Genomic DNA, 532,932 nt, shown 5'->3' with positions numbered 1-532,932 from the left:
TTGAAGCATTGCATTCTGCTCATCTGGCACATACACCTGTACCCCGATATAACGCTGTCCTCGGGAGCCAAAAAATCTTACTGTGTTATAGGTGAAACCGCGTTATATCAAACTTGCTTTGATCCGCCAGAGTGCGCAGTCCTGCCCCCCCGGAGCGCGCAGCCCTGCCCACCCCAGAACGCTGCTTTACCGTGTTATATCCAAATTCATGTTACATCGGGTCGTGTTATATCGGGGTAGAGGTGTACATAGCAAAGTTGGAATCATTACAGGTCATCTTAGTTATTGTAAAATGTCATATAGACTGAAGTCATCATGCTTGTTCTAGATTATTGTAAGAGCTATAAATAAATCGCAATGTTAGACTAATATGAAAGATTTTTAGTATGTGAGTCTGTGAGGGCAGGGGGAGTGCTAACCTTCTAGAGTTTATTTTTTGAGAGTGACACTCCAATATACCAGTAATTCATTGGGCTTTTTCAGAATTTTCCTATTTTTACTTGTACTTAGCAGAGAGGCCAATAACTAAATGGAGCCTTGGCTGCCCCCTCTCACTCCTAGTGGTGAAGCCACCAGGTCAGGGCTGAGGCACTTTGGTGAGGACAGTGTAAGGAAGCTTGCTTTGCCACACGGCGTGATCCTAAACATGACTCCAGTCAGTAAGACTTACTCAGGTGGTCACTCCATTGACTCCAGTGGTACTCCCTGTGGGCCGGATTCTGTCATCCTTAGTCATGCTGAATGATAACTTATTACACAAGTAGTTCTGCTGATGTCAGTGCAACTGCTCACATGGTAAAGCACCACTCAGTGTCAGTGAAGGTGACAAAATTGACTCCTGCATGAATTAGGATTACTCAAAGGAGTAAGAATTGCAGTTTTGGGTCCACTCTCTATGCAACATCTGTTCTGCCAATAAACAGGACTTAATTCTCCAGAATTTCCAATCTTGCACCTTTGATGACCAGTTCACTACACATTCCTCAGTATGGTTTTATCTATCCTGAAACATTATATATGTATTTGAGGTCTTAATATTAAGCACATCTTTCATCCAGGAGCATTTAAGGTGTAGGGTATGGAAATCAGTGAATGCCAGCAGCCAGTTTATGTTTCTTCAGTTCAGAGGAAATTCCCAAGGGGGGGGAAACTGGTTAGAAATGTAACTCTGTATTGTATTAATAAAGAAAATATAACAAAGTCTTAAAATATACAAAGATATTCTATGCTATTAGCAGCATAGGTGGAGACCATTATAAAGGCCATTTGGGGAGATGAAATGAGAATGGTATATATTAAGACAGCAAGGATACACTTGCCCATTGGGACAATAAAATAATACATTTCCATTTTTAGGTGACCATGCCTGGAGGCCTTTAGGCATCTTAACATGAAGTAACTAAAATCATTATTTATTGTGCTATCGCTAACACAATTCTCAGGGGGAAAAATACCCAGCAGTGGCAGCTGAGCTAAAACCTCAGCAACCTACCTGCAAAAACCAGCCAATCCACAGGGAACCAAAAGGCCTTTCCCAGAAGGACACCTCAGCTGGACACTGGTGGATGCTGCCCAGAAGAGATTTCCAATGTTGTCGGTTCTTGGAGGCCACACCTTTCCAGATGATGCTTGGGATGGGTAGAGAAATAATGGAAGCTTCTTCTCAGTGTACGTGGCTCAGTGCTGCCAGTTCTCTCTCACTGGCAAAACACAAGCAACAAGTTACACGGGCATTTTAAAAGTAGCTGCAGTAAGAATATGTCAGGGACTGCTTCCTGCCTAGCAGAGTCTGAGGATTATTTATTGAGCACTATCAGTTTACTTGGTGCTAGACAAAGCATGGAGGAAAACATGATCCTTGCTGCAAAGAGGCTTTCTAAGGCTAGATTTCTAAGACTAGATAAGCGCTTTGCTCCAAACTTTGGATGTGGAGTGGCATGTAGCTTCCCTTCCTGCTGCCCCCTTCCTGCGAGAGGATGGGAGATCGAAATGTCCTGCAGTACATTATGACACTAGCTGTGCTGGGCAGGGCATTGCAATGGCAAAGCTAAAGCTGAATTTAAAAAAGTTTTCCAATAATGACAGTTTGAGAGCTCTTTTTTTTTCCAATTTGATAATGAGAGTTTACCATATAAACACCTCCACTTTATCCTGAATAAGTAGGCTGTGCTGGTAGGTGAGTATTGAAAGCACCAACTTTATATCAATTACAGTGGTGTTTTGTTCTGTAAACCCACATTTACAATGAGGCCCCATGTTTGGAGCTGGGGAATAGGAGCGTGGGTGGCGGGTGAAGACCCCGTTCAGGAAGGCTAGTCCCCTACCCCGCCCAAGGCCCCATCGCGCCCTCCCCTCACTTGCCAGAGTAGTCCCAAGACCCCTACTGCGGCCCATGCCGCTCCAGGCTGGCCTGAGCCGCCCTGGGCCACCAGCTGGCCCGAGGCAGCCTAGAGCTGAGCCCCTGCCAGCTTCAGGGGAGAGGCAGAGTAAGGGCTGGGCCACATCCTGGGTTTGGGGAGGTTTAGCCTCCCTTGGCCTATTATACCCGCCCATGAATAGGAGTCAAGACTCACAGGTTCAGTTCCTGACCTGCTGTGTGACTTTGGACAAGTCATTTAGGCCCTGATCCTACATAGTTAGAATCTTAGACCGGAATTTTCAAAGGAGCCTAAGGACACTTACGTCCTATCAAAATCCCAGTCTAAACTTCTCAGCGTCTCAGGCCAAAAATTTCAAACTTCAAATTTCAAAAGCACTTAAGTCAATGGAACTTGTGCTCCCAAGACACTTAGGTCCTTTGGGAAATCCCACCCTGAGAGTCTACAATTAGTTACCTAAATCTACACGCAGACAGCTGAATAAGCATCTTGATCTTCCTTAAGTGCTGAGTGCTCGGAACTCCAGGCAAAACTCAGTGGGAGAGGAGGGTGTTTGGCACTTCTGAAAATCAGGCCCAGAGTGTCTTATGGTAAGCATTCAACAGCGGAGGTGTTCAAAGCCAGGGGATACTATTGGAAGGTTTGACCTAAGTTTGGGCATTCTCTTCAATTATGTCTGTTCTCTGAGTCTGCTTTTTAAAATTATACAGGTAAAGCATTCTCTTTAACCTGTGATTTGGCTAATTCCCAACAGGTTTTTCCATTGATCTCCCTTGCAGGATAATCAGTACCATTTAATAAAACAAACAAACAATAGAAATAATAATAAGTGAATCATGCCCATAACCATTTTCTAATGGCAGATCTATAAGCACTTGCAATACTCTAGCTAAGATTCTGTATCATTAAAACTTTTGGCACTGACGCTCAGCCTGATTATAGATGCTCAATGAATCCATATGATGCAGGAGTACAACGCAACACAAACGCTTGTTTAACAGCAATTGTAGTCTTTCTGCTCCGTTTATTACATGGCACTTGGAATATCATTTAATTTGCAACTTTCATTTGGATCCATTTCAACTATTCAAATTATTTCACATAAAGTGTAATGAATATTCAGGGGCATAGGAAGAAGGGGCAATGAACCAAGGAGCACTGGTCTGTTTAAGGGATCATTGGATATGTTTCCAGGCAAAGGAAGGAAGAAACAGTTGTAATGAAAGCAAAGGAGAGTATTAGGCTGTTCTTTGAGCTTAGCACTGGCTCTCTCAATTGTGAGCATCCCTTGAGCCCTGTTTAGACTTAGCCCTGCAGTAAAATTGGGTAAACTGAGACCGTTACTGAAATCTAGAGGCTGCTTCTGATTTGAGCTTTTGTCAGTAAATAAATGGAAAAAAAAGGAAATCTGAAGTAAAGTTAATGGAAAATTCGCTTTACTAGGTCTCATGCCATTCTCATACGCTAAAATTAAAGTGTTTTCCTGGTTTTATGTAAAATATCCTGAGTGCATCTTATTTGTGACGGTGTGAACTAAGCATTGTGCAATGAAAACAGATTTCACAATGACCATTGATGTTACAAAGTTTACACTCAAAAGTAAGCAAACAACAAAATTAAGGTTGTCTGTGCAATCTTCGCTCTACCCCCTGGTGTTTGTGCAGCATGAGACAGTATTTAAAGACCTCATGCTGCAATCCCTACATACAAAAAGGCAGAGTTCCTGCTACACAAGCTGTATGGGTCAGGACTTGGAAGATCTGCTAGCTTACAAAAACTGAGACATAGAATCCATAAATGCCATCAATTAGATTGTTTGGCTAGACATTATCACAATGCACCTTAAGTGAGCCTAAGGGGTCTCAGAGCAGGACTCCCTTGTGCACACATTCATTACAAATGGTGAGACTAACCCCTGTGCGGAAGACCCAGGCACCACTTAAGATCCACTGCAGCTCCATTTTGTGGGCTTTAGTGGGACTTAAATGGTGCATAGGCCTTGAGTGGTCTCTCTGCAATGGAGGCAAATGTCACCCCAAGTGCACAGGAACCTCCCTAACATGTGCAGGAACTGAGCCAAGAAGAACTCTCCACAGTTACAATTTTTCATGCATTCCTAGATTCTGAATGTTTTTCCAGGTGGTTCCCAAATTTCCACAGGGGAGCCGCATTGTACAGATTCCCTTCTGTGTCTGAGCTTGGGCAGCAGGTGACTCCATTGCCAGGCTCTCAGCAGCCGAGCCTCCTGAGCACAAAGTGCATGGTTCTGTTCTATTGCCTCTCCTCCACTCCTTAGGGGGCACTGTTGTGCAGTGCTGCTTCTGCCCCTCAGCACTGGCAGCTGGCCTATGGGGAGGGGGAGGAGAAAGCGTACGCTGCACCATTTTGAAAATAAGGGTTTATAACTGCCCTGCTTTAGCACTCGTATCACCCAGTGCAGGATGGGCCAATGGGATTCAGGGTTGGGTTTTTTACCGAAGAAATCAATCACCATTCTGTAGAATGAAAGGGCAATGAATAATACCACCACATTTCATCCAGAGATTGCCAAGTGTTGTGCAAAGGTGGGCGGGCAGGCTAGCATTAGTACCCTTCTTATAACCTGGGGCAATCCAGGCACCAAGAGAGGAAAGGAACTGCCCAGGATCAAAAAGGAAGTCAGTGGCAGAGCCAGGGCGAGCAGTCTGATTTCTTGAGTCCAATCCATTGGTCTGCCCTCTCAATCAATCTGCCTCAGCTTGTGTCCCAGATAATTTCGCTGTTGGTGTCCTCTGGGTGTATAAAAACCTTTTACGTATGTTGTCAAAATCATGCTAAATAGAGGAGTGGTGGAATTTGCTGTGCACTGGGGTGGACAGCGAAATACCGGTCCCTGGGGTGCTCCAGTTCTGTAAAACAACAAGGAAAGCAAGCACATGTCTGTGTTGTGGCACAGTGTTTTCACTTTCCTGTACGATGGAATTGAGTGGCTATAAATCAATGTTATCTGTCACAATTCGTACTCCCCCATTGGCTCAGCATGCCACCTTTCCATCCAGTGTCAATGGCTGTCAACAGATGCACAAAGAAAAAAGAAAAGGTGAGGTGACGATAATGATATTGCTAGAGAGAGCACATACTGGGAGAGCATTCTGAAAATCTGCTTGGGATGTAAGAGAATCCTCCATGGAGGGCCTGCTACTGCAAACAGCCCACACTCTGGCCCTCCCACAGACGTCACGGAGAGCTCCATGGACAGAGCACAGGCAGGACTGGGCTCGGAGACACTACTACTTTATTTAGCATTCCCCTCCAATTCTATTCCATGTTTCAAGTACTTGGCCTGTCTGCACACAAAGCGGAAAATTCTGCCCTGAATTACAACATCTGCAACCCCCGTGTATTCATGTTGTCGTTTTAAAAAACAAGCTGTAAAACTTTTAGCTGTTTTCCTTAAAAGCTCACACCATCTCTGTGGTGGGAAATACACTTTGAACCTGCAGCATGAGTCCAGCTGTACAGTCTCCTGGAAGCGGGGAAAGCCTGTTGTGTTAAATACCTCCAAAAGCCTGGTGGAAAGCTCTGACTTCCATCCCGCTTCTAGAAGTCACCCACAGAGGTGACTGAATGGAGAAAAATCACAGCACAAGACTATTTGGCAAGCCACAGGAACTCTCTTCTTCTGACTAGCAATAAGCCCAAAGAAAAACTCCTCAATCCATACCCCAAATCCAGATCCAGGTTCATGTCCCAAACCAATCTCAATAATAGGTAAGTACAAACCGCCCAAACTTTGGGAAAGTTTGGATTGGGATCAGGATTTCAAACTTCCTAAATCTGAGAGTTTGATACTTGGGTGGGTCTGTTCATTATGGAGATGCATCGATTGGCTCAATATTCCAAGTTTGGAGCCATCTCAATATGTCATAGCTAAGGAGCGTCACTCCCTATTTACCTCCAGGGTTCAGGCTTCAGCTATGATATTATTTTCCTTGCTGAAGACATGTGGTAAAGAGGTCATTCAAGTCCAGATGCCTAGAGCTGAGAAACCCATTGCATCCAGGTAATGGAAAGTTTCTGCGGCTAAAAAGCCACGATCAAAGTGGTTGTGATAATAATTCTGGCTGTGCTATCGGTGTCCACTGCTGATTTTCCATCATTCACTAGTCAAGTGTTCTATATTTTTAGTTCTGTCACTCACATCCATGCCTGTTTATTTAATTTTTAAGACATGTCCCATCACTGCTCCTTTAAAACACAGTGCTTAAAAAAAAAAAAAAAAAAAACAACTCATCCTCTCGTCTGGGTGAAATCAGCATGCACATTTTATTTTACTCTATCCCTATGAAAGAGGGCAAAAGATTCTAAGCAGCTGTTCCCAAGGGAGGAGGCAGCACACGTTAGATTTAGTCACATAGAACTCCTGGTGGCCCACCTGCTAAAGCTAGTGGTGGACTCAGAGAAATTAAAGGCAATGAAAGCATGGCGTGCACTTTAGTGACCTACACAAAATAATACTTAGCAGCTTCCAAGTAGCGTGGAAATGTTAACTAATTAATCCTCTCTATACCCAGTGAGCCAGGTAAATTGTCCCCAGTTTACAGAAGGGCAAACTGAGACACATTAGGGGCCAGACTTTTAAAAGAGTTAAGCACCCAGCAGCTCCTATTGAGATCAGTGGAAACTGCTGGATGCTGGACGCTTCTGAAAATCTGGCCAGAAGTCCAAGAACACAATAGTCAGTGGGAGAATGGGAGTGGAACTCAAGGGCTTACAGCCCCTAATCAGACCACTGAACCACATTGCTCTTCTAGAACTGGAGTTGGCTTTTTCCTCCGGGCTAGGGCTGGCCTAAGCACCAGGCCAACCACAGGATTTGCTCCTTTCTCGGTCTCCACATCACTCCTTATTGCCTTGCTCCCACACTTTTTAGCAACTTTTTCAGTATCTTCATGATTTTCCTCTTCAGAATGATGTGTCTCTATTTCCATTCAGTTCTGTGCAGTGATAAGGGTACTTCCAGAGGGGTAGAAATTTTCCATGCAGCATCTCTTCCCACTTTCATTGGAGTGAATTAAGAATAAATCTATTGAAAACTATGGAGTTAAACCAGAGTAAAACTGCAGAAGCAGGCTTCTATTTTCTTTAGGTGACTTGTGGTTTGGTTGCATTATGCTGTATTTGCTACCTTTCCAATTCTGGTGGCATCAGAAAGTTTGATCATGCCTGGAATGTACACGAAAGAAACTCAACAAAGAAAGATATTTCCAGGTGCCACCAATTTGAGAATCATTGAAATAAAGTCAGTCAGTTTCTGAGCTCACTTGTGTCTTAGGGCCATGAGTTTTTCTTAGTAGCTGTCAAAAATGAAAAGAAAAACTGTGGTATTGATTTTCTTTTCTCTATCCACATGGCAGGTAAAAGACATGGTAACATTTGTTATACTGTTTCTGGTGACAGCTAAACCCAGGGGCCTTCACCCACTGCAGATTTTGTTCTGCTAATCTTTTTTTGTCACCTTTATAATGGATCTGCTCTCCACAGATGCAGGAGGGTGGAACCTCGCAGTTGCTTTCATGAAGAAATAAAGACACACATCTCAGCCTCCTGATGGGGGAAAGAGTGATAAATAAATCCCTCTGGTGACTTCTGTTTGTTGGCAAGTACATTTCTTCCTTTGAGAATTTCAGGTCGCTTCCAAGGCAACTAGAACACTAGCTACTCGAATGCTGGAATAGTAAAGGATACAGAGATTGGGTTTCTTTTAATAACATAAAAACGGCCATACTGGGTCAGACCAAAGGTCCATCTAGCCCAGTATCCTATCTTCCGACAGTGGCTAATTGAAGGTACCCCAGAGGGAATGAACAGAACAGGTAATCATCAAGTGATCCATTCCCTGTTGCCCATTCCCAGCTTCTGTCAAACAGAAACTAGGGACACCATCTCTGCCCATTCTGGCTAATAGCCATTGATGGACTGATCTTCCATGAATTTATCTAGTTCTTTTTTTGAACCCTGTTGTAGTCTTGGTCTTCACAACATCCTCTGGCAAAGAGTTCCACAGGTTGACTGTGCGTTGTGTGAAAAAATACTTCCTTTTGTTTGTTTTAAACCTCCTGCCTATTAATTTCATTGGTGACCCCTAGTTCTTGTGTTATGAGGAATAAATAACACTTCTTATTTACTTTCTCCACACCAGTCATGATTTTATAGACCTCTATCATATCCCCCCCGAGTTGTCTCTTTTCCAAGCTGAAAAGTCCCAGTCTTATTAATCTCTCCTCATACGGAAGTCGTTCCATGCCCTTAATCATTTTTGTTGCCCTTTTCTGAACCTTTTCCAATTCCAATATATCTATTTTGAGATGGGGCAACCACATCTGCATGCAGTAATCAAGATGTGGGCATACCATGGATTTATATAGAGGCAGTATGATTTTTTTGTCTTATTATCTATCCCTTTCTTAATGATTCCCAACATTCTGTTCACTTTTTTGACTGTGCTGCACATTGAGTGGCTGTTTTCAGAGAACTCTCCACAATAAGAAAGAAGCCAGGTATTGTTACAATGCAGACATACTGGGCCAAGTTCACTCATCGTGATCCACTTGCAGAACCCAGACTGTGTGCTGCCTCTGGTAGCAACTCCACCACAAGGGGACGAACCAGTGGTTCTGCCCACAAAATGAGTAAGACCAGCCAGGAGAGGTGGGGCAAAGCTAGACCAGTTGGGAGAGGCACTGATCTCATACCACCCCCAACCACATTGTATAGCTGCCCTTTCCTAATGGGACATCCAGGGAATGGCAGCAGCATCACCGACAGTCACTGACCCCAGAGTAAATCTCCTTTCTGGGGCAGCTGTTCCCAGGGGTACAGGAGTGAATCTGGCAAGAAAGCAAATACAAAAGAGGTCTGAACATGGCGAGTGGAAAATGGCTGAAACGTGTGTGCCTCTACTCCCTTCGCTATTCACAGGGCCGGCTCCAGGCACCAGCTTTTTTTTTTTGCTTGGGGCAGCAAAAATGGTAGAGCCGTCCCTGGCTACTCACCCAGCTTTAGGTGCCACATGTCTGAATTTTACCAATTGAAAGTGTATTGCTGGTGTTTAGAAGGAACGTTGCTGCTCTAAGAATGTCACTATTTTGTAAAAGCATTTCAGTACCTTCCTGGATGCCAGATACCCAGACTCGCTAATGCAAAATGCATTAGCCCAAACAGCAGGAACTCTAGGGCTGCTGGCGCCATTGAGTTCCACTCATTTCATCTTTATTATAAATACCACATTGTAGTCTCATTCTTTTCTCCCATCTTCACTTCAGACAAGAACTATAAGGCTCTAGTTGACTGGTTCCTTTGACTTAGTACAGTTGTTAAACCACAGGCAGTAAATACCTCTTTCAATTGTGTAAGGCGGATGTATTTATTTCATTGGAACAACTGAATGAAATCTGAAAAGGCTAAAGAATCCCCCTTTTGAAAAATACTTTTGGCTCCACTTTTTCATCTATGAATTGGATGCCAAAGAAACACTTCATAAAGATGCCATGTGAAATCAGTTCCTTTTCAGGCTGGGTCCTGTACTGATTGCATTTTTCATGTTTCTAGATCTATTTGGCACTAAAAAACTATAAGAAGAAGAAGAACAATATAACAGCTTATCGTTAAATAGAATCTTTCCTCCCAAGTATCGCAACACACTATACTTTTTAATTGGTATGCAAACTATACAGAAGTTCATGTCTCCCAACACTGAAATGCAGCCACCTATGGGGTAAAACATGGCACCTATGTAATTACCACACAGCAGCTCTGCACTTTATGCAATGGAAACCGCAAGGGCAATATAGGAAGGCTAATTATTATTAAATCGAGCTGGAAATTTGCCACCATAGCTAATACTCCTGCATGTGTGAAAAAAAATGAAGGCTCTTTAAGTGACCCCAAGAGGTCAAGGAAAAAGGTGTTTTATTTCATCCAAAAGCAAGTATAAGAATACATTTCTTCTACATCGTCAGACTACTGGAAATGAATCTGAATTATCAGTGATAAGTAGTCATGGTTTTACGCAATAGATTCTGAAATGTCTGGTGCAAGTATTATTCTCACTTAGACAGAGGGCCAGATTCACCCTGAATGGTACAGGGATGTGCAACAGGCAGCTCGCTATGCTAATGAGACCCACGGCATTCTGGGGGCAATTCACCCTGGGGAAGGGCAAGCAGCATCCTGCTGAACACTCTTTAGCAGCCCAACCATCAGAGACGGTCAAGGGGGAAGTGCTGGTTCAGCACAGCACTAGGTTACCACCTGCTTTTTCGTGTGCATTCCTCACTGGATGAGACACTGGAGCTGTCTTATTGCTGTTCCAGCTCTCCACCCAGTGGGGAGTTTTGGGTGCCTGGGGCCCAGGCCTCAGTATTAACCATGTGCATGTGTGAATCCATCCCAGAAAGGTTTAGTGATTGGCCAACGCCTGGGAGTGCATCTGCTGGTCCCTCTCATGCAAGTAAGTCAAGGGGACCACTTGTATGAGGAGCAATTCTTAGCTCTTTATTGTGCTTTTCATCCATAGCTCTCAAAGCACTTTGGGTAAGATAAGCACAGTCTGGCCTGGTGGCCTAGGGGCAGGAGCAGCACAGAGGAGTACCTGCCTTTCAGACTCATATCCAGTCCACCAGATCATGCTGCCTTCAAACTATGGCATAAATTTCAAACCATGCTATGCAACATCTTTATCTTTCATTTGTGGTTGTCACTAAGCTCTCTCTAGATCAATTACATCATTGTTTCCATAGTAATTAATGTGCTCCTGGGGTAAAACTGTCTACCTTTTGGTCTTTCAAAGCATGCTGCAGGGCATCTCTCCCTAGGAGGGCTCGTAGAGAAGCCAATGTTATTAGGGGCGATTTAAAAGGAAAGTGGGGAATTTGGTTTGTTGGAGTGCTACCTGCATATATTATATTATAGAATTATGGGGCTTCCATTTATGCTGATAGATGGATTCACTATATTTTGAAATACAGTGTTTAAACTGATGCTTCTTCCTACTTTATAATTCTACATAAAATCATGTTTTCTATTTGTCTATGACTGTGCATTGCTATACTGTGAATTTTCAATTTCTTTTAATAAAACAGACCAGATTCATCCCTGATGTGCCTGCAGCGACTTGAATTGTGTTACACTGGGAATGAATTTGGCCTAATACATTTTGAAAAGAAAAATAAGGAAATGAAGAATGGGGAGAAGGAAAAAAGGAAGCTGCAGCCACTAATTTGATGTGAGGGTTCAGATGGGGGAGGAAAAGCCTTTTTTGTATTTGATGGTTTTAAAGGCCCAATACTGCTCTTTTTGAAGTCAGGGGCAAAATTTCCATTGACTTCAGCAAAAGCAGGATCTGGAGCTATCAAACGGGGGGGGGGGGAACATTTAGCCCAATAAGACTATTCCATTTTATGAATGACCTCACATCCACTTCCCTGTATTTGCACCATGACCCCAGTCTCTGCCTTAGAAATAGACCATATTCTCTCTAAGTCAGTCATGCTCTATGTTCTCCTAGAAAAGTACTTTCTGGAAACTTATTTTTCACAATGGGTTAAAAATTCTCCTTCAAAGGGCAACACATATATGGAGTCAGTGGCCAATGAAGGCTCTTGGTTCCTCTCAGCAAGGGCATTTGGCAAAGGCTACTCCTGTGTTCGCAGTGTCCCATGGGTGTTTTCATCTGAGACAGAGCTGATAAGGGATTTTCTTTCAAGTGGAAAAGCATAAACTATATTTATATGCAGATAATTGCTGATTGGCTGTGTTTAGCTTAACAGGCTCAATTTCTGGCCTGCCTCTCTCTGACCACATGAAACATATTCACAATTGTCTGGATAGAAGATTATTTGCCAGAAGTTGGAGAAATGCCTTAGAAATGTTGGCAGAAGAGGGCAAGGGTGGCAGGATTACTGCTTCCTTTTGCATCTGTTCTGTAGGTTGATATAAATGGAGGTGGGGGAGCAGGGGTGTTATAGGCCTCAGAAGCGGTTTAACATTTGCAACTATTTTTATTTATTACAGACATTTATATTGGTGCTCATAACTGTAGTATCTGGGCACACTATGTATAGTTCCGATCAAGACAAAAAATATTCCCTATATGTATCAAGATAATACCTTGTGAGCCACCCTCAACACAATGATTTTATAGGGTACAGACAAGGAAGACATAGGTTAACTAGGTGGCTGGAGAAACTAAGCTACACTTACAGAAAAGGCTGGATACATATGTAACCCTTCTGCCCATCTAAGTTGGCAGCAACAAGGGCCGGGTTCTGTAACTAGGGGTTCCGTTTCAATAACGCAATGCAAAACCATCTCGAGCCCCCACCCAGTGACCTGGGACAATTACATACCACCCCCTGGGTGCCTCTAAGAGGCAATACTTCCCCTCTCGCAAGCACGGAGTCTGAGTGTAACAGAAAATGTTTAATAACATGAGGTAAACGACATCAGCATTAAATTGGAAAAACACCACAAACAGGATTCATAACACAAGCCACGAGCAAAAAAACCCACCCCAGCAAATTGGGCTGCGTCCTTTCCCTTTGGTTCTTGAATCCAGCAACCCAAAAATCACCCAGAGTCCCCAAAGTCTCTTGGGTCCAGCAACCACCCAAAGTCCCAAAAGTCCAACAGACCCCAAAGTCTCTGTCCCTGGTCAGTGCAGCCTCAGAGTAAAAAAGGGGGGGCACGCAGGGTGTTAAGGGGCACCTTACATGATCTGAGGCCGGCTGGCCGTCTCTCCGTGGGGTTCCGCCACAGCCTTCACCACGAGCCAGTCCACTTCCTGCTGTCCCACAAACTGCTCTGCTCTACAAGCTGCTCCGCTCCGCTCACCAACCTGTGAGCCGCTCCAGCCGTCCCCGCAAACAGCTCCACTCGCCGTTCCTTGGGCCGCTCCAACCGGTCCCGCAAGGCTCCGCGCCGCTCGCTGCTCCTCCAGTAGTCCCCACAAATTGCTCCGCCAGCTGCTTAGGAATATAGCTTCAGGCTCCCCCACTAGTTAACACAGCACTCAGTGATCTCAGCGCTTAATAACTTTAGGTCTTTTGTGATTTCAGCTCTTAGCAATTTCAGCTCATAGTAGGGGAGCCCCAGTGCTAGTGCACCATTGTCCCAAAGTGAATTCAGCTCAGCAGCCTGTAACTAGACTCCTAATAGAATCAAAGTTAGCTCTGACATTCAACAGTGGAGAGAGGCAGTAGTGCAATTGGTGTTTCAAACCCTCAGAGGGGGCCCATCCCATCAGCTACAAATACCTGCCCCCATCTTCTCTCAATTCACTGGGTTTTGTAACCCATGCCCCTTGTCAAGCAAGTGCTACTTAGGTAATGGTGAAGGAGTCCTTCTGTCATACAACAGTTCCACTGGCCTTGATTCACAGAATCAGGGTAACAAAACTTTATTCTTCCTGCCCCAATAACAGAGAAAACTGGGGATCCCACACCAGCCAAAGTAACCACTTTCAGTTGCTGTTGTTTCATGCCAGGCGAGTGGGTGTGCCTATGCAAACAAGATCAGCCCCTGGAGTTCTTTTCCACACTCGCCATAATTCACCACCAGATGTCAGGGTAGAGCTCATCCTGACTCTGCTTACACATAAATTCAGCTTGCAAAACTCTGAGTGGGGCTGTGCTCAGACTTAGGTGATGCAAGATAAAGTACATATAGTATAGGGGATGGATCACTTGATGATTACTTGTTCTGTTCATTCCCTCTGGGGCACCTGGCATTGACCACTGTCGGTAGACAGGATACTGGGCTGGATGGACCTTTGCTCTGACCCTGTATGGCCCTTCTTATGTTCTTATTCAAAAGATGGGTACAGTCATCTCATTAGACAGGGTAACAAACTAGCAGTCAAGAAGGATTTTCCCCATTTCACAAATTGGCCTACTATATTACAGGGTTTTTGTTTGTTTTTTTTGTTTTGTTTTTGCCTTCTCCTGAAGTACAAGATACTGGCAACTGCTAGAGGCCAGATACCAGATGAGGTAGAAAAACTATGGTTTGATCCTCTATATCAGCTGTGTTGCGTTCTTGTGTAAAAACAGATAACCATCAATACCTTTCTTGCTACCTAGGAGACTAATCCTTGCAACTCTCACATCAATTAGTGGCTTGGCAATATCCCAATGCCATTTCAATCACTGTTCCACTGCATTTTACATTTAAAATGGATTCAACCTTGTGGCCCAACTCATCAGGAATATGCATGCAGATACTTTGGCCACATATACAATTGCTACATTTGAATGTGAACTTTCATGAAAACAATTGCATCAGCTTTAAGTGACCTTACCCAGGATTGACCAGTTTTCAGTTTTGCCTCTTCCAGGACCTAAACACGCAGTGTTGAGATTACTTCCAATAGTCTCCTCCGCCAGACCCTCACTCTTTCTCCATCTTGTTCCTTACACTTCAACTCATTTTCATGTATCTTTCTAATCAACCTTTTCTTTATGTTTTTTGTACTGTTGGAAACTTTTCTGCTTATGGTGCTTCATTTTTTCTTGGGAAATCTGATTTTTAATTGAGTGGAAGCATGTCCTACATCCACAGTGAAGGCTTTGATGGCAAAGGGTATAAAAGGAAAATAGTGGTTTAGAAGGTGCAAGGAACATTGAGGTTCAGAAAATCCATTGGGGAAAATGTGTGCGCACGGTGGTTCTGTTTTCTACTAGAAACTAACCTTTTGTACTGTTGCAATAACTATGAAGTGCAATTGTAGGTGAAGCACATTTCAAAAGGCTAGAATGCAAAAAAAGACTTCAAAACGCCATAATTATGGGAAGGAAAATCTGTCTATAACCAATATTATCCAACTCCAAGTCATTTCCTTCACCATTCAAAGCATTTTGCAGCCAAACTGATCACCTGTATTTTTAATTCATTTTGCTTTATCCTCTCAGAATCCTGCCCAAGGAAATGAAATTTTCTTCAGAGATATACAGACAACTTTTAGGGAAGGGAGGGAGCAGAAGGGGAATATGTTTAATTGCTCCACCCTTTTGTTTTACAGCCCAGATATAAGGTGAGGACATAGAAGAGATAGTATACATTATAGATGTGAGAAGGAACTTTTATCTATAAAAACATCACAAACCTTTTCCAGTCCATGTAATAAAAAAGACTCTTAACGAGAGTCTCTTCGGCTGTCGCAATTCTGACTTTTAAATATTTGTTAAGCAAAAGCAGTTCTTATTTTAAGAAGGCAGTGATACACATTTGGGAATAGCAACAGAGGGTCCTGTGGCACCTTTAAGACTAACAGAAGTATTGGGAGCATAAGCTTTCGTGGGTAAGAACCTCACTTCTTCAGATGCAAGTCTTGCATCTGAAGAAGTGAGGTTCTTACCCACGAAAGCTTATGCTCCCAATACTTCTGTTAGTCTTAAAGGTGCCACAGGACTCTCTGTTGCTTTTTACAGATTCAGACTAACACGGCTACCCCTCTGATACTTGACATTTGTGAATGACTCCAGAAGCTTTATTCCTATCTCATCTGAAAAATGACCTGATTCCACCACAGCAGCTCTACCTCTACTCAGAAGTCATTCCTATGTGCGATCAGAGGTTTTGTCTCCCAGAAACAGTAGACGTTTTACATCGTGTACATTTTGGTTCTCAGCTCCCCGTTACTGTTTTCTTTCAGTTTGGGGATAATCTGAGATGTATGTTTCTTGCCACTTAAAACCAAGAGAAAAACCACAACAGTATTTTCCATGTAAGCAGAAATCTCTCACATGTGCCAAATGTCAGGGCGGACAAAAGGGCTTTGATCATATTCAGACACCATAACTAGCTATTTCTTTTAATTACAGAATGTTTTAGCTATTATTGCATGATGGCCTGGCACACTCGGCACATGACATGATTTTATGAAAGCTTTTCATTTCTTTCAGCAGAGTTCCAGCCCTGGGCCATTCCACATACAGTGGAATAAGAATCATTTTGAACCAATCAAAGAAGATTATCTCAAACTGAGACCCACAGCAATCGGATTACATTCCCACTCCTCTTCCCATTCAGGAATTCGGGCTGTCAGCCTGTCCACCAGAACTGAATTCAGCCCAAGGTCAGGATTGTGAATTACCCACAGACTTTGGTTTTTATTCATTTTTTGAAATCATGCAATTAATTGTTTCTTAAGAATATATTTCAGTCTATGGCTGGTTGTGAACTACTTGCTTTGACTTTTGGTCATGTGTTTTCTATTTGTAATATACTGTTGATCTTGAGTGGTTGTCAGCTAAATCACCTGACATTATTTCCACTTCCTGACTGGATTGCTCTCAGACTATTCACAAATGACCACCTGAGATTTCAGGCACAAATATATTTGCATGAGTTTTCCTGTGTGATTACATCGTTTCACATATATTTGCAGCACTTTCCCTTTTCGAAAAGCCTTCTTGGGAACAAGCTTTTGTTGACAAAAATATCGACAAAACAGCAATCATAATCTCTTATTTGTATCGACATGGATCTGTGGTTTCTATTTGAACAAATGCTCATGAATACTCATTTGCAGTATCTTTACATCTCTAATCATCATCATCTGAGCATGTTAAAGGAGAATATTTGGAATATAAATTGCATTCTGTTCTCTACACCTAATTGCAAATTAAATTAAATCATTAAGTGTATTAAATACAATAAAAATGAATTGTCAAATAGGAAGCTGCCATCTTGAGACTGATAACACAGAGTGGGACTGAAAGAATCTGCTTCCCTATTTGCAAACATGGAAAGCAGCTTCAAAGCTATTGAGTTCTTTGATTAACAGTAGTTAAACCAGCTTGTTAATTCAAGTGCTAATTGAGAGCTAGGCAGGAGTAACAGCCCAGTGTCCGTTCTTGCAGTGTGGCCTGTGTGTGTCATTTCGCCATGTCAGTTTACACACATTTAGACAATTGTGGTGCCAAAGTTTGCCTTAATCTAGTTCTGATCCTAAGGGTGGGCATATTCCACCGCTGTGTGATACTGAACATGGCAATAAGGCACTTAAATAATGACAACAACCTGTAATTTAACGACTACATAATGGCAATATTCTACTCTTGATCTGAATGGGAAGTTCTGACCCAGGCACCTCCTGATGCTAACTGGCAGAGAGCACAAGTGGTGCATAGGGATTCCTTGAGTCAAGTATATACATATTAGTTCACCAAATGATGGCATTTGAGGTCTCTAACAAAAGCTAGTAGCCCACTGATCATCAATCTTTGCAAAATGTATGTACAGATAGTATTTCAAGAGTTATGTCTCTATACCGGTGGTTTTCAACATTTTTCATTTGCAGACTCCTAAAAATGGTAGTGTGGACCTTTTGTAAATCTTTAGACATAGTCTGCAGACCCCTAGGGGTCCATGGACCATAGGTTGAAAACCACTGTTGTATGGTAACGACCACCTTTGGCAGACCCCTTAGAAAAACTACTGATCTATATGGAAAATTATGCACTTAAAGTCTGGGAGTTAAGACAGGTTACCAGATAGGTGGTAATAGATGCTTATCTCTCTTCGTCTGGTCCTGTGGATATTGTGTATTGTATGCCTATTGCAGACTGAGCCAAATGCTAATCTTGAGATTGTGAAATCACCAAGAAAGAAATATACAGGAAAAACCCACCAGCAGGGGGCACCTTATTTATGAGTAAGGATAATGGATTGTGGGTATATAACTGGGGGTGCAGGGATACACCCTCCTGCATCTTTTCACCTAAGCGGCAAACTGACAGCATGAGTTGTCTCATGAATGAAAGATCACAGCCAACTCTGGCTGTAAAGATGCTGGAAGGCTTTTGGGTGAGCTCTGCTCTATACAACAGAAAGGTATCTAGTTAAATAAGTCTAGGTTCTAGAATGTGTGTTATAATTTATTTTAATATGTAACCCTTTGTTTTTAACACTTAGTCTGGGCAATCCAGAAAACAATTGGAGGCCTCGGGGGTTGGAGTGTGCTTATCGCTAACCTGTAGCAAGAGAGGTAGGCCTAGAGGAGTTGGGAAGCTGGCCCTGGCAAGACTTCCTCTTGCTAAGGGCAGGTGGTAGCAAGGTGCCTCACAGCCCTGGGTATCCCTGGGAAGTGTCACAGATTTTTCTCATTGACATGAATGAGTGATTGGTGCTGGATTAAGGCTGGCAGGGAGTCCTACATTTATACCCCAACTCATGGGCCATGATTAAAAATGGAACTCCAGCCTGTCAAATGACTTAGATTCACCTCAGAGACACCAGTTTATCAAAGGGTTGCTCAAGAATTGGTTTGTGTATCTTAAGTTTTAGAATCATAGAATATCAGGGTTAGAAGGGACCTCAGGAGGTCATCTAGTCCAACCCCCTGCTCAAAGCAGACCAATCCCCAGAAAGATTTTTTGCCCCAGATCTCTAAATGGCTCCTCAAGGATTGAACTCACAACCCTAGGTTTAACAGGCCAATGCTCAAACTAGTGAGCTATCCCTCCACCAGATAGCTACCATTACCATAGTATCTGGATGCCTCCAATGCCCCTGGGAGTAGAGAAGTTCTTTTATCCCCATTTTACAGATGAGGAACTGAGGGCCATACGCCAGGTCACACAGGAGGTAGATGGTGGCATAGAGAATTGAAACCGGATCTCAAATTTCAGACTACTGTTTTACCCACCTCCTCCATGTATCATACATCACATGTATACATACATGATGTAGCGTGCATCATATATGTCCAGCAACACTGGGCATCTTTGAAAAAAAATCCACTGGTTTGAAGATGCTTCCTGCTCTAACAGAATTCCCCCATTGTAAAGATATGGAATCTCTCTGGACCGGATAAAATCCTTCATATCTGAGGGTGATCCTCTACATTCCTTACTCCTCCCATAATTAATAATGACATTATTTTAATACACTTAATTGAAAGCATGTGTTTATTATAAAGATAATACATTGACTGTAGCATGTGACTTGTTTTAGTTAATGAGGAGACAGAAATAAAAGGTAATTATTAAACTTGGGCTGTAAACCAAAAACTATTTTTTCAGCTGGGCTGGAATAAAGACATTCTTTAAACATGGATCTGTCACCTCACAGTGCCAGTGGGTTGTTGTCGGATATTCAGAACGCATGAGCACTCTGCCAGCTTCCTCATGTAACAGAAAAAATAACCCTTTCCTCATGTTACTTGATTTGGGATTATGTATTGTTACATCTCATCACGTGACCTGCTGTAACCAGAGACAGCTTCAGGTGCTAACAAAACCTGTGGTGTGTGAGACTACATTCATCTTTACAAAAATCTATGTTTGTGTTACAGATTCACAAAAACAGACGGCCTCATTGTTTGACTTTTTACTCAACATTAAATGAAATGTGGTCCCAGTGGGCTGCAAGAGAGAGAGAAATCGCCAAAATAATGAGACCTCAACATCGACTTCAGTGCCAGGATAATGACTCATGAGACTCAGCTATGTAAAAATGTTTTTATCCTGCCAGTCTCCTCTCCCGCATGTTGTCATTTATTATACTACCAGCCCATCAGTCCTTCTGAAAAGCATTCTACAGTCACTGCTTCAAAACACTCCAGTGCAAATTAACGTCACTCGCTGAAAAGAGCTTTTGTCTTCTCTTGCAGAAGAGACCAAGCTAAGCTGGGGAAGTGTCTCCACTCTTCTGGAAGTGTAACCCACACTTGGAAAATGGGGGGGCTTTTCCCTCTCTATTAGTTGGTTCACATAATTGATATGAGTGTACTACAATTAGCTAATGAAGCTACTCCATTCAAAAATTCCAAGCCCCCTACATATGAAATGGACCCTTTCCTCTCTTGGATAGTGAAAGCCTAAAGAGATGCCAGAGTGCACTAGTTTTGGAGGGCAGCACTTCCTAGAGATAAGGACACCTTCCAGAAACCTTTTAGCATGCAATAATCCAGCCTGCACCCAGGGCCGTCCCTAGCCATTTTGGTGCCCTACACAGCCCACCCACCCGCTGGGAGGCTGTGTGGGGGGAGCTGACCACTTCCTGTGGGAAGTGGAGTGACCCAGACCCAGCCTCCTCTGCTCCCCTGGCTCGAGGGGAGGGGGGAACCGCCCCCCCATCACTCACCTGTGGCGCGGCTGGGAGCCAGGGGAGTGGAGCAGGCTGGGGATGGTTCACTCTACTTACCGCCACCGGTGAGTGCAGGGAGCCCGACCCCTGCTGCAGTCCTCAGAGGAAGGCTGGCTGGAGTGGGGGTGGGGCTGGGGCGAAGCAGGGGCGAGAAGAGGAAGGGCTAAGGCTTTGGGGAAGTGGTGGAGTGGGGGCAGGGCTGAGCAGGGCCAGGGGCCATGTGGAAGAGGCAGAGCAGGGGCTGGAGCAGCACACAGCTGCATAGGGCACCAGGAAATTTGGTGCCCCAAATTTCCTGGTGCCCTACGCAGCTGCGTACTTTGCGTATGGGTAGGGACAGCCCTGCCTGCCCTTAAGGAACTAGCACTCGGTGCAAGCTGGCCTGAACCTCTGTATCTTGAGTAAGGCTGTGTCTACACTTATGATGGTACAGCAGCACAACTGCTGCACTGCAGCGGCAGCATTTTAAGTGTAAACACTTACTACAGTAACAGAAAGTGGTTCTCCTATCACTGTAGTTAATCCACCTTCCTGAGAGGTGGCAACTGGGTTGATGGAAGAATTCTTTCATTGACCTAGAGCTGTCCACGCCAAGGACTGGGTTAATTGGTCACACCCCTGAGGGATGTAGCTATGCTGATGTAACTTTTCAGTGGAGTGCTGCCCTAAGAGTGAGTATCTAGGAGTAATCCTACATTGCTGGTTGCTCCTGGAGATCAAGAGATGGTGGTGGTTAAGGTTGGATTTTTAAATCTGTGCTTGATGCAACAGTTGTGACCCTTTCCCTCGGGCATGCACCTTGTCTCCGACTCAGCTTCTATCACTGCGGAGCCAGGAGACTTCCTCTGCTGCAGGCTGGCCCCTGACATAGGCTGATCAGGAGCAGCCGTGATGTTTTTGAAAGGGGTTAAGCCCTACCTACACTAGTATACGAGATGCATTAATATATGTTAGCTCACACATTTTAAGATATGATCTATTTCCTAGTATGGACAGGCCAAAAAAAGTTTCTCTCCCAAGTGGGGGTAAGACATTTGAGTTAAGTAACCATTCATAAAAGTAAACAAAATAGAACACACAAATAATCCTCTCTCCTTTCAAATGCTGTAGTTTCAGTTTCTTGCAATGCCACAATCCCACTGCCTGTCTAGAAATCCACCAGCTAAGGCTCCCTCCAGTTAAAATCTGGCTCTTCTAATGAAGAATAAAGAACCCCAGTGCCATCTAAACTTTAAGAGTAGCAGGGTAAAATGGGGGAACAAAAAATCCCCACCGGTTCGTGGCACCATAACAAATCAAATAAAGATGGGATGCACAAACATTTTTTCCTCCAGAAGTTCATTTTAAATAAAGAAAAAGGAATTTCATAGGCACCCATTAATCCCCCAAGCCCACTGCAGTCCATCTGTTGTTATAACAAGGCCCAGGGTGTAGAGGGTGCAAAGCATGGATTCTGGCAAGCTCCTTTATCTGATCTAGTGATATTTACAAACAGAAGTTAATTATGTTTAAAATACCAAGAAAGGTTTTATTGGACCTTGACATCGTTGCCCTGCGTTGGAGTATGTTACCGAGCTGCGCTACCTCAGCAGAAGCTCCAGGAGGCATTGTGGCCATTGTGTCATTTTGAAGAGGGCACTGTCCTCTGAGCCCTGCAACACACTGTTAGGTGGTGTCAGTGTGTGTGGGGCGGGGAGTGGTCGGGTCACACCCATTCTGGAGAGGCTCGTGCCAGCAAAATCCTTGGGTTCATGGCATGCAAGGGCTTCATTGTCCCCAGTCCCTGCAATGGGTACTCAGGTAGCTCCTGGTGCCTTCTCCCCACCTTGTGCATCTTTGCAGGGCCAGGAAAGAGTCTTGCTCTAAGAGTCTGATTGCCACCATTAGCATGGGAACAGAACTAATTCTCAGACCTCGGTAGTCCCTCCAGGTCTATGCTAGAGCGTGGAAGCTTCCATTGTTTCTTCCTGTTAGATCTGTATTGTGGATATGAAGATTTCATTATCCAGAGCTGAGAGTCTGGCACTCTCTCTCTCTCTCTCTCTCTCTCTCTCACACACACACACACACGCAAAAGATCTATGTGCACCAACTCAGTTCACACAGACCTCTAAGTTCAGTAATAGTTAGCCAGGACTGGAGTCCTATTCCCAACAATTTAATTAAATAAGTAAAGTACTGACACGCAAGCTGACACTTTAGTATAAAATATTAAGAAACATGCACAGTATATGACCAATTAAACAATGGTATTTCAGCATGCAAATTGGTTTGATACTTCAATCCATAATAGACTTCGATCTCCCTTCCAAAGAGATTATGTTTCTAATTACACATACCCTTTATCTTATTTTGAAATCATTCAAAATAGTTTGAAACATTAATTAAAAATACCATGCAAATTTAGGTGAATTGAAGGGTCACCTACCCAGCGCCGACAAGAGGGGGGGGAAAGCTGGTACAAATTACCAGGGCCCAGCAGTCTGGAAGGGGGCCCGGGGCCCGGCTTCCCTGCCCCCCTCCTCCCGGCCCTTGCTGAGGGGCCTGACATTTTTTTTTCACCGGAGCCCGAACCTGCTCTCGGCGGCCCTGCACCTACCTACCCACTGTAAAAGAGATAACACAGAATGATTGTAACAAAACTTCTAAACACATTAGCTGCACACCCTGTAACTGTATTAGAGAGCCTGTGGGAGTGCATCATTCAAAGAAACAGACAAAAATACCCTTTTGAACAATTTACAGTATTCGGAAGCTATGAGGTCTCACAAATGACTACGTTTTCCAAGGATGGGGATATTTTCTCACCTCGCTGTGCATGGATTAAGTTGACATACACAAAATCCACTTGCCCAAATCTCAGTAAGTTCTTTCACCAGCACATTCAGGTGTTAGCACTTGGAGGGACTGCATAAGCATTTGTGCATGGACAAAAAGATCCCTTTAAAACAAACCAACCAAAGGAGGGCCTCATTCTTCTGGCATTTTTCTACATGCCAGTCCAGGTATTAAGTATCATTTCCATGAAAAGGAGCCAGATGTTTAAAAAAAAAAAAGAAAGACTTCAACAATCACAATTGGGGCCATTTTTTCAGTTGTACGCAGCACCCATTTAGGCACCAAATTAAGTGAGCAGCTTTTCAAAAGAGCTCAGCTCACTGGGTGCAGAAGTTAGAAAGTCTGGCCACACCTGTGAAGATTGAGGGACTGGGGAATGCCCTTCATTTGGAACCTGTGTTTGAAATGTTGAATGAGGGTTTTTTTCCTTTTGTCATTTCATTAGACATCTATTCATGGGCATATCAAGACTCCCTCTAGTGTTTAACTTAACAACTGAAAATTCAAATCCATCTGAAAAAGGGGACACATTCCTGCATTATTCCTTCCGGAACATAAATAAGAATTTTTGGTGAGCCAAGAATACAAGATTGAGTTGTTTATGTGACTGCAGTATCTGGTTTGGGCATGGAATGTTTTACTAACAGAAACTTCCCTTTGAGTTTTATTGACCCTGAAGAACTGGCTATCCGTTATTCTTATAATTGCTATTTTTAAAAAAATCATTTACCTATAAACATGCAACAGAGCTCAGGCCTAGTCTTCACTTAGAAGTTTTGTTGGTATTGCTATACTGGCAAAACCTTCCTTGTGTAGATGCAGCTCATAGCAGCAAAAAATGCTTTTGCAAGTATAGTTCATACCCGTTCAGCAATTGAAATAAGCTACACTGGAAAAAAAGCACTCTTATGCTGGTATAACTGTGTCTACACTAGGACTTTTGCAAGGACAGAAATGTCACCAATATAATCTCACCCCTAACAAACTTCACTATACCAGCTAAACTTTTTAGTTTAGAACTTGCCTCAGATTTTTTGAAAGAGGGAAGGTGACTCTTGCACTTTTTTCTTCCCAAAGCTTTGGTGAGAAATGGGTTGTTCACCTGCGCCTGTGTTCCCAGTTAAAATCCACAAGTGGTGGGTATCAATGTAATCAGAGACAATGCACCTCAGAGATACCAAAGGGCATGTTTTGATAAATGAAAACTTTCCACAGCTGTTTCTATAAAAAAGAAGTTGTGAAAATTAGAAAAAGTCAGTCTGTGAAATTTGTTGCGTTTGAGATAAACCCATTTTTGGCAACCTGACAACTTCTCCCCCACCACTTTTTGTTCAAAGACTTGATGAAAGGTAAAATTTTCAAAACAGCCTAAAGTCCCATTTTAAAAAGAGACAGGTGCTTATTATTTATTTGCATTTTTGTAGCACCTAAGAGCCCCCGTCATTATGGCTTAGGACCCTATTATGCTAGGTAGTCCCAGCTGCAAAGATCTTATCTAAGGATCAGACAAGAGACAACAGATGGATGCAGACAGATGGGGGGAATACAAGGAAACAATGAGATAACATTGTCTAAATAGATCAGACAGACACAGGATGGAGGAAAGGGTAGAACACACAAGCAGAGCAAACAATGTGATGGCGGCAAACGTCCTGTTGGTTCCACAATTTTTTTAATGGGTTCACATTTAGAAGGGAAAGAACTAAATGGAAAGAAAAGAGAAGAGGGCAAGGGGGACAGGTGTGGAGTGAAGCCAGTGGTGCAAGTAGAAACCATTTCTTGCAGGTACTGTACTCATGGGAGGGACACAAGGGGAGGCACGTGACCTCCCCATGTGATCCTCCATGTGACTCCTCAGCACCCTGCACCCAGCCTGGGTCCTTCACACTCTCCCCGTCTCCTCTAACACCCCCCTTTGTATATACAAAACTCAACATGCTAAACTATTCACTTTTCCCAAAAATATGTAGTATTCAGTCTGTTTATATGGAATATGGGAGTTGAGTGAGGAGCCATTTAAGCATATGTATGACTTATTAAAAGACAAATTTTAAGTAGAACTGTATCCTAAACTGCTTTATGGTACTGTACCCAAAAATTGCATTTCAATGGGGGATTCAACTTCCTTTATAGGAACAGATTCCTGAAACTCTTACAGTCCACAAAAATGGTCCAAAGTCATGCAAATAGTCCCATTGTCTTCAATGGGATTGATCAAATGATTAAGGGTTTACAGGATTAGGTTCCAAGTTTGTAAATTGTTCTGGATGAAACTGACAATGTCCGAGTTGTCAGATCAGAAGGAGCGTCATTCGAATAAAGGTGGGCAGATATGTGATACGTCTTAGCTCTGTTACTAAGATGAGGAACATATTTTCAGCAAAGTTCTTGGCATATTCCTGAGGCAGCTGGCTGGTTTAAGGCTGTCAGTGTCCAGCATTATAAGCTTCATTTATAGTTCTCTCACCCACAAAGCTGGAAAATGAGGCATTTGTTTTCTTTGTTTTGCTGCTCCAGTGCCAGTTAACAAAATGCATGTTAGACTAGTTTGTCTGCAAAGAAGAATTCTAGGTACACTGGGGACAACACCTGATTCCATCCAGGCTGCAGAACTGGGCTGACATCAGAATCCAAACATCCTCTGGTCAATGCAAAAGAGGCATTCCTCTAATAATTTGGACTTGATGTGATGCAGTATGGATGTCATGGATAATTCAGACCAATGGGGAGAAACAGAATAAAAAACACTGTTTAAACACCTTCCATCCCCCACACCCCTCCCCTCTTGAGGACTCCTGACCAATGTAACAGCACAATACACATGCTAACAAACTTAAACAAAGCCTTTGTTTAAGCTTCTTAGCATATGTATTGTGCTGTTAAAGCCATATAAAGAATAAATGTCCTCCCTAGCTGTGTTCTGCTCCTTTAAGGAGTACAGTGCGGCCCCTCCCCCTAGAGGGGGGGCTAGCCCCAAGTCTTTCTGGTACCCCATACCCGCTAAAAATCTCTTGCCGATACTGCGTACTGGAGGGTACCACCCTACTTGCACCCCTGAGTGAAGCTGAAGTGAATAGACTATGAAGGAGGAGAAAGGGAGTTCCCTTTTCCCTCAGTGCTAACAGACTGGGGTGGGCCAGCTTCTGGGAAAGGACGAGACCTGGAATTGGCTCTTGAGAAGCTCGGTCTTCTCACATGAAGGGTGGGCTCAGGCAGAGGCGCAAGCAGAATTTTTGTAAGGGGGGACCCAGAGCTCTTCCTCTGTTTCCCTGCACCCAACCCCAAATCTCTCCCCCACACTGTCCCCCACGACCCAGCCCCATATTCTCCCCCATGACCCATACGCAGTCCTGAGCTCTCACACTCCCTTTGCCTCCATCCCCATGATCTCCCACTCCCCCACACACATTACCCTCCTGCTGCCCCAACCCAGCCCCACTCTCTTTTTGCCACATTGCCCTGCACCCAGCTCTGAGCTCTGCCCCCTGCAGCCAGCCCCTTGATCTCCCCACACCTCACCCTGCTTCCAACCCTGAGCTCATACCTAGAGAGATGGTCAAACTGAAGAACATCATGGAGCTAGGCTGTTCTGGGAGCTCCAGATCCCATCCTCCTTCTGCATCTCCACTTCCCCAGAAAGCACAGGTCCAGTCCTCCCATCCTCCTTGAGGCTGGAAGTTCCTGTTGACCCCTGCTCCATCGCTCTCCAGGGGCTATGATACCTGGTGCCCAGGGGTGCGGGAAGGACCAGAAAGGTGGCAGGACTAAGCAGGTGCACGAGGTCACACCCCCACTCAAATTTGGCCCAGCCACCCCTCTTTCATGAGGGAGAGGCAGCTGGGCCAAATTTGAGTGAGTGGCATTGTAACCTGGTGAAGGGGGTCAGAGCACCACTCAAATTTGGCTCAACTGTCCCTCTGTCATTTCAGTAGGGAAGGGATTGCACTATTATGTCACCCAGCTCTAGTCAGGGCACAAGGGGGGTGGCCGGGTCACCTGTCTCCTTTCTCATTTCCCCCACAAGTTGCTCCCTTGGGCTCAGACATGGTACAGCACAAGCTTGTTCTACAGTAATAGGGTTGCCAACTTTCCATTTGTTCAAAACCGAACAGTACAGGTCGTCTCCCCCCCCCCCCCCCGTTGCTTACTCCCCCCTCCTTCTGGACTTACCTGCTGCCTGCAGAGCGGGATGGGAGGAGCTGATGCGGAGCCTGCCTGCCCAATTGGGGCATAGTGGGGCAGCAGGGGGGAGGGTGTTTGTCCCTGGAACCAGGGGCCAGAGAGAGCCCAGGAGGCGGAGAAGTTGGGATGGGCCATCACGGGTGACAAGCCTGGCTTGTGCTGACAGGACACTGCATGGGTCCCCTTTCAACTGGACTTTCTGGTCCAGCTGATAGTCTCCTTTTGGCAAAGCCTTCTGGGAAAGGAAGGGGTCAGGAAGAATCTGGGGCTTTATAATCCCAATTCCCTCAGGGCTTCTTCTCGCACCTTGCCTCTTTTCAGGGCCTACAACAGGGATTAATTCCATATCTCTGACCTCCTTCAGTCTGCCCTCCTCAGGGAGAGGGAATTCCCTACCTCCTTTCCCTGTGGTTTCTCTGTTGTAGGGCCCCCTTTTGCACCTCTCCTGTAGCTTTCACTTCCTTCTTCTCTGAAGAAGACCCAGCTTCTCTCCCAGCTGGGCCTAATAACAAATCAAAGCTGACACACCCTCCGGTGGAGAAAAACAAACAAACAAAAACTGCCGACGGAGCGAAATATCGGAACAAATTGCGTCCCGACCAGAGATCGGTCGGGACACGGGACAAACACCTAAAAATGGGGACGGTCCCGATTTTATCGGGACGTCTGGTTACCCTAGGAGAAGCATCACTCTGGATAAAGAGGAATGGCAGCGACCTCAGGATTAGGGGGTCTCTCCATCCTTCAGCCAGCCAGCCCCATCTCAGCCAGGCCTCTCGCCCCTCCACTTTGGTTTGTGTGATGGGCAGGATCATCCTGATGTTATTCTGTGGACTTACTACAGAGGGTAAATAGGGAGAAGGACAGCTGCAATAATAAGATTACATGATTAGTTAGGCTTGCTATATGCATTGCTAAAGGGTTTTGCTTTAATCTAATCAGTGACATCTCACCTCACTTGGTACCAGCGGATAGAGCCTGAAGTGAAGGATTTTTAAATTAGACCAGTAGGGGAGCCAGTGTCACCTAATTTGGAGCTCTCATGGGGGCCAAATCCTGATGCTCTTACTCAGTCAAACTCTCAGTGGGAGTTTTCACTACATATAAACTAAGAGCCTAGGACTTTAGCCCAGAGAGATGGCAGGGGAAGTATAAGCGAACGGCATACACTTTAACCATGTGTTTGAAGAGCTTGTACATATAGTGAACCCAGTACAAAAATACACTATTAGGCACCCTTTGTCTTAAGAAACCACGCTAAAGTATCCCCAGATATTATTTTTATTCCAGTAAAACCTAGAGTTTACCACGATCAGGGCCCCACTGTGTTGGGCAAACACACAGTAAGAAATACACCTCTACCCCAATATAACGCGACCCGATATAACACGAATTCAGATATAACGCGGTAAAGCAGAGCTCCGGGGGATGGGGCTGTGCACTCCGGCGGATCAAAGCAAGTTTGATATAATGCGGTTTCACCTATAACGTGGTAAGATTTTTTGGCTCCCGAGGACAGTGTTATATCGGGGTAGAGGTGTATTTTTGTGCCAAAAAGCTTACTGTCTAAACTGACCAGGAGTGAGAGGAAAAAACATGCACAGAAAAGTGAAGTGTCACAAGGTCACTGACAGAGCCCGGACTAGAATTCAGATTAGCCGACTCTCATGCCTTAGCCACTATGCCAGACTATCACTCAAAATTATTTCACCTAATAGCTATCATCTCTCTTTATTAGAAGACTACCTCCTTTGCAAACATATTTCTGTTGGTCATTAGAGACAGGTTTCACTATATATAAATTCATAACTCAAATGTTTCAGTGACAATACTGTACTCACGAACAGATGGGAAAGGCTGAAATTTGCGTAGGGAGTCAGACACAAAAGCAAAGCCTGCAGGATCAGAGAACTGAGCTATTGAAGTGATACTAAAGGTATTCTAAAAATAACACACTTATCAGGGATGGAAGGGCCAACAATTCTAACTCAAGGAGAAGAATAGCGAAGCGCTGGCATAGGAGGATTTCTTTATTGTTAGAAGCCATGGGCTGATTCACAGCTTGCTGATCTTGTGCAAATATATTCCATTTGTTTAAGACTCCCAATAAAATTGGTACAATTGTTCAGCTTCACATTCACCACCCACCTGCTTGGCCATTTGCTATTATGCAACATGGCATGAGTCAGAGATATTTCTCTTTATAAAAATAACAAGAAAGCCATAGAATTCGTGACTTGACCAACATCCACCAGAAGCATATAGGCTTCACCATCAGAGTCCAAATGAAATGGCTTGGCAGCCTTGACTGAAGAGCATAGCATGGAGTAGGCCTACACTCTTACCCTGTACAACAAGGCTGTGATGCAGTGATGGGGCAGTGCAGGGAGATTGCATTGCAGAAAAAAAATCCCATATCCCCAAACCACTAAGACAAACACATTAGTAACCTAAAATAACCACATGGCCTTATTCTTGTAACCCTAGTCCTTGCTTTCCCATTTCCCTCTCCGTTGTTTGTTGCTTTCACTCACTGTGCCACATCTAATATTGGGCTTGACAAGTCTTTGAAGCAAGGATGGGGTCTTTTTAAAAATCTGTTTGTAAATCACCTAGTGTGTTTTTGGACACTACACAAATAATTTCACAACAGCAATACCCAATCTGTGGCAACACAGAGGATGGTGTTTTCTGATCCCATCAATCTAGCACGTGTCACGAGTGCTAAGATCGTCATACAAAATAAATCACAAAAAGAGGTGAGATGGTGGGGGTCTTTCATGCATTCGAGCAGAACGTAAGAGAATGCAGACAGCTGTGAGAGAAGCAGAGGAATGGGGCAGAGGTTGGAAAGGGCAAAGCAGTTGGGCCAGTGATAATTCTGGTAGCACTGTGGATAAATGCTTTAAAAGGAAATTAGGAAGACAGCCATGCCTCTGCGGTTAAGTATCAAAGAAAAGAAACTGTTTCCTCCTGGCTTCATCACATTACTGGTTAACTAGTTGAAGAGGAAGGTTATTTATTCATTATTATTATTATTAATGTTTTTTACAGTCATGCCAAAGAACCCCATCCATGAATCAAGGCCCCATTGCATTAGGGGCCGTACACATAAACGACAAAGACAGTCCCTACTGCAGAGTGCTTACTGCCTTGGTGATTAATACATTCAGATTTATCGTTGTGCCTCACAAGGTAAGTCAAGACTATCCCATGCATGTTACATGTTCCTGCTGCCACAGGGTTGCTAAGAGAAAAGGCTCTATACATAGGGTGGCCAGATAGCAACTGTGAAAAAACGGGACAGGGGGTGGAGGGGTAATAGGCACCTATATAAGAAAAAGTTCCAAAAAATGGGACTGTCCCTTTAAAAACAGGACATCTGGTCATCCTATTCTATACACAACCCAAGATACCTACCATGTGAAAACCATTTCTAATTGATCCAGCCAGCTTTTCCAAGGCTGCCTGCTGGACTTTGTTGTCTCTTTTGCACCTGATCAACACTAATGAGAGAGCAACTGAAGAGCAGATGAGTCACTCACAGAAACCACATCCCATAAGCAGTTTTCCTCAACCGGAATAGAATCCAATTGGCCAAAGTGGCAAAGTCATGGCACTTAGAAGGTAACATATTCACACACAACAGCACGAGATCAGTTCCTGTTTGGATGAAGTGTGCTGCACTTTGCACCATAAACCCCGGACTTGTGAGAGTTTGTACGACTCCTCATTTTATTTTTTTAGCGACAGACAGTGTACGTGCACAAATGGACGGTTTCTGGGGGAAAAACAACACACCACCACTCCTCTCCACAGGAACATGTATCTGCTTTACAATTTACACAGGCCTGGGAAGCTCTGACAAATCCCAGTGGAGCAGCAAGCTCAGTGGGAGTTTGTTTATTTAAAACAGTGCATGCAATTGCATGGAAAGTCTTGAATGTATTGCAAGCTGTACATATTAATTCAAAAGCAGTTATGCCTCTTTTAAAATACCATATCGAGAAACCTCCTTTAAAACTTGACTTCCAGGGGTTTTTGGCTTGCTAGTATCCTCACGTACAGTACAATGTTATAGCATAATTAAAAAATTTACAAAACAAAGATAATCTATGGCTGGATCCAAGTTTCTGTGGAAAGTTGGAGGCTGTGGTGCATGCAGCTGTTCACATCCAGTGCAAAGGTTGGCTGTGACTCTACTTCTGAGCACATTCATAATTTAGGGGATAATTTATCTGTTCTGTTTACATAGTTGTTCTCCGCTTGCACAGCCCTGAATATAGCTAGTACACGGCATTTGTACTTTTCTATCTTAGTCCAAGCAATTAGCTACATTTTGATAAATTAGCTAAACTTCCCTATTTAAAGGTCCGAGTGCTGGGGCTGCAGATGCGGAACTGCATGACTTGTTGCACACTGTACAGAATGAACAGGAGAGAGAATACAAATACTGTCGTCCCAAACTAGTACTGGCCCATAACAGCTACGAATGTGCCCCCACAGAGGAACCACCCTTTTATTTAGCATCTGGGAGCCATCCAACTTCAGCTCTGCTCTACTTCAACTCTCGAGGGGTTTATACTGCCTTCATCACTGAACTCCCGAGTATCAGAATGCCATGTCCAGTAGCGTACAGGGATATAGTCATCTATTGGGCTACAGCCAATGGCAGTCGTAGACAGTAAGGGAATGAACTGGCTGTCATTTGGAAGCCAGCAAGCCAGACTGAAATGAAGGAAGCTGGTACCAGATGTTTTATAGAAAGGGTAGGGTGGGTATAAGGACAGCCCTGTCTATTCCTGCTGTTGGTCCAGCCTGAGAAGGTTCCAAAATACCATCCTGAAGTTGGTGCCACCTGCAAGAGCTGGTCACAGTGTTTGCTCCTTCTCCCTTGTCCCTACCCCCAGTCAGGGCATTCAAATTGTGTCTCCTGTTAAACAAGCCTGGATGCATGTACACAAGGGAGAGACGTATCAGAGGAAACTGGAGCGAGGGCAAACAAAGAAATTCACCTAAGATACTGCCATATCCCTTTAAGGATAATTAAGTATTTTTATAGAGAGCCGTAGGTGTGCATGACCCCTTATAGGCATAGGTTATGCAAGTTCCCTGCCTTGAGGATTGTACAGATAATTCAACCAGACACTATGGAACTGGGGAGGACTAGTCTAGTGTATGGGGGGGGGGGGATGGACAAAACAAAGGAAGAAACGGGGAGAAGTGCTTGGGCCAGCATCTTAGATGTTTTCCATGAAGGACCTTTGGGGTGAGGTCACTGGAGGGGATCAGTACGACTGTTGCTTTCTTCACACAAAGCTGATGAAAGCTGGCCAACCTACCGCTAGTTGCGAATGAACAGTGCTGCTATTAATATTGTCTCACAGACCCTTATAATGGTGGTGGGTAGGTAGGTGGAATCTCATGCTCACAAACCTACTTGCTCCCAATGAATTTGTGAACAATGTAAACAGCTTTACTTTTTTATATTAAAGGTGCTTAAGAAGAATGCTTTAGAGCCCTCTGCAGAAAGAAAATAAGCCAACAGACTAACTTAATTTGCAGTGGGTTAGTAATGGCCACAAATGTAGACCTGGCTTGACATGAACAATTGGACATGGGTGTGAGGCATCATTTCTTGGCAGACAGGCTTAGGGAGGTAAATGGAAACAGAATGTCTGTAAAAAGAAGAACAGGAGGACTTGTGGCACCTTAGAGACTAACAAATTTATTAGAGCATAAGCTTTCGTGGACTATAGCCCACTTCTTCGGATGCATATAGAATGGAACATATATTGAGGAGATATATATACACACATACAGAGAGCATAAACAGGTGGGAGTTGTCTTACCACCTCTGAGAGGCCAATTAATTAAGAGAAAAAAACTTTTGAAGTGATAATCAAGCTAGCCCAGCACAGACAGACAGTTAGATAACAAGTGTGAGAATACTTACAAGGGGAGATAGATTTCAATGTTTGTAATGGCCCAACCATTCCCAGTCCTTATTCAAACCGGAGTTGATTGTGTCTAGTTTGCATATCAATTCTAGCTCAGCAGTTTCTCGTTGGAGTCTGTTTTTGAAGTTTTTCTGTTGTAATATAGCCACCCGCAGGTCTGTCACTGAATGACCAGACAGGTTAAAGTGTTCTCCCACTGGTTTTTGAGTATTTTGATTCCTGATGTCAGATTTGTGTCCATTAATTCTTTTGCGTAGAGACTGTCCGGTTTGGCCAATGTACATGGCAGAGGGGCATTGCTGGCACATGATGGCATATATCACATTGGTAGATGTGCAGGTGAACGAGCCCCTGATGGTATGGCTGATGTGATTAGGTCCTATGATGATGTCACTGGAATAGATATGTGGACAGAGTTGACATCGGGGTTTGTTACAAGGATAGGTTCCTGGGTTAGTGGTTTTGTTCAGTGATGTGTGGTTGCTGGTGAGTATTTGCTTTAGGTTGGGGGGTTGTCTGTAAGCGAGGACAGGTCTGTCTCCCAAGATCTGTGAGAGTAAAGGATCATCTTTCAGGATAGGTTGTAGATCTCTGATGATGCGCTGGAGAGGTTTTAGTTGGGGGCTGAAGGTGACAGCTAGTGGTGTTCTGTTATTTTCTTTGTTGGGCCTGTCTTGTAGGAGGTGACTTCTGGGTACTCGTCTGGCTCTGTCAATCTGTTTTTTCACTTCAGCAGGTGGGTATTGTAGTTTTAAGAATGCTTGATAGAGATCTTGTAGGTGCTTGTCTCTATCCGAGGGATTGGAGCAAATGCGGTTATATCTTAGAGCTTGGCTGTAGACAATGGATCGTGTGGTGTGTCCTGGATGGAAGCTGGAGGCATGTAGGTAAGTGTAGCGGTCAGTAGGTTTCCGGTATAGGGTGGTATTTATGTGACCATCGCTTATTAGCACAGTAGTGTCCAGGAAATGGACCGCTTGTGTGGATTGATCTAGGCTGAGGTTGATGGTGGGATGGAAATTATTGAAATCATGGTGAAATTCCTCAAGGGCTTCTTTTCCATGGGTCCAGATGATGAAGATGTCATCAATGTAGCGCAAGTAGAGTAGGGGCGTTAGGGGACGAGAGCTAAGGAAGCGTTGTTCTAAGTCAGCCATAAAAATGTTGGCATATTGTGGGGCCATGCGGGTACCCATAGCAGTGCCGCTGACTTGAAGGTATATATTGTCCCCAAATGTGAAATAGTTGTGGGTGAGGACAAAATCACAAAGTTCAGCCACCAGGTTAGCTGTGATATTATCAGGGATACTGTTCCTGATAGCTTGTAGTCCATCTTTGTGTGGAATATTGGTGTAGAGGGCTTCTACGTCCATAGTGGCCAGGATGGTGTTTTCTGGAAGATCACCGATGGATTGTAGTTTCCTCAGGAAGTCAGTGGTGTCTCGAAGATAGCTGGGAGTGCTGGTAGCGTAGGGTCTGAGGAGAGAGTCTACATAACCAGACAAGCCTGATGTTAGGGTGCCAATGCCTGAGATGATGGGGCGTCCAGGATATCCAGGTTTATGGATATAACCTCAGCCATGCAGAACACAACGCCATCTACAGCCTCAGAAACAACCCTGACATCATAATCAAAAAGGCTGACAAAGGAGGTGCTGTCGTCATCATGAATAAATTGGAATATGACCAGGAGGCTGCTAGACAGCTCTCTAACACCACATTCTACAGGCCATTATCCTCTGATCCCACTGAGGATTACCTAAAGAAACTACACCATCTGCTAAAAAAACTCCCTGACAAAGCACAGGAACAAATCTGTACAGACACATGCCTAGAACCCCGACCAGGGGTATTCTATTTGCTAACCAAGATCCATAAACCTGGATATCCTGGACGCCCCATCATCTCAGGCATTGGCACCCTAACATCAGGCTTGTCTGGTTATGTAGACTCTCTCCTCAGACCCTACGCTACCAGCACTCCCAGCTATCTTCGAGACACCACTGACTTCCTGAGGAAACTACAATCCATCGGTGATCTTCCAGAAAACACCATCCTGGCCACTATGGACGTAGAAGCCCTCTACACCAATATTCCACACAAAGATGGACTACAAGCTATCAGGAACAGTATCCCTGATAATATCACAGCTAACCTGGTGGCTGAACTTTGTGATTTTGTCCTCACCCACAACTATTTCACATTTGGGGACAATATATACCTTCAAGTCAGCGGCACTGCTATGGGTACCCGCATGGCCCCACAATATGCCAACATTTTTATGGCTGACTTAGAACAACGCTTCCTTAGCTCTCGTCCCCTAACGCCCCTACTCTACTTGCGCTACATTGATGACATCTTCATCATCTGGACCCATGGAAAAGAAGCCCTTGAGGAATTTCACCATGATTTCAATAATTTCCATCCCACCATCAACCTCAGCCTAGATCAATCCACACAAGCGGTCCATTTCCTGGACACTACTGTGCTAATAAGCGATGGTCACATAAATACCACCCTATACCGGAAACCTACTGACCGCTACACTTACCTACATGCCTCCAGCTTCCATCCAGGACACACCACACGATCCATTGTCTACAGCCAAGCTCTAAGATATAACCGCATTTGCTCCAATCCCTCGGATAGAGACAAGCACCTACAAGATCTCTATCAAGCATTCTTAAAACTACAATACCCACCTGCTGAAGTGAAAAAACAGATTGACAGAGCCAGACGAGTACCCAGAAGTCACCTCCTACAAGACAGGCCCAACAAAGAAAATAACAGAACACCACTAGCTGTCACCTTCAGCCCCCAACTAAAACCTCTCCAGCGCATCATCAGAGATCTACAACCTATCCTGAAAGATGATCCTTTACTCTCACAGATCTTGGGAGACAGACCTGTCCTCGCTTACAGACAACCCCCCAACCTAAAGCAAATACTCACCAGCAACCACACATCACTGAACAAAACCACTAACCCAGGAACCTATCCTTGTAACAAACCCCGATGTCAACTCTGTCCACATATCTATTCCAGTGACATCATCATAGGACCTAATCACATCAGCCATACCATCAGGGGCTCGTTCACCTGCACATCTACCAATGTGATATATGCCATCATGTGCCAGCAATGCCCCTCTGCCATGTACATTGGCCAAACCGGACAGTCTCTACGCAAAAGAATTAATGGACACAAATCTGACATCAGGAATCAAAATACTCAAAAACCAGTGGGAGAACACTTTAACCTGTCTGGTCATTCAGTGACAGACCTGCGGGTGGCTATATTACAACAGAAAAACTTCAAAAACAGACTCCAACGAGAAACTGCTGAGCTAGAATTGATATGCAAACTAGACACAATCAACTCCGGTTTGAATAAGGACTGGGAATGGTTGGGCCATTACAAACATTGAAATCTATCTCCCCTTGTAAGTATTCTCACACTTGTTATCTAACTGTCTGTCTGTGCTGGGCTAGCTTGATTATCACTTCAAAAGTTTTTTTCTCTTAATTAATTGGCCTCTCAGAGGTGGTAAGACAACTCCCACCTGTTTATGCTCTCTGTATGTGTGTATATATATCTCCTCAATATATGTTCCATTCTATATGCATCCGAAGAAGTGGGCTATAGTCCACGAAAGCTTATGCTCTAATAAATTTGTTAGTCTCTAAGGTGCCACAAGTCCTCCTGTTCTTCTTTTTGCGGATACAGACTAACACGGCTGCTACTCTGAAACCTTTCAGAATGTCTGTACTAGCTAAGATAAGGGGGAACACTGATGGAACCATTTACAATGGACAAGATAACAATGGATAAGATAAGCCTCGAACATAAGATGAGGAAAAGAGTAAGTCGTGCATTGACAGTGTGTGCTGTACTGGTTCCTACAAAGTAACCAAGCCAGTCCCAAAATATGAAGCTCAATGTATAGTGAATGCCATGTAATGTATATAAAGGAAGAGGTTTGCTGTGTAACTTCGGATGCGTGATACACCTGATACACATCCCCTGATTAATTCAGCATAGCTTTGCTGTATGCCAAATAAAGGAACCCAAGTCCTAAGGGGATTGGTCCTGCTTTGAGCAGGGGGTTGGACTAGATGACCTCCTAAGGTCCCTTCCAACCCTGATATTCTATGATTCTAAGTGACAAGACTGGAGTTGAACTGAGTTCTTTGGGAACCAAGTGGAAGAGGTCTCAGGGAACCCCAACGTAATGGTGCTGTGACTTGGATCCTCTCCTCTGGAGCAGGTAATGTATACACCCCTTAGTGTGAGAGTTGTAACCTGGCATTAAGGGAAATGGCATTGGAAGGGATTAAGGGTCTAAATATGAAGAAGTTAGTAGCATCTTGGAAAAGTGAGTTAAACCTAAGGGCGGACTGTATGGACTCCCCAGAGAAGTATTAGAGGGAAACTGGGACAGCATGAAAAAGGAACTCCCGAGAGTGGGTATTAGATTTAAAAAAAAAAAAAAAAGACTACTTGGCAGAGCACTGCAGCGGTCCGTTAAATACCATAAATAAATAAATTATTGGCAGAGCACAGCAAAGGTCTGTTGAATACACTGAAATTTTCAAAAATTGGACCCGCCGGCAGCCCTGGAAACAATAGTATCTAGTTTCTTTTATCCTAATGCAAAAAAAGCCCAAATCAAAGTAGCAGATTATTTCTGGTGGCTAAAAGTTTACAGACAAAATGTGCCCCCTGGAGGAATGAATGCAAAAAGCATAAAAAACAAATCAGAGTTGTAGAGGAGGAAGCAGGCTAAATGAAAAAGATTCCTAAAAAGTCAGCAAGAACACGTCTGTTACCTATTTGCATAAATCCAAAGTGAAAAGCAGCCATCCTTCAAGGATTGTATTTAGTGAGTATAGCTTTTCAGTCAAAGTGTACTAAGTTAAAAAATAAGTGCAAAAAACGAAAGATAAGCTTAGCGCTGCTGAGAAAAAGTCCACTGAGAAATGTGTTACTCTGAAAAATAAAATAACAAAGTTACAGAATTTACTAGGTAGTGAAGTCTTGGGAAGTGTCGTCTTAAACAATAAAACTGAAGTCAAGCATTTTTTTTAAAAATATGTGCAGTTAAAATGAGCTTTTGCACAAATTAACACTGCAGAGCTCGAAAAAGCTAAAGAGTCAGAAGTAGTAAAAGTAATAGTGTTAAAAATGTTAAAAAATGCTTGGTTTAATAATACAACCCAATTATGGCAATATAACTTAGTGCGGTCATGCCTGGTAAAAGCCTTAGTAATCTAACAAATTATGCAAAGGGAAGGCCAGGTAGTGACAATGACCACCACTATGGTTTTCCCCCGAGAAGTCTTGACAACCGTTCTGAAGGAAATTAGCCCTTCCCAATAAATGTGTCTATAAGTAATCCATTCTGCTAGCTGCTACAAGTACAAACACAATCTCATTTAAATTAACTATAAAAATGTAATTAAAATCACTAAAAAAACCAACCTTTCTACATAGCAAATCAGAGTTGTAGAGGAGGAAACAGACTAAATGGAAAAGATTCCTAAAAAGTGAGAGACAACATAATGTCTGTTAATAAAAAATGTAACCTAAGCATAAATAAACAAACAAACAAAACTAAATTTAAAAATAAAACAGCAGGTAAAACTGCTTATCAAAAAGTTAAATGTAATAATAAACTTATTAAAATAATAAATAAATAAAAACAAAACTTTGCTAAAATATAGCCATATCAAAGCCCAAGCCAAAATATTATCTTGCCTATAATATAAAGTATTCAAAGCTTAAATATAAAAATAAAAGTTGCAGTTTAAAAATGTAACACACTTAACTATATCATCTACTCATAACTTACAATTTACAAAAAAGACCCTTCAAAAATGTAAAACCGTTAAAAATTTAGAAACTTGACTAACAAAGCTTAATCAAGGAAGTTTAAAACATTTATTTTGGCTCTTGTAATAAACTGTTTACAAGCCAGCAACCCCCCACAAAATTTTTAAAAATACCTATATATATAGGAATTTTTTAAAAAGCTAATTATATATATATATATATATATAAAGAGAGAGAGGGGGGGGGGCTTTTTAAAAAATTTCACTAAAAATTCATCTAAATTTTTCATTCAAAATTGCAAAGCTAACAGACACTCTTTGGGTGGCAGCCAACATCTCCTGGCATATTAACTTTATTAGTTAACCCTTCAGGTGTTTCAAAGCTTTTACAAAATTTAACTTTTTAAAAATTAAATTATAAAAGTTAAACATAAATTAGTAAATAAAAATAGGGACTAAAAGGGTGTCCAGAACCAGGATAGTGGGGAGAGATGTTGGATTTTTCCTTCATGAATAATTCAATTGCACCATTACAATGTTCACATCTTAATCCTTGAACTAAGGCAACAAGTCATTCAAAGTTCTTCATGCCAAATTAATATTTAGCAAAGTTTATTTAACAGTTTTCTTAGCCCAAGTTTGAACTTGAGGAAAGAGAGCTTTTAGTTCTTAGTGCTACTCAGCAAGAAGTAAAGACTTTGTATTTTAGTTCTTGGTGTTATTTAATCACTGAGAAACAGCGGAGTTCCAGTTGGGACGTAGGAGGTGATGGTTTATAAGATTAATTGACTTCAGAGTGCAGCTGTTTCCAGAGGCACTCTGTTATTTCACAGTGAAAATAATTTGCAGATGAAGATACAGATCATCTTAAAAGGTTTTTTAAAAAGAGTCAGCCAAAACACAACAGAGCTAGAGAGCTGAGATAAATGTCACTGCATATTACAGACCTCAGGCTAAAGGGGATTCATTTGGTATCATAGTTATTAGATGTTATGTTTCAGACTCTTCAGATTATAACTGCTGAATTCATGTTAATGTCAAATGATATTGTACAATGAAAGATCATGGTCATTGTATCTAACACAAAGGAAAAGGCCACAGTGAGTCTGAAGCGTGAAATATACAGAGGAAAGATTCAGCATCACCCACAAATAGCCTCTACTAACTTCAAGAATACAGGGCACAAAATATCTGTGATTAAATCTCAATAGCATCACGAGGGAAGAGATTGGGAAAACTCTTAAATGTTCTTAGAATTCCAAGAAAGCTGATTGTGATGCAAGCTGTAGCACTCGGTTTTGGGTTCCCAGTGAAATACTTGAAGGCACAATGTAAAATTTCAGGCACCTGGGATACTGAAAAGTGCAGTGCCAGTGAAAAGAAACTTTGGTGGCGATTTTGTTAGTGGGGCTTATTACATATCTATTTATATAGATAAATATTGTTACCTGCAGGTAATTACTGGAGTCTGTTGATTTTATGACCTGCATTTTTTAAAGTTTGTCAGGAACACTCAGACTATTAAGCTAAAGTTAAGGCTGAGAGTAAATATCTGTAATTTAGGGGAAATAGCATGCAAAAACCAGATGAAGATTAAGGCTTTTCAGTGTTTATGGACCCTGATTAGATTTATTGTTTTTTAAAAGCATGTTACATTTTACCTGCTCATGGTGTTGCTACAGGGCAGTATTAAGGTTTCTGGTGAAGAAGAAACTTTCACTTATGAAGTCTCTCATATATATATATATATATTCATTCAAATGTAGCCTACACACAAGATTTCAGTTTGTTTTAACTACATGGGAACCTTAAAGCATCTGTGACAAGTCAGAGTTAGTGGTTGTCCTAACTATGCACTTCTATACAATAACACATTTGGATTTCTTTTTAAATTTAATCTTACCTCTGAATTTCTTGGGTTTGACTATGATCCATAAGCCCCTCAGTCCCGGCAAAGAGGTTGTAAGAACATTCTGATTCTGGTATGTACATTCTGGTTCACCAAAGCATGTCATGTGAGGTCTTAAATGAAAGCCATGGTCACACTGGTTGTTAATATCATTGTGAAATGTGCGTACACATACTATGTAAGGAGTTATGTGTATATACTGAAAATGTGTTCTTAGGGCCCGTCTACACTCAAGCTGTAGCGCTTCAGTGAAGATGCTGCCTATCTTGATGTGAGGGGTTTGCCCGTCAGCATAGGTCACCCCCTCCCTTGAGAGGCAGTACCTAGGTCGATAGGAGAATTTTCCCAGTGCCTTGCACTGTCTACACTAGGCGTTAGGTCAGTTTAACTACATTACTTTGGGTGTGGATTTTTCACATGCCTGAGCGACATAGTTATACTGATCTAATTTACTAGTGTAGACTAGGCCTTAGAGTCTGTATCACGGCAGAGATGGAGAAACGGGTTTCCTGTCAAACAAGAGATGTTGATTTGTCTCTCTCTCTGTCGGCATGTAAATTAAGCATTGTAAGATGACACAACGTTGGCACATTTACAGATGAAGTCAACAGAGAGATATGAAGTCATCAAGAAAGAACATGCAGCGGGAAGAGGAGAACCTTATTTTGAGATATACTTCAAAAGTTTGCTGGACTATATTTGGGCAACAGAGAAGTCACCCCATCATCCTGCACCTAGGAAATAAACCGTCTTGTTTGAAACGCTGCACAGGACATTTGGGGTGAGATAAACTTCTTTAGATAGGTTAGCCTGTCACGTTGGGTAGTCTCTAGAAAGCATGCTGTGATTTTATTTTATATGTAGGGCTACCAGACATCTCGTTTTTAAAGGCACAGTCCCGTATTTAAGCCCTCCTGCAGGTGTACCGACTTTTTCTTAAAAATGGGGAAATTGTCCCATATTTTCAGTCTCCCCCAGCATCTGTACTGACAGTCCTGCTGCTGGACAGATCCCTGCTCATCAGATGCCTGCCCAGCAGCAGTGAGTGTGTGTGTGGGGGTCCGGTGGCCGACAATGGGGGTGGGTGTGCAAGGCTGGTGGGGGGCGAAGATGCAGCATGCAGGGCCAGCCACTCTCCCTGCTAGTCCATCAGCACAGCCCCTGCTGCATGCCAGCTCTCAGCCAGCAGGGCCCCACCCACCGTCCCATTTCTGGCCGGTGCTAACTGTGCGCTGCGAGTTGTGGTGGCTGGTGAGTGTGGGCAGGCCCCAGGCAGCGGCCAGTTATGTTTTGCTTCTGCTGCCCACCCATTAGCCCTTTATGTGCTCCCCTTCTTGCTGTCCTCTCCCTGCTTTGCCTCTTCACCCTCACCAACCCCGGTGCTCCTTCATATCCGCCCCGGCAGGACGCGTCCCACTCCCAGCGCTGTGCGAAGAAACAGCCTTGGTCAGAGCATTCAGCTCACCAATAGCCTGGGCGGCAGGCTCTTTCCTTCCCCCACTGCCTTTGGGCCGGCACCCTGGGAAAGCCCAAGACCCTCCGACCCAGGGCGCTGGCCAGGAGGAGCCGAGTCCTGCATGTGCCAAAGCCCTGGACAGCGTTGGCATGGGGAAGCTTCTCTGCCCCTCAGTTAAGCTCTGGAGTGGTGTAGGGGGGAGAATGATTTCCAGCCTGTTCATGCCTTGAACCTGCAGACTCCACTGCAGCCCCCAGGGCAGGGGCTTAGCACCCTCTTCACCCTCCCTCCTCCTTCCTGGGTCCTGCCCCCAAGGAGTGCAGGGTGGCTCACCCTCCCCTGCTGAACCATCTCTCTGGCCGGTTCGCTGAAGCCCCCGCAGTCAGGTTAGGGCTTAACCCCTTCTCCCTGCACTGGGGGCCCGGAGGTGCCTGGGTTATGTCAGTGGCCATCAGCAGCCTGGAGGTGTTAGCTGCCTTTTGAGACTGGGCGGGCAGGAAGGGGCAAGCTGCTTCCAGCCACATGGAAAGGGGAGCTCTGCAAAGACAAGGGCAGATCATCCCTTCCCCTGCCATCCTGCTCTGTGGCTGGAAGCAGCCCCCATCCCTTCCCTCCCGCACAGTGCCAAAAGACTGCTCCTTGCCACAGTGTGGTGTGAACCATGGCAGAAATCTGGGGGGAGGGCATGTGACCCTGCGTGTCCCCCCATGTATTGCCTTGAGAAGCTGCAGCACCAGGTAGCAGGAGAGGCAGGTCCGTCTCAGGGGCCCAGTCAGGCATGGAGGGCGGAGAGCGCTGGGCAGAGAGGTTTGGGTCAGTCAGTAACCAACCCAACCCCCCCCCCCCCCCCGGTGTGAGAGAAGTGTACAGGAATGCGTGTGTGTGTCAACTCTCCCCGTATGTGGGGGAGTAGGGGTGTGTGTGTCACCCCTCCCCATGTGAACCCTAAAGCCTTAAAGATAAGGTAAATAAAAATAATCTAACTACATAATATTTCTTTTTAACAGGGGCTCAATCAATTTGATGTTAATTTGAACATTTGTACTGAATAGTTCTGATTGATTGCCGTTGAACTTGCTTGAATACGAGTAATTTTACCAGATGTCCCATATTCAGCATAGGGAAATATGGTCGCCCTATTTATATGTAACCCTCTTGTTTCCTTTATCCTTACTCCCTGGCTTTTGAATTTTGTATTTTGATAATACACTTACCATTGTTTTCACTATAAATATATCTCAGGGTTGTGATATTAAGGTAGGGTGCTGATCCTGTGTTGAATCATACAAGCTGGTGTGTATGCCATTCCTTTGGGGACAGCAGACCTGGTATTTTTGTGACTGTTCAGTGGATAAGGGGCTGAACACTGCAGGGGAATGCTAAAAAGGGGCTCAAAGCCTATTGCTAACCTGCAAGGGAACATTAGGGCTGGAATAGCCCAGAGGCAAGTGTTTGGATGCCTGACAGCCTGGTGATGTTAGGGAGCTGACACCCAGTGAAACACAAGCAACTCTCCCTTTCACTGGAGGATGGGGGTAACAATGTGACTGTTCTCAGGGTTACCTAAACACACTTGAATTTTGGAGAGTCCAAACACCCCTGGGAGACAATTTGCCCTAAATTACTAGTATATACTCTCAACCTTAACTTTGTCTTAACATCGTTTTTACCTAGGAATATATAGATCATATATATGAAATATCCAAATCAATGTATTTCCTCTCCTAAATGTCATGCATTGCAAAGCAAATGGCATCCTGTCAACAAAGACAGATTAACCCAAGCACGAGGTATTTTGATGGTATTACTAGAACATTTCACCCAATAATAATAATACTTGCATATACGTAGCACTTTGCATGTTCAAAGGAATGTTCAAACATTAACTAACTCACCTTCACAACAGCCCTGTCACTTAATCATTCGTATCGCTCATTCTACCAATGGGGAAAGTGAAGCAGAGATGTGATGTGATGGATCTAGGACTTCTCAGCTCCCAGTCTTGTGCTCATTCCTCCAGGCAGTGATGACTCACAGGGTCTCTAGAACTATGAGGAAAAACATACAGACAGTATTTTCAACACGCATTAGTACTACATGGACTTCCATATGTTTCTATTGCGCAAAAGAACCTAGCATACAAGACTAAACGGGTCCAGTTTTTTTACCCTTTCCTCAGAGATCAAATTTTCTAAACCTCATATCATATTTCTTGCTCTCCTCTGGAATCTCTCCAGTTTATCCACATCCATCTTACAGTGTAGTGCCCAGACACAGTACTCCAGCTGAGGCCTCACCAATGCAGAGTACAGCGGGATAATTACCACCCTTGTCTTACGTATGACACGTTTGTTAATACACCTCAGAATGATATTAAACTTTTTCACAACTGCATTACATTAATTTGTAATCCACTGTAACCCCTGGATCATTTTCAGCAGTACTACCTAGTCACCTATTGTAGTTGTTTATCTGATTTTTTCCATCCTAAGTGTAGTTCTTTGCAACAGTCTTTATTGAATTTCATCTTGTTGATTTCAGACCAATTCTCTCAACTTGTCAATGTTGTTTTGAATTCTAATCCTGTCCTCCAAAGTGCTAATAACTCCTCCCAATTTGAAGTCATACATAAATTTTATAAGCATACTCTCCACTCCATTATTCAAGTTATTAATGAAAATATTGAATAGTACAGGACCCAGGACAGGCCCCTGGCCTTGAGTGACCTCATGAGATAAATCCCTCCCAGTTTGATAGCAAACCATTGATAACTATTCTTTGAGTAATCATCTTTCAGTCGGTTTTGCACCCAAGTGATACTAGTTTCATCTAGATCACATTTCCCTAGTTTGCTTATGAGAATAGCATGTGGAGTGTGAAAAGCTGTACTAAAATCAAGATATATCACATCTCCAGCTTTCCCCTCATCCACTAGGGCAGTAACTCTGTCAAAGAAGGAAACTAGGTTGGTTAGGCATGATTTGTTCTTGACAAATCCATTTTGGCTATTACTTATAACTCTATTAAACAATCTACTTATAAGTACATAGAGAATAATAATTTCTTCCAGTATCTTTCCAGGTATTGAAATTAGGTTGACTGGCCTATAATTGCCCAGTTCCTCTTTGTATCCCTTTTTACAGGTAGGTACTATGTTTACCCTTCTCCAGTCCTCTGGGACCTCATCATCCTCCATGATTTCTCAAAGATAATTGCTAATGGTTCCAAGATTTCTTCAGCTAGTTCTTGAATTTCATCAGGCCCTGCCAACTTGAATACATCGAACTTATCTAAATATTCTTTAACCTGTTCTTTCCCTATTTTGGCTTGCGTTCCTTCACCCTTGTTCTGAATATTGATTATGTTAAGCATCTGGTCACAATTTACCTTTTTAGTGAAGACTGAAGCAAAGTAGGCATTAAACATTTCATCAAGAAGGCTGAAGGTATTTTTCATCAAGAAGGTACTTGTAGAACCTCTCCTTATTGCCTTTTATATCCCTTGGTAGGTGTAACTCATTTTGTGCCTTAGCATTTCTGATCTTTTCCCTACATGCTTGTGCTATTCTTTTGTGCTTCTTCTTAGCAATTTGTCCATGTTTCCACTTTTTGTAGGGTTTCTTTCTGATTTTCAGCTCATTTAAGAGCTGATGGAGCCATGTTGGCTTCTTACTAGTCTTCATATCTTCCTATCTTTTCCTTGCATTTGGCTAATTTGTAATTGTGTCTTTAATATTGGAAGTATGTTCTCTCCCTTGAGAACAGAAGCCATTAGCTTCTGTCCCCTATCACTTTAGTATTACCATCTGTCTCTCTATGCCATCTACATGTAGTCACCATCACAGGACTTAGTTCCATTTCACCTGCACCGAGGGGTTGAGATTCCAGAAATACTGCTCTTGGAATAATTTGCTTAGATTGTTTTCCAGTAGTGTTGCGAGATTGCAGCAGCCCATGATACACTCAAATGCCACTAACAAATTTTCATAGATTCATAGATTCATAGATTCAAGGACTGGAAGGGACCTCAAGAGGTCATCGAGTCCAGTCCCCTGCCCGCATGGCAGGACCAAATACTGTCTAGACCATCCCTGATAGACATTTATCTAACCTACTCTTAAATATCTCCAGAGATGGAGATTCCACAACCTCCCTAGGCAATTTATTCCAGTGTTTAACTGTTTAAGCATAAGCTTCTGAAATAAATGTGTTAGTCTCTAAGGTGCCACAAGTACTCCTGTTCTTTTTGCGGATACAGACTAACACGGCTGCTACTTTGTAACCTGTCAAATGCCACTGTCCTAGATTTTTTTAAAAAACAGGAGTACTTGTGGCACCGTAGAGACTAACAAATTTATTAGAGCATAAGCTTTCGTGGACTGCAGCCCACTTCTTTGGGCATCCGAAGAAGTGGGCTGCAGTCCACGAAAGCTTATGCTCTAATAAATTTGTTAGTCTCTACGGTGCCACAAATACTCCTGTTCTTTTTGCGGATACAGACTAACATGGCTGCTATCTGAAACCTAGATTTTTTAGAATCCCTCCCATACTTCATCCCTGCATAGTCCTACCGGGTAGTAAAGGAATTCCTCCCAGATAGTTTGGTTTAAATGTACTTATAGTTTTTCCTCCACTTAATAATACACTGACCTAGATTCTGAGCTCAGGAAGAGTTATTCTGGGTTTACATCCGCAGAATGGAGGTGAGTCTGTCCAATTATCTTTCTAAACCTCAGTAACAGAGTACAGAATCTTCAGTTGTGTTTTGTTTTGATTTTTTGTTTCGTTTGTTTTTAATGAAACCTTTGCAGGGAAAGTTGGAGACCTTCTGCCCTACCAAACAGAAGAGCTGAAGATGCGAGAGAAGAGAATACTGAAGGACAAAATGAGAGAGGGAGAAAGAAGAGGTAAGAAGACAGGTGAGCAGCAGAGTTGGGCAGCACAGAAGAAAAAAGGGAAGATGTGCCCTTTCCCTTGCATCATTTCCTCCTTTTTCTTTTTGGAAAAAACAAACAAACAAGTGTTAAATCTTTTATCGGGACATTAGAAGATGCAGGGGAAAGGGTGAGATTGCACTTCAAAGCATCAAAGTCCTACAGCCTCTGCATGCCCATAGTATGTGATTGCCCCAAACCTACACCAGGTATTTGATTTCCCAGGACACTTCATTATATATCAGGCATAGTGAAAGATGACAAAGAGATTAAGGGTATGTAACATGAGATGACAAAGGGAACTTTTATTAGCTCGTCTAGGGAAACTGCTGAGGCATCACTAGACAGAGGTTCTGAAGAATAGATAAAAGGTAACTCCGTAAGGGAACAGTCCTGCACTTAATACTAGAGGTTGCACTAGATGGTCCAAGTAGGGTCTGTCCAACCCTACCGTGTACAATCTAATTAAGGTAAGTCCTCTGTCCTACTTGTCTGCCTTTCCATAGTCTGTGAGGTAGGACATCCAGTCCAGATGACCCCAGAGCAGTGGAGTACACAGAGGTTCCTAGACAGGCAAGTCTTGGTGTGAACCAATTCACTATGTGATAGCAGTGAGAGGAATAACTATAGCAGTATAGTTATGCAGGCATGGGTGTGCACCCACATTTTACAGATTTAACTCCTATCAAAAAAGAGGAAAGTCACTTCCAAAGCAGCTTAATTATCAGATAAACTGAAAAAAGGCAATGTATGTGTGGCTGTAAGGCAGCTTCTGCTCAAAAAAGTACATTTATACTGGTACAACTGTCTCATGTAGACAAGGCCCTAATTATCTCTTCCTGGAAGCTCTAGCATCCTCAAGGGCAGCATGAATACTTTACTTCAAGTGCTTTTTCCAGCACAGACAAAAAGCCCTCACCAAGCTGTAAATATCATAGCTGGCAAATTAAATACCATGTTTAGCAAGAGCTCCTTGTTATGCCAGTGCAAAGAAATCTCTGCAAAATAAGAGAGTAAATTGTGATGCTCTAATGAATATTGTTACTTTACCCAAAATCATTTGCATTAGGCTGGAATAATCCAGATGTGTTTGAAGATTTGCTTAAGCTGGTTCTTTTGTAAATTGAATTAGTTCATGTTGTTGGCACTTGCTGAGTTTAACAGAACATGCACTGATTAGTGCGAAGAAGTCAGCCCAATCATCTGTTTGAGAAGTCGTGCCATTTAGATGCTGGTGTATGACTTTTGTTGGATTAAATACCTGTACTCAGAAAGTACTGCCCTATGACCTCTTTTGGGTGCTCAACTTGAGACTGCTTTTCAGAAAGTGCTAAGCACCTACTCCCTGAACAGCAGGACCTTTTATATTTGGTAAAAAGGTCACAGTGTACCCTGTGGTAAATTAAGAGCAGTAACGGAAAATACCTAAGTGCTAGTGTTGTATCAGAGTTACCCCAGAGTTAATTCAGACAACGTGCCCTTCAGAGTTTAATTCCAGGTGTCTACACAAGCTTGCCAAGGAGACATCACTTCCAGATTATATGATGATCATTGGCTGAATCCAAATAAAAGAAAAAGACTGCTTTCCACTGACCCCAAACCTCAGCTTTGTAGGATGTAAACCTGAGACCTCTACATTTCTTTTCTTGCTCTTGACTGGGGCAGGATCAGGTCTTTTACAGTGTGTGACTGTCAGGTGTTAAATCCAAGCAGAAGAGAATGAGCCAAAATCTGCAATCTGTGCAACACAATTGAAGACAGACTTGCTCAGTGCTGCTGCTTTAACAGAGCACAGAGAAGGCTGGCCCGTGGTAAAGGTGCTAGCCTATGACTCAGGAGACATGTGTTCAGTTTCCTACTCTACCCTAGACTTCCTGTGTGACCTTGGATGAGTCATTTAGTCCTTCTGTGGCTCAGTTCTCCATCTGCAAAAGGGGGTTAAAAATACTTCTCTACCTCACCAGGGTGTTGTGAGAATAAACATGCTAAAAGACTGTGAGGTGCTCAGATACCAGGGCCGGCTCCAGGCACCAGCCCACCAAGCATGTGCTTGGGGCGGCGCTTGGAGGGGGGCGGCGCGGCGGGGCGCTCCGGCCCGAGAGCGGGGCTGTGACTGGGCTCGCCGCCCTCTCCGCGGCGCTCCAGCCGCCGGGGGCTCTCCGCCCTGCTCCCGGCGCTCTGGCCGCCGGGGAGAGCGGAGAGCCCCGGCTGGGCTCTTCGCCCTCCTCCCAGCGCTCTGGCTGGTTGGGGATTGCGGGCCCACGGCCGGGCTCGGCGCTCTCCCCTGCCACGCGGGGGGGGGGGGGGGGGGAGGAGGAGTGGGGGCGCGGCGGGTGGCTTTTTTGCCTAGGGCGGCAAAAAAGCCAGAGCCGGCCCTGTCAGATACTGTTGGAATGGGGGCCATAGAAGTACATATAGAGTTTGTCTCATCATCCTACTCAGGTGTGCAATGGATTCTGTCATCTTGGCTGGATTCAGAATGAATTTGTCACATAACTCCACCTATTATGCAATAATACTTCTGCAAAATTCTGATCTTTGTTGCCATTTCCTTGCTGTTATCCTGGAAGCATCTTTCACCACAATAAACTATTCTGCGGCGTTTAGCTATGGCTTTGGCAGCCATTTTTTGCCTTGACTTCTGTGGAGATATGCTGCTCTACACCAGCTGAGAATCTGGCCCTACATTTGTTCCTTTCACCCCCTCTTTGAATCTATAGTAATCCATGGGTAAGCAATTGTTTTGCTTTCAATAAGAGAGTCGTCCTGATTCTGATCTATTGGGTCATCCAGGGTACCTCCTTGGTCTCCCAAAATGCGCATGCAGCCAAAGCTGTTACAGCTTCCAAATTCCTGTCCAGTTTCTTGCCAATATCTCTTAATAATTCTCACATCAACTGCTGTGCAGTAGAGGCATCTCCTGTGCAGTATTCGAGCACGGGGGAGCGATCCTTGCATTATGACAGACAGCTGTTAAAAGAGAATATTGCCCTTTGAATTCATGCTCGGCCTTTGAAATCCCTAGGCCCTGTAACAGCAGTCTGACACCTCTCCATTTTGAGGAAGGTGGGTTTTTTTGCAAGCCAAAATTTTCTAAGCCATGCTAAATGAGTGTCATTTAATATGGAATCACAATCTCTCATAAACAGGTGGCATTTATTAAAGACTATTACAATCAATCAAATAGGCTTCCACATGACTTGAGTCCCAGCTTTGTCTTCCATTTTTACCTGGTTCCACACTTTGTCTGGTACTCCAAACAAACAAAGAGAGACATCTAGTGGCTGAATGATTTACTGCAAGTAAATCTAGGAAACAAATGTTTGTGGTTTTTTTTTTTTTAAAGAAGGATTTATTAAATATAATAGCAGAATTTGTTAACTTCCTAAAATTTTCATAGCATTTGATTTTGGAGCAATGTGTAGACATTAGGCTTAGCATCTCTTGAGTTTTAACTCTGTAATGTAAAAATATAATATTAAAAAGTATAACTGTTGGACTTACTATTGTAGGAGCTTAGCTTCAACGTGCTGTATATTTGATTCGCCTCTGCTGTGGGTGTTTTGGATAGAGAAGGAAGTAACCCAAGTATAGACAGATATTTGGTAAAAAGAACACCATGTACCCTGTGGTAAATTAAGAGTAGTAAAGGAAAATACCTAAGTGCTAGTTACTCGCTAGTGCCTTTCTTTACAATACATATTTCTTTAACCAAACTTAAACTAACTTTAAATTTCTAATTTTATATTTATTCTACAACAACAGAGAAATTAAATAGAACAAAACTAATTGTCTCCTTTCCCCGCCTCTCCCCCCCCCCGTTTTTACCAGTCATATTTTTAATAATGGATGGAAAACAGTTTGGATCAGTTGTTAAAAATATGATCACAGATCAGACTGTGCGTCTTTGAGCCAAAACACCATAAAATAATTCCCGTTAGAGTGACCTGATTTATTTTATTATTGATGATTTTACTGTACATAGGATAAAAATCCACTCACTACAGGATAAATTGAGATCACCTGAGTGCATTTCACTAGGTATCCCTGGCATGCAACAGCAGAACATATGGTAATATCAGGTGAATGATACGTGGTAAGATTATAGTAAATGTGGCATAGCTTCTCCAAAAAAGACTCCCCATCTGTAGCTGATCAGTAATGTACTGCACATACAAATAAAAGGCTTGTTGATCCTGACTTCCAAGTAAAATCCGAAAGCTAGGTCAATCCCTATTAGCTGAACTGAAATGGTTTTGAACCTGTAACTAACCCAATTTTAGAGCAGTCTTTAGTATTTATGTACAGAATGAACTAATCTGTCATGTGTATTACATGCTGACTTGTAAATCCTACATGTATAAATGATTTTAATAGAAGGAAAAATTTGATTTGTCACTAGCAACTGGGAAGTAATTAAATTACTTGTCACTTATTGTACACTAATAAGCTTGCGGTTAGATTTTTCTTTGTTAATTTACATCGTGCAAAGGGGGTTACAGTACAAACTTAAATCTAATCACAGCCGAGAGACCTTACTCTACATGTTAAAATACTATGGTATGTTCAAATAATCGTAAAGATTGGATTAAAAAACCACATGCAAATCAGGAAAGTGAGAGGAAAACTGTTATGCAATTATACATGGTACATTTGACATACAAAATAATTGTAATAGTTTGTTTAACATTTACTATTGTATTCCTGTTAGGTTCTACTGCTCCATTTGAAGTTTGTACTGTCAGTTATATATACCTGGTATTTGAAAAGTGGGGTTTTAGCTCAGTAGATTCTGCCTAAACCTTTCAGACAATACTCTAGAAACTGCAACAGCAAAATATGATGTTGGTCTATCTACTCAAAATATGATGTTGGTCTATCCAGCCTTTGGCGGTGAACTGCTCTCTGGCTTTATAACACGTTGCCTCAGTTAGCAGTATGGAACCATTAAAATGTTATTAGGGATAGATGGCCTTAGAGCAGTGGTCCCCAAACTTTTTACCTCACACCCCGCTTTACCCATGTCCACATCCGTCCCTCCCCCTCCCTCAGAGCTGGGGCCAGGAGTGGGGCCGCGGCTTTGGAGGGTATGGGAGGGACATGGACAGGGGTAAGAGGGCCAAAGCTGGGGCTACAGCTGGGGGTGGGCCCCGTGGGGGGTGGCCAGGGCCCCAGCCATGCCTCCCTGAACATTCCCTTTGGGGACCACTGCCTTAGATGTAGATATCCAAGCCATTCCCCAAGACATTTTAAAATACAGGGTGTCATTAGAGATAGATAAGTGTTTATTACAAATGCCGTAGGATTTTTTTTTTTTTTTGAGGGGAGGGACAGAGTGCAGAAAGCATAGTTGCTGAACTCTGGTTTACCCAGTGAGTTTGACCCAGAGCCAATCCTTTACTATGGATGTGTCACAGCTACTAACAGGTCAGGACATTTTGGATTTGCACTGATTCCTTGCTGAACAGGGATATTAAATGGGAAACGCAGCACCCGGCCTATATCTCAAAAAAATAGCATAGCAACTGTAGAACTCCAGCAAAACAGCTCTGTGTTCAGAGTCTCAACTGCAGTGTCTTCCCCTTTGCTTCTCTCAAAGTGCTCCAACTGCTCTTTTTTTAAAAACTTCTCAGATAGCACTTTCTGGCCTTTGTTATGGTAATGTGCCTGGGACTGTCATTCAGTCACTTCCCATCCCCAGCCACCTGGTCTAGGTGGCAGTCAAAACCAACCCTGGGTGGGAGCCACTATTTTCTCATCTATGGTTTAGAGCCCTTTCCAACTCCAAAGGGTCAAACACAAAGTTCTTGAACATCAAAGGAATCGTGCCTTTGAGCCATTGTTTACAGCATTCAATGTGGTAACATTGGCTACATTTCCCACTTCATATTTTCATGAACTCATCACTCTACTGAGCTGGATGAATCTGCCACAGTGGTTAACCCTTCCTACAGGAAGGCTCATAATCTCTGTTTTGATGTAGTAATAAATCGATGAGTTTCATCTCCACCACAATGCACAATTAATTACAGAGCTATGAACAAAAGGGATTACCATGTTAACACTAACCAGATTTCAGACTCTAATTCCTCAGTTGTTTGCATTTCCTCTTCAATGTCTTAAAGGGTGCTCTCCAGTTCTGGATACTCGGCCTGCATAATTTCATTTCTGGAAGAAAACCAAAACATTTTAATAGTTAATGGAATGCCATAAATCACTAAGAAGCAGTCAGCTAAGTGGATCCCTCAAACACTGAGAGATTCTGACTCTATTTGGAAAGGAAATGTTGCTGCATGCAATGGGAACGTCCAACATTTCAGAGTTACTCCTGGATTGCGGATGGTTTACAATTTTTAAAGGTCCGATCCTCTAAGGTGCTAAGAGCTAGATTCACAAGAGGGATTTAGGAGTGGCAACTCTGAATTGCAACCCCTAACTTTTAGGCACCCTGAAGCCTAGTCACAGCCTTGAGTTAGGTGCCCGGTCTCCCTGTACAATGCATGAGGACAGTTAGGTGCCTTAAAATGATGCACAGAAGCCAGCCCACCATGTGGGGAGCCACCTAAGCTAGCCAATAAGAAATGCCAAAGAGAGAGGTGTGGCCCTTTCTCAGGAAATGTGGTGGTGCCTCACCCCAGTAGCCCAATGGTTAGAGCACTCTTCCAGGATGTGGGAAACTCCCCCTGCCTGATTCAGAGCAGGGACTTGAACCCTGTTGGTGAGTGCCATGCTAACACCCTGCTGGATCAGGTCCCGCTGGGGAGACAGGCAGGAAAACACCTAGTTTGAGGACCCCCTGCTTTTAGATACCAAGCAGCTTGACGGTGTCAGGGTTTTGGTAGCTTTATGCATGCCAAACAGCAGAAATGTAGGTCCCTATGGGGCTTTGCTGCTGGTAACTTAGGTTCCTAGGACATTTAGATGCCTACAGGGTTAGGCAGCACCTGAGTCATAGGTTTGTGAATACCAGTGCCTCCTAAAGTAGCAATTAGGTGCCTAAGTCCTCCTTGTGAATCTACCTTAAGTGCACCCAGTTCCCATCAAAAGTCCTTGGCCACCTTGCAAGCACTTGATATAAACAAGCCTTGATCCGTTTTTTTGTCTGGTCTGGTCTGGCCTGTGGAAGAGCTGAGAAAGAAAACAAAGGAAATCAGCTGTTGCCACCAGCTAATTAAACAACATATGCACAAACCTCTTAGGACATAAAAATCCTAATCCTGTTCTTAAAAGAGGTAAATGTTATTAAAAACAAAAAGAAAGAAAATACATCCGGGACTTAAGCTAATGCTAGATTTAAAAAGAGCAAATATAATAATTAAGCAGCAAGAATGGTTTTCTTGAGGTCCAGCTTAATGGTTACAAGCAAAACAAAAGCATTTGGGGTTAGCACAGAGGAGTCCACAAGCCATAAAGAAATAAAAGAGATAAACCTAAGCCTGTCTTCCTAGACATTTCCTGATCTACTTACATAGCTGGGGTTTAAATGAGTAGTTTCTAGGTATGATTTAATGATTTTTCATACCTGCCGCAAGCTCTTACAACATAGTTCCAGCCCTGTCCCTGTTCTCCGGGAGAACAATCACAGACTGGCAAAAGGGGAGTCTTGTTTCAATTTTAAAAAGTTCTAGCCTTCCCATTGGCTCTTTTGTCCAGGTGCCCACTCACTTCCTTTTACCTTGCATGCAGTCAGACATTTAACCCTTTACAGGTAAAGCAAGTAGAGAACTGCTATCAATAGGGATTTTATAGCTAACTGGCTGGTTGGGTGTCCATAAAAGGGAGCTACTCGCCACCACCACCACCTTCATTTATCACAGGGTCTCTGTCAGTCCCAGAATGCTGACTCCTTTTCGGCCCTTCCCCTTTCTCCTGGTATTGGAAGAGGGCCAACCAAAAAACGCACTAACTTTCAGTAAGGGGCCAACAGCCTCCTTACACAAGGTTCGTATTTTGCTTCAGTCTGCATGATACAGTTTCATTTTTCTAATTAAGGTTATTAAGAGAGTTTGTCTTTAGGCACCACTGTGGTGAACCCAACTCCATTAAAATGTTTATAGGGAGCAGGACTGGCTATTCCGTTTTATGCTCTTTGAAGGAAGATTTTTCTTTCCAAAACCTAACAGAATCTAATGGAAGTGCATTTTAATTAACTGGTAGGAGTATTTTCCTGCTATAATTTCCAAATGCATCTTTCATGCACAGCACCATGTACCTTAGTTAATGAAATAGACCAAATTTTACTTTTGGTTTTTGCACTACATCATTGGTGTGAGTTCAAGCTTCAAAATTCAATACTGGCATCCTGAACACCTCAAAAATCATGGGACTTTGGAGCTAGCATTTCAGTTTGGCCCATTATAATGGGAGGGACCATTTCCAACATCTGGAACTGGATCCAAGTTTGGATTCTGAAATTACCCCTAAAGCTTGGGTTGTTTTGGTTCAGCTTCCGCTCTACAGATGATTATTCATGATAAACAAGAACAGATCCTAAACCGCAAACCTAGAAACCCCAAACTACCAGCTGATAGAAAGACTAAATGTTTTCATTCTCACTTTTTGTATTAGTGGCTTGTGGAACTTAAGCAAAGTCATACGGCTGTGCTTTGAACATATGGAGCGTGGTGATTTACTCTATTAACACCTTCAATTAAATCTATGTGGCTGCAATTATTATCTCAAAATCCAAGACCCCCTAAGCCAAAATTCTTCCCCAGACTTGCACCCTTTGCACACACACCCCTGAAGTCAATGAGGTGTCACATAAGCTGTAAGTCTGGGCAGAATTGGCCCCATGTATTAAACCAGTGAACTTTTACTAAAACTGTTGTCATTCATTTACAAGGTCAAACCAGATAATAGATTAGACTGACCTCAATCCTGAGCAAGGTGCCAGTGAGCAACCTTCCTCTATAACCCACTAACAACCTCCCCAGCTGCCTTATCTCCCCTCTCCAGTCCCCCCTATGACTGGAGAGGTGCTACAGGGCCACCTCATCTTGAATGGCCCCTTGAAAAAATATGTGTTAAATGCGTATGCTAAACAATCTGTTCCACCTTGTATTTAGCTGTGCCACTCTGAGGTCTGGTCTACACTACAGAGTTAGATTGACACAAGGCAGCTTACGTTGACCTAACTATGGAAGTGTCTACACTTAAATTTTGCTCCTGCCAATGTAACTGCCCTGCTATGCCGACTTAACTCCACCTCCACAAGCTGTGAGTAGTCAAGGTTGATGTAATTAGGTTGATGCCGGGTCAGTGTGGACACTGCATTGCTTACATTGACTGTCACCGGCTTTCAAGAGCCATCCCACAATGCCCCACACTGACAGTACAATCGATACAAGTGCTCCTGGTGAGGACACGCACCGCTGACACAAGGAGCAAAGCATAGACACACACAAGTGATGTAATTATTGTGGCAGCTATATGCCAATGTAAATTAGGTCAAAATTTTGTAGTATAGACATGGCCTAAATACGTTTCCCAGCCCTGAAGAAAAGCTCTGTGTAAGCTTAAAAGCTTATCTCTCTCACCAACAGAAGTTGGTCCAATAAACGACATTAGCTCGCCCACCTTGTCCCAGGCGTCTTCTGTTATCTTAACAGTGGAAAGTAGAATGGAAAGTAGAATAGAAATACAGCACAAAGCTATTCAGTAGATACTTGTTCACCAAAATACTCCATTTAACTGCTTCCTTTAACACACATCTATTTTTGATGGTCAGTTGTTCTGTGCAACACTCTAAAATGTGTCCCATTTATAGAATGGATTTATCCAGCATTTTACAAAGTGTTCCATCCATTTGTGCTAAGCATAGAGGTTTGTAGTTAAACAAATGCTTTCTCTCTCCATTCTGGCTGTTCCTTCTTAATCCTGCAGTGAAGTCATAGCCCTGTGTTCACGGCATCACAATCACTCACCTAGTGAGCTGCTGAGATGGTTTGCTGTGTTCTAGTTTGCAGAAAACCATTATTTGGAGAATTTTGCCTCTGTAATGGGCTGTCTGGGCTGTTGAGGCAAACTGAGCTCAGCCTCGCTCCTGAGTTAGCAGCTATCCCTCAGCCTCTCTCAGGAGCTGGCAAACTAAGAACTAATTAGTGACCCCGGCTAGGTGTAATGGAGCTTCATTAGAAACTGACCCCAGTTAGTCATGTGCCATACCTGGAAGTGATTGATTAATTGCCTCCTGGTCGGCAGAGGTGGTGGAGCTAGACCTTCAATAGAGCTGAGAATGCAACAGAGGTCAGGAGATCCCGGTGGGAGGGCAGACAGGAACACCCACCAGGAGCAGAGGAGGCACCTGCGGGGGAGGACTCCAGAGCTAGGGCCTAAGAGAGGAAGAGTATAACAGAGAAGCCTGGGAGGGACAGAAGACCTAGGAGTTGTAGGAGAAGCTTTGCAGTAGGGAGGTCACCTAAGGAAAGCAGATGGAATCCCTTGGGAAGGGAGACAGTAGGAGAATCCTTCTGGAGAAGAAAGACAATTATGGTAGAGCCCAACAGAGGCAGAAGGACTATTAGTTTAGAATATTTGATTTTTGGACTTGGAGTTGGCTCAGGAAGGGGACTGAACTGCATGCGACTTGGCCGGAGGGCTGAGTCACAGAACTCCCAGGAAGGGAGCCCAGAAAATGGACTGGCTGGGACTTATCCTTGAGGCCGAGCAAATGGTGACCAGAGGGTGAGTGGGAAGCAAAAGCCCCTGCAATGCTGTGTAAGGGCAGAGAGGGGTGCCTTAGAGGTAAGGATGTGTGTCTACAGCCTCTTTCTGTTCAGACTGTGGATAAACAAAAAAACAACCCATTTTTTCTCCAGTTTATTGGTTGTTTGAAAATATTCAGTGACATATTTTGTGAATTTTTTTTTACTTTGTGCCTTGCTAGGAACAATTCAACCCATGTCAATTATGAGCAATGGGTTTCTGTTCCTTGGCTGGATCTTTTGCCATCAGGTTTCTGGTACTCATGCTTCAGGATAGTGGATTTTAAATTCCCTTTCCATGGGTCCTGGAGAGTGAGAGATTAAAACTTTTCCCCCCCTTAACATCATTATTCATAAAACTTGGTCATACTAAGCATTATGGTAAAGAAACATAAAGAGGGGTGTGAATACGGGCCATATGAATTGTCTTATAACTCAGATGAGTAGTGAAGGAAACTTTCTTTTGGCAATGCATTCACTCAGCCCCACTGCACGTCTAGGATTGTGTCTTCACTGCAACATCAAAAGGCTGCAGGGATGTGGGGGAGCTTTTATTCAACACACTGATCTGTCCAGGAACCTCCAAGGGGACTTCAAAATGTTACTAACAAAATAAATTGTTTCTTATATTATTATTCTCTTTGTTCAAAACTGGGCCAAGACAGGAAACGTACTGCCTGAAAAGGGCTTCCTGGCATTCGACATGTTATCATTTAGTATAAAACTGGGTGAACGTACAGTACAGATCTTTTCACTCAGATGACTTTTGTTGTTGTTGTTTAACCCTTCAGTGCCCTGGAGGTTTATCTATCTCCCAGGAGCTGCAGTCATTTGAAAAGAGGGCATTAAAGTTTCAGGTTGATGCATGGAAAATGTATCCCTTTTGCAGGATATTTCCTCTCATGGGAATTTTGAAATGAGCTCCATTGCCACTAGGGTGACAGCTGAGTTCTGTCATTTCATATGGCTTTTGGTAAAATAAAAGGAAGGAACATGGCTAGGAAGGGAAGTTAAAATAAAAAGGATCCTGGGAAGGGCATTCATTGTGATTGTTTATTGGTCCCCAAAGGCAGAAATTGTTTGCTAATGGCATGATTAATGTGGCTAGTTTAACTTTGACTATGTCTCTAATTTCCTTTGGGAGCAGGATGCCAAGATATCTGAGGTTTGTCTGTTGCAATCTAAATGTTACTATAGGGGAGTCACTTCCCTCTAGATCCAATGAGACCTTCATTGCTTACGACTTATCCCAGATAATTTGCCAGAGTTATATAATGTTTGTAGGATATTTGGAGTAGATTGATCTGAATTTTTAATAAAAATGAGAGGATGTCATCTGCATATGGAAGGGTTTTTTGTCTCCTGAGTCCCTGACTTGATCCCTTGAATACCTTGGCGTTCCCTAATTAGTACTGCAAGTGGTTCTATTGCTAAACTGAACAGGAGGAGGGAGAGGCAGCATCACTGTGTAGTTCCTCAAAACAGATTAAAGGCCGGGGCGGGGGGGGAGGGGAGTAAATATTGTGCTATTTGTTAGAATGCAAGAGTTGAGATTGGCATATAACAGCCTTAGCCATGAAACAAAGGATTTATCAAGGGTCAGAAAGAGACATTGTGAGTTCACTCTATCAAAGGCTTTGTCTGCATCCAGTGAAATGATTGCATGGAAATTTCTAGAATGTTGTTGCACTGCCATAATATTAATCAACGGTGTGTTATCTGAACCATGCTTGTTTTTAAATAAATCCCACTTGTTTGGGGTGAACTACATCACTCATTACTTTTTCAAGTCTTAGACAATATTTTTGAAAGAATTTTTATATCAGTATTGATTAAAGAGATGGGTCTATAGCTGTTAAACTGGATAAGGATGTGCAAAAGTGTAAGTAGTGAAGTGATTAAGACTTCACTGATCCTGAGATGTGTACTTGATGAGCCAATGGTTGAGATACGAGTAGATCTGGACACTCTGATGCCTCAGGTAAGCGGCCACTGGCACTATATATTTTGTGAATACCCATGGGTCCGTCAAGAATCCAAAGGGCAGTGCCGGGAATTGGAAATGGCACTGGCCCACCATAAAGTAGAGAAACCGTCTGTGTCCTTGAAAGATGGAGATATGAAAATAAGCGTCCTTCAAGTCGAGGGCAGTGTACCAGTCTCCCGGATCCAGGGAGGGAATGATGGAGGCCAAAGAGACCATGCAAAACCATCAACTTCTTGAGAGATTTGTCGAGGTGCTGCAGGTCCAGAATGGGTCTTAGGCCACCTTTTGCTTTCAGGATTAGGAAATAATGGGAATAGAAACCTTTCCCCCTCGTTTCTCGAGGGACCTCCTCCACTGCCCCTCGCTGCAGGAGGTTCTCGATCTCTTGAACGAGGAGTTGCTAGTGAGAAGGGTCCCTGAAGAGGGACAGGGAAGAGGAGTGTGAGGGGGGTGGATCCATGAAACTGACTGGGGTGTCGCTCACGAGCGCACCCTCAAAATGGGTACTTCTGGACCCTGAGATGTTTGGCCAGGGAGTGGGAGGTGGAAAGGCAGAGACAACTAAAACTCGTGTATCTATCCCTTTTTGCAGAGCCCTGCTGAGGCAGCCAAGGCCATGGAGGTGGGGGCGGCCGGAACTGCTTCCTTGCTGACTGCGGCGTATGCAGACCCAGCAAGCAGAGGGTGGCTCAAGTGTCTTTCAGCCCATGCAGCCTTGCATCCATCTGCTCTGCAAAGAGTCCGTTCCCATCAGATGGGAGGTCTTGGATGGAGGACTGCATCTCCTGGAACAGGCCTGTGGTTCGAAGCCAGGAACTGTGCCTCATAACTGCACCTGGAGTATTGTGTCCAGTTTTGGTCCCCACACTACAGAAGGACCAATTGGAGAGAGTCCAGCAGAGGGCAATGAAAATTATTAAGGGGGGCACATGACTTACGAGGAAAGGCTGAGGGAACTGGGGTTATTTAGTTTGCAGAAGAAAAGGGGGGTTCCAAAGAGGATGGAGCTAGGCTGTTCTCAGTGGTGGCAGATGACAGAACAAGAAGCAATGGTCTCAAGTTGCAGTGGATGAGGTCTAGGTTGGATATTAGGAAACACTATTTCACTAGGAGGATGGTGAAGCACTGGAATGGGTTACCTAGGGAGGTGGTGGAATCTCCACCCTTAGAGGTTTTTAAAGCCCAGCTTGACAAAGCCCTGGCTGGGATGATTTAATTGGGGCTGGTCCTGCTTTGAGCAGGGGATTGGACTAGATGACCTCCTGAGGTCTCTTCCAACCCTGATATTCTATGATTCTATGATTTAAACCCATGTAAATGAGAACCTTCCCCCTCTTGCCCAGGCTGCAGGCAGGGCTTTTCCCTTGCTGCTTTCTCACAGTTTGAAGTGTTTAATGGGTGAAGTCTGGGTGATGCATTTCAGCAATAATTCATGTGCTATTCATAATTTAGGAACTTGCTTCACTTCCCCAGTAACACAAGTTGCGCAGAATGTACATGCCAGGCTAGATGGCTGCTTTAAGGTGGCTCCAAGCATAATTCATAGTGAGAATAAGTTTGATCCATCTCCAGTTTGCACCTGCTAGATCTTGAAGGGAGATAATTGGATTAAAATATTGTAATTATCATTTAATTTATATGTGGCAAAACCCTTAGGGAAAGACTTTAAATCAAAAAAAATTTGAGCATGCCAGCTGCAAAATCTGATCTTACTTCACCAGAAACTAGAATTTTATTCTTACTGGAACCATAAGGCAGGCTGACTAAACTTGACCAGGCATGTACTATGGGCAAAAGCTATGGATGTGTGACGCTGTATGGAATATGGGGGACACTTTATGATATTGTTGATACCAATATTATAAAATTGCAAGGAATCTGACCAGATATGACATATGAGGTATCTGTGAAAATGTTATAATTTCCCAAGTATGATCTTGTTTATATGTTTGTATCACCTTTGTATTATAAGTTATAGACCTGTATTTTATGTCTGTATTTCCAAACGTGTGCTGTGTTTCTGGGTGATACCCCCAGACAGACAGGCATCAACACTAGGCCTGCTTGATGGCCCATCAAGGGCCATCAACTGTACAATGAATCCATTGAAAGGAACCAATGAAGACATCTTATAACTCAGCAAGACATGTAGGGGCATGCCTATGGACAGGACTAAGGTTTTTCCATGTCATGTGCTGGGCAACTTGTGTTTGGAACAAAGGAAATACAAGCTGCAAGGAAAAAGAATATAAAAGGCAGCTGAATCATCTCCATTTTGTCTTCAATCCTGCTTCTTTCCTCTGGAGCAACTTTTCTACAAACTGAAGCTCTAAACAAAGGACTGATTGACCCATCCAAGCTGTGGATGTGTTCCAGAGGGACTTTCACGCCAGCGAACTCACCAATACTGCTAAGAACCTGATATATGGACTTTGAAGTCTCTATGTATCTGAGTGCTTTACCATTTAACAGCTCTCTTCTTGTTCTTTTTTTCTTTATAATAAACCTTTAGTTTTAGACACTAAAGAATTGGCTGGCAGTGTGGTATTTTGGGTAAGATCCAACCTAATATTGACCTGGCAATGTGGCTGGCCCTTTGGGGTTCAGAAGAACATTTTGTATAGTGAGCAGAGTTTTAAAATAACTTCTCACTGTACTGGTCCTAGGTGCTGATTGAGAGCCAGAGAACTGGAATGCAATAAGGGGGCTGTGTGATTTTTTTTCTTTTCTTCTTGATAACCAGTGTGGGGATCAGAAGCACAGTTTGTGACTGGTTGGGGAATTTAACTTCAGTGTTACCCACTAATCTTGGGAGTATCTGGTCTCCTTTTTGCAACCTACCCTAACCTTGACATTTCCAGTGAGGGCTACCCCAGGTCACGGTATGTACCATGAATGCTATGGCATAACACTTTGATTTGATCAGGGCAGCATGTTCATATTCATCATGGTGTTTGCTATCACGCGGTTATGCTGTCAAGTATCAAGGGGTAGCCGTGTTAGTCTGTATCTACAAAAACAACATGGAGTCTGGTGGCACCTTAAAGACTAACAGATTTATTTGGCCATAAGGTTTCGTGAGTAAAAACCTCACTTGCATCAGAAAAAGTGAGGTTTTTACTCACGAAAGCTTATGCCCAAATAAATCTGTTAGTCTTTAAGGTGCCACCAGACTCCTTGTTGCTGTTATGCTGGTATCATCACACTACTATGTTAGTGCCCATATCCAACTCTTTGCTGCAGTCCCTGCATAGGCAAATCTCCTGTTAAAACTTCCTTCAGTGGCATGGCATGTGAGCCCAAATGACCGTGAGGACATGCAGAATGTTGAATCTCTAGGATGGAGTAATGAGAGAGAGTGGGATTTCCCATATCAGGATCTAGTTGTAGGCTTCATTTCTTTCTCCATAAACAGAAAGTTGTGTGTTTGAGGACTATGAAGCTGTGGGTCCTCCAAGAGCAAATTCAAGACCTTTGTTGGGCTTCTAGTGTTAGGCCTGATCTACTTAGTCAGGGCCATTAGAGATACAAGGTGGGAGAGGCAACACGGATGAAAAATGTTTAATGGGGGAACTCTCCTGTGATACAGAATGTTCATAAGGCTGATGTCAGAGGCAAGTCTAAGTGGATGTAGAGAAGCTAGGTAGATATAATTTACATGTTCTCCCTGCCCTCTCATCATAGTGTGTTATTTTAAGTTATAAGTAACTTTAATTTAGTTATGTTTTACCTCTCAGTCTAAAGGGGTGCAAGCATGCTGTAAGCTGTACCAGAAAAAGCCCTTAAAAGGAGGGTGTCAGTTGAAGTAAGGGGCATTGTGATTACATTGAATTAAATAAAATAAATGTTAACTGCTTCATGTAGTCTAACATGGAGACCTAAGTTTTCTCAGCTTCCACCGCAGTTCAAGACATGGACACAGAGCAGAAGTTGAAAACATCTTCTACTTCAGGAGTTTAGCCTTTGCTTCTGTTTCAGAAGGTGTGGAATGAAATACTGCACTATCCATCCCCCAACTCTCTCATTAGCCGCTGAGAAAATTTGTTTCTGGGGACTGGCCAATGAGTAAGCAGTTATAGCCTTGTTTAGAAATCTGAAATTCTGTCCAGTTTCTTCTCCTCAGACAGTAGGAAATGCTCATACTTGCTTTGCAAGGTTCCAAAGGCTATGCTGTTGGGTAGAGCTCTGCTGTACTGCAGACTATCAAGGAATTTGTGCACCTGTTATTGGTTAAAGACACTAGAACACCCAAAACCTGAATCAGCCTATGAAACATCAATTAAAAACTTGTGCCCTCTTCAGGAGGGAAGAGTGAGAGGAAGAGAGATCTGTTTCAGAAGGCATTCTCTAGCTACTAAGACTTCCCATGAGTTTGATTTCCCCCTCTGATTTCAAAAGAAGATGGCTTCCCAAATGAAGGGAGTGAAGAAAAACTGGGCTTGAAGGAAGATCCAACTATATATCAAGCTCTGGTGAAGGATCCACCACAAGCTTCTCTGTGCAACTGGCTGCCCCGTCCTCTCCTCAGAATGATACTGCAAAGGAGGCTTGGAGCCAGGGAGGCACATGACTGAACAAAGATTGGGGAGTAAAGTATGTTGGAGGGAGCAGGAAATAAGGAAGGTGGTGCGGCAGAACCTCTCTTCGGTCACAGTGGAAAGGAGTTGCTCTACCAGGAATGGATGGTACATGTGTGTTGGGGTTGAATTGTAATATGTGAGGGGAGAGCTCATTCAGATTCCCAGCCAAGGCTTTGGATCAACTGCAGAAAATATCCTAAAAAATAAATAAATATCCCGTCCCAGATTTTATACTGGACTGGTCCAAATGGGGTAGGACTTTGAAAGCTTAGTCAGTAATCCAGACCATGATCACGCCAACACTTGTGCACATGCTTAACTTGAATCACGAGCAGTCCCAATGAAGTCAACAGAACTAGTCAAGTGCTTAAAGTTAAGCATATTCACGAGTGTTCACCAATTGGGGGCTTAATTCTGATTTGTATTATCAAACCTCAGGGTTGTTTTTTTGCCTCCCAACTTGAGACACCTCAAAGGCGTCTGATTTTTCAGAGGGTGAGTGCTCAGCACTCTCTGAAGAGTGGGGCCATTTTAAGGCATCTGAAGTTGGACATACAGAAACGGAGGCATTCAACAGCATTAGTCACTTTGAAAGGCTCAGCCCACGGGCATTAATTCAGGAAGCTCTGCATAACCTGGCAAATTGCTGGAGGGTCACTTTTTAATTTTAAATTCACACCAAAAGTTTCAGACTGCAGCTCCAGCACTAACAGCCATGTTGGGAAATCATCAAGCAGTGAACTTGAAATTAAATGAATTCTCTACTTCCCTATGTCACATCTAACATGTATAAAGAGCATTTTAAACCACATATTTCCTGCAAAAAAGAATCCTACCAAAACAAATTATGCAAGGAACTTGTGTAAATGCACAGGTCCAAGAAAAGGACAATGCCTCATGTAAGGTAGAGCTTTCCACACTCACCTCCCTCCCCACAGGATTATCCACAATATAGGGAGCATAAAGTGTAGCAGACAGACTGTATACACGGCCTATAGTGCATTGAACACAGACAATGTTTGTGCAATTTCTCTTGGTTCTTCAAGTTAAAATGGTTGGAAACAGCTGTGTCAGTCACATGCCCTCTCAGCCATCAAAGATGTAGATTGGATTCAGATGATCCATCTGGCCATCTTGACAAAAATCATAAAACCCAGCTATTTCCAACACGCAAAGCTTAAAATTCTGGAGTTGACAGCTGAACAGTCTCTTTATGTTAGCAGAATGACCAGGACTGCTCTTGATTAGTGCTACTCTGTGAACTGTTTTTAAGAAGTCATATGGCTGTTTGGTGCTGGTATAAGTGTGGTGCTGACAGTATTCATCTTAACTAGACACAATGCCCCAAGTACTCACAGATATTTAGGGACTTAACGTCTGTTAAAATCAATGGGAGTTAGGCACTTCAACTGTGACCCTAAATCCCAAACTACTATAGCCTTGCCATCCCATCTCTGATCCTCTCATATTTATGGTATAAGGAGATGCTTGTCCTCTTAATCCTAAACAGTTTGTATGACATTGGCATAGATCTCTCTTAGTAATACTTTAACTGGTAAAGAGAACTTACCTTTGATCAAAGCCACACTGTTATCCCGCTCCCTTGTAATGTATTTGCATCACTAAACTCCTGTGACCCAAACTAGAATTTGAACTAGACTCTTCAGAGGTGAAATTACATTGTACACCAAGTGAATCCTTTCTTTATATCCTTTTGTAGTATTGGATGTGATGCAGTGCTTCCCCTTATTCTGGGAGCATTGGGACCAAAGATTTGTTCCTCAACCTAGATACGTGCATGTACAAGTGGATGCATATGAAGTAGATTGGCCTGCATGTTTTCAGAGGAGCTGTTTAGGTGAGTGCAAAGTACGTACAGGTCTGATGATGACCCTTTATGCGTTAGAGGGTTATTCGTGTGTCTTAGATGCAAGGCACACAGAACTTATTTTCAGAGCAGTGCAGCACCAATTTAAGAGTGTTGTAGAATTTAAGGACAAAATGGACCATCAGATCATCCAGCCTGACACCCCATCCCTACCCCTTTGCATATCACAGGCCACCAAACACCAGTCAGAAACAGACCAAAGTATTACAGCCCTCAGGAGAATAACTTGTGTGTGCCACAGACAAAGAGTAGGAGGGAACAAGGTGCACCAATGCCACTGCAACAGCTGGGAATTAATATAGTGAGATACACAACCAAAAAGCATGCTTACAGTTGCGTGGGGGGTTCAGGAGGGGGCTGTTTACCATCAGTTCCCTGTTGGTTACTATAAGAGGAGCCAGTGTTCCAGAAGCACCAACTAGATGATCAAGCTGCTGGAAGGGGGACACTGATGGTCAAGATGATGGAAGCTCTCAGAGTCTTCTTAGATGCAGTTTCATTCCCCAGTTCCAGCAGTATCAGCTTCCTCCACATGAATAGACCACTTCATAGGATAACAAACTGTATTAGTTTTGCCAAGGAAAGACAACACAGTTTATGAGTTCTATGACACAGCTCAGCTTCCATCCTTCCTGAGTGGCATGGACATCCCACTGAGGCTATGCAGACAAAATAAAGCAACCTTCAGGAAATCATTTTATTCAATTAACATGATGTCCATCTGAAGATCAGAGTTTGAGGTACTTGCCCAACTAACTAACCAACCAACCAACTTTATGCAGAATAATCAGTCCATAGCTGATCTCTCAGTCCTTGTCCTCAAAGAAAATCTGCACAACACCTTCAGAAGATGAGCCTGGGAGCTTAAATTAGTAACTTTGCTAGACACTAAAAACCATATTCTTAAAGATATTGGATTTATGACTTATTACAGCACTCCGTAACCCACTACGCCCCCTTTGCCCTATGACTATAAAGTTATTTGCCCACTTCATCTTGAATGGTCTCTTTGCAACATGTGTTCCTTATGCTTAAAAATTTGTTCCACCTTGTATTTAGCTGTGACACACTGACTACCTTTCCCAGACCTGAAGAAGAGCTCTGTGTCATTCCAAACCTTGTCTCTTTCACCAACAGAAGTTGGTTCAATAAACGACATCAGCCACCCTGTCTCTTCCATATCCTGGGATTAACGTGACTACAACATGGCAAATAACTAACAAGTGACAGAGACTCCTGCCTGTAGCATTGGTTTAGGACTCTTTTCCCCAGGCCCCTGCAGGGGAAAACTTCAATCAGCCTTAGAGACCATTAGCCTTCAAGTCCTTTGGTATCTTCAGTACATTATATGGACATCTCCAGAAGTCCAGTGCCACGTTGTTACATAGATCTATGATTCCCCGACAGCCACAGCATTAACTTAGTGACAATATTCTCCCAGCACCTCTCCTTGGGGTGGCATCAAGGTTCTCAGAGGTCCCTTAGCAATCTGATTTCCTAAGAAAGAGCATTACATACTCACCATTGAAATTTGTCTGCCCATGTTGGATGGAAGGAGGACAGTGAGAGGCATCTGACTGGGCTGTGGGAGAGGATTTTTCTGCAGAGGCACATGTGACAGATGGAACAGGTCACCTGCATTATATTCGGTCCAGCTCCCTCTCAGGGATACCTAGCTCCCAGCTGTGTTTTAGATGGTGTCCCATACTACCTTCTGGTGAAGCAGAGAGTGGGAGGAGCAAGTGCTAGAAGCCATTTTTAGCACCAGCTTATTAGATGATTGGGACATTGAAGAAACATAGATGGCTAGCCCAGCTTTCCATATGATTAGAGAGGTCATCAACATCATGGCAGGGCTTCTTATTCTGGCCGATGACTGCCGCCACCTAGCGGATTCCATTTTTAATGTGAACTGTATGTCTGCACAGTGTGGAACGGATAACTCAGTGTTAAATTAAACTGTTACAGGCTTCACTTCCCATGTGTGGTATAAATTTAAATGCTGTAAATTTCATGGTGAGTTATTAAAACCTTCTTGGCAAGGAGAGTTCTCCTCTAAAAGAAAAGAGTGCTATAAGTTTGTGAAGCTACAGGGAAAACTTAATTCAAGTTAATGGTGTATCACTGATATGTGGGAGAAGAAAACTGGCCAAGCACCTTGCTTCCACCTTTCAATTTCAGCTACTCAGCCAGTACTCATGGTTGGCTCCTCAGTCCCACATGTTGTGCCTTGTGGAGTTTGTGATGTGCACATGGTGGAGAACATACAGTGGTTGTGTTTTTTTCCAATGGTGCATCTATGCCAACTGCAGTATAGCGATTGCCATTAGAAAGCCAACATGGATCAGCAGTAACCAGAATAAGGCCTCAATCCTGCACTGAGCACTGTGTCCACATGGACCCCCACTGACTTTGATGGGGTTTTGTTCAGAAGAAGCTCAGCATGGGATTGGGGCTGTGAACCCCAGTCCTGCAATGCGATCCACACAGGTGCCTAAGCTGAACTGCATTCCAGTGAGGGATTTGCCTGTACAGATCTGATTGGAGGATCTCTTGAATAAAATGCCAGTTCTCCCTTATAGTTAGAAGAGAGAACAACTGTGGATCGCACCTGAAGTTTCTTTGAAATGTCAATGGCTGAAAGTGGATCATTTCAATGGATGAATTTTCAATGGATGCGTCTGACGAAGTGGGTATTCACCCATGAAAGCTTATGCTCCAATACGTCTGTTAGTCTATAAGGTGCCACAGGACTTTTTGTCAATGGATGAAAAAAAATCTACCTTCCTGTAACAGGGTGCTTGGAAGGCCTTGCGGCCTGGCCTCTTGGTTGGCGTGCCTGACTTCCGGTCCTTGTTTCCCTGGTCAAGGTGCCTCAGTCTTTCAGCCAGTGGAGGAATCTTAATCCATTGCCCTGGGCTACTTCTTACCAGCGTCCCTTCAGTTTGGCATGTGGCCCCTATAGTCCAGTTCACTGGTGTGGCTTGTTTCCCCTGGCGCCCTCTCATGGATCTTAGACAGTGCCCTGCTGCAGGTCCAGGTTCCTTTGGGCGGGGCAGCCGTGAGTTTGGTGAAACCAAACCCCACAATGTCTCTGGGCTGCAGTCACCCAGTTACCTCAGTTGCTGGAGGCTCCTAGGTCTCCTTCACAGTCTCCTTTGGCTGGGAGACAGAATGTGCTCCCTGGTGGCTGCTTTGGCTGGCAGGTTAGTGATCCTTCCTAGGGTGGTAGGGTGGTAGCTAGCGCCTGCTTCTTCGCCAGTCAGCTCTGAACTGTCCCAGCTCTCTCCTTTTCTCCCCCCTCCAGGCTTGGTATTGGCTGTAGGCATAATAGGGTGGGGTTAGCTGGGCCCAAAGGCTCACCTTAACCCCTGTTGTGCTGGCAGGCAGTTTCTCTGCTTCATCACACTTCCCAGTTTCTCTGACCAGCTTGCCAAATTCACTCCAAACTTGAAATGTTGCGATTTATTTTTTTATCTTGTAGATTTCCATTCCTTCTGAGCGCCTGACTGGGTCTTTCCTTCCCCAGCTCTGCCTGAAGCCTCTACTTTGTACAGCTGGAGCTGGTTCCCTGCTTCTTGGTAACCAGGCAGGGCTTTCTACACTGTCACACTCACCTTGCTAGAGGTGAAGAATTTCTTTCTGTTGTTGCAATAGAAAATTAAGTATTATTTGTATTGTGGTAGTAGTTGGAGACCCCAAGGCTACACTGTGCTACACCCCAAACAAAGTCAGTCCCTGACCTGAAGCACTTACGATCTAAGCCTGAGATGAGAGACAACAGGTGGATATCACAAACAACTGAGGGAGCACAAGAAAATGTCCCGTAAAACCACGCATCCTTGTGAGTGGGCAAATTTCCATTTCAAACAGACTCCCCAGGAAGACCTTATTTCAGCCATAATCAGAATCCCCTATTTCAATTAAATTTACCACTAGTTACCATCAGTTGAATGGCTTCTATTTGTGTTTTATTGATTTATGGTCCAGTTTTGCAGCTGCTCCACATATGAAGCTCTCATTGGTTACTTCCAGGACTTAGTGGCTGCAGAATTGGGCCCTTATTGGGCATTGGGGAAGCTGCAGGTCAATGGGTTGTTTGCAACCTGCTCAGGACACAGAGAAGAGGGGGTCTGATGCTGAACAGTGAAGGGATTTCACTCAACCCCAGCAGTCCACCTCACTGTTTTTAACAGATGTCCAGGTGACCTATGTGGGGTTTTTACCTTCCTGTGATCCACCAGGCAACTACAGAGACTATCATTGTTAAGCCATCCTCCCAAAATGAATGTCTAAGCAGTGCAGAGGGGTCCTCTTCCTTATAGTTTGTCCTCAATGCTCTAAGGTCAAGAGAAGTCTGAAACTCTGAGGGAAAACCTTTTTCAACCCCAAATGGGGATGTTCTATGCAACATCCCCCTAGTTATATGTAACCTCCTTGGAGTGACATTTCTGGGAAGTCCACAGGCCTGCTCCCTCCCTCCACTTCCTCTAACGAGATTTGTATTTAATTTGCTCCTGTATGTATCTGATTCAGAATTTTATAGAAAGATACATGTAGAACCAGATCAGTAGTGACCGACAGCTACCCTCTGATGCTGCTCAATGGCATACATACTCATTGCAACTTTTGTCGTCAATTTTCAGGAAGCCAAAGATTCAAAGGTCATGAGGAATAAACTAACTGACAGTGGGTCTCTCCAGTTATGGATTGAGGCATATTGGCTGGGCAGCATCTAGGGTCTACTGGTCCTGTGGATAAATTGGCCCTCATGATCTGGGGGCACCAATCCACTACCTTGCATAAGACACAAAATTTCACATAATAAAAATAAGTGTGGGTAAAATTTACAAAAACACCTAGGTAACTTTGCTTCCAGTAGGATTCAGGATCTTAAGTCAGCTAGGCACTTTTGAAAATGTTACTGTCTGTTCAACTTCAAGCCAGTGGATTCTCAAATAGGAATAAATCTAAGGCTGTCAATTAATCGCAGTTAACTCACGTGATTAACTCAAAAAAAATTAATCATGATTAAAAAAATTAATCGTGATTAATCACAGTTTTCATTGTACTGTTAAACGATAGAATACCAATTGAAATGTATTAAATATTTTTGGATGTTTTCCTACATTTTCAAATATATTTATTTCAATTAAAACACAGTATACAAAGTGGACAGTGCTCACTTTATACTATTTTTATTACAAATATTTGCACTGTAAAAATGATAAAAGAAATAGTATTTTTCAATTCACCTTATGCAAGTAATGTAGTGCAATCTCTTTATTGTGAAAATGCAACTGACAAATGTAGATATTTTTGTTACATAACTGCATTCAAAACCAAAACAATGTAAAACTTTAGAACCTACAAGTCCACTCAGTCCTATGTCTTGTTCAGCCAATCGCTAAGATAAATAAGTTTGTTTACATTTACGAGAGATAATGCCGTCCGCTTCTTGTTTACAATGTCATCTGAATGTGAGACCAGGCATTCGCATGGCACTTCTGTAGCCGGCATTGAAAGGTATTTACATGCCAAATATGCTAAACATTCATATGCCCCTTCAGAGGACATGCTTCTATGCTGACAACGCTCGTTAAAAAAATAATGCATTAATTAAATTTGTGACTGAACTCCTTGGGGGAGAATCATATGTTTCCTGCTGTTTTACCCACATTCTGCCATATATTTCATGTTATAGCAGTCTCAGATGATGACTCAGCACATGTTCATTTTAAAAACACTTTCACTGCAGATTTGACAAAATGCAAAGAAGGTACCAATGTGAAATTTCTAAAGAAACCTACAGCACTCGACCCAAGGTTTAAGCATCTGAAGTGCCTTCCAAAATCTGAGAGGGACGAGGTGTGGAGCATGCTTTCAGAAGTCTTAAAAATACAACACGCTGATGCGGAAACTACAGAACCCGAACCACAAAAAGGAAAATCAACCTTCTGCTGGTGGCATCTGACTCAGATGATGAAAATGAACATGCATTGGTCCGCACTGCTTTGGATTGTTATCTAGCAGAACCCATCATCAGCATGAACGCATGTTCTCTGGAATGGTGGTTGAAGCATGAAGGAACATATGAATGTTTAGCACATCTGGCACATAAATATCTTGCAACGCTGGCTATAACAGGCCATACGGACGCCTGTTCTCACTTTCAGCTCACATTGTAAACAAGAAGTGGGCAGCATCATGTCCTGCAAATGTAAACAAACTTGTTTATCTGAGCTATTGGCTGTACACTAAGTAGGACGAGTGGACTTGTAGGCTCTAATATTTTACACTGTTTTATTTTTGAATGCAGTTATTTTTTGTACATAATTCTACATTTGTAAGTTCAACTTTCAGGATAAAGAGATTGCACTACAGTACTTATACTAGGTGAATTGAAAAATACTATTTCTATTGTTTTTTACAATGCAAATATTTGTAATAAAAATAAATATAAAGTGAGCACTGTCCACTTTGTATTCTGTGTTGTAATTGAAATAAAAATATTTGAAAATGTAGAAAACATCCAAAAATGTTTTAATACATGGTTTTCTATTATTGTTTAACAGCGCAATTAATCACATGATTAATCATGATTAATTTTTTTAATTGTGCAATTAATCACGATTAATTTTTTTAATTGCTTGATAGCCCTACATAAATCTAATGAAATGAAATTCTCTGTAGAAACTTTTCACCTAAATGTCTTTACTGATCAGGCAACTAAACTAGGTTTACGTCCGTTATATTTTGATTCACAACTGAGTGGGTCTCTTGTTAAGGGATTATTGGATTCTGCAATGTGCTAACATGCCTACATCGCATTCAAGGCATTCACCGTGCCAGTGCTAGCTTGGTTTCAATGGCCTTTGATGCTACTCGCTACGCGCTCTCAAGTAGCTCCTGAACAGTTTGTTTGTTGCCTGCTGTTTTTGACTCACCATATGTTCCATACCAAGCACATTAAAAGAGGAAACAAACATAACATTGTAAAAACGCAACGCTCTCAGAGTCTTTCAAATGTGAGTCCAACAGTCTGTCCCAGGAGTTCAGGCAGTCCCTTGATCTTGCCACAAGGTGTCAGACCAGACTTGTAGCTCTCTCAACTGGAACTGAAAGCACCTTTGGTGATAGGTTTTTACAACTCACAAATGCTATTTATAGGGAAGCACCAGCCATTTCAACATGCAGGCTTCACAAACCATAGAGAAAGGCGACATGCCCTGGAACAGGCAGGGCTTGAAGGTGGTTGGCAAGTGCTGATATAATAAGTGTTTCTGCTGTATTTTCTCCTAGTGAATTCAGAATATGAAATCATAGCTGCTACTCCAACCCTGACCGTGCGAGTAGTCTCTCTAATAGACAGCTCTGCAGCTCTGTGATGCTTCTCTGAGTCCCCATGCGATTCACTCAGCATTTAAAATGTTATCAAAACTCTCGTGTGAGCAGTAACACAAGACTGCATGGAAGCCAGAGTGGGGGATACAGTAGCGTCACTGTGGACTGGCAGCCTCAGAGATGGCAGAGTTCTCATGCCAAGTACTGCAATCCCAAGGCTTCTAGCACAAATTTAAGAGTAACCAGGCGGCCATATTAGGGCTCCACACTTATCTGCTGTCATGGGGGCCTTGCACCTAGCCCTGAAACATGGTCTGTGCCATTTTAGTGTAGAATAGCTAAATATCAAACAAAGAACTCGACAAGCTGGGAGAGCTGAGGCTGGGGAGGGCAGGAAGAGCCTCAGAGTGCCCCCAGGGGTAGCAGTGAGAGCATCTGAATCTCTTTGCCTTGTCCTGCAGTACACAGCAAGAGCAGGATTACACTGTATACAACCAACTGTAGCAGCTGAAGTAGGGGGCTGTGCAGAGTGATGTTTCCCAAACAAACTCCCTTCCAAAGTCCTCTCAGGATGGGAAAACATCTTCCCCTACCCACACTGCCTTTAGCATTACACATGGAACCATAGTTGTCTGTGCCCAGGGAAGGCAGGGTGCCAATTATCAAGGTCAGGAGGGTGTCAGGAATAGGATAAGGCACAAGGGACTGGTGCATAAGTTGAGAAGAGAGCTGCCCACAGGCCCCAAAGTGACGGCGTGAGGCTATCCTGTCTAGCACAGCAGGGATTTCACGATTCAGGGAAAAGAGAGCTGGGGAATACATTTAGCATAGTTTCAAAGGTGACATTTTTCTTCTTTTGGATTGTTGCACTGGGACAATGGTAGCACAGCTTTGAAATATCCAAAGGGTCTAATATTATGGTGCGAGGGAAACTGAGAACATAAGTGGGGCAAGTATATAAGGCAAGTCCAGCACAGAGCGGCTCGTATGTCAAATGGACTCTGTCCAATTAATAGTAGCACATCCTTATTTCTATTGTAGAATATCTGCAATCATTTCGCAACCTCGACCATTCTGAAAACCCAAAGGAATCCAAGTGCTTTACGAACCCGTTCTGCACTTGGGGACAGATAACCTGGTACAGATCCCATTAAAGGCAGTAGGATGAGGCAGCGGTCTGGCTACTCCTGCAAACCCCTACTACTGAAGAGACGCCCTGATCCTACAGGCTGATCCATGTGGGTGGCCACTTAGGGTATGTTTACGCTGCAGTTAAACACCCATGGCTGGCCCCAGGCAGCTGCCTCAGGCTCGTGGGGCTGGAGCTGCGGGGCTGTGAAACTGCTGCACACTTGTTTGGGTTCGAGCTCCAAGCCCCCCATAGGGTGACCAGATGTCCCAATTTTGTAGGGACAGTCCCAATTTTTGGGTCTTTTTCTTATATAGGCTCCTATTATCCCCCACCCCCGTCCCGATTTTTCAGATTTGCTGTCTGGTCACCCTAGCCCCCCATGAGAGGGGAGGGACCCTGACCCTGGGCTCCAGCTCAAGCCCAAACATCTACACGGCACTTTTTAGCCCCACAGTCCAAGCCCTGAGAACCAGATCAGCCGCAGGGCTGTCATTCCAGTGTAGACGTACCCTTAGTCCCAAGGGGAGCCCCGGTAGAGCCAACAGAGCTCTGTGCAGGAGCAGAGCCCCCAACCCGTGGCTCAGCTTGCAGGATTGGAGCCCTAGTACTTACTGCTGTAAATAGTCTCCCTGGGGTTACTTGCAGTGGTACGCACTATGCTGGCAGCAGGTGTTTGCTGATCAGGCCTGTATATATACAGTACACACAGCATCACTGATGTGCAGCCACCCCTGGGGTGGAGAGTGGTAGCTCACCTGTCAGCCAGAAATGGAAAGATCTGAGCTTTTCCTCTGCTGCCCTCTACTCAGCCTCCTCATAACATACAGCCAGTGGTGAGCTGGAGCCGGTTTGCACCGGTTCACGCGAACCGGTTGTTAAATTTTGAAGCAGTTTTAGAACCAGTTGTTAACCCACTTCCCTGCGAGGAGGGGGCCCTGCGGCTTTGATGGGCTCCGGCCGGGAAGTTATGTAATTCCTCCTCCAGCCGCTGGGGGTGCTGCGCTGCGGGAGTCACAGCTCCCACGGAAATCAACTGATTGCCCAGCACCTCTGAAAACTGGGCTCCTGCTGTCTGATGCTGGATAGCCTGAAATTGAGACGCTCAAATTAGTGGACACTTGCAAATTGAGGCCTATGTCTATGGTGTCCAGCTGGATTTGCAAGTTGTAACAAACCAATTGGAAGGGCATACCATTTTTATGACAAGGCCTGGCTGTAACAGGAAAACATATTTAGCATGGACAGTTTTCAAATCAAGCTAAATAACAGACATCGGGATCAATGGAATACACTTCCCATTTTTTTTAAACATTTGAGTAACTCAGTCTTTTCTTATAGGCTCACCTTTGGAGTCGGCCCGTCAAGCCCCAATTATTGCAACATGTCCCTCCTTCTAGACAGGTCTTTAGCGCACATAGGAGGCTGAGGGCAGCGTGGCCTAGAGCAATATTCTTCCTGACCTGGAAGGAAAACAGTCTGATGGGTGACAAAAACAGGGATAACAAGAAAAGACACCAGGCTAACCTTCAAAGGGTGGCCCAAAGCAGATAAAAATATTGCAGTCTGGGGACTATAGAATCACAGAATATCAGGGTTGGAAGGGATCTCAGGAGGTCATCTAGTCCAACCCCCTGGGTCAAAGCAGGACCAATCCCCAACTAAATCATCCCAGCCATGGCTTAGCTATGGCAGCTCCAAGACTCTCAGTCCACTAAGAATTTAATCTTTTCAGATGTCAGAAATACCTTGTGCCCTAAGGTACAGGGCTAGGTGCTGGGAGCTAGCAATTCCTGACTTTCAAGCCTGTGTGTGTCAACAATTGTGTAACCTTCAGCAAGTCATTTAACCTCTCTCTCCCCGTTTCCTCAGCTATAGCATGGAGATAACTTACCTATATTGGGGGCAATTAGTTCCTGTAAGACTGTGTGCATAGCACTTTCAAACTGTAATGCTTGATGAAGGAATCACTGGGTGAAATATATGGCCCGTATTATGCAGGAAGTCAGAGTGGATGATCATAATGGTCCCCCCTCTGGCCTTAAAAATCTATGAATGAGTCAGAGTTGGCTGCAAGACTTTGAGAAGAGGGACAAAGAGAGAGAACTGGAATCTGAGCAGAATATGGATCTTGGGCTTCCACCAATCTGAACACTAGACTATCAGTCGCATTCTAACTTAAACACTCCCAGATGCTGTATTGCAGGTGATATAAATGTTATCTTGCTCTGAAAAGGCTGCCCAGTGTCACTGCAAATACTTACTGAAATGCACTGCTCCCTAAGAAGGTAAAGTCTCTCTCAAGGGTATGACTTCAGTTGTACTTGCTACACAAAGCCATGGAGAGAAGCAGGGTTGCTGGAACCACAGGCCTGCCCTTGTATAACAGTGTGGATCCTTGGGGTCCAGCATACTAAAGGGGTTACTCCCAGGGGACTGTTTAGAGGCCAAGGCATAGCCCAGACTCTGAATTCATGACAACTTTCTTCCAGTCCTCTGTGACTTTGTCCGTGTTCTAAGACTTGGTGAAAATCAACTTTAAGCTCCTTGTACAGCTCTTTTAAAAGTCTTGTATGCACGTTCTCTGCACCTGCTGATTTAAAAAAATATCTAACATTTTAGTAGCTGCTGTATTACATCCTCCTTAGTTACTTTGGGAATAAAAAATGTTTCATCATCACATGATATGGTAACAGGGTGGCTTGCCCCTTGAGGGCTAGAGGCGTGGAGCGGGCCAGCCAAACCCAGTTACTAAGTTCAGACTTGAACAGGGACCATCTGATTCTCTTATAAAGGAAAGCAGGAAGCCTGGGAGTGGGGTGGAGAAGAGGGATGTTCAGGGAGACCAGAGTGGAATACAGAGACTGCTGGGAGTGAGTAGACTCCAGTGGAGAAACCTGGGACTTGGGGAGTGAGGCAGAGGCAGGAAAGGCATGGGAGTGACCAGAAAAAGAAGTACGCAGATAGGTTTAAGAACTTTATTTTGAATGTTTGTTAATTTAAATAAATCTGAACCTGAGAAGGGGTATGAATGGACAAAAAGGTCTGCAAGTTATTTAAGGAGCCCCTTGAAGGGGGATACTGAGGCAGTCTGCCTGTGGGGCCACCCTGAGGCCACAAGAGGTCACGTGCAAGTTAGCCTACACTATTACAGATAAACTTATTTGGCTTTTTCCGAAATATAGAACAGAAATATTTATTAAACACTTCTGCCTTTTCTGCATTATTATTGACAGTTCTACCATTTCTATCTAGCAATGAAACAATACCATTATTAGGATTCCTATTGTTCCTAATATATATTAAAATCCCCTTATTGTCCTTAACTCAGCTGGCCATACATGTTTCCTTGTGTCCTTTTGCTTTCCCTTATCAATGTTCTACATTTTCTAGCTTCTAATTTATATCTATTACTATCTACTTCCTGCTTTTTTCCATTTGTTATATATTGTTTTTTATTGATTATTATACTTCCCCTGTAAGCCAGGCTGTTTTTTAACCAGTATAGCCTTCTTTCTTGAGTGTGGCTTTTTTGGGCATCTAGTAAAATGTTCTTAAACACTTCCCACTTATCATTCACATTTTTCTGTTTAAATTTTTTCTCCCAGCTGATTTGGCTCCCGATTGTTTTCAGCTTTGTAAAACTGGCCCTTTTAAAGCAATATATATATATATATATAAAACTTGAGTCAGCCACGTTTTTCTCCTGAAGCCCTGGGTCCATGTGTATAGCCCACTGTGGCAGATGTGTGTATCATTTCTCACACTGTTAGGTGCACATAAGTGTGGGGAGGATGCTTTCCCACCCACACTATGTCTTGTGAGTGTTCTTCTAGCATCCCTTTGTTTCTCTATCCGTCTGCTTACTCCCCAGCAGAAGTTAGCTGTTTTTATGCTATCTGTTAAAACTACAAATGCAAAGGAAAATACAAAAAATCAATTCTAACAAACTTTTACAGTGCAAGTCTGATCAAAATGGGTGCTCACAAAAGACACTAAGCCAACATAAGGAGGAATGCAGCATAAAACTCTAGTGAAGCAGTTTTCTTTTCATCTTTATCCCTCAGTGCACTATTCTAGCGAATACAAAGCCCCCAAAAAGCAAGTAGAACCTGGCGATAAAACAAAACAATGCTTAACTCCTGGGAACACCATATGCTCTTTAAAAAATATCTTTAAAACATAATACAATATTCTTGGCAAGAAAGTCCTATTCTTGAGAACTTTTACTTTAGCGATACGCCAGTTCACCACTTTTTTCTCCATGAGGCTGTATCGTGAACTTTATGTCAGGAGTTTGAACAATTTTTTTAACATTCCACATGAAACTACAAGGAAAGTAAATGAGGTCACAGAGTAAGGAACCATCAGATGCTGAATCCCACAGTACACAGGGTAGCTATGAAGACGTGATTTGGCAAGTACTGGTTTCCAGTGGTAAATAGCACATTTTGGCATCAGCCATGCCTTGAGAGAGCACTTGAAAACTTCCAGGAATGACATGCCAGACAATCTTCCATTGATGCAGTGGTGTGGTAGCTGCTTTGGTCCCAGGATATTAAAGAGCCAAGGTGTGTAAGGGGATATCTTTTTTTGGACCAACTTCTGCTGACCTGAAGAAGAGCTCTGTGTAGCTCAAAAGCTTCTCTCTCTCTCACCAACAAAAGTTGATCCAATAAAAGACATTACCTCACCCACCTTGTGTCTCAAATGACAGACAATCACCCTTTTATTACTCTGTACTGTCACTCAGATACCCTGCTCTGAGATATTTACAGTAGGAGCAAGTGTATTCAGAATTGATTGAGGGTTAATGATTTTTCCAGTTATTTCAAACATTGTTTAATATTCTGTATTTGTTGTATATTAATATGAATCATCATATTGTGGATATTTGAGTTATTTTTGACAAGATCAATTAAAACTGACCCGAGGAAGAGCTCTATGTAAGCTTGAAAGCTTGTCTCTCTCAGCAATGGAAGTTGGTCCAATAAAAGATATTAACTCACTCACCCTGTCTTTCGAATATCAATTAAGCTTTTTTAAAATAGAAAGTTTTCAATTTTTCTATTTCTCGTTGCAACAAAACTGAGCAGAAAGGCAAAGGAAGAAAAAACTCCTTAGGACTTGTGTTTTTGTTAATATTGCTGAGACGAAGTACATGATCAACATACCGTGGTCTATCTGAGCAGGTGGCTTTCCTAATCTGCTCTAAAACACAGTCCACGTAGAATGAATGATCCAAACTCAACCCTTTCCTGGGATTTGACTTTATTAACAAGGACAATAATAAGATGGAAAAAGCTCAACTCAAGCCTTCTCCCCAGGCTTGACTGCTCAGTCCACACTCATACCCTAAGTGGCCACCCACGCTACTCAGTCCACACTCTATATCCTCCCTGTTTCCTTTTTTTCCTCAGACTTAGGATCTCACTCTGAAGCCTGTTTCCTTCCTTTGTATTTCCTCAAACTAGCATTCCAGTGTAAGACAAACACTTCATGTGGGAGCAGAGTCTCTGAATATAAACAGGGATCTAAGAGGTAAAACTTTTACAACCTAAAGTTTTCAGACAGGAGCTATTTGCAATGGCCTTCCCTTCAGCCCAAATAATAGATAGGTTGTTTCAGAGATGGTCAGAGGAAGAAATGAGGGGGCATATCCACATTTAGACATTCTGAGTCTATTGTGTCTCCTGTATTTTTTTTTTTAAAGAGCTGAAGCTCAATGCTGATCAAAGTTTGAGAAAATATGGTGGCTTTTAAGAATGCAGTGAACAATCATGAGCAAGAAAGCCATCTTTTAGTAACACTGATGCAGCTAGCTTGTCCAATGTTGCTGGAGTGGAGGACCTGACTTTAAGACTAGATGCCAGCTTTGTTTGAAGAACGTGACTTCAAATACCCCTGGAGTAAGGAGCTGTGAAATAGTTCAGAAGACTGGCTATGTAGTGGGGTTTTCCAAGTGGTATCAAATACTTGGAAAAAATTACTTAAATTCCCTTGTTTGAATGGTTTGTATGGTGAATGCAGCAGGCTTTCTCCAGAAACACTATGCACTAATATTTTAAATTATATAAGGCTTTTACTCTTAAAAATACATGGTTTATAAACCTCAACTGAAACTTTTCATTTCTGTTCCCTGATAAAAAGAGCATTTCCTGAGAAGATCAGAAATCACTGTTATTCTTTGCAGCAGCTACAAGAATCAAAAATCCCAAGATGAAATCAAACATTTCAGTGATTGACAGTGTGGACATTTGAACTGTTTAGTTTCTCTATTTTTCCTCTTTCATCTACCAAAGTTGTGAGACTAGAGAAATCCCAAAGCTGTTTTCTTTTAAATGTATTTATGAACTTGTACAAGTGAAGAAAACTTAGCATATCCTCATACTACCCGTTAGCTTTTCACAGATGAGCCAAAGAAAGTGATTTAAATTATTTATGTATTTCAAAAAGGCTCTTCCAGGATACCTAACAAGAAACTTGCTTACCAATAGAATTTTGTAACAATTTTGGGGAAAGGCGGATGATCGGAAAATGCCAATTCATCTACATGAAAACTTTTAGTGGGAACGTTATCAGTCTCAGGGCCAGGATGGAATTTCGGGGAGGCAGGGCAAGAGGAGAAGACAGACAGACAGACAGGCACACACAAACCAACCCCCACCCGAATAGTCTAGTGGTTAGGGCACTCACCTATTGGCAGTTCAGGAATGGGGTGCTCTCTCTGTTTTTTTCATGACAACATTTAGAAGGTCTTGGTTTTGCTCCGATGAAGAAGAAAAACAAATGTTAAAATCTTGAAAAAAAATGTAAAAAATGTAATTCATTTTCTCTGGCCAGCCCTCCTGAACAACCTTCATGCACTATATGCCCTCTACAGGCAAACTGATTATTTGAGTGCCCAATAGTTTGCTTCAGATGACAACACAAGAAAAGACATAATGGGGTAAATCCTCAGGTGGTGTGAATCAGAACAGCTCATTTGACTTTAAAGAACTTCATTGGAAGCGATTGACTTCAGTGGGGCTGCTTTAAGATAAACAGCTGAGTATGTGGCTGGCCCATGGTCCCTGCTCCAAATGTACAGTGTAAAAATTTCAAATGCACACAAGTGACTTACAAGACTCAAGTTCTTTTTCAAACGAGACTCAGGAATCTAAGTCTCATTGAAAGTCAAAAGGACTTAGGTTCCTAAAAGTGCTTAAATCCAACTGACTCCTAAGTCTCTTCTGAAAATGAGACTTAGGTGCTTTTGAAAACTTTACCCACAGTCTAATAATCATAGCCCTCAGGACAGTACTTCCTTTCCTCTGCCTGTTCATGTCTCCCATCCTTTTCTAGTCTTTCCCTAGGACACGTGTTATTTGTGTTGTGTTTCCTTGAACTTAAGTATAAGCCCTTTGGGGCAATGACCATGCCTTTTATTGTCATGTAAAGAACCATGTATTATTATGCGACTAGACAAATAACACTTTCTGGAATAACAGTTAGGTTTAACCTACACTCAAGTGTTAAAATCCTCTATGAATGCTTGTCAGCAGTGTTACTGTTCCGTGGACTTCACTTTCTGGGATTGGGGTGATTAACAGAAAGGTGAACAAGAAGCCTGGTCTTGTCTGCCTTTCCCATACACACTAGAACTTTTTTGGCCCAGCTATTCAAGGTTGCTATGTCTGGCCATGCAATAGTGAACATCACTCACACCCTCTTCCCTGACTTTAGGCCCTCAAAAAATTGTGTCAGCACATCCAGGCCTAATACTGAGTTGCCAAAATGTGCACGGACTCTTTCCATGCTATAGTGCAGCTCATCAGTCCATATTCCCCATTTTTGTCAGCCATTTCTCACTGTTCCTTCTCTAACTCCAATCCTGTAACATGCTGAGTACCTTCTCCAGCAGCATATTGAATGTCTTCCACTTCCATTAAATGGCAGCCACTCAACAGCTTTCAGGCATAGGCCTTGACAGCGTAAGCTGTAAAGGGCAGAGTCTGTCTACTAAAACTGTGTCTCTGGTATCCATGGGGATATATGAACAATAATTGCCATCTCTTGCAGAATTGTTTAAAGTGGCTGACAGATGAGTCCTGGTGACCTCCACTTGGAAACAGTGAGACCTTTCATACTGCGAGGACTTTTCCATGTATTTTGCAATCAACCTGATCAGATCCACAATGGGTTGGCTGCCATTGTGGAGACAGATCTGTGACTAGAGGTGTCCTCTGACAGAATGTCAGTTATTTTTACTCACTTAGGTTCTGAAGTCAGTGAGGAAGCTTGTGCTTTGGACCCAGATCCCTCATGGTTCATAAAAACAAGTGGTGAAATTAATGGCTGAAATTGTTCAGACCAACTTATCGGAGAATAGGCTGCTTCCTGTACAGAAGCAACTGCATGCAGATTCCGATAATACTGATTATTAAGGGTAATATTATCTTCACATTTTAGCCCTGATGAGAACAGACCTGTGGTTAAAAACAGCCAAACAACAAACCTCTTATCTTTTGTATCCTTTTTAAAAGCCAAGAGAAACTCCTATCACAGTGTTAATAATAGTTAATGTAAAATAGAGTGTTCTCAGTGAAAAAGTATTTAGTAACAGTTAACACATGGGATCTGAGATACTGGCCTTGCCTTCTCTCTTGTTCTAAGAATAAGGAAATAGTGCTGCATTTTACACACCTTGGTGTGGCAATTGTTGGTATATGTTTTTTTTTTAAGTGGTGACAATGCTAGCAGGCCAGCCGGATGGTCTAGAATTTGCATCATGCACTAACATGCATGGGAAGATTCAAAATCATCCAGCACCTCTGGGTTTGGCAGGTGCACTGTACAGAAGCAATAGGAAAGGAAGCTCCTTGAATCACTTTGTAACATTGCCTCTAGTTGTATGAACTGTAGTATTAATGAGCTCCAGTGGAGGTTGCATCATATTCTGCCCAGTTTCTATGCAGAAGAACCTGAGAGAAGTGTATGGTGGGAAGGGAAAATAAATGAGTGAAAATGGAAGAGACTGGAAGACTTAGTGCTCAAAGGATTCCCCAGGGAGGAGATTGCTCATCATACACAACATATTTCAGCAAAACATTACCAGCAAGGTACAGCATTCATTCCTATCTACAAATACATATCTGACCCTGGAGCATAACCCTTTGTAATTACAAATAAAGATGTTTAAGCAATAATTTTAATGAAGCAGAAAGCATAAAAGTCTCTCTGCCTGCCTGTAATGGAATGGAGAGCTGCAGCCCTGGCACGTGGTGAAGAGATGATATCAGAGGATTGCCAAGGTAACCGAGGATGCAGACGCAGCATCTTCCAGTTTGTTTAATCTGACAGCGAGTTCAGCTGGGGACAAGATACTGAGAGTGCTGCTGTTTTCCTCCAGCTCAAAGGAAAGATCGTGGTGGAATTGTATTTGACTCTTCCCCCAGCAAAATCTCCCACTCAGCCCATTGTTATATCCTCCCACAATATTCTTCTCTCTCTCTCTCTCTGCCCCCCTTCTGTTTAGACAACGTGCAAAGTCATCTTCTTTGCCCATCCATTTGATCTCCACCTCTTCATGGGGCTGTAGTGAGGCCTGCTTAATGTTTTTAAAGTGTTTTGAGGTTCTTGGCTAACAGGAGCTCTTGGAAGTCAAAGTATAGTTTTTATTCCTGTTTCTTTCTTGACAAGAGGGAGCCCTTGATACCCCATCCCACTTTACCAACTGTAGGAGAGCGATCAGGAAGCAATGACTCATTAATATAAACATGGAGAGACGATTATTTTATAATTTTTCTTTGGCTTCCTTAGAAACAGCCTTGTTACAGATGTATTATGCTTGTTAGGAGAGGTCCATGACCACGTGAAATACGGCCATCAAAGGTAATGCTGCTTTTGTTCACTTCCAGTCTCTCCCGTGACCCCTTCAAAAGGAGCTGGCAAACAAGAAGGAATAGAATCATGGTTGTGGGAAAAAATCAGGACTGCCTTGTTTCCTGCCCTAGACATACTGTGAACCATTGTGCATGCCACGGACATGCTCTTTTAGGACCGAATTCTGCCCTCAGTTATATATAACTTCCACTAAAGTCAGTAGGAACATTATTTGGCCCTAAATATTCTGTACACTAACCCCACTGAAACTGTGACCTTGCCCACAGATACAAAAATTAGTTGTTACTGTTAGCATCTCCGTTCAATTTTTACTACTATTATAGACCTGAGGAGCTGTGGTTTACATGGCCACAACATGCTTTTATCGAGTAAAAGGGCCATCCAAAGATAGTTTTTCAGATGATTTTTAAACCTGTTTCACAGGATGTATTGCACTCCCACAACTTTCATAACTGACATGTTGTGCTGTTCACTGTATCAGGCATATGTATAAAGAACACTTCAGGTAAATCCAAGGAAGATTATTCTTACTGAAGATTTTAGTCATTCACAGAATGGATTCTTCTTTAATCTGACACAGGCTGACCCAGTATATCCAATTTGCGAAGCAGTCATTGCATATAAGAAAATAACGTACAACACATTCTCAAAGGATGAAATTCACCCCTCTGTAGAACACCAGCTCAAGGGCCTATGCCTCATTTAAGCCCTGAATGTTAAATAGGCCTTTCGCTTTCCCTCTGCACAGAGGAAAATTTCTCCCTAAAAGTGTAAACCTTTTGTTTCTCCTGTGAAACCTATAAACTGGGTACAGTGTGAATGGATTGAGACTGATTTCTTTGACAGGATGTCAACTGTCATTGTGTGCAAACCGACCAATAAATGAAACAGCAACCCAGCACATGGAAGTAGAAAGTCTTGACATTTTAATTATCTGAAGAGATTACAAGACGAAAGTCTTCCTTGAGGCAAATGCATTTTAGTATTGATATAGTCATTGTGCTTTTCAGTAAGAGAAATAGGAGTTTGTATTTACATAAGAAACTATAGTGTCTGAGATCCTTAAATATCATATTTATGGAAATGATTCTGAATTACAGCATTTACAAAATAAAAACAAGCTTGAATAAATAATATTCAGTCCATTAAATGAGATTTTTTTCACAGAAGCAACTTTTGTGCATATTTATTTCACAATTGAAGTTTGTTGCATTTTATTTTTTTCATCCTATAAAAGAAGCATTAGATTTGTTGTTTCTCGAAAAATAAAACTGCAATAATCATTGCAATGTGAAGCCTGAGATTTAAGCCTGAATAAGTATCACTGCTTGTACCATATGACCCACCTCACATCTAAGCTACCCACCCTGAGCCAGCTAAACTCTGGTGAATGGTGACACTCCAATTTGAGGATTATGTGAAAGAGACTTTGCAAGAAACATATATATAAATAAAGTGAGGAGAACATACCACAGCTGAATTTACTCACAGCTAGCTTCATAAGGCTTGTGCATTTCACATAAACTAGTGAAGCTGTTTTATCGGATTTATATGGCAGCAATTTCAACAAGCTGTATATCCTTATATGGCTCATTTGCATTGGATAAAAAAAAATCACAAAGCAAAGGGAATGTACACACACACACAAACAAACACTGACCAGTTTTTGCTTTATCATTTTAAATGAGGACCCTTCTTGAGCAAAATAGCGCAAACAACTTTTTTATCTTCTCTCCGTCGTCTTGAAACACTGTGTAATACTGCAAGTCACCAAACAGGATACCGCAAAAAGCTCTTGCTATAATTTCCTCCCTAACCACAGCATGCTGCATTGTTCTTTTCATGTGGCTAACTCAAAGCATGTCCAAACACCTTTGAAAATCTAGTACTCACACAGCTCTTTGTGCAAGATCATTGCATGAATCTATGTGAATTTTTTTTTCCAATCCAAGGAGAACCAAAATCTAGCCATGGTGTTTAAAATAAATGTAAATGTCTTCTGAGGTGGTAGCAGGGTGATCTAAAAGTAAGAGTATGAAATATTTTATAAAATTACTCAGCCAAGTATGGACGATAAGAAACTTCAGATGCTAGGCCAATATTTCAGACCTTTTGAATAAAAATATACAGTATTGTTTAATGTTTGCCTTTAGAAAATCATTTTAAAAATTTAAAAAACACAGCTTGGGATAAGTTCTGTAACATGTGACACTTATAGTGCTTAACTTTTCCAAAAATATGTTGTTGTTTTTTTTAACAGCAATTCATTAATTTGTTGACTATTTCCTCTGGAGCTGTTTTTTAGTTAGTATTTTATTACTGATATTGCAAACCAAAGTCTCTCACATGTTATGTTTTTATTACCAGCAATTGGTTTGAACAAGGCTGCATGTAAACAACTTCAATCACCACAAATTATATAGAATTAAATTAAAATATGTAAGAATTAATTTTTAGAAGACACTGAGTTATTGCTGTGATGAATAAATGAAAGGCAACAGAAATGTACTGCTCTGGAAACTTCAGTTCTTCCTATTTGGTTCAAAGAGAATTTTGCCTACATGAATACTGAATGTAAGTTTGAAATGTTTTGCCTCAATTAATGTTAGCTTAGGTAGCTTATATCAAGTCATGGAAAAGCTGAATAGCAACCGGCAGACAAGAGCTGACCTTCACACTCAGAAGCATCCTAGAACACTAGTGAATGCAGAAGTGTCCTAGCTTTGGAAATGATTTGCTGTGAGAGTAAGTTAGAGTCAACCACCTACTCTGTTCTTAATCTGTAAAATAAGCAGCAGCGTTTGTTCATTTCTCTGAGCCCTATTTCTTTCCACGCAGTGCATTTTATTCTGCATATGGCATTGTAACATTAACGTTAGAAATTTATGGAAGACTGTACTGTAGCCTAACAGCTACAGACGCTTCATGCTTCCCTTTTGCAGCTTAATAAAATGCAATAAAAACTGCCTGTACAAAATTTATAGTAATGGATGTCAAAGCCTACGTGCCCACACAAGGTCCTTCTTTCAAGTTAATTCTTGGCTTAGATCAAATGTAATATCAGTCCATATAAGACTCCAATAGGTACATCACTAGTTTATTATGTCAGATACCAGCTTTGTCACTGTAGAAAGGAGTGACATGGAACATGTAACAGTGAGTGCAAACACGGACAGGCTTCATCTGACCATAGCGAGGTAATGGAGCAGAGTGGGAGGAACAGCGAGAGCAGAAGATCTGAAAAATACAAGAGAGATTGATTCCACTTTACATTTTTTTTGTATTTGACATGACTAAAGCAGTTTTCTTAAAGAAGAAGGGACAGAAAATTATGTGCATGACCCTCCTCTGTGAGGTGTTGGAACTGGGAAACAACACTGTCATGCGTCTGACGAAGTAGGTATTCACCCACGAAAGCTTATGCTCCAATACATCTGTTAGTCTTAATGGTGCCACAGGACTCTCTGTTGCTTTTTACAGATCCAGACTAACATGGCTACCCCTCTGATACTTAACACTGTCATAGGCCCTTTAAGAGGGAAGAGGCCAGTGCACCTGTGACTAGTCAGCTGACCCCCCAGTTGGGCTTAAGAGAAGGTACCTGGGTCCTCCTGGGTGAGGGAGTCTGGGTGAGTCAGGCCTGAACTGAGAGAAAGGGGACAGAGAGAGCAGACACAGACCTCTCATTTCCTGAGCGAAAAGCAGTGGAGAACAGAAAGCTCTGCAGGCGCTCTCCGGGAAGAGGGAGACAGGACAGAAGCCAAGAGGCCTGGGTAGTGTGAGGAGCAGACTTTGGAGCAAGAGGAAGGCCCAGGGGTGCACCCCTGAGGCCACTATCCCGTAATGGGGGAGGGAGCCAGAAAAGACCCAGGAGGGATGTGAGACTTTTATGAAGCCCAGGTGGGTGGACACGGTTTGTGTTATTCCTGCTTTTGAACCCTAGTGGAGGGTGCCGGGGGTACACCCAAGAGTCTTCCAGTCTGAAGGACGATTGAGACTGATCAAGAGCCAAGCATCACAGAAGGTGCTGGAGCCAGGATCTTTGAAGTCCATTTTGGGATTTCAGATGGATAGTTTATTAATATAGATAATGACATGGGTGTTATTAACCTACATGTATCCTTGAAGACTCCTGAGAAGGGGAAACTGAGGGTGGGGAGCTTGCAGGGCCACTCCATGCAATGAAGAAGCGGTCTGAGATGGCAACTCTATGGCAAACACCTTCAAGTGAATTTTAGCTAAAAGCCCTCATCAGGCCGTGACTACAATAAACTGCATCTTGACCCTGCATAGCATCTCTTATGTGTGTATTCCTTACTCACATGAACAGTGCTATCAAAGTTAATGAGACTCCTTGCATAAGTGAGACTCGGGTGGATTGGACACTTGAAGCATTATTAAAATTGCAACTGAAGTGTAACATTGTAAGAAAGGACTAATCGCATGTCTCCTTGGAAACACCCATTCTATATCGCATCTCTTTTTTATCCTGTGCACTTACAAGTAAGAGGGAAAGTGCAGAAAGGACTGGAGACTCATTACTGTTCAGTTCACAGGACCGCAGTGTGACTAGAGCTTAACCTTCCCCCACACACTCTCCACTCACACTTGCTGAGCAGCTCATACACTTTGTACACAATGTGTATGCCACGTAAACACAGCAAAAGCAAGGACACAGTGACACAGAGTGCTCAAAGCTGGAACATTTGCCATTCCCACACTGCAGGCTGCTGGAAATTGTTAAAGCTTCAAGGCAGGATTTTAAAAAGCTAGTATTGAGTCTGAGTGCCCAACCTGAGACACCTTAAAAGGGCCTGATTTGGAGAGGATGAGTGCTCCTGACTTTCGGAAAATCATGCCCTTTTAATGTGTCAAATTGGGCACCCACAAATGTAGGCAACCAAAATCACAAGTCCGTTAAAAAAATCTTGAGCTCAAGTTTTTTATGATGCAGAGTGCATGGTTGCCTCTGCAGTGTGAATTCCTGTGGTTTGCATGAATTTGCTCTTCTTTTCAGCAGACAGCATATCAGTTGTTTTTACTGAGTCATTACCTTCCCACAGCTCCTACAATGGTGTTTCCTGCGAATTACTGTGAAAGGAGCTTTGCACGCAGTGCAGTAGCTGCAGACTTCATCTGGTACCCAATCAGGAGGATCTATCGAAAACACAACAACACGGAGCATATATCATACTAGAACAAAAATAACCAAGTGCTACTTGGGGGCCTTCAGGGAACAGGAGGAATAAGATATATTAAATGTATATAACAATAGCAGCTTTCTGACTAGTATCTCAAAGTGCTTTGCAAACATCCATTTAGGCTGAGAAAAGGCTAATAGAGGGATCACTTCTCCCTCCACTAAAATACAGCCACCTCTGGGGTAGAGCAGGGTAGTCATTTAACAGAATATGGAACCACTGCACAGCCCTTTAACACAGGAAATAAAGAGTATCCTGTGAAACTGACAATGATAGGGAAAGCGTAAAAGGCAGGAATGTTAAATACAGGGATGGAACCATAAGTATTTTTTTGGCAATGTAACAGAAGAAGCCTAGAGTACAGCGTTGTATTCACTCGCCCGTCAGGCTTCATTACAGACAAGGCAACCCACTTTTTCCTCAATTTGGTTAACCCCCCCACACCCTCACACCCCATATCTCTCCAGATAATCAACTAAGGGCCTGATCCTTCTTTCCTTGCTTAAGCTCTCAGAAACACACTCATTGCTCTTAGTGGAAGCTTGCCTGCACAAAGACCACAGGATCAGAAGCTCCAGTCAATCAAAACATTGAGTTTAAATAGAGCCTTTACCTTTCTAAAGATCTTGGGAGGCAGGTGGACTCCCCTCTGTGGAAGCTAACCCCCCAGCCCCACCCTTCTGCCCACAGCCCCGCTTCCCTCCCCCCCACCATGAGTGGAGCTCTGAGCCCCTTCCCCCTCCCCAGAGGAACCCTGGGCCAGCAGGAACCCCAAGCCCCCTCTCTGCCCCCACACTGTGGGAGGAGTCCTGGGCGATCCCCCAGTCACACCACACCTCCCCTCCCGAGACCCCAAGCCACCCGGGGAAAGCAAAAGTAGCTCTTCCTGAATAACCTGAGATTTATATATGAGCCATGCAGGTTCCGGGGTGGTTGAGTGGGCAGTATTTGCTACTCAGCTTCCCTGGTTCATCAGTAATCTCTCTGGAGTCCAGGGAGATTACTGATGAACCTGGGAAGCTGAGTAGCAAACACCACCTCCTCAGCCACCCCGGAACCTGCATGGCTCATATTAATAAGCAAAAACTTCCCCACCGTGCAACCCACCAAAACCCACAATCCAGTATCTGGCAGCGGCGGCTGCGCCAGGGGAGGCTTAGCTTCCCCTAGTGGCCGGCCTATTATACTCACCACCTATGCTAAAGGTAACAGCTTTGATCCCTAACCCAAACACCTCAACTCAAACAGTGAGCACCATTAAGGGTACAACCAATGTTAACAGAGAAAGAATTTTAAAGTATTCCTTAACAAGATGGCCCTTGTTTTTCTTTCAGTGACTTCCGTAATCTTCCACAAAAGCAACGCAGTGACGTGAGCTGCCCCTTGAAAAGCAGAACATATTAGGCTCACTTCTGCTCAGCTGCTTCTGCTAGTGACAAGCTGACATAACCCTGGAGAGCCTGAAATTATGGGGGTCAAAGTGATGTAGCCCATTGCTTAATTAAGTTAATAAAAATCTAATCAAGGGCAAGTTAAGTGCTGCCCAGGATTGACTCTCTGGACATAATGAAAGGTAAACTCCTGGAAATATTTACACAAATTCCCAGAGTCTAGATTCTCTCGGTTATTAGAGTGTGCAGGGCATATGTCTGCTGCTTTATCAGCAGAAAAGAGACAAGGTCCCTTCCTCAAGGAACACAGTATCAAACAGAGATAAACATATGATACATTTAATACACAGGTCAAATGGCAAGTGAGTTGCAGGTAGGGTCAGCAAGGAAGAACAATGGCGGGAGACTTAATTAAATGAATGAAAAGGTCAAATCCCAACATAATCTTCTGTGAAATATTATTTTAATTTCATGTAAAATTTACAAAATTAAAGCAATGATTGTTAAAATAAACCGTATGCACAATTCAACAAATAAAATATTTTAAAAAGCAGGTTAACAAAATAAGAAAAAACTGAGCACAGCTTCAAAATTCAAAAGGCTTTCTACTTTTCTGAGTTCCCATACTTTGAAATGCACAACTAGGTATATTTTGGGAACTAAACTAGTAGAGAAAGGAATGTTTCATTTTTAATTATTCAAAATGTGGAGGATTGATTGGATGAAGGCCATGCTTTTAGGGGGAATATTTAAACACAAAATGCAAGTGTGAAGGTTCATTTAAGTAGTAGGCCTAAAAAACTTGGGAAAGAAAAAAAGTTACTAAATTGCCAAAAAGCAAGTTCCTAAAAGAGAATAAATGGAATAAATACCTCCAATAAAGAAGTACTGGAATAAATATGCCCTGATTTCATAAGCATACCAATATCCTATAACCCAGAGTTTATGGCTACACAAGAATTTTACTGCCAGATTAACTTCACTGCAAATTAGGTGGTATTTACTTTTGTGTCCTCCTTGACATGTATAATGACAATATTACTTGGAAAATTATATGCCTCACTGGTACTCAAGATATAGGAGTGTACATATATTATCACTCTATATATTACTTTTCAAAATTAAATATAGTAATTCTTCCCCCAAAGTGACTTTATGAATCTTATCGTTGGCTTACTCATCATTCTTCTTATCACAGTACAGTATATTGTGAGCTAGCCTAAAGGGTACCCCTTTTCCTAACCAGTAACCCAGCAAATGCTAAAACAGCTCAAGTGCAGCCGTGAGTTTAGCACTCTGCCCTATTGATTCTGACTTTTACTTCCCACCCCACATGCATCAATCCAATATCAGGTGCACTGCAGCATATCCCTGAAATAACGCTGAGCGCATATAGAACATTTCAAATGCTGTGCAAACATAACTAATTAATCCTCAGCCACATTTTCCCTGTAAGGTTTGTAAATCAGTCAGTTTGCAGATATTAAAAATGAACAAGAGATAAATTATTTGCTCAGAACCACAGTGGTGGGACCAGATTAAAATTTGAGACTCATGGTTTCCAATCCTGTGTTCATTCCTGTAGATGAATTTGTGGCTGAAAAATCTTCCTATGAGGGGCAAAAGCATAGGCGTAACTTTGAGACCAGTAGGCGCTTTCTTAAAGGGAAGCATGTGCTTAAGTGCTTTGCTGGATTGCAGACAAAGTGCTCAACACTTTGCATTGAGCCTTTAACGATTTAGCCATATTTTAAACCAGGCAGGCACCAAGGACAATACAATTTACAACAGGATCCTTCTCCAAGGATCTTCAGCCCCTGTCTCACACAGCCTTGGGAGCTGGCTTTTGGGAGTTATTGTATGTACTAAACATTGAGCTCTCTAGAAGAGATTTTTGAAAGATTGTTTAAGAGAGGTCTCATGAGAGGATAAAAATATAATATGATGGGAAGTACAGCAAGCTTTGTAAATTAAATTCCAAGCATTACTCTGAAGACACTGCTGGAAGCAGGGTGAACGATGCACCAGCACCAACAGGCTTTTATTTTATGCACCTTCTCATGAGCTGCACTGCTCCACTAGCTCTGCATGCAGCAGGAAATGGAAACGTACAATATCCTTAATCCCCAAGGCACTGTCTACCAGTGCTTTAGAGATCTGCAAACAGAATAGAGAGAGAACCTTGCTCTCAGGGCCAACTGGGCCCACTGCTCTATTGTGCACAGGAGCCAACAAAAATCTGCAGGATAATAGATAACAGGCAGAGAAGCCACAGCAGTGACATCAAGGGGGTAGGGGGAAGAAATAATAAGCATGGGGGGGGGAGGAGGAGGCTAAAATAAGAGGGAGAGAACATTAAATAAAGTGTTAAGAAAAAAGCAGAAGAAAAAAATATTGAAAATGAATAAGAAAAGTGATTTTAGAGATAGAGGAGAAAGAGTTAAAAAAAGAATCAAACTTGTTAACACAGCATGAGGGAAAATAGACTGTGAATGAGAGATAGGAACCTTACAGGAATCCAGGAGCCAGATGTTTAAGAAAAAACATCAAATACTACACGTTTTGTGATAAAGCCGCAGGAGCTGGAGGCACTGGAACAAAAAGGCATGTGGTGTCCAATTCATTTCTATATGCAGCAAATCTGCTGTGCAGCTTTTTATGGTGTTAAAACAAGGATAACATCTCCCTGGCACACAGCACTAGTAGAGAGGTTCCTGAGCTACTCCATTTGGACCTGGCTCCAGACTCCCCCTTCCTTTGGGGATTTGGATGTTGTGTTCTGCTTCGGGCCGAGCTGTTGGAGAAAGTGAACCGATTGGCCCCTGTATGCATAGAAAAGCTACATAACGAAGACTCAAAGTCTGAGGACAAATGCCAGTTTACTTAAGGGCAGCCTGCCTCTAGCTTGCCAAAGGGACTTATGCTCATGCTGTGTTCTGACAAACAGGAGGCTGGGTTCAGTTTCCCGTCCTGGTCTCTCACTTATGAGAATGTTGCGGAAACAAAACATCTAGTCCCTGGAGGGAAGAAATGCCTCGTAACACAGCAATGACTGCTTTGGCCAAGGAATAACGCCGACCTGTTCCAGAAAGGCTGAGTCCACTCAGCTGGGAAGAGTGGGCTGTGATGCAGGAAACAGGGAGAGAGGGGCTTTCAAGTGAGGAAAATTGGGAGATTGTTAGGGCTCCAACAAGGCTAGCTCTAGTGGATTTCACCCCAGTACAATGACCAGGGTATCTCTTTAGCACTAAGTACTAAGCACATGGCAAGACACACACTGTGGCTGATCTGTCCAGAGAAGGTGGTCCACATTGAACTTTGTGTACTGGTCTGGATATTCAGAGACAACCATTAATACAGAGCTCCTACTGAAACTCTCTGCTGGGCCTGTGTGTGTCAGATTTCACCAAGCACAACTGAGAAGAGAGAGAGAGAGCGAGAGAGCGAGCAACCCATATATAACCCTCGTTATCTTCTCCCAAACTAGGCAGGAGCGGCACCAGGGTTTTTGCCACCCTAGGCAGCAGCGTTCCTCTTCTGAGCATTCGGCGGCGGGGGGTCCTTCTGCTCTGCGTCTTTGGGGCACTTCGGCGGCGGGTGCCGGAACGAGTGAAGGACCCGCCGCCGAATTTCCGGCGAAGATCCGGAGTGGAAGGACCCCCCGCCGCCGAATTTCCGCTGAGGGCGGCAAAATGCCACCCCCCAAATCCTGCCGCCCTAGGCGACCGCCTAGGGTCGCCGAGTGGAAGCACCGGCCCTGAAACTAGGGTGACAGATGTCCTGATTTTATAGGGACAGTCCCGATTTTTGGGTCTTTTTCTTATATAGGTTCCTATACCTCCCACCCCCGTCCCGATTTTTCACATTTGCTGTCTGGTCACCCTATCCCAAACTAACTTTAAAAGTTCTGTTTCTACTGTGGCATATGAAACGTATGCCACTGCAAACGTCACAGTGCATTACCTTCACAAGTGCACAAAAGCCAGATCATCTTGCTCTCACTCTCCTTGTGGAAGCAGAATTACTGAACATGGTAAATACTTGTGCTGTAAGCATGACAACTAGAGAACTCAGGGGACATCAGTAATGCTTGCCAAGTTTGGAAAGTACCATCACCTTTTCCCCTCCCTTCAACTCCTACCTTAAAATCGGCCCTTTGGTCCATAACACAACTTCTCTAAGAGAAGTTCTCTTGCGCAGTTTTTATATAATCCCTCCAGTCTTTGGTGCCTGAAAAGTCATCCAAGGCAATTAGACCCAGATATTCCTTCCCTTTCTCAGTAAGGATATGTTTACACAGTAAGTGAGGGTGTGATTGTAGCATGAGTAGGCATACCCATGCTAGCCTTAATCTTGCTAGCGTAGATAACAACAGTAATGTAGACATGATGGCATGGGCTTCAGCATGGGCTAGCAATCCGCATATGTATCCGGGAGTCTCTGGAGATCTTGTAGTCTGGTTACTAGCCTGTTCTGAAGACTATGTCACCACGTCTACACTTCTATTGTTACCCGTGTTAACTAGATTAAAGCTAGCACAGGTTTGCCTACCCATACTACAATTACACCTCACTTGCATTGTAGACATACCCTCAAAGAGTTCAGTCAGTACAGACTATTATTTTGGTAGCACATGTTTGGATTGAAACCATCTTTCTCTTGCCCCGTGCTTCAAAATCTGGAATCACATTGATATTGAAATTCTGATTTCTATCTGTCTAAGGAACTTTCTCTCAATGCATTTCTGGGGCACAGTAAAGTTCTAATCTTTTTGCAGAGCAAAAAACTCAATCAATATGTTGGTATTTAGAAACCGTGGGAAAGTTGTGTTATTGTGGTGCCACACGGCAGCAGAGCTTCATAGCAACTGCAGGACTAAGTTTCTGTACAAACAGAAAAAGCCCCAAAGAACCTACAATCTAAATAACATGCAGACAATACAGATCAGACCTATAAAATAGGGATACAAAAGATGAAGACTCCAACTGGATAAGATGTGATTCTCCTTGCAGGTTCCCTGGACTTAAGTCAGACCAAGTTATTGTTGCATAACATGAAACCAGACCTATTAAAAGCTGTGAGTCTGGAAATTTGGCGGCTTTATACAAATAATGAAATACACCATTCTACTCTATGTAGGCTTTTATGCAGCACTCATCACTGTAGTATCTGAGCAACTTCCTGTAGTGGAGTGGTTTTCAAGCTGAGTTCACTACCTCTCTCCCTTTGTCTGGCTTCCCTCTTTCCCCCCCTCAAGTTTCCTCTGTCTTGTCCCCTCCTTTTCTCTGGCTCCCCAGAAGCAGTAGAAACTTTCCCCCTAAGTTCTGGCGTCCTCTCTTCCCCCCAACCCTCCAAGGAGTATCTTGGTGCTGGGATCTAGAATGTAGCTCCCTTCCCAGCCTGCTGCAGAGGGTTTCCTCTCTTCCTCCTGCTGTGGCTGGCAGTGTGCTGCTCCGCCTGCTGTTGGGCTCTCTGTACTGTTGAGCAGCAGCTTTGTGGAGGAAGTTCTTGATCTTGCCAGAGGGAAGATTTCAGGCCCTTTATGCTGGGTAGTTCAGCTTACTACCTGGAAAACCAGAGATTCAAGCAGCCACTCTGGAAGCCAGGAGGAGGTACCTGAAATCAGGATTCTCCCAGGGAAACTGGGAGTCTTAACAGGTAATGTGTGGAGCACTGTCTCATGACTCAGGAAGAGCTGCTGACTAAGGAAGAGTTTTGCAACAATTGAACTGATTTCATTTACACAATGTTGTTGTTCATCGTTGTAAAGACCAGAGCAGCTATAGTCATTTAGAGGACAACAGGAACATTGGTTGTTCACATCAGGCGGACAATGAATTCTGGTTTAACAATTATTAGATACTATATTCCGCAAATACTCTAGTGTGCAGTTTCCCATGGCTATGGGAATTAGGGTTTAAGGCCTGGGCTGAGGGATACTGGATATGGTTAACTCTGCATGTTAGAGAGCAGCATGGAGTTATGACTAGGGAAAATAGGGGGAGAGAGGAGAAATTATGTTATGTGTCACAAACAGATGCAAACACATGGCACAAACAGCTATTTATGCTGGCATTCATGACACCTACACTAAGCCTGGAGTTATGACTAGGCGATGGTGAGCAAGGTGGTGTTATAGGAACGGGAGTGGGATCAGAAGGGAAAAATTACTGTACGGTTACATGGTACAAACAGATGCTTTCACATGATTACCCTGGAAATTCACAGCAACCATGTTATGTCTGGAATAGAAGTTGTATCTGAAGGGCTATGACAAATCTATCTTTAAACAGCACAAATAGCTGCATGACACATCCATCTTTCCTCCAGAATGTCTTTTGGTTTGAAATCTCATGCTTATTTTTACGACAGAGATAAATCTAACTTTCTCTTTGTCTGCCCATATATCCAGGACCTTGTCTACATGAGAATTGTTCAGATCCATAATTCCCAATGGGTAAGGCTCCAGCGGTGGTAGCACCAGCAGAAACTGTAGTACAGACAAAACTTGGTAAGTTGCCTAAGGTTAGACATCACAGTACTAACAATACCCAAGCCAATACCCAAGCCAAGGTGATGTGCAATACCCAAGCCAATACCCAAGCCAAGGTTTGAGGACAAGAACTGAGAGGTCAAATATGGATTGAGTGCTTTATGAAAAGTGTTCACTCATGGATGATATGGTGTTTTTGTCTTCTATCATTTTCTGTGCAAGTTCATTCGTGAGCATAGTGATTGTCTATGCAGAGTTAAGGTTCCCTCTAAAACTGAAACTAAGATTTTTGCTACCTTTAATCTCATGTATAAGTTTTCTTAATGCTGTGTAACATTTTCCTAATGTGCTAGGATACTTTTTTCTAGAAGATAAATATATCTCAGTCTTAGCTGTGCGTTTGCAAAGATTTTTGTAGTGGGACATGAAATAATCCAGAGTTTATTGCATTTCACCTTCACAAAGTCACTAGGTTTCTAAGTCACCTACCCTTATCAATGTCAGGTGGATCATAATACAAATTCATATTTGTTTTATGATCCATACCAGCTGGTGGATTTTAAACAGAGTCAGAATGAGAAATCTGATAAAATTGAGAGCGGTTCATTATCATCATCTGGAACTAGAGCCACTGGTGGAATTTTAGATCTATTTATTCATCTTTACTGATTGAAAGTAATCTTGTATTTTTGGGCACCATTTGCCAGGGAGTACTGTCTGTGATTATATATGGGAATTAATTAGAAATATTTGGAGATTTCTTCCCTGTTAGAGAGTCTGGTGAACTTTTTCAGTGTGAAAGGTATTTGTGCTCTTTGGTGAGAGCCGGTGCCAGGGGTTACAGGTATGCTCATTTTCTGTAAGTTTGTTCACTTTATGTGGAAACATGAATAAAAAAAAAGAGAAGCGATTGGAAGTATAGAAATGCTACACACACAAGAGTATCATTGACTGGTGCAATCCCAACAATGGCCTTCAGGATGAATTCACGGGATGAGGCAGACATGTGAGAGTCTAGACTCTATACCAGGGGTTGGCAACCTTTCAGAAGTGGTGTGCCGAGTCTTCATTTATTCACTCTAATTTAAGGTTTCGCGTGCCAGTAATACATTTTAACATTTTTAGAAGGTCTCTTTCTATAAGTCTATAATATATAACTAAACTATTGTTGTATGTAAAGTAAATAAGGTTTTTAAAATGTTTAAGAAGCTTCATTTAAAATTAAATTAAAATGCAGAGCCCCCCGGACCGGAGGCCAGGACCCAGGCAGTGTGAGTGCCACTGAAAATCAGCTTGCGTGCCGCCTTTGGCACACGTGCCATAGGTTGCCTACCCCTGCTCTACACTATACTGCAGTTTGTGGTGCCATCTGTTGGATGTTTGTGGAAGAACAGAAACATTTAACCATTCGATATCATCTGGCATATATGAGAAGAAAATCTGCATAATTCATGTCAACAATGACAACTTTGAGCACCTCACTGACTTGTATAACCTCCTGTTTCTGTAGAGATGTGGGCCTGAATTTCTTGGGGCGGGGGGTTGTGTGTACAGTTCTTGTGTAGAAGCCAGGCAGTTTTAACTCCACATGCAGATTGAGCTAAGACTTTCTAAGCCTAGAGAGTATTTGAAAGTCTTGAAACTTTTTACCAGTAGTCCGTTACTTGCCCCTATGCCTCCACTCCCGAACAGTCAAAAAATCCTTCAATCTTTACACCCTGAACTAATGCTGGCACTGCTCTTCCCACAATCTGGGCAGTGGGGAACTTCTGTGGTGCTACTTAAATGTCCCAGTTTAAGGCTGGCAGGACCTATTTTTTCAGTCTGGTTGTTTTGTGTGCGTCATTCTGGAAGCCAGAGAATGCAAGGCTAGAATGACTGTCTTGGCATAAGCAGTCTCATTACCAAAGATAACACTGGGGAAAGTCCAGTATGTGAACAAATTAGGAGCAAGTCCCTCCCAAAATTACTGATTATCAGAATGTGTTGAGCTTTGACTTTGGGAACTACCTTTCTTTATCTAACTCTTGATGGGCTTCTGTACCACCGACAGACCCCGGTCGTCAGTGGGCAGGATCAAACCTGGGACCTCTGGAACTAAATGCATGAGCCTCTCCTGCATGAGCTAAAAGCCATATAGGTAAAGCTGTAGAGCAGACTCATTAATGTCTCTCTCTAAGTGGTCTCAGTGCTACTAGATGGGACAGAACACGACACCCAGGAGATGTGTGGGTTACACTTGCCTAGAGCTCTACTTTACCAATGGCCATCTACTTATATGGCCCCCATCACTGTAGAACCCGGGACACTGACAAGTCCATCTAAAATGGTGAGAAAAATGAAGTTTCTTTTCTTTGCTTAAACCATTTTTTCTTTGCTCTTGACTAGAAAGGATGAATTTTAGACCCCAACAAGCCCATATTTAGTTAAATGAGACTCTATGGCTTTCCCACTCATCTTGTCCATACAATTTAATTTCCTCTTTTTCCAGCAGTGGCAAAAGATACACTTCCCTTCACTTCCTATTTCGTGATATAGTCCCATTGCTTTAGATGAACTGGGAAAAACTGTAGCCACTCAGACAGAGTGACTGAGGCAGATGCAGTCAACGAAGTCAATGGAGCTGCACTGATTTACACTAGCAAAGGATCTGGCCCTATCACACATCAGTGTTATTTTTACATTAACTCCGCTGGAAGCTGAATCAGACTCCTAAAATGCTAGTTGTTCAAATCCTGATTAAAGCACAAATGAGGAGATTAGTGATATCATTCTAGTCTCTAGCATATTTCTATCATCCATATCACAGGATAGACTGGAGCAGCGAACTGCGGCCACTGGGAGCCGCGATCAGCCAAACCTGCGGACATGGCAGGTACACAAACCGGCCCGGCCCGCCAGGGGCTTTTCCCTGCACAAGTGGCGGAAGAAGTTTGGTAACCACTGGCATAGAATATTTAAAAATGTGTTCTTCTATATGTGGTGTTCCATGTAAAGCTAAGCATATACACCTCAGAACCAATCAAATTCAGATTCAGCCACCATTGAATTTTAAGGAAGTTCAGATGCAGACTCAAACTATGTGGTTGGTTTCATACCTGTATCTATATACCAAAACCAAAATTGGAGATAGGAACTTCTTGGATGCTTGAATCCTGATCTGAATTTTGTGATTAACTCCCACTTCTAACAGCATAGAAATAGGGGCCTACATTTTCAGAAGTGGAAGCTTCAGTTTTAGTTCAGCTTGAGAGATCTTAAAAGAGCTTGGTTTTCTAAGGGCGTTGACCTTTCAAGGCGTCTGAAGTTGGGGACCAAAAATCACTAGATGACACTTTTGAAAACTGAGAACTTCCTATCAGTTGAATATCACTGAGAATAAAAGGTTGCCAGACTCCCAGTGGGATGCAGCACTTGCATTTAGCCCTAAAAGATCAGACTGTCTGTAGTGTGTGTTTGTTTGTGTTTGGGGGTTACTCGCTGTGTGCTGAGCTTGTGTTTGTCCGCCTGTTTGTTTGGTTGGTTGAAGGACCATGTGCTGTGGCTGGCAGTTGGAAGCTGTGAGCTTCAAAGGAAGCCTCTGTTAATTGGCTGAGCCTTAGTCAGTGGGCGGGACTATCAAGCAGGCCAGGGCTTTATAAAGCAGTGCGCAAGCGACCAGGGAGCTTTGTGACCAGGGGCTGCTAACAGGGAGTTTCGCAGGGGAGTTTGGAAGGGGGCAAGGGCCCCGTGCTGTTTTCTTTAAAACTATAAACTAAACTACAGTCAAAACTTCCTGATTTAAACAACACCCTTTCATTAACTAGGAGACCATGCAGGCAGAAGCCCACCAGCAGAGTGGGGGCTATCCAGTTTATTGCGCTGAGTGCAGCATGTATGATTACCTGCCCTGTGGGCGGGTGGCGTATGTGTGCATTAGGTGCAAGGAGCTCCTGGCCCTCAGAGACCGCGTATGGGCTTTGGAGGCCAGGGTGGCGGAACTGGAGGAGCTAAGGGAGGCAGAGAAGTATGTTGATGAGGCTTTCCAGGACACTGTAGAATTGTCCCACCTCCGGTCAGACAGCCCCAGCGCTATTGAGGAGGATTAAAGGCCCAGGGAAGCAGAGCAGTCAATAGGAGCAGAGGGAAACCTTCCCATAGTTGGGACCATCCTTCCAGATGGTGTTAGGGTATCATCTCACACGGAGGTTACCTCTCCGGGGGAGGGAACTCCAGTCACTAGGAAAAGGCAGGTGTTAGTAATGGGAGATTCGATCATTAGAAACCTAGATAGCTGGGTTTGTGATGACCAGGAGAACCGTATGGTGACTTGCTTGCCTGGTGCGCAGGTTGCGGATCTCTTGAGGCATCTGGATAGACTTATATGTAGTGCTGGGGAGGAGCTGGTGGTCGTGGTACATGTAGGTACCAATGATATAGAGAAGGGAAGGAGAGATGTCCTGGAGGCCAAATTTAGGCTGCTAGAGAAGAGACTGAAATCCAGGACCTCTAGGGTGGCATTCTCAGAAATGCTCCCAGTTCCACACGCAGGGCCAGGTAGGCAGGCAGAGCTTCAGAGTCTCAATGTGTGGATGATACGATGGTGTAGAGAGGAGCGGTTTAAATTCATTAGGATTGGGGAAACTTTTTGGATGGGGGAGCCTATGCTGGAAGGATGGGCTCCACCTAAACTGAAGTGGAACCAGACTGCTGGCACTTAACATTAAAAAGGTAGAGCAGTTTTTAACCTAGGAGATGGGGGAAAGCCGACTGCTGCAGAAGAGCATGTGGATCGGACAGAGACTTCTCTTAGAAGAGAGTCTATTGACAGAGATTCTCTAGGTTCTAGTAGGGAACAGAGGATGGAAGAGGATAATGTAAAGGCCAGATCAGATGAGAAACATTCACATAAAGAATTGGACACATCAGAAAAGGGCAGATAAATAAACAGTGACAAGTTTTTAAAGTGCTTGTACACAAATGCTAGAAGTCTAAATAATAAGATGGGTGAACTAGAGTGCCTCGTGATAGAGGATATTGATACAATAGGTATCACAGAAACCTGGTGGATTGAGGACAATCAGTGGGACACAATCATTCCGGGGTACAAAATATATCGGAAGGACAGAACAGGTCGTGCGGGGGGGAGGGGGGGGAGTGGCACTATATGTGAAAGAAAATGTAGAATCAAATGAAGTAAAAATCTTAAGTGAATCCATATGTTCCATAGAATCTCTATGGATAGTAATTCCATGTTCTAATAAAAATATAACATTAGGGATCTATTATAGACCACCTGACCAGGACAGTGATAGTGATGATGAAATGCTAAGGGAAATTAGAGAGGATATCAAAATTAAAAACTAATAATAGTGGGGGATTTCAATTATCCCCATATTGACTGGGAACACGTCACCTCAGGATGAAATGCAGAGACAAAATTTCTCGATACTTTAAATGACTGCTTCTTGGAGCAGCTGGTACAGGAACCCACAAGGGGAGAGGCAACTCTAGATTTAGTCCTGAGTGGAGCGCAGGAGCTGGTCCAAGAGGTAACTATAACAGGACTGCTTGGAAATAGTGACCATAATATAACAACATTTAACATTCCTGTGGTGGGAAGAACATCTCAACAGCCCAACACTGTGGCATTTAATTTCAAAATGGGGAACTATGCAAAAATGAGGGGGTTAGTTAAACAGAAATTAAAAGGTACAGTGACTAAAGTGAAATCCCTGCAAGCTGCATGGGCACTTTTTAAAGACACCATAATAGAGGCCCAACTTAAATGTATACCCCAAATTAAGAAACACAATAAAAGAACTAAAAAAGAGCCACCGTGGCTTAACAACCATGTAAAAGAAGCAGTGAGAGATAAAAAGACTTCCTTTAAAAAGTGGAAGTCAAATCCTAGCGAGGTAAATAGAAAGGAGCATAAACATTGCCAAATCAAGTGTAAAAATGTAATAAGAAAAGCCAAAGAGAAGTTTGAAGAACAGCTAGCCAAAAACTCAAAAGGTAATAACAAAATGTTTTTTAAGTACATCAGAAGCAGGAAGCCTGCTAAACAACCAGTGGGGCCCCTCGATGATCGAGATAGAAAAGGAGCGCTTAAAGACGATAAAGTCATTGCGGAGAAACTAAATGAATTGTTTGCTTCAGTCTTCACGGCTGAGAATGTTAGGGAGATTCCCAAACCTGAGCCAGCTTTTGTAGGTGACAAATCTGAGGAACTGTCACAGATTGAAGTGTCACTAGAGGAGGTTTTGGAATTAATTGATAAACTTAACATTAACAAGTCACCGGGACCAGATGGCATTCATCCAAGAGTTCTGAAAGGACTCAAATGTGAAATTGCGGAACTATTAACTAGGGTTTGTAACCTGTCCTTTAAATCGGCTTCTGTACCCAACGACTGGAAGATAGCAAATGTAACACCAATATTTAAAAAGGGCTCTAGAGGTGATCCCGGCAATTACAGACCGGTAAGACTAACATCTGTAATGGGCAAATTAGTCAAAACAATAGTAAAGAATAAAATTGTCAGACACCTAGAAGAACATAAATTGTTGGGCAAAAGTCAACATGGTTTCTGTAAAGGGAAATCGTGTCTTACTAATCTATTAGAGTTCTTTGAAGGGGTCAACAAACATGTGGACAAGGGGGATCCAGTGTGTACGTAGATTTCCAGAAAGCCTTTGACAAGATCCCTCACCAAAAGCTCTTACATAAATTAGGTTATCCCATGGGATAAAAGGGAATGTCCTTTCATGGACTGAGAACTGGTTAAAAGACAGGGAACAAAGGGTAGGAATAAATGGTAAATTCTTAGAATGGAAAGGGGTAACTAGTGGTGTTCCCCAAGAGTCAGTCCCAGGACCAGTCCTATTCAACTTATTCATGAATGATCTGGAGAAAGGGGTAAAAAGTGAGGTGGCAAAGTTTGCAGATGATACTAAACTGCTCAAGATAGTTAAGACCAAAGCAGAATGTGAAGAACTTCAAAAAGTTCTCACAAAACTAAGCAATTGGGCAACAAAATGGCAAATGAAATTTAATGTGGATAAATGTAAAGTAATGCACATTGGAAAAAATAACCCCAACTATACATACAATATTATGGGGGCTAATTTAGCTACAACAAATCAGGAAAAGGATCTTGGAGTCATCGTGGATAGTTCTCTGAAGATTCCACGCAGTGTCCAGAGATAAGGAAAAGTTATTTACTTATTCCCATAATACAAGAACTAGGGGTCACCAAATGAAATTAATAGGCAGCAGATGTAAAACAAATAAAAGGAAGTTCTTCTTCACACAGCCCACAGTCAACTTGTGGAACTCCTTGCATGAAGAGGTTGTGAAGGCTAGGACTATAACAGCGTTTAAAAGAGAACTGGATAAATTCATGGAGGTTAAGTCCATTAATGGCTATTAGCCACGATCGGTAAGGAATGGTGTCCCTAGCCTCTGTTTGTCAGAGGGTGGAGATGGATGGCAGGAGAGAGATCACTTGATCATTACCTGTTAGGTTCACTCCCTCTGGGGCACCTGGCATTGGCCACTGTCGGTAGACAGGATACTGGGCTAGATGGACCTTTGGTCTGACCCAGTACGGCCATTCTTATGTTCTTATGACTTCAAAATACAAGTTATTTTAGAAACCTCTAAAAATGATCTAAGATATATTATTTATAATTTCTCTCCCTCCTAAGCAGTACAGCTTGATTTCTGATGCTAAGGCTTATACTGTCTTTATATAATGAGGGATACAAAAAGAGTATCAATAACATTTTTTAAAAAAATTCTCAGACATTTCTAGAACACTTCTGAAAAATTATGTGGATTTTATAAAAATACATAATGGTGAGGTATGGTGTTAATTTGGAATGACCTATATAAATAATTTGTGGGTTTTCTCTTATTAGTAATGCAGTAAACTGACACATGCCATATAAGTTTACATGCCATATAATTATGTATTCACTATATACAGCATATCTCTATACGGACACAGATATACATACTGTACATACATGATTTTCAGATCTCAGGTTGAGTTTTGCAGGGCTGTCAGTTATATAAAAAAAAAGGATATAGATGGTAAGCTGAGCATATTCTAACTGGAGTCATGACCCCCTGGAATCCCATGATGCCATTTTTAGTCACTTTTCAGAGAAGAGCCACACTTTTAATCCGTTTTCTTTTAGTCCTAATCAACAACTTTTGTACCTAAGTCAGTGTTGTTGGGGTACCATTAAAAGCAACTAAATATCAAGACCCTAAAGTTGAGACAGTCCTCAAAATGCATTCACAGGAAAAATTCTAATGAAGTGGGGTTTTTATAATGATGCACAAGCAAAACTGGACTTTGAGTGAAAAAGATCTTTGAAAATCCATATTTAAAGAAGATAAGAAATGTTGACAGAAAAGGGTCATTGTTTTTTCCATAATTACCCTTGAATAGATTAAGGGGTAGGATAGGATGACATACACATATTGAATTTGAAAGTTTTAAGGTAAAAACACACAAACCTGTAACAACAATAAGTCTTTTACTGGGAAAACCCAGAGGCAGGATGACACAAAACAAAATGATATAGAAACTGCATAAACAAAAAAATAAATAAATGCAGAAGTTGGGTAATCGAAGCTTGCACATATGTAATTTTAGGTAAGGTTTGAGTTACCTAAAACGCAAAGGGTTAATGTGATTGCAGTAGCCGATTGTGATTACCAAGATGACTGGAAAAAGGTTAAGTAATCTGCAATGATCCCAAGTCAACAAGACCCCATTCAGAGAAACACCGGATCAGAAACCGAAGGAACAGACTGAAGGATCAGACCAAGAGATCAAAGGAGGTGGCAACCATCATGGAAGGTGTAAGGCCTTCCTGGTGCTCCAGAATATGGTAACTTTGGCCCTTTACCAATTTCCTCTTTTCTGTTATCATTTGTCTGACATAAACGTATGTTCAGACACTATAAGTGACAATATTTCTGTCTGAAATAGTATAAATAAAGGTGAAAATTGATAAAGCCTAGATTGGGTGAACTTGTGACTCAGTTTCCCACTTTACCCCCCAACTGCCCTTATTTTAATTCTCAGAAATGTTAAAATACCTTCAAAGTCCCCATCTCTGGCCTTCGCTGCAAGTTCTGAAGACGATATGGTTTCCTGGCATAAAGCACAATCTTCCAGTGCTGCATTCCTTAAACCCTGATTAACTGAACAACAAGAAACAAAATGAACGTAACATCATATATGAGACTGTGATAGCGTATCTCTTTTGCCGTCTTCTACCAACACCGCAACAAAGATATTGGGAGGTCCCAGCCCCACACAGGGTACATCTATGTTGCAGAAGGCTGTGTGATTTGTAGCTCATGTAAACCTATCCATGCTAGCTCCCTAAATACAGAAGTGAGGATGTCATGGTGCACAAGCAAGTATGTACCCAGGGGTGGTCAGATGGGCTTACGCAGCCCACGCTGAAGCCTGCAGCTCTGCATCTTCACAGCTATTTTTGGTGAGCTATCTAGAGTACAGCTAGCATGAGAATGTCTACAGGAGCTACCATTCACACCCACAGATACAATACAGACATACCTAACTGAATAACTATGTTATCTGTGAGGTGCTGATCACTCCCAAAAAAATCAGTCTCATCTTGGTAAACTACACTTATCAGAAATATCTTTAATTCATGATGTGTGGATTTAGAGGTAAGCCCCTCAGTAAGAAGTCCTTAAAAACATTTTTTGAACAAAATAAGGAGAAGGGAAAATTGGAGACTCTCTGATAATGAGAGAGAAATCAAAGGAAAAACCCAAGAGCCCTGCCTCAATAGGTCTAGTTAACAATCTGTAACAAGGGACTTATTTAACCGTATCTTGTTGGGACAACTTGGCTATTTTAAAAGGGAAGAAAAAATTGCCTTAATTGGGTAATTATTATTTAAAAAAAAATTATTTAAAACATTCAGCAGACCTTGTTCATTCCCTAGATAAGGGTACGTCTACACTTACCGGAGGGTCCGGCGGCAGGCAATTGATGTTCTGGGATCGATCCCAGAAGTGCTCGCCGTCGATGCCGGTACTCCAGCTCGGCAAGAGGAGTACGCGGCATCGACGGGGGAGCCTCCCTGCCGCGTCTGGACCCGCGGTAAGTTCGGACTAAGGTACTTCGAATTCAGCTACGTTATTAATGTAGCTGAATTTGCGTACCTTAGTCCGAAGTGGGGGGTGAGTGGGGACCAGGCCTAAGAAAGAATCAAAGTGGTAACTGAGGAAAGCCTGATAACATCTGAATCTCTTGCTGGCTCCTGCTCCAGTTCTGGCCACTTTTGTCTGCTTAATTCAAGTGTTTCATAACTGGGTATTTTCCCACTTTGCAGATCTACTTGGCATTCTTTGATTTATATGCCATTTTTACAAGTGAGGCCAGAATTCTTTTTTTTTTTTACACATGGTTTCATCATTTGACAGCTTGACACAGTTTTACACATCATTATCTTAATTTTTAAGTTAAAATATCTGCACTGCTTTGCCAGCCTATATGACTAGAAGATGCATTATTTCACATAGGACATGGAGAAACAAAATGTCATAAACCAGGGGCAATCAAGTGCAAGCCCTGTACATATCTTATTACAACCACACAGAAAAGTAATACTATTCCTTTCCTTGTATTAGTAAGCAAATGGGCAGAAGCACCCTGGAGACTATGTCATTTGACTTTTGCTGCAAGACATACTAACATGTATGTATATTTCCACTGAATACATCCCATTTACGTACCATTTCTATGATCTCATTTTACCAACGGTTAAATGACTGTATAATAGCTCTGTAGAAGAGCTGAGAGTTATTTCACAGGAACAAAAGACAAATCTCCTGCCAAATATTTTAAAGACCTATGCACAACTGAAAGGTGCAATAGAGAAAATGTACTTTATTATGTTCACCTTTCTTTTGCTTTTCCTTGTCCTCTGTTTCGGGTTTGGTTGCCATCACTTCAAATAAGGTCTTTAAGATGCTTCGCAAATCACTGGCATAGTTTGTCTGCAGCTGGTCAGCCACACCTAGCAGGCGGTGGAAATAGGTAAAGCCATTATTTGAACACCTCAGAAAAAAATCATCCTCTAAATATGTACAATGCTGTTGTTAATAATGTCATGTTTAAAAAGAATAGGGAACACTTATAGTTCATATTGGTTATAAAATTAAGATCATAGTTGAAAATTTTATTTTTTAAAAGAAATTAGATTAAACTACAATAACAGTCAAGACTTTTTTGTCCCTATAGTACTTGTAATCTGATATGCAATATCTGTAGTGTGCTTTTGTCATAATAACGTTCTGAGATTCTTTAAATACGAATTACACTGTTATAGAGCTAAAAAAAGTTATGATAAGTTACAAGATAAAAGTTATGATACAAAGACTACTACTTCTAGATGCCTTCATTCCCTTCAGGAATTTCTTCCATTGGAGTCTTGGGACAGCACTGGGAAGAGGGAACTCTGTGAGGATGAAGCACCTGCATAACCAAACTCCCCCTTAATTGCAGGTTTCAGAAATCCCCAAACACCAGTCCTGCAAGCTGCTCTGTAGAGGCAGACACCTGCCCCTGCAAGAGCTGTTTGCATGGTAAGGCCCTAAATTACAATCCTGCAGCCACATCGTATCTAGTCAGTGCTACATCCTATATTTTCGTGCACACCCTCTTTCATAACGGAGACACAAAGATAGAAAGATGAATAAAATTCACCTGCGTAACAAAGGGAGCTCTCATACCTGAGATGCAGACAAAGAGTCGGTGAATAAGGTCATTGCTGCCGTGAAATCGGGATCTGATCTTTTCTCTGGTAGCAATTTTAGCTGCCTGCAAGGCGAGCTGGATTTCCTCCTGATCAATGTCATCAGATGAACAGGAGCTGGTCATTAAACTGCTGTAGGGGACAAAATGTAAGGAAGAAAGGTAACTTAAATCATCACTTTGTCTTTCAGAGAACTACTGGCCTCTTAAAGGATTTCCTGCTCAAACAATGCTCTTACCATAAAACAGAACAAATAGCTGTAAATTCTGGTTGACCCTTCTGGACCAAGCCTATTTAATTACTATGAGGGCCAATTTCCATTCTATGGCATATTTATGAAAGAACATTTAACCAGAAAGCCATTTGCCAGTATTTGATTGGACTCTATTACTAGGAAGTGGCAGTAACCAATCCACAATTCAGTTAGGTTTCCAGTGTAAGCCCAGTTCTAGACACTACCACCCCCCTAAAATCCATAGAAGAATATTAGCCTCAAAATGGGAAGGTTAGATCTGGGGCCAAGTTAGAATTTTTCTACCAATTTTCAAGTTATTTGGAATAGGGGCTCCTGAATTGAGACCCTAAAACAGAGAGGTTCACCAGAATCCAAAAATCATTCCAGGTTTAATTACCACTTTTCAGGGGGGCGAAAGGGAAAGCAATCAATTGTAGTTTCTTTAGTAAAAGTCTAGCACACAGGGTGTAGATTAGTCCATTACACCCTAATTTTAGAAGTTATTGAGATGTTAAATTGTTATCTCAGAATGGCTCATCAGTGCCAATGAGTTTATAATAGCCCACGAAATGACCTTATGAGACTTAAACCTTCATTAAAAAAAAAAAAGTTACTCCCTAGTCTTTTCTTGTTGTGGAGACAGAGCTCAAAATGTAAACCAATCCTCAGGGAGGCTTCCCAGTGGAAATAGGTTATTTTCTCCACCAAAACTGAAGTTAATCCAACAAGCTATTTAAAAAAACTATTTTAAAAGGTGGTGGTCTCCAGAGTTAGAATCTCCAACCCTTGTTTCCCCTTTGATCAAAGCTTTTGAAGAGTGAGCTGCAATTAAAATTGAAATCATCTAGTCAAGGCAAAGGAAATATGCATCCCTCTACTCTATTCCCCTGAGAATGTTAGAAACTCAGACTAATTTCCCCATCCATACCAAAGAGATTCTTCTCATCAGTGACTAGGAAAATCTAGAATGCTTTACTCATAATCACACAGTAGTTTTGCTAATTCCAGCCTTTTTTCCCCATTATACACATGGCATTGAAAAAAAAGTTCACTTTACAAGTTATTAAATAGCATGCTGAAGGCAATTATTTCCTACTTCATATTAGGGGCCAATCCAATCAGCTACTGACTGATATGTTCAGCATCTTGCAGGATCAGTCCCCACTACTGTATGGCCCCAAACCACTTATTTAAGTGTCAGATAAAGAGCTAATGTATTTATTGAGATGATTTCAAACCAATTATTTGTGGGGCACAGTTTTGATATTCCCCTTATGAGCTGTACAAGCACAGTGAGTGCTCAAAAATGTAATATCGTAGACATTAGGCTGTGAAATTCTGAAAGCCTTGCTAAAAGTCTTTGATCTGAAAATGACACACCTTACTGGTTAACTATAAAAGGAACACAGATGAAAAGATGGGTGGTTGGGATCACTGAGAATGCAGAATTAAGGTAGTTTAGGTACTTTACCTGTGATTTTCCATACTTTCAAATATTTGGGTTTCTTGCAAGTTTAATCTTAATCTTAACCTTCCTGTTTAATGTTTGTAATTACAATGGTTTTGTAAGAAGTTTTTATGTTCAAACTTAATTTCACCTTAACAAATCTTTTTTGCCTAGGATTAGTGAAGATAATCAAATTTCTCTCTCACAACCAACTTCTCCATGTTTCTCAGGGGTGAAATTATAATATTTGTGATATCTGTTGACATGGAAAGGTTTCAGATATCACCGATTAAAGGCAATGATTTAGCATAGGGCCAAGCAAGATGAGTAAGTGGTTTGAGAGGGAGTAAACTGTTTGCAAAAACAAACTGCAGAGGGCCAGATATTGAATCGCTTACTTGTGGTGGAGAGTAGACAATTAGTCCCATTGACTCCAAGGGGACAATTTGTATAATTTCTCCCCAGTGTGAGTTTCCTATCTGGTCCTAACCAACATGGCAAAAGGAAAGGTTTTTTTCCCATTATATATATATATATATATATATAAACTATTTGCAATATATTTGCAAAATAAACATTGTGATTTCATTGGCTCTCTCAAGCTAAGCTGTGTTAGGCCTGTAGGGGAACCTTTACGGAAAGCACAGGTGTAGCAGAATGTGGGTCTGGCAATTCAACAGAGGACTCTTTCCCTTCTGAATAACTACTGAGGGAGTGTTCCAGACTCCAGAGCATGCGGTTAAGTGGGCACAGAGCTCTGTGAGGGACCTTTCAGAACATAATATATTCAGTCACTTCAATTTTCCAAAAGAAAAAGTGTTCAACCCAATGGCCCGGTCAGATCCTTATCTGGGTAATCATGTTTTACCTACATAAATTCCTCCTACTACACCTCTACCCCGATATAACACGAATTCAGATATAACGCGGTAAAGCAGTGCTCTGGGAGGGGCGGGGCTGTGCACTCCGGTGGATCAAAGCAAGTTCGATATAACGCGGTGTTACTTATAACGCGGTAAGATTTTTTGGCTCCCGAGGACAGCGTTACATAGAGGTAGAGGTGCATTTCAAACGGATTCAATTTTATTCACTTCCTATTTCAAATTAGTAACAGCTCTGTAGTGTGTGTTAACATCTGTCACGCTCTACTATGTAGCTGGATGAACTTATGTGGTGGGTGGAGATTTCTTACTACAAAATGTGAAAAGTGCTTTGGAATTCTGGGATGAAAGGTTTTAGATAATTAGGATAGACAGTATAAACTATATATAATTATTTACAGGAAGATGAAGTATTTAGCGCTCAGGATTCCTTGTGTCACTGTTCAAAGAAGAATGGACTTTCCAGAATAATATCAAATATGGTGTTAACAATCATTTCTGGGTTAGATTGGCAGAGTTTGCCTTTATCAGGATGATCAAGTCATATTTATGCAGCAGCTCCCTAAATATAAAGAAAAGTTGATGCAAATAAAATAATTTATTGAAATAAAGGACTGACGGGTCATATTTTATTTTAAAACATTTTACTTTAATAATAGTATAGGGAACAGTATATAGAGATGCTTTGAAAATTAAAGATCTAGTAGGGGAAAAGAAAATGATCAATTGGCAATTAGAGATACAACTTTTCTTATAGCAGTGGTACAGCAAACAGGAGTGGCTATGTCAAAACAGGTATCTGAGACTTTGTAGGTTTTAAAATGATCTTATAGTAAATTCACTTGAATACTGCAGAGGGTTAAAATATTGGACAGCTATGTCTTCACCATAATTTCAATACACAATCAGGTAGGTTTTAGAAATCTAGTGGGAACACCTTCCTTATATGATTTCATAATAGCTTTGCATATAACAACACAATAGCACATAACTGATTAAAAATGATCTTTACCAATTGATAGCAGATGTGTAGAAGGCATTTTTTTTAAATGTTATCAGATTGGCCTTGATATGAGATGGTTCAGTGCAGGCACTTGTAAGAAGAGGCTGTTATTTGCACTGATAGCAAATAGATACTATGTTCTGAAGTAATTAGAGAGGTATTTCCTCATTTATTCAGAGTCTCAGTTGAGGGGAAACCTAGTACCTCTGTTAATAAATTTTCAAAAGAAAATAATTTAATAAATATCGAGAGAAAAACAGAAAGGACAATGAGTTTCTCTTGTTAAATGTGTATCACACAAACCCTGAATCTATTTTGATTAAAAAAATTAGAACAATATAAAATTCACATGGCACACAGTAAATGGATTACAAGCTGGTTAACTGATAGGTCTCCAAAAGTAATTATAAATGGAGAATCATTGAGCAAGTGTGTTTCCCATGGGGTCCCTACAGAAATAAGTTCTTTGCCCTATGCTATTTAATGTTTTATCAATGACCTAGAAGAAAACATAAAATCATTACTGACAAAGTTTGCAGACGATATAAAAATTGGTGCAGTGGTAAATGAAGAGGACAAATCACTGATACAGAGTGATCTGGATTGCTTGGTAAACTGGATGCAAGCAAACAATATGTATTTTAACACATACCCATCTAGGAACAAAGAATGTAGGCCATATTTACAGGCCGGGGTATTCTATCCTGGGAAAAAGATTTGGGGATGGTGGATAACCAGCTAAACACAAGCTTCCAGTGTGATGCTGGATTTCAGCAGAGAGTTATATAAGCTTTACATTTATATTACACAAGAACAATTAGTTCTCTTAAAAGGAGATTAAGAGCAGCAGTTGATTATTCATAGCAGGGGGCAATTGATATCCTACTATGTACAGTTCAATAATTCCTCAGTTCTGAAAAGTAAGAAAGTTCCCCTCTGATGTTCTGGTTTCAGGCAACGTCTTTAATTTATGACTCTACATTTCATGTAGAGATTTCAGCACATTGTCACTGTTAATTTAATAAATCTAAATCAAATGGGCTTCAATTCCAGCAAGACAGGTTGCTCTTAGACATAAAATCAATATGGCTAAGGCCTTGGAGGCTCCACAGCAATAATACAAATATCATATTGAACTGAGTGATTATTCTGGGAGGCACGGATTGGCGTTCACGTCGTACTCCCCGTTAGTAACCGGCAGGGGCCAGGCAAGCTAATGGTCCAACCAGCAGACAAAAGTCAGGGATGAATCCTGGTCATGTGCCACCTGAGGCATGTTGTGCATATGCTAAGAAGAAGTAGTGATTATTCTTACCATATGAATAGTCTTAAATTACTTGTAATCTGGACACTTCTATTGGTTGTTCTGGGAAACGCTATGAAGCTGTATGAGTATTGGTCCTAAGAAGCAATGTGACATTTCACAGCAAAATCTGAAATGTGAAAAGTTCCACTTTTGTTGTAAATTCAAAATTACTTTAGCTTTCAAAAATTTGTTCCTTAAAAAGATACTATTTTGATGTGAAGGTTAGCTTATTTTGAAGCAGAAATTTGTCTCACTGCAAAACCAAGAGATGATACATGTTGCAGTTAAGTTATTCTGTCTGAATTCACACACACACACACACACACACACACACACACACACACACACACACACACACACAAAGTAACATTTCAGAGACGCTGAAATGAGATAAAGCACACTGTAGAAAATTTTGAAAAAATGTTTTCCATAATTACATACATCTTCAGGTTCAAGGAATAATATTAACATTGCTGTATGTCATACTGGGAATTGGAAAGTGATATCAGTCTGTTCTTTAGTTCTAATCAATATTCCACAGAAAAAGACTTGGGGTCAGATTTTCAGCTGGTATAAATCAATGTAGCTCCTTTCACTTCCATGAAGTTACGCCAATTTACATTAGCTGAGGCACTGGCCCTATGTTAACAATCCCTGAAGTTCCATGGTTAAAAACTGAAATATCAGGAAATTCTGAATTTAAGGTTGTATATATTTGGCTCCCTCATGCATATGCATTATGACACAGTCCTAATTACACACCTACATACCATTTGTCAAATTATATATTCTATCATGCATTCTTTTCTCCCACCTTAGAGATCTAAGTTTGTCTCTTATAATAATTTTCTTTTTATACCTAAACTAATTTTTTTGTCATAAGGGCCCATTATATTTTTGACTTCGAATGGGATTTTCAAAAGTGCCTACGTAATATAGGATTACAAGTCCCATTGAAATTCATTTGGTGCTTTCTGGAAATCCCACCCATTGTCTTTTTATATAACGTCTCTTCTATAAGTTATTATTCTCATAGAACGTTTATATTGCATTAGCACCTAATGGCCTCAACCAGGTCAGGGCGCCAATGTGTGAGGCATTGTACAAATATTTAAATGACAATTCCTGACCTATAGAAAGACAATGGGTGAAGAAATAATTTTCTAAAAAATTACAAGATATCAGTGTTGGTTTCTACCAGAGTTTTTATGTCAATAGAGACTTGCTGGGTACCATATTTAGTATTTTGTTCAAAATTTTTCTGAAATTCAAATGAAAATATGAAAAAATTGGCAAAATAAAGATATTGGCTATTTGGAAAAAAATTAGCTGGGAATGTAAAACCAACCATCTGAATTTACTTTCAGAGTTTTCTGTTTCCATTGTGACAACACTATCTTCCAACAATTTCTCACTCGGTCAAATATGCACCCAAAGCTCTCAGAAATATACAGTCACTTTGGGAAAAGATACTGCAGAATGGAATAAATCTAAACTGCAATAAAACAATCCTTAACTTGAAGAATTTAAAAATCCAATTATTGAAAGCATCTGGAGGGGTGTGGGGGGAGGGGAGGGAGAGGAAGAGGTAATAGTGTATAGTACTGTGTTGAGAGCATCAGCCCAGGAGTCTGTTGGGGATGTGAATGTACGGGTTTTGATTTGGATTTTGAACCCTCACTCTCATACTGGAAGGATCTGAGAGCACTAAGGAGACAATGCACTCTTAAAGAGAAGATTGCATTTCATATTAACACATGGAGCTACATGGGCCAGCATAATAAATAGTAATATAATAGTTGACTCCAAAAGAAGCTATCCAGTCATAAGTGTGTGACACAGACAGAAATAGAGACTGAGATGCAAAAATGTAGAATACTTTTTCCCACTTGAAGGAATTATAGGGGCTAGAGAAATTCATTAGCATAAAGTTTTCACATCCTCTTACTCCCAAAAATCAGTTCTCCTAAAAAAAATTAAATAAATAGAAAACAACAACCTGCTGAAATCAGTTGCAAAATTTCCCAGAGCCCTAATGTATCTAGTCATAAGAGTCAGCAACGCAAAAAGCTGATTAATGTATTTAAAAGTGCCCTAAATTTTTAATTACAAAAAGAAGCCATCTCTCCATTTTTCATGCAGTTCTAAGAGTGGGAAGAAATTCTCTCTTTTTTAAACTTAATTAGTGATTTTACATGACGTCTTCCCATTGCCAAGAACTCTGCAAAGGTTGCAATTATTGTAGCAATTTAATTATGTATAATCTTAAAATCCCCAAACAACGTGCTATTTTAAGTTTTTTTGAAAAAAAAAAAAAAAGCAATTTGCACTATAAAAATCTTTTTCTTGAATCTAATAATTTATGTGCTATTAATAGCACAGGAAATGCCAATTGGCACTCAACAATGTTTTTATTTCTTAAAAATGATAAATAGAGTAAAATTCACTGCCAAAAACTGGGAGTGGTTGATGGGGGATGGATCACTCAATAATTGCCCTGTTCTTTTCATTCCCTCTGAAGCATCTGGCCCTGGCCACTGTTGGAAGAGAGGTATCCTGGGCTATACGGACCACCAGTCTGACCCAGTTTAGCCATTCTTATGTTCTAAATTACTAAATTATTAAAGGGTGAACTGAAAAAAATCAAAGGTGAGGCCCTCGTGACTGGAAAAAAATGACTAAGAATTACAATTTGTAATAAAATAAAAAATAAACAAAATTAAGATTTTTTTAGTGTCAAACGGTGAAAAAGAGTACCACTAGGTATAGATGAGTAGATACGTTTACTGTACACAGGAAATACAAATGCTCCAACCATGGGCAGTGAGAAGGAGCTGAATGTGGGGCAGTTCTGCCCTGTATACCCCCGCTTCAAAGCACAAGGAGTGGGGAAATGGGCTGGGACACCCCTACTGGTACTTCTAGGGAAAACTCTCTGGCACCAGGATGCACACACACACCTATGATGTAATGAACAGATGTATGCCCGCGAAGAAGTTAAAGGAGAAGTTCAATGAGAAGTTTTCCAGGGACTGATCTGACTGAGAGGGGATTTTTTTCTGCAGAGCTCACAGGCAATTCCTGGGGTACTGGTCCCCTTGAAGAGATCATGCTGGGAGGGGAACCCAGGGTTGGCACCCAAGTTCCTGTTTTCTATTGCTTTTGTTGTAGCCATGAATAAATGCTCATTGCCTTAGTGCTGGGTTTGTAAAAAAAAAAAACACAACAAAACCTTTGCCCTTGTTTAAGATTCTTGTATATTTGTTTTGACTATTTTATTTAGATTACATAGAAAAGAAAAAAATACAAGTAGGGGTGATTATTCTATTTCTACCATACTGTGCATTTTAAGCCCCGTATCTCTTCAATATGAAATCTAACATTAAAAAATAAAAGAACAAAAATCCTACAAGCTGAAGTTTTACCCTCATGTTATAACTTTGTTAAAATAGTTATAAGCTCATATAACACATCTCAGTATCTCCTTTGGCAACAATTCTATCTCACTCACTCAGGGCACTGAAGACACGGCAGACATGCGAAAAATGTAACCTGCCTGCAAACAAATTGTGGAATTTTCTAGGTGACATACAGTAGATTAGAAAATGCAGTGCCCTTTGGAGGTTTTATTTGTCTCTCCTGGGGCTCCACTACAAGTTTGTGAAAACTGGCATTAAAACCCAGGGGAGTCATGAAACACATCAAGAGATTCCTGCTGGTGAAAAACCAGAAACATCTGTTACAGTCACAAATGTCTTGTGGTCTAAGATCATAAGCAAAAGCTGGCAGAGCTGATGAACTATGATCTCTTTTGTCTGTACCACTCCACAGAGAGTGGTCAGAAGATATGGTAATAAAGTAGTAGAGGTAAACCATTATATAATACAGTGTATTATAGCAGTTCTTCCCAAACAGTGGGCTGAGAAAAGGTTCTAGATGGGTCACAGGGCCCTAAGCAAACATACCCTTCTCCTGGCCCTTGGGGAGGGATGAAGGGATTTAGAAAGCAAGCCCACCTTGCACTCATCCTGCTCGTGGGACTGGCTCCCTGCTCTGGGTGTTACAACCTGGTGCACAGGGTCACAGTGCCACGCAGGTTTTGCCTATCAGGGTTGACTGGAGCCACTGCTGTGGGGTGAGTGGGGGGTGGGCTCACTCTCCAAACCCAACCCTCACCCACACCCCGAGAACTACCCTCTGTACCGGGTCAGGATTACGGTTGCTGTGCTGCGGGGGAGGGTGCATATATACAATGGTGGTTGCCAAACAAGACCAAATGCAGTTGGTGGGTCACCTTAGTAAAAAGTTTGGGAACTACTGTATTTTACTATTATGTATTATATATAACTATTAAACCAACAGCTTATGAATAAGAGTTCCATATCAAATACCCAGCCTCACAGAGCTTAAAACATGCACAGACAATCTATAATCAAACACCTTCCGGCAGGAATGTTAACAATTTAGGATGAAAAACAGAACTGTTGCATATTCTGATTTTCTCTTCACACACAAATCCCTTCCTCCTCCCTCAGCTACACTAGTTGAGATCTTTACTTTCCTGACCCTAGAATCTAAAGCTTTACATGCAGAGTTGTTAACAGCTGCCTTTATAAATTCTGAACAGTCTTTTCAGAAATGAGAGCAGGGAAAGGGGAAAAAAATAATCTACAGTTATCCAGTGACCAAAATGTTCTTTATTCAAAGAATATTGGTAAGTGGGAATACTTCAAAAATGGAAAGCTACAAAGAGTGGTTTTACCAAGCAAAGATAAACACATTAATCAAAGAAATAGAAAGGACAGATACAATAAGACCATTTTACATTTAATTCCCCTCACCAAAAAACTAAAGTCTTGTCTGTATGTGGACACTCAGAAAAATTAATCTATATTAACTAAAGGTGTACATTTAAAGTGGATTAGTTAAACTGCATTAAACCCCCGTATAGATGCTCTCGTTCAGAATTAAAGTGGCCTCAATTCAGTTTAGTTTAATTCACTTTACTATAAACCCAAATTCCTTGGGTAACATTTGTATATATTCTGGAAAATGTACCGGACTGGTATGTCTGTGCCTTGTGCTATGCACTTTGAATTAAACTAACCTGAATTAAGGCCACTTTAATTCTGAATGAGAGAGTCCACTCAGGGGTTTAATGCAGTTTAATTAATTTACTTTTAATTCACGCCTTTTAGTTAATTTTCTTGAGCATCCCCATGTATACAAGCCCTAAAAAATGCAAACGAAGGCGAAGGAAGGATGGGATGCTTAGAATAATTTAGGAGTAATGCGTTTACCTAGAAAAAAATCAAAGATTAAAAAAGCTCAAGAAAGGTTTTGTGCAATTGACATTTCAGACAGACATGTGGGGGATGAACTTACAAGACCAAAAATTCAATAAGCTAAGAGGAAAACGACTTTTTTTATGATTGCTGATAAAAATTCGTGCAACATGCAAACAGAAAAGGTGGGAAGATAGAGAGCAGGAATAGCATAACCCATCAGGAAAACTAGATGTCTCCCTAGAATGCTATTATTTGGCATTTGGAAGTACAGAATTCACTCTAACTGCAATCTTATGATGGAGGCACTCAAACAAATTATTATTTTGATATGGTACTTTTCTTCTGACATTTTTAGAGAAAGACCATCTTTTCCCCCATTCCTGCTTCCCCAAACTTCTCATAAACTCTTGAATTCCTGATCCTACACTAAGATCAAGAAGCATTGAATACATATAAACAGTTGAAAGATAAAGAGGCAAAGAAGAAGAACAAAAGAAGAAAAGCAGAGAATTATCACAGATCTAGAAACACCAGAAACATCTTGACTAAAATTTCAGTATCTCTCCGAATGTACTGTTAAAAAAGGCAACGTCATTTCTATGAAAATACTGAAAAAGCAAAAGAACCTTTATTTCTGTTTTAATAACTTTTTGTTGCCCTAAAATGTATTCCCTCATAATTAAGGCTGCGAGTTTGTCATGGAGGTCATGGAAGTCATGGATTCTCTGACTTTCTGGGACCTCCATGACTTCTGCAGTGGCCGGTGCGGCTGGCCTGGGGGCCGCCTGAGCAGTTCGAGCAACTCCTTGGCCAGCCACACCACCCGCTGCTGGGGTAGTTGTGGGCCACTGCTCCCTCCCCTGCCTTCCAGCAGCAGCAGAAGTTTGGGTGTGAGAGGGGGATCAGGGCCGGGGATTGGGGCGTGGGAGGGTGTGAGGACTCTGGGCGGCACTTACCTTGGGGGAGGGGTCCCTGGAAGGGGCAACATGTCCCTCCCTCCTCAGCTCCTAGTTCCATGCGCTACCTCCGCCCACAGGCATCGCCCCCGCAGCTCCGGCCAAATGGCAGCTGCGGAGCCGGCGCTTGGAGGGGGTCCAGTGCCTGGAACTAGGGGCTGAGCAGGGCCGGCTCTGGCTTTCTGGCCGCCCCAAGCAAAAAAAAACAAAAACAAAAAAACTGTGGCGGCCAGAACAGCAAAGGAAAAACCTGTGGCACGGCCAGGGTGCAGGGGGACTCCCTGCAGATGTGCCCTGGGGGGAGGGGGAGGGAGCGGGGGGAGAGAGAAAAGGTGGGTGGCCAGGGCTTCAGCGGGGCGCTGCCACGAAGCCCCTCCCGCCGTGCCCCCTGCCAGGAGAGCTCTGCGCCACTCCGGTTGGCTGGGAGGGAAGGATGCGGGCTGCCCTGCTGGGCTTGCTGCAGGGCGCTCCGGTCCTCCGCGCCGCCGCCCCCTACAGGGCAGCCAGAGCGGAACAACAACAACAACAGAAAAAAGTGGCCGTGCCGCCCTAGGATTGGGCGGAATGCCGCCTCCTACAAGCTGCTGCCCCAAGCACCAGCTTGCTCGGCTGGTGCCTGGAGCCGGCCTTGGGGCTGAGGGAGGGACATGTTGCCGCTTCCAGGGAGCCAGGCAGGGAGCTTGCCAGCCAGCCCCCCCCCACCCCCCTGCAGCAGTGGTCCCGGGCCGCCCACCGCTGCCTGCACCCTCCAGCACCAGCAGGGGTTCCAGACCGCCCCCCCAAGGACCCATGGCAACCCTCCCAGCCCCCCCCAACCTCCGAGCACCCACGTCACCTCCCATATGAGCACCTGCGGCACTCCCTGGGCCATATCCCCACAAGATTTAGTCAGGGGTATATAATACAAGTCATGGAGAGGTCATGGGCCATGAATTTTTGTTTACTGCCTGTGACCTGTGCATGACATACTAGAAATACCTGTGACTAAAACATAGCCTTACTCATAATCCTTTCTAATTCTCTTAGCAAAATCAATTACAAAGATCCGTCTCCCTCACATACGCTTAGCTGATGAGAACACAGGCCAGCATTCTTAACAAATTTTTGGGCCACAAAATAATAGCAAAACTAAAGAAACTATTCTTAGTTGTGACATTCCTCTGATTTTACTATTAGATCCCAGAGAAGCAGAAAACAGATGGCAGAACCATGCCATCTGGAGAGACAAGACCTAGTAATGTATAGTCATTCACTGTTTTTCAATAATAATCTCTTTCTGCAATGAAGTCCTATTGTATCAGGTGTATAAAACTCTCTGTCTAAAATGTATTTTAAAAGCTAGTTATCTTAAGTACCTCTTTAGGAATGTACCTAAAAAGTACCTCTTTGAACATAATCAAAAATGAGATCAGATGATGATCCCAAATGATGTACAATTCATTGTTGTGTACCTCATGACAATGCTCCACAAACAGTAAGACTCTCACAATGACTTTATTAGCATACAAAATGAGCTTCACAAATAAACGTGCCTGTGTGCTGAAAGAAAGAATTATCTGAAGTGCTGCTGTCACTTTAGTGTTAATTCAATGAAAATTTTTCATCAACCATCACTCAATACAATTAGTCAAATGTGACTGTGAAGTGAGATTATTATTACCTCAGAGCGTATATGCTGGAGAGACTACATGTAGTGACAGAAACACTGTCATAGTCACTGCTGGAGATGGAGCTGAGGGGGGAGCCATCCTGAGAACTGAAAAAAGCATATGGAAACAAAATGAACTGCTGAAAAGAACAAAAATGAGAATAGAGCAATGGATCGCAAATGATCATACAAAAAAAAGAAAAGTACAGCGACAGTAACACTCATTTACTCTCTGGGAGCCCAGGTATATATTTGAACATATTTTAGATTAGTACAAAAAGCGCAGATCAACTGGCAGGACCAATGGGCATGCTCTCTGTGAAAATCATCAATTTAATTTATAATATGCAGTTAAGAAAACTGGGGAAAAAACAAAAGTTATTTTAAAGCATGAGTGCAAATGTGTCTACATGTTGTAAATATTAGCCTACATTTTAGAATGAAGATGCTCCATGACCAGGCATCCCGAAAACCATTGTATGTTTCATACCAATATAACCAAAGAAATAAGCCCAAGGAACTTTTACAATGCCAAGACAAGTTTCAGCTAACAGTTTCCAAGCTGTTGGAAAGAAGGAGGAGAATGGGAAGGGAAAGTCAATGTGATAAATGAAGAGTTGCTTCTCGCTTCCTGTCCTGTTGCTATATGATTTAACAAATCCATTATTCGCTCAGTCAGCACAGGACTGCATGGCCCTCAAAACTGCCATGTAGCTCAAAATTTTATCTAAAACCTGATTGATGTTCCTATGCAAAGGAATGGCCACATGACAAACCATGGCTACTTTATAAATCTACTGGCTAATGAGCAAAACACGAACTATTTAAAATAACGGAATACACCCGACAATGAAACAGCTTGCAAATATTATATGATCTTTAAAGGGACACTGTATTTGAATTGTAGCCAATTTCAAAATTAGAATTAAAAATAATTTCAGGTAGTACTCATTTGCAAATTAATAAGGTGCAGCAGAACAGTGTCTATATCTCAGTGACAAATTGTCCCTCTGCTATTGGTAGTTCCACGTACTGAAGGAAATTAATTTACAGTAGATAAAGAAAAATGTACTCCTGAGCAAATGTATCACAGTAGTATTGGTTCTAGGCATTACAAAAAAATTCTTTAAAGCTCTTTGAACTAAAGGGTTCTGACAATGAAAATCTTTCAACATCCAAAGTAGAGAGAGATATGTCTGTCTCAGAAATATATTTAGTTTGAAGAAATGTAATTGGTTAATTTGAATTAATTGTTTTTTTTCCCTCTACCTGACAATAAATGAAATTCTCATGCATTTTGACTGGCATGTATGTATGGGTAATGCATTCAAGCCAGTTGTAATCCAGATTCTCTACTCCTGTCATATTTAAACCACAGCTAGTTTTGCAGACAAATGTCCAGAAGAACACTTAAGGGGAATTTTTCAAAGCAGTATATAAAAGGTACATGATCTAATCCCATTAAGAAACAATAAGATTTGTTTGCATACCTCCCACACATCGCTTTCAAAATGTACCCCTTCATGTTCCTTATTTCTGATTACCAATTTAAAAATAAATCCCTGAGTATATTATATTTTAGTTGAAAGAAGGACGGGCACACTGGGAAAATAATTTATCGGACTTCAACAAAAATCCATTTAACTTTCATTTTTTTTAAGTAATTTCCCTTGCCAATTCCGCTCACTCTGAAGAGACATTTGCATTTAAACAAAGATTTGCTCTCACAGCTCATCTTCACCTTCCTAATCCTGAAATGTGGTTATACTGCTAATATATGGCATCATAACCAGTTCTATGACAGCAAAATGATGTAAAAAAAATACAAGAGTCCACAGTATGATCACGCAGGAGAAACTGACTTGTCAAGATGAACGCTACTGCTCAAACTCAAATATCTTCAGTAGCAGTAACACTATTATAGAATACAGAAAACTATTAGCAGTTGCTTCTTTTATAATTTTTCTGTTTCCATTTTGCCTCTCCAGCTGGTAATACTTTCTTTAAGAAGGGACCAAGTCCTGCTTTCCTTATTTACTTTTCTGTTAAATCCTGCATGAAGAAACCCAGTGATTATTTCTCAGTTCCCTGCAATACAGAAATATTTTATCTATCTTTGCTTAATTTAGTATTTCACACATTGTAAACATCAGGAGTCAGACCTCAAAAATCTTAAAACTGACTAAAGAGCCAGGAGATTTTTAAAAAAACAATGCATTCTAGATTATTTATTAGGGCTGTCAACTAATCGCAGTTAACACACGATTAACTCAAAAATTAATCGTGATTAATCGCACTGTTAAACAATAGAATACCAATTGGAATTTATTAAATATTTTTGGATGTTTTTCTATATTTTCAAATATATTAATTTCTATTACAACACAGAATACAAAGTGTACAGTGCTCACGTAATATTACTATTTTGATTACAAATATTTCCACTGTAAAAATGATTAAAGAAATAGAATTTTCCAGTTCACCTTATACAAGTACTGTAGTACTTTATCGTGAAAGTGTAACTTACAAATGTAGATTTTTTTTTGTCACATAACTGCACTCTAAAACAAAACAATGTAAAACTTTAGAGCCTACAAACCCCTCAATCCTACTTCTTGTTCAGCCAATTGCTAAGACAAACAAGTTTGTTTACATTTACGGGAGATAATGCTGCCTGCTTCTTATTCACAATGTCACCAGAAAGTGAGAACAGGCATTTGCATGGCACTTTTGTAGCCGGCATTGCAAAGTATTTACCTGCCAGATATGCTAAACCTTAGTATGCCCCTTCCTACTTTCACCACCATTCCAGAGGACATGCTTCCACGCTGATGATGCTCATTAAAAAAAAATGCGTTAATTAAATTTGTGACTGAACCCCTTGGGGGAGAATTGTATGTCTCCTGATCTGTTTTACCCTCATTCTGCCATATATTTCATGTTATAGCAGTCTCAAATGATGACCCAGCACGTTTGTTTTAAGAATACTTTCACAGCACATTTGACAAAACGCAAAGAAGGTACCAATGAGAGATTTCTAAAGATAGCTACAACACTTGACCCAAGGTTTTAAGAATCTGAAGTGCCTTCCTAAATCTTAGGGGGACGAGGTGTGGAGCATGCTTTCAGAAGTCTTAAAAGAGCAACACTCCAATGCGGAAACTTCAGAACCTGAACCACCAAAAAAGAAAATTAACCTTCTGCTCGTGGCTTCTGCTCAAATGATGAAAATGAACATGCGTCGATCCGCGCTGATTTGGATGGTTATCAAGCAGAACCTGTTATCAGCATGGATGCATGTCTTCTGGAATGATGGTTGAAACATGAAGGAACATATGAATATTTAGCGCATCTGGCATGGAAATATCTTGCGACGCTGGCTACAACAGTGCCGTGCAAACACCTGTTCTCACTTTCAAGTGACATTGTAAACAAGAAGCAAGCAGAATTATCTCCTGCAAATTGTAACCAAACTTGTTTGTCTGAGAGATTGGCTGAAGTAGGAGTGAGTGGACTTGAAGCCTCTAAAGTTTTACATTATTTTATTTTTGAATGCAGTTTTTTTTGTAAATGGTTCTACATTTGTAAGTTCAACTTTCACAATAAAGAGCTTGCACTACAGTACTTTTATTAGGTGAACTGAAAAATATTTTTTGTTTTTAACAGTGCAAATATTTGTAATAAAAAATAAATATAAAGTGAGCACTTTACACTTTGTATCCTGTGTTGTAATTGAAATTAATATATTTGAAAATGTAGAAAGCATCCAAAAATATTTAAGGAAATGGTATTATATTATTGTTTAACAGCGTGATTAATTGCACAATTAAGATTAATTTTTTAAATCATGCAAATAATCACAATTAATTTTTTTAATAATTTGACAGCCCTATTATTCATATTTGCCTTCTGGGTTTTGAGCCCTTAGGATTCATGTTTTCCAACTTTTCTCCACTACTAAAGGGGCTAGAAACTATCTTTTTAAAAAAAAGCAAGTTGAAAGTCTTGTGTAATCACAGGACTCAATGAGCTAAAACTTTATGAAAAAACAACAAATATCATGAGACTCATGATAAAAATTGCTAGAGTTGGCACACTGAATCAGTTATTAGTGTTATGTTCTTTTGTTTAGTGTGTGTTACGAGTTGGAAAACAAGACTATAAAGAGTGAACATAAATTGTTTGCAAGTTATGTATCTGGAAATGAGTGGTAAACAAGCCTGGTGATTAACCTCAAAGTATTACTGGGAAATCATTAAAAACACAAAACAACTAAAAAACGGTAGCTCACAATCAAGACACATTTTGCATGAAGCAATTGCTAGCTTTTAGTGATCTTCTGCTGGCCACTTAAATGTCCCTCACTTCTGGTATGTGGAGTCAAAGTAAACAAGCTGACCCATCACCTGAGATTATTCAGTAATATTAGCAGATATGAAAGTAGTAGCCCTTGTAGCATGAAAAGCACCAGAATGACCACACTATGCTATGATTATTTCTCAGATCCTCCTCCCACTCCCACCCTCACAGATTTCTATGTGCTGAAGACAATATTACTTCACCAGTTTTCTTTTATTGGGTGAAAAAATGGGACACCTTTTGGCCCATATTTGAAATCCAAGTTCAAATGTGTCGTGAGTTACATCTTGACCAAAGTCCAGTGCAGAGTGGTGTATTTTTACTTAAAAGTTGCACTTATCCTCTCTGTGGGGATGGGAGAAAGAAGAGACAAGTGTTTCAGAATAGAGAGGACAGTCTCTTAGATTGTCTGAACAATGTATATATTAGTATGGTGCAATAAATGTAGGTATTTTACAAGTATAATTTCCCCCTCCTATTTACAATGCTTTCCTTGCATAAAATCATGGCATTTTGTACCCATGTAACTTAGACTCTAAGGTGATTCTGTGTTCTGGCCAGTAGCAGACCTAGCACACAAAGTATCCAGAGATAGAAATGATTCTATCTTTTTAGCAAAGGCAGAAATAATCCATAAATGTGGCTGTAGTACGGACCATTACTGAGTCCAGGGGCATATGCAGGCATAAAGCCTATAGACTTAATAAAACATTCTAAGACTCCGGCTACTGGGGATTTGCAGGACTGACTGTCCATGGCTTTAAGACAGTGGTTGTCAACCTTTTTTCATTTGCAGTCCCCTAACAAATTTCAAATGAGGTGCAGACACCTTTGAAAATCTTATAGCTGGTCTACACTACCGCTGAAGTCAATATGACTTACGTCGCTTAGGGATATGACACTGCCCTGAGCGACATAAGTTACATTGACTTAAAACAGTGTCCACATCACACTATGCTGGTGGGAGATGCTCTCCACCGACATAGCTTCTGCCTCTCGTGGAGGTGGAGTAATTATGCTGACGGGAGAGCGCTCTCCCATTGGCATAGTGTGTCTTCACCTGGTGCGCCGATGTAGCTTGGTAGTGTACACTTACCCTCAGACATTAGTCTGCTGAGCCCCATGGGTCTGTGGACCACAGGTTGAAAATCACTGGTTTAAGAGGAATCAGAAAAAAAGGGTCTGAATTCCGCTCCACACTCCCGTTGCTTGTCAAAGGTTTTTCTGTCAGGTGCCAATGGCCAATGACTGCCAAAATTTGGCCCCTGGGGTCTCTTCCATCATTTAAATCTATGCCTGCTAGTAATTCTAATTAATGCATATGCTTCTGCAGTGTGCTTTAGAATTTAAGCTACTTAAATTCAACAATAGACTTCAGAGGTTAGACAGAGTTAGTCTTGCTTTTATTCTTCCGTATCTATACAAATAAAAAATTTCTGAGACTTTTGGGTACTGTAGCTGTCTCAGACTTAACAATTATCTGCTATATGGCTAAACAGGTGCAAACTCTTGGCTGACTAATCTGTCAATGTGTAATGTACATTTATGTCAGACCATCTTCATACCAGAGAAATTCCTCAGACTCCATTTTGTGTCCCTGAATAAACAAAAGTCACTCCACCATTAGAAGCTACAGGTCACATGATAAGGTCGGCAAGTCAGAGCTCTGGGGTAAACAACGGCAGTGAGTATTTGGAACGTGCGTCCCAGAATAAATTAAATTAAATTAAATTAAATTAATATCCTACCCCCTAGAACTGGAAGGGATCTTGAAAGGTCATCGAGTCCAGCTCCCTGCCTTCACTAGCAGGACCAAGTACTGATTTTGCCCCAGATCCCTAGGTGGCCCCCTCAAGGATTGAACTCTCAACCCTGGGTTTAGCAGGCCAATGCTCAAACCACTGAGCTATCCCTCCCCCCAATAAGGTAATGTTGGCATGCGTTCAAGCTGATAATGTTTGGCAGGGAGCATGAGCAGAAACGACTGATAAGACAGTGAGCGTGTGCAGTAAAGATCTGATAGCTGAGAGAACAGTATAAAAGGCAGATGGTTAAAATGGTTGAGAGAGGAGTGAACAAGGAGTTGGGAAAGCAAGGAAAGAAGTTAAGCAGGTGAGAGATGGAGAGTGGACGAACTGGCAAGAGAGCTGATCGAGAGAGGCAGCTACAGCAGCAGCAACAGAAAGCCGACAGGACAGAGAAAGCCTGCAAATTTTTAATCATAGTATAGTATTAGAGTGTGTGTGTGCATGTGTGTGCGAATTGTAATTTACCTCTGTAAAACGTAAAGTACAATTTAAGAACCCATGTCAGCGATCCACTGAAGACCAGATATCTGTAACAGAGCTCAACCATTTAGAATAATTTGAACTGTATGCAATTGCGTTTTGAATATTCTTTAACTTGCAATAAGAGACTTGTATTTTAGTTAGGTTTTTAGATTAGAGATTATTAGTTACATTAACAAAAGGATACTTTTTTTTGGAAAGAATACTGTCTGTGTCTATCATTTATTAGAAGGCTGTATCCATGTTCTCCAAGTGTTTCCTTAGTTATCCTGGAGACCCATAACTTAGGAAGAGAGATCAAGGGGGGTGATAGGTATGTGATTCTAGGGCTGGGCACCCAAAGTTTTGGGGTGATAGTCTAGATACAAAAACACATCATCCCACATGATTATTGGAATGCATTTATTTTTTTATCTGATTTACACATGAACACTTCAAACAACTTCATTTTCTATAATTATACAACAGATGAAGAATCAACATCTGAAAAGCTCTCTACACATGGTCCTCCAAAAAGAAGACTTGTGGTCTCAGTCCTACATACAATACAGTTCACATTTCACATAATAACCAATAGACTGGTAAGGTATTTCTTTGCATGCAGTCATATGAACATAAAATCACTCCAAAAGTACAAAAACCACACAGAGCACCGAGCAGTAAATAAATAAATAAATGTTGGGAAGTCATACAAGCCATAAAGCATTCAACAACAGATTAAACAAATTTTTTCACATTAACAAAAATACATAAAATACTTAAATTTTTAACAGTATCCTCTTACATATCCCCGCCCTGTCTCTTTAACCGTGTTTTCCCATCCCTCATCTTTTCTTTCTTTGTTGAAGGGACTGGTATTTCCTCCTTTATCTTTTCCATTCCCTCGGATGGTGAAAGAAATGGATTAACCCTGAGGAAAACAACAAATGAAAACAGCATTACACTTACCTGTTAAATGCATTTCTCCATCTGCACTTCCATATGGAATTGTTTCACGAATGGCCTGATCATAAAATTCTAAAGGCAGGCAAAACAGCTCTTCACCTCATTTACATACCTTTTGACACCTGTAATGACTTCTCTGCTGGACTTGAAGTTGTACGTTGACATGTTCATCTTAACTTTCCTTCCACCTCTGCTGAAATTCTCATCCATGCTGTCATCCTCTCACATCTTAATTATAGCAACTCCCTCTCCTAGGACTTCCCCAAATCCTAGCTTTTCAAGACTCCTGTATCTGAAGAGAAAGTTGCAGCCTCATGGTTTTCTCATAAATATCAAGAAGCACTGCCTGATCACTGCCAGCCACAAACATCTCCATTTGTTTCTCATTCAGAAGCTGAGAATTACCATCCAGCCAGACTAGCTGATCACAGTGGTTCTTTCTGGTTATACAACCTGTGAATCTTTGAATCATCTATGAATCTTTGGCACAGAGCCTCAGCTGGTACAAATTGGCATAGATCCATTGATATAAATGGAGTGATACCAATTTATACCAGCTGAGGATTTGATCCCTGCCCTTTTTAAAAAAATGATCTCCATGGATTTGTTTCAGCCTACTTTGTATCATCTTTTACTACTCTCCTCCCCATTTCCTCTCCTCATCTTACACCCTCCTCCTCAGAAACTAGTCAGTACAGGAATATCTTTCCCTTTCCAGCTCCTGCCATCTGGAACAGCCCTTCTGTGTCTTCCTGCCTTACTAGCGCTCCATCTCAGTTCAAACCTGATCCACTAATCTCTTGCTTATGCCTATCTCCCTTCTTTATATACTAATTTTTGTTACTCTTTTTATGACTATAAACATTAGACAATGCCTTCCCTCCACTGTTTTCCATACTTAAAATCAGATATTGTCTGTTATCTCATTTTTTATTTCTGTAAAGTGTTAAAGTGTTTGAGGATATGCATTGTATGAAAGATTCCATTAAAGTTAAAGAGAGTGTAATATATCAAAGGCAGGCTTAACTATTAGAAAAAAATAACGTATACACATTTTTAAAAGTGTCTCGCTTCTCTGTACCAATATAAAGTGAAAATGCCTACCAGAAATCGTAGTATTTCTTTTTGATTGATTATTTAGATTGTAAGCTCTTCACAACAAGAAACTCTGTGTTTGTACAGGGCCCAGTGCAATGGAACTGCAATAATTATGGGTGCCTTTACAAACAATTTCCTGATGTTACAATAACTAACTGATAGAGAAAACATCTTTATTCACTTTTTTGGACACTTCGTTTGCTCGCTGCAATTTCTGTTATATTAACTCTGTAACCTTATGTTTGATAAAACCTACTTAATGTGCATGAAATCAAGATTCCCCTTTATACAGTTCTCTTCTGTTCTCATTAGCGCACCCTTAGAGACCTACTCAGGAGTTCCAGGGATACCGTGGGATCCTGAGGTCAATTGACCTGCATTTCCTGCCTCATGTTTCCTGTAGTCAACCAGTGCTCGCTAGCTGCATGTGTTCATTAGCACAGTTCTATGCAGATGATGCATGCATGGACAGGCATATTTCACAATAGGTGTTCGTGTAATCAGTATTGGAAACACAAAACATTAATCCTTCCCATCACCCACCCATGCCTTATATGAATTGTGCTTTTTTTTAAACTGCATTTTTTTCTTGGTAATGAAAAGACATGCCACACCAATTTGGGCCTTGCTAGGTTTGTGGGACTCCTTGCTAAACCCAAAATAGTGGGTGAAAGGTGGATAAAACTTCATCTCAACCTATGAACACGTTAGATAAAATTGTTTATGAAATTATGGATCAGAGCCAAAATGGCCAGTGCATTTAAAATGAAAGAACCAATGAGGGTTTTCAAAGTTTCTAATAAGGTTACAGAATTGTTTTAGCAACCCAAAGTTAAGATGGAAGGAAATATGTCTATATGGGACCAGTAGATATTTGTTTTGATGGAACACAAATTTTTTCACATTAACAAAAATACATAAAATACTTAAATTTTTAACAGTATCCTCTTACATATCCCCGCCCTGTCTCTTTAACCGTGTTTTCCCATCCCTCATCTTTTCTTTCTTTGTTTAAGGGACTGGTATTTCCTCCTTTATCTTTTCCATTCCCTCGGATGGTGAAAGAAATGGATTAACCCTGAGGAAAACCTCTTCTTGGGCATTCCATTTCTGGGGAGCACTTGAGAACTAGCTTATGCATGGGGATAATAAAAATGCAAGGCAGTGAGCCTATACATACAGGGAACATTAGCTATTATAACTCTCATGTCGGTTGCCACCTTGGACCTGAGATTAAATCTCATCCAGTGGTTAGGACACTAACCTAGGACTTGTGAAACCAGAGTTCAGTTCCCTGCTCTAGCAGACTTCCTGTGTGACCACCCAGGACAATACTTTGTGCTTCAGTTCTCCATCTGCAAAATGGGGATAAAAGTACTTCCCTACATGACAGGGGAGGCACAAGGATGAACACATGAAAAGACTGTGAAGCACTCAGATACTATGGTGATGGGGCCCATATAGGTATCTTAGATTGATAGATTTACCATCACACCATCAGGATTCTGTTTTCCACATCCTGAAAATTGTTCTGACCAGACTAAACAAGGAGAAGGAGCCCAATGATACCACATCTTCCATAGCTGCGTCCTCAACAATTCCTGGGATGTACATCTAAAATTTATTTTATTACGCTGAAGTGTGTTAATTTTCTATCCTATCCTGTTCCTCCTACCTCTTTTATTAGAATGTTTTTCTTTAAAAAAAAAGAAAAAAGAATCCAATTTAGTCAGCCAGGACATATCTGTCTTTTGGCAACATGTCTGTGACCCAAAAGGCAATCTTAAAAAAACAAAAACCCGAATACTTGATTCTGGCTAATAAGGATTGCTTACTATGTGCTGTGTCTGTGATTTTCCAGCAAGTGAACAGTAATTATCAGTGAGACAAAGTAATAAATAAATAATAGATACATCCCAAAGTAATATTAAATAGATACAGCCCAAAGGTCGGACAATGGTGATGTCACCCTAATTAGTGCTTTCCTATGGTGTGATACAAGTAGACATGTCAACCAGTATTGGTTCAGATGCAGTTTTGAACCTGTGAACAATTTTTGAGGGTCTGGCTATTTTCTGCAACAAAACAAATGTGTGTTTGATGCTTGTTTTCATTAGTTTTAACAATTTTTGGCCAGTTTCCACTCCATTCCCTGGGATGTGCATCCAGTATCTTAGGTTTCATTTAATAATTTCTTATTTCATAAAACATTATTAATTTCATTCATAGATTATCTATGTAATGTCAGCTAATTTTACATTCTAAGTGTACATCACCAACAAGCTAACTCTTTTAAATCTCTTGTGTCAACTATATTAAACTTAATCAGATGAATGGCTTTTAAAGCTTAGGTTTTTTTTAACCAGATTTTTTTATTATAGTGAAAATTGAGATTTAGTAGAGGTTGCTTTTACTGATAAATGGCTTGCTGGTACAATACACTGACATTTTCATTTCATCCCAAGGCTGGATGATAACTGAAGTAACATTCTTAGTTACTGTGCACAATCATGATGTTCAACGTGTGAAGTCAAACATTGTAATATCTAATTTGAACCTAGTGCTGTGAAACATCTTGCAGAAAGATTCAGGGCCAAATTCAGTCTCGGTTGTACTTACTTATGCAAAGGGCAGGTCTACACTACGGGGCTACATCGACCTAAGTTACGCAACTCCTGCTCCGTGAATAATGTAGTTAGAGTCGACGTACCCTAGGTCGACTTATTGCGGTGTCTACACTGAGCTGGGTCTCCTGTCAACTTATCTTATGCCTCTCATTCTGGTGGAGTACCAGAGTCAACGGGAGAGCAATCGGTGGTCGATTTAGTGGGTCTTCATGAGGTCCACTAAATTGACCCCGATGGATCGATCACTGTGCGTCGATCCCCTGGTAAGTGGAGACAAGCCCAAAGTCTGAACTTGACCTACATATAGATGCAGGATTCTATAATACAAACAAATGATTGTAAGAGGAACAGAGAAATTTCAATGGGGTGTTCAACAGAAGGTTAGGGAATCACTAAAGAAAAGCTCATTCATGTGGACAGTTGCTGTTATTTTCCCAATCAACCACTCTTTCCCTAATAACTATATTGACAAGAGACAGTTTCCCTACTCTTAGATGGCAGGTTAAGGATTAGAATAATTACAAACTGATTACAGAGACAAGTTTTCATTTAAATACACAGTTTATCAACACCCAGCTGCATTTCACTCATGGGAAAGGCATCTTGCTATCATATGAACACAAGGCACAATTTCCTTAAATCCAACAGCCAGCAGAAGTTACATTTTAAAACCGAATTTATCAGAATCCTTGATTTCTATTCATGTATACAGGTACAAATGACTATAGCATATTCACATTTTTGTCAAGAGCCAACAATTAAATACAAGACTAAGGCTGTTTTACTGAAAACCTCCATTTACTTCACAATTTACATATGACTAAATGTTGTAACGTATTACATGTAAGAATAGAAATACCAAAATAGAAACCTAGTTTTGTAGGTGAAACAGCCGTTCATCTTTTTATGAAGAGTTCTGAACAATATATTGGGGAATGGAGCTTTAAAAATTCATAACTGCACAGTTGTAAGGCTAAGAAATTACAGCAACAAGAAGTGGAACAACTTGAGTGCCAGGCTGGGGAAGGTTAAATTAAGAATCTTAATGTAGGGTTGCAGTCAGTAATTAGGGACAGCACAGAAATATGCTTTGCACAGGCAATTTGCCCAGATGCATCATCCTTTCTACTTGGGAAAAATCACTCTGTTCATTAAACTTCTGCTAACCAAATTTGAACAGCATGAGCATCCAACTATAACAGCTAATGAAAGATACACTATTACAGCTCATAGAAAGTGAGAGGAAATAATAGCAATGTTTTTCTCACTACTAAGCACAGCTCAGTTCTTATATATACTATGAAAAACAGCTATACATGAGAAGTCTTATTAGTGCACACACTCTAAATACTTGCAATAAATTAATAAAATTAAGGGATTCTGGTGAAAATTCTGTATTTTAAGTTAGACAGAATCAACCTGGAAGAAAAAGTAGAGAGAAAATACTTAAGAATTCTAATTTAGATGTTACAAACTCAATAAAAAGATAACATTATGGCACAGTGAAACCAGGCATATGAAACCTAAAATGCAAAAAAGCTAGCAATGCATAACAAAATGGAACAAATTACCAAAGCCTTATTTGACATGTGGAAGAATAATCCAGTTTTTCAATGATTCTTCCAACTCCAAAACTAAAGAATGTCTTCCACCATGTATACCTCTTCATAAAGGGGAGAGTATTGTGATAGTCAGATTCAGCATTTTACTTATTCTAACTTATTCACAGTTTGAAAAACATGAAATACAGATCTAAACACTCCTTCTTCAGTAACTCTCATGCCTTTCTTTCCCTAAAACATTTCTTTGTTGCATAATTCTATTATAGTCTTTTCACTTATTGTTGATCTGCTATTCTGTATTCTGTAGCTATTCTGCTATTTCTTCCTTCAGGGGTTTCTACTTTGTGTGACACAAAAGCTTGTACTTCATATTTGCTGTCTTTGCATCAAATCACAGGTTCACCAGATCTTTACAAGCACTAAAGTTATATCTGCATAATACTAATGCTGCTGCCTGTCAATCATTTAATGTTGTGCATGTTTCATTTCTTCAACATACTTACAGGGAAATAGGGAAAAAGAGAGAAATATATGTCAGACTGGAAGTTGACTATCTGCTGTTACCTACAAAAAACAAAGTAAAGACATGTCAAAAAGACAAATCTGATTATGTACAACAGAAGAATTTTTAATGGTATATCAAATGTGATTGAATGATGACTTACCAATCAACTCTGCTGGATCAAGAAGTTCAGAGCAGCTGGCTTAGCTGGGTATTTGCAAAATAAATGTGTGGGGTAAGGTCCTATGTTACCTGGACACGCTAAATACAATAATCCTGGTTGGATCAGAGAAAGCATATATATAAATGATGTTATATTCTTTACTATTACCATAGACCTCACTAAATGAAGATGCTCATGCTACCATTCATTTATGTGCACATCTGATAGCTGTTTGTTTGAGCCAGAGCATAGAAACTTCTCTTTTCTTTTAGTCGATTTTCAATGACTGAAAAGTAAATATACTTATCAATCTGATGAATTAACATTTATTCTGGTTCTCCCAGGCTTATTACACTGCTTACTGTTCTAGCTAAAGAATTTATCATTCTGAAAATAATCCAGTGTCAAACATTTCGCTCACTGTTAAGGTAACATTCACAAGCACATCGGAGGAAGCAGTTATAGAGAGGTCCAACATGACATTCCTCTTTTAAAAGAGCCATTAAATATCAGTGATTAGTTACCCGGGGAACAAAGAGTAAGAGGAGACTGATGCTGCTCCTTCTTGTACCTCAACTGGCACGACAAATGACGCACATAGCCAAGAACCAAACCCAATGGTAGATATTTATATATCTGTGAGTATTTATGTATGCAGTGGTGTAGCTGTGTTGGTCCCAGGATATTAGAGATACAAGGTGGGTGAGGTAATATCTTATTGAACCAACTATTGGACTATTTATGTGGTAATCTAAATGAATGAGAATCTCATATGTTTGGGTATTCCTAAACTATGTCTACTCCTAACAAAAGTGGGTGCATATGTAAAGATGGAATAGTTGTTTGCTATCAACAATAATGGTATGCAATGAGTAAGTACACTCTCTTATGGTCTTATAATCAAAAGGTTGAGATAGCTAAATTTAATCAATTAATGTTAGTAAGCTAGTCCTGGATAGCATTTGCTTTGTGTACTCTCTGGTTTGTCATGGACCTTTGACAGTTGTTGCTCTTCTTCATATGCCTGCACAAAGTGTAGACCTGTGTAAAGTATCATACTTTTTCTCATTCCTTCTCTATTAGCATCTGACTTCAATCAATGCTCCTTGCAGATACAGTATTTTTTTTTTTTTTTTTTTTTTTTTGCAGAAATGTCCAGATGCCACTTAATATCTTTTATGCACATCTCACCCAAAAAGTAGTCAAATTCTTCATTTGTGGCTTTGTAACAGGTATTTCAGAAGTGTGCAGCAGTACTGTCTAGACACTAGAATTAAAGGTGATATCAAATATTTTTAAACAAGATTATATTCCCAAGGATTGTATTCCTTCATTTGACTATCCAAAAGGATAAAATTCGTCAGTTTGTAAAAAGGATTCAGGCCATGAGTCATTTCCTACCATGAAATTCACGGAATATTTCTGTTGCATGGTTCTAAAAGTGGTCATAAAATCCAAGAAAATATTTACAAGCCTAAAAATCATACATATTTCAAAATAATAAAATGGATAATGTTAAACTCTATCTGGAAAGGATATTACAAGCAAGGAATGTGATTTGTTTGTAAGAGGGATTATTAGCATGTATGTACAGCAGTACACACTGCTAGTTCGAAGTAGCTGAAATGCACAGGTAAATGTTTTAAAATGTAGAAAAGTCATTTACAAGTGTCAGAAAGCAACAAAATATGGACATATGTAGTGATTACATTTCCCAAGTCTGCCTCTGATAGTAGAGGCCATAGAAACAGTGCTAGTAATTAGAACAATAAGACTATTTACCAGTTAATTATGTTTATGTGTATCAGAGATACCTGACTGGAACTCTTGGGTTAGTTGCTCACATTGCATGAATAGCAGGTGGCAGCACCTATTATATTATATCAAAATATTTTGGCACAGAGGATCCTAAGTTCCATTTTTTCTGTTTTCACTATTAGTATTATTACATTTAATATTGGTATTTCTATTGGTATCATTCTTATTTAATACTTTCATTTCCATCACTTTTATACTGTGAGGTAGTGCCTAGAGGTCCCAGTCAGGGATCGGAACACCACTGTGTTACCCTAGGCCAGGGGTCGGCAACCTTTCAGAAGTGGCGTGCCGAGTCTTCATTTATTCTCTCTAATTTAAGGTTTCGCGTGCCAGTAATACATTTTAACGTTTTTAGATGTCTCTTTCTATACGTCTATAATATATAACTAAACTATTGTTGTATGTGAAGTAAATAAGGTTTTTAAAATGTTTAAGAAGCTTCATTTAAAATTAAATTAAAATGCAGAGCCCCTGGACCGGTGGCCAGGTCCCAGGCAGTGTGAGCGCCATTGAAAAATCAGCTTGCGTGCCGCCTTTGGCACACATGCCATAGGTTGCCTCACCCTGCCCTAGGCACTGTACACAACAAAAAGACAGTCCCTGTCCCAAGAGTTTACAGTCGGTGTAAATCTTCATTAGATGAAGCTTCCAGAGCACTCAGAAATAGAAAGGGACATTAAAACAGGAGAACCATTAGAAAATAGTAATATTATAGTTACGTTAGAATAAAGGGGCATCTGAAGCCCAGAACTCAGAATTTAAAAAAAGACAGGATGGGTGGAGGACATTTTACTCCCCTAAAATGATATGGGGTTAACTTCTAGTGTCTGTTGAACTTATGTTTGCACTTCTCCTCACTATGCATTCACCAATGTTCTGCATGACTGCAGTGCTTTAACATGGGACAGTACTACTGCCAACAGCTTCATGAAAACACAGGTGCTAATCCTATACAGTATAGGAGGGCACATTAGTAAAGTTGCATATAGCTAATACAGTTATTCATGTCCTTCAGGTTTGGAAGATTCAGATTCCTTTTTTTTAGAGCTTCTGAAAGCGTCTACTACAGTGCAAGTTAGAATAAAATGTCATGCTAGGAAAAATTCCCAATAAGTAGTAGCTCATTGTGCACTTTGAACCCCATTCTGCACCACTGAGCTGTGTTTTGATTTACTCTGGCAAATATCTCTTTCCAGACACAATAGCATAGAAATGTATTCCTGCAACCTGTTCTGAGTGAGTCACAGCAAGAATTTTAGAAATCAGCAGCAAGACGGACTCAGAATTCTTGGTACAATTGAAAGTAGCACTTCTGCCTTCCACTCACATTATGTGAACAACTAACCCAACAGTTCCAGACTGGTGTCTGCAAGCCTGCACAAGTGTTGAGAGTCTGCAAGGTCCCTCCCTATAATAAAAAATGTACAGGAAATTCTCATTTCCTTGTACAAGTTTTATACATAAAATTGTCATTGATGGAATAAGCTGTGTTCTTTATTGGTCTGAGAACTGGACTGGGATCTGGAAGATGCCGAGTTCCAATCTTAGTGATATGTATTCACTAAGTAGCCTTAACTAAATCATTTAACTGCTCCACTTTGGTTTCCCACTACCATTTGCAAAATGACTATAACAACATTTGCTTACCTTGGGGATTAATTAGCTAGTGTTCTTAAATGCTCTGAAGATGAAAAAAAGCTATAGATGTCAAATGCCGTAATGATTAAAAAGTAATTGGTTAGAACTTTTCAAAAGAAACTCTTTTTCTGTTGAAGAAAGGGTCTCCCCTCATCTCCCGCCCCCGCAGAAACAAAATATCTTTTCGGGGGGGGACTTAGGATCCTCTGTCAGCCTCCACACAAAACCCTGTTTCACCTCCAGCATTTATAATAGTGTTAAATATTTTTTTAAAAGTGTTTTTAATTTATGAGGGGGGTCGCCCTCCGAGGCTTGCTGTGTGAAAGGGGTCACCACTACAAAAGTTTGAGAACCACCATGTTAAATGTAATTTCAAACATATCACAAAACAGAATTATGTTAAACTTTAAATAAAATTAAAATAGATTGCATTCTTACAGGACAATTCTTTGTTAAGCTAAATAGCTCAGATGCTATTTAATGAATTTATTTCATAGCTCAGGGGACAATATAAAGACCTGAGATTAAAAAGAGTTTTTGAAACAGTTGCTGAAAATGCCTTCCATTGTTGGCACAAAAAATAAATCTGATAGTACAGTAAAAAGTATTTTTTAAAAGTAGTAAAAAAAAATTTCCTTTATAGTCAACAATTCCTTGGCCTTTAACATTTATTATTTTAAAAATCAGCTAACATTATGTGCGCTCTCATTGCTAAGGAAAGCATAGTATAAATCACTATGTTACAATTAGGTATTTTGTATGCAAGTCCTGAGACAATAAAATCATTGCAAGATGTTCTTACCTTGAACTAGATCTTGATTTAATGTCATCCTTTGCTATTCTTTCACTACTACTTTCTTCATTGTTCTCTGATTGCTTTTGACTTGGCTGCCTTCTTTTCTCCCATTTCTTTTGCTGATTTGAGATTTCCACCTCTACTTGTGATCCATTTTCTGCTCCCAGCTGTGAACCTGAGGAATGTGCCAGGCACTTAGAGGAGTTAGACAGTTTCTGTTCTTCTCTGCCAGAATCTCTTTCTGCTAGCAAAGCAGGAGACGTTTCAGTTTTTAATGCCTCCTGTGCAGAGACTGCACTATCCAGTTTATCTATATGGTCCTTTTCTTTAGATTTTACTAAACTATAAGAAGCATTTATAACTTTTCCTGGGGAATGTCTGGTCTTTAAACCGTCAATATTATCCTCCCTACTGTCTTCACAGCTGCCACAACACACACAGGAATTAATTAGACAATTTGTGGCAGCTATGCTGAGTTTATGGGATTCACTCTCCTCTTCATCAGCTAAAGAATCAGAAGACCCAGGAACACAACTGATAGCTACTTCTGGTGTTGTTACTGGGGATTCTGAAGTAGAGGGAGATTTGGGATTAAATATTACAGTAGCAGATATCTTCATTCCACCCGTCCTATGGGCTATCATTTCTGCTGTCTCTGCATCAGCATATGTATCCCAGCCATTGAGGTATAACTGTGAATCAGGACCTTCTAAACAACTGCACGAATTTTGAATTGAGATACAAGTAATCTGTTTGCCATCTTCAATATTGTTATTATTGCTTAAATCGCTTTCTGCCTCTCTTAAAAGTAAAGTCTCTTCTGTTTGATGACCATTGTCATACACTAGAGGGTCCCTGTGCTGCACACTCTGCTTTGAATTGTGGCAAGGGTTATTCACCCATGCAAATGTGTCATTGGCTGAATCCAACCCAGCAAGAGCTTCTCCTGCTCCATCCAGATCATCCATAAAAAACACTCTCTCATCTTCATCAATTAAGTTGTCAAGATGTTGCCTGTTAGGTGAGGTCTCTGTGCTGGAGCCATTTCTTATGCCAGGTCTATGTGCTGGAGACTGGCAGATACTTGGTGGGGAAAGCAGGGAAGACATCTCATCTCCAACTCTGTGAACCATCCTATTCAGCTGTTCCAATTCCTGTTCATCATACTGCATGGAGCAGGCTAGCTCAGCCTCTGTGTTTTCAGCATTTGCTGAAAGCTCCTCAGCAGGCAAAGTTGCAGCCAAGGCAGTTGTACTGACAGTGGGCACTTCAGGATCTGTTCTGACAGGAAAATCCACATCCTGGGATATACAGAGGTTACGTTCCAGTGTGTGCAGCTCATCATCAGTTAAGGTCTGAAGCAGATCCCTACAAAGCGAAAAATGGAGACATTATGTTGCAGTTTGTACTCATAAAGGGTGACTGCATTACAGCTCTTACTAGTAGCTTTCTCTGTCTGAAAAGAAATCCACACGCAGAATTTGGAAACAGACACAGAAAAGTATTAGCTAGCACTTGGAGCTGGAAAATTCTAAGTGCATTGTAAATTCTCATTCAGAGTATGTGTGTTCTCCTACACTTGAACCCAGGACTATGCTGGGAAACAGAGAATAAAATATTGTCTCTTTTCTTGCTGCAAAAAACCAAACATTTAGTCATCTGGGGTTCAAAAATAATGTTTCACATTTTAAATATATTACTAGCTTGAATTAAAACCACACATACTGTAATTTGGTTAGGACACTGACACCTTCCTGAGAACTAGTCAGTGAAGGTTATTGCACTCAAGAGTATAGTTAAAATTGCCAAAGCTATTACGTGGGCAGATATAAAGAACGTATTAAAAACATTAATCAATGTCCCCTTTGCAGTGCTGACTTATTGGAAATCTCAGACTGTAATTGAGAATATAGTTTAAATTACAAAACCTGTTTTGAAGAAGACCTAATCTGTTCTTAGACTTTATACAATAATATATTTCTAGGTAAGTTACTATGAGCATTTTCCTTCTGGTTCCCATTACTAATGCATACATAGTTAATAGTTGAGAAATTGACAGAGGACAAAAGATTGGAGTTTCCCATCTTTTCTTTCCACCTCCTCTTAGTGTTTCTTTGCATTGTGATACTTTCATTTATTCCTTGACATTGTTTAATCAGCTGAAATAATATTTAAGAGTTCATGAGGTGAAAAATATTTACTGACATTACTCTTTTTAGTTCTGCAAATAATATTGTTACTGAGCACATTATTAATCTCCATTCAAGGAAAAGCTTCCTTAGAAAAAATATACAACATTCTGATGAACTCGGCTGAAAAAAGACCAGTTGCAGATATGACTAAACTTAGGAAGACAAAGTGAATAAGTTAATATATTTTACTTAGAAATATCTTCTATTGAACCAGTTTCTGCTGGTGAAAGAGACAAGCTTTCAATCTTACACAGAGATCTTCTTCAGATCTGGCACCCAATATTGGGACACCATTGCAGAGTTACTTCCATATCCACTTATAAATCATGTTTTTACTTACATTTAACATTTTCCATATCCAAATGATAAATGAAGAAAAGTTAAGAGCCACATTTATTTTGTAAACACAAAGTTGTGTCATTTGAAGAATCCTGAGGCATAACTGGAATGGAATCATACACTACCCTTGTCTGATACTTGGCAGGACAGCAATGACAAACTGATAATCTGTCAATAGGGCAATTTCCTTTTCAATATATTACTCATCAGACCCTCTATTTTTTCCTTCTTTCTACTACTAAGGGATAATTACTTTCAGGGGTCAAATACCCCATTTGGGAGTACAGGATAGCAGACCTTTAAGGAAACAAGGCTAGTGCGATCTAACTGATCCACCATCAGACTTGATTCAAAGTCCACTGAAGTAAATGGGAATCTTTCCATTGACTTCACTTGACTTTGTATTAAGCCCTGAAAGCACTGTGGAGCTCATAGCCTTTTTGGATGCTCAAAGACTTAACATTACCTTGACAATTTTGTACCTTAATTACAAGATAACAGCTCTCAACTTCACATCTTAAAACCTGCTTTACATTCTTACTAATAATATCCTGATGCTGAAATGGAAACACCATGTTAAAAAAAGAAGTCATCTTTGGGATTGATACTTTAATACAAAAATGCCCATTGCATTAGCCTTGAAAAAAACAAAAGATTTCCTTGTGGTATAAATGTGTACATGTGATTTTTAGGGGCAGCACAATCTTGTGGCTAGAGCACAGGAAAGGGAGTGAGCCACTCCTAATATGCAAAAAGAACAGGAGTACTTGTGGCACCTTAGAGACTAACAAATTTATTAGAGCATGAGCTTTCGTGGGCTACAGCCCACTTCTTCGGATGCATATAGAGTGGAACATATATTGAGGAGATATATATACACACACATACAGAGAGCATGAACAGGTGGGAGTTGTCTTACCAACTCTGAGAGGCCAATTAAGTAAGAGAAAAAAACTTTTGAAGTGATAATCAAGATAGCCCAGTACAGACAGTTAGATAAGAAGTGTGAGAATACTTACAAGGGGAGATAGATTCAAAAGAAAATAACAGAACACCACTAGCTGTCACCTTCAGCCCCCAACTAAAACCTCTCCAGAGCATCATCAGAGATCTACAACCTATCCTGAAAGATGATCCTTTACTCTCACAGATCTTGGGAGACAGACCTGTCCTCGCTTACAGACAACCCCCCAACCTAAAGCAAATACTCATCAGCAACCACACATCATTGAACAAAAACACTGACCCAGGAACCTATCCTTGTAACAAAGTCCGATGCCAACTCTGTCCACATATCTATTCAAGTGACCTCATCATAGGACCTAATCACATCAGCCATACCATCTGGGGCTCGTTCACCTGCACATCTACCAATATGATATATGCCATTATGTGCCAGCAATGCCCCTCTGCCATGTACATTGGCCAAACCGGACAGTCTCTACGCAAAAGAATTAATGGACACAAATCTGACATCAGGAATCATAATACTCAAAAACCAGTGGGAGAACACTTTAACCTGTCTGGCCATTCAATGGCAGACCTGCGGGTGGCTATCTTACAACAGAAAAACTTCAAAAACAGACTCCAACGAGAGACTGCTGAGCTGGAATTGATATGCAAACTAGATACAATCAACTCAGGATTGAATAAGGACTGGGAATGGCTGAGCCATTACAAACATTGAATCTATCTCCCCTTGTAAGTATTCTCACACTTCTTATCTAACTGTCTGTACTGGGCTAGCTTGATTATCATTTCAAAAGTTTTTTTCTCTTACTTAATTGGCCTCTCAGAGTTGGTAAGACAACTCCCACCTGTTCATGCTCTCTGTATGTGTGTGTGTGTGTGTATATATATATATATATATATATATATATATATATATATATATATATCCTCAATATATGTTTCACTGTATATGCATCCAAAGAAGTGGGCTGTAGCCCACGAAAGCTTATGCTCTAATAAATATGTTAGTCTCTAAGGTGCCACAAGTACTCCTGTTCTTTTTGCGGATACAGACTAACACGGCTGCTACTCTGACTCCTAATATGCTTAGAGATCATTGGATGGCAGGTATTATGTAAGTGCAAAGCGCTATTACGATTATGTGCATTATATCCATATAGACAATGGTGTATGTTGCATTTATCTTATTTTAAGTATGAGATATGTGGGACGTAAAATATGTGGGTGGAAGTAAGATAGTGGCTTGAAACTTCAGGACTCTGTGAGGGCCTATTGGGTTGATTGGAGCAGCGGGAGGACAACCGTGGAAAGGCAACTTGCCAGGTGGAGGCGATTTTGTCTGGGCTGGGTAAAATTGCCAAGAAAGGTCTCTCCAGATTCCACAGACTGATCCATCAGGAATGATAAAGATCCAGGCTTATGAGAAGGTGGCAGTGATACCACATTGGAAGAACATCTGACTCTGTGGCTTATGAAAAAGAAACTGAAATGGGGTTTGAAAAGGACAGAGGGCGCTGCCAGGTGATCAGTACCAGAGTTAATTGTAAACAATATATTACAAGTTCTGTAATTCAGTCGGTATTGGAGCTATGGTGAATTGGAATTTCTACAATGGCCTTTGAAGGGAGGGACTGCTCCACAAACCTAGTCCTTTTAACAAGGGAGGGTAGGGTGCCCTGGGTCGTAGGAAACCTGGGGTTGTGACAATCCACATATCAAAACTCCATAAAGAGAGTGATTGTAGTCCAAAAAGTCGCTGAAGGCAAAAAATAAACATCTCCTGCATCCATATTTATTTTCAATCAATGACTTCCATATCAAATTTACTACATTAAAGGCTAAACAAGATTTTTAGGACTGCCACCAACATATTATCTGAAAATAAGTCATGTGATATCTGACTCATACATCACCAGATATCACACAACAAAAACGGTAGAACCAAAATGTAGCTGACAGCTTAGAGGATAATAATTGAGGCAGAATAAAAGACAGCATATGCTCTTCTGCAGCTCTGCTGACTGTACAGTGTTAACAGTAATAAAATACAGATTTTTTAAAATCAGTAAACCTAAGCAGCTATGACTCAGAATAAACACTTGGATACAGCCACGTGCAGTCACCAGGTGCCATTTTTGTATTAACTTTTATAGCCATAATCACACTATGTGTATTGTGTCCTCCACCTTACACCCACTTCCCCATTTTCTCTGGCAGATTTGTTTTTATTCCATAATGCTTATTCTTGTTCTGCATAAATCATTCCATGTGAATCTTGAAGTTTAATGTTTGTTTGGCAATTTGTTCAGCTGTAAATTTGTTAGACAAGGTACCAGGCAATCGCTCTAGGGCTAATTATCCTCCGTAGTTGAAAATCAGTCTTGTTATCATGATGTATTATAAAATTTCAAAAATCTGTAAGTTTACAAGTCCGTCTGATAGCTAAATATTATACAAAGATTGATGCATATGGCGTTAGTGTCAGTGATGAATTGGGGGTTCTGTCTGTACCACTTCTGAATTGTGAATGATTTTATGAAATTGTATGATGAAATTACTGCATCATGGAAAGCGTGTATGTGTGTGTGTGTGTGTGTGTTTCTATCCACCATGAATTAGCAGGGTTGTTGACATCTGACTATGAATGCCAGTGAAAATGACATAGGATCAGAGGCTAAAATAGGGAAAGGACAAGTTAAAAATTATAGTAGAACCTCAGAGTTATGAACACCAGACTTACGAACTGACCAGTGAACCACACACCTCATTTGAACTGGAAGTACACAATCAAGCAGAGGCAGAGGGCAAACATAGTTCCAATCTATAAAAAGGTGAATAAGGGCAACCTGGGGAATTACAGACCAGTCAGCTTAACTTCAGTACCCAGAAAGATAATAGAGCAAATAATTACACAATCGATTTGCAGACACCTAGAAAATAATAAAGTGATAAGTAATAGCATGGATTTGTCAAGAACAAATCATGTCAAACCAACCTAATTGCTTTCTTTGACGGTAACAAGCCTTGTCACTGGGGGGAAGTGGGAGATGTAGTATATCTTGACTTTAGTAAGGCTTTTGATATGGTCTCACATGACCTTCTTGCAGCGGGGCAGTTACTCCGCTCCGGTGGAAAAAGGCTAGGCTGATTGGGGAAGCAGCCACAAACCGGGGCCAACCCCCAATCAGGCCACACCTGGCCCTGTTACAAGGGCTCAGAGAGGAGCTGGGTCAGTCTCTCTCCAGCCTTGGAGGCAGAAGGGCCTAGTTGCCTGGGAATAGGGTACCTGAAGTACAGCAGTGTTGTGGAAGGGCAAGAGGAGCTGGGGAGCTCCAGCTTGGCAACTCCCCAGGTTGAGGCCTGATAAAGGCCTACACAGGTATTGGGGCTGGGAGGTGCAGCTCGGGAATAGGCAGAGGCAGTCGGTCTGACCCCCTTGCCAATAATGAGTGGCTATTACAGACTGCAGTTTGCCCCAGTGAGAGGGGGCTAGATGATGACTGGCAGTAGCCACTGAGGCAAGGTGGGTGTAGAGGGGTGGGTGTTCCCCTGGGAGGGGAGAGCCAGAGCGTGGGGACTGCCGGAGGGGCAGAACCCAAGGGTAAGGGACACTGGGGTCCAGGATGGACACGGGGCCTGAGGCAGGCAAGAAACTGGCCACCAAGAGGCGCTCCGAGTGCTAGACAAGCTAATTCCCAGGACGACCAGCAGGAGGCGCCGCATAGGTGAGTCGTCGACCCTGTTACACTTCTCAAACAAACTAGGGAAACATAGCCTAGATGGAGCTACTAATAAGGTGGGTACATAACTGGTTGGAAAACCGTTCCCAGAGAGTAGTTATCAGTGGTTCACAGTTAAGCTGCAAGGGCATATTGAGTGGGGCCATGCAGGGATAAATTCTGGGTCCGGATCTGTTCAATATCTTCATCAATAATTTAGATAATGGCATAGAAAGTACTCTTATTAAGTTTACAGACAATACCAAGCTGGGAGGGGTTGGAAGTGCTTTGGAGGACAGGATTAAAATTTAAAACAATCTGGACAAACTGGAGAAATGGTCTGAGTAAACAGGATGAAATTCAATAAGGACAAATGCAAAGTACTCCACTTAGGAAGGAACAATCAATTGCACACATACAGAACGGGAAATGACTGCCTAGGAAGGAGTACCGTGGAAAGGGATCTAGGGGTCATTGTGGATCACAAACTAAATACGAGTCAACAGTGTAACAACTGTTGGAAAAAAAAGCAAATATCATTCTGGGATGTATTAGCAGGAGTGTTGTAAGCAAGACACGAGAAGTAATTCTTCCGCTCTACTCTGTTCTGATTAGGCCTCAACTGGAGTATTGTGTCTAGTTCTAGGCGCCACATTTCAGGAAAGATGTGGACAAATTGGACAAAATCCAGAGAGGAGCTACAAAAATGATTAAAGGTCTAGAAAACATGACCTATGAGGGAAGATTGAAAAAATGGTTTTGTTTAGTCTGGAGAAGAAAAGACCGAGGGAGGACAAGATAAAAGTTTTCAAGTACATAAAAGGTCGCTACAGGGAGGAGGGAGAAAAATTGTTCTCAAACTCTGAGGATAGGAGAAGAAGCAATGGGCTTAAATTGCAGCAATGGCAGTTTAGGTTTTACATTGGGAAAAACTTTCTGTCAGGGTGGTTAAGGACTGGAATAAATTGCATAGGGAGGTTGTGGATCTCTGTCAGTGAAGATTTTTAAGAGCAGGTTAGACAAACACCTGTCAGGGATGGTCTAGATAATACTGTACTTAGTCCAGTCCTACCTTGAGTGCAGGGGACTGGATTAGAAGACCTCTTGAGGTCCCTTCCAGACCTACAGTTTTATGATCTTTCCACCAGGCCAGAGATAGTGGTGAGTAATCTGCACTACTCAAAGTAAGACAATTCAGGACAATGGGTATGCTCTACTTGGGAGACTTCCTCCTCTTGTCTGAAGGGAGAGAGGTTTGGGAGTAATGGAAAAATACCAAAAGGCAGAACAAAAGCAGATGACCCCAGCAGGAGTCCGTAAATGGACTTATAGGGAGAACTGGGGAGAGGGGTAGAGCCATCTTGCACCAGAGTAAGAGGAGGAAAACTGATGCAGGGGCAGTCTAGGCCAGGGAACAGAGGACCCAGCCTCCCTACCTGAACACATGGTCCCCCAAGGACTCCCAAGGGAAGGGGAGTTAGTGAGGATTATTGTGTTCAGGATGTTTTATTGTTTTGTATGATCTGTACTCCCCTATGCTTTAGATGATTAAATATAAGGAGCACCAAGACATTAGATGGTACAAAGTGTGTGTGTAGACTGCATCACAACTCCTGCAGGCCCTTGAGAGAGTTAAACTGTAAACCAAAGCTTCACAGCTTTGGGGCAGAGTTCTAGGATAGTGCAGTGTTTAAATACTGGCGAGTATGAAGGTTCAGCACTGTGCTCAGAGGGACTAGGCAGTTGGACAGGAGATTCCTACACTCAGGGCGGGAGAGTGCCAGATAGAAGGTCTGTGCACTGTGAGTGTGCCTGGGGACCCTGAGGTTGGTGCCATGACTGTACTCCAGGAGCTTCAAACACACCAGTGATCCAGAGAAGAGGCGTGGATTTCCCTCACAGCAATCCTAGTGGATGGCCAGGAAGGGGCTCTCACTAGGATCTGTGACAGTGTGCTCACAGGTTATTCCAAAGATATATTTATTTAGCGTGTGCATAGTTGTCTAGCCAAGCGATGGCAGCTTCAGTGGCGTGATGCAGTTCTTCTAGGCCACTGCTGAACCTACTCAGCAGGCATTCGACAGTGTGCGTCATCGCCTGTGCTGTGCCACAGCTGCACAAAGGGCTGTCACGAAGGCCCCAGCTATACCGGTTGGCTGCACAGAGACCTTGCCCAGTCTGGAACCTGTTCAACAGGGACCTTTGACGACGGGGCAGGTCAAAACCAGGTGGGCAAATTGTGGGGTCGGAGGAGACCATAATGGGGAAAGTGATGGCAAACATGCAGTTGGTGGTTTAAAAAGGTCATTGTACAGCAGCAGGCTTGAGTTGGGGCATACTTTCTCCAGTAACTTGCCAGTGGCAACCTCTCGTCTGATATGAGGAGGAGCAATATTGCTCAGAACTGGGAGCCATGGGAGTGCAGTCGGACGCGGGTGCCGGAGAGGATACGCATGGCAGCATGTAACTGCGTATCCACCAGTTTGGTGTGTGACGGGATCAACTCCAAACTGGTGCGCAGCACTCCGCCACCGAATACGAGGTGGCAAGAGCTGATGTCCGCAGAGTTGGAGCATGAGCACCCCAGAGGAAATAGGGGAAATATAATCTAGAATGGAATGGAACATGTAGTAGAACATATAGTAGAAACAAATAGAATCTATTTCCCCATGTTAGGTATCCTCACACCTTCTTGTCAAACTGTCTTAAATGGGCTATCTTGATTATGACTACAAACGTTTTTTTCTCCTGCTGACAATAGCTCATCTTAATTAATTAACCTCTTAGAGTTGATAGGGAAACTTCCACCTTTTCATGTTCTCTGTATGTATATATATCTCCTCACTATTTGTTCCATTCTATGCATCCGATGAAGTGGGCTGTAGCCCACGAAAGCTTATGCTCAAATAAATTTGCTAGTCTCTAGAATTTTAACTAATCTCTAATCTATATCTCCCTTTCTGCAGATTAAGCCCATTACTTCTCATCGTACCTTCAGTGGACATGGAGAACAACAGATCACTATCTTCTTGATAACAGTCTTAAAATATGGTAAGGACTGTCTTAAAGTCCCACCACAGGACTGACCCTTGCGGGACCCCAGTAGATATGCTCTCCCAGTCTGACAGCGAACTACTAACTACTCTTTGACTATGGTCTTTCAGCCAGTTTTTACCCATCTTATAATAATTTCATCTAGACCAAACTTCCCTACTTTGCTTACGTGAATGTCATGTGGGACTATATCAAAAGCCTTACTACAATCAAAATATATCATATCTACTGCTTCCCTCATATCTACTAGGGCAGTAACCCTGTTAAAGAAGGAAATTATGTTGGTTTGGCATGCTTTGGTCTTGACAAATCCATGCTGGCTATTCCTTATAACCCTATTATCTTCCAGGTGCTTACAAAATGACTTTTTAATAATATGTTCTAGTATCTTTCTAGGTATTGAAGTTAGGCTGATTGGTCTATAATTCCCCAAGTGCTGTTTGTTCCCCTTTTTAAAGATATGATCTTGCCACAAAGCTTACAATCTGAATCCCCAATCTTGCTGTGAGCTCCATAGGATTGCATTCATAAAGAATCTCACTGAAGTCAATGAAGCAGGATCAGGGTATAATTGTATTTATAGAGCAAACACATGCACACATACAAAATGAAGTGGTTAGATTCTGGTCTACATCATATAAATAAGAATCTGACCCAGAGGAAGTTAGAAACATTAATTGCAACTGAGCCTCAGGGCACAAATGTATTGTGAATCTTTACACAATACATTAATATATTAAAATAAAAGATCATTCTCTAAAAACTCTAGTAAAAAAAGTTAAATATGATTTAACTGTTGTCCCAGGCAAGTACTGTAGTAGCAGAGTTCAAAAAGGATCCACCCTCTAGCCAGCTTCCTTATTAAAGTTATTAATTAATTTAGTCCTCACGTACAACATTTTGATCTGGATTTGAACCTCAGCCCCCAGTTTGGCAGTGTCTGAGGTGAGTTTTTGTTCAGGGCTCTCTCTACTTAACAACTATCCAAATTTTTCCACGGACTAAGAATCTACTTTGTTCTCATGATCATATTTTGCTCTTATCAAATCAAATTCTCTACTGCTGTAAACTGATGCAGCTCTATTGACTTCAATGGGGTTATTTACATCAGCTGAGAACAGTAACTCCTCACTTAAAGTCATCCCGGTTAACGTTGTTTCATTGTTACGTTACTGATCAATTAGGGAACATGCTCGTTTAAAGTTGAGCAATGTTCCCTTCTAACGTTGTTTGGCAGCCGCCTGCTTTGTCCACTGCTTGCAGGAAGAGCAGCCCATTGCAGCTAGCTGGTGGGGGCTTGTAACCAGGGTGGACCAGCAGCTCCCCGCTCCCCTAAGTTCCCTGTGCTGCAGCCATCCAGCAGGCTATCAATCGGCAGTTCAGCTGTCCCTCCCCCACTGCCATGTGCTGCTCCTGCCCTCTGCGTTGGAGCTGCTCCCAGAGACTCCTGCTTGCTGTGCAGGGGGGAAAACAGGGGCTAATGTCAGGGTGTCCCTCTCCCCCCTGCTCCTGTACCTCGCTTATCTCTTCTCCATATAGAGCAGGGAGGGGACACGGACAGAGAGAGAGAGTTTGAGGCAGCAGCTGCTGTCTCAACTTCCTGATTCACTTAAAAAGACAATACACTTGAGAGTGCGTCAGTTTATTTAAAGGGGCAAATGTGCATCTCTCGCTCTCTCCCACACACAAGGTGTGTGTCTGTCTCTGTCTGCTATGCTGTCTCCGCTCCCTCCTGTTCGTGCTGCCTTGTTGAGAGGCTACCTTAACAACAATGTGTTAATCCTTGAGGGCTCAGCGGAGTACTAGTTCATCATTTAGCAGCAAGGCAATCCCTGGGAAATATCCCTCCCTCTTCCACCCTCTAACTTCACCACCTCAACCAAGCTTCACAATCATCAAAGCTGTGAACAGTATTAAATTGTTTGTTTAAAACATATACTGTGCGTATATCTATATAATATATAGTTTTTTGTCTGGTGAAAAAATTCCCTGGAACCTAACCCCCCCATTTACATTAATTCTTATGGGGAAATTGGATTCGCTTAACATTGTTTCGCTTAAAGTCGCATTTTTCAGGAATATATCTACAATGTTAAGCAAGGAGTTACTGTATCTCAACTATGTCCCGCTGGAAGCTTACCTGATGTTGTCAAAGCTACTTTAAAATCACATGCATATCTACATTGTTGCTATAAAGAACTCTGCATTTACCAACAGTGGTCACACTACAGAATCTGAGATATTCCAGTTATTTCTTATTCCAGGTATAAAGAAACAGGGCATGATCCAAAACAACTGAAGTCAACAGAAAGACACCCATTGAATTCAGTCAGTTTGAATTAGGCCCAGTCTGCACTATCTCAGATACCACAGTCCTGTAAATATTGACTTATAAAGTATGATCAGTTTAGTTCCAAAATTATATCAATTAAAGCACTTTAAATTATTAGACTCACTGTTTTCTATGTATAATTTCATTGATTCTCTGTGTTCCCCCATTTGTTTGTTTTATCCACCTGTTGATAGCCTTACATTTAAATTTTAAAGTTTTGGGGCGGGCATGGCCTCTTTATTAGATATCTGTACAATACCTAGCACAATGGGGCCCTGGCCTCTAAGTTCTACTATAATAAAAATAATTAATATCTATTTTTTAAATTCTACATACACACATATACATACATATGAACAAACACACCAACATATACCTATACACCTGAATAATACGGTGTCTAAATAAAACTTTTTGCATGCAAGTCAAGAGGTTCTTAATGGAGTTATAGCTAAAAGATGGTGTATTTTTTGCATTACATTTAAAATATGCAGTTAACTAACAATCATTGGATATTGTTTCTTAGGAAAATTCTTTACACTATAGAGCAGTAATTATCCTCACTAAGAAGCTAAAAGAGTTGTTATACAAAACCTGTCAGATAAAATTGGGTAATCTTCTGTTGCCATTACTTCAATAATTAGAATGGAAACAATTCATGTCTTAAACCAAAAGTAAACCTGTTAAACAAATTGTTCCATGTCACCAATTCTAAACATATCAACAAAAGTTTTATTATAAACTGAAATTGCTTTCACTGTGAAAGGGAACTATTCGGTTATTTCTGTTTTTCCTTTGCTCTGTCGATGAAAAATTACCAGGATTTCAGAGATACTTTTCAGAGACTAAATGAAGCTTCTTTTTCTTATAAGATACAGGCAATTGAGTAATGGAAATACTTTTTCCACACAATACTTATTTAGGCTTTGGGATCCATTGCCGTATGAAATCATTGAAGCCAATAACTTAACAAGATTCCAAAAGGAATTGCATATGTATCAAGAATGTCCAGAGTTGTTTATAATTATAAACAACTTCTGGAGGGGATGGGGTATTAAACCTCATGATTCAGGGCTTAAGCTAAATTACTAACAATTCGAGATCAGGACGAGACCTACTAAACGGGGCTGATTATCCTACATCCGCCTACTGCACGGTTCTTATGTCTTCCTCTGAAGCTTCTGGTACTGGCCAGCGTCTGGCAGCATACTGGACTAGATGGGCCTCGGGTCTGATCCAGTATGCCAAGTCTGATATTACTATGAAAAAAATAACGTTGGATCTCTCTCTCTCTCTCGCCTTGTTTTATCATTCACAAGAAATGAGTAAGTAGAGCACCTGAAGGCCAACTCTGACAATTTCACTATATTTCCTTTTTATGATGGACTTGAAAAAAGATTGGCTATAAAAGTCACTTTGGGGGTTCATCTGCCTTCATTCTAATAGACACATTACTACATGAGGGCAAATTATATTGGGAAAAATAAAGAATTTGTCTTCTACTGTATACTGCAGACGAGCAAAAAATAAGCAAGATTCTGTGTACTGTGGTGGTTATGAGCTGTAGTTACTCTACCTATTGCAAAAACAACAGAGCATTTTGCACAGCTGGCAGAACCCAGGCTGAAAAACTTGCTCCCTCAGTGGTCTGGGGGTGGCTGGCTGCCCAGCCCACAAGAAGGGCAGAGTCAGCTGAAGAGAGGATGAGGACAAGGCAGCTAGGAGATGAATTGATTTCATACATCTGTTGGCGTCTATGGAGACCTGTCCAGAGTTTAAAGTTACCATCCTTTCAAGAAGGGAAGCAATAGTAATTTTGATTGACTCTCTGAGGGTCAATCCTCCCTGTGTGTAGCTGTTCCTATAGGAGCAAGACGTGGGTGTGAGTGCAGATTGCTTAGTACTATATAGTACTAAGCTTCCAATTAACTGATCTCGCCCTAAACCCCACCCTCCAAAAACAGACCTGATATGCACCCTTACCCTCTCCACTCTGCACAACTAGGCTGCATATGGCAGAAATCCAAAATCACCCCAACATTCTGAGATGGGAATACAATGTATTACATTTTCATTCACAGTAAATGGTATGAAATGGATTCAGAGGTGTTATAGTATTTATGATGTACTGGTATGATTATTAGGGGCTTGATCCTGAACCACTGAAGTCAACGGGAGCCTTGACTTCAATGGGCTCAGGATCAAGCCCTAGGTGGACACAGAGCTTTGATAAAAGATTAAAGATAAAGGTATCTGCAGAATTTTAGATCTGGCTGAAATTATTCAGTAATGACAGTGTGTGTATTATATCTCTACTTTTCTGCAGAGTAACTGTATGTATCCACGTTAATATTAATATTAATATAATTATAATATAATATATGCATCTCGTATGTGTCTCAATTAAAAATTTAAAACATTTTGTTTCCTGGTCTAGCGCACCAGAACTTGAAAAAAGTACAATTCTTTTTGCAAATAGCACACAGAGTAGGATAATACTGCTAGCCTAATTTTCACTGCTCGATATCTACAATTCCCACTGATTCCAAAGATGCTTTGCACCTTTGAAAATCAGGCAACCCAGCAATAAGACACCCAGGAGGAGATTATAATGGATTTATCTAGCCAATAGACACTTTACTAATCCAATAGTTATACTGTAATTTCACAATAGCTAATGGGAGCAGTGTAAACCCAGTGTCTGTTATTTCCTTTAATGATCCTCAACATGACAGATGTGTTATAATCATACCGTAAGCATTTCAATAAGTCTTGTGTTTTATTTTATATTAAGAATGAATACCTAATTGGCTGATAGGTAAAGAATATTGAACTTTTCACTGAAATTTGATAGGATTCAATAATGTGCTGCAATAATATGTTGTTTTTTATAGTCTTACAGTAAGCATAGTTTTGCAATACAGCAGGGGTCGGTAACGTTCGGCACGCAGCTCGCCAGGGTAAGCACCCTGGCGGGCCGGGCCAGTTTTATTTACCTGCTGACGCGGCAGGTTCGCCGTCCCGGGCCAATGGGGGCGGTGAGAAGCCGCGGCCAGCACATCGCTCGCCCGTGCAACCTCTCGCTGCCCCCATTGGCCCGGGACGGTGAACTGTGGCCAGTGGGGGCCGCGATCGGCTGAACCTGCCATGTCAGCAGATAAATAAAATTGGCCCGGCCCGCCAGGGTGTTTACCCTGGCAAGCCGCGTGCCGAACGTTGCTGACCCCTGCAATACAGCATGTGAGCATTTTAATAGTAGAACACACCGAAGCTCATTCTATTGCCCTCATTCACTGGTGACAAAGCCAAAGTGTAGCTGGAGGGTGAGTTAACGTCTAACTGCTGGATGGAAATACAAATGTCCCATCCGACCTCCCCCCTTGCTCTCCTTTATATGTCCCCCCAAACCTCCCCCCGTCCAGTATTTGCAACCCACTGAGTTTAAATTCACCAGCCACAAGGCAAAGAAAACCCATGAAACAACCCCAAGGCAGTTACTCATAGGGAAGGGGGAGGAGATAGAGCACCTTCCCTTCCTACTACCAAAGCGCTGAGGACCCTGCAAATCCTGAACCCTGTGGAGATGGCTCTGTCATTGTTTTAAATGAACAGTGGTGATGGTAGAGTTCATCAGGGACATTGCTGATGGGGCAATAATTGCCTAGTTGGACTTATCTAGCTAGACTGTTAACCACATCAAAGTTTATACATAATTTCACATAGTTTATGTATGATTTGCTTTGATTTTCTTTTTGTTCTCTAATAAATATTGCTTCACTGAAAATATTTTGCAAACTGACTCCAGATCATATAAATCTGGACCCTTTCCTAAGAAGGAGTATATTGTAATCTCCAATTTGACACAAAGCTCAGATTTTGTTGGAACTGACTTTTTCAAAACTAAAGATTGAGCTAAAGGTTTTCCATTTTTAAAAAAAGATGGCATTAGAAATAGTTGTTATTGAACAAGTATACATTATCCTGATATGACTGCAACCCAACAATTAAGATTTGAAAAGTTGAAAATGAAATGGACTAAGCAAAAGCAAAAACTGATTTAACTGATTTTATTGTCTATATTGTAAAATGTGAATAGTAGACAAAATATACAAATAGTGATGAGTAAAATAAATTTTAAACATTATCTCCATATTAATCTAAGGGGATGTGAGCAACTTAGATTAGGAATTTTTGTTGTGGTTGTGTACTGGAAGTAAATACAACTTTTTGTTTTAATGCAACTTTAATTGGACTTCAAAATTTAGTGGGATTTCTCATCACAGTAAGCACTAAATTCAAAAGAATGTATTTTCAGGATTTTATTCTAGGTAAAGAATTTCATCTTATCAATTCTGCATCTCAATAATTTGTTTCTTTATGCCCAGCTTTCTTAAATCAATATAACTACAAAGTAGTAATAGTAATGTGTATCCATTTCAGCAGTGAGATACAGGATAACTACCCAAAAGATCAATATTGTGCATGTACTTGCATATCTATAGTATATGTCTTCTAGACAGAGATATCAGGGGACATTTTGCATAAGGCACATATGGGAGTTATGTGCTTAACTCCCATTGACTTTCCATGGGTGTTAGAAATCAATTTGTGTGTTTGAATATTTCCCCCATCTAAATCTCTCAAACTAATAAAGTATCATTAACTGTAAACAGAGAGAAAAGTGGACAAATACTTATGGCAATTAAGTCTCACAGATTAAGAAAAGATTAAAATTGTAATTTTATGTATACATATCAATGTCCGTACAGTTCAAGATAACCTATAATAACCTGATTGATTTTAGTGTCAGTATTGCAATTTACAATCACATACTGCTTCTGGCTACAGAAAAACCTAGTCCAACATATTTTTTCTTCCTTGTCATAATAATGCATGTTAAAGAAAAATCTAGACAAGCTAGAGGGTGTTCAGGGAAAAGCAGTAACAAAATTAAAGGTTTTCAAAGATGTAAACAAGCAGGAGGAGGTAAATTGGAGGAGGAGATATTACCTAGTCTCTCTCACCTTGAATAGATCCAGGCTATGGAACAGACTCAAGGGAAATGGTGCAAGCTCCATCGCTTAGGACATTTAAAACTAGATTAGACAAAACACTAAAAATACATGTCTAGATTCTTAGCTTGTGCAAATCAGGATAGCTCAGGTGAAGTCAATGAAGCTTAGCCACTTCACACTGGTTTACAATCTGGCCCATTCTGTATTGAACAATCCTGCATATGCAGGATAAAGGAATAGATGACCTATTAGAGAGATTCTCAAACTGCGGTCCATGAACTAGGTGGACCTGCTTCCATAACAGGGAACCATCTGTTCATTGTTAAGCAGGGCTATTTTCTGCTAGTTGTAGCCTAGTCCCGGATTCTTTTAGGATTTCTAGAAGCTTTTTTGATAAAAATAAACACAAAAACAAACATCTTTCAGCACTCTGCACAGTCCCTTTGTGTAGCTTTATTTCTCTGTGTTTGTGATGTATTGTAACCTCAGTTGTGATCAAATTTTGGCTAAACATAAAATTCAATGGATGGCAAACACATAGAGGAACAGAACCATATTGCAAAATGATCTAGAAAAAATTAGAGCAGTGGAACCCGTGTGCAGTGTGAGGACATTCAGTACTATTAAAACAGAGGCTTACATTTTAAGAAGTTTCTAGTGATTAAGAGCCTGAGCATTTCAGCCGAGACACTTTAAACGGTCCTGATTTTTTGAGGTGGGAGCACAGCAACTCTGAACATCAGGCCCCTTTAAAAAAGTCTCAAATTGGGCACCAAAACCGAGGCACCCAAAATAGAGTCACTTGAAAATTTAGCCCGTAAGGGCCAGATTTTTAAGGGTATTTAATGGGATTTTCAAAAGCATCTAATTGCCTAACACCTATTGAAAACAAGGAGTTTTAGGCACCAAGGTGCTTCTGAAAATCCCACCAGGTGCCAAAAATACCTTTAAAAATCTGACCCTAAGCTCTTACACCCAGAAAAACTGTTTAGACAAAAATGGAGGGAGGTAACCAACCATCTCATTAAAGTGAGGTTAGCTCTATTCCTTCTCCCTGATGTTATCCTGTCATTACTTTTAATTAAACCAAACACTATAGTTTCCAAGAGATCTTGGGATTTGGAGGTTGGGAAAAGAGGTGTGCAGGAAATGATCTATTATTTAAGAAGTGGTCAACAATATGGAAAAGTCTGATAACCACTAACCTAATAGAAATTACAGATGGAAATAATCTAATAAATCATTATCTGTGTACTGCATCTTATCATACTGAGTTAAACAAAAAATGTAATTAAAACCAGGGCCGGCTCCAGCATTTCTGCCACCCCAAGCAAAAAAAAAAAAAAAAAAAAAAGCCGCAATCGCAATCGCGACCAGCGGCGGCAATTGGGGGGCGGGGGGAGAAAAAAGCCGCGATCGGCGGCGGCAGTTTGGCGGCAGGTCCTTCGCTCCTAGAGGGAGTGAGGGACCTGCCGCCCTCGAATTGCCACAGGTGCCGCCCCTCTCCCTTGGCCGCCCCAAGCACCTGCTTGTTAAGCTGGTGCCGGCCCTGATTAAAACAGAAACATAACAGTTAACGAAAACTATAAATGTCTAGCTTCAATATTGCAGCCATCCACCACCCATCATAACTATCAAAAATAAAGAAAAACAAACATAATAAAATGATTAAAAAAGGGGTAAAATAGAACTGGAAGAAGTTAGAAAATATCAGAGTAAAGAAAATCAGCTCAACTGACTGCTGGGTATACAAAAGGTACACAGGAAAAAAAGAGGTAAATTATTGTAACAGAGTTAAGCACAGAAATAGTTTTTGAAACATTTTCCTTTTTATGTGTAATTTTTAGTCCTCTCATTTTTCACCCTAAGAAAGATGTAATTTCAAGAAACAGAAATCTTTTATTACTTGCCTTATTTTCCTTAGCAAAGTATGGAAGGGTCTGAAAAGCTCAGACATATCTTCTGGCTTGCGGTCCAAGTTCAATGGTCCTTCAGAATAAACTACAAGCCCACTGTATTTAAGACACACACACAAAATAAATCTTTTTTATGACACTTGGACAGAGTATAGAATCAGAAAACCATCAATAAACAAATATTTGAAATTATATTCAAGATGCTGGTTGCATAATTATGCACAATTTTATGTAATTATTAGTTCTCTCTCAGATACCTTATTTTTCTTTTATTTGTAAGAAGTTACAGATATTTAAAAACTACAAAGAATTTGGTTCCTTTATATGTGGGGGAAAAGCAATGAAACCATATTACAGAAAGAATCCATTGTTTACTTCATTTATTTAACTGACTTGGAAAAACTGAAAATGAGTGTATAGAAGAAATTAATATCTAAGTAAGTGAATTATCAGAATATTTTGGACTCTACTGTCCCAAGATACATTCCAGCTTTCTTCTTCTTTCTATTCTAAATAGGTTCTAGACAGGTGGTTTGGCCCTTTTGAATGCCAGTGCTTGAACATTCCCTCTCTCAGTCAAATTAAAATACAAAATGGTAGAAAAAACATCTGTGCTAGGAAAGAAACATGATGCTTTATAGGATGTAACATTTCCATACTACAAGGCTACAAATGAAATTAACTGCTTGTAGGAAAGCTTCCAAAGAAAGGAAACTTTAGTCCTGATCCTGCAAACACTTACGTGCATCACTTTAAGCACGAGTAGTCTCATTGATTTCAGTGAAACTACTCACATGCATAAGGGTTTGTAGTATTGGGGGCGGGTCTCAGAGCCCTGAACGGGAACATCTTCACTATATTTAGCCCCATAGTGTGAGCTCAACTCAGTCCACCTGAGCTCTGAGACTTGCTGCCACAAGGGTTTTGTTTTGTTTTGTTTTTGCAGTGTTGATATACTTAGTTTGCAAATATTCATTACTTTGAAGGCAGCCTTCTGAAAAGACACCTACGCTTCAGGATGGTGCTGATTAATTCCGAGGAGGTCTGAATCTCTCAGACAGACTAATAGAGACATTCAGCACAATAATAATAACAAACTCACTTTTTGCCCCATTTTTGGTTCATTACCATCCAGTTCTGCCATGAATGGCCAGCTCAAGATCTTCTGAAACACTCCAGCATGTATCATAGGCTGATATCATCACCAATACTATGAAATCCCACTGGAGCACAAAATCAATATATGGCGGAATCACTTGAGTGCTATTTCTTTGCTTTCTGAGAAAATGTTGCTATGTTTCTTGTGTTTACAACCAAAGATGGTACAAAATAATGAAATAATTTATTTAAAACATGCCCAAAAGTTTTCCTTAAAAAAAAAAGATCGGTCTGTCACTCTGCAACTTTAGTTTGGGCCTCCATGTATTAGTGAGAATCTTTTTTTTACTCTCATGTTGCCAGCAAGGTCCATTCTGTATCCTCTCCTCAGCACTGGAGCTAGCCATCTGAGTTCTTATGTCAATATGCCAAAAGTCAAGCTTGTTTATTGGGGGCAATCAACACATAACTCTTAATATAATGGATTTTTTTCATTCTATTTGAAAGTCACCTTTCACAAATCCTTTCTGGCTGAAGACCTCAATTCTCCAATTACCGCAGACCCAATTTTAATTCTTTAGTTTCTTTATTTCAGGAGACAGACTGCCATCAATGAATTAATTGCTGCTGACTCAGGTACTAAAGTCTTGTCTAGAAAAATAAGCATTACCTTTTCTCTGGATAGAAACTAGAGTCTGCTCAGGCTAAATTTTTAACTGCTGCAAACCCATGTTCCTTGGGCCAGTAATTATGTTACAAAATTAGCACCTTTCAGATATGGGTCTGTCTGAATTTCTTCAGGGAGTGAAGAACTATAGAAATTAGATGAAAGGGAAATCTTAGATTTCATGCAACCCATTGGTGATAGAATCAACAAGACAAAACTTCATGGGAATGTTTCATTCTGAAAGCAATCAAATATGAATTTTTGCCACTTGGGAAAGGGTGAACCATTTTATATTGTTTTGCTCGTATGCTTTTGTGAAACTCATTTCAGGTGAAATAATAATAATAATAATAATAAAAGTATTATAATTTTTTGGACAGAGCCACTCTCAGGCTACTTCTGCACTACACACCACTTTCGGTGAAAAAAAGCATACTGCGTTGTGTGGCTACACATGTCAGTGAAAGACTTTTCCCTGCTGCTCCACCCTCGCCAGAGCCTTTCCCCACCACTGGAGTCTCTCTTTCCCTGTGGCAGAGGAGAGCTCCAGCAGCAGGAAGCTGTCAGCCTTTCCCCACTGTCCTCTACTGCTGGAGCATTTCCCTGGTACCAGAGTCTTTTCCTGCAATGGAGAATGGCTTCCACAGTGGGGCCTTTTCAGTGGAGAATGGCTCCCTCATGCCATCCGTGTACACACATGCCACCGAAAGAATCCTACAGTGTAGAGACACCCTCAGAGCTCAGTCCTGCAAAGAGTTGAGTACTCTGATCCTGTTCAGGGGGACTGCTTCAGTGATTTGCTGGATCAGGGCCAGAGTGCTCTACACCTTATAGGATCAAGTTATCAGGCACATTTTTGCAATATCTCAGTAAACATACAAAGACACTTCTGCTTGAAAATACTTTCCAGAAGTTTTGTAAAAGTTTTCACAATTTAAGAGAGAAAATATTGTGAAACAAAGATGAGATATTTGGCCCAATTCTACTAACATGAGGCCTTTGGACTGTCTCACTTTATTATTACTCACATGCCTTAAATACTGGAATGAGATACACATTTCATTTTTCATAGCCTTTAATTCTAGTAGACTGAGGTGGAATAAGCTGAATTCATTTAGTCTTTTTGTTTGTTTGTTTGTTTTTTAGTCTGCTCCCCTTGAATGGGTTTGTTCCTCGACAAGTTCCTCAGTACGTTTTTTAATTGTCGATTATTAGGATTATTAACAGAATATTGCTATCTCTTATTAAATAATTTAAAAACATTCCTCTGAGTCATCCAGCATTAGCTGCAGTTTGTCTTGATTGGCATTGGTCAGTATGTTATTTTTCAGTTAGTTTATTACTACTGTACATGTTCCTAGAGGACTTAAAATGGACAGACATTTATAAGTAAAAAGATAAACATTAGAACTGCCATGCAAGTTCATGCCATTCAGCATAAGGATAGTCCCACAGGTATTTACAAACTGAATGGCAGCAATTATTGTTCATCTTCTAAAACAGTGGTTCTTAACCTTTACTGCAGCCTGCACCCCTTTGGGTCTCAAAAATATGTTCTCACACCCCTTATCAAAAATCGTTCAAGTAGGTCAATTCTTTAAACCTAGATATGTCATAACTATAGAATGAAAGAGATAGAATTATATATTTATTTTAATTTTGCAGTTAAAATGTAATGCAGTAATCGTTAAAAAATGTATAATGTTAATAAATACGTAGGTTTGATGAAACAAAGTAATTGTACTTGTGTGCCTGTGCTTAATTTGTGTTTTCGATGATTTACCTTATAAAAAAATCTGGCATGTCTTGCACCTCCAGAAAGGGCATCTCACACCCCACGGGAGTGCGTGCACCCCAGGTTAAGCCCACTGTTCTAAAACATGAACACAATGTAGTAGAATGTCTGGAAAAGTGGTTCATTATCGATGAGCCTGAAGAAGAGCAGTTATCCAAGTTATAGTCAATAGGCACTCCTCTGGCACCAGATGGTATGGGATTTCACATGCTACCCCACCTTCTGGCAGGGAAAAATAGAAACTTTTGAGGGGATTTAGAGGAACCACTTGTAATAAAATTTTAGGATAAAGTTTACAGCAGGCTAGAGAAGGTGCAATGGGTGCTTTAAGTGAGGAAGTTACACCTTTAAATCCTAGTGCACTGATGGGAGGACAAACTTTTGAGGATTTTACTGCACTGACAACCAACAACAAATATAAACAGATATAGACAGAAAGACAGACACACCCACCCCTACCTTCCTTGAAATGGCAGGGAAAAAAGCATTAAATGTAAACTTGTCCAGTAGTATGTAATCAGAATTGTGAGAGAAACTGGACTGCAGAGAACTGGAGAATCCTGAACATTTTTAAATGGACCGAGTGATAACGTAATATTCAGTATGGTGGAACCAATGTCTCCAGTTCTTTCTCTCTCTCTCTCATTGTTATGACTAGTAGAATTCTAAGGGACCTTTAATAAATGATTTAGTCCAGCAGATCTCAAACGGTGGGTCACAACCCCATTTTAATGGGTTCGCCAGGGCTGGCTTAGACTTGCTGGGGTCCAGGGCAAAGCCGAAGCCCGAGCCCCACCACCCAAGGCCGAAGCCTGAGGGTTTCAGCCCTGCACATTGGAACTCAAGTTATAGGTCCCCTGCCTGGGGCTGAAGCCCTTGGGCTTCAACTTCCCCCACCCACCCCCAGGTCAGTGGGGGGCGGGCTCAGGCTTTGGTCCCCTGTCCTGGGGTCATGTAGTAATTTTTATTGTCAGAAGGGGGTCGCAGTGCAATGAAGTTTGAGAATCCCTGATTTAGTCCATTGCTTTACTCCCCCACTCCTATATTATGGCCAAGTTGACCTAATTATTCCCAAACCAGCATTGACAGAGCACTAGCTAATCTATGCTTCAAATCTCAAATGATGGTAATTCTACAACCTTTATAGGTAACTTGTTCTATTGCTCAGCTGTTCTCGTAGCTAATTTTTCCCTATTTTAACCAAAATTTTCCCTGCTATAGGTTAATTCTGTTACTTGTTCTTATCTCACTGATTATTTTTGAAAGGAAGCTTAGTGGCTAATGAAAAAGAAAAGGAAATGAAAACAAAACTATTTAAAGAAACAAAAATCTATATCTTAACATTGTGAGCCAGCTCTTAGGTTAAAAGTTCACAGACATCTGGTATGACATTATGCAACATATACTGTATAATGTGTACAGCATCTCAATGCCAGGTAAGCAAGCTTAACAGAAAGTCATCCTGATAAGTATATCTTAAACTAATGCTTTGTTATCAAACAGAGGATTAAGGGTTCAAAATGGTTTATGACTAAAATAATCCAGTACAAGAGTATTTTCAAGTTAAATAATTTAATAGTAAAAACATACCAACATTTTAAAATTTGTGTAAGACTCTAACCAATAATGAAACCTCAGGATCCAGAGTGAAGATTAAACTAAAGTACTGAAAATGCAATTCGCTTAACTGACTGGTCTCCCCAATCCTCCATGTGTGCAAAAATTGTCATTCTACCCTAAGAACTTGTCTACATGACACTAGCAAAGCGCACTAGAGGGCTATGATTTTTAAAGCACTCTAACATGCGGGGCTTTAACTCCTCTGTATAGATCCTTGCTGGTGCACTCTAAAATATACCTCATTCAGGACTATGTTAAATGCCTTTTAGGTATCTTTTAGAGCATACCATCAGGGTCTACATAGGGCAGTTAGAGTGCAGCCCATTAGTGTGCTTTACAAATCTCACCTCTCTGGCATCCTTTGTCAGGCTGCATAGACAAGCCCTAAGTTTACAGGCATTCAGCGGAAGAATTTATTGTATAGTAGCTGCATTTCATGCTACATCAACTACCCTACACAATGCTGCATAGCTGGGTGAATTGATCCCCAGAGATTTTGATCTCTCTGCCAGTCCAGATATCCAAGGCTACACTTACCGGCAAGTTCGACGGCTGGAAATCGAACTTCTGGGTTCGACTTATCGCGTCTAGTCTGGACGCGATAAGTTGAACCCGGAAGTGCTCGCCGTCGACTGCGGTACTCCAGCTCGCCGAGAGGAGTACCGCGGAGTCGACGGGGGAGCCTGCCTGCCGAGTGTGGACCAAGGTAAGTTTGAACTAATTCGAACTAAGGTACTTCGAACTTCAGCTACGTTATTCACGTAGCTGAAGTTGCGTACCTTAGTTCGAATTAGGGGGGGTAGTGTAGACCAAGCCCAACTGCATCTCATCCTAACTAGCAACAGTTGCTAGAAAGAACAAGATTTTTATTCACTAAAGAAATACAGTATGCTAACAAGCATGGCACCTTGTAGATGTATCTTCCTTAGATTTTAAGACTTATCTCTCTACAGTCCAGACTTTAGGCCTACCCGTATTCAAGGAAACTTTGTATCTGGCTGATACAATTTTTCCAGGAATATCAACTGGTGGTGATGCCTGTTTTCATCTCACTGTCTGTTCTGGGAGCAGCCAGACTGATTTTTAATCTGGGATTGGCAAAGGCCATTTCTCAGAGAGTCTTTGGTTTTCCAGCCAGACTAGATTTATTTTTTTGTATGAGTTTTCCTCCTGCTACTGCAGACTCTGAATGGTGTTTAATATGATGAGCAGTCACTTTCTCATAGTCTTGCTGACTTTTGATGCTAAGATTAATTTATTTAGTTAGTTAGTTAGTCGTGACATTTATAGGCACATTACTCTGCTTAACAGGAGCAATGAGCCAGAGTGATTTCTGGAGGAGAAATTTACACATGCAGGGTGTGAGGTTCCTTATTTTCTAACTATTCTAGTTATAGTAATACCCCGATGCAAACTTTAAAAAACCATAACCTTTATTAAAATGCAGTAATTGTAGCCTTGCTTCCTTTACTCCAGAGAAATTGCTGTCTTATTAAATAAAGAATATCCATTAGGGAGCATTCATCTTGTTTATTTCATATGTGCTACTGTGGTAAACTGATTTAAGTGGAAAAGCTTGCTCCACCCAGCAGTCTGAGCAGAAAAATTAAGGGCCAAGAGGTAACATGCCATTTTTCTGATTCCATCCAGTTGCATACAGTAAACACATTCTAGAAATAGGTGTGTACCTCACTCACTTTTTGTTACACTGTACTATGCCAATAGATTCCATGGCAGGTCCCGTTGGTTCTAGTATGTATCACTAAGGAAACTAAATGATTACTACTGAAAATCAGTTTTTCATGGATCCATATGATAAAGCTGTTACTTATGCAGGGAGGTAAAATATTTGCATCTAAAGAATTTATTTATAAAAGATGAGTTTACAGTACCTAGTCTGGTTTGGAAGATGTGATGTTCTAAACCCCTTCACTTCTGCATTTCCTTCTGGGGGATGTCTGACCAGCTGCTCTCAGTTCCTAGTCTGCATAATTAGCTGCTCTGACTTTTCTCCTTTTGGCACTTGTTGCTTTATTAATGCCACTCCTTGTTAATTCCTTTGTGATCTTACTGCCTTTTTTGGTTCTTTCTTTGAAAGAATGTGCTCATAAAAATCAGCTGCAAGCAGGTGTGAACAAATAAACACTTTGCTATGTGACTTTACCAAAACTTTCAATAAAATATTATTCCTAGATCAAATCGATGTAAAAGTTATAAATACTTACCACACGATGGCTAATCTTGGGATGGTAAACATTAATGCTGGTTCATAGTCATCAATCATATCTTGAGTGAGGTATCCAAGCTTTAAAGCTCTAGGTAAATAAAATACTTGTAAATCATTCTTCAGAATGTTCTCAGCTTATTAGCTGTTCATAAATAAATTTGAATAATTAAATAGGAAAAACTATGAAAAAATTAATGTTGTGATATAAGCCAGGCAAACTGAGGAAGAAAATTCATATTTAAAGCTCACTCTACATTAACTCTGCCTCTTTTGACTATTGTCAATCCCACTCCACCTAACAGAAACCAAATGGCTCAGTGATCTGCACTCCCAACTCCAAGGTGAAAAATTTGCAAAGAGTAGGAAGAAGCCCTGTATATATTTAATGAACTTCCCCTGGTGACAGATGTGGTGCCATGATTTACTGTCAAAGGCAGTGTTGGAGAGAGTCCATCTCAGTCTCTCTGTTGAGCCTCAGCTGTAGAAGGATGGACAAGCCATTCTTGAGGAGTTGTTGGTGATGAGCCATACCTGAGGAGATGCTGTCCCCTTGTGGACTAGGGGACACAGGATACACCTGGTTCCTTGTGACCAGCCCCCACCACCACCAAAGAAAGAAGATGTGGAAAACCACCCCAGGGACGAAACATAGCCACATTCAAACAGACCTCTAAGTCCCTGCTCAGAATTCCCATGTCTCTCATCCTTTCCTTCTCCTAAGCCCATGTTTCCACCAGGCAGCCATTGTCTCCATTTTTCTTTGACCGAGACAATTTGACTACACAGCAAAAGAATGTCAGAAGTGCAAGTGTGTTTGCATGCATATTAAAATACCACATTGAGGGAGGTAAAATCATTGTTATCGAATGACACAGGATTCACAAAATTGTTTTGGTATAATCCATAACCCCATGTATATACATGCACAAAGCACACCTCTTGATTTTAGAATAGTGGGAGGCTGAATCCATTGTCATTAAAAAAAAAGTACAATTTAAGACTTCCCAATGCAGTCAAAAGCAAAACCAGTTTTCATGGACACTCTCCTCCCCCAGGACTATCTTTTGACAAATTTCAACTTTGTACTCCAAACCACTGAGTCTTTAGAGCTGTCCAAATAAGAGTCACAAGATTTTTTTCTAATAATGGGAGAAGTATGTGCCCTCATTCTCAAAACAAAATAAAAAAATACCCTAAACATTTTTTGCGCAAATCTCCTTTCCCTACCACATCACACCAAACCCCAGAATCAAACAAAAAAAACCCTATATGCCTCTGATTCAGAAAATTCAACTCAAAAGGTACACGATAAAATGGTCTCTAGAATGGAAATGCTTAGTCAGCCTTAACTGTATATATCATAACCATGCACTCCAAGTACAATACAGTGATTTTTTTTATGTTAGGCCAAAACATTTCTGCAAATAGCTAATGTGTTTTGATTTTTTACTTGAACAATCACCAGGAAAATGAAATGTTGCTTCCTAAAGATTACAGGTATGAAATTTGCATAATATGCCAGATCACAAGTAAATACAGCAAAGAAAAGTGTATTCATATTTCTGAAAAGTGCTTACCTCTCTACTGTTTCACAAAAAAGCACGATTACCTCTTGCTGTACATAATACTCTTTTGGAGACTTTACAGGTACCATGGCTGATACATAACTACAAAGATTTTAAAAAGAGGTATATTTTAATTACTTTTCAATCCCTTCAAAGATTTTTAAAAGGAGTATATTTTAATTACTTTTCTCAACCCCTTCACAATCAGATATAACATAATGGAAAAGAAATGCAGGTCAAATTATCTTAATAATGAACTCTGATGGTTTTCAATAAATTTTGACAATTTTCATTAAGAGAACTTTACAATTTTAGTGGAAATAAAAAGAATTTCAATTGCTTTATTTATTACTGAAGCATAGACTTCTGCAGTAATTTCATAAGTACTATTACAAATATTCAACAATAAAATCTTCATCCAATTTTTTTTTTGCTTTCTCTAGATTGAAGAATCGTTTACTCTGCATTTTCTGAAAGCACAGTAATTGAATAAAATTAAGAATTTTATCTAATGCTATACCAAATGAAATTACATTAACAAAACATAGCTGATCAACAGGCTGTGGAATTTAAGGGGCTCTAACGTTGGCATAATAAAGTCTAGTGTATGTGTGAAATTATGTACAATTACTGAAAAATACGTGCTTATGTGCCGATAAGCAGTACTTGCATGCAATATTTGTGCACAAGTCACTGGTCCTTTACTGGAACTGCACACTGAAACAGACTCATGGTCCATCTAGTCCAGTATCCTGTCTCTGATAAACCTAGAGATTGACTTTAACTCTGAAACCTGAGGTTTAATATCTCTTCCTAAATTTATGTCAGCATTCACTATTATACTGGATATTCTTGTTTTAGATGTAAATCTCCAATCCCTTTTTGATTCTTGCTTTGTTTTTGGCAATGGATTCCAGAGTTTAGTTGTGCCTTGTGTGAAAAGCATTTCCTTTTGTCTGTCTTGAATTTGCCACCTTTTAATGTAATCAAATATCTCCTTTCTCTTGAGTTATGAGACAGGGAGAAAGAAGCTACTGCTCTGCTCTCTCTATTCATTATTGTATACACGTTTATCATGTGCCCTCTTATTTGTCTTTCTCCTGACAACATTATTAATAGGGAAGATTTACAGCTTCCATTTGTGCCTTTGAAAATCTCTCCCAAATATCATACCAGTATGCTAATGTAGAGATTACACTGTACTTGAAGATTGCAAATTCTGATTGCTAAGTGGCTATTGATTTTTTTAAATCTGAATAGAAGGGGAAAGGATGTGACAGTGTTATAAATAGGTATAAACTGCTAAAGAAATTCAAAATCTGTGACAAGGGAGAAAAAGAAGGATTCTTCTGCAAGAAAGTGTAGTTGTTCAGGATACATATATTTTTGAATCTGTTACCTTAACTCAAATTCAGCAAAAAGGACATCAAAATGTTTAAGCGACTCTTTCATTTTTTCTGTGTAAAGATTCAAATCCCTTAAGGCCTGGTCGCGAATAATGTTCCTAACTTCCTCCAGGCTGCGGGTCAGATCCTTGGCCAATGGTCTCATAGCCATGCTCTCAATTTCACGATTCATAATAATAGAACCAGCAGCCAAGCACTGTAGAAATAACATTTTAAAAAATAGATTAAAAAGTTGTACTTTATCCAAGAAAATGTTATAGCGCAGGATAGTCCTACTAGGGAAGTGGTCTTAGCCTCACCTGTGACTCTCAAGTGATGGGTTTGAGGCCAGGTCCCTACAGGTCTTGTGGTCCTCAGATAAAAGGCCAGCTCAGTTTGGGAGAACTAAAGGTAGCTGGAAGGCTCCTGCAAAAGGCCCAGGATCATGGGGAAGGACCTACAAGGGGGGTTGTCCATGTGGGCAGGGGCAGAAGCCTTAAGAGGAAAAGGCTTCAGAAGAGGCCAGGCAACAAGAGCTAATGTTCTGGTTTTGATTTGTGTTGGATTGTTTGGTTTAAAAAATAAGCCCATCCCTGGAGTAAGGAACTGAATTTCTGCTACTGTTGGGACCTTTATTTCATACACTGGCCAGTGCATGCTCACCAGCTCACAGAGATCTTATAGGCATACTTTGTATCTTTTAAGAAGCCTTAAGAACATAAGAACAGCCATACTGGGTCAGACCTAAGGTCCATCTAGCCCAGTATCCTGTCTACCGACAGTGGCCAATGCCAGGTGCCCCAGAGGGAATGAACAGAACAGGTAATCATCAAGCGATCCATCCCGTCATCCATTCCCAGCTTCTGACAAACAGAGACTAGGGACACTATCCCTGTCCATCCTAGCTAATAGCCATTGATGGACCTATCCTCCATGAACTTAGCTAGTTCTTTTTTGAACCCTGTTATAGTCTTGGCCTTCACAACATCCTCCGGCAAGGAGTTCCACAGATTGACTGTGCATTGGGTGAAGAAATATTTCCTTTTGTTTGCTTTAAACCTGCTGCCTATTAATTTCATTTGGTGGCCCCTAGTTCTTGTGTTATGAGAAGGAGTAAATAACACTTCCTTATTTACTTTCAACACACCAGTCATGATTTTATAGACCTCTATCATATCCCCCCCCTTAGTCCTCTCTTTTACAAGCTGAAAAGTCCAAGTCTTATTAATCTCTCCTCATAAGGCAGCCATTCCATCCCCCTAGTTATTTTTGTTGCCCTTTTCTGAATCTTTTCCAATTCCAATATATCTTTTTTGACATGGGGCAACCACATCTGCACACAGTATTCAAGATGTGGGCGTACCCAAGGATTTATATAGAGGCAATATGACATTTTCTGTCTTATTATCTCTCTCTTTCTTAATGATTCCCAACATTCTGTTCGTTTTTTTGATTGCAAAAGCCTTACTATATAATATAACAGAAGATATAGAATATTTTCCATGGCTGGACAGGTCCCTTGATTTGGAAAACTATGTATGTTGAAGTCCGGGCTGGCTCCAGGCACCAGCCCAGCAAGCAGGTGCTTGGGGTGGCCAAGGGGAAGGGACGGCACGTCGGGCTGTTCGGCGGCAATTCGGAGGCGGGTCACTCTCAGAGGGAAGCACCTGCCGCCAAATTCACGCCGAAGAAGAAAGTGGCACGATGGAGCTGCCACTGGAGTGCCGCCAATCGCAAGTGCGATCGTGGCTTTTTTTTTCCCCCCGCCGCTTGGGGCAGCAAAAACCCTGGAGCCGGTCCTGGTTGAAGTAAATCATACTTGCTGCATTTAATAGAAATATATTTTGAAAATTAAAAAAACAAAGGGTATTTTATTCTTGAGGCTTTTATTTTTCTTTTTTTCAATCCCTGTTCTTGGGTCTCTTTCTTGACTGCCAAATAGCAGCAGATGGAAGGCATTTTTCCAGCTCTGTAGGAGGACCTGTAATCCTAGACCTTGCTCAGCAGTTTGATGTACTGATTTGTGATACAAGGGCACTCCCAAGATCTCTTGTTCTTGTTCTCTAGGTAGTCCAAAGCAATAATTACAGTAAAGCAGAGACAAGTCAAGTCTGAGATGTTGATGGCTACAATTCTCAGTTTGAATAAGATTCAAAATGAGGATGCTGACAAGAATACAATGTACATGCTAATCTCACTGTGGTTTATACAAATACATTCAGTCTCCTGTACTATGTACATTTACGGAAGATCATGGATCCTAGTTCTGTTTACAATTAAATGAGTCATCAGAACCTTATCATGGTATAGAACACTTTCTGAAACCAGCAACTCCGTTCAGCACAGAGCCAGTGAAAGCCTGATTCAGAAGGGCCAAAAATACCAATCAGTTATGTAACACGTGCAAAGAAAAACATTTAGAATGTGGTTCAACTCCTTTTCTCTCCCAATGTATTGTCTATTTCAATGCTTTCTCAAGCATTTTCTACCCCAGATGCAAAAAACCCAGCAATCGTTTCTGGCTGTAATTATAGTGGTAATTTACAGTGGGATTGTGGGATTCATTAGGATAATGTCAAGAAACTGTAGTTGGTTTTGCAAAAGGCCCAGAGAGGAGGCAGAAGTGTTGCAATGCTGGGTATTGCCATGAGGGAGCCTTCAGGGGTGGTTAGTTTGTCTACACATGCTCCACATCCCCCGACATCAGTAAGGGACATGTACATTGATATATATCTATTGACTCTGAGCACTGGACCCTGAGACTTTCCTACAGTCCAGAATAGCCCAAGCCTATTAAATGTCAGAGCATACTGCAAGACACCTATGTACGCAGGCTTCTGTAGAGGTGGGGAAAGCAGATGAGTCAGAGAAGGGAGTTTATTGTTCTGCAGGCAATCTAATTTTTGTTCAAAATTCATGGCAAGGGCGTTTAGAATCTTGGATAGGTGCTCTTTTATTTTGTATGCATCTCTAATAATTCAGTCATTAGTGCTGTTAATACAATGCAAATGAAGGATATAGAATAGAAAGCCCTAAAAGAATACTTTTAGTTCCAGGAATGAGATAAATTTGGCTCATGATAAAGGATACTACGCTGACATGAAAACCTGTGGATATCTATAGAATTTCCACACCCTACATGGGATAGTCCTTCATGGCAAATACAGCTCCCAATATAAATTGACCCAATATACAGGAAATATGTATCAAATGCTAATACATTAAGGGTATCTATGCATTATTTAAATTAAGACAAATTGATATTAACAGTTATTAAAATAAATATTTCACAAGCACAACAGATATCAAACCCACAACAAAACAATACTTTTAGACTATACATTAACAACTGATTAGACTAATTTTCAAAGTAAATGTTTGAATACTGATCTACAAGTTTATATGCTTTTTTGTGAGAAATTATGCCCACACATTTCAAATACAAGTCCTCAAATATACTTTACAAGCAGCATGCAATAAGCCAATCTTCCTTTAAAACAAAGTAACAGAAACAACAGTGACCTACCTCTGCGCCAAACCAAAGCTGCCCTGCAAGGTTGTCATGGCGTATTTCTTCTGGAAATTTAACACAGAAGTCCCGGTTGGCCCGTTCATGTGGAATGCATTCATCCATGATTTGATTTACGATGTTTAAAACATTATCCTGGAATGAAAACGGATGGATAGGATGCATGCAGTCATAAGATATATTTTTAAGAAAGTAACTGAAACCAAAGAAGTCCCATGATATTTTCTCCAACATTTATAGAACTAAGAGGACATCACCTAAAAATAACATTTGACATTTTACATGTTATCATGAATAAAATGGATTGGAGGGGGAGAGAGAACACATCCACTATTTTTTCAGGTTGCTTACTGCAGGCATTTAGCAGCACTTTGTATATAGTCAGTTGCACTGCGTCCCCATGTAACAAGTCAGTTTGTAAAGTGAGCTTCCTTTTGTTTATGTGGGGTCTTTTACAAATTAAAAAAAGAGAGAACAAATTAAAAGAAAAATCTGATTGTAAAGCCACGAAAATTGGCAGGGGGACTACAGGAAACGTATCGTTCTTAAAAAAAAATTCACTAGATCCTAGATGTATTCATTTATTTACACTTTAGATTTATAAAACCACAAGACACCCCTAAATAAATGCTCTAGGCACCTCTGACAAATTCTTATTGTATTTCTAAATCAAAAAAGAAACAGCAACCCCATTATATAGAATTCCACTAAATAACCAGGAAGCACAAATAAATCAGATTCCCCACTTTTAACTTTGACTATCACCCCTAACAATATATGATTCAATTCTCCTAAAATATGCCTCTCAGAGTACTGTAAAGGTAATCAGAATATAAGAGCTGGGCTTTCTTGAAAGGGAATGAGAGGGGATTGCTCTGGCAGTCTAAAGCAGGTGGTTTGCACTCCCAAGTGTCCAGAAGGCACAGAGCTGGAGTACCTGGCTGCTATTCCTCCCTCCCTTGCAGTCCCCTTGAGGACCGTAGGCAGCCAGTGCATGTTAGAGAAGGCTAGAGGCTGCTCTAACGTGGGCTGAGGCAAGAGAATCGGGGAGCCATAACCAGCTCCCTGATATGCAGTAAATAATCTGGCCCATATTCTGTATTCATTTATCTGAAAATAGTTTACAAAGCCTTCGGGAGTGTTGTATGGAACTGTTTCAATGTAAAAAAGGTAGATTTGGAATGAAAAAGGACAAGAGTGCCCTTATTAAAGATGTTTTGTTTGTGTCTCGTATCTTCTCTAGTTAATGTAGTCCTTTTCTTCATACCTAAAATGTTTTTCAAACAAATAAATAGAATCTGTCACTTAGAGAAATATGTTTAGAAGGCAGAATGCTTTTAAGTCTACAATTTGTTTCTCTTTTGCTTTTCTTTATGTTTTTTTTTTTACAAAAGAAAAAGCAAACAAGATGTTTAAAGAAAACTCTCCTCTGTACCCTCCCTTGGGGATGAACATCTCTCTGATTCAAACGCAGATTCACATTTCCTACAATTCTAATGCAGGCTGCTATAATTGTTGTTACCATGGAGCCAGGGCCGACTCTAGTTTTTTTGCCGCCCCAAGCAAAAACAAAACAAAAAACAAAACAACCCCCCCCCCTCTCCGAGAGCACAACTGCTGCCCCCGGAATGCCGTCCCTGCAATTGTGCCACCCCAAGCACGTGCTTGGTTTGCTGGTGCCTAGAGCCGGCACTGCATGGAGCATTGTCACCTCAGCACATAACCAATAGATACAGCAGTCTCCATTTAAAAAGTCAACATTTACCAACACTTACTACGCACTGGTATCTGAGACACTGCAGATATTTTTAATTTCAAATACCCCGCAATGATTAAAATCATATGAGGCCATTGTAAATGAAGCAAAGATGTCTTGCTGCATACTAACAAAGATGTACATCACTACATTTGAAACACATATGTGATAGAGTAATATTCAGTTGTATGTTCTAGAAGAGTGGGGCAGTAAATCAAATACTCCGAATAATCAAAAACTAACTCAAAAAACTTGCTTTTGAACTATGATTCATAAACCACTATTGACTCAGGGGATCTAATTAGTGCAGCAAAATATTTTGCAAGTAGCCATAATAAGAAGAGAAACTCCTGAACGTTGTCCTCACCCAAAATTACAGAGAGCAGAATGTCTGAGCACATTACATACCCAGGAATATTAAAAGGTACAAAGTCATGAAGCAAACTAGAGACTTAAAATCAATGCACTATTGTACTTTGGGATCAGGTGAATTGCCTGAAGCTCCCGTATTATCACCGGTGCAATTTGAGTTAGCACATCAGGTTAAAAACTCCTGACTTCTGGTATCAAAGAATTAATATAAGCCTCTGAAGATCTTTTAACACTGGAGAGAGAGGGTGGGAAAATGTAATCTTAATAACTGAATTCTGTAAAAGCTGCAGGCAATACAGAGAATTATTATAGCAGGGGGCTCAGATAGAAATGAATTACAAAATTTCAAATTTGGTAACATAAAAGTTTGTATAATACTATGCTAATTTAGGACAGGCAATGATATTCTACTTTAAATTTATTTCCTCACTAACTTGAATGTGTACTAACGTCATAATTTTCCATTCGCTTTCACTATACAATGATAGTATATACTGTGCTTTAAAGCATGTCCAAGTTTTCCAATAGAATTTTATTTCTATTTTACAGCAAGTTAAAGAAAGGTTCTCTTTAGGGCTATCAAGCAATTAATTAATTGCAATTAATCACACTGTTAATAATAGAATACCATTTATTTAAATTTTTTTAGATGTTTTCTACATTTTCAAATATATTGATTTCAATTATAACACAGAATACAAAGTGTACAGTGCTCACTTTATATTTATTTTATTACAAATATTTCCACTGTAAAAAAACAGAAGAAATTGCATTTTTCTATTGTCTAATACAATAGTTCTAAACCTGGGGTGCACACACCCCCTGGGGGTGCGAGATTCCCTTTCTGGGGGTGCGAGACATGCCAGATTTTTGTAGAAGGTAAATCATCAAAAACACAACTTAAACACAGGCACATAAGTACAATTACTTTGTTTCATCAAACCTATGTATTTATTAACAGTATATATTTTTAACTATTACTGTAATATACAAAAACATGTCTAGGTTTAAGAGGTGCGAGAACATATTTTTTAGGTTTAAGGGGTGCGAGAACATATTTTGATTTTTGATAAGGGGTGCGAGAACATATTTTGAGAATTAAAGGGCTGCAGGCTGCAGTAAAGGTTAAGAATCACTGGTGTAATACAATCTCTTTATTATGAAAGTTGAACTTACAAATGTAGAATTATGTACAAAAAAACCTGCATTCAAAAATAAAACAATGTAAAACTTTAGAGTCCACTCAGTCCTATTTCTTGTTCAGCCAATCGCTCAGACAAACAAGTTTGTTTACTTTTGCAGAAGATAATGCTGCCTGTTTCTTGTTCACAATGTCATCTGAAAGTGAGAACAGGTGTTCTCATGGCACTATTGTAGCTGGCATAGCAAGATATTTACATGCCAGATGCGCTAAAGATTCATATGTTCCTTCAAGCTTCAACCACTATTCCAGAGGACATGCGTCCATGCTAATGACGGGTTTTGCTTGATAACGATCCAAAGCAGAACGGACTGATAATGTTCATTTTCATCATCTGAGTCAGATGCCACCAGCAGAAGGTTGATTTTCTTTTTTGGTGGTTTGGCTTCTGTGGTTTCCACATCTGAGTGTTGGTCTTTTAACACTTCTGAAAGCATGCTCCACACCTCATCCCTCTCAGAGTTTGGAAGTCACTTAAACCTTGGGTTGAGTGCTGTAGCTATCTTTAGAAATGTTACATTGGTACATTCTGTGCATTTTGTCAAATCTGCAGCGAAAGTGTTCTTAAAATGAACATGTGCTGAGTCATCATCAGAGACTACTATAACATGAAATATATGAATTATAGAATCATAGAATTTCAGGGTTGGAAGGGACCTCAGGAGGTCATCTAGTCCAACCCCCTGCTCAAAGCAGGGCCAATCCCCCACTAAATCATCCCAGCCAGGGCTTTGTCAAGCCTGACCTTAAAAACCTCTAAGGAAGGAGATTCCACCACCTCCCTAGGTAACCCATTCCAGTGCTTCACCACCCTCCCAGTGAAAAAGTTTTTCCTAATATCCAAACTAAACCTCCCCCACTGCAACTTGAGACCATTATTCCTTGTTCTATCATCTGCTACCACTGAGAACAGTCTAGATCCATCCTCTTTGGAACCCCCTTTCAGGTAGTTGAAAGCAGCCATCAAATCCCCCCTCATTCTTCTCTTCTGCAGACTAAACAATCCAAGTTCCCTCAGCCTCTCCTCATAAGTCATGTGCTCCAGCCACCTAATCATTTTTGTTGCCCTCCACTGGACTCTTTCCAATTTTTCCCACATCCCTCTTGTAGTGTGGGCCCCAAAACGGGACACAGTACTCCAGATGAGGCTTCACCAATGTCGAATCGAGGGGAATGATCACGTCCCTCGATCTGCTGGCAAAGCCCCTACTTATACAGCCCCAAATGCCATTAGCCTTAATGGCAACAAGGGCACACTGTCGACTCATATCCAGCTTCTTGTCCACTGTAACCCCTAGGTCCTTTTCTGCAGAACTGCTGCCTAGCCACTTGGACCCTAGTCTGTAGCAGTGCATAGGATTCTTCTGTCCTAAGTGCAGGACTCTGCACTTGTCCTGGTTGAACCTCATCAGATTTCTTTTGGCCCAATCCTCTAATTTGTCTAGGTCCCTTTGTATGCTATCCCTACCCTCCAGCGTATCTACCACTCCTCCCAGTTTAGTGTCATCTGCAAACTTGCTGAGGGTGCAGTCCACGCCATCCTCCAGATCATTAATGAAGATATTAAACAAAACTGGCCCCAGGACCGACCCTTGGGGCACTCCGCTTGATACCGGCTGCCAACTAGACATGGAGCCATTGATCACTACCCATTGAGCCTGATGATCTAGCCAGCTTTCTATCCACCTTTCAGTCCATTCATCCAACCCATACTTCTTTAACTTGCTGGCAAGAATACTGTGGGAGACCATATCAAAAGCTTTGCTAAAGTCAAAGAATAACAAATCCACTGCTTTCCCCTCATCCACAGAGCCAGTTATCCCATCATAGAAGGCAATTAGGTTAGTCAAGCATGACTTGCCCTTGGTGAATCCATTTGACTGTTCCTGATCACTTTCCTCTCCAAGTGCTTCAGAATTGATTCCTTGAGGACCTGCTTCATGATTTTTCCAGGGACTGAGGTGAGGCTGATTGGCCTGTAGTTCCCTGGATCCTCCTCCTTCCCTTTTTTAAAGATGGGCACTACATTAGCCTTTTTCCAGTCATCCGGGACCTCCCCCGATCGCCATGAGTTTTCAAAGATAAAGGCCAATGGCTCTGCAATCACATCCGCCAACTCCTTTAGCACCCTCGGATGCAGAGCATCCGGCCGCATGGATTTGTGCTCATCCAGCTTTTCTAAATAGTCCTGAACTACATCTTTCTTCACAGAGGGCTGGTCACCTCCTCCCCATGCTGTGCTGCCCAGAGCAGCAGTCTGGGAGCTGACCTTGTTCGTGAAGACAGAGGCAAAAAAAGCATTGAGTACATTAGCTTTTTCCACATCCTCTGTCACTAGGTTGCCTCCCCCATTCAGTAAGGGGCCCACACTTTCTTTGACTTTCTTCTTGTTGCTAACATACCTGAAGAAACCCTTTTAGTTACTCTTAACATCCCTTCTTAGCTGCAACTCCAACTGTGATTTGGCCTTCCTGATTTCACTCCTGCATGCCTGAACAATATTTTTATACTCCTCCCTGGTCATTTGTCCAGTCTTCCACTGCTTGTAAGCTTCTTTTTTGTGTTTAAGATCAGCAAGGATTTCACTGTTAAGCCAAGCTGGTCGTCTGCCATATTTACTATTCTTTCTACACATCGGGATGGTTTGTTCCTGCAACCTCAATAAGGATTCTTTAAAATACAGATAGCTCTCCTGGACTCCTTTCCCCCTCATGTTATTCTCCCAGGGGATCCTGCCCATCAGTTCCCTGAGGGAGTCAAAGTCTGCTTTTCTGAAGTCCAAGGTCTGCATTCTGCTGCTCTCCTTTCTTCCTTGTGTCAGGATCCTGAATTCGACCATCTCCTGGTCACTGTCTCCCAGGTTCCCATCCACTTTTGCTTCCCCTACTAATTCTTCCCGGTTTGTAAGCAGCAGGTCAAGAAGAGCTCTGCCCCTAGTTGATTCCTCCAGCACTTGCACCAGGAAATTGTCCCCTACACTTTCCAAAAACTTCCTGGATTGTCTGTGCACCGCTGTATTGCTCTCCCAGCAGATATCAGGGTGATTGAAGTCTCCCATGAGAACCAGGGCCTGTGATCTAGTAACTTGTTTGTTGCCGGAAGAAAGCCTCATCCATCTCATCCCCCCTGGTCTGGTGGTCTATAGCAGACTCCCGCCACGACATCACCCTTATTGCTCACACTTCTAAACTTAATCCAGAGACTCTTAGGTTTTTCTGCAGTTTTATACCGGAGCTCTGAGCAGTCATACTGCTCTCTTACTTACAATGCAACTCCCCCACCTTTTCTGCCCTGCCTGTCCTTCTTGAACAGTTTATATCCATCCATGACAGTGCTTCCATCATGTGAGTTATCCCACCAAGTCTCTGTTATTCCAGTCACATCATAGTTCCTTGACTGTGCCAGGACTTCCAGTTCTCCCTGCTTGTTTCCCAGACTTCTTGCATTTGTGTATAGGCACTTAAGATAACTCACTAATTGTCCCGCTTTCTCAGTATGAGACAGGAGTCCGCCCCTCTTGCGCTCTCCTGCTCGTGCTTCCTCCCGGTATCCCATTTCCCCACTTACCTCAGGGCTTTGGTCTCCTTCCCCCGATGAATCTAGTTTAAAGCCCTCCTCACTAGGTTAGCCAGCCTGCTTGCGAAGATGCTCTTCCCTCTCTTTGTTAGGTGGAGCCCATCTCTGCCTAGCACTCCTCCTTCTTGGAACACCATCCCATGGTCAAAGAATCCAAAGCCTTCTCTCTGACACCACCTGTGTAGCCATTCATTGACTTCCACGATTCGACGGTCTCTACCCAGGCCTTTTCCTTACACAGGGAGGATAGACGACACCACCACTTGCACCTCAAACTCCTTTATCCTTCTTCCCAGAGCCACATAGTCTACAATGATCCGCTCAAGGTCTTCTTGGCAGTATCATTGGTGCCCACGTGGAGAATCAGGAAGAGGTAGCGATCCGAAGGCTTGATGAGTCTCGGCGGAGTCTCCATCACATCGTGAAACCTAGCTCCTGGCAAGCAGCAGACCTCTTGGTTTTCCCGGTCGGGGCGGCAGATAGATGACAGATTTTGGGATAGATATGGCAGAATCCGGGTAAAATAGAGACGGAGACATACAATTCTCCCCCAAGGAGTTCAGTCACAAATTTAATTAACGCATTTTTTTTTAAACGCGTGACATCAGCATGGAAGCACGTCCTCTGGAATGGTGGCCAAAGCATGAAGGGGCATAAAAATACCTTGCAATATCTTGCAATGTCGGCTACAAAACAGGCCATGCAAATGCCTGTTCTCACTTTCTGGTGACATAAATAAGAAGTGGGCAGCATTATCTGCCATAAACGTAAATAAACTTGTTTGTCTTAGCGATTGGCTAAACGAGAAGTAGGACCGAGTGGACTTGTAGGCACTAAAGTTTTGTATTGTTTTGTTTTCGAGTGTAGTTATATAACAAAACAAAAAAAATCTACATTTGTAAGTTATACTTTCACGATAAAAGAACAGGAGTGCTTGTGGCACCTTAGAGACTAATGAATTTATTTGAGCATAAGCTTTCATGGGCTACAGCCCACTTCATCGGATGCATAGAATGGAACATATAGTAAGGAGATATATATACACATACAGAGAACATGACCAACTCTAAGAGGCTAATTAATTAAGATGAGCAATTATCAGCAGGAGAAAAAAAACTTTTGTAGTTATAATCAAGTGATATACAGACTAAAACGGCTGCTACTCTGAAACCTTTCACGATAAAGAGATTGCACTACAGTACTTGTATGAGGTGAATTGAAAAATACTATTTCTTTTATCATTTTTACAATGCAAATATTTGTAATAAAAAATAATAATATAAAGTGAGGAGTGTACATCTTGCATTCTGTGTTGTAATTGAAATCAATATATTTGAAAATGTAGAAAAACATCCAAAAATATTTAATACATGTGATTAATCACAATTAATTTTTTTAATCATGATTTTTTTTTTTAGTTAATCCCATGAGTTAACTGTGAGTAATCAACAGCCCTAATTCTGTTCCTATTTGGCAGTCTTTTCTTAAGCAAGATTCCCATTGATGTCAAAGGAAGTTTTATGTGACATGAGAGTGACATACTGGGCCCACCACTGGGTTTTGTTGGTCTTCCCATTTTCATTGCATTTACAAAAGTGCTAGATTTTATCTTGATTGTATAGAAACCTAACTAATTTCAACAGTTAATTATTACAAGCATCTGTAGACTGAGTACATTCAATACATTTATCTTAACTCAAATGTCATTATGTTTAAAGGTATTAAATTATTCCAATAACTAATATAAACATTTTTAGAAAATGATCAGCAGCTTAGGCTGCAATCAACAAACATAGGTTGAATTTACATTTTTTCCACTGTCAGACATTTCTGTATATAGCATCTCTAGAAGCTGCTACCCTAAGAGCATGAGATAATTATTGAAACACTTCTCTCTCTTTGCACACCCCTAGCTTCTGTCATAGTACAAATCTACTGGCCTCACCACCTGAACATAAGATCCGGTGATTTGTTATTTGTGCTGCATCAGTAATTTAGACAATTAAAACTAACATAGTTTCTCATTGAAGATAAATCAACAAAATTAACACATAGTGAATTTCAACCTGCTCTCTGACACAGGAAACAAATTCATGCATTAATAGAACGTTTCAGATTCTGGACTGAGCCAGAACCAGGCAAGCTCTTTACACTTTCCTTTTACCAGGTGCTATCATATACTATAGCACTTGTATTCGGTATAAGTGTTAGTGAGCCTGTGATAGGGTGTATAAACCCCATACTAGACCTGAAGGGATTAAGAAGCAGTTCTGGCCTCGGTTAGAGGAGGAAGGGACTACCAGCTGAACCCAGCCAAGCTGAAGGTTCAGTTACCCCCGAAATTTTTTTTCTTTTTTTACACTTTACTATCTTAAGTTGGACTTTGAGACTGTGGAGAGGGGCGAATGGCAGGAAGCAGCCCAGGGAGACAGTCTTGAGGCACACCCTGATGCCTGACATTTCTTGCTTCTCATAGGGCCCTAGGTCAGAGCCCAAGGGAGTGGGAGAGGGCCTGGGCTCCCTACCATAGACCCTTGCCATATAGGGACAAAAACCTAATTTCTACCCCTCCCAGGAGTGAAAAGACTGTAAAGATGCTGAAAGCCTCATGGCAAGTATAAGCCCCTTACAGGGCCCAGGAGATAAACTCAGGGTCCTTCCCTGTCATAAGGACATGGGGCCCTCTACAGTTCACTGGACACTGCTCTCCTGAAAGGGGGGCTGAGCTAACTTGGTGACATGGCCGGAGACCCGAGTTGCAACCCACCAAAAAGCGGGCTGTCCCAGTACTGGGAAAGTTGCCAACGGGAGGCACCACAGACCGAGAGGGGGAAATTGAGAGAGGGGAAACTAACCACTAGGCAATACCACTGGCAAGCCTGGCCTCCCATCACAGAGTCATTCTGTAAAAAAGCCAACTGAAAAGGGAGAGCATCCTCTGAAACACTTGTGTATCACCCTTCCAGTCTCATTGGTACAGGGTATCGGATGCTGATTTTACCATTTCATGTGGCTTTCTCCTGAAGGAAGAATTTTATGTGGTAAATATATTATGACATATTATTTACCGTGGTATGCAGTTTCCTGACCTTTATGTAGCTTCCTCCATTAGAAATTATTCAAACAACATTTTGATTTAGTACTGTTTTTATAGTTATTTTAAATAAGCATGAGTCATTGGAAGCCTATTACAGAAACACTATGTATGAAGCATTTTTCTAGCTGATTTCTTTTCTTGTCTCTTCTGGGTTGTGTAACCTTATGATGCCGGAATCAGAATAACCAAATTAGGAAATTTGGAACACTTGCTTCACAATGATCTCAAATCTCAGCCACCCTGAAACTGGAAGAAGGCCAACTGATTTAGACAGACTATCCAATGCATTGTAAGCAAATTAGTCTTTTCTTTAATAGAGCTGCAAGAAACATTCAATTTAGTTAATTACAGTATTCTGCTTTGTAAGCAATAAGTGCATGGGTGCAGACACATGGTGGTGTTGTGGTTTCACTCTCATTTAAGCAACGAAAATCAATTAGTTGGAATTAAAGTAGTAAATCTTTCACTTGATCCATGTCTCTACAGTAGAGCTTCAGGGTTTTATTTGTTATCTTTTTATTCATTTGCATGCTAAGATGAAACTGGTTCCATTTAAGATCATCTAGTGTCTTTCTCCCAGTGCAATGGACAGCAGTTTCCAGACACTCTTGGAAACCACCTCAGGTTTCTCATTCCCTCCATGAGTTGGGGTCAAATGCATCATGAAGGTGACAAACTTGAACTTTTTGGATGGGAGAGAAAGGCAAGTAGTCTGAGGCCTATAATGGACAGCAAGTTAGCTTGCAATGTAAAATATTGGCAAAAAAAGGGTAATATAAGTCTTGGCAAACACTCAAAAGTGTAACAGCATGGAGCATGGAGATAACAGTCACTATTTACATGGCTTGGGTGAACCATAAATTTGGTGAGATGAGGTGTTGCATTTGCCTTCTGAAGGTTAGAAGATGGAGGGTAGTTAAGTTCAACTAACTTGTACTCTATCTAGAAGGTATGGTTACACCAACATTTCAGGCTCAATCTGTCCATTTGTCAATTTCCTGCATTAAACCGCGCTTTCTTCACATCACCCCTTAGATGCACTATGTCCTTATTAAGGCCATCCACAAGGCTCTCTAACTCTCTCCACATTTAAGTGCCACCTAAAGACCCACTTCTGCTGTGCTACCTAAAAGGAAGCCACCTGAGTAATACAGTCCTCCTAGCCCAATATTTATCACATACTAATTTCTGTCTTCTTATCTGTCTGAATGGCTTATGTTAGACTGAAAACTCCTGTAAGTTGGGATTGTGTCTTACTTCTCTCTGGAAAGTGCCTTGCATAATTTGGGCACTACCAAAACACACAGCAAATACATAAGACCTAAATTCATAGTAAATGTTAATTCCATTACCCCTTTTGGCCCAGGCAGTTAGCCAGTCTTGTGGAGGCTTTTTCCAGTAGTAGGAGAAATTGATGATAGAGCCAGGTATTTCTTTAATGAAATCCTGTTTATTTACATAGAACATATACAAAGTTGGGTTTCCTAGAACTCCATTGGAATCAAACAGAAGGCATTTTCTTTGTTCATAGTTCCAGGGTTTTTTTAGCCAGCACTATCCCTCCCCTCTTTTCACTTTCTATTGGGATCAGATTTCCGATCCTTCTCTTACTCTCGGCTTTGTGGTTATTTCTCTCTGCCTGTTCTCTGGCTGCTGCTTCTTCTCTCACACATACATATTTCCAACAAACAATTTCCAACAAAACCCCATTGCCCACATAGTTCAGTTTATGACTAGCCTTGCATGTGGCCTTTATTTTGGGTGGTGGCTTCTACTGTTTCAGCTATCATACCCCAAAATGTAGTGTAACTACAACTTACATTTATCCTGAATGAAGGATGGTTGCCACACCCACCAATTTAAATGAGATTTCATAACAACACTGACTGCTGCAGTTGATCTGTGTTTAGTTGAAATGTAGAGGATCACTGTTCCTAAACTGGTGTGTAGAACTGTGGGCTTGATATTATGGGTGCTATAGATGATGGAAATGACTGGTTTTTGATAACAGAAGTAATAATCTCTAACAGTGTGCATATTCAAAGCTCTTTGAGATTTGTATAATTAATGCATTTAATCAATTGCCAGAGTTGGGTGTGCCAAGTCAAAGATGTCACTTAAGAGTGGGGGTTGGGAAATGTCATTTTCAAATAAAAATTTTATTTATCTTAGAGCATCACTTCAATTGAACTGGTTGCCTGAGCAAGATGAGACACATCTTGCTGTAGTTGGAGGAACATGTACTACCATCTAGACTCTAATTCCTGTTTCATTATGTTAGATTTAATCATAGTTCCAACTTTCATATGCATTGCATTTGAGTCATATAATATAGATAATCATCCTGTTCTCATCTTTCTCTAAGAGATAGAGAAATTAAGACCTAATCATGGAATATCAATTTCACTTTCCCCCTACCTCCTATAGTAGGGGTGGACAAATTACAGCCTGCAAAAAAAGAAAAAAAAAATTAAAGGGAGATTGTAGCTCTCTCCTAGGATGCAACTCTTGCATTAACGTCTTTTGGGAGAATACTTTTTTTCTTTAAGAGACATTCTGTAGCAATGCTGTATGGGATTATCCTTTCTCTAAGGACAAGTACATTTCTGGACCTCAGCTGGTTGACAGTGTCTTGTTCTTGTACTATAGAAAAGATTTATAGTCACTCACCTAGACTGAGAAAGACATTAACCAACATTAACTTCTCCTGGAAAATAGGAGTGTCTTTACTGAAATGGGTCCCTTCATTCTCTCTCTAGGGTTATATATGGATTTCATAGAAAAACTGGGTTTTCATTAGAAACCGCCTGTCCCAAACCTTATTCTGTTACTAAGGTATAGCTCTATCACTTAGTATATATATAGATGGAACTCTTGAAACCTATTATTATCTGACAGATACATTAAGAAGACAAATATGTTTTGTTTCCTGGAAGCAGGGCATGCCTATCTGCGTCTTTTTTCTATAAACATCAGGTATAGTGCATTTGTCTTGCATAAACAAAGTTTACCAGTATTAGACTAAGTACTCTTGTTTCGTCACTATTCCATTCTACACACAGTGTCATGGCCATAGCTGGGATAAGCACAGTTCTTAATTTGTGCCAGGGCTGAGCCCTGGCACCTCTAGGCTTTGCAGTTCATAGCCTCAGCACCTCTGGGCTTGCTGCATCAGTTTTGAATGTAAAAAAATGTGAGCCCCAGCACCTAATTGCTTGGGTCCTGGCATCGCTTTCATTACAAATTAAGCACTGGATAAGTGACATTGTCTTTGAATTACACCATTGATATGTCTTATAAAATGCACATAATGGGCCTCATTCTTGGCCCATTTAAGGTCTCTGTGCTGTCGGAGTGGGGAAAAGGGATCTTAAAGCTGCTCTAAAAGAGCACTGAAGATTCTCCAGGAGTAAAGGAATTCTGGGATGGGGGTTAGCTAGAAAAGCCAGCTTCACACCACGTGCTCCCTTCACCCTTAGCATAGGGGCCATGTGGGGGAGTGCGGCACAGTGCACTTCACTTGATTCCAGCAGGTGAAAGGGTCTATTCTGGCAGGTATAAGAGCAGCCTTGTGTCTAATCTACTTTGTGCTGGAGACCCACCCAGGACCAGAGGGATTGCAACAGTGACTTAGAGAAAACGGTTACTCACCTTCTCGTAACTGTTGTTCTTCGAGATGTGTTGTTCATGTCCATTTCAATCAGGTGTGTGCGTGCCACATGCATGCCAGAAGATTTCTCCCCTTAGCAGTATCCATAGGGTCAGCCTGGGGGCCCCCTGGAGTCGCGCCTTCATGGCACCCAATATAGGGCTCTGCCGACCCAACTCCCACTCAGTTCCTTTTTGCCGGCTACTCCGACAGAGGGGTAGGGTATTGGAATGGACATGAACAACACATCTCGAAGAACAACAGTTACGAGAAGGTGAGTAACCGTTTTTTCTTCTTCGAGTGGTCGTTCATGTCCATTCCAATCAGGTGACTCCCAAGCCCAAGTTCAGGAGGTGGAGTCGGAGTTGTCCACTGATTAGAGCACCGCTCTACCAAAGGCTACATCGTCTCTGGCCTGCTGGGTAATTGCATAGTGCGTGGTGAAAGTGTGTATGGAGGATCACGTCGCCGCTCTGCAAATTTCCTGGGTAGGAATCTGTACCAGGAACACCGTTGAGGAGGCCTGGTGCAGTGCGCAGTAATCAGAGGGGCAGCCATCCCTGCCAGGTTATAACACTCACGTATGCAGTACGTGATCCATGTCGAAATCCGCTGAGAAGAGACAGGAAGACCTTTCTTTCTGTCCACCAATGCCACGAATAGTTGGATGGATTTTTGGAACAGCTTTGTTCTCTCTATGTAAAAGGCTAGCGCTCTGCAGACATCCAGTGAGGGAAGCCTCCGCTCCCTGCCGCTCGAGTGCAGTTTAGGATACAATACTAGGAGAAAAATGTCCTAGTTGATGTGAAATTGGGAGACAACCTTCGGGAGGAAAGCCGGGTGAGGCCTGAGCTGAACCTTGTCCTTATAGAACACAATGTAAGGAGGCTCCTTACATGTTACAAGTTAGGTCCTTGAGCTCAGACATCCTTCTGGCCAAGGTTATCACAACCAGAAATGCCACCTTTTATGAGAGAGAGCGAGCAGGGAGTACGTCGCCAGTGGTTCAAAGGGCGGACCCATCAGTTTGGAAAGGAACAAGTTAAAGTCCCAAGGTGGGATTGGCTGCCTGATGTGTGGATATAGCCTGTCAAGACCTTTGAGAAAGCACCTGACCAAAGGCAAAGGTTGGCAAAGACCTACCGTCCCTCTGCACCTGGATGGAACGCTCAAATGGCAGCCAGGTGAACCCTTATTGACGACATGGACTGGCCCTGCTGTTTGAGATGGAGGAGGTAGTCCAATATAAGCGGTATAGCGGCGAGCGTCAGGAAAGAATGACGCTGCACCATCCAGATTGAAAATCTTTTCCACTTGGCCAGGCAGGTAGCCCTAGTGGAGGATTTTTTACTGCCAACGACAACTTCTCTAACCTGGTCTGAGCAGGTAAGCTCCATCGGGTTCAGTCATGTTGCTTCCACGCCGTGAGGTGCAATGACTCGAGGTTTGGGTGCTGGAGATGACTGTGATCCTGAATTACTAAGTCTGGGAAGAGCAGCAAGGTGACCAGGGCTTCCATGGACAACTCGAGGAGGGATGTGTACCAGTGTTGGCAGGGCCAGGCTGGAGCTATCAGTATCACCGAAGCTTCTTCCCTCTGTACCATGAGGAGCACCTTGTGAATGAGAGGGATGGGCGGGAACACGTATAGGAGAGGATTTCCCCATGATAATAGGAGCGCATCCACTATGGAGCCCGGACTATGGTTCCGGAAGGAGCAGAACTCAGGGGTTGGCACCGCCATGTTGCGTGACGGACACTTGACAAAATTACCGTACTTAGTGATAGACATTGCGGCGGGGGTTATGTCATTCAGTCATTCAATTTTTGAAAAATTACTACGGACCTCAAACATTTTAGCACGGACATGTTGCTGACCCCAGCAGAACTGCTGACACTTCCTGTTGAATCGCCTGGCAAAGAGGTCTACCTAGGGGAAAGTCCCATGGTTGGAAGATGGCGATGTCCAGATGTAGGGACCACTCATGGCCTTAGAACAACCTCTGAGGAAGTCCGCCAACTCGTTCTGCACCCCGGGGAGGTACGAAGCCTGCAGGTCTATCGAATGCTCTACACATAAGTCCCACAGAATGAGGGCTACCTGGCAGAGCAGAGAGGAGCGTGCACCCCCGTTTGTTGATATAAAACATCGCCGTGGTGTTGTCTGTCATAACTGAAACACATCTGCCTGTTAAGTTGGCTCGGAAAGTCTGGCATGCCAGGTGCACTGCTCTGAGCTCTCCGACACTGATGGGGAGAGCCAGCTCTGCCTGTGACCAGCGAGCAGCCTTGTGTCCTGAGGTCTCTCAGGTGGGCTCCCCAGTCCAAGTCTGATGCGTCCGTTACCAACGAGAGAGTTGGCTGGGGGCTGGCGAAGGGAACCCCAGCACACACTACCTGTGTCGAGCCACTGCAGAAGGGAGTCGAGGACATGGGGAGGCAGAGTCACCTCCCTGTCCAAACTGTCCTGACCCGGCAGATACACTGAGGCTAGCCATGATTCGAGTGGCCGAAGTCTGAGCCTGGCATGTTGCACCACATAGGTACACGCAGCCTTGTGTCCCAGGAGTCTTAGGCAATTTCATACTGTGGTGGTGGGAAACTGCCTGAGAATGATGTCGCCCATGGCCCAGAACCTCAATTCTAGCAAGTATGCCCTGGCCTGGGTCGAGTCCAGAACCGCCCCTATAAACTCCATCTGCTGAACAGGGGACAGAGTGGACTTCCCCACATTCAGGAGAAGGCCCAGTGCGTCGAACGTTGCAATGATGAATTCGACTTGCGCCTCTACTAGAGCCCTGGAGAGCCCTTGATCAGCCAGTCATCTAGGTATGGGAACACCTTTACCTGGCGCCTGCTCAGGAACACGGCCATGACTGCCAAGCATTTGGTGAATACTCGGGGCGCCGCTGACAGACTGAATGGGAGGAGTATGAACTGGTAGTGGCTGCTGTTTACCACAAACCTGAGGTATTTTCTGTGGGACGGAGTTATTGCAATGTGAAAGTACGTGTCCTTCAAGTTGAGGATGGCATACCAGTCCCCTGGATCCAAGGAGGGGATGATAGAGGCCAACAAGACCATGCAGAACTTGAGTTTCTTCATGAACTTGTTGAGTTCGTGCAGGTCTAGAATAGGTCTTAGCCCGCCTTTGGCTTTAGGTATTAGGAAATACCGAGAATAAAAGCCCCTGCAGTCCTGAGGAACCTCTTCCACTGCTCCTAGCAAGAGGAGCAATTGCACCTCCTGGATAAGGAGTTGCTCGTGAGAGGGGTCCCTGAAGAGGGATGGGGAAGGGGGGTGGAAGGGCAGGAGGGAACAGAATTGGAGTGAATATCCCTTTTCTACCCTGCGGAGCACCCAACAGGCTGATGTAATGCGGGCCCACGCAGGGTAGAAAGGAGATAGACGTGATGAAAAGGTAAGGCAGGAAGGATCCAGTCTCTGAGCTGGTGTGTCGCCCCCAAGCGCACCTTCAAAAGGCCTGCCTCTGGCCTGAGGAAGATTTCGACTGGCCAGAGCCCTGGCTGGAGGAAGGATGAGGTCTCTTTCTCGAGTTCCTGTTCCTCCTACGCGACCCTTCCTGTCTGCCCTGAGGCTGATAATTCCTCAGGGGTGGGGGAGGCCTGAAGTGCTTCTTCTGGGTTGCAGGCATGTGAAGGCCCAAGGACCTCAGGGTGGCCCGAGAGTCCTTGAGGCTGTGCAAACGCGAGTCAGTCTTCTCTGAAAATAGCAACTGACCCTCAAAGGGGGGATCCTGAATCGTCTGCTGCACCTCCAATGGTAAATCCAAGACCTGCAGCCAGGAACTCCTCATGGCCACCCAAATAGCCATCATATGGGAGGCCACATCCGCTGCATCCAAGACTGCCTGCAGGGACACACAGGAGATCAATTTGCCTTCCTCTACTGGTGCAGAAAAGTCCACGAGAGTCAGAAGGCAGAAGTTCAATGAAATTTTGTATAGTCCCACAGGTGTTATACTTGTATCTGCTAACCTCTGCCTGATGGTTAGCGATATGGAGCTGCAACCCCCACCCCCCCCCTGTTGAGTATACTTTTCTCCTAAAAAGGTCCAATTTCTTGGCATCACGATTTTTGGGAGAGGGCCCCTGGTAGCCCTGTCGCTCATGCTGGCTAGGCACATCCACTACCATGGAGTCCGGCTGGGGGTGGGTGTACAAATGTTCATACCCCCTCGAGGAAACAAAGTACCTCCGTTCATATCTTTTGGCCATAGGTGGCAGCGAGGATGGGGTCTGCCACGGTGTCTTGGTGGCATTGCTAATCATTTTGATCAGTGGCACGTGATGCAGGATGGCCTGGGATGGGAGAGAATAGCTACCATTGGGGTTGGTCTACACTGGGGGGGGATCGATCTAAGATACACAACTTCAGTTACGTGAATAGCTTCGTGGCTGAAGTCGAAGTATCTTAGATCGATTTACCTTGGGTCCTCACTGCGCGGGATCGACGGCCGCGGCTCCCCCGTCGACTCCGCTACCGCCACTCGCTCCGGTGGAGTTCCGGAGTCGACGGGGAGCGTGTTCGGGGATCAATATATCGCGTTTTAATGAGACGTGATATATCGATCCCCGATAAATCGATTGCTACCCGCCAATACGGCGGGTAGTCTGGACGTACCCCTGGTTTGGCTTCCTCGACCACCTCCTCTGTTTTGATATTTAGGTTCTGGGCCACCTGTCTCAGCAGCTGCTGAAGGACCCTAGTGTCCTCTAAGGCCGGAGCAGTTGATGTACCTGCCACCGCCTCAACCGGCAACGAAGAGGATGAGAAGGCAGCCAGTACTGGGGTCTGATCACTGCCCTTGGCCCCCCCATGGGGTCCCGTGGGGCAAGCAGCAATGGTGCTGCAGTCGGTGCCACCGCCGGTGCCGGGATCGGTGTTGGGGTTGGTGCCAAGCTCGGTGCCGGTATCGGGGTTGCAGCTGATGCCAGGATTGACGCCACGGTCAGCACCAAGAACCTTGCTGTGGTCGACATCGTGATCAGTGCCAAGGACAGTGCGGCAGCTGGCACTGTTGTCGGAGTGCCTGACACTGAGGCCACCGATGCCCATCTGGAACCCTGGCTTTGATGATAGGCCCAGGATGTCCAGAAGGGCCACTGGGCCCCTGCCAGAGTGCCGGGTAGGGATGATGATCGTGGCGGGAGCGAGATCATCTGCTCCTGCTAGAGCGAGAGGACCCTGCCTCCGAGGTCTCTGATTGTGATGATCAGGGAGGAGCGGAGCCTCTTGGTGCTGGGGATCGGTGCCAGCTTGGGGACTGGAGCGGCTCCCCCGCAGAATGTACTGGGCTTGGGATTGGTGCCGGCGACCTGTCCCTCCTAGGAGATGAGGGCAGCACCATGAGTGCCAATAGTCCGCTGCCGCCTCGAACACCTCCAGCGTGGAGGGGAGTTGTATGTCCTCATGGTGGCGGCCCAGTGAGCGGCACGGGTCTGGACTCGACTGTACCCCTCCTGGGGCAGGAGTCGACAGGATCCCAGCTGATTGAGCACCCAATGGGGGTTTGCTCGTTATGTATATATATATTCTCGGCCTTCTTCTTCTTACGGGGCACCGGGGAGTGAGAGCAGTGCCTCGCCGATGCCTGCCCATGGGTGGAGCTGTGGTGGTGGCAAAGATCTCTAACTGAGTCCTTCCTCAGCGCCGGGGCGCTGCGCACTGAGGATGCGGTGTACGAGGCCGGGTCAGGCGTGGCTTGCTCGGATTGGGTTCGAAGAGCCACCTCCATAAGTAGGATTCAGACACGCTGCTCTCTGTCCTTAAGGGTCTTGGGGCGAAAACCCTTACAGATCTTACAGCGGTCTCTGAGATCCCCTCGCCCAGACACTTAAGGCACGACGAGTGCGGGTCACTCCTTGACATAAATCTGCCACAGTCCAAGCACGGTTTAAAGCCTGGGCACCGAGGCATAGCCCAGTGCTGGGGAAAAACGTCGATGTGAAGACCCCCTCCCCACACACACACAAAGGAAACTATAAGAAAAACTACACTACCTATAACTACTATGCCAACTATGTACACGAGGATAGAGATACTGCAAAGCACACACTTACTGAGGCAAGAGCAGTAGGGGGTTCCAGCTAGCCGTCACAGATGGTAAGAAGGAATTGAGTGGGGGTCGGGTCAGCAGGGCCCTATATGGGGCGTCATGAAGGTGCGACTCCAGGGGGCACCCAGGCCGACACTACGGATACTGCTAAGGCAAAAATCTTCTGCCTGTCGTGCACGCAGCACACGCACAACTGTTTGGAATTGACATGAACAAGCACTCGAAGAACCTCCTTTACTTTCCCTCTCACTCAGTTGCAGAGCATAAGCACCCGATGTACTCAACACAACTGGGATTTGAGCCAAAATTCCTCCCTAAGGCTTTTTTTTTTTTGCTAGATATTAATTCCTTGATTTGTACCGCACAACATTTTCAATCTAGTCCACCCACCGCCTTAGTCAATGAAGTTTCTCTAAATGACCTACTTGATTTGAAGCACCAAGGAGAAACAAATTGAAAACCTGGTGAACATGGGGAAGCTTCCATGTTTATATTACTTTTCCACACATCTCTCCCCCCAGTTTTCCTTTTGTTTCTCAGACTTTAAGGGATGGCACATCTACTTCCTTTGTAAAATCAAAAAGGACGTTCCAGTGAATAGAATGGCTAATTAATTCCTTTTGATTCAGAGGGACATAATGTCCAGATGTGCTAAAGGCTCTGCTCTTAGATAATAAGTAAAAGGAATATTTCCTATTAACTAGTTCTACATTGTTCACCGTGAACTAATAAGTGTCACATTAATCATATCTCAGAAAAATAGAGAAGAGCTCCATAGAAAATTGGTAAGTTATGTATGCATAAGCCAGTTTTGTTTAAAATGTCAATCCAATCCCCAGCCCCATGATTGTGATTTTTTTCATGGATTATATGAAACTGCTGAAACAGTTTTAACAATAGCAATTTAAAACTGGCTGACAAATGCTCTGACAATACTTGTTTCTAGCTCTTATTTTCATGGGAACAGATATGGTTGTGGGAAATGGGGTAAAAAATTAAAATTAAATTCTATAACCTAACCTAACTTTAGTCATTCAGTCCATGATAAAGGGACCCAGCTAATGGTAAGCCTGCAGTCAGACTATACAGTATGAGAATTTTCACATTTAGATTTCAGTTGCTGATTTTCATTTGGCTGCTGAAATCCATAGTGCTTCAATCTGCTACAAGATTTACATGAAAAAGTTTGTGTATTTTATTTTTAAAAGGAATTTTATACCCCTTTACTATTGGTTTTATATGTAATTAAAAAATATCAAAGCAACAACTCACAAGCACTGTTCGTTTACATTAGAGTCACACACTTTTGGGGTTTTCCTGTGTGATAGTTATATAAGCAATCATCACTAGGAGTAATTGCAATAGAACAGGATTTATAATCTACTTTAACACAAAATATTTTGAGAGAGCAAAATATATTACTCATTAAGGAAATGTCCTCCTGTCCACTGTCAAAGGTAGGTCCTCACAGCACAAAAGGATATTCCATCCTCCACTACACATATTCCATAATTCAAGGCTACTCCTTGCTCTAGTCTTGGCATCACATCTTAGCTTTTCAAAATAATGGTGCTTTTCTCTTCAGTCTGATTACCCTATTCTTTTCTGGATTAGAACAATCCTCCGTGCTTCCTCCTCTTTTTATGCATTCTCCGTATAAATATTTAGCAGATCATTTTATTTTTAAAAGGCTTACCGTGTTCCTCCCACGTCCATTTCAGTAATTTTTCCAACTCTCCCTGTCATAGTTTCATCAAGTCACTTCTTATATATAGGTTTTATGAGAGCATCTCTTCAGCCCATCAGTTCCAGCTATTGTTTGCCATTAGTTTTCAAGTCTACCTGCTAAAGGATAGCAGAATTCGGAATATTGGAATGGATCCTGCCACAGTTATAACCAACCTTCATATTTTCTAACGTGATTGAATGGGCTGAAGGAATCTTGCTTTTCATCACTATTTCCTCTCGTTCCCTGGAAAACGTGTATCTATATGTCTGCTACTCCCATCAGTTCCAAACATCTAGGATCACGAAGGCAAAAATTTATATTATTTTAAGCCAATTTCTATGTCATTTCTCAGTAATTACTCTTGATATCTATTATACGCCCTACTATCTCCTTCACTGACCTCTGCTGACATAACTAGTATAATTTCTAAAGGGTTACAAAGTAAGCAGCCTCGGATGATTAAGCCATTTACATTAGCTAAAAATACTCTTGGTTCAAAATTCACAATGTCTAACCTTTATACAGTCTAATGAAAATGAAATATAGAATATAATCTAGTCAACTTTTAACCAATAGTTATGTTTCAGATGCCAGCTGGGACCTTCTTATAGTGTTAGACTAATTTGTCTTGTGTTAAGAGATGTCTGTGTGCATAATTCTGTGTGCAAATGATCTTCAGTGGACAGATGCAATCAAACATGGAAATATCACAGCTCCTTTAAATTGCCTTGATGTTCACAATGACTACAATACTTGCTCCCAGAGCACCTTTATCAAAAATGTTAAGTAATGAGTACATTCAGCATTTCCCCCATAATTCACTGCCGATCCATTCTGACAATATCATTGTACTATTCGTGTTTTCACAGCTCTTCACATGCACATGTATCTCAAAAGGACGCTCAGTAATGACTTTTTTTTTTTTAACACTGTCCAATACGCATGAATGAAATACAGATTAAATTCAGTGTAAATGTTAATATTTTAATCAAAGTGCTCTTATTTTGTGCATGTTCCCATATAAACTTGAAAGACAGGAGGTGACACCTTTGGACAGAGTCTTTAATACATTAGGAAGAGCAGCTCAGAGATGACTGTTCTAGTGAATTTCTTTTTTAAATTGGTCTGCCTTTATCTCATTTGCTCATGCTCCACAAATCCAGGCAATAATCTGATGCACATTACCCAAAATATAAGAAAAAGTTATTTACCTTGTGCAATAACTTTATTTTTTAGAGATGTGCCCCCTACGGGTGCTCCACTTCCAGTACACGTGTGCCTCTTGAGCCCTTGACTGGAGATTTTCCACTAGCAATCACAGGCGCCAACTTTCATTGGTGTCAGTTGGTGCTCGCACCCCCCCTGCCTCTGCCCCTTCCCTGCCCCTATTAGACCCCTCCCCAAATCCCTGCCCCGGCCCCGCCTCTTCCCCAAGTGAGCCACATTCCTCCTCCTCCCCCCTCCCTCCCAGCGCTTGCCACGCGAAACAGCTGGGAGGGAGGAAGGGTGGGGGAGAAGCAGGATGCGGCAGTGCACTCAGGGGAGGAGGCCGAGGTGAGCTGGGGCAGGGCGGGGAGCTGGGGGATGGCAGGGAGCTGCCAGTGGGTGCAGAGCACCCACCAATTTTTCCCCTTGGTGCTCCAGCCCCGGAGCACCCACGGAGTCAGTGCCTATGCTAGCAGTGTCCATTGGCCCATACATATGCGTTATACAACCTCGTGCCACACACCGAGGGGATACAGAACAGTGCAGGCAAACTGCTCTCATTTACTTCTCTATCCAAACATCCAACAAACAGTCCAAAGCAGAGGGGAAGAAGGGTAGGTAGTGGAGCACCCATAGGAACACATATCTCGAAGAACCACAGTTACTGCACAAGGTGAGTAACCGCTTCTTCAAGAAGTGTCCCTATGGGCATTCCATTTCAGGTGATTCCCGAGCAATATCTCCACCGGCAGGAGGGAGCTTTGGAATTGAGTCCAAGACTGAAGACAGTACAGCAGAACCAAGTGCTGTATCCAATGTGACAAATGGACCAAGGCATAGTGTTTAGAAAAAGTATGCACTGAGGCCCATGAAGCAACTCTGCAGGTCTCAGACACTGGAATGTTCTTGAGTAAAGCTGTGGAAGTTCCCTGTGATCTGGCTGAGAGTGCTATTAATCTTCGGGAGGCAGAGCACCAGCTACAATGTATCAAGCAATGATACACCTCAAAAATATCTCTCTCTCTGTAGAGGTTACGGACCCTTGGACATTTCTTCAATGGGGACAAACAATCTAGGTGACTTCCAAAATTGCTTGGTCCTATCTAGATAGAAGTCCAATGCCTGTCTTACATCTAAGGTATGAATTGAGGTCTCGTGCTGAGATTTATAGGATTTGGGGAAAAATACTGGTAAATGAATGGTCTGCTTAAAATACAAATCTGACAGCACTTTAGATACAAATATAGGGTGTGGCCATAAAGTGAGCTTGCCTTGAAAAATACCGTAAATGGTGGGTCTACCATCAAGGCCCTCATCTCCCCAACCCTGTGATCTAACGTGATAGCTACTAGAAAAGCAGTCTTCGTAGATAAGTGAAGCAAGAAGCAGGTTGCCAAAGGTTCAAAGAGAGGTTCCATGGAGGTACTTAACTACCAGGCTGAGATCCCAAGTAGGAGTAGGATCCCTAACCTTGGGATAGATGTTTCCTAAATCCTAAATACATCTTGAGGACATAGGGTGAACAAATATGGAAAACCCTTTGAGTGGGATTCCCTAGCCTCTGTTTGCCAGAAGCTGGGAATGAGCGACAGGGGATGGATCACTTGATGATTACCTGTTCTGTTCATTCCCACTGGGGCATCTGGCATTGGCCACTGTTGGAAGACAGGATACTGGGATAGTTGGACCTTTGGTCTGACCCAGTATGACTGTTATGTTCTAGGAGAGTGTATTTGGCAGACAGACAGAAGTTGGGCAGGATGCAGGTGCATATTCTCCCTCTCACCCCCCCAATGGGCCCTGCAGAGAGTCACAGGGTACTCAACTCATGATATTTGGTATTTTTCTCAAAATCACAACTCTGGTAGCTAAAGCCCAGATTTTTAAAGGCATTTCAGTGTTGCTGCATTCAGTGTTGCAATGTCTAACTGATTCAGAAGCCTAAATCTCATTTTCAAAAGGATTTGGGCACTTAGGAGCCAAAATCCATTGACAGTAAATGTTTCTGTGTTTTACTCTGTAAGCTCTTCAAGGCATGAGTTGTCTCATTTTTTGTCTTGTATTGCACAGTGTTTATTGTTGGTAGATAATAAATAAATGATCGCTTACTAAAATCACATCACATCACTTCATAGTGTCCAGTGTCACGCTATACTTTATATGGGTCCCCAATATGCCATACAAGGACTGACTACAATTGTGTAATAAAGGACAGTGAAGTTACACCTTGATGAGAACAGATCCCTTCCTAATTTACTTTTGTTCAGGGGTGGGCAAACTTTTTGGTCCGAGGGCCACATGTGGGTATGGAAATTATACGGCAGGCCATGAAAGCTCACGAAATTGGGGTTGGGGTACGGGGGGGGTGAGGGCTCTGGCTGGGAGTGCAGGCTCCAGGGTGGGGCCAGAAATGAGGAGTTCAGGGGGGAGGGAGCTCCGGGCTGGGGCAGGACATTGGGAGGGTGGGGCTGAGGGCTCCAGCTAGGGGTGCAGGCACTGTGGTGGGGCTGGAGATGAGGGGTTTGGGGTGTAGGAGGGTGCTCCGGGCTGGGACCGAAGGGTTCGGAGGCCGGGAGGGGGATCAGGGCTGGGGCAAGGGGTTGGGGCAATCGAGGACCGGATTAAAATGGCTGGTGGGCCGGATGTGGCCCACGGGACATAGTTTGCCCACCCCTGCTTTAGTGGGTCAAACTACCACATTGCTGAGAAACTTGTGACCTGAAGTGCTGGGAATAATTTTCATTAAACCATGCTTGGAACTGACTCATACATTGTTCTGAGAACTCGCTATATCACACAGATAAATTATTCTCATCATATTAAAACAAGAAGCAAGTGCTACCATCCAGAAACCTCTTAACATATAGCATTTCTACACAGTATTAGAAGACTGAAACTGCATCTCCATTAACAAGAAAAAAGTTGCTTTTAAACTTGGCCTGGTCAAGTATCATCACTGAACTTCTTTGCTAAGACATCATCAATTCCAATAAAGTGGCTCAGGAATTATAATTTTTAAATCTTATTAACTCAAGTAAGAATATAGTGTACAGAACTTAAACTAATTGGGGCCAAAGTCAGTCCATGTAGGGGGAAATCATTAATGCAGATGATTAGTCAAAAATGTGTATTCTGTAGGCAAGGTCACACTGCTGTAAAATATGAAACTCCAGCCCAAAATAGGTTCCATCATGTCTAGAAGTTTCTGAGTGAGATAAAAATTAATAAAATTGTATATCTACTTGAGAAATACAAATTACTCACAAATTACTTGAGAAATACAATTACTGTCTTGCGTCTGAAGAAGTGGGCATTCACCCACGAAAGCTTATGCTCCAATACATCTGTTAGTCTTAAATGTGCCACAAGACCCTCTGTTGCTTTTTACAAATTACTCCATGAGGTATTGCAGAAAAAATGTCTAAAGTGGGCTAAATGTTATATATATTAAGATTTTGCATTCAAAATTTGCAAGTTTCAGTTAAATGTATCTTGTTTAGCTAACAGAATATACTTAACAGGCATTGCCACCGTTCTAGTTTTATAAATTAATGTATTACCACTAGACTGGAACTCAGATGACTTGAGTTCAAAGACTGGTTCTGCTACTGGCCTGCTGGTGACTTTTGACAAGTCACTTCGCCTCTCTGTGCCTCAGTTTCCCCATCTGTAAAATGGGGATAATGATCTCGACCTCCTTTGTAAAGTGTTCTGAACTCTACTGATGAAAAGTGCTACATAAGAGCTACTACTACTACCACCATCTTGGCCTGTGTACCTCATAATCTAAGGGAGTGTATATGACGACTCCCAATCACATCTATCGACATAAAACAGTTTAGGGCTTATCATTAAGTATAAAATAGAGTAGCACAAAGATGTGTTATGGCTTTGTTAGATATAGATTATAAACAGAAAATGCAAGATATGATATTAACAGGTGTATGCGCTATAATAATGTAATACCATTGATATGCAAATACCAAAGCAAAAACAAGAATGTCATTTTTACAGTAAGTCACTATAATTGAAGCAAATTGTTATACTGCATTAATAAGTAAATGAAAATTGAAGCTTTAAAAATTGTCACCTTACTCTATCTCAGCACCATGGTATCTAAGCAACTTTCAGTGTTTGGAATCCAAGATATAGCAGCTTTAGAAGTTTTAAAAACTTAATTTTACTTTTAAAACATTTGATCATTACTCAAAGAGCTTTTGAATAAAATAGAGCTTTTAAAAAAAAATTAAACATTTTGTTTATGATTTTATTTGGGTTTTTTTAAAACTATGTTGACAGCCCTGAAATTTTCTATTGAGCCACATGAAAATCTAACATCATGAGTGTGCCATTATAACTCCTTCGTTCCATCAGTATGCCTCATCCAAGACTAAAAATCCTCCTTTGGGTGGGGAAGATGGAAGATATTCGTTATATAAAACACATATGTCTAATCTAAAATGTTTAGTTCCTCAGGACAGGACCTGTATTGTTTGTCTATAAAGCATTATGCACACTAAAGTTGTTGTAGCCGTATAAATAAATATCACCACACTTCCAATAACTAGGAGCTCTTTTAAAAACCTTAGATCCAAAACTGAGAAGTCTAGACAAAGATCTTTATTAAGTTTAAACCTCTGAAGGATCTTCTAAAATAAAATACAGTCTTTTCCTCAAAAGAATAAAGGTTAGTAAAATCTGTTGGTCTATTATGAATCTGCTATCAGTCAGAAATGATATTTTCTTTCTATTTAAGAAAAGATGGTATTAAGTTTAAGAATGACACTTGCTAATTAAGCAGGCACTGTCAATCTAATGTGTTAAAGACAAACAGCCCAAGAACAAGGAGGAGAGATCAATCTCATTAATTAATTCTGAAACTAGCTAAAAAGACAAAGGATACCAGTGCTAGAAACAAAGTACAAAAAAAAAAAAGAAAGGGCAAATCAAGCTCATACTGAAATCATTTCTCAGTCAACTTTTCTAAATGAGATTGTGAGGATAACTCGGTAGTGGGCTACGGAAAGCAGAAATGATGGAAATTCAGGTACTAGACATTAACAGAAAAGCGCATCATACAAAGCCTGGGAATCTGGTAAACTAAGCTCTGCTGTTTCCAAGGTCCTGTTGAAAAGTATCTCCTGAGGAAATTAAAATAGTATGTTTTTAAAATGTTCAGTATCATTAATAAAAATCACACACTTCCATGCTATAAATGCTAAGTTTATGCTGAGATATTTTCATACATATATACTTGCAGTAAAATATTTTTGATACAAAAATTGGACCTTGGTTCCCCTTTCTTTCACAAGCACCTTCATGTCTTCTCAGATGCTGGAAAGTCCTCCCATCCTTATTCCCAAGTACCTGCTCAAAAAAAAAATAATCTTTCCACAGTTCCTCAAGCAACAGTCCTCTAATTTCTTATAAACCATTAAAAAGAAGCATAACTCTTTCTCTTGCAACTTTGTCTTTTTAGACAGAAGGCTCTTCAAGAAGAGACCTGTTTTTGTAAAACACCTAGAACACTTTGGAGGCTATCAAAATAAGTTTAAAATAGTTCTAATTAAGAAATATAACTATTTCATATGCCATTGAACTACGGTGTGATCTTTCCTGTAGCACATCATTAAAATGGCAATTTCTGCAAACATTCTGGCATCTTGCATCAAGCCATACATAGAAAGTGTAAGCATTTTCAAGTCTTTCTGCTCTTATGATCGACTGCTCTGGTAGCAGCAATTTTGTTTGACAACTGAACCTAAGCATAAAAGTCACCAGGAAAGTATTAGTGTCACAGCATGGGATGTCATTAGAGGATACAGTCAACGGAACTGACCAGGGTTCTACCCCAGTATGACATTTCCTGTATGACTAGGTGACTGTCACTTCTGTTAAATGTAACAACTGTAAAGATAAGTTAAGACAAAATGTGGCATCCTTGACTACATGCATCTAATTAGTAGGGATGGCAACTTTTTTGTGTGTGATCAGGTCCTAAGAATCGCTCTTTTGACTTACTGCTCTACTGTGGTAATGCACTGATTTGGTGACTACTTCCACTCTTCAGGAATTGGGCCTGCCTTAAAGTTAGTTGTCCTTTTTCAATGTTGTGCACATTTAAAGGTTTCTTTTAAAAATAAGAATAGTGAAGTCTACAGCCACCCTGCAATATTGCCTTATACTAGACTTGCTGTTTCCCTGCAGCCATACGCCACAATCCACCACTGTTCACTAGTGATAGCATAATAGCAAACTTTGAGAAACTGCAAAAGCAAACTAAGGTGATAAATATAAAACTTTGGTGAAATCTCTCCTGAGGTAATTATGGTAATTTGAACATGAGCTGCTTCTATGGAAACATTCTCTCAAAAACTTTTGCAGGCCTTCTTTTAAAGAGATGCCAGAAAGGAGAGCACACAGTACATTACTCTTTTTTCCCTATGTCCCTAGATTCAGCTCACTTAATATGGGTGCTTGGTATCCTGATGGTACATTGCTCTTCAATGTCATTTTAACCTGATTAATGGATGGTATTTTTCACCAAGTTAGCAACTCTTTTTTGCAAGTCTTAGTGGTCTTATTGATCGTAGGAAGAGTAAGCAATTCCAGCAAAAAAGCTAGTCAATACATTCTCTTTAGCATTCCTCTTCTTTTTAATTTGGCAGAGGTGTAAATGAAGTTTTATTCCTATCCAGTCTATTTGTTCTCACATTCCACTGAGGACTTTCATTCACCTCACTTGACCTTGCCAAAAAGTGTATGCTTAGAAAAGGAAGTTCTTGCCACTGAGCATGGAGAACTCTGGGACTGGGTCGGTCTGGGACTGATGATTTGGTTTCCTTTTAATTTTTTTTCTTTCTTCTTATCTGAGACCAGAGGTGGAGAGAGTAATGGCATGAAGCAACTCAGTGAGGGTGTAACAGAGGATTCATAACCACCCCAGGGTTCAATGCTGCTGACTCTGCTAGGGCCCTGGGTTGGAACTTATTGGAGTGGACAGGCCCGGGCTCCCCTACCACTATCCTCCCCCAGCTCAGCGGATGCTAACAATCAGGCCACCCACCCCACCCAGGCCACCCTAGATCTAATTCAGGGGTCTCAAACTCAATTTACCTTAGGGCCAGTGCCAGTCCTCAAATCCTCCCAGTGGGCCAATAATATCACTCATGCCGCCCAGAACCTGCCCCCCAAAACTTCACCCTCCCAAAAACTCCACCCCCCACCTGCCTAAGGCTCTGGAAGGGAGTTTGGGTGGGGGAGGTGATCTGGGATAGGGGATTGGGGTGCAGGCTCTGGGAGGGAGTTTGAGTGCTGGGTGCAGGCTCTGGGCTGGGGCAGGGGGTAGGAGTACAGGAGGAGGAGGAGGGGTACAGGCTCTGGGAGGGAGTTTGGGGGCAGGAGGGTGTGTGGGGGAAGGGGTTGCAGGCTCTGGGAGAGAGTTTGGGGGCACGAGGGGGTATGTGGGGAGGGGGTTGGGATGCAGGCTCTGGGAGGAGGTCGGGGGGGTCGGCGCTTACCTGGGGCTCCAAGGCGGGGCGGGCCGGGAGACCTCCATGCGCTGCTGCTCCCAGGAACTGCCCCCACAGCATCCCATTGGCTGCAGGGGTGTTTGGGGCGAGGGCAGCAAATGGAGGCACAGCCCCGCCCTGCCCCAGGGCCGCAGGGATGGGCCGGCAGTCATTGGAGTGAACAGGCAGACACCGCTCAGCTTCGCTGCACTGCCGGGGCCCCTGGAGGGGGAGCGCCCGGGAGCAGCAGGTGGGACCAAGGGAGAGACTCAGCCCCAAAACTGCTGGAGCCCCGCAGGCCACGTTGGGGTGGTTCACGGGCTGCAGATGGCCCGCAGGCCGGGAGTTTGAGACCCCTAATCTAATTGATCTTTGCCGTCTCTCACCTTTTTGCCACAGGATCTCACTTACAAAAAAAAGACCATAGTTTCAGTAGGTAATATCCGGATTCACTTTTTAAATAAAAACAAATGTTATATACAAAGCAGATATGTTAGTAAACCCATTGAAAGACTCTGGTTCTGAATACTGCTTACAGCTGAAATGCCTTGCTTTGTGCAGTAGAAGTAAGGAAACCTTAGTTGTCCCTTCTTACCTTCAAGGCTCTTTGCATTAAACAGATCATATTTTCTCCAAAACTTAGGATCTAATTGAAAAGCCAATCATTTCCCCCCCATCTACATAAGTGACTGATGGGAAGCTACTCCTGTCATGTAATTTGAAGTTTAGGTAATTTTAAACAGTGAATACCATTAAAAACTTCAACATTTAGAAAATAAGTTACTATATGGTAGTGTCTGAAATCCTGCAATATCTCAGATTCCAAATTTTGGTAACCACTGGTAAACTCTGACCATGGTATACAATATTTCATATGCGAAAAGTATCTAAACTTTATTGTATACATATTTACAAATCTTTAATTCATGAGCAGCTGTTTGTAGATTTTGTTTATGCACAATTCTTTGAGAGCAAATGTAAAACAACTTTAGTTTAAGTAGGAATTCCATTTATCAAAGGCATGTTTCTTAAGGATTTAGTTATAATTCTGAAAACTAGGCAATAAAACTAGGTAATAAATCCGTATAAACAAAACAAGATAAAACATATCTGAGAAGGTGCCATTCTGGTTACCTGACAAGAGCGGAATTGGTTGACTAGCAATGTGCATCTTTGTGGGTCTTTTCTTCCATCCAAACAGTCCAGTTCAGCTGCTACTTGATTTAGTTCTTCATCTGCATAGTAGAACTGGGCAAGGAGCTGCGGGTCAGTCCTCTGCAATAAAGAGATACATACAATATTACACTTATCGATCCCTTATTTGTCTTTACGGGAAAGACCCTTTGGTTAATTATTTACATTTAAAGGGAAACTAGTTTATGAACTGTTTAGACCAGAACCTGATCAAAAGCTGTCAGAGTCTGATAGGAGGGGGGTTCTTGTTAGATATATAATTATGGGTAGTTTTTAAATTTTGACCCTCCAGCACAAATAATTAAAAAAAAACTAACTATTATTGCAGGACAAAGAGACTTATTACAACAAGCATTAGGAGTAGTATTGGCATGCTCAGTGATACTGGCACATAGTTATTTTGGCATAGTAAACAGCTGAATCACAAATTTTGTTTGTTAAACCAAATCAAAATATGACACATTTCAGCTGTAGTCAAAACAAGCCAAAATTGTTTTCCAAGACAAAAAGGACAGAAGTTAGTGAGGAAATCCTAACCTTCTAATAAAGAATTATGCAACTGACTCTGACTTTCCCCTCTTCAATGTTTCCATGAGTCTACAGCCCACATTTCCTATGCTATAACTGTGCTGGGGTCACACATGCACACACCCCTATGAGCATTTTATTATTATCCTTTTAAAAAGACCTTATTAATTTCCCAATTTTAATATTAGCAAAATGCATATCCTGTAAAAAAAAATGCTGAAGTCCTCACAGCACAACATACAAAAATGTTTACAGCTATATAACCCACAAGAATTATTTAACATAAATATCCTTTAGCAAAGATCAACATGCATCCACTATATTTGATAAGACAAACAAGTAACACTACTGTAGTTGTTTATTGCACTCATCGATGGCCTACCAAGTTAAGATGTAGTGACTTTAACTCTGTAAACTATGCTAAAATCACTTTAGTCAATATTATTTGTCTTAATGCTTCTCAATCACTAATCTAAAGGGGCAATAACAAAAAGCTATCCTGGTAACTGGCCCACTGACCCATGTCCTTAAGCAACTCATTTGTGCATAAGCTTAATGAGTTTAAAGCTGTCTCTTGTATCATTATGAGCTGAAAAGCCTTTTAAAGTAAGAGTTCAAACAATGTGAAGCTTGTAACAAGTCAATGCAGCCTTTTGTAAGGGAGCTGAACAAGAACATACTGTGCCTTAAACATTTGGAGAAAATATTTTTTCCCCTTTTCAGCAGAAAGTCACACAGTTACTGTGAGATAAATAGAAAAATACCTAGAAACATTACCAATTTAGAGCATTTCTGGATTTATTCTCCTCCTTTTAGTCCCATTGTTGTCACCTACTACTGAAGATCTGAAGTACGGTAACCAAGTATAAGCTGTCAAACATTTACAGACTTTTACAGTAGTTTTCCCTATGCTTGTATTAGGGAGAGAATGAAGCTTAGGGAAATAATTAAGAGATACAGAATTTAAACTTAAAGCACAATGAGTTTGGTCAGAGGGGAAAATATGTCTAACTAAGCTGCTGCCTGCTACAACTTGTTTTGCTAAAAATCTCTATATTTGCTCAATAAGTTTCCAAACTGCAGCCCAGATCTCAACAACAGAACTCCAGCGCCTTGGGGTCCACATTCCACCACCACCCACAGACCTGTAACCCACACCAGGCTCCTCAAACCATCAGACCTTTGCCACTAAAACTCTGGATGCTCTACTGTTGCCAGCTGGCTGCCTGATCAAGTCTTTCTTCCACCTATCTCCAGCTACCAAACCACTCCTACTGCCAAACTCCACAACAAGCTCCTCTCCATTGTTTTCTCCTTCATGCTCTCACCCTTTCCATTCCTTCAATCTTCCATCTATCTCCCTGTTCCTCTCTTCCATTCCCACAATCTCTTTGTTACTGTTCCCTTCTCTCGTTCACCCCACAGTACTGCCTCCCTGCAAAAAAGGACAAGCAGAACCTCCAAAGCAAATTCATCCTTATTTTTGTTACACTTTCCTCTCGTCCTCTACCCACTACTTCTCTCTGCCATATCCCATCTACTCAGACTGTAAACTCCACAGGCCAGAGACCTGTCTTTCTGGTAAAATTCTGGGTGCATTCTGTAAGAATTATTGCTCACCCTCTTGCTGGCAGTTTTAGTAACAAATGCCAGTTACTGAAGGGCAGATTCCGTGGTCCCAAAACTCCATGGACGGGCAGCTGCTCCCAAACCCAGGGTAGAAAAGAAGCTGAAATGCCACACCATTCCCAGCACAAAGCCTGATTGCTTTGTAAGAATGAATTTGACCCTTAGTTTCTAAGGTCACCACAGTTTTCCTTTTTCAGTCCTATAAGGACTGGTAGTTAAGTCCCAGAGGCAAAGTTTTAGTGAGACACGCCTGTGTCCTATAGCTTACTGCTTTCTAAATTATTTCAGCCTATTGAATATTAGTTTTAAACAGATTTTGATATTTCTTTGAAAATAATTAGATGCAGGAATCAAAGTGTTAAATCCCGATACAGCAAGAAAGGCATGAATTTTAAATAAATTTAGCTAAACTACCCTGCAGAAGCAAATATAGAAGTTAAATAATTATGGTCTTAAGCAAAAATAGGAAGCTGAGTTTTGAGCTCTCACATGACTGATCTTTCAAATTGGAGGATAAGAAGCTTTAATTGAGTTCTCTCTGCTGTGTTGTGTTCTGTTGCCGATTAGTGGTATAATCTTTGATTAATTATGTCAATCATATGTGGTCTGTAGCAAGATGAAGCTGCACGAAACTCTAAATCTCCCAGCAGGGGTCATGTGAAGTGAATAACCACAACTTTCTGAATTCAATTTACACTTGATTAGCAGCAGTAAAGAGAAAGATAGTATCAAAGTCTCAGTGCTAATTTTCTTTTTCAAACTATGCAAAATATGGTTCAAATGATTCAGTCTGAATTTACTTATTACTTTTTCCTGGATTGGTATGAAATAGTATTGCAAATGTTTAAATCAACCCTTTTGATGCCAAATGAGAAATCTGGTTTAGAAGCATTTGCATGCCAAAGAGGTAATATTTAATGTGAGACCCATTGTTAAATGATTTTGGTAAAATCATTGATTTTGGACAGTATTAAAATGGAGTTTATTCTTTCAGACTACATTTTGAATCAAAGGAGACTTAGAACAACTTGATACATACCAAGAAGATTAACAAGACTTAAATGAGTGACACATTTCTTAAGCCCCAAACTTTAAGATGTTATTTCTTTCCATTTTAAAAAAGCTGTTTAGAATTCATAAGCTTATTATACTTATATCATCATCCTTGTTACTTATATAGCACTAACAAGGTGGATGGCCCTGTACAGAGGAGTGTGAAGAGTATCAGGTTGAAAGAGTAATAGCTTTTTAATCTTAAATATGTATTTATTTATAAAACTGCAATTCTGAAGCTGAGAAGAAAATTATATTTACATAGCTCAGTAAAGAAGAAAAGTGGTAAGTCAATTCCCCATACTATCCTGAAAGAAGTTACTAAGACTCTGATCTTGTAAGCTCATAAACATGGAGAAATCCCTGCACAAGGAGCACTGTTCAAGTCAAAACTGCACTCACTTAACATGAAGCTTAGGTATTCATCCTTCTCAAATACTGAACAGTTTGCAAACATCTGCACATGTGGGCAGTGTGGGGGTCCAAGCATATGCTTATATGTAGGGTATGTAATGGATACTTGTTTGCCGGAGGGGAAAAAGGACAAAAGGTATGAAAAGCAATCTTATTTCAAACTTTTAACAAAATATTATGCAGACCAAAGGAGGGCAAAAGCCAAAAATTAAAAATCTGACCATGTCTTTTTAAGAACCATTCCAAAGGAAGCAAAATGTGTAATTTTGAAATGTTTGGGATATTCAAATAAATGAGGCAAGATCAAATTTCTTTCAAATACAACAGTTACATTACCGTGATATGTCAACGTGCTATCCAAAATCAAACCAGATTATCCTTAAAAAAATTTGTGTTGAGTGGGTAAGGGCAAGTATTATACAACTGGAATAATCCATAGGACTTTTTAAAATTGTTTGCCAAATGTTCACCTTTCTAAAATTCTCCATCATGTCTAGTCCCTGCCCAATGTGTTTGATGTGTTTGTTTTCTAAAGTTTGAACACTTTCACAAAGGACAGGAATTTTTGACTCTACATATAGAATAATCTTGGAAGGTTGGTATGGATGACTCATTCAATCAGATCTTGGAAAGAACAGAGGCAGAAAGCATTCACATCAGGAAGCGCCAGTTTAAAGGTTCCATGTATAACCTTTGCTCTGCTCCCTTATGCATGCGCTGCGACACTCTGGGGTTCAGCCCAGACCAGGATGGGGTTTTAGCATCACTTGCCCAGTACCGTGGGTGCCTCTGTGTTGTGCCGCCTTGGTTCAGAGCACTGACAGCAACAGCATGCTCAGCACAATAGCCTTCCACACGCCTGGTTACGCCTTGCAGGGTGACACCAAAACCCTCCCAGTCCCAACTTCTCCCCAAAAATGCCTCTCTGCAATGCTCTGCCCTTCTTACTGTGTCACCCACAAAACCTTATCAAGTTTTCTGCTCCTTTACAGAGAGACTAAGTACATAGCAGTTTATTAACTTAACTGGGGCTGACAAATCCTCTGCTTCAATCAAAGTACTGCAGAGAAAGACTTTTGGGGGGAAGAACTCAGGGCTGGAACTGTTGTTGAGGTTCCCCAGCAAAGAGTAACTGGGCAGTGGAAGCCAGGGTGTGGCCAGCATGTTTGTATGCTGGTTGGTGTCAGGGCTCTGAGCAACAGCAGTACAGCATCCTAGCACCAAGAGTTAAAAAGCAGGTGGTGACTGAACCCCTTACTGGCCTAGGTGAACCCCAAAGCTTCCCATTGGCATAGCTGAACAGGATTGACACACAGCTTGCTATTTGACTGAGGTTTACAATTCAAGCACTAGTAAAATAGTTTTAAGTGATTCCCACCCAAGTGAAAAGTCTGGGAACAATCACAGAAAGGTTACAGTTTTATTATTTTCTGTTTGTTTATTTCAGGTGTGGAAACAGAACAGAGGACATTTAAAATGAGTGACAGTGAAACATCAGCAAAGTTAGAGCTGGCTAGTTTAGAAAAGGAGCAAAAAGCCTAAAATGAGAGGCTGAGCAAGGACGATGAGCACACCAGAAATGGGAAACCAAACAACGAGAGCATGTGAATACCAACAATGGGAAGTGAACCGAACGGGCAAAAGCAGCACACAAGCGGGCCCTGGAAGCAGAAGCAGCTGCTCACCAATAATCCATGGAGCTGAAAGAAAAGGAAACCTTAGCAGGGGTAGGGGAGCTATATAATCTAAGAATGGAGAAAAGGGATGGACAGGTTCCATAGCCCACGGTTACTCTCTCTCCCCAAGGAACACCAAGCTTGGATAAGCTGTGTTCTGCATACAGAAAAACAGACTAATTCCTTACCACTTTTGAAGGACTCTGCAAAGTACATAAAGTTCCAGAGGACAAGAAAGTCCCAATTTTGTTTACTAAGCTCTTGGGTAAAGCATTACATATATTTAATGAAATGCCAATTGAACAGGCTTTGAAATATGAGTTTTAAAAGGTTGTACTGCAAAATTTTCAAATTACTCCTCAAGTGTATAGAGTGAAATTTAGAGATGTCAGAATTAATGACAAGATGAGTCATAGGGAATGTGTGTATATATTGTGTGATTGGATGAGAAAATGGGTCAAGGGGAAGGGGCAGAGAATTATGACCAATTGTTTGACCTTTTCACATAGGAACAGTTCCTGCGCATATGTCCTGAAGAGATTGGACAAGGTATTTGGGATAAGCCTCTGAATTCTTTCCAAAAAGCAGCTGATGCCTGTGTGAAGCTAAAGCATTCGGTGAGCACAAACTGCAAAGGGAGGAGCAGAACCCTGGTTTACCTCTGGGGAAAAAGGAGCATAATTGGGAGTCTGTAGTTCAGGGGGACTGTAAATGGATATCTGGAGTAGCCAGTGGCTAAACCTACTGCATCAATGTTGGGGAGAGGTGGTTTGCTAGTCTATGTCAGCAACTCTTGTCAGGCCTGACATACAGATTATGACAATAGTGACTTGGGGCAATAAGTATCTAAAAGGTGATATGTTAGGTATATACAAACGGGGGTGGGTAAACAGCTGGTCCTGAAAATCACTGCATGGCATATGTATGGGGTGTTACAAATATACGCTAGAATTAGGTTCTTAAAATGTTTTGGGCAGACTGGTCTTATGCATTGCTTGTGATAGATAAAGGAATGTGTATTTGCTTGTCTGACCAGCCTGATCATCGGGCAGACAATGAAGGTACATGTACATATAAGGTAAACAAAGATATCAGCTAACAAGTGGGGGAGAAGACAGCCTAGCGTCTACACCCCAGCAAGAGAAAGAAACTGTGTCTGAGCTTACTTTTCAAATAATACATTTCAAAGGTTTACTTGACTATAAAAAGAGGGGGCAAGAACCTCAAAGTTATCCTTCACCTGAGGAGTCAAAGAAACCAAGCACTTTGATATCTCAAACCTTTTTCTCCCCCCCCCCATATAATTTTTGTAGTTCTTTGCTGCACTCACTTCAGTTTTTCAACATCGTTTTTAAAATGTTGACATCAGAACTAGGCATAATACTCCACTGCCAGTCTCACCAATGCACATACCTCCCTACTCCTACTTACTACTCTCCTGTTTATACATCCCAGGATAGCCCTTTTGCTATAGCATCACACAGGGAAGCTCATGTTCAGGTGTTTGTCCATTATGACCCCTAGATTCTTTCCTGGATACAGGCCCCCTTTCTGTAGGTATGGTCTGTATTCTTTGCTCCTAGGTGCATAACTTTGCATTTGGCTCATTAACATATATGTTGCTTTAATGGGCCCAGTTCACCAAGCAATCCAGATTGCTCTGATTGCCCTACCCTCATCATCATTTACCACTCTTCCAACCCTTGTGTCATCAGCAAATTTTATCAGGAGTGATTTTATATTTAGGATAGAGTATTTATTAACATGACCACATACCATTATTTTGCAGGATCCTTATTCACTGCACAGGTTGGATACATGAAAGGTCACTAATACAAACAAACTCACTCTAGTTGGCTACATACACTTAAACAAATACTTTGCCCTATGCCATACATATTTCACCCAAAATATGCAGTAAATTGGAAGCTATTACCTGGAGAATATATTACATTATTTTGCCTTTTAGCTGTTACAGTATTTAAATTAACTATATTACAGCTCTTCTCATGCATGTCTGCTTTGTAATAGATCAGACATTTAATTTGCACGCTCCTGACCGCTTTTACTTTTCACTCTGTAAAAGACCATCCATTGTATATTTTTATTAAACATCACCCTTATCTTTTATTCTCACTAAGCCAACGATAAAGACTGGTTGTCATTGACCAGTTCAGTGGAAGACAGACTCATCTTCTCATGGCTACAGTTAGTGTTTACCAAATAGGTTCAGTCAGTGTTCGTTGACTAGGATTTGATTAGTTTGATTTAACTTACAATACATTTTTGATCTGAGTTACAGTTTTGAGTTGGGTTATATTTTAAGATCTTTTTCTTTGTGGCTTTCTCTCAAGGGGAATTGTGAGATGAAGAATTGTTCATTTTAAAGTTGTATGGTTGAAACTCATTAGGAGTCACATTATAGACCAGTAAGACCAGATGTTACATGCTATAAGCTAAAAAGATCCTATTGTCACATCTTGTAAACAATTGACCTTTATTTGTAAAATATTGAGGTGTTTCTTCAAAAGGACAATGTTTAGTCACCTTCTTTGGCTTTCATGGCATGGCCCCTCTAAGCATAAGACAGAAGCGAATAGCTACAGCACTGAAGCTGGGAACTAAAAATCAGGGTGACAGTTAACCAGATATCAGAGTTACTGCTTATCCACTCAGAATTTCTGAAATTCAGTTTTAAGACTTCTTTGAAAATAGCACTTCCAGAAATAGGGACTCTCCCTGTTGGAGATTTTCCTCTTTGTAAAGCAAGAGGCTAAAAAGCAAAACTGCAGGAAGCCTTTAAATCTATTAAATAATGAGAGATTTGATCACTGAATTACAAAGGCAGGTTCTTCCTGGTGCTTAAGTTTTTGGGTATGTAATGATGAGTGAAAGCATATCGTATCAGGTAAATTATGAAATTATCCTTAATATAAAACTTAAGAAAACTACTCTAGGTAAACATTTATTTTTACTTTGCTTTGGAACAGAAAGTTCATATGCATTCTTCCTCCCCCACTACCACCACAGGAGAATGTAATCTTCTTTATAACTAAAGCTGTTTATTTATGAGAATCAAGCCACAAATAAAAAGCCTAATTAGCTAAGTAAGGCACTGAAGACATTTTATTGCAGCTATTTAGATGGACCTCATACAGTGTGCTTCACTGTGAAGAAACTCAAAATAGAAAGAAAAGCATCATCTAAGGGCATTGCAAATCAAATTCATAATCAAAAACATAATCTCTTAAATATTTCCAAATTTTTAAGTGGAGTCTGCACATAAATTAGCAGTTAAGTGTGTTATATCCAGGTTGTCACAGCCACCTCATTTCTAGAAGTCTCATTTCCACCATTCTCTGCAATGCATAAAGTCCTTAATTTATCTTACTTTGATGTCTACATCTTCATTTACCCAGTGTAGACATGAATGTGTTATCAATGTGACTGGCAGCAGCCTCCAGTGAAAGGTAAATAATTTCAGTACCAACCAGGATCTGCTTCCCTTGATAACCTTTCCCCAAAGTCTCTGTTCTGCCTTGGCAAGAGACAGTTAAATCAACAATGCTCAGATTTTTCTGCAGAAAATGTCATTTTTAAATTGTTTTCTTTCTTTGTCTTCTCACTGGAATAAAAGCAAAGGAAAATGGAAATATCATGAATGAGCCACAGAAAAGACCAGAACAAGGAATCCATAGTGGGGTCTGAATCCTGGGTGTTGATAGAATTATATGGAGCTGCTGTCTGTCAGTCATCCTGAGAAGGACAATATTAATCATTTCTGTTTTGCTGAAGGCTGCAGAACAACAGATAATCCTAAAATCTGACCAGAAATGATCTACTGAGCCAGTATTTAAAGGCTCAAGACATCAGTTGCTCATTTGTATTTTCCTGAGCATTTATCCCTTTGCTATACATTTAAGAAATCCAGCAGTCTACATAAGCCAATTAAATGTTTTTCTCTACAATGTGTTCCAAAGGTATTGTTTTATGAGTTCAGGTGATGGTAGATCTGAATTCCTGTTTTGACCACCAGAGGGAATGGTGCAAGCCTCCAGGCACTATAAAACATGCATTTAAAGTGGTACTTTGACAAACATCTACACTATGCATTTTTTACCTAGACCCGCCACCTGATGCTACCATTGGTTCTGCTCCACCAGTGTTCGTAATGGTGGGAACACTAGCATAGACAAAGTGTGGGTGGCTCTGGGTGTTTTAAGTGTCATATCACATAGATCTTTTCTGAGCAAGGTTGGATATGGTGTTTAAAATGCCAGCTGTCACCTGGAAATCTGTCTATACTAGCACACCTACTACTGCTTCCACTGGTGGAGACGTACCACTTGAAGCCAAGAAGAATTCTTTAAGAGAAAAGGTCTTGTAGACACAGCCCAATAGTGTCTTCCTTTGCTAGTTCCTGTGGAAGAAGTGGTAGAACCAGGGCTGGCTCTAGTGGTTTTGCCGCCCCAAGCAGCAAAAAGAAAAAAAAAAGAATAAAAACACCTCAAACTTCCAATTCCTTAAAACGAACATAGTGGCTGCTAGCAAAGTTGCATGAATACAAAAAATTACTATACAATACAGGAGTCAGAAGGGGGAATTCACAAAAGAAGGCACATTAATGCAGATCAAAATTTGGAAAGGCTATAGTTTAAGGACTTTATCCTGCCCTCCAGTATTCAGAACAAATGGCCTAATATTTTGGAAAATCAGCTTTTGTACACACTGTCAAAGGCAGAACTGAGCTCTAAGTGTTTTAAAAACATTAATCTATGCAGTTCAGATTTAAAAGGCAGCTACAATATAGCATTTTTATAAACTACATAGCTGTAATAGACATTATGCACTAGCTACTCCTCAAATGAATTTTAATAAGGTATTTAAATGAAAACTGGTATGAAATCTAACTTTAACACCTGGTAATGAAAATGAAGATATGTATGACATGCCTGGTCTGTGACAAAAGCAGCTCTATGTCTAAAGCCAAATATTTTTCAACAAAAACAATGTATCCAATTGCCCCTATGAAAAGGAAGGTCCTTATAGTGCTACAAGCTTATCTGTTAGAAGCTTGTTATGCCAGTTACAAATTCTTAGGGAAGCTTGTCTTGTATATTGAATAGTTCCAAGACTTCAAAGTTGTTCTTTTCCCCAGAAGAGAACAAGTTACTTGTTCAACTGGGCCCGTTCCTCATACTTTTCTGGTTTTTAAACTCATGTGAATATGTGCTACCTCTGCCTTATACATATACTTGGCAAGTTCCTTAAAACAGCATTGTAAAATTCACACAAAATCCAATACATCAATAGGCAACAATCCTGCACTGGTAGGTGGATAGGTCAAAATACCTAAAAGATCTTTTCTATTTATAATTCTATTATAAACCAAGCAACAATAAAGATTTCTTATAACACAAGTGGCATAGACAAGTAGTAATATATTTTTCTTTTAATTTATGTGACATTTTAAAATCTAAGAAGCAAAAGCAACTTTGTCAACGTTCTAATCTTCTTCTTTTCTGTATTTAAGAAAGAGGGAAAGTTTGAGAAGAGTTTCAATTTTGGACACAATAGTGCTTACAATAAAGAATGCTGTTTTGCTGGCTTTCTGGTGCTGTTGATCTCAGCAAATTTGAAAAGTGATGATTACATTCATACTCCAAACTAGGACTCTGCAGATGTCAGGTCCACTGTTTTTGTGAAGGTCAATAAAGTCATCCTAATGGCCCTTAGTAACATGATCTGGGTTCAAGCCTATTTTCATTAGAAGTACACAATAAAGTGCAAGCTGTGGTAGTATTGGTTGTGTTTCTTATCTTGGGTTTACCATTTGTAGTTGGAAATGGAGGTACATAAAATCAAGAGCTATGAGGGACAGAGAAGTTGGGTAGCCAACCACCGGCGACACTAGAAACATCACTTGATATACTGCAACATTTTACCCTGGGTTGGCCATTAATAATCTAAACAAGTCAATAAAATAAAGCCTGCAAACCTATTCTGCTGACCATGACCGATGCAAAACATGAGATAATGGGTGAAAGCCAGGCTCTGTTAGAGTTAACAGCATTGACTTCAGTGGCTCCAGGATTTTCCCCAATGACTTTATATCAGAGAGAAGTTTTCAAACAGACAAAATATTTTAAACAAAATAAAACAATCAACTATATGCAAATTGGAACTATGTGCACTGGGCCAGGATCACTGATTTAAATAAATGTATCTACAGATGCTGCAAGGGAAACTAAAAGAAACTAATGAACTATAGATTTATTCAATACCTACAAAAAAGTCAAAATAAAAGAGCGATAATATACAATCTGATGGAAGCATATCTTATTATCAAATGAAAGAGCTCCAAAACCAGACTTTAAAAGATTCCTCTGCCCATCCCCCTACCTGTCCCCAATGTCTAGGGTTACCATACGTCCGGATTTCCCCGGACATGTCCTCCTTTTGTGTGCTAAAAATAGCGTCCGGGGGGAATTTGTAAATCACTCACAATGTCCGGGATTAGCAGAGAGTGGCTGGGAGGGCTGCAGGGAAGTCCCGGGCTGGACTCAGGAGCAGCTGTAGAGGAGCCGGATCCGCCCTGCATTCTGAGCCAGCAGCTCCCTTGCAGTCCAGTCCAGCAACACTGTGCAGGGCCAGACCGGGTTTTGTTGTGCAGGGCCAGACCGGGTTTTGTTGTGCAGGGGAGCTCAGCCATGTGTCCGGCTCGGCTGCACAGAGCCCAACACTCTGTTCTGAGCAGCAGGGTAAGGAGGTCAGGGGGCAGGAAGGTTCTGGAGGTGGAGGTCAAGAAACGGGGGGGGCTTTTTGGGGGGAGTGGAGAAAGTTTTGGGCAGTCAGGGTACAGGTAGGGGGTAGGGTCCTGGGGGGCAGTTGGGGGGGGGGGTCTTAGGAGGGGGCAGTTAGGGGACAAGGAGTGGGGGGGGGGTAGGGGGCTGGGAGTTCTGGGGGGGAGCTGTCAGGGGGCAGGAGTGGAGAGAGGGATCGGAGCAGTCAGGGGACAGGGAGCAGAGGGGTTTAGATGGGTTGGGAGTTCTGGGGGGGGCTGTCAGGGGGCAGGAGTGCGGAGAGGGATCGGAGCAGTCAGGGGACAGGGAGCAGAGGGGTTTAGATGGGTTGGGAGTTCTGGGGGGGGGCTGTCAGTGGGTGGGGAGTGGTTGGATGGGGCGTGGGAGTCCCAGGGGTCTGTCTGGGGGTGGGGGTGTGGATAAAGGTTGGGGCAGTCAGGGGACAAGAGGCAGGGAGGCTTAGATAGTCCTGGGGGGCAGTTAGGGGCAGGGGTCCCAGGAGGGGGTAGTCAGGGGACAAGGAACGGGGGGAGGGTTGGGAGGTCAGGGGGGGGCGGGAAGTGGGAGGGGCAGGGGCGGGGCTAGGGCGGGGCTCCTCCCGTCCTCTTTTTTGCTCGCTGAAATATGGTAACCCTACCAATGTCTACTGAACAACCATGATGTCTTCCCTTACCCCATTCCTGTCCTGTAACAGGGTACTGATCCTTTGGGTATATGCGCAGCCCAACATACCTATTACAGGCTCTGGCCTTTAAAACCTGGAATTCTCAAAGAGATAATCTGGAAGAACAGAGAGAAACTCCAATCCCAGGGCCTAAGAATGAGAGCAAGATTGTGAACAGCAGGAAACAGGATAATAAGGCTTCCTGTCTCACAGAGACGGGACTAGCAGTCAGCTTTAGAGCATGCAAAAGCTGCTGGGGAAAGCACTCCAGCTGTGCAAGGAGAGGGCTCCCCCGCAACTGGTACCAGAGCTAGAAAAAGGAGGAAATTTTACCTATATGGAGCAGGAAATGGCTGGACCAATTTTGGAGTTGGGGGAGAGCACTGCCATTCTAGTTGACCAGAAGAGAGTGAGGTCTATGCAGTCCTGGAGAAACCTATTACCTAGATCTGTCAGATGCCACCATGGGAATATTAAAACCCAACTATTGTGTAACAATTAATAAAGAGAGGAATGAGGATTTGGGAGCATGTGACGGCTTCTAAATAATTTGAACAGAATGTCTTTTTTTGGAGGGAGGAATGGATAATCGAGGCAGATTTAAAGATTCAGTCAGATGCATGAGATGGAATAGGTTTTGGATTTTTTTACCAAGGCATGTGGTATTGCAGAAATGGCTCTCTGACTGGATAAAAAAGGGATAGTAAAGGATACAACAGTCCTGAAATTATTTCCCGTTGTAGTGGCAGTGACTGTTTGGAGAACAGATTTTACAAACGAAAGTGCATGTTTTGGAATGACAACATGGCAGTGGTGCATGTCCTCCAGATTGCCCAGAATTCTGAGGTGAGTAAGGGCATTTGCACTTCAGTGTTTAAACTTCAGCCATAAGTTTGTTTGCAAAACAGATGCCTGGGGTTGATAATGGCAGAGCCAATGCATTGTTTCACACTTCCAGGTGGACAGATTTCAGAACCTGGCACCAGGACCCAACGTGGAACCCAAACAGAGGCTGGTAGCACTCTGGGGGAGGATGGTTCTTAGAGTTGTACAAAGATCAGTAGCACTGCAAATATTTAGGGCTGATGACAGGATTTTTAAAGATTTTGTCTAATTTCAGAGGAGGGAGGGCCTGCCTATGATATGGCCATTTCCAGATGACCAGATACTTCAGTACATGGTATTGCTGACAACCTGTGGGCTTGCATCATTTACCACCTCCAGCCACCTATCAGTCTTTACATTTTCCAGGAGGATTGGGGGCTATCCCAGATCATTGTAGTGGATACTTTAGTTAGTTAGTTCAGAGGTTTTTATTGATGTGGTCTCAACACACAGGCCCTAGAGAGGATCCCCATCATTGTTCAGACAGTTAGGGATCTGGGGCAAGTTCTCAACCAAATATGCAGAAGCGGACAGGAAGTGGCCTTGTTCAAGGCTGCATTCCTGGAAGCATTTTTTAAGCTTTTAGAGTCAGTGAACTAGTGCCTGGGTTGGTGAGGGATATGTTGGGAAAGGCTTTGGAGTGGAGGGATTTACAATAGGAGGCGCAATTGGTCATCTTGACCCAATGAGAAGGGGCAGGGTGAGTCCATAATGCTATTGGTGATGGAATGAGGAATTATATAGTGGTGAGAGCTGGTGGAAGGCCCTTCACAATATGTCTGTTACAGTTTTAAGAAAGGGGCTTATAAAGTTAGGGCTACAGGCGCATGAATTTAGTTCCCACTTGCTCCAGACTGGAGCTGCAATAGTGCTGCCCAAATAAGGCTAGGGGCCAGTGTGATTCAGGCAATTGGATAATGGCATTCAAATTCATACAAGACATACATGAGACCTCAGATGCAAAAATTAGCTCTGATTCTCAGTTTCAAATTTCAAAATCATGCACATGGTCCAGGCAAGCAGTGGTGTGGCTCTGTGAGCAACAGTATTTTACACTGGACACGTAGGCACCAAGTCGTCTGGAAGTTCGCAGCTGGATCTTGAGCTGGCATGGGAACAGGGGTATGTTATGGGACCAGCTGATGCCCCTTATACGCTCTTTGGCAGCTCAGAAGCAGGCACCAGATGTGATTATTGTTCACCTCAGTGAAAACTATTTGGGAAGGTGTAAGGGGATCAACATGATAAACAGAGCTAAGGCAGATCTGAGGGAAGATCCAGGATTTTTCCCAGGGACAATGATTATTTAATCTGAAACACTGCAGTGCAGGGAGCAGTGAAACTTCCACAGGTGGATAAGATTAGGAGGTATGTAAATAGGTAGGTGGCTAAACACATACATAACCAAGGGGGTTTGGTCATTTCAGATCTGGACATATCTTATTGGGCACCCCAGGGAGGATGGGATACACCTATCCAAATAAGGGGTGGATATACTTTTTTTTGATATTAAGGAAAGAATCAGTGAATACATGGAAGCACAACAGGAATGTGGGGGAGGCAGCCAAGCATAATTGCTGATGCCTGCTTGTGGAAGATGTCTAGTGCAGGAACTTGTTATGTAAGAGATATGGTTATTGGATACAATGGCAAAAAAACCCAAAAAACCGTTACCTACCTTTAGTAACTGTTGTTCTTCAAGATGTTACTCATGTCCATTCCATTCTAGGTGTGCACGCGCCCACGTGCACGGTTGTTGGAAATTATTGCCTTAGTGGTATCCATATGGTCGGCAGTGGCACCCCCTTGAGTGCTTCACTCATGCACTGGTATATCAGGTGCCGTTGAGCCTATGCCCTCTCAGTTCCTTCTTGCCGGCAATTGTGACAGAGGGGCAGAAGGGCGGGTAATGGAATGGACATGAGCAGCACATATTGAAGAACAACAGTTAAGAAAGGCAGGTAACTGTTTTTTCTTCTTCGAGTGCTTGCTCATGTCGATTCCATTCTAGGTGACTCACAAGCAGTACCAATGGAAGTGGGCTCGGAGTTCATGGTCTTGCAGCTTGCAACACTGCCCTGCTGAACCAGCATCATCCTGGGCCTGCTGGGTAAGCACATAATGGGACGCAAACGTGTGGACAGACGACCAGGTAGCAGCTCTACAGATCTCTTGGATTGGCATGTGAACCAAGAAGGCCGCTGATGACGCTTGTGCTCTAGTTGAGTGCATCTTGACAAGTCCATCTGGGGAGTTCCCCACTTTCAAAAAATCAGACTGGCTACCTCCAGATGGAGTGACCACTCATGGTGAGATGAGAAGGTCCTTCTGAGGCGATCTGCCAGCATATTCCTGGTCCCAGACAGGTGCATGGCTACCAGATGAATGGCATGCTGCACACAAAACTCCCAAAGGCAGAGAGCTTCTTGGCAAAGGGCTGGCGACCTGGCTCCGCCCTGCCTGTTGATGTAATACATCACAGTGGGATTGTCTGTGAGGATCTACACCACCTTGCCGCTCAGCTGGGGCAAGAACACCTGGCAGGTCAGGCAAACTGCCTTTATCTCCCTGACATTGATGTGAAGGGCCAAATCGTCCCACAGCCAGTGGCCTTGAGTGCTGAGCTCACCCAGATAGGCTCCCAGCCCAGGTCCGAAGCATCTGAGACCAGGGTCAGCGATGGGGATGGGGGTGCAAAGGGAACACACTTCAACATCGACCCAGGGTTCAACCACCACTCCAGGGATGACAGGATGTGATCCGGCACCCTGACTATCCCATTTAGGTTGTGTCTGCTGGCAGTGTAAATCGACGCCGCCCATGCTTGCAGAGGCCGGAGGTGGAGCCGGGCATGACTGACCACATATGTATAGGCGGCCATGTGGCCCAACAACTGCAGGCAAGTGTGAGCCATGGTGAGCGGGTGGAAGATCTTCACATGGAAGATCAGGTCCGACATGGCCTGAAAGCAAGCCTCCGGAGGGAAGCTCTGGCTCGCATGGAGTTGAGAACCGCCTTGATGAATTCTATTAGTTGAACTGTTCTTAAAATGGATTTTTGCTTGTTTATTAACAGGGCCAAGCGGCAGGTGGAACGCAACAGATCGAGGCTCCTTTGTACTTGTTCCCGGGACCTGCCCTTGATAAGCTAGTCGTTGAGATATGGGAAGACCTGGACCCCTTAATGTCTCAAATAGGGGCCACGGACACCATACATTTCATGAAGATCCTTGGAGCCAATGACAGGCCAAAGGACAGCGCCATCAATTGGAAATGGTGTTCGCCCCCTATGAAACAGAGGAACCGTCTGTGTCCTTGGAATATGGAAATATGAGTCCTTCAAGTTGAGGACAGAGTACCAGTCTCCCAGATCCAGGGAGGGGATGATTGAGGCCAGGAAGACCATGCTAAACTTCAACTTCTTGAGAGACTTGTTGAGGCATCACAGGTCCAAAATGGGTCTGGGGCCCACTTTTGTTTTTGGGATTAGGAAATAATGGGAGTAGAATCCTTTCCCTGTCATGTCCAGAGGGACCTCTTCTACCGCTCCCATGCGCAGGGAGGTTCTTGACCTCTTAGATGAGGAGTTGCTTGCGAGAAGGGTCCCTGAAGAGGGACGGGAAAGAGGGGGCGGTGGGAGGGAGGGGCGGCCAAAAGTGTCTCAAGGTTACACCTTGCAGGTATCTCCAGCACCCAACGGTCCAAGGTGACTCATGACCAGGCCAAACAGAAGGGATGAAGACGGTTGAGGAAAGAATGGAGTGGATTCTGGGAGGTGATGGGGGCATCACTCTCAACTGCACCCTCAAAACGAGTGCTTCTGGCCCCCGGGGCATTTTGCTGGGCTGGGCTGCACAGATGAGCAGGAGGAGGCTGAATTAACGTCTCTGTCCCTTCTCCTTGCAGACCCCGAACAAGATTGCTAAGGCCTAGGCAGTGGGGGCGGCTGGAACTGCTTCCTCGCAGACTGCAGCATGGTTTGCTACCCAAAATTGCAGGCTGGCAGTCGAATAAATTTTTCTCCCAAACAGGTCCTATCTTTTGGCCTCTATTTTTTGGGGTTGAGCTGGTATGACCTTGCTTATCCTTTTCATTGGCCGCAGAGACCACCAGTGAGCCCGGGGGAAGGTGGATAAAAAGGTATTCAAACCCTTTGGCCAGTACAAAGTATTTTTTCAGTCCCTTTTGAGGAGGGAGGGGTGGATGAGGGGAGTTGCCAGAGGGTCTTGGAAATCTTGACGACACTGTCATGCACTGGTATTGCGACACGGGCCGGGATAGAGGCTGACAGGACATTAAACAATGTGTCTGCCTGCTCAGCCATTTCCTCCACCTCGAGGCCGAAGTTCTCGACCACCTGAGGCCTGGTGTTCTTTAAAATCATCCGGCGGGCTGGCCCTCAAGGGTCCCGCAACCACCTCATTTGGGGATGAAGATGATGATGATGATGACTGTACCACTGGGGAAGGCTCCGGGGCATCTTCCCTGGTGGGGGAGGGAGGCTTAGGGGTAGGTGCTCCTCCACCTCCGACTGTGCCTCGTGCACTGAGCCCGGTGCTGTCAGTGCCACCAGCTGTTGCTCCGAGGCGGTGGCCGATGAGCTCTGTGAAGTGGGCATCGTCATGACCGACACGCCGCACGCGTTCCAATAAGGCAACTGAGCTGGCCACTGGCTGTGCTGCCAAGGTGGCAGCATCGATGTCGACACGGCCTCGGGTGCCCATTGACATCGGTACAGTCTAGGCAAGGGGCTGAACTGTGCTTCTGAGCTGGAGGAATCCCCTTCCGGTGACCACGGTGGGGCCGTCAACGCCTGAGTCTGTTTGCTGACTGTCACCGTCTGAAACCGGTGCCGGGACGAGGAGATCAGTGCCAGTATCGGGGGGACTGGTGCTGGTGCTGGGAGGTCCGGAGATGCGACAGGGAGCACTCCCATGAGGCAGGTGACCCGGACTTGTGCCAAAAGGGTGATCAGCGGGAGGATGAACGGTGCAGTAGTATGGAGACCGGCATCTCCCTCTAGGCAATCTGCGTCAAGATGGCGGGGACTGCGATTGTGATGCTGGTGACCGAAGCGAGCCTCAGAGGATCTGGGCTGTGATTCTGGTAATCTGTGGTGTGGGGGTGGAGAGCGCTGCTTCATTTCGGGGGATCAGTGGTGATCCACTGCTCCCTGAGGGGTCTTAGCAGCTGGCTTGTCTCATGGGGAGCCTTGCCAGTTCCTGAGGCACGTGCTGCGTCGGTGGTGTGGGCAGAGACCTTTGCTCTCTTGACACCAGAGGAGCTTATGAAGGCGTTGGTGCCGTCAGGAGCTTAGGTCCTATGCTGCTCCCAGGAGTCAGTGGTGGACTTTTCAAGGGCTAAGGGCCCCGACCGGGGAGGCACGAATGCATGGTTCCGGAGTGGCTGGGCAGCCCGAATATGGTCTCTTCCCCGATGATCCATGGCCATTCTTGCCTGGTGCCAGGGAGATGTGCTTCCTAGCTTTTTATTTAGGCACTGACGACGGGGACTGGTGCTAGGCAGAGCCTGGTGTCGGGGGCGCACTGCGCACCTTGGCCAAGGTACTTGGCAAATCCTAGCGGGACTGCACGGAAGCTGGATGAAGAGTGGACTCCATGAGGAGAGCCTGTAACTGAATATCCCGCTCCTTCTGCATGCTGGGCCAAAAGTTTTTACAAATAGGGCACTTATCTCTCATGTGTAATTCCCCCAAGCACTTGAGGTAGCTGCTATGGGGGTCACTCACAGGCATAGGCCTGGTGAAGTCTGTGCAGGGCTTAAATCTGGGAGACTGGGGCATGCCCCTCCTGAGGCAAAGTCCTTGCTGGGACTCTAACTGCTAACTACACTTAACAACTACTTAACACTAACTACTATAAATAAACTATTTACAAGGCCCTAAGGCTCGAAGGAAGACTAATCCGCTAGCCCTTGCTATGCAAGGAAAGGTGCTCTGACTAACCACCGTGGTCGGTAAGAAGGAACTGGGAGGGCATAGGGTCGGTGGTGCCCGATATACCAGTGCATGAATGCAGTACTCAAAGGGGCACCACTGCCGACTCTGCAGATATTGCTAAGGCAAAAATCTCTGTCACAAATTCGCAGCCTTACTAATTAGTCATCAGCAAGAGGGAGATTTTGCATGCAGAGATTTCAAGAGTTAGACACCCACTGGCAAGCACCACTTGGAAAAGGATGTAAGGGAAAGCATCCTTAATGGAGCTGAGAAAGGGAGGGTACATCTTTCGCAGTGGGGAGCCAACCCCCTTCCTTTTCTAGTCCCCAGCACTCTTATGAGAGGAGGGTGGCAGATGCTGTAATAAGGTTGGGGATTACGTGGAAAGTCTTAAGGAAATGGTGACGATGCACTGTACTATTTGTTGCCAGGTACCTCCTGATATTTTAAGTGAATAAAGTTGCAGCCTAATTAAACTACATACATTGCCTCTCCTCTTACTTCCGGAGTGGCCAGACAACGTAGTGGTGCTTGCCAGTGATGTCTAACTCTTGTCATCTCTGCATGCCAAAATCTCCTTCTTGCAAAACTTTCTACACTTTGGCTCACCAAATTGATTGTTTTGCCATAACAAGTTCCCATCTCCTGATATTTATCATACCAGGAGAGGTTCTTTTTCTGAACATTGTTGTATAACATCATAAAACTGAATCTCGATATTTTGCTAATTAGTATTTCACTATACAACATTTTCTTTGGGAACCTGGTGTCCCCTATCATGAACACATCTCTGGTCTGGCACAGCTTTTATGAGGATTGTTTCAATACAATTTGCAGCCTCTCTGATAATCTTATTTGTGACTTTATCTTACTTCTTGATATGCTGTTGATGAGTTTTCTTCCAGATTGTTGATCTGTCTGTTATAATTTGTCCATGTTTAACAGCCATAGAGTAAAGATGGAAATCACTACAGCATGGTAAAATGTTATGGGTGGTCCTCTGTGATACCATGCTTGTTTCAAACTATATTGCAAAGGACAACATGCAGAATATTTTAGTTTTAACTCAGGAAATAATGTCTTGGTTAATGATGGCAGTGTCTGACAAAACTCCAAGACTAGGGAAATATGGTACAGCAAAGAGTTCAGTAACAATGATTATACAGGAGTTTTTATATAGTCTCTCAGGTATAGATTGGCACAGCACATTTCTTAGGTTTCTTCATACTCAAAGTACATTATTTTCTCCTCTGCTTCAGCGAACTTCACCTTCACACAGTGCACAGTCAACCTGTGGAACTCCTTGCCTGAGGAGGTTGTGAAGGCTAGGACTATAACAGGATTTTAAAAAGAACTAGATAAATTCATGGAGGTTAAGTCCATTAATGGCTATTAGCCAGGATGGGTAAGGAATGGTGTCCCTAGCCTCTGTTTGTCAGAGGGTGGAGATGGATGGCAGGAGAGAGATCACTTGATCATTACCTGTCAGGTTCACTCCCTCTGGGGCACCTGGCATTGGCCACTGTCGGTAGACAGGATACTGGGCTGGATGGACCTTTGGTCTGACCCAATATGACCGTTCTTATGATGATCTGAGGTCCTCTGGAGTGTATTTAGTAAGAGCATAATCATCAGTATAAAGTTGTTCATATATAACCATATTTACTTTGCTGGATGCTCTCAAACTTCTCAGGTTGAAGACTTGCCAAATGTCCAAAATTTAACAGCTTTTGGCATCACATCACTAGTGCAATCATTACTACAAAAAGATTTCATAGCAATTTTGTGTCTAAACACATTTTTGCTCAATTCCAATAATGTTGAAATGGTCCCTACATGGTTCTTCCACAGAGACACTGCCCAACCATGTAGCATATGCTTGACATTGTGATTTCAATGAATTTCTCCAAAAGTCAAAGTTTGATAAAGGTTTCCATAATTTTAGTTAGCTAGTATCAGAGTCTCTGGGACAATCAGTAAGAATTTTGTATAAGCCCTTGTTGGTTTCCCCTCATGTCTTTGCTTTAGCTGCAGAGCAACCAATGTACTGGATGACACAGTATCACAGGACTCTCATTTGTGTCCCTTCCTCCATGCCCCATCTAAACTGCCTATTTTTGCTCAGTAAGGCATTCCTTTGACTCTTCAGATGATACTCTCAAGTCCTGTCCTTGAACTCCCAGTCATATACTGGGATTCCCTTGGGAAACAAATGGGTTTGTACAACTATTTTTGGCCTCTCTGCACCAGCTCAGCTTCTGAGATAGACACATACAATTTAAGTTAAGTGAATTCTCCCCATTAATGTGCATTTTTAAAAACTATTATTTAAACCACATAACTCTTTCGCTGTTAAATCATTAGCTCTTTTTAAAAATAGGTTCCTACAATCAAAAGATACAAAAGGCGTAAAACAAATATTTAAACCTAAAGTTAAATAGATAAATGAATTACAAGGGGTATAATTTCTTAGGCAGTTCTGCAGTCCTAGCAAGAAAAAAGAAACAGCAACTACACAGTACAGCATTTCACCAGGTACTTAAGATCTTGTATTCCCCGTCTCTTAAAAAATATTACCTTCATTGATTCTTCTGAGTCATTCCCTTGACTAGCAAGTTAAATCCAGCATCTGGCATAAATAAGGAACTATTTAGTTGATGAAGCATTTTTCCTTCCCCTAAACTTGAGAAAACAACTTCCAAGAAGGCCATTACGTACATAGCTGGTAGCCAGTTATTCTCTATTGATCCACAACCTCACTTGCAATAATCGTCAAATATATCTTTTGCATAATATTTATATATTAAAACATACAGATTCCTTTGAACTGCACCCTTGAAACTTCTATTTACCAATATTTCCTGCAGAACTTCAAGTGCCAAGGATGCTCAAGTGAACTAAGGGCTAGATTGCTAATTCCCAGCTATGAGCAAGAAAATATATTGCTAATATAGATAATTGAATTAATGAAAGCCCTCCTATGGCAGGAATATGGTCCAAACTGATTAGACATTTTCTCTTAAAGAATGGGTAACAGCAAAAAAAATCAATACTATATTGGACACATGAAGGAAAGTGGAAGATTGTGAGGTAATGTTTGAATAGTATTCCTGCTGAAGCAAAGTCTGCATTTTTGTATTAACTGATTATACTTAGTAATTCATTTTGATTTCAACATAGACATCTATCACAGATTGGCTCTTCAGCAAGACAAAGACAACAATAACCTTGATCTGCACAATAGCTTCCTTTCCACACAAAAATGAAGTCCCCTCCAACTCTTCATCAGCTCATGTAAAAGCTACAATCTCCCCATTTAAAAAAATCCACATTCCTATCCAGACCCCTAAAACTGAGCCCTCCACTAATGTTTGCCTATAGCAGATGAGCTTTGGATCATCCCAAAGGTCAACAGACTCAAACTATTTCAGACAAGGGAATGGGGCAAAGAAGTCCAAAACTGAGGGCGTCCTAAAGTATAATGCCTGCCAGCGGCTCCATCTCTTACTCACCAACAGAGCTCCAGCCCTAGAACTGCCCCACTGATCTCAACTGGGGAAGTATCATGTGGAAAGAGAGGTGGTCACTCAGGTAGGCAGGTCTCCAACCATTTAGAGCTTTATAAATCAGAATCATCATCTTACACTTCAGCTATAAACCTATGCAGCCAACAGTTTCTTATGCACTTGCTTGCAGTAAGATACCACATTTAAACAAGCAGGTCCACTGCCTTCTGTGCCGCCTTCCCTCGGCAGGTTGATGGAAGGTGTTACCCAAGCAGAGTGCATTGTAATAGTCTAATCTTGAAGTGACAAGGCATGAATGATGGCACCAATGTCCTTCTCTTAGATAAGGTCTGCATCTGAGAGGAGGAGTTGTAACATACTGACTGTTTAACAGCAACTGGGTGTCTAACCAGGCCCCCAAATTACAAACTGCAGACCCAATCCTAATTGCTTTCCCCAACCTACTATAACAATTTTGTCTAATTTTTCTCTGGAAAGAGCCTCAGACAACTCTCTCTCTCATTTATGCTTCATTCACTACCATCTACTGAGAAAGATACTCAAATTGTACCATCTGGGTTAAATGAAAGGAGGTAGAGAGTTACGTTTCATCAACAAGTTGACAATATTTCAGTTTGTGTCTCCTCACTAACCCTTCCAATGGCCCCATATTGAACAGGAGAGGTGATAAGAGTACAACTCAGAAGAACCTATTCAACACCTTTTGGACAGAAAAGTAATTGCCAAAACTATCCGCTTGGTTCCACCTCTTAGCTTGTAACCCTGAGTGCATCACAATGCTTTGCTATGGTAGCTTTCTGCCTGGGATGCTCACAATCAGCCACAAGCATGCATTCTGACCTTAAAGTCTATGAGGTTGCTCCCTGACTGCAGGTGTGCTATGCATCCAGCCCTGGAAACAGCAACTCTGACCCCATCAGCCTGTCTACAGTCCCATAGCCCTACTCTGGCTTCCACCAGCCTTGGTTACAACCAACAAAGTGACCCCAACACTCTCCCCATCCTGAATTTCTCCAAACTATGGGCCCTTAAGTGTCCAGCCCTCTCCTGGACCACTCAAGAGAAATTATAAGGTCCGTTTGCTCCTGTAAAGACACAAAATGTACAGCTTACCGCTTTAACTTGAGTTAACTAACAAACACAACACTGCTAGTTTAAATTAAAAGTAAAGCAAGTTTATAACAAAAGAAAATAGGATTCTCTGTGAGATCAAGTATAAGAGATAGAGATTGAAATGGTGACAAACAAATAAAAGAGAAAAATGCTTCTAGTGACTAAAAACTTAATCCAGCAAGATACAGATTTTGTTCAAGATGGCTGTTTCTGCCCACAGTCTTCCAGCAGGATGTCTTACCCTTTGCCTGCATTCAAGGGCTCTTCCAGAAGCCCAAAATGCTGGTTCCTTTGTCTCTTTGGTGAAAGAGAGAACTTGGTTTTCTGCCCCTTTCTTTTATAGTCGAGTGAACCTTTGAAATGGATTCTTCTGAAGGTTGCCCCTCAAAATAAAGTTTATTCAAGCAACATGGAGGAAGGCAACATGGAGTCTGGAGGTGAAGAAGCACCATGCTGTTTCTCCCTCCGCCCCCACATGCTGATATTTGCTAAAATGCAAATAGTTCTGTTTCCTGCAATCTCCGCCCCTTAGTGTCTTGCTAGTCCTGTTTACTGCTTATCTATAAATTGAGGTAAACCTATATTTCTTTGTTTAAGACAGACCTGTTTAACATCTTTACTAGGCAAGGCTGTCTGGTGTTGAACATGGTCTAGTAATATATCATACAGGGGGAATTCATAACTTTACATATAATGTTGTTACATACATTTCACCATGATATTTTTGACCACTGAGGTATTAGGTTTTAAATGATACCTCATAAGGCACATTTTGAACAAAGATCATCACACTAGTGTATAGAGTGTCAATACCCGGTGCTTTGGGTCACAGCTACCATAAAGCATCCCTGTTTCCTCCTACTGGAGTCCACATTTACATGAACAATTCAAAGATATTGAAAGCAGCCTTAGCTTAGCCTCACTTTTAGTGCAAGTTTTACTATTCATAAATATCTCATTTCAGACAAATACCTTTTATATTTCATGTCTACTCTCATGTAACAGCAATTAAGATTAAAAATAGATTCTCAGTTCCCTATGCTATCTTTCCTAATCACCCTATGTCCCTTTACTGACCAATTTCCCTGGGCAACAAATCAGTATCTACAGAAATTTCAGATTTCATAAGGGTATTTCTGTAGTTTTTCTTGTATTCTCCAAAAATAAAAGTTTCTAGTGAGGTCTAAACTCAGATCAGGTGCCTCCGATTATAAGAGAGCAAAGAACTGCTGTCTTCTATATAGAATTTTGTAACCCTTCTGAAATGGTCATCTTGGATACTTTTATCATCTTTAATGACCTTTCCATAATACACAAAGTTTAGGATAATTTATACTTGCTTACCCAAAGTTTTCTTTTCCCCCCTCCAGTAGTCTCTTCTTCTTTCATTTGGCTGGTGCAGAGCAGCAACTACAATTTCACCTGAAGTTCACCTGAAATGGCTAAATCAGGAGTAGCAGAATTTATTGCAGTAATGCCTCCTTCATATTTATAAATTGGGCAGTAGGTAGTGATATGTTTGATAGTCTGTCATGGGAAACCACACTCGCCCACCGGGGAGTCCTTGATTTTCCATTTGTGCATTAGATATCCATATCTACCATGACTGGTTCGAATTCAGTTCAAGTTGACCAAGATGACCGTGGAAGGTCAAACCTGGGAACCTTATGCGTGGGATCTGGACAAGGTGCTTATTTTTTAAGTCTTGTTTAGTCCAATCTGCTTTCCAAGCCTCCTTCTGATCATAGCCTGATTGCATGAGGCTAAACGAATGTTCCCAGAAAGGCTTACGGGACTTAAGACACTGCAGGGGGCATTGTCAAGGTGTTGGTGAATAGGGAGGCATCTGTTTTTCTGCATTTGCTGAGCGAATGTTGTAGCAGTTCGGCATATTGACAAGGGAGCGATGTTAGATAGGATAGGTAGCCTAGTGTTGGAGTCAATTTAGGGGTTCTCATGATGCACCACATCACTGTATTCAGCTGGGTATCCATAAGTCGTGTGTGGCTGCATCTGCTCCATACCGGTGCACAATATTCAGCTACTGAACATACAGATGTTCGTAACACTGATGCTGATGCACCCCAGGTTGTACCTGCTAGTTTCTGGATTATGTTGGCTCTTGTTTTTATCTTTGCAGCTACCTTCTCAAGATGACCATGGAAGGAGAGGGTGCAGTTGAGTTTCACTCCAAGATATGTTGGAGTGTAATCATGTTGCACATTTTTACCACAGAAAGCTACTTTCATTGTGTTTTTGGCATTCTTATTATCAAGATGAAATGCGCTTACTATTGTTTTTCCAGGGTTTGGTTTGAGCCTCCATTTCTGGAAATATTGTTCCATATTTTTGGAGGTCCTCAGTTAATGCTCTCTCAATATCATGGAGGTTTGATGCTTGGATTGTCGTGGCAAGATCATCTGCATATCCAAATTTTCGTGATTTAGTTGGAGGCATGTCACTTACGCAAATATTAAAAAGGGTTGGCGCAAGTACAGAGCCTTGTGATAACCCATTGTTTATTATATGGGGTGAGCTTATTACCCAGGTACACCTGTAGGCGTCTGTTACTCAGGTCCATAGCAGGTGAAATGTATGGTAGCAAGGTATAATTTTAGCAAGTTTCAGCATCAGGCCCTTAATCCATACAGTATCATACGCAGATGACAGGTCAACAAATACTGCACCAGTCTTTGAGGCTGGCATCAAAAAACCTAATGTGAGTTGTGAGTGCCAGAACTTGGTCACAACAACTACGTTTTGGCCGAAAGCCTACCTGTTCGGCAGGGATAATTGGCTGAGTAAAAGGGTGTATTCTTTTGAGGACAATATGTTCAAGAAGTTTATAGGTCGTATATAATAGAGAAATTGGCCTATAGCTTCCCGCTTCATCAGGCAGCTTTCCAGGCTTTAGAACAGCAATTACCATTGCCATTTTGCAGGGATCCATACTGTCCTTAAGGTAGCAGAGTACAATGTTGCTACCCACTGGAGTCCTTTGGGGCCGAGATAGTGGAGGAATTCTGGCAGAATACTTCCCTTTTTTCATTGTGGCAAGTCCTTCTTTTACTTCCTCAATGCTGACAATGGAAGGTTCTCCTCGAGGGATTCATGCAAGCGTTCGGCAGAGTTGTTGATACACTTCTCTTATTGTGTGTTTATCAAGTGGTCCTTTTGTGTTCTCCACCAGTTTGGAGGCTATTGAGTTTGGCTGGATTTTTGGTGGCCGGTATCTGTAGGATTAGTGGCCCCAAGACATTGTAGTAGTGTCCAGGCATGACAACTTGAACGTGTAAAAATCAAGGTTTTGCATGCAATCAAGCCAGCGCTGGCGTCTTGCTGTGTCAAGGGAGTATAGCAAGTAGTAAAAGTTATAGATTCTACAATAGGTCTTCAGCCCATTTGCTGCTTTTGGAGATCAGATCTGTCAACCATTAGCTCCAACTAGGTGAGGTAACTTCAACAGCTATGATGAGAACAGTTCTTTTAACAAAATTCTACTATAAGCAAAATGACTAATTATGAATATGCCAACTGCAGAACATGAGAGCTGTTTTACCAAACAGTAAAACCTTTATATTATCCAGAGTCTGGTAGATCTGAAGAAATAAATATTGGGGAAAGCACATATAAGTTTATATTCTTCAGCATAGTACATTCCACCAGGGCCGGCTCTGGCTTTTTTGCCGCCCCAGGCAAAAAAGTCTCCCGCCGCCCCCCCCCCCCCCCCCCCCGAGCGCGGCAGGGGAGGGCTGCTCTCCCCGGCGGCCAGAGTGCCGGGGGGAGGGCGGCGAGCCCAGCCGGGGCTCCGCTCTCCCCGGCAGCCGGAGCACCGGGGGAGGGCGGCGAGCCCGCCACGGCTCCGCTCTCCCCGGCAGCCGGAGCGCCAGAGGAGGGCGGCGAGCCCGCCGCGGCTCTGCTCTCCCCGGCAGCCGGAGCTGGAGCACCACGCCGCCCCCCTCCAGGTGCCGTCCCAAGCACAAGCTTGGTGGGCTGGTGCCTGGAGCCGGCCCTGCATTCCACATATCTGATAGTGGAATACACAAACATACAGATGATTGCCTAACTGGCTGAAGCACTGCAGTGAGAAACACTGTCCTCCTGAAAATGTCAGGTGAGGCTTGCACATTAACTTTCTAGCAATGTATGAAGGACTATATATAGAATTATAGAACTGGAACGGACTATGAGAGGTCTTCTAGTCCTGTCCCCTGCACTCAAGGCAGGACTAAGTATTATCTAGACCATCTCTGAGAGGGGTTTGGAGATTTTTAAGAGCAGGTTAGACAATGACAGAGATTCCACAAGCTCCCTAGGCAACTTACGCCAGTGCTTAACTACCCTGACAGTTAGTTAGTTTTTCCTAATATCCAACCTAAACGTCTCTGGCTGCAATTTACGCCCATTGCTTCTTGTCGTATCCTCAGAGGTTGATGGATGTGAGTTGATGAGAACAATTTTTCTCCCCCCTCCTTGTAACAACATTTTATGTATTTGAAAATTGTATCATGTCCCCCCTCGGTCTTCTCTTCTGAAAAAAAACTGGGTTTGTTTAGTCTGGAGTCTTCCCTCAGAGGTCATGTTTTCTAGACCTTTGATCATTTTTGTTGCTCTCCTCTGGACTTTCTCCAATATGTCCACATCTGTCCTGAAAAGTGGCACCCAGAACTGGACATAATACTCCAGTTCAAGCCTAATCAGCATGGAGTAGAGCAGACTAATTCCTTCTTGTGTCTTGCTTACAAAACACTCCTGCTAATATATCCCAGAATGATGTTTGCTTTTTTTGCAACAGTGTTACACTGTTGACGCATATTTAGCTTGTGATCCACTCTGACCCCTAGATCCCTTTCCGCAGTACTCCTTCCTAGGCAGTCATTTTCCATTTTGTATGTGTGCAACTGATTGTTCCTTCCTATGTGGAGTACTTTGCATTTGTCCTTATTTAATTTCATCCTATTTACTTCAGGCCATTTCTCCAGAACATTTTGAATGTTAATCCTAATATCCAAAGCACTTGCCACCCCTCCCAGCTTGGTATCATCCGCAAACTTTATAAGTGTACTCTCTATGCCATTATCTAAATCATTGATGAAGATATTGAACAGAACTGGACCCAGAACTGATCCCTGCAGGACCCCACTTGATATGCCCTTCCAGCTTCACTATGAACAACTGATAAAATGGTATCCTTCCCAGAGAGTAGTTAACATGTAATGTACCAAGGCTAGATCCTACAGAAAGAATCGTATTGACAGATAAGACATCTTCATCAATCACAGGAATGATTTTCTTTTGTTGGCCAGTGTCAAGAACTTGTCCAGATTCTTTTGAGTTGTCCCACTTAATATATCAAGACTAGATACAGGGGCTCTGGAGTAACATACCAATAGAGAAAGAGACAAGCAGACCAAGGTGAAGGATCTCCCACAAGCCACATCTACTGGAAGAAAAGATTAGAAGAATTTTTATTCTCTTAAATCTGGCTCTTTGGTGGAACTCCTTGTGATCAAATGCACCCCTATATTCACAACCTGCGCACTACTGTAACAATCTTTGTACAGAATATGCTTTGTGAGGTATCCTTTGCAAACTAATAACTCATTGGTCAATAATATCATGGTGAAGTGTGTGCAGCAACACTGTGGGTAAAGCTATGAAATCCCGCATCTAATGTTAAGGGGAAATGTTCAAACTCATGTAGTACTAATTAGGCACAACTGGTCAAGCAGGTCTTAAAGGGATGTGTGGTTATCTCAATTTGCATATAAGCTGTAAACAGAGTCTTCAGCAAGAGAAAAAGGAAGGGAGACACAGAAAACCTGCATCTCGGCATAAACAGGTGAAAACAGCATGAAGAATCTTTCCTGACTAGCCTCCATGTCTCATTCTACTCAGCTGAATAGAATTTTTATCGTTCCGCCCCCTCATAAAGTTCTATTCAGCTGCACAGAAAGACATGGAGGTTAATCAGTTCACTAATGTCACAAAATCACCAGTATCAGACTGCTACTCTCTAAGAAGATTGTATACAAAACCACTTTTTGAGGACTGAGCACTATAGTTATTCCATTTTTAAGTGCCCAAGAAGTCCAGAGGGAAACATCCTATCATGGGCTTAAAGTGAGAACTGCTGCAATTATGAATCTAGGATCATGCTCCATCACCACAAAAGTTTCAGATGGCAGATTGCAAATGGATTTGTGGATTATGGCAGGATTGCACTTCTCAAGATCACATTTATGATGGGGGAGATTTTCAAAGGCACAAATGGCAGTCAGTAAAAGTCACAGGGACTTGGCCAGGCCATCTATCAAACATTTGTGCCTTTGAAAAAACTCCCAGTGCCCTAAAGTACTGAGAACCAGTACGCAGATAAGCACCAAATACTGTTCTTCAGAATTGTATTTTAAATGTAAGAAATTTTAAATTTAAATAAAGACAATTGAAGTCAATACCACTGAAAAGATAGGCTACTAGATGTTTCCATAGAAATAATGTGCCTGGCAACCAGCTTCTAGAAAACCCTACTACCTTTCTTATCCAAGAGTACAGAGAGAATAAATTCCCAGGGTTCTAACAGGTCACAAATGGCAATTGCAGCTAAGGCATTAATATAACCTTGTCATTCTAATTATAATGCTGCTGCCAACCTCTGCCACTGGAGTACATTGAAAACCAGAACTTTGTGTAAAGAGAATAATAGCACATTATTATCTAGAGTGACAATGTTTTACATTTTATTTAAGGCAAGTCTAATGGTTTTAAATGAGTTTTGTAAAACACTAAAAAACAAACAGCATCTAGGTTTTTACTTTTAACAGTACAACATGACATCATGAAGGGCTAAAGTAAATGTGTGCTATTTTGCATACGATCCGTTTAATGTAATCTGTTGCACAGAATGAGTGCTAATTACATGCCATATCCAGAATTCCAAAGCACAATAAAGATGCTTGTATTTGTAAGGAATAGAAGTCCCCCAGTGTTCACCATTCCACAACATATGGATGAACAGCCAGTTCTGATGACAGATTTTATTATATATTTTCAGATTTATTCTCACACACTAAGAAATTTTTAGTTGGTTACCATCAGAAAAGTTCACATTAAGCATCAGAGCACCTATTTGAATTGGCTAAAGATTCTGAATTGATAAATGGGGAGAGATTTGGGGGTTATAAAGTTGAAATGTAATTTTTATTTAACTCTTTGAATGTCGTATCTGCCTTGCATGCATAAGGCAATTATTTTGTAAGACCGCATTTCTGCCATAACTCATACAGGAAAGTAGCTGACCAATGGCAAGTTTGAATAGTCATTAGCAATTGCTGGTATAAAGACAATATATTTTAAAAAGCAGACACTGTGATAACAACCTTTTATTACCAATAAATGGTCAATCACCACCTTAAGCACTATATTTTATGGTGTACTGTTTTTCTCTCCACCCTCTGTCTTTAGATTCTGAGCTCCTTAAGGCAAAGAATATGCCTTCATTTCTGTTTGGAGAGCACCTAACACATTGCGAACATGTCAAAATTGAACATTACCTAAAATAAATGTAATAAGGAACTACTTTCTTCTCTTTTTCTATGGTGTATGCACTCCACAAGACCATAATAAAACCTTTACTGGATGTTATTAAATATTTATATCACAGTAGCATACAGTGGTCCTGGTCACAATAGAATCAATTGTGCTAGGCTTTGAAAATATATATAACCATATCCTGTACTGGGAGGGTGGCACCAAAAACCAGGTTGGAAGAAAGGGATACAACATACATGCAAACAGACTAAGGCTTGGTCTACACTAAACCCCCAAATCGAAGTAAGGTACGCAACTTCAGCTACGTGAATAACGTAGCTGAAGTCGACGTACCTTACTTCGAACTTACCGCGGTCCACACCCGGCAGGCAGGCTCCCCCGTCGACTCCGCGTACTCCTCGCGGCGAGCAGGATTACCGGAGTCGACGGGGAGCACTTCTGAGTTCGATTTATCGCGTCCAGACAAGACGCGATAAATCGAACCCAGAAGTTCGATTGCCTGCCGCCGAACCAGCGCGGTAAGTATAGACAAGCCCTTAGGTGATAGGCCCATGTCTTGATAGTTTCATGCTGTTTTTCTTCTTTCATCTCTTTTTGTAATATAACCTAAAATGACTTCCTGCCTGAATACTGAGTTTTTATTCCTTTTTTTTTTTTAAGTGGTTGTTCCATTGCTTGCCTATTTGCTCTATTGTTCATTTTCACTTTGTCTCACTTTCTCTTATTTATGCCTTTTCCCCCTTTTATGTAAATGTCTGTACATCCTATGGTACTAATAAGGTGTTTTGTTTTTAAAAGTAGGCTTCTGCCAGTGTAGTCTTCACAAGTAACACTGTGGACTAAGTAATTATGTTAGTTTGACTTTTTAACTATGTCTACAGACATGATATTGCTGTCAACTTTCAATCAAAGAACCACCAACCTAGACTCCTCTATTCTTATCCAGGCTGAACTCCAAGTTCAAGATACAAAAAACGGCAACATGCGTCTCCTGCTATCTCTGTGTACACTATACCATTTTGCCATATGTGCTAGACTTCAGACTAACATTAAAGTTGATTGGCCACAAGCCTATATTTGAAACCAAGGACACAGCATAATGTAACCAAGAAAAACATTGAAAAGGGCTATTAGTAAACACTTAATATTTGTTAAAAATATTCTCTCTCTCTCTCTGCCCCCCACTCCAAGTACTTTTTCAAAAATGACTCGTGATTTTGAATCCCTATATTGTACATCAAGATAAAACTTGAGACTCCTTTAAAGGGGACTGATTTGTACATTGGAAGGAAGGGGTCTTCAGCCCTTGTGAAAATCAGTTTCCTTTCAGGTATCTCGAATTGGGAACCCAAAAACATTCAGGCACCAAAAAACACTAGTCACTATTGAAATGTTAAACCACATGCACATTTCAAAATGTTATATGTATATACACGTGTACGATTTAAACCTGTAATTCGGGTGTGGGATTCGATGGCACTAATCTAGCTTGATTTCTACAGCAGCTTAATCTCCACATCACTGAGCCACCAATGTACACAAACATTTCTCATGTCATCTCCACCTGATACCAGAGAAATTCCCCAGTTCCCATTTTGCATTCCTGACTGAACAAGCCGAAGTCACGCCGTTATTGGAAGCTGCTGGTCACGTGGTCAAAAGTAGGCTAAAGACTGCATAGCCTGGTAAACAGATTTCTGGGCATGTGCAGTTCAAAAGTAGGTGAGAGGTCAGATGAGGCAACCATAGCTCTGAGGTAAACAACAGCAGTGCGCATGCATGGAATGTTGGCACATGTTCAGGAGATGAGGTGATGTTGGCATGCATTCAGTTATATTCTGGGGGTACCCTAATTCTGTTTTCAGGGATACACACCTACAACACACTCTTTCTTTCTTCACCGTTCAAGATCCTTCTCAACGTGTCAATTTGGAAATGTAACAAAAACCAACATCATACTATCAAATCATAATCCCCCTTTACTCAACTTGCAAATCAGGCAAGTTCTGGGTTGATGGCTCAGAATCCCAGAATTTGAGTTTCCAAGTGAATTTTTGCTTCCCTGGATTAGGACCGCCAGCAATCTAGAGTGATAGCTTCTAATTAGCACTCTAAATATATAATGTGTGGATGTAAGTCTTTAACCAAATAGTTTAGCTCATGTAGGAGGAATCTGAATTTTTGAACCAAAAAATATCCTGAATTATTTCCCCACTGATGACTGAAGTTCATGTGCCCATGGTGTGTATGTGGTATAAATTGCAACTGTGAAGAGTATGTGAGCAGAGAATCATTATATGATAGGATATTTATACGATTAAAGGATTGGAAAACATTCCTTATAGTAGTAGACTCAAGGAGCACAATCTAGTTAGCTTACACAAAAAGAAGATTAAGAGGTGACTCGATCACAGTCTCTAAGTACCTACTTGGGAAATATTTATAATGGGCTCTTCAATGCAGCAGACAAAGAAGTTGAAGCTAGACAGAGTCAGACTAGAAATAAGGTGTACTTTTTTAACAGTGAAGGTAATTAACCATTGAAACAATTTATCATGGTTTATGGTCAATTCTCCATCACTGACATTTTTAAATCAAGATTAGATGTTTTTCTAAAACATATGCTCTAGTGCAAACAGGAATTATTTTAGGGAAGTTCTGGCACTTCACCTCTTGTGCATCACAACTAGATGATCACAAATTCTGGCCTTGGAATCTATATTTATGATTGTGCAGCCAAATTCAGTATCTACTAATTTTGTCTCATGAATGAAACTCCTCTTAATAGCAGTCACCATTTTGCTGACTGATATCACACACTGGTATGCAAGATAACACGCTTACTTCTATTCGAAGTACATGGGAAAATCTTGGTCTCTCATACCGCTGTGTAGTAGTTATAGCCAAAGCTGACTTAATGGTAATCACTGTGGCAGCTTTTTAGAATGCTCAGGACAGTAGCATTATCTCATAATGGCGACCAACCCCTCTAGGGAAGTGAGCCCCATTATTGATAGGGCATGGTACCCTTTTTCCATCCTGTGATAATTTCTCATGGGACAAAAGTCTTAAAGCCCTTTCTTATAGATTCTTTATAAACAACCATTGAAATATTATCTCCTGGCTAAATAAGTTGCACAATTCTAATGTGTTCCCTAGCAAACATGGAAGAAAATGCAGAGGAAGAGATTGATTGTTACCAACAGCCTGATACTGCACTCCAGTGAAGACATTGGGTAGTGCAGGTGCTCATTACCTGGGATCCTAGTTTTCCATTAACAAAACTCTCAAAATTCTGCAATAAAAAAATCCACATTTTTCTACAATTAAAATGAAATGCTGCACTTCAATTTCCCTACTCATTGAGGCATCAGTTGAACACAATGTTTTATTGATATACAGTAGAACCCTGTTTATCCGAGCCGCCATTATCTGGCTCTCTGTATTAACTGAACCACCGGTCACTCAGGGCTAACAACAGCTGGGGCCTGGGCTGTCAGCTCCACCACCTGGGGCTAACAGCTGGAGCCCCTGCCCTCCCACATCTCAAACTAAGGGATAGAAAGCTCTTTGCCAATTCTCCTGATTATCCAAATATTTGATTATCTGATCTGGCCCCAGTCCCAATTATATCAGATAAATGGTCCTCCATTGTAGATTTAAGCACATTCAAAGCCCAACCACAAGAGGGGAAGGTTTCACACATTAAATACATAATGCTTATTTACTTTCAGTTAAATTTAGTTAATAGTTAATATATGTTTTTATTTTTTCACAAAATTTAAAAATTAAAGATTCTCTGTAAAAAAGAAAATTCTGCATTTTTCCATAACAAATGGATTTCTAGGATCCCTGCTCATTACCTCTGAAAAATCAGGTCCAAAGTATAGCTTTCACTAGTTGGGGAACAGCACAGAAACACAGATTGTGTTCTAAAGACAGAAAGGAACAAGAACAAATAATCTTGTACTGACCTGCATAGCATAATGGTTGCTACAGAAAAATCTCAAAAAAGATCTTTTCAATAGAAACTGAAATTCAAGGCTTAAAAGGAACTTTGCTCAAATCACGTTTGAGTTAAATTAAGCAAGCATGGTGGAGACACAAATCTACTATATCAAATAGCTGCCTTAATAAATTGACAGTAAGCAATAGTGTCTACTAAGGCTGCTTTCCCCCCAGCCCCTAGAGTGCTACGGGTATGTCTACACAGCAATTAAACACCTGTGGCTGGCCCAGATCAGCTGACTCAGGCTCGTGGGGACTAGGTTACAGGGCTGAAAAACTGCTGTGTAGAAGTTCAGGCTCAGGTTTGAGCACAAGCTCTGGGGCCCCACAGAGGGTCTAGAACCTGGGGCTCCAGCCTGAGTCAAAATGTTTACATAGCAATTTTTATCCCCACAGCCCGAGCCCTGTGAGCCAGAATCAGTTGACCGGGGCCAGCCGCAGCCGTGCCACAGGACTTTTATTCCAGTGTAGATGCACCCTAGGAGCTGAACTGTGATCCTATAGAAGGTGCTGTCAGACAGGGTCTAGTCAAGGCCTACCTGAAGTAACACCAGGCACTATGGAGCTAGTTCCCCATCTTTTGTACCAGGCACTTAATACCACTCATACATTATGTTGTTGGTATAACTGATGATTTCCTGATGGTATTCAGTACCTGCTTCAAGGTGTAGGAAGAAAGAACATGACTGCTTGGTCAGGCACCTAACGAAGAATATAAGGGATGGGGAGTGGAGTCTCACAGCTGCAATTTTCTAGATGATAATCAGCCTTCTTTTCTTTCTAATGTGCATCACAGATTGAGCTGGGCCTTGAAGAGGGTTCAGAGTTCAGTTCACTTCTGTGGTATGGTCTTTGTCAAAAACAGAGAATCTGGCACATCTAGACCAGGAACAATGGGAACTGAACAATGCTAACAAAGCCTGCTGGGTCTAAAGATGCCTAGTTTTTCCATTATGGGGGACTAGGAAGAGGGCTGAACTTGATTTGAGTCTCTCTGCAAAGGGAAGGGCAGAAGTAGGGAGACTAGAGAAGGGCAGAAGTATTGATCTTTCTAAGAAGTAAGGGTTCAAGCAAGAAGCTTACAAAAGAGGTCAGGGAGGAAACTTGAAAAGAGCTGGCCAAAGAGACCCACAAAAGCCCCTGAGAAAAGGGAAGAAGTTTCATCCAGATCCTGATGATGAAGCTGCAGACCAAAGAGTTTATCTTTCTTTTTGACTGTTTTTGGCTACCCCAAAGAGGGAAGTTTTTGGTTCATCCAGAGGACTAAACCATGTAGCTAAGGGGGGGGGGAGGGGAAGGACTGCAGCACCAGCCAAATCCAACAACAGGAAGGTAAACTGCACCCTTGCAACATGCTACAAGTCTCATTGAATGCCGACTTACAGAAGTCTACCAGTTTTGGACACCAATAGGAAAGGAGTCTTTTGCATGAATCCATGTGTGTCATATTTCTCCTATCAGGTGCTGGTTGAAGGCAAGCTGCTCCTTGGTACGTGAGCTTGGCCTTATTCAAGTCACTGTACCCCCAAATCCTTTTCTGACTAATTTGGACCTGAGGGAACTTTCAGGTCACATGGGGAAAAAGATTCATGATGAAAGTGAGCAACATAATGATGCTTCCCCTTTCTTGGATTTCCCCAATGTTACCTTCAGAAAAATCTTTGCAGAAGTGGAGCTGCTGAACAAGGAAAATGCGTGATGCTTAAAGACTGAGTGTAAACTGGAGAAAAGAGAAATAGTACAGTGGGTGAGACTTTGGCACCAAAAATCTTTGTAGTTTTCATTGGCTCTTCCCAACTGACAAGACACCAATCAGCATGAATTAGAAGAAACCGGAATCTGCATAATTAAGACACAGGATGTGAAATTTTCCTGTTCTTTGCCCCTTTACCTCAAATTTGGTCACGATTACTATATCAAACTGCTTTTAGCCTTACTGGATATGATCTCTCTTTAGATGGAACTCCCAGACCCAAAGCAGTCCTCCTAATTACTACTGCATTTATTTTTAATTTACAGTTTCCACCACAATGCTTGCCTGTGGATAATTAATTACATTTCTGTATCAAGCTGTTTCTGTGTCAAATTATCTATCTCCTATTATTTATTTTAAAATTCAAACTAAGGTACTCTGTTTGGGAGCATTAGGGGAACAGCCAGTAATGCCAGGTATATTTTTAGGCTACTGCTGTGATGCACATTGTAACCTTGAGCATTACTGGTTTGGTGACATTTCACTGAGGCACCATGATAAGAAAGAGCATTACATTAAAAACTAGGTTGATTAAATAAGACAGGAGAAAAGAAAGAAGAAAGAGAAACTAGAAGGCCCCCAAGCAAAAAACAGAAGTTGCAGCCTTCTCAACTCTTACAGTTCAGATCTGTGACTCAGGATGGTTTTCTCTGTAAAATTTTGTGTGATGTTTGTTTTCTCATAGGTAAGAATCTAACCAATTCTATTCAGTTGAGTAAGTATTTCAGTTCTTAAATTTTTTTTTAAAAAACCCATGTGACAGTGTACCCCATAAGGCTTTATGGGGGGGTGCGTGCTTATAAATGTATGGATGACATAACTGGAATATGTTTTGTGCTGCCTGTGCCATGTAATATATCTCCGTAAAGGTTATGGTCTACTATATCTATTCATCCTATTTGTACATATATATCATTTTCTACTTGAGGTTAAGAATATGGGCTGTATGCTTGCTTGGTTTCTAAGTAAGCTTTGGGAGGCATTTGGTCAGTTTCTTTAGGAAGGAATTCGCCAGGTTAAGTACCTGATCAGAAAACACTTGGGGAACAATGCATCTTGGAATGCTCCAATCCATATAAGAAGTCTTCCTGGAGACTTGCAAGATACTATGTGGACAATGGCTTCGGCCTGTAAAGACTGAGTCATGCAGGGACATGTGACTTGCCCAGGTGACTCCAGAACTCCATCTTGGAGCTGGACTTTGCATAGGAGAGAGGAGGGGGGGTCTCCACCCACAAGAGAGAGTCTATTTAAACCCGTGGGAGACCCCTCCATTTTGTCTTCAGCTGGCTAAGGAAGGAGCCTCTCCACCCCCTCAGGATACTTGAAGGGAACTGGAACAAAGGACAGTAACTACAGGAGGTGTGAGTGATTGCTGGACCCAGGCTAAAAGGAGATTAGCCTGTAAAAGGGAGCATTCTGGAACTGGTGAGGAACTTATCTGTATTTAGTTTGATTAGACATAGATTTGCGCATTTTATTTTATTTTACTTGGTGATTTACTTTGTTCTGTCTGTTACTGCTTGGAACCACTTAAATCCTATTTTCTGTATTTAATAAAATCACTTTTTATTTAGTAATTTACTCAGAGTATGTATTAATACCTGGGGGAGCAAACAATTGTGCATATCTCTCTATCAGTGTTATAGAGGGCGAACAATTTATGAGTTTGCCCTGCATAAGCTTTATGCAGGGTAAAACGGATTTATCTGGGTTTAGACCCCATTGGGAGTTGGGCATCTGAGTGCTAGAGATAAGCACACTTCTGTGAACTGTTTTCAGGTAAACTTGCAGCTTTGGGGCAAGTGATTCAGACCCTGGGTCTGTGTTGCAGCAGACGGGAGTGTCTGGCTCAGCAAGACAGGGTGCTGGAGTCCTGAGCTGGCAGGGAAAACAGAAGCAGGGGTAGTCTTGGTACGTCAGGTGGCAGCTCCCAAGGGGGTTTCTGTGATCTAACCCCTCACACCCCATTCTTTCAGTCAAAAGTTGAGACATACAAGACAGAAATGATACTTAAAATAAAAACCAAACAAATTTAAAAACATCAATAGAATGAGCCAATAACAAATATGGTCAAATATATAACTTACTTCTCCCACCCCATTTAATTCTACTAGAGACAAGAGGGAGGGTGAGTGGAAAGGAAACTCAATAGCTTTAGCTCCAAGCCTGGCAAAACTACTGAGCAGCATGTAGCTGATGGTTAGAACCCAAAACTGTAACTCACATTCTAGGTACTGTTCCCAACTATGCCACTGACTTCCCGTGTGACTCGTTTGGGGCTCTTTTTAGGCCCAGATCCTCAAAAGTATTTAGGATCCTAACTCTCATTGAAATCAATGGGAATTAGGCACCCAAATACCTTTGAGAATCTGAGCCATTAGATCCGGATTCTGCAACCACATGCTTCACTTTACACACAAGTTGTCCACTGTGACCCATGTGCAAAATGTTAAGCACATGAGCAGTGGTAGGGTCAGGGCCATAAGCTCTGCATTTCTCATGTGTAAAATAGAACTAATATTCAGTAATACAAAGGGGTGTTGTGAAAATTAATTTGTTAGTAAATGTTTGTAAAACAATCTGAGATTCTTGGGTGAAAGTTGTTACATAAGGTTCAAAATAGTATTACGTACTCTAAATTAGTAGGGAGTGCTCTGGATCAAGACTAGTTGCTACCATCCCATCACACTCCTCATCTCCTCCTATTTACTGAATCACCTCTACTATGATCTCCATCTTCCTATAGCCTGGGGAACAAGCATCTGAGTGCATAAAATTAGCAATCTTTTAAGTTTGATAGCACTTGAGAAAGTGCAGTTTTATTATTTAGCTAATGATGAGGTTAAACATTAAACAGTCATTTTGGAGCCAGACTTAATAAGAGGGATGGGGAAAAAAATCAACATTTTAATTCTTTGGATAACTTTGAAGGATTAACAGCCATAGCGTTCTGTGGATTTTAATAGGCCACTGTCTTTTAAGGAAAAAACAAAAATAAGTGACATGCAAAGGCTACTTCATATGATACAGAGAAATATTCAAATAAAAACTAATCTAAATATTTATATTCTGATCTCTGTGCCTAATCTAAAGTTTTCTGATATCTGTAAGTGCTTTTTGGTTTTATTCATGTTATGTTGCCCAAATGTGTTTCTAATTGTGCAGTAACCAAATTTTAATATGAACAAAACTAAAACAATACTCTGTATTTCTGTAGCCTCTTCTGTCTAAGGCTCTCCAAATATTTTACAAAAAAAAGTAATGGTAATAGTTGTATTGCATTCATCCAAAAGGCAATGATCATTATCAGGATTCCATTATGCTAGGCACTTTACAAACACTGACCCCCTTCACTGAAAATCTAAGTTGAATAGAGAATAACAAACAAAAGGAGTGAGAACAATAGTATGTATGTTAGCTTTGCATAATTTGATGGTTCCAAATGCTATCCCCAAGTGCAGTTCCACCTAGTCATCACTGGTTAACAGGTTCCCTGTAGGCATCACAGAATGGATAGATCTTTAGGAAGGATCTGAAGGATGGCACCATTAAGGATCAGTGTAGCAAGGATATTCTATGCAAAAAAGGACGAAGGTGTGGGAATGTTTGTGAGACACACAAAATAGGCATTCAAGCCTGACTGTGAAAACACCCCTACTCTGTGAGAGAGGGAAACATTTACCCAATTTTACAGAAGTGGAACAGAATAAAGTGACTGTCTTAAGGTCACACAAGAATTCTGTGGTTAAGATGGGAATACAACGTCAATATCTTTACTCTCAGGCCTGAGTCTTGACCAGATCATTACATTTGATCTCTCAAATGGGATGTGCGCATCACCTGTATCCTTTGTTTCCAAATTTTTACCTCTAATAAACCTTTGTTACAGTTAATGCTTGGTTAGCATCATAGTGTTTGAATTGAGTAAAAAGGACATCTCACAGCAGGTACATATTCTATATGGGGTTATATCCATTACTCACTTTTACTAAAAGTTCACACTGAAGTCAGCAAGTACTGCAAAAACATTTATAAGACAAGGTAAATTAGCCAGCTAGTCTAAAAAAAGAAGGCTTAAAGCAGGATTTAAAACCAACATGCCCACATTCAGTAAGACGCTTTCATAGGAAAATGCCATCAACTTCTGCAGAATCTAAGCTTTCAATGGATTTCATATGGATTTCAAATTATGGGAGCATGAAATGAAGAAAGTACATTCTCACTTGAATCACCCATTCAAGGATGTATATCCTGATTTTTGGTGAGACTCAGGAGTAACTGAGCAGAATTTGACCCAGTACCTTCAGTTTAAAGACCAATTACTACATGCCCCACACAGTGTTTAATGTGATGGATAAAAGATCCGTATTAATCTATTAACAGTGGCTCAACGATTCAGACAATGAGATGGTTTACAGACACTTCTGTTAATTTGTTAATGGCATGATAGATGTTGAAAACAATTACTGATACTTGACAACAAACAACAACAAAATCTACATAATACCATCCAGACATAACCTACTAACCTAAGGCCTGGTCTACACTACGAGTTTAGGTCGAATTTAGCAGCGTTAAATCGAATTAAGCCTGGACACGTCCACACGACAAAGCCCTTTTTTTTCGACTTAAAGGGCCCTTTAAACCGGTTTCTTTACTCCACGAGGGGATTAGCGCTAAAATCGGCCTTTGCGGGTCGGATTTGGGGTAGTGTGGACAGAATTCAACGTTATTGGCCTCCGGGAGCTATCCCACAGTGCTTCATTGTGACCACTCTGGACAGCACTCTCAACTCAGATGCACTGACCAGGTAGACAGGAAAAGCCCCGCGAACTTTTGAATTTCATTTCCTGTTTGCCTAGCGTGGAGAGCACAAGTTACCATGCAGAGCTCATCAGCACAGGTAACCACGATGGAGTCCCAGGATCGCAAAAGAGCTCCAGCATGGACAGAACGGGAGGTACGGGATCTGCTTGCCATATGGGGAGACGAATCAGTGCTAGCTGAACTCCGTAGCAGTAAATGAAATGGCAAAATATTAGAAAAAGTCTCAAAGGCCATGAAGGACAGAGGCCATAATAGGGACGCACAGCAGTGCCGCGTGAAAATTAAGGAGCTAAGGCAAGCCTACCACAAAGCCAGAGAGGCAAACGGAAGGTCCGGGACAGAGCCGCAAACATGCCGCTTCTACGCGGAGCTGCATGCCATGCTAGGGGGTGCAGCCACCACTACCCCAACCATGTGCTATGACTCCGTCACTGGAGAAACACACAGGGAAGAGAGTTCGGGATACGAGGAAGATGATGTGAGCTATCTTCATTGTCTTCATCAGCAAGGAAGCGGAGAAACCAGTTTCCCCAACAGCCAGAATATGTTTATCACCCTGGACCTGGAACCAGTACCCCCGAACTCACCCAAGGCATGCTCCCAGACCCTGAGGGCACACAAGGGACCTCTGGTGAGTGTACCTTTGTAAATATTACACATGGTTTAAAAGCAAGCGTGTTTAATGATTAATTTGCCCTGGCAATCCCGGCCAGTACAGCTACTGGAAAAGTCTGTTAACGTGTGTGGGGATGGAGCAGAAATCCTCCAGGGACATCTCCAGAAAGCTCTCCTTCATGTACTCCCAAAGTCTTTGCAAAAGGTTTCTGGGGAGGGCTGCCTTATCCCGTCCGCCATGGTAGGACACTTTACCACGCCAGGCCAGTAGCACATAGTCTGGAATCATTGCATAACAAAGCATGGCAGCGTATGGTCCCGGTGTTTGCTGGCATGCAGACAACATCCATTCCTTATCGCTCTTTGTTATCCTCAGGAGAGTGATATCATTCACGGTTACTGGTTGAAATGGGGTGATTTTATTTAAGGGGACATTCAGAGGTGCCCGTTCCTGCTCAGCTGAACAGAAATGTTCCCCGCTGTTAGCCATGCGGTGTGGGGGAGGGGTGAAGTGATCATCCCAGAGAATTGGGGGGGGGGGGGGGGTGTTAGGCGGGTAGTTGGGTTTGTGCTGCATGTTAACCCGGAAACCGCAGCCCCTCCTTTTACATTGCAAACCCATTTTAAATGGCCAACCTAACGGGTGCTTGGAATGGGAAATGAGGGCGCTACTGTTTGAAACCATTCCCACATGTTAAGAAGGTTAAAAAAGCCAAAAGACTGTGGCTTACCATGGCTGCCTGCAAGCCGAAATCTGTTGCCTGGCACTGCGTGAGTGATCTCTCACACCAAACTGGCAGGCCCTCAATATAAGAGGAAATTTCGACCTTGTAACGAAAGCACATGCTGTGTAATGTGAACAGCAAAATTTAACGTGAAAGAGTGTACCCATTGTTCTCTAAAATGTGTCTTTTTAAACCACCTCTCCCTTCTCCTCCACCAGCTGCAAATGTTTCTCCTTCACAGAGGCTAGTGAAGATTAGAAGGAGAAAACGGAGGACTCGGGATGATATGTTCTCGGAGCTCCAGATGTCCTCCCACACTGACAAGCACAGCAGAATGCGTGGATGCAGTCAATGTCAGAGTGCAAAAAAGCATAATATGATGAGAGGAGAGGTGGCGGGCTGAATCGCGGGCTGAAGAGAGCAAGTGGCGGGCTGAAGAGGATAGGTGGCGTCAGCTTGCTGACAGAAGGCAAGAGTCGATGCTCCGGCTGCTGAAGCATCAAACTGATATGCTCCAGCATATGGTTGAGCTGCAGGAAAGGCAGCAGGAGTAGAGACCGCCGCTACAGCCCCTGTGTAACCAACAGCCCTCCTCCCCAAGTTCCATAGCCTCCTCACCCAGACGCCCAAGAACGCGGTGGGGGGGCCTCCGGCCACCCAGTCACTCCACCCCAGATGATTGCCCAAGCATCGGAAGGCTGGCCTTCAATAAGTGTTAAAGTTTTAAACTGCAGTGTGTCCTTGTCCTTCCTTCCTCCCCCACCCCTCCCGGGCTACCTTGGCAGTTATCCCCCTAGTTGTGTGATGAATTAATAAAGAATGCATGAATGTGAAGTAACAATGACTTTATTGCCTCTGCAAGCGGTGCTCGAAGGGGGGAGGGGAGGGTGGTTAGTTTACAGGGAAGTAGAGTGAACCAGGGGGGAGGGGGGAGGGCGGAGGGTTCATCAAGGAGAAACAAACAGAAGTTTCACACCGTAGCCTGGCCAGTCACAAAACTGGTTTTCAAAGCTTCTCTGATGCGCACTGTGCCCTGCTGTACTCTTCTAACCGCCCTGGTGTCTGGCTGCGCATAATCAGCGGTCAGGCGATTTGCCTCAACCTCCCACCCCGCCATAAATGTCTCCCCCTTACTCTCACAGATATTGTGGAGTGCATAGCAGGCAGCAAAAACAATTGGAATATTGGCTTTGCTGAGGTCTATCCGAGTCAGTAAACTGCGCCAGCGCGCTTTTAAATGTCCAAATGCAGATTCCACCACCATTCGGCACTTGCTCAGCCTATAGTTGAACAGGTCCTGACTACTGTCCAGGCTGCCTGTGTACGGCTTCATGAGCCATGGCATTAAGGGGTAGGCTGGGTCCCCAAGGATAATGATAGGCATTTCAACATCCCCAACGGTTATTTTCTGGTCCGGGAAGAAAGTCCCTTCCTCCAGCTTATGAAACAGACCAGAGTTCCTGAAGACGCGAGCAACATGTACCTTTCCCGGCCATCCCACGTTGATGTTAGTGAAACGTCCCTTGTGATCCACCAGGGCTTGCAGCAGCATTGAAAAGTAGCCCTTGCGGTTTATGTACTCAGTGGCTTGGTGCTCCGGTGACAAGATAGGGATATGGGTTCCATCTATCGCCCCACCACAGTTTGGGAATCCCATTGCAGCAAAGCCATCCACTATGATCTGCACGTTTCCCAGAGTCACTACCCTTGATACCAGCAGGTCTTTGATTGCGTTGGCTACTTGGATCACAGCAGCCCCCACAGTAGATTTGCCCACTCCAAATTGATTCCCGACTGACTGGTAGCTGTCTGGCGTGGCAAGCTTCCACAGGGCTATCGCCACTCGCTTCTCAACTATGAGGGCTGCTCTCATCCTGGTATTCTGGCGCTTCAGGGCAGGGGAAAGCAAGTCACAAAGTTCCATGAAAGTGCCCTTACGCATGCAAAATTTTGCAGCCACTGGGAATCGTCCCACACCTGCAACACGATGCGGTCCCACCAGTTTGCGCTTGTTTCCCGGGCCCAGAATCAGCGTTCCACGGCATGAACCTGCCCCAGTAACACCAGGATTTGCACATTGCTGGGGCCCGTACTTTGTGAGAGGTCTATGTCCATGTCAATTTCCTCATCACTCTCGTCGCCGCGCTGCAATCGCTGCAATTGCCTCCTCGCCTGGTTTTGCTTTGGCATGTTCTGGCTCTGCATATACTCCAGGGCAATGCGCGTGGGGTTCATAGTGCTCATAATTGCCGCGGTGATCTGAGCGGGCTCCATGATCCCAGTGCTATGGCATCTGGACTGAAAAAAGGCACAAAACTATTGTCTGACGGAGGGAGGGAGGGGCGAATGACGACATGGCTTACAGGTACAGGGAATTAAAATCAACAAAGGTGGCTGTGCATCAGGGAGAAACACAAACAACTGTCACACAGAATGGCCCCCCCAAAGAATTTAAAACCCTGGGTTTAGAAGGCCATTGATTTCACAGAGGGAGGGGGAAGCAAATGAATACAGAACAAATCTGGTCCATCTATTTTTTACATCTTAAGCTGGCAGCAGACGGTGCAGCATGACTGATAGCCAGCGGCATCTTCTGGGTGCTTGGCAGAAGCTATGCCTGCTAGCCATCATCATCAAGACGGTTCAATAGGACTGCTGGCAGGACTGAGTCTCCAGGAGACAAAACACGTCTGCCCAGGTACCTCTGACCGAACTCACTGAGGAATACAACGACGATGGATACCAGTTGTAATACACCATCTACTGCCAAAAGGCCAGGAGCTGCTGCTGTATAGCAATGCAGCCCCACATCTGCCAGCACCCAGATAGCCGATGACGGCTACCAGTCATACTGCACCATCTACTGCCAAAAGGCAAGGAGCTGCTGCTGTGTAGCAATGCAGTACCACGTCTGCCGGCACCCAGATGACATATGGTGACGCTGAGCTAAGCTGAGTGGGCTCCATGCTTGCCATCGTATGTTGTCTGCACAGGTAATCCAGGTAAAAAGGCGCAAATCGATTGTCTGCCGTTGCTCTGATGGAGGGGGAGGAGCCTGACGACATGTACCCAGAACCCCCTGCGACACTGTTTTTGCATCATCAGGCATTGGGATCTTAACCCAGAATTCCAATAGGCGGCGGAGACTGCTAGAACTGTGGGATAGCTACCCACAGTGCAACGCTCCGGAGGTCGACGCTAGCCTCGGTACTGTGGACGCGGTCCACCGACTTAATGCACTTAGAGCATTTTATGTGGGGACACACACAATCAATTGTATAAAACAGATTTCTATAAAACCGGCTTCTATAAATTCGACCTAATTTCGTAGTGGAGACATACCCTAAGTATGTCAACAGTACCTTGTTGAGGTTCTATGGTACAGTAACGCCTCACTTTAAGTCATCCCGGTTAACGTTCTTTCATTGTTACGTTGCTGATCAATTAGGTAACATGCTCATTTAAAGTTGTGCAATGCTCCACTCTTACGTTGTTAGGCTGCCAGCTGTGGAGAAAGCAGGCATCCACCCTATGTCCTCCTGCTCCCCACAGCGCCTCCCGCCCGCCGGCAGACCCCCAGATCAGTGCCTTCCTCCTCCTTCCCCCCTCCCCTGCCCGCAGCAATCAGCTGTGGCATTTCGGGGGCAGGAGGCAGGGGGGAGGAGCAAGGACTTGGCGCGCAGGCTCCCCCTCCCTCCTGCCCCCTAAACACCACAAGCCAGCTGATTGCCCCAGGCGGGGGGGGGGAGGAGCGAGGACTCAGTGTGCAGACTCCTCCTCCCTCCCCTGCCTCCTGCTGGCAGCAATCAGCTGGCTTGCAGCGTTTAGAAGGGAGGGGAGAGAGGAGTGAGGATGCAGCGTGGGAAGTAAAGGGGGAGGAGGGAGAGGGGGAGAAGAGGCAGGTCAAGGATAGGATGGGAGCTTGGGGGAAGGGGTGAGTGGGCGGGCGGAGGTTGAGCCCTCCGCCCCGCCCCTGGTGCTTGCAGAGTAGGGGAAGCTGCCACTGCTGCGCAATGTGCTTCTTCTAGCCTACAGCACCCTCAGCCTCCTTGCCTGCCTCATGTCCAGTGCCAGTGGGCTGTGCCTGTGTGGGGTAAGGCAGGGGCACCTCCCAACTATAGTACTGTACTAGGGTTACCATTCGTCCGGATTTACCCGGACATGTCCTCCTTTTTGTGCTAAAAATAGCGTCCGGGGGGAATTTGTAAAGCACTCACAGGGTCCTGGTGGGCAGTTGGGGGGGGGGGTCTTAGGAGGGGGCAGTTAGGGGACAAGGAACAGGGAGTCTTAGGTAGGGGGTGGGGTTCTGGAGGGCAGTTAGGAGCAGGGGTCCCAGGAGGGGGCAGTCAGGGGACAAGGAGCGGGGGGGGGTAGGGGGCTGGGAGTTCTGGGGGGGAGCTGTCAGGGGGCAGGAGTGGGGAGAGGGATCGGAGCAGTCAGGGGACAGGGAGCAGAGGGGTTTAGATGGGTTGGGAGTTCTGGGGGGGGCTGTCAGGGGGCAGGAGTGCGGAGAGGGATCGGAGCAGTCAGGGGACAGGGAGCAGAGGGGTTTAGATGGGTTGGGAGTTCTGGGGGGGGGGGCTGTCAGGGGGTGGGGAGTGGTTGGATGGGGCGTGGGAGTCCCAGGGGTCTTTCTGGGGGTGGGGGTGTGGATAAAGGTTGGGGCAGTCAGGGGACAAGAGGCAGGGAGGCTTAGATAGTCCTGGGGGGCAGTTAGGGGCAGGGGTCCCAGGAGGGGGTAGTCAGGGGACAAGGAACGGGGGGAGGGTTGGGAGGTCAGGGGGGGCGGGAAGTGGGAGGGGCAGGGGCGGGGCTAGGGCGGGGCTCCTCCCGTCCTCTTTTTTGCTCGCTGAAATATGGTAACCCTAACAGTACTGTATGTACAGTATGTTTGTAAACACACAGCATGTGCACACTACTCCCCTGCAGTGTAGTATTAAATTGCTTGTTTAAAACTTATACCTGTATTAAACTGCTTGTTTAAAATTGTTTAAAATGTATATAATACCTTTTGTCTGGCAAAAAAAAATTTCCCTGGAACCTAACCCCCCCATTTACATTAATTCTTATAGGGAAATTGGATTCGCTTAACATCGTTTCACTTAAAGTCGCATTTTTCAGGAACATAACTACAACGTTAAGTGAGGAGATACTGTATAAAAGTGGGGCTGTGACATGCTTCCCTCATGCAATCAGCCTGGCTCCTACCACCAAACACCTCCCTGGTTCCGCTCCCCAGTTCCCGTAAAGCCACGTGCTGTGGTCACAGCCTCCACCCTCTATTGTCTTCCCAACATGCAAGAACTAAATATATCACCATCTATTGAAGACAGTAGATCCATCCATACCCTGCAAATGCTGTACCGCTCAGAAAGAACTCTCTGAATCTCTTTATCAGCAAAGACTATCTATGACAAGGAAGGAAAGTGGTGGACAAACAATTAGAGCTGGTTTGAAAATGCCAGTTCATTGAATTCAAAATCTCTCATGAAAGCAGGTTGGGTTCAATGACCTTTCATCAAATCACAGGCACAGTTGCAGAGGAACCCTGTCTCCCAGACTTCCATGGTCTGCGGCTCCTGGGCAGCCCTGTCATAGGGCTGGGGACCCAGACTTCTCGGGTCCACCACTCTATGGGAGCCCCATCATGCCAGGCTCCGAGGGTTTCCTGCATTGCTGCTGTGCAGCCAGGAAGAACTGAAACATCTGGCTTGAGATGAGGCTTTTGGGACTTCCAAACTTCTGGCTCCATAAGTCGAGAAGCCCTGGCTGTAACTGGGGCTTGACTCCTGGCTCTGCAGGAAGGGAGCCTGGAAGGCCTGAGAACCATGGCTCCAAGTTCCACAGAAGGGATCCTGAAAATTCTGGGTGTCCTTATGGCTTCTGGGCTCAAAGCTAGGAGCCTGGAGGTCCTGGGATGGACTTCCAGGCTCCAAGGTTTTGGGGCAGCCCTGCAATGTAGAATATACTCCTAGCCAGAAACCTCAGGAGTTCCAGATTCCCAGACCAGCTGGCTCCCCATGTTGCCCACTTAGGAGTTAGTCAGCCCAAATAGCCAGCTGGCTTGGGAGTCTGAAAGCCCTGAGGTCCCCAGCCAGGGGCCCAGGAGCCACAGACCCTGGAGACCTGGCAGCTGCTAGCTGAAATTGACACGCTTGTCAGTTTCATGTGTGCTATGTCAGTCCAGGAAGCATACTTCCTTTCAGAAAAATTATGTGTCAGTGTTTCCTAAACTAATTTTTTAGGGAGATTTCTGGTTTGCAATAAATTTCAAAATGCCAAAATTTCTCATAGAACAGAAATTCCACATTTTGGTCACCTCTACTAACAATATACTAAGTGCATCATTTAAAAGCCCTAAAGAAGAAAAGAAGGTATATGAACCCACATATGAATTCCATAATGTTCTATTTGGAGAAATACAAGAATGCATATGTAACACCTGCCAAATGACACTATAAAATCCTCTTCCTTTCTCTAGCAAGTAGCTAATGCTTTGCAAGTGCAGGAAAACAGAAAAATACCTCCCAAACATCTGTAGTCCTTTATGTGGCCTGGATTACAGTCCTTTTCCTGACTGGCCTACCTATACCTTCCTGAACATCTTCCTGTTTGCTACCGTTGGCCACTGGTTGAGTGTGGAGATTAGTGCTAGTTTCAGGTCTTCTTTAAAAACCACTGGTAAAAACATTAGGAACAAAATGGAAATAATGATCTGTGCCATGTTTCAGTTACATTTCTTCATGATTGATAATTGGACGTATGCTTAATTTTAAGAGGTCCTATCTAAAAAGCAACATCTAGTTTGTTTGTTTTCATTTGATTTATTTCATGTGTGTACAGTTTCTACTGAATTTCAATTAAATGCAGAAGTACTGCAATTCACTTTTCACTACTTTGGCTGGCTGATAAAATGCATGGTTAATGTAAGATGCATTTAGTCCCTACTGTCTTCTTTTGAATAAAAGAGCAGTTAAGCCCTGAATACAGACTCTGCTGTGAGTCTAATGCAGGCCCTCTAGCAGAGAGATTATGTGATTATTTATGGATGCCGCAGTCATGTGGTTGTACAGCAATGCTTTTGTTGGAAGCATGACACAATTAGATTTCAGTCAAACTGCTGGCAGCTACTTGCAGTGTTGCATTTTCATAAAACATGCCCTCATAATGATGGTAAGAGAAAAGTCAGCATTTTAGTATTTGTCTCAACTAATAGCCATACTCCAGATTCTTCAGTGCTTTAAGTGCTAATTTAATAAAACTAACAATTTATTTCCCACTGTTAAAACGTAACTCTTTTTTTGTGTTTTACCTTGCCTCATGTGTTTAATCACAGGTGAATAATATATTCCTTGCAAAAAAAATGGTTAACAGAAATTCACCTAAACTGGTTGTAGAAGTCAGGAAATACAAATATTCTGTTTGTTTACCTAAACTTATCCGATCTTTGCCCCCATGTGCAAACAGTATGCATAATAATATAGTCTAATTACATAATCACATACTGCTCCATTTCTCAGAAAATATAACATATACACATCCTTAAATGTAGAGTTGTCTTCTCTGTAAGGTATGTATTTGAATACCTTTATCTGTACCCATTTAAAAGGGTATTTTTTATTTAATTCAGAGACATATACCTTTGAACTATTTCCCATTTTGTATCTCTGAGAATCACTTACAGTTATAGTAACTGGATATTTTAAAACCATCCCTTGCTTTACTGTCTATTTTGTTGCTGCATAGCTGTTATGTATTTTTTATATTGGCCTGCTCTCAAACTGTTTCAATAAATGCAAACAATATTACTTCCTCTGACTACTGGATGTATTTTATTTAAAATATTGATGAAATTTAAGAAAAAAATCAGTTTAAAATTTTGGTTCAGAATATTATCCACCTAAACTTCTAATTAGAAAGTTGACTGCACTGCACCTTAAGCGGGGCAGGGGGGTGGTAGAAATGTCCAGCTTGCCAGGGGAAGGGAAATAGTGCTTTACAGGTGGGGGGTGGGAGAGAGGCTCAGAAGCGTCTGCAAAAGGGGGAATGGGTCAGTGTGGCAATGCTGACTCATCCTAGGGACCAGAAGGGCTGGGGAGTTCAAAGATGAGACGGATGCAGCACCCACCCTCCCTTCCCTTGAGGTGGCAAAATACCAGGTTTGGTCAGGCTCTGCTGTGGGCATCGCGCTAGCTGCTCCTTTCTAGGGGGGCTGGGAAGGAATTTTTCCCCTCATCACCAGATTGGCCTAGGTGGAGTAGGGGTTTTTTCCACCTTCCCCACAGTGGGCTCATGGGGGGGGCTTTGTTATGGTGAGTAGGGAAGGGAGTTAGGCTATGCTGTCACAACCCATTATGTAAGTGTGGGACAGATGTCCAGTGCAGGTGCTCCCATAGGGAGTAAACACAGTGACCAGAGAAATGGCATGGTAAAGGACTTAAAAAGGAGGTGTTAAAAGAGAGGAATGAGGGGGGAAACAAGGGGGAGTGGAGTTTGAGGCTCCTTTGACTGGTACAGCAGGGAGACAACCCCCCTTTCCTTATAGCCCACCTTAACCCTTGTTTGGGGGAGGGGTGGTAAAGTCCTAGCAATGGGTTGGCCGAGGGAACTGGATGGAAAAAGGGGGTGGCTGACAGAAGCCCTCAGGTAGATATTGAACGATCCTGGAGTTACCTGCACTATACACTTATCTGCCAGGTAGTCCTAGACATCTACTAATAAAGTTGCAGCCTGATTAAAACCATATTAAGTGTCTCATGTCTTTCTTTCAGTATAGCTGGACAATAACAGTATATATCTACTGTGCAACTTACTTTCTGTAAAAACAGACAGAGTATGAATGTATTTTAGGATGCTAAATATTTAACTGTATTAAACAGCAAAATGTTTTTATAGTAAGATGTCTTGAGGGATCACAACTGACATACTGAGAGTATATCATATCCTTCAAGGATGGCCCACATTTTACTTTACATAAAAATGGCTACTATGGAGTCTGTGTCTGACATACACAGATTAGTACATAGTACTGTAAGATTCTAGATGTGTATCTGGTGTTGAGATATATATATATATTAGTCACATCTGAGTGGCGATATGATCATATAATTCAACATTTTATTTTTAACACAAGTTCTTAATTTTGCAGGACTTAACATTCTCTTAACACAGTTCTTTGAAAGGCATTTTCTATTTATTTTCCTTTTTAAAAATAATGGAAAATAAATAAAATAAATTATATTAGTACTTCAACCAAACAAATTGGATCTGTTAGTGAAATATTACCAAACCAAAAAGTCACAGAAGTCATCAGAATCCACAAATACCAGAAAATTATCCCAACGTACATTAAAACATTCTATAAAGAGAAGAAAGCAATTACAAAATTCAAAATATAGTTTAAGACATATCACAAACAAATCTAACAGTAACAGACCTGTCCATTGATCTAAACAATCCCCTCACCTCCATTTATGGCAACAAGTAATATAGCAATAGATAGTCCATAGCTGAAACACCACTCAGAACCCCAACCATCCCTTAAGTCTATAGGAACAGCACTTGTTCCTAACACTTCAAAATTGCGCACCTAGCGGGGAGAAGAAAGTTAATGCACGCTTACTACAGATGAATCCCTGAGGAGCACATTTTTACTTCCTAACACATTTAATGAGTCTAGTCAAAAACTGTATTATGTATGGTCATTGTGATTTTTAAATTCTAAAAAATTTGGAAAACAAAACCCAATTTCCTCCAGAATAAATATACCTCTCCTCATTGAGGCCCATTTCCATACCAGATTGCAAATTTCAGACTTCACCAATTTCAGCACTAGGCCTGTTCAGATGTCTCTAACAAAAAGTTGTGAAGGGTTAAAAATTACAAAGGCCAATCAAAGAAAAAGGTTGGGCAAAGAGGCTGGGTGTGGGGAGGCTCAGAGCTGAGGTGGGGGGGGGTCGAGGAGTCAGATTTTGAGGCCAGAAAGGACCATAAGATCATCTAGTCTGATCTCCTACGACAGTGGTTCTCAAACTAGGGCCGCCACTTGTTCAGGGAAAGCCCCTGGCGGACCAGGCCGGTTTGTTTACCTGCTGCGCCCACAGGTTTGGCCGATCGCGGCTCCCACTGGCTGCAGTTCGCTGCTCCAGGCCAATGGGGGCTGCAGGAAGCGGTGCAGGCTGAGGGACGTGCTGGCCGCCCTTCCTGCAGCCCCCATTGGCCTGGAGCAGTGAACCGCAGCTGGGTAAGGTTTCCTGGGGGGGGGGGGGGGAGGAAGATGGGGTAGAGGTGGGGAAGAGACTGAGATCAGATTAGGAGCCAGTATGGGAGACTGAGGCTGGGAACCAATGGAGCAAGGGAAAGTGGGGAGGGGAAACAGATCTGATAAGGAGGTAGTGCAGGCGACTGGGAGGGCAGTCAATGGAGCAGAAGAAAGGAGGGGAGGGGAGACTGATCTGATGAGGAGCCAGGTTATGGGTGGAGAACCTGGACTAGCTGGGCAAAGAAACTGGGACAAAGAGGAGGGGGGTAGAGAGTAGATAAGGAGTTTAGGTAGGGAGACTACCACTGGGAATCATGGGGACACAAAAAGTCGGCAGGGGATGTGACTGGAAGCTGAAGAGGAGAGAAACAGATTGGATGAGGCCCTGGGGGACAGAATTAGAACTGGGTAAGGGACAGGACTATGACAAGAAGGGGGAATTGGGAATGGCTGGGGAAGGACCTGGGAGTGTTGGGGGGATGAAATGGAGATGGGGCTGAAGGGCTTCTACACTGGAAAAGTCACTTAAACCAAACTTTTTATCAGGTGGTCACTAATTGTGCATAGCTCATTTTCTAGGTACCTGACTTGAGATCCTGCGGTCGGATTTGCAGACATGCTGAGCATTCACCGCTGCAACTGAAGCCAATGGGAGCTATACTTCGAACATATCATGTGCTATATAATGCTACATACTTTGGAAAAATCAGGCCACAAGTGTCTCAAATTGAGTACCCATACTCAGTGGATACTTTTTAAAAAAACTGTTTATTAAGGCAAAGTCACAATAGAATGTTAACATTATACATTACTTACTACTTATTCAGGATCAGGTTAATATTCAAAGAACCTGTGCTTTCTGGGGAGCCCTCCTCCTCTGACTACGGTAAAAAGGATGACCAAATTCTAAATACCAATCTTCTTTTTGGCAATTCCCTTGTGTACATACTTGGCATGAAAGCTTTTTCATTTAAATGATAGTCCATATTTTACTACACCACAATGCCATAGGAGTCAAATTTTTCCAGTAATGTGCAATACAATGTCCAGCTACTAACAGTAAAAGAAATAATTTGTCATTCTGCTTAAAATGTCGATCCTTTAGTGGAGCATTAAGTAAGCAAGTCAGGGAATCTCTAGGAAGCCGGCATTTTGTCACAAGATGAATCTCTTCAATTATTTCCTCCCAAAACATTATAATTCCTGGAATCAACCACCTCATGTGCCTTTCCCTGCAATCCATGAAGCAGAGCACCTTCCTAGAAGCAAAAAAATATTATGAATCTTAACTGGAGTCACATGCCATCTATACAATAATTTATGAAAATTTTCTTTATGAGCTACAGAAATGGAAGGTGTATATACCCTTTCCTACATGATACCTACTCATCCTGATCAATTTATTTGTCCAGATACTTCTTCCATCTTTTAATCTGGGTTGTTTTCTTATCAAGATCTTTTTCAATCAAAATTGTATATATCTTAAAAATTAAACCAGCGTTCAAGTGGCTGAAACGTGCTTTTCAAATGCGGGGGGTGGGGTGGAGTGTGACAGGGAGTGTGTTGTGTGTATGTGGGGGGAGAGAGAGCGGGTTTTTGGGGTGCTGAGAGTGTGTCAGCATGTTGTCTTGCAAGTTCAGATCCCCCACCCCCCCGCCTCTCTCTCTCTCACACACTCACAGCAAGCAACACTCCACTCTAATGGCTTGCCTTGTCCCAGAGTAGATAAGCATGCCGGCTGTCAGAAACGGAGCTTTGAAAGGGTATATCCGCATTCCTACAGCCAATTCCAAAACAAATGACAAGAGTGGCCACTTGACTTAAGGAGAGGCCGATCAAACTGCAGTAATGCAACACCTCGTTCACACGGACACTGGGATGTTTCAGCCAAGACGCAACACGCGTTATGCTTCTCGTGGAGGTGGATTACCGGGAGCACTCCAGCTGCAGAGTCCAGGCGTGCTAAGTGCCTTGCCAGCGTGGACGGGTCAGGAATTAGGGTGCCCGGGGCTGCTTTAACGCGCTCTAACTCGCAAGTGTAGCCATTCCCTTAGAATACTTAAGGAACTAGCTGAAGAGATCTCTGAGCCACTAGCAATTATCTCTGAGAACTTATGGAGAACGGGAGAGATCACAGAGGACAAGAAAAAGGGCAAATATCGGACCCATCTATAAAAAGGGGAATAAGCAAAAGCCAAGGAATTATAGCCAAGTGAGCATAATTTAGGTAGCTGGAAAGCTAATGGAGCAATAAACAATCAATTTGTTAGCACCTCGAAGATAATGTGATAACTAACAATCAACATGGATTTGTCAAGAACAAGTCATGTTAAACAAACCTAATATCCTTCTTGGACAGGATAACAAGCCTTGTGAATGGGGGGAAGCAGTAGATGTGATATATCTCAACTTCAGAAAGATTGTTGATAGTGTCTTACATGACCTCACAAGCAAACTAGAGAAATATAGCCAAGACAAATTGGGATAAAGTCCAGAGGAGAGCAACAAAAATTACTAAAGGTCTAGAAAACAAGACCTACGAGGAAAAACTGGGTTTGTTTAGTAAAGAAAAGAAAAGACTGAAGGGGGGGCATAACAACAGCCTTCAAGTATGTAAAAGGTTGTTATAAAGCAGAGGGTAACAAACTGTTCTCCTTATCCACTGAATACAGAACAAGTAGTAATAGTCTGAAATTGCAGCCAGGAAGATTTAGGTTAGACATTAGGAAAAACTTCCTAACTATAAGGGTAGTTAAGCACTGGAACAAATTACCAAGGGGGGTTGTGGAATCTCCAGCATTGCAGGTTTTTAAGAACAGGTGAGACAAACACCTGTCAGGGAGGGTATAAATAATGCTTAGTCTTGCCTCAGTGCAGGGGACTGGATTAGATGACCTATCGAGGCCCCTTCCACTCACATTTAGTGAGCACCATTCACTCTGGATACTGAATAAGGCAGGGCTCTAAGGGGAGAGGGGGAAAATATCATGATTACATAATTAAAAGACTGTTTCGTCACTCATACACACAAGGGAGCCAAATGAAGGCTGCATAGGCAACCTTAATTCTGGCAGTTCCTAATTTCTGAGTGCTTAACTTTACAACCTTAGCAATGTTCTTTTATATATATTGCATATTCCTAACATAATATAATCTATGCTGTCTGGATAGAAGAGTCAGAGGCATAATATATTTTGTGTGTAACCAAAATTATAAAGTGGATTGTGTAAATACCACAATGATAGCTGTGGCATATTGAAATTAAATAGGCACAAAACACACCAACAAAGAAGTTTTGGAATTAGTTCCCAGATACCCTAACATTTCAGTACTGGACTGGACATTTCCTAAGTAGTAAGCCAACTGCATGAAAGTTTTATAATGTTGACACATTTCCACTAGGGACTAGCCAGATAAATGTAATTCACTCATAAGTAAAGCCAGACTTTATCCTCATACTTCAGCCGTGGAAAAAACAAAACAAAACTACTGCTCAAGTCACATTCATTAAACACTTTTCTAACTTCTAAGTTAAAGTTCATTTCTTTATTTCTCTCAGATGTATGAGAGAATCATGTCATTTAGTTACACCTTTATTATATATGTCACCAAAAATGCTCTGCAAAGCACCTACAGTACTTGACACCAAGAAGAAATCACTTTTAAGTTCTTTTTTTCCTTCCAAACCAAAATGAGTTAATTGTCTGAGCAGAACTTCTTTGTAGTTCATTTCAGAATAAGACATTTGTTTTCCTGGTTTAAGGAACCTAACACCAAGACATTCCTTTGAAGACAAGGTGTTACTTCCTAAGAGTTATACTATTGTGATCATTCTTCTGTGATAGAATTACACCCAAAGGCAAGTTAAAAATGTCAAAGGGTGAAAAAATAAGGTCACAAAATTCAGTTCTATAAATGTTTTATTCCAGATCGGAAAATCACTGGAATACTAGCCATACAGGACGCCACATGGAGAATAGCTGTTAAAATCTTTAAAACTATGACTATGCTTCAAAAAGCATTGTGTTAATTTGTTCTGTTTTCTGTAAACCACAGAAAGCAGTTCAAGTTAGTTTGTAAGAAGGTCATAATACACAAAATTTGAAGACATCCTACTTTTCTGTTTAAAAACAAGGATTATGAAGTGTAAGTTTCTAATGAGAAATGTGATCTTGTCTTGTTGGTTGTGTTCTTATCCATTCAACTTAGATGGTAGAAAAGGAATACTTTGGTACAGCAGGTTGTTTGTTTATTTGGGGGGAGGGGAAGGGGAGGCGAGTAAGAAGCTCTGGACACTCAGGACCAGATCGTGATCTCACTTACACCAGTTTTACACCATCACTGACTTTTGTCACGTTACTTCCCATTTACTAGTGCGAGAGGCCCAGCTTTGAATCTCCTTTACACTGACAGTAGCCAGAATACATGTACTGAATGACTTTGCCTTCCTAAGACAATGACTATGGTTTGGGGACCTAATGAGTATTTCAGAGGTCTTCCCCCTGATTAATACAACTAGAACTATATCACCAGGCTGCAACATTAGAGTCTAAAGATACCAAGGTCTCTAGGATGATAGTATGTGGTCTGACACTAAGGGTATACTTGTCTCAAATAGCACTTTTCCACATTACTGGGCTCCAGTAAGGTGAAAACATACAAACAGCTTTGAAATAGGAAAGGGAAAAAAAGAAGGGGACATTCTCTCCTATGCTGAAGTATTTATATTCTTTAGCTAAAGAGCAGACAGCGTCCAGCCATCAAAAACACATTGCTATTTGGGTCCTTTCTGTAGAATATTTACAGTAAGATTCATGGTTGCAGTGTCTAATACATATTTTTCTTGGTTTCATGAATATCGCTTAAAAAATTCTTTGACCATTCATGTTCATAAAATGAATACTGCATTTACATAATGAAGACTCTCATGCTGATGGAGGGCAGTCGTCGAATTAGGTGCTAGCTACTAGGGACAGAGATTGATATAATCAAAATAGTGTGACCAGGGCCACAAGGTGTCCATTGTATACACATTATTTTTTTTAAATATATTATTGAAGCCTATAGAGACCATGTTCTGCAGTGTAATCTTATAAAATGGCTTTTAAGTGAGAAAAAATGTGATCACAATAAACAGAAGTACAAAAAATTGTTTTAATATTGTTCAGCCATAAAGTATTTATTCTATCTGCAAGCCTTTTTCAATGTAAAAACTGGGGCCTCTCCCTGAGCCACCCAGAGCCTCTAAAAGTGGCCTGTTTGACAATCAATATTTCCATCTCAATTTGAATAAAACAAGAGGGGCATCAAGAAAAGTTAGAGAATGTATTTACAAATTCCAGTTTTGGCCTTCTGATATCATCACTTCATACTTCTGCCAGACCAACTTAGCTATTTAACAACTTCTGCGCTGGATGACTATGAAAGTGTGTTTATCCACTTGCCTAACTCTAGTAAGTACAATACTGTAAATTTACTTTTAAAAGGAGCATAGTCAAGTATAGGGTTTGAACTGGGCTGGTATGCAGCAGTCTAGTACTGTTCCTCTCACAAGCTATCTTGTTCTCCAGAATCTTAGCTTTAGTTTATTTTTAAGAAGTCTTTACCCATATGTTTCAGAAGAAAACCTTGAAATGTGAAGTGAACGCAAAGCGATACAGCAATGTCTGCCCGACTCTGTAGAGATCTTGAAATGAAGCTCTGAAGGCATGAACTGCTCCACTTATTTCAATGGCCAGTGATGATATTGCTACTGGCCATTGAAATTTTGGTGTTTCAAGTGGGCAAAGCTTATTTTGTGGACAAGTTTAAGAGTCTACCACTACTTTTTCCTGTCCCAATTTAACGTTTCTCAATCTTAAAATGTGTATTACCTGTTATTACATATTCTAGATGTCATAATATTACCCACTAGTTTTCCTGAAATAATGTTGTCCTCTAGAACTTACAAAAATAATATATGCTGGGTATAGAATTTATTGGGCTCTACCGTTGCTTAACCATTCAGCAGATAAAATACAAGTTGCTTAACAAGCCATCAGGCTCTATAGATGTATCACTGATGACATCATATAAGATCCTGAAATAAAGACTGGATCAGACCTACATGCCTTTTGTAGGGTAACAGTTACCAGGCTAACTGTACCTCTCATCCCTCCTGGTCTCTGAGTGCTCCCCCTCTCAGGTTGTCCCTTTTCCCAGGGTAGAATCATGTGATTTTCCCACTCTCAGACCAGGCCTTGGGCTGTAGTTATTTGTGAATCAACCATGATTGCCTCGGCAAGCAGTGACAATGGTAACTAGTGACCAGACAAGCCATGGACAGCCCTTGGCAACTGACACTCTCCCCCAACTCCTATTTCCTGTTCAGAGGGACTTTTAAAGTGTTTAGTATCCTTTTGATCTCTTGGCTCCCAGTCCTGGCAAAACAAGGCTTGCAACTTAGTTGGAGGCAGGATATATGGTCCTTGAAACTAATAGTTTTCCTCATTGTCTTTGTGTGCTGTGTTTTTTTCCTCAGAGTCATTGTATTGCGTTCCTACTTATTCTTCCAAGAGCTCTCTATTAAGCTAGATCAATACATTCATACAGGGAAGTCTAATAAATCAATGTAACTATACAATAATTTCCTCACTGACCATGTCTCATACTAAATATATAAAATTAATATAGAACAGTATTCTTAGATTCTTACATACACACTCCACATCTAGGTAATATACTTGGACTTCTGTACAGCATATGACTGGTACTGCATATGATTTTGATTTAAAAACTAGAATGATATAGAATTAACATGGCACACACTAAATGGATTAGAAACAGCCTAACTGACAGGTCTCAAAATGTAATCAGAAATGAAGAATCATCACTGAGCAGGTGTGTTGTTAGTGGGTATTTAACATTTTTAATCAATGCCCTGGAAGAAAACATAATATCACTGATAAAGTTTGCAAATGACACAAAAATTGGGGTGGTAGTAAATAACGCAGAGGACAGGTTACTGATACAGAACAATCTGAATCTCTTGGTAAGCTGAGCGTAAGCAAACAACATGCATTTTAATACAGCTAACAGTAAATGTATAAATCTAGGAACAAAGACTATAGGCCATTCTTACATAATAGGGGACTTGATCCTCGGAAGCAGGGAGTTTGAAATGTATTTGGGTGGAGGCAGTGGATAATCATTGAATATGAGGGCCCTGCGCAATGCTGTGGCCAAAAGGGATAATGCAATCCTTGGAGGCATAAACAGGAGAATCTCAAGTAGGAGTAGAGAGGTTATGTTATCTCTGTATTTGGCACTGATGCAACCATTGCTGCAATACTGTGTCCAGTTCTGGTGTTCACAGTTCAAGAAGGATGTTGATAAATTGGAGAGGGTTCAGAAAAAAGCCACAAGAATGATTAAAGGATTAGAAAACACGCCTGATAGCAATAGACTCAAGGAGCTCAATCTACTTAGTTTAACAAAGAGAAGGCTAAGGGGTGACTTTATAAACAGGCTATAAGTATCTGGGAATAAATATTTAGTAATGGGCTCTTTGATCTAGCAGAGACAGTTATAACATGATCCAATGACTGGAAGTTGAAGCTAGACAAATTCAGACTGGAAATAAGGTGTAAATTGTTAACAGAGGTAAATACCCACTGGAACAACTTACCAAGGGTTGTGGTAATTTCTCCAACATTGACAATATTTAAATAAAGATTGGATGTTTTTTCTAAAAGCTAGGCTCTAGGAATTATTTTGGGGGAAGTTCTATGGCCTGTGTTATATAGGAGGTCAGACTCAATTATCACAATCATCCCTTCTGTCCTTGGAATCTGCCACAGTGTATAGCACACACACACAAAAAGCTTTATAATTTACAAAGGAAAAAAAATCAATTCAAGCTTCTAAACAGCATACTTTACTTAGCCTTAAGCCATCATATTGTTTCTCAAACTTGGTCATTTCTTTTCTTTATGATTTATTTTTATATATAGACGGTTAAATTAATTTCCTCAGTCTCTTGGCAACAGTAACAAATTATGATAACGTCAAACCATCATTTTATATTTCAATGCAAGTCATATTACAAAAAAGAAAATGGGACTTTCTCCTTCCACAAATTCACCTGGAGTTTGCAAGTTGTTTTTCAATTATGACAACTCATCTATTCGTTTCTTCTGGGCAGCAGGGCCTTTGAGACTCAAAATCAGGAACAAGGAGTGGATTCAAATAGGTATATTGGGTAAAATTTTCAAAAACATCTAAGTGACTTAGGGCCCTAAATCCCACTGACTTGCAAAGAGACTTAAGTTCATAAGGGCTAAATCATTTTTGAAAATGGGCCTCAGGCTACTTAATCACCTAAGTGCTTTTGAAAATTTTGCCCATTCTGTTTGGGATTCTACACTAGAAAACAGTCTCTGGCACAGTGTTTTAGCAAGGTAAAAAGAGGGAGTCATTCCCCCATCTATTGCCTTGGATATTTTTCTTTGATTTCTGTGTTTGATGGAGACAGATAAATGGATTTCTGGAATTTGCCTAATGTTCTTTCAGGCAGCTTTGTAGATAACCCTTCTCGGTGGTGATTTGCCTTCTACTTTTTTCTGCAGGAGTCCTTAGGATCCTAAGCAGGGGACCTCGGTCTGAGGACAGGTTGGTGGCTGCTTCCCTGGCTGCTACAGCTGTAAAGAGCTATGTCTGGTTCAAAACAGTACATCTCAGTGAGCCACATAATAAAGCCCATGGGCCAAGGTATCAAGCACAAATTAATTTCCATACAAAGAAGTCCTGATTACAATTGGTGATGAGGCAGAAACCTCATCTGAGGGCCACCTAGACCCCTTCCTAGGTCTAATTGCTAGTTACAATAATTAGCCATTTATATTACATCAGTTTTATTTAAATGATAATACTAAAGCATCATATGCTTGATGCTAGATCTAGAACATGGTTTATCTCAATAATAATGAAAATATTGTTCTACATGCACAAAAAATTGTTAAAAAATAACTAATATTTTAAAATTATGTACAAGTTGATTTTTTTTAAATGTCAATTATCTAATGCACAGGCTGTGACTTCATCTTGCTCAGCATTCATGTTAAATGGCACATGCTTAGGAAGTGAAAAATGGAATTTAGCGTGACCGGTCTTTGCACACTCTTAATATTCATAGTTTTTGTTAGTCATTGTTAACTACTACTGGTGTGTGAGTTACAGCAATTAACTGAACATTTTCAGTATGCTTGTGCATACAGAGTATTTTGTTTTCTATAATTTTGTCTGGCAAAGAAGACTTTTTCACCTCAATACCCTTATTAAATATTCATAGCTTTCAAAGCCAGAGGAACCATTATCATCATCATCATCATCTACCCTGCTCTCCTCCACAACACAGAATTTCACCAAATAAGTCCTTTGTGAAGCCCATAATTTCTGGTTGAGCTACAGCATACCTTTTAGAAAGACACCCAATCTTGATTTAAAAATTTAAAATAATGGCAAATCCACCACATAAGTTGTGCTAATGGTTAACAAGACTAACTAATAAATCTGCACCTTCTATTTAGTGTGAATTTGTCTAGCCTCAGCTTCCAGGAACTGGATCTTGTTATGCCCAAGTCTACTAAATAAAAGAACCCTTAACTATTAGAAATCTTCTTCCCATATTGGTACTTATAGACCATGATTAAGTCACCTCTTAACCTTATTTTAGGTAAACTAAATAGCTAAATAAATGGAGCTTCTTTAATCTCTTACTGTAAGGTATGTTTTCCAAATCTCAAATCATTCTTGTAGCTTTTTTCTGATTAATTTGTCCACATCCTTTTAAGAAGTATTGACACCAGAACTAGACAAAGTAATGGTCTCACTACTGCCATATACAGTGGTAGTACTGCACGGTAAAACCTCCCTACTTTCTCTTTATACTCTCCTGCTTACTCATTCAATGATTGTGCGTGACCTCTTAACCGCAGCACAGTGTTGGGAGCACATATCCAGTCCGTTATCCACCCTGAGTCACTGCTTTCTGAAATCCTGAAAATGTAACCAACATTTAATGTTCTTACATGCATAACCTTGTATTTGGCTGTATTAAAAATGCACATTGTTAAAATAAACCCAGTTTACCATGCAATCCAGATTGCTCTGCAGAATTTTCTTCTGTGTTAGGGTTTTCATGTACATTAGGTTGGTTCATAAAGCATTTTACCCTTTACATAGCAATGGTATTAGGAAATTACATAAGAAACTTTTCATTTTATTAACATGCAAGTATGCATTTCACAAATATTTTTACCATTTCAACATGTACAAAATAAACAAAAGGTTTAAAGCATTTCCACCTACACACTATTTTCCTATAGGCTTTTCTTTGCAAAGAGGGAGAGGGAAGGGTTTAGACTGCACATCCCAACATTCCTCTGGAATATCCTGAATAAGGAACATCCTAGAGAGATAAAGTAGATGAGGTAATATCTTTTATTGGACCAAATGTTGGTGAAAGAGACAAGCTTTTGAGCTACACAGTGCTCTTCTTCAGCTACTTCAGAGCTCTGTGTAGCTCGAAAGCTTGTCTCTTTCACCAACAGAAGTTGGTCCAGTAAAAGATAATATCTCACCCTCCTTGTCTCTCCAACATCTTGGGACCAACGTGGCTACAACACACTACAAAGAAAATCCTCACATTCTTTTACATAACCAGGTCTTTCCTAAAAGATTTTTCTTTACAAAGTTTGTTTTCTTGAGGTAAGAACATAACGGCCATACTGGGCCCCCTCTAGCCCAGTATTCTGTCTTCCAACAGTGGAGAATGCCAGATGCCCCAGAGGGAATGAACAGAAGAGGTAATCATCAAGTGATCCATCCCGTCACCCGTTCCCAGCTTCTGGCAAACAGAGGCTAGGGACACCATTCCTGCCCATCCTGGCTAATAGACATTGATGGACTTATCTTCCATGAATTTATCTAGTTCTTTTTTGAACCCTGTTATAGTCTTGGCCTTCACAACATCCTCTAGCAAGGAGTTCTACAGGTTGACTGTGCACTGTGTGAAAAAATATTTACTTTTGTTTGTTTTAAAGCTGCTGCCTATTAATTTAATTTGGTGACCCCTAGTTCTTGTGTTATGAGAAGGAGTAAATAACACTTCCTTATTTACTTCCTCCACACCAGTCATGATTTTATAGACCTCTATTATATCCCCCCTTAGTCATCTCTCTTCCAAGCTGAAAAGTCCCAGTCTTACTAATCTCTCCTCATATGGCAGATGCTCCATACCCCTAATCATTTTTGTTGCTGTTTCTAAATCTTTTCCAATTCCAATATATCTTTTTTGAGATGGGACTACCACAACTGCATGCAGTATTCGAGATGTGGACATACCATGGATTTATATAGAGGAAATATGATATTTTCTGTCTTATTATCTATCCCTTTCTTAATGATTCCCAACATTCTGTTCGCTTTTTTGACTGCCACTGCGCATTGAGTGGCTGTTTTCAGAGCAACAGAGGGTCCTGTGGCACCTTTAAGACTAACAGAATAAAGGTGCCACAGGACCCTCTGTTGCTTTTTACAGATTCAGACTAACACGGCTACCCCCTGATACTGTTTTCAGAGAACTATCAACCATGATTCCAAGATCTCTTTCTTAAGTAGTAACAGCTAATTTAGACCTCATCATTTTATATGTATAGTTGGGATTATGTTTTCCAATGTGCATTACTTTGCATTTATCAACACTGAATCTAATCTGCCATTTTGTTGCCCAGTCACCCAGTTCTGAGAGATCCTTTGGTAGCTCTTTTCAGTCTGCCTGGGACTTAACTATCTTGAATAGTTTTGTATCTGCAAATTTTGTCACCTCACTATTTACCCCTTTTTCCAGATCATTTATGAATATGTTGAATAGGACTGGACCCAGTACAGACCCCTGGAGGACACCACTATTTACCTCTCTTCATTCTGAAAACTGATAATTTATTCCTACCCTTTGTTTCCTATCTTTTAACCAGTTACCAATGAGAGGACCTTCCCTCTTATCCCATGACTGCTTACTTTGCTTCAGAGCCTTTGGTGAAGGATCTCATCAAAGGCTTTCTGAAAATCTAAGTACACTATATCCACTGGATTCCCCTTGTCCACATGTTTGTTGATCCCCTCAAAAATTCTAGTAGATTGGTGAGGCATGATTTCCCTTTACAAAAACCAGGTTGACTATTCCCCTATGTGTCTGACAATTGTGTTCTTTACTATAGTTTCAACCAGTTGGCCTCTGGAGCCCTTTTTAAAAATTGGTGTCACATTAGCTATCCTCCAGTTATTTGGTACAGAAGCTGATTTAAATGATCGTTTAAATGTTCATGCAAAATCATTTTTGCATCAGCGTTGAGATTTCTCCATCACAGGTCCCACAGGGATCTGTTCTTTTCCTAATGATACTCAGCATATGTATCAATGATCTGGAAGAAAAATTCATTGCTGGTAAAGTTTGCAGATGACAAACATTGGTGGAAGGGTTAATGATAAAGATTTTAAAACTCTTGTAACAATTTTGTAAATTATTTTATTGGGATAGGCTGTTATAATTTAAGATGTTAAACAGCAAATGGCTAGCCCATGTATTCCTGGAGAGGAGAAGGGCTAAATATTGTTAAACAGAGAAATAATGGGATTTAAGATTCTTAATATTTACTAATTGGCCTATTTTAAGACAATTCCTTAAATGGCTTCTTCTAAGTAACTCCTTTAAATATTTTCTTTGCTTTCATAGGATTTAATTAAGATTGCTTACCTTGCCTATCTATAAACTATTATCCCCGATACCCAACTGAGCTCATCTACCCTTAAACAAATTCTTGAGCTATTTTAAAAGTCTTCATTTTCTAATGATATACTAAGACTGGACTCACCAAAATGTTGGGAAATAATACCTTGGTTTTAACTTACCAAGAAAAAAGCACCCCAGAGGCAGTTCATCCTCTAGGTTGTAATCTCTGTTAAAAACGCTCTACAGATAGAAATACAGAATCAATTGTAACAAAAGTAACTAGTTTATCATTTGTGTTCTGTTCTGTGTTGTATCATCATGTATTTTTTTATTTGCTTTAATAATAAAATAGCCCTAGTTAATAATTGTGATTATTTTGCTTAGTTTTAATCATGGTGTCCCCTAAAGTATGTAAAAGAACCTCTTTGATTAAATAGTAGAAGTCACATCCTTCAGTTGGCAGCAATAGAAACAATTAGCAAGAGATAGCCTACCATATCTTGTTTCTCTAGACTCAATAATTTTAGCAATTTTGGGGATCAAATTATTTGGTGTAACAGTACAAGTTAACCTTTTTCACACCACAGACCCTACGAGAAAGACACTCATTGGATTATTTATGTCATGTTACCCAGTTTTTAATCATTTAACATGTGTTAGTTGATTTTGTGTTGTAATAGCTTTTTAATCTGAATGTCATGGCATAGATTATAATCTATGCCAAGAATGCTGATGGACAATGGGGCAAAACTTGTTTATTGTCACATATTTCACCTGCAGAAGCCTAACTCAATTTTAAGGCTGCTTGTGACAGAAAATAACAGAATGAAGCCCCTGGATGTATCTACACAAAATATTAGCACTAGACACATCATCAATGGTGCAGCAGCAGCAAACATAGGTCTTACAACAGTGTAACAGAAACTTGCTCAGAGAGAGGTTTTATGACATAGTGATGCCTGTGCCCTGTTGACAGTAGCACTTACAGCATGGCTACCACCAGTGCAACTGCATCATTCGCAGTTACAGTTTATACAGGTACTAACTTTTTTTTAAAAAGGGGACAAGGCTTTATAGCGTACCTGTTTATATTATTAGTACTATTATTGTAGGTCCTAGGAGCCCTACTCATGGACCAGGACCCTATGGTGCTAGGCACTGTATAAATACAGAAAAAAAATGTTGACCCTGCTCCAAAGAGCTCACAATCTCAATATAAGACAAGACACAACAGATGGAGGAACGCAAGAAAACACAGAGACAATATGATAAGCAGTAGTCTCAGCATATCAGCAGCCTGACTGTTATAGGCATCATGGAAAAGGAGAGTTTTGAGGAGGGCTTTTAAATGGAGCATAATGAGTTAGGTTTGTGGATGCTTATAGGTTTAGGGGTTCTGGGTCACACAGCAAATCCTATTGGCTTTGCCCCTTTGTAAGGCAGGCCTTCCAGCTGGGCTCAGAGATTAGGTCAGACCCCAAAAGGGTAAGGATTTAGGTCATATCATCACTTCTGGTACATCCTCATTTCCTGTGATACTGAAGTAACGTGGGATTTCTGGTGACAACAGTCTTATCTCATCCATCAATTTTCTTGACATAAGTTAGGAGCAGTATACAATAGAGAAGATTATACAGTGCTACAAAATACTAAAGATATTTCTCAAAAAGAAGAACAGGAGTACTTGTGGCACCTATGCTCCTTGTAGTTACTTTGGCTAGCACTTTACATAGAAAATGTTCATAACTATAAATATTTCTACTGTAAAATTCATAGTACATTACTTGAGGATTATGCAGTTTTATAGTAATTTTGGTCACTATTTCCCCACAGTATTGATCTTATGTATTTACATAGCACCAATTACATATTACCTAAGCATTTTACCATCTTTAATGTAATTGTCCTCAAAACAATCCTGTGAGGTAAGGAAATACTATTATCCTCCTTTTACAGATGAGAAACTTAAGGCACAGAGATGCTAAGTAATTCGCACCAAGCCAACAGGAAGTCTCTGGAAGAGCAGGGAATTGAACCCATGTCTCCTTAAACCGTTAAACACAACTTTAAATTTTAATCTAACTCTGAGATTGAGTTTCTTTAATGAATTCTATTCAATTAAAAATACCTTTCTAATCTTTTAAAATGTAAACTCTCATTGAAAATTATTAATCTGATGTGAATGTTTAACTATTAAACTATAAATATGATTGAGACTCTTCATGCAAAGATCTCAATAGCTCATGACATCAAGTAATTTTATTTGAAAACTCCCTTTAAACAGAATTCCCCATTCTGTCATTCAAATGAATAGGAGTTAACACAGGGTATTTTCAAAACATCTTTTCATTTGGACTCAATTACATTTGGATTCAGCTACTGTCTTATCACAGGACTTCTTCAATAAGAGATTTAAGACTGAGTCTTATTTGATTATTAAGAATATGCACCACATGCTCTCTTTGATTAGAGCAGAAATTCAGAGAAACACAACCAGATTCTAAACTCAAATTCAGGATTCCATATACAACGTGAGAAATCTTCTTACTGCAGATATGTCCCCAAGTAAATGTTTTTTAAAGGAAGCACACAAAGCATTCTGCACTACTGAGATCAGAATGCTGTTAAAAATTTTATTACTACAAGATTTGCATAGATCAGGATTTAAAAGTTGACCAAATAATTACTTTACACAATGCAAGGCAAACCACAACAGCAGTTATACAATAATTATACAAGACCAGTTCAACCGTATTCAACTCTTGGGATTTCTGTTAAAATGGTTTAGCTAGTACAATTTTACTCCAAACCTATTAAACAAGCAATATGTATTATCCCTACGAATTAGCCAAACAAACTGATCTGAGTTTCTTTACATCTGAATGGGTTGAGGCTAATGTGCAACAGGGAAGTATTTTTTAACTTTATTTTTTTTAAACAGATTTCTACATCTTTTATTTCTTTTCAGAGAACTAAATTACTCAAAACTGACATACCTTTTAATCAGTTGTTATAAAGTCAGCGGAGACATTTTTAAAATCAAACTTCATCAGGGGACATTTTCCTCTCAAACTCTGCTTAGCTACCTATTCTGTACTGTTTCTTCTCTGAGCCATTACCATAATAAAATTTTGTGACATCTAGAGTCAAGGCAACCCATCTGCTAATTCATGGGTAGCTAGTATCTTTGACAGGCTAATTTTTATCAAGGACAGCAAGAAAAATGATTTTGCTAACATCATATATATCGTAAGATTGCTCAGCTTGTGCTTTTCATTATTCTTCCTGGATTGTACTTGAGGGAAATTGCATTGTTACATTAATACATCTCACTGTTTTGTCAACAATAGTTGTGACACTAAGTTTAAACCTGAAAGCATTATCATGTAAATGAGGATAATTTCATGGGGAACACATTAATCAGTGTACCTGGAAAATATGACAAATCTGAGAATGAGCTGAAAAACAAACAGCAATTTCAACTTTAATTTGTGTGCTTAAAAATATGTAGCAGAGATTGAAATACACATCCTTAGTTTCAGAGGGGTAGCCGTGTTAGTCTGAATCTGTAAAAAGCAACAGAGGGTCCTGTGGCACCTTTAAGACTAAAAAAACATCCTTAGTTGTTGTTATTAAAAAACAGGTACACCTTTCGGAATAATAAAAATTCCAATAATTTAATACACCATTTCAGTTTTATAATTCTTTTTAACCAGCATGCTAAAAAGAAACCAATACAATGCTTATAAAGGAAGAGAACTTTTACAAATGGTAAACCATCATGTGTTTAGTGTATGGGCTTTCATGTCTGTTACTATTCTAATACAGAAATAGCACAGTTTTGTTATATACCGTATCATGTGACAGAGAAATGACACTGAAAGGTTTTCATTCTTTTGTGGTACTGGGAGCAGAGTGAGTAAGGATGGGGTTTAGAGGAAAAAACGGTTACCCACCTTTTTCGTAACTGTTGTTCTTCAAGATGAGGTGCTCATGTCCATTTTATTCTAAGTTGTGCGCGCCACTCTGAGATTTTTGCGTTAGAGGTATCCATAGGGCCAGCTGTGGCACCCCCTTGATTGCCGCACTCATGCATCAGGTATATCAGGTGTCGCCGGCCCTACGCCCTCTCAGTTCCTTTTTGCCAACAACTCCGACAGAGGGGCAGGAGGTCAGGTAATGGAATGGACATGAGCAACACATCTCACCGAACAACAGTTACGAAAAAGGTGAGTAATCATTTTTCTTCTTCGAGTGCTTGCTCATGTCGATTCCATTCTAGATGACTCACAAGCGGTATCAATAGAGGCAGAATCAGGGTTCACGGTCTTGCAGCTTGCAGCACTGCTCTGCCAAAGCCAGAGTCATCTCAAGCCTGCTGGGTAAGCACATAATGAGACACAAACGTGACACAGATGACCAGGTGGCGGCCCTAAAGATTTCCTGGATTGATACCTGTGCCAGGAAGGGCACTAACAACGCTTGTGCCCTAGTCGAGTGTGCCGTCACGATTGCCAGCGGAGGCACTTTCGCCAGCTCATAGTAGCAGTGAATGCAGGCGGTGATCCAGGACGAAATCCTCTAAGCAGACACTAGGCAACCTTTCATTCTGTCTGCCACCACAACAAACAACTGCGTTGACTTATGGAATGGCTTTGTTCTATCTATGTAGAAGGCCAGCACCCTCCTGATGTACAGGATGTATAGCCTATGCTCCTTATCTGATGCATAAGGCTTTGGAAAGAAGATGGGCAACTATATGTCCTGGCCAGTATGAAACTTGGAAACAACTTTGGGCAAAAACACTGGGTGTGGTCACAGCTGGGACCTTATCCTTGTAGAAGACTGTATAGGGCGGCTCCGAAGTAAGTGCCCTGATCTCAGGCATCCTGCGGGCTGTCATTATAGTGACTAGGAATGAGACCTTCCAGGAGAGATCAGGAAGCTAGAGGCTGAAAGGGAGAGCCCATGAGCCTCGACTGTACGAGATTCAGGTCCCAGGGGGGACAAGATCCCAGCCATGCAGGTAGAGACACTCCAGACCTTTCAAAAATCGTGCCGTCATGTCGTGAGCGAAGACTGACCTGCCTTGGAACGGAGGATGGAAAACAGATAGCGGCCAGGTGGACCTTGATAAATGACGGGGACAAACCTTGGAGTTTGAGGTGCAGCAGATAATCCTGGCAGGTGCACGGCTATCAGATGAATGGCATGCCACACACACAGAAGACTCAAAGGCAGAGAGCTTCTTCACAAAGGGCCGAAGACCTGGCACCACCTTGCCTGTTGATGTAATACATCGCGGCAATGTTGTCCGTCAGGACCTGCACCACCTTGCCCTTCAGGTGGGGGCAAGAAAGCCTGGCTGGCCAGGCGAATTGCTCTGAGCTCCCTGACATTGATATGGGTCAGATTGTCCCGCAACCAGTAGCCCTGGGTGCTCAGCTCGCCCAGGTGGGCTCCCCAGCCCAGGTCCAAAGCATTGGAGACCAGGGCCAGCAACAGGGATGGGGTTGTGAAGGGGACTCCCTCCAGCACTGACCTGGGGTCCAACCACCAATCCAGGGAAGACCTGATGTGTTTTGGCACCCTGACTACCCGGTCCAGGTCATGCTTGTTGGGAATGTAAACCGATGCCAGCCATGCTTGCAGGGGCCGGAGATGAATCTAAGCATAGCTGACCAGGTATGTACACGCAGCAGGTGTGAGTCATGGTGAAAAGATGGTTCTTTACATGGGTGATCAGGTCTGGCATGGCTTAAAAATGCGCTTCCGGAAGAAAGACTCTGGCTTGCATGGAGTCGAGAACCACCCCAATGAACTCTATTTGCTGGACAGGCATTAAGGTGGATTTTTTCTCAGTTATTAACAGGCCCAGGTCATGGCAGGTAGAATGCACGATATCACGGCTCTTCTACACTTGACCTGCTCTTAATGAGCCAGTCATCGAGGTATGGGAAGACCTGGTCCCCTCGGCATCTCAGGAAAGCAGCCACTGGTGCCATATATTTTGTGAACTCCTTTGGGGCTGATGAAAGGCCAAAAGGCAGTGCCGTGAATTGAAAATGGCACCTGCCCACTATGAAACGGAGGAAGCCTCTGTGGTCTGGGAATATGGAAATAAGCGTCCTTTAAGTCATGGGTGGCGTACAAGTCCCCTGGATCCCAGGAGGGGATGATGGAGGCCAGTGAGACCATGCGAAACTTCAACTTATTGAGACACTTGTTGAGGCGACACAGGTCCAGAATGGGTCTGAGGCCCCTTTTGCCTTCGGAATTAGGAAGTAGCAGGAGAAGAACCCTTTTCCTTTCATGTCCCGAGAGACCTCCTCTACTGCCCCCAGGTGCAGGAGGTTCTCAACCTCTTGAACGAGGAGTTGCTTGTGAGATGGGTCCCTGAAGGGGGATAGGGAAGAGGAGGGGTGGAAAGTAGGAGCGGCCAAATATTACAGGATATAACCCTGAGATACTATGTCCAGCACCCAGCGGTTCGAGGTGACCCGCAACCAGTAGGTAGGGATAGAGATGGTCGAGGAAAGGACAAGGTGGGATCAGGGAAACTGACTGGGGCATCGCTCTTCAAAATGAGCACTTCTGGCCCCCGGGATGCTTCACCAGACTGGAATGTGTGGGCGAGTGGGAAGAAGGAAGGTGACTACTAAAACTCGTGTCTCTATCCCTCTCCTTGCAGACCCCGGATGAGAGTGCCAAGGCCTTGGAAGCGGGGGTGGCCAGAACGGCTTCCATGCAGACTGCGGCGGATGCATGCCCAGCGAGTGAAGGGTGGCCTGAAAGTCCTTCAACCCGCAATTGCGGTGCCGGTGATCGAGGGCGAGCCCCAGAGGATCTAGGCTGCGACTCTGGAGATTTGAGGCGCAGAGGAGGAGAGCGCTGCCTTGTCTCAGGGGATCGGCGGCACTCCATTGCCCCCTGAGGGGTCTTAGCAGCTGGCTTGCCCTCAGAGGGAGCCTTTGCCATTTCCTGCGGCACGCGTGGTGACGACTGCATGTGCAGAGGCCTCTGCTCTCAGCACCAGGGGACCTTGAGAAGGCATCGATGCCATCAGGCATTTGGGTCCCCTACCACTCCTGGGAGTTGGTGGTGGATCCTTTAAGGGGCTACGGTCCCCGATTGGGGAGGCACATACATGTGGCTCCAGAGTGGCCGGCGGCCTGAACTGGGTCCTTTGCCTGATGTCCCATGGCCTTACTTGCTCGAGGAGCCATGCTTCTTTGGGATTTTTTTTGGGGCACCAGCGATGGGGAGCAGTGCTAAGTGGAGCCTGGTGCCAGGGGTGCGCTGCGCACTGAGGCCAAGGTATTAGGTGAGTCTTGGCAGAACGGTTCGGCAGCCAAACAAAGGGCAGCCTCTATGAGGAGAGCCCACAAATGAATATCCCACTCTTTCCGAGTCCTGGGTCAAAATTTTTTACAAATACGGCACTTGTCCTTCACGTTTTTGTTTGTTTGTTTTTAACATGTGATTCCCCCAAGCACCTGAGGCAGCTGTTATGAGGGTCACTTACAGGCATAGGCTTGTTACAGTCCACACAGGGCTTAAACCCCTGAGACCGGGGTATGCCCTGCCTGGGGTGAAGTCCCCACTGGGACTAACTTCTAATTACACTCAACAACTACTTAACACTAACTACTATAAACAAACTATTTACAAGGCCCTATGGCTCAAAGTCAGAAGAGATGAAACTGCTAGCCCTTGCGATGCAAGGAAAAGCGCTCTGACTAACCACCAGAGTCAGTAAAAAGGAACTGAGAGGGCGTAGGGTCAGCGGCGCCTGAAATACCGCCGCTTAAGTGTGGCACTCAAGGGGGCACCACAGCTGGCCCTACGGATATCGTGAAGGCAAAAATCTCCAAAGACCATGCACATGGGTGCGCACACATCTAGAATGGAATCGACATGAGCAAGCACTTGAATAAGAACATCTCATACCACTCTTCTTCAGTCTTAGATGTAATATGCCTTTGCCTGATCCCAGTGTTACTCCAAGTAGACCTGCCAGTGAGTTATAATGATGTTTGTTCAGAGTTCTTAGTACATTTTTGACAGGGTTACTTTCCTTGAGCCAAATCCTGAGCGTTGCTGACGCCATTCAACCTGTGAAATATACATGCACTCAAGAAACCTATCAGGATTCAGGACTTGACCCCCTCAGTTTATAATGTTCCCAGTGAGTTACAGAATTTATGGTTTCATATGTCAGTATCTTTCCCAAATAATTTCCACAGAGTTTTAGTGCATTTTACATTATTTACCCATAGTACATTACACAAAAGGCAAGTGCTTAAACTGGCAGTCAAGGTGATTAACAGACAGAACACATACTTGTTGAGCAACTGGTAATGCTCTGTACTACTATGCAAGACTCCAAGAATCAAATTCGGGAGGCTGCTGCAGGGGCAGGGTAGGCAAGGGGGTAGAGGACTCTCCGTCCCTGCTTGCTACCTGAAAGAACACAGATGATCCCCCCCAAAGACTCCCAAGGGAATGGTGAACTAGTGAGGGACATTACGTTTAGGATGTTTTGTTTTTTTGTGCAATCTGTACTCTTCTGTGTTTTATCTGTTAAGTAAAGAGCATAAAAGACATTAGACTGGACAATGTGTGTGCGCATTGACTGCTTCACAACTGCTGCGTGCCCCTGAGAGAATGAAACTGTAAACCAGAACTTCACACCTGTGGGGTGGAGTTCTGGGAGATGGGGGTGTTTAAGTACCAGGGAGTCTGAAGGGTCAACGCTATGCCAAGAGGGCCTAGGCAGCTGGACAGTGGGTTCCTACACTTGGGGGGTTCCAGACAGAAGGTCTGTGCCCTGAAAGTGTGCCTAGGGACCCTGAGATTGGGGCAATGGCTGGACTCCATTCAGGATCCAGGGGCTTGAAACATCCCAGGGATTTAATTCCCCTCACAGTAGTCCTAGTGGGAGGTCAGTAAAGGGCGCTTGCTAGGATCTGTGATCATAAGTATCTTGGATAGATCTACATTATTCAGTTTATTCTTTAACTGATAAGTACAACAGGAGGTCAAGTTCAGGTGGGGGGAAAAAAATAGATGGAATTGATGCTAACCATACATTCTTTCCCAGAATCTTCACTAGGATACTGAATAGGAATAGGAAAATAGCACATCTTCAGTGATGAAACAGCTCATGTGTTAATGTTGTAACAAATTTTAAAAGGGATGACCAATAGCAAATAATGTGCTTGAGTGTTATTAGCTTTACTATAATAGGACAAAACCATAATTTCTATGTGGCTGTTTTCAACAAAAACTGTGTATTATGTTCTTATGAAGCCTCTGTCAGCTTTAGAGCAGCTTTAATAAACAATCCAACCCTTCAGTCTAATATATTACAACAGCATTAAGACATGACAGAGCCTGTTTTAGTTGTCTTTCTGTGGCCAAATACCTCAATCCATGAAAAGAGTATATTAATGGACTATTATAGAATCAGTTCCTGGAAAGTCTTAGTTTTGTTTAAAATGGTTCTTTAGATTTTATTTTTTATAAACATATTAAGTTAACCTTCTGTAACACCAACAGACTCTGGTCATCATTGTCCAGGATCAAACCTGGGACCTCTGGTGCTTAATGCACGAGCCAATACTGTATGAGCTAAAAGACATCTCCCTTCCAAGGCTGTAACAGGCTTATCAGTCTTTAGCTGGTCTAGCTGCCACTAGAGGGGGACAGCGTGCCACACCAAGCAGGCACGGGTTACACTTCCACTAAAACAAGTAAGCCGTAATAGAAGAAGAGCAAAGAAGGTATCTAAATACATGAACTTTACCATCTTTTTTCTTACTAAGTTATTTTGAAAACATGTCCGTTTTTAATCCTGTTTCGTATTTACCATAGAACCACCTATGTTTCTTATCCCTTCTCCACCACAGCAAAAAGGTACTTTTTAGAAATGCTTTCTCTCCATTCAAGCTCTCCAAATGCTACTGAAACTCCAATGCTTACTCCAATGTCTTATGAAATTGAACATTCAAAAATATTCCAATTCAACTTGTTAGAGTAAGTGAATCAACAATTTTAATCTTGTTTTGCATTTGTACTTTGTTGTTTTCCTAAAATAGGTTGATTCTAATTAATTGATAACCATTAAAACTTATTTGCAACTACCTATAGCGTTGACGCTAAATTTGGTACACCCCCCCTTTTTTTTTGCTAACTATACACTATATCTATACATACATTTATTTAAGCAATTATGTAGTTTAACTCCACCTTTATACAAATTATTAATTTTTACATTTTTATGTTAGAAAATGGTGAATGATGCTTTTCTTATTTACTAGATAAGTATTTTTTTCCACTTGTGATTTGTGTCCATCTCAAATTCAACTAAAACCTGCAATTTAATTTTTTATTAAATAATATTACCTTAAATATGCTGGTTATATAAGAAAAAAGTTTATCAAAACCTGTTTTGCATTTAAAATTAACTGATTTATTAAAGAAAGGGGGAAGAATTATCTTCATTTAGTGAAGTGAATGGATTGGTCCTGGGTCACCATATCCGTCAAGATTTTAGAACTAGTAGACTCATCTTCTCACACCTAGTTTTTATTCATAGATTGGAAGAGAAAAACAAGCTTTCCTGTTTTTTCAACTCTCAATTGGTTTCGTAATTTTGAATGAAATCATCATTGAACGGAACGAGGTGAATAAACTGAAATGAAGAAAATATTTTCTCTGCACCTCTGGAAGAGGCTATTACTATCAAAAGCTGGTTTAACTTCAACAAATTGTGGTTCCAGGTGCTTGCTGAGCCAGTGACTGCCACCAGTTCTTTGACGATCTTTAAAACTTGGCAGGAAATATGTATGGCTTAATATTTTTATTTAATTTAAATTATCTTAATAGGGTATAATCAAGTTTAGGCCTCAACAGAGGTTGTCAATTTCAAATAGGTTTATTTTTAAAGACTAAATGTATATTTAATTTAAATTTTTAAAAAATCCTTATTTATTAATTAAGGCATGTATTTGTATCTACCCTAGTTTAAATTATCCACATAACATGGACCAAGGACATAGCCAAACTCCCGCATCATGAATAAGTGTGCTTCTACAATCAGATGGACTGTTCTGAACTTCTGCTTGTGATGTACTAGGAACTCTTAAATAGCTTTCAATATAGTTTAAGTTAAAGCAACCCAGAAGTCTACAAAGTGCTGGAGCACAGTGACCAAGAAGAATGAGAAATGCAGCTTTCCCTTGAAGTACAGCCAGCCAAGCTTTTTGGATAGCTAATTTAAAAAAATGCTGAATTTCTTCTCCAGGATAATCATTGCACTCAGTTCCTTAAAATACAACAGAACTTTACGTGCGTATATTACAGTAGCATGGAGAGGACCCATACCAGAACGGGGGCCCCGTTAGGCTGCGTGCGCCACAAACAGATTATAGATACAGTTCCTGCCCTAGATAGTTTATATACGCTAGACTACGTCTACACTGTGAGCTATGGGCATGATTCCCAGCTTACATACACATACTCGTGCTAGCTTGATGAGAGCTAGTGCGCGTATAAATAGTAGCGTAGCCACAGTAGCACAGGGCGCAGAAGCACGGCTTAGTCATGCTGAGTACGTACCCACGGAGTTCAGGCAGGTTTGTACTCGGCATGGCTAAACTGTGCTGCCGCTGTCCATGCTATCACAGCTACACTATTTATAGTCACAGTAGCTCAATAAGAGCAACCACGAATGTGTATGTGAGCTGGAAACCACAGCCCTAGCTCGTAATGTAGCCTAAGAATGAGAAATGTACAGAGTGGAGGAAAGGGAGCCCACCAAATAGATACTATACAATTTTTTATATAAGTATATATGTTTTGAAATTACATTAACACTGACTTTCCTCAACTGCCCCAAGCCACCTAGCCCAACTATCCCTTATCTTAAGTATTAAAGAAATTAGCGAACGTTTAAGACAGTGTGCCAGAGGGAGTAGCCAATCTGATCAGTTTGGGGAGGCTGTTCCAAGCTGTGATGGTTCTCAGGGTACCCTGGACGGTGACCTTGTAAGCCCCTAGCCTCCAGCAAGAGGGAGACACGCTTGCACTTAACTGAGTGTCAGCTCCCTGACACCACCAGCCTGTCAGCCACTCTCACAACTTCCTCTAGGCTACGGCAGCCCTTACTTTGCCTTGCAGATTAACAACAGTGTATTCCAGTGCCTGAGCCCCTTTGAAACATTCCCCTGTAGCATCCAGCCCTTTATCCACTGAACACGCTCACCGAAATACTAAGTCTGCTGTTCCCCAGGGAAGAGTGTAAATATCAGCTTGAATGATTCAGCTCAGGATCAGCACCCTGCTTAATATCTCAGTACATAGATATATTTATAGTGAAAACAACAATATGTTTGTTTTCAAAGATTCAGGAGATAGTGAGTAAGGACAATGGAAACAAGAGGGTTACATATAAAAAACCCACACTTTCTACAAACTAAACTTTACTGGCTAACCTTCTGTCTAAAGAAGTTTCTCTTACCCCAAATGTCCTTTGCAGCATTTCCCATTTTGTGATCCTATTTTCATGAATGTGATCACACTGCCTAATTTCTTCCTAGGTGCAGGACAAAGAGGTTTTTTTCCCTTCTACTTATATCCCCAAAGTTCATTGTCTGTACTCCAAGTCAGCATAATCCCCTTGGCTTATTTTATTTTTATATTAGGAAACTAAACTATTATGTGCTACAGGCAAAGATTCAGAGGGACCACAGTGCACCAGTGCCTGAGGCCCCTGCAACTGGAAGCTAATTCTTTAAGTGAGATATACTCAGATAATCCCAGCAAGTGACCCGGACTCCATGCTGCAGAGGAAGGCAAAAAACCCAAAACCCAAAGCCCAAGGTTGCTGCAGATCTAACCCGGGAGTTATTCCTTCCCAACCCCACATATGGCCATCAGAAAGCGAGGAAAGAAAACATGTGGCCAAGGTTGGCATCAGTGGTGGAACAGAAATCGTAGTTAAGAAAATGACAACTTTTAACTCTTTGTGAAAAAAGAGAAGGTTTACTTTTAGAAATATTATGAAAAAGAGGCAAGATTGGGAAACCGTCTGGATTTGTGAGATCAGGGAATGGGATGAACTGAAGATACCTTCCTGTCAAACAGTGTTGTAAACTGGAATGATGGTGCTAGTTTCAAAAGTGACAGAGAAAAGGGATAATGGAGAAGGTTTCAGAAGAAAAACAAGGAGTTTAGTTTTGATCATTTTAAGTTTCTGTTAATGGTGGGACACCAAAGGGAGATGTCAGAGAGACAGGCTGAGATAAGGCACTGGACAGAGGTAGACTAGTCAAGAGTGGATAGATTTGCAAATCCTTAGCATAAAGATACTAGCTAAAGCTATCTGTGCATTGATGCAGCAATACAAATAAGGGGTACAAAGGGGAAGGAGCTTAGAGGCCAAAATTGGAGCCCTGTGAGAGTCTTGCAGAGAGTGTGAGAAGGGAGGAGGATTAGGGGTTCAAGATCAAAGAGGCAGGAGGAGATGCAGAAGAAACAGTCAGAAAAGCCAAAGGAGGACCAATTTTTAAAAGAATTTTTACAATTAATGTGTTTTTGTGTTTTAAGAACTGGTTTTTAGTTTATTTCTTATGAAGTGTAGGGAACATAAGAACGGCCATACTGGGTCAGACCAGAGGTCCATTCAGCCCAGTATCCTGTCTGCTGACAGTGGCCAATGCCAGGTGCCCCAGAGGGCGTGAACCTAACGATCAAGTGATTTCTCTCCTGCCACCCATCTCCACCCTCTGACAAACAGAGGCTAGGGACACCATTCCTTACCCATCCTGGCTAATAGCCATTAATGCACTTAACCTCCATGAATTTATCTAGTTCTCTTTTAAACCCTGTTATAGTCCTAGCCTTCACCACCTCCGCAGGCAAGGAGTTCCACAGGTTGACTGTGCAGTGTGTGAAGAAGAACTTCCTTTTATTTATTTTAAACCTGCTGCCCATTAATTTCATTTGGTGGCCCCTAGTTCTTATATTATGGGAACAAGTGAATAACTTTTCCTTATTCACTTTCTCCACACCACTCATGATTTTATATACCTCTGTCATATCCCACCTTAGTCTCCTCTTTTCCAAGCAAGGGAACCTCTAGAATGGGCAATACTTCTAATGTCAGAATGATTTTTTTTTAAGAGCACCCATTGGTAAGTTGGTTGCAAACAATATGCTTTCAATTCAGAATTTTTCTATGTTTGTGTGTGTTAAAAAAGTCAGTTCTTTAAATCACAATACTGACTGTAATACAAGTTCTTTGAACAATCTTTCATAAGGGTCCCTGATCACAAATGTGTTACAATCCTGATACACAATAAGGTGACTACAAGACACCATAGCCCCACGTATTCCACTCAAAGAGAATTTGCAGAACTTTGCTTCAGAAGCTAAGCTTTTCTTTTAAAAAGTTTGCTTCTAGCGCTTATGACTGAAAAAAAAAATTAAAAATGTCAACTGAGTGTAAACCAATGAAGTTTTGTCTTCCTGAGTCTGAAGACAGCCTGAAATAATAACTCAGAGGTGAAAACGGTCCCATCCTTTTCAATAGGAGTATTAAGTCTAAATGCTGCAGGTCATTTAAACAGTTACAAATCACCTATCAGGACTTCTGAGAGGCCAAAATTTCTGAAATCCTCCTGCCCAAACAACAACTTCTCTGATGCGGTTACACATTTTCAAATAAGAAAATCTTTAGGCCAACCAAAAACAACTTAATATGTAGTGACAGTATAAAATAAGTTGAAAATCAAAACAACACGGGGGCTACTTTTTGTATTTCTTCCATCTGGGCGGAGGTGGGGGGATCGATGAAGTCATTTTCATTTTAATCAGTTTTGTTTTCAGTGTTGGGATGTTTAGTTGCAAATACTGAAGGGGAATGTTTGTATAAAACAAGCTGTTCCCATGGAAATATTACAAAATCATAGGAACATGTATATTGGTTTGTGCTTCTTTAAACCTTCATTTTACAAAACCTAAATTTTAAGCCAAATTTGAGTTGACCATGTTCTTTTAAACTTATAAAATAAAATTCTTCAGATAACTCATCAACTATCTTTAAGCCAGACAATGCCCAACTATATTTCCCTATTAAATCTGCTTTGCAACTTTACGCAGGTACCTGAGGACTGACCTCAACACAGAGCTGGTGTAGTGGGTCCTATGCCACACACATTCCTGGCTCCAGCATAGAGGTATAGCTAGGAGCGTCTACATAATCTTCCTGATCCCTAGCAGCCATAGAAATCCCTTAGAGACAGAAGCACCTGGGAAAAGGGGGCAGCCTGCCAGCCCCATGACTGGGCAGCCACAAACAACACTGAATGCCACCTTTGTCCCACTTCCAGAGTTGTGATGAGCTTAGCTTCGGCAGTCCCATGAAATCATAACTAATGCATTTTTAGTAATCTAGGAACAGTAAGCACACCGGATAAAAAAATGTCACTTTTACACAGTCACAGGATCAGAAACCAAATTTCAGGTCAAGAAAAGAGTGAACAGAGGCATACTTGATCTTTAATTCACAATCTCCTATCAAAGCCTTAGGTATCAATCTTTACATCGCACTGTATCTATTTGGAATTTGCTTTAACCCTGTAGCAAGTAGAGTTTTAACTACTGTCCTAAATTTGCCCTTCTCCCGCTCTGTTGTGAAACAGTATAAATCAAATTAACTTCCTGAACCAATGTGTCCTTCAGCTTACATTCCCAAATTCTAATTACATTAAACACTCTCAACTTTTTACAATTGACAGGGCAATCAGTCTTCTCATTCATATTTTAAAATTACTCCAAGTAAATACTCACGACACCAAAAGAATTTCAGTTTTAAATGGACTGTGTTCTCTTCGCAACATATTTTTAGATCCATTATATAATCTAAACCTGGTCAATTGGTTGTGTATTTATCATTCCTACATGCTATTTGAACACTCAAAATTATGCATTATGAAAATATCACATCAAAGCAACATATGCCTCTGACGTTATACCTTAAATAAGCTCTAGTTTTATTCCCTTACATAAATACATGGTTCATTAGTATTTGTTTGTATCTACTTTATCCAGCAGCATTTTGTAACTGCCATTCAACAGAATTTTTTCTGCCTTGGACATTTTGTCAAATATATGCCATGTGTCATTTTAAATTTCTAACCGTGCACTTTAAATTATTAGCCTTCAAAAACCTGTATGGAGGTTTATAAACCCTGTGTGAAGAATTCACTTGAGCGATTTGAAAATACTCAGAGGGAGACGAAACAACAACATCTGTACAAGTAGGACAATCTGCTGAAAAACAGGCAGCAAGCCAAAGACCCTGTGAAGGTCTGGGCAAGCAAAGAGACAAAATCCTGAAAAGCTGTAAACAGTAAAGGTGGACATACTTTTTACATTAAATCAAAGAAATTTTAAAAGAATAAGATAAGATGGTACTAGACAGCTTGCACTCTTTGAAGCTTATTAAAAACCACACACAAATCAACACATCGAATGTTTTCTCTAGTCCACAGTCATGTATTCTCATTTATTATTGTACTGATTAATAATTTGATTACTTGTAACCAAAGAACCACTGAAATTAGAAATGTTAGTTTTTAGCACCCAAAAATGTGTGAGATGCTTCACTTACATGCAAAAATATACACAGCCTGTTCTGAGGAACATAACAAGAACCTAAGAAAATAAGAAAGACCATACTGGGTCAGACCAATGGTCCTTCTAGCCCAGTACGCTGTCTTCCAACGGTGGCCAATGCCAGATGCTTCAAAGGAAATAAACAGAACAGGGCCATCATCAAGTGATCCATCCTCTGTCATCCAGTCCCAGCATCTGGCAGTCAGAGGCTTAGGGACACCCAGAGCATGGGATTGCATCCCTGACCATCTTGGTTAATAGCCACTGATGGACCTATCCTCCATGAACTTGTCTAACTTTTTTTAATACAGTTATAGTTTTGGCCTTCACAACATTCCCTGCCAATGAATTCCACAGGTTGACTGTGCATTATGTGGAGAAGTACCAGTACTACTTTTTTTTTTTAAACCTGCTGCCTATTAATTTAATTGGGTGACTAATGAGAGGGATAGTAGGAAAAGGGGACTACCAAGTGACACAAGTGTATGGTCATACGGTTCCTTAGGTTTGTTATATTAGTGTCTTGATGGTTCCTAGAAGTTGTATTTATAAATCTTTTTAGACTAGGAAAGCTGAATGGAACTCATATGATATGAATGAAGATGGGAAAAGAGAGCAGGGGCAGGAGAGGATGGAAACAGGGAGTGTAGTAGCATGGGGAAAAGAGTGAGAGGGAAGGGTAACAGGATCAGGGAGAGGAATTTGTAACGCCTATTGAAAACAGAAACAAGAGCTGTATTAGCTAAAGAGATGGGCCTGGTTTTATTACTTGGGAAATCTAAGAAAAACCAGATGCTTCAGGAAGCGAATTGGAGGGAAGCATCATCACTAAGGCTACGTTTTAGTCATGGGTGTTTTTAATAAAAGTCCTGGATAGGTCACGGGCAGTAAACAAAAATTCACGGCCCGTGACCAGTCCATGACTTTTACTATATACCCCCCCGACTAAAACTTGGGGGGGGGGAGGGTAGCTCATGGGGGGCAACCCTGGGGGGCGCCGCAGGTGCTCGGAGGGGAGTACGGCCAAGGGAGCCCCCATGGGTACTTGAGGGGATGGATGGCCCAGGGGGCACCACAGGTGCTCGGGGGGGGGGGAGGGGTTGGTGGGGCTGGGGAGGTTCCCTACCCAGCTCCTGGGAAGCAGCAACCTCCAGCTCCTAGCTCCACATGCTGCCTTCGCTCCGCCCCAAACCCCGGTTCTGCAGCTCCCATTGGCTGAGAACTGCGGCAATGGGAACTGCGGGGGTGGTGCCTGCGGGCAGAGACAGCACATGGAGCTAGGAGTTGAGGAGGGGAGTTCCTGTCACCTTTCTGGGGAGTCCTCCTACTAAGCACCACCCCAATCCCCAGCCCTGAGCCCCCCTCCCCCCAAACTCCTGCTGCTGGGGATTGGGGGGGACCCGAGAATCCGTGACTTCCATGACAAACACAGAGCCTTAATTATCACTACCAGGCTAGACAGAACTCCAAGTTATTCCCTTCAACAAAAAGTACAATCTATACTAAAAGACGAGCTGGCTTTGAGCGAAGGTTTTTAATATTGTTGCATAAGAAAAGTCCCCTAAACCAAATCCCTTGAATTAACTATAACTTAAAATAATATTCTGCTTCTAAGAGTGAGAAGTCCCTTATCTTTCTCTACTTGAGCAGACGAAAACAGCAGTATTTAGCTGCCATGCTATTTTGGCCATGTTTTCCTTTTCCTGCTTTATGAGTCATAGTGCTGCCAACATATTCAAGGCTAAAAATCAAGAGAACACAGAAAGCAACATGTACAACCTTCACTCAGAATATTTCCATACCAGGCTTTTTTCACTGTCAGGTCTCATATAAAGATCAAAGAGGATTGAAGCAAGTTGATTATGCAATTGATGGAGACCACTCAGAAGTTTCAACTGTTCCAAAATGCATCAGCATGCACTGGTAGTGTTACCTAAAGGAATCACATTAAATAGTTCTCCAATGAATCCACTAGCTTCTTATTTGTGTCCTGGTGCAATTCGAGATATTGACATTGATTTATGAAGTCCAATATCATCTCGAACCCTCACTATTAGAGACTGCTTCTCTTCTCATATAGTGCTGCAGCAGTGAGGTCAGCTGAGGTGCTGAAGCTAAGTCCATAGATATAAATGCATGGTGGCAGGGCATACTCACTGGAGGAAACTACACTCTAATTTGCTTTCCCTGTGGGTCTAAAACAGCTCGAGTGTGACCTTTGGAAAACAGTAAAAGGCCCCTCAATTTTCTGGAGTTTTTGCCTGGGTAGTATTGGAGTGGGTTCTATATAGTTGTGATCATGTCCTTTCTCTTTGATTTTGACCATGAAAAGTAGTTCATTATTAAACACTACAGGCTCCCTGATCTTTGTACTTGGGTACATTCCATAAATAAAAAGTAAAAGCATTCATTGCAGCTAGCTTTCACTTCAAAGGTAAAACAAAACAAAAATCCCCAACCCTTACTAGATCTGATTGGTGGCCTGAGACAATACATAGCTTACTGAAGAATTCTCTCTCCCTCCTGTGTTCCATTTCTCTTTTCCCCACAGCTCTTTGCCATCTCGTCTTTCCACCACACTATATGTGTTCTCCCATTAACTTTAGCATTGCTTCCAGCATTATTTTTTCTTGCTGCTCCACTCCATGGAAACCAGCTGCAGAGTAAGAATTACCAAAATCCCTCTGAAGAGCCGCACACTGATACTTGAGATAGCAGGATTCCAATCAATTTCACAGACAGTGTTGGCAGTGAACACAATACAGAGGAGCAAGTGAGAAATGCAGAATGAATATGGAGGGCAGTAGTCGAGAAAGTGAGGGAGGGGAAGGAGGAGACTACACAGGAAATTGGAGGGTGATACAATAAACTGGAAGGAAGAGGGATGTGCATGAATTGGAATCTTGGTACATGTAAGAAAACTTGAGAGACAAGAAATACACACTTTAAAGGCTTTTTGGAAAGTTTTATCTGCAGTCTCAGAGAACAATTTGGGAACCAGCACTAAACACAATACCAATGTGCCTGAAAGGGAAACTGTCATTCCCCGGCTACTTCACATACAGATTCAGTGCTAGAGCTGGTTGAAAGTTTTCCAACAAAACAGTTTTCTGTCAGTAAATGCTGATTCAACAGAACTGACATTTCACAGGAACATGTCAATTCTGTCAAAATTGGCCTGCCTGGTTTCCTGACATCCTGCTTGGCGGCAGGGTTGCCAACCCTCCAGGTTTGGCCTGGAGTCTCCCAGAATCGGCACTGATTTCCCGGTGACAACTGAAAGCAATCTGGGAGATTTTAATAGGATATTTTAAGAAAATGACATTATGTCATGTTGGGGGGAAAAAATCTCCCGGAATAGCTTCAGTCAGAGTTGGCAAACCTACTTGGCGGGCTGTCTAGCTTCCAGTGGCCTACTACCCAGCTAGCTGGCTCCCTGGAATGCCCACCTTTCCTGGCCAGCTTTCTCTGACCTACCTGATTGTTCAGCTGGCTTACTGGCCAGGGAACCAGCCAACAAGCAGAAAAATTTGCCACTTTTATTTTTTGTTCCAATTCAGAATAAAAATATCTGGAAATGCAAAATTTTCCACAAATGGAAATTCTGGCTCCAGCACAGTTCTATGCAATGCCTAGTCCCAAACATATCACATAACCTTTACAAAATGATTATACTGCTTTGTTAGAAGAAGTTACTTCTTTTTCCCCATGACACAAAATAATGTATTCTTGAAATACTATAGTAAAAATATAGATAATGTTTGTATCCTTCCACATATTTATCACATATTGACACAATGAATTTCCCCAGTGATCTTCATGCACCTGCACTAAATTGTTTTGCAGGTCTACTGTCATTGAAACTACACATTGTATCACTGGCATTGACAACCATCTTGAATCACAATAGAAGTATTCAATCCTATTCAAACAGAAAATAGAAATTAATGTCCTTGTGAAGACTTTACAGGAAGACACAACAATACATACCCAGGGACTTGTTCTCATAGTGAAAATGAAGGCATCCTTTTCTTTGACAAAAATAGAGCACATTAGTACCATTTATAAACAATCACAAGCAAAATTATACTTTAAAAATAATATTTGCAGGTTATAATTATGATTGTTTTTCTTTAACTAAAATAAATAGTTAAATATTCAAAAACACCTTGGAAATATATTGCATGGCTAACAAGTTATTTTATATATTCAAGCTTCAGCCCAAAGCAATTTGAAATAGCTGAGATATTATTAAATTCCTCCACACAAGGATTTAGAACAGAAATACCACCTCATCCGTAACTACGGACATGCTGCTAGCAGTGCCATTTAAGAAACAAGTTATTATGTACCAATGCTCCAGTGGCACTGGCAGTTATTGGTATACAAGGTTCCAGTGATTGATGGCAAAGAAGTGCACAAGAAAAAAAATTGGAAAGTCCATTGAGAAGAGGTTTGAGGAGGCTTTTTGACGATCAACCCTGTACAAATGTAGCTTTTATATTTTGGGGCAACCAAGATACTCAAAACAGGCAATGCTAACGGTGCTTCTTGATTCAACAGTCTGTCTCCTTCTCCTTTCTCCCGCCTTCCCTGCTCCCCAACGTGCACACATGCACATGCACTACCTTCCTATGTCCAGCTAACCACTATTTCCCTGCCCAGCTAGTCACAAGCCAGAAACACCAGTAGTGGGGAAGATGGGACTTTGGGAGCCAAGCAGTGTTCACAGCCACAGGCCCACTCTTTGGTTATACTTGTTGAATTTCTATACTTTTTTTGTCATAATGATCACAGTTTAACTGATACCCAGCAACAATCTCTCTCCGGGACCAAGCCAGCTTTCTGCTTCAGTTTGTTGGACTTTCCCCGTTAACTCATTACCTTGTTAGTCTGCTGGTGGAGCATCTGTACAATTGTTTTATTGCCTTGTTTTACCAAATGACAAATTGATTCATTGATAATGTGCTAACTAGACATTTTGCCAGCTCACCATAGGGATAGCTCAGTGGTTCGAGCATTGGCCTGCTAAACCCAGGGTTGTGAGTTCAATCCTTAGGGGGCCATGTGGGGATTTAGTTGAGGATTGGCCCTGCTTTGAGCAGGGGGTTGGACTAAATGACCTCCTAAGGTCCAACCCTAATATTCTATGAACTCCGTACTTTTTGCCACATCTCTTTTCTGCCTCACTCTCTCCTCCATCTCCCATCCAACATTCATTATCTCCAGCTCCTTTGTGACAATCCTTCCTTTTCTGCTCCTACCAACTCTTTTCCCTCCTCTCTCCCTCACATTCCCATTTCCCCACAAATCTCTTACTTCCACATTCTCCTCTGGCAGTATCCTCCCCAACCTTAACTCTGACTCATTCTTTCATCCTGCTGTTTTCTGTACCACTCCCTTACAAATCTGCCCAGTGTCCCTATCCCCATCTGCCTCATGCCACACCTTGCTCCCTCACCTCTATGTAAGCTCTGGCTCTCATTCTGTCCCTTCAAGTTCATGCATGCTTCAATCCCCCTCATCCTAACCTCTTTCCCCTCTGCTTTACCCCAACTCCCTCCTCAAAACTCCATTTGACTGTAAATACTAATGTTCCACTAAACAGTTAACTCGGGCTCCTCGCCCACCACCCACTAATTGTGCAGCTTGACTTGCCTCAACTCCTGGATGTCTCCATGCCAATTTAAAATTTAGTCTGGCCAAAACTGAACTCCTTGACTTCCCTCCCATACCTACCCCACTACCTGCTTTCTCCATCATTGTCAATAATACTCGGAACAGTAATTTAGGTATTTGACTCCTCTCTCTTTTGCCCCAAACATCCAGGAAATTTCCAAATTTTGTTGTTTCTTCCTCCATAAAACTTCCCTAAAATCTTGTCTTGTCACCCTGTCTACATCACCATGCTCTCATCCAGTCCTTTACACCTTCTACCTTCACTACTGTCACTTCCTCCTCTCTAGCCATTGTATCAGGTCCATTTATAACACCACTCACTGAGATGGTCAGAACAATTGTCATGAAGACATCACACACACCCTCCAAGTTGCTCCACTGACTCTCACTTCTCTGCTGCATCAAATGGAAGCGTTAGGCCCTTCACATCATATTGGGTAACCACTTCCACCTCTGCTTCACCAGCAATGCCAACCTAAATCACCCATTTTTCCCACTTCCCCCAAGAGTACCTGAGTGGTTTTTTTACCATGCTTCCCATTATACAAGGAATGCCCACTACAAGCAAATCCATAAAGTCACTAACCCTGTGTGGTGGGGCATTCACCCCTCCCTAGCACTGGAGGGATTAATATAGGCAAGAGAGACCAATTAGCCATACACTGCACCTGAAGGGGAGCTAGGATGCAATGAGGCTTAATTGTTGATGAAGGCGGGGCTTCTACAAAGCCATTGAGCTGGCAACACAGAAGAGAAGAAGGCTGCAGTCGTACTTCCCGATACAAGGGGGAGAGCAGGAGCCTGTAATAGGATAGACAGCAGTCTAGGGAAGGCGCAGTAAAGGCTGAGAGAACAGACCTGAACTGCTGGTTCCAGGGCCCCTGGATTGGAACCTGGTGTAGAGGGAAGGCCCAGGCTCCCCTGCAAGCCTCTGCAGGGGTGACACAGTCTGCACGGTGGATATGAAGACTGCCTGAGACTGTGTGGAGAGAGATTCTGATGAGACCCCAGAAGGGGACGATGATTCTGATTTGGCCAGAGGGCTAAGCCATGAAGGAGAGGTGCTGCAGCTCCTGACTAGCAAGAGAGGGGCCGCAGACAAGTGACTGAGTCAACGGGCCAAGCAACCGCCGGATGGGGGATGGACAGTGGCAAACTAATTTTGTTGGTTTGTGGATTTAAGTTGACGTTTACCAATAAAACTGTAATCCTTCCAAGCCTAACTATAAACTCTTCAGGCAGGGATCATCCTTTACTCCTTTTATACAGCACTACATACCATGTGGCCTGGATACCATGTGGAGTCTCTAGGCAGTACCATAACATAACATAAAAAATAAATTCTTACTCATTGTAAATAAAATAGGTAGCATCATCAGGATACAAGCTATTAACAAAACTGGCTACTTAAACAGCAAAAAGAAAACTATAAATATTTATGGCTAGGACTAGGAACAAAATAAGGATTTTCTCTCAAAAAATGGACAAATATTACAGTGGGGGTGCATCCCTTTGGCTGTTTGTTCCAAACTACCTTTTCCTTGGAGAGGTAAGTCTTCTTACAGCCTCTGGAGAGACATGAATTCACCCAGAAATCACCCCAGCAATTTTATCAGCAAAAAGTTCAAATGCCCCTCCAATATCAGTTTTACTCAATATAGGGGGATTCATCCACCATTAAAAACTACATCAGCTGTCTCCACTCCTCTAGCTACACATGCAGCTTTCAGACTCTCCTTAAAGCATACTGCTCCTTTCCACAGCACCTGCCACCATGTCTCGGGCCCCTCTTCTTCCTCCTCTTGCCTAATTGAAAACTACACTAGTGTCAACATTTGGCACTGATCATCACACCGAGTTAGGTCTATGCCTTGCCACCAGTTGGAACAAAGGCTACAGACAGAGATCTGGAGTATACCAACCGGGAACTGGTTTCATTCACTGAATTGCCAGGTTTACAACACCCAGGATTTCGGCACACAACACCACGTGAAACCATTCATAGAGTGGATCAGTTTACTTTGGCACTATAAATCATGGGATGTACCCTCCAAAGTCTTAACTCCATACACAATTGAGTAGAGCACCAGTGTAGACCCAGGGCATTACAGCAACCCCCATGGAACTCAATTGCTATTTGACACTGTAGCTGCTCTTCCTTGTGGTAGGCAAATATGAAGGAAAGAAACACAGGTTGGATCACAACTTAAATCCATTTTAACCCTAATATTTGTCAATTCCTAATAACTTTCCAAAACTAATTTCAACCAGATATTTTCCAACCTTGGTCTACGCCCATATATGATTTTTTTTTTGACAAGTTTGAACAAAAATGCTTTAGCCATACTTTAGCATGGGGCAGAAACTAGCTATTCCTCATTATAAAGTAATTTTTGCAATTTAACATTAAAGAAACCATTCTAGCACCAATCATTCTGAGGGTAGAGTGTTTAAATCTGGCATGTTAACCAGCAGCAGGAAAGGAGCCAGACAAGCTGCGGGTTGAGAACCTCCAGTTGAGAACCGCTGCCATGGAGTAAGCCTTTTCCCATCAATTGTTTCACGGAAAGCAAAGTAGTGAGTGAACTTTGAACAGTGAAGAGAGCAAGGCTGAGTCAGGAGACCTGAGTTCTAGTCCCTGCTCAGCTGACCTGCTTTGGGGTCTTTGACAAGTCGCTTCACCTTTCAGCATCAGTTTTTTTCTATTCTTAAAATTGGGACAGTTGTATTTACCTCTTTGTAAAGTGCTTTGAGATCTACAGATGAAAAACACTATAGAAGAGATAAATAAAAGATAAAGATGCCTTTCGCAAACCTGATTCACACAATATAACTAATACAAGTTGACTAAGAAAGAGCAGGAAAGGAAATTAAGCTCCTTATACCCCACTCAAATGGCAGGTTTCACACTTCAACTTTACAACTCAGATCTCACATGTAGAAATTAAGAAATTCTAAAAAACATGTCTATTTTCAGATCCTAGCTAAGCAACCTAACAAATAGGTCCTATCACTCAAGACCCATCCTGATAAAGAGAGATATGGTTGGAACAGACAGCTTCAGCATTTGAGGCATGCACAGAGAAACAGAAGGTAAAGAGAACTATAGTGCTGATACTAATGCTGAAAAGAACAATCAAGCTCAACAGATTTACTTAGCTCAGTGGCATTGTAGATTCTGAAATAGACTGGGCACTGTGACTGGTTCAAGGTGCTCCTCAAAAAACTTTTTCCCTTGGTTCTTCCAACAGCATCAAGAACCATGCCAAGATTCACACAGATCTTTAAGATCAATATCAAAACCGATTGTGCTATGGCAGTCAAAACCAGAACCAAAACAAGATCTACAAAGTTATTGTAACAACATAATTACTGTGTTAACTACAAACTGTCCATCAAAAAAGGACAATAAAACCATACATGAGGATATAAAACTGCTGTATCAAGAAAAAGGCCTTCCTATGGATGTTGGCAAAGACTGGAACTCTGGCCTCATTCTTATCACACTTGGTTAAACCTGCACACAAAAAGTTTCCCTGTGCCTTTACTGCACACATCCTACAACAACTATTTATTTTCAGAACTGTTTGATTTACTCAGAGTATTTATTTTAACTCTTTCATCTTCTTTTCCTATTCTGAGCATACTTTTTGCCTAAAACACTTAATTTTAATGAGGTTTAATGCATTTGCACTTATATATAAGAATGCTTAATAAAATGCATTCTCAGTGCCTGTCATGGTAAGGTACAGACACTGAATACATTTCCATATAAAATTATGACAGTGAATCTTACTGAATATTGTACTTGTGAATCATCTCAAAACATATTTATAAATAAGTTGATGTTTCATGAAGTCAGAACTACGAGCACACTGAATAAATATATTAAATCCCAATCCTTTGTCCGGGAAAACTACTTATTAAAGTTAATCATAATATTTATCACTCAAAACTTCCAGAAGTATCTCAAAGGAGCCTGTCTGAAATTTTTAACTGAGATCTAGAGCCGATGTTATATAAATGGCTCTTTCCTGTACTAATGATGCATGACATGAGTCACTGTTTTAAAGCATCTAGCACTTCACATAATCCACATCCTTTTAAGTGGTGAACAAACCTGATCAAAGAGATTTATCCAGGTTTGAATCTAACTATACAGGTTCTCAGTTTCCAACAGCAAATTGGAACTTTGCCAGTTGGGGGTGGAGGGGAAGAGAAGCTCTCCAAGCACAAATGAAAATTCTAACAAATCTATAGATCTTCTGAAACTAAATAGCCCATATTTCGCATCCCCCAAGGCTTTGGTTGGTTTTTAAATCATTAAAAAAAGGTAAGAGACTAAGTTGACAATGATATATTAATGTTATAGAAATTTTATGAAAATTCTGGAAAAAAAAAACTTAATATTTTTGACCTCTGGTTATACTTCTACATCTTTTGATTAAACAGAATACAAACAAACACACACACACACACACACACACAGTAACAAATTTCTTAGTGTCTGAGGTTCAATAGAAAAAAGTCAAAGGCAAAGAAATCTGCTTTATTAGAAAGAAGGAAAATAATCCATTTCTAAACCAGCCACCCCTAAACAGCTAGAAAACAAATACTTCTGCTAGTCTACTAATAATGATCTTACAAATAGCTAGTTCTATCTAGCTGGGTCCAAAAGACTTTTCAATCTTTATGTCTGAATGAGCTTGTGTATGCATCACTGTCCAACTCGGTGTCTCCTTTAGCTCAGACACTATTTGCCTGTGTTTTGAAGCATGAAGAGCAGAGTTCTAACTAGGGTGACCAGATGTCCTGATTTTATAGGGACAGTCCCGATATTTGGGGCTCTCTCTTATATAGGCACCTATTACCCCCCACCCCCGTCCTGGTTTTTCACACTTGCTATCTGGTCACCCTAGTTTTAACACATTGCTGCTGTGGAAGTTCTGGATAGTTGTACTGGTTGCTCAGTTTGATACCAATGTGACTTTCCAAGCAGACAAGTGAAAATTATACATTTTACTGAAGAAAAAGGCATCTGGCTTCTGCCTCTTTAAAATTCAATATTTGCTAGAAAACAAGTTGCCAGTCGTTTTCAATTAACCTTTACAGAGGTACTATACCAAGTATTTTTTTTTTATCTCTTAAATAACTAAATCTGTTCAAGCATTCCCCAAAGGCATGCACTCTGAAAGCATACAGAGTGAAATTTAAAAGTACAGTAGTATGGAAAACTGAAGCTTGTGTATCATATGCTCCAATTCCACACTAGAAATCGGGGGGGCGGGCGAGGGGGGAGTCTGACAGCTTCAAATGGCTCAGTCTTCTACAGAAAGAGATCGGTACAACATAATCGATGTTGAAGTTTATGGGCTAAATGAAGGATTTTTCTAGAGTGCTTAAAGGGAATTAGGCGTCCAACCCTCATTGAAGCATCTTTCAAATAGGTATCAAAACACTTCATTGTTTGCTACAATACACACAATATATCTGTAGGTATGGGCAAACCTCTGTGATTTTTAAATTTTTTGTTTTATATTTTGGGAACTGCATATTATTTTGTCATATCCATTTTGCCTGTCTCCCTGCATTGGCCATTGTGACCTGGTAAACGGTGTTGCAGCACCACTCAGGTATGGCTTGGCTGTCCCTCCAGCGTAACGACAGAGGAGTGGCCAAGCTACATTTGAGTGAGTGACACTGAACCCCGTGCCTCACCTCACAACATCACTCACTCAAATTTGGCCCAATCACCCCACCATCATCCTGACAGAGGGGCAGCTGGGTCAAACCTGAGTGGCGCTGTGAACCATGATCCAGGTCGCAGTTCTTGGAGGAGGGACAGGACAGGAGCTGACACTACATGGCGAGTTTCATTTTATATGTTGTTTTTCATTTTATTTCATATTTGCGAAAAATGTGGTGGTAGGTATACGACAGCTAGATACAAGGACAGCTAGCTCAAATGAGCACTTTCAGGCAGGATTTAAGACAACTGATATTACCACCAGTGAGAAAGTGTGTAGCACAGTGGTTGGAAGTTCTGTAACAAACTGTTGGGCAGGACAGAGGAGCCAAGTGTAGCCCAGAGCCAGCTGAACTCTGGCTACGTCTGCACTGCAGGCCACTTGCGCCAGCGTGTAGGGTATGTGTAACTATACACCACAGTGAAAAGCATCCACACTGCAGTGCATAGCTACACGAGTCAGTGAAAGGCTCTGGCGGGGTGATGCAGCAGGAAAGGCATCAGCAGCTGCCCTCTACTGGATCCTTTCATGGCAGCAAAGAAAAGTTCTGGCAGGGGGGCGGGAGGGAAGGCAGTAGGGAAAGTCTCAGCCCCTACCAGAACCTTTCCCAGCTACCTGAGTCTTTTCCTGTGGTGTGGAAAGTGGTGTCTAGCAGTGGGTAGGCAGCAGGACACTGCACTACTAAAAATAGAAGTATAAATGGAGAGGCACAGCTTGGATGAGTAGATAGCTGTTTAGGGTATGTGCTTCGTATTCCAACCCCAGAACTGATAAAAGTAAGTAATTCCTATCCAATCCTTCCCTGTGAAATATATGCAATGTGGCTTGTTTATGGTTAGGCTGAAGTCTTTTCATGATTTGAGGACTTCAGTAACTCAGCCAGAAGTTAGAGGTCTATTACAGGAGTGGGTGGGCGAGGTTCTGTGGCCTGCAATGTGCAAGAGGTCACACTACATCTCAACCTATTTACCATTGTGGGCTGCATCCACACAATAGATATACTACCTGTCTGGCCCTGAGGAAGTCACAGGAGCTGCAGCTGTGTGCTGATTGGACCATGGGCTGCGGGTTGAGAATCACTGGGCTAGAGGATCACAATTATAGAACTGGAAGGGACCTCAAGAGATCATCTAGTCCAGTCCTCTGCACACAAGGCAGGACTAAGTATTATCTAGACTATCCCTGACAGGTGTTTGTCTAACCTGCTCTTAAAAATCCCAATGATGGAGATTCCACAACCTCCCTAGGCATTTTATTCCAGTGCTCAGCCACCCTGACAGTTAGGAAGTTTTTACTAATGTCCAACCTAAACCTCCCTTGCTGCAATTTAAGCCTATTGCTTCTTATCCTCTCCTCAGGAGGAGGAGGAGGAGAACAATTTTTCTCCCTCCTCCTTGTAACAACCTTTTATGTACTTGAAAACTTATCATGTATCCCCTGTCTTCTCTTTTCCAGATTAAACAAACCCCATTTTTTCAATCGTCCCTCACAGGTCACGTTTTCTAGACCTTTAATCATTTTTGTTGCTCTTCTCTGGACTTTCTCCAATTTGTCCACATCTTTCCTGAAATGTGGCGCCCAGAACTGGACACAATACTCCAGTTGAGGCCTAATCAGAACGGAGTAGAGCGGAAGAATTACTTCTCGTGTCTTGCTTACAATACTCCTGCTAATACATCCCAGAATGATGTTTGCTTTTTTTGCAACAGTGTTACACTGTTGACTCATATTTAGCTTGTGATCCACTCTGACCCCTAGACCCCTTTCCGCAGTACTCCTTTGACGGCAGTCATTTCCCATTTTGTATGTGTGCAACTGATTGTTCCTTAGTGGAGTACTTTGCATTTGTCCATATTGAATTTCATCCTATTTACCTCAGACCATTTCTCCAGTTTGTCCAGATCATTTTGAATTTTAATCCTATCCTCCAAAGCACTTGCAACCCCTCCCAGCTTGGTATTGTCCGCAAAGTTTGTAAGTGTACTCTCTATGCCATTATCTAAATCATTGATGAAGATATTGAACAGAACCGGACTCAGAACTGATCCCTGCAGGATCTCACTTGTTATGCCTTTCCAGCATGACTGTGAACCACAGATAACTACTCTCTGGGAACGATTTTCCAACCAGTTATGCACCCACCTTATAGTAGTTCCATCAAGATTGTATTTCCCTAGTTTGTTTATGAGCAGGTCATGTGAGACAGTATCAAAAAGCCTTACTAAAGTCAAGGTACAGTAACTCCTCACTTAAAGTCATCCCAGTTAACATTGTTTCATTGTTATGTTGCTGGAATTAGGAAACATGCTCGTTTAAAGTTGTGTAATGCTCCCTTTTAACATCGATTGGCAGCCGCCTGCTTTGTCTACTGCTTGCAGGAAGAGCAGCCCGTTGCAGCTGGCTGGTGGGGGCTTGGAAACTGGGTGGACAGGCAGCCCCCCTATCAGCTCCCCCTATCAGCTCCCCGCTCCCCTAAGTTCCCTGTGCAGCAGCTGCCTGCAGTTCAGCTGTCCCTCACCCCACTGCCATGTGCTGCTCCTGCCCTCTGCCTGGGAGCTGCTCCCCAAGACTCCTGCTTGCTGTGCGAGGGAGAGGGAAGGAAGAGGGGAGCTAATATCAGGTTGTCCCCCTCCCCCCTGCTCCTGCACCCTGCTTATCCCATCTTCCATAGAGCAGGGGTGACACACCAGGGCTCAGGATGGAGGGAGCTTGCAGCAGCTGCAGTCTCAGCAAGCTGATCTAATTAACAAGGCAGTGTACTTAAAGGAGAAATGTGCATATCTCCCTCCATTCCTGCTGCCTTGTAGAGTGAGAGAGTTAACCCTTGAGGGCTCAGCCAATTGCTAGTTCATCATTTAGCAGTAAGGGAAATATCCCACCCTCTGACTCCTCCACCTCAACCAAGCTTCACAATCATCATCACTGTGTATCAGTATTAAATTGTTTGGTTAAAACTTATAGTGTGTGTGTGTGTGTGTGTGTGTGTAAGTGTAAGTAATATAGTCTTTTGTCTGGTGAAAAAAATGTCCCTGGAACTTAACCCCCTCATTTACATTAATTCTCATGGGGAAATTGGATTCGCTTAACATCATTTTGCTTAAAGTCACATTTTTCAGGACCATAACTACAACGTTAAGTGAGGAGTTACTGTATACCACATCTATCTTTCCCCCCATCCACAAGGCTTGTTACCCTGTCAAAGAAAGCTCTCAGGCTGGTTTGACACGATTTATTCTTGACACATCCATGCGGTTACTTATCACCTCATTATCTTCTAGATGTTTGCAAATTGATTGCTTAATTATTTGCTCCATTATCTTGCCAAATACAGAAGTTAAGCTGACTAGTCTAATTCCTCAGGTTGTCCTTATTTCCCTTTTTATAGATGGTCACTATATTTGCCCTTTTCCAGTCTTCTGGAATCTCTCCCGTCTTCCATGACTTTTCAAAGATAATTGCTAATGGCTCAGATATCTCCTCAGTCAGCTCCTTGAGTATTCTAGGATGCATTTCATCAGGCCCTGATGATTTGAAGACATCTAAACTTGTCTAAGTAATTTTTGACTTGTTCTTTTTATTTTAGGTTCTGATCCTACCTCATTTTCACTGGCATTCACTATGTTAGATGTCCAATCGCCACCAACCTTCTTGGTGAAAATCAAAACAAATAAGTCATTAAGCACCTCTGCCACTTCCACATTTTCTGTTATTGTTTTTTCCCCTTCAATGAGTAACGGGCCTACTCTGTCCTTGGTCTTCCTCTTGCTGCTAATGTATTTGTAGAATGTTTTCTTGTAACCCTTTATGTCTCTAGCTAGTTTGACCTCGTTTTGTGCCTTGGCCTTTCTAATTTTGTCCCTACATATTTGTGTTATTTGTTTATATTCATCCTTTGTATTTTGACAGAGTTTCCACTTTTTGTAGGACTCCTTTTTGAGTTTTAGATCATTGAAAATCTCCTGGTTAAACCAGGGTGGTCTTGTGCCATACTTCCTATCTTTCCTATGCAGTGGGATAGTTTGCTCTTGTGGTCTTAATAATGTCTCTTTGAAAAACTTAACTGTCTTCAATTGTTTTTCGCCTCAGGCTACATCTACACTACAGGGGGGAATCGATTGAAGATACGCAAATTCAGCTACGTGAATAGCGTAGCTGAATTCGACGTATCGCAGCCGACTTACCCGGCTGTGAGGACGGCGGCAAAATCGACCTCTGCGGCTTCCTGTCGACGGCACTTACTCCCACCTCCGCTGGTGGAGTAAGAGCGTCGATTCGGGGATCGATTGTCGCGTCCCAATGGGATGCGATAAATCGATCCCCGAGAGGTCGATTTCTACCCGCCGATTCAGGCGGGTAGTGTAGACCTAGCCTTAGACTTACTTCTCATGGAATTTTACCTACCTACTCCCTGAGTTTGCTAAAGTCTGCCTTCTTGAAATCTATTGTCTTTATTGTGCTGTTCTCCCTCCTACCAGTCCTTAGAATCCTGAACTCTACCATTTCATGATCACTTTCATCCATTGGTCCCTTCTGGCCTTAGAGCCTATGAGTCAACTATAGAATACATTCAGCAATGTTCCATTTTACAGTACTTGCCATTATAGTACTTATGTTAAAGAACGTAAAAATAATTATTTTTAAAGTGTATTTCAAGTAAGCTACTCTAAAGCTCCACTACATTAAGAGTCTAACTAATTACCACATCAGACAAATCAAAATTCTTAGCAAAAAGGATAATATATAATAGTCTCATGGACTGGTGGGTTAGGTTAATTATTTTAATTACCCAGTACATGGATTCCTTTTTTGAACATGTTATTGGTATAAGCACTACTTTCAGCATATGAAACCTAAATTTTTAGTGCTGCTAACATCATAACAAACATAATAAAAAACTAACAAAGCTCAAAACAAGTCAATGCATCTTGCCAAAATAAGTAACAAATTCAGTATATGTTAAAACGAAAATGATACTGCATTCAAATCCACATAGGACATTATGACTAAAATTAACATTTACATATCATGCATAAGTAAGCTTCTTCAGTGCTTTTTATGTGAGGAAATAAAATAAGTCCCCTAAATTTATAATTTTTACCACTTCCTTGTTGTGCCCATAATTATTCATAGTGACATGGTGGCGGTGAAAAAAACCCATAAAATATGTATGATCATGGCTTACAGTTCACTAGTTACTTCAATGGTACTCTCACATAAGATTTATCTCCTAGTATTTAATAAAAAAAATCCTATTTTTTCCTTTTGATGCAGTAGCAAATTCAAGTGTATTAATGTATCCAGAATATAAATAAATAGTGATAAGTAATAACTAAAGCCTTTGAAAGGTATTATATATACACATTTTAACTATAGCATTTAATTCTGAGAGTTTGTTACAGAATTCACATTATAATATACTTAACACTAAACTGTGGTACCGATAGTACACCAGTATGGGGGCATAGAAGGGTGCACGGCTCTTCATGCTCTTGGGGTAGATACCCTCACCCAAATAACAATGCAGGAGGGAAAGCAGGCTCGGCAAAGCTATGTTCCTATATCATGCAGATGGATGGGTGGGGTCAGAGATCACATGGAACCTTGGCTCCATCCTCTTCCCTCCTCACATTGTCTCAGCCAACTTAGCTATACTAGCATGCCAGGGAATGTTTGCTGCACCAGGTATAGACCCAGCAGTGTGGGAAGCAGAAGACAGATTATGATTAAGTCACAATCTCCCTCCTGAGCTCTTGCTGGGACAATGCAATAATGTGCTGCCCCCTGCCTAAGGTTCCTGACAAAGCCTCAACTGAGCACTTATATGGGTTTGTGATGGCTTATTTAAATTCACACAAAGCTCTTCTACAATTTTGTCTTGCACTTTTTATCTAGGGGAAAAAGTGTAAAATAATTTAATTTCATATGAATTATATTGGTTCAAGAGCTTATCAATTTTTGAGAGGGCAAAAAGTTTACAGTTACATATCTCAGTACAATCACATTAATTTCTCATCCTTTGAGAAACTCTGCAATCTGTGGCTGCTAAGTATAATTATTAATCAATGTTGTTAACAAAACCCAAGCCCTAATGAATCACCAAGTTTACTAAATAAAGCATGGCACCAGCACCAGGGGAACCCAGCAAGCATAGATGCTTTGACACAGTGGCACCAAATTCCCGCATAAGCAAAAGGTACCCAGTTTCTGCACCCCCCTCTGCCACCTGGCTTTCTTCTCTGGCTCTTCAGGATCCAGGGTGATGGAACTGTATGTGCTGAACACAGCTGGTGAGTCAGAGGGGCAGGCTGGCAGCCTCAGAGAACAGAAGTAGTTGGCAGAACTTGATACAGAGATGCATAGACCATTGGGAGTTCTACTGAGCAAGAGGAATTTTTTGTGTTTAAGTATAACATTTAAAAAGAGGCTTAGTTAGAGATGTTATAGGACTGTCTGTGCAAGAAGTTTGGAGTTTGTAAACTGTAGCTAAAGGGCCCCAGAAGCCTGGGGAAAAAAGGAAAATTGCAAGAGTTTGTTTTATTAACCAAAATATTACTGAAAATTGTGTTGCCTCCTACAGACAGAATAATTTGAATTTAGTCTCCAAAATCAACATAATGTGTGAAATTGACAAAGCAGTTCAAAACCTCAGGGTCTTGATCAACTCATTCCTAAGCCAAGTTAATCAGTTGGCATCAAGGGTAAATCTCTTCCTTCCATCTACTTCATCCTCTCTTCCCAAAGTGACCATCTAGCCAAAGCGACCCATTCGTTCATCACATCCAGACTGAATTAGTGTATGCAAGGCTGAAGGCAGAAGTTACACATACAAAGTCCTGCTCATGCAGAATACGGCGGTTACTTCCTCAGTGGGTAATGGGCTGCAGCAATCACATCACCACAGTGCTCCAGTCCAACCACTGACTCCCAGTCCATTTACCCAACAAGACCTTGATACTGATCTTCAAGACCATCAGAGTGTTAGTCATTGCATTTCCATCCATGAGGCACCAAAACAATTTGACAGTATTTTTGTTCACTGTTTGTACAGCACCTAGCACAATGGGGTCCTGGTTCATCGTTACAGCTCTTAGGCACTACAGTAATACAAATTAATAATAAACTTCTCTGGAACACTCCACTTTACAAGCCAGCGAACAAGGCATTTGAGATTCAGAGGTAACTCATTCTTCGTTGAGAAGGATTCAGCTCTGGAACAGGATTCCTAACTAGTTCAGATTCTGGATTGATTTACTATCTTCTGGGTATATTATATTATAACTTTCACTAGGAGGGTGGTGAAGCAGTGGAATGCGTTACCTATGGAGGTGGTGGAATCTCTTTCCTTGGAGGTTTTTAAGCCCCGGCTTGACAAAGCCCTGGCTGGGATGATTTAGTTGGGAATTGGTCCTGCTTTGAGCAGGGGGTTGGACTAGATGACCTCCTGAGGTCCCTTCCAACCCTGATAGTCTATGATTCTATGATTTGGAGCTCTTGCTCTACGAAGTACTCTGATAAGCCCCAGTGGAAAGAAAGGTCAGATTTTTGTGCAAAACCAAGAGGGCAGTAGGGAAAGGTCAGTTTAATTTTTGAAAGCCAGTTACATGTACTATGTAAGAACACACAGATGAGGCAATCCCTGTTTCTTAATCTAAATATACTTCGGCGGATCATGTAAATTCAGTATTGGATGAACCAAAGAAATGCGGCCATTCTTTCTGAAAAGAGCACACAATATGCAAAAAAGGCCTTGCCTGCTATAGAAAGGATATACTAGTACAGCTATTGTAGTTGTGATGCAACTTATACCAGTTCCCTGAATGAAATTATCTATAAATGGCAAAAGGACCCTTTTTGCCAGTATAACTGCATCTGCAGTGGGGCTTTTGCTTGTACAGCTATGTTGGTTAGGAGTGTGGAGGGAAGAGAGGGAGGACACACCCACCCACTTACTCTCCTAAGCGACATAGCTAGGCCAGCAAAATTTTTAAGTTTTGACCGGGCCTAAGGCTTGTTGTCCCAGGTGACAGGGTAATTCTGTATTGTTTGGTGTATATTCCAGCATAAAGGGAAAGGAGCTTTCAGTGATCATTCAATCTACTTTTTCTTCTTCTTCTAATAAAGTAAAGCTCCATTTAGGTTTTTAAAGCAATATACACCTCTAACTTGATATAACACTGTCCTCCGGAGCCAAAAAAATCTTACCGCGTTATAGGTGAAACCTTGTTATATTGAACTTGCTTTGATCCACCGGAGTGCGCAGCCCTGCCCCCCCAGAGCACTACTTTACCGCGTTATATCCGAATTTGTGTTATATCGGGTTGCGTTATATCGAAGTAGAGGTGTATATTTGAGTCCACCCAACCAAAAGATCAAGTTCTACCAATGAAAATATTTCTAAGGTTTCTGCCAGTCCACAACATACTGGTCTGCATTTCCACACACACCATCTTAGATGACAGATGTTTATTACAAAAAACAGCTACAACTACAGACAAACACAAGCTTCCACACAACTCAAGTTCCAGCTTATTCTCTCTTATTTACAAGGGACTACATTACATCTGGAACACCATAGCACAAAGACACTTGTGTTGAACAACTAGTCTTTGTAAATAAACATAATTACATATAAGGTTAGGTAAAAAATAATGTGTGAATGGGAAAGATTAAAAAAAAATCTAAACTTTTCAAGTCATATGGTAAATGTATATAGTCCTAAATGAAGTAATCTCCATGGGCCATATCAGGTAAAACAGATGCAAGAAGGAGGCAAAGTTGTGTTAAACACTTGTTCTTGCTTAGTGAATGTCACAAATTTTCAGATTTGCTTTTGTCAGTAGGATAACAGCTACTGCTGCAGGGTACAGAGCTTCATGATTACCTGTCTGTGGGTGCAATCAAGTTTCCCTTATATGGAAGCCTTCTGTTTGAAGAAGGGCTGGAACAATATGAGTGGGCTTGACAGATTTCAATTTTTTTTAAATAATTTTGACAGATAGTATTTATTTTTATTTTTAAGCATTTTTTCTGTTCTTACCAAACTAAATTTTCAGGTCCACAAAATTAAGGATTTTAAGTATTGTTTTAGATTTTTATGTATTTAAATTTTCAGTTTGGGGAAATTGTGGGGAGAAGTCAGAAAATGGGGAGTGGTGGTGTCATTAAATTGTCAAAGTAGATGTTGAGATTCCAAAAGTTAAAGCTGTATAACCATTAAAACACAAATTATAAACATCACACTTCACAATATACAAAGTCAATATTGGTTATCAAACTAAGTTCTCAAACTGCATTTTTCTTACTTTGTCTATCTGTAAGTTTTGATTATCACCATTGGAAATATTTTTTCCTCACTTTGTGTGGGTATAGTAAAATTGACATTTACGGATTTAAAAATCGAAACCTTCCAAGACTAAATTTTAGAGTTTATTGGAACAACATTTCCTTTTGTGATAAATCATGTACTTTGTCACAGGAAGACTGAGTCCCTTTAAGGAAAAGGGTCTCAGTTCTCCTGTGGCTGAACCAGATGCACCCTGCTTAGGCCTGGTCGGGATGGTATAGTACCTGGAGTCAGGAGATAATGAAGCTTTGGAGCCAGGAAGGGGGAAAATGAGCTATTCAGCCCAAACTAAGATACCTGGAGCAGGAGCTCAGCTTCCAGGGAGAGGCTTAAAAGGAAGCACCCTGTTCTGTTGCAGGAAAAAGGTGCAGAGCACAGAAAGCTCTTCAGTCCCTCCCCAGGAATCAGGTGGCCTGCATAGCAAGAGATGGAACATCTGGAAGAAGGAGACAGATCAGGGGAGCACCCCTATAGCTACTGTCCTATGTAAGGGATGAAGAATCAGGGGATAAATGAGGTTGAAGAAAGCCAATGTAGTAGGGTGACCAGATAGAAAGTGAAAAATCGGGACAGAGGGTGTGTGTGGGGGGGTAATAGGAACCTATATAAGAAAAAATGCCCAAGTATCGGGACTGTCCCTATAAAATCAGGACACTGGTCACCCTAAGCAGTAGAGAGAATGTTTCCTTCAATCTCTGAGGGTGCTGGGGTGAAGGAAGGCCCAAGGAATCACTCCTGTGGCCATGGCCCCATACAGGGAAAGAAACAGGTGGGGCATGAGATTTATTAAGGCCAGGGCAGGTGGACACTGTTTGCATTATTGTTTCATTTCGGCTTTTGAACTCTATTAGCAACTCTGGAGGTAAATCTGAGAGCCCTCCAGTCTGAAGAGCAAGTGAGACTGATAGAGAACCTGGAGTCACAGAAGGCCCCAGAGCCAGAACCCTTTGAGTTATGGTAGTGAACTTTACTTTGTGGTTTGAGGTTTTCATACTAACAAGTTGTCCTATGACACAGGTATTATGATCCTAACAGAATGCTGAAGCTGTATTCCTGAGGAGTCCTGAGAAGGTGAAACCAAGAGTGAAGCCACGAGGGCCATGACATGAGAGGGCTTTCCAAGATGCTGACCCTATGAAACACTTGGTCAGCCTCTTACAGTTAAACCACTTATTGCAGGAATTCCAGGGACTGCATTCAGTCCAAAAGACATTCATGGCTTCCTCCTGGAAGTAGAGTGTACTTTTTAATGTAAATCCAGGGGCTCTTCTATGGAAGAAGGATGTATTTCTGTACAAAAGAAAGCCAAGTTTAGACAGATTCAGCCAGCTTCATCTTCAAAACTAATCTGAGTCTAAGAGTTAGGTTTGGTCTGCCCACAGGGCTGGGAATCAGACATTCTGGAGTTCTAGTGTTGACTCTGATACTAACTCCCTCTGTAACCTGGAGCAACTCACTTAACATTACCACCTCATTTTAGGGGACAATCATAGAAATGTTTCAGAGTAGCAGCCGTGTTAGTCTGTATCCGCAAAAAGAACAGGAGTACTTGTGGCACCTTAGAGACTAACAAATTTATTAGAGCATAAGCTTTCGTGGACTACAGCCTACTTCTTCGGATGCATACAGAGTGGAATAAATATTGAGGAGATATATATACACACACACACACACACAGAGAGAGCATAAACAGGTGGGAGTTATCTTACCAACTCTGAGAGGCCAATTAAGTAAGAGAAAAAAACTCTTGAAGTGATAATCAAGCTAGCCCAGTACAGACAGTTTGATAATAAGTGTGAGAATACTTACAAGGGGAGATAGATTCAATGTTTGTAATGGCTCAGCCATTCCCAGTCCTTATTCAATCCTGAGTTGATTGTGTCTAGTTTGCATATCAATTCCAGCTCAGCAGTCTCTCGTTGGAGTCTGTTTTTGAAGTTTTTCTGTTGTAATATAGCCACCCGCAGGTCTGTCATTGAATGGCCAGACAGGTTAAAGTGTTCTCCCACTGGTTTTTGAGTATTATGATTCCTGATGTCAGATTTATGTCCATTAATTCTTTTGCGGAGAGACTGTCCGGTTTGGCCAATGTACATGGCAGAGGGGCATTGCTGGCACATGATGGCATATATCACATTGGTAGATGTGCAGGTGAACGAGCCCCTGATGGTATGGCTGATGTGATTAGGTCCTATGATGATGTCACTTGAATAGATATGTGGACAGAGTTGGCATCGGGGTTTGTTACAAGGATAGGTTCCTGGGTCAGTGGTTTTGTTCAGTGATGTGTGGTTGCTGGTGAGTATTTGCTTTAGGTTGGGGGGTTGTCTGTAAGCGAGGACGGGTCTGTCTCCCAAGATCTGTGAGAGTAAAGGATCATCTTTCAGGCTAGGTTGTAGATCTCTGATGATGCGCTGGAGAGGTTTTAGTTGGGGGCTGAAGGTGACAGCTAGTGGTGTCATAGAAATGTAAGGCTGGAAGAGACCTCAAGAAGTCATCAAGTCCAGCCCCCTACACTGTGACAGTTCCAAATAAATTGAGACCATCCCTGACAGGTGTTTGTCTAATCTATTTTTAAAAACCTCCAATAATAGGGATTCCATAACCTCCCTTGGAAACCTATTCCAGAGCTTCACTACCCTTATAGTTAGGTTAGATATAAGGAAAAGCTTACTAAGTCTCCCTTGCTGTAGATTAAGCCCATTACTTCTTGTCCTGCCTTCAGTGGAGAACAGTTGATCACAGTCCTCTTTATAACAGCCCTCAACATATCTGAAGACTGTTACCAGGTCCCCCATATTCTTCTTTTTTCAAGTATAAATGTGTCCAGTTTTTAAAAAACTTTTCTTCATATTAAATAGCTTATAAGAGACTATTGGTGTTAACATCTCAAAATCACCTTATAACGGTCATAATTCTTGGCAGACTTAAGGAGAATACAGGTTTGAGGGGGCATGCAGATTTAAGCGCCTTCTTGCTTCAAGAAGCAGAGCATTCAGTACATATATATACACTGCAAAGACTTGTTACAAAGCCTAAGTGCTGTACAGTAGCAGTTGGGTGGCTACATACAAGGCTTCTTTCTCCAGTGGTTTAGTTTGAGCACTAAATTCACTTTTTCAAGAAAGGTATATTTCTGCACTATAGTACTAGCGGGTATGAGATATGTTCATATGGCGATACAAGCATAGGCGCTGGTAGTAGAGGTGTGGGGGGTGCTGCAGCATCCCTGGGTTTTATGAAGGGCCGCTGGCTCAGCGCATAAAACCTGAGGGTGCTTCCCAGGCCTATGCCCTGGCCCGGCCCTCCGCCCACACTCCGCTCCCCAACCCCTCACCTGGGGCTCAGGTCCCAGCCGCTGGCTCCGCTCCCTGGCCGCTGGCCCCGTGCCCAGACCCTGTTCCCAGGGCTCCACACTCAGCCCCACAGCTGGGGCTCTGCTCTTTGCCCCGCACATAGGGTCCTGGCTGCCAGCCCCTGCCTGGGACTCCACTCCTGGCCCCGTGCCCGCCCCCAGCTGTAGCTTTGGCCCCCTTGCCCCTATCCGGGTTCTCTCCCCCCTCCCAACCCCCGGAGACACAGCCCTGCTCCCAGCCTCAATAGGGGAGGGGGCAGACTGGGTAAGAGGGCTGGCGTTCAGCACTCCCACTACTAAAAATGTTCCAGTGCTACTGGATACAAGGCAAACTATCATTGTGCCATGTTGTGCATACTTCTAGTAAAAGGTAAAATATACAAAGTAGCAGCATTCACACAGAGGATCCAAGCTCTAGGCTTTCTAAATGCACTTTGACCAATTATACTTCCTTTGAGGAAGCAGAATTTGTATAGCAACATATACTATCGTAACTAGTATAGTGAACCCAGCATCCCCCAAACCATTAGAATCAGTATTATCACATCATAACTGTAGGTGTTTGCCTAAGGACAATATTGTTTTTCTAGCGCTCTATAAAACAAAAATAAATAAAAGCCACCATTACCAATTTGGACTACTCTTTCAGCAATAATAGAAAAATTTGAGTGAGATGTGGTACCTTTACTTATATACATCTAAAAGATGTAATTTACAACTTGGTAGTGCAATTCTAATACCACTATCTAGAAGACCGGCAAATTGAGGTTACAATTATGCACCAATTCTCTCTCTATTTGGAGTATTAAACTTAAGAGGGCCTCCAAGATCTTTACTAACAACAGATTTCACTTGGTGTTTAAGGTAACCTCTAAACAATGTATTTAGTTTTGTATAACTGCCTACTTTAAGACTCACGGTAGAGGTATTAAATTACATGTAACTAAGCTCATGAATACTTTTCAAATACATTTAATACCAAAAGATTACGAAACTGTATTCAGTGATGAACTGTCCAGTAAGGAGAAGAATCAAATACTGGCAAGGGAAAAGACCTGTTAGGTTAATCTATTTTTCTGCCAATGTGGTATTATTCCCCACTGTACACTTACTTCTGTTTTATCAAGTCTAGTTTTATTTACTCCAAATGATGGGGCTTCTATTATCATCCTTGGGAGACTATTCGGCAATTTGAGAGGTCATAGTTAGGAAGTTTTGCTTGTTATTTGCCTAAAATTTTCCTAATTTCATCCCAATCCTCCTATTTATACCTCTTTATCCTATTCAAAGGAATTCTCTCCCTCTGGTTTTTACACTTTTTAGAAGTTTATTGTCTATAAGGTGAAGGGTCAGTCTGCATTTAAGTAAACTATTCATAATCATCCGTCTTTGTAAGTAATTTTTTCCAGACTTATAAATTTTTTGTTGCTCTTCTCTGAACTCCCGCTGTTATCACACTATCTAGTAATAAGATTCCCAGAACCAAATACAACTCAGGTGTACTGACACCAGAGCTGCATAGAAAGGCGATTACCTGCACTTCCTTGTCCCATTACGTGAACTTTGTGTACAGAGCTCAAAATTGCAACAACTTTTGATGCTGCCTTGCAAAACTCATGTCTAGTTTGTTGTCTCCTATCAACTGTATTATAAGTCTTTCTGCTCTGCTGATTTCCAGGTTTCTCCCTTCCAATGACTCTCTCTCTGAGGAGGGCATTTAGCAAATTTGTTACACCAGGGGTAGGCAACATATGGCACACGTGCCAAAGGTGGCACACAAGCGGATTTTCACTGACACTCACACTGCCTGGGTCCTGGCCACCGGTCTGGGGGGCTCTGCATTTTAATTTAATTTTAAATGAAGCTTCTTAAACATTTTAAAAACCTTATTTACTTTACATACAACAATAGTTTAGTTATATATTATAGACTTATAGAAAGAGACCTTTAAAAATGTTAAAATGTATTACTGGCATGTGAAACCTTAAATTAGAGTGAATAAATGAAGACTCGGCACACCACTTCTGAAAGGTTGCCGACCCCTGTGTTACACAATCACCTCTAAGAATATGAACAAGCAAAAAAATGTGGAAGATTTAAAACACACGATAGAAAATTTCAATGTGATGTAAACACCTGTTTTCCAAATAAAGTATTTACATACCATACTTCAGTTAAAAGCTAAACAAAACATGAAAAATAAAATATTCCTTAATAACTCTGTAGTATTTCTTAACTACACAGACCTGAAGAAAAGTTTGGTGTAGCTCAAAAGCTTCTCTCTCTCTCTCACCAACAGAAGTTGGTCTAAGGAAAGATATTACCTCACCTACCTTGTGTCTTTAATATCCTGGGACTGACGTGGCTACAACAACCGTTTTCTCAATGTAGATGATCATTCAACTAAGATAACTTACAGTTAGGGCTGTCAAGCAATTAAAAAATTAATATTGCTGTTAATAACAGAATACCATTTATTTAACTATTTTGGATGTTTTCTACTTTTTCAAATATATTGATTTCAATTACAACACAGAACACAAAGTGTACAGTGCTCACTTTATATTTATTTTTGATTAAAAATATTTGTACTGTAAAACAAAAATAGTATTTTTCAATTCACCTAATACAAATACTGTAGTGCAATCTCTAACATGAAAGTTGAACTTACAAATGTAGAATTATGTACAAAAACAACTTCATTCAAAAATAAAATAATGTTAAATTTTACAGTCTACACGTCCACTCAGTCCTACTTCAGCCAATCACTCAAACAAACAAGTTTGGTTACAATTTGCAGGAGATAATGCCGTCTGCTTTTTGTTTACGTCACCTGAAAGTGAGAACAGGCGTTCGCATGGCACTGTTGTAGCCAGCGTCGCAAGATATTCACATGCCAGAGGTGCTAAAGATTCATATGTCCCTTCAGGTTTCAACCACCATTCCAGAGGACATGCGTCCATGCTGATGACGGGTTCTGCTCGATAACGATCCAAAGCAGTGCAGACTGACACATGTTCATTTTCATCATCTGAGTCAAATGCCACCAGCAGAAGGTTGATTTTCTTTTTTGGTGGTTTGGGTTCTGTAGTTTCTGCATCTGAGTGAAGCTCTTTTAAGGCTTCTGAAAGCATGCTTCAAACCTCATTCCTCTCAGATTTTGGATAGCATTTCAGATTCTTAAACCTTGGGTTGAGTGCTGTAGCTTTTTTATAGAAATCTCACATTGGTACCTTCTTTGCGTTTTGGCAAATCTGCCGTGAAAGTGTTCTTGAAACGAACACGTGCTGGGTCATCATCTGAGACTGCTATAATATGAAATATATGGCAGAATGCAGGTCAAACAGAACAGGAGACATACAATTCTTCCCCAAGGAGTTCAGTCAAAAATTTTATTAATGTATTTTTTTTTAATGAGCATCATCAGCATGGAAGCATGTCCTCTGAAATGGTGGCCAAAACATGAAGGAGCATATGAATGTGTAGCATATCTGGCATGTAAATACCTTACAATGCTGGCTACAAAAGTGCCATGCAAATGCCTGTTCTCATTTTCTGTTGACATTGTAAATAAGAAGCAGGCAGCAGTATCTCCCATAAATGTAAACAAACTTATTTGTCTTAGCAATTGGCTGAACAAGAAGTAGGACTGAACGGAATAATAGGCTCTAAAGTTTTACATTGTTTTGTTTTTCAGTGCAGTTATGTAACAAAAAACCCTACATTTGTAATTTATACTTTCATGATCAAGAGATTGCACTACAGTACTTGTATGAGGTGAATTGAAATATACTATTTCTTTTGTTTATCATTTTTACAGTGCAAATATTTCTGATAAAAAATATAAAGTGAGCACTGTACACTTTGTATTCTGTGTTGCAACAGAAATAAATATATTTGAAAATGTAGAAAAACATCCAAAATATTTAATAAACAATACAATACCAATTTAAATTTAACAGTGCAATTAATCGCGATTAATTTTTTTGAGTTAACTGCGGGTATTCGACAGCCCTACTTACAATCCTAACATTGAATCTCACCTATATTTACATTTTCCCCCAACTTCCTTACACAGCAAGCAGAGTTAAATTCACAAGAATTAGACACTGAATAGTGATTTTATGTACAATATATCACTATGGGGAGACCAGTAAAGGAGGAAGATTTTCAAAACATCTTTTTCAATAATTTTGGCATTTTCTTTGCTTCTTTAATGCAGAAAATATTCAGTGTTTAAGCAAAATGATTCAATGAAGGGGGGGAGAAGAATACAAGTATTATTAAAGCATATATAAACTAGGCAAACAGGCATCTTGATGGGAGGTTTAGTTAGTGGATTGTTGGCTGTCCAGATACAGTAACCTTATCAGATTTTGTAAAACAATTCCTTAAACAACTGCCATGGAAAGCTAAGTACCTTATTTGTAAAAAAGTGAGTAAATATCACAGAACATTCAGATCACTGGTTTAAAAACAAAACAAATAAACACTTGAGAAGTGCCTCAATCACTTGTTTCCATTTCCAAGACCACAATACACATTAGTCTGAACAGTGGCGATGCCTAAAATCATAGGCACCGACTTCTACTCACACTGGTGGGTGCTCAACCCCCCACTGACCCCAGTCCCACCCCAACTCCACCCCTGCCCCAACCCCATTCCAACCCCTTCCCCGAAGTCCCCACCCCAACTCCGCCCTTATTCCAACTCCTTCCCCAAATCCCCGCCCCAGCCCTTCCTCCTTCCCTGAGTGCGCCACGTTCCTGCTCCTCCCCACTCTCTCCCAGAGCTGTTTGGCGACAGCAAGCGCTGGGAGGTAGGCAGAGGAGGGGGGACGCGGCACGCTCAGGGGAGGAGGCGGAGGTGGTAAGCACAGGCACCAACTTTCTTTGGTGCCGATGGGTGCTCGCGCCCCCCGCCCTCGGCCCCGCCCCGACTCCACCCCCTCCCTGCTCTTATTGGACCCCTCCCCGGCCCCGTGTCTCCCCCGATTGCGCCACGATCCTCCTCCTCCCCCCCCGCTGTTTTGCGGCGCAAGCACTAGGAGGGAAGGGGGAGAAGCAGGACTCGGCGGCACGCTCAGGGGAGGAGGCAGAGGTGAGCTGGGGCAAGGGGGCAGCGGAGCACCCCGGAGTCAGCGCCTATGGTGGTGAGGTGAGGTGGGGTGGGGAGCTTGGCTGCCGGTTGGTGCAGAGCACCCACTAATTTTTCCCCATGGGTGCTCCAGCCCCGGATCACCCACGGAGTCGGTGTCTATGCCTAAAATGGAACTACACTCTACATCCACTCTGTTACTAATCGAATGGTGTAATTATTCCACATGTGGTTTTTTTGTCCTACTGGGATATTTCCTTCTAGTGAAACCTAACACAAGAATATTTGAGCCCTAGACTTTTCTCATCTAAATATTCTTCTGTATTTTTAATTATTACAGCAGTTCCTACAAATTTTCCTACATTAAATTTAGTACTGACTTTATTTCAGTTTGTCATAGAACTAATATACATTTTCTTTTGGGATACAAAGGTGAATAGATTTGTATTCTTTATTCTTATAAAGTAAGGCTTATAGCAGCCATAAGGCCTTCTTGTGGCCCTAAACTCCCATGTCTTAAAGATGCAATCTATTAATTTTTCCTATGTACAATAATTAAGGCTACATTTTAATCACAGGTATTTTTAGTAAAATGGACAGGTCATGGGCAAAAATTTATGACCCATGACCTGTCCATGACTTTTTCTATATACCCCTGACTAAATCCTGGGGGGAGGGGGGGGAAAAAGGGCAGCCCGGGGGCTGGAAGACTCCCTACCAGGCTCCACACCTCCCCAGAATTGCAACATTCACCTCACTCAGCTCCTAGGCGGAGGCATGGCCAGGCAGCTCTGCATGCTGCCTCTACCCACAGCACCAGCTTCACAATTGCTGGCCAATGGAAGCTGCGGGGGCGGTGCCTGCAGGCGGAGGCAGCACGCAGAACTGCCTGGCTATGCTTCTGCCTAGGAGGGGGATGTCGCCACTTCTGGGGATCCCCCAGAGAAGCAACGCCCAGAGCCCACCTCACCCCATCCCGTGTCCCAATGTCCTGCCCCATCCCACACTCAAACTCTGCTGCTGCTGCTGGAGGTGGGGAGAAGCACGGTGGCCTGAGACCGCATCAGCAGTGGCTGGTGCGACTGGCGCAGGGGCTGCCTGAGCTGCCCCCAAACCAGGTTCACCGGCCACTGCAGAAATCACAGAAAGTCATGGAATCCATGCCTTCCGTGACCTCCATGACAAACTCGCAGCCTTAACAATAATGTATTGTATGGTACTTTTGTACCTCTATTAGGTCTTCATTTTAGAGAGGCAGCTAGAGAGAAATATACCAGTAATAAGTTGTTGTATCCTGAAGCTTTTGGTCATTCTTACAAGCATTTCAAACTATTTTAAAACTTGGTATATTTCACATTAAGAGGAGGCTCTATTAAGCGTAAGATTCACATTAGAGTTGTATTTGGTGCCTTGAGATATACATGCACAATTCCCAAGACTGTTGTGGGAATCGTGCGCACAAATCCCTGTGCGCGGTGCTAAAAATTTATCTTATGATTCACTGTAAGCAATTATTGTCTTTTGAAATTATTGTACTCTTTAGCATAAAAGAATGCACAACTTTATCTTCAGGGGGAAAAAAGCAAAAAATGTTAACATTTTAATTTTTTTTACTAGTATGAACAAAAATACAAATTTACAGAGACAGCCTTTCATATGGTAATTTGTTTCAGGGGAGGCAAAGAAATCTTAAATTAATAAATTAATAAAATATTTAGTTTTAAACTTAACATGAAATTTAATTGATTCAAAGATTAATATCGCAGTTTTCATAAAGCTGAAAGAAAAATTCTCAGTGCCTCTAATAACATTCAGATTACTCCTGCAATCGCAGCCACTGAAATAGTGGAAGGCTTTGATAATTAGTTAACAAAGGACAGAGGGGTGGAGAGCAGAAGGATAAAGTATTAGAGTGGGAAAGGATGGGAACAGAAAGAAGATTGACAGTGGTGGAGATTCCTTCACAGCTTATGCCATGAAGCAGGAAAGCTGGATGTGAACAAATGCATGACAGAATTTTTCACAACCTGAGAATCCCCATCCTCCCACACATGTTGAATTGGGGCCAGGGGTGGTAAAAACAAACAACAACAAAAACGCTTCTTTTTCACAACCCTGACTTCAGCACAGGCAGACTCTTGCAGAAGGGACAGGACTGGCAGGTGGAAACCTCTTGTAAGTTGCTTTCACCCCTACCTCTTCAGGTGGGCCATTAATACAGTAACCAGCAGTCCTAAGCAGTAGAGCTGATTCAAAAATGGAATTTCTGTCCCATGGGGAATTTTGACATTAAAGATAAATCACCCTGAATTGGGACAGAAAGTTGAAATTTCCTGATGAATGCAAATTCTGCAAAATTTGGAACATCAAAACATCCTGTTTCAATAATATGAAAACATTTCATAGTAATAACATTTCATGATGAGATAAAAGCCTTTCATTTTGAAAATATTGAAATATTAATACAAAATTATATGTATTAGAAATATAAAAGTGTACATTTAAATAATAAAGTGTAAGTGAAATATTTTGAAATTTTCCTATTGAAAATTTGTTCAAAATATACATATTCCTGCAAAACATGTGATGAAACTACCTTTTTCAATGCAAAACATTTTGATGAAATGATATTTTTTCAACTACTTCTATTCAGAAACACAATTTCCTCCTCTTCACCATTATCTTTTAGAACAGTAGCTGTTACTTTTGTTCTTGGGTGTGGAGACATTTACACTTTTCTCTAGGTGGCTTTCTACACATCAGGTGCCTACAACATTTTTTTAAACTCAAAAATATTTATGATGTAGGATTATTATTATTATTATTGATTACTACAGCAGCAATAGAGGAGGCAGGAGAACTGGCTGCTCAGCAAGAAGGAGACTGGCTGCTGGCCACCCTGGGAAGTAGACAGTGCTCCACTCCTCACCTAGGTCCCCCGTCTATCAAAGATAAGAACCAGTATGCTATACTGGCAACCAGGGGTGAGGAGCAGGTCCTGTGGAGGAGGAGCCATTCACTCCCAAGGATGGGAGGCTCACGGCCATCACACCAAAGAGGAGGAGACAGAGTGCTGGTGGTCAGGGACTCCTTTCTGAGGGGAACGGAGTCCCTGACCACCTGCTGACCTGATATCCTCAAGGCATGCTGCCTGCCTGGAACCTACATTTAAGACATTAGGGAAAGGTTGTCCAGGCATATACATTCCTCTGATTACTACTCCATGCTGCTCATCCACCTGGGTACTAACGATACTGCCAGGTCTAACCCTGAGCAGATCAGCAGTGTCTACAGGGCTCTGGAAACTAGGGTGAAGGGGTAGGGATACAGGTTGTGTCCTCATCCATCCTCCCAGTTAAGGGTAAAAGTCGAAGAAGGGACATGTGCATCCTGGAGATGAATGCATGGCTGAACAAACAGCGTCAACAAGAGGCTTCCTTGACCCAGGGATGCTATTCTGGGAAGGTCTGCTGGGAAAAGTTGGGCTCCATCTAACCAAGAAAGGGAAAAAGTATCTTTGCGCACCAACTCACCACCTAGTGATGAAGGTTTTAAACTAGGTTCAAAAGAAGGGAGGTGACAAAGCCCACAGGTAAGTATAAAAAAAAAAAGTAACCTTAACAGAGAGTTAGATGTTGGCAGGGAGGGAAGGAGAAGACCTGTAAAATTACATCAGGGTCATAGGATCAACAAGAGGGGGAATCTGCTCAACATCTCAGATGTCTATACACAAAACCAAGAAGTACAGGGAATAAATAAAAAGAACTGGAAGTATTAGTATATAAGCTAAATTATGATTGAATTGAAAACAGACTTGATGGGATAAGTCTCATGACTGGAATATTGGTAAAGATGGGTATAGCTTGTTCAGAAAGGACAAAGGTAAGAACAGAGGAGGTGTTGCATTATACCTCAAGAATATATACCCTTGTCCTGAGGTCCAGAAAGAAGTGAGAGGCAAATTAGTAAAAAGCCTCTCGATGAAGATAAAAAGTAAAAAATAGGGATGATGTTATGGTAGGTGTCCTCTACAGAAAACCAAAACAGGAAGAGGTGGAGGATGAGGCATTTCTTCCTCAAATAGAAATATCCAAAACAAGACCTGATAGTAATGGGGATTTTAATTATCCAGAAATCTATTGAAAAAGTAATACAGCAAAACACAACATTTCCAATAAGTTATCTGAATGTATCAGGGACAACTTATTGTTCCAGAAAGTGGAGGAAGTAACCAGCAGGACAGTCATTTTAGACTTGATTCTGACCAATACAGACGAATTGGTAGCAAATCTGAAGGTGGAAAGCAATTTGGGTGAAAGTGATCATGAAGTCATAGATTTCATGATTCTAAGGCAAGGAAGGAATGAGAGTAGCAGAATGAGTACAACAGACTTGAACAAATTCAGAGAACTGGTAGGTAAGGTCCCATAGGAAGAAAATCTAAGGGGAAAAGGTGCTCAGGAGAGCTGGCAGTTTATCAGGGAGAAAATACTAACACACAACAGCAAACGACACTGATCTGAAGGAAAGATCAGAAGAATAGTAAGAGGCAAACATGGCTCCTTAGGATTTCTTTAAGGACCTGAAAATCAAAAAGGAATCCTACAAAAAGTGGAAAGATGCACAAATTGATAAGGGCATAAAAGAACAAGCACAAACATGTAGGAATAAAATCAGAAAGTCTAACACAAAATGAATTACAGCAAGGGACAAAGGCAATAAGAAGAGGGTCTTTAAATACATTAGAAGCAAAAGACAAATGAAGGAAAGTGTAGGTCCTCCACTTAGTGGGGAAGGAGAACTAATAAGTGATAACAAGAGAGCTGAGGTGTTAATGCCTATTTTGCTTCAGTCTTCACTATAAAGGTTAATGGTGACAGATACCCAACACAATTCATATTAAGAACAAAGAGAAAGGAATGCAAGTCAAAATAGGGAAAGAACAGGTTAAAGAATATTTGGATAAGTTAGATGTATTTAAGTCAGCAGGGCCTGATCAAATTCATTGTAGGCTACTTAAGGAATATCCGAAGCAATGTCGGAGCCACTAGCAATTTTCTTTGAGAACTCTCGAAGGATGGGTGAGGTCCCAAAAGTCTTTAGAAGGGCAAACGTTGTTCCCCATTTAAAGGTACATACTAAGTGGACCTGGGGAATTGTAGACCAGCCCACCTAATTTCGATACCTGAAAAGATACTGGAACAAATTATTAAACAATCATTTTGTACGGGCTTGGAGTATAATAGGGTTATAAGGAATACCCAGCATAGATTTGTCAAGAACAAATCATGCCGAACCAACCTAATTTCCTCCTCTGATAGTATTACTGGCCCAGCGGATGAGGAAAGCAATAGATATAACAAGTGATATAACTTGATTTTAGTACGACTTTTGACATAGTCTGTGAAATTCTCATAACCAAACTAGGAAAATATGGTCTATAAAGAATTACTATAAGGTGCATGCACAGACTGAAAGACTACTCAAAGAGTAGTTATAGACTTTACGGTCAGAAGAAACCTTCGTGATCATTTAGTCTGACTTCCTGCACATTGCAGGCCAGAGAACCACACCTACCCACTCCTGTAATAGACCCCTAATCTCTGGCTAAATTACTGAAATCCTTAAATCATGATTTAACGACTTCAAGTTACAACGAAGTCACCATTTACACTACCTGAAACTAGCAAGTGACCCATGCTGGAGAGGAAGGCAAAAACACCCCAGGGTCTCTGCCAATCTGATCCAGGGGAAAATACCTTCCTGACCCCAAATATGGTGATTGGTTAGACCCTGAGCATGTGGACAAGACACACCAGGCAGATACCTGGGGAAAAATTCTCTGTAGTAACTCAGAGCCCACATTAAACAGGCTGTTTTTAAAATACCGTGTACAGTAAATACATTGATGTTGTAACATTAGTCATCTATCATTCATTTAGTACAAAAAATGGGTTATTGTGGTGAAAATAGTGTATCAAGCCTTGGTTCAGGAACCAATCCCCCCTTCATACCATTGATTCCTATGGGAAAAGCAGTTTCGACTTACCAAGCAATTCTGAGGAACGAATTGTGTCGTAAGTCCGAGGACTCCCTGTAGTTGATGTTTCACGTGCAGACGGTGCAGACGTGCAGCTTTGAAGCCAATTGTTCCCAATGTTTTTAGTAAGGCAACCCACCAACTGCATTTTCTTTTTTTTTCTTTTTTTAAATTTGTGACTCCACCCTGGTCCAAATATATCAGATAAACTGCCACCTAGAATTTGGTTACCAATTTGTTCTTCCCTCTGTGCCCACACATAGGACAGCAGACTTTGGATTCCTATGCAGCGGACTTTAATATCACTTAGGCAAGCAATATCTGTTGTACAGGCACTGATCCAAATAGCTATTAACGTCCTGAATGCTCCTGTTCCTCCTTAACATGATTTGAAAAAACAGACTTAGGTTCTTTAAGAAACAGTCTGCATAAAATGCAGATCTTCTCACTCCCACCCCAAACTTATGCTACAAATTCAAATGAGAAAAAAAACTGGCCAAATAGAAACACAAATCTCTTGCAAGTGTAAGAATGAGCCAACATTTAGCCAGATGTGATGGAGACAACAAAACCTGCCAGTAGAAATGAAATTAGCTCCCCTATTCTCCTTGCAATTTGTTTGTCAACCAAGAGATTGTGGGGTAGCTTTTATTTTCTCCAAGTTACGTTTTGCCATTTAGTTCTAACCAGACACAGAACTAAATCATATGGCCACAGAAAGATGGTGATTTCTGTAACTGTTCAGGTTAGCTACACACTGTCATTACCAGGCTCCAGCTTAGCATAGGGATAACAGAGGTCTGGCATATTGTAGAATAAGAAGATACATCAAAATAATGACAGCATACTTAACAGACTTAATCCCTTGCACAAAGCAATTGTATCCATTAATAAGGAGATTGCTAGCTTAAGGGCTAAAATGAGTGAGACAGAGAAGATCATTGGCCTGTAAAGTGCTTCAGGAGAGTTTTTTGATTTGTTAATAAGACTAATTAAGGAGAATAAACTTCCTAAAAGATGTATTGCACTGAAGAATCAACTCCGTTTAAATATTAGACTAGTCAGACGGCCATTTTCCTGGAGATTTGGGACTCAAATGCTTCTTCACAAAATAGACATGCAAATCCATGGATGGGCAAATAACTTAGGCTCTCTGCCTCAGTTAACCCATCTATAAGAAAGGGAGATCACACCACTTACAAGAAACATCATCCTGATAAGGTAAGCAAGATTAGTTAACTTGGAGCAATGAAGTTTCCTGATCCAATTAAGTTAGGCTGAACTCTTAAATCCTCCAGAGAGGTCATCTATATTACCTTAGTCCAGACTCAGTTTTAGGAGTGAAAATTCTTCTTAAAAGATACAGGACACTCTTAAGAAAAGAGAGATCTGCATTTTAAGAACATAAGAACAGCCATACTGGGTCAGACCAATGGTCCAGCTATCTCAATATCCAGTCTTCTGACAGTAGCCAGAGCCAGATGCTTCAGAGAGAATAAGGACAACAGGGCAATTATCTTCCAGTCCCAGCTTCTGGCAGTCAGAAGTTTAGGGACACCCAGAGCATGGGGGTGTATCCCTGACCATCCTAGCTAATAGCCATTGATGGACCTATCCTCCATGAATGTACCTAATTCTTTTTTGAACCCAGTTATATTTTTGGCCTTCACATCATTCCCTGGCAATGAGTTTCACAAACGGTGTGTGCATTGTGTGAAGAAGTACTTCCTTGTTAGTTTTAAACCTGCTGCCTCTTAATTTCATCAGGTGACCCCTAGTTCTTGTGTTACATGAAAGGGTAAATAACACTTACCTATTCACTTTCTCCATACCATTCATGATTTTATAGACCTCTATCATAGTCCCCTTTAGTCATCTCTTTTCCAAGCAGAACAGTCCCCATCTTTTTAATTTCTTCTGATATGGAATTTGTTCCATACCTTTAATCATTTTTGTTAGCCTTCTCTGCACCTTTTCCTATTCAAATACATCTTCTTTTTGAGATGGGGCGACCAGAACTGCATGCAGTATTCCAGATGTGGGTATACCAGGGGATTTATATAGTGGCATTATGATATTTTCTGTTTTATTATATATCCCTTTCCTAGTGGTTCCTAACATTGTTAGCTTTTTTGACTGCTGCTGTACATAGAGGAGATGTTTTCAGAGAACTATTCGCGATGCCTCCCTGATCTCTTTCTTGAGTAGTAACAGCTAATTTAGACCCCATCATTTTGTATGAATAGCTGGGTTTGTTTTCCAATGTGCAAGATTTAGAATTTATCAACACTGAATTTCATCTGCCATTTTGTTGCCCAGTCACCCAGTTTTTAAGTGAGATCCCTTGAACTTTTCACAGTTTACCCAGGCTGCTTTGAAGAGGAGGAAATGATTGCACAAATGAAGCACCATCCATGTGGATTCAGCTGGGTAAAAGCAAAACTTATAAATGACAGCAATGAGATCGGTCTAAAGGGCTTTTTTAATTATTTATTTTTACATTTTTTTTTTCTTGTGAAAGGTTTCTTCAGGTTAACATATTTAATCAAAGACTTAAGTGGTTCATAGGTCTTAATCTGGCCCTCTGCAGAGAGATGAATTTCACTCTTCAAGGAAGACTACTGTGATGATGCTAAGATAAAAAAAAAAAAATATTTTTATAAAGGGAAACCTGTTGCCAAGACCATAAAAATAGTTATGGTAGTTTCATAGAATCCTATATTTACAGGTAGCGAGACCATAGAGACTCAGCATCTCACTATTTAACTATATTTTGTTCAGATTATTTTGTTCAGTTTAATTTTGATAAGTGTTTGCTAATTCTTAAATTCCACGTGAAAAAACAGAGTGACAGCAACATAAGAAAATGAGACCACTATTCACTTGAACAGAGGAGCTTCTTTTAACAAGGCAGAACAAAACCATGCTAAAATAACTTTAAAATGTCCAAATACATATTACAAGTGAGTTTAAAGAGAAAAATCTGATCTTTCAGCCCTATAAGGGCTCCCCCACCCCACTTTCCAGTAAACTGGTATTAAGTTACTTTAAAACTTCATGATCTATGCTTTACTAAACCTCATGCCCACACATCCACAGTGAATGTCCATTTATTGAGGCACGAAGTAGTGAGATTCCATCTTCAGAGATCTGCCATCACCAACAGAGTTTTGGTAAAAACTTGCAGGGCCATGGCAAACCGAAAGCACAATCTGGAATACTGACAGTCATATTCCCTTATCAAAAAACCTGAGATATATTTGATCATTTGATGCAATGTGAAGAAACATTTTAAAGCTCTATGGCTGTTAGACTTCCTAGCCTTATGGCTACAATTACTATATACAACTTTTTCCTTTTGTCTTTTGTACAATGTTTATTGCATTAGCCATCTGAGACAATATGAATCTAGCACCCACCATTTGGGATTAGGCAAAGGAGGATGGAATATGGAAGGTGGATCAGAGATTATAAAAATTAGTTAAAATTGTGTAAATTCTTCATATTCTAGTTCAATTGAGGCTTATTTGGATTTCTCCTATAGAGCAGCAAATATTCTTGGGAAGATCAGAAGCTGGAGGAATTCTATGCAATATACTTTAGATGCTACTGATCTGTTCATAGGACTCATTTATCTTCTTGAATGCTGAAATTCCCAGTTGAAATAAAAGACTTCTTGCAGGCAGAATAAAGTGTCTGCCTCTTGTGGAGGAAGTGACATGAATTCAAAGCCAATCTTTTTTTGGTCACCTAAAAAGATACTAAAGCTTCCATTTCCTGCCAAAGGCAAATTCCATGTTCCTCTGCAAATGTAAGATGTATGTAGATTTAGATCTACTTGGAAACAGTCTGAGAGGGGAAAGACAAAAGTAATACTGGTTCTCTTTTGGTTTACTGACAAGGATGACTTGATTTGCTATGTTTTCTCATGCAGTGCCTAACCATTCCCCACATAGCACCACAAGGGTTAGCCTATAACCCAAATTTGGAAGGCATGTGTAGGATGTATTCCTGGCAATTAGGTTAATAAAGTTTTGAAAAAGAAAGAAATTAAGTATACAGAAGCATCTCTAAGGAAATTAGTAGAAGTTACACAGATTAAGTTTTGGAATTCTTAATTTTTTCTTAATCCATTTAGTTATTTTCCTTTAAAAACCTCTAAGTCAAAACTACAATTGCCCTTGAAGTGTATGATGAGTAAATTTTTGTACGTAAGGCTTTAGTTGCTGTGTCATAACCTTTCCTTGCATCAGCATCCATTTTTTTGGTCAATAGTCTCTTCAAGAGCTATGTAATCTAATAAAATGGAAGTCTTTTTGTATAGTATGCCAGAAATGTCTGCTTTAGAAACTAGACTAGACTCTCAGACTAAACTCTGAGATACTGTGGTATCTGATGACAAACATTTAATATCTAAACCTCAATTTGCCTACACAATGTACTGAATACTTTCATGAATAGGTGATTTCCCTCCCCTCATTACAGACAGTCAAACTCTTCTGTATAAAATACCAAGAGCCTAAAGGGCCAAACTGTCCTCCCTCATCAGAAGATTTGGAGAAAATTCAGTTGGTCTTATTCTTTTCTAACATTTTTGCTTAGGATAAGTTTGAGAAGGAAATGAATTAATTTGACTGTCTCCTTCAATGGCTTTTAGTACCTCGTTTGTAATTGGTGCATCTCTTACATCTTTTTGCCTTCTACCTTTAGCCTGAGGTAAGTCTCATTCAATATGGAAGCATATGCTGGTTTTAATTATGCTTTAGAAATTCATGAGCCCTTAGGGTTAGAATTGCTTATTTCTCTAATGTTGAAGCATGAGGAGGCATCATCAATGTACCTAAGGATGCGCTAGAACAGGGGTGGGCAAACTACGGCCTACAGACCACATCTGGCCCTCCAACCAATTTAATCCGTCCCTTGAGCTCCCGCTGGGGAACACAGTCTGGGGCATGCCCCTCTCCTTCGCTCCAGCTGGGGGCGGGGGCCACTTGGGCTGTCAGAAGCAGGAGCATATTCCCGCCCCCCCCCACCCCCCCGCCTCCGGCTCCTATGTTTAGGGGCAGCCAGGGGGCTCCACGTGCTGACCCCGCCCCAAGCACCGTCTCCACAGCTCCCGCCGGCCTGGAACTGTGGCCAATGGGAGCTGCAGGGGTGGCACCTGCAGACGGGGCAGCACGCAGAGCCGCCGGGCCACACCTCCGCATAGGAGCCAGAGGGGGCACATGCTTATCTGAAGCAGCTCCCACAAGCAGCAGCGCCGCCTGGAGCCTGCAACCCTACTCCCCTCCTGTGCACCAACCCCCTGCCCCAACCCTGATCCCCCTCCTGCCCTCTGAACGCCTTGGTACCAGCCTGGAGCACCCTCCTGCACCCCAAGCCCCTCATCCCCAGCCCCACCCCAGAGCCTGCACCCCCAGCCAGAGCCCTCACCCCCTTCTGCACCACAACCCCAATTTTGTGAGCATTCATGGCCTGCCATACAATTTCCATACCCAGATGTGGCCCATGGGCCAAAAAGTTTGCCCACCCCTGCACTAGAAGAACTGATGGAGTTGATTAGCCCTTGAAACAAGCATAGGAGATTTATCAAATAAATTGTTGTGAGGGAGCAGTCATTTGCATTTCTTTGCTTTTTAAAAAAATCATCTTTTTATAAATAAACCTACAAATACCTAAAGATTATTTAGGTGGAGGAGAAACATGTTTGCATGAGACAGAGTGGGGAACTCAAGAAAATTACCACATTATTAAGAATTCTAAATTCCTGTCAGACTACCTCTGTGGACATAGCCAAGTCATGTAACCTCTCTGCCTCAGTTACCCCATCTGTAAATAGCAGAGATAGATCTCGTAAGTAGTAACATATTGGTGATGTAGCCAAGGTTAGTTTAAGCGAAAATATCGCCACATTTCCAAAAATCTACCTCTTCCTCTCTATCTCGGGTCACCCAAACACTTGTCAAATAGGTGCCATTTGTGTGAACTACTGTAACCGCTTCCTCTCTGGCCTCCCAATACCCATATTGCTCCTCTCCAACCCAAACAAAACACCATTTATTTTTAAGATGTTAAGCACTTTCTAAACACTACAACACAAACCTTCTGCCCCAAATAGCTTCCAACTAAAAACAAAAAATAAAGACAAACAAACGAGGATGAAAGGGAATGTAATAGGGATAAAAATACAAGCAGATGATGGGAATTCCAAAGAAATATGAACTTTCTTTTAAAACCCCTGCCTTTTCTATTATTACGTATTTACTTATTTATACAAAGCTCATTTCCACATCATCATAAATTCATCTATTATTCAGAACAAGCTATTAGATAATGTTACTTCTCACCGTTGACTTCCTCTGGCTCTTCATAACACATTTAAGCTTCTTGTCCTTACCTTCTAGTCCCTGCACAAATCAGTCCTGGCCTACTATTTAACATAACAGTAGCACCAAGATACCCCACTCGTGATCAGGTCCCTAAAGTACTAGGAAATACACATGAACAATCCCTGCCCGCAAAAGATTTGCCAGTCTGTCTAAACAAACATTTAATTTGTGGCAAGCTGGGGTATAAATCTGCCTCCACACTAGGAGTCCAAGTGGACCCTTGTCCTGCAACTTAAAGTTCCCTAGTGCACTACTCCCGTCCCAAAGCTAGATAGATCCAAGTGCACTAGAGAACCTTCAGTGTGTGGCAGAATGGTCCACATGGACATTTAGCGTGCACCAGGCCAGAGTGGGTAGATTTACATCCCAACTTGCAGCAAACTAAGTGTGTTTAGATTTGTTGTGTTCCACCTTGACTTCTTTACTTAGCCAACTTCTGCAACCTCAACTTCCCCTTTGCTTCCTTGTCCCACTGTTTTCTTCATGGCTTCTTCAATGTTGTTATCCCTATACACAGGCTGCCAGTATGATGTCTGTCAGGCCCAAACCCCGTTGAAAGATATAGATACACAGTAACACTGAAAAATTTTAGAAGTTATCCATAGTAATTATGTCTTGTGACTCTCCAAGTGCATCTTATGTTTCTGTGTCCATCTTCTAGACAGTAAACTCTATAGGGGAGTGAGTGTCTGCATATCTGAGCACATTGTTAGTACTCAAAAAATAAAAGACTAATAAAAAATTGTGGAGTACAGTATATCCTGCTGCTTACCTCCACCCCACCATCCCAGGAGTGGCTGCCTTTCAGTAGTTTTGTTTATAATTTGTGAAGCATTTCAGGGTAAAAGGAAATAAACATTTTGTTAAAAGTTTACCTCTCATCCACAATCAGTTTCTAAGCATGTCAGATAAACTCAAGTAGAAGTAAAAGGCTTTCAGTATTGTTTTTAAATATACTTTATGGAAGTTATAGAATTGTTACTTTTTCCTCAATTTCTGAACTTCTTCAGGAGTATTGAAAGGTTATTTTCCTACGTTTCATCAGTTGCCCTTACAACTGCAGAAGTGCAGTTGCATCAATATTGTCAACCTCAAGAGATCAAAAATAATGAGTCAGATCCCCAAAAAGTACAGACTTTGACTTCAATGTTGTTTTTTTTTAAAAGGACTACATTGTTTGTTTTATTTTTGAACTCCCCCTACCCATCCTGTAAGAGTGAGGCAGATACACATACCCCATTCCTAATGCTGCCAATGCTACCAAAGATATTGGGTAAGGTGATTTTGGCCCCCTACTGAACGAGCTCTGATCCCATCTCCTTGTGACCTACCCAGCAATTAATCCTGTCTCCACTCAATCTCTAAATACTGGCCATAGTGGATCAGACCAATGGTCCATCTAGCCCAGTATCCTGTCTTCTGACAGTGGCCAATTCCAGATGCTTCAGAGGGAATATAAAGAACAGGACAATCATCAAGTGATCCATTCCCTGTCGTCCAGTCCCAGGTTCTGGTAGTCAGAGGCTAAGGGACACCCAGAGCACGGGGTTGCATGCTACCCCCCATCAGTTCATCCCCCATCAATTCAACTCTCGCCCCTTCTCCCAGACCTGGGCTGCAGCACGATCCCCTCAGGGTCAGGGGGGCAGCTCCAGGGACTCTTCACTCCTCTGCCCCTGCCCAAGCCAGGTTCAGCACAGCGGGAGGAGGGAGGACATCCTCATTGCTCACAGGAGGACAAAGGGAGAGGCTGCTCACAGGAGGACAAAGGGAGAGGCTGCTCTAAGCTGCTGGGATCTTTAGCTCCCCTTATCCTACTGCCCTCCTGCCAGCATAGCTTTAGATTGCTAGGAGAGAGCTCTGCCCAAAGCAGCTCTGATTGGTCATTCTGCCCCAGAAGGTGAGCAAGAGGAGCAGACAGCAAAACAAAAGACTAAAATTCACTAGCAGGCTGGAGCTTCTCACCTCATTAAAAGACTGTCTTGAGTCAGAGTCCAAGTCACGTCACTAGCAAGTGTAACCCCTTTGGGGTTTAGAGAACATGGCCCCTTTACATCTTTTTCCTAATGGGGGGGTGCTGATTGTTCTAGAAGGAGGAAGTGCTGTTGGGGGAGGGACAGTGGGGAGAGTGACGGGGAGGGTGTGTCTGGAGCTCCAGAGAGAAGGGATGCAGCAAGCAGGCCCTCTCAGAGTGAAGGAGCCAAGAACCTGCCCAAAGCCTGGGAGAGAGATAGAGCAGCCAATCAGGGAGACCCCAGGACAGGAGCCAGGAGGAGCATTGTGCCAGGGAGGAATCACCCATGAAGGACAAACTGGAGCTGGACCCAGTATCACTGTTGCCAAGAGCTGTATGGGGCTGTGAGTACTGGGGCTTGTGACTTTGCATTGGGAATAAGGAGGGAGGCTATTAGCTAGTTAAGTGGTGAGGTGGTTTGCTCTGTGTGGCTTTGCAGAGAGCGGCAGAAGAGGGCACCAGAAGGGTTTGTTGGGAAAAGTTTACTGGCGCCAAAGACGACCAGGGGCATCCAAGACTCACCACTAGACTTGAACTTCGTCCAGGACTCCTGAACTCTGTGTGCAGACACATTGCTCAGTGTCTGCCCTTCCAGATTACGGTACCACTGGGCCTGTGGGGCCTTGTGCTGAATGCAACCCTGTTTTACCGCTCCCCCTATATTTCCTCATTTTTCTCTTTTCATCCCTCTGTAAATAAATATTTCCCTTTCCTATATCATTGTGTGTGTTCGCTCGGGGCGGGGGGGTTGGAACAGGTGCCTCTGGGGTGAAAGGGACTTTCCCTGCTGCATTTCTGCATGCGCCTTCTCTTGGCCAGAGCTGCCTGCAGAGTGGACTCCATCTTGGCCAAAAGGGCGCTAAAGTCACACACAAAAATTCCAAGAGTTAGCAATAGTTACATGTAACATATTAATGTGGTAGGAGCTGCTACATAAGGATATATAATCTCATTGAAAGAGACTGTATAACTCATATTGGGCTAGAGGAATATTTATTATACACATAATGCTTAAATTCAATGAGGGCTGTGGGAAGAACATACATGGAAGCAACACAATGAGAACATCTAGGAGCATACAGTGGGGCCCAGCTCTTAGCTTCAAAGATCTTGTAGCTTGTCTCCAACATGCCGTAAACCATGTTTTGCAATGCTGGTGCTGCCCCATCTGAGGGCTACAATTTATATTCCTGGGGGAATTCTGCACACAATATTTGAAAATTCTGCATATTTTATCAAAAACACCACAATACAATCACACCAGTTTCAATTATTCTGGTAATTTATTTCAAAATACCTGTCAGAAAGTATGTCTGTAACAACACAGACAACAAAAGAGGTTCAGGAAATGTTTTTGGAAAAATAGATTCCTTGCTAGCCATATTAATAAAAGAACTTTGAGTAATAATTCATTTAAACTACAATACAGAAATTTATTTCCCACAGCCCTTAGAAGCAGTGCAAAGGCTTGGGGGAGTCAGGGGTAGTGGAGGAGCTGAGGAAGAGGGAAGTAATTGCTGGGAAGGAGCCTCAGTGCAAACTTGGAGGGTTGTTAGGTATGGATGGGAGAAGTATGGAACTGTTTGTTTGGGTTTTGGGGAGCGGAATTGTTAGGGAGCCTCCCCCATGCAGATTGACTGAATGAGAGAGGCTGGGAGTCAGTCAGTCACATCTGCCCCTGTCCCCATGTGTTCCTGCATCTCCCCATCCCCATGTGGTCCAGCACCCCCACTCAGCCACCCCCTCCCCCGCCATCCCCATGTGTCCCTGAACTCCCACTCAACCCCTGCCCCAGTCTGTTGTCCCCACTGGCCCTTCTGAACCCCAGTCTGTGATCCCCCCACAGTAGCCCCATACTGTTCATCCCCTCCCCCACCCCCACATCCCATGCCCCCTGACCTGGCCCCAGGGCACTGTGAGGAATTCAGCTTCTTCTCTTCCCTATCCACAGCTGGGGCTGCTCCCACCCAGAAGCGGCTGCTCTCTGTTCTGATGGGCAAAAGGCATAACTGCACCACCTCTGGTAGAATGTATTTTCTGCAGAGAAAAAAAAAAAATCTACGCATGTGCAGTAGTGCAGAATTCCCCAGCAGTAAATAAAGGATTCAAAAAACACTTTTAAAAAGTTGGGGGGGGACTTGTCAGAAGCAGTCTAGGGGGACAGGCTGACACAGAGACAGGCTCTGTGAGGAAGTCTAAAGAGGGCATTCCCAGAGGTAGGGAATGGTAAGGAAAAGCCAGCATTATGTTTAGGCTCATTTATTGCTTTTAAGGTATGTTTTATCTGACATGCTTTTTTTCCAAAATAAATGATACTGTGCTTTGAGAAGGCTGTTCAGTTCCTAGATACTAATGTTACAGCCCTAGAGGAAATGGAAGTGCAGGTGCTGAACCTAAACCATAACTACTGAGGAGACCACAGTTGATACACAAGGGACTGCAATCCAGTACCCTGTCAGAGTAGGAAAACCACACAATTCCATCCTGAGAAACAGGTATGGCCCAAGGCTCAAGACCTGGGAAAAGCATTTAAAGAGATTAGGAAGTGGCAGAGGTACCATTCACCAATAACTGTGACAACATCCTTAACCAGGTGTTAAGGAAAACAAATATTGCTTTATCCTTAACTAAAGGAATTAATAATAGAAACAGCATGATCCTGGGCTAGCTGTCGCCCCACTGGCTTGCAACTAGAGTACAGTAAAGTTAAAACATTTTAGATTACAACAGCAATTTAGCTGCAGGATAGAGCAGCTGTGTCTTTTAAGATTTAGCAGGACCCGTTATACTTTCTTGAAATATCTTGTAGTACTCGGACTTGCAGCCATACCTGTTTGGCTTGTGTTCTCAAATAAAATGGGCCTGGCTGTTCTGCACTAGATGAGAAAGCATCTAGGAAAGCCCAAATGTTACCAAACAAAAAAACAAAAAACACCCTGTTGATTCAACTGGTGGCACTCTATTCTGAGTTTGTACCGAACAAATACCCAAACACAGGTTATGAAGAAGTGTGCAACAGAAGGCACAATTTTCAGATGTTATATAATTCAACACCTGACAGCTTGTGATTATTGTGGACAGTACCATGACGCTTCTCATGACAGTTTGAGCATTATACCTGCATCATGTAAACAAGTCAATTGGATAATATTCTGGTTCTAACAAATTCCCCCTGAACATTCCACGGGATATGGTATTCTTCACGTTTGAACTTGAACTGCCATGTACTTACTACAGCTGTCAACTTTCATCCCAGAAGGAATTGCTAGGAACATTGGATGAAAAAGAGTATAAAAATATTTTATTATTATTAGTGTTTTTTCCTGCAGATTTGCCATTATATTTTGTTGGGGTTTTGGTACTGCTTAAAGCATTGTAGGTACTTTATTTTGTTCTTTGAACACTAGCACCCTTAGAGTAAATCAAGTGAGCTGTATACATTTCTTCTGACTTACTGCAAAGATGCAGAAGGTGCACGAACAAACATTGTTTATGGCTGTTTTCTCCGCACCATTAAGCAACCATAGATTTTTATTAGACAATGCCCCACCAAATAATTGTTTTAAGAGGCAGGTTAAATTTGGAGCCTAAACTGGCACTGAGAAAGAAAAATAAATCTACGGTGCAGATTACCTCTCCCTGGGGAAAAACCAACAGGATTACCTGTGGAACAGAAACACTTTGAAAGGCCCTCCTTTGGTTTCCCTGTAGGTGATCCCTTCAAAGTAAAAAAATCTGAGGTTATGCAGATTTCTCATGGACAACAGTGCACGTCCTGGGAGTAGAGCTGATCTAGAATGCTCTAACAAAACACAGTTTTGTCAGAAAACGTTGATTCATTGAACCTGTAATGTTTTATGGCAACATATTGGGTTCTATTTTACATCATGCTTGTCGTAGTATGTGTGTGCCTTCCAATAGTGCATTAAGCAATGTGATGACACATTTGTCATTTTTTTCTCCTCTCATCCTATCTCCAGAGGGAGAAGTGGATGCAGCAAAGTGTTTTAGTAGAGTTTTTTTTTAAATCTATCTGTTGCTATATATTTATATTTGAGAGGACCAGGTAGAAAAAATGTGCATTCTACTTGAAACAGAAGGTGGTGAGATTTGTGATGATTCTTTCCAGGGGGGGACTTCATTCCACAGTGTGTCATCACCCCCCACTGATGAGCTTTACTCTTTTTTTGAGTACCAGAGTGTAGGAGCTGGATTTTATAATGTACTAATTAATGTATGATTTGATTTCATCCTGTCAGCCACCCCTTTTGAATAGCAGAAACGAATGACAGACCAGAACAATCCTTATGAGTGATTATGGTCACCCTTTTGTTTTAGAATAAGTTAAAGCTACTATGGTTTCCTATATGTATTACAAATTAGGAAGTAAAAGACAGGATTCTCTATTGTATCTATGTTAAGAAGATTAGAGGAATGTTGAGGGCCTGAAGCCCCAATGTGAATTGTTTTAGTTATAAGGTTTAGCAAAGCTTGATTGACAATGTATTCTGCTGAATATACAATACTGTTGTCTGTATACCTTTGAAGGTTTCTGTAAGAGATTGTTTGCGTGAATGAGGAATGCATGCATCAGGAAAAGATAAGGTGTGAAAGCCATCACAAATGTCCAGATGGTCAAGAAGAAGTGAGAGACTTGGAAAGACCAGGAGACAATCAGAAAACATCCATTGTATCAGATGTTAAACGTGTTAGCAGCATTGACGACCTCAGAGGTGAGGCAGGCACGCCCGAAGGTGAGACAACAAATAGGAGATAACGATGGGAAGCCCGACAATAACCATCAAATAACAACACCACTTAAGGACTAATGATTACAGGATGACATTGCAAAATGCATGGATTCAAATGAGAATTTACAACTATAAAGCTGGGGTGTTTTGCCATGGAACTCTGGGTTCAGTCCTGCAAAGACTTGGAGCATCGGATCGCGACTGACAGAACCCAGCTCCACACTCGTGCTCAATCTAACCAGCATTAGATTGACTTGAGCTACAACAGACTGGTAGTTATGAACATCACTGGCAGGAGTCTGTGTGTGTAAAATGCGTATGCTAACTGTGGTATTCTCAATAAATGCTGTGTATTTACCTTCCTCTATAAACATCCCGTGTGCTTTGTATGAGCATAACAAGAGGACAAGAGTTGCCAACCATGGTCTTCGTTCCAGAGCTTTAGATGACCTTTTAGATATCCTGAGCTGACAGGTTGGAACCCTGTCTAGTTTCTTGCCAGCTCACTTGGTGGGCTGCTGGGGAGCCAGGGCCTCCAGGATCTGAGACTCTGGAGCAGACTGTCCTGGGATCAGGGCTCTTGGGGCTTCCAGGCTCCCTGCCACAAAGCTGGGAACCTAGAAACCCTGAGATGGCTTCCATGGTTTGCAGGACTATGTTGCAGCAGTGGAGCCTGGAAGTCCATCCCATGTGGATTGCCTTGCTAGCTGGCTCCCCAAACCCCACAGCCTGGTAAGCCAGCTTCTGAGAAAAATCAAAATTTCCTATTAACTCATAACTCCTAGTTTCACAGTCAACTCTAGCTGGGACAATACTAATGTCACACACAGGTGTGCCACCCAGACCAGAAAGGGGTTGTGTCATTGCTTGCAATACAAGCTTGGGTGCCTCACAATGCTTTGCTGTTGTAGCTCCCAACTTGGGTTGCTCACAATCAGCTTGGCAGCATGTAGTGTTGCCTAATTTTAGGAGGTTAATATTATTAATTTGGATAGTATGGGTTATAGGCTCGCCAATCAATCAGAAGATAGTAATGTTCTTGTCCCAGAATCATGCTACACAGAGTTTGCAAAGGACCCTCAGGGGTATGACAGGGTGCTCACACTGAGTCAAATATAATCTTAAAGACTTTTTTAGATAAATGGAATTATAATCAAATAGTAATCAAATGGTAAAATAATCAGAGTTACAAATGCAATACTATTATTCTAAAGATACATATGGTATTATATACTATAAAGCTGTTGATTAACATACTCACACCCTTCCTTGAGAACCTGGAGGTTAGAGACAAAGGACCAGCCTCACCTCTGGCATGCCAAAAGAGTTTAGGTCCAGGTTCCTCAATTCTTGAGTGGGAGATGCAGAGCTTAGAACATGGGTGGGCAAACTACGGCCCATGGGCCGTATCCAGCCCGCCAGCCATTTTAATCCAGCCCACGAGCTCCCACTGTGGAGTGGTGTCTGGGACTTGCCCCACTCTGGTGCTTCAGCCGGGAAGCAGGGTTGGGGGCCGCTCCACATGGCTCCCGGAAGCAGTGGCACAGCCACACTCCGGCTCCTATGCACAGGGGCAGTCAGGGGGCTCTGCTCTGCACTGCAGCCAATGGGAGCTGCAGGGGCAGCGCCTGCAGTCAGGGCGGCGTGTAGAGCCGCCTGGCCGTGGGGGACATGGCTGCTGCTTCTGGGAGCTGCTTGAGGTAAGTGCCGCCTCGAGCCTGCACCCCTGAGCCTCTCCCCATGCCACAACCCCCTGCCCCAGCCCTGATCCCCCTCCTGCCCTCCGAACCCCTCAATCCCAGCCCGGAGTACCCTCCTTCACCCCAAACTCCTTGTCCCCAGCCCCATCCCAGAGCCCTTCCCCTCCCTCCATGCCCCACTCTCCTGCCCCAGCTGGAGCCCCCTCCCACACCCTGAACGGCTCATAGAGCCCGTACCCCCTCCCGCACGCCAACCCCAATTTTGTGAGCATTCATGGCCCGCCATACAATTTCTATTCCCAGATGTGGCCCACGGGCCAAAAAGTTTGCCCACCCCTGGCTTAGAAGAAGCTAGAGCTAAGAGCTATTGAAGCTAATTTAGAGTTTTACTTAACTAACTGACTTAAAACTTAAAAATTAAGAACAGACTAATACACTAGTAAAACTAAAAATGAAGAAGCTTGGAGCTTAGAATGGTAGAAAACAAGTATTGAAGCTCAGAAAAACTCTGAAGCGCAAAAACTTAGAAGCTTTCTTGGCATGGTGGGTCACCCCCGCTTATAGGACATGGGTGCTTGAACCCTCCTATGTCCAAACTTAGTTTCCTCACCCACCAAAATGTTGGGGAACACTTAATCCATAAACTGGTATGTTTGTATGTATTGATGACAAATACATACATATTAATGATATTAGATCATTCTCACATTTGTTATTTTTGTCCTCCTGGTTATTTCGGTTTCTTTCCTTGTGGTGTACCTGTTTACAGAGGATATGAACTTAGGAAAGCCCCCTATGCCACCCTGCTTCAACGTATCCTTTATGGATCCAAGTTAAAGGTCACAGCCATATATGGACCTTATGCCTTAAATCATCACTATCTATTTACGTGAACGTTCCCAGACATATGTATGCTAACTTTGCTATCTGGGTGACAGGTCCCAGACATACGTATGCTAACTTTGCCTTAGTTCAGCATACAGGATGTGGCCTGTAGGTCCCTTGCATTACAGCCAAACTACTTTTATATTAACCTATTATACTAAAACAATCAAACCCATTAGAAAATAAGAAACCTATAAGATATATTATAGGCAAGCAAGCAGGGGAGCCCCATAGGCTACAGTAGGTAACATCCTGAGTATCTGTGTATAGCCACAACCATGGTCCAGCAACTCTGACCCCAGCAGCCTGTCAGGGACACACCAGCCACACACTGGCTTCCAGCAGCCTTGGTTACTACGTGCAGTGTGACCCTAACACTTTCCCAGTCTTGAATTTTCCCCAAAACGTGTGTGTTCTGCACGGTTCAGCTCCCTCCTGGAAAGTTCAGATATTACAGTCCATTGTCCTGTGAGCCATCAATATCCAACAGTTTGCCACCTCAACTGTAGCTACCCAAACAAACACAGCACTGGATTAGTTTTGATAACAAAATAAAACAAGTTTAACTATAAAGAGAGAGATTTTAAGTGAGTACAAGGTATTAAAGTCAGAAATGGTTATAAGAGAAATAAATAAAATGCTTTCTAGTAACTAAAACTTCATTAACTAGACTTGGTTCAAGGTAAAATCCTTGCCACAAGTTCCCAGCAACAGGGCTGATCAAATTCTCAGCTCAAAACCCCTCTCAAAGTCCAAATGCGGTTTCCTTTATGTTGTCTTAGGTGAAAGAGAGAGATGGGGGGTGAGGGAAGAATCCCTGGGGTGTTTTGCCTCTCACTTTTTAGTCCAATCACACTTTGAAATGCATTTTCCTGAGGGCTGTCCCTAGATAAAATTCCTTCCCACTGTGAGGATGGAGACATGAAGTCCTGTAGTAGACGAGGTCCCATGTTGTTTATTAACATGCAGATCAACCTGTTTCTGCCCTGCTCCATTGCCAAACAATGGCCACTTGACAAACTGCCAATCAATTCTGATGACACCTGGCTAGAGACATCAGCTTGTCCTTTGTCTTTGAGGAACAGGTTTACTCCCCACCCCTAAACTTGCCTGGCAAGCTGAAATTATGACTGAAATGTGTTTATGTTCGTAACTCTTAATACACGTTTTGTACATACATTACACAAGTATATTGATGATCAGTGAGTTATTAGTTTTTAAATAATACCTCAAGGCGTATTTTGCACAAAGATTACGACAATCGTATGTAGGGTGTAAATATAGCAGTGCTTTTGGTCACAATCACACATCCAGATCTCTGGATACAGAGCAGCTTCTGTCTCCATTGCCCTTCTTCCCACAAACAGCATGGTACCAGAAGGATCCATGTTGCCATTGTCTGGATTGCCCCACAGTTGCTCATAAGCAGAAGTGGTCACTCTGTTAGAACTGGAAGAAAATTCCATAAGCTAAATTATGACTTAACTGTCATCAAAGATTCAGTGGGATAAATCTCATGACTGGAATATTAGAATAAAGGGGTATAGCTTGTTCAGAAAAGGCACTCAGGAAAAAAGGGACTAGGTGTTGCATTATACATCAAGAATATATTCACTTGTTCTGAGGTCCAGAAGGAGGTGAGAGGCAGACCAGCTGAAAGCCTCTGGGTGAAGATAAAAAGGAGAAAAAGAAAGGGGTAACAGTATTTAGCATACACCACCAAATCAGGAAGAGCAGGTGGATTAGGGTTACCATATTTTGTGCCTCCAAATGGAGGACACTCCCCGGGGCCCTGGCCCCGCCCCCAGCCCCGCCCACGCCCCCGCCCCAACTCCGCCCCCTCCCAAAGTCTCCGCCCCCTCCCCTGCTTCCCGCGAACATTTAATTCGCGGGAAGCCTGAAGCAGGTAGGGGGGGAGGGGGGGGGGAGGGGGGAAGGAGGCGCGGCCCAGGCTGGCCCCCCGGCGGCTCCAGCCTGGGTTGGCTCGGGCCCTGGGGTGCCGGCCCCGACCGACCACCCCCCGCGGGCCCGGCGCACCCCCCGGCTCCCAGCCCCGCGGGTCCGGCGCACCCCCCGGCTCCCGGCCCCGCGGGCCCGGCGCACCGACCCCGGCCCCCGGCCCCGGCGCACCGACCCCGGCCCCCGGCCCCGGCGCACCGACCCCGGCCCCCGGCGCACCGACCCCGGCCCGGCTCCCCGGGCCCGGCCCCGCGGGCCCGGCGCACCGACCCCGGCCCGGCTCCCCGGGCCCGGCCCCGCGGGCCCGGCGCACCGACCCCGGCCCGGCTCCCCGGGCCCGGCCCCGCGGGCCCGGCGCACCGACCCCGGCCCGGCTCCCCGGCCCCGCGGGCCCGGCGCACCGACCCCGGCCCGGCTCCCCGGCCCCGCGGGCCCGGCGCACCGACCCCGGCCCGGCTCCCCGGCCCCGCGGGCCCGGCGCACCGACCCCGGCCCGGCTCCCCGGCCCGGCCCCGGCGCACCGACCCCGGCCCGGCCCGGCCCCGGCGCACCGACCCCGGCCCGGCTCCCCGGCCCGGCCCCGCGGGCCCGGCGCACCGACCCCGGCCCGGCTCCCCGGCCCGGCCCCGCGGGCCCGGCGCACCGACCCCGGCCCGGCTCCCCGGGCCCGGCCCCGCGGGCCCGGCGCACCGACCCCGGCCCGGCTCCCCGGCCCGGCCCCGGCGCACCGACCCCGGCCCGGCTCCCCGGCCCGGCCCCGGCGCACCGACCCCGGCCCGGCTCCCCGGCCCGGCCCCGGCGCACCGACCCCGGCCCGGCTCCCCGGCCCGGCCCCGGCGCACCGACCCCGGCCCGGCCCCGCGGGCCCGGCGCACCGACCCCGGCCCGGCTCCCCGGCCCGGCCCCGCGGGCCCGGCGCACCGACCCCGGCCCGGCTCCCCGGCCCGGCCCCGCGGGCCCGGCGCACCGACCCCGGCCCGGCTCCCCGGCCCGGCCCCGCGGGCCCGGCGCACCGACCCCGGCCCGGCTCCCCGGCCCGGCCCCGCGGGCCCGGCGCACCGACCCCGGCCCGGCTCCGCGGGCCCGGCGCACCGACCCCGGCCCGGCTCCGCGGGCCGGCTCCCCGGACCGGCACCGCGCCCCCGGCCCCGCGCCCCCTGCCCGGCACCATGCCCCCGACCCCCGGCCCGGACCCCGGCCCCGCGCCCAGCCCGGCCCGGCACCATGCCCCCGACCCCGGACAAAGAGGCCCCGGCCGAGCCTCCCGATTTTCCCGGACATGCCCAGCTTTTGGGGATTTCCCCCCGGACGGGGATTTGAGCCCCCAAAAGCCGGACATGTCCGGGAAAATCCGGACGTATGGTAACCCTAAGATGGATGAGGCATTTCTAGAACAAATAAATATCCAAAAACACAAGACCTGGTAGCAATAGGGGGCTATAACTACGCAAATATCTATTGCAAAATAATACAGCAAAACACAGAGCTTCCAATAAGTTCTTGGAATGTACCAGGGACAACTTTCTGTAACAAAAAGTAAAGGAAGTAACCAGGAAGGGGACAGTCATTTTAGATTTGATTCTGACTAACAGGGAGGAATGGGTTGCTAATCTGAAGGTGGAGGGCAATTTGGGTGAAAGTGGTCATGAAATAATAGATTTCATGATTTTACAGAAAAGAAGGAGTGAGAGCAGCAGAATAAGTAAAATGGACTTCAAAAAAGGCAAAACTTTAAACAAACTCAGAAAACTAGCAGATAAGGAAAGAAAAAAAATCTAAGGGATAAAGAAGTTCAGGAGATCTGGCAGTTTCTCAAAAAGACTATATTAAACATACAACAGCAAACTAGTCCGATGAAAAGGAAAGATAGAAAGAATAATAAGAGTCCAATATAATTCCATCAGTAGCTTTTCAAGGACTTGAAAAATCAAAAAGGAATCCTAGAGAAAGTGAAAATATGGGCAAATTGATAAAGAGTAGTACAAAAGAATAGCACAAGCATGTAGGAACAAATCAGAAAGGCTGAGGCACAAAATGAGTTGCACATACCAAGGGACATAAAAGGCAATAGGACAACATTCTATAAATACTGTACATTAGGAGTGAGAGAAAAATAAAGAAAAGTATAGGTCCTCTACTTAGTGGGGAAGGAGAGCTAATAAGTGATGACATCAAGAAAGCTAATGTGTTAATGCTTATTTTGCCTTATAGCCATCACTATAAAGATTAATGGTAACCAGACACCCAACAACAAAAAAGAGGGAACGCAAGCCAAAATGGGGAAAGAACAGGTTAAAGAATATTTAGATAAGTTAAATGTATTCAAGTTACCAGGACTTGCTGAAATTCATCCTAATGTACTTAAGGAACTAGCTAAAGTAATCTTGGAACCATTAGCAATGATCTTTGAGAACTTCTGCAGGATGGGCGAGGTCCCAGAAGAACATAAGAACAGACATAGTGGGTCAGACTAATGGTCGATCCACCCCAGTATCCTGTCTTCTGACAGTGGCCAGTGCTAAGTGCTTCAGAGGGAATGAACAGAATGTGTAACCATCAAGTGACCCATCCCCTGTCACTCAGCTTCTGACAAACAGAGTCTAGGGATACTTCAGAGCATGGTTTTGCATCCCTGCCCATCCTCGCTAATAGCCATTGATGGATCTATCCTCCAAAGAAAACTTGAGAAGAGCAAATATAGTACCTATCTTTAAAAAGGGTAACAAAGGCGACCTGGGGAATTATAGACCAGTCAGCCCAACTTCGATATCGGGAACAAGTTATTAAACAATCAATCAATCTGTAAGCATCTAAAGGATAATAGGGTTAAGGAACACCCAGCATGGATTTGTCCAGACCAAATCATGTCAAACCAACCTAATTTCCTTCTTTGACTGGGATGGCAGGGGGAAGCCGTGGATATGACAGATCTTAATTTTAGTAGGGCTTTTGACACAATCCCACATGACATTCTCATAAGCAAACTAGGGAAACCTTGGCTAGATAGAAATACTAGAAAGTGGGCGTACAACTAGGATTAGGTAAATGGTTCGCTCTTGAACTGGGAGGACATATCTAGTGGTGTCCCACAGGAGTTAATCTTGGGTCCAGTTCTAGTCAATATTTTCATCAATGACTTAAGTAATGGAGTAAAAAAAAAAAGTGTGCTTATAAAGTTTGCACAGGACACCAAGCTGGGAGGGGTTGCAAGCACTTTGGAGGATAGGATTACATATTTAAAATGACACTGACAAATTGGAGAATTGGACTGAAATCAACTAGATGAAATTCAATACAGACAAGTGAAAAAAAGCTATAATTAGGAAGGATATAATAAATCAAATGCACAGCTACAAAATAGGGAATAACTGGCTAGGTGGTAATACCGCTGAAAAGGATCTGGGGATTATAGTGGATCACAAGTTGACTTTGAATCAACAATGTGATGCAGTTGTGAAAAAGGATAATATTCTGGGATGTATTAACAGAAGTGTCATATGTAAGACATGGGAGATAATTGTCCCATTCTACTTGGCACTGGTGAGACCTCAGCTAGAGTACTGTGACCAATTCAATTTGTCCACATCTTTTTTAGATGTAGAGCCCAGGAGAAAGTCTAAAGGAGAGCAACAAAAATTATAAAAGATTTAGAATACCTGGCATAAGAAGAAAGGGTTAAAAAACAGGGTATGTTTAATCTTGAGAAAAGAAGACTGAATGGGGACCTGATAACAGTCTTCAAATATAAGGGCTGATATAAAGAGGACAGTGATCTATTGTTGTCCATGTCCACTGAAGGTAGGACAAAAAGTAATGGGCTTGATCTGCAGCAAGGGTGACTTAGAAAGTTTTTCCTACTATCTAACCTAACTATAAGGGTACTGAAGTTCTGGAATAGGGATACCACAACCTCCCTTGGAAGCCTATCGCGCTTGACAAACACCTGTCAGGAATGATCTAAGTTTACGTGGTAATGCCTTAACACTGAGGGCTGGACTTGATGAGTTTGAGGTCCCTTCCAGCCCTATGATTCTGGAATTCCTGAAGCAGCATTAATTCTGCACCCATGTCTGCAGGGCTACCTCTTCCCCCTACAGCACAAAACCCCCATGGAGCTCCTTACACAAAGATCACTGAGGAGCATCTACATAGTGCTGGAGGGAAACAGACTGAGTAATGGAAGCATCACTCCCTTATTCCCCTAACCCTGCTTTTCATGTGGAAAAGGCAGATCCACCCGTGGAAGGTTCTCTCTGTTTGTGGATCCCAGGATGATTATCCAGCCTTAGTTCTTGTACATCATATACCGTGTTCCCTTATTTTGTGGCAGAGTTTTATTTGCTGGCTTTCAAGCAACCAAAAACAGATGAGACTACGTGCTTAGCTATTGCATGCCTGATTTAAAATTAAATTAGCAAGAATTTGCACTTCTCTCCTATTCCAGTAAGCATACAATGAAAAATATAGCATTGTCTGACAATAGTGCCATTTAATATATTAATTCAGAGCCAGCTAATGAAAATTAAATAAAGGAAAGGCTTTAAAAGTCACTAAGATTAATTGAAAAATGTTGAAATAGTATAATTAGCTGATCCTTCAATTTACTGGCGCCAAGCCCCAGATCAGTTAATTCTAGGTTTGACAACTCTTGGAATGAACTTGAAACAGAAAACAGACATGCCAAAGAAAAAGTATGATATTAACTGTACTTCAGCTAGTGTAGCCCCCAGAGGCCTGGTTGCAAAGAGCAATAAGTTCATAGGCAAAATAGCTTAAGGGTGGTCCTGCCCTTTTCCATGAAATCTGGCACTGTGCTTATGTATCAGAAAGGTAACCATTTATATCACTGTTGTTGCCACAGTTACACAATTTCCATAAATCTTATACAAGGTAGGTCATGTAAGGGGTCAATGGAAAGGTTATGATTTACTAAGTAGGATTATCTTGTTTATATTCATGTATCATGTTTGTATCTAAAATTATGAATATTGGCTATGTGCTTATATCTTAAACCTGTATTGTATTCCTGGGTGACTCTCTCCAGATAAGTTTATATCATGCTCATATGACCCTGGACTCCATCTTGGACCAATAACTTTTCACAAAACAGGAGCTGTGGGCTTTGTTTAGGACAGTAAATTTTCATGTACATGGTAGAGGATATAAAAAGGCACCTGAGACATCTCCATTTCGTCTTCATTCCCTGCTTCATTTCTCTGGACTGGATTACTAACAAGGAAGCTCTAAACAAGGACTGATGACTCCCATTGTGTTTGCAAAATAGAAGTTTATTCCATCACTGCTACAAACCTGATAACTACTTTGCAATCTTTTGTATGTACAGGATTCCTTAAATATTCAATAATTCTTTTCTTTCTTTGATATTAAACTTTTTTTTTAGTTACTGAATCTTAGGCTCTAGGAAGTGTTTTTTATATCTAACCTTTGTTTCCAATACCCTTACTCACTATCAGTTGAATTTTTTTTTATAGATATAGTTATAATGAAAACAAGAATAAGTTTAAGTGCTGTGATGTTAAGCAAAGTGCTGGCCCTGTGAGGAGTCTTGCAAGCTGGGGTGTATAATTTTCCTCCAGGGACAGCAGACCGGGTATTTCTGAGAGTAGCCACTGACAGGGGATGGATAGCACAGAGGAACACTTCAAAGGGACTCGGGGACTGCAAGGCAAAGTAAGGGCTGGCATAGCCCAGAGGAGAGTGCTTGAGTAGCTGGAAAGTTAGCAGTATCAGGAAGCAGATATCCAGCTAAGCACAGGTATGACTCCCTCGTGCTGGAGGTGGGGGGCTGTGACTCTCAGTCCTGGGTATACCAAGAACCATCCATCCATTCTCTGTACTGGCAATTCTGTAGCCTGCAATGCCTCTCTCTGCCTTGCTTTCAGGCTAATAACCATGGGGCAGAGAGAATGCGTGCACATCCTCCGTTTGACCAGCTCTAATTCAAGTACAGGCAAGTGGTAAAGAGAACAAATCAGACAGATTGAGCCTACTAGAATAGGATGAAGGAGCAAACAGCTCTTCAACCATTTTCTGCCCGTTCTTGCATCTTTTGTGGACTGAAGAGTCTGTTGTATCAATTTCTGACAAAGAAAGAAAAATGCCACAACTTTCTTATACAAAATGGGGAGCTGTAGTCATCTCATATGAAGCAGAGAATTAACTGGGGAAGGTTAGGGCTAACTGAATAGGCTGTGGAAGGCGACAAAACTGAGTGGCTGCTGCATGCCAATTATTGAGCCAAATGAACAACTATCAATTCCAGATTGATTGTGTCTAACGCAGGGGTCGGCAACCTTTCAGAAGTGTTGTGCCGAATCTTCATTTATTCACTCTGATTTAAAGGTTTCACGTGCCAGTAATCAGGGGCAGTTCCAGGCACCAGTGCCCCAAGCGCATGCCTGGGGAAGCAAGCCATGGAGGGCGCCCTGCCGGTTGCTGCGAGGGCGGCAGTCAGGCTGCCTTTGGCAGCATGCCTGCGGGAGGTTGGCCGTTCCCGTGGCGGGTATGCCGAATCCACGTTACCAGTGGACCTCCCGCAGGCATGCCGCCGAAGGCAGCCTGACTGCCGTGCTTGGGGTGGCGAAATACATAAAATGTATTACTGGCAGGGGCAGCTTTAACATTTTTAAAAACTGTCTTTCTATAAGTCTATAATATATAACTAAACTATTGTTGTATGTAAAGTAAATAAGGTTTTAAAAATGTTTAAGAAGCTTCATTTAAAATTAAATTAAAATGCAGAGCCCCTGGACCGGTGGCCAGGACCTGGGCAGTGTGAGTGCCACTGAAAATCAGCTTGCGTGCCGCCTTCAGCACACGTGCCATAGGTTGTCTACCCCTGGTCTAACGATACAGAATGACAGACCCTGTATGTTGTGTAGATCACTTGAAACACATTCAGTGTACTGAATAAATGTTTTTTAAAGACTGAAAAAGAAGATGGTAGTCTTCACAAAAAGGTGTGGGGGGAAATCAACTATCTGCTCAATAACTACTGTATCCCACTAACTACAACCCCTTTCCCTGAGGAGTCCCATTGCCCCTGCATCCAGAACCCCCCCCCCCCGCCCCCCAACAAGCCCCTGTGCATCCAGATCTCCCACTGAGCCACCCACACCGATTGCCCCACACAGAAACCTCTCACCCCACACCTGGATCCCCCCACACTTGGATCCTGCTGGGCTCAGCCTGCTCACCCACAGCTGGTGCACCTGGTGCAGAGGGGCAGGCCCAGCCCTGGCCTTGTGTCAGTGCAGCCTCACTCCCTAGTCCCTGTACCGGGGGAGGTGGGGGCTTCAGGGTGATCTCCCACCTCAATGCAGCCAGTGGCCTGTGGTCCACACTGCCATGCAGGAGCCAGATTTATTTATTGACAAGTTTTAAAATATTGTGTGCAGAATTTTTAATTTTTTGCCACAGAATTCCCTCAGGAGTAAAACTCCTCCAAATCGCCACAGGCCTATGATACACAGCTGCCAATTCTAATTTTGTTCAGCAGGGGGCTCTATTACATAAACACACTGGCCACTACAAAACACCTGTTTCCAAAACACTCTTATAACATATCTGTATCGTATCGTCCAGAAAAATAGTATTTACCACTCCCTCCTTTATTAGGAAAGTTAGATAATCAGCATAAGCAGATATCAAAGTTTGCTGAAAATGAGTTCAAGGGCTGAGTTTAGTCCTTTACTGATAACACTATCATTGGACAAACAGTTTACAGTGCATTTTTAAAAGACCATTTTAATTTGTGTTTTTCTTTATGGCATTTGCCTCATCACCACTTGAATTCTCTCCTGCTAATTCCTTCCATAACTCAGAGAGAAAGTCTTCACACTGTTTTAATAAACTGCAGTACCACAACCACCTTCTGTCACTTTAATATAAATTCAATTTTTTTAATATTCAGCTTAATATTATTAATTAAGATTAAACTTTTACTTATTTTTCCAGACAGAACATATTTAAATTGATAGCACATTAAACAAAAATCCTAAAAAATAAGCACTCTTTATCTTGCAGTCAGACGTCACTGACTGCCATCATCTTAGAAAAAATATTCTTTTAAAAAAACCTTGCTGTAGCCACTTCAAAACAATTTGGAAGAGAAGAGACCAGTCCTCCACCATCATCACATACCAGTGCAAACAAATGGATTTACTTTGTTGCACCATCTGAGGAAAACAGGAAAGAAGACTCCTGACAAGACTTATTTAATGCATGGGAAAGTGAAGCATGGATCTAAACATGACTAATAATAAGTAGTTAACAATATCACCATTTCCCCTCTCCTTTATTTTCTCATTTGTAAACAATAACTGGACATGAATCTCAACATTTGGCAAGAGTAAATTGCCCTCCAATTTTCTTTGGATTTGCAAATCCATGCAATCCAGTCCTCTGTGTTTCAGTTGTTTAGAAGATAAACAACATAATCTTCCTGTCAGCCTATGGTAGGGTAAGAGACTGGATTGAGAATTAAAACAAAAATCTAGGTTCTGTTCTTGCTTCTGCTAGACTTCCTTGTGATCTTGGGCACAAAGTCACCTATACTCTCAGTCCTCCATTTGTAAAATGGGCAGAATAATAATTCCCTTCTTCAGCGATATGAGAATAAATGCATTACATTTGTGAGATGCTCAGATACTACAATGACAGGGGCCACAAAGTCGATAAATAAGTGAGAAGCAACCCCACAGAGCTTCCTACTTCCTGACCTGATGAATATCAGATTAATTTGGGCCTGATCCTATTCAGTGATTCTCAAACTTTTGTACTGGTGACCCCTTTCAAATAGAAAGCCTCTGAGTGTGAGCCCCTTATAAACTAAAAACACTTTTTTATATATTTAGCACCATTATAAATGCTGAGGCAAAGCAGGGTTTGGGGTGGAGGATGACAGCTTGTGACCCCTCCCCCATGTTATAACCTCACCCCCAGTTTGAGAACCCCCTATTAAGTGCTGACTGTGCTTAACGCCCACAGAAAGTAAGGTATCCCGGAGGAGAGTGTTGGTAACACCACTACTCACTATCTTCAAGACTACTCAGGAAGTATTACTGATGGTAGTATTGAATGATTCATCTTTTTCAAAGAGCATAAATTATGCAGGTCAGGCCTACACTGATCAAACCATACTGGTTTTATACTGATCAAGCAAGCTAAATTTAAACAATAGATTTTCATTTTGTTTATATCAAAATGACACTATGTATACTTATTTTATCTCCACTTATTTGTCAATGTTGTAAAACAGTGGAGCTGCAAATACTATACCAAGTAGTTAAAAGGGCACTTGAGGTATGGAAAAAAAAAACCCACGATATAACTTTAGTCTGGAAAGTATCATTTTTTGGCATTTAAAGATGTGTTTATTTTCCAAATTGATGTAATACTTTCATCTGTAAATGTAACTAAAAAGATGCATGACTTGATTTAACAACTAAGTAATGAATGGAAGTTCTCATACTTTACAGCAGTGTGCCCTATTAATAGGACAGAAATCGATGTGTCTTGAAATTGCACACATGAACTATAGATCAACAAAAAATAAATACAACCTAGTACTAAGATTTTCTTCAAGGAACCAAATGACAATATTTTGGCCTGGTAAACTGTGACAGTGTCCCTTTAAAAGCCACAGTACATAAGAATGTTTAAGTACCAAGAGACCTTGTATTACTCCTCCTGAAATGAGTGTAGAACCAGAAGCTAGTGGTGGGGAGAAATGCAAAGAAAGTTGACCCCTTATCTTTATAGGCTAGTAGCTTTATGCTGAATCACACCACTCTTATCAGGTACACTATTTGTTTACCTAATGACTTAATCCAATTGGTAAGTGTCATGGGATATAGCCCTGCAGCATGCTTCTTTGTGGAGTGCAGAAGCACTGCACTCCATAGCCCCCTCCGATTCTTTCCCAATCAATTATTACCCAAACATGTAACCTCTTCTTAAGGTCTGATTTACTGAGTCTTTATAGAAAAGCTAATGGACACTATTAATAACCACAGGTCACCCCACTCTGGGTTCATACAAGTTTCTGGGTCAGCTCTTGCCTGTTCAGAAGATCCCCATCCCCCTTCCTAAAGCTGGGGTTGTATTTCAATTGGTCAGTCTCTCAAACAACAGCCTCCTCCTGGAACTGGGTGCATTTCAGCATGCTACTGGGCCTTAGTCAGCTTTTTGTTCAGCTGGCCCCACTTAGGCTAGGTCTACACTAGCGGGGGGGGGGGTCAACCTAAGATACACAACTTCAGCTACACGAATAGCATAGTTCAAGTCAGTGTATCTAAGGTCGACTTACCTGGCCATGAAGACGGCGGTGAGTCGACCGCTGCCGCTCCCCCGTCAACTCCGCTTCCGCCTCTCGCAGCGGTGGAGTTCCAGAGTCGACGGCAGAGTGATCGGGGATCAATTTTATTGTGCTTACATTAGATGCAATAAATCGATCCCTGATAGCTCGATCACTACCCGCCAATCCGGCAGATAGTGTACACGTACCTTAGTCCTCAGGGTGTGGCAGCCTTCTCCTGCTGGTGTCTGCCCAGTTACGGGGGAGAAGGCAGGATTTATACTGGTCCCCTTCTCATCACAAATTGGTTAGGTGAGAGGGGAGCTTTGCCCCACTCTCTCTGCAAGGCTCCTGGTCTCGGGGCCTTAAAGATACAGTGAGGCAAAGTTCTTCTCTAAACATCACTTACTCCCAGGACTGCTTCCTCTCCATCAATAATCCCTTAGGCATGTGGGTATATTATCTATATCCTTTCAAAATCTTAAAGGACTTTCCAAAGTGGCAGGTTGGGCTGACCACTAGGAATTATTGTCCTTAGAGGGGCAGGTCACGCCATCACAGGAAGAAATAGTGTTTGTAATAATAGAAAAAGAGAAAAAAGACCATGGCTATAAAAATAAAGAAAATACCACCTTGCTGCGGCTGTAAGGCAGGGGTGGGCAAACTACAGCCCGTGGGCCACATCTGGCCCACCAGCGGATTTAATCCAGCCCTCAAGCTCCAGCTGGGGAGCGGGGTCAGGGGCTGTTCCACATGCTTCTGCGACGGCTCCGCGCAGCTTCCAAAGCAGCCACATGTCCCCCCTCTGGCTCCTATGCATAGGGGCAGCCAGGGGGCTCCACACACTGCCCCAACCCCAAGCACCACCCCTGCAGCTCCCATTGGCCAGAAACTGCAGCCCAATGGGAGCTGTGGGTGTGGTGCCTGTGCATGGGGAAGCACGCAAAGCCAACTGGCCATGCCTCCGCGTAGGAGCCGGAGAGGAGGGCATACCGCTGCTCCCAGGAGCTGCTTGAGGTAAGTGCTGCCTAGAGCCTGCACTCCTGACCCCCTCCCAGGCCCCAACCCCCTGCCCCAGCCCTCATCCCCGTCCCACCCTCCGAACCAGGCCCAGAGCCCCCTCCTGCACTCCAAACCCCTCAGTCCCAGCCCAGAGCTCCCTCCTGCACATCAAACCCCTCATCCCCATCCACCCCAGAGCCTGCACCCCCAGCTGGAGCCCTCACCCCCTCCTGCACCCCAACACCAATTTTGTGAGCATTCATGGCCTGCCATACAATTTCCATACCCAGATGTGGCCCTTGGGGCAAAGTTTGCCCACCCCTGCTATAAGGTGTTTCCATAAGGAACAACGAAAGTTTTTTCTCCTTCAAAACCCACATACAATGTTGTATGGAACTCTCTCAGGTACCAAAACCATTTCTAATTTTTCCATCTCAGAAAAGCAGCTAGTTGCAGCACCTCAAATAGCCTTCTAAAATATAGCTGAGCAGGTTTTTAAGAGAATAACTTACCTCGGATTTAAAAAAAAGATTTGAAATGGAAAATAAAGAGAGTGATATTTATAGCTTACCTTAGGTTTGAAAGAGAGTGTTTCTGTTTTTTACTACTACTTGCCTCTGGACTGTGCAAGGGAAGCTGGTATGTGACTGAGTGATTCATCTGAATTTACTTTTTTTTTTTTTTTTTTTAACTCTACCTAGATTTCCTAAAGTTTTGGAAGGGCAGAAATTCCTATTCTGAATTCAAGGACCTGTATACAGTGCCTACACTTCTGAACACATTACAGAACAAATCTTGACAATGAGTTAAGAGAAAAAAGCCTTGTTAGTTAGAATCTGGAGGACTGATACGATGTGAGCTGATGTTCTCAATCCACTTCCTAGTGGTCAGGTGTGTATATCTCCAAACCGTCACTCCAAATGGCACATTTGTTGGGAACCTCAGTAAAAAGATCATGGATGAAAGACATGGAAACTGGAACACACACCGGTTGCAGCCGCTCTGAGTGCCAACATCAATCTTGAACTGTTTCTTTCTATGGCACACAGCAGGGCAGGCAGCACAGATTCCTGTTCAGATTCGCAGCTCATTAAGTACTGCAGGATCAGCCACGTTGCATACATAACGCTTATCACAAGACTGGTGAGCAGTGCAGGAGCCACGCTTTCAGGCAGAAATAGCGGGCACAGAGTTTATAGGGGCAGTTGAAAAACAGCACAAAACAGTTGGAAGCCCATGGAATTATGGGACAGAGAAAACTGCACCATGGGGGCAGTGATTCCACCCCATGATGCACTGCGATCCATTCCCAGAACTCCTAGTGGGAGAAGGTGGCAATTTTCAGTGGGATAGCTACCCACAGTGCACTGCTCACTCTGTCAGTGCTAGAGCACCAACTGTGTCAACACAAGGAGCGTGTTTTTGTAGCTGAACTATTTTTTCCTGTAACGTACACGTGAAATATTTTAGATCCGACTTTTGCTTTAATTTCAATTAATGATAAAAAGTTACCAGATATTAATATCAAATTATTTAATTTTAGTTGATATGCAGCTATGCCCAACATTTTCTGGAAAAAGAAGAACAGGAGTACTTGTGGCACCTTAGAGACTAACAAATTTATTAGAGCATAAGCTTTCGTGGACTACAGCCCACTTCTTCGGATGCTTCCGAAGAAGTGGGCTGTAGTCCACGAAAGCTTATGCTCTAATAAATTTGTTAGTCTCTAAGGTGCCACAAGTACTCCTGTTCTTTTTCCGGATACAGACTAACACGGCTGCTACTCTGAAACCAACATTTTCTGAATACCATACAGTACTGATTAAAAGAAATATCCAACTACAAATAGGATATCTCCCTTCTTTCCCTCATAACCCAGGTAGTTTTATTTCTTTACATTAAACTGCTTATCCCTAGACCAAACTTGCTCTAGTTCTTTCCCCTGAATTGCTATAGTTAGCGCTTCACTTGAATCACTTTCACATAATCACAATTACAAATAAGATACCTAAACCAGTATCAGCTTCTTTTCACACTACAACCACTCAGATTCATCCTTTCCCTTCTACTCTGCCTTAAAACTCTGCTCCAAATAACTTCATCTGTGGCCTGCTGTGGACTCCTTTTTCAACTCTTCCCATTTCAGTCCAATAAAAACATTACTACTAAATCATCTTCTTCCCTCATTGTTTAGTTTGTCTCATTCCACTACCCACAACTTCAGTGGGACTATTTGCAGTGTGTAAAGTTAATCACATGTTTAAGTCTTTGCAGAATCAAGGCTTTAATCTTCATATTGTCTTCCTGTCTTCCACAGATTTTATCGTTCTACTCCTCAATTGCAAAGTTCTCCACAATGTTCACATTTACAAATGACATGTCTTCCTACTCTCCACCCATCCTTTGCTCCTGACTGCTCCCTTTGTCTATTTCAGCCACTCATGAATTCACATCCCTTAGGCTTGGAAACAGAAGATTTTTTCAAAGCACAAACTCCCTTCTCCTTAGGAGTCTTTAGTAAAGGCCCACCTGTTCCAGTAGGCCTACCTATAATAATTAAAAAAAAAAAAAAGTTCTCCTTAAGCTGTAAACTCCAAAAGCCCAGGAATTTATCGGATATTTTACAAGCTACAAAGCACTGCTCACAATTACATCAACAGCGCTGTATAAATAACTTTTTGTTTATTGTTTTAATAGCTTGTTTTTTTCCATTGGAAAAGTAAAGGTCAGTGTTTTTACAAGAAGAAATGTAATATTTCAAGATAACATAAAAGATGTCAACTGCTCCATCTGCAAATGGGTATGTGCTGGCTATCATGTAGGAAGGGAGGCACAAAGGGCCCAATTCTTCATGCTCTGCACCTTGCACAGTCATTTACAGCAGTATAAAATGAGTGTACAAAGTAGACCTAGTTGGAAATAATTTAAAAGTCATTGCCAATTGGAAAAGATTCTCAGTGTAATTTTTAGTGGAAAGCAAGTGTAAAATGCCACTAAAGCAGAATTATCTTCTCACCCACACTCATGGTCTTTTTACATCTGTGTAACAATCACTTTACCCCTTATGTAGCCATTTACACCTGTGTAAGGCAGTAGAAAAGAAGGTCTAGGGTTATAAATTAGAGAGATATTAGGCAGTGGTTCTCAACCTTTTCCATTCTGGACTACCCTTGCCCCCAGAAACCCCTTCCCATCCTCCTATCTAACTACAATTCCTCACCCATTAATATGGGCAGAACCCACCCACCCCCCCCGACACCCATTCATGACCCCCACATAAAGAACCCCTGTTTTAGTCTATTGGATGCATTCACTATTGGAGTGTTCCAGAACGTTTTCTTCTAAAGCGGAGATATAAATAGTTAATAATTATCAGAAAATTTAGCTTAAAAAGAACCCACATGAAGTTCTAGACAGTATGTCAAGAACTTTTTTCCTCTCCCCCCCCCCCACACATCCCTGCATCGCCCCACAATTGTCTATTTTGATCAAAGTGGGGGACCACAAGAATAGGTACACAGGACTTAGAAAATTTAAGAGGTGGGAACAATTTTCCACTTTCTCTTCAAAGCAAGTCTGCAAACAGAAAGTAATTACTAGAACAGCATTTCTAAAACTGGAGTCTGCAGACCCCTGGGGACCCCCAAGGGTACTCCAGGAGGACTGCAGGTCCTGCTGATCAACTCCTCCCTCTCCCGGAGGCTACTAAAGCCAAAACGGGAGATTTTAGGCATTAAAAGTCTGGTGGCGCAGCAGGGCTAAGGCATGCTCCCTACCTGCCTGGTTCTGTGCTGCTCCCAGAAGCGGTTGTCATGTCCCTGAAGCCCCGGGAGGCGTGGGAGGGGATCTTCATGTGCTGCCACTGCCCCGAGCGACAACTCTGCAGCTCCCATTGGCTGGGAACTGTGGCCAATGGGAGTTGCAGGGACGGTGCCTGTGGGCAGGGGCAGCGCACGGAGACCCCTTTGCCCCCCTGCCTAGAAGCCGCTGCCAGAGAGATGTTCTGGTCGCTTTCGTGCGCCACCCAAGATAAGCGCCGCCTGGCCAGACCCCGCACCTATCACCCCCTCCCACACCTCAACCCCCTGCCCCAGCTCAGAGCCCACACCTCCTCCCACACCCCTTCCTGCATCCAAACTCCCTCCCAGAGCCCGGACCCCTTACTTTCGCCAGGCTGGGTCAGAGGTTCAGGGAGTGAGGGTGGGGGAGAGCGAGCGGGAGGGGTGGGGCAGGGCGGGGCCTTGGGAGAAGGGGTGGAATGGAGGCAGGGGCGGGGCCTGGGGCTGAGCAGGGGGTTTGAGGGTCCCTTAAAATTTTTAAATCAATATGGGGGTCCTCGGGTTGCTAAAGTTCAAGAACCACTGTACTAGTAGAAGATGGGAAGAGGAGAAAAACACTTCTCTTTTCTGAAGGAAAGGGAACCTAGTGTTTTCATTACCAAGGAACATTCCCATGCTAAAAGCTAGATCTATGGAAGCTTGGAGGTCCAGCTTATAAGTACTATTAACTGTAGATGCTCAGCAGATCTCTTAATGGGTCACATACATGCGCTGCTAAAGAAGGTACCAAAGATTTTCACAGAAGTTAAGTAGCCTTTGTTGTTAACATCTGTTGTAATCAATAGTTGTACTCTGGTGATTTTAGGGATTTAAAAAAAAAATACATACAAACCACTCTGGCATGGGGAAGCCATGTGGACCACCGATAATTTGTAAAAGCACCCCTAAAAATGTGCTAATAAGATTTAATGAGATTATTTAAAATTATTAATGTGGTGCAAACTTCAGACTAACTGGAATAATTTAATATTAACAAAGACAAGCAACTTTCCTCCTCCTTTTACCATGGAGGAAATTAAAAGCAAAATGCTAGACTAGTACAATGTTAAAGTTGCACAGTTAAAATTAAAACAAGTAAGGAAAAGCAAGAGTTCCAGCAAAAACTTTAACCTGGACTTGTTGCTTGTATGTCTATTATCTATTTGTTTTTCTTGACACATGTATAGCATAGGGTTTTTATTTTGTTAAATATAAAACCATGAAATATTAAACTAACATTTCACAGCAAAAACAGGAACAGAAAATATATGTGTTTAAACATTTTCAAATTAACTTTGCTAAAGGGGAAGGACAGTGTGGCAGTTATGGCACAGGACTGGGAATGAGAAACATGGGTTGATTATATTACCATTTCTGCTAAATCCTTCATTTATGACCTTGGCATGCCAGTTAAGCTCTCTATGCCTCTGTTGCTCAATTTTACCATCCTACTTAAGTTAACACTTTTTTTTTTTTTTTTTTTGAGAAACACTTACCTGCTGTGCGGCTAAATGCATTAAGTGTTTGTAAAATGATCTAGGATCTTGGATTAAAGGCACTACGGAGAATTATGATTAATTACATAGGACCTTTTGAATTTACCAGCATTTTATTTTAACTGCACATCCTTACTGGTGCATCATCTGTTCTTGTGTATCACACACAACATGCACACTAGAATCAACTCTGCCACTGTTAATCTGGGTTATACAGCATCTACACACAAAACAGAATACTAATTGTAAACATAACAAATCAGTTGATAAACTAAATACAACAATTAAAAATGTCCTGGAATACTGCTCAGCTAATCATTTCAATACTTCAACTGCAGTTGTATTCATTCTAGCCCCCTTCCACCAGGGGTTAAATGTGAGAAGATATCTTATCACCTTAGAAGACCTACAAAACCACTATCAATGATTCATGAAGAATCATTTTTATCTCAAAGATCCTGTGTGCATCAGGCTCTGCTGCTTTTATTTCTTACACAAGCAATAGATTCTCTGTGATTTACTAGAAACTGGGACTTGAAGTGTTCTCAGCACCTACTAACCCCAGAACTAAGCAGGTTAGTCTAGGGGCTTGTCTACATTACCCGCTGGATCGACAGGCAGCGATCAATCCAGCGGGGGTTGATTTATCGCATCTAGTATAAACACGATAAATCGACTGCCAAGCACTCTCCTGTCGACTCTGGAACTCCACCAGAGTGAGAGTTGCAGGCAGAGCCGATGCGGGAGCGTCAGCAGTCAACTCACCACAGTGAAGACACCACGGTGAGTAGATTTAAGTATGTCGACTTCAGCTACGTTACTTACGTATCTGAAATTTCCACAACTTATGTCAGTTAAATTTTTTTAAACTAATCTAATCTACTTATATTCCATAGGCTATTTCCCTCTATTATAAGCACAGGCAGATACCTGCTTCTAAAATTCCTGCTCTACAATTACAATTCAAAAGATTCCTCTGGGACCAAACAGAATGTGATTGTTGAAACTATACACTGATCCTTGGTCTTCAGAAAAAAGTGTACCCTTCCAGACCAGACATTTTTGCTGATGAGTCTCTTATGCTGTTCAAGGGGGAAATTAATTTTAACCTGTTAAGTCCCATGGAATCAGAATCTAAAAGCCATCTGAGAGTTCTACCAAATAAACATATACAGTACAACTTCAGAATATACCAGAAGAAAAGTGACAGGATAGTTCAAGGGATTAGCAGAGACCACAGATTTTGTTATCCTCTAATCCCATAGGTAGACCCTCCAGAATAGAGTTTAAGATAAAGCTGGTCAAAAATTTAATGGCACATTTTTCACATAGGAAAAAGCTGTTTCATCAAAATCTAGATTTTTGTGGTCATGTGTCAATTTCAACAAAAATTTGATGGAAACATTTTTTAGACTATTCAAAATTGAAATGAAGTATGCATTCTATTGTTACATTCTGACTTTGTTTCATCTGTTATACTTACATTTTAGTATTATAATGCTGACATTACCAAAAAGGGTTATTTTTTTATATGTGGTTTCAATGTTTCGGAATTGAAACAAAATATTTTGAGATTGGTCCCAAACTGGGGCTAAAAATCAAAATGTCAGTGTCAGAATTTCCTAAAGGACAAAGTTCCATTTTCTCACCAGATGTAGCTGAAGCATGTTGATAGACCCAGGCTGTACCAGATCTGCAGATAAGTAGACTTTATTGTCCAGGAATGTCAGTCTGGCACTGTTCGCAAACACTACATTCATTCAAAGATGTAACACAAAAATAAAAGATTGAGAGCCACATTCCATTAGCAGTATTTCCAGTTTGAGTCTAATAATTGTGGAACTTCATTCTCAGTCTTTGAATACCAAATTCAGAGGGGTAGCCATTTTATACCCCATGAAAGCATATGCCCAAATACATCTGTTAGTCTCTAAGGCAGGGGTAGGCAACCTGCGGCATGCGAGCTGATTTTCAGTGGCACTCACACTGCCCGGGTCCTGGCGGCTCTGCATTTTAATTTAATTTTAAATGAAGCATCTTAAACATTTTAAAAACTTATTTACTTTACATATAACAATAGTTTCGTTATATATTATAGATTTATAGAAAGAGACCTTTTAAAAACGTTAAAATGTATTACTAGCACACGAAACCTTAAATTAGAGTGAATAAATGAAGACTCGGCACACCACTTCTGAAAGGTTGCCGACTCCTGCTCTAAGGTGTTGTTTTTGCAAATACATAATAGTGAATTTTGTACTGGTACTGTACCTGTGACTGTGAACTTTTTGGGGGGCAAACAGAATCACCTTAGAAGTCAACAGAAAATTCTTCCCCAAAACACCCAATTGCAAAAACACAAGAAACAGATCAGTGAACACTCTGCACTACCAAAGAAGGGACAACAGGTTTGTTCCCCAGTCACGTTTGCATATTATCTTGGTTACAAACAAGAACGAACAAGAAATCAAAAACAAGCATTTATACTGAAACCATAGTTGAGTCATTCTGCAAAACAGACAGTCAAACTTTATTAGAATTTCTTTTCTGAGTTAAAATATTTGAGTTTATTTTTAGAACTTTTTTTATGAGAAGGAAAAGGTTAATTTTACTTTTAGTTTTGATGTGACGGGTATTCACTTATCCTGTTTTTAAAAAACAGACAGTGAAAGAGACAGACTAGAAAAGATGGGTGAAATATGGCTTTCACTGATGTTTTTGGAAGACCAGACCACTGGTTAGTTATGAGTGGATGCTTTGACTCTCAAGTCAACCACAATACCTGCTGCTTGAACTTTTGTTAGTTCGATATGGTTAGCCATGTTATTTGGTTGGATTCTTTTGTTTGTTTTTGAGGCAAGGTAGGTTTGGATGATTGCAGTACGGTTGACAAATCTATAGCTCTAGCACATCAGAGCTCTAGCATAGAATAGGTGGTTTTTGTCCAAACTGAAGATTAATTCAGTTACTCAGGATTTCTCAACCAAACAGCTATTCTGCTCTGAGCTTGGCTCCAGTCTCAATTCTTCCTTTAAAATGCACATTATAAATCAGATGGCTGAACTGGCTGAACATTCCTAAACCCATAATTTTACATACGATGCTTTCTTCTTCACAGGTAGTTATGTAAATTTATGTAAATTGGTTGTACTATTCTAAGTGAAAGATATTCTTTGAAAAGTTTAGTTTCTTTAGTCATTTTATTCGGCCAATTTCATGATTATCTAAAACAAATTTCTTCATGATCACAAAATTTCTTTTCATGACCACACTTAATTACAAAAGTTTTATTTACTCATCCTATGGCCTAGGGGAAACTGTTCAGGTGACACCCTTTAAAGGGAAAAGAGAGATTACCTAAGAGCCCAGATAAATTTGTATTATACGTTTTTACCTCATTTTCAATCAGATTGCGCCCTTAATGAACATTCCAAGCTTTCAACTCTGAACTTGCCATAATTTGTCATAAAAGCTATGCAACTGATTTTTCTGTTCACTAGCTGAACTGAAAGAGCACAAAAAAAAAAAAGCATTACGAGTAAAACTATGCTTGGTTTGACTCAAACTTAATGTTTTGTTTCACTTTCAGAGTCTCTCTGTTTGTTTAAATAAGATTCAGGGAAATTGAAAAATAAAACATTTTCCTGAAGAAGAAGGTGGTCAAAATATTTTGTTTTGGAAATACTGAAAAAAAATATTTTGTATTCCAGAAACTTTTTTTTTAATCAAAATTTGCCAAAATTGAACCAAATTATTAATTATTATTATTATTATTGTCAAAGACAGGTTTTACATGAAAATTTCCACCTGTGACAAGCTAGAAAATTCTATTGTCACATGAAGAAGAAACGTTTAGAAGTTCTGTTCTTATTCCCCCTCCTGGCATTAAGCTCATCAAATGGAGTTTGTTCTATGAGATTTCTCCCTCCAAAATGATCTGTTCAATCCAATGTCCTCAAACACGCTACATGCTAACATATCTTCCTTTATGATATTCCACCACTTTAGCTGCTGTCTTTTTCCCTTTAATCTTGTTCTGTTGGACTCTCTTATCCATAGAGTTGTCAGGACTGCCCTGTACATGACCAAACCATCTCAGTCTGTACTCCCTCATTTTTTTGTTTATGGATGTTACTTTGAGTATATCTCCACATTCCTCATATGGTCCTTCTTGCTTACACCCATTTCTAAATATTTATCTACTGAATAAATTAACTTAATGCCCTATTTTAAATCTAACAATATAAGATTATTAATATATTAACAATTATCTTATCTGCTCCTATTTGCAGGCTTAGCGTCAGTATTTCACTTTCACTTTTTTAAATTGTTCACAAGTCTTAAACAACAACTATAGCTATACAAAAGAATAAGTGATTAATTTCCAGTTCACCTTTAACTTAATTTTTTCTGAATGCTTTTGATATCATAACTGATTTAAAGCTAGTTTTGAAACTACAAAAAACTCTTTAAAGGCCCAACTTTCTACTAACCTCTTGATACCACTTATGAAATAGCCTCTGACCTAACACATGTGGAATGTTCTGTCAGTAAAAGGTACAAGATAAGAAGTGAACTGAAAAGAAATATTTTTTCATTATGTATGTGTACACACATTTCAGTCACAGGTAAGAAACCCTCTTATCTAAAAGAAGCCACCACTTTTTAAAAGAGGCAGCAGCAAATGCTGGAAGCCTTGAACACATAAGAGATCAAACAGAATAACTATTGTCCTATCAACATGCAGCAATTCAAGAATACAATTGCTTGAAACCCGTCTGCATTTGCTTCCAGAAGAAGGGAAAACACTCAAAACAAAATCTGCCTTGACATATCAAATCTGGAGTCCCAGAAAGGGAAAATAAGACCTACAGGAAACTAGCAACTAGGAAACAATTTATGGTATTTAAAACAATGGTTACTCTACCATAAGGAACTGAAAACTGCATCTCATCTCACTCCTCTCCAGTCCATTTACTACAGCAGCTAAAAATCATCTTCCTCACTAGCTACTCAAACCATTTCACTATGCTTTTTGACCCGTTCTCTGCCTTCTTCTGCCACTTGCATCAAATTCAGGTCTCTTAACCTTCCCCTTCCATAATCAGCATGATTGGAAGGGCAGTGGACAAGACTCTGCTTGAGGGTCCAGGTCTTATTCTGGGTTCTGTCACTGACTTGCTTGTGACCTTGGGCAAGTCACTTCATTTTTCTGTGCCTCTGTTTCTCCTCTCACTCTTTGTCTGTCTTGTCTATTTATACTTGTAATGTCTTGGGGGACGGGAGTATCTCTTACTATGTGTCTATACAGTGGGGGCCCAAATCTTGGTTGTGGCCTCTGGGGACTACAGTAATACAAATAACAGCAACCATTTTCTATCTCCCCTATATCTATGTCCGTTTCTTCCTACTGCCCCTCCCCACTACCCCAATGAATTCTGCCCAATGCTTCCCACGTTTGCAATTCTTATAATAGTGACTGATTTTCTTAAAGACCCAGCACCCATAATCAAGCGATTATGCAAGAATCTCAATTTTCTTTTTGTTTTTGTTTTTAAGTTTCTGGCCTTCATGGTTGTAAAAAAGGCTTTAAAACATGAACCCTAAAAGCTCAAAGACCAGAAGACAAATAAAAATGCAGTCATTTTTTCTTTTTTTAAATCTCATGATTTTTGGAGCCCATCTCACAATTTCAAATTCCTGAAGTCAGCAGTACTATCCCTCCTTTCATGTTTTTCTCCTACTTTTCTTCCCTCTCTCTTCCAGTGTCCTCTATGCTGGTGTAAGCAGAGTCAGGATGAGCTCTACCCTGACATCTGGTGGTGAATTGTGGTGAGCTGTGGAAAAGAACTTCAGGGGCTGATCTTGTTTGCATAGGCACACCCACCCTGCCTAGAATGAGCCCATAACAGCCCAAATGGTCACTTTGGCTGCTGTGGAATCCCCAGTTTCTCTGTTATTGGGGCAGGAAGAATAGTGTTATCCCGATTATGTGAATCAAGGAAAATGAAACTGTTTTATGACAGAGGGACTCGCCATCAACTAAGTAGGACTCGCTAGACAAGGGACATGGGTTCCAAAACCCAGTGAATTGAGAGATTGGGGACAAGTATTTGTACCTGATAGTATGGGCCCCCTTTTCATGGCCTGAAATACCAATTGCACCTCCTTCTCTCTACTGTGGAATATCAGAGGTGATTTTAATTCCATTAGAAGTCTAGTTACAGGCTGCTGAGCTGAATTCACTTTGGGCCAATAGTGCACCAGCACTGAGGCTCCCCTACTACAAGCTGAAATCACTGAGTGCTGTTGGGGGGGGCCTGAAGCTATGTTGCTGAGCAGCTGGCGGAGCACAGCAGTTTGTGGGACGACTGGAGCGGCTTGTGGGACAGCTGGTGGAGTAGAATGGCTGGCAGAGCAGAGCAGTTTGCGGGACAACTGGAGCAGCTCTCGGGATGGCTGGTGGAGCGGAGTGGCTGCAGCAGAACCCCATGGAGAGGCGGGGCAGTCGGCCTCAGACCACGTAAGGTGCCCCTTAACACTGCTGCCTCCCCCCACCTCCCCCAGAGCTGGGAGGTAGAACTCTGCAGATAAACTTTTGAACTCTGGGGCTGCACTGAACAGAGACAAAGACTTTTCGGGTGTTTGCCTTAAGATTGAATCCTGTTTGTGGTGTTTCCCCAACATAATGCCGCATTGTTTCCCTCCCTTATTAAAAGGATTTTGCTACACTCAGACTCTGTGCTTGCAAGAGGGGAACTATTGCCTCTTAGAGGTGCCCGGGGGGGTGGCATGTAATTGTCCCAGGTCACTGGGTGGGGGCTCGGGCAGGTTTTGCATTGTGTTATTGAAACAGGACCCCTAGATACTGAACCCGGCCCTTGTTGCTGCCAACTCAGACGGGCAGAAGAGTTACACTGAGATAGGGATTTTGAGGCATGTCAGATGCCTACCTTCTCTATCAGTTCCCTGCTGAAAATTGAGTTCTTCCTTCATATCCACAAGTACTAACCCATCACTAAAAATACAGTCTCAAACCTAGAAACTTAACTACCAACCAGAAAAAAAAAAAAAAAAAAAAACCTAAACTAGAATCTTTGTTTAGGTCTTCCTTCTCTTTACATCCAATTTATATTTTCTATTTAGATGGGGTCTCTGCTCTACATAGTTGACTATCTTGTACAAGTGTCAAGGAAACTTTAAACACTTCAACACTATTACTCTGCCAGGAACAGTCTGCTCTTTGAAACTGCCAAGGAGTTCACACCCTTCGAAGAGACAGTTCTCCAAAGAGGCTGCATATTTCTAATCCACTTAGCATTAGCTCAGTTGGGGGATCGCCACATAGATGAGTGGCAGAGAAAGATCCCACGAAGAGCAGCTAACCCATTGCTTTGTCCCCTCACAGAGCTATTTCTACAGGGTCCAGGTGAGGGAGATGCACAAGAAGGAAGCAGCACTCTACTTTTATGCCACCCAGATTCTCCAAATTTGGTCTCTCTTCGCGGGGGAGCGATGACTATCTCAATTAGTTTAATAGGTGAAAATCTACTAACACCACCACGTTTAGTTGCCTGGGTCTCTTAATATAAGAACTTTGATTTCAACCTTGTGAGAAATAGTTTCTGAAAGTTGGTAAATACTGTATGCAGTTCAAATATAATTTGTTTAAACCACTTAAATACTCCTTAAATCTACAGCACACAGTAGTTTGATGTTTCCAAAGAGATTTTCACCATCTAAGTAAAAAACTCTAATTTATTTTTAATTTAGTTTGTATGCACTTACTTTTTTCTGCATCTCTTTTATAAAAAAAAATTAAAATAATGTTCTTATAGTCAATTGAGTAAAGTTTGCATCCGGATGGGGGAAAAAAAAAAAAAAAAGATGATAGCACTAGCTAGAGGCAAGTATAGTAAAGGCTGGTTCTACACTTAATTTGTCCATATAGCTTAATATATTCACCTCATTCGTGATGTGCAATACTCATGCAACCCTATTCCCTGGCATCTCTTTTACAGAATGAGTGCTGAATTAAAACTACGTTGTGTATTAGTTTTATGAGATGGACAAATGTCTACTGGTATTTATCCTAAGCCATATCCATTAATGAACGTATATGAATAGTATTAGGAATCCAGGTTTGAAAGATGAGAGATTGTCTAAACTCAGTACCCTGCATTCTACCACTACCCCAAAAAAGGGGGGGGGGGATTGAACACTTAAGTTCATAGAATATCAGGGTTGGAAGGGACCTCTGGAGGCCATCAAGTCCAACCCCCTGCTCACAGCAGGACCAATCCCCAACTAAATCATCCCAGCCAGGGCTTTGTCAAGCCTGACCTTAAAAACTTCTAAGGAAGGAGATTCCACCACCTCCCTAGGTAACCCATTCCAGTGCTTCACCACCCTCCTAGTGAAAAAGTTTTTCCTAATATCCAACCTAAACCTCCCCCACTGCAACTTGAGACCATTACTCCTTGTTCTGTCATCTGGTACCACTGAGAACAGTCTAGATCCATCCTCTTTGGAACCCCCTTTCAGGTAGTTGAAAGCAGCTAACAAATCCCCCCCTTATTCTTCTCTTCTGCAGACTAAACAATCCCAGTTCCCTCAGCCTCTCCTCAGAAATCATGCTCCAGCCCCCTAATCATTTTTGTTGCCCTCCACTGGACTCTTTCCAATTTTTCCACATCCTTCTTGTAGTGTGGGGCCCAAAACTGGGCTCCAGATGAGGCCTCACCAATGTTGAATAGAGGGGAATGATCATGTCCCTCGATCAGCTGGCAATGTCCCTACTTATACAGCCCCAAATGCCGTTAGCCTTCTTGGCAACAAGGGCACACGGTCGACTCATATCCAGCTTCTCGTCCACTGTAACCCCTAAGTCCTTTTCTGCAGAACTGCTGCCTAGCCATTTGGTCCCTAGTCTGTAGCAGTGCATGGGATCCTTCCGTCCTAAGTGCAGGACTCTGCACTGGTCTTTGTTGAACCTCATCAGATTTCTTTTGGCCCAATCCTCTAATTTGTCTAGGTCCCTCTGTATCCTATCCCTACCCTCCAGCGTATCTACCACTCCTCCCAGTTTAGTGTCATCTTCAAACCTGCTGAGGGTGCAGTTCACGCCATCCTCCAGATGATTAAGTTAATTAATTCTAAAAGGCTACTAACAGAATTGCCAAAAAGAGTACTGTCAGCAAAATGTATTGCTATGCAAAGATCCAAGTTCTAAGATTTTAGGAGTTTTAGGACTGAAGAGGGAGCTGGTGGCAGCAGGCTGAAGTTGAGAAGAGTAAGAATGCCTCATATCTCTGGCACACATATGGAAAAGGAATAGACAGACAGTGCTGGATTTGCAATCCCACCCCCCAAAGATCACCATGATATGGGTGCTAAATTATATAAAAATGAATTGTGGGACAGACCAACCTACTATGGGGATCCTGGGACACTCCGAACCAGTTGATAGAAGGGGAAAGCAGCTAGCATAACCAGGGAAGGCATGGACAAAGTGCCAGGCATCCCTAATCTTAAATTCCCATCTTAAATAACAAGTTTGAGTTAGAAATCAAGTCTGTGTGTATTTGGTTCTATTGTGTTATGTCAAGAAATATTCTACAGTAACAAATGTTTTAACCAATATTTATTGCAGGAGTGGCTGTTTCTGGAAGAATACACAATTACCAATTACAGTGAACAATACCGATTCCGAACATAAGTTACACTAGTGTGAAAAGAATAACAAACAATTGTTTGAAACAAGAACTTACTTTCATCCTTGCAAACAAACCATATATGAACAAAAGTGATACTTTCATGGGGGGGGGGGGAGGGGGGGACTTTTTTTTTTAAGTGATGTAATTGCTCTTTTTAAAACATAATGAGAATTGTTCTATTTGAAATGTCAGTACTGATTTTATGAGGATCAATACTCTTCCACCACAGGTTTGAGAATTTCCTTTGCTATAAAATTAAGTGAAACAGTAGTAGTATTCAAGCATGTACTATTGATAACAGTAAATCAGTTTCACCATATCTAGAATTCTCTATTAGAAGGAACACTATCACTTTAAAAATCTAATCAGTTTCAAAAAGGAAGTTAAAAGTAGCATCAGTTACTGCATTTACCAGTGAGTTCTCCTACTAAATTTGTGGTTCTGCAAAGATGTTTTCCTGTTTATTTTAAATGGCTTCTCCCTCCCCTGCTGCTGGGTAAAAGGTGTGCACAAAGAACAAGCTGTCTATGGAGGGGAAACCATGAAGGTGACTAAATACAAAGCGCTATCAAGTTTATAAAGTAAACAACTGAAAGAACATTCCACCTCTGTCTCCGATTTCCCTAGGTTAAAAAAATATCCCTTTTAAAAAAAATTAACAAATAAATATTAATCAGGATTAAAATTATATATGAAATTTTACAAAACCAGCATCACCTAAACTAGTATTTGTAGCATCGTCCCAATATATAATAAAACGACAAAAGGACTGGTTCTTAGTATTTGGATGAAAGTAGCAACCATATTTGAAAGATTTAATATGAGACTTTATATTATATTAAAATTAAAACTTAACAAAAAATATAGTGACATTTACAAGAGTTAAATTAGGTACTTTATAACAAAACACAACTACAGTATCAGGGTGTTCCATTCATCACCTAGACATCAGTAAAATACAATAGCTGTTCAGAAATATTAACATCCTTTTGTTTAGGACAAGAACGTCATACAGAAGAGAATATTGCACTCCTAGCATTACTTTACCTGTCCCAGAAGCTTCTGATAATTCTGGTGTAAACTGTTTTACAAATCTTGCTTTATTATGTTTTAATAAATTAATTTTGGGGCAAAACAAGACCAGAAGACTTCCATCTACAAAAATCACAATGTAACAAAATCTTTACTTAAAAGTTCTCACTTTATATATATTTAGTATTCCATTAAAATATAGAATTAGCAACATTTGACAATGTGAAGGTTCTAATCTCTCTCCAAATTGGGAGTACATTGTATGCAACAACACAGTAAACAGCTGTTACATGAGTTTAATTGAAACTAAAAGTCCAAAGGGAATAAAGGACTGCCTAGTAACTGTGAAGATTACACTGGCAGAATAGCAGTGTCACACAGCTAAACCAGCTCTGCATCATCATAGGAAGCCAAACACAGTAAGGAACCTCCAATGAGACAACTATCCCCCAAGAACAGCATCAGAAAGCCTCCCCCTCGTCCTCTTTTGTTGTCAGGTCCAAACAACAATAAAGCACATGCTCTGCTTTGTCATCCCGCCTCCCTGAACAGATAAGCTGCCTGAAGGGCTCTCCCGACGCGCTGAGAAACCGCTCACTCGAATGCCGGTGCCTTGCAAATCCTAGCACCCTTTTGCTGTCTCTGATTAGCTGCCTCTGAAACCACAGTGGATCATTATCAGCAGCACAAACAAAACAAAATTCTATTTCTCTATAGATCTCGGCTGCCTCCCTTTTAAAACTGGGTCTACCTTATAATTAAAAAAAAAACCGCATATTCTTCAACTGCCAAGGATCTAATGGGTTGTAAGTTAAAGATACAGCAAATCACGGGATGCCGGTCAGAGATAAGCAAGGTTGGAGGGGGGGCGCGGGTTGCCGAAATCCCTACTGAGCTCCACACACCGTCCAGGTGAGCCCCTGGAAGCACCCCACTCCCCAAAGGGAGGCACTGCCAGACCCCCTCCTCGGACCCCTTCCCTGGCGCTGCACCACCCCCGCGAGGGGCTCTCAGCAGGCTGCCCGGCAACACCTAGACGATAACATGCCCCCTCCTCTGCCCACAGCAGCTCGTATGGCAATGGGATGGGCACAGCGGGGCAGGTGCCCCCCACCAGGCAGGCCATGCGGGGGGCTCCCTCCAAGGACTCCACTCACACGGGGGATCCTACAAGGCACCTCGGTCGGTGCTTCCCGCGCCTGTCCCCGGGACCGGCCCCGCGCACCCAGGCACCGCGGGCTCCCTCGCCCTCCGGCGTGCAGGAAGGGCTGACACGTAATGGGCATCCCCAAACCAGAGCCGCTGCTCCCGGCAGGGGCGGCGCGCCGGAGATGCAGCCTGCCCTCAACTTACCTTGGGCTTGTAGAGCCACTTTCTGAACCTGTTCATCATCACCCCAGCTGCAGCCTCCGCCTCTCGGGCCGCTTCCCGCCCCGGCTGCTCGTGGAGGGGGGGTTACGGATCCCTCTCCCCCGGCACCTCAGGCGGCTGCTAGGGGGACCCGCCGAAACCCCGTCCCCTCCTCCGGCTGCTCTGCGGGGCTGGCAAACCCGGCCACGCAAGCCCCAGTCAGGCTAGGAGCCGCGAGGGAGGCTCTGCCCTGCCACGGAGGAGTATCCCGCAGGGCCCCCTCAGGCTGACCTGCCCAGGCACCGGCCAGCAGCAGCAGCAGCGCCTCTCCTCATTGACAGCCCCCAAAACATTCCACCGCCGCCACCAGCTCCCAGCAGCAGCGCTCACCGAGCGCATGCGCACAGGCGGACCCGCTCAAGCCCCGTGCTCTGCCTCTGGCCAGCGCTCTCTACTCTTAGACCAATTGGAAGGCGGCCGCGAGGGGGCCCCTCCCCGCTCACTCCTCCCTCTCGGCTGCTCATTTGCGTAACATGGATCCCTTACCCTTAGCAAGCTCAGAAGGGGAGGACTACAACTCCCAGCATGCCACGCCCCAATAGCTCAAGGGACCACTGAAAATACGGGTGGCGAGTTGTATGCTGGTACTTGTAGTCTTGTCGCGGGGCAATAATTAACGCGTCCACTTAATAATATTAAGTAAATAATTATTATAGTCAACCCGGTTAATTGGGTTTCAGGCAGTTTCTGGGGCTAAAAAAATCCACCAGCTGGAGTCCCCCGACCACCAGTTGCTAGGCAACGGTAGGTAAACATTCGCCGCCATCTTGCTTTTCGTTTTGTAGTTTTTTACTCCTCCCTGGACCATTCGAATACACGAATGAGGACGGCTGAGTCGACTACAAATCCCAGAAGTCTCCGCGCCCCCACGCTGCGGGCATTAGCTATAGAGAACCAAGTAGTTTCCGCGGCAGGTGGACTCTGCTGATTCTGCTGCGGCTCCCATAGCGGTGAGTGGGAGTGGGAGTGGGAGTGGGGGCGGGGGCTGGGACTTGCTATGACCCTTACTACTGGCCCAGGGATTCAAAGCCTTCACCTTCAAATACAAATGTCCCGCCACGGTCCTTCGCCCGCCCGAGGGGGACCCCGATTTAGGGCTCGCCCCATCCATCCCCTCTGAGGCTCGCTGCCAAAAAGAAACACCTAGAGCCCCACCACCTCTTTCATTGCAAATTAAACAGTGATGAAACCTTAAAAGCCCAGTTGTGTCCACCCTCCCTATGCAGAAATTAAAGTAAAACATCCTTTAGTTTATTTATTTGTTAGAAGACCAGAGAATTGCCCCAGTATCCTTTGCTAAAATTTTCCCTCTCCCACTCTGCTGTGGAGCTTATTAGGCTTGCTGGTGGCCTCCCCTACCACTTCAGGGGTAGCTGCTTTTCATCCTTATTTCTGTCTGGTCACACTCACTGTGTACAGGGCACTTTCCAAACGTGGTCTCTATCATGGGAGCTGAGAGACAAACAAACAAACAGAGGTTAGAGAAGAGGTGTTACATACATGCAGTTATTTTAACTAATCTGTCAATATACAATTACTAAAATAGGACAAGTAAATTGTACTTCAATTACTCCACAAGCGTAACATTGACAGACAGGAAGATAGCCACAGGCATGTTTCTGAAGCACTTTAGGATCCTTCAGGATGAAAAGTACCAAAAATACATGAGATATTTTATGGACCAGCTTCTGTTGATGGGCAGTACGAGCTTTTGAGCTACACAGAGCTCTTCTTCCTTCCACCAACAGTAAAAGATATTACCTCACCTATCTTGTGTCTCAGATCCTGGGACTAATGTAGCTTCCACACTATAAAATACATGAAACACTATTATTCTCTGGGGTTGTTTAGCATGTAAGCATTCTATAGTGCAGTGGTTCTCTACCTCTTTTCATTTGCAGGCCCCTAAAACTTTTTGAATGGCGGTATAGACCCATTTGGAAATAGTATGTAGACTCCCAGGGATTAAAAGCCACTATTTTATGGTAACAATAACCTTTCACGGATCTCTTATATATAGTCTGCAGGCCCCCAGAGTCCGCAGACCCCAGGTTGAGAACCACTGCTATAATGAACATCACTGGGCAAAGCAGTTATAATTGCTTACACCCCAGGGTGCATTGTCAGCAGTAGGGATCAAACTTGGGACATCTGGAGCTTAATAAATGATCCTCTGCTGCCTGATCTAAAGGAGCCTATTCTCTTAGCTGTGGCTGTACAAAGCTCAGATGTCTAGTTGGCCTAGCCACCACCAGATAGGCACAAAGTGCCACACCAAGTAGGCATAATAGCTTACATACTCTCCGTGGCCAGGCAAGCATGTTATGTGCTTCAGAGACTTACTAGTTCAGTTCACTATAGAGGCCACCAGTTGTAATGCCAATGCCCCTGGGTGGGTCATTGGCAGCAGGGATCAAAGCTGGGAGGGACCTCTGGATCTTAATACTTGAATCTTTACCACCTAAGCTAAAAAATTCAACTCTCTTAGCCAAGGCTGTAGCAGGTTCATCAGTCTAGTTGGCCTAGCCACAGCGAGTAGACACGGCTTACACAGACAAACAGCATCTGTTACATACATGACCATAAATGTATACTTTTGACAGACACAACAGAGATAAGACAAAAATGGTGAATCATGTGTGATCATGTGCATCACTGAAGGGGGGAAAAAAAAAGTTCGCGGTATAGTTTAACCAAACATCTAGTCAGCCACTAGAATTCTATAAATATAATAGGAAAAAAAACCAGACTATAATATTTTGACAGGGTGTGTCTTTTTTTAGAGCAGAATATTGAGAGGTAGGACTGCTGACCTTTATTCCTAATTGTGCCACAGATTGTGGTGACCCTGGACAACCACTCTTAATCACTCTGTCCCTTCATTTACCTATCTGTAAAATGAGGATAATAAAATTGACTTGCCTGAGGGTTGTTGTGTAAGGATTAATACCTGTAAAAGGCACTGTGAGATCATCAGATACAAAAACGCTATATAAGGGCAAAGTATTTTTACTATGCATATTACAGAGCATGCAATTACACACATTAAAATATATTCATGGTAGGATATGTAGGAAAATATCAAATGTAGGATCTGGTCCTTTAACCAGTCAGCACGCATTAGAATAACTGCTATTGTACATCCATACCACTTGTGTGGTTAAAAAAAAACCACACACACACACAGACACCCCTTTTCCATCTAAAGTTATGCTGCCCTAAGACAAAAGCATGCTGCAAAGAGAAGTTGTACCCGGACTCCAGTTGATTATGGCCATAAGGTGGTGTGATTAAATGTTAGGGGTGCAGAAAGTTATATGCTAAGTGGGGATGCTCTGGTGTAGCCATATTTCCCTTCTGTGGAACTTTTTACCCCACATTCTTTGCAGTTTCCATGGTTTTGTTTCCTTCTGTGCCACATAGATGAGAAAAGCATCTGGGTCGTTTTGAGCAGCACCTACTCAATCTCATTGAATTTCACAAAAACCTTATTCGGTCCTGATTTACGAAGGTGCTGTAGTTCCACTGACGTAAATGGGGTTGCAACCTTTTAAGGCTATTAATTGAAATTCTGGATACGGTAGTGAAGGGTAAAATGTCTGTTGACACTGAAAACTTTTTAATAGCTCAGGATTAGAAAATATAATCTCCTATTATACTTTGCAAACAGAAGGATGCCGAGGCACCAGCTTGTGGTTTTTACTCCTGATTTTTAGTGCCCTTCCACCTTATGTGAATTTGGTTCTGTTTTATTTGACTGAAGCCAGCATCAAGAATAAACAATCTGATAATCATTTTTAAAAATAAAACCTGTTAAAGTCAATCTGTTTAAATATAGTCACTCACTGAACTGCTGCTGTTAAGAATTTTTTTCTTTTACATAGTACCTGTATCAGGGGTTCTGACTGTTAATTATAGAGCTTCAAACACCTTGGTTTTCATTTAACTATTTATTATTTATTTTTTTTACTGGGGATGTGTGAAGCTCAGGATGTTCAGAGGGTGAGGGCCCCAACCAATTCCCATTACAGCAGATGGAAAGACTCCCTTTGACTTCAGTGAGAGTTGGATTGGAAGCCTTAGAGCAGTCTGAATAACCACAGAGATACTTATCCCACCATGCACCCTTATCTAAATCTTTAGAGCCTGAAAGAATTTTGGCATTCTTGGATGGAGCAAACTATACCCCATAAAAGGATATAGAAGTGAATGTTCTCCTCTTGCACATTGGATGGTTCTGGGCGGTGTTTTCCCTGAAGCAGAATGCTTTTTCTGTGGCAGTATGATTCCGTGGCACCACTCATGCCTAGGCTGTCCCTTAAAGACACGATGTAGCTTTATAACATTTATATAATAATAAAACTGCTCAGAAATTTTACTAGTTAGCAGTTGTGTTTTGATCAGATCCATTAGTTATATGCCCATATTAAACATAATCACACAAACTCATTTTCCTTTCAACAGTTTGAGGTTAGTATTTAAACATGTTATGGCAATTTGAGTGAAACGCAGTAGTGCTGGAAGGCAAGGTACAGAAACTTTGTATTAGGAAGTATTCTAACAGCCTTTTAGAATCTTGATCAAGCATTCTTTTTTAACAGAAGTGTATGATAATATGTTAAATACAAGATTTTGGAGGGTTTAACATTTTATTTTCACTATGAAAAAATTAAATTGGTGATAATTTTGGTTCGCATGGCTGGACTAAGATAATGACTTTACTCACCGAACATTATTATTTATGTTTACCTGGCAATGTAAACAGGCATGGTGATGTACAGAAAAATGTTCTCAGGACAGAGACTTCTTTTAAATCTAGGGAGCCAGTTCCACAAATTGTTGCTTATATGAGTAATACATAGCACAATGAGGGATGTCAGCAGACAAAGCGACAGGAGGGAAAGGGAACAGAGTAAGGGGGTAATGTGCAATCTTGACTTGTTTCCCTCAGACTGTATTTAAGACTAAAGTTTTATCTTCAGTTACGTCTCAATAGGAAAGTTCTGTGGGTTAAATTAGGGCAGAAATTGGCCCATAAAGTATGCATGCTAGAGTTTCTGTTTCTCTCCAAAATAAGTTTTAGATATACTTCACCCAATAACCTGGTACTGAAATTAGTTGAAAATGTTATCCTAATGATCATAAAAGAGACATTGTCAGAATAAAAGAGGCCTCATCATTTGTCATTTACTTTATTGATGTTTATAGCGTCTGTTCATTCTTTCTCTTAGCCCTTCTGGTTGGGCAATTGGGATTTTGAAGGCTTGATCTGAATGTTCCCATTTACAGTACTGCAGTACATGTGTCTCTGCAAGCCTATCAACATACATTATGCTGCAATTGAAGGAGCCATGAAAATTTAATGATTTACTTTATTTATAGGACTCTGCACGGTGAAGATGGCCGGCCCTGAAAAACATATTGAAATAGTGGTCCAGCAGCTTAACAAATTTAATCCTGAAAATGAGAGCATAGAGCATCTCTTGGATGAGTCAGCTAAGGTTTTACAGGTACATTAAGTGCCAGTTTATCCTAGGTGGATTTCACAGTTTTAGTGTGAGCTTTTTAAATATAAAGATATCCTTTCTCTAATGTAATATTTTGAATTACACTGAATTTGCCTATGTGTTTTATCATGTTAACCTATATCTAGGGTGACCAGATTTTCAAACCCCAAACCAGGGCCACTTTCTTATAGTTGTCACCAGGAGTCAGGGAACTGGTATGAGAGGATTTGGATGAGACACCTTGACCTGGAGGTTCAGTGGTGGCAGGTACTGGAAATGGTTTTGGTAGTTGGGGGTGATGGGTTAGGCTTTTGTGGCTGAAAGGGTGGGTGAAAAGGGGGATTGTTTGTGTGAGCAAGGATGGGAGAGAGATTGATAACAGACAGTGTTTGTCACTGGGGACTAGAGGAAGAGAGGAATGATGGTCCAGTGTACTAGCACTCAGGAGATGTAGATTCAAGTCCATGATCCTCTACAGACTGTGTGTGACCTTGGGTAAGTTACTTAGCCGCTGTCCTCAGTTCCCAGTCTATAAAATGGGAATAAGTTGCACTTTCCTACCTTACAGGAGTGTTGTGAGGTGCTCAGATACTCCAGTAATGGGTACTTCACCTCCTTAGACAGATACTGTAGTTAGATGGGCAGGAGTAAGTGACATGGGATTGGTTGGAGTGAGGACATGCAATTGATGGGTGCATATTACCATCATCCTATTTACTTTCATTCAACCTCCTTTCGCTGGTCCCTGGCTCTCATTCCAGTACTGCTTCCCCTTTTCACTTCTACTGAAGTCTAGCCCAGAAGCTGTCTCTATGTTGGGCCCAGTGTGGCACTTGCCAGGCTGCCTCCTGCTATTTTTTTTTTTAATTCTGCCTCAGATTGTCTATATCCTGCAGACGGTGCACCCTCAAAGAAGGGCCACAGAATCAAAGAGGAAGTAAAAGGAGCTTAGAGATAGGGAGGGTGGTGTGTCTGACCTCAATGGAAAGGAAAGAAGAGAGGTTTGAGAGAAGCTAGACATGCTTCTGGCCAATATAGTTTAAGTAAACCAACCGGAACAATGCAAAAAGTCATATTTATGGTCCAGAAACAGAATGTACGGTCACCCTAGCAATGCCCCAACATTGCAGTCCTTAACTGGTCAGTACTCCAACTGGGGTCAGCACATGGGGCTGATTCTCCACAGCCTTGCACCTTATGTAGTCATTTCCGTCTGTACAAAGCAGGTATCAAATGCTACCATTTTAACTGAATAGTCTTTTAAACCCTCTTTGTACGGGTGTAAATAGCTACACTGAGTGCTAAGCAGTGGAAATCAAGCCCAAGGACTTCAGGCTAAGGTTCAAAGTTAACCCTGTTTGTGTTTTGTTTAAATGGTAATGTTTTGTTTACCATCAACACTTTTTTAAAAATGGTCTTGTTTCCTATTACTGTTTTCTTAATTCTTTCACAGCATCTGGAGCTGAAATCTCCATTACAATGCTCGAATGCGTTATTGCACCAAGGCAACCACATTTTAGTAGTCTTGGCAGTAGATATCATGGACCACACAATGCTTTTATTTACACGTGGGCAGTCCCTTTTAAGTCGCTGAAGTGGAATTGTACCAGTGTAACAGAGCAGATTTTGGCATGAAAATTATATAATGAACACTTTTTATTACATTTATTTCACACCTGAACTATATTGACTCAAAATAATTTTGATAGGAAACTTCATCTGCTCTTCATACAGCAAAGAATAAGGAAGTTTAAATTGTTCATTCACAATTTTGGCAGAAGGTTGGAGGAAAGGAGGGAAAGTGTTATGTCAACACCTCTGTATTTCTCTTCACATTTATTGAACAGTTAGATTGTACCTCCCACTCTAGAGTGGGAGTGGGAAAGACAAAAGAAGCACCTGCTTCCATTATGGACAATGAAATCAACCTTCCTGACACATCCTTTTTAAAAAGGAGGAACAGAGAGGACAGCTGAATCTAAGGATATGGCAAAAGTCCCTATGATACGTGCACTGTCTAAATTCTCCTATTTCTGTTTCTTTACTCTCCCTCCCCCGAGTATTTTTGCTGTCATTTTATCCCTGAAAATAAGATCCCTTTTTATATACAACATTTTTATAAAAGTCACTATAGAAACCATGCAGTTATTACTCATTCTTCAAGGAAAGCTTTCTTGATTGTGATTTATTCTTTCCTCTTATTTTGCATAATGGGCTGTTATCTGGGAGGGGGGGGGAATAGACTTTAGCACCTGCGTATATGATTTCTTTCCACTCTTTTGTCACCTGTCATTTGTATTTTATCAGTGCCACAGAAATTCTTGAAAGTCAGAATTAAAATATTTTGTGCTTTACTATCAGTTAAATTCCAAATTGGTATTATACAAAGTCTTTCATTATAAATAGATTCTTCTTGCAAGTCAATACTTTACACTTCTGATAGTAAATTCTTTTTCTGCTTGATCTCCAGCAGTCCTTATTTAAGCTGTGTTATTAATTTCCTAGTATCTGTGGATGTTTGTATTGCTACAACGTTCTTTAGTCATGGAAGGAGTGGAGTTATTCTGGATATATATTGGTGTGTTTAAGAGCAGAATTTGGCCCTGTATTTACAAACTAACTATAAAACACTATCAATCCAAATATCATCTGACTGGGTTAGTCATAATTGTGAGTTGCTATTTAAATTTCATTTTATTATCTTGCAAGGTGCCCTGAGATGCAAAGAATAAAAGGTAGCTCTAGCAGTGTACTTTTGATTAGATTTGATGCCATCTACAGTACATTCTGGGATAGGTCTCATTTACACAGTTTGCTTTGATAATGCATCAGCAGAGCCTTGCAGTCACATCTGGAAAAAAAATCTCTCTTCGGAGTTATTTATTATTTGCATTACTGTGTCACCTAGGACCCCTAGTCATGGGCCAGGACCGCATGGTGCTGGACGCTGTATAAATAAACAAAGATGGACTCTGCCCCACAGAGTTTGCAGTCTAAATAGAAGACAAGAAACAGCAGATGGATACAGACAAATTGGGGAGTTTGAAGAAACAGACAGTCATCCCCGTGATACATAGTGGTCACTGCACTCCAGCAACCTAGTGACCGAGGATGTGGAAAAAGCTAATGTACTCAATGATTTTTTTGCCTCTGTCTTCACGCACAAGGTCAGCTCCCAGATTGCTGCACTGGGCAGTACAGCATGGGGAGAAGGTGACCAGCCCTCTGTGGAGAAAGAAGTGGTTCGGGACTATTTAGAAAAACTGGACGTGCACAAGTCCATGGGGCCGGATGCGCTGCATCCGAGGGTGCTAAAGGAGTTGGCGGGTGAGATTGCAGAGCCATTAGCCATTATTTTTGAAAACTCATGGCGATCGGGGGAGGTCCCAGATGACTGGAAAAAGGCTAATGTAGTGCCCATCTTTAAAAAAGGAAAGAAGGAGGATCCGGGGAACTACAGGCCAGTCAGCCTCACCTCAGTCCCTGGAAAAATTATGGAGCAGGTCCTCAAGGAATCAATTATGAAACATTTAGAGGAAAGGAAAGTGATCAGGAACAGTCAGCATGGATTCACGAAGGGGAAGTCGTGCCTGACTAACCTAATTGCCTTCTATGATGAGATAACTGGCTCTGTGGATGAGGGGAAAGCAGTGGATGTGTTATTTCTTGACTTTAGCAAAGCTTTTGATACTGTCTCCCACAGTATTCTTGCCACCAAGTTAAAGAAGTATGGGCTGGATGAATGGACTGTAAGGTGGATAGAAAGCTGGCTAGATCGTCGGGCTCAACGGGTAGTGATCAATGGCTCCATGTCTAGTTGGCAGCCGGTTTCAAGTGGAGTGCCCCAAGGGTCGGTCCTGGGGCCGGTTTTGTTTAATATCTTTATTAATGATCTGGAGGATGGTGTGGACTGCACTCTCAGTAAGTTTGCAGATGACACTAAACTAGGAGGCGTGGTAGATACACTAGAGGGTAGGGATCGGATACAGAGGGACCTAGACAAATTAGAGGATTGGGCCGAAAAAAACCTGATGAGGTTCAACAAGGACAAGTGCAGAGTCCTGCACTTAGGACGGAAGAATCCCATGCACTGCTACAGACTAGGGACCGAATGGCTAGGTAGCAGTTCTGCTGAAAAGGACCTAGGGGTCACAGTGGACGAGAAGCTGGATATGAGTCAACAGTGTGCTCTTGTTACCAAGAAGGCTAACGGCATTTTGGGCTGTATAAGTAGGGGCATTGCCAGCAGATCGAGGAACGTGATCGTTCCCCTTTATTCGACATTGGTGAGGCCTCATCTGGAATACTGTGTCCAGTTTTGGGCCCCATACTACAAGAAGGATGTGGAAAAATTGGAAAGAGTCCAGCGGAGGGCAACAAAAATGATTAGGGGTCTGGAGCACATGACTTATGAGGAGAGGCTGAGAGAACTGGGATTGTTTAGTCTCCAGAAGAGAAGAATGAGGGGGGATTTGATAGCAGCCTTCAACTACCTGAAGGGGGGTTCCAAAGAGGATGGAGTTCGGCTGTTCTCAGTGGTGGCAGATGACAGAACAAGGAGCAATGGTCTCAAGTTGCGGTGGGGGAGGTCCAGGTTGGATATCAGGAAAAACTATTTCACTAGGAGGGTGGTGAAACACTGGAATGTGTTACCTAGGGAGGTGGTGGAGTCTCCTTCCTTGGAGGTTTTTAAGGCCCGGCTTGACAAAGCCCTGGCTGGGATGATTTAGCTGGGAATTGGTCCTGCTTTGAGCAGGGGGTTGGACTAGATGACCTCTTGAGGTCCCTTCCAACTCTGATATTCTATGATTCTATGATTCTATTGTCAAGTTTTTTGTACACATGACAGCAAATAAGAGTTTGAAGGAGAGATGTGAAGGAGAATAATGAAGTAGCATTGTGGATGTTTGCAGAAAGCTCCTCCTCCCAATCACAAGGGGCAGCATGGGAGAAAGCACAAAGATGATATGAGCAAATGTAACCAATGGAGAATGGAAGTTGGAATCATTGACCAGATGGACATGGGAGTCAACACATCAATAGTGAATAAGAGATAAGTAGGGTAGGGATAGGTCATGAAGGGTCTTGAAAGTAAGGATAAGTAGTTTGATGCAAGGCCCGCTGGCCACCTAGGAGCTGGAGGGACATGCCGGCCGCTTCCTGGGAGCTGCCTGAGGTCAGTGCCATCTGGAACCCACACCACGAACCCCCTTCTATGCCCCAACCCCAGGATAGAATCCCCTCCCGCACTCAAACTCTCTCCCGGAGCCCACATCCCCACCTAACTCCCTGCCCCAGCCCTGAGCCCCCTCCTGCACTCCAAACCCCTCATCCCTTGCCCCACCCCAGAGCCCACACCCCCAGCTGGAGCCCTCATCCCCTCTCACACCCCAACCTCCTGCCCCAGCCCGGTGAAAATGAGCAAGTGTGGGGGAAAGCGAGCAATGGGGGAGGAAGAGGGTGAAGTGAGCATGGGGTGGGGCCTCAGAGAAAGGGTGGGCAAGGGTGTTTGGTTTTCTACAATTAGAAAGCTGGCAACCCTACTTTTATCCAGACCAGAGAAGAGGATGTTTCAGTAATCAAGACACAATAGGATGAGAATCTGGATGAGAGTTTTAGCTATGTGAACTTAGAGATGTTTTTCAGAAACAAATCAACAAGGTTTAGACGTAGGTTGGATGTGAGGAACTGAGGGAAGTGAGAGCCAAAGATGACACCATACAGCCCTGAGTGACTGGCAGGGTGGTGGTGGTGACCACAGTGATCACGAGAGTAGGTAGCAGGGAGGGGTTGGTCAGGGAAGATTACGAGTATTATTTTAGCCATGTTGAACTTAAGCTGACCATTAGGCATCCACAAAATGTCAGAAAGACAGGCCAAGGTTTTAGATTTTAATTCAGGATTCTTACTCACAGAGATGATGATTGTGAATATGCTCTGAAGGGAAGGTTGAGTTTGGTCTTCAGGGAGAGAGTCAGGGAGCTCCTTTGAGCAAGCCAGGTTGTATCTCCACTCACCAATCCACCAGTAGCATAGGGTCAGCCCTGGGGAGACCTCTTGCCTACTATATTTTCAAGTTAGATGGTAAGAAGGGATTGTGTAGTGAATTGGAGGAAAAGAAGAGGCGGTCAGACAAATACATGTTAAAAATGAAGGAGAGTAAAGTGGCAAGAAAAGAATATGAGTAAAATTCAAAGGGACACAATTGCAGTGAAGATATGCCAGCCTTGTGGACACTTTTTTATAAATAAGAGAAAACTCCTACTCCTTGTGTTATGATATTTCTAAATGAAATGTGGTTAAGGATTTCTATTTGTGGATAGCAGCAGATAAACATTGTTTGACATGTTTAGAAATCAGTGATCAAAATTAGTCTATAATTGATTCCGCATCTTAACCACACTAGATCTCTTTTGCTGAATAGTTAACATCCCTATGCTGTGTATGTCATGTTCTAAAAGGGATTTTTTCCATGCATTGGTACTGTAGAAGGGTGAACTCACTGCTAGAGCACCTCCTCCTGGCAGGGTGTGGTGTAGCAGCTCTCTCCTTGCTGCAATCCCACAGTGGTTCACCTCGTCTCATGGTTTGACCCTCCAAACAGGTCACTTCAAAGTCTCTCCCCTTGTGGGGTACCAACATCTTAAACGAACAGTGTCCCACACAACACTGGTCATCAATACACCATCTTCCACGCTCCAGGGCTCCTCTTCCTTCCATGCCTCTGTCAGAGAAGGGCCCCAGGGATTCTACCTGGAATCTTTTAACCCAACTGAAAACCAAAACACAATGAAAGCAACTTCTGCCCCCTCCCTCAGGCTTAAACTTTAATCCATCCTGGGTCCTTCCTAGCTCTCCATTCCTCTAAAGAGGAGGAAGAGTTACCGCAAGAGTTACCTCCCTGGATTCTAGGCTTTATTCTGGATCCTCCACATCTGTCTTCCTCTCAAGGCCATCTGCCTGTCAATGGGCAAATCTCTTAGCCCCACTGCAGGAGTCTCCTTCACCTCTGCTGCCCTCTTCCATCAGGGCCTCTCTAAGGGTGTAAAATCACTCCTGAAGCCCCTCTTAAGTTAAACGTCCTTCTGAGTTTCTTCTCTGGAGATCCAGGTCCTACCATTTTGTCAGGGCTCATCACCAGAAGTTGCTCCACCCCAGTAGCTTTTCTGGGTCTCTCCAGGTTCTACTCTTTACTACTGAGAGGGAACTGGCAGAGTTTGTCCCTTACAGCCTCCCTTTTACTCTAGTCTTCCTCTCTTTATACAAACCACCCATCTCCTTTCCACCTGGGCTTCATTTTTTATTAAGCCTGGCCCACCCACCAGGTGCAACCAGATGGATTAACTAGCCTCTCCAGGCCACATTAACCCTTTCACCATCTGCGTGGGATAGATATCCCATCACACGTCCCTTTGAATTATCAGACTTAATCGACTCTTAAGAAGAAAGCTACATTTTGATTTGTTATAATTAAATTAGTTGCAACCTAAAGATTTATTATATTTTAAATTAACTTAATTAAATTGGCAGGAATATTTTCAGTGAGAACATAGGTTAAATAGTACAATATACAGTTTGTAGTCACAGCAGACAAGCTGTTAATTTTTTTAAACTTTGATCTTGGACACTCAGACTGTGGGCATCAAAGTTCATAAAACCAGATGCTAACTGCAAGCAAAGGCTTGTGTTTATGTGGTGTGACCTTTTTGACATCAAAGTGCATTCAGTCTGATTAGCCCAGTTAACACTTCAAACTGAATTTTCTGAAAATTCATCTTGATTCTTTTAGATAATAAGTATAAAGCAGTTTAATATCTGGTACTCACCTTCAAGGCCACATCCCTGCTGACATTTTGTACTATTCTCCTGTCAATACTAATACTCCTTCTAATACGCCTTCCTAAACAATCCTTTGATATCCTTCTTTATGGCTTCTTCATTCCACATTTTGCCCATGTGTCCTAACTAACCTCCCTCTCTTCATTCAAACACTTATTCCATGAAGTCTAGCAAAGACAATCTGTCAAAAATAGCTCTGTCTTATCCAGAGTGTTTTTAGGAAAAGTTATATTCTGGTCATTATGAATAGGGCTAACGTCATGAAAACATAATAACAATGTGAAGTGGCACAGGTACTGTTGTGGACCCAAAATAATCCTAATTTTCCTGTTGAAACTATTAGAACCATTAGCTTTTGCTGTAGTAACAGATGACATTTTAATATAGCACTCAATCTGGCAAACCCTCATGCAGATACCCATGTCAATAGCCCCTTTACAATAATAGAATTACTTGCCTAAATTAGGGTTGCAGGATCAGACCCATAGTTTTGACTTTTGTAAATCCAGCATAATTAAAAAGCTCACTGCTCTCATTGGAAGTTCACTGGTCTAGTCCTTTGTCCCCACAGTGTTGCTATTGAGTTCAGCCTGTCTATTGGCCTCTCCTGCAGTACATGCTTTAATTTGGCAAGAGGGTTCAAGGTTCTCCATTATTCTGGTTCAGTTATGTATGTCAGAGCCACCCACTCACTCTGAGCAAAATCCAAAAATGTCAAAAATCACAGATTTATTTTTAAACATGAAAATCACTTGATGTATGATTCCTGTGATAGGTGTTACAAAACCTTAATTATACATGTCTGTGTATCATTTGTGACCGATTTTTACATGTAGATTGTGAGCTCCCTGAATAAAACCCATCTTCAATGATGCTTGTATAGTGCAGAGCACATCATTAACATTGATTTAATAATAAATACAGTAGTGTAAATCTTTCCTATAACTTCAATGGACTTTTGATTAGGCCCTTAGAGAGGAGTAACATTAAAGCCTGAAGTAATATAAACTAATCAGATCACATGTAAAGTGAGTGTATTCTGACTAGAAGTAGCTGAGTTCAGTGTAAACTACTATTCAAATCTCAGGAGGTAAAAACAGCTTTATCTGTATGTAAAATATTATCTCCCCTCTTGAATGTTAGTTTAAACTTAGAATAAGGATTTCCAGCCAGGGGATAAAAGTTGGCCCTTCTCTTCCTCTCTCTCCACCCAAAGATAAACCCTCTTTTCCTCCTCTTTCCCATCCTTTTCCCCCTTATTAATCTCTTGAAGAAGACACGTTGCTAGCCCTTTCCATCTCCTTCCCCCCTCATTGGCAAAGCTCCACCCCATTACCTGTCTATCTTACGTAACACTACTTCTCCTACTCTCCTATGTTGAAAGTATTGTGCTCATTCCCCCCTGCCCCAGCCTGCTCGATCCCAGTTCTCCTCTGCTGGTTCCTAGTAGAGCAAAAAGTCAGGAATCAATAGTGGTAATGGGCGCATTAGGAAGGCAGGCTAGGAGAGGTGAGGGATTCCTACACAGAAGGAGGCAATGCCAGTGAGTACATATTTCAAGCAAGAGTCAACCTGCTTCATCTTCTTCCCAGCACAGAACTCTCCATGCCTTTAGGAACTGGTCACTTGCAAGGTATTAAACACTTGAGAATTAGCCAATACTGAACTTTCAAAATTCAAGGCCAAAATGGAGAGACTTTCAAATGTTTCTGATGATAATGACATCCTGAATGTATGTAACAATATTTCATTTATTCTCAATGTAGCCAATGCACAGTGTAGTAATCGCTAGATTACCAAACACAAATCTCAGAACATCCAATAGGCAATCTACCGTACATTGACTGCTCTGCCACAAGGGCTGCCACAGTCATTCCACACCTCACAAACTGAGGTATGAAAAAAAAGTAACTGAGTATGAACAATGACTAAATGAATGGGTGACCTGTCCTGGAGAAGGTCAACAGACACAGGCTCTGTCAGAACAAAGGGGTGAGGTGAGTTCCAGTGCCCTCCACTGAGAATACCTTCCCCCCAGGCTCAGCAATACAGACCTGGGGATAGACAGCTTCCATGTACTAACTAATCTCAACTGCCCAGTTGCAATCAGAAGAGAGAGGTGGCATCTAATATACAGAGGACCCAAACCATAATGAGCTTTATATCTCAAAACCAACAGCCTAAATTGTACCCATAAACAATTTAGAAGCCAGTGCAATCTGTGGAGCTCAGGGGTAAAAAGCTCCTTGAATGAAACACTTGTAATTAAATAGGAAACCATATTATGCACTTGCTGAAGGTTCCAAGTGGTCTTAAAGTGTAGTCTCAAGTAAAGCACATCGTTGTCAAACATGTAATCTGGAAGAGGCAAAGCTGTGGATGTATGTGGTCGATCCATATCCAAAAGGAATAGTTAGCCTCCTGCTAATCAAAGGGGAAGGGAAATCTTTTGGTTACTTCTGCTGTCTGGATATTCAAAGGCAATTGAGAATCCAGTAGGACCTAAGTTGCCAGCTTCAGTAACAAAATTGATTGCAATTGAGAAACTAGATATAATCAATTACAGTTTCTACGGAAATTTCCCCAGGCAAACAACTTCTAACCTTTGCCTTATCTAGAGGGACCCTCAGCCAACTAGCTCTAATCAGAGCTCCAATCTCAGATAGACACAGGAATCAAATCCTCCAGCAGAAGCAGTCTGGAAGTAAAAGCTGCAGCAGAGCCAGTCTCCGGGTGACCTAATGCCTGCAGCTGGCCTGTAGTAGGCTGCCTGATTGGCTGGAAGAGTACTCAGACCTGCTATTCAGCCCAGCAACAGTTTAGTGTCTGTTTCAAGCATTTGCCTATGGCTACAATAGCTCCTCTGCCTGGTTGTTCCCAGCCCTGCTTTTGTCTTGGACCCGGCCTTGCCTCATTTCAGGTAACCCAGTTCTGACTCTTGGCTTTATCCAGACGTCAAACACATAGTAAGTACCCTATTAAATTAAAAACCAACTTGGTAGATTTTCTGTCCAGGAGAGAGGACATTTTTGGTATGTGGTCCATATAGTCTTTAGACATTAAAGTTCTGAGGCACAGTTGACCCCAAACTGCTCCTCTTGTCAACACATTGCTTAGCCTCAAGCCATGTACTGATTTTTTGCTTTTTTGCCCATTGTTATGATGCAAATAGGTGCATCATTTCTCTTTCTGTAGAATCATAGAATATCAGGGTTGGAAGGGACCTCAGGAGGTCATCTAGTCCAACCCCCTGCTCAAAGCAGGACCAATCCCCAACTAAATCATCCCAGCCAGGGCTTTGTCAAGTCTGACCTTAAAAACCTCTAAGGAAGGAGACTCCACCACCTCCCTAGATAACCCATTCCAGTGCTTCACCACCCTCCTAGTGAAAAAGTTTTTCCTAATATCCAACCTAAACCTCTCCCACTGCAACTTGAGACCACTACTCCTTGTTCTGTCATCTGCTACCACTGAGAACAGTCTAGATCCATCCTCTTTGGAACCCCCTTTCAGGTAGTTGAAAGCAGCTATCAAATCCCCCCTTATTCTTCTCTTCTGCAGACTAAACAATCCCAGTTCCCTCAGCCTCTCCTCATAAGTCATGTGCTCCAGCCACCTAATCATTTTTGTTGCCCTCCACTGGACTCTTTCCAATTTTTCCACATCCTTGTAGTGTGGGGCCCAAAATTGGGCACAGTACTCCAGATGAGGCCTCACCAATGTTGAATAGAGGGGAATGATCATGTCCCTCGATCTGCTGGCAATGCCCCTACTTATACAGCCCCAAGTGCTGTTAGCCTTCTTGGCAACACGGGCATACTGTCGACTCATATCCAGCTTCTCGTCCACTGTAACCCTTAGGTCCTTTTCTGCAGAACTGCTGCCTAGCCATTCGGTCCCTAGTCTGTAGCAATGCATGAGATTCTTCCCTCCTAAGTGCAGGACTCTGCACTTGTCCTTGTTGAACCTCATCAAATTTCTTTTGCCCCAATCCTCTAATTTATCTAGGTCCCTCTGTATCCTATCCAGGCCCTCCAGCGTATCTACCACTCCTCCCAGTTTAGTGTCATCTTCAAACTTGCTGAGGGTGCAGTCCACACCATCCTCCAGATCATTAATGAAGATACTGAACAAAACCGGCTCCAGGACTGACCCTTGGGGCACTCTGCTCGATACCAGCTGCCAACTAGACATGAAGCCATTGATCACTACCCATTGAGCCCGACAATCTAGCCAGATTTCTATCCACCTTATAGTCCATTCATCCAGTCCATATTCTTTAACTTGCCGGCAAGAATACTGTGGGAGACCGTATCAAAAGCTTTGCTAAAGTCAAGGAATAACACGTCCACTGCTTTCCCCTCATCCACAGAGCCAGTTATCTCGTCATAGAAGGCAATTTCTGTACTGGGACTATCTTCTGTCTCTGCCCCTGTTAATTCAGGGCAACAGAAGAAGTACAGTAAATGGAGGCAGGTGATTGAACATGTACACTATAGAATAACTCCTGGTCAGAGCACAGCATTTGATCATTCCCTAGTGTTCTGTATGTGCCAGATTTTATATGGCCTCTAAGTAACACTGTAGGCACTTCTGTCTTATGCTGTTTGTGGATCTCTTCCTGTTTCATCATTCTTCCTACTGCTCTTCCTCCTTCAAAAGTAAATAGAGTAAAATTATACCTTTTGTACTCGGGGCATCTCAGAGCGTTTCATGCACTAATAAATTGAATGCCATGATTTTAGACAAATGGAGATTCCAGTATTTTTTGCTCATGAGGATTGGGGGAGACTGGAGAGTGCTTATTATTGGAGCCTTACTGATGTCCTCTTATTTTTTCTCCTGAGGGTGTTAATTTCATTTTTGCCTCTTAGGGAGAATTCCCTTCAAATACACTCTTTCAAATGATGGAGTATGATCTGGGGCTAAACGGCTTTACAGATCTTCAGTGAGGAGGTTAGATTTCTGAGTTTTTCCTATCAATCCTATTAAACGATTAAGTTAAAGACCAGTAGCTGAACGAAACTTGCAGTAGAAGTTGAGGGTGCTAAGTACTTTACAGGAGGTCTCAGCACCTTGCAGGATGGAACCCACAATACTAATATTAATTTCCTCATATTTTCATTTTTTTATTTTCCTTCCACTTCTCTAGTCTTTTCTCCCCTGACTTTTGTATGCCCCCTCATTGCCATCTTTCCCATGTTGGCTCCTTCTTTCCCAAGTGTGTCCTCTGCCCTTCTCTCCTCTTTTAGCTACTCTTTGTGCAGAGCCTTGATTAAGGGTGCAGCTGAGGTCCCACTTATGCTGACTCCAGCCCTTAGCTGCTGGCAGGACTTTTTAAAGTTACATGATCCCTATGGTCATGCAGCAAATTTCAAGTGTGGTTCTACTATGCACCTTCTTACCCAACAGATATTTTTCCAATGTGTATTTAGAATCATATTTGCTGACTTCATTGACAAAAATAAATTTTTACTATTTTTTTAACTCCTATTAGCCCTGCAAAGTCAATAAAGCTGAGAAGAACTGAGCAGGACTCTATTTCTACTTGTGTACCCCTGACAGACTATTTGCTAAATTCCAACCCCAGAGCTAATCAGTTGCACTTGTGCAACCTCAGTGAGGGTAATGAGACTGCAGGAGTATAACTGACTTTATAAATTGGCCTGCAGAATTTTTATTAGTGATGATCCACAAGAAGAAAAGTACCCAGCTTCACTCTCAGAACCTAGGCTGAGTTTGCAGGGATGGTAGGTAAAAAAACCCATTTTTTATGTGTTCACTGAATATATTTAATCTGAAAGACAGTAAAAGAAAATAAACCTGGAACTTCACAACTCCATTTTTATAAACTGACTTTTCAGATTAGAACTATACTTTAAAGCCCTACCATTTATTTGTCCTCACTTTCAAGGCCCTGTGTTGTGATGAGCATAATTATATTTCAGGAGGTGTTTGGTATGGCTCTTTTCCAAAGCCCAGTAATGCCACTCTTAAACTGAATGGTAGTCACTGCAGAAGAATAGGAGTCACACCTTCACTCTGCTGTCAGAGACAGAGTACTGGATGAGGTGGACCACTAGTCTAATGCAGCATAGCAATTCCCCTGTTCCCACCCCTCAGGGCAGGCATTGACAATGCTGCTTACAAGTGAAGAACTGACAGAAAAGCCATTTTGCAGAATAGCTCATAGAGCCTTAGACATTAGAACATGCTTATTGAGAGAGAGAGAGAGAGAGCACATTGGCCCTCTCTCAATAAGATTATCCCTTTCTCTTTTTAAAAGGTACCATGAGATCTTTAACTTCTACAAACACATCTTTGAAAAACAGGCAGCAGAAGCCTTGATTTAACATCTCATTGAAAGGCAGTCTGCCACCACAGTTCCAATAGCTCCTAATGATTTGCAGTCCCAGCTTTGGGTATGAGCCCATGTCCTAATAATAATTGGACTTGCACACATTATTTTGTACCAACAGAGTCATATTGACACTTAAAAATGACCAATTTTCTCCATAAACAAGGACCACTACCACTGAGAAGGAGAAATCAAAATCTGGACTATATCTTTTCAGAAGATGCATTTAGCTTTGTTTGCTTCTTGCTAGCATCTCTAAATCAAGGAAGCATTATTTCCCTGGCCCTCTTCCCCAAATCAGTTGCCCTCCTTGTAATTTGTTTAATAGAAAATTGTACTGGGCATCAGACTATTACAATATTCTAAAGGTGGTTTAGAATGGAAATATTTTCAATATAATAAAATGCATTTGAAAGGTTGTTCAGCATGAGATTCATCTATGCAATTCACCACCACAGATCCCTCCATGCCACTTAAACCTTGCAGTGGGGTTGTGAGTGGAGGACACAGGTAGAGTGTCCATGCAAGGGGGCCTCTGAACCTTCTGTATATTGCACAAAGGGTTTCCAGGCAGGTGACTGTGACGGGTTGGACCCCCCATCTGGGATGCCACCTGATGTACTGGGGTTTCACTGAGCCTGCCTGCTCCACTAGCCTGGGCTCCCTCTCCCTGTTTTGCTGAATCAGGCTCTCCGGCCTCTGGCAGCACACACACACAGGTAGGGACACACCAGCTGTGGAATCACCCAGAGTCTGCAAGCAGCTCTCTATGGGAAGATTCAGCTAGGAAATTTCCCAACACTCAAGTGCAGACCCCCTTTGGGGAGTAAACCTAAAATAATATTGTCTTGTGCTGTATAGAAAGATCTGTACAGCGCAAGCTCATAAAAATGTACCCTCTCCCGCAATGTGGAGTGAGATATGCACAGCTTTTTGCCCTCCCCCCCCCCATGAATTGCACAAACTGGGTTTTGAAATAAACTAAAACCAAGTTTATTAACTGTAAAAGATGTATTTTAAGTGATAAGGGATAGCAAACAGAACAAAGCAGATTACTGAACAAATAAAACAAAACACGCAAGCTAGGCTTAATACACTCAAGAAACAGATTACAAAATGTAATTTCTCACCCTAACTATTGTTTCAGGCAAGTTGCAGAGTTTCTGTAGCTTAGAGTTCCAGTTATTTCTCTTTATAAACTAGACTCAGCCATTGCCTTTCCCTCAGCTCAGTTCCTTTGTCTCTTCAGGTACTTTCAGCTGTCTTTCTTCTTGGGCAGGAAGGCAATAGAGTCCAGTTTGCCTTACTCCCCAGCCTTAAATAGAATTTACATAAGGCGGGAAACCTTTGTTTCCAGAGGAAAAGTACCAGCAGTGTCCAAGGTAGTACTTTTTACCAGGTGACATATCACATGACCTTGCAGTGTCAAAACAACCATGAAACCAGGTTTATTTGCAATGTCCACAGGAAGGAACTCCTGGAAGATGGGGGGGATCCACATCTTCGAAGGCTTGTTGTCTTTTTCCTAATCGTCCATTAAGGCTGATTGCTTACTATCTGGTGGGTTTCTCCAAGCATAACCACAGTTGTAATTGTAACATAGTCAATATTCCTAACTCCAGATACGGAAATGATACATGCATACAAATTGGATAATCACATTCAGTAAATCATAATCTTTCCAATGATATCTTACATGAGCCATCTTGCATAAAATATATCTTAGTTATGCCATATTCATATCATAAGCGTATTTCTATAAAGAATATGGAGCGTCACATCACAGTGACAATGGAGACCAATGAGGTAATATGCACAGAATCTGCATTAACAAGGATCCTGGGACTTGCACATGCAGAATGAATGGTATGGATGGCCTGTGGCCACTTTCTCCATCCTATAGGTTGAAGTAGCAACCTCAGAGGGGTACTTCCCAGGGCCCCTGCCCTGATTCTGGGCTTGATTTCACCTCCCCAAACTACACACACTTTACCTGCATACAGCCACATTACTTGGCATCATGTAGGTAGCATGAATTTCCCCCTGCAAGAGCAAAATCTCATTGGAGGTTCCCCATTCTATTGGGTGAGTTAATCATTGATCACAGCTCAAGGATGATACATTACATTACATTTACATTTTCTTTGCATTAATTGTTGACTTTCACACATCATTTGAGGTTTTTTGATAAATGCATGTCAGAAGATTAACTGAAAGTCAAAGATTTTTTTCTTTTAATTTTGCTTTACAAAGGCCATTAACTTCTTAGTTGTATGCATCTTTAAAATAATTATGCCTCCTCCACCTCAGTCAGTGCTGTTTGATGTAACAGTTTGTTCCCTGAATTCATTCATCACTACTGTTTTTGTTTGTTTGTTTGTTTTTGTTTGTTGGGTATCCTTCTAGACCCTTAATGTGACAGATGGAGCATTTGTGTTGGAGACTCTAGCTGGATGTATTGAATATAAACCTTTATTGGACATAGTAGTCAATGCATTTTTTGTTCGGGATGGGAAGCATTGCCTGTTTTCTGAGCGCAATCTCTATGTGGGTAGGTATTCTTTTAAGCTACATAATGTAGTATAACTATGGAACATTAAAAAGATGCATTATTTCAGTTCAAGTGTTATGATTAGATTATATGATAAGCATTATCATTTTGCTCAGTGCTGTACAAAATATAAAGACTTGGTCATTGACCAGTGATCTTACAACCTAAAGGCCAAATCCTGAAATCCTTTCTCAGTCCAAACTCCCACTGATGGGAGTTTTGCCTGAGTAAGGTCTGCAGAATTTGGCTGAAAGTTTGATTGATGGTACAGTTCACATACATGATCATGTCCATCACTAGAAGAAAATAAAGTATCCAGGTGGTGCAGATTTCACTTAAACATTTTTTTCAACAGCCTCTGTGCTGTCCCACTTTCGGGGTCTAGCACGTCTATCATCACACTGCAGAATTGTATAACAAAGACGTGTCTGCTGAGAGAGGGATCTTACAGGAGCACGCACATGCTAGGATGACCACCTGAGTTCCTTTACCACTGACACAGACCGCTAAACAGAATTCTCTCTTTTCTGTGAACTAGTTAGCCTATTTTATTATTAGGTAGGCCCAGATTTTTAAAGGTATTTACTAGGCATTTTTCCATTTAGCATTGTAATGCTTAACTGACTTAGACTACAATATGGTTTAAGTCACTTTTAAAAATGAGACTTAGGCTCCTAAGTCAATGAGAAGTTCTTGTAGTGTCCCAGTGCACAGTTTTCTTGACCTTTCAGGGGTTTAAGTCTTTACTCTATGCTACTGAAACCACTACGGCATCAAGTTCAGCACCATCAAGAACATCAACTCCGATCCTCTTCCAGCACTAGAGGAACCTTCTTTGGCACTGAGAGCTTTCCTGGTATGGACCTTATCTCAGGCCCCACCACCTTCAAGGATACCCATGGTTCAATCAGCGCAGATAAAACCAGCGCTGTTGGCGCTGGCAACATTGCCTCCCCAAAAAGAGTGGCATCTGTATGATGACTGTGAGGAGACTTCTTCAGAGGAAGTGGAGCAGTCAGCCATCAAGTATTATACCAATGGTATGTCCCCTGAGGATCAAACTGGGACTTTGTCTCTCCTCATGATGAACAAAAGCAATTTCAGGAGCTAACAGAGAGAATTACTAATACCCTTTAGTTACAGACTGAGGGGTCTGCACTATCTGATACCCTTTTTGACATCATGGAATTGCAGACAAAAGACAAAGTCACTTTTCCTAATCTCCCAGGACTATTCAAGCCAGCAGAAGACATTTGGCTCTTTTCTATGTCCTCACCACTAGTATCAAAAAGGGCTGATTGTATGTATCCTATACCTTCAGAGGTCCAATTATTGTTACAACATCAATTGGCTGATTCCATGCTGATCTCTACAGCCCAGGAATTATCTAAAAGTAACAGAGCATCCGTGACTGCTCCCTTTACAGAGAGAAGGATGTAGACTGGATGCCATTGGAAGAAAAGTTTACTTTTCCATGTCTGGGTTGCCAAGTGGCAAACTGCCAACTCTTGTGTTCAGATATAACTATGTGTTATGGGACTCCATTAACCCTATTCAGTACTCCTTATTGGATGAACCAAGGGAAGCAGCAAAGTTTGGTCACTGAAAATAAACATACCCAGGACTTGCTGAGGGCAATTTATGACACTTCTGACTCTATTACCAGAGCTATGGCCACTGGCATTGCTCTAAGGAGATATTAATGGGTTAGGTCATCAGGCCTTGCTGCAGAGTCCCCAAAACTGATAGAAGAACTCCACTTTGAGGCTTCAGCTCATTTTAGTGATAAAATGGATAAGATTCTGCAGAAATTAAAACCAAGCGCATTAAAGCCCAGTCTCTAGGGCTTTTCCAGGCCTCATCGCTTCAGAAAAGAAAATTCCTTATATGTTGTTTCAGTTCCACAGGTAATCTCCTTCTGTTCAGCAGTAGCAGAGCACTCAATCCCAGAGAAGATATCAATCTTCTACCTTTTCCAGGATTGCTCCTGCAAAAAGTCCATGATACAGACTGCATATTGTCCTGCTGCTGGTGGCTATGCAACATTGTGGGCAAGACAGTTGAGAGCCGCACACTTCTATCTCTGCAATTTGGACCACATCTCTTGACCTTCTGTGATGCCTGGTGCAAGTTCACTTTATATTGCTGAGTACTAGATTCCATCAGAGGCAGTTACTCAATCACATTTTATACCAAGCCTTCTCACTTCCATCTCCCTCTCATGAGACACTTCCATGGGAGGAAATAAGCTCCATTCCACAAACGGATCTATAGAAGGGGTTCCTCTAGTGCACCAAGGGTAGGCATTTTACTCCAAATATTTCCTAGTGCCCAAAAGAGAGACAGTCTGAGACCCATCCTGGGCCTCAGAAACGTAAGCAAATTTATGAAAACCTTCAAGTTCAGGAAATGAATAGCTAAATGTGAACCTCAGCTATCATGATTCAGATTCATTGTACATCCAAGAAAATTTTGAATGATACCTAATTATCCACACTTCTCCATCATAAACAAAAGGCTTATGTTTTTCAGTGTCTGAAGCACATAAATTTTACCATTAAGCTGAGTATTGCTGTTATTGGATTGGCAGGACTGGTCCTGTCAAAGACCTCCGTTAATCAGAGGGAAGTGTGTGGGGGGGGTGTCCCTGAATATTTTCCCTTATCAACAAGTTGAGAGACTAAAGGTCATTGGCTTAGATTTTTCTAAGCTGCTTGTGACGCTCCTGGCCAAGCTTCATTGACACTTAGATTATCAAAGCTGCTTATCATGGCTGTTGCTATATGTGAGCAGATTTGAATTTAATAATGCTCTTATAAGATACATCTATATTCCACTAAGACCACTTAAATGCGTTGCTATGCTGAAACAGAGGATTGAAATTCTGTTACCATACACTGAGTTGCCTCCAGCACATTGGTCAAGATGTACTAATAGTTACCATGCTGTGGTATCTGAGATACTACACTATAGGCAAATCAACTAAAGCCTGGTATGTTCCTCAGGGTTATCACTGTGCTACTAGGGTTCCTTAGCTTCACAGGATCAGAGAAACACCATAGAAGCTTCTGCCAGTTTTGGGGACAACTCTACACTTCTCTACCTTTTCCTTTATTGGCCCCTGTTTGCTCAGGACTAGAACTGTGTGGGGACTGCAATTTCACAGGAAGCAATATTTTTGGGGGGGGAAATGTTTTGGATCAATTGAAATGTTACATTTAAATTTAAACTTTTTAAAAAAATTTCTACATAAAAGAATAAATTTCAAAATGAAAAGTTGTATTGAAATGAAAAGTTGAAATGTCCCATTCTGAAAAGTCTAAATGGAATGTTTTGAGCTTACCAAAATGCTTTTCTTCCTTTTTTGGGAGCAAAACTTCATTGAAAGCAACACATTCCCACAAAAAGTTTCAGTTCCAAAGAAACAGCATTTCCAACAGAAAAACATTCTGTCAGAAAATTTTTGACCAGTGGTACTCAGGACCCATTTGGTCCCTTTCCTCCCCAGCACCTTGGCCTACCTTGAGTTCTGTTCCTGCGAGGCACAGAACATCTTTAGGAGTTTAGCTTTAGCCCTACAGAGCTTCTAAACTTTGCAGGAGTTGATCTTCCAAATATGCAAACTTTCAATTGTCTGAAGGCTATCCCACTGCCTTCAAATAACTGGGGTTTGTTTTGTATTTTTCTGTAGTTAAAAGACCAGATCTTCAGCTTGTGTAATTCCAATGGAGCTATATTGATTTACACCAGCTGAGAATCTGGCACAAAATAGGAAATAACTATAGTATCTGAGAGTCTACTGTGATAAGATAAACAGGGATGTCTTTTTAATTGCAATCATTATATAGCCCAGTGATACAGACAAAAGTGAAAAAATATTTCAAAGTTATTAATTATGAAAGTGCCAAAAGTGAGTCGTGTGATTTGGTTTCAGCCATAGCCATGGTCAAAATCCAAAAGTATAATAAATATAAATACTTTCTGTAGCACATTGCCCATTGTATTTTAAATATATGTGTCTTTTGATAGTTATTTGCTATTTGGCCACTTTTCAACTGGAGGAGCTTGGTCTTCAGCAATTCAGCAGAATTGTCAAATCTCTGGACATTGCTAAAATGCATAAGGTAATGAAAGTAATTTCACTTTAGCAAAAATTTTAAACTAACATCACACCGTGTTTTCATATTGTTTGATTAATTATTTTTGAGTCTATAGTTCTTTGCTGTGATTTTAAAAACTGTGGGTACTGTTCTTCCTTCACTTACACTCTGAACTTTTCAGCTTCTGAGTTAATTTAAATAAGACTATATGAATGTCTTTTGGTTAAATTATGGGAAATCAATGTTCTGCTAGCACTAAACTGCTGTACTTCCAAAGTCATGCTCAGTTTATACTACATGTTCATGATTTCTTTCCATGTAAAGCAATAAAAATTATACTACATGGATGTACCACAGGTAAGCTCTGATTGTCTAGATGTCTTAGGAGACATCCAAAACACTGAGGTTTTGGGCAATTGGTATTTCAGTTCATAAATAAATCTGGATTCAGGGGAAAGGCAAATTTCAGATAACTGGGATTTATCTGCATAGTCTTTATACTTATTACCCTGCACACTCATTGCCTTTCCAATGAGCATAGTTGTCATATAGTATAAGAGAAGGGAGCAGGCTAGGCTGGCTGCGTAGTGCTTGGAAAGGCCTTGGCATGGAGTGTTTCCATAAAGTCAGTTCAGACAGTAATGATGTCGTTCATTAATTGTTAGAGATAAGAATAGAGGAGAAGTGGCTAGGAAGATTATCAAAATCTGATGGGCAAATGACACTTCTGTTTGAAAAGTTCTCCCAACCCCCAGGCCTCTTTGTAAAGATTCCTGGGGGAAAACAAGTGGTTTGGACACTTCTGGAGTTCATGTGGCTATCAATAATATTTTACTTTGCACAACATCTGCTTTCTAATCCATACTAGTTACCGCTCAATGATTCCATTCTCTTAACCTTATATGGCTGGAGTGCCAATGTCACTGACACTATTTTGATCCACACACATTTATTTTCTCCTTCCTTGTGTACAATATATCTATTCCATAAAGGAAGGTGTAGTATAGGGTGACCTTCCACACTGTTTCTTTTGGTACACATTTTTTTTTTCTACCTAAGTATCTTATCAGGCTGTAATCACTATACTATCTCGCTTTTCTCCTCTTGCATCAGAGAAGCATTTTTGTCTCCAGAGTGATGCTAGATTATATGAATGCACCTGCAGCAGAGGATTTAGAAGCATCGGTTGGTCCCCCAGTAACAGGGACAAAAACAACAGAAGGCAGATTTGCAGCCGTAGCAACAGCATGAGGATGGCAGACAGAATTCTGGGATACACTTTGAGGATGCTGACCTATAGACAACATGCTAAGATCCTCCTGTCCTGAGTTCATCTTGCCTTTCAGTTGAGATGCAAACCAATAGTTCATGTATATTACTTAAACAGATTTACTTTATCTAATGAAGATAAAAGGAGATGTTTCTGCAGATCATGGGCCCAATTGTGTGACTCTTAATTATGCAAGTAGTCCTTACTCATATCAGTAATCTTTTTGAAGTCTAGGGGACTACTTGAATAAGCTCTACTTGTGTGAGTAAGAATTGCAAGATGGGATCCGTATTTGAAAATGCTGATAAAATAGAGGAAAAACCCTCCCTCCATACCAGCATATGGCTGGGCATTTTGATTTAAGCAAAATAATTAGGGATACTAGACACATTTCAGTCTGAATGGAAAATTAGGAATCTATGCATTAGGAATCTAAACATGGAATCTATGCATGTGATAAGAGAACATACAAGAGCTCTTTAAGGCCCTATACAGGGATAGGTTCCAATCCTGCAATCTCAGTGGGATTCCTCTTATGAGAAAAGATGATTTGCCTATTGGTTGCAGGATCGGGACTTATTATTTTTATTAATCTGTATTATTCTTATATGCGTGTGAGGAAATTGAAGGGTTTGTATGTTGGAAACAAGGACAAAAGAGAGTAAAAAATTAAGAAAATAACTTTGAAATATATTGTGCCATTAGCCTTACACCTCTTTATTTTTATGGCATTTTAGCACTCTGCTGACTATAGTGCTGTGCAGCAATAACTGATCAGCACAAAAATGCATACTGACTTAGTGTTTTGTTTATTTTTAGCCTTCAGGCATCTGTTTTGTTCTGTCTCACATTCCGAATCCCTTCAACCTTGACCACTGCTAATAATAGTGACTTTGTTTGTAATGCGCTTTGAGATCTACTGGTGAAAAGCGCTAGGTATTTTAAATTATTATTACTGTATTAGGCATTATTACATGCATAACCCATAAGTTAAGATTGCCTAACATGCCCCATTATAAAAAGCAGTCGTGGCAGGTCCACAGGGAGCATGACAACCTGCTACCATTATCAGTTACTCTGTTAGTTCACATGGCTGAGGTCTGTGCTGTGTATATAAAGGTTCCTACCCTACTGATGACCCAAGTGGGTGTCAGTATGATTCCATGTGATGGAATTTTGTTTTTTTCAGTTTGTTTTTTTAAAAACCTAGGAAATACTCTACACAAAAACTACATTAAAATTATTATGGTTGCAAAGTGAAGTACATAACCAACTTCAATTCACCCCTCCTCCCCCAGCCTGTATGCATTACAATACTCTCTTTAATTACATGATCACATACTATTTTATTACTTCGGTAATATATTAAAGCATAACAGTGGGCAGGAATAATCCCTGGTGTAATTCTATTGGTTTCAGTGGAATTACATGAGGGATGAATCTGGCTCGTATTCTATGAGTAGTGAAACTTGGAGCACTTGAGGACAGGCTATCAGTGAAGAAATTATCTTTGTACCAGGCAGTGTGTTTTTCAAGATGAGTAAGCAAAATAAGGTCATTACCAAAATGATAGCTCTGTGACTTCCCTTACAGATTTGATACTGATAACATCAGAAGATAGGTGTTGTAATAGCAAAGACACAAATAATCACTAATGAGGATGCTACCTACTTACAAGTGACCAAAAGGAGGGCTGAAATGCAATGGAATTTTTCTCATGACTCATTAAATAATTGGTCTACAAAACACAAAAGTTCCCATTGTTAAGGAATGAAAAATGCACTATAGTTTCATGGGGCTGGATTCTACCCACACTTACACTCTGTGCAACCCTATGAGGTGGATCGTTAAGGCCGATTTGTGGACTTTGGCACAAACAATCTCCTAATCAGAGCTGGAGCTTGGCATACTCTGGAATGTGTGTCCAAGAGTGGCCTTCAAAGCCTTCTCTGGCATGGCACATAAAGAGCCTCTACAGACTCACGCACAAACCCCTGATTCCTCCTGTTTTGTCTGTCCCTGAGGACTCAGGCAAGAACACACTGGTCACTAAAATATACATTACAGTAGAAATATCTAATTATACCTTTCACAACTCTCTGTATATTTTAGACAACTCATAGTGTTTGATTACTTAATTACCCATTTTTCCCTAATAGAGTGTGAAATCTTCATGGCCAATATGTAATTGGACTAACAGCAGGAAGCCTCCAGGGACAATAGCCATCTGTTAAAGATGTATGTAATGTTGAAGCCATGTCGGTCCCAGGATATTAGCAAGACCGGGGGAGGGGAGAGTGATGTAATATCTTTTACTGGACTAACTTCTGTTGGTGAGGGAGGCAAGCTTGTCTCTCTCTCACCAACAGGAGTTGGTCCAATAAAATATGTTACAGGTTTCAGAGGGGTAACTGTGTTAGTCTGTATCAGCAAAAACAACAAGGAGTCTTTGTGGCACCTTAGAGACTAACAAATTTATTTGGGCATAAGCTTTCATGGGCTATAACCCAATTCATTGGATGCATGGAGTGAAAAATACAGTAGGCAGGTATAAATATACAGCACATGAAAAGATGGGAGTTGCCTTACCAAGTGGGGGGGGATCAGTGCTAACGAGGCCAATTCAATCAGGGTGGAGGTGGCCCATTCCCAACGGTTGACAAGAAGGTGTGAGTATCAACAGAGGGAAAATTACTTTTTGTAGTGACCTAGTCACTCCCAGTCTTTATTCAGGCCTAATTTGATGGTGTCAAGGAGAAGATCAAGAATGAGCTCTCAAAACTGGAGACTCTCATAAAAAAAACAACCTTCCACACAAACTTCCTCGTGACTGGACTTTACAAAAACTAAACAAGTCATTTACAACACACACTTTGCTTCTTTACAGAGGAAAAAGGACACAACTATCTAAACGCCTACATGCCACAAGAGGCCACAACAGTGGTACCCTTAACTCACCCAATAATATTGTTAATCTATCCAATTATACTCTTAGCCCGGCAGAAGAGTCTGTCCTATCTTGGGCCTCTCCTTCTGCCCCACCACCCCCACGAACATGATACAGGTCTGCGGTGACCTGGAATCCTACTTTTGCCGTCTCTGACTCAAGGAATATTTCCACCACACCACTGAACAGCACACTAACCCACAGAAACCTTCCTACCAATGCTACAAGAAGAAAGATTCTGCATGGACTCCTCCTAATGGTCAAAACAACAGACTGGACTTCCACCTACAGTGCTTCCACCAATGTGCACGGGCTGAAATTGTGGAAAAGCAGCATCACTTGCCCACGAAAGCTTATGCCCAAATAAATTTGTTAGTCTCTAAGGTGCCACAAGGACTCCTCGTTAAAATATATTAGTTCACCCATCTTGTCCCACCTGCTAAAGATAGCAGTTAGAAAATCATGAACTGGTAGTTGCTGCCAACTCAAGAACAAGAGTTGTTAAAAGTCAATTGATCTGAACTTATTTTTTTTATAAACTTTGTCTGCTTTGGGTAAGAACTGATTCATTATCTTTTATCGGTATACATTATTGTTTCATCTGCCTTGAAATGGTAGCTGCAAGCACCATGCAGAGGATGATTAAGCAAGATCCAGGGGGTCTAGTCCCTGCAGTCAGAGGGAGCTGAGACAGAGCAGTGAATCAGAGGCACAGCGGCAGGTGGTAGCGCAATGCACAATTGATTGCTGCCTGTTGGGGTGGGCTGAGTGAGAGGAATATCAAGGATGCAGGAAGGGAAGGAGGAAAAGAATCCATATGGAAAGAAGGGTCTGCCAAAGAGCATCAGTCCTTGACACCAGTATTGGTTTAACTAAATCAGTTTAAAAACACACCTTTAGATTAACTGGTGCAATTTAGTGTGTAGATAAGGCCTTCAGTACATCACCACTATGGAAGAATACTGTGACATTGGACATGATTCTCTTCTGCCTTGTGCCCTATGTCAGGGGTGGGGAACCTTTTGTCTATCAGGGGCCACTGACCCACAGAAAAAAATCAATCACAAATAAAAAGCAAGGGTCTGATCCAAAACCAATGCCGTTGACTACCCTGGTCTTTGGATCAGACACTGTGATGCAGTTCTTACCGTAAATCATCCCTACCATCCCCTGGTGTTGTCGTGTGGCTCTTCTCTGAATTGCCCCCCGGTTTGTCAGTATATTTCTGGGGGGCCCAGAGCCAAGTGCAGGAAGCCCAGGAGGGTGGGGGAGACTCCTCCCCAGAACTGGACAGAGAGGAGCTGTCCTCTCCCTGCTCTGGGGTGGACAGCCCAGTGGAGTAGCCAGGACAGGACACTTGGATGGGCCCAATGACAGGGAGTGGCATGGGGGGTGGGCGGCAGGATGGATTGGGGCCACCTCTCCCCCGCCCCCTCCAGCTGGCCTTGCGGGGGTGATGGACCCAGGCGCACCAGCCAATTGGGGGGCCCCAGGCACGCACCCAGCTCTGAGAGGAAATGCCGCTCTCCAGCGGCAATGGCTCCCATCCCACTGCCCCACACCAAGCCTGGTTCCCCAAGCGGCAGGCCTACCTCTTTTGAGCATTACTCTGCCACCGCTGGGCCACTCGCTTGCTCACCCACCCTACTCCCAGTGGCGAATTAGCCACTGGGCCAAGGGGGTGTGCCCAGGAGCCCCAGCCAATTGTGGGGCCCGAAAAAAATGGGAGCCCCGTGCCGGGTCAGGGTGCGGGGGCTTGCCCCATTCCGCCCACCTGGCGCTCCCACCAGGGAGCAGGGTCAGGGCACAGGGGCTTGTGTGTGGGCACGCCCCTGCCCCCAACCACCATCACCCCCGTCAGCTGGAGTGCCGGATGGTCAGAGCAGGGCGAGCCCCCGACCCCGCTCCCCAGCTGGAGCGCCAGATGTCAGAGCGGGGCGAGCCCCCAACCCCGCTCCCCGGCTGGAGCGCTGGACGGTCAGAGAGGGGCAAGCCCCCAACTCCGCTCCCCAGCTGGAGTGCCAGGTGGGCGGAGTGGGGCGAGCTCCCAACCCCACTTCCCGGCTGGAGCGCAGGGCGGGCGGGGTGAGGTGGGGCCGGATGAAATTAAGCAACAGGCCGGATCTGGCCCACGGGCCGTAGGTTCCCCATGCCTGCCCTATGTAATGACATTTACACCTGTGCAAAGTGTGTGTAAAATGTTACTGTGCTAACATGGTACTGTTTTACATCCAGATTGCACAGATGTAATGACAATATAAGATGCAAAGTAGTAGGGAATCAGACCTATTGATTCCACAGGGGAAGATCCTACATTTCCCTATATGCCGGGAGAATGTTTTGCTAGACTGGCGAAGAGGAAACATATATCTCATTGCTGTAGAGCTAACAAAAAAGTGTTCCACAAAAATTAGACTCACAAATAAAACAACATTATCCATACCCTAAGGTTTATTTCATTTTCATGCCAGGCCTTTTGGGGCTGAATGGAGTGTCTGTGGTTTTCCAGAGATTGATGGACTAGGTTCTTCAGCCACCCAGCCAATATGCTGTAGCAGGGCTTGGCAGCCTTTCAGAAGTGGTGTGCTGAGTCTTCATTTATTCACTCTAATTGAAGGTTTTGCGTGCCAGTAATACCTTTTAACGTTTTTAGAAGGTCTCTTTCTATCAGTCTATAATATATAACTAAACTATTGTTGTATGTAAAGTAAATAAGGTTTTTAAAATGTTTAAGAAGCTTCATTTAAAATTAAATTAAAATGCAGAGCCCTCTGGACCGGTGGCCAGGACCCGGGCAGTGTGAGTGCTACTGAAAATCAGCTCGTGTGTCGCCTTTGGCACGTGTGCCATAGGTTGCCTACCCCTGTGCTATAGGATGTAGTAGTGTACAGCTAAGATGGGAGTCCCATCTGACTAAAGTGGAACGTCCTCTAGTCATTAAAGTAGGCTGCCTGGACAGTTGATCCTTCCAGATGTGTAATAGTTAAAAATGAGACAAAATCCCTAGATACTTCCTTGGAAATGGCCCCGTCAGGCCTATAGTTAGCAAAGTGCAGGCCTCGCAAGATTTTTCCCCACTCACTGTCAGTTCCATTGCTTTCATTTCTAAGGACTGTGATGGAAAGGTCAAAGTTCAGATTTGGAATTTTTGCTGAAATCAGTGGCCCATAATGAACGAGAATACCATATTTCAAGATTCTAGTTCAAAAGGCCAATTAAATAGTTAAAATTCTATAGAACGGCTGATGACCTTTTGGTGAACTCCAGTAGAAAAGTGGAAGTTCAAATGTTGAATCTTCTTTTTTCCAGTATTCAGAGGCCCACAATGTGTGAGTGTCCCAAATTTCAATCTTCTAGTTCAATGGAAACAGGAAATTAATTGTGTTAGAGTCATCTTTATTGTATAGCTAGGTTTACTAAACTAGAATCATAGCTTTACAGTACCCAGTTTTTTTCCAGACACAATTTGTGTCCCAGTATTATGATGTTTTAACAGGCTGTAATTTGGAAATAAGGTCACACTGCATCAAAACATCATATTACTGTGAACATGGGGTTGTTTTTCAGGTCCACAAAAAGATTTTAGAACTTATTAATTTCTCACAAGGTATGGCTTCAGGACATAAGATTGCTGCAACAAAACTGAAATGAAACTACAAATACTGGGGTGTGTATTAATTACAATTATAGTATAATACACAAGCAAAGTCTGCATCAGTGTTTCTAAGAAAAACTGTGTAATCTCCATGTAAATATTGCATGTAACTCAAGTCTTCAGTTCATTAAAGTAATCTCTTGTTAGTTTCTTAGATTCTTCTTCAATGTCTTGAATTTGAGTACATGGATAAAAGATGAATGGAGTCAGATATATGATTCTCTTTATGTAAAAGAAAACTGGATTGATCCATTGCTAGGGTAAGTACTAAGTATTCAATATATTTGAAAGTTTAAAGGTGACATCATGGAAAAAGGTCCTCCTGAAAATTCAGTTTGCTTTAAAATATATTTCTTTGCAATTTGCTATGTTTATAAAACCATATGGTCCAATCCTGCTCCTATTGTAGTCAATGTCCAAACTCTTATTGGCCTTAATGGGAACAGGGCAGACCCTTTAATTTATCCATAAGTGAGTTACTTAGCTCTAAGAAAAGTTCTCTCATAGATGTTACATGCTAGTTTCCCCAATCCAGTAAAGTACAGAAAATGAAACTGGAACACATAATATTAAAATCAGATTGAAATCAAAGGGTCAAACAACTATCTTATAAAGTTAGGCTTCGATCCAACAGAACTTTAAGCACATGACTAATCCCACTGACTTCAGTGAAACAACTCTCATGGTTGAGATTGTATACATGTTTAAGTGCTTTGCTGGGTCAGGACTCTAGGGCTGTCTGCAAGTTCAACAACAGTTCTAACATGTAGACACAGGGCCAAACTCTGTTAGTCTAAGCATATACCAGCTGTGTCCGCTGATATAGAGTATAAACCATCATCTAACTCAGTTGTTAAATTTAAAAAAACACTGTTTAGCTGGAGGCAAAGTAGTAAACAGTGGTATAAATTCTGTCTTGAAATACACACACAATTCCAGTAAAGTCAGCGTGAGTTGCAGATGTGTGTGTGCTGGCAGAATTTGGCCCATTCCATCCCCAGTAATTCAAAACACAATGGCTGCTTCCAGTGACTTATAAATATTTTTAAATCTGTGATTAGTAGTTCATTAGGTGTAAGCCCACTGAGCCTGATTATCATTTACACTCAGTGTAAAGGGCCCTTAAGATGGACATAAATTAAATTTACACCCTCTTTGAGGGCACGTCTTACACTGCTAGAGTGCTGTAAAACACTTTAGAGTTTCATGAGCATCAGGGGCATTGTTTTTGTTAGTCCCTGTATCATCTTTTCAACGTATTGGTCCCTCTTTTCGTACTGAGGAGCCTGAGCCTGTATCTTCTGCTGAGGCAAAATTCTTATCAGAATCAACAGGCACTTGGCCTGAATAAGGAGTGCAGGACTGGGCTCATAAAGTAGAAATCTCTAGTAGATATTATATAGCGATGAATACTCACGGCTCTACTCTCCAGGGGCGGCAGAAGCTTCTTAAAAATGGGGGGGGGGCCACTGGAATCCAAACAATGGCCCCGCCCCACACACGCTGCCCTTTCCCTCCCAAGGCACTGCTCTTGCTCCGCCCCTTCCCCCCAAGGCCCTGCCCTGTCTCTTCCCCCAAGGCCCCACTCCCCGCTCGCTCTTCTCTGCCTCTTCCCACCGCTTGCCCTTAGGGCCGGTAAAAAGTGGGGGGCCCATGTCCTCCTAGCCCCCCTGTTCCAGCGCCCTGCAGCTCTCAATAAGTGTACATATCTCACATAGAAGTCAATGGGAGTTGCTCAGGTGCATCCAACAGCCCTATTTGGCCATTAGGTTTGAAATTTGCATCAAAGGGTTGAAAGTGTAACCATGAGTAATAAACTTGACAGCCTCAAATGTGTTGAATGTACTTTTGTTCACTGGGCCTGCTCCAGTTTCACTAAAGTTAGTGGAAAGAATCCTACTGACTTCAATGGGAGTTGGATTGCACGGTGGGCTAGATTCACAAAGGGACTTAGGTGCCTTTCCACCCAGTGGACTCCACAGCCCTGAGTTTGCTGCCCAGACTCTGTATACAGTGAATGGGTAGAGATAAGCATCTAAGAAGGGGATCCACAAAAGCCAGAACACGAGGAGGGAGAAGCCTAAGCTAGGCAAGAGGAAAGGCTGAGGAGAGGGGTGGGTCATAAACCTCACCCCTCAAAGAGACTTAGAACCCTCTGCTGGAGTTAGTCACCTAACTCATATCTTGCAAAAATGCTGGAGCAGAAGTGGTGGTGCTACCCTCCGCCCTATAACTTTTAGCCCAGTAGTTAGAGCATTCACCCAGGATGTGGAGGAGCTGGGTTCAATTACTCTCTCTGCATGATGGTGCAAAGGGATTTGAACTTGTTTCCCCCTGCTCTGGAGAATTCCATAACCACTGGACTAAGGGATATTTTGGGGCAGGTTTTTCCTTATCTCTCCTGCTGCAGCTGTTTCCTGGTATATAAATAGTTAAATATGCATTAGGCCAGAGAAGGAGTGAGAATAATTCCATAGTCTAGTGGTTAGGGCACCATGTGGTGTGTGGTGGACTCAGGTACCAGTCCTCCTGTTTCAATGTAAATTAAATTATTTATACATAGTAGAACAGTTTCTACAGGAGAGACTGAGAAAGACCTACCCCAGAATACCTTCTAGACCAATGGCTAGTGCTTTCTCCTCCAAGATTTAGTAAGGGAGACTTAAGTTCATAAAAAAAGAAGAATGGTCATATTAGGTCAGACCAATGGTTCAACCTAGCCCAGTATCCTGTCTTCCAGCAGAGGCCAATGCCAGATGCTTCAGAGGGAATGAACAGAGAAGGGCAATTATCGAGTGCTCCTTCCCCTGTTGTCCAGTCCCAGATTCTGGCAGTCAGAGGTTTAGGGACACCCAGAATACGGGGTTATGTCCCTGACCATCTTGGCTAATAGCCATTGATGGACCTATCCTCCATGAACTTACCTAATTCTTTTTTTAATCCAGTTATACTTATTCATTTTCTCCACACCATTCATGATTTTAGAGACCTCTGTCATAGCCCTCTTTAGTTTTCTCTTTTTTAAACTGAACAGTCCCAGTCTTTTTAATCTCCCCTCATATGGAAGCTGTTCCATACCCCTAATCATTTTTGTTGCTTGTCGCTGTACTTTTTCCAATACATCCTGGGTTAGTGCTCTAACCCTGGGCTAAAAGTTGGAGGGGGGGAATTCTCTTGCAGCTCTTTTGTGTGGGTTTAGGCATTCTCAGAGCATGCCTACCAGATTGGACCCTGTGGGGGAATGTGTAGTTTGAGGATCCCACTGTGGCTTAGGCATGAGATAGATGTCTGAGTGCTTAGATTGAGATGGCTGTGCACCTGCTCACTGGCAGAAATTTAACAACTAGAGGACTTTAATGGTGGAAGTTTAGGCACCTACAGAATTGGGCATCAGATGAGTGGGGGTTTGAGGATCAAGGTGGTGCTTAAATGTTGCATTTAGGTGCCTAAGACCTTTTGCGGATCTAACCTGACTCCCAGAAGTTACTCATTGGCATTACATCAGAATTATTGTACAAACTAAGATTCATAGAATATCAGGGTTGGAAGGGACCTCAGGAGATTCTGAAGCTCCTTTTACATTCTCAGTGAGAGAGCTGAACTACATCATAAGGGAACCTCATTACACTACCCCTCTCTGATGTGAAAATCTCAATTATTCATTTACTCCCACCCTTTTTTTTTTGATGATGTGAGTGGTTGTAGACACATCAGAAGCCTATGTGCTCTTATGACAAAGGGGCTCTAAAACCAGAGAGAAAGAGGTGAAGATCACAGAAAAGTATATTGGCTTCTGAAGAATTTGTGATATCAAGAAGGCAAGGTCTCAGTTAAGAGATGTTTCTCTTTCATTGCATTGTGACTGATGAGACTCTCAAACCTGCAATATTCAAGACCTGAGTGATTATGTATGGGATAGTAATGTGTCTTATTTAAGTATTAAGGACCAAATTACATTCATGTATTCCCCATTGACTTTGGTGGGGCTTGCAGCAGTGTAATTGAGAACAGAGTTTGGCTTTAAGCTTTGAATGTTTTAATTCTGATATACACAAAAATAATGCAAAACAAAAAACCCAAACCATGTTGGATGTCCCACCAGCTTCACTTTTTGTTTGAGGAATTCATTTGCTCAAGCAAATTATTTATGTCCTTCCAATTTTTGATTAAATGAGATTTTGCTAGTGATACACTCGCTCTCTGTCAAATAATATGAACAATATTACTTAGACCATTTTCTGTCTTTGTTCCTTTCATCTGTACCTACTTTGTTTATAATAACTACCTCTCCGGCTTGCTGTCTGACACTGTTATAAAATGAACTTGCAATGTGCTTGTTTAGTCAGCATAAATTACCGTTGTTTCTCCTCAGATAAACAGTTTTATTAGAAATAGACTAACTTTTGTTCAAGAAGTGAAGTAACATTTTTGAGTGCCACAGTTTGTGCCACTAATCATTGGTACAAATCAATTGATCAATTGGTATAAACAGAAGAGCCAAAGTATTATCAAATTTGCATCATTGCCAATCTCAGATACTGCATTATTATGAATTTGTATAAGAAAAAATGAAAATAAGATTTAAATTTATTTTTTAAAAGATGGCAGCCAAAAATAGAACAACTGATCAAGCAACTTGCTGACAAATTAGCTAATCGTGTTACCACTGTAAAGACTTCGACAGTCACAAAGCCAAAGGAATTTGATTTGACCACCCCTAAGCCACGAGCCATACCAATACCTGAGCCAATACCGTTACAGGAGAAGCATCAACCTGTGAGTGGTTTTTATTCTTTGGACAATGTTAAGTTGTATGTGTTTTGTACTCAACCATACTATATGGTTAACAGTCTCTTCCTTGAAGTTATTTGAATCTAAAATAATTGAAGAAAAGCTACCAACACTGATGGAATAACAGGAAACACTTTGGTGATCTGAGTTGAAGGCTACATTTGTAGAAAATAATTCATAATGTCTTTAATCAATGTAATTGGTATTTTCTAAGCATATCATAGATACTCTTCTATAGCAAGGGAAGGAGAAGATAGCAAAAAGGTGGCTCCTACAATTGTTTGGAAGATAGAAAAATCCCAATGAAGCAACAGTTTATTCCTTGCCCCTTGAATGTGTAACCTAATAGGTTGCTGCCAGCCCATTTAATGTGTAGATTATTCTGCTTTGGAGATCTACAGGTGCATATGGAAATAAACCCTCAAACTGTAACTTTTATAAAAATATATTGGTGTGACCCTGCTCCCCATCAAAGTAAATGGCAAAGCTCCCAGCAATTTCAATGTAGGCATAACCAACCCTAGATTTGCAGATTTGAGGATGGAATTTCATTGCCTGTTATGTGGGTTTGTGGTGTAACTTAATGTTAATGGTTAGCATTTAATCTGTATTGCTCACATGTTAATGAGTGTAGAAGTTCTCTTGAAGGCCTAACTCTGTTTGTCTTTCTAACTTAAGCAGTCACATTGGGTAATCTAATTTCAGTCACACTGGTGTAATTCTGGAGTGACACAATGGACTTCAGTAGGAGTTTTTGGTTAAAGTAAACAGGATTTGGGCTAAGGTTGCTATGATTCACTGAATAAAGACTCCATGGTTGTTTATATTTAGTTTAATAGGCAACTGAGTTTAGGGCTATACCTCTGGGCATTATCTATAACTTTTTATTAGCACATTTGGTTCTTAATAATACAAATGTTGAATGCTTACAAAAATCATTTTGCATCTTTGGGTAATAGTGCAATTTCATGGTAGCACATTGTAGAATTAATGGGATTTCACATTGAAGCAACCAAATACCAGGTTCTGAAAAATTGCATTTTTTAATCATTTACTCAGTGTAGGAATGAATCATGTTATTGTCATATTTATACTCCCTGAGAGTAACTTTGCATTAACTCACACATATGTATTGAAGTTCATTTGTGGTACAAGGATTATATTGGATTTTATTTAAATTCAGATCAAGTCTGCCAAATTTGTTTAAGTGCTCATGAAAGGGAGAGTCTAACATCATTGTCATAGTATGAGCAGACACAGTGCTAACTTCTGGACATAACTTTGCAAATGAGCTTTGATTCTAACCTATAATCGCATTGTCACCACCACTAGTTCAGATCCTGGAGCCCTCCAAAACAGAGAGTGAAAATCATGTTGAATTGTCTATTAGTTTGCTGATATGGACTAGCATCCTCTTAAAACCTAGGTTGAGACCATGATATTTCTTTTGAAGTTGCAGCAAATTTGGTTGGTCCCTCACAGCCAGCCCAGATTGCAGGGTGTGGGCTAGGAAGATGGGAATTGGCTTGTATGTGGAATTGGCTAGTATGTGGTGGGTGGCTGTGCATTAAAGGGTGGCCCAGGCAGAAATAGGCCTCTTCTTGCTTCACTCTGTATACTGCTGCCAATATTAGTGACCTCATGGCCAAAGGTTTATAATTTCTTGTCTCCCTCCTCATTTACACACCCCAAGCCATTTGCAGACCCGGCTTTCTTCAAAGAAAGACTAGACTAGTGGTTTAGGTTGGGATTTTAAGAGGAACAGAAGGGAGCTAGGTGCTCAACTCCCATTAACATGCAATGGTATTTAGACACCTAAATCCCCTAGGCTTCTTTGAAAATCCCAGCCATGATTTATAGTGTAATCTAATCCATTCCTTTAATATTAATACTATTTGTGATGAAATTATTACACAGCATTATTTTAGGTTTGGCTAGAATTAAAATGTACACATTGAAATGCATTAGGCCCCGTTCAGCCCAGATAAAAGTTCTTGTAATTCCATTGGAGTTGTATATGTTAGGACCAGGGCCATATTTAGCCCACTCTTTATATGTTTCCTTGACCGTGTCCCTTTAACAGTGTCTCTGTTTTTTCTTAAAAATAACAACAAAATTAACAAACCCACTTGGCTAACATACAAGGTTTTATTTGGTAATATATTGATAATGTAATACTTAAACTCTATAATCTTGCTAGGTGTCAAAATAGAAACTCTTCATATAATACACATAAAATTACCCGTATCCTTGTCCATCTCACAACAATAATTTTTAAGGAAATACAAGAGTGGTCACTGCCAAAGCTGAGAAGTGTTTACTCGCTAGGTATAGTTTGTATTTCCTTCCCCTCTTGTTCCCCCGCTCCTAGTTTATCTTCTCCAGGCACTGTGAAATTGCCTCATTTCCATCCAATATAAAACATTACTTCTTGTGTGTATAGTTTTGAGTGGTTAAATAAAATTCAGTTGATACCTTACAAATCATTTGTCCAGTTGTCTCTTAATATTTAGGGCCACACTGTGCCTTTAAGGCACTGATCTGTGTTGCAGGTAGTACAGAGTTACACAACCACTAGGGGAGCTTTAGGAGAGATTGTGCCTCCAGGAGCACACCTATTGCATAACCCATTAGAAGGCTACATCATGCTGCTCCTCTCTGCCTTCATGCATTTTGTCAGCAATTCTGCCAGAGCAGAGAGGGGGCATGGCCCAGTCTCTTCCACTTCTCCCACAGCAGTCCTCAGAGGCCAACCCCTACCAGACATGCCCTTTCCTTATATACTTTGCTGGGTTATTGTGTCAGACAGGTAGACCTTAACCCTTTCCTGGATGTTTTACTGTCCCACATTCCAAGACCTGAGTGCCTCTCTAAACCTGTGAATGCTGCTGTGAGGACCCTCTCAATCCTCCACCCCCAAGCAATTCTATACCCACAACTGGCAAACCCTATCTAGAAGTATAGTGGAGCAAGACATATGTAGGAGAGGACAGCTGGCCTGATTCTCCCTCAGGCAACTTCAGGTTGATCTTCCCCTTTTCACTTTGTAAGCATAGAATTTCTTTCTCCTTTGGCTTTTGCCTGGCAAAGATGGACTTTCTTTAAAAAACTGAGGCCTGGTCTACACTACGGGTTTAGGTCGACTTTAGCAGCGTTAAATCGAATTAAGCCTGGACACGTTCACACGACGAAGCCCTTTCTTTCGACTTAAAGGGCCCTTTAAACTGGTTTCTTTTCACCACCTTCGACGAGGGGATTAGCGATAAAATCGGCCTTTGCGGGTCGGAATTGGGGTAGTGTGGACGGAATTTGACGTTATTGGCCTCCGGGAGCTATCCCACAGTGCTTCATTGTGACCGCTCTGGACAGCACTCTCAACTCAGATGCACTGACCAGGTAGACAGGAAAAGACCCGGGAACGTTTGAATTTCATTTCCTGTTTGCCCAGCGTGGAGAGCACAGGTAACCACGCAGAGCTCATCAACACAGGTAACCGTGATGGAGTCCCAGGATCGCAAAAGAGCTCCAGCATGGACCGAACAGGAGGTACAGGATCTGCTCGCCATATGGGGAGATGAATCAGTGCTAGCTGAACTCCGTAGCAGTAAAAGAAATGGCAAAGTATTAGAAAAGGTCTCCAAGGCCATGAAGGACTGGGGCCATAACAGGGACACACAGCAGTGCCGCGTGAAAATTAAGGAGCTACGGCAAGCCTACCACAAAGCCAGAGAAGCAAATGGAAGGTCCGGGGCAGAGCCGCAAACTTGCCGCTTCTACGCGGAGCTGCATGCCATTCTAGGGGGTGCAGCCACCACTACCCCAACCGTGTGCTTTGACTCCGTCAATGGAGAAACACACAGGGAAGAGGGTTCGGGGAACGAGGAAGATGAGGATGGAGGTACTGTAGGTAGCTCACAGCAGCAAGGAAGCGGAGAAACCGGTTTCCCCAACAGCCAGGATATGTTTGTCACCCTGGACCTGGAACCAGTAACCCCCGAACTCACCCAAGACCCTCAGGGCACACAGGAGACCTCTGGTGAGTGTACCTTTGTAAATATTACACATGGTTTAAAAGCAAGCGTGTTTAATGATTAATGATTAATTTGCCCTGGCAATCACGGCCAGTACAGCTACTGGAAAAGTCTGTTAACGTGTATGGGGATGGAGCGGAAATCTTCCAGGGACATCTCCAGAAAGCTCTCCTTCATGTACTCCCAAAGCCTTTGCAAAAGGTTTCTGGGGAGGGCTGCCTTATCCCGTCCGCCATGGTAGGACACTTTACCACGCCAGGCCAGTAGCACGTAGTCTGGAATCATTGCATAACAAAGCATGGCAGCATATGGTCCCGGTGTTTGCTGGCATGCAGACAACATCCATTCCTTATCTCTCTTTGTTATCCTCAGGAGAGTGATATCATTCACGGTCACCTGGTTGAAATGGGGTGATTTTATTAAGGGGACATTCAGAGGTGCCCGTTCCTGCTCTTCTGAACAGAAATGTTCCCCGCTGTTAACCACGCGGTGGGGGGAGGGGTGAAGTGATCATCCCAGAGAATCGTGTGTGTGTGTGGGGGGGGAGGGGGGGGTTGACTTGGGTTTGTGCTGCATGTTAACCCGGAAACCGCAGCCCCTCCTTTTACATTGAAAACCCATTTTAAATGGCCAACCCAATTCATCCTTGATATGGGAAATGCGCTGCTGTTTGAAACCATTCCCGCATGTTAAGAAGGTTAAAAAAGCCAAAAGATTGTGGCTTACCATGGCTGCCTGCAAGCTGAAATATGTTGCCTGGCACTGCGGGAGTGATCTCTCATACCAAACCGGCAGGCAGAGGAAAAATGCGACCTTGTAACGAAAGAGTGTACCCATTGTTCTCTAAAATGTGTCTTTTTTAACCACCTCTCCCTTCTCCTCCACCAGCTGCAAATGTTTCTCCTTCGCAGAGGCTAGTGAACATTAGAAAGAGAAAACGGAGGACGCGGGACGATATGTTCACGGAGCTCCAGATGTCCTCCCACGCTGATAGAGCACAGCAGAATGCGTGGAGGCAGTCAATGTCGGACACGAGAAAAGAACAATATGAACGAGAGGAGAGGTGGCGGGCTGAATGGCGGGATGAAAAGAGCAAGTGGCGGGCTGAAGATGATAGGTGGCGTCAGCTTGCAGACAGACGGCAAGAGTCAATGCTCCGTCTGCTGGAGCATCAAACTGATATGCTCCAGCGTATGGTTGAGCTGCAGGAAAGGCAGCAGGAGCAGAGACCGCCGCTACAGCCCCTGTGTAACCAACAGCCCTCCTCCCCAAGTTCCATAGCCTCCTCACCCAGACGCCCAAGAACACGGGGGGGGGGCCTCCGGCCACCCAGTCACTCCACCCCAGATGATCGCCCAAGCATCAGAAGGCTGGCCTTCAATAAGAGTTAAAGTTTTAAAATGCAGTGTGTCCTTTTCCATCCCTCCTCCCCCACCCATCCCAGGCTACCTTGGCAATTATCCCCCTACTTGTGTGAGGAATTAATAAAGAATGCATGAATGTGAAAAAACAATGACTTTATTGCCTCTGCAAGCGGTGCTCGAAGTGGGGAGGGGAGTGTGGGGTGGTTGGTTTACAGGGAAGTAGAGTGAACCGGGTCGGGGGGGGGGGAGGTTGGAGGGTTCATCAAGGAGAAACAAACAGAAGTTTCACACAGTAGCCTGGCCAGTCACAAAACTGGTTTTCAAAGCTTCTCTGATGCGCACCGCGCCCTGCTGTGCTCCTCTAACCGCCCTGGTGTCTGGCTGCGCGTAATCAGCGGCCAGGCGAGTTGCCTCAACCTCCCACCCCGCCATAAATGTCTCCCCCTTACTCTCACAGATATTGTGGAGCGCACAGCAAGCAGCAATAACAATGGGGATATTCTTTTCACTGAGGTCTGAGCGAGTCAGTAAGCTGCGCCAGCGCGCTTTTAAACGTCCAAATGCACATTCCACCACCATTCGGCACTTGCTCAGCCTATAGTTGAACAGGTCCTGACTCCTGTCCAGGCTGCCTGTGTACGGCTTCATGAGCCATGGCATTAAGGGGTAGGCTGGGTCCCCAAGGATCACGATAGGCATTTCAACATCCCCAACGGTTACTTTCTGGTCCGGGAAGAAAGTCTCTTCCTCCAGCTTTCGAAACAGACCAGAGTGCCTGAAGATGCGAGCATCATGTACCTTTCCCGGCCATCCCACGTTGATGTTGGTGAAACGTCCCTTGTGATCCACCAGGGCTTGCAGCAGCATTGAAAAGTACCCCTTGCGGTTTATGTACTCGGTGGCTTGGTGCTCCGGTGCCAAGATAGGGATATGGGTTCCGTCTATGGCCCCACCACAGTTTGGGAATCCCATTTCAGCAAAACCATCCACTATTGCCTGCACGTTGCCCAGAGTCACTACCCTTGATATCACCAGGTCTTTCATTGCCCTGGCAACTTGGATCACAGCAGCCCCCACCGTAGATTTGCCCACTCCAAATTGATTCCCGACTGACCGGTAGCTGTCTGGCATTGCAAGCTTCCACAGGGCTATCGCCACTCGCTTCTCAACTGTGAGGGCTGCTCTCATCTTGGTATTCTGGCATTTCAGGGCAGGGGAAAGCAAGTCACAAAGTTCCATGAAAGTGCCCTTACGCATGGGAAAGTTTCGCAGCCACTGGGAATCGTCCCACAACTGCAGCACGATGCGGTCCCACCAGTCTGTGCTTGTTTCCCGGGCCCAGAATCGGCGTTCCACGCCATGAACCTGCCCCAGTAACACCATGATTTCCACATTTCTGGTGCCTGTGCCTTGTGAGAGGTCTATGTCCATGTCAATTTCGTCATCACTCTCTTCGCCGCGCTGCAATCGCCTCCTCGGCTGGTCCGGGTTTCGCCTTGGCATGTCCTGGCTCTGCATATACTCCAGGACAATGCGCGTGGTGTTCATAGTGCTCATAATTGCCGCGGTGATCTGAGCGGGCTCCATGATCCCAGTGCTAGCTATGGCGCCTGGTCTGAAAAAAGGCGCGAAACTAGTATCTGACGGACCAGGAGAAGGAGGGAGGGCGGGAGGGAGGGAGGGCCGAGTGACGACATGGCGTACAGGTATAGGGAATTAAAATAAAAAAAGGTGGCTGTGCATCAGGGAGAAACACAAAGAACTGTCACACAGAATGGTCCCCCCAAAGATTAAACTGAAAACCCTGGGTTTAGCAGGCCGTTGATTTGACGGAGGGAGGGGGAAGCAAATGAATACAGAACAAATCTATTTTTTACATCTTAAGACGACGGTGCAGCATGACTGATAGCCCTCGGCATCTTCTGGGTGCTTGGCAGCAAATACTGGGCGCTTGGCAGTTAGTGTACTACGATGGCCTTCAGGCCTATTGCACGATCTGCTGCTCAGGGAAGACTCTGCTAATGTGCGATGATCCAACTTGTAATAGGACGGTTACCAGTCGTAATACACCATCTACTGCCAAAAGGCAAGGGGCTGGTGCAATGCAGCCCTACGGCTGCCAGCCCCACAGCTGCCAGCACCCAGATTGCCGATGAAGGCTACCAGTCTACTGCACCGTCTACCGCCAAAAGGCAGTTAGCTGCTGCTGCTGTGTAGCAATGCAGTGCCACGTCTGCCGGCACCCAGATGACATATGGTGACGGTGAGCTGAGCGGGCTCCATGCTTGCCGTGGTATGTTGTCTGCACAGGTAACCCAGGTAAAAAGGCGCGAATCTATTGTCTGCCGTTGCTGTGACGGAGGGGGAGGGGCCTGACGACATGTACCCAGAACCTCCCGCGACACTGTTTTGCATCATCCGGGCATTGGGATCTCAACCCAGAATTCCAATGGGCGGCGGAGACTGCGGGAACTGTGGGATAGCTGTGGGATAGCTACCCATAGTGCAATGCTCCGGAAGTCGACGCTAGCCTCGGTACTGTGGACGCGGTCCGCCAACTAGAGCACTTAGAGCATTTTATGTGGGGACACACACAATCGGCTGTATACAACCGATTTCTATAAAACCGGCTTCTATAAATTCGAACTAATTTCGTAGTGTAGACATACCCTGAGTTAACAGCTCCTTTGGCTGACAGCACCTGGGACAGGGTTGACAAGGCCTGGACAGCCCCAGCCAAATAGCGATGCTTGGTGGATATTTATCCCTTTTATGCATTCAACCCCTAAAACTTTACCATTCATTTTATGGCACTAATAGAAAAGAAATCACTACTTTTTAAATAACTGCTAACTGCTGTAGTTTTTCATTAGGGATAAATACACCCCCCCCCCCCCACACACACACACACACACTAAGATTTATTGTTTGAAACATTCGGTCTTTCATACCCTGTATTACAGAAATTTCTGCCTTTTAATATAGGTTCCTCAGAGCACCTACAAACCTCCAAAGGAAAAACAGCACCTGCAGGAAATCAAGTATAGAAATCGCCGAAGAGCAGAGGTAAGTGTAGCATGATTTTATTTTTAATCCTCCCTCTCCTGCATCTGTTTGTTATTTGAGGTAAGTTACAATTTTCACAGCTTTAGGGCTCTATCCAATGCAAAAATGCTTCTGCAGCTGCAGGCCCACAGATCCTATCTTTGAGCAATGAAGGCTGCTTCCTCTATCCCTTTCCCACACCCTTTGTCTGTCTTGTGTGTTTTATTGTAAGGTCTTCAGGGCAGAGACCATCTTCTACTCACTGTTTGTTGCAACACAAATAATAGCAGTACAGTTACAAGGGGTAGTGCTTGTGGAAGCAGCCATGTGATGTTGTCCTAATGTAGCCAGTCAGGATTGCTCCATTTACATTCTCATTCTTACATAAGTGCCCAGTGCCATGCTGTTTCCCCCTCCATCTGCACTGACGCTGTGAAGGAGTCTATGGACTGGAGATAGCCCAGTGAAGGCTCTTGCCTCCCCCATGCCTGGCTCCTGCTCCACAGAGGGACTGAGGGGACAGTTTCTCTCCTACTGTGTTGAGTAGTTTGAGGGGCATTCCCCACTACTTCTCCACTTCTCCCCAAGGAGAGGACATGAAGGAACTTGCACCCCACTGCTTCTGTTCTGCCCTACTATAATGAGGTATTAGTGGCCTTTCCTACACCCCATTGCATCTACTGCTTCACCTGACTCCAGGGATAAGAGGTCAGGGTGCATGGCTGGGGTATTCCTCCAAGTCCTGCTTGTTCTCTGTGGCCATGTGGAGGGGAGCACTGGGGAACTTCCCCAGCATTGTGGAACCCTACAGAGATCCAGGAGAGGTTGCTCCTTTGCTCACATAGGACACACGGATAGTCAATGTGTGCTATTAACCATTAAGGGGTTTAAATATTTAACATAATTTCTGTTTCCTAACTGAGAAATAATTTCATAGCATCATCCAGTTACAGAGAAATCTCAGTAGCTCCTGACTCATCTATAGTATTTGGTGCTGCGCATACCTGAGAGCTCCTCCCCAGAGCAGGCTCTGAAAGTGGGAGATCATCATGACTAGGAAAGCAGCAGAATTCAAGGTGCTGTGTGTTAAGAGGGGAGTGGGAGGGAAGGCCTGGAAAGGGCCCTAACACTTGATCTGCTGTGGTTATTTGAACTGATCCTGATTTTGAAATGAATCCTATTAAATAAGTCAGCTCCTATTAGGTTTAGGGCAGATTTCTGTCTTCTTCTCCTTGGAAGGAAATAATTACATGGCAGCTCCCTCTCCCATCATACCTCCCACAATGCAATCCCCATATAGAGGTGCTTTAGAAGCTTGATAAAAGGTCTGTTTTTTTACATCTTTTTATCTGTTCTCTCCCACCTGCATTCCACCAATGCCTTGTTCTAGTTTTCACTGACTGTACTGGCCTCTCTTCATGTCCGTGTGCATGCTGCATTTGGTTCAGTTCCTGTATGTAGTATATGCTGAACTGCCTACATATTACTATATATAACTATATATATATAACTAGCAGCCACAGTCTCCAGTGGAGCAGATGCATGAATGCAAGCAACACAAAGGAAAGCCACAGCAGAAAGTGAAGCTGCTGTAGCAGCAATTTTTGTCACTCTGAAATGGCATAAAAGGCATCCAAAGCATTCACAAAGGTCAGTTCCTTAGACTGTTCACTAAATGAAGCTGAAATTGTGGCTCCTGAAAAGAAAGATGCATATGGAAATGTCACTTATTCCGTCATAGAATTGCACACATGACCGATGTATCAGAGCAATTCTAGAAAAGAGTGAAAACACCAGGAGCCTATCCCTGTGCATTTTATGCCAGGGCTAATGCTACATGTACAACTACTGTCCAGCTTAGCATCAGCACTCGGAGAGCCAGCGGAAAAGCCAGCATGCACCTCTCGCTTCTGGGGCTGCAGTTTACAATCAAAGGAAGTGTTATTGCTCAAGGACTAGCAAACTGAAAAATCAAGCACTGGCTGGATCATTATATGTGCTGTCCCCTTTAAACGGGTTCAGCTGGAGCTCCTCATACCCTTGTGCCTCTTGGAGCAGCCCCTGGTGCCCAGGCTTCTCTTCAATTACCCCACTCCACCAATGCAGGAAAAGGAATAAGTTATCTTGCTTACTATGTGGAAACAAACACTGGTAAATGTGTGTTATATGCAGTGATGGGGCTTTCAACTAAGGTTCCAATCCTTCAATGAGCTTCGAAGGGCTCCATTCAGGGGTCCACCTAGAAGAGATTATTGCAGAATCAGGGCCCTAACACAAGTCTTTCCTCAAGGATGAAAATTCATGTTGGCTTCATTCATTGAAAGCCGATTAATGCACTTGCCCATGCACACTGAAACGGAGCTAAATTTTTTAATGTTTGGCTACATCTCCTTAGGGATTGTGAGGGAAACATATCCAGGGCTAGGTCATAGTGCAATAAAGTAGGTGTTATTTTTTTTTTTTTTACAGTAGGTGCATTCTTTCCAAATAGGTTTCTAAAAATGCCACCCATTTGTCTCAATGGGCAGGAGCCTTGACTGGACCAGAGTCAGGGGCGTGCACAGGGATTTAAATGTGACTACTTTTGGAGGGGCACTTTAAACATTGCCTCCACCCCCACACACCCAGTGCCCCTGGGCCCTGCTGCCTCCCCAACCTGCCAGGCCCTCGATGCATCCCTGGGCTCCCCACCCATCCCCCCAGTGTTCCCAGCCCCACGGCCTGGCCCACTCCCACTGCCTGGCCCACTCCCATTGTACTGATCTCCCTTCTATGCACCCCAGGCGGGCTCCAAACACTTACTGGATGCTGCAGCCAGGGCTGGCTCTGGCTTTTTTGCCGCCCCAGAGCGCCGGGGGAGGGCGGCCCCACTCTTCCCAGCCGGTCGGAGCACCGGGGGGAGGGCAGCGAGCCCGGCCGGGGCCCCGCTCTCCCCGACCGGCCGGAGCACCAGGGGGAGGGCGGAGAGCCCAGCCGGGGCTCCGCTCTCCCCGACCGGCCGGAGCACCGGGGGGAGGGCGGCAAGCCCGCCGCGGCTCCGCTCTCCCCGGGTGAGCGCTGCTCCTCTCCAGGTGCCGCCCCAAGCACATGCTTGGAGGGCTGATGCCTGGAGCCGGCCCTGGCTGCAGCCGGGAAGGGACGGGGCTCAGCAGGAGTGCTAGCTGCAGTGCCTTTCCCAGGCACAGCCCTTCAGCCACGCTCAGCCCGACTCCCACCCTGGCAGAAAGGAGGAGGATGGGCTTGAGAGAGGGAGTCCCAGGGTGGGGGGCCAGGGGACAGTGGTGGAGATGATTATTGGGCGGCCCGTGCCCCTGCTTGCCCCCCTCTGTGCACGCCCCTGACTACAGTAAAGTAGACCGCCACAAAAGGAGGGGGAGCACATGCCAGGAAATGCAGGGGTGGGGGGGTGCAGGGGTGGGCCCCCCTGGGCCGCCTCTCCTCCAGGAGCTCTCCATTTCCCATTGGCCAATCAAAGGGAGAGGGGAGCTGATTGGAGCCTAATTCCTTCCACCCCACACATTTTTTTTAAACCTTGGCCTGAGTGTTTTGGAGCCCTTTCTCCCTTTGACTGCCTCACCCTCCCTCCGTGAAGTTGTAGTACAGGAACTGTGTTTTTAGGTTGTGGTGGGTCTGACCAGTTCCCTGTTTTGGGGTCAAGAAGGAATTGTTCCATTCAGCCAGATTAGCAGGGGGTTGGTGGGTTTTTTGGTTTTTTTTTTTCCTTCCTAACAGCATCCTGGAGGCACAGATAAGCCAAATAGGAGTAGAGCATAGAAGTTCAGTAGGAATGTTTAGTTCTTTGCCACTTGCAGCTCAAAAGGGTCGGCTCCCAGAAGTAAAGGAGACCTGAGATTTTACTGTTGGGCCTTATTTCTATTGGAAATGAGGAGACTTGAAGTCTTCACAGACCAAGATCCCCCATTCTTGTACCCTCTGTGCCCCACATGGGTGGCATGTGTGTGAGAGGATTCAGAGGAGTGCGGTCACTGAATCCTACAGTTAAGCTAAAAGGAGTCTATCCCGAATTAGGGATTATATGGCTGGAGCTCTGTGGCCCCCACAGTAAACTCACTTAAATGCCTGGTATTGGAGTGACTGGGACAATGAGACAGACAGCTCCGCTCCCCCATGTTACATTTATAAAAGTTGCTGCTTAAATCCATCTTTGTGTCTGTCTTCACTCACCTGCATGTCCTGATTAAGCCTCTGCCTTCAGGGTTTTTTTCTTTTCTGTAGTCACTGTCTAACCCACAAAGTTTATTGGTCTATGATCCCTTTTGAGAATTTGTTGTGGCTTGTTGCAAATTATGTTTGACCATATAAGAATAGTTCTTGTACACCATTAGCTTTGTACTCTAATCATTTGTATTTTCACTTGGTATTTAAATATTTAGAGTTCTGTGTTTTAATAGTTGCCTCAGTTTGCTACATCAAAAAAAGGTTTTTTGTTTGTTTTTTTTCAATGGAGAATTTAAAATGTACCATATTTATAAAAATTGTTTTGATTTTAGGAACTGCTGCTGGAAGCAAATGTTAGCCAGTTCAGGTGTGCAACGATAAAGCCTGAGAACAAAGCCCCGAGAGGTGTAAGTTAAACAAAATTGGTAAATAAAAAAAAACTACTATCATGTGTTTTTATACACATTAATCACTTTTTTTATGCAAGTACTCAAAGGATCTCTCTGTATTTGGAGTTAGGAAGTATGATGCTATAAGTCCATCAAGGGGTTCTGGTGCCATTCTAAACTACAAGAACCGAAGCCTGTCTATCTTGACACCAGATTCCCCAGGTAGAATTAAAGCCCTGCAATTTGATATGTGGATGTTTTTATTTTATATAATGCACAGATCCTGGTCTATGCTTCATTCACTGTGCAGGTTCTCCACTAGCTCCCTTTTCCTCACCCCAATACTCCTGCTGCTGCTGACCCTCCCCTTTTACCTGCCTACTTTTAACACTGCTCCAGCAACTTCCCTTGCCACTCTAGCAGTTCTCCTCTCATCCAACAGAGCAGTTTTCCATTAAATTGAAAGGGTACACAGCAGTTGAGTGAAAGCAGCTCTCAGTTTGATTAGGTGACTCCTGATTCACAGCTGTAGGATCATGCCCATTCACGTAATATGATCACTGCAGTATCATATCTGTGTGCCCATCACCATGTTATCCATGCACCTTCATTTGAGCATCTGTAGCTAGCAGCATAGAATGAAATTCCCTGTCGTTGTCAGAATTCCACATACAGTTAATAATCTCATAAAGCAGGATATCAAAGGACATTTCATCTTCACAAAACTCACATCTTAAGAACTGATTATTTTAGTGGCCTTTGGTAGTATTCTATATTCAATATTTCTGTAGCAAACATTAATGTTACTGTATTATTTTGGTACGTTAGCCATTTAAATACATTTCATAGTAAGCAACAATAATTTTTCTTGGGACCTGTTCTGCTATTATTTGTTATGCAGAACTCTCAATGAGTTTGGAGTGCACAACAGGCTTTAAGGATGCTTTGATTGCAGTATCTAGTCCTCAGTGACATGTCTGCTCCTCCAAAGGGAATAATATTCAAGATACAATTTTGATAACTTTAATAAGATGATTTTTCCTGAGTATTTGAAAACTATTTCTGAAATGAAAATATTTTTTGGATGACTTGCAGTATATATCAGGCATTATGAAGAATAAAACGAAGTTCCAGGCTCAAAAGATTCAGGGCAAGGTGAGTAACATTTAGAATTTATAGATGTTACAAGGGTTTGAAAAGTGTAGACTGAAAGTCAAGACCAGATTTGGAACTGCTGCAAATTGATACAACTCCTCTGTAATCAAGGGTATTCCACCAAGGCCTATGGCCATGGGAATGGGATAGTTCAGGGGATTAGCAGAGGCCAGGAAATAGAGCCTCTCACCTCTAGGTCACTGGTTCAAATCCAGGACCTAAAGAATGAGCAACCACCATGGTAATGACTATTTGGTGTAAGATGTGAAAAGAGTTTGGTCTGTTATGTAGTTTCCATTAAACAGGTACCTGAATCATAAAACCCACAACACTGATTGCCTCTTTGCTGAGACTTCAGTAGTGCAAGTAGCAGGATGTGCTAGTTGCCTTGAGTATGTGTCTAGGGTCTCAGATGAGCTCAGGCTTGGAGTGGCTAACCCCTTGTGCTGCTGTGGCTACGCTCTATTTTAGCTTGCTAGCTCAATGAGAATCACAACCCAAACTTGAAGTGTAGACACACCCAAGACAGCATTGGGCAGCCTGCATTGCCTCTGCCTGAGCTGTGATTGTACTGTGGATAACAAAAGACTTCAGTCCCCAGGACTTTCAATCTGGCATTTTCATAATCATCAAGATCATAGCAAAACAGAGTCAAAATAACAGAGAATGTCTCAGGATCAGATTCACTGTTCGTGTAAATGGGAAATTTGTCCCATAGTCTAAAGAAATAGATGCTTGCTCACCTTTATTGAACAATTCTTGATACTGATGTTTTAGCAGCACATAGGGCCAAATTCTGATCCCAGTTGCACCAGTACAAATGTTAAATAACTCCACTGATTTCAGAAGCTGGCCAGTAGGGTGGTGTTACACATACAACATAGGTTCATGCACCTATGATTCCCTCAAACCACCTGCATGTGCAAATCTGCTAACTATTCACAAATGGATAGTCATTTTATTTGTGAGGTCATTTAGATTTCAATTTCCCCCTTTGAAAATCTGGCCTCTGGAAAATATCTGTAAACCAGATCAGACACTGATGACTTACAGTGTTCAGCAATAACAGTAATACCACCACTATACTTACTGGCATTACATTAATAAGTCTATTTAAAAGTGCTGTCCCATATGATATGTCCAATTTGTTTTTAAAGTACTGCATAGCATTAAGACCCCTACTCCTTCCTCTCTTTGAAGAGCAAAGATACTTAAGAAAACCTTTACAAGATTAACACACTCACAGGACCAACAGTAATTTGGACTCTGTTAAAGTCTGTGTCTTTTACACTTCCCTCTCAGACAATCTAAAATATTGAAACTTATCAGCTAGAGTGTTGGCCAGTGGGAATTAAACCCATTGGTTAAGCTGCATAAAAGAAAAATATGGATCCAGTGTCTTATTAAATTGATCAGGGACATTTTTAATAGTTGCTCATATCTTTTCCAGTGGCGTAGTCATATTTATCTCATCCAAACACATTTGCCTTGAAGGTTGGTTAGGTGGCTTTCAGGGAGCTGCTATAAAACTTTCATAGCTGAGATAAGCATATTGTTTGAGTCTTAAAATAAATTCTACTTCCCACACCCACTCCCATTCATCCTTCATCTCCCAATAGACAATTGAGAAGATTTAGGAGGAACGGGTGTACAATATGTTAGAAATCAGGTCACAAACTCCATCTCAAAATAATCAAATTGTATAATATTTAAATAGATTAGGGTCAGTATGCAATTTACCATAGTTCATTTACCTTTTTGTGAGAACATCCATTGTACAATAAACACATTTTCTAGTCTCAGTCAGGCACATTGAAACTCCTGTGCAGACAAAAATGATTAACCACTGCTGTTACAAAATCTTTATTCTTTCTTTCCACTGCAAGCAGTGAGACAGTACAAATGGCTCATTACTCAGGCTCAGTCTGTCTAGTGCTCATAGGAGGTCCAGTTCTCTACATATTTATTGGTTTGGGGTGGAAAATAGTGTGTTCATTAGGTGGAAATATTGAATATGATTTTTTCCACAAGAATTACGCAAGTTTGCAGCCCCTTCTTCCTACTTGATAAGGGGGAAGGGATGACATGACAGAAAAGGGGTAATGTGAAATTCAGGTATTCACTGGTAATATATGCAATAGAAAAATCTATTTGGATACTTTTTTTGTACTTACCTGCACAAATCTTGGAATCCTTGTGTATCCTGGCTGTTTAGAGCGTATTTTATTCAATCATAATTTTATTTAATAAACTGGAGATGGAACATTTCTAGGTAAAATATTGTCCCCATACTCAGTTTCAGTCCAGGATATTGGCCACTTTTCAGTCTAATCTACAGGAACTGAATATACTACAGAAAGGGGGAATAAACAAGCAGTTTCCCAAAGCATAATAACTTCCACATATTTTAGTGAATGTTTCCAATTTAAAACCAATACAATATAAAAATATAGGCTGGGGGGAGGTCTCTGAATTCTGCACTCTTGAGTACATTTCCCAGCCCTGAAGAAGAGCTCTGTGTAAGCTTGAAAGCTTGTCTCTCTCACCAACCGAAGTTGGCCCAATAAAAGATTGTATCTCATCCACCTGTAGAGATGGCAAGAGCAGTATAAGGAAAGAAAGGACTCTCATTGCTGTCTCCTCCCCCAAACTTTGGCACCCACCTTTTTTGTACTGAGAAATAGATGGGTAACTACATTTCACAGCTGGGCTTTTAAAATGTGTCCCATGCTGTAGAAAAATCACACTGTTCACCTCCATTTATTGAATTTCCTGATTACAACATTTGACTGTTGTGCTCAACCTACATAATCAACCTCAAATATGAAACAACCATGTACTTCAGTTTTGCTTATGTATTTCAATTGATTGTGCAGAAGGTTAGTATAGGACGTCTTGAGTGATTCTGCACATGTATTGCTCTGCCAGTCCCTAAACAGTTAGCTTGTAGTTAAAGTACATTTTAATATGATTTGCTTCCATATCCACATTGTGAATTGACAGGTTTCAGAGTAGCAGCCGTGTTAGTCTGTATCCGCAAAAAGAACAGGAGTACTTGTGCCACAAGTACTCCTGTTCTTATTGTGAATTGACTTAATTTAACTGGTTGGTGTCATCACTGATTTTTGTTTTCTGTATGGGGTGGGCTCAATTCTGATCTCACACCAGTTTTACACTGACACTATTGCATTGACTTCAAAGGCGTTGCCCCTCTCGTATGCTGGTCAGATCAGAATTGGACCCATTGTGTGCCACTGTAAAGCTGGATCTGGCCCTCTAAGGATTCCCCTTGTGTAAGGGGAATCCTTGGCTGGCAAAGAAGCTGCGTAGTGGCTCTACTCCACTGCCTCTCTCAGACCTTACAGATTATCTGTCAGTTGCTCCTAAGGCAATACTCACTCTGAAGAGAGATGCTGAAGCAGCCCTGGATCTAGTAGTCCCAGTTATACCGGTAACTCTCTCTGTGACTTTGAAGGTCAATGAAGTCTGTATTTCAGTTTCTCCATCTATAAAATGGATATAATGATACTGCCTCCTAGAAATACGTTACGGTTAATAAATTAATGTTTGCAATACACTTGAGATCCTCAGATGAAAAGTACTACACGTTATTGGAATATGTGTGTGATCTTCCTTCCTTTCAACTCTCCCAGAGGTGGACACACAAGATGTTTTCTGTTGGAAGCAGTTGGCAATCGTATCTTTGTCCAAATCAACTGGAATCTTTTTTTTTTTCTATTGGAATGTTTCCATGTACAGGAGTATATAAGAGTTTAAAAAAATTAAAGGAAGTGAACACATTACATATAATTTGACATGGCCCAAGAGTGATTACAAATTTATAATCCACTTCAGGGACCTGGCTGATTGCTTAAACAGCTTGAGTGGTTTATGAAGAGCATGCAAATCCATTGTGAATGTCAGATTAATACTTTGAGCAAAATTTATACTTCATCTTGAAGGTGATCTAAAGTGATTGAATTGCCGTGGATTGATTTATTTAACCCTTTGAATTATTTCTGTAGTCCATTTTATGATTCACATTGCTAAATATAGTATATGCATTCCTTTTCCTGATAGATTGACAATGTACCTATTAAATTAAATGCAGCAGCGATCTTAAGAGAAGGTGCCCTCTACCAGCGAAAAATGGAACAAGAACTCAACAGGTACTTTCTGTACATAATATTTCCCAGCTCCTTTTTATACATCCTTTGATATAGAGAGCACATTAAGGGAGACTAAGTAAACTGCAGTTAAACTAATATAATGAATCTGTTAAAGGGATATTAAAATTTGCATGATTAATAATGAGCAGATTGGACTGAAATTAAAGACTACATTAGAATGACAATGAAGACTTTTGTTTTATTGTAAGTAGAGTACAATGTTACTTCTAATTGAGCATTCTAGCTAATGCCCACTTGTAAAGTGCCATGAATAATCATGTTTTATATACAAATAAGTACATCACACTGGATAAGTAATTACACACATGCACATCTATGCGTGTACATAGTTCTACATACAAACAGATATGTTCATACCCATTCAAGTACTTTCAGTGTATTTGTTAAGGAAAACAAATAAGTCAAATAATTCTTGGTGTAACTCTGTTACCTTCAGTGGAGTTACATCTGAGCTGAATGTGGGCTATTGTACTCAGAGTTTTATACTCAAACTTGTTACTATTTATATAATAATACTCACCTGCTTCCATGACAATACAGGGCACAGTAGTCATTAGTCTGGGTTTTTAGTTCACCTGTTAATCATTGGGGGTGAGGGAGGAGAAAGTGAATGGACAGTGCAGGTTGTGTTCTTTCACTAGAAATAAATAACATTATAACTAGTAATTTCAACAGAGACAAAATCTAGAATATTGTCAGCTTGGGTTAATATTATAAATGATCCACCTGAGTTAGCAGGCTTAGTGCAAAACATTATTAACCTCTTTAGAAGAATCCAGCCTTCCACAAAAGCTTTGAGAAGTGAACATAATGAAGCTAAGGATTAAATTCAGACCTGTCAAATGTGACTAAAATGAGTGACCCCTTCAAAATCAGGGATGTCACTCATTTGAGTTGCAAGAGCCCACATCCTCAAAGGTATTTAGGTATCTAATTCCCATCATTTCTGTTGGAAGTAGGCAACTAAATACCTTTAAGAATCTTGGCTAAGGTTACCTATGTTCCACATAAATTTGGCATTCCATCACTATTATTGTTGAGAATAATTTACATCAAAATAGAGAATTAAACTTCTATGCTATGCTAAAGCATGAATTGCATAGCATAGAGATGCCTGCATGGATCTTTTTTTTGTGTCCCTCTGTCACGCTGTGTGGAGTGGTTCACGACCCAGAGTGCCAGCTCTGGGCACACTGTCAAAAAGGTAGAGCAGAGATCTCAAACAGGTGGCATGTTCTATAATTAGATTTCACCAACCCAGTAAAAATGATGAACTCATTAAGCACTATAACAGTATTACCATGTAGTCATAGACAGTCCCTTTGGGCATTCCAGCCTATCTTGCCACCCAGGCAAGCTGGACTTAGTGATAGTTGGTTGTTATATGCCAAAGATCACAAAATATTCAGGTTGCTCCCTGTCCCAAGAAACCAGTCACTTACCCCAAGTCAATTTGTACCTAAGATCTCACACCAAAGACAACACTTGTAGCCCATCCTCTAGTAAATTAACTAAGGCCTTATTAACTAAGAAAAGAAATGAGAGAGTTATTTACAGGTTAAAGCAGGCAAACACATATACACAAATAAATTATACTCTATGGTTCCAAAAGGTGACAGAGTTGTAGTAATCTGTCAGTACCGTATGTCTTTTAGAGCTAACCCAGGTTGACCCTGAGGATCTCTGCTTCTGTTTCAGAGCTCCAGCCCTGTGAGAGTCCAAACAGCAAAAAGAAAAATATTCATGTCAGCTATCTTTATTTCCTTCTTCCAGAATTCAAGCTGATGGGACAAGCTTATTTGCATGTAGCACCTTCCTGGGTGTGAGAGGGACATTAACCAAGTGTTTGTATCATGAGGTTTCCCAATGGCCCATTTAGTTTTGATAGTCCTTCTTGATGGGTGGGAGACCATTTCTTCTGACTTGGTTCACAGGTTCAGAGCAAGCATTTTTACAGTTATAAAGCAAAACTTACCTATCACCTTATAGCATGGAATACGGACATTACAAGTGAAATTAATTCATGCAGCAACGTACAAATATTCCATAGAAATTAAACACATTCTTGTAAGTCTAATGCTTATCTTGAAAAATACTAACACACATGTGAGCTGGTCTGGTTTCCAGCTATGAATTTGTCAGTGATCAGCTGACGCCTAGAGCCTTGGCAAGAGCTGGCAGCCTGGAGTGAGCACAGGAGACACTGGGCAGAAGCAGCTCTCCCCCTGGCGCTGTCCTCGCCCCCAGCCCAGTGCCAACCGGTGCATGGCACAGCCCCAGAGGCAAGCCCAGCCTGCCCTGCAGGGCACTTCCCCGGACCTGCCAGGGCTCCCACAGCTCACCCCCAGGGCAGACCCTCCCCAGCCACAAGTTGCAACAACACCCCCTGCAACTTCCATCCCTCCCCGGGCTGGGAGCTGGCCCAACCTGCCCTGCCTCCTCTGCCAAGCCAGGACACCACACAGGCCAATGAAGCCACCCACAAGTGAGGAGTGGATCCCGGCTGGTGGACACTTGCCTCTTACCGGGCCCGGATGCTGGCACCCTCTTAACCGTGCCTACCCCCCCTCCCAACCACGACACCCTGGGTGGTCACCCATGTTGCTCACCCGTAAGGCTGGCCCTGTCAACCATGTTTGAAGGGTAACTCAAACAGGTAAATGGGGTTGTTTTTTTAAGAAATGTTTCAGCTGAAAAGCAGAATTTGCTCATTGCCAAAATGTTCAAATACAGGAACCTAGAGTTAAGGGTTTTCTTCTCCTTCCCAGACTTGAAAGTTTGCTACGAGGCGCTCATGACCCATCTGAATTCCTGGAATGGCAAAAACAGATGCGTGAAAAAGATTTGGAACAACAACTGGCTGAGATAGAGTGTAGGAGGCTACAAGGGAAACTGAGTCACGAGGAGGCAGTTCTAGCACGTCACAATGTAATTCAGGAAAACAAGAAGAAAGCTGAACTAAAGAGAGAAGAGGTAAAGCATTACAGAATTGCTCAGACTTGATTTGAGCTTTATATCAATAAACAGCTTGTTATAACAATGTACAGAAGTTCACTCAAAGTAGGTCTCTGTATTTAACTGGAGTCTGCAACTAGTACAAAAATCTCGTGCTTTAGTTTACATCCACAGAAGTTCTAGTATGTTGTGAAAGAAAAAGTTTACTAGTATTGGATTTGATAGTGAATATGTGTTTATTAAAGTGAGTAAAAACAGAAAGAAGAAATATTTACCTCTGAATCCCTTGTTGTTGTGGATTTCCCATTCTTTGTAACTAAGAAGTGCAGACATCAAAAGATTAAAGGCAGTTGTTTTCAGTGGACTCATTAGTAGAAGAATAACTATGTTACGGTGTTTGAATGGGATCAAGGCAACAAAAAGTCTGTCAGATGTCTGAGCTCACCTGACATGCTCTATGCCAGCGGTTCTAACTTTAGCAACCCGAGGACCCCCATTTTGATTTAAATTTTTTCGCGGACCCACAAGCCAGCTTCTAATTTTCTCCGGAGGTGCTCAACCCCCGTTAAGCCTCAGGACTCACCCCCACTCCACCCCTTCCCCCAAGGCCCCACCCCGCCTCACCTCTTCCCGCCTCCGCTCCACGCCTGCCCCTCCTCTTGCCTGCCTCTTTCCATCCCCTCTGCCAAGCGTGCCCCATCCCTGCTTCTCCCCCTCCCTCCCAGCACCTCCTGCACGCCGCTGAACAGCTGTTCTGCGGTGTGCAGGAGACCCTGGGAGGGACGGGGAGGAGTTGATCAGCGGGGCCAGTGGTCCCGGAGATGACTCACGGACCCCCTGGAGCCAGACATGACTCGCAGACCCCCTGGAGTACCCTCGCAGACCCCCAGTTTGAGAACCGCTGCTCTATGCTATTTGGGATATACAGAACCTCAATGGTGGGGAAGCCCAGAGAGAATACTTTATAGATGTGCATGCATATTTTATGCTGAACAATTGTTTCATGAAATACACTTCCAAGTGCACAATCTTTGGGCTAATTCATCTCCTCTCACAAGCCAATACAGATGATAGCTGACAACATGCTTTCTATGTATTATAGAAAGGTAATGCAGGCTTATTACGGGACCATAGTTCAAGGTAGCCTTATATCAGGGTTGCCTGAGAATAAAACATGTCTACATGGGACACTCAGGAAAGTTAAGGAGAATCAACTAATGGTGTGAAGTCAATGTGTATAAGTTAAAGCAGGTATGCATGCTTTCATTCAGGAGTAAATTGGCCTCCTCTTTGGAAGAGGATTAAATTACAGCAAATTCAGGCCAGTTTATTTCTGAATGAGAGCATCCATACACGTTTTAACAAATGTGCATTGACTCCACGTCTTTAGTTGAGTCACCTTAACTTTCCTGAGTGTCCCTGTGTAGACAAGCCCTCAGTAAGTCATGACTAGTGCAGAAGGTAACTCCTTATGTCAGGAGTGGCCAACCTGAGCCTGAGAAGGAGCCAGAATTTACCAATGTACATTGCCAAAGAGCCACAGTAATACGTCAGCAGCCCCCCATCGGCTCCCCACCAACTCCCCCTGCTCCTGATCAGCTGTTTCATGGGGTGCAGGAGGCTCTGAGGGGAAGAGGGAGGAGCGAGGGCATGGCAGGCTCCGGGGAGGGGACGGGAAGGGGTGGAGTGGGAGCAGGGCCTGTGGCAGAGCCAGGGCTTGAGCAGTGAGCACTCCCCGGCACACTGGAAAGTTGGCACCTGTAACTCCAGCCCCGGAGTCGGTGCCTATACAGGGAGCTGCATATTAACTTCTGAAGAGCCGCATGTGGCTCTGGAGCCACAGGTTGTCCACCCCTGCCTTATGTGCTCCAAAAAACAGTTGGGAATAAAGTCTATGGAGATGGTGCAAATGAACTTCCCCTCCCCATAGCTATCTGTGTGGCCTTCTGAACATCCTGTCATGTTTCTTTTCCTGTAAAGGGGGCATAGAGGTTACTGCAGCTATAGAGTTACAACAAACCCTGCAGAACTGCTATCGGAGAATGAGGCAGAATCAGAATCCTTGAACTGGGATTTCCCTCCTGTCTCCCTCCTTACACACTTGTTACTTTTGTAGAGGCTGCAGTCCTGCTAATCCAGTTGTCCTTACCCTTTTTTAAGGCTTGCAGCAAAGAGAGCAGAGTTGTTTTTATCAGTTTCTTTACTGGCCTGTTATTTCTTTGGGGTTTAGACAGCAGAATTGATGCGCCAGTATGCAGAGAAACGTCTTGAGGAAGAGAAGGAAATGAGAGAGTTGGTGGAGCAGGTAGTGGAAGGACATAAAAATGTGAAGCAAGCACGAATGAAGCTCCAGAAGTACAAACGGCAAATAGGTATTTGTGTTGCCAAACCCCTAGGAGATGATGGCAAATTTCCAAGAGTCATTTTATCTTAATTTTAGTGGGCAACTCATCTAAATTTTTGTTGAACAAAAAGAGGGGGGAAATCCAGAATATATGTTCCCATAAACAAGTAGACCCAATGTAATAAGTGAATCTTTGGCCCACTCTAGCTGAAAAAAGCACCTAAGCTACTTGCCCAGAGAAATTATTCCCTGTGCTAAAGGGGAAGATGCAGAATCAGGCATTCTGAAGCTACCAGTCTGCATTCCTGCCAGAAGTGGTACATGTGACTGCCTGTTCTGATTGCCATACCCGGTATATGGCGATCAGATTCATGTGACTCATACTGAATCTCCAGTGTCCTAAAGAGAAGACTTATTGGACCAACTGAAAATTTTAAAGGAGACATAATTCATTATTGGACTCTTCCAAGCTGAGGAGAGGAAGAAAGCAGCCACTGAGATAAGAGAGAGTTCCTTCTCCACACCAAAATAAATCATTGGGGGTGAAAAAGCAGAGCAGTGATTGGAGTGGAGAGAGTGGATGTTGCTGGCTCTCCACAATTCTCCAAGGGGATGTTCTAGTTTATATTTTAGCCCAGATGACTTAATGCTGGTCATGAAGCTGGTCTCTTCCTCCATCCAAAGATATGCATGGTACTTACTCCATTATAGGACTGCACTAACACCTAGTGGAGGAATAGGCAGTCTCTAGCCTTGAGAGGTATAGAGTGCAGAAGATTCTTGTTTTTAGCTTCTGAGTGTGATGCTTCCCGAGGGTCCCCAGGGCTGTGAGGTACCTCGCTACCACCTGCCATTCATGTGAGGAAGCCTTGTCTCTGCCTGCCGTGAGTCAGCTCCTCAACTCCACTGGCCAAGGGCAACGCAAGCATTCCCCTCTCAGCCTACACAGGCCCTGCTGTCCTTCTGCAGGTTAGCAATAGGCACACTCCAACTGTAAGCCCTCTTAGAGTCCCCCTGGAGTGTCCAGCCTCTGTTCCATTGGACACTCACAGTATTCACAGATTCACTGCTCCCAAAGGAACACCATGCCCCAGCTTACCACACACACCTCACATTACTGCTCTGCTTAACACTCAGCACTAAGGGAAGTTTATAGTTAAAGTTTGTTTAACAAAGTATAAAGATTCAAGTGATAGCAAGTATAAATATTGGAAACAAATGGTTGCATATAAAATAAAAACACATTTTAGAACCTACATTTACTTAACTAGTTACTGTCATGTCTTATAGATCAAAGCTCACCCAAAATCCTTCCAGCGTATTACAGCCAGACTTGGCTGCGGTCTTCCCTTCATGAGACAATCATGCTGTCAGCTTGCCTCCTCGGTGGAAAGATCCAAGGGTGTTCCCCTGTGCCCCCAGTTATCTTTGTCTTTACTTATAAACAGGACACTCTCCTGTGTGCCTCTTTCTTGTCACTTTCACAATCTATTCATTAGCATTGGGCTCAGACTGTAGATAGGCCTCCATTATGAAAGTGACAATACACACATGACCAGCCAGAGAGAGAGAGAAGCATCTCTTCCCTCCTACCTGACAGCAGCATATTTATCACCTTCTGGTGACCTGCCTTAACTCACATACCTTAAGTACATAATTTCTTAAACATTCTCTGTACATACATTTTGCAATAATTATTTGGCTCTTGGTAGAGACTTCACATATCACCCTTTGGTAAACTTCATGTGCATACATCTGACCCAGGGGATCCCCGTAAAACTCTATGCGCCCTCTGCCAGTTGGCACCAAGAGGTTCCTGGATTAGACTGAGTAAGCCAGTCTTTATCCTAGATAGGTGAGCCTGGCAGTGAGCCAGAATCCATAGCTTTCCAGAGTACATACAGCTTGGAAATCTATGAATATCTGATGCTATACAGAGTCTGTAGTTTAAGTAAATGAAACTACGTATTTTCCTATTTTTTGGTCTCTTGAGTCTAAACTAGAAAATAAATGACTACATACTAATTGTGTCAACTGTAAGTATAAACTGCTTTTTATTTCAGTTCTATGTCTGTAAGACTCATAGAATCACAGATATTAGAGATGGAAAGTAATTATTAGTCTCTCTAATCATCCTTCTAACCGGGGAAGGGTAACAACCTGAAGTATATTCAGGTCAGTATTAGCGTCATTATTCACCCATGTACAAGAATTCATCTCCAGATGTATTGCAGCATCAGACGTGCAGCTAACATGGGCTATTTGTTTTCTCTCAGTTCAGGAAGTGTCTGAAGAGAGCCGAGAACTTCTTCGTCGAGCTCTGGAAGAAGAGGAGGAGAAGCTTAGGAAAAGATATGAATTGATTCAACAGATAAGAGCTATAGAATCTCTGCCATTCTTTAGGAACAAGTTTGTTGACTTAACCCAGGTAGGTTCATAAGGAAAAAATAACTGCTTTAGAAGCATGTTTACATTTCACACAGACATAAATTATACTGTATACAAAAATATTGCATGTTGGATACATGCAATTACAGATGAGCCCAAGACATTCAGCTTGGATTGAAAAATTAAATCTGAACCTGAATTTCCCCAAAGTTTATAAAATGAAAACTTTATGAGAGAAAACATCACGAGCACAGATGAAATTCTAATCCGATTGAAGTCAGTGGGAGTTTTGCCATTAAGTCCAGTGGGGCTATGATTTCATCCTATAACGTGTCTCTTAAGACATTGCCAAGTAGAGCCCCTAGATTTTATCTACCTTCATGATAACAATTTTGTCAATACTTGGGGCTCTCATGTCTACACATAGAGCTTGGAATGATGTAGAGGTGTTCATACTACTGCAGTGACTACACTGACTCTGAGTAAAGCTATGCCTCCTATACTGTGTCTCTGGACAGGAAATACAAGCATGGCTATTGCATTGATGCAATTAGTCCTCCCAGCACAATCCCACAATGCTCTCACCCACCCTTCAGTGACAATATTAGCAATTGGCTCTGCCACCTCTCAAGCCAGCCACCTACTGGCTGCATACAGGCCCAAAAGCACCTGATGCAAAACTTGACTGGTCTCAACTCTGCCCAGGACCTCATCTTCCTCCCTTGCCCCTTCCCCATATACCCAGAGCAGCATAACAAAACAAAAAGATAAAGCAAAATAAAAGTTGACTAGCACTTTTAAACAATCAGAACTGCTCTCTTTTCGTTTTTCCTTTCTTCCAAGGGAATTCAGCTGAAAAACAAAAAGAAAAAAATCTCTAATGGTTAGTTAGCAGAAACCACAGAGAGATGCTGTTCTTCTTTCCATGGAGAGGGCGTTCTTCTTTCCATGGAGGGGACGTGGCTGGTGCAGCAGTCCATATGCTGCCTTAGCAGTATCTCCCAAATTCCTGAGATTTAAAAGCAGAAAACAGACCTGAGTTATTAGTAGCATGGCTACCCCTCACCGTCTCCTCAGATCTCCAAACAAATGCACCATCTTACCTCGCCATACTTCTCCAAAATCCACTTATGTGCCTTCTCCCCATTCCATTTCCCTACCTCCTGCTTCCCAAAGAAGCTATTAATTCCCTGTCGGGGACACTGCATTAGTAGTGGGGAGAAGAAGGGAGAACTGGGTGGGTAGTGTCTCTTGGGACCTTAAAGGGAAACACAAGAGAATGAAACTGGGATCAGCTACAAAGCAAGTATAAACCTAACAAAATAAGAACAGAAAAAACAATAGAGAAACCCAATTTATCTGAGAAAAAAATGAATAATCAAAGAAAAACAGAATAAAGTCAACTTCCTTCTCCCTTGGAGCACTATCAGCCAAAGACAGTATCCACCTAGAGCATAGACCCTGCTCTTCACAATGCATATACAGACCTTCAGATGGGCTGAAGCTATTTAAAGCAGACAATGGAGCAAGCCAAAAATGTGAACAACTACAAATAGACATTATGTCTCAGAAATTATATACCTATGTCATGGGGATGTGGGAAAGAGTCAACAATCCACAAGTTCGGCAGTACTCACAGGGAGTGCTGTGAATACACGCAGTGCACTTTGTGGACTCTGAACAGGCTCTCTTGTATGGTCACATTGCAGCTTGCACTTTTATGATTGAACTAGTCTGAGCAGTTCTTTAATGTAGTCAGGGCTTGGAATTACAGAGCTTTCTCAATCACACATTCTGCTGTGGAGCAGTGCTCATTGTCTGGTTCATTAAAATGAAAGGGATGGGAATTTCAGTACTTTCTCATTTATAGGCCCAGTTCATTTCATTGCCATTGACAGTGGGCAAAATTTTTCAGTCAGCTCCTCACATACAGCTCCCATTGATCCCATTTGTATCCAAGGGCAGTATTTAGTTTTAAATATGGTTTCCTATCTAACTCATTCCCGAGAGGAGATTCAAATAGCAGGTGAACACAACACATTTGAAGTCATACTTGAAATACTCATTCCAAATCAAGCCAAAGGGAAGCCCTTGCTAAGTGTAAGTTTGCTAAAAGTGAGCTGGCCATTCAAATTACAACCAGATAAAGGAATGAGAACTCTCAGGTTTACATTATAATTTCCTAGTAGTGCTTAAGATGTGACTCCGATTTGAGTTAGTACATTTTACTTGCTTGTCCTTTCTCTTTTGTAAAAATACACTTTCAAACTAGATGAAATAGAATTTGAGTCGATGAAATTCTCACTTACTTTCAAGTATCAGCGGGGTAGCGTGTTAGTCTGGATCTGTAAAAAGCAACAGAGAGTCCTGTGGCACCTTTAAGACTAACAAATGTATTGGAGCATAAGCTTTCATGGGTGCGTCTGACGAAGTGGGTATTCACTCACGAAAGCTTATGCTCCAATACATCTGTTAGTCTTAAAGGTGCCACAGGACTCTCTGTTGCTTTTCACTTACTTTCATAATCTTTAATGTACTCAGCTATCCACTTGGTGGCACTCCAGTTACATGAACAGCAGTGTTATCTACTGTGCAGGAAAAGGAGTCCCTTCAGATATTTCCAGGACCACCCCTCAAAGGTTTCTAAAACTCAATCACCACATTGGGCTTCTAAGCAAATCCTCTTCCAAAAAAGGACATTGCTCAGTCTCCCTACTAAGTTCACACATCACCACCAGAATCTCCATCCTGTACTAAAGCATTTCCCTTTCACTTCATGTGTTATAGCTCTGCAACAATGTAGTGACTGGGTCAAACAGTAGATGAGGGTATAGTTCAAGGATATGCATCTTGAAATGTGAAAATTAAAATGCATCAGGATAGACAAAAATAGTAGTTTTTTGGTGTGAAACTGGTGCAGTTTTGGAAAGGAAAGGACTCAGAAGCCCAGTGTTTGTGTCTATATACACACCCACCCACATGCATTGCATTGGTACAGGGTGGAGGTACTGGTGCACATGGTGTCAAGACCCAGCAATGTCCTTTTGGAAGAGAGATTGCTTAGAAGCTCAGTGTGATGATCACATAATTTTGATGTTTGCGTTTCAGAAGTCTTTGAGGTACAATAGCTGGGGTGATCCTGTAAATATGTGAAGGGTCCTATTCCTGCACAGCAGATAGTTTTACTGCTCATAGATGGCTTGGTAGTGGGCTAAAAACATCAAACCCCTAAACTTTTGTTTAGAAGTTTCTAAAGGTCCTGACCACCTGCAGCTCCCATTTACTTCAATTAGGGTTGTGGTTTCTCAGCACCCCTGAAACTCTGGCTGCTTCTCTTTAGGCTCCTAAATCCAGAATTCAGTGCCTAACTTTAGGCACTCAGATTTAAAAATGTTGGCCTTGGACATTAAGGGTCTGATCTTGCCAAATGCAGAACAGTTAACTCCTAGTAACCTCAGCAGTTAAATGCAGGTGCTCAATATGTCACAGGATCTGGCCCATAATCTGCAGTTAGATTACTCTTCCACACAAGTGGAAAAACAGATACTAGCGTACAAATGCTCTCAGTATTTAAATTTGAATGTATATTCCCGTCTGGTTTTACAGACTTCACAGTTTTCCAAATTTAAAATGATGCTGTTAGCTTTTAAACTTCCTATTAAAACTGGATGTTGTGTTATCTAGAATCATTTCTGGCCAGATAAAACTGGCCTTTTATATTTGTGGTTAGTTCAGTTTGTTTCCTAGATGAGATTTCTTCTGTGAGAAGTTGTATTGCCACATCTTAGCCTCATGTACTATGATACATCTCTGAAAATGATTTCTATGCCATAGAAAGTAGCTTGTAAATAAGTTAAGGCCAAATCCTGCTTAATTGAAATCAAAACTCCCAGCGATGTCAATCTGAGCTGAAACATGATCAAAATATTCTCTTTCCACTCACTGATTTTGAATTTCTGTAGACTGCTGGCTATGGCTTCAGTGGTGAAATGTCAATAATGGAACTGCGTGAACGCCTAGCTTTACTGAAAGAAGCGCAGAAGAAGGCAGAAGAAGAGAAGAGAGACCAGATAATACATGAAAAACAAGCCAAGGAACAACTTCTTCTAGACAAACTGGAGCAGATTTCCCTGTTCAGAGCAGCACTTGGAAGAGCAGCTGCATTAAAGTTAGTTTAAAATACCATAGAGATGTTTAGAATATTACATCGTTGCTAATATCTTGTTATTTGCAGGAATGAAAGATTTGGGGTGAAATCCTGATTCCATTTAATAGGAGTTCTGCCATTGACTTCAATATGGGCAAGATTTCAATCTTGCTGTTCAAATTAGGGCTCTCGATTAATTGCAATTAAGTCATGAGATTAACTCAAAAAATTAACTGTGATTAAAAAAAGTAATTGCTATTAATCACACTTAAACAATATAAATGTATTGAATATTTTGGATGTTTTTCTACATTTTCAAATATATTGATTTCTATTATAACATAGAATACAAAGTGCACAGTGCTCACTTTATATTATTATTTTTATTACAAATATTTGCACTGTAAAAATGATCAACAAAAGAAATAGTATTTTTCAATTCACCTCCTACAAGCACTGTAGTGCAATTTCTTTATTGTGAAAGTGTAACTTACAAATGTAGTTTTTTGTTACATAACTGCACTCAAAAACAAAACAATGTAAAACTCCAGAACCCACTCAGTCCTACTTCTTGTTCAGCCAATCACTAAGACAAACAACTTTGTTTACATTTACGGGAGATACTGTTGCCTGCGTCTTATTTACAATGTCACCTGAAAGTGAGAACAGGCATACGCATGGCACTTTTGTAGCCGCCGTTGCAAGGTATTTACGTGCCAGATATGCTAACTATTCATATGCCCCTTCATGCTTTGGCCACCATTCCAGAGGACATGCTTCCATGCCGATGATGCTCATTAAAAAAATAATGTGTTAATTAAATTTGTGACTGAACTCCTTGAGGGAGAATTGTATGTCTCTGTTCTGTTTGACCTGCACTCTGCCATATATTTCATGTTATAGCAGTCTCAGATGATGACCCAGCACATGTTCATTTTAAGAACACTTTCACAGCAAATTTGACAAAGTGCAAAGAAGGTACCAATGACAATGTGAGATTTCTAAGCATAGATACAGCACTCTACACAAGGTTTAAGAATCTGAAGTGCCTTCCAAAGTCTCAGAGGGACGAGGTGTGGAGAATGCTTTCAGATGTTTTAAGAGCAACACTCCGGTGCAGAAACTACAGAACCCGAACCACCAAAAAAGAAAATCAACCTTCTGCTGGTGGCATCTGACTCAGATGATGAAAATGAACATGCGTCAGTCTGCTCTGCTTTAGATTGTTATCGAGCAGAACCCGTCATCAGGATGGACGCATGTCTTCTGGAATGGTGGTTGAAGCATGAAGGGACATATGAATCTTGAGCGCATCTGGCACATAAATATCTTGCAACGCTGGCTACAACATTGCTATGCGAACGCCTGTTCTTCACTTTCAGGTGACGTAAACAAGAAACGGGCAGCATTATCTCCTGCAAATTCTAACCAAACTTGTTTGTCTGAGCGATTGGCTGAAGTAAGACTGAGTGGACTTACAGGTTCTAAAGTTTTACATTGTTTTATTTTTGAATGGTTATTTTTTGTACATAGTTGAACATGTGTAAGTTCAACTTTCATTATAAAGAGATTGCACTACAGTACTTATATTAGGTGAATTGAAATATATGATTTCTTTTGTTTTTTACGGTGCAAATATTTGTAATAAAAATAAAGTGAGCTCTGTACACTTTGTATCCTGTGTTGTAATTGAAATCAATATATTTAAAAATGTAGAAAATATCCAAAAAAGTAAATAAATAGTATTCTATTATTGTTTAACAGTGCAATTAATGACACGATTAATCGCAATTCATTTTATTTAATCACTTGACAGCCCTAATTAATATACATCATACAAATCTATTCAATTTGAATTTAAAGTTGTAAAGTATCCTTAGCATATTGGTACAGGCTCTTTGTTGTGAATAGAGTCTGAGCACCAAATATTCAGACCCAAAATCATGTATCTGGAACAGAAGCTTTACCTCCACAACACTCACTTTCTAGTTAATCAGAAACAATTCCATATCATTAGAATCATCCTAGATAGCCAACTACAGTGGTTTCTCATTTCCACCTAACCAATACACTAACCTCACAATATCCTTCCCTTAAATCTCATTCTCTATGTGGAGAGGCTAGACTGTGTATCTTCGGGCTTGTATCTATACTTACTGGGGGATCGACGAGTGGCGATCGATGCATTGGCGGTCGATTTAGCGGGTCTAGTGAAGACTCGCTAAATTGACTGCAGATCGCTCTCCCGTCGACTCTTGTACTCCACCGGATCAAGAAGAGTAGGCGGAGTCAACAGGAGAGCTTCTCCCGTCGATATTGCGTAGTGTAGACCCCATGGTAAGTACAGCTAAGCTACATTGATTTGAGTTACGCTATTCATGTAAGTCAAATTGCATAGCTTAGATAGAATTTCCTCTGCAGTGTAGACAAGGCCTTAGTTAAAGACATGTTAGGGAACTATATCTTTTCATAATTCACCTCAGTCACTAATAGCATGGGGATAGATCAAGTAGAAATATCTTAAAGATTGTCTAAATTGTATTTATTTTTATTCACTATTGTATAGTGCCCACTGCTCTGGTAGGTGCTTCATACATGCAGAAGGCAGGTCCCTGCCCCAGAGAGCTTAAAGTCTAAACTAAAAGAGTTTACAAATAAAGGAAAGCAATACAAGACATGACATGTGCATGTGTGCACCCACATATACACATGGGTGTCTTATTTCTTCTTTTTATTGTATCCTGACCTCCTGGCTAGTTGCTATTATTTTATTGCTGATTAACTTTAATCTTTTCCTTTTGGGTTTTGTTTGGTATGTTAGTTCTTCTTATATTTAATTTGTGTACCAGCTTGTCATGTGTCAGTGGCTCAGAGTCTTAAAATATAAGAACATAAGTATGGCCATACTGAGTCAGACCAAAGGTCCATGTAGCCCAATATCCTGTCTTCCAACAGTGGCCAATGCCAGGTGCTTCAGAGGGAATGAACAGAACAGGTCATCATCAAGTGATCCATTCCCTGTCGCCTATTCCCAGCTTCTGGCAAACAGAGACCAGAGACACCATCCCTGCCCATCCTGGCTAATAGCCATTGATGAACCTGTCCTCCATTAATTTATCTAGTTCTTTTTTGAACCCTGTTATAGTCTTGGCCTTCACAACAGCCTCTGGCAAAGAGTTTCACAGGTTGACTGTGCATTGTGTGAAGAAATACTTTCTTACGTTTGTTTTAAACCTGCTTCCTATTAATTTCATTTGGTGACCCCTAGTTCTTGTGTTATGAGGAGGAGTAAATAACACTTCGTTATTTACTTTCTCCACACCAGTCATGATTTTATAGACCTCTATCATATCCCCCCGTTAGTCCTCTCTTTTCCAAGCTGAAAAGTCCCAGTCTTATTAATCGCTCCTCATATAGAAGCCATTCCATACCCCTAATCATTTTTGTTGCCCTTTTTAGTACCTTTTCCAATTCCAATATATCTTTTTTGAGATCGGATGACCACATCTTCACACAGTATTCAAGATGTGGGCGTGCCATGGATTTATATAGAGGCAATATGATAATTTCAATCTTTTTAGCTATCCTTTTCCTAATGACTCCTAACACTGTTAGCTTTTTTGCCTGCTGCTGCACATTGAGTGGATATTTTCTGAGAACTATCCACAATGACTGCAAGATCTCTTTCTTGAGCATTAACAGCTGATTTAGACCCCAACATTTTATATGTGTGTGTGTATATATATATTTATATATTCAATCAGGCCCAAAGCAGCTGCTTCCACATATCTGAGGGCTTGTCTACACTTACCAGAGAATCAACGCTGCGGCGATCAATGCATCAGCAGTCGATTTAGCGGGTCTAGTGAAGACCCGCTGAATCAACCGCCAATGGCTCTCCCGTCGACTCCTGTATTCCACTTGATCGAGAAGAGTAAGGGGAGTCGATGGGAGAATGTCTCCTGTCGACATCGCGTAGTGTGGACCCCACGGTAAGTAGATCTAAGCTATGTCGATTTGAGTTACGCTATTCACATAACTCAAATTGCATAGCTTAGATCAACTTTTCCCTTTAGTGTAGACAAGGCCTTAGAAATGTTTCTATCATTGAGGTACAGAAGGCTGCTACTTGAAGTTCAATTCATTTTATTGATTTAGCTTCCAATTCTCATGCTCAGTTCCAAAGAACCACCCTACAATTGTTCTTTAACTAATTCTCTGTAGTCCCAGCTCTGATTGGGTTTATTACTGCAAGTTAATCTCCTAAGAGTGGGACTCTATGCTGTCAATACCCAAAGGAGAAAGAAAGGCTATTATTTAGTAACTGTAGTTCAAGTCAATTGACAGCATAAGTCTGCACTGCCCAATTATCTGGTATTTCTAGAGTGGATTCTGATTGAGAGTAATTGGACTGAAATAGAGTTGTGGCCACTGCCCCTTATAAATTCCTGGCTCTGAATTTTCAGTGCTCTGAGGGAGCGTGCAAGGAACCCCCAGAGTTACTGCTTTCCAGAGCTCATATACACCAAGAATTTTGTTCCATGCTGTCTACTCAGAGGCCTGGTCCACACTAACCCCCCACTTCGAACTAAGGTACACAAATTCAGCTACGTTAATAACTGAATTTCGAACTAAGGTACACAAACTTCGAACTAAGGTACACAAATTCAGCTACGTTAATAACGTAGCTGAATTCGAAGTACCTTAATTCGAACTTACCGCGGGTCCAGACGTGGCAGGCAGGCTCCCCCGTTGATGTCGCATACTCCTCTCGCCGAGCTGGAGTACCGACGTCGACGGCAAGCACTTCCGGGATCGATTTATCGCGTCTAGACAAGACACGATAAATCGATCCCAGAAGATCGATTGCTTACCACCGGACCCGGAGGCATTTACTGTGATAGATAAGTAGCCTCTGCATTTCGATTGATGCAGGAGTCCTTTAAAATGCAATTTTTGTGTTATTTTAGATCAAAATAGTTCTAATACCATGGGTAAGGCCAAAGTTCAATTAGTTTTCCTAGCTGCTGTGTTTGGAAAGTTATTTAGAACAGACTATCATGCCAAAGATGACAGAACCCAAATGAAACAACACTTGTTTGCAGGCAGTGGTTTTATTCAGGCTCATGATGACAGTATTAAAAGATACTTTACATTGAAGGAGACCTTATCTTACCCTCAAAGATATTTAAAGTTTAAATAGTTATGTAGGAAACTAGATGTGACATGACTTTGCCAGGGAGCTATGACTGGAGAATCTACATACACAACCAACAAGTGTCTGTAAAGTGTCCCAAGAATATTGTTCTCCAGGCATGTACTTAGCAGCATTATCAGATAGTGTGCAAGTCTGTGATGGCATTTCTGTTACTACAGTTTGCTTGCTAACCTTTTTGCAGATAATTGGCAATTTCCTGCAGCTTGCATTTCATCTGAACAAACTGCTGACTTTGTATGTTAATCCTGCTGTACAGAGCCTAAATTCTGCATTATCTCAAGTCAGTGTGATTCATTGCTCAGGTTGTATGGATCCCACGCAAAGGGATTGCTTCTAGAGAATTAATTAATTATGGGGATTGAATAATGAGTCAGATAGTGACATTCATGAGATATTGCTGTGTACAATATGAAATTACATGTCTTTAGCACATTTAGTCTCAAGTCACCTTATATTAAAAGCCAGTACTAATCAGCTACGGTGTGATGACTAAGCTTTGCTTAAAAATGTGCTCTTCGTTTGTGTCACTCAGTCTTACTGGGTCCTGAACATGCAGGTTACTTTTAATATAATTTTCAAATAGATAGGCACCTCCACAAAATAGCATATCAAGACAGCATATAATTGATTATATCAAACAAAACAGAAAGTGAAGCCTGAGAAATTATTAGGGTATCAGCCTTTAGCTTTACTAGACTGGAAACTATGGCATCCATTACAAAGGCAACTATTTGAATGCTTACAAACACTTGAGAAATGAACTAGGTGCACATTCTATGTTCCTTTAACCACTGGTATTGTTGGCACAGTTTGGAAATCAGCAATGATATGTGAAGTGGAAGAACATTCCAATTATTGGCATACAAATGAGCACACCAAGAGTCCATACCCTTCTGAGTGTTTGACTGCATTTGGTGGTATCATACAAAACCAGGTTGCCATGCAGACAAGCCCTGAAGAGGCAAAACACATGTACAAGGTTGCACAGCTGAGGCCTGATTCTCATTTATTCCATTCCTGCATTTAGGGCAAGGAGGGAGAGATAAGGCAAAAGTGGTTTTAAGCTACTTGTGTGCTCCCCAGACTCTTGGGCTGTGCATGAGCCGACCCAGCCCCAGGTGTAAGTTAGAGCAGCCTAATGGCTCACCTTCCCAAGAGCCTCTATGTGAGTGATAAGCAGAGAACAGTTGCAGTCCTGTATACTTTCCATATCCTCTATCGCCGGGGTTTGGAAGAAGGCTTGGTATAGAGCCCTTATCATAGAATCATAGGACTGGAAGGGACCTCAAGAGATCATCTAGTACAGTCCCCTGCACTCATGGCAGGACTAAATATTATCTAGAACATCCCTGACAGGTGGTTGTCTAACCTGCTCTTAAAAATCTCCAATGATGGAAAGTATCAGAGAGGTAGCCGTGTTAGTCTGAATCTGTAAAAAGCAACAGAGGGTCCTGTGGCACCTTTAAGACTGACAGAAGTATTGGGAGCATAAGCTTTCGTGGGTAAGAACCTCACTTCTTCAGATGCAAGTTAAGATAAGGTCTGTTGCTTTTTCCAATGATGGAGATTCCACAACCTCCCTAGGTAATTTATTTCAGTGCTTAACCACCCTGACAGTTAGGAAGTTTTTCCTAATGTCCAACCTAAACTGCCCTTGCTGCAATTTAAGCCCATTGCTTCTTGTCCTATCCTCAGAGGCCAAGAACAACAATTTTTCTCCCTCCCCCTTGTAACAACCTTTTATGTACTTGAAAACTGTTATGTACCCTCTGTCGTCTCTTTTCCAGACCAAACAAACCCAATTTTTTCAATCTTCCTTCATAGGTCATGTTTTCTAGACCTTTAATCATTTTTGTTGCTTTTCTCTGGACTTTCTCCAATTTGTCCACATCTTTCCTGACATGTGGCGCCCAGAACTGGACACAATACTCCAGTTGAGACCTAATCAGCGCAGAGTAGAGCAGAAGAATTACTTCTCGTGTCTTGCTTACAACACTCCAGCTAATACATTCCAGAATGATGTTTGCTTTTTTTGCAGCAGTGTTACACTGTTGACTCAAATTTAGCTTATGGTCCACTATGACCCCCAAATCCCTTTCCACAGTACTCCTTCCTAGGCAGTCATTTCCCATTTTGTATGTGTGCAACTGGTTGTTTCTTCCTAAGTGGAATACTTTGTATTTGTCCTTATTGAATTTCATCCTATTTACTTCAGACCATTTCTCCAGATCATTTTGAATTATAGTCCTATCCTCCAAAGCACTTGCAACCCCTCCCAGTTTGGTATCGTCCGCAAACTTTATAAGTGTACTCTCTATGCCATTATCTAAATCATTGATGATGATATTGAACAGAACCGGACCCAGAACTGATCCCTGCAGGACCCCACTTGTTATGCCCTTCCAGCATGACTGTGAACCACTGAAAACTACTCTCTGGGAACAGTTTTCCAACCAGTTATGTACCCACCTTATATTAGCTCCATCTAGATTGCATTTCCCTAGTTTGTTTATGAGAAAGTCATGTGAGACAGTATCAAAAGCTTTACTAAAGTCAAGATATACAAAGTCTACCATTTTCCCCCCTCCACAAGGCTTGTTACCCTGTCAAAGAAAGCTATCAGGTTGTTTGACAAGATTTGTTCTTGACAAATCCATGCTGACTGTTACTTATCACCTTATTATCTTCTAGATGTTTGCAAATTCATTGCTTAATTATTTGCTCCATTATCTTTCCAGGTACAGAAGTTAAGCTGACTGGTCTGTAATTCCCCAGGTTGTTCTTATTTCCCTTTTTATAGATGGGCACTATATTTGCCCTTTTCCAGTCTTCTGGAATGTCTCCTGTCTTTCATGACTTTTCAAAGATAATCGCTAATGGCTCAGATATCTCCTCAGTCAGCTCCTTGAGTATTCTAGGATGCATTTCATCAGACCCTGGTGACTTAAAGACATCTAACTTGTCTAATTATTTTAACTTATTCTTTCCCTATTTTAGCCTCTGATCCTGCCTCATTTTAACTGGCATTCACTATGTTAGACGTCCAATCACCACCAACCTTCTTGGTAAAAACCAAAACAAAGACGTCATTAAGCACTTCTGCCATTTCCACATATTCGGTTATTGTTTTTCCCCCCTCATTGAGTAACGGGCCTACCCTGTCCTTGATCTTTCTCTTGCTTCTAATGTATTTGTAGAATGTTTTCTTGTTAACCTTTATGTCTCTAGCTAGTTTGATCTCGTTTTGTGCCGTGGCCTTTCTAATTTTGTCCCTACATACTTGTGTTATTCGTTTATATTCATCCTTTGTAATTTGACTGAGTTTCCACTTTTTGTAGGACTGTTTTTTATTTTTAGATAACTGAAGATCTCCTGGTTAAGCCAAGGTGGTCTCTTGCCATACTTCCTATCTTTCCTACACAGTGGGATAGTTTGCTCTTGTGCCCTTAATAATGTCTCTTTGAAAAACTGCCAAATGTCTTCAATTGTTTTTCCCCTTAGATTTGCTTCCCATGGGATCTTACCTACCAACTCCCAGAGTTTGCTAAAGTCTGCCTTCTTGAAATCTATTGTCTTAATTTTGCTGTTCTCCCTCCTTCCATTCCTTAGAATCATGAACTCACCATTTCATGATCACTTCCACTTTCAAATTCTCAACTAATTCTTCCCTATTTGTCAAAATCAAATCTAGAACAGCCTCTCCCCTAGTAGCTTTCTCCACCTTCTGAAATAAAAAATTGTCTTCAATACATTCCAAGAATTTGTTGGATAATCTGTGCCCTGCTTTGTTATTTTCCCAACAGATGTCTGAGTAGTTGAAGTCCCCCATCACCACTAAGTCCTGTGCTTTAGATGATTGTTAGTTGTTTAAGAAAAGCCTCATCCACCCCTGCTTCCTGATTAGGTGGTCTGTAGTAGACCCCTACCATGACATCACCCTTGTTTTTATCCCTTTTATCCTTAACCAGAGACTTTCAACAACTATGTTGCCTATTTCCATCTCAACCTCAGTCCAAGTGTATACATTTGTAATATATAAGACAACACCTCCTCCCTTTTTTCCCTGCCTGTCCTTCCTGAGCAAGCTGTACCCTTCTATACCAATATTCCAGTCATGCATATTATCCCACCAAGTCTCTGTGATGCCAACTATGTCATAGTTGTGTTTATTTACTAGCATTTTGAGTTCTTCCTGCTTATTCCCCATACTTCTTGTATTAGCATACAGACATCTAAGATACTGATTTGATTGCCCCTCCCCCAGTTCTGTCTTGTCTCTCCCTTATCCCTGCTATAATAGCCCATGCTCCCCCAAATTCCAACCCTTCTCCCAGGTCTCCATGTTTTTGACTTACCTGTGGGCTTTGGTCACCTGCCCCCTTCAAACCTAGTTTAAAGCCTTCCTCACTAGGTTAGCCAGTCTGTGTCCAAATATGCTCTTCCCCTTCCTTGATAGATGGACCCCACCTCTGCTTAGCAGTCCTTCTTCCTGGAACTGCATTCTGTGGTCAAGGACGCCTAAGCCCTCCTGGTGACACCATCCTTGCAGCCAGGCATTCATCTCCAGGATGCATATGTCTACGCCAGCTCCACATAGCTGGGGCGCCCTCTGTGCGGGAGCATTCTCGGGTGGCAATTTTTAACCCTGTCTGGGCACCATAAAATTGCTTTATGATAACTGTGAACCAAGCTTCTGGCCTGGGTATTTTAATCTTTAACAGTTTAGCAAGCTCCTTGTTTAGGTAGAACAAGTACAAGTAAACTGTAAGTGGGATTTCAAAAGCAAAGCTGGACAGCTGCTTATTATGTGCTTATTAGCGTACAATCACCTGGAATCACCTTTCAATTCACATGTTTGTGGAAAGAAAGGAGTTTCAACTGTTTTTTACATGCAGTAGACGTCTCCTTGTATTCAAAAAGAAGGCTAAGTCTCATAAAAATGTTAGACAAGATTTGACAAGGCTAGGCTGGTGTATCCTCTAAGATCACAGATATATTACAATGTAAAAGGATTTTACACACATTAATAACCTTGTTGTTCCACCAGGAAATTTTCTTTGCAGGAATTTCTTGATTTATGGTATGGGTGTCTGCTCAGCTGCTTGCTTTGTCTTTACTGAAGACTGTGCCAAGACTCAGTTAGAAAAGCTAAACAATTGGTCATAGAAGGCGCAAAGTTTTGGTTCTTCAAAATATTGTCTGAGGAGTGGTTTTTGATATATAAATATATATTCTTCAGTATGTGTTTGTAGTAAGTAGGATCTAGCTGCTGAATTCCTACTGCTCAAGTCTTCACTAGATATGCAAACAGCAGGAGGAAATCCATCAACAATGAACTTTGATTATACAGTTTCACAGCGTTTATTGCAGATGAGCAAACTGCTGTTATGAGTGGCAGTAATTTTCCCAGCTACAGTTAGGTGTGTATTACTTTAATTATTTTAGCAGGGAGCCAGAATTTGGTCATTTAAGTGTCTTGCATCATCACACGGTGTCAGTCAACATGACAATGTAGTGTGCTTAAATGTCAGCGTTGACCCCCTGCTACAGATTAAAATGACTGCTGCTAACAATTCATACATTCATTTTCCCTGCTGAAATAAGTAAGTGGAATAACATGGCAAAAGACAGAAAAAGGTTCTATGAATATAGAGTCCCAGATTGCACCAGGTCACTGAGACTGTAATTGCTAGCAAATCCAAAGAGACGCTCCATTCTTACTGTAATATAGAACATTCTCCGCCATGAAAGTTTCCTTGAATTTTGTTAATTAAATTTGTTTTTGATTGTTTAATAACACAAATAAAAAGCAAATTTTCAAATGCAGGCATTTAACTACACCCTTGGGTGCATAAATTGGCATGTTTTAGGCAACAAACTACCAAAGTACACACCAGGACATACCAACTCAAAGCACCACCAGCCCCTGGCAGAACAACAGATGCAAAACCTGCAGACATACTTCCACTGCTGTGATGATCAATACCCCTCACAACACACTTTTCAAGATTCATAGGTCCTCCACATGCCTCTCACAACAAATGGTGTACCTCATCCAGTGCATCAAATGCCCCAACAACAACTATGTGTGTGAAACCAGACTACCACTATGCTCTCAAATGAACTCACATAGAAAAATGATAAAAGACAAAAACACCATATCACCTGTGGGGAGGGTGACCAGATAATAATGAAAAATCAGGACGGGTGTGTGGGGTAATAGGCGCCTATATAAGAAAAAGCCCCAAATATCGGGACTGTCCGAATGAAATCGGGACATCTGGTCACCCTACCTGTGGGTGAACACTTTTCACAAAGCGATCACTCTATATCTGACCTTTCAGTCCTAATCCGCAAAAGAAACCTACACAACACCTTCAAAAGACAAGCCTGGGAGCTGAACTTCATAACTCTGCTAGCCACTAAAAACCATGGACTCCACAGAGACACTGGTTTTATGACTCATTACAACAATTTGTAACACAGCCCACAGCCTGCTAACCCTTAATTGCCCACTTCATTGTAAGTGGTTTCCTACAGCATGTGTGAACCCCTTATGCTTAACAATATGTCCCAATTTGCATTTAAGTCAGACACTGGCTACCTTCCTCAGACCTGAAGAAAAGCTCTGTGAAGCTTGAAAGCTTGTGCCTTCCACCAACAGAAGTTGATCTAATAAAAGATATTATCTGATCTATCTTGTCTCTCTCCATACAGCTGATCTGGGACACGGGTACTTTGGCTGTGGGGTTCTTAACTCTTTCCTGCCTGTATTTTGTATGGGGTCCCCAAAAAAGTTAGGGAAACTTTTTAAAAGTCTATGGTAGGGAAATAATTTAGAGACTCCAGCAGATCAGAGACACAACATCTTATCCATAAAAGGACAGAAAACTCCTTTTTTATACCAAAAAAGGGGGAGGAACCCCGAACCTCTTGTGAACTAGAGGTTTGATGTTCTATTTTAGAAACCAGTACAAAAGCAAAGCACCTTCCTTCAAGCCTTCAGTTCCTTGGGCTGCTACTGTAACAAAGTGTATATCATAAAATAAACCAACAACAGTATATACATTTGAAGTTCCCCTTTAAGGAACCGCATTTGCTCCAATCCCTCGGATAGAGACAAGCACCTACAAGATCTCTATCAAGCATTCTTAAAACTACAATACCCACCTGCTGAAGTGAAAAAACAGATTGACAGAGCCAGACGAGTACCCAGAAGTCACCTCCTACAAGACAGGCCCAACAAAGAAAATAACAGAACACCACTAGCTGTCACCTTCAGCCCCCAACTAAAACCTCTCCAGCGCATCATCAGAGATCTACAACCTATCCTGAAAGATGATCCTTTACTCTCACAGATCTTGGGAGACAGACCTGTCCTCGCTTACAGACAACCCCCGAACCTAAAGCAAATACTCACCAGCAACCACACATCACTGAACAAAACCACTAACCCAGGAACCTATCCTTGTAACAAACCCCGATGCCAACTCTGTCCACATATCTATTCCAGTGACATCATCATAGGACCTAATCACATCAGCCATACCATCAGGGGCTCGTTCACCTGCACATCTACCAATGTGATATATGCCATCATGTGCCAGCAATGCCCCTCTGCCATGTACATTGGCCAAACCGGACAGTCTCTACGCAAAAGAATTAATGGACACAAATCTGACATCAGGAATCAAAATACTCAAAAACCAGTGGGAGAACACTTTAACCTGTCTGGTCATTCAGTGACAGACCTGCGGGTGGCTATATTACAACAGAAAAACTTCAAAAACAGACTCCAACGAGAAACTGCTGAGCTAGAATTGATATGCAAACTAGACACAATCAACTCCGGTTTGAATAAAGACTGGGAATGGCTGAGCCATTACAAACATTGAATCTATCTCCCCTTGTAAGTATTCTCACACTTGTTATCTAACTGTCTGTACTGAGCTAGCTTGATTATCATTTCAAAAGTTTGTTTTCTCTTAATTAATTGGCCTCTCAGAGGTGGTAAGACAACTCCCACCTGTTTATGCTCTCTGTCTGTGTGTATATATATCTCCTCAATATATGTTCCATTCTATATGCATCCGAAGAAGTGGGCTGTAGTCCACGAAAGCTTATGCTCTAATAAATTTGTTAGTCTCTAAGGTGCCACAAGTCCTCCTGTTCTTCTTTTTGCGGATACAGACTAACACGGCTGCTACTCTGAAACTTCCCTTTAAGGAATGTTGAGCATTGTCACGGAGTATTGGGGAACTCAGGGCCCTGCACCCCCGGCTTCCTGCGATTCACCATGACTCTCAGCCAGCCAGTAAAGCAGAAGGTTTATTTGGATGACAGGAACACAGTCCAAGACAGGTCTTGCAGGCACAGACAACAGGGCCCCCCTCAGTTAGGTCCAGCTTGGGGTCCCAGGGCATCCCAGCCCCCCCCTTTGGGGGGTCAGAGCCATCTCTGCCTCCCAGCCATCTCTCCAGCCTCCTTCCAGCCTGCTTCCAGCACTCTGCCTTCAGCGACCCCTCCCACAGCCTTTGTTCAGTTTCCCGGGCCCCGGAGTCATCTGACCTCCAACCCCCTCCTGGGTTCTCATGTTACAAGCTCAGGTATGTTCCCTTGGGCCGGCTCCCATCCCCCGATGCAGACCATCCTAGTCACACTCCCCTGTCAGCATTCACACACCACAGTAAGAACAGTCCCAGTTCGTCACATCTCTCCCCCCTTCGAGACCGAACTGAGCAGGGTCACTTTAGCCAGTGACCCGGGGAAGTTCGAACCTACCCCCGTTCCCATGGATGCCCCCGCATCCCTCCAGTTCCTTGGTGAGACTTACACCAGGCCCCTTCCGTTCCACGCCCCCCCTTAGGTCGGGGGTGCTTGATGGCACTCGCAGTTCGCATGTGGGAAGGTTTATGCGGCCTGTGCCCTTTTCCCACCCCCATACCTCTGGGGTTCCAACTGGGCTGTGGTCTTCTCCCAGCGCTCCAGTCTGGAGGTCTGTGCTTTGGGCTCTCTTGGTTTAGAGCCGCCCTTTTAACCTTGGCCACCCTCTGGAAAGGATCCTTTATGCTGGGCAAGGGTCCTAAAGCTCTTTTCCCCTTGTCCCAGGCCTTCCTCCCCCTCTGACAGGGGTCACAGGATCCGCAGTACTGTCGGACAGTAACAAAGACCCCAGGCCAGTAAAAGCTCCGTAGCAGCCTCTGCTGGGTACGCCAGGTTCCCTGGTGCCCTGAGAGGGGAATGTCATGGGCCCGGCACAGCAGCTGGCGGCGATACTTCTGGGGTACCACCAGCTGCCTCCTGATCCCCCCTGACTCCATTTTCCCTGGGGGAGCCCATTCTCGGTACAGGAACCCCTTCTCCCACAGGAACCTTTTCCGGCCACCTCGTTCCATGGTCTGTACCGCATTGAGGTCGGCCAGGTCCCTTATCTTCCGCAAGGAGGGGTCTCTCTGTAACTCGGCCTGGAACTCAGCAGCTGGGACAGGGATGGCCACCTGCTCTTTCTCGCCCGCTGGGTCCGAAGCTGCAGCCTCCCTGAGCCGCGTCCCTGGGCGTTCCCTCCCCACCAGGTTAGGGTCCTGCGCCTCAGGCAAGGCACCCCCCCCAAGGCCAGGGCGCAGGGCCCCTCGCCGGCTCTGACTGCGGGTCACAACCAGTGCCTTTTGGGGGTTGCTTGGCCAGTTCTCCAGGTCCCCCCCCATCAATACCTCAGTGGGCAGATACGGGTGTACCCCCACATCCTTGGGGCCCTCCTTGGCCCCCCACTTCAGGTGTACCCTTGCCACGGGCACTTTGACTGGTGTTCCGCCCACCCCCGTCAGGGTCAGGTAGGAGTTGGGCACCACCTGATCTGGGGCCACCACCTCGGGCCGGGCCAGCGTCACCTCTGCGCCCGTATCCCAGTATCCATTGACCTTCCTCCCATCCACCTCCAGGGGAACAAGGTACTCTCTCCGGAGGGACAGCCCCGCGCCCACCGTATAAACCAAAAACCCTGAGTCTGGGGCATCCAGCCCCCTAGAGGAGCTGGCCTGGGGCCCTTCTCTCTCTTGAGCAGTTGATAAGCTGCCAGCCCCTCTTGCGTGAGAAGCCTGCCCCTCGTCCGTCTGGGCCTCTACCAAGTTAACCCTATGCGGGTTCGGTCTGCTCAGTCTGTCCTTGAGCTTGGGGCACTGGGCCCGAACGTGGCCTCTTCGGCCGCAGTAATAGCAGCTCATGTCCTGTGGGTCCCCTCGAGCCGGTCGGTTGTCCCTGACGCTGGGCATTCCCCGTGGGAGGGGATTCCCCATATTCCCTCTTTGGGAGGTCCCAGGGTGACTCTCTCTCTGCATCACGGCGGGCCTGTTCCTTTGGGGCTCCTCCCTGCCACCCCCTGACCGGCTCTTTACAAACTCATCAGCCAGCTGCCCGGCGTGTCGCGGGTTCTCTGGCTTTCTGTCCACCAACCACAGCCTCAGGTCGGATGGGCACCGCTCATACAGTTGCTCCAGTACCAGCAGTTTAATCAGGTCCTCCTTCGTCTGGGCCCCACCAGCCCACTTGCTGGCGTATCTTTCCATGCGGACGGCTAGTTGCAGATATGAGATCTCAGGGGTCTTATCTTGACTCCGGAACCTTCCCCGGTACATCTCAGGAGTCAGCCCAAACTCACGTAGCAGGGCCTTTTTGAATAGTTCGTAGTCCCCTTTCTCTGCCTCTCCCAGTTGGCGGTACAATGCCACGGATTTGGGGTCCAGTAAGGGGGTAAGGACCCGGAGTCTGTCCGCGGGATCAACCCGGTGCAGCTCGCAGGCCGTCTCAAAGGCCTCCAGGAAGTCATCCATGTCCTCCCCCTCCTTGTATGGGGCCATGATGCACTTATCAAAGCTCCGTGCAGTCCTGGGTCCCCCCTCACTCACCGCAGCCGGGGGTTCGCTGCCCCTCAGTCTCGCCAGTTCCAGTTCATGCTGACGCTGTCTCTCATTCTCCTGTCTCTGTCTCTCTTCATGCTGTCTTTGTCTCTCATTCTCCTCCCGTTCACGCTGATGCTGTCTCTCTTCACGCTGTCTCTGTTGTTCACGATCCTCCAGCTCCCTCAGTTTTAGCTCTTTCTCCCATTCCAGCCAATTCCGCTCCCCGGATGCCGAACGTCGCCGGGAGGCTCCTCTGCTGGCCGGCGAGCTTCGCCGGGGGGACCCCCTGCTGGCCGGGGGGATCACGGCGCCTTCGGTATTTGCTGGGCTCCTCCCCACCCTTCCCCTAGGCATAGGAAGGAGGGGTCTCGGGAAGCCCTCAGCAGCCGGCTGACCACTCCCAGCTGGGACAGACACTGGTGCCTGCGCTGCATTTGCCAGGCTGCTTCCCTGAGACACAGGGATCAGTTCATTCGCGCGATCTTCCGCCTCCAGCTGGGCGATGAGCTGTTCTTTGGTGAGCCTCCCAATGCGCAGCCGCCTCTGCTTGCACAGCTCCACCAGGTCGCTCTTAAGCCGCTTGGCATACATCTTCCTGCTGGCCACTCACCGGCCTGTGTGCTCACAGCTCCCCACAGTTTGCAGGGGGCCCCCTAGTGTGCCAGCCCTTCTCGAGGTCACCACCTCTCTGCCAGGGTCGAGCTGCAGACTCCTCCGCCCCTGGGACCACTCGCTGTGATCCCACGGGGGACCCTGTTACTGCAAAAGTCCTTCTCGCTGGTCACACACTCCCAGGGGTAATAACCGTCTCTCTCCCACTCTTCAGCAGGCCTGGTCCCCGTCAATCCCCCTTCGTTTTACTGCTCCCCAGTCACTTACTGCAGGAAGCGCCGTCCACGGGGTGCAGTAGATCCCACCGCTGCCACCAGTTGTCACGGAGTATTGGGGAACTCAGGGCCCTGCACCCCCGGCTTCCTGCGATTCACCATGACTCTCAGCCAGCCAGTAAAGCAGAAGGTTTATTTGGATGACAGGAACACAGTCCAAGACAGGTCTTGCAGGCACAGACAACAGGGCCCCCCTCAGTTAGGTCCAGCTTGGGGTCCCAGGGCATCCCAGCCCCCCCCTTTGGGGGGTCAGAGCCATCTCTGCCTCCCAGCCATCTCTCCAGCCTCCTTCCAGCCTGCTTCCAGCACTCTGCCTTCAGCGACCCCTCCCACAGCCTTTGTTCAGTTTCCCGGGCCCCGGAGTCATCTGACCTCCAACCCCCTCCTGGGTTCTCATGTTACAAGCTCAGGTATGTTCCCTTGGGCCGGCTCCCATCCCCCGATGCAGACCATCCTAGTCACACTCCCCTGTCAGCATTCACACACCACAGTAAGAACAGTCCCAGTTCGTCACAAGCATACAGCAGCAGACCTAAAAGCAGAACAGCCTCCACAGAGATGTCTAAACGGCAGCGGGAAGTGTGCCTTACATCTCGGGTGGACAGACATACACTAGTTCTGCTTGAGCTAACATGCTAAAAATAGCACTGTGGACATTGTGGAATGGGTGGTGTCAAAAGCTAGCCACCAGAGTACCAACTCACCCGACCCCCAGGGTCTGAGCTTGGGTGGCTAGTCCATGCCACTGCCTGTGCCGCAACACCCACACTGATATTTGTGGTACACTAGCTTGAGCAGAGCTAGTACATTTGTCTACCCAGGGTGGGCGGCTTGCTCCCAGGTGCTGTGTAGACATACCCTAAATATACTCCAGCAAATTAGGTGCCCTACACTCTCATTTTGGGCTCCTGGAAGGATTCATCTGGGTCTACACTTTGCCATTCCTGGCAGATGTCACCTCATTTTATTAGAAAAACTATGTGTGATGGGTCCAATCCCTTGGGATTGTAACCTGATGTGCTGAAATTACCTCTGAGCCCATTTTCCCTGCCAGCTTGGAACTCCAGAACCCCGTCTTGTTGAGCCAGACACGCTAGCCTGCTGCAACACACACCCAGGTCTGAACCACGCCCCCAAAGCTGCAGACTTTAACTGAAAACCACTCAGCAGGTTACCTATCTCCAGCACAGACACCTAGTTCCCAATGGGATCCAAACCCCAGTTCCCAATGGGATCCAAATCCCAAATAAATCCATTTTACTCTGTATAAAGCTTATACAGGGTAAACTTATGAATTGTCCACCCTCTAGAACACTGATAGAGAGATATGCACAGCTGTTTGCTCCCCCAGGTATTAATCACTTACTCTGGGTTTGTTAATAAACAAAAGTGATTTTATTAAGTATAAAAAGTAGGATTTAAGTGGTTTCAAGTAATAACAGACACAACAAAGTAAGTTACCAAGCAAAATAAAACAAAACATGCAAGTCTAAGCCTAATACATTAAGAAACTGAATACAGGTAAATTTCACCCTTAGAGATGTTCCAATAAGCTTCTTTCACAGACTAAACTCCTTCCTAGTCTGGGTCCAATCCTTTCCCCTGGTACAGTCCTTGTTAGTTCCAGCTCAGGTGGTAACTAGGGGATTTCTCATGACTGGCAGCCCCCTTTGTTCTGTTCCACCGCCTTTTATAGCTTTGGCACAAGGTGGGAATCTTTTGTCTCTCTGGATTCCCACCCTTCCTTCTAAATGGAAAAGCACCAGATTTAAGATGGATTTCAGCATCAAGTGACATGATCACATGTCCTGTGAGACCACATTCTTCATTCTTCCAAGGCTAGCCCGCACGTACCCAGGGAGGTTTGCAAGTAAACAGAGCCATTTACAACCAATATCCTAGTCATTGGGAGCCATCAAACTTCCAAACCACTATTAATGGCCCACACTTTGCATAATTACAATCGGACTTCAGAGTTATACTTCATATTTCTAGCTTCAGATACAAGAATGATACATACATACAAATAGGATGAACACACTCAGTAGATTATAAGCTTTGTAATGATACCTTACAAGAGACCTTTTGCATAAAGCATATTCCAGTTATATCATATTTACACTCATAATCATATTTCCATAAAACATATGGAGTGCAATGTCACACTATGGACTGGGAGAACCATGATAATTTGGGCTCTCTCCCTCTGGGTCCCAGAAGGTCCCCCCTGTGACAAACTCCAACACTTTAAACCTCCTTTTTGATTTTTTTCCCAAGCCTTCCAGAAATAGTCTACCTTAGCATAAGGTGTGACATAAAACATTTCCAGGGACTGGCTTTTTTGGGGCATGATGGGATAGTGGGGAGGAATTGAATATGGGGCTTGTAATGGGCAACTATTTGCAACCTTAACTGTGAAGTAGCTACCAGAACTCCATAACGTTAGATTTCTGCTGCTTCTCCCATGTCTGTGTTTACAAAAACATTGATTTGCATATAATGAAAGGTCTGTTGCTCAATTCCACTGACTGTTTGATCATCAAGTGTTTACCTAAAAACTAATTCGCATGTTTTCAGCACCTTTGGGGAAAGAATGCCTCATTACCATGAAAATAGAAATAACCCGTTTTCATGTAAGTTAAATGTTAGAGCTTAAGTTTTAGAATCATAGAATAATATCAGACATTTAACCCATAGTAACAGGGATGTATCAGCCCTTTAAGTTTGGCAGAAGAAGAATTATTCTATTCTTTATAGGTTTTTATACCATGCTTATCACTGTTGTGTCCAAGCAGTTTCCAATGGTGCATTAAGCAACATAATTATACATGCCATGTGTTGTTTGTTCTCTCATCCTCTCTCCAGAGGGAGAGGGATTTGCAGTGGAGTGTCTTGTTTTCATAGGGTTTCTCATTTTATTATTATGGGTTTTTAAATAAATATACCTGTTGCTCTGTGTTTATGTTAAAGAAGGCAAGATCTAAGAAATGTGCCTTGTACTTGAATGGAAAGTGGTGAGGACTGTGATGGTTCTTAATTCTTGGAGGAGTTCATTCCACAGTTTTGGACTGCCCCCGGAGGAAGTTCTGCATGCCAAACATATGAGCTTTACTCTTATTGTAGAGAGTTCCATTGTGCCAGAGAGGCAGAGACGTTGACCATAGTCTTTGTCCTGGAGCTTTACACGGTCTTTTAGATACCCTGGGCCCAGCCATGGAGCACCGTGAAGATAAGGACCAAGATCTTGAACTTGATTAGACATTCTATGGGAAGCCAGTGTAAAGAGTGGAACACATGTGTGATGTGCTCGTGATAGCCTGTATTGCTGAGGAAATGCACTGCAGTGTTCTGAACTAGTGGGTGCTTCATAAGTGCTGAAGGTTTTATGCCCAGTTATATCACATTGCTATAGTCCAGACGAGAGGTGACAAAGGTATGGTCCAGGTCTTCATCCTCCAGGATGGGACAGAGTCTTCTAGCCAACTGGAGATGGCAGAAAGACCCTGTCTGTTTTTTTACTCACAGCTGTTGCTATTCAACAGCTCAGCATCATCAAGGAATCCAAGAGACTACAGATTGCAGTGACCAATTATGGATGTGACTCTTCAACCAAAGAAGGATGCACCATGGCGGCAAGCTCTTAAAAATACTTTCTTCTGCACCCCAGTGTTACCTCTGTTTTGCTCAGATTCAGTTTCAGCAAGCTACTCTTCATTCATAAGCTGATCTCATCCAAGCACTGGGCCATCTTGGTGGTAGAGGTGTGGTCATTACTTCATTCCTTACCCCAAGCCCAGGTATAGTTTTTAGAGCAAGAAATATGGCAGTTCAGGGAGAGTCTCAGGAAGGCAGCTACACATGTGGGAAGCAAATCTAAATGGCTGCCCTTATTTATGGCCAAGATTCAACTTCAAAGCATTGGTTGGATCAAAGCTTCTTTTCACTCAGTTCTTGAGGACTGCTGAGCCTGTAGTCTCGAGCCCCGGGAATGCCTGCTATAAAAGGGACTGGCTGTACAAGGCGCTTCCTGCCCTTCAAATAATAAGAGACTTGAAGAGAACAGGATGGCCAAAAACAGCCTCTCTAAGAGATGGAGAGTTTCTGAATCTCTAAGGGATTTGATATAGACCTTCTGTGGTGACATAGTGATCTCAGAGCCACGGGTGTGGCCCTTTTGTGAAATTTGGCCTGCCACACTCAGAGTAACAGATACACTATTAGCCAACCAGAGCACCATCCCACACCCTGCCTTAGACAGGTAAATAGCAATTTTGTTCAAATTTTCAGGAAAATCATTTGAGAAATACTGTACCACATAAATCCTTTTACAAAACTCTGTGTTCAACAGTTAAATGTACCTGTGATCATCACAAACAAGTTCCATTAGCCCTATCAACTGAGAGAAAGGGCCAGATCAAACCTGGTACACCTCTACCCCGATATAATGCTGTCCTCGGGAGCCAAAAAATCTTACCGCGTTATAGGTGAAACTGTGTTATATTGAACTTGCTTTGATCCGCTGGAGCACGCAGCTCCGCCCCCCTGGAGCACTGCTTTACTGCGTTATATCCGAATTTGTGTTATATCGGGTCGCGTTATATAGGGTGTACCAGTGGGGTACAGGAGTCTGATAGAGGGCAAATATACTGGTCACTGGATGAGTAGTTTTCTGTTCCCTGAGTGACCAGAGCAGGGGCTGCACTAGAGTAACCAGGAACCTGCTAGAACTAGTTAAGGCAGGCGGGCTAATTAGGACACCTGGAGCCAATTAAGAAGAAGCTGCTAGAATCAATTAAGGCAGGCTAATCAGGGCACCTGGATTTTAAAAAGGAGCTCACTTCAGTTTGTGGTGCGAGTGTGAGGAGCTGGGAGCAAGAGGTGCAAGGAGCTGAGAGTGAGACGGTGTGCTGCTGGAGGACTGAGGAGCACAAGCGTTATCCACAGGGGCCCTGGGCTGGAACCCGGAGTAGAGTGCGGGTCCGGGTTCCCCCCAAACCTCCCAATTGACCTGGACTGTGGGTTCTTCCAGAGGGGAAGGTCTCTGGGCTGTTCCCCAACCCACATGGTGAATCTCTGAGGCAAGAAAATCCGCCAATAAGCGCGGGACCCACCAAGATAGAGGAGGAACTTCGTCACAAGGGGTAGAGGTGTATAAGCAATTTTGATGCCATTAGTGTCAGTAAAGTTCCAACCTCTTACTTTAGGTTTGAATTTTACCTGAAAGGTATAACTGTCCAGAATGTGATCTTAATACTGTGATCTAAAGCTAATCACTGAGCCAGATTCAAAGGTGATGTAAATAGAAGTGCAAGTTACATGTCAGTAAGTGGGTATATGAATGTAAGTTGGCGTAGCCTACCCAACAAGGGGTGTTAGTAAGTTGAGGTTATAGGAAGTAAGGACTTGTCTATATAAACATTTAGTTTTGAAACAAGAGTAGATTAAAGCACACCAGGAAACGTTTAGTTCCCTGCAGCAGTTCATATGGACAGTAAGGCCTTGTCTATACTATTGGGGTAAGTCGACCTGTTATGCTACTCCAGTTATGTGAATAATATAACTGACGTTGACATAGTTTAGGTCGACTTACTGTGGTGCCTACACCGTGTTGTGTCAACAGGAGATGACTTCCCTTACGCTTCTCAGGGAGCTGGTGTACCAGAGTTGACCAAAAGCGCTCTGAGATTGATTTAGCGGGTCTTCACTAGAGCCGCTAAATCAACACTGCTGCATTGATCTAACAGTAAGTGTAGACATGGCTTCAGTATGCAGCAAGCTAGGGCAAGATAGATTTACACTTCTGCTCACTGTAAACTACGTGTTCATATAGACAAGCCCTAAGGGCTGGTCTACACTGAGGGGGTGATCAATCCAAGATACGCAACTTCAGCTACGCGAATAGCATAGCTGAAGTCGAAGTATCTTGGATCGAATTACCTGGGGTCCACACGGCGTGGGATCGACGGCCGCGGCTCCCCCGTCAACTGCGCTACCGCCGCTCGCTCTGGTGGAGTTCCGGAGTCGACAGTGAGCGCGTTCGGGGATCGATATATCGCATCTTAATGAGACGTGATATATCGATCCCGGATAAATCGATTGCTACCCGCCAATATGGCGGGTAGTGAAGACGTACCCTAAGTGAGCATAAACTAATACAACTTACACTCCAAGGGGGTAGCAGAGTAGGAGTAGCAGAGGGGAAAAAACAGCAGGAGAGTGTAAAATAAAGTAGGTATCCCAGCGTTTCTTCCACTCTCTTGTTTGTTACTTTACTGCTACATTGTCCCTTCTACACCATTAGGGTACATCTAGGGTGATCAGATGTCCCGATTTTATAAAGACATACAATCCCGATATTTGGGGCTTTGTCTTTTATAGGTGCCTTTTACCCCCCCCCCCCCACCCTCTGTCCTGATATTTCACACTTGCTATCTGGTCACCCTAGCTCAGAAGTCCCCAAACTGTGGGGCGTGAAGAATGTTTTCAGGTGGGCACAAGGGCTTTGGCTAGCCCCCATGGGGGGTGGGGAGGGAGCACCATCCAGCTCTGCTCCTGGATCAGGCCCCAGTTGCTGGCCCTGCGCTCAGGGCTCTGCTCCCAGCCCCATGAATCATAGAATCATCAGAATATCAGGAGGTCATCTAGTCCAACCCCCTGCTCAAAGCAGGACCAATCCCCAACTAAATCATCCCAGCCAGGGCTTTGTCAAGCCTGCCCTTAAAAACCTCTCAGGAAGGAGATTCCACCACCTTCCTAGGTAACCCATTCCAGTGCTTCACCACCCTCCTAGTGAAAAAGTATTTCCTAATATCCAACCTAGGAACCGACTCCCAGCCTTGGCCCCCGGACAAGGCTCTGCTCCCAGCCCTGCGCCAAGCTGTTGCCCCAGCCTTGGACCCCTTACCCCTGTCCATGTCCCCCCCCTCAGAGCCGCAGCCATGCTCCCAACCTCGGCTCCAGCAGGCCAAGGATGGACCGTGAAAAGGAGTAAGTGGGGGTGAGGTAAAAAGTTTGGGACCATTGTCCTAGGTGCATCTACATTACGGTGAGGTTGTGAATGGAAGCTTGGGTAGATGTAGCCACACTAGCCATACTCTCTAGCTAGTGCACTAAAAATAGAAGTGAGGACTCTGTGGCTCAGGCTTCAGTACTGGCTGTACACGTAAGTATGTACCATGTACTGAAGACTGTACTGTGGTGTCCTCACTTCTATTTTTAGCAAGCTAGCTACAGTACAGCTAGCATGGGTACATCTACACAAGCTGCCATTCACACACCCCAGCTGCAATATGGACATATTATATTATAGTCTTTGAATTCACTGAGACGGGACTTCAGATTATGCTGAATTGTTCCATACTGGTTAGTGGTATTATGTGAACAACAGGAATCAAGCTGAGAACACCACATTCATTTCCTCATATAATGTAACCTGATTTGAATCTAACTGGTCACCAGAGGTAAAAGGCTGGTGCCTTAACTCATGATTTGCAAAGTAATTTATTTTGATTCTAAATAATTTGGATTGGATTTATTTTGTAGATCTTGTCCATCTATTTTTTCCCCTTTTTTCTTTATTTTTGACCTTGCAGACAGGAAGAGAAGAAAATAAAGTCCCAGTTAACTGAAGGACCTGTGAAAAATGAACGTGTTTTAGATCTACAGAAAAAGATTACAGAGAAAACTATGGAGCGTAAAAAGCAAGCTGAAATCTTAAAGATTACACCCCAGAAAGATGGTGCAGGGCCAGGGAGATCTTGGGAGTCATATGAAGTAAGTAAATAAGTATTACAATAAATAGTCATGATGGAATTTTTTTTTTAAGTTTCAGTTAGCACAATGGAAGTGTGACAGATATGGCAATTTCTTGCAATATTCTTGGGAGACCTTATTGAATTAAGTTAAGTATTTTTGGGATCCATTGTATTAAATGAATGGTTTATTTCTTATTGTGGGCCAGAATTTGTATGTAACCTCTCAAGGGGAGAGATGTAACGGATGTGAGACTTGGGGTTACAAAGGACTATTTTGAACAATGTGCCAGACAAGAATGGACTTTAGGAACAAAGTCTCGTGGAGGCTAGTGAAGATTAGAAGGAGAAAACGGCAGACTCAGGATGATATGTTCTCGGAGCTCCAGATGTCCTCCCACGCTGACAGAGCACAGCAGAATGCATGGAGGTAGACAATGTCAGAGTGCAGAAAAGCACAATATGAATGAGAGGAGAGGTGGTGGGCTGAATTGCGGGCTGAAGAGAGCAAGTGGCGGACTGAAGAGCATACGTGGCATCAGATTGCTGACAGAAGGCAAGAGTCGATGCTCCGGCTGCTGCTGCATCAAATTGATATGCTCCGGCATATGGTTGAGCTGCAGGAAAGGCAGCAGGAGCAGAGACCGCCGCTACAGCCCCTGTGTAACCAACAGCCGTCCTCCCCAAGTTCCACAGCCTCCTCACCCAGACGCCCAAGAAGAGGATTGCCCAAGCATCAGAAGGCTGGCCTTCAATAAGTGTTAAAGTTTTAAAGTGCAGTGTTTCCTTGTCCTTCCCTCCTCCCCCACCCCACCCGGCGCTTCCCTCCTCCCCCATCCCCCCCCCCCGGGCTACCTTGGCAGTTATCCTATTTGTGTGATGAATTAATAAAGAATCCGTGAATGTGAAGTAACAATGACTTTATTGCCTCTGCAAGTGGTGCTCAAAGTGGGGAGGGGAGGGTGGTTAGCTTACAGGGAAGTAGAGTGAACCGGGGGAGTGGTTCATCAAGGAGAAACAAACAGAAGTTTCACACCGTAGCCTGGCCAGTCACAAAACTGGTTTTCAAAGCTTCTGTGATGCGCACCGCGCCCTGTTGTACTCTTCTAACCGCCCTGGTGTCTGGCTGCGTGTAATCAGCGGCCAGGCGATTTGCCTCAAGCTCCCACCCCACCATAAATGTCTCCCCCTTACTCTCACAGATATTGTGGAGTGCACAGCAAGCAGCAATAACAATGGGGATATTGGTTTCGCTAAGGTCTATCCGAGTCAGTAAACTGCGCCAGTGCGCTTTTAAACGTCCAAATGCACATTCTACCACCATTCTGCACTTGCTCAGCCTATAGTTGAACAGGTCCTGACTATTGTCCAGGCTGCCTGTACGGCTTCATGAGCCATGGCATTAAGGGGTAGGCTGGGTCCCCAAGGATAATGATAGGCATTTCAACATCCCCAACATTTATTTTCTGGTCCGGGAAGAAAGTCCCTTCCTCCAGCTTTTGAAACAGACCAGAGTTCCTGAAGACGCGAGCATCATGTACCTTTCCCGGCCATCCCACGTTGATGTTACTGAAACGTCCCTTGTGATCCACCAGGGCTTGCAGCAGCATTGAAAAGTACCCTTTTCGGTTTATGTACTCGCTGGCTTGGTGCTCCGGTGACAAGATAGGGATATGGGTTCCGTCTATCGCCCCACCACAGTTAGGGAATCCCGTTGCAGCAAAGCCATCCACTATGACCTGCACATTTCCCAGAGTCACTACCCTTGATACCAGCAGGTCTTTGATTGCATTGGCTACTTGGCTCACAGCAGCCCCCACTGTAGATTTACCCACTGCAAATTGATTCCCGACTGACCAGTAGCTGTCTGGCGTTGCAAGCTTTCACAGGGCTATCACCACTCGCTTCTCAACTGTGAGGGCTGCTCTCAATCTGGTATTCTGGTGCTTCAGGGCAGGGGAAAGCAACTCACAAAGTTCCATGAAAGTGCCCTTACGCATGGGAAAGTTTCGCAGCCACTGGGAATCGTCCCACACCTGCAACACGATGCGGTCCCACCAGTCTGTGCTTGTTTCCCGGGCCCATCATCGGTGTTCCACGGCATGAACCTGCCCCATTAACACCATGATTTACACATTGCTGGGGCCCATACTTTGTGAGAGGTCTATGTCCATGTCAATGTCTTCATCAATCTCGTCGCCGCGGTGCAATCGCCTCCTCGCCTGGTTTTGCTTTGGCATGTTCTGGCTCTGCATATACTCCATGACAATGTGCGTGGTGTTCATAGTGCTCATAATTGCCACGGTGATCTGAGTCGGCTCCATGATCCTAGTGCTATGGCGTCTGGGCTGAAAAAAGGCGCGAAACTATTGTCTGACGGAGGGAGGGAGGGGCGAGTGATGACATGGCTTACAAGGAATTAAAATCAACAAAGGTGGCTGTGCATCAGGGAGAAACACAAACAACTGTCACACAGAATGGCTTCCCCAAAGATTGAACTCAAAACCCTGGGTTTAGCAGGCCATTGATTTCACGGAGGGAGGGGGAAGCAAATGAATAAAGAACAAATCTGGTCCATCTATCTTTTACATCTTAAGCTGGCAGCAGACGGTGCAGCATGACTGATAGCCATCGGCATCTTCTGGGTGCTTGCCAAAAGATGCTCCATTACGATTGCTAGCCATCATCGTCAAGACGGTGCAATAGGACTGGCGGCAGGACTGAGTCTCTAGGAGACAAAACATGTCTGCCCAGGCGCCTCTGACCAAACTCACTGAGGAATACGACGACGATGGATACCAATCGTAATACACCATCTACTGCCAAAAGGCAATTAGCTGCTACTGTGTAGCAATGTAGTACCACGTCTGCCGGCACCCAGATGACATATGGTGATGATGAGCTGAGCTGAGCGGGCTCCATGCTTGCCGTGGTATATCGTCTGCACAGGTAACCCAGGAAAAAAGGCGCAAAACGATTGTCTGCTGTTGCTCTCACGGGGGGGGAGGAGGAGGCTAACAACATGTACCCAGAATCCCCCGCGATGCTGTTTTTGCCTCATCAGGCATTGGGATCTCAACCCAGAATTCCAATAGGCGGCGGAGACTGTGGGAACTGTGGGATAGCTACCCACAGTGCAACGCTCCGGAAGTCAACGCTAGCCTCGGTACTATGGACGCGGTCCACCGACTTAATGCACTTAGAGCATTTTATGTGGGGACACACACAATCGACTGTATAAAAACGATTTCTATAAAACCGGCTTCTATAAATTCGACCTAATTTCGTAATGTAGACATACCCTTAGTGTAGACAGGGAACTGTACAGCCTGGAAAAATCTTGGTTCAGAGGGATAGAGATGTGAGCGTCTACCCAACAGAGGTGATGGCTGGGGAGTCGGGAACCTACAGGGGTATCCTTAAGGGACCACAAAAGTGAAATACAGGTGCAGTTGCCGTGAACTTGTGATAGGAAGATTAGAGATAAATGGGCTAATCTATTGAAATAATAACTATAGCCTTTTTTGTTAGGAGACTTGGCAGAGCTGAATTCACAGCCTAGGGGAAAGCTGTATTTTTCAGATATAGATAGTACAATCATGTAAACCAGGGGTCCTCAAACTTCATTGCACCTTGACCCACTTCTGACAACAAAAATTACTACACAACCCTGGGCAGTGGGGCTAAGGCTTTGGCTCCACACCCCAGCAAGTCTAACACCAGCCCTGGTGACCCCCATTAAAATGGGGTCCCAACCCACTTTGGGGTCCCGACCCACAGTTTGAGAACCACCGATATAAGCCTTTCACAGGATTGCTCACTGCAGCTTCAGAATCTCCATTTAAGGGACAAATCCAGTAAAATATTTAAGCATGTGCTTAACTTTAAGCACATACTTAAGACCATCCCATTTCAGCAAAGAAAAGTATTTGGGGCTTTATTCAGGAAAGTATTTAAGTGGGCCCTAAATAGGGGTGCTTTCCATAATAGAGGCCTTACAGAAGGGCAAATGCAATAATTAGAGGCATCAAAGGAAAACTGCAGTGTAATAAAGATATTCAAATCACTACAAAGAATAAGACACATTTTGAAATAAATAAAAAATAATTATAAACCTATAGATAGGATCCTTGACAGTATAAATGTAGAATATGACTGTAAATGCAGCTATCATTTGAAGCCTAAGAGTTCCATAACTGTTGTGAAGTTCTACTCTTTTGTTTAACTTTACACTTTAAATATCACAATATGTTAGTCCTCTTCCTCTTCCTTCCACTCAAGTCCTAAGGCACATAGCACTAAAAATCACTTTTTAATTCAATATAAAGTATAAATAAAACACAGGTCAGCAGAAGATATTAGGTTTGCTCTAGTCGCCATCATTGCTGCTTGGGTCTACACAGCCCTGGCCAAATTTTATTTCAGAGAACAAGGCAAACTCTTGTCAGTTACACCCAGCACCCATTTAGTCCAATTGTGTTGTATGGGTTTAACTTAGAGCAGAAAGTGGTCCAGTATCTAGCAGGATAGTAACCCTTTTTCTGTGCAATAACTCCAACATGCATGCTGCTTGTACTGCCCACCTTTTTGATGCCTTACCTCTCTCGTCCTGAATACACTGAAAGTAGAAGTTCCCCTCTTGGTGTTGAAATGCCAGGACCAAATTTTGGCCTCACTTACACCTATGTAAGCCCTTTGAACTCAGTGGGTTTGTACAAGTGTGAATGAGTGCAGAATTTGGTCCACACACACATTTTTAACACTGATAAATTAATAACAAAATAGAATTTATATTACAGTTTAAAGAAGAACAGGAGTACTTGTGGCACCTTAGAGACTAACAAATTTATTAGAGCATAAGCTTTCGTGGACTACAGCCCACTTCTTCGGATGCTGTAGTCCACGAAAGCTTATGCTCTAATAAATTTGTTAGTCTCTAAGGTGCCACAAGTACTCCTGTTCTTCTTTTTGCGGATACAGACTAACACGGCTGCTACTCTGAAACCTGTTATTACAGTTTAGAAAACTGAAGACAAATGTGTTGTAAAAGAGAGAAGTTGTTCTAGCATTGTTGGAGGCAATTAGATGATAACGTTGCTTTGTCTGTCAATGCAGGTCTTTTATGGAATACAGTCTTTGTGAACCTAACCGTTGAATCAGAACACCTGTAAAGTTTGATACAGGAAATATATGTATGCATCTGAGTGTTGAAATAGGACTATCAGGATAAACTTCTGAGAGGGAGATAACATAAGAAAGAGAAAATGGAGAATAACAATCCAAATGTAGTTTGGTTTTGTCTTGGCCTAAGATTTTGTACTGTGCTCAATCTAGTCAGCGTTTCTCAAATGTAGACACCGTCGCCGCATGTGGCCACCAGGGTTTTTTTTTGTGGCCACAGCCTCCTGGGCAGTGATTGGAGGGGGGGCGGCAAAGCATTCACCCCTTCCCCGGAGCCACCAGTAGGAGTTGGGCCCTGGCCCCCTCTGGAGCCACAAAAACCAGACTAGCAGGCAGCCAGTGTGAGTTCCCCCCTTTCCAAGGGAAGGGGAAATGGGGCTAGGGTGATCAGACAACAAATGTGAAAAATCAGGACAGGGGGTGGCGGATAATTGGAACCTATATAAGAAAAAGACCCAAAAATCGGGACTGTCCCTATAAAATTGGGACATCTGGTCATCCTAAGTGGGGCTCAGGCTTCAGCCCTGGGGCATTGGGCAGCAGGCTCCGGCAATGGGATTTCGGGTTCCAGCCGCAGGGCTTCAGGCTCCATCCCCCAGCCGCAGGGCTTTGGGTTCCAGCCCTGTGCTCACCCCTCCCCGCATCACCCATGACCCCTGCTGCCCTTCCCCAGCCCTCCATTGCTCCTGGCCCCTGCTGCCTCCCTACCCACCTCTCCATTCAGAGCTTAATTTGTCCTCCAGCTTGCCCGGGCTGAGTAAGTCTGCGGTGAAAAGCGATATTACCAAACCTACAAATATCAGTTTTCACAGGAGCAGACTTACTAGCTAGCAAGTCAAAAAAAAAAAAAAAAAACCAGCAACCAAGAAAACAAAAGAAACAACAACAAAAAAGAGAAGAACATGCAAAGCAGCTTATTTTGTTTCTATTCTGTTTAGGTTCAGTAAAGAATAGAGACAACTGTACATTACTTTTGAGTCTGAAAAAAAACGCTATATAAATAAATTAAATTGATTTGGACATGGATATGTGCATATTTATTTGTCTTTCCTAAAGTTAAGTAAGTATTTTAGGAAAAATTGTCAGAGCAGCCACCATCAAGAGCTGGTGGCCGCACTCTAAGGCCACCAAAAGATTTCTTGTGAGAACCCCTTCTAGATTAAACAAATTGTGCACCCAACCTCAGTTTGTTTCTATTCATCACGGCCATTATGAAGTTGCTGTGCTTGCCCCAATGATGGTATCAAATGGAATATTTGTCTGCCAGCCATCCAGATTGTCTGAAAATTCATTCCATAATCTGATTAGTCACTCATGTTTGTACTATGATCATCTGTCTTTCATTTCTGCAGAACTCTCTGCAAGAGCCCCACTGGAAAGAGTTGGAAGAGAGTCGGGAACAACAGTTCAAGATGCTTCAGAATGGCTTAATGTCCAGAGAAACAGCTCAGAAAATGACTGCATATCAGGCTGCAAGAATTGGAGCCACTTCTTGTATATTGAGATAATACCTAAAATGAAATGACTCTGGAAAAAATCCAGACCTGGTGGAGGTGGGAGCACTTCCTACTGTGACTGCTAATGCCAGGGTTGAATTTAGCCCTCTTTCTCATATGTGTAGGCTGCAGAGTCAAATTATGGTTGGCATAACTGAAGCAGAATTTGGTAACTTGTATTTTAAATCTGTGTTGAGACATTTTTCCATTTAGAATTAAAACATGTAATGGATTAAATATTTACTTTGAAATGTGTTTGTGGTAACAAACTAACAGGTAAGAATGTTGTAGAGAGGACTTTCAGTGTATACCCTGCCATTGTTATATGCTATGCCAGTTGTTTGCTATGTTCATTTTCTGAAATAAAAAGTAAAAATATGTGAAACAAACAGAATTTTTACTTCTGCATTTAGCTTTTCACAGGATGTGATCAACCAGAGTTTAGAATAGGGATCAATGATCTTACAATAAGTACAGAATGTGATTACCTGCCCATACCAGTAGGTCAACCAGTTTCAACACTGGTTGTGGAGGAGCTAGGGAGGAAACCAGGTTTGCGTCCCAGGGTCCAATACAGGAAATTTCCAAGTGCAGTCAGGCTCTCTGCCTCCCTTGTAAAACTGAGATGATTATAATGATTTAGGCCCCAATTCAGTATGGTACTTAAACATGGGCCTGACTTTAAGCACATACTAGTCCCACTCAAGTGAAGTTGCTCAAGAAGCAAATTCCCTTCATATCAAAGTGATGATAAGAGAAAGTAACATTCCTTATTCTCTTTAGAGAGCAGTTTTCAGAAGCAATCAAAACTCTGTTAGTCACCTAGAATTAATTTGACATCTATGATCATTTCTATGCTATTTCCATAAATGAACCTTCAAGTCATAAGGCTATGTAGGCATAATGCCAGAGGGGATGTAAATCTCAATTAAAATCTGTGCAGCAGTAAGAATATGTAATGTATTTCTATCTTAAATTTGTGCCATTTACAAGTTATTTAATTATTGCCATTGCAAATATTGAAATTGAATCAGATTGTATCTGACATTAAATACAGGGAGCTGCTCTTAATGCTCATATTGCATTACAATTCTTTCCTTTTACCAAAGGAAATGTAATGGGTTAAGGAATTCTTTTGTTGCCATCTAGCTGTGAAAATCTTTTCCACTATCTGCAATACTTACGAAATGTGCTGTATTTTTCATTAATAAAAAATGTTGCCAGCCCTGGATATACTGCAGATAATTTGAAGAGTTCTATTGAGCCAATGGGGTTAAAGGGTATCAGGAAGCCAGTGTAGCATTGAGGCAGAAGTTCAGTAGGAACAATTCAGGGAGAAAAGAGTGGGAGCGGCAATGCTGAGAGAGAAAGAGCTGGATACTGTGATCAGTGAGAGAGAGAACTGTGAAAATGAGGCCTGTAAGAGGTTGAGCACAGGGCCAGCTCCAGGCACCAGCTTAACAAGCAAACAAGCAGGTGCTTGGGGCGGCCAAGGGAGAGGGGCAGCACCTGCGGCAATTCGAGGGCGGCAGGTCCCTCACTCCCGCTAGGAGCGAAGGACCTGCCGCTGAACTGCCACCGCCGATCGCGGCTTTTTTTTTTTTTCCATTGCCGCCGCCGATCGCAGCTTTTTTTGTTGTTGTTGTTGCTTGGGGCGGCAGAAATGCTGGAGCCAGCCCTGGTTGAGCAATAGCCTATGCTGACAAGCTCTTTGGGGCAGGGACTATATTTTCCTTTGTGTTTGTCCAGCACCCAGTCTTGACTTGGACCTCTCAGTGCTACCATAATACAAATAGTAATGCGAACAGTCAGAACCCTGGGATGTTATGGAGTTGAATAGCACCCCTTAACCATGCAGCTGTACCTAGCATTTTGAGAGTGAAAGAAAGTTAAAGACAGAGAGCTGATCAGGAACGCTTTATGGATGTTGCCACAGGCACAAGTGGCTCACTTCCTCTGAGATGCTGTTCTGTTAGCTTGATCCTGACTCTTGGGCTTTGACTATCTCAGTGACCATCTCTCCTTTTGTGCCCCACGCCCCTGGCAGCAGCAAGCAAGGATGACAATGTGGTAGGTGTCCTCCAGATGAAATTCAAAAAAGGCTGGAGGAACAGTGTTCTCACTGGAGAACCCTAGGCTGTGAAATTCCCTACCAGAAGTCGTGATCATCCTGCTAATTTAGGACACAATTCAGATAACTTACTTGGTTAACCCAATAAGCCAAGGGAGGAATAGGGAATTTAGGGGCATATAGCAGAGCACACAGGATAAAACCAAGGTTAACCACCTTGATTGTAATAATCTCAGATAACTGTGTGTCAGATTTACATCATATGTTTAGGTCCAGACACTATATTGACCCATTGCAACATATTGTGACAATGCATGTATCCCCATCATATTGAACTGAAGCTACAGCTGGGCAGATAATTCATAATGAATCATTTGTTCTACAAATTTTGCATCTTTTTTCTGTTCAGATTGTGATTTTCCAAAATGTATTAATTGTTCAAAATTATTCGCTATGTAATTTCTGTGAATAATTCTTGATATATGGGATGTTCACAGCTAACTCATTACAAGTATTTAATATTCAAAATGTGAGCTGTTTTGATTGGACAGACAGGGAAATGGTATTTTCCTGGATGTCAAATAATTTCTTCAACTAGACTGCCTACTCTCAACCCCAGAATCCAGCACCAAGGAGTTGGCAATGCTATATCCACTCCCTTCATTCAAAAATCATGATCCAGGCCCCCCAAAAACATGAGATTGGTTTAAAAGTCATGAGATTAATAAAAAATAATAATACATTTTGTTTTCTTTATATTTGCCTTCTGGTTTCCAAGCTGTGAGGGGGTGCACTTGCTTTACATTTTCAAGCTTTTCTCTGTAAACATGAAGGCTAGGCTAGAAATTTACTTATTTCAAATGAAAACTGCGAGCCTCATGCAACCTCTTGCCATGAGCAGCTGCGGCTTTATAAATACACCCAATAATAACAAGAGTTGGCTGTAGTATCTCACTAACATTTCTGTGCCTTAGAGAACTCTGCCTAGGCAAGTCTCCATGAGTAGTTTTGGACTGTGGCAGAATCCAAGATGTACATCATGGTTGTGGTTTCTTATTGCCTTTCTACTGAGGGAATCCTTATTTCCATCTCAAGGAGGAAGTGGTCCACCTGAAGCTGGTCAGAAATTTTCCAATGAAACTTTGTTTTGTCAGAAAATGCTGGTTCATCGAACCTGAATTTTCTTTCAAAAGCAAGTCGAGTTCAATGAACTTGCAGCCAGGGTTCTGATGGACACCAGGCCTCCCGTGTCCACGGCTCCAGGACAGATATGTGATGCCAGGGCTTCCAAGCTCCTTGCTGTGAAGCAAGGAGCTTGGCAGGCCTGGAAACCCCTCTCTAACTGTGGCTTGGCTGCTGACTCCATAGCATGGAGTCTGCAAGCCCTAAGAACTCTGACTCAAATCAGGTGTAACTTTAGCGCCCTCGTGGCCAAGATGGAGTCTGCTCTGCAGGCAGCTCTGGCCAAGAGAAGGTGCGCGCAGAAATGCAGCAGGAAAAATCCCTTCCACCCCAGGGGCATCTGTTTCAACTCCCCCCCTCCCCCGAGAGTGAACACACACCCCCACAGGAAAAGTACAATGGATATAAGAAAGGGAGATATTTATTTACAGAGGGATGAGAGGAGAAAAGCAACAAGTGGAAATATAGGGGGAGCAGTAAAACAGGGTTGCATTCAAACCAAGGCCTCACGGGCCCAGTGGTAGCACAGTCTGAAAGGGCAGATACTGAGCAACGTGTCTGCACACAGAGTTCAGGAGTCCTGAGCAAAGTTCCAGTCCAGTGGTGAGTCTTGGGTGCTCCTGGTCGTCTTTGGCGCCAGTGAACTTTCCCCCAACAAATCCCTCCAGTGCCCTCTTCTGCCGCTCTCTGCAAAGCCACATAGAGCGACCACCTCCCCACTTTCCCAATGCAGAGTCACAAGACCCAGTACTTACAGCCCTATACAGCTCTGGGTCCAGTTCCGGCCTATCCTTCTCGGGCGATTCCTCCCTGGCACAGTGCTCCTCCTGGCTCCTGTCCTGGCGTGTCCCCGATCGGCCGCCCTGTCCTTTCCAGGCTTTAGGCAGGTTCTCTGCTGCTTCACTTTGTGAAGGCCTGCGGGCTGCCGCCTCTCTCTCCCTCTCAGCTCTAGAGCCACCCCCTGGAGTTTCCCCCCTTTTTTCTCACTCTCCCCCCAGGAGAAAGATTTAAAGGGGCCATGCTCTCTAAACCCCAAAGGGGTTACCCAGGGATTTCAGAGCTTCCAGGCTCATTTCCATGGAGCCAAGTGCCTGGAAGCCCAGGGAGACCCAGCTCTGGCCAGGTTTCTCAGTCTTAGTCTCAGAATGATACCAAATTTCAAACGCTGAAACTTCTCACAAAACAGGAATTGCACATTTGGGCCAGATCGAGGTCCTCGCTCAACCCAAGCATCCAGTGCAGGGTATTGTTAGCTCTGAGTGTGTATGTGGTGGGGGGGTTCTGGAGGTTACCTATGAGAAGGCTAAGAAGGACAGTGTGTATGGGAAGTTTGGGGCTGTTGTAGCCAAGGTGGACAGTGATAGATGTCTCTGGGGGGGACAGCATCTCTCTTGGTAAACCTAAGGAGCCTTTGGCGTCTGAGAGTTTCTAGTTCAGATGGTTGCCCAGACTGGTCTGGGGGGCTTACATATTATATGGCCACACTGCTCTGCTGCCCCAGGGCTAGCCAGGCACCCAGAGAGCCCCATTCAAGCCCTCTGTCCAGCTGACACGCCTGCCATTAAAGTTCTTCCCTAGACTGGAACTGCGGGAGTTATGCTGAGGCCTGAGCATCGCCCCCTGAGAACTACAACCCCCAGCGTACACCCGGGCCGGATGGAAGGTGGGGCTGAAGTCAAACATCCTGCTAATTGATATTCATGCTGTCCAATCAGCGAGCCGGAAGGGCAATGGCCTCGCCAATGATTGGGCGGCAGGGATGGGCCGCGCCGCGCCGCCTCCGTGTGGAGTTTCTAGATCGGCCCCTAAGGAGGGTGAGTATCGCGGGCAGGGGCTGCTGGGACCGGGACCCAGGGGCGCCCGGCCGCCCGCTCTGTGCTGAGCCCCCAGGAACGTGCCGCGGAGCCGGGGCAGCAGGTGAGACGGGACCTGAACCCCGCGAAGCCGGCTGCCTGCGGGGCTTGGAGCCCGGGCCGAGCTCCCCGCAACGCCCCTGAGAGCCGGGCGCGACCCCCCCTTCCCTGATATCGCAGCCCCCGCAGGGGGAGCCCGCCCCGCCCCCCACACGGGCAGCAGGGCCCGGCCTCCCGCCCAATATCCTGGGCCCCTCTAGGGAGTCGGGCCTGCGGCCTCCCTTCCCTTCTCCCTCGTCGTCCCCCCCTCCGCGAGACGGGCCTGCGGCCTCCCTTCCCTTCTCCCTCGTCCGTTCCCCCCCTCCTCCGCGAGACGGGCCTGTGGCCTCCCTTCCCTTCTCCCTCGTCCGTCCCCCCCCTCCTCCGCGAGACGGGCCTGTGGCCTCGCGTCGTTCCCCCCTCCGCGAGACGGGCCTGCGGCCTCCCTTCCCTTCTCCCTCGTCCGTCCCCCCCCTCCTCCGCGAGACGGGCCTGCGGCCTCCCTTCTCCCTCCCTCGTCCGTCCCCCCCCCTCCCCCGCGAGACGGGCCTGTGGCCTCCCTTCTCCCTCCCTCGTCCGTCCCCCCCCCTCCCCCGCGAGACGGGCCTGTGGCCTCCCTTCTCCCTCCCTCGTCCGTCCCCCCCCCTCCCCCGCGAGACGGGCCTGTGGCCTCCCTTCTCCCTCGTCCGTCCCCCCCCCTCCCCCGCGAGACGGGCCTGTGGCCTCCCTTCTCCCTCCCTCGTCCGTCCCCCCCCTCCCCCGCGAGACGGGCCTGTGGCCTCCCTTCCCTTCTCCCTCGTCCGTCCCGTCCCCCTCCGCGAGACGGGCCTGCGGCCTCCCTTCCCTTCTTCCTCGTTTCTCCCGGGAGACGGGCCTGAGCCCTAGCCGCGCTCCAATTCCTCTGTCCCTCCCCCCATCCCTGTCTCCAGATGTCTCTTCCCCCCCTCCCCCATCTCCAGATGTACGTGCTGTTACCTCCACATTTTCCTGCCCATCTTAGAACGAGGCGGGCCTTTGAGATCTGCTGTTCCCATTGAGTTCTTTCCCAGGGCAAGAATTACCTCCGAATGCTGCTCCCCTCCGAATTCTGCTCCCCTCCGCTAAAGTTTGGCTGATCATCTCACTGTAATAGAGGGAGAGGGGTCTGTCAGGCCATTGCCCCCATTAACCTTCTCTTGCTTTCTCCCTCCCGGACTCCCCCGAGGGAATTGCCCCTGTAGGGGATCACTGCCCCTCCCCCCTCAATCCTGGCTCTGCTCCCTCACATTCCATACGGAAAGGGGGTGTGGTTATTGCTCCTTCCTGATCAACTCCTGAACTGACTGTGTATCATATCAGAATGACAAGGAGGGTGAGGTAATATCTTTTATTGGACCAACTTCTGTTGGTGAGAAAAACAAGCTTTCGAGCTTACACGGTGCTCTTCTTCAGGTTTGGGAAATGCAACAGAGAAGTGGGAGCCAGTGGAGGGATTCAGAGAGAGGGGTGACATGGTTCTGGCAATGAGCTAGGAAAATTATCTTTGCAGCAGCATTCTGAATGGGTATGGGTAGGGGAAGATTGCATTTTTCAAGGCTGGTGAGAAGAATGTTGCACTATCGAGATGAGAGCTTGGATGAGAGTTTTAGCAGTGTGGCTGGATAGGAAAGGCATATCTTAGAGATGTTATGGAGAAAGAATCCGCAATATTTAGATATCTTTTGGATATGAGGACCTAGAGAGAGAGGTTCAAGTCAGGCTATGGGCCTGAGTGATAGGCAGGGTGGTGGTGGTGGTGGTGGTGGTCAAAGTGATCAAGAAAGGAGGTGGTGAAATTTCCAAGACTGAGGCATTAGCATTTCATGTTTTCCTGACCATGTCAGGTACGTTGTTTCTGTGAATTGTCTTACTAACCCCTGTACAGACTGAACATTGAAACTCAACCAGCTAACATGGTAAATTTGCTTAATCTACTTTAGGGTTTCAATGCTTGTGTTAATACACCTTTATTCCTAGTGTAGACAAGTCCCTAGCATAGATGGACCATCAACATTTTAAGCAATGTCATCTAATTGCTCAGAGCAAGGCTGATTGACAAGGTGCCTAAAAGGTTAGTAGATTCTGTGCGCTACCCAGTGTTGTAAATGCTGGTGGAACTGAACTGGTATTGTTAATAGAAGAAATAGTCTGTCAGACCTTCTCTAGTGTAAACAAGGCTTATTGTCGGAGATAGCACTTGGCTAGCAGGAACTGTGCTCTGTGTCAGTCAAAATAGTATTTTAATTGTAGCGTTTTCATGACGCAACTGTAACAAAGTCCCTATGGGAGGATTGTAAGACAAGAACGGTAGCAATGTGTGGAGAACTCTTGAATTTGAGGGAGGAATGTGGTGTGGTTTTTCTTCCTATCTCATCCTACAATTTAATACAGATTTTGCTATGAGATGCAATGAAAGGTTAAAGATATTCAGTAGTTTAATAAACAGCTGCTTTTCTTTCTAGGTCAAGGTTTATCAAAAACTCAGATTCATTTAAGCTTCATAAATTTGACACTGAGCGTTGTCTACATGTCACTTTTTTACTGAGATTAATAGTATGTTTCTGTGCCAAAATCAAAAATATTCAGTTACATTCATATCCCTATAGAAACTTCTCCCAAAATGAACAAAAAAACCCCCCACCACCAGAACTGAAACATCAGCTTCCCCAAGTCCTCTTTAAAGCCAATTTTAGGCACTTACAACTACCAAGGCTGTATCAGAAACAGCCAGGCATTTTATGTAACTAGACATTCCTTTCATGCACCAACAATTTGTTTAATTTGAGACAACTTTTGTTTTGAGTTCAAGACCAATAGTCTATCATGCATCTGGTTGTTAGATGACCTGTAAAAGGAGTGCTTCCCATGTTCACATAAAAGACATGAAACCTTTTTTACAAGATTTCTCTCTTCCCCCCCCCCCCCCCCCCCAGTTCTTTAACCAGGACTCCTTGTGAAACTAGAGTACAAGGTTATTTTAGTACTTAATTCAACATGGGCAGAGGTGGAGTGCTCAAGTTTTTAGAGCCCTACACAGATAAAATTTATATCTGTGGATATAAATTGGTATGAGCGGAACCTGGTGGGCACCAGGCTCACCGGCAGCTGTCCCTGGTCTCGCTCTTGTGTTCATGCAGCGCGCATGCCCCCAGATGGGAGACACAGATAGCTGCATGGAAGGGCTCAGGGCGGGGCTGCAGGTGGTACAGCTGTGCCAGAGGAGCTACGGGCGCAGGGTGCTGGCTCCTGGAGCAGCGGTCCCACATTCGGCTCCTTTCACCGCTGCGGTTCTTGGGAGAGCCCTGTGGTTCCACGGATACCAATTTATATCCGCAGATATACGCATCCGTGGATATAAATTTGTATATCCGCAAGGCTCTAAATTTTGTTTAAAACTTCTCTCAAATGTTTGTCAGTGTTTGAGTTGATAGACATGTCATGGGTCCACAGGATCAGTGCTATGGCCCAGCTTTTAAACAGTCTCTTGGAGGAACCCCTTCAGTAATGCAGACCCCCAAAGGGTCTCACTCTTCCTTCAGGGTAGGCCACACATCTTCTCTGCCTCTGGGACTGAGCCTCTGGGCTCAAGCACTCTTACTCCATAGCATGAGCTCTGCCTAGCTTGTTCATTTCAGATAGACTCCTGATTAGAGAGACTGCGCTCTTCAGGGACTAATGCACCACAGCAAGTATTTTCAGTGACACCAGGCTGCGTTTTTAAAACAGTAGGGTTTAATAGTCAGCTAGAACACAGCATTTTAAGTCCTTAGGTTAGCATAGAGAAGGTAAGTTAAAAGACCTATTACTCTGGCTTGGCCAGATGGACTCCACCAGCCAAGCTGTAATATAGGGGTCGGCAACCTTTCAGAAGTGGTGTGCCGAGTCTTCATTTATTCGCTCTAATTTAAGGTTTCACATGCCAGTAATACATGTTAAGGGTTTTAGAAGGTCTCTTTCTATAAGATATAACTAAACTATTGTTGTATGTAAAGTAAATGAGGCTTTAAAAATGTTTAAGAAGCTTCATTTAAAATTAAATTAAAATGCAGATCCCCCCCCCCCCCCCCCCCGGACCGGTGGCCAGGACCCAGGCAGTGTGAGTGCCACTGAAAATCAGCTTGCGTGCCACCTTCGGCATGTGTGCCATAGGTTGCCTACCCCTGCTGTAGTAGATTCCACCTTAGGGCCTGTCTCTCTCTGACCCTTTGGAGAATGACAGGTGAAAACAGCCAGCATCTTCCAGAAGTCCACTCTTCATCCCCTGCTGGTCAGCTCCCACTCTTTTTGTCTCCAGGCAGGGCCATGCGGAGTTCACCCCACTTGCTGGAGCTTCCTGCTGTCAAGTGTAGATCATTCGGTCCTTGGGGCTTCCATTGTCTCTGGAGCCTCTGTTGATCTGTGTCAGTTTTAACCAATCCTTTAATAAGCCATTCATTCTGCACTTGTGTTTCCTGCACTGTTCCAGGATCAGCGTTGTCCCTTTTGCACCCACTGGGTAGCAATGGAAAGTGTGAAGGAAACTGAAGCACACATAGGTTTCGTAAAAATATTACAGAAAATTCTTACTTTTTCCACAAGGGATTTAAAAAAAATTAAAACATTCTAAAAATCCCTTCTCCCCTCAGCTGAAATGTCTTCACTTTTGACACTTTGAAGTAACTACCAGTCCCCAGATAGCCACGTTCTATCAAATACAAGGTAGAAAAGAGTTGTTGCTAATGTAAAAACAAAAGAGCACCCCACTTTATAACTTCAAAGAAAAATAGCCTTTGGGGACTTTGTGCCTTATTTTAGTTCGCTATGAGGTATAATCTTTTTCCTGTGTGTTCATTAGGTCTACAAACATGGAGCTTGGCAAATACAGCAATATCAATGAAGAGAAGGGACCCCTAATTTGTAAAGCAGGGGTTCTCAAACGTCATTGTACCACAACCCCATTCTGATAACACAAATTACTATGCAACCCTAGGAGGAGGGACCAAAGTCTGAGCCAGGGGGTGGGAAAGAGGCCGAAGCCCAAGAGCTTCAGCCCCAGGCGGGGGGCCAGAACCCTGACACCCAGGGCTGAATCCCTCGGGCTTCTGCTGTGGGCCATGGGCTTTGGCTTTGACCCCAGGCTTCTTCATTTTGGACAGTGACGATAGATGATTCAATTCCTATTTCTAGTCTGTTCCACTATTTCCATATTGTCCAAATGCAGCCCTGTTAGTATTGCAAACTAGAAGGGTTGGGGAGAAATGCTAAATTGAAACACACTTTCTCCAATATTTTTAAGTATTATTGGGGGGAAATACTGTAGGTTGTTTTGTGGGTTTTCTGCATCAGTTAATTTCTTTAACTCTTTGACCTGGGACAAAGCTAAAATTCATTGTATCTTTTTTCTAGATCTGCATTTTTATTTGAAGTACTTTATCTTTGTAAAGGGGGCTAGTGTCCTGAATCCTTTTGTGACAGGTATGTTGTTGGAGACTGCATGTAATCTTCCTCCTGGACCCCAGTGTACGCTTCAGAGTATTTTCCCCAATTGGAGGCACAGGGATCTCAAATGACTTTCACTAAAATGGTGCTTTGTGAAGCTACTCTAATGTGTGAGCAGTAGTCCCTGCCCTGTGTGAAACTACAAAGACATCATGCAGCCTACTACTTGCCTTCCCAAATACTTCTAAGGAAAATTTATTTAGTCCCACAAATATATGTAGCTTCAACCCCAGAATAAAACATACACAATATTTAATGACCCCAGTAATACAATGTAGCCACCAAGTGACCTTTTTAGCTGTAGCCTCATTTTATCAGTTTTCTTTAACCTAATCCTGGCCCTGATGTAATAGCTTCTTGAGTGGACCCCAAGAAAACATTGCTGGTGGAAAAGAATGGAGAGAGCCCTTTCCACAGAGTAGTAGTAATGAAATCCTTAGGGCCCTCACAAGTTACAAACCAGACTACTAGAAAATTCTAGTAAAACTCCACTTGAAGATGTTCTCTTCTTAGTTATTAACCTAGGCACCAATTCTTCAAAAGTTATGCATGTGTGTAAATCTTACATACCATATGCATCCGAAGAAGTGGGCTGTAGTCCACGAAAGCTTATGCTCTAATAAATTTGTTAGTCTCTAAGGTGCCACAAGTACTCCTGTTCTTCTTTTTGCGGATACAGACTAACACGGCTGCTACTCTGAAACTTACATACCAAGTAATCCCACACTATGAGCAGTCCCCTATAAGTGGGTACATATGTCTTTGCAGGATTGGGGTCATAATTCTTCACATTTAACTTCCCCTCCACCTCTCTTCCTTGTTGTGAAAGGAAGAAACTGAGTTTAAAGTTGCCATTGAAAGTGCTCATGAAGGCAGTAAAATTGAGAATGTAGTAGTTGTCTGTTGACCAATGGTCTATCTCTTCTGCTGGGCAGTTGTAGATGCTTCAGTGGGCAGGGGTGTGTGTGGTGTTTTTTAAGAACATAACTAGGGTTGGCAGAAACTTATTTTTTATGTTTATTTTTAAGCATTTTTTAATTTTTATCAATTTATTTTCATAGTTGCAGAAAATACTAAGGGTCAGACAATATTTAATAACTTTCATCGTTGTACACGGTGGTGTTGTAGCTGTGTTGGTCCCAGGATATGAGAGACAAGCGGGGTGAGGTAATAACTTTTATTGGACCAACTTCTGTTGGTGAGAGAGACAAGCTTCCGAGCTTACACAGATCTCTCTCTTTCTTCAGGGAAACATACTCAGTGTCACAGCTAAGTAAAAGACTGAACAGATTGTTTAGCATAACTAGCTGACGCATATTTAAGGGACCATCTGAGGTGAAGTGGCCTGTTAACACCCCTCTAGTCATCCGGGTGGCCTGTTAACACCTCTTTAATCATCATTTTCCTGTGAGTTCATAGAAAGCAAGTAGTGACTGCCTGGCCTGACCCCACTGTTATCGGGGCATTTAGTGCACTGGATGAGGCACACCATATGTGAAACGCATATGTAGGACCCATGAATCTTGGAAATGTGTGTTGTGGGAGGTGTTGATCATTGTAGCAGTGGAGATGTCTGCAGGTTTTGCATCTGTTCTGGCAGGGTCTGATGCGGCTTGGAGTTTGTGTGTCCTGGTCTGCAGGGAGCTTGCTTCTGATGATGAGCTTGGAGAGGCTAAGGTGTTGTTTGAAGGCCAGAAGAGGTGGTTCAGGAAAGATTACTTTCAGGATGGGGTCCCCATTGAGGATGGGTTGTAGCTATTTGGGTTGTAGTGTGGGGTGTTCAGTGACAACTAGGGGTTGGAGGGGTTTTTATTTCTTATTAAGCAAGTTTTCTCTGTGTATTTGGGTGGTCTGTTCTATGATGCAATCTTCTCTGTTGGATAAAGACATTGGGTTTATGGCTTATTACAACAAGCTATAAACCACTAACAACCCAACCATCCCCTCATGCCCGAGCTAGCTTCCTCCCCCCCATCCTTTTCCTCCATATGACTGGAGGGGTGTTAAAGGGCCACTTCCCCTTAAATGTTCCCTTGAAATGTGCATTAACTAGTAATGCTGCTAAACAATCTGTTCCACCTTGTATTTAGCTGAGATGCTGTGTACCTTTTCTAGATCGAAGGACGAGATCTGTCACCTCACCTACCGTGTCTCTCTAAGGTGGTGTCTATGCTGCCACTTTAGCGCTAAAACTTTTTGCCGCTCAGGGGTGTGAAAAAACACACTCCTGAGCGACAAAAGTTTTTTAGCATTGAAAAGCACCAGTATAGACAATAAAGCTACCACTTCTCATTCGGGGTGTTTTTAAATCGCCAGGAGAGCTCTTCCCCCGGTGATAAAGCGTGTCGACACTGCCCACGTCACAACGCTGCCGCGGCCATGCTGTAATGTGGGTGGTATAAAAGTACCCTAATATTTAATAACAGTTGACATTGAGACTCAACGTTAAAACTTTATGACCTTTAAAACACAAATTGTCAACGTGTCAAAATATACAAAGTAAATAGCCTTAAATAAAACTTCAGTAAGTTCTCAAGCAGCATTTTTCTTTCTTTGCCTATTTATAAATTTCAATTATTGGTAGAAGTATTTTTTTCCCATCAGTTTGTGTGTGTACAGTGAAATTAACACTTATGGATTAAAAAATGTAATCCTTCTGGACCTAAAAATAATACAGCACAATGGTCAGTTTGGCAATAACAGGCCTATGGGGAAAACTGATAGTCTGTCATGCACTGTGAGCATTAATATCCATTATGAATTGTCCTCCTATCTAGTATTGGATATTAGAATGAATATTAGAATGTAATCTTGCTTTTTAAGTTCTTTACTATGACATCTCATTACAATTAACTCTGTGGGTTATATATGCAGTCTCTTAAACTTTAGTTTTCTCAGCTTTCCCTTAGGCCAAAAGTCAGAATCTGGGAATGGGCAACAGGGGATGGATCACTTGATGATTACCTGTTCTGTTCATTCCCTCTGGGGCATCTGGCATTGGCCACTGTCAGAAGACAGGATACTGGGATAGATGGACCTTTGGTGTGACCCAGTATGGCTGTTCTTATGTCAAAACTTTTAGTAACAGCAGCTTAAAAGTATAGGTTTCAGAGTAGCAGCCGTGTTAGTCTGTATCCGCAAAAAGGCTTTTTAAAAAAAAAAATCCATTTTTAGTCACTTGCTGACTTTAAAAGGTGCTGAGTACTTAGCAGCTCCCATTGAAGTTAATGGGCGCTGTTAGGTGCTTAGCATTATTGAAAATCAGGCTACTTGTGGGCTGTAGTCCACGAAAGCTTATGCTCTAATAAATTTGTTAGTCTCTAAGGTTCCACAAGTACTCCTGTTCTTTTTGCGGATACAGACTAACACGGCTGCTGCTCTGAAACTTAACTTCAGGTACCCACTGCTTTAAATCTTGGCGTTGGTTTTCCCACTATAGATGCACCCAATCAATCTTTCCTGTGCCATATATTATTTTATAAAATCGTATTACAGATTATTCTTTTCACTAACTTGAATAGTCCTGATCCTTTTGAGATTGTTTGCTTTAAGGAATAGAGTGAGTTCATGCTGCCATCTAATGCTTAGAGGTAGATGGCTTTCTGCACATCTGAATAAACCAGGCAGCTGAGAATCTTATACATAGTTCAGAGACTGTTGCAGAAGAGAGGTGGTTTGTTTTGTTTTTTAACAAGAAGTTGGAAATCTTTGCTCCATTCAGCAAATTCTGAGATCCTAAAATCTCCAGTCTGAACTTGTTTATACCCACAATTTTACATTTGGTCTGATATTGAAGATGACCCGCAAAAGAGAATTTGGGGTTGTACACTTGTTTCTTTCTGATATATAAACAGACAAAAGTGGGTTTTTAAAGGCATTTTTCTGCTTAGGGTTATTAGCATTCTTGGCCCTTAGTTGAAGGCATGCCGCTCAGTTTTTTCTTTCAACTGTTTGTTGTAGACATTTGTGGTTTAAAAAAAAAAAAAAAAAGTTAAATAAACGTCTTTTAAAGAGAATTTTAAAAAACACCACTCTTCAGTTAATCAGGTTTAATTTTCATGGATTTTTCCGGTGTCATGAATTATTCTCTGGTAATCCGTTAGTCTTCCAGGGCAGACAAAGCTTGAATTTCTAATATTCAGCATCAAACAGCAAAACTGTGCACAAACCAGCTCTTCTTTTTTGTGAGTTAGCCAGGCCCTAGTGAGGGAGAGGCCACAGCCTTCCGAGAGACTATGCAGATTGTTTTAGGAGCAGCCTAATCAGAGAGGACTTCAAAATGGCTTTTTGAATTTGTGCAAGGAATATATAGACGTGAATGCTCCACTCCCTCTGGCAAACTGCAACTGGCTTTTCTCAACTGTAACTTTTACTACGCTCTCAGCACTCTGGCCAGTTCATAACCATCATGATCACAGCTATTGATATGATTGGCCAAGGTGCAGAAAACGCCCCATTATTTATGTTTAGCTTCTAGCCACCTTCAGTGGAACCACGTTTGGCAATGGCTGTAGCTGGGGAGAGATGTGGTCAAGAACCCACCTTTCCCAGTGCTCTCAAAGCAAGATACTTACGTGTCATGGGAGAGATTGGGTGAAGGAATAAGACGGGAGAGAGAGTGACAAATATATTGGAGGAGGTGGTGGGGGAAATGATACCAGTGAGATTCTGCTCCAAACTTGGCAAGTTTGGAGCTCTGCTGCCCACCTATAAGTTATTGGTGGACAAAAAACAATCTCTTATGTCTCAAAGCAGAAAACCCATTCTCCTTTCTTCTCTCTCTCTTTCCTAATCTTTCCTGTAACTCAGATAGCTAAAAATTCAGACTTTCTGGAATGAGTCATCTCTGGGTTAAAACCAAGCAAGAAAAGTTGTAGCCCCAAAGAACAATTTTTTTCAACATTATGAGAGAGAATGGGGTTGTAATTGTATGAGATTCCATATGTAACCTTAACTGTAGGGTTTGCTTCTGTAAATGGAAAAGCTGTATACTATTAATCTGTGTTCAGAGAACTTTATCAAATAAGACACTTGCCAAAAAATTAACCTTTGGCTGTTGTAGCAATGCTTCTCCACTTTGCTGGTATGAAAACTTGTGTAGCACTGGTGAAGTACTAAAGATAAATCATAATGCTGCATTTTTATCCTTGGTTTGTAAGGCTCTGGTACTTTGCTGTTTGAGTCAAGGCTGTATAGAGGAGAAAAAATATCTTGCCCATTGTGAAGAAGCTACCATTAAACATAACAGGAAACTATAAGCTTATGCAACTGAATTTTTATTTATCATTCTGTTAACCACAAATTTGCAGAGGGAAACATATATTACTACTTAGAGTGCTATTGTATGAGTTAGTTATTTTTTTTTCTAATTTTCCTGAAGAATGTTTCAAAATAAACTGTATTTAAATTGCTTTTGAGTGCATATTTGGAAGCCTTTGCTAATGTCAGTGTATCTACTCAAGTAGTTATTTTCAATCTATTAGTCCTAAATTGAAAGACACTAGGAAGTCTGAATAATTGCAAAGAGTAGACTTCAGAAGAAAGTGAGCAAGTGGACTCCAATCTGAATTTTGCAGGTATAACAGAAACAGAAAGAAAGATTTTTTTTTTTTTAAATTATGTTAGAAGCATCATCTTTAAATGTGTCTCCTAATTAAGCTTGCCTACAGTTTTACAAATACAAGCTTTACAATTCTCCTGGCATGAATAGGTATCTTCTGCATGTCAGTTGAAAAGTTGGTGTAATGAGGACTTTAAAAATATGGGCAGGATAGGGTTTTGGAACTTGTTTCCTTTTGAGTTCAACTCTCTTCAGCTGGCTTGTGTTGGTGCTGACCCACTCTGATATGATGACAGTTTCTCAGTAGTTGTCGAAATATAGCCATCTCCATAATACAGATTATCAACTCTGCTTCCATTGAGAGATCTGGCAGGAATTCCCAAAGGTAATCAGGTTTGATCCTGTGGCAACTGCAGATGTGGCAACTCTTCAATACCTATTCTTCTTTTGAGTGCTTGCTCATGTCCATTCCATATTAGGGGTGTGTGCTCACCACATACACCAGTGCCAGAAGCTTTTCCCTTAGCAGTATCCATAGGGGACCGGCTCTGGTCCCCTCCAGAGTGGCGCCCACATGGCAGGGTATAACGAGCGCCGCTGGCTCCCCTCACCCTCAGTTCCTTCTTTCTGCCAGTGACGGTGCTGGAACATCCACTGCTTTGGCTAGCGTTAATTATTCTCCGTTCTTGCGAACTTTGCAGAACCTGTAATTTAGTTGTATATAGTTAGTAGTTGAATTAGTTACCCTTAGTAGTAGTTCTTAAAGCCTTCCCCAGGCTTTAAGCCCTGCAATTGCTGCCCATGCCCATCAGCAATCCCCATAGCAGCTCTCTTAGGTACTTGGGCGAAGGGCATATAAGCAACAAGTGTTGTACGTGAAAGTCCTTCAAATCCAGGACTAAAAAGGAGCATGACAACTGCCTTGGAGCGCTCCTGATGGAGTCGGCACTCACTCCGGCACCAGAGCAAAGGTCTGACTCGGTACCGAGCATCAGTGTGGAGTGCCCAGCTGGCACTGTCCCTAGGCCGGTACCATTCCCCCTCCATGGCTCTGGCCAAGAAGCCGAAGAAGACTGAGGGGACAATCTCCTACATCCCGCAAGAGAAAGGAGAGGGCTGGGAGCAAGCCAAGAGCTGCGCTGGGCAGCTCAACACCCCTCACTCCTCTCTTCCCCCACCCGCCGGAAGTCAGGCTCCAGCTCAAGGTGAGAGGTGCAGCCCATCCCATACCTTGCCTGCGTCCCTGGATAGCGACACAGACCTCCGTCAGCTTCAGGTGCCATAGATGTCCGAAGCTCTGCAGGCAGCTCAGGAGATCCTGATGCTCCCGGTGCCACTCATACCGGCTCCAGCGGTACCCAGGTCTCAGGGTAAACCTGCCTTGGGACCTCCGCATACATCCCCGCCTCAGCGGCACCGTTCCCCATCGCGAGGGACGTCCCGCCACCGCTTGCCCCCCCAAAGTCATCATATCTTAGCGCCAGAGAGGCTGGTTTAGCGGAACCCTTTTCAGTCCCCGGACTCTGGGCATCAACAGCGGGATTTGAGGCGTACCTCGCCAGTAGCCTGACGCAGAATCACCGAGGCACGTACCCCCCGGCAAGAGCACCTAGACCGACCCCACGCGTTGCCAAGAGCTCGGGACTGATCGGGGGACCAAAGCCACTGGTCACCAGCATGCTGTCATCAGTCTCCGAGACAGGGATCACTGTATTCGGGAAGAGCCTCCCGGCAACCGAATCATGATAGCTCCCAGTCCCACTCAATTGAAATCAGATTTTTTGAACTAGCTCTACTTTTGGTCTGGTGCTCAGCTACTACAGTTATGGGGAACCAATAAAGACTCTAGATAGCTTTTGCTGTTCACCTCTCTGACGTCATCCCAGTTGCTTTGCTTATCCCTCATCTTTAAGGAGTGTAGAAGAGTGCATCTTGTATGCTGAAAAAGCATCTTCTCAACTAGATATAGAAGTATGGCCATGACACACTGGGTTCCTCAGAACTACTCTCGGGAATTTTGTATTGAAATTGCATCTTATCTAATGAACATTCTGGTCTAGAGAGCTTGGGTCAGTCTTTCTTGATGGATCATTGATGCTGCAAGCACATTTTTGTTCTTTCATCTCTTGCCACCTTTGTTTTGGTCATTTGCAGGTCTGATGGAAGATAACCTAATGGCCTGAAGAAGTAGTCAATCTGTAGCTGGATGATACCCTGTAGTTACATATAGTTGAATTGGCTAGGATGTGCCATCTGATCCAGATGCAACTCACCATCATGTCCTGCAGCATGCCTAAAAGCACTCCTGAGCTCCTTTATGCTCATCATACAGCCTTCAAGGCAGTCTGCATCAATTAGGGCCTTGAAGGACCAGAATCAAGGTTGCTGGGCTTAATCTGGTGCAGATTAGTGTCAATTTAGCTCATTTCATTTGACAGTAATGCAACAGATTCACTTATTACTACAAGAACAATAGCTGAACTGCTGCCAAGCTATAAGGACATTTTGGGGCAGAACAACTTTGGCAGCAAGTTCAGACCCCTTCATGCTAGAGACAGGCAGAGCAGCCATATCGTCATCTTTATGGACAAAAGCGTTGCTTAGTTCTGACATCAAGACACACATCTAAATTCAGATAATTTTAGATTCTGTTATGGAATCATTCCCCTATCTAGGGATGCCCAAATGTTATTCTCTTTCCTTCTGTAAGCTCCAACTTCTGGGTTCCATTTGTTTTAGAGACACCCACGTGTAGCTATTCAGTTTCCATATATTTGAATCTGGAGATGGGTATCTCCTGGAGAAAAGAGAATTACTTGTCTGTAATTCTTGCTCACTGAAGATGGTCAGTTTTGGATTAACAGCCCCCAACCCTGACTCCTCCCCCAAGTTTGGTAGTTCTGTAATTTGTATGCACACATAATTGGCTCCTTCTAAGAGTTACCACTTCTTCTTTCAAAGGAAACCTCATTTGGGCTTTTAGGTTCTTTCCCAATACAATAATAAACTGACCTTGGATTATAGGTGTTGGGAGTAGGACAGCATAGCAAGTGTTTGAGACATACCTTTTGGATGCCTCAGAGGCTCAAATCTTAAACTATGGGAGTTCCTGACTGGTCTCATGCAGGAAGCGTTGACTCAAAAATGGGAATCGGTAGAGATGGCTGTACTTAAGAGAGCAAGAATTACAGGTAGGTAATCTTCTCTCTCCTTTTCTTTATAGGTTTGGAAGAGCAACATTCTAAGATACTGAAAAATCTGGACTTTTAATTGTATACTTCCTAAAGAAATATAAGGCGTTGAAAATTGTAGCCTCCTTGCAATTTATTTTATGGTATCTGTACCTCTTACTTTTTTCTGTATTTTATATTCAAGAAACACCATGAGCACAGTAAGTATTTTCTTAATGAAGTAAATGCATAACTGATATCTCGTTCTTTATCATTTTTAGACTTGTAGCCACTTGTGCCATTTCAAAACATAATGTGTGGTCTGAACAACCTGAAGAAAATACAGATTGTAATACAAGTAAATTAAGATGCCATGTAATCCCATATTCTGCCCTGATTAATGTCTCTAGCTATTGTTAGTATTACTCCAAAAATAACCTTAACGTTGGGAATAGTCCTGGTTTTGTCCAAACTAACTGAAGTAGTCAGTTTGAATCTAACAGTTGATGTAATCGTGAAATAGCCCTCTTGATCACCAGTGATCGCAGAAAGCACCTTTCCTGCCTGGCCCAACTGGTAAGAAGCATTGTGGTGGTGGCTTTACTTTGGCATTTCCAATTCAGATATTGGAATGAATTCGTACAAAAACATGTATGCTTTAGTCTTTCAGTTAGCAGCAATTAAAAACATTCTATCTCTAAAGATCAGGTCTGCATTTATACTAGCTTTAAAAAACAAATTATTCTTTTTTCTCTTAGACTCAAAGAAAACGTCGTGGAGGAGCCATCAATTCTAGACAAACTCGAAAACGAAACAGACTGGTAGCTTCAGCTACAGAAATGGCTTCAGAAGCAGAGCCAATAGAACTTGAAGAAAGTGGTAAGCTTTAAAAAAAAAAATAATAATAATGATGGGGGGAAAAATTGCTTCTGGAGCGTTGGGAGCCCAGTTCACATGCAGAGGCAGATTATGGGTTTTGGGGGGGCTACCCACCCCTTGTCTTCCCACCCCCGCCCACATTCTTGCCTCATACTGTTCAGATGAAATGGTATCAAAGTAAAGCTTCAGAATCCCGTTCTTAAAGAGTGGGAGGGGTGGGAAATGCTCATAGATGGACACCAATGTTCTGTATTGGCTATCCTTCAAACTTCCTAATCCTAAACAGTTTAGAGGATGGGTAGAAATTTGCTGTAGGCTTTAGGCTTACTCTTCAAGATAGAGGCCTTCAGACAACTTGTTTCTCAAAAACGTAGCACAACAGGGTTAGAAATGTAAAGACTCTTTCTTTGTCTTCTGAATGTACCTGTACCTATGACATAGGGAAGGATAGCAGAGAGAAGTCCTGGAGGCCAAATTTAGGCTGCTAGGTAAGAGATTGAATTCCAGGACCTCCATGATAACATTCATAGACTATCAGGGTTGGAAGGGACCTCAGGAGGTCTTCTAGTCCAACCCCCTGCTCAAAGCAGGACCAATCCCCAGACAGATTTTTGCCCCAGATCCCTAAATAGCCCCCTCAAGGATTGAACTCCTAACCCTGGGTTTAGCAGGCCAATGCTCAAACCACTGAGCTATCCCTCCCCCCGTATTAAAGTAATACATCCAGTTTATATTGATACTTACCTCACACAAGTTATCACACCAAGTTCAAGAAAATGAAGTATGTGCACGGGGTGGGAGGGGAGAACAATTGCTGCAGTTTTTCTATTGCTGCAAATCAAAACACGCAATAGTAGTATTTAACTCTCCTAGCATTTTAATGAGAGCCTGAGAGATGTGTTCAATGTCTGCCTTAAAGGAGAGGGTTGGGGAGGGAACACAAACTATCAGCATTTAGTAAATGGTAGCATTCTATAGATTCATGCCTGAACCTTGTTGTGGAATGGCAGGTGTTATACAGCTCTACATGCATGATCTTGACTCTTATCATTGTATTTTAAGCTGGTGAAGAAGTAGTAGATCTCACATGTGAATCTTCTGAACCTGTAGTAGTTGATCTAACTCACAATGATTCTGTTGTGGTAAGTAACTATTGGTGCACTTATCCAAATACTCTAGTCAAATTAGGTTAATGCTGTGCTTTTTAGAGGTTAGAACTTGGAAGGCAACTAAAGCCACAATTAGATATCCCAGACCTTGTTATCAAAATGGTCTGGATAAAGGTAATGCATTGACAGTGTAGGTAAACCCAGCAGCCATTATTTGCTAAACAATAGCATCTCCCACAGCCTTGGACACTAGAACCTCTTACAGGGAAATTTTCTGGGATTATACCAGTGCACTCTTTGAAAAGTATCTTGGTGAAATGTCATGTAAAAATGCAAACTGGAGACAGTAATGTCCATCTTTAAGCACAGATTTCATCTGTGTTTAAATGATAGCATATGGTAGCCCTTTGAGGTCATGCAGCTTTTTATTTAAAAAAAAAGGGGGGGGCGGTTCTAAATAACTGAAAGTAACACTGACAGTACTCAGTTATCATTAGGAACTGCACTGAGGGCGGTGATTATGTACGCTATTTAGAACCGTGTGTTCAAGAACAAGAAATGGGCAGTTTCAATCTAACACTTCGAGGGAACTTGCTTCACTATTGTGTCAGGCACTTGTGGAGGATAGTCAGGACTTTCTGAAAGGACATATTGATAACATGCTTTAAGTAAAGAAATGTGGAAGATTATGGGTTTAAGATGTTGAATAATTTTTTTTTACTGAAATGGATTTTCTACTATCATTGTTTCAAGATATGTGCATAAAACAAAATGGATATATTGAATGTCAGTCTGCCAAGAATTGGGAACATAATGAAAAGAGGTGGCAGACCAAAACTTTAAAATGGATTCCTAAAGTTCATTGGTCCTTATTCTGACACATACCTAAGTGTCCTGACTTGTGAACGTGCATTAACTAGGTGCTCATCACTTTTGAAAATATGCCAATTTTGAGGTGTCAGCTTATTAGTCCATATTCTGAACTTTATGGCTTTTATTTTTTTAATTGACTATATTTTTTATAGTATGATGCGACAGACAAAAGCTCACCTATATAGATATTGAAAAGGCGTTTACTACAACAGAAGTATTAAAGCCCAAAATTCAGTAACAATTGCACGGAAGCCATGTTCAGTTTTAATTTAATACTGAGAAACACTTGTTATAGTACACTATAGATGCAGCCAAACTGCACAGAAAAAAAATGCCATCAGATGAAGGAGATACAAGGGTAGGATTTTCAAAAGTACTCCGCATTGTCCTATTTCTGCTCCTATTGATGTAAGTGGTAAAGAGGTCAATGAAGTACCGTATATACTCGTTCATAAGCTGAATTTTTTTAGTTAAAAAGGGAAGCACCAGAAAAGGGGGTCAGCCTATGAACGGGTATAGAGAGGGAGAGGTGGGACACAGCTCCTCTCCTCTTCTCCCCCCCCCCATTTCCCCCCTCCCCAACAGAGGGAGCAAGAAGAGGCAGCACAGCCAGAAGGGAAGAGGCGGGGCCAGAGCCTCACCACTTCTGGCCAAGCTGCTCTTCCCCCAGCCTCCAAAGCAGCTGCAGCTCCCGGGCTGGCAGGCTGCAGCCATGCTGTTCGGCCCCACCCCCCAGAGCAGGCTGTGGCCATGCTGCCGGAACACACTGCGGCCGTGCCACCCAGCCCAGACTCCTGGAACGTGCTGCGGCTGCGCCGCCTGGTCTGGCCCACCAGAGCAGGCTGCAGCCATGCTGCCCAGCCTGCTGGAGCAGCTCCAGCCAGGTCAGAGACATCCTCCCTGGCCCTTCCCAGATAAGGTGGGAAGGGATGGGATGGGGAGAGTGTGGGGGTCCCAAGCTAGGGGTGGGGTCATGTGGGGGGTGGTCACAGAGGTTACTCCTCTGACTCCCAGCTTTTCTCATATTTCTCTTCCCCCCCCCCCCCCAACCCCCCAAAATAAAAAATTTCCCCACCAGTTGCTGTCCCGGCTCCCCTGGGGTAAGCAGCTGGTGTGCCGGGACACTTTGTTTACTTTGGTTTACCTCCGTGTCTGCAGATGCTCTAGGTAAACAAACCATCTCGGCCCGCCAGCGGCTTATCCTGATGGCCCGGGAGCCAAAGTTTGCTGACCCCTGAATTATAAAGTCGGCTTATGAACGGGTTATAAAAATCTTCCATTTTTACTTATCCATCTTGGGGGTGGAGGGGTCGGCTTATAAACAAACTGGCTTATGGTTGAGTATATATGGTAGTTCTAAAAATCCCACGCAAGTCGTACGAGGAAAATTATCCCTTTTTTGAAGGGGTTCTAAATTTGTCAACCTTTTATCCTAATGTTGACTGAGAATTGCAACTTAAAACAAACTACAGTACTGATTTAAAACAAGATGGCTTGCATCTGTTACTGTAGTACCATGATGAACTAAGTCGCAACAGGATTTTACATTATCTTCCATGAGGGTGCATGGCCAACACCATTAGCTTGACTTCCAGAGTTGGTGACGAATTTCCAGCAATACACATGATTATTGCTCTGCCTCATGCCTCCTGGCTCTGTTTATACAGCTCCAAACCAGTAAGAATGAACATAGCTGTGGTCTTCTGAGATGTTTGTCCATAATGCATATATGTGCACAACAAAGTTTAATTGTGGTTTTGTTTTTTTTTGTTTTTGTTTTTCCCTCTTCTCTCCCTCATGTTAATACAAGATTGTTGAAGGTGAGTAGTCCTATTTCATGTATTCCCAACTGATAACAGAATTGTGACCATTTTGTAATGCATTGTATGGTATGTACACACCTTGCTAGCAAGAATATGCTTTCCACTAGCCCCCCTTTAAAATTGTCTGTCACTTGTCTTCAGGTATATATCACTTACAGTGTCAAACTAAACTAGTCAGTGAAACCAAATCAACTTTATTGCTTTTAATTACTAGTAATTAACACACTCATGCTAAGGAAATGCTCCCTGGGTTTATACAACTATTTAATACAGCATCTGAAGATTTAATGTGCTGTATCAGCACTTTTTTAGTGAAATAACCCCAATGTGGTCATTGTCCCTTAATACAATTCTCAACGCTTTTACCACACATGGTAGTGCATATAGTTTGAGAAAGTAGAATAAACTTGAAGATACAAAGTCTAATTTGTTGGTCTGCAATAAAGTGGAACTTGGCCAAAATCTCAAATGCTCCCTCCAATCCCCTGGCTTGTGTGTATGTGGTGGGACACTACTACGGGTTTCTACTAAAGTCTTTAGAGAGAAATGCTCATTCCAAGACTCCATATATTACATACACAAAACTTAAAAGAACATTAAGGTTGCAAAGTCAGGAAATGCCAAAATTACAGTTGTCCATGCAATCTTACTTCACTCCCCTGGTTCATAGGTATTGTGATAGTTTTCAGTTACCTGATCAAATTATATATTTTCCACAGAACCGTCTCATTCATTGCACTGAATGATGGTGCACAGGAATAAACCAAGGTTACGCGGTGAATTATGCTGTTGTCTGTTGGACCTTTGCCTCCCCTCCCCCACCCCCCCGTCTTTCAGAAATTGAAAGGTATGTAGTGAATGAGGCAGAAGACTGCAGGGAGCGAGGATAATCTCATGATCTATGCCCTGAATGCTGCCCTGGAAAACTTGATTCTATTTTAAAGGTGGCCATTAATAGTGTGCTCATTTTCTAAGTACTCAACCTGTGATAGTTGAGGCCTGACTTGTGGATGTGCTGAACACTCTCAGCTGCAACTGAAGTCAGTGGAACCTCTATTCTGAATATACCCAGGGCTATAAAATGCTGAAAAGTCAGGTCCTTGTGCCTCAAGTTGGATATCCAACCAATGAGATTGGTTGAACAGAAATTAAAAGATACAGCACCAAAAATAATATCCCTGCAAGCTGCATGGAAACTTTTTAAAGACACCATAATAGAGGCTCAATTTATGTATACCCCAAATTAAAAAACATAGTAAGAGAACCAAAAAAGAACCACCGTGGCTAAACAACAAAGTAAGAGAAGCAGTGAGAGGCAAAAAGGCATCCTTTAAAAAGTGGAAGTTAAAACCTAGTGAGGAAAATAGAAAGGAGCATAAACTCTGGCAAATGAAGTGTAAAAATATAATTAGGAAGGGCAAAAAACAATTTGAAGAACAGCTAGCCAAAGACTCAAAGTAATAGCAAGAATTTTTTTTTTTTTTTTAGTACATCAGAAGCAAGAAGCCTGCTAAACAACTAGTGGGGCCTCTGGACAATCAAGATGCTAAAGGAGCACACAAGGACAATAAGACCACTGAGGAGAAACTAAATGAATTCTTTGCATTGGTCTTCACAATTGAGGATGTCAGGGAGATTCCCAAACCTGAGCTGTTCTTTTTAGGTGACAGATCTGAGGAACCGTCCCAGATTGAGGTGTCATTAGAGAAGGTTTTGGAACAAATTAATAAATTTAACAATAAGAAGTCACTAGGACCAGATGATATTCACCCAAGGGTTCTGAAGGAACTCAAATGTGAAATTGCAGGACTACTAACTGTAGTCTGTAACCTGTCATTTAAATCTGCTTCTGTACCAAATGACTGGAGGATAGCTAATGTGACGCCAATTTTTAAAAAGGGCTCCAGAGGTAATCCCGGCAATTACAGGCCGGTAAACCTGACTTCAGTACCGGGCAAACTGGTTGAAACTATAGTAAAGAACAGTGTTGTTAGATATATAGATGAACATAATTTGTTGGGGGAAGAGTCAATGTGATTTTTGTAAAGGGAAATCATGCCTCACCAATCTGCTAGAGTTCTTTAAGGGGGTCAACAAGCATGTGGACAAGGGTGATCCAGTGGATATAGTATACTTGGATTTTCAGAAAGCCTTTGACAGGGTCCTTCACCAAAGGCTCTTAAGCAAAGTAAGCAGTCATGGGATAAGAGGGGAGGTCCTTTCATGGATTAGTAACTGGTTAAAAGATGATAAACAAAGGGTAGGAATAAATGGTCAGTTTTCAGAATGGAGACACGTAAATAGTGGTGTCCCTCAGGGGTTTGTACTGGACCCAGTCGTATTCAACATATTCATAAATGATCTGGGAAAAGGGTATCAAGTATCAGAGGGGTAGCCATGTTAGTCTGGATCTGTAAAAAGCAACAAAGAGTCCTGTAGCACCTTATACATTAACAAATGTATTGGAGCATAAGCTTTCGTGGGTGAATACCCGCGTCTGACGAAGTGGGTATTCACCCACGAAAGCTTATGCTTCAATACATTTGTTAGTCTATAAGGTGCTATAGGACTCTTTGTTGCTGGAAAAAGGGGTAAACAGTGAGTTGGCAAAATTTGCAGATGATACAAAACTGGTCAAGCTAGTTAAGTCCCGGGCAGTCAGCAAAGAGCTACAAAAGGATCTCTCAAAACTGGGTGACTGGGCAACAAAATGGCAGATGAAATTTAATGTTGATAAATGCAAAGTAATGCACATTGGAAAACATAATCCCAACTATACATATAACATGATGGGGTCTAAATTAGCTGTTACCACTCAAGAAACAGATCTTGGAGTCATTGTGGATAGTTCTCTGAAAACATCCACTCCATGTGCAGTGGCAGTCAAAAAAGTGAACGGAATGTTGGGAATCATTAGGAAAGGGATAGATTCTAAGACAAAATATTATATTGCTTCTATATAAATCTATGGTAAACCCACATGTTGAATACTGTGTGCAGATGTGGTCACCCCATTTCAAAAAAGATGTATTGATTTTGGAAAAGGTTCAGAAAAGGGCTACTGGGCTAGATGGACCTTTTTGTCTGACCCAGTATGGCCGTTCTTATCCAAAATTAGTGGATGCTCTTGAGCTTAATTTCTTTTTGCCTTGGTTCCTGTTAAATAGGGCCAATAATACCATTTTACCTCATGGGTGTGGTGAAGACAAATTCATTAACATTTGTGAAGTACACAGATACTACAGTGATGAGCGTCATGGAAAAAGGCCATGACGAAATTTAGCATTTTGTATCTAGGGCAAGATCTGAAGGGGGGGGGTCATAAATAAGATGTATTATGATGCACGTAAAAATAAATATTGAATAGCTGCTCATTCAATGAGCACAGTCTTTCCTGTGCACTGAATGAGGCAGACATCCTATGGAAAAAGCGTTTGATGATGATAAAGACTGCATCATAATGCATGCACAGAAGGGGACCGAATTAAGGTTACACCTTTATTCTGGCATTTCCTAACTATTGAGCACTTGACTTTGTAACATTGTTATTCTTTTGACATGTTTTTATATCATTTTCTACATTTTAAAACGCAAACAAGAAAATTCCATTTTTAGGGACGAGTATGGTCCCTAACTGCATCATTAGCAGGATAGGACCCTTTAGATCCACAATACAGAATTTTGCAACTGAGAGAACTGCAGATGGCTTTATGGGAAGTTGTCAGCACATTTGAGCTGTGTGATCATGAAGAAGCCTACATTTTAGTCACGGGTATTGACTAAAGGAGAGGTCATGGGCAGTAAACAAAAATTCATGGCCTGTGACCTGTTCATCACTTGTACCATATACCCCTGACTAAATCTTGGGGGCAGCCTAGGGTGTGCCATGGGTGCTCCCAGGGTGACCCGGGGGTGCTGTGGGTGTTTGTTGGGGAGCGGGTGGGACCCCTGGTGGGGGTTGATGGGGATGGCAGACTCCCTACCCGGCTCCTCGCAGCTCCCCGGAAACAGCGACATGTCCCTCCCCTCAGCTCCTAGCTGCGCATGCTGCTCCTTCCCCAAGTTCCAGCTCTGCAGCTTCCATTGGCTGGGAACCATGACCAATGGGAGCTGCGGGGGCGGTGCATGTGGGTGGACGTAGCATGCGGCGCTAGTTGCTGAGGGAGGGATATGTCGTTGCTTCTGGGGAGGTCCCCAAGGTAAGTGCTGCCCAGAGCCCTCACCCCCTCCCATGGCTCATCCCACACCCCTGAGCCCCTTCTCACGTTGAAACTCCTGCTGCCGGGGGGTGGGGGGTCGCAGTGGCCCGAGACTGCCCCAGTAGCGGCTGGCCCAGGGGCTGCCTGAGCTGCTCAGATGGCCCGGGCCAGCTGCATCTGCTGCTGCAGAAGTCACGGAGGTCATGGAATCCGTGACAAACTCATAAGCCTTAGTCATGAACTGTGGTTAGTTTAAATGGAAACTTCTGAGAGTTCCAGTACCAACTCTAACATGCTTCTGCTAAGCATGTACAAACAGACTTTTTCAGAAGTTTATAAATTGGACAAACTTGGGTGTATTTTTCCATTGAGCTGCAAAAGCCAAATTGCTGACACCAGTGACCGACTGACCACACCCACACACGTCAGTACCCTGCTCCAAAGCATGAAGGCAATAGTTTCTCAGTGAAACTGTGTACAATTTTTTTTTAATCTTTAAGATACTGTTCCCTAACCGGTTCTCAGAAATAGTTACACTGTTTTGGTGAAATTTTCTAAAATATTCATCCAGAATCAGACACATGGAATGGGGAAATTCAGCCCAAATGGTTAGTTTGGCAATATAAACAACTGAAAATAAGATCTATTAAGGAAAGCATTAGGCAACATCATTACCGGCAAAAAAAACTCTAACATGAATAAGGCTCTATGCTGCATATGGATAATCCTTAAGAGCTGCAACTGAATACTGGAGTCAGTAGCCTAGATTTAGGCAGTTTATATAATTGACAAGGTTATCATCCACTCCTAATTTGTTATCCTATTTTTTAAAAAGCCGCCTGCATGCTGCTATCCCAGCTCTTTTATTACTTATCCCTTACTTTGCTGTGATAGTTGTAAAGTTAGCCCCTGTCTCTTCCCCCAGAACACTTTAATTTATTTACAGTAACTGCTCATGTGTGAAACAGGATGCCATATCTAAGGACTTGTCTATATGAAATTTAGCTGCATAATACATTGGTATAACTACATTAGTACTGGCATAATTGTGAAGGCAAATCTACCGATGTAGAAAAGGCTTAAGAGTCATATCTGTTCTTCTAGTGGGAATAAGAGCAAATTAGCAATTAGGCTAAATTCTGTTTTAATATACAATTCTGTAATTTTTTTGGGGGTAGTTGGAAGTGTTAAGTTTCACAAGTAAACTTGCTTTTAAATAGTTAAACTAAATACAGATTTGTCCATTTAAATAGTTATATAACAGTGCATATTTAATACATTGCAGAAATTACACTATAAAATCCTGGAAATACACCTAATTTAACAAAATTAAATTGTAGAGAATCAACGTCAACGGAGAAATCTTGGGTTAAGAAGCCAACGGCAATCTGACAGCTGTGTATTAAGTAGTGATGATGAAGATGAATCAAGAGATAATGATGTATACGTAACAAACAAGGTGTCTGGAGGTTTAGAAACACTGGAGGATGAAACTGCAAGTTCAAGGTATGTACCCTATGAAACTTCCTGTTGACATGTAAAATGGTGTGTGTGTGTATTAAAAAAAAAAAAAAAAAAAAAAAAGCAAAAACCTTGTCATACTGAAAAGGAGGAGTGAAATGGCATCCTGTATGTGGCTTAGAATCTTTTTTGACACTGTTAACCTATTCTAAGCTTCATATCTTCTCCTTTTATGAGAGAATGGGAATATTAAAGCTGCTATTGAAATAAGGAAAAAATGGAACAATATATTTAAATATTGAGATGATAGCTGGTTTATTTTTTGGATTAAAAGTCAACTGAAGACACAATTCAGTGACATGGCAAGAGGAAATGCTAATCAAAAGCCACAAATTGTAACTTACAGCATTGTTCTTTCATACAAAGCTCAAGGATCACAGTGAGGTAGGTAACTATTTTCACAGGTGACCTACAGGAAGTGAGAATACCCACCAAGATTTTTCTTCTAAACGTTTTATCATTTTTATAGCTCTCCTCTGAACTCTCTCCAATTTCTCCTCATCTTTGTCAAGTATGGTGGCCAAAACTAGATACAGTACTCCCATTTTAGGCCTCACCTGTGCTGAATAGAGTGGGACAGTTGCATCCCATGTCTTAACTATAACAGTTCTGTTAATACAACCCAGAATATTAGCCTTTTTTCAACTGCATCACATTGTTGCTCATTCAATTTGTAATCCACTATAAGCTCCAGACCTTTTCTGCAGTACTACCATGTAGCCTGTTATTCCCCATTTTGTAGCTGTGTGTTTGATTTCTCCTTCCTAATTGTAGTATTTGGTTCATATCTTTATTGAATTTCATTATGTTGACTTCAGACTAGTTGTTCAATTTGTCACGGTCATTTTGCCCGCTAATCCTGTTCTCCCAAGTGCTTGCAACCCCTCCCAGCTTGGCATCATCCGCAAATTTTATAAGTGTACTCTCCACTCCATTATCCAAGTCATTAATGAAAATATTGAATAGTTCTGCTCTCAAGACTAACCCCACTAGATACACCCTCCTAGTTTGACAGCAAACTATGGATAACTACTGAGTATGGTCTTTCAGCCATTGTGCACCCACCTTATAATAATTTCACGTAGATCAAATTTCTCTAGTTTGCTTATGAGAATGTCATGTGGGACTGTAACAAAAGCCTTACGAATATCAAGATGCGTCACTTAAACTGCTTCCTCATATCCACTAGACCTGTCATAGAAGGAAAATAGGTTGGTTTGGCATGATTTGTGCTTGACAAATCCATGCTGGCTATTCTTATAACCCTGTTATCCTCTGGGTGTTTATAAATTGTTTCATTTGTTCCAGTATCTTTCCAAATACCGAGGTTAGGCTGACTGGGCTATAACTCCACAGGTGATTTTATTTATTTATTTATTTAAAGATAGATACTATGTTTTCCTTCTCCCACCTTCTGGGACCTTGCCCATTCTCCATGAGATTGCTTCAGCTAGTTCTTTAAGTACCCATGTACGAGCATAATTCATACAATGATTACCTATACATTTACCTTGGGGTAAAACAAGGAATATGTTCCCAAAGGGTATACAGTTTATCACTAGAATCATGTAATGTAATTATAGCCCTGAGACTGAATCTATTCATCTGCCTACCATCAGAATCCCAATTTGAATTGCTGAATTAAGCTAATGTTCAATAATTAATGAAATACAGTTTAGCTGTAGTCACTTTCCTCCTTTCTTTGATTAGAATATGCCAAGATTATAATACAAACTTCAGTGTATAATAGAAATATGATTACACTATCACAGGCTTTCCATATTATTTGAAAATAAATCTCTTTCCATGTCCACAAATGCAAAAAGGATCCTTCATCCTGCAGAGCTTTTTAAATTTTATTCCCTACAAGAACTAATGCCTACTGATTCCCAAAAGAAGGGGATAAGAGGAGAATGAGGGTGCCAGATGATTTCAAGACTAAGCAGCCCTCTCTTGTCTTCCCCTGATCGTTCTAAATTTAAAACCTAGAGAGACACATTTAATAATTTTTTTTTTTTATAATTGAGCTAGCTAGCCATCTTCATGTAACCTCTCTCTCTAGGGATCCCTCTGACTTTGAAAACTACTTTTGGGGAAAACCTTTCAACTTTTTTCTCTGAGCTCTCTCTTCACTAAACTTGCCAGGTAGGATGGCCAGTCTTTTTGTTGTGGACTTCAAATTCTAGAAACTCCCAGTCACCAAATTCAGGCACAACATTTTCATGTAGAAGGAATATTCCAGCATTCAGTTATTCTACTAAATCTAGTGTAGTCTTCAATTCTGTATTACACATTTCTTCCTTTCCCCTCACCTATATAAATATCTAATCTGCATATTACTGCTTTTAACACTTCTTCTCTGGCACAGAGATCTGCAGATGGAAGCTGTAGGTCAGAGGCTGAGAAGAGGCATAAAATAGCTTGAAGTCTAAAAACTCTGTTTGAAAGCAATAGCTCAGGCAGCACATAATAGGTCTGAGCTCCTCAAGCGGTACAATTATTGGTCAGGAAGCTGATTGGGCAGCCCCCTCAAATTAACCCTGAAGGAATGATAGTGTTAGATGTGTCTGAACACTGCCAATGAAGTGATTCAAACTTTCTGAGGATCAGCATGTAGCTTTGTGTGTGATGTGAATTCAGTGCTCACTAAAGCAAGGGGGAAACTACACTGGCTGCAAGTAACCATTGTGCAAACTTTTAAAAATGCCAAAAGGTCACTTCTGACCTAAAAATCTGGCTCCCCCCATCTACTGGAATCTGTTGGTCACCAGACATTATTTGGGTTTACCTTATTTGGGATAGTAGATAGCTTGATCGTTGCTTAATGGAATAAGACCATGAAACTAACTTTTGTCTTGAGTCATAGAGTTTAAATGCTAATATACAAATCCACTATTCTACCTACCTCTCGGGTAGCTTATAGCCATTTACACTTCGGTGGCTGAGGACTTGCATATATAAAGCGAGATGAATTGTGATACGAATAACTTGCAAAAGGCACAGCATACTTCTTTTGCCCTGGGAACTCCATCACCCCATCCCTGCCATTCCTCCTCCTGCCCCTGCCATAGCCCCTTTTCTGGGACTTGCTGGGAGGCTGAGTAGGGCAGCCTGTGGTTGTTGTAGATAGTGCCTGTGCCTGGACAATTCCCTCCCACCCCACATGATGCACTTCTAAAGCCCTATGCACTGCTGTAGCAATATACAGGGGTCAGTAGCGTAGGGGAAAATCCCTTCCTAAGACAGAATATTGGTGTTAATCAGAAATTGTCCATCTTTTATTTCAACTTATTTTCCCAGTTTATTTTGGATCACTTTTTTAAAAAATCTCCTATGCAAGACAATAATATGGCTTACTTGAAACCGACCATCTTGTGTCCAAGTGTAGATCTGAAATTGCTAAATATAATGGACATGAGAGTGCACATCTAAACGCTTCTGTGTTCTGCCATCCCTACAGCTATCAATCTTCTATGAAGCTGGGTACGAATGACCTAAATGGTCCTGGAGTGTGGTCAGGAGGGATTGATATGAATCATGATTAAAATCAGTGATTTATATCAGCGAGTAGGAAGGCTTGATTTTAAATCTATTGTAATTGTGCTTTGCACTTGTACTTTGTGCTTTTTTTTTCTCATTATTTGGTAACCATTAAAGTATTATTTGAAATGAAATATAGCCTTGACACTAAATTTGGTGTTTCTTTTTGCTTACCCAGAGGAAATACTGTATGCATGTTTATTTAAGTAATTATAGCTTTACTTTTATACAGATTCTCTATTTTTACTTGTGATTTGTGTCCATCTCTGGATGGAAATTCAAACACAATTCAGAATGCACAAAAACAGCATTTTAAATGTTTGTTAAATTACCTGACATCATAAGAACGTTTATCCAGCATATTTATCAACTTGTTTTGCATTTAAAATTTAACTGAATTTTTTAAACAAAGGGGAAGTATGTGTCTGTAGTTGATGAAGTGAACGGATTGTTTCTGGTCACCATGTCCTGGAAGGTTGTGTGGTTTTTTTTTTTTTTTTTTTTAGAACTAGTAGTAGCCTCCTCACACCTACTTTTTATTCGAAGACTGGAAGATGAAAACAAGATTTCCTGCTCTTACCACTCCCAATTGCTTTCTGAACTTTGAATGAATTAGTCACTAAAGTGAACTAGTTGAATAAACTGAAGTGACAAAAACAACCTCTTCTGCAAGTGCAGAGACTAAGTGCAATCAAAAGCTGGCTTAGCACTTCAACAAACACTGATTTCAGATGTTTAGCCAATAACCACTGCACTGGTGGAAGCTAACTTTCTTTAAAACTTGGCAAGAAACGTACTGCTTAATATTAATTTTTGCGTTTAATATAAATCATTCTGAGAAGTTTAGGCCTTAACATAGGTTGTATTCATTTCAAATTTAATTTTAGATAGGTTTGTTTTTAAAAATATACCAGTGTTTAAATTTTTATCCACCTTGAGTGGTGTTACACTCCAATATGTGCCTATATTCTAGCATGTTATCACTGCCATCAACTTCAGCAGTCCAGCCACTGGTGAAAATATCTGCAGTGGAGAATGTTAAAGGGAAACTCAACAGAGCTTGAAATAAACAATAATAAAATTTTCAAGCGGGCTTCATTGTGCTCTCCATGATCACTCAATTCATACTCAGTAAGTTTATGAGCGCCCATCCTCCCTCCAGCCCCCTTCTCTTTGCTTATTTACTTCTTATCTAATAGTTTATGTGGTTTTGTTGCTTGGTATATGAGATGATGTGATGAGCCTCAGCCAGGAGAGGGATTTGGAGTTGAAATGTTTGCATGCTGTTCTAAAATGAAAGAACTTGGAGTAGTTCAGTTAACCTGTTACAATGTGCTTCTGCAAGGAACAGCTAGTTCTTAGAATTGTGAACTCTGTTCCAAAAAGTTTCTGGAGACTGCCTTTCCCTTCTATATGCTACGTGTAACCTGTACAGTGCTGAAAATTACCACTATTTTCAAAAGTTACTTCTTTGTTATTAGGACAATTACAGTGGGGATGAGGGGGAAGAAATGGTAAACATGAAAAGGATGAATGAAAATAAGGGCCTTCTCCTATGAGGTGTAGGAGACCCTAAGCTCATTAATGTAACAAATTGAGAGTCTAACATGAGCATGCCCCAGGTGAGCATTTGATTCAGTATAATAGAAGTTGGCCTAAAGCCTAGTTTCTTGAGGAGGAGAGGTTCTTGCTTGAGGCAAACACAAGGACACAAAATAACCAGATATTATTGTCTGAAGTTTCCAGTGCATAATGAAACTAACATATTGTTTTGGGGTTTTTTTAGGCCTTCAGGTACCGTTAGTTGTCCAATTTGCATGGATGGATACTCAGAGGTAAGAATCTACACCTTGTCTACAATATTTTTTTGTTCCACTGAAGGAAGAATTTAAAATGTGAGGTACAGAATCACTACGCTTGTTAGCTAGTTGTATTTGGAGAGTCAAACTATTGTACCCATTAGAGAAAATCTTAGTTTTTAAGTCAGTGCATAAGGGTGATAGCATCTTCTCCAGGAGCTTTTTTAGATATTCCGTTTCCTTAATAGAAGAATAAAGTAATTATGATGATGTAGCATATTTCAGTTTCTAATATTCCTTTACTACCTGCATTAGTAGACTCTTCCATTCTCAAGTTGACAACCATGCTACTAAACAGTACCTCACTGACTGCTCCTAGTGACTAAGACTCTGAATTGATAAATTTTGAAAGTATTTAAATGGTAATTGAAATCTGATACGTTCAGCCATATATCATAAAAACATATCTGGCAGTATATTTGTTAAGGGTAGCTTACTCTTGAGAGCCAGCTGATGACAATACATGTTTCCATGTTAAGTCTTGAATAAACAGCGCTAAAGTCACCGAATATTATGGATTGCAAAGATTTGCTCTTACACAGTTGTTATGTAATCCAATATTGCTCTTGTGCAAAGCCTTTCTCATAGACTTCAGCTTTATAATTTCTTCTTTCAGATTGTACAAAGTGGACGACTTATCGTGTCAACCAAATGTGGCCATGTCTTCTGTAGTCAGTGCCTCCGTGACTCCCTTAGAAATGCTAACTCTTGCCCAACTTGTAGGAAAAAACTCAATCACAAACAGTACCATCCAATTTATATATAAGCACTTGAATTCTTCTCAGGACAGCCTCAACTGGATCTTGATGAAAATGTCATGCATTTGTGATGCCTTGAAGATTAAAGGAGCAACAGGTTGTATGCCCACCCAATTGTAGTAAAATGGATTTTTGGAGAATTAACTTGTACATATCTAAACCGCTTTTTTATGGTCCAGTCATACCGTCAAAAGTAGCTTCTTTTGTCACTTGTTCGTGTTAAAAGTTCTTGAAGGTCTGCAAACACAGGTCGGTATGTGTCACCAATGAAGCAGCTGATGTTCTGTTTCCCTCTACTTCTTTTGAAGTGCTTGAACATGAGTTCTGGATTTTTTTTTTTAATATTTCTTAAATGCTTGTAATTACTCGTGCTCCCTTCCCCCCCAGATAAATAAGTTACATTGCCTACAGTATGAATAAATGCTTTCATTTTAATCTTATCATGATGCGGGTGGCAGGCAGCAAATTACTGGAGAGCACTCTGCTGCTGAAGCATGTAGTTTTACCTGCAGTGCAGTTTGTCCAAATAGAATGAGTTGTGTGACAGGCAAAAACTTAATGTAATAAATATTAAATTGTATATCAGGGTAATGCATTGAACTAATGTGCTGTTAGCCAACCACTAACCTTTCTTTAACTGGAAGTCTTGCAGACCTATACTTATGAGCTCTATGAGGTCTAGAGTAGATCGCCAAATTACAACTTTCACATTATGAAAGTATTTAATTTCCAGTCTATCTTAACGGCCCAAGAATTACTTGATTTGAATCACAGTATTGAAGTGTTTCCTAATCTGTGGTGAGATGACTTCTTGCTTTAATACTGTTCAGTGCTTTCCTACCATCATAGCTGAGCAGTAAATAAATGCTTTTCTCTGGGCATGCTATTTATAAAAAGGTTTTCCTTATTCTCAACTGAACACCAGACGAGACAAATCTTGGTCCTCTCTAAAGTATACCTAGTGTAATGTTTAAAGTTCAGTACATTCACTTTGCTTTGCATTCTGCTTCTATACTGACAGCTTTTAGACCTATACAATGCTAACAGTACACTGATATGTTTAATCTTAAATATATGTAATTTAAGCTTCAATCACTGGCTTGGTATTAATGATATGGGGGTAGGAATGCTGAAAGAGTGCAGTCTAATTGGTCACTCATTGTCCTGAGGATTAAAATGTGCAATAAAGCTTATATAGCTCTTTTAAAATAAATAAATGTTTTTGGTCAGGTGCATGTTGTGTCAAAAAGCTGCATCTGACTCTGCACCGTTAGCCAGTTTACCATTTTCAGGACTGACTGCTGAGTGCTATACAATAGAATTTTTATTTCAGCACAAAATTACGAGGAGACATGGTGCCTGGGTGAATTGATGATGCATTTAACTGTAATACTTCTATATGTGGGCAAGATGTTAACATCAGTTTTCTATGATCTCTGTACATACCTGACACTTGGGCCAATGTTTTGTTCCACAATACAATACAATATTATAACAATATTTATCAAGGCATCTTTAAGACTGGAGGTTAGTCTGTGAAACATGAACAAAAATAAACTGCCAGCTACTTCAAAGCCTGTTCAGAATAAATTTTTCAGATTTTTCTTTTTACCCCTCTCCCCAAGACTTCCGAAAACAGAATTTCAAGAGGTATGTAATTATTATCTTACTACTCCATCAGTGGGAGAATGGATTGTTTTAAATTAAAGAAGCTGCTCTAATTAGCCATTTAAACTTTGAAGAGGAGTCTATCCAAGACCACACAATGTTTTGTAGAATCTTCAGTGTGCAGAATATGGTCTTTATGTAGCAGTATGGTGACTTACCCTGGAGAAATGTAATACTTGCACTACTCTCATCCTTACATAATCAGAGTTTGTGTTACATGGAAAGCCTGCTGTACTGCAACCTATGCACCCTGGCAATACTCTCTACATATTAAAAGGATAGAATCGCCAGTAATTGCTCTCTTGCACTGAATTATTTAAACCTAGTGCTGAATGAAGACTTTCCTAAAATATTTTCATGATCGTGCAATTAATTTCTGTATCTTTTGTTTATAGAAAAACCTGTGGGGTGTTTAGTTTTTGTTTTTGTTGCATGTCTTGGAAGACAAACTGAGCAAAAACGTTATTCTCTTAAAATTGTTCAGAAGCATCTGTCACATGCAGAAAAAGCAGCCCACCATGACGCTGTCTAGTAATTTAGGGCCACATACACTTGACTATTAAAACCTCCCAATAGTTTCTAAATAAATTAAGGTAAATGGCTCTCATATCTGAGCCATCATACTTAAATTACTGTGTACAGGGAAGGCAATAAGAGCATATAAATGTAAGGGATTAAGTCTGGGGTTGTGGTTGAGTAGCATGTCCCTACATCTTTAATTTGAGTACTAGCCTTAGTTTGAATTGTGTTTTTGCACAGTTTCCACCATGTAAATATCTCTTTATAGCTTGCATATCAATATATAAACCTACTTGGACTTTAGATACAACAAACTGTAGAATATTCAACAACAAAAGTTTTTTTTTTTTTTAACTTTTGTGATCCCTATAAAGTGCCACATTTTGTGTACTTGAAAACAAATTTTAAATTTTCAATATCAAAATGGCAAATGTTAAAGTTGCATTATAATTTTAAAAAACTTGAAATAGCTATATTTTAATTTCCAGTAAAGGCAGTGCTCAGTGTAGCTCATGACATTTGCAAGAACTGATGGATATTATAAAGATTTTTTTGATTATGTAAATGTATGTTTTTCACTTGTCATTGTCTATAGTTCAAATTTTCCTGTATTTATTTATCTGTCTGTATGTCAGATCTACTTTAGACTCTACTGGTAGGCAAATAATTCTTTAACAGATGGAAATAAAACTATTAATTTGACCAATCAGCAGTACTCCATTTTTTTTAGTCACCTTGTATTATAATTCAATTTGGGGTGGGAGGGAACCAAATTGATTGCATATTCCTAAATCCCAAAGGTTTCAATTTTTTTACTTTTTGGTCAACATTTCTGTTAGTCTGCCTAGTACTTGAGTGTACAATACAAAAGATTTTAATGCTTGGAAGCCTCTAATAGAATAACTAAACAATTCAGTGCTGATGTTACCTGTTCAATACATAATGAAATGTATACCTTGCAATGTAAAATTTTAAATACAAACTGTCAAGCGAAAGGGAATGAGGAGGATAAGAAAGGAAAGGACAAGAGGCATGCATGAGGGGGTTGAGTTTTTAACTACAAAAGTACACCCTCTTGCCTAAACTTACAAAATTAAGGGGCACAGTACTGCAGAGACAAAACCGTTCTTCTCAAATCTTTATTTGATTTTGTTACTCTGGTCACCTTAAAACTGAAATCTTAACTATTTTCTCCAATTTTGCAACTTCTCAGTGCAAATTAGGTATGTGTACATACTCTAGCAATTGACAGAGCATGTGCATCAGCATGGTGCCCATGTGCACATGCACTACACTAGAGGGTTACTTGTGCTCTTATTAATTCTTAAAATAAATGGTATGTGTTGGATCTGAACAGCTGCTATGTGAGTAAATGTATTGCACTAAATAGTCACTGCTAATAAAACTTAAGTGTGCATGTTTCCTGTTGATCGTTATTTCCAATAGACTGATGCTTTTCTGTATCTTCCAGTTGCATTTTCTCCATTCCTCCCCACTCTTTAATCTCAGGTGTTCTCTTATGGAATGAGCAACGGAGAATCTCTTTCAGTAGTCCTAGATTTTATACAATAGAAGTTACTTTGCTTTTAATCTTTCAAATTGAATTGATTACATAATTGACCATCTTCTAAGGGGTTGTCCGCTTTCTTCAGCCCCTGACAAATCAGGGACCTGGGAGAGCTTGTGGTGGTCTGGACTGGAAAGTGCCACCATATGTGGTTAACACTCAGATCTAAGTCTCACTTATGTGACACTTAACCTGTGTTTCCCCCTAGCTTGGATGGGGAGAGCGGCCTAAAGCTGTACCTGGCTAACACTGAGATAATGATGCTAAGAAGTACAGTACTAAGAAACTCTCTCCTTCATAACAGCTCAAATTATTGGGGCAGCTGTCCTCTTCTTGTTAAATTGGCCCACAGCCTTGGGGTCCTTCTTACCCTGCCCCCATAGTAGATAGCTTCCATACTCCAGTACCCATCTATGTCCATTTCCATCTGACCAGGTGTGAGCTGTGGCTGTGGTAATCTATTGTGATAGACCCAGACCAGTTGGGAACAGCACAGTAGCAGAAGGGAGATATACTGGCCACTCTTAAGTAGTTTTCTGTTCCCTGAGTGACCAGAGCAGGGGCTGCTCCAGGCTAATAGACCACCTGACTCCAATTAACCTGCTAAGAGTTAGGGGAGGCAGTTAAGCACCTGACTCTAATTAAGGCCCCTCTGATGCTATAAAAGGGCTCACTCCAGTTAAGCCAGGGAGAGGATATGTGTGAGGAACTGGGAGCAAGAGGTGTGCAAGAAGCTGAGAGTGAGTAGGCGTACTGCTGGAGGACTGAGAAGTACAAGCGTTATCAGACATCAGGAGGAAGGTCCGGTAGTGAGGACAAAAAAGGTGTTGGGAGGAGGTCATGGGGAAGTAGCCCAGAGAGTTGTAGGTGTCATGCAACTGTACCAGGAGGCACTCTAAACAGTTGCAGTCCACAGGGCCCTGGGCTGGAACCCGGAGTAGAGGGCGGGCCTGGGTTCCCCCCCATACCTCCCAACTCCTGATCAAACATAGGAGGAATTGACCTGGACTATAGCTTCTACCAGAGGGGAAGGTCTCTGGACTGTTTCCTGACCCACAGGGTGAATCTGTGAAGCGAGCAAATCCACCAATAAGCGCAGGACCCACCAAGGTAGAGGAGGAACTTTGTCACACTATCCATTTCTAACATCAGGACTTTACTACAACAATTCTCTATTAAGGAATGAAGTAAAAGTATCTCAGCAGTACTCATTCAGACCTACTCCCCATTAACTAGGTTCTGATCTGAAACATAGAGGTATAGTCTAGTTCAATAGTGGGAAGTGCAAAATAGAGGAACTTTTAGTATTTTTTGTTTGGTTTTTGTTTCTATATTTAACATGTACTCTTCATATATCTCTAATTTTCTGTAATTTGCTTTTGATTTTTGGATGCTGTGAAGTCCAGGTCGTGTAGGGTGTAGCTGCCTGTTATCCATGGTCTAGGACATGAGCATATCAGCCCCATGCTCAAATCCCTCCACTGGCTCCTAGGCAGCTTCTGGTAACAATTTAAGTCTTTTTGCCCCTAATTTTCAAAGCAACTAACAGATCAAGCCCCAGTAACATCAGAGACTGAATTTTGCTCTATGAATCTTGTAGGGCATTACAAATCAAAGATGAATTCTCCAAGAACTGTGTACAAAATGTTCTCAATCAAGGCATCTTGCTCTGGAACAAATTTCTGGAAGAGATTATGTGAAGTCTGACCATCTTTAGGAAATGCTGCAGATCCTTCCTCTTTGAAAGGCCTTTCCACCCTAAAAAGGACACTTGCACTTATCCTACTGTGTGTGGCAGTACAAAACCCTAACAGTTGCATAGTCAGACTACCAGCATATCTGTATTCAGCAGTGAGGCCTTGTGCGTGCCAGGTTGTGGAGGAATACATGTAGGGGCCTCCTTGAGGAGCAAAAGTGTCCATTGGGATAAAGTACCAGCATGGGAAGTACCAGGGAAGGAATGAGTGTGTGGTGGCTGCTGGGGAAGCCTAGAATACCTGACAAGGTATAGTCCTACAGCAACTGGACTGTCTATGCTATACCTGTCTGGTACAACAGAGAGCCAATTCAAGACTCCTAATGCTACTTTTGCCTCACTTCCACCAGCACACCATGCACCACTGTGTGAGGAGCCAGAGATGGGGCTCAAGATGGCATGAGGATTGATTGGTGAGTGACTCATGTCTCTGTGGGAGACCTTCATTCTCCTCAGTGGTCGTCTTGGCCCAACTTGTTCTGGGGGACAGGAGGCTTGCCTGAGGGAGAAATTGCCTCAGAAGCAGAGCTACTCCTGAGGCATCCTCTCTGTAAGTCTTCTCCTCTCCCAGTCCTTATTATGGTGGAGCCAAGGAGAGCCTTGTACCACCCTCTCTCGGCCTATGTGGGCAGAAGCTTTTCCCCACTGATGAACCTCCTGTGCTTTCCCAGAGGAGCCTGCAAGATTCAAGCACGTTCAATAGAATGGCACTGTCCATAGGGAGGGTTAAAACCTGTCCACTCCTCGCCTGTGCATCACGAAGGAACATAGCGATGAGCATGGGAGTTAAGCAGGGAGGGGATGTGGGCATGTGAGGGAAGTGATAATGTGCATGGTCACTGGGGCTGAAAGAATGGGTGAAAAGAGGGGAAGAGGAGGGCAGAGAAGGTGGTTGTATGTCATTGTCAGCTCATTTAATCACTGGTTTCTCCCTGAGCCTGTCACCCAAGGTTGACTGTGCCAAATAGAAGGGTGAGTGATGTGATGGAACAGCTGTCTACTAGGCACGGGACTGAAAACACCAGCTCTGTTCCCAGGAGCTGCCAAATATCTCTAAACTACTTTACGTTGCTCAGACATGGGTTGAATTCAAACTGGCACCTTAGAGATAAAAACACTTGTTCAGTCTCATTACACAATCTGCTGCCACGGTTAGTACCCATCATTTTAAAGGATGAGATCAAAAGAAGAGAGAATTAAGATGAAACCAAGAAACATGCTCTGGGTGATAGCATAGCCCCCCTCCCTCCACGCACCCCTTTAGATTTACATTATTTTTTTGCAACAGCAATCTCTATTAACAAATCAAATATAATGAACCCAGACACTGTACAGGACTGTGACTACAGCAAGAATAAGAGTTCAAAGTATAATGCCTACCCATGTGAACACAACTATGGCAAGATTTCACCTGACTTCCACCAGACTCTGGAGGCCTGCTGTATTACTGCTAACTGCCAAAGCAGGAATGAGGGCTGTTATTTTGGGGAACTTACGAATCTCCCTTTGGACATAAAGGTAAGAAATAGCATTCTTGCAAATTCTAACAGCATTTCAAGATAACTTTACACCAGTGCTTCTGCATGTGACTCATTTCTTAACTCTTCAGCGCTGGGATCATGTGTGTGCGTGCACAATGTCCTGCCCACTGGGGCCTTGATATGACTGGCATCTCTATATTATGGCAATACAAATATTTAAACATAAACAGAGGTTCCACAGTTGTCTAATCTTCAAATTGCATAATCCATAATTGACTAGGGAAAGTAAATTTTTTTTTAAAATGTTTTCAAGAAATTCAAGCCTGGACTTTCCTTTCCTTCCTACAAGGTCTGTCTACCTCACTGAGAGCTGAGATAAGTGAACTATTCTGAAGCTGAATGGACCAGCTTCTGAGGTGGTGTAAATCATGTAATTCCAATGGATTCTGATAGTAGCTGGGTAAATGTCTTGTGTAAAATTGAATACTGTCACTTGCATGATATTGGGGTGGCTCAGTTGCTGGATGATTTGAATACTAAAGGATGCACTATGTGACCTTAGTGTTGCATTGACTTGTTTTGCCATATGAATCCAGCAAAGAATCAAGAACCTTTTTATATGGGAAGAATAACTTTGGTAAAGGAGTCGGAGTGTCTCTGTGTTCATGAGTGAGATTCTATCTGAGTCAAACCAAGGGTAGTTCCTCTGCTGAACTCTGTTTTTATTTGCTTGCATCTGCAAACTAATGTATATGCTATGGAGATAAGAGGGCACCTTACTCACCAAATATTTTATCCATACTTTTCGGGGAAACATGAAGCAAATCACATATGAACCCCTGCACACTAGAACTCCATCTTGCTCAGATTTACTTAGAAATCAAGTTTATATTAAAAAATTTTCTACAATATTGGTTAATTTAGGGAGTGGTTGGGTAGTGACCTTTCTTGAGGTCAACATAAAGGCTTCCTGATGGTCTTGGTAACTTCCTTTTAAATCCTTTAATGTTTTTCGCTGATCAAGGGATTAAATTATAATTTTGAAAAGTGAGAGGGGAAGAAGGTTGGGGGGGGATTCCTGTTTGGTGGTTCTTGGAGGCTAGTTGAAGAGGTTGCCAATTGCCGTTTATATAAAGGAATGTTTGGGGCACTGTGGTGTGTCCAGATCTAATTTTTAGAGTCTTTTCCCCCATCTAATCTTAAGAAAAGCAGCCAGTTAATGCCAACTGCGTGGGTAGTGATGTGTGATGTGGATAGTTGTTTTTTCTAGGAACTGGATTTGACGCTACAAAACCCATTTCAAAGAGGGTACTGAAAACAACAGCATAGTAACCTCTTCATCAGTACACACTGAGTAAAATGGGCAGCAACATAAAGATGAAAGGCCCTATATCCAACACTAAATCCCTGAGCCAATTACATCGAGTTTAATTCTAGGGTATTTTTTATTTCCTTATTCTGAATTTACCTTACCTCAAAGTTGTAGATGGGACAATTAAAATCAGATATATTATGAATGAAAATATGTACAGAGCACCTGACTTTTTTCTAAATGTGTGTTGTTGTTTTTTTCCCGGTACAGGTGCATGCATTAGAAATGAGCAAAATAATAAAATACTTTAAGAGCCTTTTGTAAACAGAAGCCCACAGGCCAGGTACTGATTTCATGAACAGTATAATGAGTCAAGCAGGACTGGTGGCTTTGGAGTCGAATTTGTGTCAGTAGGTTTCAAAAGTTTACTCTAACTATGTTACAAATGTTTACAGAGGATTTTGCATTTCTCTTAGTCCATCCAATGCAGAGTTTTACATAGATAATTTAACTAAAACTGATTTTTTTCTAGGACACGGTGTCTTGAATACTTGGGATGGACATGGCTGTCTCCGCCACATCTTTGCACTAATCCTTGGAATTGGCAAATACTTTCAAGTCCAGACTTCTACCAGAGTCCTTAACAAGTAAGAGGCCCTTCTATTAACACATTGCCTCTTATGAGATAAGATGTATTCCGGGGCCCTGGACCTGTGGGGATTTACTTAGCCTGGGCTGCTCCAGTCTGCATTGGTGTCAACAGCCACAGTTAAATGGACTTAGATGTGGTATAGTCTGCTGGGAAAGAAAAGCCCACTCAGCTGCCATAGCCTAGGTGCCAAAATGGGAACACGGCAACATTCACTTGCACTTTTACAGCTCAGACCTTTCTTCATCCCCAGCGAGGCATGGCTCCTACTCTTGCCACTGATAAAACTCAGTGGTTGAGTTAAGTAAATGTCTTGTTGCCTCCTCACAAACAAAACCGCCACAGCCTGTAGCTCATGTGTAAGCCCCTTCATTTTCAGTTTAAACCAATTTTTACTGAAAAATTCCTAGGTTTTACAAAAGGTATTATTCAGCTTTTCCAATTTTCACCCTACTTTTGTATCATTCAAATACATAAAAACTTGTTTTATTAGGAAAATGCAATACATTGCATTTTTATAGAGAGAGAGAGAGATTAATGTATTATTGTGTGTGTGTATATGTATATGTATATATCTCTGTGTGTGTGTGTATGTGTGTATATATGTATATGTATATATAAAATTACAATAATACATTAATCTGTGCATATGCAAAGCTGCCTATTGAGGTGAGGCTAGGTATATAGTCTAGAAGATACACACAATAAACAAACAGACATGCACAGAAGTGAGTCCACCATGTACACATTTCAAAATGTTAGATCTTTAAACCGTTATCTGCTGAGACCCTAAAATGGGAAGAAAATGAAAATCTGTATCAGAATATGTTTCAGAACACAAGTAAGTATTCGAAAGTTTAAAAATAACAAAACCAGGAGAAATGGATGAAGTTGAGTGTATGCGCTGCAAATGGTGTGGCCCAATTATTTAAATGTAAATATTTATAGGCTAATAGTTTTAAGTCTACAACAGTAAACTGTTGATTCAAATGAAAAGTTTTATATGGGGATTAGAGATGTATTGTTTTCTTAAACTCAGAGGTGGCATTGTATTTTGAGTTCTGTTTTAGTTCTACATCAAACCACACTGATGAACGGAATTCAAAGCATGAATCTACTTAATACTTTTCTCCTGTCTTTCTGTCCACCAAAATAAATCCTGATATTTACCCAGAAAAATTAATAGCTTTTTGCACTGATTTTTGCCTGTTTTTATTGTTGTTGTGGTAATTAACACTGATAAATTCCTGGGAAAAATTAAATAAAATAAAAACTGAAAACGAATGGCTCTACTCATGCAATAGACAGCAACAATGTTGACAAAACAAGCATCGTCTTGTACAGATAATGCACATACATTGATATTAAGCTGAACTTATTTCATTGTAACTTTTGATGACTTTTAGGACAGAGTGCCAAGTGTATTTCCCTGGAACCCAACCCCCCCATTTACATTAATTCTTATGGGGAAATTGGATTCGCTTAACATGGTTTCGCTTAAAGTCGCATTTTTCAGGAACATAACTAAAACGTTAAGTGAGGAGTTACTGTACTGAAATGTTTCAGTCTGACCCAGGTTACTGGGCTCAATACAGGTAACTGGCTGAAATGTAATGGGCTGTGATATACAGGAGGTCAGAGTAGATGATCTAATGGCCCCTGCTGGCCATAAACTCTGAAATCTATCAAATTTAGCCTTTTAGCTGAAATGGTAGAGGGTCATGCTTTTAATGCTGTAGATCTTGAGCTGAAACTCTATGAACAACCCAATTTAAATTACAGTTTGGGAGCGGCCTCACATGTCTAGGTGGTTGAGATAAGGATTTTTTTTAAATAAGTATAAAGAAGGAAGATAAAGGTCTGAGTATATACTTGCCTTACATGGAGCTAGTTATATTCAGAAAGTGCAGGTGTTCTACTCTCCGGGACCAGGCTCAGATTTTGAAAGAGAACATCCCAAATTTTTGGAATTCTAGCCTTTCCTGGGAGCTTCCTGCAAGCCAAGCCCTCTCTTTCCCCAGCTACATGCTGACTTCCTAACACAACCACACACACGGACACAGGCTCCTCCCGCAACCCACTTGTAGTCGCGGCAGAAGGTGCACACCCAGCTCTTCTGCCGCGACTACACCTGGGGCGTCAGCCGATGGAGGGATGCGGTGATAGAGCAGTTAGAACAGGAGGTCTTAGAGCTGGAGAGTCGTTTGTCCACCAACCCTGAGGATCAATCCCTTTGCAGAGCATGTCGGGAGGCGCTCTGGGCCCTCGAGGACCATTGGGCCTGGGGTGCCTTTGTCCAATCCCGCATCAGTCTCCTTCGGGAGATGGATCGCGGCTCCTGCTTCTTCTAAGCCCTGGAGAAAAGGAGGAGGGCCAAGAAGTACGTCACTTGCCTCCTGGCAGAGGATGGCACCCCCCTCACGGATCCAGTGGAGATGTGTGGGAGGGCCAGGGCCTTCTACACAGGCCTCTTCTCCCTGGATCCGACCGATCCCGACCCTTGCAGAGTGCTCTGGGACGGACTCCCGACGGTCAGCGTAGGCAACCGAGACCGGCTAGAGCTGCCTCTCACTCTGGCCGAGTTCTCGGAAGCCCTCTGCTGCATGCCCACCAATAAATCTCTGGGCATGGACGGGCTGACCGTGGAGTTCTACCGCATGTTCTGGGATGTCCTCAGCCTGGACCTTGTCACCATCTGGGCCGAGTCCTTGGAGAGCGGGGTTTTCCCCCTGTCGTGCAGGCAAGCCATGCTCACTTCGCTTCCGAAGAAGGGGGACCCCCGCGACCTTCGGAGTTGGCATCCCATATTGCTCGTCAGCGCGGACTACAAAGTCGTAGTGAAGGCCATCTCGCTGCAGCTGGGGTCCGTGCTGGCGGATGTGGTCCACCCAGACCAGACCTACACCGTCCCGGGCCGTACCATCTTTGATAATCTGTATTTGGTCTGGGGTCTCTTGGCGCTCGGGTTTAGGGATGGTCTGTCATTTGCCCTTCTGTCCCTGGATCAGGAGAAGGTGTTGAACAGGGTGGACTGGACTCAATGACCTCTCGAGGTCCCTTCCAGTCATAGAATCTATGAATCTCCTAGGCACTCTGTGGGCATTTGGGTTTGGGTCCCAGTTTGTGGGGTTTCTCCAGGTGCTGTACACTTCTGCAGGGTGTCTGGTCAGGCTCAACTGGACCCTGACCAAGCTGGTCAGCTTTGGGCAGGGAGTACAGCAGGGGTGCCCCCTCTCAGGCCAGCTGTATGCTCTGGCGATTGAGCCCTTCCTCTGTCTCCTCCGCCAGAGGCTGATGGGGTTGGTGCTGTGAGAACTGGAGCTGCAGCTGGTCCTGTCGGCGTATGCCAACAACGTGCTCCTTATGGTCCAGGACCCGGGCTGTTATGTAAATCCTCCGCTCAAATGTGATTGTGAGATCTGTAACTTGTATCATTAAGTTCTGCAACCTTTGGCAGACTTTGTAACTTCAGTGATTGTTAGCATAGCCTTTGAAGTTTTGTAACCTTTTCAAGTTATCACTTGTATGAACTTCCAAGCTTTGTAATATCTCATCACTCAATCAGAGAGAGTGTGAATGAGGGACTGTGTGGAGAAGATAAGAGAGTGTGAACAAGGGAGTGTGTGTGGGACTGGGCGGAGAGGAACTGCAAGGAGAAGACAGATGTGCCTGATGTAATCTGCCCTGAGAAGGCAATCACGGAGTGCTGTAAAGAAAAGATGCATGAAAGGAACAGGGACTGGGAATGCTTCTCGGTGACGGACACAGAAGAAAAACTCAGTGTACGTGACAGGAGCTGCCCAGTTCCAAAATAAAAGGAAGCAGCCACGCACACAAGTGGCTGCTCCTTGACCTGCTCAGCAGCCTGGATTCGTGACCGCGGGCGGACACACCAGATCTCCCACGCTTCGGCTTCTCTGTCTCCATGCTGTCTCTGGTAACTCTCCGCCTGTGTAAGTGTGTGGGTGCATGAGGGTATGAATGCAGTGAATGTGTGTATGTATGAATAAGCTCCATCTCTTTTCTATCTGACCTAACAGCGGCATTGTAATAAAACTAATACAAGTGTGACCCTGGGTTGGTTTTTAGGGGAACAGAGGTAACACGGGCGACTTGGCATGGGGGGAGGCTTGCCTTGGCCATCTACTCGGCAGCCTCCTCTGCCTGGGTCAACTGTGTCAAGAGCTCTGGCCTGGTAGTCGGGGACGGGTGACAGGCGAGCTCCCTCCCACCCGTGCTTTAGGCCATCTGGTGGAGCCCGGGTCCGCTGCTCTATCTCGGTGTTTATCTTTCTGCCATGCATCTATCTCTGCCGGAGAACTGGCAAGGTTTAGAGGGCAGGGTAGCAGAGTGGCTCCAGAGATGGACAGGACTACTTCGGTGCCTCTCCCTCTGAGGGAGGATACTGGTGCTTAATCAGCTAGTCCTATCCATGCTCTGGCACCGGTTCAACACCCTGGTCCCAGCCCTGGGCTTCCTGGCCAACCTCTGGACATTGGTTCTGGAGTTCTTCTGGCCAGGACTGCACTGGGTCTCTGCAGGGGTCCTCCACCTGCCCCTAGAGGAGGGAGGGCAGGGCCTGAAGTGCCCTGCGCACTCAGGTCCATGTCTTCCGCCTCCAGGCCCTGCAGAGGCTCCTTTATGGTGCAGGTAGTCTGGCGTAGAGCATACTGGTGCACGCCTTCCTACGCCACTTCCGAGGGCTCCGTTATGACCGGTAGCTCCTTTATCTTCATCCAAGAGGTCTTCCATGAGACGTCTCCGGGTTGCTGATGTTCTACCACGACTTCCTCTGGACCTGGAAACTGCTCTCGGTGACCAGGTGTGTGGTGGCCACTGAGGCGGCAGATCTCCTCGCGGAGCCCCTGCTACAGCAGGTGGCGGAGTCCCCTTCAGTGCGCCAGAGGTTGGTCCTGGCAGAAGTCACTAGAATCAAAGACTTCCTGGACTACGACCGGGGAGACTGGCTGGATCCCCTGATGCTCGTTTGGTGCATAGGGCTCTCCAGGCCTCGTACTTCCCGGCGCGTACTTCAGGAGGTGAGGGCCGCTTTACTGCCCATTGCTCGGGTTTTCCTCAACCAGGTCCTGTGAGAGGGCACGCCCTGCCCAACCTCCACCCCAGGCCTCCGGACCTTTTCATTGGGCCCCTGATCCGTGGACCCACCTGGCCCTTCCGCCCCTTCACTGTGAGCCGGCTGCACAACTTGCAGCCGGTTCGTTTCTGGACCGTGCTGAGGAAACATCTATACGTGCTCGTGCTCCACACCCTTCATGTCCTCACCCTCTCATCCTGCCCTGACACAAAGTGGTGGGACCTCCTGCCACTTCTGGAGGGTGAGGAGCCCTGGTGGGCCAGCCTATATTCCACTCTGGTCCCAAGGCCCACGCGGGATATTAGTTGGCGGCTCCTTCACGGAGCCATGAGCACGAGCGTGTACTTGGCGCAGTTCACCCCCGTCCCGGACGCCTGCCCCTTCTGCGGCATGAAGGAGAACCCTGGCACACGTGTACCTGGAGTGCACCAGGTTGCAGTCTCTATTCTAGCTCCTCTTGAACATCATGTTACGTTTTTGGTTGCACTTTTCCCCTCACCTGTTCATCTACGCACTCCCTATCTGTGGCCCCACAAAGTTGCGGGATCTCCTTGTCAGCCTCCTCTGAGCCCTGGCCAAAATGGCCATTTACAAAACCAGGGAGAGGAGGTTGGCCAACAGGGTTTCCTGCGACTGTGGGGCCTATTTCTGCTCCTCAGTCCATTCACGCATTCGGGCAGAGTTCCTCTGGGTGGCGTCCGCTGGCTCCCTTGACACCTTCGAGGACCAGTGGGCACTGTCCGGGGTTCTTTGCTCGGTGTCCCTGTCAGGTTCCCTTCGTTTAACCCTGTGACCTCACTCCCATTCCTGTTATCTCCTTAGTTGTCCCCCGCAATTATTTGGAATCCCGGACCTCTGGATCCTTCCCTTGGGCTGGGAGAGGGTCCTTTAGCAGTGGGTGGGCTTCTGCCCGCCCACTTCCTGGATCCCAACAGGCTCCCTCTCCTGTAGCCATCTGGCCTGACCCTGTCACAGCACCTTTGATTCTTTATTAATCAAGTCCAGTATCAACCATTCCATTATTTTTCATGGGATCTCTATCATGCTGACAGGCCTATAATCACCTGGGTTTTTCTGTTTAAATAGTAGGACAACATTATAGCTTTCTACCATTTCCTGACATTTCCCCAGTGCTCCAAGATTTATTGAAAATCTACATTAATGGTCCAGCAAACTCCTTAGGCAGCTCTTTTTAAACTCTAGGATGCAAGTTATCTGGACTTGCTGATTTAAAATTTTCTAATTTTAGTAGCTGCTCTTTAACATCCTCTTGAGCTAATACTGGAGTGGGAAGTATTTCATCATCATATGGTATGACTACATCTATTTGTTCCCAAATACAGAGTAGAAATATTCATTGAAAACTTCTGGCTTTTCTACGTTACAAATTGAAATTCTGAGTTTCAAAATAATTTATCTGTAGACGCTGAGGCCAACAGGCATCTTTGGGATGTTTTCAGTCACAGACATCAACGTAATTGTTCCAGAGGGATTGAAGTATTTCTCTTTATATCACTCTGGAGAAGGCTAGAGGAAATATATACTGTAGTAATAAAAACAAGCAGTGAAATACTTAAGAAATTCTTAAGGGGAAGGTCTTTGAAGCTGTAAACTGAGGTAAAGTATGTGTCATAATAAAATGCAAACCACAGAAAATGAGGCAGAGGAAAGGTAAATACCGCACTTTAATTTTTTAGAAAATTATTGAGTGTTTATGGTGAGGGAATGGATGCCAGGCTCTTTTTGTAAGAGCCTGGGTTTTAACCTTGCGGTTTTAGAGAAACACCAGTTCAGGTCATTAGACCTAAATTCCTCCTGCAGTTTCAGCTGGATACAGCATTCTTCTTGTCCTGAACTGTTGGACAGTGTTGCTCTGCACTGATCAACAGTTGCTGGAGCTCATCCAAGTGGTGACTGCACAGTGATTGGTGGATTGAACCATGTAGGGTTTTTAAAGTGCTTTAGGATCCTTCAGGATGAAAAGGGGCGTGTGCACAAATCAATGAAAAATATATAAAATGCAAGGTTGTTCCTGTTTAATTTCCATTGTCCTCATTTTCACAGCTACCCTATAATGGAGGGACATGTTCTGCTTTGTTTTACACCCTGTGCTAGCCCTGACAATCAGGCAGAATCCCATAGCCGGGAACTCCATTTCATAGGAAGTATGGTGGGCCCCACACTGGCAGCAAGGGGATTAGAGACAGGGGTGGCTCTATGTATTTTGCCGCCCCAAGCATGGCAGTCAGGCGGCTTTCGGCGGCGCACCGGTGGGAGGTCCGCTGGTACCGTGGATTTGGCATACCCGCCGCCAAATGGCCGCCGAAGCTGCGGGACCGGTGGACCTCCCACAGGGATGCCACTGAAGGCTCCCTGACTGCCGCCCTCACAGCGACTGGCAGGCCGCCCCCCCGTGGCTTGCCGCCCCAGGCACGTGCTTGCTGCGCTGGTGCCTGGAGTTGCCCCTGTATAGAGAGCCTGTGGACCCAGTTGACCCCATCCCACTACACCTGCAGACAAGGTCATGTGTGAAGAGGGGAATTAAAAGGAGGAGACCTACTCCAGCTAAGAGATGCCCAGGAAGGAAAGCAGAGCTCTGCTACCTCCTGGATGAGGGAAACCTAGTTCCAGACAAGAGCCTGAGGCAGCTTGCTACCTGGACCAACCATTATTAGTGGTTCGCAGTCAAGCTGGAAGGGCAAATTGAGTGGGGTCCCACAGGGATCAGTTCTGGGTCCGGTTCTGTTTAATATCTTCATCAGTTTTTTAGATGATGGCATAGAGCATACATTTATAAAGTTTGCAGACAATACCAAACTAGGAAGGGTTGCAAGTGCTTTGGAGGCTAGAATTAAAATTCAAAATGATCTGGACAAACTGGAGAAAGAGTCCGAATTAAATAGGATGACATTCAAAAAGGACAAATGCGAAGTATCAGAGGGGTAGCCGTGGTAGTCTGTATCCACAAAAATGATGAGGAGTCAGGTGGCACCTTAAAGAGTAACAGATTTATTTGGGCATAAGCTTTTGTGGGTAAAAAACCCACTTCTTCAGGTGCATGAAGTGAAAATTACAGATACAGGCATAAATATATATTGGCACATGAAGAGATGGGAGTTATCTTACAAGTGGAGAACCAATGTTGAAGGCCAATTCAGTCAAGGTGGATGTGGTTCACTCCCAATAATTGATGAGGAGGTGTCAATACCAAGAGAGGGAAAATTGCTTTTGTAGTGAGCCAGCCACTCCCAGTCCGTATTCAAGCCCAAATTGATGGTGTTAAGTTTGCAAATGAATTGTAGCTCAGCAGTTTCTCTTTGAAGTCTGTTTTTGATGGGGTTTTTTTGTTGTTGTTGTTGAAGGAAGGCTACTTTTAAATCTTATTGAATGTCCAGGGAGATTGAAGTGTTCTCCTACTGGCTTTTGTATTTTACCATGCCTGATGTTTGATTCGTGTCCATTTATCCTTTTACGTAGAGACTGTCCAGTTTGGCCAATGTACATGGCAGAGGGGCTGGCACATGATGGCATATATCACATTAGTAGATGAGCAGGTGAACGAGCCTTTGATGGTGTGGTTGGGTCCTATAATGGTGTCGCTAGAGTAGATATGGGGACAGAGAAGGCAATGTACTGCACTTAGGAAGGAACAATCAGTTGCACACATACAAAATGGGAAATGACTGCCTAGGAAGGAGTACTGCAGAAAGGGATATGGGGGGCGGGGTCATAGTGGATCACAAACTAAATATGAGTCAACAGTGTAATATTGTTGCAAAAAAAGCAAACATCATTTTGGGATGTATTAGTAGGAGTGTTGTAAGCAAGACACAAGAAGAAATTTTTCCACTCTACTCTGTGCTGATTAGGCCTCAACTGGAGTATTGTGTCCAATTCTGGACACCACATTTCAGGAAATATGGGGGCATACTGGAGAAAGTCCAGAGAAGAGTAACAAAAATTATTAAAGGTCTAGTAAACATGACCTATGAGGAAAGATTGAAAAATTTGGGTTTGTTTAGTCTGGAGAAGACTGAGGGGGACATAAGTTTTCAAGAGCATAAAAGGGTGTTACAAGGAGGAGGGGAAAAAACTGTTCTACTTAACCTCTGAGGATAGGATAAGAAGCAATGGACTTAAATTGTAGCAAGGGCAGTTTAGGTTGGACATTATGGAAAAATTACCACCCGTTAGGGTGGTTAAGCACTGGAACAAATTGCCTAGGGAGGTTGTGGAATCTCCATCACTGGAGATTTTAAAGAACAGGTTAGACAAACACATGCCAGGGATGGTTTAGACAATATTTAGTCCTGCCTTGAGTGCAGGGGACTGTACTAGATGACCTCTCAAGAGCCCTTCCAGTCTTACAATTCTATGATTCTATGTTGGGGTGGGGGTGGGGGACCGTAGATAGGTGAGATATGCAGGGGTGAATGATTTAAGGGCAAGGTCAGGAGGGATGAGTAGAGAATGGAGGTAAGAAAAAACAAAAATGTTAAGGGCAATCGTTACCCCGTGGCTCTCATTGATCTGTTTCTGTATCTTGTTCTGCTCCTTTTGGAGCTTTCCTGAAGTTTACTGAGATATTTTCCATCCTAGGCATAGGGTATACTGCATCTTCTGTGTCAATAGTAATATCACAGTGTGGTCAATAGCTATTGCTCCAATGCATACTGTACATAAATATTCAGGGAAGGAACTGAAAACAATATCTTGCATCTTCGCTGAAATAAAAGTACTCCAGTGAGTAACATTTCTTACTCTGACTCTTAAATCCTTTCCTACCCCACCAGGATATGTGTCTTGTAACAAATTTGCAGCAATCTAAAAATTTCAGGGTTACCACCATTATGGGCCAAATTTTCAAGTGCTCAATACCCATAATGGGCCAGTTTTTCAGTAGAATTCAGCACTCCCAACATGCACCTAATGAGCTGTGGTGAAAATTTGTCCCTAAATGTGGGTGATAAAATCTTTGGAAAATTTTGGTCTGTGTTGTATATTTTGGAAGCCTAGGAACTACTCCTCTGACAGTGAAGGAGAACTTTGATCCCCCTGCTCCAAAAATTCATGCCTCTACCATTCAAACTATTAATTTGACACACAATAGCCAGCTTTAATTCCATCCAGTAGAGGGCAGTGGTTCCCATGCAATGAGCCAGTTGATAACAATATATTGTTAGACATTAACATACATGAAAATGGAATATGGTCCCATATTCATGTCCCATAGTGGTGTTTGCTGCTGTGCCTTGTTTTTAGCTAGTTTTACTTTCTCCTTTTAACAGACCCACCACTTCTCAAACAGTATCCCAATACACCTCTACCCCGATATAATGCAGTTCTCAGGAGCCAAAAAATCTTACGGCGTTATAGGTGAAACCGTGTTATATCAGGGTAGCAGCGGCAGGGCTCTGACAGTGATTTAAAGGGCCTGGGGCTCCCTGCAGCGGCCAGAGCTCCGAGCCCTTTAAAGCGCTGCCGGAGCCCTGGGGTAGCAGCAGCAGGGCTCCAGCAGTGATTTAAAGAGCCCCAGGTTCTGGCCACTGCTGGGAGCCCCGGGCCCTTTAAATCTCCGCCCGAGCCCTGCTGCCAGCTATAATGCGGTAAAGCAGCCTCGCCCCCCAGAGTGCTGCTTTACCGCATTATATCCGAATTCGTGTTATATCGGGTTGCGTTATATCGGGGTAGAGCTGTACTAAACAGGTTTTTTTTTAAATCACCTACTGTCTTATTAATTTTGCCAAACTCTGTTTCACCTAAAGTAACAAACATTCCCTTTTTAATTTGTATAATTTGTCTCCAAATGTGCTGACATCTTAGAATTAATTCATCAATATTTCTCTAGTTCCTGCAAATTGGTTACCGCCTAATTTCCTGGTGTGAAGAGTTCACAGCATAACCACCACAAGAGCAACACAGAGAGATTGCTCTGTGAGGTAAAATTAATCAATGTGGTCAAATAGGATTAGGCTTCTCAGAAATCAATTTTTTTGTTCTAATTTTGGCAGATATAATATCAATGTTTATTGTTAAGCATTTTTTTAGATTCTTATTTATTTTCAATTGTCTTGGTTATGTGGAATTGAGTTTTAAATTTTTTTTTTTTCTGTTTTTATCTATTTAAGTTTCCAGTTGTAGGAAATTGTGGGGGAGGACGGGGAGGGCTGTCAGACAATAATTAATGACAGCAGACATTGAGATTCAAAAAGTTAAAACTTTATAAACCATAAACACAGAAACTGTCAACATCACGTTAAAATATATGAAGTAAATATCCTTAACCAGCTCCTCTAATGCAGGCAGCTAATAAGTTCTCAAGCAGCATTTTTCTTACTTTGCCTATGTGTAAATTTTGATTACTAGCAATGGAAATATTTTCGTGTTGTGTGTACAGTGAAATTTACTGATTAAAAATCTAATCCTTCCAAGTCTAAATATGAGAGCCATTGTGTGTGAGACATACCCTTCACCAGTATGTATGTATAACTCAGCTTGACACTGAGGCAAGTTACGATTGTACCAGAAGGAAAAGAGATTTAGTAATAACAATGGAAGAGCACTTTGATCTTAACCTACAGGGAGTCTGCAGATTTGTCTCCCTTTCCTTCTCCTACCCCAGAACTCTCAAGGGCATTCTCCCTAACAACAACACCTATATTTTTAACTGCATGCCAACTAATTGCTTACACTTTTATGTTTATTTGTGTTTTTATTGTAGAACAATTAAAGTACACAGTAGAGCTCAACAGGAGAAAATAATTATTTGCCATCCCAGGAGAGCAGTGCAGTGACAAAGCCTATACTGTGGAGCCTATATGCCCAACAACAACAGCAGCAGCAGCAGCAACAAACTAAAATATCAGTCTGCTAAGAGAACTGGAAGGATCAAGGGATTGATTGGGAGGTCACTGGTTCAAATCCAGCCTAGGTTGGCGGTGGCCAAAAGTCATTGCAGTCTGACAGCTGTTTGGAGTCTAAATCTGCTTCGTAGTGGAATGGTGTCCACATCACAAAACTCGCTATAAAAACTGGCAGCCTCTGCAGAAGCACCACTAACTGAATGGGTGTAGAGACATAACTTCCCTCTCACTCTATACAGCAGCTGTGAGGGTGCCTCCCAGTGCAGGTGGACAGATATTTGCTAGCTTTGCTCAAGCAGTGTGGCTCAGGCTAGCTGCACAAATACATGCTAAGAGGGTCGAGCAGGTTTGTACTCGGGTGACTAGCCTGAGCTAGCATGTGTCTGCCTACCCAGCTTGGAAACATGCTCCCGCCTGCAGTGCAGACATGCCCTTAGCTGGTATCTTCAGGCAAGGATTGTAGCCCTGTGTTGTGCACTTTGGCTGCCTGTGCTGTACCTTTCCTGTGGATCAACACTGGACGTCAATTGCGTTCACCATTATCCAACTGGTACTTTTCATGAGCTCTGAATTACCTTCGAAAAATTATAAACAAATACAAATGAATGTGTTGTCTGAGTTCAGTCTGCGAGGGGCATATTAAAAGGTTAGAGATTTCAAGAGCAGATATAAGCATCCAAAGAGTTATTTCAAAACAGTTTCTGTTGTGAGCTCTCTGCAATACTTGAACTAATGAATAAGAAAAAATAACATAGACTGGTGATTATTCCATAAGCAACATGTTGCTGAAATAACACTGGTACCATTATTGAGATACTTATGATGTGCTCTGGATTGAATATAGTACTCTTTGGAGCCATCTATGTCAAATCAGTAAACAGAGCATCTTCATCTAGCCAGATAACTAAAACTCTCACTTATTACTGCGACTGCTGGAATTATATACTGTGTAAATTCCATGCTTTAATGTAGATTTAGATTCTTCAAATCGGTTTCATTGTTTTCCATAGGATGTACATTTTCATTAAATTATTACTTTTATTTCTAACGTCTCTGGCTGCAGATAACTTGCTCAATGTCACCTAAGGTAGTACTGTCTTGCTGAGTCTGCAGACAGAAAGCTCACAACCATGTTAACAACATTTGTCCATAGTGCCATAGGTACACATGATATCTTGTGTGTTCTGCAAATCCAAGGTGGTGAAATTTGCCCTGGAATCCACTATTTGCTGCAGAATTGTGCTTCAGAATCTTACATGAAAAACACCAAACCTCTGTGATCCTTTTGGTAGCAAAGACAACTCTACAAATAAGACCTGAGTGTAAATTTCTGCAGTGTTGTCTTCTAATCCTGAATCTACATTCTAAAATAGTGGTGCTCAGACATGTGAGCTACCCCATTCAGCTAACGGAGACAATGTAAATGTCATCTCAACAATTGACCTTTACTAGTCAAAATAAATAGCAGGAGCTACAACATGGCGGAGAGCCGTGGAAGCTGAGCTGAAAAACCGGGGCACAGCCGGGGAACCATTGAAAGACTTGCCAGAAACAGACAGGAGTGGAGCAACTTCGTCACTGCCCTAAACACTAGAGGTGTAATGGGAACATGGTGACTATGATGACTGTGGCAAATGTAATATTCATTTGCATATTCAAATAACTAAACCACACCATTTTAATTATATAAATCAGCCACAGAAGGTCCAGTCTCCTAAATCAGAGTGCCACAGAATCCCAGGAATCTTTCGGTCAAATTTACACTCCGCTTGCCATGAATCACACAGGGCCTTGGAGTATATCTGAGAGGCTTCTCATTCATTTCAGTAGATGTGAACTCTGAAGCATAATGACAACAATTCAACTGTCAATATTAACTCACTGTTTTTTATGTTTCAAGGCTTAAACCAAATTCTAACTATATGGGCCAGGAAGAAACCTGCTATCAGAGAAGTTATCTCCTAACTGCCTAGTGCAGGGTTTCTTGCATCTTCCTCAGAAGCATCTGGTATTGGGCTCTATCAGAGAAGGAATACTGGACTAGAAGCACCACTGGTTTGATCTCATTTGACAATTCCCAAGGTCCTATTATTTTAGTAGTAACCCCCAGCTAATGTGCTTTACTCAAAAGAGTGAGTCATTCTAAATGAAATTCCACAGGGAAGGATCTTAACATTTTAAAGAGAGAATAACATTTTAAATATGTGTAATAGAGGACTCTAAAAGGGAAAGGCAGAGAGAAGTTCATGCTAGAATGATTGGAAGATCTCGGGGGGAGAAAAGTCTTGGGGAAATAAGGGAGGAATTTTTTAAGAGATGAAATTTAGTGAAATTAATCTTTTAAAACCCAAACTGACATAATTTACGGAACTATATATAAGTGTTGAAGATTCAATCCAAAGCCCATAGAAGCAGGGCCGGCTCCAGGGTTTTGGCCGCCCCAAGCAGCCAAAAAAAAAAAAAAAAAAAGCTGTGATCGCGATCTGCGGCGGCAATTCGCTCCAAGCAGGAGTGAGGGACCGTCCGCCAAATTGCTGCTGAATAGCTGGACATGCCACCCCTCTCCGGAGCTGCTGCCCCGAGCACCTGCTTGCCAGGCTGGTGCCTGGAGCCGGCCCTGCATGGAAGTCAATGGAAAGACTCCCTGAGACTCCCTGGGGCTTGGAATCAGGCTGTAAATAAACCTGATTAAAAATCTTCAGAATCTGAGAGGAAAATATCCCACAAAATGTTAACAGTTTGGTAACATTTCTAGTGGCCCTAATTGCACCCTAAGGCCCCAGTCCTAGGCCCATGTGAGGTCCCATTGGGACCTATGTGTATATATATTGTCAAACTAATTCAGAAAATTAAATGTGGAGTGAAATATCTTTAAGCCCCCATTGTCTACATGTAACCAAAATGCACCTAAGCATGACAAACACTTGTAAATTGTAAACAACAATTAATCATTGAATGCTCATGTAACACTCTCTTCCTACGTATTCATTACAGCACTTATCCCCAGCAGCCATACCTTTACCTGCATTCATCATCTCATGAAATAAATGCACTAATTGAGCTTTTCCTTACCAATCTTTAAATCTCTTTTCTAAAACAAATTGATTTGGCTCCCTCCCTTTGCAATCTCCTTTGTAACAGAACCAGGTGACGAGCCAAGGGCATCTCGCAGCTATAGCTGCTTCTAGCCACAACAGAATGTTTAAACTACAAATATCACTGTAGAAATGGCATAGCTGTTTTATGAAGTTATTTATATAGCACCCAAGGGTGTGCTACATGCTTTGCAGACAAATGAAAAAGACCCAATGCCTCCCCAAACAGATCAGTCTAACACCCAGATCCTGCAAACCGCTCCATGCAGGCAGACATCTGGGCTCTTCACACGCAACTAGCTGCAGGAGCAGGGCCTAATTTTAGTCATGACTCAACTGACAGCAATAAACCAATGGGGAAGGAGGAAGGACTAAGGAAAGGGATTCAAAAAATTACTAAGATAATGGGGCTTCTTAGGTTTGTTAAATGCTTCTCTTGATAGTAGGGCCGGCTCCAGGCACCAGCTTAACAAGCAGGTGCTTGGGGCGGCCAAGGGAGAGGGGCGGCACCTGCGGCAATTCGGGAGCAGCAGGTCCCTTACTCCCTCTAGGAGCGAAGGACCTGCCGCCGAACTGCCGCCGCCGATCGCAGCTTTTTTTTTTTCTTGGGGCGGCAGAAATGCTGGAGCCGGCCCTGCTTGATAGTTCCATGATGTCTACAGTAAACATACACATATGGGTGTGGACAGTGTCTGTGTGTGCTCAACCTTGATTGTACAGTTGCAGGCCTGTCAGTTTAACACAGATTGGTAGGAATGTGAGAAGCTTTATTTGTACACACAATATCACAGCATCTGGGGTAATTTCTCAGCATGCTGCTTGGGTGAGCTGGTTCAGAACTCCTGTTAACAACCATGAATGATGCCTGTGTAAGACCCTGTGTACAATACGTAATCCTTTAGTGAGCCTTTTTTATTAAGAGGAAGAGGCTCTGTGCTCAGTAATGATCTTATGCATCATGTAAAGTGTCCTTTGCTGTTGTAACTCTACTCACACTTCTAAGGCAGGCAGAATTTCATCAAGGTAAAGTAAATTATTTCATACACTGAATGATGAAAATGCAAATGGAATTGTTTCTTTGTCTGCAAATCTAAAACTATTATGGTATGTTTACATTGCAATTTAACACCCGTTGGGCTTGTGGGGCTCAGGCTCCAGCGCTGTTTAATTGTAGTGTAGACATTCAGGCTTGGACTGGAGGGAGACCGATCCCTGAGAATGGGCTCCAGCCTGAGCTCAAATGTCTACACTGTAATAAACAGCCCTGGCACCAGAGCCCTGCGAGCCTGAGTCAGATGACATGGGCCAGCTGCGGATGTTTAATTGCGATGGTGGACATAGCCTTAATGAACAAGTCAGCAATGGGTACACTGAGCTTTTTATGCAATAGGTTTACCTGTGAATTGCTGAGGCAGGGAGAGAAAGCATTAGTCTCTGCAGACTTACAGAGTGGTGGAATAAAATGAGGATGGTCTTCTTTCCATGTTTTCATTTTAATTGCATGTTTCTCCAAGCAGGCCCCGTCTTACTGTCCATCTCCCCTTCTCATGTGCAACACCCTATCTGCCTGCCTCAGGGATTGTTTCAGTAACTCTGCAGCTTTATGGCTACCCATGAGTCATTTAGGATGGCAGTCGAGGAGGGAAAATGGGGATGGGAAAGAAATGTATGGTGTAGGTTGTAGTTGTACTTGTTATATACATCTTGTTACAAAACAAAGGGCTTATGGTTATCTTACCTGGTCCCTAGGATGTTCTACAGGAGCTGTCATACTGCTTTGACAAGAGTGTAAA

At 42.5% G+C, this 532,932-nt stretch overlaps 4 protein-coding genes and 1 long non-coding RNA gene across 27 annotated transcripts; 3 read left to right on the top strand and 2 right to left on the bottom strand.

Annotated features, from left to right (window-relative positions):
- Positions 1-12,828: 12,828 nt before the first annotated feature.
- LOC122174200 (uncharacterized) lies at positions 12,829-55,289 on the bottom strand. Of its 2 annotated transcripts, XR_006175710.2 has the most exons (5): positions 54,636-55,289; positions 53,686-53,784; positions 51,121-51,242; positions 44,579-44,731; positions 12,829-14,981 (listed from the first exon to the last, which is right to left on the bottom strand). It is a non-coding gene; the product is annotated as an uncharacterized LOC122174200 (long non-coding RNA). The 2 variants fall into 2 exon arrangements; XR_010601599.1 differs by lacking the exon at positions 51,121-51,242 and having other exon boundaries at positions 54,636-55,288.
- Positions 55,290-86,038: 30,749 nt separating this feature from the next.
- ZFYVE28 (zinc finger FYVE-type containing 28) lies at positions 86,039-370,959 on the bottom strand. 9 transcript variants are annotated; one of them, XM_065597116.1, is made up of 14 exons: positions 370,513-370,958; positions 205,314-205,454; positions 174,001-174,138; positions 170,489-170,691; positions 169,102-169,191; positions 167,523-167,612; positions 160,112-160,213; positions 140,585-141,946; positions 122,795-122,890; positions 109,996-110,150; positions 109,164-109,280; positions 107,320-107,424; positions 90,189-90,292; positions 86,039-88,372 (listed from the first exon to the last, which is right to left on the bottom strand). In XM_065597116.1, the coding sequence occupies exons 1-14, from the start codon at positions 370,549-370,551 to the stop codon at positions 88,241-88,243; spliced, it is 2,874 nt and encodes a 957-aa protein (XP_065453188.1). In that variant the 5' UTR covers positions 370,552-370,958; the 3' UTR covers positions 86,039-88,240. The 9 variants fall into 9 exon arrangements, 3 of the variants coding, with proteins under 3 accessions (XP_065453188.1, XP_008167907.2, XP_065453189.1); XM_008169685.4 differs by lacking the exon at positions 370,513-370,958 and adding an exon at positions 207,522-207,812; XM_065597117.1 differs by lacking the exon at positions 122,795-122,890.
- Positions 370,960-370,968: 9 nt separating this feature from the next.
- Positions 370,969-472,428, top strand: CFAP99 (cilia and flagella associated protein 99). 5 transcript variants are annotated; one of them, XM_008175510.4, is made up of 16 exons: positions 370,969-371,519; positions 375,952-376,079; positions 392,680-392,824; positions 396,854-396,948; positions 404,944-405,056; positions 409,398-409,572; positions 417,968-418,048; positions 422,539-422,613; positions 423,691-423,750; positions 427,831-427,919; positions 430,709-430,913; positions 433,126-433,267; positions 435,516-435,667; positions 439,590-439,795; positions 464,367-464,547; positions 471,059-472,428. In XM_008175510.4, the coding sequence occupies exons 2-16, from the start codon at positions 375,969-375,971 to the stop codon at positions 471,212-471,214; spliced, it is 1,986 nt and encodes a 661-aa protein (XP_008173732.2). In that variant the 5' UTR covers positions 370,969-371,519; positions 375,952-375,968; the 3' UTR covers positions 471,215-472,428. The 5 variants fall into 5 exon arrangements, with proteins under 5 accessions (XP_008173732.2, XP_008173733.2, XP_042701491.2 ...); XM_008175511.4 differs by lacking the exon at positions 423,691-423,750; XM_042845557.2 differs by lacking the exon at positions 375,952-376,079 and having other exon boundaries at positions 371,342-371,519; positions 404,952-405,056.
- On the top strand, positions 412,514-415,152 carry LOC135983786 (uncharacterized). The gene is made up of 2 exons (XM_065597115.1): positions 412,514-413,623; positions 414,507-415,152. The coding sequence occupies exons 1-2, from the start codon at positions 413,086-413,088 to the stop codon at positions 415,007-415,009; spliced, it is 1,041 nt and encodes a 346-aa protein (XP_065453187.1). The 5' UTR covers positions 412,514-413,085; the 3' UTR covers positions 415,010-415,152.
- Positions 472,429-476,152: 3,724 nt separating the features above from the next.
- Positions 476,153-510,736, top strand: RNF4 (ring finger protein 4). Of its 10 annotated transcripts, XM_065597120.1 has the most exons (9): positions 476,292-476,372; positions 481,751-481,819; positions 490,627-490,794; positions 491,332-491,452; positions 492,515-492,594; positions 495,245-495,254; positions 500,797-500,962; positions 506,304-506,352; positions 506,993-510,736. In XM_065597120.1, the coding sequence occupies exons 3-9, from the start codon at positions 490,735-490,737 to the stop codon at positions 507,140-507,142; spliced, it is 636 nt and encodes a 211-aa protein (XP_065453192.1). In that variant the 5' UTR covers positions 476,292-476,372; positions 481,751-481,819; positions 490,627-490,734; the 3' UTR covers positions 507,143-510,736. The 10 variants fall into 10 exon arrangements, with proteins under 10 accessions (XP_042701496.2, XP_065453194.1, XP_005311262.2 ...); XM_005311205.5 differs by lacking the exons at positions 476,292-476,372; positions 481,751-481,819 and adding an exon at positions 476,157-476,269; XM_005311204.5 differs by lacking the exon at positions 481,751-481,819 and having other exon boundaries at positions 476,236-476,372.
- Positions 510,737-532,932: the final 22,196 nt, after the last annotated feature.

The sequence above is a fragment of the Chrysemys picta genome, chromosome 5 (assembly GCF_011386835.1).
Source record: "Chrysemys picta bellii isolate R12L10 chromosome 5, ASM1138683v2, whole genome shotgun sequence".
Classification (NCBI taxonomy): Eukaryota; Metazoa; Chordata; order Testudines; family Emydidae; genus Chrysemys; species Chrysemys picta.
The sequence above is the reverse complement of the archived record's forward strand: the minus strand, read 5'-3'. Positions and strand labels throughout refer to the sequence as shown.

Excerpts from the sequence above, each read along its gene's own strand:
- RNF4 (XM_042845559.2), top strand. The coding sequence starts at position 476,186 with ATGGCCTCGCCAATGATTGGGCGGCAGGGATGGGCCGCGCCGCGCCGC. Across the intron at positions 491,453-492,514 it reads AATAGAACTTGAAGAAAGTG|CTGGTGAAGAAGTAGTAGAT; the intron begins GTAAGCTTTAAA and ends TTGTATTTTAAG. Across the intron at positions 500,963-506,303 it reads GATGAAACTGCAAGTTCAAG|GCCTTCAGGTACCGTTAGTT; the intron begins GTATGTACCCTA and ends GGGTTTTTTTAG.
- LOC135983786 (XM_065597115.1), top strand. The coding sequence starts at position 413,086 with ATGGAGTCCCAGGATCGCAAAAGAGCTCCAGCATGGACCGAACAGGAG. Across the intron at positions 413,624-414,506 it reads GGGCACACAGGAGACCTCTG|CTGCAAATGTTTCTCCTTCG; the intron begins GTGAGTGTACCT and ends CTCCTCCACCAG.
- ZFYVE28 (XM_065597116.1), bottom strand. The coding sequence starts at position 370,551 with ATGATGAACAGGTTCAGAAAGTGGCTCTACAAGCCCAAG. Across the intron at positions 167,613-169,101 it reads TTTTGTGAAACAGTAGAGAG|AGCTTTAAAGCTTGGATACC; the intron begins GTAAGCACTTTT and ends TTATTTACCTAG. Across the intron at positions 110,151-122,794 it reads TCCAGCATATACGCTCTGAG|CAGTTTAATGACCAGCTCCT; the intron begins GTAATAATAATC and ends TGTCCCCTACAG.
- CFAP99 (XM_008175510.4), top strand. The coding sequence starts at position 375,969 with ATGGCCGGCCCTGAAAAACATATTGAAATAGTGGTCCAGCAGCTTAAC. Across the intron at positions 418,049-422,538 it reads GAAATCGCCGAAGAGCAGAG|GAACTGCTGCTGGAAGCAAA; the intron begins GTAAGTGTAGCA and ends TTTTGATTTTAG. Across the intron at positions 422,614-423,690 it reads AGAACAAAGCCCCGAGAGGT|TATATATCAGGCATTATGAA; the intron begins GTAAGTTAAACA and ends GATGACTTGCAG.